The sequence below is a fragment of the Erithacus rubecula genome (genome assembly GCF_903797595.1).
Source record: "Erithacus rubecula genome assembly, chromosome: 27".
Classification (NCBI taxonomy): Eukaryota; Metazoa; Chordata; class Aves; order Passeriformes; family Muscicapidae; genus Erithacus; species Erithacus rubecula.
Window position 1 is genome coordinate 4,485,521 of NC_136679.1, and position 566,400 is coordinate 5,051,920.

At 51.6% G+C, this 566,400-nt stretch overlaps 10 protein-coding genes and 1 long non-coding RNA gene across 17 annotated transcripts in view; 5 read left to right on the forward strand and 6 right to left on the reverse strand.

Annotated features, from left to right (window-relative positions):
* Positions 1-5,836, reverse strand: part of LOC306812943 (vasoactive intestinal polypeptide receptor 1-like) — a 10,629-nt gene extending 4,793 nt beyond the window's left edge. Inside the window, exons 1-3 of the mRNA XM_079327871.1 lie at positions 5,710-5,836; positions 3,565-3,679; positions 840-947 (exon numbers count right to left, since the gene is read on the reverse strand). Of these exons, the coding sequence (XP_079183997.1) occupies positions 840-947; positions 3,565-3,679; positions 5,710-5,829 (343 nt within the window). The 5' untranslated portion in view covers positions 5,830-5,836. The remainder of the gene's footprint in view (positions 1-839; positions 948-3,564; positions 3,680-5,709) is intronic.
* A 2,012-nt stretch (positions 5,837-7,848) lies between these two features.
* On the reverse strand, positions 7,849-10,688 carry LOC306812917 (uncharacterized protein; the record flags this gene model as incomplete). Its single annotated transcript, XM_079327838.1, has 3 exons — positions 7,849-8,728; positions 9,367-10,601; positions 10,675-10,688. 2 exons carry the CDS (start codon positions 10,686-10,688, stop codon positions 9,935-9,937), a joined length of 681 nt encoding a protein of 226 aa, XP_079183964.1. The 3' UTR covers positions 7,849-8,728; positions 9,367-9,934.
* A 1,794-nt stretch (positions 10,689-12,482) lies between these two features.
* PRR29 (proline rich 29) lies at positions 12,483-16,729 on the forward strand (the record flags this gene model as incomplete). Its single annotated transcript, XM_079327839.1, has 6 exons — positions 12,483-12,557; positions 13,319-13,433; positions 15,211-15,326; positions 15,855-15,976; positions 16,470-16,537; positions 16,635-16,729. The coding sequence occupies 6 exons, from the start codon at positions 12,483-12,485 to the stop codon at positions 16,664-16,666; spliced, it is 528 nt and encodes a 175-aa protein (XP_079183965.1). The 3' UTR covers positions 16,667-16,729.
* A 2,835-nt stretch (positions 16,730-19,564) lies between these two features.
* Positions 19,565-24,721, forward strand: LOC306812879 (1-acyl-sn-glycerol-3-phosphate acyltransferase alpha-like). The gene is made up of 6 exons (XM_079327802.1): positions 19,565-19,769; positions 22,130-22,263; positions 22,725-22,900; positions 22,984-23,079; positions 23,743-23,815; positions 23,980-24,721. The coding sequence occupies exons 1-6, from the start codon at positions 19,591-19,593 to the stop codon at positions 24,201-24,203; spliced, it is 882 nt and encodes a 293-aa protein (XP_079183928.1). The 5' UTR covers positions 19,565-19,590; the 3' UTR covers positions 24,204-24,721.
* A 2,296-nt stretch (positions 24,722-27,017) lies between these two features.
* LOC306812919 (alpha-2-macroglobulin-like protein 1) lies at positions 27,018-39,490 on the forward strand. The gene is made up of 35 exons (XM_079327840.1): positions 27,018-27,242; positions 28,038-28,227; positions 28,576-28,738; positions 29,005-29,279; positions 29,506-29,944; positions 30,069-30,153; positions 30,616-30,724; positions 30,806-30,914; positions 31,525-31,634; positions 31,764-31,928; positions 32,048-32,272; positions 32,585-32,642; positions 32,872-33,017; positions 33,214-33,363; positions 33,531-33,629; positions 33,856-34,120; positions 34,173-34,293; positions 34,427-34,652; positions 34,982-35,108; positions 35,316-35,437; positions 35,604-35,655; positions 35,838-35,912; positions 36,064-36,240; positions 36,366-36,447; positions 36,540-36,696; positions 36,798-36,872; positions 37,045-37,201; positions 37,293-37,510; positions 37,601-37,816; positions 37,896-38,014; positions 38,106-38,196; positions 38,330-38,398; positions 38,491-38,593; positions 38,752-38,816; positions 38,883-39,490. The coding sequence occupies exons 1-34, from the start codon at positions 27,178-27,180 to the stop codon at positions 38,802-38,804; spliced, it is 4,893 nt and encodes a 1,630-aa protein (XP_079183966.1). The 5' UTR covers positions 27,018-27,177; the 3' UTR covers positions 38,805-38,816; positions 38,883-39,490.
* An 8-nt stretch (positions 39,491-39,498) lies between these two features.
* On the reverse strand, positions 39,499-47,300 carry FTSJ3 (FtsJ RNA 2'-O-methyltransferase 3). Its single transcript, XM_079327677.1, has 22 exons — positions 47,264-47,300; positions 46,764-46,890; positions 45,976-46,081; positions 45,794-45,840; positions 45,571-45,650; positions 45,365-45,464; positions 44,938-45,132; positions 44,544-44,659; positions 43,939-44,043; positions 43,752-43,852; positions 43,595-43,675; positions 43,339-43,509; positions 42,947-43,082; positions 42,675-42,871; positions 42,466-42,589; positions 42,235-42,328; positions 41,784-41,937; positions 41,619-41,695; positions 41,396-41,492; positions 41,112-41,295; positions 40,540-40,634; positions 39,499-40,332 (listed from the first exon to the last, which is right to left on the reverse strand). Exons 2-22 carry the CDS (start codon positions 46,828-46,830, stop codon positions 40,143-40,145), a joined length of 2,517 nt encoding a protein of 838 aa, XP_079183803.1. The 5' UTR covers positions 46,831-46,890; positions 47,264-47,300; the 3' UTR covers positions 39,499-40,142.
* Positions 47,301-47,569: 269 nt separating this feature from the next.
* Positions 47,570-51,901, forward strand: PSMC5 (proteasome 26S subunit, ATPase 5). 2 transcript variants are annotated; one of them, XM_079327673.1, is made up of 13 exons: positions 47,570-47,696; positions 48,057-48,128; positions 48,632-48,701; positions 48,983-49,080; positions 49,336-49,392; positions 49,470-49,700; positions 49,777-49,903; positions 50,158-50,348; positions 50,424-50,522; positions 50,607-50,717; positions 50,825-50,911; positions 51,165-51,220; positions 51,760-51,901. In XM_079327673.1, exons 1-12 carry the CDS (start codon positions 47,658-47,660, stop codon positions 51,216-51,218), a joined length of 1,236 nt encoding a protein of 411 aa, XP_079183799.1. In that variant the 5' UTR covers positions 47,570-47,657; the 3' UTR covers positions 51,219-51,220; positions 51,760-51,901. The 2 variants fall into 2 exon arrangements, with proteins under 2 accessions (XP_079183799.1, XP_079183800.1); XM_079327674.1 differs by having other exon boundaries at positions 51,765-51,901.
* On the reverse strand, positions 51,374-66,698 carry SMARCD2 (SWI/SNF related BAF chromatin remodeling complex subunit D2). Its single transcript, XM_079327669.1, has 13 exons — positions 66,403-66,698; positions 59,083-59,270; positions 56,949-56,991; positions 56,394-56,516; positions 55,951-56,070; positions 55,495-55,590; positions 54,648-54,749; positions 53,965-54,126; positions 53,681-53,778; positions 53,083-53,218; positions 52,865-52,987; positions 52,444-52,545; positions 51,374-52,356 (listed from the first exon to the last, which is right to left on the reverse strand). Exons 1-13 carry the CDS (start codon positions 66,556-66,558, stop codon positions 52,303-52,305), a joined length of 1,503 nt encoding a protein of 500 aa, XP_079183795.1. The 5' UTR covers positions 66,559-66,698; the 3' UTR covers positions 51,374-52,302.
* Positions 66,699-74,645: 7,947 nt separating this feature from the next.
* Positions 74,646-76,605, reverse strand: LOC306812808. The gene is made up of 3 exons (XR_013776905.1): positions 76,377-76,605; positions 75,742-75,944; positions 74,646-74,743 (listed from the first exon to the last, which is right to left on the reverse strand). It is a non-coding gene; the product is annotated as an uncharacterized lncRNA (long non-coding RNA).
* Positions 76,606-97,366: 20,761 nt separating this feature from the next.
* Positions 97,367-477,194, reverse strand: LOC306812800 (acid-sensing ion channel 2). Of its 4 annotated transcripts, none has more exons than XR_013776902.1 (11): positions 475,888-477,194; positions 130,260-130,410; positions 115,849-115,976; positions 108,905-109,055; positions 106,313-106,369; positions 105,643-105,796; positions 104,756-104,847; positions 103,053-103,132; positions 100,895-100,963; positions 98,307-98,475; positions 97,367-97,731 (listed from the first exon to the last, which is right to left on the reverse strand). XR_013776902.1 is itself a non-coding variant. In XM_079327663.1 (10 exons), exons 1-10 carry the CDS (start codon positions 476,449-476,451, stop codon positions 98,374-98,376), a joined length of 1,548 nt encoding a protein of 515 aa, XP_079183789.1. In that variant the 5' UTR covers positions 476,452-477,194; the 3' UTR covers positions 98,063-98,373. The 4 variants fall into 4 exon arrangements, 2 of the variants coding, with proteins under 2 accessions (XP_079183789.1, XP_079183790.1); XR_013776903.1 differs by lacking the exon at positions 475,888-477,194 and adding an exon at positions 162,121-162,772; XM_079327663.1 differs by lacking the exon at positions 97,367-97,731 and having other exon boundaries at positions 98,063-98,475.
* A 50,202-nt stretch (positions 477,195-527,396) lies between these two features.
* On the forward strand, positions 527,397-553,939 carry LOC306812803 (corticotropin-releasing factor receptor 1). Of its 3 annotated transcripts, none has more exons than XM_079327670.1 (13): positions 527,397-527,486; positions 535,561-535,645; positions 544,181-544,300; positions 546,019-546,155; positions 547,091-547,197; positions 547,470-547,590; positions 548,072-548,225; positions 548,460-548,520; positions 549,847-549,919; positions 550,966-551,051; positions 552,742-552,877; positions 553,057-553,098; positions 553,742-553,939. In XM_079327670.1, the coding sequence occupies exons 1-13, from the start codon at positions 527,448-527,450 to the stop codon at positions 553,880-553,882; spliced, it is 1,302 nt and encodes a 433-aa protein (XP_079183796.1). In that variant the 5' UTR covers positions 527,397-527,447; the 3' UTR covers positions 553,883-553,939. The 3 variants fall into 3 exon arrangements, with proteins under 3 accessions (XP_079183796.1, XP_079183797.1, XP_079183798.1); XM_079327671.1 differs by having other exon boundaries at positions 546,019-546,104; XM_079327672.1 differs by lacking the exons at positions 527,397-527,486; positions 535,561-535,645; positions 544,181-544,300; positions 546,019-546,155 and adding an exon at positions 546,796-547,014.
* The last annotated feature ends 12,461 nt before the right edge of the window (positions 553,940-566,400 follow it).

The window sequence follows — 566,400 nt, forward strand, 5'->3', positions numbered from 1 at the left end:
CACCCCTGATGTCACCCCCAAAATGCCCAGCCTGGAACAGCCAGGGACAGCAGTGTGGCCTGATGGCCTGGCTGTGCCATCCCCCCTGATCCCATTGCTCCTGCTGGGCCCCATCACTGCCCCTTCTCTCCCAGGCCCCATCACTCCCTCCCAGACCCCATTGTTACCCCACCCCTTCTGGATCCCATCCTCCCCTCTGGCCCCATGCCTGGAGCTGCCAGGAAAACGTTGGGCAGGATGTGAAAACCAGCACAGCTCCCTCCAGAGGAAGGGAATTAGGAATGAAGACTATGAAAGTGCTCATTCATCCCATGAGGGCTCCATCGAGACTCTCCTGTTCCTGCCCCATAGAAAACATTGCCCATGTTGGGTGGCCCAAAGCAAACATTTCCCCAATTTCCCAAATTGCTCCTATCTGAGGAAGAGCTCAGCACTGCAGAAATGCTGGAATGCTCCGGTGGGAGCTCTCCATCCCAGCCCTCCAGGAAGGATGGAGACAGCCTGGGGGCACTGGGGGAAACGTGGGGGAGAGGAGGGCACCGAGCAGCGAGGGGACTGTCCTGGTGTCACCAGGAGGGAGGATGAGGTGCCCAAGGGCTCCACCCACAGAGGGATGAAGGATTTGGGTCCTGCTGTGGCAGCTCCCCGATCTCTGCTTTTCCTGTCCCCTGCTCGAGCTGCAACGCACCAAGGACATGGGGCAGGGGGAAGGGCTGGGGGCACGGGGGTCCCTGGGGGGCAGGGGGTCCCTGGGGGGCAGGGGGAAGGGCTGGGGGGCACAGGGGTCCCTGGGGGGTAGGTGGGTCCCACGGGATGAGCAATCCCCTCTGGGTTCAGACCTTCGGATTTCTTGAAGACGTTTAGGATGTCGCGACAGGCGACAGCTCGGGACTGGCCGAGGGGCAGGGCGGGCCAGCAGCTGAGCCCGTCCCAGTCCGTGGGGCAGCCTGGGGAGGAGGAGACAGCGGTGACACCAGGAGGGGACGTGCGGGATGCCCCCGACCCGGGCCCCAGGAACCGGGAGCATCCTGGCTCTGCTCCTGAACATCCTCTGGGACCTGCGAGTTCCTGGGACTGCACCAGACATTCCCTGTGGGATACCCTGGGCTGGCATTTACCCGTGGTTCCTAAAATAACCCAGATTTATGCTGGATTTTTGCACCTGGAGGCTCAGCTCGGGATTGTCCCCAAGGACAGGAGGAAGTCATGCAAAGCTTGCTGTGAGGGATCAGTTTAAACAACTTTTGTTTCCCTATCCAGCAATGAATTCCTGTTTAAATCATTCTGCAATGTTCTTGGGAATGAGCACAGCTGGGCAGGCTCAGGGCCTCGAGAAATTCTGAGGAAGGACATCCCATTCCAGCTCCTGCACCAGCACTGCTCCATCATTAACCTTGCAGATCCACGATTCACCTGAGCCACGTCCATTCCAGCCAGGAAATGTGGAATTGGAGTCTGATGAGTTTCCTCTGATTTCAGCCTGGGGCTGTCAGTCCAGGCAGGGAGGGATTTGCATCCACAATGCCAGAGTGGGGCTGGATTTCTGCTCTGGATGATCAGGGGAGTGAGCACAGAACTGGGATCATCACTGAGAGCACTCACTCCATTTCTTGGGGTCATGGAAGCAGAGAATCCTGGAATGGTTTGGGTTGGGACATAAAAGCCCCTCCAGTGCCACTCCTGCCATGGCAGGGACACCTCCCACTGTCCCAGCTGTTCCATCCCTGTCCAACCTGGCCTGGGGCACTGCCAGGGATCCAGGGACTGCTGCTCTGGGAATTCTATTCCAGCTCCTGCCCACCCTGCCAGGAACAATTCCTGACCAATATCCCACCCAGCCCTGCCCTGGGCAGTGGGAGCCATTCCCTGTGTCCTGTCCCTCCATCCCTGTCCCCAGTCCCTCTCCAGCTCTCCTGCAGCCCCTTCAGGCCCTGGCAGAGGCTCTGAGCTCTCCCTGGATCCTTCTCTTCAGTGAACACCCCCAGCTCTCCCAGCCTGGCTCCAGAGGAGCCTTTGGAGCATCTCCAGGGCCTCCTCTGGAATTTGTAGCCCCCATAGTGCAGAGGATGCCATGAGAATGGTGCAGGGAATGGAAGAGTTCTGTCATGAGGAAAGGCTGGGAGAGCTGGGGGTGCTCACCTGGAGAAGCTGCAGGGAGAGCTCAGAGCCCGTGGCAGGGCCTGGAGGGGCTCCAGGAGAGCTGGAGAGGGACTGGGGACAAGGGATGGAGGGACAGACACAGGGAATGGCTCCCAGTGCCCAGGGCAGGGCTGGGGGGAATATTGGGCAGGAATAAGGAGATCCCAGGGCCCTCCCACCCTGCCATGGGATCTGAGCTGCCCTTGAGTCACCCTCCTCATGCTGGTGCAAACAGGGAAAGGGATGAATGCAGCTCAGGTGGACAGGGGCAGCAGGAGCCCCAGGATTAAATCCAGATTTTAATTATGCATTCCTGCTTCTCAGATATTTTCCTGGAATGAGATTCCTTCCCTGTGGCTGGCACAATTCAGGTTGCAAAATGCACCTTTTCCAATCAATTTGGCTTTTCCCTGCTAAGCTGAAGGATAAATGACATCTCTGCAGAGTTACTTAAGCAATTATGCACCTTCATATGCATTTATTGCTTAATTTTTCCACTGCTATGAGATGAAACCCTTGGAATGACACATTCCTTATTCTCCAGGCGACAATTTTTGCTCAGGATTTGGGCCATTCCACTTTTGGATGAAATTGAGATGCAATTTTTTAAAAAAAGGATGTCCAAAAGCAGCACTTGAAAATTGGTTTTTCAAGCAGTTAATTTGTTTAAAATCCCAGATATGGGAAAATTGAGTTGCTCAAAAAATGTTTGGCAGTAAAACTTACTGAATTAGGAAGGGGAGCAGATGTGAGATGGTGGCACCATAGAGTGACCCTGGTGCTGGTGGCCACAGCCCTGGCATGGGTGAATCAAGGGGGCTCTGCCTGGCCAATCCAGCACTGTCATAATCCATTAATCCTTCTCTGGGGGGGTGAGAAGGCTCTGGAGAAACCTCAGAGCCCCTCCAGAGCCTAAAGGGGCTCCAGGAGAGTTGGAGAGGGGCTGGGGACAGGAATGGAGGGACAGGACACAGGGAATGGCTCCCACTGCCCAGGGCAGGGCTGGGTGGGATATTGGGCAGGAATTGTTCCTGGGAGGGTGGGCAGGGCTGGGGTGGAATTCCCAGAGCAGCTCCTGCCCCTGGATCCCTGGCAGTGTCCAAGGCTGGACAGGGCTGGAGCAGCTGGGACAGTGGGAGGTGTCCCTGCCATGGCAGGGGTGGCACTGGGTGGGTTTAAGGTCCCTTCCAATCCCAACCATTCCAGGATTCTCTAAACCCACCAGGAGTGAGTTCCCACTGTTGTTTGTGTCCCTCAATCCCCTCTATCCCATCTCTCTCCAGGGATTCCCCTTGACCTGTGCCTTGGTGCTGCTCTCCATTCCCCTGAAATCCCTTTCCCACATCCACGCGTGCCCCGCATCCCCTGCAGGGACCCTGAGGAGCTCCCGCTGCTCCCAGGGAGCTGCTCCGGGCTCGGGCTCACCCTGCTGCCCAGGCAGGGCGGGGCTCTGGCTCTCTCTGCGGATCCTCTGCAGACACTCCGCCTCTCGCTGCTGCAGCTGCAGCACCGCCGAGCACTCGGGGTGAGTCCCCCGCACCTTGGGAGAGGGGCAAGGGCAGCCAGGACAGTCATGGGGCTGTGGAACTGGGGTCATCACTTGTGGAAATGGAATCATGGAGATGGAAGGGACTGCCAAGCCCATCCCCCTGCCATGGGCACGGACACCTCCCGCTGTCCCAGTGGGCACAGCAAACCCCACACCCCCAGCTCTGGGATTTGCCAGCAGAGGTGATGGAACACCAGGGAGAATGTCCAGATCCCAAAAATGTGAGAGCTGTGGTGGTTCAGTGTGCAGGGATTGGATTATCTGGGAATCCTTGCTTTGGGAACTGATTCCTCAACTCCCAGATGGAGATCCAGGTGGCTGAGGCTGAACTGAGAGCAGGACCTTTGCCTGTCCATTCCCAAACACCCACTCCCAAACACCCACTCCCAAACACCCACTCCCAAACACCCAAACACCCGTTCCCAAACACCCATTCCCAAGCAAACACCCATTCCCAAACACCCATTCCCAAACAAACACCCATTCCCAAACACCCACTCCCAAACACCCACTCCCAAACACCCATTCCCAAGCAAACACCCATTCCCAAACACCCATTCCCAAACACCCATTCCCAAACAAACATCCATTCCCAAACACCCATTCCCAAACACCCATTCCTAAGCAAAAACACATTCCCAAACACCCATTCCCAAACACCCAAACACCCATTCAACACCCATTCCCAAGTGTCTGTGCCTATTCCCAAGCATCCCTGGCCATTGTCAAGCCTCCATCCATGCCCACTCCCACGTATCTCTGCCCATTTCCAAGCATCCCTGGGTTCAGGGCTGTCTGGGACAGGGGTCTGGGGCCAAGACCCAGGACTGGGTTGCTGATTGTTTCAGCCGAGGGGCCAGGCATGTACAAGCTGGAGAAAAGAGGGATGAGGGTGGACCTGTGACCTTCCCAACAGAGGGAAGTGTGGGACATTGGAGTATCCCTTGGCTGAGCCCTGCCCTGCTCTGTCCTGGCCATGCAGCCACTCTTCAGGGTTCCTTTGCCTCCTCCAGGAGATTTTGTTTCCTTTTCCTGCTGAACACAAGATTTCAATGGAATTTGCAGCCTAGAAAATGCATTTTGGGGATGGCTCTGAGCACAGCACCAGAAAGGCACAGGAATTCTCCTCCTCCATCCTGCCAGTGATGGAAGACATGGATGGGCCAGAGGGGTTTCTCTTACCCCGTTTTAGCTGCAGGGCTGCTGGGTTTGGTTTGTTATTTATGGCAGCAGGGCCAGGATGCTGGAGCAGGAATAGCAAATATGTGGATTCCCTTCCGAGCTCCCTGCAGAGCAGGGAATTCAGCTCTGCCTCAGTTTCCCCCTGGAAGGAACCTGATGCTACCAGGCTCTAAAACCCTCCAAGCTTCCAGTGCTCCCACAGCCCAGCTTCCTTTTCCTTTTCCTCTTCCTCTCCCTTTTCCTTTTCCCCAGAGCAGCCTGACCAGTTCACTCCCTCTGGCAGCACATTCCCCCCATGTCCCCCCATTCCCATGGCTCTGCCATTCCCACAGTTGTCCTTGTCCCCTGTACCCCTCAGCCATCCCAATCCTGGTGCCTGTGGATGCTGCCCAGGGAGTTCAGGGTCCCTCCAAGGGATGCAGGATGCTGGCTGATGTGGGATGGAGGATCCGTTTCCCAGGGATCATCCCTGGGACTCGAACCTGTGGGACCTGGGACCAGGGGGGGGCCCTGAGCGCTGCCCTGTCCCGCGGGGTCCCCTTGTCACTACATTGTCCCCAGGAGCTCTGGGAAAGTCCCAAAAGGGACATTGTAGAGCATCCTCTGGGTCGGGAGCACAACAGATGGGGATGGGATGGGATGGGATGGGATGGGATGGGATGGGATGGGATGGGATGGGATGGGATGGGATGGGATGGGATGGGATGGGATGGGATGGGAGGGGAGGGGCAGCCCGCACCCTGAGCAGGAGGATCCTTCGGTGCTCCCAGCCTTGGCTGCCATGGGGGGACCGCCCCTGCCCCCCACCCTGTCCCCGCGTTGTCCCCAGGGCCACTCACCTGAAGCGTGGGGAGGAGCAGCAGGAGCAGCAACGAGCGGGGCCGGGGCGGCTGCCAAGGTCCCCCAGGGACCCCCAGTGAGTCCCCGAGGGGTTGGGAACAGCCCAGCTCCTCCTTCATGACCCGGGGCTCCTTCCTGTCTCTCCCCTCTGCCCTTCCCAGCCCTGTCCTGCCCCGTGTCCCCCAGGACCCTTCCTTGTCGCGGGTCTCGGTGCCGCAGGGTGTCCCCTGCCCCTGCCCGTGTCCCCCCGCTGTCCCTGTCCCTGTCCCTGCCCCTCTCCCCTGTTGCTGTCCCCTTTCCCCTGTCCCTCTCGCCTGTCGCTGTCCCCTCTCCCCGTGGCTGTCCCCTCTCCCCGTTTCTGTCCTTGTCGCTGTCCCCTCTCTCCGTGGCTGTCCCCTCTCCCCGTGGCTGTCCCCTCTCCCCTGTCCCTGTCCCTGTCGCTGTCCCCTCTCCCCTGCCCCTGTCGCTGTCGCTGTCCCCTCTCCCCGTGGCTGTCCCCTCTCCCCTGTCCCTGTCCCTGTCCCTGTCCCTGTCCCTGTCCCTGTCCCTGTCCCTGTCCCTGTCGCTGTCCCCTCTCCCCGTTTCTGTCCCTGTCGCTGTCCCCTCTCCCCTGTCCCTGTCGCTGTCCCCTCTCCCCTGTCCCTGTCGCTGTAGCTGTCCCCTCTCCCCGTGGCTGTCCCCGCGCCGCTGGCTGTGTCTCTCCAGCCCGGCTGTCCCCGCTAGGGCTCCGCAGCTCCTCCCCCGCTCCCCCTGCCCTCGCACGGAGCGAGCTCTCCCTGCGCTTGGATGGAGCGGCTCGGGAGGGACCCCCAGGCTGGTGCTGCCTCCCAGCACCCCCAGCCGGTCCCAGGGGCTGCAGAGCGGGGACACCGAGCCCTTCCCGGGCTGGAGGAAGGCTGTGGGAAGGGGGGGGCGCAGCGGGATGGGGCGGGGGTGCCGAGGGGGGACAGGGGTGCTCCCCCCAGCCCAGGGTGACCGGCGGTGCTGTCCCTGCCCTGTCCCCTGGCCCCATCCTGCCTCTCCTCCCTGGGACACCCCGAACCCCTCCCCAATATTCCCCCTCTGCAAACCCCAGCTCTGCCCAGTCCTGGGGCTGGGCTCGCGATTTTGGTGTTTTGGTGCCGGATATTGTCACCTCGGTGCCAGAGCAGAGGGGAAGGTTTGGGGGAACCCCAGGGATGGACACAGAGCAGGGAACACCTGGATCTGCGTTCCTGGATCTCCCCCAAGGCTGGGGCTGCCCTTGCATCAAGACCCCCAAGCATCACCTAGACCCTTCTTACAGGGAAAAAAAAAAAGTTTTCTGTAAATATAGAAATATATGAAAAATCGATATAAATATGTATTGTGGGTATGTAAAATAAATGTATTTATACAATTCTCTCCGAGCCCCCTCAGCAAGGGGGCCAAACCTCACAATTTTAATTATTTTAATAATGGAACCCCCAATATTGGGGAGACTTTAGGGGCCGCATCCCCACGTTTGGGGAGATTATGAGGGAATTTCTCTGGTTCCCACCCCCATATTTAGGGAAAAATTTGTGGATCTCTGGGATTTCCACCCAAACTTTAGTGGAGAATTTAGGGGTCCATCGCCAGTGTTGGGGGGGGGGGGGTGGGTGGGTCTCTGTGGGTGCCATCCCAAATTTTGGGGAGCCTTTTGGGGGTTTCTGGAGATCCCATCCTCAATATTAGGAGAGATGTTTAGGGGCCCCATTCCCAGTTTTTGGGGAGTCTCTGGGGGGTCCCATCCCCAATTTCGGAGGGGTCTCATTGAGAAGTTCTCTGTAAATGAGATCACCCTTAAGAACGCAGATGGAAGAACCGGGTCTGCAATAAATCCGAGCTCTCGTCTGCCGCAATGAGGAGTCAAAGGCTGAGCCCGGGGTTATGTTGACACCAAAGCTGCCGAGGCCGGGCTAGGCTCATTAACATCTCAAATGGAACCACCCACATGAGCAATTTAATATTCCAGCAGCCCATAAACACTCGGGATGGAGCCTAAAGCCCGAATTAAACCATCACTGCCGGAAGAACCACGCGCCCCCCTTGGCACTGCCCCATGTGGGCTGCTTTGGGGGATGGTGGGTGCCTCAGGTGTCCCCACAATGCCAGGTGTCCCCACAAGGCCAGGTGTCCCCACAAGGCCAGTTTGGTGCCGTCTCGTGGCAAACGGGCTGCGGGCTCTGTCCCCAGGCCGGGCTGGTGGGGAAGGCAGAGGAAATCGGGGAAGCGTGGCTGCGGGATGGGAAGCCCCCTCCCCTTTCCCAGGAGGATGCAGAGCCCCGGGGGTCCCTCGGTGATTCCCACCCCGCGCATTCCCGAGCTGATCCCGATTTTCCTGCACAGGAGGAGCTGGCCCAGGCGGTGGTGGCCTGAGCTCCTCCCCGGTGCGGGGTCACCTGCCCAGCCCCGCTGGCCCTGGGCCATTGTCCCCTTTGGCAGGGCCAAGAGGCAAAGAAATGAGGACAAACTCTCTGGACTGCAAATCCCGGACCCGAACGCGGCTCTGGGGTCGCACAGCGGGTCCCGTACGGGGCGGCGGTGCCCATTTCAGTGGCAGTGACAGTGACAGTGGTGGCAGGTGGAGGGGACAGGACAGGAGGATTTGCCTCGGGCACACGGCTCTGGTGTGGCAGCACCGAGGGAAAGGCGATTGTGTCCCCGCCGAGGCCCCAGGGAATGTCCCCAGAGGCTGCCCCGGAGCCACGGGCGTTCCCAGAGATCCCGCCTGGAATTCGGGATGATTCAGCCGTTTCCAAAGCAAAGGAAGTCACTGACAGGACTCTTCCTGCAGGTGACAAACGCTCATTTAGGGATCACTGACTGCGCTGCCTCCATCCCACCAGGGATGTAGCCAGGTGGGGTCCCCGCCCCGCCTCAGCCGCCTCTTCCTGGATTTTGGGCTCGGTGCCAGGAAACAAGCCTGGAAGGGAAATGAGGAGGAAGAGGAGTTTTCGATGGCTGGGTGACATCTTGGGGGCGATGAAGATCAAAGCACTGGCAGCGTGAGACCTCCTGGAAAGGAAAAGGGGATTTTTTGTAGTTATGGTTCAAAACGAGGAACTTAAACCCATCCACGGTTCCGGACACAGAGAGTGTCCCCAGGGGTGTGTCCTGAGTGCCTGGGTGTGGTGTGGGCAGCCCAGGGGACAGCAGCTCCCACACTGCCACCCCATAGCTCGGCTTTGTCCCCGTGTGCAGTGGCAAACTGCCCTGGGACTGGTTTTTGGAGCCCCTGCAGACAGGAGCTGGGGGGATGTGTTGCCTCAGCAATGCTTTCTTCATCTCCCCCGAGTCTTGGGCAAGGCTGCTGATCCTGCCGGGGTTTCCTCACTCTGGGGATCTCTCTGGCTCCGCTCAGTCTCCCGGGAAATGGCACAAGGGATGTGCTGTCACCTCCAGGGCAGCTCAGGGCTCGGTTCTCACCTTCCCGGTGCTCCCGGTCTGACCTGCCTGCCTCTCCTGGTTATTCTGCCAAAGTTGGTCGATGCCCTGCACAGAGGGGCTGGATCCACTGATCCCACTCCAGGCCCACATGGCCCAAGGGGGGCAGAGGGTCCCTGCCCCTCCTGGTCCCCAGGGACCGAGCCCATCCCAAGGCCCTGGTCCTGAAAAGCAAAATTCCTGTGCAAAGCCCAACTCCTGGGACTCACCCTGGGCCTGAGCAGGGACAGAGCTGAGATCCTGGCCCAGGGCTGGGTGTAGGGGAGAGTTTTTGAGAGTTTCCAGAAGAAACCCCAGAATTGCTGTAAGAGAGAGGCTCCAGAGCTTCCAAAGGGAGCAAATCCTCTGCTGGCCATCCTCAGGGTGTCCTTGGCACTGGGTAGCTCTTCCAGGGAACAGCCACTGATCCCTCTGATGGGATCCATCCCCTCAGAGCTGGAGAATCCTCTGATCCCTCCTGGGTTTTCTCAGATCCCTCCTGGGTTTTTCCAGTGGATGTTTTATGTGTCCCCACCAAGGTGGGAACACAGACCAGTCCAGGGCTGTCACCTCTACCAGTGTGGGGGAATCAGATGAGGGGAGTCAGCAAAGGTGGCACCTCCAGCTGGGGCATCATTCCTACTGAGGAAAGGTGACCCTGGCAGTGTCCTGGGCACAGCACAGCCACAGCTGCCTTTGTCGCCATCCCACCTGCCTCAACACTGGCACTTCCCTGTCCCCAGGCTCTGCTCTCCTGGCCAGTTCCTGTCCTGCCCCTCTGGCCATGGATCCTCCAGCTCATCCTCCTGCTCCTCCAAGGGGCCAGGAGTGCTCCTGCCCTGGGACTGTCCCCACCCTGCCCTGCCCAGCCCTAATTCCGTGACCCTGAGCTTTGAAGAGGTTTAGGAGTTGGGCTGATGGGATGTTCTGGGGGAACTGAAAAAGGATAGGGGCCAGAGGACAGGGGACAGAGGACAAGAGACAGGCTGTAGCCAGGCACAGCCCAGAGCTGAGCCCAGCCTGATCTCTGCCCTGCTGCACAACACACTTGAGCTTGCTTTGGCTCAAGAAAACTTCCCAAATTCCCATCTCCTTCTTCTCCTCCTTCTTCTCCTCCTTCTTCTCCTCCTTCTTCTCCTTCTTCTCCTTCTTCTCCTCCTCCTTCTCCTCCTCCTTCTCCTTCTCCTTCTCCTTCTCCTTCTCCTTCTCCTTCTCCTTCTCCTTCTCCTTCTCCTTCTCCTTCTCCTTCTCCTTCTCCTTCTCCTTCTCCTTCTCCTTCTCCTTCTCCTTCTCCTTCTCCTTCTCCTTCTCCTTCTCCTTCTCCTTCTCCTTCTCCTTCTCCTCCTTCTTCTCCTTCTCCTTCTCCTTCTCCTTCTCCTTCTCCTTCTCCTTCTCCTTCTCCTTCTCCTTCTCCTTCTCCTTCTCCTTCTCCTTCTCCTTCTCCTTCTCCTTCTCCTTCTCCTCTCTCAGTAATGACCCCCCCAGAGGGGCTCAGGCTGCCATGGGGGCTGAGGACATTCTGAGCAGGTCCCTGTCACCCTTCATGTCCCATCCCGGGCACGAGGCTCCCTGAGACTCCTCACCCTCACCCCGGTGCTTGAATCCCTCCCTAAGGGAAGATAAGATCGGGATCAGCCCAGCCGGGCTCTGCCAAAACAGGCAGGAAGCAGCACAGTAATTAAACGGACAAATAATGGGAATTTAGAATTATAACAAAAGGCAGAAAAGCAATCCAGAGGGGGTCGGGAAAATTAGGAACACAGAGAAAAATCCAATCAAGCAGAAAATAGCCCGGACTGGAGCCAAGGGCTGGGGCAGCCAGGCTCGGAGCCCGGGGGGAAGATTTGGGGGGGTGTCTGATGCCTCTTTGGGGCAGAACGAGAGTTCTGGGAAGGATCTGCTCCCGAGAGGAGCTGGCTGCGAGATGGAACGCTGGAAAAGCGCCCAGCTGTGCAGTGGGGCACGGCAGATCCGGGATGTGACATCCAGGGAAATCTCCCAGAGGAGCGGCTTGGGAAGCGCGGCTGGGGGTGGGGCTGGGGTCTCTGGCGGCACTGAGTGGATTTTGCTGGAATTCAACGTTTCGTGCAGACCCCACATTCCCAGGATTTCCTGGGATGAGCTCCCTGCCAGGGGGAAGCAGGAGCTGGTTGTGCTCTGCTGGGCACAAATCCCCTTGGGAATATCCTGGGCAGGACCCGTGGCAGGAGTCTCTGGGGATCCCATCCCAAATACTGGGGAGATTTGGGGGGCAGGGGGGGTCTGTGCTTCCCACTCCCAATTTTGGGAAGACTTTTAGGGGTCTCTAGGATTTATATTCAAATTTTAGGGAAGACCTTTGGTTCCCATCCCAGTTTTGTGGAGATTTTGAGGAGGGTTCTGTGGTTCCTATCCCAAATTTGGGGGGAGGGGCAGTTTCTGAGGGTCTCATCCCAAATTTTGGGGAGGCTCCAGCAGCAGCCTGGAGCCAGGCTCTGCTGCCAGCACCCCCTGCTCATCCCCAGGTTCCCACGGGGAATGCAGGGGTTGGGGCACAGCCCCCGGGACTGGCACGGTGACAGGGACATCCCGGGGACCCCGGGTGGCACCGAGGCTGTGACATTCTGGGGAAAAGCCCTCAGGTGACACTGAGGCTGTGACATCCTGGGGAGCAGCCCTGGGTGGCACTGGGGCTCAGTGATATCCTGGGAACCATCCCTAGTTTTGGGGAGACTTTTGAGGGTCCCAACCCATATTTTGGGGGGATCTCTGGGGGTCCCATCCCCAACAGTGGGGAGATTTTAGGGGTCCCATCCCCAATTTTGGGGAGACTTTTGGGCCTTTCTAGCAGTCCCATCCTCCAGTATTAGAGGAGATGTTTAAGGATCCCATCCCAAATTTTACAGGGATTTCTGGGGGTCCCATCCCTAATTTTGGGGAGACTTTGGGTGCCCCATCCCCAGTTCTGGGGAGATTTTGAGGGGGTTTCTGTGGTTCCCAAGCCCAATTCTAGTTGAGAATTGGAGCCTGTGGGTGCCACCCAAGTTTTAAGGAGGACTTTGGGGGTCCCCTATTCAGTTTTGAGGAGATTTCATTAATCCTACGTCTCTCCCACTCCCTAATGAGGCTCAGATCCCACGAGCAGCTCCTTTCATCCCCCTCACCACGACACACAGGGTCGGGGACACGGCCCAGCGCCGTGGGGACACACGAGCGCCCCAGCCCAGTCCTCCAGGAGCTTCCCCGGGGATTTCCTGCCGGGAAAACCAGCCCGGGGACATTCCTGGCGCGGCCGGGCCTCCCTGCGGGCAGGGTTTGTTTCCCGGGAGCCCTGGAGACGATCCCGGCTCCTGCTCCCCTCGCACCCATGGAGGGGGCAGCGCCCGGGGACCCCCGCGGGCTCGGGGACCCGCAAACAGGGACCGTCCTTGTCCCACGCAGGGTGAGCCCGGAGCTGCTGCCTCCGGATTCAGGGGATCAGGGATGGGATGGGAGGAGAGGGAGGTTGGGGTCGGGGGTTTGGGTGGGCACCAGGGGTTCTGCAGACCCCGCAGGGCCATCCCTGCACAGGGGCGTGTTCCCCGAGCTGGGGACTCTGCAGGGCTGTAAGTCACCCGGGATGGGAGGGCGGTGTCCCTGGAAAAGCCAGGGGAGAGCTCCATTCCCTTCTGCAGGGCTCCCGTCCTGCTGTCCCCGGGCCACCGGCTCCTCCTGCCACCAGCCCTGTCCCCTCTCTCCTGCCACCTCTCCCGTCCCTTCTCCATCCCGCCACCATCGCTGTCCCCCTCCCGCCTGTCACCAACCGTGTCCCCTCTGTCCTCTCCTCTATTCCCTCTGTCCTCCCTGTCCCCTCTATCCCCTCCTGTCCCCTCCGTCCCTTCCTGTCCCTCCTGTCCCCTCTGTTCCCTCCTGTCCCCTCTATCCCCTCCTGTCCCCTATGTCCCCTCTGTTCCCTTCTGTCCCCTCCTGTCCCCTCCGTCCCTTCCTGTCCCTCCTGTCCCATCTGTCCTTCCTGTTCCCTGTCCCTTTCTGTCCCCTCTACCCCTCCTATCCCGTCCTGTCCTCTCTGTCCCCTATGTCCCCTCTGTCCCCTCTATCCCCTCCTGTCCCCTATGTCCCCTATGTCCCCTGCTGCCCCGCTGCCCGGACGCTGCATTAACCCTTTCATGCCCAATCCCTTTCCGTCCCCCTCGTGCCTCGCAGCTCCTCGCCGCGGGATCGCCGCCCGGAGCCGCCGCCGTGTCCCGGCCGCCGGTGCTGATCGTGCAGCAGCTCCCGGGGCCCGGGGCCGCTCCCGGGACCCCGCCCGTGCGGGGAGGTGCGTGCGGCAGGGCCGCGGAGGCAGCGCTGAGCCCGGCCTGAGCCCGCTCCTTCCCTGCCTTGTCCAGGGTGAGAGGCAGCGGGGCTGAGCCGCGCCCAGGGGTGTCCATCCCGGCCTTGGATGGATGTTCGGCCCCGCGGGAGGCGGTTTTGGGGGGTTTTACCAAGTCTCCAAGGGGCTCCCGAGGAACAGTTTGAACAGTTTTGGGCTGTTTATTTTTATTATTATTATTTTAATGCACCAGTTTTTGTTCTCCAAAACCCCATTTCCTGCAGGCATCCCCGGGGAAAGCCAGGATGCCACAGGCTCCTTGGAATTGTGAGGTGGGACTGGAACCTTGGGCTGTGCCACTGTCCAGAGGGGCTTCACCCAGCCTTGTGTCCCCAGGCAGCAGCAATCTGGGCTGGGCGGCTGGCAGCAGGGCCAGGGGGCCATTGTCACTGGGGACAGCAGGGACAAGGGTCTGTGATCACTGGGGACTGCAGGGACAGGGGTCTGTGATCACTGGGGACAGAAGGGACAGGGGGCTGTGGTCACTGGGGACATGCCATGAGCAATGTCACTTGTGCTGTTGGGAGGAGGAAGGTGGAGCTGTCCTTAAAAATCCAGAGAGGAAAAAGAATGCTGAAAATCAGTGGGAAAAGAGAAGAGGCCCAGCCTGGGCCCCATGGGTGGGATCCATTCAGAGCTTCCACCCTGGTTCAGTTCCTGGGGTGCTCCCTGGCTCTGGCCCAGCAGAGCCCCAGGATGTGCTGGGATGCCCCTGGCTGGAGGGACAACCAGCTCTGGTGTCCTGGGAGCCCAGCCTGGCACCTCTGGAGCCTTTGGGGGCCTGGCACATGGAGTGTGGGGTGGTGCAAAGCTATTTTTACTGCAGATCATAGAACCAATGTATCCAGACTGGTTTGGACTGGAAGGGACATTAAAGCTCAACCAGTGCCACCCCTGCCATGGCAGGGACACCTTCCACTGCCCCAGGCTGCTCCAAACCCTGTCCAGCCTGGCCTGGGACACTGCCAGGGATCAGGGGCAGCCACTGCTGCTCTGGGTGGATGAAGCTAGCAGGTTCATGGGAATTTTCTGTGGGAATTTCACACCTGCAGCAAATGGGGATGTTTTTTGGGGATGCAGAGGCAGATTTGGGGCTTCCTCTATATGGATTGGCCTCAGCAGCCACTCCCAGTGTGGGAATCCAGCCAGAGGAGCAGGAACAGTGTCCTGGGCCCAGCTCCTTGTGTGGAGCCAGGCAGGGGCTGAGGAGGCACTGAGCATCCCCACCCTGCTCCTCACCTGGATGCAGCTCCCAGGAGGGGGGATGGGGATCCTGGGGTCCCCAGGTGCAGCCCCAGCCCCTGAGCCCCTGTGCACAGAGCAGAGCTGACCCTGCTGTACTCTGGGCCACCCCAAGAGCTGGTGCCAGGGCAGCTGCTGCCCAAGCCCCTGAGCACTTCCAGGGCTGCAGAAATTCTCCCCAGAATGGGTGGAAAGTCTCCAGCCCCAGTAATCACCCCTTGTGAGCCAGCACACATGCTGTCACATTTGCAAGGAAGAAAAGGCTCAAATGTGGCAATTTTCAAGTTTTAGCCAAGCAAAATAATTTTTAACCACCACACAGGGCTTCCAAACCGGGCTGGGGGAAGTCTGGCTTTGCTCCCAGTGCTTGGGAACAGGGAGGAGCCTTGGGGCCGCCCCATCCCAGGCATTCATCCCAGGCTGTGCTCCCCTGCCCTCCATCTGCTCCCTCCCTGACGCAGAATCTCCCATTCTCTGGCAGATTTGATGGAGCTGATGCTGATCCAAACCTCCCAAATGCACCAGCTGCTGATGCACGGCCTGGCCATGGCAGCTCTGATGCCCCTGGGTGTGGGGCCAGCCCCAGCCCCTCCCCAGGTGAGGCTCAGGGGGGCTGGGTGGGCAAAGGGCCCAGAGAGGGGGCAGAGGGACCTTCCCAGGGCTGTTGAGGAGAGCAGGATCCCCAGCTCCAGCTTTGGGACCCTCTGGGTGCAGCACCTGGGTGGTCCCAGCCCAGCTCAGAGCAGCCCTTTGGGGTTTTGCTGCTCTCTGCGGTGCTTTGAGTCCCAGCTCTGACAGCTCAAGCCCTTGGGCAGAGCTTTAGCCCAGCTGGGAAGAGCCAAGACCCTCTGGAAGCACAGCTCAGGCAGGAAAACTCTGCAGGGGCTGCCTTAAAAACCCATCTGGAACCAGAATCACTTGAAACATTTCATCTGCTGGTGGGGAGCAATGCTGCTTTTGGGGCAGGTTGGGCTGTGCCAGCTGGCACCTCCTGCACCCAGCCCTGCCCTGGCCACAGAGGTCAGAGGCTCTCCCGGGGGTTCTGCTGCCCCGGGCTGGGCGCGGGACCGAGCCGAGCGACCCCCGGAGCCCGGCCCAGCCCTGCCCCTGCCGCAGGGCTGGGAGGAGGAGGAGGAGGAGGAGGAGGAGGAGGCCGTGGTTTTCCACCATCACTACGTGCCCTGGCCCTGGCCCGCGCCCAGCCCGGTCCCGGTGCGGTTCCTGCGCTCCTCGCCCGGGGACGAGCGGTGAGCGCCGGGGTGGGGCTGCGTGCCAGCCCGGTGTGCCACCCCCCATGTGCAACCCCCCGTGTGCCATCCCCGTGTGCCAGCCCGGTGTGCCAGCTCGGTGTACCACCCCCCATGTGCAACCCCCCGTGTGCCATCCCCGTGTGCCAGCCCGGTGTGCCACCCCCCGTGTGCCACCCCGGTGTACCATCCTCTGTGTGCCCCCCCCGTGTGCCCTCCCGGTGTGCCACCCCCCATGTGCAACCCCCCGTGTGCCATCCCTGTGTGCCATCCCCGTGTGCCAGCCCGGTGTGCCCCCCCCGTGTGCCATCCCGGTGTGCCACCCCCCGTGTGCCACACCCCATGTGCCAGCCCCCGTGTGCCACCCCCGTGTGCCACCCCTCGTGTGCCAGCTCGGTGTGCCATCCCCGTGTGCCACCCCCCGTGCCAGCCCCTCCAGCCGGGCCCGAGGGACAGCTCCGATGCCCCCTGAGCTGTCCCCTCCTCTCCGCAGAGCTGTGCCCCCCCCGCCGCCCCCCAGCGCCACCGGCACAGTGGGACCCGGCGTGCCCCCGGCCGCGGGTAAGGACACCTGGGGGACATTGTCCCCATGGCCCCACGGGGACAGCTGTCCCTCGGGCTTCCCTGCTCAACCCCTGTCACCCCCTTGTCCCCGCAGAGTTCTACAGCGTGGAGGAGCGGGGGCTCTGAGCTCTGCCCCCCGAGGATCCCGCGTGGATGCTCCACCATTCCCACCCTCGGGGTGGTTTCCCCGCTGTGCCCCCCCAGGGCAGGGGTGTCACAGCCCTGTCACCAGCCCCGTGACACCCCGAGCCCGACTGGGGTGGCACGGGCGGTGCTGTGTCCCCTGGTGGGGACAGGGGGATGTCCCCAGCCCAGGTGGTCCCAGCCTCCATTAGTGCCTCCAGCTCTCAACGCAGCATCGCCTGTAATTAATTGTCTTTGTTAAGAGAGCGCCCTGCTGTCGCTAATTAAGCATCTGTAATTACACGGGATAGTAGCTCCGTGCCTGAGTGCAGGGGCTCCCTCGGGCGTGGGGGGGTGTCTGTCAGTGCCTGGGGGGACTGGAGGGCTGGGGGGATTATCAGAGCCCTGGGGGGGCTGAGGGGGGGGGTGTCTGTCAAAGCCTGGGGGGTCTGTCAGTGCCTGGGGCTGCTGGGTGTGGGAGGGGGTGCTGGGGGTGTCAGGGGGTGCTGGGGGGGTCTGTCAGAGCTGGGGGGGTCAGGAGGTGCTGGGGGCGTCAGGGTTGCCGAGGGGGGGGTCAGGAGGTGCTGGGGGGTCTGTCACAGTTTGGGGGGTCAGGGGGATGCTGAGGGTGTCAGGGTTGCCGGGGGGGGGGGGGGTGGGGTCAGGGAGTGCTGGGAGGGGTCTGTCAGAGCTGTGGAGGTCAGGGGGTGCTGGGGAAGGGTCTGTCAGAGCTGTGGGGGTCAGGGGCTGCTGGAGGGGTCAGGGGGTGCTGGGGGGGGGGTCGTCAGGGGTGCTAGGGAAGGGTCTGTCAGAGCTGTGGGGGTCAGGGCTGCTGGAGGGGTCAGGGGGTGCTGGGGGGGGGTCGTCAGGGGTGCTGGGGAAGGGTCTGTCAGAGCTGTGGGGTCAGGGGGTGCTGGGGCTGTTGCTGGCAGCTCCAGAGTGGAATCTGGCTGAGCACAGGCAGAGCCGGATCTCGGTGGGGAATCGTGGAGTCCTGGAGGTTCCCGGGACTCAGCGGCCCCGCTGCTCCCCGGGAAGCAAGAGGGAGTGGGCAGTGAAGGCTTTCGGGTGCTGGGAGCTGTCCCCTGCCCCTGCCATCTCCCCAGCCCCACGGAGGGGTGCCAGCCCCGCTGTGCCCTGGGGTGTTCCAGGCTTTTCCCTGGAGCAGAGCTCCTGCAGGACTCCTCAGGGCCGGTGGTCTGGAGCTCTGAGGATGCAGAGAGGCACCTTAACCCCCCACCTTGGACTGCCCTGCCTCTCTTCTGGCCAGTGGAAGGCAGGATTTGCCTTCCCTGTGCTCTGGAATGGGCAGATCTTTCCCAGCATGGCTCCTGGAGAAGCTCCCAAACGTGCAGCAGGAGGATCAGGCTGGATTCCAGAAGGAAGGTCCAGCTCCTCCAGCTGGGAGGGACTGAAGGAGGCATCCAAAAGCAGAGCTGGGTTTGGTGGGAGACCAGGCTGGTGCCCAAAGGTTCCCACATGGACCCAGAACGGGAAGGAGGAGGTGAGGAGTCACCTGGAGTGGGCTGGACAGGAAGGGTGGGCTCGAGATGTGACCCAATCTTTGCTTTAATATGAGAATAATGAGAGGAATGGGAGGGTGAAGCAATGGGCATTGCAACACCCCTGGTGGACGTAACACCAGGTTACTGGTCAAACTGGGGCACCCTCCAGCATGGCCAGAGCCTGGGGACATCTCTGTCACCTCCAGGGGACAGGGGAAGGTGTGGGTGGAGGAGCAATGCAGCCCTGGGCACAGCAGGGACAGTGGTGCAGAGATGCTGGGCTGGGGGCAGGTCCTGGCAGGGGGGCTGGGATGGTCTCAGTGGATGCGGCAGCTCCCCAGGGATGGCCTGGGGGGGCTGGCAGACCCCCAGAGACCCTGCTGGGATGTTGTGGGGAGGCAGGAGGGGATCTCACTGTTCCCAGCCCCTGACCCAAGGTCAGCAGTGCAGGGATGTCCCTCCTTTCCCCATCCCTGCAGGTGTCCCAGTCTGGGTTGGATGGGCTTGGAGCCACCAGGGAGGTGTCCTTGCCCTTGGCAGGGGGTGGCACTGGGTGGGCTTTGATGTCCTTCCCACCCAAACCATCCTGGAATTCTGTGACTCCTGGTCTGGGCTGCTGGGGGTTGACACTGGCCCGGTGTCCCTGCTGTGACAAGGACTTGGTTCCAGGATTTTCCAGGGGACTGGCCTGGATCCTGTGTGCCCTGCCAGGCACCAGAGCAGGAGGAGATGTTAATTACAGCCTGTGTTAATTGCTCTCATGAAAACACCTCGTGCAACACAGCCCCTGGCTGCCAACTGGGCCAAGGGCTGGCAGCTCCTGCAGCCTGGGCTGGCAGCAGGGGGTGGCAGATCAGCCCCCAGGCACTGTGGGGACCCTGGGACAGTTGCTGAGCCCTGGGAGGGGAAGGGCAGAGGGGCTCCTGCTGCCCAAACTGAGCAGGGCTGGGGAGCACTGGTGCCACATTCCTGCTCTCATTCCAGGTGGGAGATGTCTTCCAATACTCTGATGCTCTGCAGGGTGAGGTTTGGGTGCCTCAGGTGATTGTGACCACCTGGCTGGGGTGATGGCCACAGACCAGGAGCAGCTCCTGCTGTCCCTTTCCCAGGGCCAGGAGAGATTCCCAGGACAGGGACACTTTTGTGAGCAGCAGATCTGCCCTTACCAATCTGGAGTCACTGCAATGGCTTTTAATAGCCCAGGAGGGCCCTGCCAGAGGTGAGTCAGGGTCCCCGTGTGACTCATGGCCACTCTCCACCCTTGGGTGGGTGTCCCCAGCCACTCCATCCCCAGGGATGAGATGCACAGGGAGCCTTGCCCTGGGCCAGCCCCGGCCTCCCACGCAGACGTGCTGATTGCCTGGCACGCTCCTGGAGCGCGGCCACTGGCCCTGGCCGGGCTCAGCTGGGGCTGCACCATGGATGGGCTGCTGCTCCCTGGGCTGCTGCTCCTGCCCCTGGCAGTGCTGCTGCTCTACAGGTGCAGCCCCCCCCTTCCAGTACCTCTGCAAGGTGGCCTTCTTCAACTGCTGGATCGTGGCCTTGGCCACCCTGCTGTCCCCCGTGGCCGCCCTCCGGGGCCGCTCCGTGGAGAACATGAAGTGAGTGTGGGCTGGGCATGGGGAGAGCTGGCTGGGGCTTGTCTTGGGCGGAGGAAATCCTGTGGTTTGTGGCCACAGGTTCTGTTCTGTCCTGGAGGGACCCACAGCTGGGTCACAGCTGGTGGCAGAGCCCTGGGGCCACAGCAAGGGCTTTGGTCACATCCGTGGGACAGTGAAGTGCATCTCGTGGTGTGAGATGTGCTGGCTGTGCCCAGCGAGCATCACGCCATGCTGGAGTTGGGATTTGTGGTCCCTGAGGGATGAAATAACACAAAAGGGATCATTCCTGGTTATAGCAATGTTGGGGTCATCACTTGGGTGGGTGACAGGGAGGTTTTGAGGTACCATCAGGGCAAGGGACAAATACTCCCCTAGTGCTGTGTCCCTGGCTCTGGTTTTGCCCATGGGAGACTCAGGAACAGCACTTTGGCAGAGGGATTGAGGGGGGAGAGGACGTGGTACAGATGATTCTATGGCTGCCCCATCCCTGGAAGTGTCTCAGGCCAGGTTGGATGGGCCTTGGAGTGACCTGGAATAGTGGGAGGTGTTCCTGCCCATGACTGGGGATGATCCTGGGTGGGTTTACAATCCCTTCTAACCCAACTATTCCATGTTTTTATGGTTTGGGGATGTCTTGGTGCCATCAGCTGTCCCCATCACAGCCCTGTCCCCATCACAGCCATGTCCCGACTCGTGCTCCCCAGGGCGGAAGCAGGGAGATAACATCACTGAGATAACATCGCTGTGCAACACCTGAAGAAGGTCTGGGTGCTCTCAGGGTGTTGCAATCCCATTGCTGGATTCCTGGGCAGGATGAGCACACCAGAAGGGATGTAATTATGTCTCAGGGGAAATACTCCAGCTTGAGAAATTTACTGAGGATTTGTGCGGATGGAACCCGGCCCATGGCAGGAGTGTGGTCAGGGGTTTGGTGTTCCCAATCAGCCAGGGGTTTGGTGTTCCCAATCAGCCAGGGGTTTGGTGTTCCCATCAGCCAGGGGTTTGGTGCTCCCAGCCAGGTTTGATGTTATCAATCTGAGGTTCGGTGTTCCCAGCCAGTTTTGGTATTCCCGATCAGAGGTTCGGTTCCCAGCCAGGTTCGGCTCCCAGCGGTGCTGCCGGCTCTCCCAGCCCTTTCCCGGCTGGAATTGGGGCTCAGGCCGCCTGCAGGGCTCTCCCAGGCCGGTGTCGCAGCTGTGCGGGATTCCCCGCGGGAGGCACTGACTCACCGCCTTATCGGCGCTGCCTTATCTTGTCCCACCGACAGCTCCGTGCCCGCGCAGCACGCCCAGCTCCCTCTGCTCCGGATCCCAAAGCCTGCGGCTCGGAGCGCTGCCCTGTCATTAGTCCTGGCTTTGGGGCACCGTTTCTCCTCGGATCCTCAGGGATCTGCGGCTCCCGAGGGATGGGGGCGATGCCACAGACCCTGTGCCTCCTTCTCCCTTCTCAGCCCTGCCTGGTGCTGGGCCCGTCCCTGCCGCTGCCCTGTCCCCTGGGGACAGTGACAGATGTGGGGACCCTGGCACAGACCCTCTGTGCCCCATTCCAACAGCGACGTGTCCCAGGATTTTATCTCCATGGCTGCTGGAATCCCTGGTGCTCCCTCCTCCCTCCATTCCTCTCATTATTCTCATACTGAGCGTCTCCCGTCGCTGCCATCCTGATATTCCCCTTGCCGTGCAGCCCCCTCGGGATGTGACTCCACTTTTCCTCTCAGATCCATCCCCTCCCGACACTGCGGGTCCGTGGAGCGATTTGTGATTCCCCTAAGGATTGTATCCGGGCTGGTTTTCCCCTCCCCTTGCAGTACAAAGCTGCGCAGGGGCAGTACCTGGGGTCACCCACATCCCTGGGGATCTGCCTGTCCCTCTGCCATCCATCCCCTGTGCTCACCCATTCCCAGCTCGGCTCCTCGCGGCTGGGATCCGCCTCTGCCTTTGGGAGTCTGGGATCTGGATTTCCATCCACACACGGATCCAGCTGAGCCCCTGGGTAGGCTCACCTGGGCAGAGACACTTTGTCCTGGTTGGGATGTAAAGATCCCATTCCCCCACTTCTCTTTTGCTTTCCCATCATCCCTGGACATCAAAATCCTGTTTTTTTCACTCCTACCGCCCCACGCTGATCACTCTCCCTCCCCAACAGCTCCCTCTGCTCTGAGCCAGGAGCCGGCTCAGGCGAGAACCAAGTGGCTTCTGAGCCTCACACGCGGAAATGTGTGAGAAATCCGTGTGAAGCATCCGTGAGCTGGAGCTCGGGTCCAGCATCCCAGCCCAGCCCAGCCCGCTCAGGCGGGTGCAGCCCCGCTCCCCGCCCGTGCCCCTTATCTCGCCCCTTATCTCGTCCCTCATCTCCTGCAGGCTCCTGCGCGCCGCGCTCCTGCCCCTCAAGCGCTTCTACGGCATCAGGATGCGGGTGAGGGGCTCGGAGCAGCTGCAGCTGCAGGGACCCTTCGTGATCGTCTGCAACCACCAGGCTTCCCTCGACCTCATGGGTGCGTGCAGGGCAGGCGGGGCGGGGGATCCTCGGCACCTTTGGGGGCTCCAGGGGAACACTAGGGTCGCTTTGGGGAGCCAGCGGGATTAGGGCAGGGATGTGTGATGGGAATGGACCAGGAGAGCTTTTGGGATAGGGCTGTGCTGCAGGGAGACGAGGTGATGCCACAGGGTGGTCCTGGCATTGGGGACAGCTTAAAGTCCTTAAAGTCAAGACTAAAACACCCCCTGGTCATATGTTAGGGTATAAATGATTAATTAATCTGTGCACTGATGTCATTTGGCCACTCCAGAGAGCTCCTCTCTGCAGTTATCACCTCTCAAAGCTGGCTGAGCTGCAAAATTTATCCCTGATAACTTTGTCCAGCCCGGGGGTTTCGATATCAAAGCAGTTTTCCCCGGTGCTTATTCTGCTGCCGGTCGGGGCAGGGAAGGTTGACAGAGCTTGCCTGTGCCCCAGGGATGGTGGAGGTGATTCCTGAGCGCTGCGTGCCCATCGCCAAGCGGGAGCTGCTGTACCTGGGCACGGTGGGCTGGGCGTGCTGGCTCAGCGGCACCATCTTCATCGACCGGCGCCGCCGGGACGCCGCCATCCGCGTAATCTCCCGCACCGCCCGCGCCCTGCGCGCACGGAACGTGAGCACGGGGCTGGGGGGGGACAGCCCGGGTGGGAGGGGGTGTGGGACCCCCGGGCTCACCTCTGTCCCTGTGCCCTGCAGCTCCGTGTCTGGGTTTTCCCGGAAGGCACCAGGAACCCGGGCAAGTCCATGCTGCCCTTCAAGCGTGGTGCTTTCCACCTGGCCGTGCAGGCCCAGGTAAGGCCACCCTTGCTGGACTCCATGGTCGTGGAGGTCTTTTCCAAAATTATTCCTTCCCCTTTGGCTCATCCTGGATGGAGCAGGGTGGGTGTGAACCCTAGGGCACAGGGATGGAGGGGTTTGGTTCCCAGGGTTGAGGGGTTTGTCCCCAGGAGTGGGGGGATTTGATCATCAGGGGTTGGGAGGGATTTGGTCCCCAGGGATGAGGGGGTTTGGGTCCCCAGGGATGGGGGGATTTGGTCCCCGGGGATAGGGAGGTTTAGTCCCCAGGGATGAGGGATTTGGTCCCTAGGGATGAGGGGGTTTGGGTCCCCAGGGATGGGGGGATTTGGTCCCCGAGGATAGGGAGGTTTAGTCCCCAGGGTTAGGGGGGATTTGGTCCCCAGGGATGGAGGGGTTTTGGGTCCCCAGGGTTGGGGGGGTTTGGGTCCCCAGGGATGAGGGTGTTTGGTCCCCAGGGATAGGGAGGTTTAGTCCCCAGGGTTAGGGGGGATTTGGTCCCCAGGGATGGAGGGGTTTTGGGTCCCCAGGGTTGGGGGAGTTTGGTCCCCAGGGATGGACATGGTGCTGAGCAGCAGCAGGGAGGGACAGGCAGGAGCAGGAGTCCCGCCTGGAGAGGGCTCTGTCTGGGGGACCCCCCTGACCCTCTGTGTCCTGCAGGTTCCCATTGTCCCCATTGTGATCTCCCCATACTGGGACTTCTTCAGCTCCAAGGAGAAGAGATTCACCTCTGGTAAGGGATGGCCAGGGATTGCCATGGCAGAGGGCAGGGCTGGCACTGGAGATGAGGCACTGAGGGGCGTCTGTGAGATGCTGAGGGGTGGGAGATGCTGGGGGGAATACCTGGCTCCTGGTGGGATCCTCTAACACATCCCTGGCTTTTCCCTCCTCTCCCAGGGACCTGCACCATCCAAGTCCTCCCCAGGGTAGAAACACGGGGCCTGAGCCCAGAGGATGTCCCTGAACTGACCGAGAGCGTCCGCCAGGCCATGGCCGAGGCCCTGGCCGAGATGTCCACGAGTGACCACGGGGACCAGGACACGGAGCAGCCTCTGCTGGGGCTGGGGAAGGAGAGGGGCAGCCCCCAGGGCCAGGGGAACACAGCCAGGAGCAGCAAATAGGCAGAGGGAGAGAGTCCCTCGGGGACACCAGGGCAGTGTCCCTTGTCCCCTGGGGAGTGTCCTGCAGCCCTGCCACCGCCCCGGCAGGACGGTGCCCTAAAGGGAGCAGAGCAGGGCATGATGGGGACCAGGCAGCACGCCAAAACAGAGCAAGGTGGCCCCCAAAACAGAGACAGATGCCCCATAAAACCCCTCATTGTGACTGTGCATCCCTCTGTCAGACCTGGGGCTGTCCCCGTGCCTCTGGGGCTGTCCCCGTGCCCCTGAGCTGTGCCCCTGGGGCTGTCCCCGTGCCCCTGGGGCTGTCCCTGTATCCCTGAGGTGTCCCTGTGCCCCTGGGTGGCTCCTGCCTGCTCACTGAGCAGGGCAGGGACACTCCAGGCAGGGTTGGATGTTCCCAGCCCCATTTTCCCTGATTGTTGGGTTCCCCCATGGATTCTCCTTCCAGAGGCTGCTACAAGCTGGAAATGCTGTTTGGGTGCAGCCAGCTCTGGGGAGGGGCCCAGAATGTGTGGCCTGGGGGGGGGGGGGGGGGACGCGAGGCCCAGGGGAGGTTGCTGGGGGGGACAGAATCCTTTGTGCTGAGCTGTGAGCCAAGGGGGGACATTAAAGAGTCTGGAGCTGGTGCTGTGTCCTGGCTGTGCTGAGGGGGCTGAGGAGGGGGATTCATCTCCTCAGGGAGACTCCATCCCTGCCCATGGCTTCTCCAGGGATGGTGTGAGGAGCATGTGGCAGGGTGAGGGTTGCACTGCTCTGGCTCTGCCCCTGAGGTAGAGCTCTCCCTCCATCACTAAATGCACAAGAAGAGCATCCACTGAAGCCTCAAATGCCCAGCAATACCTGGGTTATGCCCACCTGGACACAATTTTGCCTGGAGGTGCCTCTGGATCTATCTGATGGATGGTTCCCTGCAGCCAGGCAGGAATTTGGGATCTCCTGGCTCTTTCCGAGCTGTGCCAGCAGCCCAGGGTGGCAGCAGGGCAGGGACAGGGCAGGGTGTGGCTGTCCCCTTGTGGGGAGCAGGGTGGGCAAGGCTTCCCCTCCCATCCTGGGATAAAATGTGCAAACCATGGGCATAGAACTCTGGTTTGGATGCCAGTTTGGCATCATTCCTGCTCTCAGGAGCGGCTGGATTATGGAGGAAATCCTTCACATCTGTTGCAATCATCTGACACCAAACAGCCAAGAAGCTTCCCATGAGGAACAGCCCACGGGATCCAGAGCTGTCACATGGACATGGCCAAGAGCACAGGGAGGTCCCATGGCCCAGAAACCCCCTTTTAATCCTTTCCTGCTTCCCAGGATTCCCAACATGTGGCACAATCTCTCAGCTCTGAACTGGCCTGGGGGTCCCACCACACTCCCACCACCTTGGGGCTGGTTTGACTGCCCAAAGTTTGGGTTTGGGTGTGAAGCACCAATAGAATCATGGAATGGTTTGGGTGGGAAGGACCTTCAAGCCCATCCAGTTCTGCCATGGGCAGGGACACCTTCCACTATCCCAGGTTGCTCCAAGGCCTGTCCAGCCTGGCCTGGGACACTGCCAGGGGCAGCCACAGCTGCTCTGCACAAAACCTTGTCCTGCCTGGAGGGCCAGGGCCCAGCCAGAGCCCTGTCTGGGTTTTCCACTGTCAGTGGTTGGTGAGAGGAAAAAACCTTGGAATGGGGGTTCTGGGAACAGCTTGCTTTTGCTGGTCCCCCAAGACTGCCCTGCCAGCTGCTTTGCCTGCCCATCCATGGCACAGCTGCCCAGGGCTGTGCTGGAGTCCCCATTGCAGGGAGGATTTCACATCTGTGTGGATGTGGCACCTGAGGACAGGGCTCAGTGGTGGCCTTGGCAGCAGTGCTGGGGGGGCCATGAGCTCCTTGTCCCATCCAACCACACTGGGATGTCTGGCAGGGCACTGACTCTCCCCACATCCTGGCAGGACAGGGAGGACTCAGGCTCCTGCTCCTGCCTGTGTCCTTGGGGATGGCAGGTCCAGCCCCCTCCAGGCACCCACAGCCTGTGGGGCTGCTCCAGAGGGAGGTGGGCATGGAGCTGTGTCCAGCAAAACCTGAGCTGGGCAAGCGTGGGGACAGAGCCCTGAGATCCCAGAGGAAAGGTCAGCCCTATCCATGACTTCTTGGGAGGCCCTGGCACAGATTCCCAGAGCAGCTGTGGCTGCCCCCATCCCTGGCAGTGCCCAGGCCAGGCTGGACAGGGTCTGGAGGACCCTGGGACTGTGGGGGTGTCCCTGCCATGGCAGGGGTGGAAGTGCTTTAAGGTCCCTTCCAACCCAAACCAGTCTGTGATTCCATGGTTCCATGGAAGGGAGCTGCAAGGCCCCAGAGCAGGGGCTGTGCTCAGGACACTGTGGGGCTGTCATGGAGATCCTCAACTGTCCCAAATCCCCACCAGGACAGAGGGAAGCAGCTCAGTGTTCAGCTCCTATGTGTGGAATGGGAGCAGATGGAGAGATGCCACATCCCAGCACCATCCTGTTCCTCTATCCAGATTGAATGAAACTGGAGAAAACTGGGCAAAAATCCAGCCTGGGGCACGTGATCAGTCCAAATTTGAAATACCTGTAAATTTTCCCTTTCTGAGAAATTGCCCCCAGCTGCCAGCCCCTCCTCATGCTATGCTCCCTATTTTCCCTTTCCACGTGTTCCTGCTGCCTCCTGAAATCATTTCCCATAAACCTGTGTGGATGTGGCTCCTGCCCAACATTCAAACTCCAGGGATCTTTCTCAATATTGCAAAAGTCCCTGGGATCCTTGACCCCAGGAAGCTGTGGACAGAGGGCAAACATTGCCTGGACTTTATCTGCAGGAGCTCAGGGTTCCTCTGCCAGCCCTACTTTCCTCAGTGGATGGGACACAAGGATCCCCTTTCAGCACCTGCAGCAGATCAGAGGCAGATCCAGAGTGATCCAAGAGCTGCAGGAGGAGGTTGTGGCTGTTCCCAACACCCAACCCAGCTGGAGACACGATGTCTGCAGCCCTCCCCATCCTCTTCACCATCCTGCTCCTCTCAGCCAGGGCCTCTGGAGCACCGTAAGTGCCCTGTGTGTCCCTCTGTGCCTGCTGGGATGGCTATAACCTGGCTCCCTGGAAATTCCTGCTGGGATTCAATCCCTCCTGTGCTTAGTGGGGTGGTTTAACCTCAGTTCCTTGGAAATTCCTGGTGGGATTAATTCCCTCCTGTGCTTATTTTGGTGGTTTAACCTCAGTTCCCTGGAAATTCCTGCTGGGATTCAATCCCTTCTGTTCTTATTGGGGTGGTTTAACCTCGGTTCCCTGGAAATTCCTGCTGGGATTCAATCCCTCCTGTGCTTATTTGGGTGGTTTAACCTCAGTTCCCTGGAAATTCCTGCTGGGATTCAATCCCTCCTGTGCCTATTGGGGTGGTTTAGCCTCAGTTTCTTTGTAATTTCTGATGGGATTCAATTCCTCCTGTGCTTATTTTGGTGGTTTAACCTCAGTTCCCTGGAAATTCCTGCTGGGATTCAATCCCTCCTGTGCTTATTGGGGTGGTTTAGCCTCAGCCACTTGGCAATTCCTGGTGGGACTCAATCCCTCCCGTGCCCTGATTGCTGCCCAGGGTGGGAATGCTCAGGCTGGGGCTCTCTCTGCCCAGCAGCACTGAGGACACGGCCCTGGTGCCTCTGGTGGCTCTGAGGAGTTGCTGTGCCTTGAGCTGCAGAGCTGAGCTGAGGAGCCAGGGGCAGCCCAGAAGCAGGGAGGGGAGGCTGGGAGGGGGTTCCTGTGCTCCCAGGGGATTCTCCAGGTCTCCTGGAGCCGTGCTGGGTGTCCCTCACCCCAGGGCTCTCCTGCCCTTGTCCCTGCCAGGAGTTTCGTGCTGGTGTCCCCGGCTGTGCTGTACCACCCGCACCCTGCCACGCTCTGGGTGCACCTCAGTGACCTCCAGGGGCCTGTCCAGCTCCATGTCCAGCTGCAGGGGAACAGCAGCACCCCACCCACCACCCTGCTGACCACAGAGGTCCTGGAGCCTCATCTGCACCTGAACGTCACCTTCCCTGTGAGTGTCGCCCCAAAGTCACCCCAAAGCAGCTGGGAGCGGCAAGGGGGGGCCCTGGGGGTCTCCAGGTCATTTCCATCAGCTCCACACAGGACTGGGAACAGATGTGGCGTCCCCATCTTGTGGCAGAGTCTCACCCCTTTTGTCACACTGACAGAACTCCTCCAGGCCCAGCTGGTTATCCCGTGGCTGGAAGGATGCTGTTTGCAGACCTGCAGGGTGCTGGGGAGCCCTGCCCAGCCCCTGGCTGGGGAAGGGTTTCCTGGGGGTGGCCAGTGCCCTGGATCACCCAGAGGGAGGCTGGGCACTGTCCTTGTGCTCACCCCGAGCCTGCTGCTCCCCCTGCAGGCTCCAGCCCCGGCCAAAGGGACAGAGGAAATCGTGGCCCTGCACCTGTCGATCCAAGGAGATTCCCTGAGTGTCTCCCAGTCGAGGAATGTGATGCTGAGAACTCTGAGCCCCGGGATCTTCATCCAGACAGACAAGGCCGTCTACAAGCCTGGGCAGGAAGGTGAGGGGGGCAGGAGGGACCACCCTGCCCTGCTGGGGGAGAGGGGTGAGAGGCCCAGCCTTGCTCCTGCACTGCCTGGAAACGGGAGGGATTATCCTGGGATGTCCTGGAATGCCCAGCACTGGCACAGGGCAGTGCCGGGGCTCGCTGGAGACCGTGCTGCTGGAGGGACAGTGAGGGCTCAGGGTGGATTTCCATCCACTTTCCCATGGGGAACTCCCCTCCCTGCCATGAAGCCACTCCTCCAGCTCGGTTTCCTTTCCCAGTGAAGTTCCGAGTCGTCTCTTTGGATAAAGATCTGACCCCCAGCAACCAGAAGGTGAGAGCAGGGCTGGGAGATGGGGAGGTGAGCAAGGGCTCCCTGCAGCCGTGGGAGAGGTGTGGGAGTCACCTTTCCCCTTGGGAATGCTGCCCGGGCCAGCTCTGCCCAGGGAGCTGCCCCCGGGGCAGGTTTGCCCTGTGCTCTCAGGGGTGCAGCCGGATCAGGAAGGAGAAAGCAGAGGGCACGTGTGGCACGGGAATGTGCCCACACCAGCTCCCTGTAGGGATGCAGCCCTGGTGAGTGGGAAGTGGGGAATGTGCTGGTATCCATCAAACACCAGGAATCTCGGCAGGCTCAGGCTCTGGCACCTCTGAGCAATCACTGGGGTCCCTGGAAGTGCAGGATGTTCTCAGATTAAAGGGGTTCTACACCCTTCCTAAGGCACTTCTTAGTGATGCCACCTCTCTGTGCCATGCTGGCAGTGCCCTCGGCTCATCCCTGCTAGAGCCAGGTTCAAAATCCATCCCAAAGCATCCTGAGGGCTGGGAAGTTCACAGCATCCCACAGAAAAGCTTCTCTGTGCCCCATCCACGGCTGTGCCCGCCCTGGTGAGACCCCAAGGAATGGAATTACTCCTCTGACCACCCTCTCTTTGCCTTCCAGCTGCACCTGGTGGTTCTGGAGGTCAGTTTGGGACAGCTGGGGAGTGGGGTGGGCTGGGAGAGGGGCGCAGCACACAGCCAGGGGTGGTTGCCGGGCTCCCCGGGCGCTGATGCCGCTGTCCCTGCAGGATGCCAGGGACAACCTCATCGCACAGTGGCGGGAGGTGACTCCACGGCAGGGGATCGTGGATTTGTCCTTCCCGCTGGCCTCGGAGGCGGTCCTGGGCACCTACACCATCAGAGTGCAGGGGAAGAGCCATTTCTTCAGCGTGAAGGAATACGGTACACCGGGACTGGGATGTGGGATCCCACCATGGGCAGCAGCTCTTGACCCCCTCCAGCCACCCAGGAGATGTTGTCACTGTCCTGGGAGTGACCACCCTCTGTCCTTGTGCCTGTCCACCAGTGCTGCCCAAGTTCGAGGTGATCATCCATCTCCCCAGCGCGCTGCGGGAGAAGAACGAGACGATACCTGTGCAGATTTGTGGGCGGTGAGCTGGGAACGGGGAAAGGGGAACGGGGGCAACTGGGGGGAACTGGGAGCGGAGGACGGGGGGGATGGGGGGATGGAGGGATCTGGGAACAGGGAACGGGGGGAACTGGGGGGAACTGGGAACAGGAGGGATGGGGGGATCTGGAAACAGGGAATGGGGGGGATGGGGGGATCTGGGAACGGGGAATGGGGGGAACTGGGAACAGGGAACGGGGGGAACTTGGGGGAAATGGGAACAGGGAACGGGGGGATGGAGGGATCTGGGAACGGGGGGGATGGGGGGATCTGGGAACAGGGAACGGGGGGATGGGGGGATCTGGGAACGGGGAATGGGAGGGATGGGGGGAACTGGAAACGGGGAACGGGGGGGATGGGGGGATCTGGGAACAGGGAACGGGGAGGATGGGGGGATCTGGCAGGGTGAGCCCCCTGGCACAGCCTCTCCACTGTCCCCACACAGCTACACCTACGGGAAGCCTGTCCAGGGGAGGGTCCAGGCTGACTTGTGCTTGAGCCAGATGCTCTTGCCTTTCGAGAGGATAAGCACCTGCATCCAGGTTACTGGGCAGGTGGGTGTGGCCGGCACGGGGGGTGTCACTGGCATGGCTCCTTCCTGGGAATGCTGCTGACAGGGCTGATCTTCCCTTCAGACGGAGAACGGCTGCTTTTCCACAGAGGTTTCGTTGGCTGACTTTAAGGCCACCTTGAAGTTGGGAGAGGAATTTGAAGTCAAGGCATTGCTGGTGGAGGATGGGACAGGTGGGAATGGGAGTGTCCCCTACGTGCCCCCAAGGGATTGATCTTCTCCAGGAACACCCAAAAGCACTGCTGGGATTTAGGGGTGCACATGCAGGGTTGGAGTTTGGGTGGGGTGTGAGTCAGGTCAGCCTGGTAAGACTGGCAATTCCAAGCAGAGGAAAGGGAAAAACACCTTTCAAAGATCCAGCAGCTCTGCCAGTGCTGGGAGCTGAGTCCTGGCAGTGCAGAGTGGTTGGGTTCACCTAGGCTGGCGGGGTGGCTTTGCCTCCCAGCTCATCCCGTACTCACCACCTCGTCACACCAGGAGTGCCTGGCCTGGCTGGAGAGAAGGGACAGCAGTGCTTGTCCCTGCTGCACAGCAGCCCCTTGTGATGCTGCTTTAGTGAAGTCTTGTCTGAAGTGTCTGGCCCCAGCTGCACCCCAATTTTAGATGTGAAATATTCCGCAGGACTTCTGCTGCTCTTGTAGGAGATGCAAACCATGCTGGAGCTGCAGGAGGAAAGCCCAAATGCCCAGGGACCTTTTCTGCCTGGGGACAGGGTCACTGGCTGGAGCTAAGCTGTGCCTTGTGTCCCTGCAGCTCCCTGAGCTCCTCACTCTCTCTCCTCAGGGCTCGAGATGGAGAGCACCAAGAGCTGCAAGGCTTTACCCAAAACAGTCAGAGTCACCTTTGAGAAGCCCGACCATGTCTACAAGCCCGGCCTCCCCTACACCGGGACGGTAAGGGAGGGTCCCCTCTCCCTGCAGGGCTCACCCTGCTGCTCCCAGCCTGGTCCTGCCCAACCCCTGCCCTGTTTTGCCATGGCTGCAGCCCCAAACTGCAGCATCTCCCCTTCCCTCCTGGCACAGATCTGGGTGCAGCAAGCCGGCAGATCTGGGCTGCCCCAGAAGCAGGTCCTGCTCCAGGTCATGAACGAGAGAGAAGAGAAGATACACAGCTTTGTGACAGACAGCTCAGGGAGAGCCTCCTTCCAGCTGGACGCCTCTGGCTGGAGAGACAGAGTCTCCTTGCGGGTAAGTGCCCCACCCGTGTCCCCCCTCGCAGGTCCTGGAGCTGCTCCTCCAGTGGATGCCTTGGAGTGGCACCAGCCTGGGGGCTGCTGGGTGGATTCCCCCCCTGATTCCCACATCAGGCTGAAGTCGACAGGATAGCTGAGAGCCAGGAGGACTCAGCAGACGCCCTCCCAGAGGCCTTTCTGACAGTCATGCCCTACTCGTCAGAGAGCGGGAGCTTCCTGCACATCCGTGATCCAGAGGGGGAGCTGCCCTGTGGCCATCCCCAGCTCTTCCACCTGGATTCCATCTTTGGCAAGGAGGCTTTAGGCAGTGAGCCCAAGAACCTGGATCTGGTTTTCATGGTGAGCCCTGGCCCAGGGAGGGAGGGCAGCAAGAATTGGGGTGGTTGTGTAGGAAGGGCCAGAGCTCCACAAATGTTCATGCTGATGTCCCCAGGGACAGGACAATGAGCAACCTGTCCTGGACAGACTGAGGGACGTGCCAGAGGAGGTGGCTGCTGCCACTGTTGGGCCTGCACCCCCATGGGAGTTGGGGAGCTGGAGACTGGGCACAGTTAAAAATCATGCCAGAACTCTCATTGTGGATCCATCCTCCATCAGGGGATTTGGGTTCCACACTCAGCATCTGTTTTGTTCTCACCCCCTCCTCTGCAGGTCCTGGCCAAGGGGACCATTACTGGCATCTTCAGGAAAGAGATCACTGCAGAGCCTGGTATGTCCCATGGCAAGGAGGGGCTGTGCAGGGCTCTGCTCCTTGTGCCTGCTCCTCACAGAACCATGGAATGTTTGGGTTAGAAGGGGCCTCCAAGTCCATCCTGGGCAGGGACACCTTGCACTCTCCCAGGGTGATCCAAGCTCTGTCCAACCCAGCCTTGGACACTCCCAGGGCTGGAGCAGCTGCAGTTTGTCTGGGTAACATCTCCCTGCTTTCCATGGCCCAGGACAGAGAGTCTCCCTCTCCCTGGAGCTGCCCATTGGGGTGGAGCTGGCGCCCATGGCCACGCTGCTGGTTTACGTGGTGCTGCCCAACGGCGAGATGGTGGCTGACAGCACCGAGCTCTATGTGGCCAAGTGCTTCCCCAACCAGGTGAGAAGAACTGGGCTGTCCATGGCTGCCTGCCTTGGGATCCATCCTGCTCCAGGTGTATCACAGTGTCACGGTCTCTCAACCCACTCCCTGACCCCCAAACGCTCTGAGAAGAACCCTCCCTACCTGTGGCTCGGCCCAGCCCATCCACAGGAGGTGACTGCCCTCTGCCCTGTCCCCTGATGTCCCTGTGCAGGTGAAGATGGCGTTTTCAGAGGCCAGGGCCCTGCCTGGGGCGGCGCTGAGGCTGCAGCTGGAGGCTGCCCCAGGCTCGCTGTGCGCTGTGCGAGCTGTGGATCACAGTGTGCTGCTCCTGAAGCCCGAGGCTGAGCTCAGCGCTGAGGCTGTGAGTGCTGGCCCTGCCTGGGGTCCCCCTGCAGCCCCAGGAGCAGCCTGGGCTGGGGGTGGGATGACACTGGCTCAAGTGTCCTTCACATGGACCCAGTGCTGTGGTGGCTCCCAGGCAGAGCCCTGTGCTCTGAAAAGGAGGTTTTTGCACATCTTTATTCCCAGATCTACAGAGCACTACCCGAATTCAACTACCCCCACAGCATCCAGGATGAACCATCCGGCCACTGCAGACACAAGATGGAAACCTACAAGTTATTCCAGGTGAAGCTTCTGCCTGCCTGGTCCTCCTGGTTCTTCCCCATCCAGGAGCCACCCATGCTCCTCCCAAGTGCTGGGGAAGCCACACTTGTGGCAAAGGACTCCCCTTTCCTGCCAAGCCCAGGCTCCTTCTCCACTTGCTTTCTGAAGCTCCGGGACTACTCACTGCTGGAATGGGGATATTCCTTCTGCTGGCTGTGGGAGGTGGACAACCTCTGCTTTTTCACAGGGTGCAGCACTGAAGCTCTTCACCAATGCCAAGACCAGGGAAGATTGCACGCCCAAATTCCACTACCCCATTGATGGAATAGGAGGATCTGGAGGTGAGCACAGCCCTTGTGCTGAAAAGAGCAAAGAGCTGGTGGCCAGTCCTGGCTGCTCTGTCCTCAGGGGACTTGGAGCCATCCAGAAAATACCCTTGGCATCAAAGAGGATGGAAGAGAATGGAAAAGGATCTTCTTGTGCTGGCTGCAGGCAAGGTCCAGCTGAGACCTGTTCGGCCTGTTTCAGGAGCAGTGGCAGAACCCAATTACGGGATGACAAGTGATTTCCTATATCTTGAGGATGTGTTCAACCAAAACTTCCCAGACATCGAGGGCAGGGAAGAGCCCTCAGCACCCCGGGTGCATTTCCAAGAGACGTGGCTGTGGGACCTGGTCCCTGTGGGGTGAGAGAACAGTTCCCAAGGGAAAAGAGCTGGGGACCTCAGGACTCCTTCTCCCTGCGGGATGGCACCAGCAGTGTCCCAGTGGTGCCACCAGGCACGGTGGGGTGGCCTCACGATGTTCTCCATGCCGCAGGGAGGGCGGCTCTGCCGAGGTGACGGTGATGGTGCCCGACGCCATCACGGAGTGGGAGGCTGGGATGTTCTGCACGGCCCCACAGGGCCTGGGGCTGTCCCCTGCTGTCACCCTCACGGCCTTCCAGCCCTTCTTCGTGGAGCTGGCGCTGCCCTACGCCGTGGTGCGCCACGAGACCTTCACCCTCAGGGCCACCGTCTTCAACTACCTGCGCCAGTGCCTGAGGGTGAGCGGGGCCGGGCGGGACCCCGGGGTGTGACAGGGGCAGATGGAACAGGGACCCCGGGGTGTGACGGGGGCTGATGGAACAGGGACCCCGCGGTGTGACGGGGGCTGATGGAACAGGGACCCCGGGGTGTGACAGGGGCAGGGATCCCGGGGTGTGGCAGGGGCTGATGGAACAGGGACCCCGGGGTGTGACAGGGGCTGATGGAACAGGGACCCCGGGGTGTGGCAGGGGCTGCTGGGGCTCTGGCCCTGCTTTGGCAGGTGCAGGTGAGGTTCAGGTAGACCCCTGGCTGTGGGGTCTGATGCAGCCATGGCCATGCCCTGCAGGTTCAGGTGACACTGGCAGAGTCGGCAGAGCTGGAGGTGTCACCAGGTGCGGGGGACTCCTACAGGGGCTGTGTCTGTGCAGACCAAGCCAAGACCTTCCAGTGGGGCGTGCGAGCCACCAGCCTGGGTACAGAGCTGCCACCACCCTGCAATGCTGCCTGGGGACCCTCTCAGGGGACGGGGCAGGGTGGGCAGGAACCCCAGGGCACCTGGGCAGTTCTCCCTCACTCCACTCCCCCCCCCTTCTGGGGACCCCCAACCCAGCCCAGGCCTAGGGGGCTGTGCTCAGGTTTGGGGGCTCCCTGGGGACTGAGGGCTGTGTTTGCACCTGCAGGAGAGGTGAACATCACTGTGAGCACCGAGGCCCTCAGCTCCACCGAGCCCTGTGGCAATGAGCTGCCCCTGGTACCAGCCCAGGGCCGTGTGGACACTGTGATAAAGCCACTGCTGGTGCAGGTCAGAGGGTTGTGGAAGAGGAAAATGGGATGGATTTGGGAGCAGGGTGCAAACAGCCCTTGGGGAGCAGTAGGAGAGCACCCAGACATGAAGCCAGGGTGACCCAGGGGACAGGGGGACAGGCAGGTCCCTCCTGCTGACTGACTCTAGTGCTGCTTCCTCACAGCCCGGGGGGATCCTGGTGGAGAAGGCTCACAGCTCCCTGCTCTGCCAGGAAGGTAGGACTGCCCAGGGGTGTCTGGCAGTGCTGTGGGATGTGGGCCAGGGGTCCTTGGCCACTGGTCACAAGGGCCACCAGCCCAGAGGAGCCAAAGGCCAGGTGCCTGGGCAGGAATAGGGTGGGGGAGGCTGGCCAGGAAGAGCTGGGCATTCCCATTGTCATGGCCTTCTGTCCCCACAGGTGCTGAAGAAGTCTCCTTAGAGATTCCTCCAAACATCCTGCAGAGTTCCCAGAGAGCCCACGTCACTGTGATGGGTAAGGGACAGGCTGGGGTGGCCTGGGGACACGGGGGAAGGCTGGGTGCAGAGATCCCCAGGCTCAGCAGGACACGGGACCACCCGGAGCTGACACGGAGGACACGGGTGCTGGTGGCAGGGGCACCTGATGATGTGTCCCCATGGGACAGGTGACATCCTGGGCAATGCCCTGCAGAACCTGGACAGGCTCCTGGCCATGCCCTATGGCTGTGGGGAGCAGAACATGGTTCTCTTTGCCCCCAACATCTACATCCAGCAGTACCTGGAGAAGACGGGGCAGCTGCTGCCGGACATCCGTGCCAAGGCACAGGGGTTCCTGCAGAGAGGTCAGTGTGACCCTGCCCCCCCCCAGGAGGGGCACCACTGTCCCACAGCCCCCTCCCTACTCCACCTGGCTCTCTGGGGTCCCCTGGGCGCAGAAATAGTGCCCTGTCCCCATGTCCTCCTGCAGGGTACCAGCAGGAGCTGCTGTACAAACACAACGATGGCTCCTACAGTGCCTTTGGCAACAGTGACCGCAGGGGCAATACCTGGTGAGGGCTCTGCAGCTGCACCCAGCACCCCTCCTGCCACCCAGGGAGCCCCAGTGCTGACCCTCAGCCCTCTGATGTCTCCCTGGCTCCAGGCTGACGGCGTTTGTGCTCAAGTCCTTCGGGCAGGCCCGAGCCTACGTGGCCATCGAGGAGCGGCACATCACGGACGCGCTGCAGTGGCTGCGGAAGCGCCAGAGGCGGAGCGGCTGCTTCCGCAGCACGGGCAAACTCTTCAACAACGCCCTGCAGGTGGGGCAGGGCCTGGGCTGGGGAGCCACAGTGGGGTCTGGGCAGTGGGGTGTCCTTGGTGTCACAGGCCGGCCAGAGCCGTGTCCTGCTGTCCCTTGCAGGGCGGTGTCTCGGATGAGCTCTCACTCTCGGCGTATGTGACGGCAGCCATGCTGGAGCTGGGGTTATCCACGCTGGTGAGGATGGACCCTTCCTCCCCACAGGGTCTGGTGGTGTGGGGACAGCTGCTGGGACAGGATTGGCCATTCCAGGCCACCCCACAGCCCAAACTGGGCACAGCTGGTCGTGCTGGGCAGCACTGGGGTCTCTGAGACTCAGGGCTGGCTCCTGACTCTGCTGCCATGCCAGGAGCCGGTAGTGAGCTCAGCTCTGAAGTGCCTGGAGGCTTCTCGCACAGACAACCCCTACACACAAGCCCTGCTGGCCTACGTGTTTGGGCTGGCGGGGCTCCGGGAGCAGCAGCAGGCGCAGCTGCAGCGCCTGGCCCAGCACAGCGTCAGCACAGGTACAGCCAGGCAGGGGCACGTGGGCACTGCCACCTCTGCGAGGGACCCAGCCCAGCAGCAGGGCCTGAGCTGCTGCCCCTCCTCCCCCAGAGGGGCAGCTCTACTGGCAGAGGAAGGGGAAGGCTCAGAAGCCCTCGAAGCTGTCCTGGGCCGCGGCTGCGCCGGCCGAGGTGGAGATAACATCCTATGTCCTGCTGGCCTACCTGTCCCCGCCCTCCGTGTCCCCTGCTGACCTGAAGACAGCGTCCCGGATCGTCCGCTGGCTCTGCAGGCAGCAGAACCCCTACGGGGGCTTTGCCTCCACGCAGGTACCGGGCCTGGGCTCCAGGGGCTGCTCCCGGCTGGCCCCTACTGGGAGCCATGCTCAGGGGTGACCCTGGCGCTGTCCCTGTGCACAGGACACCGTGGTGGCCCTGCAAGCCCTGGCCAAATACACCGCCCTGACCCATGGCAACGACAGGGACTTCACGGTGACGGTGACATCGCCCACGGGGACAGCGCAGGACTTTGTGCTGGACAGCAGCAACCAGCTGCTGCTGCAGCGGGCGGCCCTGGCCGAGCTGCCGGGCACCTACAGGCTGCAAACCCGCGGGCGGGGCTGTGCCCTGGCACAGGTGGGCACTGCCCCGGCCCCCTGTCCTGGGCCCTGCTGCTGTCCCCTGACTGGCCTCACCCTGTGCTGTCCCCCCCCAGGTGACCCTGCGCTATAACGTGCCCCCCCCTCCCAGCACCGGGGCGTTTGAGCTGCGGGCAGAGGCGGAGCCGCTGTCGGGCACACAGAGGCCCCAGTTCCTGCTGCGGCTCTGGGCACGGTAGGACTGGGGCTGGCCCGGGTTTGGGGAGGACAGGAGCAGCCAGGGGAAGGGGAATCCCCAAGGCCACCCTGGGGCTCTGCACTTGCAGGTACAGCGGGGAGCGTCCTGCCACCAACATGGTTGTCATCGAGGCCAAGCTGCCATCGGGCTACAGCCCAGACAAGAAATCCGTGGTGGAGGTGAGGAGCCCCCTGCCCCCTCTGGGATACCCCATCCCACAGGTCCCAGCCCCTTGGGGGCTGTGGGACATGGAGGGACACCTGCTTGGGGTGCTGGAGCAGCTGTGGCCCTTCCTGAGCTGTGTTCCTGCAGCTGAAGAAGCAGAACCTGGTGAAGAAGGTGGAGGTGCAGCCTGACCAGGTGACCATTTACCTGGAGCAGGTGAGATGGGGACAGGAGCAACAGCCCTGGGATGTGGAGGGGGGTTTCCCCATGCTGAGTGGCTGCACCTCCCCCCTGGGCTGTCTCCACAGCTGAGCAAGGAGGAGGAGACCCTTTCCTTCCGAGCCCAGCAAGACTTCCTGGTGAGCAACCTGCAGCCAGCCACCGTGTCTCTGTACGACTACTATGAGACAGGTGAGCCTGCAGGGCTGTGTCCCCTGGCCCTGCTGGCACCCCTGGAACCCCAGGGGCTCAGGGGGGTGTGGCTGAGCTCCCAACTCCCACTGATGAGCTTTGGCTCGTTAAGGGAGCAGCTCCTCCCAGGCCCATGGTCACCACCCCTCCCCTTGCAGGTGACCGTGTGGATGTGGCCTACACTGCACCTCCCAGCTCAGGTAGGGGCTGAGCCTGCCAGGTTGTGGGGACTGCCCTCACAGCAGCCCCATATTCCATCTAGAAGAGGAGAAGGAAAATGTTATCTCAGCCTGGAGCCTAGCAGCCCATCCCTGCAGCCCATCCTTGCCCCAGCTCTTGTGGCCAACAAGGACAGGGATGCCTGAGGGTCTCTGCTCCCACCCTGGCCCTGGTTCTGACCCTCCACGGGGGCAGGAGGTGGCCCAGAGACCCTTCCAGCACCACTGGCCCCCAGCAAGGCCCCTCTGGATGGAGCTACAGCTCCCCTCACCCAGGATCTGCAGTCAAGGGGCTCCTGCAGGCCCATGGACACACACAGCTTCTCCAGCCCTGAGCAGCCACAGTGGGACTTTCACAGGGCCACCCCTGGGCCACCTCCTGCCACCCCTGCAGGGGGGCTCTTGGGTGCCAACTCTGGCCTCTCCCCTTCCCACAGCACCTGAAGGGCACCCAGAGCTCCTCCCTCCTCCTGGCAGGCCCCCACCACCCCTCACCCCTGGAACCCACAGTGCCACCCCAGCCCCCTCCCCAGCACTGACACAGTGCCAGTGTCACCACGAGGGACTTGGGGACACTGCAATCCCAGCACAACCCAGCCAGGTACCGCTCGGAGAGAAGCTAGGGCCTGGTGGACCCCAGCCCCTGCCCTGGGTCTAAATAAAGCCATATAGTCAAGCACTTCTTACTCTTGGTTTTTCTCTTCCTTGAGGGTCCCACCCCAGAAGGGGATGGGGACAGAAGGAACAGGGTGGCTGCTGTGGCAGGAGGTGAAGGTCAGGAGAGTCAATCCCTGTCAGACTGGACCAGGAAGGCTCCTGAGGCATGAGCAGGTGTACAGAACACACCCAGCAGTGCCCTCTCTACCTGCCACATGACACAAGAGAACACAGCAGTGCCAGCACGGGTCCCTCACCTCACCCAGGTGCATGGCACAGCCCCAGGCAGTCTCAGACTGGGGTTCAACTCTGCTGTCCCCGAGCAGCTGCTTTGGGCAGAAGCACCACTGTTCTGTCACCTCAGTGACAACTGTGGCCCAGGGATGTCCCCCAGAGCCACACCCTCCCTGGGGACAGCTGGGGCTGACGTGGCTGCTGCAGCCATCTCCTCAGGGGAGTCATCCAGCAGAGGCAGCCCGGTGACACCTGGAGGACAAATGACCCATCTGTGCCCCAGGGGAGAGCACGAGTCACTGGCACAGCAAGGCAGGCACTAGGCAAGGCGTGGCCAGGCCCCAGCCCTGTCCCCAGGGCTCCTGAGGTGGCAGTGGGGCACAGGAGCCAGGCCTGTGCCCTGAGCTGAGTCCCTTGCTGGGGATGGAGCCACTCCCATCTCACTTGTGGCGCTTCTTCTTCTGCTCTTTGCGCTTCTGAGCCCTCACGTCCTTCTTGAGGCGGCTGTCCACCACCTTGAACTGGCCCTTGACGCCGGGGGGGCGCCGCACCCGGGGGCCCACGCCCTTCTTGGCCACCAGGTAGGTGACCTGCCGCTTCTCCTTGGCCAGCCCCGCCTTCTTGTAGATGCTGCAGGAGAAGGACAAAGGACAGAGTGAGTTTGTGTGGGACAAAAACCAAACCCAGTGTTGGGGCAACATCCCAGCTCTCCTCTGGCTCTGCCAGCCCTGGATCAGCCTGGTGGGGACACAGATCTGTCCCAGTGGCTGCAGGGACATGGCCCCACAGCCAGCCCAGCCACAAAGGGAGGAGCTGGACCCCGGCCTGGCAACTCACCGGCGCAGCTGGGCCACCTTCTCCCGCTCCGAGATGTCCACGGTGCTCACCACAGCCTCGGCCTTCTTCTTCATCTGCTCTAGCTTCTTCAGCATCTGGGGGGCAGCCAGGGGAAACATGGGGTCAGAGGAGGGACAGGGGAGTCAGGAGGGATGGGGAAATCAGAAAAGGGACAGGGTGGGGTCAGAAGAAGGACAGGGGGTAGAGGAGGGACAGGAGTCAGAGGTGGGACAGGGGAGTCAGAGGAGGGATGGGGGAATTGTTAGAGGGATGGGGGGGTCAGAGGTGGGACCAGGGTTGGAAGAGAGATGGGGGAATCAGAACAGGGATGGGGGGGTCAGAGGTGGGACAGGGGTCAGAGGTGGGACAGAGATTAGAGGAGGAATGGGGGATCAGAGAGGTTAGTCAGAAGTGGGAGAGGGGTCAGAGAAGGGACAGGGGGTTGAGAGGAGGGACAGGGTGTCAGAAAAGGATAAGGTATCAGAGATGGGACAGGGGCACTGGAGGAGAGAAGGGGTCAGAGGGAGGACTGAGGCCCTGGGAGAGGAGCCAGGGGTGCCCACCCCACTCACCCTGCGCTTCTTGCGGGCCTTGGCCTCTGCCACCTTCTTGATGGGGCGGGCGTTGATCTCCCTCCAGCGCTGCCGATAGGCCTCCACCGTCTGCCTGTCCACGGGCAGCTGCCGCCGCCGGTGCTGCCGCTCCTCCTCCGTGAACCACTCGGGCAGCTCCCCCTCCTCCTCGTTGTACGAGTACCTGGAGTGCCAGCTGAGCTGTGAGCAGGACGTGGGGCCCCAGTGCACCTGTCCCTGATGGGGAACACACCCTGCAGCCCCTGCAGCCCCCAGCCAGGTACCTGTTGAAGGAGTCGTCGATGAGGTCCCGCCGGGCCTTCTTGGAGGTGGCAATGACAGAGCCCAGGGCCAGGCCCTCTGCATCCAGGACTCTTTTCACTGTGGGACAGGGATAAGCTTGGCCTGGCTGAAGCCCAAGAGCCAGGGAGCAGTCCTGGGGACCATGGTCTGTCCCTGTCCCCATCTCCTGTCCCTCCTGAGGGACCCCCATAGCCCCCCACTCACCTGGTTTCTCAATGGGCACCACCTCAAAGCCACAGGGCTCGACACGGCCCCGCTTCTTCCCCACTGGTGCCAGTGGCCTGTGGAGAGGAACGGGCAGGGCTGGGGTTCCTCAGGTCTCCAGGACTGTGGAGCTTGGGAGGACACCCACATCCCCTCAGCCCTCACCTCTCATCTTCACTGCTGCTGTCATCATCACTGCTCTGCTCCTCCTGAGCTTCACTGGCATCGGGAGCCACGGCTGCTGCAGGGGTGAGCTCGGCTGGAGCCTCCTCCTCCTGGGCCACCTTCTTCTTCTTCTGCCCTTTCTTTGTTGTCTTGTCTGGAAATGGGAAACATTGGGTGAGACAGAACCAAGGCAGATGATACCATAGCCACTCCTCTAGAGATCCTGCTCATTAACACTGCCCTAATGACAGCTCGTTAGTGGCACAGGCTAGCAACAGTCTCTGGTCTAGTGGGAGGTGCTCCTGCATGTGGCAAGGTTTGCAACTGGGTGCTCTTTGAGGACCTTTCCAACCCAAACCATCCCATGCTGCTGCTTAGGGCAGCATCCCCATTGTGGCTGGACCAAGTGCCCCAGACTGGGCTGTGGAACTGTCACTCTGCACCCCCTCACCTCTCTGAGCCTCACGCTGCCTCTCAGCCAACATCTGGGACTGCCCCAACTCCAGCTCCTCATCTGCATCATCCTCGATGCCGGCGAAGGCGTCCTGGGATGGGCAACAGTGGGGCCAGCTCCAGGAGGGGATCAGCCCCAGGGAGGGGGCATCACCCCAGAACAGCCCTGGGAAGCTGCTGGGGCTGAGGCTGCTCCATCATTCCTGCCTCACAAGCAGGAATGCCTCACCTTCCCGAACCACAGGCTGGTCCGTCGCTCCTCCAGCACAGACTTCTCCTCCAGGGGCACCAGCAGGGGATTCTGCACTTCCTGCTCCTCCTCCTCAACCTCTTCCTTCTGTTTAAACTTTGGCCTGTGACAGGGAGCAGCAGGATCAGTGCCCCAGCCCTGGCTGGCTCCTGGAGCAGCCCCTGCCCAGGACACCCCTCCCTTCTCACCTCTTCCCGCGCTGCTCCCGCTCCAGCTGCCGCTGCCGGGCCTCGATCTCCAGCAGCTCCTCTGGGTCCAGGTCACTGGCCAGGGACACGTCATCCTCCTCCTCGTGATCCGACACGTAGATGTCATCGTCCCCAGGGCTGATCTCCAGCAGGGCGTCGGCCGAGGCCATGTCCCCCCGGGACAGCTCATCCAGCAGCTGTGGCACAGGTCACAGTCACACAGGTGACACGCCACGCCTGTCCCACCCCCCCGTGGGAGCCCCCCCACGTACAGGGGTCCTGTGGATGCTGCGCAGGGAGAACATGCTGGTGTCCCCATCATCGGCAATGGACACTCCTGGCAGGTCCATCTTCAGCTCCACGCGCTCCCGCTGCTTCCGCTGCTCCTTCAGGATCTTCTTCTTCTTTCTGGAGGAGGCAAAGGGGTGAGGCCACGCTGTCCCCTACCCACACACATACCCCAGAGGCTCAGCCCCTGCCACAGCACTGCCAATCTCCTGTAAGGGGGCACCAGTAACAACCAGGAACAGTTACTTCAGTTGCTTGGAGGAGCAGAGGAGCCCAAGGACCCCAAACCAACAAATCCCCACCCAGCACAGGGACAGGCTGACACTGCCACCCTCTGTTTGCATGGCTGCATTCCCATCTCTCCTCCTTTTCCTACCTCTTCAGCTCTGCCAGTTCCTTGGCTTTCATCTCTGCCAAGGCCAACTCCACCTCCTCTTGCTCTTCTGCCTCCTCTTGCTTCTTTGCCTCCTCAGCAGCTGCAGCTTTCGCTTCCATCTTCTCCTTCTTCTCCTCCTCCCTGCCCTCCTCCTCCTCATCAGAGCTCAGGCTGCCAAAAGGATCCAAAAGCTCAGAGAAGCTGTGCTGGGCACAGCCCATCCCAGCCTGAGGACAGCCCTGCTCTCTGGTCTTACTTGATATCCAACTCCTTTGCCTGCTCCTTCAATTTCTTGGCCAGGAAGCGCCGCAGCTTCGTCCTCCAGTTCAGCAGGGCCCTGGTGGGGTGGCAGCTGTTAGGGAGAGCCAGCAAGCCCAGCTGGGGGGTGTGGCTGTCTCAGGGTCCCCCAGCACCTGAGCTCCTTGCGGCCCAGCACTCGGATGTCCCTGCAGCACTGGCGCAGCTCCTCCGTGGTGGAGCTGTGATTCTCCAGCTCCCCGTCCCCCAGTGTGATCTGGCACAGGAAAAGGGATTTAGACTGAAATTCAAATCCCAGTCTCCCCTCCAGACAAGGGACAGGGAGTCCTTCCAGACACACACCTCATTGGCCTTGGAGAGGAAGTCCACGGGGTTGGCAGCCTTGAGGAAGTCCATGAGGGTGAAGCGGTGGTACAGCGTGGTGTCACCCTCAGCGTAGCCTTCGGCCTGGGGGCAAAAGGGACTGTGGCAGCCAGGGCAGGGGACAGACAGGCAGGGACCACCAGCCCTGAAGGGTGGATAGGGTCACCCAACTCATGTTTGCTGCAGTGACCACCCAAACGTATCTGTGGGTTGTACTTGAGAACTCCTGAGCTAGGACAAATGACCAGTCCAGCCCCAGTGCAGTAACAGCTCCCAGTCTCACCTCAAACACAAAAACTGACAGTGACAGACCTGTGCCACCTCTGTGCTCAGCTGAGACCACTTGACACAGACTTACTGTCCTAAAGCCACCTCAGAGAGACACAAACCCTGTGCCCAACCCCTGTAGCGTTTAACTACCCCAGCCCCAGCCTCACAGGCCCCATTTCAGTGACTTTAAGGCTCCAAACCTCCCCCAAACTGGCTCTTCCAACACTTCCCATTCCAAAATCTTTCATTCTGAACACCTTTAATTACAGAATCTCTTTAGACCCAGTCCCGTTTGTGTCTGGCCTTGCACATACCTTGGGCTTCTTTTTGCTGACCAGCTCACTGACAGACTTAGTGGGAACCTCCACATCCTTGAAGGCATATTTGGGGTCAAAAAACTTGCTGTCGATTTTGTCTGGAGCCTGATAACCTGGGATGGAGAAATCAGAGCCATGAGAGACATTACTCTGAGATGGAGAACTCAAAGCTACTTTTCTGAGGAGTGAAAGCTCAGAGTCATTCCACTGTCCCAGGAGAAATCAGAACCATCAAAACCATTCCTCCTGGGGTGGAGGAATGAGAACCATGAGAGCCATTCCTCCCAGAATGAAGGAATCAAAACCATTTCTGCAGGGATGGAGGGATCAGAGCCACCAGCAGGTTTTCCCAGTCCCATCCCAGCTGCTCCAGGTCCCCCTGGGTGCTTACCCTGGCACACCACAAAGATCTCAGCAGACTCATTGCGAGAGGCCTGGGGCTTGGTGGCCTGGACCTTCTGGAAGAACTGCTGGAAGATCCACAGGAGGGGCTGGTAATCCCGGGAACGGAAAACCTTCGTGATGAACCAGCCACCCTTGCACAGGAACTCACAGGCCAGCTTCAGGGCCATCAGGGTCAGGTTGGCTGCAGCAGGAGAGAAAAGGGAGTGAGGGAATGACCCTTTCTTGGGAGGATGGAAAGGGGCTGGAATGGGTTTCCCAGAGAAGCCTCATCCTCAAGGTGAGGTTGGATGGGGCTTGGAGCACCAAGTGGAAAATGACACTAAATGGGCTTTAAGGTCCCTAGCAACCCAAAGCAGCCCAAAACTCCTCAAGAGCAGTGAGATGTCCCATCCCCCTGTGCCCAGCAGGCCCACCCTGGGAGTAGGCATCGTGCACCCAGCTGGCTCCCACGTTGGGTGCCCCATCGTTCAGCACCACGTCCACCTTCCATGTCTGCAGCTCCTTGCGCAGGGCCTGTGGGACAAGGACACCCATGTGACCCTCACCAAGGGACCCTACTCCATCCCCTGGGACCCCCCTGCCAGCTCAGGGCACCAGCAGGTGGCACCTGGGACAGTACCTGGCGGCACTTCTCGGTGGTGATGTCCTCCTGCAGAGTCACCACGTTGGGAATGGGTTTGATGGGCACCAAGTCCACCCCTGGTTGAAGGAAAACACCAAATCCTCTCAAAAGGGGCTCCCAAGTGCCTTCCCCACTCAGCCCCTCCTCCTCCCAGGATCCCCAGGCCAGCATCCTTGTCATCTGTCACATTCAAGGACTATCCCCAGCTCTTGCCACTCACCAATGATCAGGCTGGACACTGGCATGAATTTGGAAGCCACCTGAAGCCTGGGAAGAACAAAGAGCAGCAAAGCTGCAGCAGGATCCCAGGAGAGCTCTCAGGGTTTGGGATGGAGGGCAGAGACACAACAGGGAACACACAGGACACTGCCAGGCCACTGTGGGTGGCCTGTCCCCACTCACCACCCGCCAGGAGCTGCACACAGGTCCAGCAATGCCCGGGCCTTCTGCAGGAACTGGAATTTCCGATTGAGCTGCAGCAGCTTGAAGGAGGAGCGGGAGCGGAAGCCTGGGGGGGAGCAGGGGGGGTTACTGGGGTGACAGGACCTTCAACCCTTCCTGTCCCCATGAAACCTAATCTTAAAAAACTAGTATTTTAGTTATTTTGCTGGAAATAATTAAAAGTTAGAAAAAAATGTTAACTGAAACTCCAATAATTGATTGTGATTTTATGTTTGCTCAGCTGTGCTTACAATAACAAAATATGAAACTAGTGAGCAGATCCAAAGGAACATAGACAATGCAACCAGAAACCCATTCTGTGGAAAGCCGGACTATCCCCAGAAACCATTTGTATTGTCATTAATAGAAAAGGTCAACAGTTCAGGGTGAGAAAGACTTGCCTTATTTCTTTCAAGACACCTCCCCACAATACCAGACTTAATTTAAAAAGTCAATCACACACGCTTGACTGTTATTCAAGCTAATTACCATAGGAATAGGAGGATGGAAGGGGCTGTCATTGTGGATATGTATTGTTTGAATCCTTTATCAATAATTAGATTTTGTGGCCACCTGTGATTTTGCAGTGTGCATTAGAGGATTACCTCACGCTGCTGCCCAGCGCTGAATAAACACACACTTTGTAACTTTAAATTGTTAGAGACTCTTTTGTCCGTCACAGATAAGCATCAGTGTTAGACCAATACTCATATTTTGGTAAATCACCCAGCGCCAGGCACGGCCCTCACCTGTCTCCTTGGCCAGGTGGTAGAACTTGTCCCGCCGGCTCTTGCCCAGTTTGCTTTTCTTGCCCATGGTGGTGGCGGGGCGGTCCCTCGGGGGGACGGGGATGTGCAGTCAGCCAAGGGCCTGGGGCTGTGGGGACAGCAGGAGTGAGGGGCGGCCTGGGGATCCCGAGGCTCTGCAGGGGAGCCCCGGCCTCCCTCAGTGTCCCCTCCAGTGCCCTGTGTCGCTTCAGCTCTCTCCCCTCGTTACCCCTCTCAGTTCCTCCCTCATGCCCGCCCAGTGCCCACGCCCAGCCCCCCTCACTGCCCCAGCACTGCCCCTCAGGCCCGCCCGCACCCCGAGGCGCATCTCGGCCCCGCTGTTCTCCCCTGAAGCCTTCGACCACCCGGGCTCGACGTCCCCCCGGCCCCGACACCTCCGTGCCCCTCTCTCCAGCCCGAGCGGCCGTCCCGGGACACCAACACGATCCCGATCCAGACCCGAACCCGAACCCGATCCAGACCCTGCTCCTGCTCCTGCTCCCGCTCCCTCCGCGTGCCCGCACCGCCTTCCCGGCGTGCCCCGCGCGAACCCCTCCATTTCCGCTTCCTCCTGCTCTGGCCGCCATTGGAGGCGTGGCGCACTCCCTGCTCTGCAGCCTGAGGCCGGAAGAAGGGCGGGTCCCCTCGGAGGTGCGGCAAACAATAACGGGCCCGCCCGGTGGGGCATCACAACCCTGCCCTTCCCTTCGGGTGCTTTCCAATACGGAGAAATCACCTTTGACCGTTCCAAGATGGCGGCGCAGTCCCGACAGGGGTCCGTGCACACCGGGGCCGTGCGCTTTTGGGAACAGGAAGTGACGCCATCACGCCGAGCGGGCAGCGGAAGGCGGCGGCCGCCATCTCTGTTGTGGCCCGATGCCGGCGGAGAAGATGGCGCTGGACGGGCCCGAGCAGGTGCGGGCGGGCCGGGGCCGGGCCGGGCCGCGCTGGGGATGGACCGAGGGCGCTCCGGGAGGGACTCGGGGCGCTCCGTGCTGCCCGGGCTCTGCTGCGGCCGAGGCTGCTGGGGCCTGGCAGCGCCGTGACTCGGCGGGACGGGATCGGGGCTCGCAGGGAACGGAGCTGCGGCTGCTGTGGCACCGCTGGGAGCACGGGGCACGCGGGACTCGGCTTTGGGTGTGGGGAAGGGAGCGAGGGGAGGGAAAGGGGCCGGGAGCGGGAATGGCAGACTGGGAACAGAGATGGGAGGAGGAGCCAGGACCCGGCCCGGCGGTGCGAGGGGGGAGTCGGGGCCGCTGAGCTCTGTTGTACCAGATGGAGATGGACGAAGGGAAGGGCGGCTCGGGGCTCCGGCAGTATTACCTGTCCAAGATCGAGGAGCTGCAGGTGAGCACAGCGGCAGAGGACACCGCCACAGTGTCACTGTGCTTCCAGCCAGTGTGCTGTGGCCGTGTGCCTACCCCTGTCTCGGGGCTGGGGGCGGGCAGGATCCTCCCGAGGGCTCTGGGGACACGAGGGGGGCTGTGCCCTCAGCTGGGGACACTGCTGCCCCTGGCTGAGGTACTGTCCCCATCCATGTCTCAGCTGCCAGAGGGCAGGGTTGGGTGGATATTGAGGAAATTGTTCCCTGGGTGGGCAGGGGGTCCTGGCACAGGGTGCCCAGAGCAGCAGTGGCTGCCCCTCATCCCTGGCAGTGTCCCAGGCCAGGCTGGACACTGGGGCTGGGAGCAGCCTGGGACAGTGGAAGGAGTCCCTGCCATGGCAGGGGGTGGAGTGAGATGAGCTTTAACATCTTTTCCAATGCAAAGCATTCCAAGATTCCTTACTGCAAGCCCTGACTCTGGGTGTGGGTGATCCCAAGGCCACTCAGCAAAGCCTTTTCCCTTCAGCTCATTGTGAACGAGAAGAGCCAGAACCTGCGGCGGCTGCAGGCACAGAGGAACGAGCTCAATGCCAAGGGTAGGGCCTGCAGCTGCTCTCTCACCTGGGGCTGGGGGCTCTGGGCTGGGCCTGGGGGGGCTGCAGGCACAGAGGAACGAGCTCAATGCCAAGGGTAGGGCCTGCAGCTGCTCTCTCCTGGGGCTGGGGGCTCTGGGCTGGGCCTGGGGGGGCTGCAGGCACAGAGGAACGAGCTCAATGCCAAGGGTAGGGTCTGCAGCTGCTCTCTCACCTGGGGCTGGGGGCTCTGGGGGGCTGCAGCCCCTGGGGCTGGTGCTGAGCTCTCCCTGTCCCTGGGGCAGTGCGGCTGCTGCGGGAGGAGCTGCAGCTGCTGCAGGAGCAGGGATCCTACGTGGGAGAGGTGGTGAGAGCCATGGACAAGAAGAAGGTGCTGGTCAAGGTACGAGGCTGAGCTGCCCTGAGGTGACAGGGCTGGGGGGGGGCTGGGGGACTGCCCTGTGTCCCTAGAGAGCAGGGGACAGCTCAGGGATGTGGGGTGGAAGCTCCTTGCTCACTTCTTGGGAGGGCTGTGCTGAGCCTGGGGTGGCCGTGGGGTGTCCAGTGGGGTTGGAGCTGCTGCCTCCTGCTCCTCCCAGGCCATGTGGGTGTCCCTCAGCAGAGGTGACAACTCCCCCGGGTATTTGCTGCTTTCAAGGTGCACCCAGAAGGGAAGTTTGTGGTGGATGTGGACAAGAACATCGACATCAATGACGTGAGTGCCCCGGGGCTGGGGGGGTCCCCAGGGCTGGCAGGGACACCCATCACCCACACCCTGTGCTGTCCCCACAGGTGACCCCCAACTGCCGCGTGGCGCTGCGCAACGACAGCTACACCCTGCACAAGATCCTGCCCAACAAGGTGGACCCACTGGTGTCCCTCATGATGGTGGAGAAGGTGCCAGACTCCACCTACGAGATGATCGGGGGCCTGGACAAGCAGATCAAGGAGATCAAGGAGGTCATCGAGCTGCCCGTGAAGCACCCGGAGCTCTTTGAGGCGCTGGGCATCGCCCAGCCCAAGGCAAGTGCTGCTCTGGGGGGTCCCTGGGCTGTCCCTGTCCCCAGGCAGGCTCTGAGGTGCCCTGTGGCTGTTCCAGGGGGTGCTGCTCTACGGCCCCCCCGGCACAGGGAAGACGCTGCTGGCCAGGGCTGTGGCCCATCACACCGACTGCACCTTCATCCGCGTGTCTGGCTCCGAGCTGGTGCAGAAGTTCATCGGGGAAGGTAACGGGGCAGGGGCTGCCTGGGGCCCTGGGGGCTGGGGGCCAGGCTGAGCCCTGGGGGCTGGGTGGGCTTGGGCCAGGCTGAGCCCTGTGCCCCTGGGGGGGGCAGGGGCAGCCTCTGGCTCTGGGGGCTGGGTGGGCTCGGGCCAAGCTGAGCCCTGTGCCCCTGGGGGCTGGGTGGGCTCGGGCCAGGCTGAGCCCTGTGCCCCTGGGGGCTGGGTGGGCTCAGGCCAGGCTGAGCCCTGTGCCCCCCAGGGGCCCGTATGGTGCGGGAGCTGTTCGTCATGGCCCGGGAACACGCGCCCTCCATCATCTTCATGGATGAGATCGATTCCATCGGCTCGTCCCGCCTGGAGGGCGGCTCGGGAGGGGACAGCGAGGTGCAGCGCACCATGCTCGAGCTGCTCAACCAGCTCGACGGATTCGAGGCCACCAAGAACATCAAGGTAGAGGAGCCAGCTGTGCCTGGGGTCCTGCCAGCCCCATGGTGCCCAGGGTGGTGACAGCTGTCCCCTGTGCAGGTGATCATGGCCACCAACAGGATCGACATCCTGGACTCAGCCCTGCTGCGCCCCGGCCGCATCGACAGGAAAATCGAGTTTCCCCCTCCCAATGAGGAGGTACCAGAGCCCCCCCCCAGCTGCCCCTGCCCTCTCCCTGGGAGCCATTCCTGGGTTCCAACCCTCCCTGTGCCCCTGCTCCAGGCCCGCCTGGACATCCTCAAGATCCACTCCCGGAAGATGAATCTGACCCGGGGCATCAACCTGCGGAAAATCGCGGAGCTGATGCCGGGGGCCTCGGGGGCCGAGGTGAAGGTGAGCTGGGGGCTCTGGGGGATGGGGCAGGTGAAGGTGAGCTGGGGGCTCTGAGGGATGGGGCTGGCATGGGGGCACTGGCTGATGTTCCTCTCCTGTCCCCCCAGGGTGTGTGCACAGAGGCAGGGATGTATGCACTGAGGGAGAGGAGGGTGCACGTCACACAGGAGGACTTTGAGATGGCCGTAGCCAAGGTGGGTACCAGGGGAAAGGTGGGGGGTAATGGGGGCACAAAGTGTCCTGGGTGGTGTTTGCCAGGAACACAAACAGGCGACTGTCACCATATGAGTGACGGGGGAGGCTGTTGGGACACAGGGCCTGGCTGGACACGGAGGCTGCTGAGCCCTCCCTGTGCAATGCTAAAACTTGGTCTTGGGCTGTTTTTGGGGTAATTAACAGCCAGTTTGGGCGCTGAATATTGGACTCTCCCCTGTCCCCTCCCCCCAGGTGATGCAGAAGGACAGTGAGAAGAACATGTCTATCAAGAAGCTGTGGAAATAACGGTGAGACCAGAACTGTTTCCTCTGTGCTGTCAATAAAGAGCTGCTCTGGCCAGGCCTGTGCACTGAGTTGGAGACTGATGGGGGGATGGGGTGGGGGCTGCAGGACACTGCACACCCCCAGAGCTGCAGGACACAGCACACACCCCACAGAGCTGCTGCTAACTGCTTTTATTAGAAAAGATCCAAAATAGACAAAAACTGGTTACACAAGAGGCAGAGCAGGCACCCCTGAGCCCAACCCTGGGAATCTGTAAACGCCACCCCCACTGCAGGAGCCTGCAGGGGGACAAAGGCACTTCAGTGAGGGTGACAGTGGTGGCACTGTCCCCGTGGTCCCCTCCCTCCTCCCCAGTATCCAGTTCTTGGTGCCCCTGTGCCCCCACTGGCCACGGGCTCCTGGGGCAGAGCCACCCCCTCTGCTGCCAAACCTCGTCAAGATAAGTGGTTAATTATGGAATTATGTAAAACAGTGGGAGTGGGGGAAGGAATAAACTGATTGTCACAAACTGAACCCCAACCCCTCGGTTCCATATCCCCAGAGCAGCCCTGGGAGCCTCCCCGAGCCCCTTGCAGAGCCCAGTGCAGGAAGAGGAACTCAATTAATATATTAATTAACTAGTCAAATACAAACCCACTGTACAAAACGCTGCCTTTTTTTTTTTTTTTTACGTGTTTTTTTTTTTATATAAAACCTGTTCACAAAAATAGTGCAAAACATCGGGGGCCGAGGGGAGCTGGCGTTTGGAATGACGAACTTTGGTTGAAGAGGGGCAGGGCGGGGCCTGCTGGGCTCGGGGTGGGGCTGGCAGCTCCTCCCCCTGGGCACGGGCAGCGCTTCCCGGCTCCCGGAGGGATTTTGGAAGCGAAAGGGGAGCGGGAAACCCGCGGGGGCTGCGCGGGGAGAGGCGCGATGCAAAGCGGAGGAGGCGCTGCGGGGACTTGGGGGCAGCGGGGACCCCGCTGTGCTCGGCCCGGGGAGCCTCGGGGGGCTCCCACCCCTGCAGGCACATCGGGTTTGTGCAAGTGCTGTGGCTTCCAGTCGGTACCGTCCGGCTCGGGCGGCGGGAGCGGCCCCGCCCGCCTTAGGTGAGGCGGATCCCGAGCACTTGTTCCAGTTCCTGCCGGCGCTGCTGGACCTGGGGACATGGCGGCGCTCAGGTGACACCGCCGGTGTCCCAGGGCTCTGGCACTGCCGTCCCACCCCCATCCCCGCCCCAGCTCACCTTGGCAAAGATGTGTCTGCCCACGGCCTCCTGCGCCCAGGGCTGCTGGTAGAACTCAGCGCGCCGCTCCTCCTCGGGGTTCCCGATCACGTCCGTGATGATCTGAGCCCAGGGGTGGCACAGCAGTGAGCTCCCCCAGGCACCCAGACCCCTCTGAGCTCCAGGATGGACCCAGGCCCCTCCCAGCCCCATGGCCTCAGAATCGTGGAATTGTTAAAGTTGGAAAAGAGCTTCAACCCTTACCCCAACACCAGCACCGTGTTCAGCACTGACCCTGACCCACATCCATGGCTGTGAACCCCTGCAGGGATGGGAACTCCACCATGCCCTGGGCAGCTGTGCCAGTGCTGGAAAACCCCTTCCATGAAGAAATTTTTCCCAATATCCAACCTAAACCTCTGTTTCAATTGTTCCCCTTTACCTTGAGGTCCCTCCTCTGGGATTTGATCCATTCCTGGATGAAATCCTGGGGGTTGTTGCTGAAGCTCAGCATGAAATCCCTCTGTGTCTTCAGCTGGTTGATGGACTCGATGGTCTCGTGGATCTGGGGAGGTGTCAGGGGTCAGAGGAGCTGTGTCAGCCCACAGGACACAGCTGTCCCCGCCTGCAGGGCTGTCCCCTGGCACTGTCCCCTCCCACCTTGGCATCCAGGGAGGCGATTTCCTGCTGGTTGGTGGTGGAGGCCAGGAAATTGCTCATCTGGGCTTTGAGGGGATCGTCCACCTCCACGTCGATATCATAGCAGGCTGTCTTCTTCTGGTCATTGGGGTCCACACTGGGGGATGGGGTTGGGGAGATCTGCTGAGCTGCTCTCAGCTGGACCTGGCTGGGGGGTGGGGATGGACCCCTGACAGCAAGGCCAGCGCCCCAAGAATCCTCAAATTTGGTGCTTCTTCCCCTCCCAGGTGACTTGGGCTGGTCCTTCAGGCTGGAGACTTCAAAGCCTCCTGGGCTTTGTGCCCTGGGGACACTGCCTGTCCTATGGATCCCGTAAGTCCTGGGGATACTGCCCAGCCCACTCCACACCCCACTGAGAGCCCTCCCAGTCATGGGGACATTGGACCAGTCCCCACCCCATAGAGTCCCCCAGGGACACTACTGCCCACCCTGCAGAGCCCCTCAGTCCTGGGGACACTGCCCACCCCACTGCCCACCCTGCAGAGCCCCTCAGTCCTGGGGACACTGCTCAGCCCACCCCACAAAGCCCCTCAGGGCCCGTGCCCAGCTGTGCCCCCACCTGATGGTGTGGTTGATGATGATGGGGTCTGGGTGCTGCAGGAGCCCCGCCAGCTTCATGGGGATCTCAGAGAAGCGCATGCGGACACAGTTGAAGATCTGGGGGGCAAAGCAGAGCCCTTGGCACCCCTGGCAGGGTCTCCCCTCACCTGTGCAGCCAGGTGGGGCATCCCCAAGCTGGTGGTACAAGCCAGAGCCCAGGGAAGGGGCACTAGCAGAGCCTGGAGGGCTGTGGGGGCAGGGAGAGGCTGCTCCCAGCGGGATGAGGTGGGAATGTGCAGGCACCTGGCGAAAGTAGCGGTTGCAGTTGATGAATTCCTTCTCGTGGCTGTCCTGCAGTTTGTTGTGTTTGATGTAGAGCCACAGGGCCTGCATGATGCTGGCCCTGGTCTGGGTGTGCACCCCCAGCAGCCGGGCCAGTCGTGGGTCCAGCTTGTACTGGGGGGGCTGTGGGGACAGCAGGGGTCAGCTGGGATGGAAAACCCCTCCCCATGCAAAAAATCCTCTGCCCCACCTCTGTCCTGTACCCTGCCTGCCCACCTGCTCCTGGGACAGCTCAGGGACAGGGACTCCACCACTCTCTGGGCAGCCTGTCCCAGTTTTTAACTCCCCTTCCACAGGGAAATTCCTCCTGCTGCCCAAAGAAGAGGCACTCAGGCATGTCTCCCACAGCCCCTGGGTCACTGCAGCTCCATGCCCACAGCTCCCTGTGCACTTTTTAACCCCTGCATCCCCCAAACCCTCATCCAAGCCCTGTCCCAGTTAACTCCCACGGAGAAATTGCTCCTGTTGCCCAAAGAAGAGGGGATCAGTCTGGCCCTCAGGAGTGTTCCCCACAGCCCCTGTGCCACTGCAGCTCCATGCCCAGAGCTCCCCACGCTCCTTTCAACCCCTGCATCGCCAAACCCTCATCCAAAGCCCTTGAGCCAGCCCATCCCCAGCCCTGGCTGCCCCCAGGCCTTCCTTACCTGGTGGTCCAGCATGAGCAGCAGGGTGCACTTGACATTGACATCCCCGGGACGCTTCACCTGGAAGCCGTCGGTCTCCTGGGTCGTGGGCATCCGGTGCCACTGCCAGGGACAGGGGACACTGCTCAGGCCAGGGCCAGCAGGGCCTGTGTCTGCAGAGTGGGCTGGGCTCTGCCCAGGGGCTGGCACAGCCACACAGCCTGGGGCATGCCCTGGCAGCTCCTGAGCCCAGATCAGAGCTCTCCCAGTCCATCCCATCCTGGGATGTGCTCCAGCACTGGGATGGATGGGGGCAGTTCCAGCCCTGGGTGTTTGGGCTCCCACTGCTTCTGGATCAATCCTGCAGGGAATCTGCACCAGAGCTGCTCCCAAACCCCCCCAGAAGGGGATTCAGCCTCTCCACACAATCTCCCAGGGCAAAAGCACAGATAGCTCTAGGCAGGAACACCCAAAAAAAATCTGATCCCTCTCCCAGGCATGGCTTAAACCCCCCAAGGACCCTGCAGCTCAGGGACAGGCAGGAGGGCAAATCCTTCTTCCCACATCAGCACCATGGGCACCCACCTGTGCCAGGCTGCCCCTGGAGCCATGTCCCTGCCCCCACACCCCACAGCACAGCTCAAGGCCTGGGCTGAGGGGTCAGAGCTCAGCTCTCCAGGGAAAAATACATCCCTGAACTTGAGCTGGGAAAGCAGGAGAGCATGATGCCCATGGAGGGCCTGGCACTGCCCCCAGCCCCAAAACCTGCTCACCCCCTCTCCCAGCAGGACAGGCTCTGGATCAGGAGCTGAGCATCCAGCAGCAAGGCCATGCCCCCATTTCCCACTGGGATCCCTTCCCACCTCACCTCCACCAGGTGATTGTCTGGCCCATACAGCTCCTTGTCCAGCTCGATCACCAGGCTCTTGAAGAAGGAGGAGAACTTCCTCTTCTGCTTGCTGGGCTGCAGACAGGGCAGCAGAGATTCCTGATCCCAAATCCAGCTGAACTCTCAGCACAGCACCAGTGCTCCCAGCACCTCCTGGATGCTCCTCACAGACCAGTGCTCCTCCTCCCACCATCATTTATCCCTCCTGGATCCTTATGGACCAGTGTTCCAACCACCTCCTCACCCATCTTGGATTGTTATGGACCAGTGCTCCTCCTCCCACCACCACCACTCCACCCTCCTGGATGATCCCATGCACCAGCTCGTCCCACCACCACCACTCCACCCTCCTGGATCCCAACAGACCAGCTCCTCCCTCCCTCCTGGATGCTCCTGATGGACCAGAGTTCCTCCTCCATCCCTGCTGATCCTCACATCCTCCAGCAGTTTCCCCTCCACACGGAGCTCCCAGGAGGCCACACGCTCTCCCCCCTCTCCCTCCTCCTTGGCTGGGGTGAAGGTGTTGGAGATGTAAATCCTGAGCTTGCGCTTTTGCTGTGGATGGGAACAGAGAGAGGATGGACAGAGTGAGAGGGCACCACAGCACCCATCTCCACTGCAGGATGAGAGGAAATGGCCTCAGGGGAAGCTTAGATTGGGCATTAGGGAGAGTTTATCCACAGATAAACATCAGAATGGGCTGCCCTGGGCAGAGGTAGAATCCTCCAACCCGGAAACGGAAACGTGTGGATATTCCACCTGGGCACACGGCTTAGGCTGATGGTTGGACTTACTGACCCTAGAGGATTTTTCCAACCTTATGAATGCCATGACTCCATGAATCCATGATTCCCAGCCCCTCCCAGCCCCCCACTCACCGTCAGGGGTTTCTTGATGGCCTCCTGGATCTCCATCCTCTTCCGAGCGATGGTCTGGTCCAGCTTGCGCTCGAAGGCCAGCAGGTCCATGTAGGCCTGGGACTCTGGCACCAGCTCCCGGATCTGGGCCAGCAATGGTCACTCCTGCTGTGCTGGCATGGCCTGCACCCCCAGCCCCAGCAGGCACCAGGTGACAAGTCCAGCACCCAGCTCTTACTTTAAACCCAGCCTGGAGCCCTGCAAAGTGCCAGGTTTGGTCTGTCCAGACCAGTCGGACTTCCCAGCATGGAATGGAGCCCTGGCATCTCCAGAGGGACTCAAGATCCTGAGATTTCCATCCCACCCCATTCCTGCTCCTTGCTTGCTCAGAGTCCAAGCCCACCACAACCCTCTGCTGCCATGCCAGAGAGAGAGACAGGAACATTCCAGGGTGGTTTGGGATTGAACAGAAACTCCCAGAGGGCAGGAGGGAACTCAGGGAGATCCTCCCTTTGTGGGGACCCCCCATCCCCTGCAGCAGCCCAGCTCTGTCCCCTGGCCTGAGGTGACACTCACCCTCTGTGGCAACACCTTATCAGCCATCTTCCTCCTCTTCACCCTGGGGAACAGGGAAAAGTTACAGCCCTCACTGCAGGATGGATATTGGGAAAGGCTCTTGCCCAGAGGGTGCTGGGCACTGGGAATGGTCCTGGTCCCGAGGCTGCCAGAGCTGCAGGAGCCATTGGACATTGCTCCCAGGGTGAGACTGTTGCGGGGGGGCTGTGCAGCGCCAGGGGTGGGACTGGGGGCCCATTCCCACTCAGGACATTCCTGGGGGAAAGGTGTTGCAAGTTGGAGCCTGACACCAGGGAAGGAAATCCAGGAAATCCTGGAGCAAGGCAAGGTGATAACAAGGCAAAGCCAGGGCTGCAGGACAGAAGTCTCAAATTTCCTCTCTGGAAGCAGCCATCCCACTCTTTCAGTGCTCCAAACCAAAGCCAGACCTCCCCTAAACCCAGCTCAAACCAAACCCTGCTGTTGTGGGGTTGTAATCCTGGGAAAATCCAGCTCAGCTGGATTCAACCCTGCCCACTGCAGATTCCCACCACCCCGAGCCCATCCCAGCTCCCAGTGAGCTCCTGCTGAGCCTGGCACAACAGGGAACACTCTGCTGATTTCCTGCATGGGAGATGGGGCCGAGTCCAGCAGCACAGGGAATCCCCATTTCCAGCTGCACCTGGAGCAGCAGCATCACACAGGAGGGGGCTGGGGACACTGCATGGCCCAGGAGAACACTCAAGGAGAGGTCAGGCCCTGCTTTGGAGCAACTCCTGCCTCATTGACTCCTCCTGCCTGCAGGGTCTGGACACCCCAGAGCAGCTGGCAGCTCCTAATCTCCTGATCTACTGGCTGGGAGCAGGGAGTGCCCAGCCAGCTGAGCCTGGCTTATCCCTGAGCCCAGTCCCCAGCCTGGGATGGCTCTGGAGTCCCTGGGGGTGCCAGGCTGCTCCCTGTCCCCAGTCCCCAGTCCTGGATGGCTCTGGTGACCCTGGGGGTGCCAGGCTGCTCCCTGTCCCCAGTCCCCAGTCCTGGATGGCTCTGGAGTCCCTGGGGGTGCCAGGCTGCTCCCTGTCCCTAGTCTGGGATGGCTCTGGTGAACCTGGGGATGCCAGGCTGCTCCCTGTCCCCAGTCTGGGATGGCTCTGGTGACCCAGGGGGTGCCAGGCTGCTCCCTGTCCCCAGTCCCCAGCTCCCTCTTGCTGTGCAGTGCTGGGATGCCCCAGGAGGGATCAGGGAGCCAATGGAGCTGCCAGGGAATGCAATGGGACCTGAGAATCCATGAGCACCAAGAGATCCTGCCTGGAGATTGCAGGAACCACAAAGCCCCCCCAGAGAGGGATCAGCAGGGCTGAGAACCAGCGAGGAGCTGCTGGCAGAGCCCAAAGAGTCCTGCCCTGACTGCAGCTCCAGGGAGCATCCCTAAAATCTGCCAGCCCCATCCCACACTTCCAGCCACATCTGTGCCTGCCAGAGCTACCAGGGATGCCTGGGAGGACAAGGAGCTGCTGCTGGGGACTCCATGAGGCTCTTTGGTTCCTGGTGTGGAGATCAGAGTGAGGGGAAGCTGCAAACTGAGGGATCTCTGCCCCCATCCCAAAACATCCCATTCCTGAGCTCTGGCAGGTGCCAGGCTGGAGGAAAGCCCTGCTGCCCTCCCCCTGCAGCAGGACAGGAGCTGTGGCACTTGAGACACACCTGACTGGGGATCCAGAGAGGCTTTGGGGTCTTAAAGAGAGTCAAACACTGACTGGACACAGCCCTGGCATCCTGTCCTGAGTAGAATTACAGCCGTGGTTTTACAGCTCTGTATCTGCAGTGACACCTCATTGATACCTACATTTATATCAGACACTATTGATAGTTATATAGATATTTCCAAAACACAGCTCTGCTGTCTGTTTCAGAAGATCCTGCTTGCACTGAATTGCTGTGCCTGGTTTGAACAAAGCAGCTCCTGGCTCGGTTCAGATGGAAAACATTTGCGGGAGGTGAAGCCCAGCCTGGGCTCATGGAGCACCTGGGATAGGGGAAGGTGTCCCGGGGTGGGACTGGATGGGCTTGAATGTCCTCCCACCTTCCCTCTGTGATTTTGGGAAGTGCAGCGGGTCCCGACAGGACCCCCCCTCCCCCGGGGGGACAGCAGCCTTACCCTCTCCTGGGGGTGGCCATGGCGGGCTGTGCCTGGGGGGTCAGCAGGCGCTTCCTGAAGGGATCCATCATGGCCTGGGGCAGGCCGGGCCGCAGCGGGGAGCCGGCTCCGTACGGGGGCGCGCCCGGGGGGCCCACCTGCAGCCCGGCCATGGGCAGCCGGCCCCCGGGGGGCATCGCGGGCCGCTGCTGCCAACAGGGACTCGGGTTACACGGGCCGCCTGCAGCCCGGCGACACCGCCCGCCCCCAGTGACATCGCCCACCGGCCACCGCCCTCGGTGACATTGTCCCCAGTGTCACCGCCCACCGGCCACCACCCTCGGTGACATTGCCCCAGTGCCACCACCCACCGGCCACCGCCCTCGGGGCCACCGCCCTCGGTGACACCACCCCCAGTGCCACCACCCTCAGTGCCACAGAACAGGGACTCAGGTTACTCGGGACCACCGCCCTTGGTGACACCGCCCCCAGTGCCACCGCCCTCGGGGCTACCACCCACCGGCCACCGCCCTTGGTGCCACAGAACAGGGACACGGGTTACACAGGGCTCGGCCACCGCGCCACTGCCTCCGTGACACCACCCACTGTGCCACCGCCCTCGGGGCCACAGAACAGGGACACAGGTTACATGGGGCCCGACCACCACCCAGGGGCCACCGCCCTCAGTGCCACCACCCTCGGGACCACCGCCCTCAGTGCCACCGCCCTCGGGGCCACAAAACAGGGACACGGGTTACACAGAGCCCAGCCACCTGCCACCGCCCCCAGTGCCACTGCCCTCGAGGCCACCGCCCTCAGTGACACGACCCTCGGGGCCACAAAAGAGAGACACGGGTTACACAGGGGCCAGCAACCGTGCCACCACCCTCTCGGGGCCACCGCCTCGGTGACACCACCCTCGATGATACCACCCACCGTGCCACCGCCCCCGGGGCCACCACCCTCGGTGACACCGCCTCCGGGGCCACCACCCACCGTGCCACCGCCCCCGGGGCCACCACCCTCGGTGACACCGCCTCCGGGGCCACCTCCTGCGGAGGGCGCACGCTGTGCCAGGGCGGGCAGCAGGGAATGACAGCAGGAGCAGCAGGAGAAGCCATGGAGGGCAGGGCAGCCTGTGGAGCTGCCCTGTGCCACCACCCCGCAGCTGCAGCAGCACGAGGACACTGCCAGCAATGTCCCCAGCCCGGGGACCTCGTGGGCTCCTCGCTGGAAGCAGCACAGGAGGGGGAAGCAGGGCAATCCCACTTCTTCCCACCGGCAGGAAGGAAGTGAGGGATGGAGGAGGCAGGAGCTCCCATCCTTCCCCTTCCCAGGGAATTTGGGAGTCACGACACAAATCCATGACACAGCCCTGGCAGCCCCTCAGCACTGGTTTGGCAGCACCCAGTGGTGCCTCAGGTGCCACCAGGCTGTCCCCCCGGGGACAATCGGTCCCAGCTCCCCAGGACTCATGAGCCACCCCTCCTGCTCCTCCCTGCTCCACCCTGGGGCTGATCCAGCAGCTTCCCGGGATCCTTTGATCCTCAGCTCCCCCTGCCAAGGTGGGAGGCTGGGAGAGCCACCGAGCCAGCAGAACAACATTTCTGCCCTGCCTCAGGCTCCTGACGTGCCAGGACATCCCCAGAGCCCTGCAGGACAGGGAGCCAAGGAAACACCTCATTCCCTGCACACGGGGATCGTCTGGGAGCAAACCCTGGATGCCAGAGGGAGCTGCAGCTGGCCTGCCCTCAACAGCTCAGAGCTGTAGCAGGTTTGATGGAGCTGCAGCCTAAAAAACCCCAAACCCACCCCCATGCAAAGCTGATAAACACAAACCCAAGGGTTTGAGCTGCTCCTGGTGCCCCTGCCAGCAGCAGATCCCAAGAGAAGCGTGTTCCAGGCAGGATTAGGGCCCCAGGATTAGCGCTGCACGTGGAAGCTCAACCCCCCCCCCCCGGCCCAGGCTGAGTCTGTTACACAACAAACAACCACACGAGCTCCAGAGCCTTTGAAGCAGCAGCCCCAGAGCTGGGCTCTGACCCGCCCTTCCCCAGGGCAGGAGGCGCCTTTTTCCTCCTCCCAGCTCCCAGATGTTCCTCTCCTCCTGCTCAGCCCCATTTGCACAACTCCTCGTGACTCTGGCAGCAGCACCGAGGGCGAGCAGGGCCAGCAGCACCTTTCTGTGCCAAAAGCACAAGGCCAGGACCCAGTTTCTTTGGGTTTATCAAGAAATCCGTTGTGGCAGAGCTGGGTGGACCCACACCCTGTGTAACACAGCAAACCACAGTACATGTTCTGCAGCTCAGCAGGGCTGGGGAACCCCTGTGGAACCCAAACCTGTGCTGACACCTGCCAGGGCTTCTGGAGAGCAGAGAAACCCCCAGAAGGAGCTGGGAAGCTTTTAATTTGAAATTCTGGGCCTCCAGAGCAGCTCAGTGCAGACCCCAGGCTGGAAGCAGAGCCTGCATTCCCTGGAGCCAGCAGGAGCAGGAAATGGCTCCCAGGGAAACCTTGGGTGTTTTTCAGTGCCAGGGAGGTTCCACAGCTACAGAGACATTCCCTGACCCGGGAATGCTGTCAGGAGCACACCTGGAGCTGACCCAGCCATGCCCAGCTCCTGTCCTTTGGCCAGGGCAGCCCTGAGGCCTCTCCTCCATCCCTCTGCCTCTCCATGCAGCACATTTCAGATCTACCCCCGAACCGAGAGATTTGGAGGCTTCAGAGAATCTTTGACAGCTCCACATCCTTGGGCAAGGTCTCTTGTGTGTCCAGCTGCTCTTTCCAGGGCTCCATTGAGACAATTCCACTGGCAGGGGGAGGTTCAGCACAAGGATACACAGATTTGTCACTTTAACTTCCCCATTACCTCCCATCAGCCACAGCTCAGATGCCCAGGGAGTGACTTCCAGCCCACCAAGGACACACAGTAGATTGCCTGAGTGAGTAATTAGGGGAGGGCAGAACTCTCCACATGGATTTTTCCTCTCAGTTTACTCTCAGGATTTTCAGATTTGCAACAGAGAAGCCTCTTGTCTCAACCAGTCACGAGTGCCTAGGGCAAACTTGCCCTCAGAGGCTCCCAAACCTTTCTCACACAAGCCCAGCCTAAACCTCCAGCCAAGCCAGGAAGCAGCACCACGGCCCAGGGGTGAAGCCTGTCTTCAGCACCTTTTGGAAAGCCTGGAAATCCCAGGATGCAGAGGGTTTAAACTCTGGGAATGTGATCAGACCAGCTGCAAGCAGGAGCTCATCCCTGCCCAGCACCCCCTGTCCCTGTGGCACTGCGGGCCCGCCCCGTCCCTCCCCTCCAGGGGCAGACAAAGGGCAAAGCCTGCAAGCTCAGCGTGAGGAGCAGCCTGGAGCCCAGCCAGCCTCCCCGAGCCTCTGGAGCAGGACAGCACACAGCCCTGTGTGCTCCTGCCAGGGACAGGGCAGCTCTGGGGTCACCCGGGCACCGCACAGCCCCGCTACAACCCACCCACATCCAGCGGGGGGCTGCAAGGATGCCTGGGGGATGTTTGCTGGCATGGCAGGAGCCTCTGAGCCTGCCAAAGGCCTCTTCTTGAGGAAGGGCAGCCCAGAAATCGGGGGCTGGTAGCAGAAAAGACAAGCAATAAATCCCAGGATGAATCTGCAGGAAGAAGCTGGGCTGGAGAGAGAACTGGAGGCAAAGCAGGAATTCTGCAAACAGCTCCAGAGCCTCTTTGTGTCCCTGCTGGGATCCTGGCTCTTCCCTGCAGCTTCCCAGCCAGGGAGGAAGGCTCCTCCCCACACCTGTCCTGTCCTGCTCCAGGATCCAGCTCTGCACACCGACAGGAATCAGGGAGCCAGAGCCACATCCATCCCTGCCCGGGGCTCTGGAGCAGAGCCTGGCCCAGCACCAAGAGCTCTTCCTGCAAGTTCCTCCCCTGGTGCCCAGGCAGCAGCACTTCCCATGGGGATACAGACACAGCCCCTGTTCAGACAGGATTCCAATTCCACATGGGTTGGGCTCCAGGAAAGCTCTGCTGCCCAGGGCTTGGAGTGGATTGGGATCAGATGAGCCCTCCCATACACCCTAAAAGGGTGATTTTTCCCTTTGTTCCTCCTTATCTGTGAGCAAATCCCTCTTGGGAGGGTGCCAGGGAGAGAGAGCCTGGCACAGACCTTCAGCTGGGAGGTGCTGCTGGGATGGAGATGCTGCTGCTGCAGCTCCCTGCAAGCCCCCAGATTCCCCCACACTTGGAAAACTTCTGTCTTTGAAACAGGAGGAGCTCCAGGAGCCAGATCTCAACTGCAAAGCTGACATGAGGAAGTGGTAAATCAAAGGGAGAATGGCACAGCACAGGCACAGCCCCCAGCAGACCCAGGACACATCCTGGAATGTCTCCAACAGCAGCAGAGCTGCCTGGCTGGACAACCCTGCCTGTCCACAGCCAGAGCCATGGATGTCCCAGGGCACAGAAAGGAGAGGTCACAGGATTCAGATCCCACAGGGACAGGAACTGCAGCAGGAAGAAGGAACAAAGGTGTTGGCTCCTCCTGGGAGCTGCAGGAGGCTCTGGGGAGGAGCAGAGATGGGCCTGGCCCATACCCTGCCTGTGCTGTTCCTGCAGGGCCAAACTTTCCAGGGGGGGCCCTGGGGAAGCAGAGGGAGCAGCAGCCCTGGAGGTGCTGCTGTTTCCCCTTGCCTGTCACGTTTCCCTGGAGCAGCAGAGCATGCCTGGGCTCTGCTCTGCCCTCCTCCCCTTGCTCCAAAGGACAGTGTCCATCTGCTTTGGATCAGTGCTGGAAGCAGCTCCAGGCTCTGGCTCTGATGAAACCTGCCTTGGAAAGCCTCTCCCCTGGGAAGGGTGGGGTTATCCAGCACAAGCAGCTTGCTGGAGCAGCTCCAGCCCTGGCTGTTCTCCCCTGGCCCCCTCCAAGCCAGTCCCAACCATTCAAGGAGCAGAGCACTGCTCTCCCTGCTCCCAAAGGGGTGGATTTCTCCTGCACTACACCCTCTCCAGCATGTCCAGGCTCCCCAATCTCACCTGGCACAACATTCCACACTTCAGCTCCTCTGCCCTGCTGCTTCCATGGATTTTTCCATGAACTACAACTTCCCACTGCCACCTGCCCAGGGACAGGATCACAGAGCCATGAGAGAGTCCTCAGGCTGCAGCAGCCTCCTGGCCCAGGGAATCCAGGCTCTGTCTTCCCAACATGAGCCAATAACATCCTAATTGGATGTTAAAATGGAGACCTAATTCTGCACCAGGGAAGCATCAGCTGGTGGTAACTGCAAGGCCAGAGTGCTAACTCTAAGGTCTCATCCCACACAGATCCATGCTGCTCCAGGCCATGGTGTTAATCCCAAAACTTGGAGGAAAAACTCCTAAACCTGAAACCAGCACCTGAAAAAACAGGAAGGCTCCTTCCTGCTGAACTTCCACTGAATGTGATGCTGGGGCTCAGCCTGGGCATCCTGGCTGCTCCAGGGGCAGGGAGAGGGATCAGGGTGGGGGATCTGCCCACACCTCCCACCATGCCTGATCTTCCTGCTCCTGGAAAAAGGCCTCTCCTTCCTGCTCCAGCCATGGCACCAGCCCCTGGCTGCTCTGGAAACATCAGCTCCCACCAAAGGAGCCCCCTGGATTCCCTGCCTGGGCTGCCAGGAAATCCCCAGCAGGCACACAAGGATGTCCAAAGGATGAGCATATGTTTAATAATCCCGAGATTAGAGCCCCTAAGCCCTCGCTGGCCTGGCCAGGGCCTCTCCTGTCTCCTGGTGCCCAAACAACAGAGGCCTTCCTAAAACTGGGACAGAACCAAGCCCTGGGGTCATGGCAGGGATGGGAGGGGCTGTTTTCCTCGGCCTGGGAATTGCAAAACAAAGGGCAGACCCTCTGGATCCTCTTCTTTCCCAGGCTCAGGGAGAGGCCACTCAACACCAGCTCAGGGGCCTGGATCCTGCTGTGCCAGGGACATCACACGGGGACATCACATCACATGGGGACATCACACCACCCCGGGGACATCACACCACCCCGGGGACACTGCCCCTGCTCCCCACAGCTGCTGCTGTCCCTGCCCTGGGGGAAGCAGCATCTGCCAGCCTGTTTACCCGGCTGCCTGCGGCTCCCAGCTGGATTTTGCACCCTGCACATGGAAGGTCAGGCAGTGCCGCCGCCTCCAGTTACCAGCGGCTCACACTCGGCCAGCTCAGCTTCCAACACCATTTTCTGGCGTTTTGAAGGCTGCAGGAAGAACTTATTTCATTCTACTGTGTGAAGGAGCCAGAATTTCCCTGAGCTTGGTTTGTTTTCTGACTTTTAAATCATGCAAATTCGGCACAGCTCTGGAGGAGGCAGCGGTGGCCCAGAGAATGTGTTGCACAACTGGGCTCCTCCATTTCCAGCTGGCCTGGAAAACTGAGCTTTACACCTGAAAACTCATTCCCAAAATAATCAGCACAAGCTTGGCAGTGAACTGAGAAGCCAGGTGTGCAAGGGGGAGCAGAATGTGTGTCAGGATACACTTCTTACTGCTGGAACAGCACAGAAACATGGAATGGATTGGGTTGAAAGGGATATAAAAGCCCCTCCAGTGCCATCCCTGCCATGGCAGGGACACCTCCCACTGTCCCAGGCTGCTCCAAGCCCTGTCCAGCCTGGCCTTGGGCACTGCCAGGGATCCAACTGCTCTGGGCACCCTGTGCCAGCCCTGCCTACCCTGCCAGGAACAATTCCTGCCCAACATCCCACCCAGCTCTGCCCTGGCCAGTGGGATCCATTCCCTGCGTCCTGTCCCTCCAGACCCTTGCAAACACAGTTCTTACTTCCTGAATTTACTTGCAAAAGATGCCAGGCTGAAAAATAAGTGATTTCACGTGCTTTTTGAGGGCTGCTGGCTGTTTTGATTCACTTTCCCCAACACTCCGAGCGCCGGCTCTCCTCTCCCACCACGAGGCAACCCCTCGTCCTTCGGGAGGGCACACCGAGAACACTCGGGGTTACGCGGAGGCTGCACCTGCAGCACGCGGTGCCCCGCCTTTGCCAAGGACACGATGTGCTCCCGGCGGCTCCGTGCCGTGGAAGGGACGGGACACGGATCGGGGTCACGGCCCAGGACAGCGACCCCAGCCCGGGCCCGGCTCACCCGCCGCGGGAGGGAACGGCCCGGCCGAACTTTCACCGGGCGCTAAGGGTGCAAAGTGGGAGCGGGGGAAGGGGAAGTGTCCCGAGTACACAGCGCAGCAGAACGGCCCCACCGCGGGTCCGGGCCATGCCGGCCCGGCCGCGCTGCCCCGGGCAGGCCCCGCCGGCCCCAGCCCGGGCCCCGCTGCCCCCCGCGCCCTCCCGGCCCCCGGCGCCTCACCTGGTACTGCGCGGCGGCCGGGCCCATGGCGCGGTAGCCCGGGGCGGCGGCGGGCGCGGGGCTGGGGCCGCGCAGCAGGGCGGTGCCGGGGCCCGGGGCCGGCGGGGCAGCGGCGGGGGGCAGCGGGCTGAGCGGGAAGGCGCCGCGCCCGGCCATGGCGGGGGGCAGCGGACCGGACCGCACGGGACAGGACGGGCCGAGCAGGCCCCGGCGGCGGCTCCGAGCGGCGGCGCCGGAACGGGAACGGGAAAAGCTGCGCGCCCGCCGCCCCCGGACAGAGCCCCGCCCCCAGGATAGCGCCCCGCCCCCGACAGAGCCCCGCCTCAAACAGCGTCCCGCCCCCGACAGAGCCCCGCCTCCCAGAGAAACCCCGCCCCAAACAGCGCCCCGCCCCCGATAGAGCCCCGCCCCCGGACAGCGTCCCGCCCCCTCGGTGTCACGCCCACGGCGCCGCGCGCACACCTGGTAGCTCCGCCCCCAGCGCGTGCGTAGCGTGCGTGACGTCACACGTGTGAGGTACATGGACGTGTGTGACGTGTGTGTGTGATGTACACGTGTGTGCACATTTGTGCAGATGTGTGTGTGTGAACATCCGCGTGTGTATGAAAACCTGTGTGTGTGTGTGTGTGAATACCTGTGTGTGTATGAGCACCTGTGTGTGTGTGTGTGTGTGTGTGTGTGTATGTACACCCGTGTGTGTGTGTGTGAACATCTGCGTGTGTGTGAATACTTGTGTGTGTCTATGAACAGCTGTGTGTGTACGAACACCTGTGTATGTGTGTGTGAACATCCGCGCATGTATGGAAACCTGTGTGTGTGTGTGTACACCTGTCTGTGTGTTTGAGCACGTGTGTGTGTGTGCAGGTGTGAACACGTGTGGATGTGTGTGCGTGTGCATTTATACAGGCGTGTGTGTGACCTGTGTGTGTGACACGGGTGTGTGTGTCACAGATGTATCTGGCGCAGATGTGTGTGTGGCACAGATGTGTGTGTGTGTGTGGCACGGGGTGTGTGTGGCTGTCCCGGGGGTCTTTGGTGTTCCGTTGGTCCCGTTAGTCCCGGCTGTCCCGTTAGTCCCGGTGGTCCCGTTAGTCCCGGTGGTCCCGTTAGTCCCGGGGGTCTTTGGTGTCCCGGTGGTCCCGTTAGTCCCGCGGTGTGGCCGCCAGGGGGCGCTGCAGGACGCGCTCCACGGTCAACACGGAGCAAAACCCCCGAAATTCCCCAAATTCCTGTTAAATTCCTCATTTCTGGCAGTGGCCCCCAAATTCCCGTTAAATTCCTCATTTCTGGCAGTAGCCCCCAAATTCCCCAAATTCCCGTTAAATTTCTCAGTCCTGGCGGGGACCCCGAAATCCCCCAAATTCCCGTTAAATTCCTCAGTCCTGGTGGCGACCCCGAAATGCTCCAAATTCCCGTTAAATTCCTCAGTCCTGGTGGTGACCCCGAAATGCCCCAAATTCCCATTAAATTCCTCAGTCCTGGCGGGGACCCCGAAATGCCCCAAATTCCCGTTAAATTCCTCAGTCCCGGCGGCTTCACCACAGCATCCCAGGCAGAGGGCACAGGCCAAGCCCAGCTGCACGGACAGCTGAGCCTCCTCACACGGGGAGTGGCACTGAAAACCTCCCCCTGAGCAGAATCCTGCCTGGTAAAGGTTGGAAAAGGCTCTTTCCTCCCTTACAGGGCTCGAGCCCTCAGTCTCATTCCTGGTGGCTCTGTGGGACAGCAATGGGGACAAGGGCTCATTTGCTGGAGGACACACAGGGCTCTGCTCCTCAGTCACTTGAGATGATTTTCCTGCTTCCTTCAGAGAGGGCTGTGCTGGGCACTGCTTCCCTTTCCCATAGGAAAACCATTTTCCAGCATCCAGAGCTCCTTTTCCCACTTTTATGGAGATGGAAGCAATGCTTCCAAAGCAAAATAAGCTGGAAACCAGGTGGGCAATGACAAGGCTTGAGCTGAGCCTGATTTCTCTCTCTCCAGGCAGGTCCCAGCCATCCTTCTGGGATGCAGAAGGGATGGGATTTCAGGGAAATCAGGCAGGGATTGTGAGGATTAGGGCTTTATTGCTTTTCTAGCTTTGTTGTCATTCCTATTTTCTTACCTGAGCCCATGGAAAGCCCATGGGGACACCCTGGGACATTGGGTCCTCCTCCCATCCCTGCTTGGCTGAATGACCTTCGGGAAGTTGCTTTCTTCCCTCTCTCCTCAGTTTTCCTGCCCCAAATTGCTGCTACCAGCAGGAGATTCCCCTGCCCAGGGCAAAGGTTCCCAAAGAAGCACAGCTCCATTTTCCCAGCAGGAAAACACCTCTGGGAGCTCTCCCAGTCCTCAGCAGGGGTGTCTTTGCAGTTGCTGTGTTTCCTGCAGTACCTCCCTGCTCCACTCCACTTCCAGGGCTCATCAGGCACTTTGGGAAAAGCCTCCTTCCCATTTTCCCTCCCAGGAGCTCCAGGCTCCAGCCTCTCACCTTACTCAGGTGCTGGTTTCAGCCTCCTCCTCCTGGGACACTTTCCAAGATGTGCAGACCCCAACAATAAATGGCTTTGCTGGAATTCCTCTGGAATGAGGAACTTTCCCAGCATCCAGCAAGTGCCAGCTCAGGATGAACCTAGAAGATGCTGATTAAAGGATCATTTCTACTCTATCAGTAGGCAGAAACCCAATTAACCAGACCCTGTTAATCAGCAGAGGTGAGCTCAGTGCTTCCCTGGGAAGGCGCTTGCTCCTGGCTGTCTGCAGGGACCAGGGAATCTTCCCCTCCAGATGGAAAACCAGGAGCATCCTGTGTGTATTTTTCATTTAAATCTCCTTTTTTGAGGTAATTTCAAATCCATGCCTGTGGCCACTCTGTACTTGGGGATGGAAGGGGGATATTCCACAAAAACTCTCCTGGGGCTGGAAAACTGTCCCAGCTGGTGGAGGAGGAAAGCAGCTCCAGAGGCAGGATTGAGGGACGCTGCAGAACCACAACACAGCCTGGGCTCTCCAGGGCAGGCTTGCTTTCTTGGAGCAGCTGGGTGGGCACAAGCCCTGGATGTCTCTCCATGAGCTGAGTCCCTTGCCAGGATCCAGTGGCTCCCAGGATTTTGGATCCCTGGGTTTTTGAGCTTTCTGTGCTTTCTGGCTCTGACCCCCTGGAGAACACTGCTTTTGGCCTGAGGCCTTGGAGAAACTTCCAAATTGGAGTGATGAAGTTGAGTCATGGATGTGTAGATAAATAGAAATGTGTGATTTCACATGATGAAGGGTTTTAAATTTGAGGTTTTTATAATATAGAGATAGGTATGGGAAAAGATGGAGGATTTGGGGTGGTGTCTCCTTTCTGTTCCTTCTTTTTCCTTCTTCTTCATTCTTTCAGGCAGTAGTTTCTGGTTGGATAGTCAGTGCTGCACTGCAGGTCACAGATGTTTGGTTATTGGGTCAAAAGTGTAAATAATATAGATGTTATTTCTCTATTGGACTGTTTAGCTTTAAAAGACCTTGTAACTAGCTAGGTTCACCTCCATTTAACTCACTTTTAGCTGGTAGCTAGAAGTGTAGCTGAACTCTCTGTACTTTAGATAAGATTTAATAAACAAGCAAGTCTGAACATGAGAAAATTAATCTCCTTTGTGTTTTTTAATCCTGGCTCTGAGTGAAGACAGAAGAAACTTCAGACAAGCCACTAATTAAGTGATGCAAACACCACCCCATTACACCAGGAAGGCATTAGAAGCATTAGGCTTTGAGGGATAAAGGGCTGGACATGCTCTGGGTCCTGAGCAGTGGAGAAGTTTGTGTGGGAGGGACATTCCACACTGAGATCTTGACCATCCATCACCCTGGTGCTTCCAGGACAGCTCCATGAATCCATGGGCAAGCCCCTGGTTTTCCCTTCTGGAGGGGTGACATCTCCAGGGACAGTGTCCCCTCCCAGTGGGACAAGTGGCTTTGTGGTGCCCAGTGACATTTCAGGGCTGCACAGCCTGAGCTGAAACCTGGAGAGGGGCTGGGGACAAGGGATGGGTGACAGGACACAGGGAATGGCTCCCACTGCCCAGGGCAGGGCTGGGGGGGATATTGGGCAGGAATTCCTGGCTGCGAAGGTGGGAGGGGCTGGGATGGAATTCCCAGAGCAGCAGTGGCTGCTGCGGATCCCTGGAAGTGTCCAAGGCCGGGTTAGACGGGGCTTGGGACAGTGGGAGGTGTCCTTGCCATGGCGGGGGTGGCACTGGGTGGGGTTCAAGCTCTCCCAGCCCAAACCATTCCATTTTCCAGATTCCAGGTTCAGAACATGTCACTCCCCTCACCTGGGCAGGTGTGCTCCTCATTTGGGAATGATATTCCCTGCTTTTCATCCATCCCCAGTCTGGCTGCTGCACAATCTCCATCCAGCCCTTGCCTATCCCAGTCTATCCCAGCTGCAGCTGGTCCAAGCTGGGACACACAAGGCACACAATAAAACTTTGAGTTACCACCCTACTAACTCAGGTTTTAAATTATTCCTCTGAGCAGGGAAGGTTTTCCTGTCAGGGACAGTCAAAGGGAGGTTGGGAATTAATCTCCTGAATCCCTTTGAGTTTGTCTTCTCCCCACAGGGCTGTCCTTGGGCACCACAAACCTCCAGGGTGGTTCTGAGCCTCCCAGACTCCCTCCGTGTGCTGGGCAGGGATGGGCTGTGTTCCCTGGAGAATGGGGGCAGCCCCTCCTCGTCCCCTCCATCCCCTGGGGCAGGGGACAGAGCAGGGCTTGGAGGGTGGGTGACGTTCGTACCATGGGACAGAACTGGGATGAATTTTCCAGCTGAGCCGAGAGGTTTTGAAGGACAAAGAAGCAGCAGCAGAACCTTCAATCACCTGCTAATGCCCCAAATCCTGGGTGCCCTGTGTCGGGAAGCTGCACCCACTCTGGCAGGGGAGCTGGGTCTCCTGGCGCATCCCTGGCACCAATTCCAGCGCTGTTGCTTCCTCCCACACCCTGACTGTCACTGGGGGTCACCCCAAGTCCCCCCTTCCCTCTGAGCCATGGGGGACCCTTCGTGGGCCAGAAACCCCAGTGTTTAAAGCATTAAACCGAGCTTTATAATATCCTTCAGGAGTTTCAGGATCTTGCGGTCCCGATGGAAAAGCTTTTTCCCTTTTCCCTAAACCACGGAGGAGATGCACTCGGTCTGAGCCCCTCTGTAAATTTGGGCACAAGAGGGCACTGAAACACCGCGAGGAGCAGGAACTACAAAGCCCCTTCTGCCCCTTCCCCGGGCTCGGGGCGGAGCAGCCACACGCCGAGACTGCCCCTGCCCCAGCCCATGGAACCCGCGTCCATCCTGCCCCCTTCCCTGGAATTACATCCCATTAAACAGGGGAGCACAAATACAGCTGGGGTTTCTGGGGCCGGGAGCAGAAAAACGCTTCAGGATTTGTGGGGTTTGAGGTCAAACTTCTGCAGAGGAAAATCCTCTTCACCTGCCAGGGTTGGAGCCAGTGAGAATCAGGGGCTGGGAGTGGTGGGAATCAGGGCTGAATCCATTGGGAATCAGGGGCTGGAGCCTTTGGGAATCAGGGGCTGGAGCCAGTGGGAATCAGGGGCTGGGGTTGGTGGGAATCAGGGGCTGAAGCCATTGGGAATTGGGGGCTGAGCCAGTGGGAATCAGGGGCTGGAGCCATTGGGAATCAAGGGCTGGGGTTGGTGGGAATCAGTGGCTGGAGCCATTGGTAATCGGGGGCTAGACCCAGTGGGAATCAGGCCTCAGCTGTGCTCCATAAACCTGGCAGTTTTTAATTGATAGTAATCTCATCAATGCAAATCATATTAAGCTCCCTGGACCCTTCCCAATAGCAGTGCTGATAATTCCCTATAAATCAAATTTAGCGCCCATAAACATTGGAACATCCCATGGCCATTTTCACCCTCCTAAAATCCCATCAATTGCTGCCTGCCTGGATTAGAGGGAATAAATTTTGGAATTTATCTCCCTGTCATGATCATGAACAAAACCACATAAAAGAGACACTTGGAAGCTGCTTTTGTCTTGATTGTTATGGAGCTGCTGTTCCTCAGCTCCTTCAATCCACTCAGAATTGGGGATAATTGAGGGATTTGAAATCCTTCAATGCTTAAATGATAAAGCTGTTGCTTTTCCAAGCCCTCAAACACCTGGGGGAACAATTTCATGCAGGTGAGGAATAAAAAACAACTTTATATGGATCAGGGTTTGGGAAGAAGGAGAATAAATCCCTCTGTTTTTTTAGGGATGGGGGAAAGAATCTGGTGGGGAGAAGAAAGAGTTTGAGCTGTTCAACACCTGTAAAAGAAGACTGGGAGGTGTTCTTATTCCAGTGGGTGCTTCCCTGAAAGAGCTGAACTGGGATAAGGAGCAAGTGGGGAGAGGTGTCTGGGAGGGAATGGGAGGAGAAATGAGGTGATTCTAGCAGGGAGAGGTTCAATACATATGAAGGAAGAGATGGGATTTCATGTGGAGCCCGGAGGGTTTGGGAGCTGCTTCATTCCCACAGGATTTTTGGGAGTGGTGCTGAGAAGGTCTCGAGGTTGAACCTCCCCAGGATGAGGAGAAAGGTGGGGACCAGGAGACTGCAAATCCCTGATGTGTCTGCCTGGTGTGATTGTCCTCACGGCAGGGACAGGCCTGACCTTCCTCCAGGATGCCCCTGCATCCCAATCCATCCTTCCCTGGACATGCTGCCGGCCTGATGTGATTTGCTCTGCAGGGATGAGCCTGGGGACATCACCTCCCCAAGGGACAGCCACTCCTCGGCGACTTCCCCAGCCATGAAGTCACACAGGAGCTGCAGTGGCCCCCTCTGCTCCCTCTCCCATCTCCTCTGCTTCCTCTCTTCCCGGTTTTCCTCCCTCCTCCTCCTCCTCCTGAGGTTGGAGCATCTCCCCTGCTCTCCTGCCCCTCTCTGCTCCCTCCACCTTCCCCTCCAGGGCTGCTCAGGTGCTGGAGCTCCTGTTTCCATGGCAATGTCTCACCAGCTCCAGACTCCCGTACTTCTATCTATCCCTGGAATGTCCCTGTGCAGAGCACCGCTGTCCCCTCCTCCTCGGGAACCCCCCAGTGAAATGGCCACCAAACCCCCCGAGAGCCTCAGATGAGGTCACCAGGCTGGGGACAAGGGCGCAGGGTGTCCATGGCTGGTGGCTCGTCCCTGCTCAGCCCCAGCTGGGCGCCATGGGGACATCCTGTGGATGGTGACACCGCATCCCTCCTCCCTGTGCTGGGGGACGGGGGGATTGAAAGGGTTCACAACTTGGATTTATCCTTTGTTTCTGTTCCGAGAGCACTGAAATAACTCCGGGGGGATCACGGCTCAGGAGAAATATCCAGGGATGCTTCCCTTGGCACATCCGTGGGTGGGACAATATCCGAGGGCAGGACATGGCCCAAGGGGACGTCAGGATGGGCTCATCTCGGCCATGTGGAAACCCTCCTGCGGTTTGCAGGGAATTTGGGATTTTCCTGAGATGTCTCAATGCTGTGTCAGGAAATTGTGGATAGAAAATGGAGGGATCCTGCGCTGCCACAGAGCACATGGAGGGGCGGAGGGAGCTCAGAACCCAGTAGGAATCAGCATCCAGGATTTGTAACCAGGGAAGAACCTTCCATGCGAACGGAGCTGCAGGAATCCACAGCAGGGCTGAGCCCAGCCCCAGGCAGGGTCTCCAGAGGATCTGACCCCAGCGGCCCCTCCATCAGCCTGGGTCTCCCGGGAAGGTGTCACCACCCATGGAACTGGGTGATCTTTAAGGTCCCTTCCAACCAAACCATTCCATGACTCTGCCATTCCACGTGCTGCCAGCCTGGAGAATGGCTTTCCCCGCAGGCGGATCCAGCTTTTCCCGGAGATAAACCCTGCCGGCAGCGCGGAGGGAGCGGGGATGCTGCTGATGCTGATCCCTGCGCCTGCACTTCCCGGAGCATCGGGGCTCTGATCCCAGATCCTTGTGTTTGATCCCAATTTTAAATTGAATGTCCCGGCTGTCACCTCCCGCCGCGGGAGGCCTGGCTCTGATGTCCCCTCGGCTTTGATTGATTGATTGATTGATTGATTGATTGATTGCTGTTAATGAGCGCCGAGCGAGCGCTAATTGCCCTGCTAATGACTCCTCCGGGTGTCCCGGCTGCCTTGGTTTATCCCAGACTGGCAATCCTGGAAGGTCGGGATGGGGACAGCGCAGTGACAGCATCGCCTCCTCGGCCGGATGTTTTCCAGGGGCTATTTCTGCATCCCCCAACTCCTGCTCCATCCTGTCTGCATGCGGGGTGGGCTCGGAATTCCAGCGAGTCCTGGCACTGGAAGCTCCTCGGAGCAGCACACGGAGGGAATGATCCCGTTTTCTGCTCTGTGATCATTGCAAAGATGGAAAAGAAGATGAGAGAGAATTGGATCTCTGTGGATTTAATGTTTTTCAGGAAGGGGCAATGCTCAACATGTTTTTCAGCCATGGAATTGTTTAGGTTGGAAGGGAATTTAAAGCCCATCCAGTGCCACCCACTGGACACCTCCCACTATCCCAGGCTGCTCCAAGCCCCATCCAATCTGGTCTTGGACACTTCCAGGGGTGGGACAGGTAAATATTCCTCAGAAAATGCCAATCAGCCTTTAACTGGACACGTCCGCATTTTCTGTGTGTTGGTGGCTGAAAGGAAAATTAATCCACAAACACCAGAGGTTTATGTCCAAAAAGGAGACAGAGGAGTCCTTTTTGCTTTATTCAAATAAAGGGAGAGGCCATGGGGCATTCCCCTGGGATCTCTCGATTTTTGAAGGACACACCCTCCCTTTTTATCCTATTTTCCCGGCTGCTTTTCCCTCTCTCTTTCCCCATGGCTGAGGTACTTGAGAGGCACAGACTTCCCTTGCCTGATACCTGACATTCCCCTCTAATGTATAACCCTCCCTTTTAATTTTTAATTCTTGTAGAATTCATAGTTTCCCCCCTGTTGCTTCTTTCATGTTCTGTTACCCAATTTCATTTACAAGAAAACCTACAGTTTGTTTGTAAAGGCAAATATCTTTTTCCATCCATTAATCAGTGTAAACCCTCCCATTGTTTATTTTATCTCTCGGTGCTAACTTTTTCTACCAACAGATCTACAACCTGTTTGTAAAGACAAATGTAACATTCCTCTCAGTGGCTGCTTTGGCTCCTCACCAGGAGCCCTCCCGGACCCAGGGCAGCTGCTCTGCCCAGCCCAGCTCGGAGCCAAAGCCCTTTCCTGGCTGATCCTGGGGCTTTGGTGACTTGGGTTTATCCCAGAGTGAATCCCCTCTCAGAGCTGAGCAGGAGAATGTGATAAGCAAGGAGGAACTTGGCCATGGCAGCTTAAAAAATCACCTGGGATTTTGGGATGCAGTGGGTTGCAAGGACAGCAGGACCTGATCCCCATCCACAGCTGGTGGAGATCCTGCAGACCCTGATGGGCTGCTGGAAATTCTTGGCTGGATAAAGACAGCCCCAAATTTATGCCTTGTCCAAGACTTTGGAGCGAGCTGGAGGTTTCTTCTCCCTCTGGAGGACACTGGGAGGCCCTGGAATTCCTGTGGGATGTTTTAAGGATGCAGAAGTAAATGAGAAATCATGCTGTGACTTCCACTCCTCACAGAATATCTCGGTTTTCTTTTTCCCTCTTTCCTGTAAATATGGATTTTCCCCATTATCTCCATAAAATGGAGATCCCTTCTCAGACCCTGTCAGGGGACAGATGATGGCAGTGACTTCCAGAGTCTGTCCTGCTGTTAGGAATGTCTCCAGTGGATTTTATTTGTCTGCACCCCTCCTGCTTCTTCAGCACAGAATTTCTCCCATGGATTGGGGGAGTGGGAGGGACTCACACTCCAGGTGGTCCTGAGCCTTCCTTCATCCCCTGACACATCCCCAGCTTCCTCCAGTCTTAAAACCTCCATAATTAAAGCCTCTCCTAAAGACAAACAGTGCCCAGGAAGATTTATCATTTCTGCTGCTGTAATTACCTGTCAGGATTAAAAGAATGGCTCTTTCCAGGGAATGCTGGGCTTGTTCTTTAATTAATTAATATGCAGCTTGTCATGCAAAATCAAGGTCATCAGGATGGAGATGGAGATGATGTCCCAGCACTGCTGCTCTGCCACAGCCTGGCAGAGCCCTGGGGGGAGAGATTGGAAGAGAGTAGGGAGGGTGTTTTTGGGAATCCTGTTCCTCATGGGCCCTATTGAGTCAAAAATGTATTTTTAATAAAATTATATCTTTCAAATGGAGAGACTGAGGGTTTAGATAGGATGTTGGGATGTTCCTGGCTGGGGAGGGTGGGGAGGCCCTGGCCCAGGTTATCAGAGCAGCTGTGGCTGCCCCTGGGTCTCCAGGATTGTTCAGGCTTGGACAGAGTTTGGAGCAGCCTGGGGCAGTGGGAGGTGTCCCTGCCCATGGCAGGGGTGGCACTGGAGGGGCTTTCACATCCCTTCCAACCCATTCTGGAATTCTGGGATGATTCACCTGGGAATTGCCAGAGGAATTGCCATGGATTGTTGTGGTGCAGGGACACATTGGGACAAGGTTTCTACTCCCAAAATGTCCCTGAGATCTGCTGGCTTTGGAATTCCTCTCCTGGGACTGTGCAGGAGGAGCTGGGAGACCTGGGCTCATCCAGCCTAGAAAAGGCACCCAGGGGACATCTGAATTTGGGGTGTCCTAAAAGCCACCAGGCCCCATGTCCAAGTCCCTACTAGGCTGGGTCCTCTTGGAGAAACAGCCTGGAGAAAACTGGAATGTCACAGGGGCATGAAGCAATCCCTAAATTCAGATATTCCATGGGCATACAGGAAGAGGAGGAATCTGTCAGCATGGGAAGGACAAGGATTTTCCCCATTCTCCTGGATGTCCCTGCTCATCCTCCCTCTCCAATCTGGTGTATCCCAGAAGTTTTTGCAGTCTGTTCCCTTCTGCTCCTGTCCTCTGGATCCCTTGGGATGCTGCTGTCCCTGGGGAGGATTATTTCCCTTGGATCACAGACTCTATTAGCATGAGGAATTGCTGCTGGAGCTCTGGAGACAAATGTTCCTGCTCTTCCCGAGAGGGATCTGTTGGGCTGGGATTGCACTGCCCATAAATTATGGAGACAGGCTCAATTCCAGCTGCTTTCCCAGCCCATAATTGGAACTCAATTAGAAATGGTAAACATGGACTTTGGGATATAGATGCTCCTTTAAATTCATTGCAGAGGGGAGAGATGGGAGGGGGAGAACAGGGAAAACAGACAGGGACCAGATCCTCCACCTCCAGCTCCAGGGGATGAGAAAGGGGCTGTGGAGCAGTTGTGGGCGAGTTTTGGGGCAGATCCTCAAAATATGTGAATTTTGCTCCATTTATGGAGCAGCTCAGAACCCCAGAGTCACTGAGGTTGGAAAAGCTCTCTAAGGTTACCAAGTCCAAACTGTGACTGATCCCCACCATGTCCCCATCCAGAGCACTCAGTGCCACCTCCAGGGATGGGGATCCAACCCTCCCTGGGCAGTTTCAACCCCCGAGCTCCCTTTCCATGGGGAAATTCCTGCTGGTTCCACCCTGAGCCTGCCCTGCCCAGCCTGAGGCTACTCCCTTTCCTGTCCCTGTTCATGTGCACCCCCTTTTATAGGCGCTCAATTCCCTGCACTTACTCGTGATTGGTTGCTTTTTGGCCCCGCCCATCTCACTGGCCAATGAGCTGTGTGCATTCAGGTTCAAAGGGATTGGCTGCGGTGCCTTGTTTGGGTTTGAATCTGACCTATCACTGTCGTACCTGGGCACTATTGTGGAAAACGAGCTTCACTTTCCTGCTAAATTAAAAAGGTTTAATGAAAGACAATAAGAGACAAATAATAAAGCAAGAGGTTATAATGGCTGGGTGCTGGGCCTTCAGCCAAGAGCACACCCTAACTGTGAAAATACTTCATTAAATACATCAACCTGTTGCATATTCCTAGAGCCTCATGTATTATTCAAAATCATCCCCTCCCCGACCTGGAAATCAACTTTTTGTGGTGCCAAGCCGTTCCCATTCTGTCACACATTCCTTGATCAATAAATTCTTTCCCTGGATATCTTCATCCAGATAGGATAATCCATGAATGTGAAGAATTTCCTGATTATCTTTTCACCATTCTCTGAGTTGGTTACATGAACAAAAGCTTTTTACATCACCATGTTGTACTCCAAGAAATACATATTTATAGCACTATTTCTAAGTTTTGTTAACAGCAGAACTAAAATAAATTATATTAATTTAGCAAAGTTTTCCAACATTATACATACAGCATTCATTTTAATATTTGTGAAAAGCCAATAATATTGGCTGTTATTGTCTAACAAGAGACACTGGGGACACTGGTCAAGTAGATCTATGTGTGCAGCTTTCTGCTCACGAAAAAAAAAAAAAAGTAAAATATTCTTTGTTACCCCTCTGGAAGGGCACAGTGCAGATAGGGAAACAAGGCATGATAATGACATCCATGTTTCTACCTAACTCCACAAGCCCAGCCCTTCCCAGCCAGTGATGCATCCTACACATCACAGGAGATGCAACATTCACAGAGTCACAGAATTACAGAATTCACAGAATTCACAGATTCACAGATTCACAGAATTGGTTGGAAGAGACCTCCAAGATCATTGAATCCAACCCAGCCCAACACCTCAACTAGACCAAGGCACCCACATCCAATCCATTTTTAAACACATCCAGGGATGGTGACTCCACCACCTCCCCTTGCAGACCATCCCAGTACTTTATTATTCTTTCTGTGAAAACTTTCTCTTAGTATCCAACCTATATTGAGCTGTCAAATGGGATAACCAACAATACAATCTTCAAATTGGCATGCAGGTTTATTACTTGGAAATTACAATCTTACAATTTAACTCTATGGACAGGAAACATATCAACTTAATTCCACTCCTGGAGCTGCTTCTCCAGGCTGGCTCTGGTACTGTCCCTTGTTCCCCCATCTGGAGCCACTCCTGATCCCAGGCTGGGCTCAGCATCTCCTTCCCATCCCAGGCTGGAATGCCTGGAGCCTCTGGCCAGCACCAGGCTGGAGCTAGAGGGTTTCTCCAGAAAATCTGGGGTTTGATCTGGAAAAAGAAATAAAATAACTTCCAAAGAACCATGACTTTCTCCTGCATTTGTTATTGGATTATTCTTATTCTTATTCTTATTCTTATTCTTATTCTTATTCTTATTCTTATTCTTATTCTTATTCTTATTCTTATTCTTATTCTTATTCTTATTCTTAGCTGTTTCTGTGCATGTTCTCCTCCTGCTGAAATGCTGAATTCCCATCAAAAGCTTATTTTTTGGCCCTCCCTTGCCTTGATTTCTATTTCCAGACATCCCTGCCTGTGTTTCCCTGGAGACATTCCAAGCTGTGATCAGGGTTGTGCAGAGGTGAAGGGGGCAGGTGGCTCGTGTCACCTCCTCTCCCACTATGCTGGGTGACCCAGGTGACATTTATTTAATCTATTATTGAGTCATGGTTTGCATGGACAAAAGCCTTTGAGCCATCCATGGGGCTGAATTCCTGGGAAATGGATCTGCAAAGGATCTGGGAACCTTCTGCTTTTGCAGGAGCAGTCCAAGGAGAATCCTTTGTGGAAGAGGAGATGGAGGGACCTGGATGTTCTGGGTGGGACCTGAAAGTTCTGGATGTGCAGGATAAAACCTGGAAATGCAGGATGTGGGATCAGGGTCCAGTGTAGGATATGGGATAGGAAACAGAAACAGATCCACAGGAAATTTGGTTTCCTGGTGCTCTCCCAAAAAGCACTTGGGGCTGTTTTGTGTCCCCAAATCTTTAGTAATTCCATGTAGGTGTTAATTACCTTCCAGGGAAAACATAAGAATTAAAAGGGGCTGGAATCCAGCAGGGAGAAGAACAGGAATGCTCGTGGTCCAAGCAGGAGAGGGGATCTCAGAGCAGGACATGGGCAGGACAAGGTATGAGGGTGACTCAGGATGTCCCCAAAGCACAACAGCCCCAGGGGACAGCAGGAGCTGAGGGGGGACAGCTGGGGACATTCTCCCTCTGCTTGTATTCCCCAGGAAACCATGGACCATGGGGACATGAGGACATGGAGGGGGGACATGGTGTTAGGGGGACACAGAGACATGGGGACATGGGGTTGCAGGGAGAGGGGAACACATGGGGACACAGGGACATGGAGACATGGGGACAGGGGTGCACAGAGATACAGGATGTCCTGGTTTGAAGAACAGGTGTCTGCCAATAAAGGCAGAAGCTTCTCTTTGAAATGGAGAATGTAAACACCCTCCTCTAAATTATTATTATAATTTTGAAATTAAGGGGCTCTCAGGCAAAGATATGGGAATTAGGAATAACAGTTCTTTACTAGGAAAATTAAAATAGAAATGCAGTATTACAAAGAACAATCCCAACACTGCCAGAGTCAGAATCCAAGCTGACACCAGTCAGTCAGTCAGGGTGGTGGCACAGTCCCATTCCATGGTGGCTGCATCCTCCTGCAGGGGCAGATGTGGTTCAGCTGGAGCAGTGCTCCTGGAGAAGGTGCAGTTTCCTCTGAAGCTCCAGGGATGATGTGGAAGGGTCTGGCTTTCCTCTGGAATCCAGTGGAAAGAAGGTGCCTTGGTGTCCAAAATCTCAGTTTTTATCTGGGTGGGAAAGGCTTGGCTCCTGCCCTGGCTGGAGCACCTCCCAGTGGGATGATGGAATTTTATCAGTAATGCACTGGGACTCAGTGGCCATGAACAGGAGATATCTCCTGGAGGGAGGATGGGCTGTGGGAAGATAAAGATGATTGCCCAGCTGGTTTAAAGATGGCCCATGAGCAGAGAATATGTGCCAGGAGATCAGGGGCACTGCCCCAGCTGGTTTAACAGATGGGGACAGAATTCACATTGCTGACCACATCCTGCATTGCAACCCAAGACACAGGGACATGGGGACACAGGGATATTAGTCTGAGGTGCCTCTGGCATGAGGATCCCAGGGAATGGTCACAATCCAACTCTGGGAACATCAGGACAATGCTCCTGCTGGGATTGTTAGGGTGTCTGTGCAGGGCCAGGAGTGGCACTGGATGATCCTCGTGGGTCACTTCCACCTCAGGATATCCTATTTTTCCATGTTTTTCCTTCCCTTCTTGGCTCAGGGACCAAACCAGAGCTTCCCCACCAGTCTTCCCAGAGCTGGATGGAGAGGCAGGAATTGGAGGTAGAATTAATTCCCTGCAAACACCAGGCACTGCTCACTGACTCCTCTCTTGGATTAGCATTGTTTATTAATTAGATAATGGCTAAGATTTCCTGGGAATCTTTGTTCAAATCCCAGCAAATTTGCTGGGCAAATATTGATGGCTCTGAGCAGCAGGAGCAGATTGTAACTCAGATTTATTAGGAATAAATCAGGCTGGACAAACTTAATTACATTTCTGATGGAATTGTAAATTAGGGGCTGGCGATGTTCATAGATCCTGATTTTTGTCAAGTGCTCATCTGGATTAAGAGCAAATCCCTGGAAATGTCACTGCAGGGATTCAGGCATGGCCATGGGAAGAGTGGGATCATGGCAGGGATGAAGGGGGGGAACTTTCTTGATGCTGATGTCAGTGCTGGGGTGTTCCAAAGGCCACCCTGGAGCACCCTAGGGAAGGTGTCCCTGCCCATGGCACTGGGTGAGCTCTAAGGTCCCTTCCATCCCATTCTGGGATTCTTGGATTTGTGCCCCCTCTGTGAGGATGTGAAACCCTGGGATGAGGGAACAATCAGGAAATGAACACATTCAGCACAAACGGGGTCAACGGGAGACAGTTGTCCCCCAAAGGGACAATCTGTATGGAAAACAACAGGAAACAGATCCAGAATGGATCCAGTATGAAAGCTGGGCGCACTGGAGGGGGAAGGGATATTTGAACATTTATTTCCCTACATTTATTTTCATCAGTTGAGAAAACCTTTCCCAGGATCTCTCCAATCCTTTGCAAATCCCTTTAAACCGGACAAGCTCCTTCCTGCAGGTGAAAGCAGCGGGAGAAGGGATCCAGCGGTGCTCTCCCTCCGGGATGGGAGCCAGGGTTGATCGGGACACGGCGAGCGGCTGCTCCAGCCGGGAGACGCTCCTGCTCCCTGCGGGAAAGCGCAGCCAGATCGCGGTGCCAGCCTGCTGGAGCGGGGCGGCACCGGGCCACTTCTGTCCCTGGCGATAAGGAGCCACCGGGAACGGCCGGGAGCATCCCCAAAGGGAATTGTCGGGAACATCCCCAGAGGGAATTATCGGGAACATCTCTCAGAGGGAATTCGCGGGAGCATCCCTCAGAGGGAATTGTCGGGAGCATCCCCAGAGGGAATTCCCGGGAGCATCCGCAGAGGGAACTCCTGGGAAGGTCCCGCAGCGGGGGAGGGAAGGACGCGTCGCTGCTGCCGGGGCTGTGATTTAACGGGATTTGCTCGGAGCGCGGTGACCCGAGAGACATTCCTGCCCCCTCCCGTGGGGACACGCTCGTTCTTCCTTTCCCTACCTCGGCCATCCCAGCCTACTCTGGGGGAGGCTCATTCCAGCTCCTTTTGCTCCCTACGGTGCTGATTTACAGGTGGGGGAGCTGGGGGTGCTCATCTGGAGAAGCTGCAGGGAGAGCTCAGAGCCCCTGGCAGGGACTGAAGGGGCTCCAGGAGAGCTGGAGAGGGACTGGGAACAAGGGATGGAGGGACAGGACACAGGGAATGGCTCCCAGTGCCCAGGACAGGGCTGGGTGGAATATTGGGCAGGAATTGTTCCTGGCAGGGTGGGCAGGGCTGGCACAGGGTGCCCAGAGCAGCTCCTGCCCCTGGATCCCTGGCAGTGTCCAGGCCAGGCTGGACAGGGCTCGAACAGCCTGAGGCAGTGGGAGGTGTCCCTGCCATGGCAGGGGTGGCACTGGGTGGGTTTAAGGTCCCTTCCAACCCAATCCATCCTGGAATTCTTTCTCCTTGGTGAGGAAGCTCCCAGGGGAGTCAGGGCAGGGTTTCTCTTGGATCCAGGGATGTTCAAGTGCTTTTGCCAAGTGGAGCAGCAGGAGAGGGAATATCCCATCTCCTGTCACCTCTCCAGAGGAGAACTCACCCTGCCAGCTGGACACAGAGTCCCACCCCGATGCTGGAGAATCCCAGGGTGCTGAGCTATGGTTTGGGGTACCCAGGGATATCCCAAACTCTGCCCAGGGTTTCCTGCCCAGGTTCCCAGTGCTGAATTCACCTCTGAGCCACAGCTCTGCCTCTTCTCAGCTCCTCAGCTCTCCTGCTTTGTCAGGATTTTCAGCCCTTGGTAGTCACTTTTCCTCCAACCAGAATCATCTCCCACAGAAACTCCTGAAAGGTTCTGTGAAGAGCTTTCTGCTCTTTATCAAAGATTCCTGGAAAATCTGTGTTGCCACTCCTAGCTGACTTTTAAATCTTTTACAGACTCCTCTTCCTTTTGTTCTCCTCCATTCCAAGTGAAAAACTGAAATCAGACTTAAAAACTTGAAAATTTTATTGTTTCTTCAGACCTTTCTTTGTCAATCCCCAGAATTTTGCTGGCACCTGCAGAGCAGAGTGATTCTGGCCCTGTGCTATTCCTGGGATTCATCCATCACCCAGTGCCAAGAAAATCCTTTCTCCAGGTTGGGAGGAGCCATTTTTCCCATCAGTATTTAATGTCGGATAAATTTCCCCAAGCTCTGGGCCTGGAATTTCAGCAGCTCTGAACAGAGGATGCAAGGGAAGCCTGAACTAGTGGATAAGGAAAAACATTCCCACAGGTTCAGCTGCATCCTGGGAAGGCTGACTGTTCTCTGTTCCAGCTTTTTACTCCTTTTTTCCTGCCTTTTATCCCTCTGCTCCTTCTGTTTATTCCTCTGCCCCAAAGACACTCTGTGTTTGTGCTGAGCATCCACTGGGAGCAAATCCATAAAACTTTGGGAGGGGAATCCAGGGTGGATCAGGCTCTTTCCCCCCAGAATAAGTGACAGAACAAGAGGAAACCTCCCCAGGGCAGGTTTAGGGTGGATTCCAGGGAGAATTTCTCCATGGAATGGGGAAAGGTTACCCAGGGTAGGGCTGGAATCCTCATTCTGGGTGGGATTTAATATCCATATGGATGTGGCACCTGGGACAGGGATCAGTAGTGGCCTTGGCAGTGCTGGGGTGGTTTGATTTGGCTTTAAAGGAGTTTTCCAACCTAAACAATTCCAGGAAACAGTGGGCAGTGGAATTCCTGGAATAAGTTGCTTTGTAGCAAGTTCTGGAGGCAGAACTTTGGGTCTTGGGGCAGTCTGGACATGGGATTCATGGAATTAAATGGAATTAAAGTGGGAATGAGGCTCTCCCTGTTCTGCAGCACCTTTGAAGGGAGCAGAGGCTTTTTTTCTTCTTTAAAAAGTAAAAGAGAAAATGAAACAGCTCTTTAAAATTAGCCCAGTTCTGTTTGAACTCCTCTGTTTGGGGCCTCTGAACATCACCCCAGGTTCTGCTCTTCCTGCCCCAACTCTGATTTAAAGAAAATCTCTCCTTCCCATTATCTTAATATTCCTTTGGTCCTGGAAAAATGTATCCCAGGCAGCTGCTGGCAGGATTTTACCTCTTGGCATGAACCTGCCTGGAGGAAAAAGTGATCCAAGAGCAAAAACTCTGTGTTTGGTTTGATAATAAACAAATTAAACAACCCAATGTGGATTTTATTCCTGCCATGTCAATAAAAAGAAGGAGAAGAAAGAGGGTGGGGATGTCTTGAAATGAGCTTTCTTGGAGTTCTTAGAGGGAGATTAAAATGTTTTATGCTTTTATTTTATTATAAAGCACTTGCAGGGATGGTTGGAACAACCCCCTGTGGGGAGTTGAAGGTGGTGGTTGTGGGACTGCAGGTTTGGAACACAGAGGAAATGGTATCAAAAAGCAGATTTGCCTGGGAATGGGAATCAGAGAATTCCAGAATTATCTGGGTTGGGAGGGACCTGAAAGCCCATTCAGTGTCACCCCTGCCATGGGCAGAGACATCTCCCACTGTCCCAGCTGCTCCAAGCCCCTTCCAGCCTGGCCTGGGACACTGCCAGGGATCCAGGGGCAACCACAGCTGCTCTGGAAATCCCATGATCCCATCCCATCCCATCCCATCCCATCCCATCCCATCCCATCCCATCCCATCCCATCCCATCCCATCCCATCCCATCCCATCCCATCCCATCCCATCCATCATTCCTTTCCAATATCCCACCCAATCCAAGCCCCTTCCTTTGGACTCTCCTACTTTCATGGCCACTTCCACCACTGCAGCTGTCCCACCCTCCTGTGGGATCATTTCCCTGACACCGATCCCAGAGCAGCTGTGGCTGCCCCAAGCCTGGAAATGTCCAGGGTATGGCTGAGCACAACCCAGGACCACCCATTCCTATGGATCCCAGGATCTCTGCTGGGCTCCTCCCAAACTTTTTGGACAATCCCAGAGGGAAAGGTGTTGTTCCTTTATTGCATCCTCCAGGCTTTCCTGAGAACCACAAGGAAACGATCCCAAATTTTGGGACGATCCTTAAGGCTCTTCCAACCCAAGTTTATGAAAACCTCATCTGACCTGGAAGTTTCCATGGAGGAAAAGCTGGAATTTTGGCTCCTGGGACTGATTGCTTCCCATCCTCTGCTGGCTGCAGCCCAGCCCATCCATGGCCTGAGGGCTGGAGACTCGTCCATTAAATTTGGAGGGAGTTTGGCATTAAACCATTCCCTGGTGTGATACCAGCAGAGCTGAGGGGCAGGGCAGCTCCTGCTGGATTCATCCCAACCTTTTCCAGCAGAGGAGATTATCCCTGAGGGTGCTTCTCCAGCATTTTTAGTGGCATCACATAAAGTGAGGGAAAGTGAGGGAAATGTTCAAGGCAGTAAAAAATAAGTGGGAAAGGGTTTTTAGGGAGCTGTGAGCTGAGGATGAGGCCTCATTTCAGCAGGAGCACAGGAGAAGTGGAATTTAAGCTGCATTTTATGGGAAAAGCAGCAGAGGATAAACTGTGGATCACCTTATTCCAGTAACTCTTCCCTGGAAATTGTGCTGGGGGTCGAGAAGAAATGAGAACTGCAGAGGTTTGTATTTCCAGAAGTTTTTGTGTGGGTGTCCACTGCAGGAAGAGCATCCCCTCCTTTCTTTGGGAATTCTCCAGATTCCCATCAGCTCTGGGAAGTGAGTCCCCAGCAAAGATTCCCTCATTAGCATCCTCAGCTAATTATATTCATTAACAAGAGCTGCTGAGCTGCAGCCCTGCAGGTCCTGAGCTGCTGTGACCTGAGGGGACCCTGCAGAGGGAGGGGACACAGGCAGGGGACAAACCCCACTGGTGCTTCCCACAGAATTCCTGGACAGCCCTGGATAACAACTCCCCCACATGTAAACTTCCCAAACCACCAGAGCTCCCTCAATGATGTCCTAACAGGAATTCTTTAGCCTGGCTGGCCTTGTTCAGAAAGAATTCTGATCTGGAAGAGGCTCCCACAGGGATTGGGATGTAAGAAAGGCTGACAAGAGAAAAGACAGGAAGGATCTTTTGTATGGAGTTCTGATGGGGTTTAATGGAACCACACCAAAGGGGTCCAGGGACAAAAAGCACAGAACATGGAAGGGTTTGGGTTTAAATATGGGGAAAGAGGGGTGGAGCAGGGCACCAGGGACCAGTGGGAACAAGGGAAGATGGTGTGTAGGAGGGGTAAAGCACTGGGGAAACCAATGGGATAACAGGGGTGGAACAATGCAGCAAACTGGGACCAATGGGGGTCAGGAGAGGGGAGAACATTCTAGGGATGACCAAGTTGGGCTATCAGGAGTGTCTGATGGGCCAATGAGGGACACAGAACTGGGGAAAATTAACATACAACACAGAGGATTGTGGGGAGAAGCCTTTTGTCACCTTTTGTCACCTTTTCTCACCTTTTGTCATCTTTGTGCCTCTTCAGCAACTTCAGCATCTCTCCTTCCAGAACATGGATGTGGTTGTTTCTCTGTCAGGCTCCAGGGCTTCTGGCAGGGGGGATAATGGGATGGAGTTCCAGAGAAGCTGTGGGATTGTCAAAAGCTGGGCTCGATGGGGTTTGAGGCAGCCTGGGTGTGTCCCTGCTGTGGCAGGGGGTGGGACTGGATGGGCTGTAAGATCCTTCCCACTCAAAGCATTGCAGGGTCTGAACCTCTGCAATAACAAAGGAGCCCCAGGCTGGTGATTCCCCTTGGGAGCATCCACAGGCACTCCTCCCTCCCCAGGGAGGCACTGCAGCAGCTCCTGGAGCCCAGTCCTGCTTCAGCATCCCAGGGAATCTCCAGGATTTGCCCCCTGGAGCAGCCACAGGAGATGGGGGTGCCCAGTGACCCCCAGCGCCTGCAGCCCCAGGTGAGCTCCAGCTGCTCTTTGGCCATTCCAGGTGGAGGCAGCACAGAAATATTCCCTATTTACATCCCTCTTTCCACGTGGATTCCTCTGGAGCTGCCAATTTCACTCCTGATTTTGGTTTGCTCAGTGAGCAGTAATGGGAAAAATGGATTTTTCTTTAATGAGGTTTTTTTTGTTATTTATTTGTTAAATTCCCAATAAAGCAAACAGCTGGGAGCTCTGCCAGGCTGGAATTGGTTTTCCACCAGATCTCCAGCTTTGCTTGGGCTCCTGGAGGTCATGGAAAAGTGGGAGAGAAGCACCAGGAGCTGCAATTCCATGTCCTGGGTGTCTTCATTTTATGGCTCAAGGGAGGATTTATGGCGAAGGAACATTTTGGCCTCCAGGTGAAGATGGGGGAACAGCTCCCAGATTCACAAACTGACCCAGAGCACTCAAACCAAATCCACCCTGAATCTTCCACTCCAACAGGCAGGTCCTCCAAGGCTCCAATAAACTTTTAAAAGCCTTCAATTAAAACCCCATCAAGCCTGGAGGGTCAATCCTGTTAATGACCCCCAGTGGTGCCTGTGGGGCTTGTTCCCATTGACCTGTGAGGGGACAGGAGGCAATTCCAGGTGTCCCCAGATCAGCCTCTCCAGGGCTATCCCAACCTGAGGGACAAACGGGAGCTGCCTGCTCTTATTTGCATTCAGAAATCTGATTAAAATTAATATTTTACTTAAGTAATGCTGAGTCTGGAGGCAACAAGGGCTGGCAGTAAATTCCCACTGGCATCTATCCCACTGGAATGGTTTTTGAGTGGAAAACTTGGAAAACTGGAGGTTGTGTGTGAAAAAAAACCACTCCTTTTACTTGAGAGAAATCAGCTTTGTGCACAAAGGCACAACCCCAAAATCTGAAGGCAGGGAGGATCCTTTGATTGCTCAAAAAAATTGGATGCAAGGAAAACAAAGGGAAGCAGTTCAAAAACTAGAATGGGAGAGGGAGATGGCAGCTGTCACCAGAAGTCCCCAAATTGGCCCTGATGTCACTCCCTGAGGAAAGGCTTGGAGAAGACAAGGAAGGGGGAAGAAACAGCTCCTTTTATTCCACACCAAACCCATCCTTTGGTCCTGAATGGAGGGAAGACATTGTGTGTGTGTCCAGAGAGATGTGAGGAATGTTTGTGTTGGAAAAATCCTTCATCCTCCAGCAGGAGGGAACAGGGAACGGGTGTTAAACTGGGCTTGGAAATGGGAATTGGTGTTAAACCGGGCCTGGAAAAGGAATGGGTGTTAAACTGGGCCTGGAAAGAGGAATTGTGTTAAACTGGGACTGGAAAAGGGAATTTGTGTTAAACTGCGTCTGGAAAGGGGAATTGGTGTTAAACTGGGTCTGGAAAGGTGAATTTGTGTTAAACTGGGTCTGGAAGGAGAACTGCTGTTAAACTGGGCCTGGAAAGGGGAATTGGTGTTAAACTGGGTCTGGAAAAGGGAACTGTTGTTAAACTGGGTTTGGAAAGGGAATTGGTGTTAAACTAGGCCTGGAAGGGGAAGTGGTGTTAAACTGGGCCTGGAAAGGGGAATTGGTGTTAAACTGGGTCTGGAAATGGGAATTGGTGTTAAACTGGGTCTGGAAAGGGAATTGGTGTTAAACTAGGCCTGGAAGGGGAAGTGGTGTTAAACTGGGACTGGAAATGGGATTTGGTGTTAAACTGGGCCTGGAAAGGGAATTGGTGTTAAACTGGGTCTGGAAAGGTGAGTTGGTGTTAAACTGGGACTCATTTTTGCTGTTGCTCATTGAGGTGGAGTTGGAGCAGGTGCCCTTTGAATGTCCCCTCCAGTCCTGGGATTCCGTGGTTCTGGGATTTTGGGATCTCTGGGGTGGAGTTCTGTGTTCCTGACCTCCCCATCCCACCCTGGGATGTGGCATCCCAGCAATGGGGCTGTGGCCAGGCTGGGCTGGGGGCACAGGGGGGTTTTTGCACATGTTGGGGTGACCTTGGCTGAGTGCCACCAAAACCTTTCAGTCCCCTCTGCAGGACAGGGAGAGAAAATTAAAAGGATTCAGGAGAGGGAGAGATCCCTCCCTGATCCCATCATGAACACAACAGACAGAACTTGGGGATATTATTTGAATTTATTCCCAACAAAATCAGAGCAGGAAAAAAGAGAAGCAGAATAAATCTCAACACCAGCTCCCTGCCAGCCCTCCCTCCTTCCCAGGCTCTCCCTCACCCCCCTGGCAGTGCAGGGAGATGGGAATGGGGCTCAAAGCAGCTCATCCACCTTGTTCCTGCTGCTGCTGCTCAGGGACACTGCTCACACTCCTCTCCCCCCTGCCTGGCTCTCTCTGCCTCTGTCCTCTTGTCTGTCTTCCTATTCTGTGTGTCCCTCTTCCCCCTCCCCATGTCCTGTTTCCACAAGCTCTAACTGGGACTGGGACTGAGACTGGGACTGGAACTGGAACTGGGATCCTGCAGCACCCAACACTGGGACCGCCAGTCCTCTTCCCATTTTTTTCTACAATCCTTCCTGAATTTTTCATCCTGGAGTTTGAGGGGATTTTGCACATTCACAGCTCTCATTCCCTCTGAAATTATGGATGGGGATCTACAACGTTTGTTCCAGCCTAACAATTCCTGCTTTATTACCAGGATCAATCAAATCAAACCCTGATGGCTTCCAAATGCTCTCCCTCCTCGCTCCTGTTGTTATTTCCTTGTTTTTTATTAGGAGAGACAAGTTCTGGCTCCGGGAGATTTCCCTGCCAGTAAACAATGCCATTAAAAACAAATCAGGAGCCTCGTTGTCCGTGGATCTGGCAAATTCCTGCACTCAGCTCCGTGCCTGCTGCTGTGGGGTGGGGACAGGGCTGTGGCTGCCACATCCAGGTGCTGTCCAGCTCCAGCTCCTGCTGCTCTGGGGCTTTTCCTGCATCTGTGTCCTGATCCCAGCCCTGCTGCTCCACCCTGGGTGTGCAGGATCAGGAGGTGGCTCAGGATTTTGGGATGTCATTGTCACCTGGGGGGGGTTGGACCCATCCTTGTCCTGGTTGTAGAGGGGCTGAGCTCCCCACGTGTTGGGGATCCAGGATTTTCTGTTGGGATTCATTCCCTACTTTTCATGGGCATGATCTCACTTTTTGGGGATCCAGGATTTTCTGTTGGGATTCCTTCCTCCTTTCATGGGCATGATCTCACGTTTTGGGGATCCAGGATTTTCTGTTGGTTTCATTCCCTTCTTTTCATGGGGATGATCTCCTCAGGTTTTGGGGATCCAGGATTTTCTGTTGGGTTTCATTCCTTCCTTTTCATGGGGATGATCTCCCCACGTTTTGGGGATCCAGGATTTTATGTTGGGATTCATTCCCTACTTTTCATGGGGATGATCTCCCCACGTTTTGGGGATCCAGAATTTTCTGTTGGATTAATTCCCTCCTTTCATGGGGATGATCTCACGTTTTGGGGATCCTGGCTCTTCCCTTGGGGTTAATTCCCTCCTTTCATAGGTCTGATCTCACATTTTGGGGATCTAGGCCAGATTCCTCTGCTCCAAAGTGCTGCTGATTCCTGTTTAGGGCTCTTAAAACTGCTTCCAGCTGGGAGGGATGAGGAGCCTGGGATGTTCTTCCCACAGCCCCACTCTGTGTTTGGAGTGGCAGGTGCTGAGGGATTGGAACACTGGGAAGGGATCCCTGTCCTCTTCCCAGTCCCTGCTTTTGTGCCTCTCCAGCCTTTGGGATCTGTCTGATCCTTGTTCCCTTCCTGGAGTTTGATCCCTGTCCCTTTTCCCAGTGTCTGATCCCTGTCCCCTTCCCAGTGTCTCATCCCTGTTTCCTTTTCCCAGTTTCTGATCCCTGTCCCTTTTCCCAGTGTCTGATCCCTGTTCCTTTCCCAGTGTCTGATCCCTTTTCCCAGTGTCTGATCCCTGTTCCTTTCCCAGTGTCTGATCCCTGTCCCAGTGTCTCATCCCTGTCCCAGTGTCTGATCCCTTTTCCCAGTGTCTGATCCCTGTTCCTTTCCCAGTGTCTGATCCCTGTCCCAGTGTCTGATCCCTTTTCCCAGTGTCTGATCCCTGTTCCTTTCCCAGTGTCTGATCCCTTTTCCCAGTGTCTGATCCCTGTCCCAGTGTCTGATCCCTGTCCCAGTGTCTGATCCCTTTTCCCAGTGTCTGATCCCTGTTCCTTTCCCAATGTCTGATCCCTTTTCCCAGTGTCTGATCCCTGTTCCAGTGTCTGATCCCTGTTCCTTTCCCAGTGTCTGATCCCTGTTCCTTTCCCAGTGTCTGATCCCTTTTCCCAGTGTCTGATCCCTGTCCCAGTGTCTGATCCCTTTTCCCAGTGTCTGATCCCTTTTCCCAGTGTCTGATCCCTGTCCCAATGTCTGATCCCTTTTCCCAGTGTCTGATCCCTGTTCCTTTCCCAGTGTCTGATCCCTTTTCCCAGTGTCTGATCCCTTTTCCCAGTGTCTGATCCCTGTTCCTTTCCCAGTGTCTGATCCCTGTCCCAGTGTCTGATCCCTTTCCCAGTGTCTGATCCCTTTTCCCAGTGTCTGATCCCTTTCCCAGTATCTGATCCCTGTCCCCTTCCCCTTTGGATTCCTGCACAATTCCCTCCTCCCAGGCCCCATTCCCATCCCCCCATGGGAATTCTCTCCCATAAGGAACTAGGCACAAATTTGGAATATTTAATGCACAGTTCAGCTACAAACTGGGAGCCTCTTTGGAATGTTTTTTCCAGGTCCTGGCAGAGTGTTTTCCAGCCTGACTGTGAGGGGAGGGCTGGGAATTCTGTGCAGGGAACAACACATTTCCCAAGCTCCTGAATTTTTCATGGGTGCCCCACATGACAAAATGCTGCTTGTAAATCCATCCATTATCCCTTATTTTCTCATCCATAATTAAAAAGCCTAATCCTGTTCTCAGCCAACAAACAGGGAATTTACAGAGATGCTTCCCCCTGGATCCTCCCAGCCCTGGAGCAGCTCCTTCCTCCTCAGGCTGCTGCTGGCTGCTTCCAGGGCCCCTCTGGGGATGCTTTTCCATGGCTGCAGCTGGAGAAATCCCTGCTGGAGGTGGCTGAAGGTGTTCCCAAGGCTCTGCCCTTCTCCCAGATCCTGTTCCCACCGTCCCTGGTCCCAATCCTGGCCTGGGGCTGCTCTCAGATTTCAGTTTTTGTGGATTATTCCTGCTCCAAGCACTGCCCTGGCACAGCTCTGTGCAGCCAAGGCACCCCAGGGTGCTGCCACATTCCTGTCACTGCTGTGCCATGGGAATGGGAATTGGGCACTCCTCCTGTCCCCGAGGTTGTTTGGGTGGGAATTCCTGAATGAGCTGGAAGGTGCTAAATTCCAGAGCTCCCATTCCTTATTTAGAGAATCCTGATGGAAAAAGGCTCCAGGTGGCTTGGGAAGCCCCTTGCCAAGGAGGAGGATGGAAAATGGAATTCAGGCTGGTTCAGTGAAAATTTCTGCTGGAATGCACTTCTGGGTTATCCACATTAAAGCAGCTTCCCAGAATCTTGGCCATGGGTTTAACTGGGAAAATCCAACTGTGGCTGGAATCCCAGTGCCCAGGAGGGGCTTAGAGCTGGTCCTGAGGACTCAGGGATTTGGGAGAGGTGGATCCAGTCAGGGTCAGTCCAGAGGGGAGTCAAGAGCAGAGCAATGCCATGAGATGTTCCTGGAGGGCTCCTCTCCAGAGCCCTTCATCCCACAGTTGTTTTCAGATCAGCTGCTGGGGTTTTCCCAGGGGCTGCTTCCCTTCTTCTGGACATTCCTGTGCCAGCCCCAAACCCTGCCAGGGTTATTCCTGCAGATCCTGCTCATGGGAACAGCCCACAGTGATCCTGCTCCCAGAACAATGATTTGTAGTTGGATGGTGAAATTCCCAGCTGGGAATTCAGGGATTACAGCTACTAATTACCCTAAAGAGCAAAATCCCCTCAGGGAGCCTCTGAATGACCAAAGTCCTCCATGGAATGTGGGAAACCAGGAGAAACCTGCCCCTGAGCAGTCCCAGCCCTGAACTTGGGAAAAATCATTGGGATGTTTCCAGGAGGGGCTGAAGGTGGGATCTCCCCCCTGGTCCTGCTCCACTTTGCTCCTCTGCTGTCATGGTTTCCTGCAGGAGATTGTGGAAAAAAGGGATTTGTGCTCTGCAAACTTCCCTGCTTTGCCTGAGGTTTTCCTGCTCTTTGCCAAGTCCCTCCTACCAGCACTGGGAGTCTCTTGGGAAGGACAGAAGGACACAAACCCTGGAGGGGACTCAGGAATTTCAACCAGGCTGAGGAAATGGGAGAATGAAGCACATGGGGGAAAAGCTGCACTTCCATCCCAGCTATGGAGCCAACAGCTCATCCCTGCAGGGAGCCAGCCCTGCCTTCCCTTGGGAACAGCTCCACAACCCCACAGAACAGTGCTGGGGGTGCCTGGAGTGGGGAAAAGGGGGAGCTTCCCCGAGGGAACAGAAATGAGGGAGCAGCCTGGAATGGACAGGAATGAGGGAATGGCCTGGATGGGATGGGAATGGGACAGGAGCAGCCTGGAGGGCTCAGGGATGTGGGAGCATCCTGGATGGAACAGAAATGAAGGAATAGTCTGGAATGCACAGAAATGTGGGAGCATCCTGTCTAGAGCAGCCTGGATGGTGGAGGAATGGGACAAGAGCAGCCTGGATGGGATAGAAATGAGGGAGCATCCTGAAGCATCCTGGACAGCAGAGAAATGGGGAATCGGCCTGGATGGGTCAGGAATGTGGGATCAACCTGGATGGGTCAGGAATGTGGGATCAGCCTGGATGGGTCAGGAATGGGGGATCTGCCTGTCCCCCTGCAGGGCCCTGTTTGGGTGGTGCTGAGCTCACCCACCCTTAGAGCCTGGAGCAGCCCGTGGGGCTGCCTTGGAGAGATCCCAGATTCCAGAGGCTCCAGCTGCTCAGGCACAGCCCTGTCAGGAGCAGCTGCTGGGTCTCAGGAATCCCAGAGGGAGAAATGAAGGAATTATTCCAAGTGGAGGGAACAGCAGCATGCTTTTGCTGCAGGCACAAATCTGGGCAAAGCTGCAGGAGGCACAAAAATTTAAGGAAAAAGGAATTCTTGGAGGGGGTGGAGAAGCTAAGGGAGGGAAAAATGTGAAGTTGGGAGCAGGAATTCCCCAAATTAGTGACCTGGGAGTGGTCCCACCCCACCTTCACCCCAGAGCTCCAAGGAGATGCCAGGGGTGTCACTGAGGATTCCAGCACTGATGGATGCAGCTGGGATCAGCCTGATCCCCCGTTCCAGCCCTGCTCCACAGCTCTCCTGGATGAAACCCTGACCCCCGGCTCTGGGTGTGCCCGGGGCTGCTCCCGAGCTCAGGAGCAGCAGGAACCCTGCGGGGTGTGAAGATGATTCCTTTAAGGAGGCTGGGGGATGTTCCTGCCTGGAATAACAATGGAGAGGCTGGGAAACGCAGGGAAGGGGAGGGAAAAGCTTCTGAGAGCTTAAAGCTGGAGTCAGATGAATGTGGATGTGTTCAGACAGGCAGGGAAGCAGCGACTGCAGCTCCCAGAAATCCCATGAGCTAAAGGATCATCACTGAGCTCTGGGAGTGGAGAAGGCAACAAAACCTTCAGAAACCACCAAGGGGTGGGAGAGGAACCATCCCAAGAATTCCCATTGGGATGGGATTGGGGTTGGGCTCTTCCCACACACACACAAAACAAGGACAATTTTCCTGCTAAAAATTGCCCATTAATTGCCTCTAATTGCTGTCCTTGCTGCAGGCTCAGGGGGAGGAGCAGGGACAATGGACCATGGAATGTCCTTCACAGCTGCTGATTCCTGGGAATGATGAAGTACTGGTCCTTGGAGCATCCTGTGGAATGGAGGAGCTTCCAGAACACTGGGAGTGAAGGAGGGACAGGTGCTTGTCTGACCTTGAGCAAGTGCAGGTGACTCCAAGAGCATTTCCTGGGTGTTCTCCTGGTCCTTGTGGGAACACAGCTGTGGGAGCTGGTCAGAGATGTGCTGGCTGGGCCAGAAATCCTGGAATGTGCTCCAGCCCTCTTCATGCCAAGCTGAGCTCTCCCATTCCCCAAAAATGCAGCTGCACTTCAGAAATTCCTGCTCAGAGCAGGTTCTGCTGCTGCTGTTTCTCCTGAAGCATTCTCATGGGATTTTCCTCCTTGTCCCAGCCCTGTTGCACAGCAGGGATGATCCTGTGCTCCATGTGGGGGATTGGCCCCTGGGATGGCAAATCCAGCTTGCTTTGATGGATTTGTGGTTGATGTTGAATTTCCTGAGCTCCAGCTCAGCCAGGTCAATCCCACTCTGAATTTCCCCACCTTGTCCACAGGGTTTTCATCTCCCACATGGATTTTATTTTCATTTTTTATCAGGATTTTGGGAGCTGATGGTTGGCTTTCATCCCTGGTCCCTGACCCATCCCTGGGCAGATGCATCCAACACCCAACAGGGCTGGGATGGACCTGCCAGTGCCTTCTCCACTCCTTTCTCTTTTCCTTGGAATGTGCTCAAAGCCAGCATGGGGTTAATTACTGCAAAGAATGGAGATTATGGAGCTTCCCTTTCCCTGGAGAATCCTGGGCACTCAGCAGAACTGGGGCTGTGCTGGGGGCTTGAACTTTGGTTGTTTTTTCTCCTGAATCTCCAGATAATCCTCACAGCTTTTCCTGATCTTTATAATCTTTTTTAATTTTTTACCCCTGGGAAAGGAACCCTTAATCCTGAGGAGGTTTGGAATTGTAAATTAAATCTCCTCCCATCCCTCTCCCTTTTTCCAGGCCCCTCAAAACCTCATCTCTCCCTAGGGGTGTTTCTTAAAATTCCCATGTCTCTGCCAGTGCTGGAGAAGTGGCAGAGCCCATCTGGATCTAGGGATGAGCCACTGCTGACACATTCTGGGATGCCCTTGGATGGCAATGGATTTTCTTGTTGTGCTTTGAAGCCAGTTCCAGTGGATCAGTAAAGTTGTAATCCCAGAATCCTGGACCAGTTTGGGTTGGAAGCAGCCTAGAGATCATTGAATTCCCAGCCCTGCCATGGCAGGGACACCCCCCACTGTCCCAGGTTGCTACAGCCTGGCCTGGGGCATTGCCAGGGATCCAGGGGCAGCCACAGTTTTTCTGGGAATTCCATCCCAGTCCCTCCCCACCCTCCCAGGGAGGAATTCCTTCCCAATATCCCATCCATCCCTGTCCTCTGGCAGTGGGAGCCATTCTCTGTGTCCTGTCCCTCCATCCCTTGTCCCAGGTCCCTCTCCATGTTTTTTCCAGGCTCCCTTCAGGCACTGGAAGGCCTCCATGAGCTCACCCCAAAGCTTCTCCTCTCCAGGCTGAATAACCCCAAAATCTCACTGAGAGCTTTCCAACACCTCTGTCAGCAAAGAGATTCCACAGCATCCCAGAGATCCCAGCACATCCTGCAGATCCCCACCCCAGAGAAGACATGGATGCAGCTGAGCCTGGCCATGGCAGCACTCCCACCCCATCCTGAGCTGTGGGAGGACATGGTGGGAGGGGAAAAGGAGGGATAAGGGATGAGGAAGAGCCCTGGAAAGGCTTTTCCTGGCATCTGTCCTCCCACTGGGGATGAGGCAAGGCAGGAATGACACAGCCTGGCCATTTCCACAAGACCAGCTTTAATATCAGTCAGGAGAATGAGGAGAAAGCACAGAATCCATGAATGGGAGAAGAAGGAAATTCCAAAAATTCCCCCCCAAAAAACGAAAAAAGAAATTAATGAAGCCAAGCCCACCTGCTGCTGCTGGGCTCTCCAGGCTGTGCAGGGAAGGAGCAGCTCTGGGAGGATGCATGGGGAGCCCTGGGGCTCCTCTCCAGGGATGCTCACCTTGGGCTGAGCTGGGGTTCAGCCCAGCCTCACCCGCAGCAATCCGACAGCGGCGCCTTTTGGGTCTCTGTTACTCTAAAACTCTCAGCAAATGGAGAATTCTGGGATGCTCCTTCTGGCACTGAAACCCAGGGACTGCAAAGAGGAACAGAGCTGAGAAAGGCAGCTGAGGAATCCCAGGGCCAGGAAAAGCCCTGGCATGCAGTGCTGGGGATATTTGGGATGCTTCCTTTGGGATTTGCTGCTGCTGCTGCTCAGGCTTGGACAATCCCAAACAGTGTCCTGTCCCTCCATGCTGTGTGCCAAGTCCCTCTCCTGGAGCCCCTCTAGGCACTGGAAGGGGTTCTGAGGTTTCTCTTCTCTGAGCTTCCCTTTTCCAGGTGAACATTCACAGCTCTCCCAGCCTGGAGCTGCTTCCCAGCTTGGAGCCAAACCCCCCCAGGAGGAAAGGACAACAGGAGTCAGGTCCAAGGCGCCTCTCACTTTGGGCAGAGTATATTTAGAATTTATATTTTTATATTATTTTTATATTCTTTTAATGCATAGCGAGTTTTTCTTCTTTTTTTTTTTTTATTTTTAATATATTTTTTTAATAATTTTTTCCAGTATTTTTTCCAGTTTTTTTTTTCCAGTATTTTTTCCCAGTACTTTTTTCCCCAGTTTTTTTTTTTTTTTTTTCTTCCATCTTTTTTTTCCCCCCCAGTGCAAACCTGAGCTGGGTCCCTGTTTTCCCTGTGCAGTTTTCCTTTCTCGGGGTGGGCACTGTGGTGGGAGGGGTCAGCAGGCGATTTCCTCCAGTGTCCCCAGCGGGGCCTGCAGGGGCACGGTCACAGTGTGGCTCAGGCTCTCCGAGTGGTTTGGCACTGGATCACAGGTGCTCTGCCAGGGGAAAAGCAGGCAATGCTTTATGCCACAGCTGCTGCAGCTCCTCACCCTCCCACATGGTTAGGGACTGAAAGAGTTCATGCCTCTGTTGGGTTGGTGTGACCAGAAATGTGGATTCTGTCACCATCTGTTAAACCCTGATCTCCTGGCACACACTCCCTGCTCATGGGCCATCTTTAAACCAGCTGGGCAATCATCTTTATCTTTCCACAGCCCATCCTCCCTCCAGGAGATATCTCCTGTTAATGGGCCAGGTGCTAAACCAGGTGAGGCAGTGAGTTATCTCCTGTTAATGGGTCAAGTGTTAAAAACCAGCTGGGCAATCATCTTTATCTTCCCACAGCCCATCCTCCCTCCAGGAGATATCTCCTGTTCATGGCCACTGAGTCCCAGTGCATGGCTGATAAAATTCCATCATCCAACTGGGAGGTGCTCCAGCCAGGGCAGGAGCCAAGCCTTTCCCACCCAGATAAAAACTGAGATTTTGGACACCAAGGAACCTTCTTTCCACTGGATTCCAGATGAAAACCAGACCCTTCCACATCATCCCTGGAGCTTCAGAGGAAACTGCACCTTCTCCAGGAGCACTGCTCCAGCTGAACCACATCTGCCACTGCAGGAGGATGCAGCCACCATGGAATGGGACTGCTGCCACCACCCTGACTGACTGACGGGTGTCAGCTTGGATTCTGACTCTGGCAGGGTTGGGATTGTTCTTTGTAATACTGCATTTCTATTTTAATTTTCCTAGTAAAGAACTGTTATTCCTAATTCCCCTATCTTTGCCTGAGAGCCCCTTAATTTCAAAATTATAATAATAATTTGGAGGAAGGGGATTTACATTCTCCATTTCAAAGAGAAGCTTCTGCCTTTTATTGGCAGACACCTGTCCTTCAAAGCAGGACAATGCCTCAAACACTGATAGGAAGTTTTGCTCATTGTAACAAGAACTGGATAAAGGAGCCACAACCACAGGAAGCTCCTTGGAGAACTTTGGGCTGGAAGTCAAACTGATGGGATTGCATAAAGGGAAACCCATTGTTACAAACAGATATTCTGGTATTGGCTTTTTCCAAATATTGGGGTGGATAGTGTATGGGTGGTGTTGAAATAGTTTTATTTAGGGGTAATATAAGCTGGTAAAGTGTCTTTGTAGTAAGTGAACTGCCTTGGTTGGATAACACCCAGTGAAGACACTGCTACTGATAACACCAGTTACCATCTGCAAAAATTAAAAACCACAGCTCTAATTAAGACTGATAACAAAAACAAATTAAAACCACAGCCAAGAAACACACATGGTCTAAAATGGCAAACTCAAGGAGTGGCCATGTAAAACAGTTCCTAGGAAATGGAAAAAAGTTCATAAAAAAAGTTTAAAAGTGTATGATGGGTCTATGAATATGCAATGGAGTGATGAATTTAAGGGGTGTCTCCAAAGCAGCAGGGCTGAATGCCAAGCACCCAGCCCTTATAACCTTTTACTTTATTGTTTGTCTCTTGTTGTCTTTTACTAAACCTTTTAACATTTACCAGTTTTCCACACCATTCTTCAATCACCTCAAACACACAAGGCTGAGGGAGAGGAATTCATCCACAAGAAATGCAGCAGAAGCTCTTCCCTGGCTGGGTTTGGGGATGACAGAGACTGAAATAGTTCATGCCTCAAACGTTGATATAAAGTTTTACATCATATAAAACCCCCCTTTATATAAATGATATAAAGTTTTGTTTATTATAACAAAAACTGGGTAAAGAAGCTACAGCCAAAAAAGGCTCCCTGAAGGTACCTGAGTTAAAGCACTGAATTAGCAAAAGGGAAAACCCATCCTTTAATCACCTCAGGCCTAGGAAAAAACAAACAAGGCTGAGGGAGAGGGATGCAGCCACAGCCAGCCAAAGCCAGCAGGGACTCCAGCCTGGCTGGGTTTGGGCTGGGGGACACCAGAGCCAGGTTTCCACTGCCAGGATGAGCAAGGAGGAGGTTTTGGGTGTAGCCTCTGCTCAGAGGCACTGAACTCCCATCCTCCCTCCCACAAACTGCCCCCCCTGGCACCTGGGAGCCCCTGCCCAGCCTGAGCTCCATCAGCCATTGCATCCTGGGCTCCTGGAGGGACCTTCAGCATCAGGGCAGCTGCACAGCATCAGTGGAGCACACACAACCCATCCTTTTTCCTCATTCTGCCTCTGTCACTCTCTTTCTGCTCCCCTCACCTATTTTCCATTTCTTTCCCTTGCATTTCTCTCTTTTCTCTCTCAAATTTACTATCCAGCAAACCCCAGACTATTGTCACTGGCATCTGGTCCTGTTTGCACCTTAACTGGGGCAGAGGCACCCCTGACTGTAATTTTAATAACAGGATCCTGACACGTGTGGGAATTTTCCCCAGGGGATTTTCTCTTCTCTCCTTACCACGTTCTCATCATGGCTCCCGTCCTCTTCCTCTTTTCCAAGAAGGTCCAATAATTTTTCCTTGATCAGCTGCAAGAAGAGGGAGCTGGGGTTAAGGTGGGAGTGGTGGCACTGGGATGATCCTTAAGGTCCCTTCCATCCAAACCATTCCAGGATTCTCTTATGAGGAATAAAACCCACAAAAATTCCATTTTTGGCACACTTCTGGGGTTCAGGGAAAGCTCCCAGCTCTGTGAGCTCCATTTCTCTTCCCAGCCTCCCTCATTTTCCTCCTGCTGCAGGATTTGCCTTCCAGGAAAATTCCATAAAACTTGGGAAGCTTTACAGGGAAATTCCATAAAACTTGGGAAACTTTACAGGGAAATTCCATAAAACTTGGGAAGTGTTTTACAAAGAAATCCCATAAAACTTGGGAAGTGTTTTAGAAGGAAATCCAATAAAACTTGGGAAGTGTTTTACAGGGAAATCCCATAAAACTTGGGAAGTGTTTTACTGGAAAGCTTCCACTGCGAGAAAAGAGAAATAAAACCAACAAGAAGAAAGCTGAAATCCCAGAAAATTGGGTCAGTTCCTAAAGAATGTGGATCCTGGCTTGTGCAAAGAAGTGACCACAAGGACAGAGCTCAGCAGAAGATCACAAAAAATCCTCTCTATGGTCACAATTTCCCTCAAATTTGGCCATTCCATAAAAAGAAAAGAAAAAAAAAGAAGAAAAAAAAAAGGTATCTGGTCACTGTCATTCCCAGAATCTCTACATATTCTGGCTGAAAACTCAAATTTTTAAGGTGCTGATCCCCTCTTTGTGAAACTCTCAGCAAAGGGGAAAAGCTGTGTGGATTTTAGGGAAATTTTAAGGTATTTTATTCTTTTTTTTTCCTAGTGGTGGGGTTAAATATCTGGAAATGTGAAGATTCCCCTGCTGGGGCATCCCCAGGGAGCTTCTCTAAGGGGAAAAAATTAATTTTAAGCCCAAATAAGAAGAAAAAAATAAAAGGAACAGCAAAAAAAAAAAAAACCCCATTTGACAAATTTTATCAGCAGATGTCAAAGAAAGGAGGAAAACAGAGAGGAAAATCCCAAATTAGTGTTTTCTTAGGGCCAACTTAGGAAAAATCCCCAAGAAATCCAGGGAAAGGCAAATTTAATGAAATATTTGGGTATCCAGGCCAAGATCTAAATTCAGGCTGAGCTTTTGTTGCTCTCTGAGCTTTAGGCCTGGAATTTTTCCATATTTTTTATTTCTGGTTAGTGACACCAGTGCTGGAGCTGGCCAGGAGGGATTGGGGGTGGGGAGGAACTCTCTGAAAATATAAAATATGAAGTCAGCATCCCCCCCCCAAAAAAAAAGAAAGAAAATGAGGGGATTTGAGGTGAGTTCAGAGTGTGGGATTCCCTTCCCTGGGGTGGGAGATGTCCCCAGCCTGGACTGGGACGCCTCAAATCAACAGCCATGGACAAAAACTCTGGGAATAAACTCCCTGTGTGGGAAAGCTGGATGGGGCAGGCTGGAAACCCAGGATGTTGGGGGGCTCTGGGATCCCCAGGGAACAGAAAATCTTGGGATGAGGGGCAAATCCAGGATGGGGAATTTGGGATGATGAATTTGGGGTGAGGGGGAAATCCAAGATGGGGAATTTGGGATGAGGGGGAAAATCCAGGATGGGGAATTTGGGATGATGAATTTGGGATGAGAAACTTGGGATGAGGGTTCCAGGATGGGAAATTTAGGATGGGGAATTTGGGGTGAGGGCTCCAGGATGGGGAATTTGGGATGGGGAATTTGGGATGGGGAATTTGGGATCAGGGCTCCAGGATGGGGAATTTGGGATGGGGAATTTTGGATGGGGAATTCGGGATCAGGGCTCCAGGATGGAAATATGGGATGGGGAATGTGGATCAGGGCTCCAGGATGGGAGTTTGGGATGGGGAATTTGGATCAGGGCTCCAGGATGGGAATTTGGGATGGGGAATGTGGATCAGGGCTCCAGGATGGGAATTTGGAATGGGGAATGTGGATCAGGGCTCCAGGATGGGGAATTTGGAATGGGGAATGTGGATCAGGGCTCCAGGATGGGGAATGTGGATCAGGGCTCCAGGATGGGGATTTGGGATGGGGAATTTGGGGTCAGGGCTCCAGGAGGGGCAGGCCCAGCCTCACCTCGTACAGGTAATCGAAGAGCTCGAGGATGGTGAGGATGCTGGCCCCGATGAACAGCCCCATCTGGCCACCAATGTCACCTGCAGGGACAGCATGTGAGGGCTCCCAGCACTGCTGGGCCCTCAGAAACGGCAGAAATTCCTCAGAAATTGGGAGAATTGGAGAGCAGCAGTGTCTCCAATGGCCTCTGAAGCACCCAAGGAATTTTGGGGGGACTGGGTCCCCAAAGACTCTTCCTGCTACTGGAGCCTGGAGTGCTCCAGGCTGTACCCCAGGAATCCCAATTCCCACTGCTGGGAAGAATGGATGTCCCTAGAGCCAAGGAAAAACCCCAAAAGTGGGAAGAGAGGTGCCCTGGGTTTTTTGGATTCATCTCCTGGCTTCTGCTTGAGTGTCCTGGGTGGAGGAGGAACCTGAGGAGAGGAGAATCCCAGGAATGTGCTGGGAAGTGACTGGATGTGGTGCTCAGGAAGGCAAATCCCATGGCCTGTGCTGGAGAACAGCCCTGGGCTGACCCCAGAGCAAAGGCACCCATGGACAGCGGGGTGTCCATGGGACAGAGAGAGGGAAGGGGAAAGGTTTGGAGCAAAGTGAGAACTGGAATGATCCCAGGGGTGCTCTGGATTTACACCAGGCTCTGAGCCTGGGAAAGACTCTGGGATGAAGCTCCAGAGCCTTGGGAATGAGGTGCACATGGGGTGAGAGAGGTCCCAGCAATTCCCCTGGAATTCCTGGAAAAGCCCCAGGAGGTGCAGAAGGGCTCCTGAGGGGGCATTTGGCAGGGCCACTCATGGGGGGTGACATGGGGACACCTCCATGTGCCAGGGGTGACCCAGCTCCAGCTGCCCAAGGTGCTGAGCACTGCCAGAGGGATCCAGGGATTTGGGGTGGCTCAGGGAGGCTGCAGGGCTGGCGGAGAGCTCACCCCCACCCCAAACCCAACGGGGCCAACCCCAAATCTACAGCTGGGACCCTAAAGCTGGGGTTGATTTGGGGCTGAGCAGCTCAGGGGCTCCTGAGGCATCCAAAGGGCCCAGACCTGGCTGGAAATGTGAATTTGGAGCAGGAAAGAGGTTATGGGGAGATGATTTTGGGATGTCCCTCACACCCTGCACCACAGAGAGCACCCAGCACCCACCCAACCCCAAATCTCCGGAAATGGGGGGCTGGAAGCTGGCAGGGACGGATTTGGAGCAGGGAAGAGGTGATGGGGAGATGATTTTGGGATGTCCTCCACACACTGCCCAGGGGACACCACAGAGAGCACCCAGCACCCATTCAGCCCCAAAACCTCCCAAAAATGGGAGCAGGCAGGGATGGAGCAGAACCTTCCATGTGTCTCCTCCAGCTCCTCCATGAGGCATCCAAAGGCCAAGAGCTCAGCTGGAAAGGATGGATTTGGAACAGGGAAGAGGTGATGGGAGATGGTTTTGGGATGCCCTCCACACCCTGCACTACAGAGGGCACCCAGCACCCACCCAGCCCCAAAATCTCCAAAAAAAAGGGAGCAGGCAGGGATGGAGGAGCTCCAGAACCTTCCATGAACACACAGAGGGACATGGGGACATTGTGGGATGCCCTGCTGGGGTGAGGACAGTGCTGATGGGGCCTTGCTGGGGGTTTCAAGGCTGTGTACCCCCCCAGCCTCCCTCTGCCCCTCCCAGACCAGTAGAGGCCCCAAACTGGTCCCAGTCCCCCCTTACCAAGTAAGGCTGCAACTTCATAGGCTTTCTTCTGCTCTATGGTCTCATAGTTGAGTGCTTCAAAAAAAATGTCCAGCACGAGAATATTCTCTCTGTTGAAAGGGGAGAAACTTCAGGCCAGGAGCCAGTGGTGGCTCAATGCTTTGGGATAAAGGAAAAAATGGATTTTGGGGCTTTATTCCCCTTTGTCTGGATTGTTCCTCTCTCTGGAGTCCTCAACCCACAGCACCTGGATCTGGAGCAGAGCAGGAGCTCAGGACACCCTCAGGGCTCTGGGGCCTTTGGAGCAGGTGGGAAAGGTTTCCCCAGAATTCCTCAAGATCTTGGATCTCACTTTGCTGGGAATTCTTCTAATGGATGCTGATTCCTGATTGTGAGGGTGGGCAGGGCTGGCACAGGGTGCCCAGAGCAGTCCCTGGATCCCTGGCAGTGTCCCAGGCCAGGCTGGACAGGGCTGGGAGCAGCTGGGACAGTGGGAGGTGTCCCTGCCATGGCAGGGTGGCACTGGAATTGAAGGTCCCTTCCAATCCATTCCATGATTCTGTGATTCTGTTAGGCAGAATCCACAGGACCTGGAACAACTCTCACTCCCACACCCAGGGCTGGGAGAGCTCCAGGCCTGAGAACCTCAGTGAAGAGATTCAAATCTCCAAAGGGATGAGCAAAACGGGGAAATTTTGCACTTTTTTGGTGGGACTGGAAGATTCCCATGAGGACAATCCTTGGGAAGGAACTCAGGTTGTTCTGCTGAGAAAAAAAATCAACCTCATCTCTTGCAGGTTGTCACTCTGCTCTTCCCGGTGCTGGGGGTGGATTGGCCAGGACTGGGCATTTTCCAGATGTTTCCCTCCCAAAACCCAGAGGGCTCCAGCTGCTCCCCCACTCACGAGATGTATTTTTCTGACTTGTTGAACTTCTTCTCCAGGTACTTGGCCGAGGTCTTGCTGGGGATCTTGACCATGGAGAGCTCCTTGTTGTACCTGGTGAGGTTACAGGGGGTCCTGCAGATGCAGTAATTGCTGTCCTTCTCTGCCAGGAGACCTGCAGGGGGGCAGCCATGGAGCCCATGGAGCAGGGTGGGAGCAGGGACTGTCCCTCCCAGAAAGGGGCCAAGGGACACAAAATGTCCAATGTCCTGGACACGTTCTCCCAGCTCATCCAGGGCTCACCACCCTCCTTGCTGGAGGCCACACTCTGCCATCAGCAACACCTGGGAGAACTCATGGTTGAGTCTCCTAAATCCAAACTTGGAATGGGTCCCTCTATCCCTACCCCAGCCCCAGATCAGCTCCCCTGATCCCCAGGGTTTCTGTGCTCATGGACACAGGAATATCATCCCAAAATGCACCCAGCACTCCCCAGCACCCTGGGGCTCATCCCAACCCCTCCCAGGCTCCACATTCCCTGTGCCTGCCAGCCAGGAGGGGCCAGACCCAGCCAGTAGGATCCAGGATGCTGGAGTTCCCTGGGATTGCTGGAGTTCCCTGGGATTGGCTGGAATTCCCTGGGATTTTTGGAATTCCCCAGGATTTCTGGAATCCCCTGCAATGTACTCACTGAGTGCTGGCTCTGCACATTCCTTGTACTGCTCTGGGGTGCAGAAGGGAGCATCCCCTGCAGGGACAGGACACAGCCATGTTAGAAATGAGAAACAAAACTCTGGATATTCAGCAGCATTTGGATTGTTTTAGTTTATACAGACAGAGCAAGCAGTGCTGGGATTCATGGGGGTCACTGCCCACTCCATGCTCCACCAAACTTTGGTTTGCAGCTCCCTTTTATAGCATGGTTTGCTTGTAATAATCAATAATTGTTATTTTTTTGTTGCCAGAATTCTGCCAGGTAAGCAGTGGTGGTCTGGGGGATTGCTGGAGTCTCTGGACAATTTGTCAATCCCACAGATAACCATCTGCTCTTGGTAGATAAGGAATGGCAGAAGTCACTGGTCTTAGGGATAGGTTACAATTGATCACACAAAGGCAGGAAATCTGATTTTGCAGAATCTGTTGGGCTGTTGGGCTGTTTTGCAAGCTAACTTACTTAGAAATATAATATTCCTAACAGGGGGATTTAAAACAAAATTATTTAATCATATAGTTTACTTCTTTAGTGTCATGCTTCATTTCAGACCCAAGTATTCTGGTTTACACAAACCCCAATCCTTTTATGATTAACAGGAATCTTTTATCAATTATCACAGCCATCACAGGGGGACCCAGGGACATCCCCCAGCCAGGTGTCCCCACCTCTCCTGCCACAGGAGCCTCCTCCTGCAGGAGCAGCACTCGAGGTGGCACTGCAGCTAACAAGGGTGGGATTGATGATCCCAGAGGCCTTTTCCAGCCTTACCCAGACCCAGGTCTCTGTTCCCTGGCTTGCCCCTGTTTCACAGGGAATCAGGGAATATCCTGAGCCCACAGGATTGCTCAGTCCCACCCCTGGCCCTGCACCCCACCCATCCCACCCTGTGCATCCCTGCAGTGTGTCCAAACACTCCTGGGCAGCTTGGGCAGTGCCAGTGCTCTGGGGGAAGAACCTTCCCTGATCCCACCCCAAATCCCCCTGTGACACCAGCTCAAGCCATTCCCTGGTTCCTGTGTCCCCCAGGGGCAGAGATCAGAGCTGGCCCCTCCTGGGGCACTGAGCCCACTGAGCTCTGCCCCAGCCCCACATCCCCCCTGCCCTCCCCATCCCCGTGTCCCTCCTTGGGACCTTCCCCATTCTTTGATGTTTTTGTATTTTGTGCTGCCCCAGAGCTCTGGCTGAGGCTGCCCCAGCCCAGGGCAGGGCTGGGCAATCCCTCCCTCCCCTCTGCTGGCCCTGGTTCCCCAGCACAGGGACGGCCCTGCTGCTCCAGCCTGTCCCCAAGGCCATGGCCACCTCCTTCCCCCACAGCCCAGCCCCTGCAGCCACACGGCCCCTGTGTCCCTGCCACTGACCTGGCATGTGCCTGTCCCACAGCCCAGCCCCAGTGTCCCCATTGTCCCCCAGGTGTCCCCAGACCCCTGACCTGGCAGGCGGCCTGTCTCCAGCCCGGCCCTGGTGTCCCCCAGGTGTCCATAGTGTCCCGTGTCCCCAGTGTCCTCTGTCCCCAGTGTCCTCTGTCCCCAATGTCCCATGTCCCCAGTGTCCTGTGTCCCCATCTCCCGTGTCCCCAGTGTCCCATGTCCCAGTGTCCCATGTCCCCATCTCCCGTGTCCCCAGTGTCCCATGTCCCAGTGTCCCATGTCCCCATGTACCGTGTCCCCAGTGTCCTGTGTCCCATGTCCCCAATGTCCCGTGTCCCCATGTCCCGTGTCCCCAGTGTCCCGTGTCCCAGTATCTCGTGTCCCTATGCCCCATGTCCCAGTGTCCCCAGTGTCCCAGGTCCCATGTCCCCAGTGTCCTCTGTCCCCAGTGTCCCATGTCCCCAGTGTCCTGTGTCCCCAGTGTCCTGTGTCCCGTGTCCCCAATGTCCCGTGTCCCCATGTCCCGTGTCCCCAGTGTCCCGTGTCCCAGTATCTCGTGTCCCTATGCCCCATGTCCCAGTGTCCCCAGTGTCCCAGGTCCCATGTCCCCAGTGTCCTCTGTCCCCAGTGTCCCATGTCCCCAGTGTCCTGTGTCCCCAGTGTCCTGTGTCCCGTGTCCCCAATGTCCCGTGTCCCCATGTCCCGTGTCCCCAGTGTCCCATGTCCCAGTGTCCCATGTCCCCATGTCCCATGTCCCAGTGTCCCGTGTCCCAGTGTCCCCAGTGTCCCATGTCCCCAGTGTCCTCTGTCCCCAGTATCCCATGTCCCCAGTGTCCTGTGTCCCCTTGTCCCATGTCCCAGTGTTCCATGTCCCCATGTCCCATGTCCCAGTGTCCCGTGTCCCAGTGTCCCCAGTGTCCCATGTCCCCAGTGTCCTGTGTCCCCAGTGTCCTGTGTCCCGTGTCCCCAGTGTCCCCAATGTCCCGTGTCCCCTGTCCCCAGTGTCCCGTGTCCCCGTGTCCCCATGTCCTGTGTCCCGTGTCCCCTGTCCCCTTGTCCCGTGTCCCAGTATCCCGTGTCCCCATGCCCCATGTCCCAGTGTCCCGTATCCCAGTATCCCGTGTCCTCATGCCCCCTGTCCCAGTATCCCGTGTCCCCATGCCCCCTGTCCCAGTGTCCCGTGTCCGTGTCCCCGGCTCACCCGGCATGTGCACCATCCTGCAGTTGCAGTTCTCCACGATGTACCGTGTCTCGCAGTCGATCCTGCAGGCGGTGACGCTGTACACCGGGAAAAAGGCCAGCCCCAGCTCCGGGGAGCGGCACTCGCCCCAGGGCGGGGGCAGGTACGTCAGCTGGGGACAGACAGGGCGTCAGCAGGGGACAGGGGTGTCAGCTGGGGACAGGGACATCAGCTGGGGACAGACAGGGCTCAGCTGGGTACAGCGACATCAGCCGGGGACAGGGACATCAGCTGGGGACAGGACAAGGACATCAGCTTGGGACAGCGACATCAGCTGGGGACAGGGACATCAGCTGGGGACAGACAGGGCTCAGCTGGGAACAGGGACATCAGCTGGGGACAGCGACATCAGCTGGGGACAGACAGGGCTCATTTGGGGACAGGGACATCAGCTGGGGACAGGGACATCAGCTGGGGACAGACAGGGCTCAGCTGGGGACAGGGACACCAGCCGGGGACAGGGACATCAGCTGGGGACAGACAGGGCTCAGCTGGGGACACACAGGGCGTCAGCCGGGGACAGGGACATCAGCCGGGGGACAGGGACATCAGCTGGGGACAGGGACATCAGCTGGGGACAGACAGGGCTCAGCTGGGGACAGGGATGGGACGGGGACAGGGCAGGACATTTCCCCTGCCACAGGAGCTCCTCTGCTGCGGAGCTGCCACTGCCGTCCCTCCCTTGATTCCTGGGATAACTCACTTGGGACAAACTGTCCCCAAGGAGCTCTCCCGGTGCCAGGGGAGCCACTCCCAGGTGACAATGAATGTCCTGGAGATGACACTCCCAGGTGACAATGAATGTCTTGGGAGTGGGAGCAGCTGTGGAAGGATCAGCTGGAATTTTGCCTGGCAGGCTCCACTTCACAAACTGGAAAAGCTCCACCAAACTTTCCCCAAGCAGGACAATGTGCACATTCCCTGAAGCTTGAGGAGTTTCCTCCCAGCCTGGCACGGGAACCCCGGGTTAAATCCAGGGGGATTCATCCTATGAATCCCTCCCTGGCCAAATCAGGGCTGAAACCTTAGGAAAATCCTTTCCACCCAAAGCCTTGATGCCATGGAACTGCTGAGCTCATTTCAGAGCTGGACTCCTGCTCTCTGTGGCACTGGAATGCTGAGAAAGGCACCCCAAGGAGCCAGGAGCAGAAATTGGGTTTGATCCCTCTCCCTGCACCCCCTCCAGATCCTCCTCCTCCTGAGGGAATCCCTTTGTTTTCTTCCAGATCATCCCGACTGGGGGTTGGTGGGAGGGATGCAGAGCTGGACCAGCCCCAGCATTGTGGAGCTGCTCCCTCCCCCCTCCCTGCTGCTCCAAAATGGGAACAAACCACAGCAAGCAGCAGGAAAAGCAGGGACAAGGCAGCAGAACATTCCTGCCCTCATCCTGCAGAAACTGTGCTCCCTGGCAGTTCCCAAGGGCTCCTCCTCCTGCTCCTGCCTGGAGAAATCCAGCCCCAGCCTCTAATTGAGGGTGACAAACTCCCAGCCTGGCCCTTTTGCAGTCATTAATAATGAATTAATGAATTAAATGCTTTTCCAACCCTCCTGATCCCAGCTTTCTCCAGGATTACTGGGGTCAGTTCCCAGCTGGCAGGTGCTAAAAGGGGAAGGCAAAAATTGATTTCCTTGGAAGCTGGATGGATCCTGCTTGTCCCAAATGCCAGGAAAAGAGGGGATGAGTCTGGAAAACCTGGAGGGAAGAGATCCCAGGGACAGGGCAGGATCAGCTCCTGCCACAGCCTTTCCCTGGCCACACTGCTGCCTTTCCACACTGCTGCTGGCACAGAGCCTCCCCAGAGCTGCCAGCATCTGCCTAAGCTCATCCCTTCAATTAACTAGAAATCCTATCCCTGGTTTTCCTGCCTGGGTCACTTTCTCAAACAGGGAAATGTGGTGGAGATTATCCCAGCAGAGGTCGGGATATCCTGGAATATCCTGAGTTGGATTTGTCTTTACAAACAAGCTGTGGGTCTGCTGGTAGATAAGGTTAGTGCTGAGAGATAAAAGAAACAATGGGATGGATTCCACTGATTGATGAATGGAAAAATATATTTGACTTTACAAACAAACTGTAGGTCTGCTGATAAATGAAATTGGATATTGGAAGGTGGAAGAAGCAATGAGGAAAAACTATGAATTCTGTAAGAATTGAAAATTAAAAGAGAGAGTTATACATTAGAGGGGAATGTCAGGTATCAGGCAAGGGAAGTCTGTGCCTCTCAAGTACCTCAGCCCATGGAGAAAGAGAGAGGGAAATGCAGATGGGAAATTGGGATAAAAGGAGGCTGTGTCCTCCAAAAATCGGAGAGATCCCAGGGGAATGTACCATGGTCTCTCCCTTTATTGGAATAAAGCAAAAAGGACTCCTCAGTCTCCTTTTTGGACATAAACCTCTGGTGTTTGTGGATTCATTTTCCTGACAGGAGGGATCCTGCCCAGGCTCCCAGCAATCCCACCCTGCCCATCCCTGGCAGTGCTGTCCTGCAGCTCCTCCCTGGGCAGTGCCCAAACCCTCTGGGGGAGGGAAGAACCTTCCCTGCCCCATTTTCACTGGATCCAACACTGATTCCTCTCCTGTGGCTGATGGCAGCAAACTCCAGCAATCCCAAGGAAGGATCCAACCCCTCCCTGAACATCCCCAAAAAACCAGAACCAGAACCTTCCATTCCTCAATGAGACCTCCAACAGCAGCAGCCTCATGGAATTTCCATCCCAGGCAGCTCCAACCCTTGTGAAATGCTGAAAAACCCAGAGCAGCCATGGCTGGCTGATCCCAGCTCCCAGTTAATGGTACTGGAATTGCTCCCAGTTAATGGCACTGGAATTGCTCCCAGTTAATGGTGCTGGAATTGCTCCCAGTTAATGGTGCTGGAATTGTCTGTTTGCACCTCTAGCTCTTTCCCATCCTGACTGTTCCTTCCCAGTTGCTCCCTTCCTGAGGAATTGGTTTTAAGGGATGAATTTGACCCTTCCAGCCCCTGGGGGCTCCCCTGGAGCAGAACTCAGGGGTGTTATGGAGCCCACGAGTGCCCAGGGAAAAACTGAATTTGGGATCTCCAGGATCCTTCTTTGCAAATTCAACAGGAACAGCAGCTCTGGAATCTCCTGCTGATCCATAAAAAGTCCAGGGCAGCCCCTCCAGAGCCTCATCCTGGGTTTGCTCCCACTCCTGCTGTCCCTGGATGAGCTGGGCCTGTGGCTCAGGTACAAAACCAACTGAAAATTCCCAATAATGTGGAATTGTAAAGGTTGGAAAAGCCCTCTGAGATCAAGTCCAGCTGTTCCCTCTAGGACACCAGTGCCCCATGTCCCCAAATGCCACATGCACATGATGAAATCCCTCAGGGGTGGGGATTGCCCACTGCCCTGCTCCAAGAACTGCCCAGAGGAAACCAGACCATTCTTCCTCATTCTCACACAAAATTCTGGTTGGATTTGCTGGACTCCATTCCCAGACTCTGGCAGAGGTGCCCACTTTGGGAGGTTGGGGGAATGGACTCTGAAGTTTTCCTGTCCTCACTTTCTACCTTTTTATAAAATCCTCTTTCCCACAGTGTACAGGGGGAGCAGGAAACCCAAACTATTCCCTCATCCTTGGATCCAATGGCTCTTCCCAACCTCCCTTCCTAATCTCTGCCTCATCTCCATCCCTTCCCTCCAAACCCATTTTCCTCTGCATCAATTCCCGATTCCCTCCCAACCCTCTTTTCCAGTCAAAACCCCTCTCATGCCCTACAAATTCCAAGTTTTCTTCCTTCTCCCGCTTCCAACTCCTCCTGTGCCATGAATGCTCCATGGGATTGGTTTTATGGGATCTCTTTGCTGAATTAATTCAGAATTTTAGGATAAATGGGAGGGAATCCACTAGAAAAGTGGGCAGGGACAGGGATAGATGGGATATTGGGAAGGAATACACATTTCCTGGACTCACATTGCCTATGCCCTGGCACCCCACCCCTTGCAAAATGACACCTCAAATATGGGAAATATTCTTTAATTCCTCCTATTTCCCAAGTCCCAGTGCTTCCCTCTGACTGGGAATAAGGGTTTCCAAGCCATCACTGCCAGCCCTGAATCCTGTTTTGCTGTGTCTCTAATCCCACTCTGATCTGCAGTTCTGTTCTCTATCCCATAAAATCTTTGGAGGGGATGAGTCTCCAAAGCCCCATCAAACCACGTTCCAGCTCAGAACCTGGAACTTCACTGAAGCCTCTGACATTTTTATGGCCAACTTGGCAGGAATTGCCCTTTTCCAGGTACTTTCCACCTTCCCTGAATGTCCTGTGCAGCACTGTTGGGAAGTCTGATCCCATTCCTGACAGAAAAGGTTTGGGTGATGCCGGGATGCTGGAAAAGGAGAAGGAAAGAGGAATTTATCTTTCTCGATGGGATCAGCCCTTAAAAATATGGATTTTGGTGATTCTGTGCAAGCCTTGGTGCCATGGTCAGGGAAAAGGGGAATATTGCAGGGATAGTGCAGCTTCCCAAGGTCTGGAGGGGGAGGTTCCAACACCAGGCAAAAATGGAAGGGCATCCCTGAGCTTCAGGGATTGCTCCAGTGGAATCCTGCAAAGGGTTGGGTTGGAAAAGACCTTAAACCCACCCAGTGCCCCCCCTGCCATGGCAGGGACACCTCCCACTGTCCCAGCTGCTCCCAGCCCTGCCCACCCTCCCAGAGAACAATTCCTGCCCAATATCCCACCCAGCCCTGCCCTGGGCACTGGGAGCCATTCCCTGTGTCCTGTCCTGTCCCTCCATCCCTTGGAAATTTTCCCTCTCCATTTTTCCTTCAGGTCCTGGAAGGTCACAGTTTGTCACCCCTGGTGACACTTTTTTTAGCCAGGAAATGTCTCTTAGCCACACATCCAGAGGCAGCTTGGCCTCTTTAACCCATCCACCACAGTTTATGGACAAACCTCCTGCTGGAACTGCTTTCTCAGAATTTTTGTTGCTGACTCAGCATTTCCAACCCTGGTATTGCCAGGACCCTCCCAGGTCACTCCTGCATTAAATCCCAAGGTGGGAAATGCATCCCAAAAGTGTCTCCTTGCAGGAACCATGGGGCTCAGCCACTGCAGGAGGAGGAGCAAAGCTGATTTAATTCCCATTTTTCCAGCCTGAGAGCTCATTGTGAAGGGAGATTTAATGAGACCCCAGCCATGCAGCCAGAGCTGGCTCTAGACAGGGGAATTTTGGGAAGCTCTGGGTGGAAAGCCAGAATGAATCCCCTGGTCCCAAGATGTGAATCCTCACTGGTGCTGAGCAGCTGCAGCCCTGGGAAGGCAGAAAATCAGGGAGCAGAGCCCAGAGAATGCTCTGATTGCCAGAGTGGGATGGGGAGAGGAGGGAGGGATTTGAGCAGGGCCACAGGGAATGATCCCAGAGGCAGAATGAACCCCTACACCCCAAATTCTGTCCCACAGAGCTCCACAGCTCCCACCATCCCAAATCTCCCTCACTCCACACTTTTTATCCCTGGAAAAAGAGCTCTTAACTCCCTGAGGCTGCTCGGAGCTGGGAGATGGGAAACCAGCTTCACTGTGTCTTCATTCCTGTTGTTTTCCAGCTGCAGGATCATTTCTTTTATGGCCCAGAGTGTAAAACTCTGGGTTCAAGACCCCAATAACTGTGTGGGCTCAGTCCCTGGGGGATTTTCCTGGAACAGTTCCACCTTTGGCTTTGATTTATTAAAGGAGCAGCACAGTCAGAGAGATTTAGATGGAAAGACCCAGACTAAATCAGGGATTAGGATAAAAGCTGCACATTGGGAAGGTGGGGGAAGCCCAGAAGGTCCCTGAGGGATAATTAATTAGAGGAAGTTATTAATGGTTGTAATTAGGTTAAAAATTACTTTCAGGGAGGAGGGATTGGGGTGGGAGTTGAATGCTGCAGATCCCTCCAGCTCTCCTGGGAAAAGGATTTGCAGCTTTGGATGATTTTAAACCAGTCAGAAAATCCCAGGAATGAGCCCTTCCCTCTCCCAGTAGCAAAACTCTGGCAAAAACCTCTGAAAAAAGGGACTGGAGCTGAGAGTGCCTGAATCTGTTCTAACACCTCCCATGTGGAAGGGGGGATTTGGGGAGGGGCATTTTCCCCTCTCTCTCATCTGGATCATGTTCTCCTGGTTGGAATTCCCAATTTGCAATGGAAATATTGGATCAGGCAGTGCTGGCAATGGGGTGGGGATGGATTCCAGCAGCTGCAGATAAGCCCTGGAATTGGCACCAATTTAACCCAAAGTCCTTGAGATCCTCTCAGCAGGTTCCAGCTCCCAGCCCTGATCCCAAATCTTGTCCAGAATGGGATTTTTAAGGAAGAAAAGTCTTTTCAATCTCTGCTGCAGCTACCAGGTGGGTCCAGAGTGACTAGTGTTCCCAAAATCTTCGAGCATCAAGCACCCCATGATGCCCTGTCCAGCCCTTCCCATCCCTGTCCATCCATCATCCATCATCCATCCATCATCCATCCATCCATCGATCATCCATCATCCATCCATCCATCCATCATCCATCATCCATCCATCCATTATCCATCCATCCATCCATCCATCCATCCATCCATCCATCCATCCATCCATCCATCCATCCATCCATCCATCCATCATCCATCAATCATCCATCATCCATCCATCCATCCATCCATCACCCATCCATCATCCATCTATCATCCATCATCCATCATCCATCCATCATCCATCCATCATCCATCTATCATCCATCCATCCATCCATCCATCCATCATCCATCCATCCATCCATCATCCATCCATCCATCCATCCATCCATCCATCCATCCATCCATCCATCCATCCATCCATCCATCCATCCTCAATCCATCCATCCATCCATCATCCATCCATCCATCCATCATCCTGTGGATGCTGGATCAGGCTCTGGCACTCACCCTTTGCTCCTGGGTGGCCACAAATGTCTGGAATCCAGGGGCCACCCCAAATCCCAGCTCCTGGACGAAGGGAGGCTCCGACTGGCTGTGGATCTGCACTTTGACTCCAGCCTCGAACGTCGTCTCCTCTGCAAGAGAAGTGGCAGGTTAAGGAGCTCAAGAAGAGCTGGAATGTTCCCCTGGATGATGGGATGCCTGGTAAGTGAGGAGGGAAAGGCAGCAGCAGGATTTGCTGGGAGCAGCCCAGCCTCATCCCCAGTCCATCTCATTGACACCAGGAGCATCCCTGATCCCTGATCCCCCTCCCTGAACAGCAGCTCCAGCTCTCAACTTCCAAGGAAGAGAAACCAGGAGGGGACCTTCCCTTTCCAGCTGCAATTTGGTTCCAGGACACTTTGGTGACATTCCCACATCATCAACCAAACCAACTCCCCCTTCCCCAAGCCCAGCCCTTCCCATTCTCCAGGAGGGCTCCAGGGCTGAGGGTTCAGGGACTCATGGATGTCCCTGTGCTGTCCCATCCCTGACACAGCCCGAGGCCACTTGGGAATGCTGGATATGAAATGACATTAAAAATGTCCTCAATTTCAAGGAATTTTGAGTCTGGCAGCTGCTCCAGGCTGGAAAAGCCTTTTGGGCTAGGACACATGTTGGGGGTTGGGTTTCTTTTCTTTTGTCCCTTCTTAGCTACAGAATTTTCCCCACGAGTTGCTGGGAAATGCTGACTGCCAGTACTTATGGGCACTTGAGAAAACAAGGGTCTGGCTGGGCCCAGGTACAAGGAGGGCAGGGGCAGCTGCTGCCTCTGGCTCTGCAGCTCCAGAGGGGGAGGGGATGCTCAGAGCTGCTTTTGGCTTGGGGAAAGGAATTGGCCATAGCCCAGGCCAGGATGAGCCTCTGCTCTGAGAGCTGACACTGGCCCTGGGCCTCATTAGCACCTGCCTCACTAAAAGAGGGTCCTCAGCAGACACCTGCCTTTCAAACTAAGACAATACAGCAGAGCTTGCAGTGATGGGAAGTTTCCCAAATCCATGTGGAGTAAAACTCCAGCTCAGACCCTCTTTTCCACTAAAATGAGTGGACAAAAGTCACCAAGGGGCTTTGGAAGCAGAATGGATGAGATCCTCTCCTCTCTCCTCTCTCCTCTCCTGCTGCTCTCACATCCCAACAAACCCAGGATTCCATCTGGGACCAAGGATTGACAGAGGAAATTGTTACCAAGGCCCAGTTTGGTCTAAACCTGGAATATTCCTGGATCTGGATCCACGCTGGTGGCCAGCAGAGCCGCCTCCACATCTGAGCAGTTTCTGTTGGAGGATGAATCATTCCTCAACTTCCCACTATTCTGTAGGATTTTCCTACTATTTCATTGTACATTTCAACTTCTAACAGCTCGGGGAGAATCTCAGGAGCAGGGAATCCCAACCATTGCCAACTTTGGAGCTGCTTCTCCAGGTCTGCACAGAGGGCTGGGAGGACACGGGCAGGGGACAAGGAACAATGAGGGGACACTGGATGAGGTTTTGTGGATCTCAGGAATTCAGGAGCTCATGGAATCCTGGAATGGTTTGGGTAGGGAGGGACCTTAAAGCCCATGGCAGGGACACCTCCCAGTGTCCCAGGTGCTCCCAGCTGCCAGGGATCCAGGGACTGCTGCTCTGGGAGCTGTGCCAGCCCTGCCCACCCTCCCAGCCAGGAATTCCTTCCCCAAACCCCACCTGAACACACCCTGCTCACCCAGGAGCTGCCAAGGCAAGCAGAGACCCCACAGAAGGGGGTGGGTTCAGGCTGGGATTTGCAGGATAAATGGGATCATCCCAGTGCTGAGATCCCTCCCTCCAGCAGCTCCAAGGTGTCACCTCCAGCTCAGCTCAGCCTTGGCCAGACACTGCTGCCACCCCTGGGACAAGCCCAGCCCAAAGCACACACAGCTCCTGGAACAAAGCCCTGCCAGCCCTTCCCAAATGCCTCTGGTGATGGAGAACACCCCAATCCCATCTCCACAGCCCCACACCATCCCAGCTCTGCCCAAGCCCCTCCTGAGCCCCCCAGTCCCTCCAGCCCAGTCCCCCTCCCCTCCAGGCTCTGCTGGTCCCTTCCAGAGGAGATCCCATCTGCTTCCCTCAGCAATTCCCTGACACCTCCCATGAAACAACTCCTGTTTAGTTTGATTTGTTGGGCAACAGGAATTTTCCCAAAACATTTTCCATCCTCTGCCCATTTCTGCCCCAGCTCCAATCCCATGGATTTCCCATCCCAGGGGCTGCATCCAGGGGTAAATCCCCATCCATCCATATCAAGATCCACCCTGCAGGTATCCCAATTAATCTTCAAAACAGCAGGATTTGGGAATTTTAGATGGGAAATCCTGGAATGAAGCCAATGGTGACCATGGAAAGGGAGAGAAAGGCCACACCATGGAAAAAACTTTGGGATTAAACCTCACAATTGCAGAATTCCATCAGTGATGATAACCAGGAAAACAAAATAAACAGGATTTTTTTTTAGAAGAGCTGCCAGCCCCAGGAAGATTCCCTGGCTTCTCCTGCAAGAGGATGAAATAAAAAAACATGGAATTGGCTTGGAAAAATTGTCCCTTCTCCTAAAAAACCTATTCCTTCCAAAATTCCTGTTTATTGCTAAGAGAGGGACATTCAAAGCCCAGGATCAGAACTCCTTAACTGTATCTGAAATATTCCACACCCATGCTGGGATTCAGAAGCTTTAGTGGGGATTAAATATTTCCTGGAATTGTGGGAAAAGGGAGGGTCCAGTAGCATCAAAAATCTGGGTTTGGCATCATTCATTTGTGAAGGAATTTTCCCTGGACACAGCAAATGCCAAAGAGCTCAGTGGAAATCCTGGCACTGGAGAGGGCTCTGAATGTCCCAGGGAAAAATCCCAGCCATGATTTTATAAATATTTCCAATTTTATAAATTTTTGAAAGACTGTCGATTTTTTTTTTCTAATCTGACAAAATGTTTTCCAATTTTAGCATCATTTAGAATGGCTTTTTCTGGGAATTTCTCCTGGAGCTTTGGGGCTGAGCCACTGCTCTTCCCTTCCCATTTTTTATAAACACTCATCACTGTGGGGAAAAATAATCCTGGAATCCTTGGATTTACTCAGAGAAACTAAAATCAGTTCCAAACCCTTGATATTTGGCACATCCCAGTTTTAAACTTTATTTTGGGATGTGGGAAAGCCCAACCACTTCCTGCATCTCCAGCTCTACTCTCAGAGCCTGGAAATTCAGATTTTAGCACATTCCAGGTTGGAATAATCCAACATTCCTTGAGAACTGCATTTTCCCACCCATTAAACCCATTCCTGCTCCCAGGGCAGTGTTTCTCAACAAATCCCAGCTGCTCTTTTCCCTGCAGGATTAAAGGAGCTTGAATTAAATCTGGGATTAATTCAGCACCTGCTCCCAGCTGGTTGCAGAGGGAAGATCAGCTTTCTACTCTGTCTTTGCCTTTCCATGACTTTTTTGGGAAGAGCATCCCTGGCAAACTCTGCAGGGAGCTCCAGCAGACCTTGGCTGGGACCAGGCTCATCCCTGAAAATTCAGGAATTCAAATCCCAAGTGCTGTCAAAAGCTGGGAGCTCCCCTCTCACCCTGCCAGGACCTGTCCAAACACACCCAATTCCCTCTGGGAATGAAGAGCTGGAGCTGATCCTGCCTCTGGTTTCCTGGGAAATGAGGATATAGCCAGAGCTGGGAGGTGCTTCTGGTGGAATTGTTATCCCCGAGTTCTGAAATTGTTATTCCTCACTTCTGGAACTGTTACCCCACAGCTCTGGAACTGTTATGACACAGCTCTGGAGCTGTTATCCCCTGGAGTTATTATCCCCTGGAATTGCCATCCCCAGCTCTGGAATTGTTATCCCCAGTTCTGGAGTTGTTATCCCAGCTCTGGAGTTGTTATCCTCTAGAGTTATTATCCTCTAAAATTGCCATCCCCAGCTCTGGAGTTGCTCTCCCAGCTCTGGAGTTGTTATCCCCAGCTCTGGAATTGCCATCCCCAGCTCTGGAATTGCCATCCCTAGCTCTGGAGTTGTTCTCCCAGCTGTGCAGTTGTTCTCTGCAATTATTCCCAGCCAGCAGCTCCAGGGGGGGATATTCCCAGCCACAGCAGGTTCCACATGGCTCCATCTGGGAATTCCTCAGTTAATTCCCATAAATCTTCCCCTGCTGTGGGCAGACGGAACAGAGCTGGGCAAGGTTTGTATTCCCCAGATTTTCACTTGGCCTCAGCCTCCCCTCTGTAAAACAGGAACAACATCCCCAGGAATTCTTTGGGCTGAAGTGTCCTAAGGGCTCTTCCCACCCCCAGGGACCCCAAAACACCAGGAGGGGCCCAGGGGGGAAATGGCCCCAAACCTCCCCTGGGCTCCCTCCAAGCATCCCCTGTGCTCCTCCCAACCTTCCAGGGATCCCCCTAACCTCCCCTGGGCTCCCCCCAAACCTCCCCTGTGCTCCCCTCAACCTTCCCAGGGCTCCCCCAACTCCCCAGGGCTCCCCAACTTTCCCAAAGCTCCCCTAATCTTCCCAGGGCTCCCCAACCTTCCAGGGATTCCCAAACTTCCTGGGGCTCCCCCAACCTCCCCTGTGCTCCCTCAACCTCCCCAGGAATCCCCCTCATTCCTGAGGCTCCCCCAAACCTTCCCTGTGCTCACTATCCTTCTCCCCAGAGCACCCCAACCTTCCCAGGGCTCCCAAACTTCCAGGGGCTCCCCCAAAGCTTCCTAGGGCTCCCCCAACTCCCCAGGGCTCCCCAAACCTTCCAGGGGCTCCCCAACCTTCCCAAGGCTCCCCCCAAATCTTCCCAGGACCTGCCCCAGCTCCTGTGACCCTGGCAAGGGCAGGAATTCCCAGCACTGGGATGGAGCAGCCTGAGCTGCTCTGGGTGTGCTCCCTGCTCCCACCAACCCTGAGATTCCCCAAATCCTCCCCCATCCCTCATTATTCCTGCCAGCACTCAGGATTTGGGTTTGTGTCCTCAGCTGCCCCCAGCCCCTGGCAGCAGGGGATCCCTGGATGCTCCCTGTGCTCCCAGGGACTCTCCTGCCCCTCCACATCCAGCCAGGAATCCTGACCAAGCTCCCAACGCTCACTTTTTTCCCAGACAAAGATTTACAGATTAAAACAAACAAACAAACAAACAAAAAAATCCAATTGCCATGGAAACGTGGCTCCAGGGAAGCAGGAGCTGCAATCCCACCCTGGGCACACGTGGAGTTTGAAGGCACCAGCTCCACCAGCCTGCTCTGACTCCCATGGAACTGGGAGTGAAGCTGGGATCCGAAGGCTGATCCTGGTTTTCCAGGGAAAACCACACCTCCAGATTTGTCCTGGGGGTGTTTTTGCAGTGGGCTGAGCTCCGGGAGCAATCAGGGACAAGGAATTTCCTCCTGGATAAAAGGGAGATGTCTGTCACCTCCCCCGGGAAAGGGGCTGCTCCCATAGGGATGATGCCCTGGGGGCTGAGCCTAGCCCTGCTGCATTCACCGGGAATCAATTTATCCTGGAGAAGAGGAGGCTCGGGGGGTGACCCCACAAGCCCTGGGGAGGGGTGGGGGAATTCAGATTTCTCCTGGGAAAAAGGGACAGGATGAGAGGAAATGGTCTCAGGCTGCAGCAGGGGAGGCTCAGGTTGGATTTAGGGAATATTCTCTGTGGAAAGGGTGGGAAGGTCCTGGAAGGGGCTGCTCAGGGGGGTTTGGAGTCATCCCAGCACAGAATGTCACCTCTGCTGCCATTTCCATTTGCTTCAGGGAGAAGGGAATGGCAGGAGTGGGACAGAGAAGGAAAAACGGCTTTGCCAGCAAAAGGAGACTCAGAGGGAATTTGGGATGAAGAAAGGCTGGGAAAGAAATAAAAGGGTGTCAGCAGCCCCAGGGATGGGGAACAGAGCCAGTGCTTCCCTCTGGCAGCCCTGGAATTCCAGCCTGGCAGTGTCCCAGGCCAGGGACACCTGGTCTGGTCCCAGACAAGTGTCCCCTGGGACAGGGACCAGTCCCAGGCCAGGCTGGACAGGGCTGCAGACCGTGGGGTGGGGGCAGGTGTCCCTCCCAACCCAAAGCATCCCATGGCTCTGGAATCCCTACAGCACCAGCTGGGATACATTTCCAGCTCCCCCCTATCCTGGCCTGGCACCCAGAGCTTCCCTACAGAAATTCCTGATTTATCTCCCACTTTTTGTCTATTTGGGTGCCTGCCCCCCCATCCCTGGGTCATGGAGAGGGAAGGGGAAGGAGCTGAGACTCCAGAGCTCCTCCCCAGCCTGGAGAGGAGGATTTTCCCTGCTCCCTCCCTTCCTGAGGAGCAGGAGGTGTTGTACAACCCCACGGAGCCACTGTGCTATTTTTAGGGAACATATTGCATTTGCATCCCAAATCTGGGGCCAGATGGCTCCATGGATATTATTAAAAAGCTCCTTACATAATCCAGGAGCAGGAGAAAGCACCAGGATTCCAGCCCAGGGCTGGGAAAGGTTTTGCTGGATGAGCAAGGTACAGGAATTCAGTATTCCAGCTCCTTGCTGCTATTTAATCATTGAAAAGAGGGAACAAATGTCTGGAAGCTCTCCTGGGGTCACCCCAGGGAAGGCAGGGATGCTCCTGCCAGGTGATGCTGATTCCATGATCAGGGAACACAAATCCCCTTCCACCTCAGCATCCCTTGGCAATCACCTGTGGCAGTGAAAGGCAGGAGAGCCACAAGACCAGAGCTCCATGGGGATCATTAAAAAGCTCCTTACATAATCCAGGAGCAGGAGAAAGCAGCAGGATCCCAGCCCAGGGCTGGGACAGGTTTTGCTGGATGAGCAGCAGGCAGGGATTCAGTATTCCAGCTCCCTGCTCGTGTCCTATTAGGCTTAATTTGTAATCATTAAAAAGAGAGAACAAATGTCTGGAAGCTCTCCTGGGGGTCATCCCAGGGCAGCCAGGGATGCTCCTGGGATGCTGCTTCCACAATTTCTCTGTGCTGGGGAAGGAATAAAAATCCCCTGCCCACCTCAGCATCCCTTGGCAATCACCTGTGCCAGTGAAGGGTGACCATGGGAGGGACAAGGGACACAAGAGCCAGAGCTCCACAGATAGAATTAAAAAGCTCCTTACATAATCCAGGAGCAGGAGAAAGCAGCAGGATGCCAGCCCAGGGCTGGGAAAGGTTTTGCTGGATGAGCAGGAGGCAGGAATTCCATATTCCAGCTCCTTGCTCCTCCCTATTAAAGTGAAATGAGGGAACAAGTGTGCCATGACCTCCTGGTGGGATCCCAAATCAATCAAAATCAGGGAAAACAGCTCTGAGAGGCACAGAACCAGATCCTGCCCATCGCTCCCCCTCCAGGAGCTTCAGCACTTCCCTTGGAACACCATGAAAAATAAACAGGCTGCTGATTCTGGATGATGGAGGAGCCAGAAGGAAGCAAAATTCCCAGGGGAGAGGAGAGGGACTAGCAGGGCTGCTGCTCCTTTGGGATGGATGATGGATGGATGGATGGATGGATGATGGATGGATGGATGATGGATGGATGATGGATGGACGATGGATGGACGATGGATGGATGGATGATGGATGGATGGATGGATGATGGATGGATGGACTGGGATGTCCAAGGGTCTAGCCACTTTTTGGTGGGGATGAAAGTGAGATCATGGAATCCTTGGGTTTGAAGGGACCTTAAACCACCCAGAGCCACCCCTGCCATGGCAGGGACACCTCCCACTGTCCCAGTTGCTCCCAGCCCTGTCCAGCCTGGCCTGGGGCACTGCCAGGGATCCAGGGGCAGGAGCTGCTCTGGGCACCCTGTGCCAGCCCTGCCCACCCTGCCAGGAACAATTCCTGACCAATATCCCACCCAGTCCTGCCTTGGGGACTGGGAGCCATTCCCTGTGTCTGTCCCTCCATCCCTGTCCCCAGTCCCTCTCCAGCTCTCCTGGAGCCCCTTCAAGCCCTGTAAGGGGCTCTGAGCTCTCCCTGGAGTTTTCATTTTGCAGGAAAGGATTTCCCCTCTCTTTATCCTGAAACATTGCAGCACCTCCCTCTCTTTGTCCCCTCATGTCCCCAGGTGTCCCCCCACCTGCCACCCTCCCTGTGGAGCATTTTATGGATAAAGAAATGGAAATATAAAAAAATTTGCAGTGAACTTTGGTGCCACCCCCAGGGCATTCCCAGCTCCAGGGGGCAGCAGAAGGGACAGGATTTTCCAGCCAACCTGGGAAAAGTCCAGGCAGCTCAGCCTGCTGGAACTGGGCTGGAGAGAGGGAAAACAGACCAAAATATCCATCAGTGCCAGCCTGATGGGAATCTGGGTAGGGAATGGTGGGGCTGGCCCTGGAAGGTTTTCAAGGAATGGGGAGAAAACAGCAGGAGATGAAATCCAGCAACAGGGTATGAATGAGGCAGAGCTGAACCCAGGCAGATTTTCCAAGAGAGACAAACAAGGGAATTCCTCATCCTGTCACCTCAGAGCTGAGCATCAGTCCCAGCTGTCACCACGGTGATGATCCATCCACCCCAGCCCTCCACTTATTTAGATGGAAAATCCCTTTTTAAGCAGTTATGGAGGGCAGGGCAGCTGCAGTCTGGATTTCATCCCATTCCTCTCCCAAATCCACCTCCCCAGCTGCCAACACCCATGGGAGGGACTCCAGGAGCCCTGGCAGTGCAAATGCCACCCCCAGCCCTGGTGACAGGGAAAGGACACCCCAGGAGTGTTTGGGATGGGAAGAGGAGCAGGAAAGGCAGGATTTGGGAGGAGTCCAGCACAGCTTGGGTTGTGTCTGGCGAGGGGAAAGCTCTGGATCTTCTCTATAAATATTCCCAGGCAAACACCAGACGGGAGCAGAACATTTCCACTGGCAGGAAAAACAGTGGGGAAAACAAAGCTCCAGATTGGAACAGGTGATCCTGGGATACTGACCTGAGCTGCTCCACATGGAGTGACACTGGGGTGACACTGCAGCAGGTGCCAGCCCCAGCTGAGGGGACAGGCTGCAAACAAACAGGGGCTTTGACATCTCCCCTTGGGATGTGCACTGAGAGCTGCTCCAGCCTGGAATTACAGGGAGTCTCCATGCAGGACTTGAAGGAAAAGGTTGGAAAAATGATGGAGAGAAGCCCTTTGGGGCTGGAGGAGCAAACTGGGGGATCCTCTGCTCCCCACTGGGACCAGACTGGGACTGGATTGAGAGTTTGGGTTTGGGCAAATGGGATCCTTCCCTGGAAGTGACAATTCCAAGAGAGCTGGAGGTCCCCTGGGATCCAAGGAGATCCCAAAGAAGAGCAGAGATAAAAACTGAGATTTGGAACACCAAGGCACCTTCTTTCCACTGGATTCCAGAGGAAAGCCAGACCTTTCCACATCATCCCTGACCTTCAGAGGAAACTGCACCTTCTCCAGGAGCACTGCTCCAGCTGAACCACATCTGCCCCTGCAGGAGGATGCAGCCACCATTGAATGGGACTGTGCCACCACCCTGACTGACTGACGGGTGTCAGCTTGGATTCTGACTCTGGCAGGGTTGGGATTGTTCTTTGTAATACTGCATTTCTATTTTAATTTTCCTAGTAAAGAACTGTTATTCCTAATTCCCCTATCTTTGCCTGAGAGCCCCTTAATTTCAAAATTATAATAATTGGGAGGGAGGGGGTTTACATTCCCCATTTCAGAGAGAAGCTCCTGCCTTTTATTGGCAGACACCTGTCCTTCAAAGCAGGACAATGCCTCAGGGGTTCAGCACTGTCCCCATCCCAGCTCAGCACTGTCCCCAGCCTGTCCCAGGCAGGACCTGGCTCACCCTGCTGGGCCAGCACAGGAGGCAGGGTGGGGAATGTGCCTGGGGGCCCTGGGCAGATGCCCAGGGACAGCACAGGTCACCCACAGTGGCTCCTGTCACTGTCCCCAGGTGCCAGGGCCACCCCCACAGCCCGTGGAGGGACTGTCCCCAGCTGTCCCCAAGCACAGGCAGGATCAGCTTCCCTCCAACAGGAGGAAAAAGGCTGAATCCCTGGATTTGGTGCCTTTCCCACACTCAGATCCCTCCTCCACCCCCTGCCCCCCTTGCACTGTCCCTCTTTGCCTCCAGCTGGGTCCCCCCACACCCACAGATTCCTCTCCTCCCCTCCAAGCCAACAACTCCTCCAGGGGGCCCAGAGGAGCCCCTGGGAGCAGCTCAGTTCCCTCAGAGCAGATTCTTAATTTATTCAGATTGTTTCATATTCAGAGCTGGTTCTTGATTCCTCCAGAGCAGATCATTTATTCCTTCAGAGCAAATTACTGATTCTTCCAGAGCAGGTTATTTAATATTCCACAGGTGGTTATTTGTCCCTCCAGAGCAGATAATTTTGTTCCTTCAGAGCCAATTACTGATTCCTCCAGAGCAGATTATTTATTTCTTCAGAGCAAATTATTGATTCCTCCAGAGCAGATAATTTAATATACCAGAGCAGATTATTTTTTCCTTCAGAGCAGATTCTTTATTCCTTCAGAGCTGTTTATTTGCTCCTCCAAAGATGATTTTTTATTCCTTCAAAGCAAATTATTTACTACTCCAGATCAGATTATTTAATATTCCAGACCAGATTTTTTTTGTCCCTCCAGAGCAAATTCTTTGCTCCCCCAACACAGATTATTTAATATTCCAGAGCAGATTATTTATTGTTTCAGAGCAAATTATTTACTCCTTCAGAGCAGATTCTTTATTCCTCAGGAGCAGTTTGTTGTCCTTCAGACTCTTTCCAAGCTGTTTATTTATTCCTCCAGAGCAGATTGTTTAATATTCCACCACAGATTCTTTGTTCCTCCAGGGCAAATGATTTGTTCCTCCAGAACAGACTCTTTGTCCCTTCAGAGCAGATTGTTTAATATTCCAGAGCAGATTTTTGTTCCTCCAGAGCAGATTCTTGGCTCCTCCTGAGATAATTATTTAATATTCCAGAGCAGAGTCTTCATCCTTTCAGAGGAAACCTTTTCCTCTTTCAGAGCAGATTCTTTGCTCTCCCAGATCAGATTCTTTCATATTCTAGATCAGATTATTTCATATTCCAGATCAGATTATGTCATATTCCAGATCACATTATTTCATATTCCAGATAATATTATTTAATATTCCAGATAATATTATTTCATATTCCAGACCAGATAATTTCATATTCCAGACCAGATAATTTCACATTCCAGATCAGATAATTTCATATTCCAGATCAGATTATTTCACATTCTAGATCAGATTATTTCATATTCCAGACCAGATCATTTCATATTCCAGACCAGATAATTTCACATTTCAGATCAGATTATTTCACATTCTAGATCAGATTATTTCATATTTCAGATCAGATAACTTCACATTCCAGATCAGATCATTTCATATTCCAGATCAGATTGTTTTTCCCCAAGCAATGCTGCTTTAACACTACCAGGTCCTGCAGCTGCTCAGCACAATTAAAACTCTTCCAGAGCCTCTCCAGCAGGGAAAACCCATTCCCAGAGTGGAGAAAAAACCCTTCCCAGGAGGGAAACCCCTTCCCACACCCTCCTCTGCACCAGGAATCCAGAACTGCCCTTGAGAAGCACCTGGGAGGTCTCAGGCACCAACTGGACAAAATGGGAGGAAAAGATGATCCCTGAGCCAAATCCACTTAAATTTAATTATCCTTTGGAAGAGACTTTCATCTCCAAAGCTTTTCCCTGCCCTGAAATCTCCTGGGCTCTCCTTGGGGTGAATGAAGTGTTCTGAGCTCCTGCAGGAAGGAAGGTTTGGGTGGGAATGACCTGGATGATTCCCAAGGGAAACCAGAGCATCCCAAACCTCACCTGAGGCTCTGAGACCTCCCGCCCAGGGCCTGGGAAAAGCAGCAATAAAATCCAATGTTTGCAAACACCTTCAGAGCTCCTGGGACAGGGAACAGCCCCAAACTTTGTCACCTTGGTGGCACCACCCCAAATTCCAAGGTTGTTCCTATGTTTTCCCACATTTTTCCAAGCATTCCTGCAATTCTGAGGGCTCCTGTTTCAGCTGTGGGCATTTGGCAGCAGCAAAGCTCCAAGGAAAGCTGGAAATGCAGATTTCATTTGAATGCCTCATCTGCTTTTTTAGAGCCTTATCTTGGCTTTTCCAGATTCCCAAAGCAATAGGGTTTGAATTCCTTCAATGAACAATTCCTTGGTTATTTTTTTTTCTTTTTTTTTTCTTTTTTTTTTTCTTTTTAATTTTTCTTTTTAAAATGAAGCTTTTGAAGCATCCACAGCCCTGGAAGGATTTTTCTTGCATTTGATTTGTGCTCACAGCCTTTGGTTGAACAAAATTCTGGGACAATTCCAGAGAGGAGAAATTCCAGGGAAACTTCCAGTGACTAAGGGGGCTCCAGGAGAGCTGGAGAGGGACTGGGGATGGAGGGACAGGACACAGGGAATGGCTCCCACTGCCCAGGGCAGGGCTGGGTGGGATATTGGGCAGGAATTGTTCCTGGCAGGGTGGGCAGGGCTGGCACAGGGTGCCCAGAGCAGCAGTCCCTGGATCCCTGGCAGTGTCCCAGGCCAGGCTGGACAGGGCTGGAGCAGCTGGGACAGTGGGAGGTGTCCCTGCCAGGGCAGGGGTGGCACTGGATAATTTTTAAGGTCCCTTCCAGCCCAAACCATCCTGGGATTCCACAACATGAGACCCCAGTGGGGCTGAACACAAAGCTCCAGGTGTTCAGCAGCTCTGGATGGCCCCAGGCCATTCCTGGGGTTTCCTGTCCCCACAGGTCCCCCAGAGCTGCTCTGTCTCCCCTGGGCATCTGTCCCAGTGGGAGACAAAACCCTGAAGTGGAGGCTGCTCCTCCTGTCCCCACCCCATCATGAGCCTGTTCCACCTTTAAAAGACAAGACCTCAAACCAATTCCCTGAGTGAGGAATGATTATCCCCAATCTCACTGTCCTCCCCTCAGCTGGGCCAGACCAGGAGCTGGAATTTGGGAGCACAGCTCCTCCAAAAGCCTGTGCAGCTTGGAATGACAATGACTGACACCACAGGGTGTGTTTGGAACAGTCAAACCACAGAAAGGAAAGTGAGTTAGGATCCAATGGAGCCAAATCCCCTTTCTGCTCTGAGCAGGAGTTTGAGGGGTGCTGGAGGGGGTGACACCAACCTGGAGTGAGATTTCCTCCTCTCCCCTCCCTGATCCCCAAAATAATCACAGCTCACCCTGGCTGAGTCTCCCTGCAGGGCTCTGCCACACAAACACAGCTCCTGCAGTTTCCCAGTGTTTGTTTGGCTGCTTTGTCTCAAATGTGGGCTCAGGAAAGCTGTACCACCCCTGGGCACTGCCAAGGACCAGGAGTCCCTGATGGCACTGTCCCCATGCTGTCCCCCATCCTCCTGCCCATCCTTCCTGCAGCAGGAGCTGCATCCCAGTCCATGGGACCTGGGGCACATCCAGCTCTCCTGCCCAGCCCCCCCTGCTGCAGGACCCAGCAGCTCCAGCCCCCCCAGAGCCCAGCTGGGTTCATCCCCAGACACATTCCATCACCCCAAAGGCTCCAAAGGCAAGGAACCCAGGCCTTGGTCCACCCAGACAGCACCAGAGCAGCAAACACAACTCTCAGGGCAGCAAATATTCCCAAATTCCAAGGAGAAGCAAAACCCAGAGAGCAGCTGGAACCCACCCTGAACACAGCCTCCCAAAAATGCCTTTCCAGGGAACAGGGATGTGCTGGAGCCTCTGCAGACAGGCCACACTCCTGTCACCCACAGGTGCCACCCTGTCCCAGGACAGGCAGTGCCATTCCTGCCTGGAACCCCAGACCTGGGGCTGGAGGGAAGGGGAGGGGATGGGATAATGGGATGGGATAATGGGATGGGAGGGGATGGGATGGGATAATGGCATGGAATGGGATGGGATAATGGGATGGGATGATGGGATGGGATGGGATAATGGGATGGGATGATGGGATGGGATGATGGAATGGGATAATGGGATAATGGGATAATGGGATAATGGGATGGGATGATGGGATGATGGGATGATGGGATGATGGGATGATGGGATGGAATGGGATGGGATAATGGGATGGGATAATGGGATGGGATAATGGGATGGGATAATGGGATGATGGGATGGAATGGGATGGGATGATAGGATGGGATAATGGATAACAGGATGATGGGATAATGGGATGGGATGGGATGGTGGGATAATGGGATGGGATAATGGGATAATGGATAATGGGATAATGGGATAATGGGATAATGGGATGGGATAATGGGATGGGATAATGGGATAACAGGATGATGGGATAATGGGATGGGATGGGATAATGGGATGGGATGGGATGGGATAATGGGATGGGATAATGGGATGGGATAATGGGATGTTTTTTCCAAGGAAATCACCTGAGGAAGAGGAAGCTCTCACCTGTTTCTCCCCAGATGGGCAGATACTCGTCCTGCTGAATGTCCAGCATGATTTCCAGGCCATTCCCTGTCCCCCCCTTCACTGTGGTGAGGAGAGGCCGCCCCTCCTCTCCTGAGTTAAACATGTAGCATTTCCCATATTTTGTAAACACCTGTGGGGGAAAAAGAGAGGAATTAGGAATGATTTCCAACAGATTCAAAGCCCATTTCCAACCAGCAAAGGGATGAGAAACAGCCACAAGGTGCAGGGAAACATCCACATAAATATCCACATAAATATCCTCAGACATATCCACAGAAATCCATCCAGGTTTAATCACTTGTTTAATCACTGTGCTCTCCTTATGGAAAATAAAAGGGAAGACAGAAAGGAAAAGCTGCTTGGAGGGAAAGCTTGAAAGCTCCTGGAGTCACTCCAGGCAGTCCAAGCTCTGACAGACTCACACTGGCCTTAAGCTCCTGCTAAAAATCCACACAATTCCCTGGGTTTGGGAGTCTCAGCCTATCCCTGCCATGGGAATGCTCTCCTGGCATTAAAAATCCAGTATGCCCTTAATTCCTCCACCTGCCACTGTCTGGAAAATAGGAAGAGTTCAAAACACTCAGGGAAATGAGGGAAAGTTTCCTCCATCATTTTGCTCTCCTTCAGTCTTATTTTGGGAGGATTCCTGATAGAAACTCCTGGCAAATTCCAGGTGGAACTTCCAGGTACCACAAGCACTGCAAAGCAGGGGGATCATGGGGCTCCAAGAGGGAGGGATGTACAGAACATTTAATTTCCAGTGGGAGAACATGGGATTAACAGTGGGATGGACAGGGGATTAACAGTGGGAGAACATGGGATTAACAGTGGGATGGATATGGGATTGCCAGTGGGATGGACATGGGATTGCCAGTGGGATGGACATGGGATTGCCAGTGGGAGAACATGGGATTAACAGTGGGATGGACATGGGATTAACAGTGGGATGGACATGGGATTGCCAGTGGGATGGACAGGGGATTAACAGTGGGATGGACATGTGAAGAACACAGTTTCCAAGAGGGGAACACAGGTTTCCAAAAGGGGTGGACATGTTTCCAAGCAGAGTAAACACAAACTGCCCAGTGGAATAGCAGATTTCCCAGTGGGTAACACAGATTTCCCAGTGGGTAACACAGATTTCCAGCACCAACCAGTAAACCCCAGCAAGGAACACTTGGAGCCAGCACAGAGCAACTCCAGTCCCTCTGGAATTTCTCCCACATTTGCTGAGCTCATTTGACCCCAAGATGAGTCAGAAACCCAAACAGAAGCTGGAGCCAGCAGCGATTTATTCCCTCAAATATTGACATATCCTGACTAATCCCAGTGCCAGGCAAGCAGGTGGGATGGGAGAGAAAGGAAATAATATTTGAATTCAAATAGGAAGTGTTTGTGAGGGGAAAAAAATTACATCCTTTAAAAAGGATTTGATATCCAAATAAAAAAAATCCCATTTTAATACTTGCCCGACCAATTAAACAGCTCAGGCTGAAAAGAGAAGCTGAGCCTCTGGAAGCAGCATCATGGGGGGGTTTTCCCAGATAGGCTCTGGAGGCAGAAGTCAAAAATTCCTGATGAGGAGAGTTTAAAATCCAGCAAGGAGAAAAAGCTGCAGTGGAAAAAATCAGGGGGAGGCTGGAATGGGAACAGCCCAGGGACTGAGGGTTTTGGAGCTGCTGTGCTCAGCACAGTCTGCAGGCAAATAAATCCAGGCAATCTGATGGGGTTTTATATGGCTGTAAAAATTCCCTGTAAAGCTCCCATTAGGATATGTTCATCCAAGGAAAAGATGGAGCCTGACAGGGACAGCTGGGCTGGAATCACAATCCCAGGGAAAGAGACCTCAGGGGACTGGGAAAGGACAACCAGGGAACCTCTCAGCCACAAGGATTCCCTTTGTTCCCAAAGAAGATACAAAAAATTATTCCTAATGGCATTTGAAGTGTGCTGGGTTGCAATGCAGGATGTGCCCAGCAATGTGAATTCTGTCCCCATCTGTTAAACCAGCTGGGGCAGTGCCCCTGATCTCCTGGCACATATTCTCTGCTCATGGGCCATCTTTAAACCAGCTGGGCAATCATCTTTATCTTCCCACAGCCCATCCTCCCTCCAGGAGATATCTCCTGTTCATGGCCACTGAGTCCCAGTGCATTACTGATAAAATTCCATCATCCCACTGGGAGATGCTCCAGCCAGGGCAGGAGCCAAGCCTTTCCTACCCAGATAAAAACTGAGATTTTGGACACCAAGGAACCTTCTTTCCACTGGATTCCAGAGGAAAACCAGACCCTTCCACATCATCCCTGGAGCTTCAGAGGAAACTGCACCTTCTCCAGGAGCACTGCTCCAGCTGAACCACATCTGCCCCTGCAGGAGGATGCAGCCACCATGGAATGGGACTGTGCCACCACCCTGACTGACTGACGGGTGTCAGCTTGGATTCTGACTCTGGCAGGGTTGGGATTGTTCTTTGTAATACTGCATTTCTATTTTAATTTCCTAGTAAAGAACTGTTATTCCTAATTCCCATATCTTTGCCTGAAAGCTCCTTAATTTCAAAATTATAATAATAATTTGAAGGGAGTGTGTTTACATTCTCCATTTCAGAGAGAAGCTTCTGCCTTTTATTGGCAGACACCTGTCCTTCAAAGCAGGACAAAAAATATATCCAAGTTCAAAAATCCACATGCATTCATTCTAACAACCACTAAAGGGAATTGTGGTGTTACAGGATCCACGGAGTCAGGGAATGGTTTGGATTTGGCCCTTTAGGACCATCCTATGCCATGGCAGGGACACCTCCCACTGTCCCAGCCACTCCAGCCTGGCCTGGGACACTGCCAGGGATCCAGGGCAGCTCTGGGAATTCCATCCCAGCCCCTTCCCACCCTTCCAGTGAGGAATTCTCCCCAGTGTCCCATCTGTCTGTGCCTCTGGAATCCATTCCCTGTGCTCTGCCCCTCTCCTGAGGATGTTCCTCCCCTCTTCTCTTTGCTGGGAGCAATTATTTAGCAAAATACAACATTGTTTTCCCAGAGTTTTCTCTTGTTTTCAGGCTCCCTGCCAACAGGAAAGGACTTGGAGCATTATCAGATCATCAGGATAAAAGCTGGAGCTGTTGGGAAGGGCTGGGATTCACTAGAGGCAGCAAACATGAACAGAGCAGGATGATTTAAGCTCAGTTTGTGTAGCTGAAGGGAGAGAAATCCCCCTGGCTCTTGGAAATGCTTTAACTTCCAATAAAAAGGGCCAGAAACAAAACTCCAGACACGTTCCCTGAGAACAGTCCATAAAAATTCCAATTTGTTCCCTCTGATGGAGCACAGGGCCTTTGACAGCTCCTTGGAAAATCTCTGCTTGAGCATAAAGGGAAATAATTCTAAATCTGTGGAAGGGGATTTGATGGAATCGTTCAGGGTGGGAAAAGCCTTTAAGATGATGGAGTCCAATCCATGAACTGCCTTGGAGTGACTTCCTGAGCCCTTCCTGAGCATATGGAAAACCCAAGGAAAATGTTTATTTTGAGAAGTCAAAACTCAGACCAGGGGTATCCCAAAAACATTTCCAGGCACAAACCAGACAGCACCAGCACCAAAAGCTCCAAGGAACCCCTGGATAAACAAATCCTGCTGCCTGTGAATCCATCAGGCCTGGGACTGATATTCCAAGGAGTCTTGGAAAATGAGGCATTTCAATTTCTACCAGGATGCACAGAAAAAACCTTTCTGCTGAGAAATCATTCATTCAATCCAGAGAAAAATGATGAGAAAAAGAACTCTGGAAAAGGAAGACTGGGAGTGACTTTTCCAAATGCAGATGGAGATGCAGGCAGGAAGGAGGTGTCAGGAGGTAAAACCGAAAAAACAGGGAATTGGAACCCTGTGCAGTCATTTCTCCATAACTGGGGGGACAAAGGCTCAGAGAGACAATTCTCAGCAGGCCACATCCAAGGGCTTCATCAGAGTGGGAAAAATGAAAACAAAGTGATTTTCAAGACGGGTCCAGGAGAAGAGGAATGTGGAACTGAAAAACTGGGATGAGTTTGGGCAAGAACATCCAGGAGAGGATGGGGAAAAGATCCTCTTAAGGACGAGAAAATACTTCATTCCTAGAGTTTTGCCAGAGAGATCCATTCCCAGGCCTCCCAGTTCTCCCACTGAGCTGAGTGTGGCAGCCCTGTCCTGATGGCATTTGGATAGAGGAATGACTCATCCCAGCCCCATCCCAGCTCCATCCCAGCCCCATCCCAGCTCCATTCCAGCTCTATTCCAGTCCCATTCCAGCCCCATTCCAGCTCCATTTCAGTCCCATTCCAGCTCCATTCCAGTCCCATTCCAGCTCCATTTCAGTCTCTATCCCAGCTCCATCCCAGCCCCATCCCAGCTCCATCCCAGCTCCATTCCAGCCCCATTCCAGTCCCATTCCAGCTCCATTCCAGCCCCATTCCAGCTCCATCCCAGCCCCATCCCAGCCCCATTCCGGTCTCTATCCCAGCTCCATCCCAGCCCCATCCCAGCTCCATTCCAGCCCCATCCCAGCCCCATCCCAGCCCCATCCCAGCTCCATTCCAGCCCCATTCCAGCTCCATCCCAGCTCCATTCCAGCTCCATCCCAGCTCCATTCCAGTCTCTATCCCAGCCCCATCCCAGCTCTATCCCAGTCCCATCCCAGCCCCATCCCAGCTCCATTCCAGTCTCTATCCCAGCCCCATCCCAGCTCCATCCCAGCCCCATTCCAGCTCCATCCCAGCTCCATCCCAGCCCCATTCCAGCTCCATTCCAGTCTCTATCCCAGCCCCATCCCAGCTCTATCCCAGTCCCTCCCAGCCCCATCCCAGCTCCATTCCAGTCTCTATCCCAGCCCCATCCCAGCTCCATCCCAGCCCCATTCCAGCTCCATTCCAGTCTCTATCCCAGTCTCTATCCCAGCTCCATCCCTGTCTCTATCCCATAAAACATGGTAATTTAGTGATTCCTAGAGGTTGCATACAAATATTAGAAAATGAGTATTTTGTAGCAGATTGGTTAGTGGAAATTAGAATATTCAACATAGAAGAAGAGTTACTGTATTGTAAAGGGGAAATTGCTCTTTTATCCTCTCTCTCTCTCTCAGTCCTGCTCTCAGCTGTGGCTGGCAGCTCTGCAGGGCCCTGTCCACCCACACCCTTTACAATGAACTGCAAACTCCAAGACCAGAATACAGAGAGCTCCTGAGTCTGTCCTGACATCCCATGACAGTAACTCCCACAGAAAATCCCAATGGATGCCCACGGGGGTCTGAGGGATCCCCAGAGGAATCCCTTGCCAGGGGAAAAGGATGGGAATGCTCAGAATGGGCAGAAAGGATTTAATGTCCTTTCCCACTGCCACAGCTGCTGGGAACACACAACATTCCCAACATTCCCAACATTCCAAACATTACTGACACATCCAACATTATTGACACATCCAACATTCCCAACACATCCAACATTATTGACACATCCAACATTATTTATACATCCAACATTCCCAACACATCCAATATTCCCAACACATCCAACATTATTGACACATCCAATATTCCCACACATCTCACACTCTCAACATTCCCAACATTATTGGCACATCCAACACCACCAACCCATCCAACACCGCCAACACATCCAACATTCCCAACCCATCCAACGTTCCCAACACATCCAACATTCCTGACACATCCAACATAATTGACACCTCCAACATTCCCACACATCCGACACTCCCAACATTCCCAACATTCCCAACCCATCCAACATTCCCAACACATCCACCCCTCCCCTCCAATCCAGCTCTCACCATTGGACACGCCCAACTCTTTCCAATCTGTTCGTTTTATGGGATGGCATCAAACCTTCCCAGTATTCCACAATTCCCAGGCTACAACCCCAGTTAAACACTGGCACAGAAGCATTTGGCTCCAAGGTTAGCTCCCTAAGGGACATTCCCACTCTCTCCTGATTTGTGCCATCAGCCCCTCCCTGCAGTGCCCATTGGTGCCAGGATTTGTCAGAATGGGGAAGACTCCTCAGAGCTGCCACAACCCCATAAAAATCCCTCTCCAGCTCCAATTCATCCCCGTTGAGTGGGTGTTTAACAGGAAATACAGCTCCAAAATTCCAGCACCAAATAGATCAATTCCAATGGGGAAGTTCCAAATATTTGGGAATTCTGTTGGTCCATAAACCAAGGGAAGTGCTGCCTTGATTCCATCAGTGCCTGGTTCCCTCCACACAACAAAGGGAGGCAGGACAGGAGCTGGGGCTCACTGGAATTTATGGGTTGTCAGGAACAACACCTGGATACTCCCATCTCCTGTGGGACCACAAATGAACCAGGAATCCCAGTTCCCAAGGCTCTTCTTGGCAGAACATGGAGTTACTGAGGTTGGAAAAGCCCTCCAAGGTCACTGAGTCCAACCTGGACCAGGTGACACCATCAGGGACCACTGCAGAGCACATGTCCTCTGGTTTTCCAGGATTTGGGAAGATTTTGGGGGAAGAGTGAGGTCTTTTTAAAAGAAAGTTTCTCATCTTATAAAAATCAATTTAAAATCCATAAAAATCCATTAAAATAAATTAAAAATCCATTAAAATCAATTTAAAAATGCATTAAAATCCAGGCCCCAGCACAAAGCTTTGCACCTGCAATGTGCAAAGAGAAGACCTGATGTCACTGGCCTGGGACAGCTCAGGCTGGTGTCCTCCCCTGGGGCTGGCCAGGGTCATACAAGGCCACAAGCACCTGGAGGAGGTCCTGGAGAAGCAGCAGATGGAGCAGGAATTGAGCAGGGAGGGTGAGGGGGGTTCCAGCCCTGCTCTGAGGCCACTGAGGCTCATCCCAGCCCTGGAGCCTTGGGACAGGTGCCAGGCACAGCTCCCAGGCTGGGACTCATTTGGATCCTAATTACAATCTGTAATTCTGATCCATCCCCACTGATTCCCTTAATTAACTCCTGTCTGTTCCCTGGCCCCAGCTCTGAGACTGACAACATTCTAAATTCCAACATTCTTATATTCCAACATCCCAAATCTCCTCAGGAGTGCCCCAGAGCAGCCCTTGTGTCCCCTGGGTGCCCATTCCCATGGACAGGCTCCTGCAGAGCCCTGGAACCTGAGGAAAAGGGGGGATAAAACACTGGGAGCTGGAAAGTCCATCCCAAACCCTTCAGCTGGGCAGGGACATCCTACACCATGAGAATGCTCCAGAAAATACAGACTGAGCATCTCCCTTGTGTCTTAAACCCACCCAACAGCATCCCAAACCCAAAGGGATTGGGAAATGCTCTGGGGCTGAGCTGTTCTGGCCACCCAGGCTCCTCAGCCACAGATTCCAGCCCCTCCACAGCTTCTGGGCACTGGGATCCTGGGGGAGGCTCCAGTAGTTTGCTCCAGCTGTGAAATCATTTCTGTGGGCAGAGTTCTGAGGCCATTCCCTGGAATTCCCAGCCCTCCCACAGGTGCAGGAGGAGGCATCAGCCCCATGGGAAGGACAAACAGCTCCAAACATTCCCAGTGGGACAACTCCAGCTGCTGCCTTCCATGGAGGAAAAGCAGCTCCCTTGTCCTCAGGCAGGAGGAGAAGCACCAAAAATCCACAGGGAAGAGGCACTGGAAACATGGACTAAAGCCAGTCCCATCCCCTGGAAACATCCACCAGAAAGAGCCACTGAAAAGATCCACCGGCACTGAAATCACCCACTGGGACATCCCTTCCTGCAGCCTGGCAGCTCCAAGGCTCAGGAAATTTTCCCTGCTCAGTCACATCCCTGAGTGCCACAGTCCTGCCTGCAAGGAAATATTTGGGAATGAGGGAAAGCTCAGCCTGTCCCCAGCCAGCCCAGGGCCAGCCTGGCCACCAGGTCACTCTGAGTGACCACAGTCATGTGGTCAGTGATGGTTCCACGCCCTTTCCAAGGGATTTGTTGGAATAACCAGACCAGAACTCTGGGATCCACCTTCCAGGCCCTTCAGTGCCCTCTGCAGCCCATTGAAAAAGGTATTTAATCATAGAAAAGATATTCCCATCATATAAAACATATTCCCATTATAAAAGTGCCCTTCCAGACACTTTAGTTTGAGATACTCAAGCACAGGGAATTATTTTAGATTTTCCTGCGACAGCTCCAGCACTTGGGAGAGGGAGTTTTAGAGAGGCTGCAAAGAACCAGGGAGTCATGGAAGGGTTTGGGTTGGAGGGACCTTAAAACTCATCCCACTGCACCTTTTCCATGGGCATGGTCATCTCCCCCTGCCACAGGCTGCTCCAAGCCCTGTCCAGCCTGGACATTCCAGGGCTGGAATTCTGAGAGGATCCCTGGAGGCACCAGTGACACAGGGGGAGGGTGGAATTCTGGAATTCCTTCCCTTCATTCCTGGTGGGATTCAGCTCCCTCCCAGCTGTGAGGAACCCTGAGTGGGATGTCCCTGCTCCTGCCCTCAGCATCCCAGAGCTGCCTGGAGTGCTGAGTCCTCAAGGACACCTGCCCAGCTCCTGCCTGTGCCCCACAGGAGCCTGCAGAGGGGCTGCTTCACCCAGGCAGGGCTGGGAATTCTGTGGGAGCAGCTCTGGCTGCTGGGGCTCCTCCCTGGACAGCCCTGGACAGCCCTGGGATGGGGGAAGGACTGACACAGGGTCTGCCCTGGAAGGAGGGCTGGGCAGACAGGACACAGGGAATGGCTGCCACTGCCAGAGGGCAGGATACTGGGATACTGGGGTACTGGGATATTGGGACACTGGGATTGGGATATTGTGATACTGAGATATTGGGATACTGGGATATTGGGATACTGGGATATTGGGATTGGGATATTGGGATACTGGGATTGGGATATTGGGTTATTGGGATATTGGGATACTGGGATATTGGGATACTGGGATTGGGATATTGGGTTATTGGGATATGAGATATTGGAATACTGGGATATTGGATATTGGGATACTGGGATATTGGGTATTTGGATACTGGTATATGAGATATTGGGATACTGGGATATTGGGATACTGGAATATGAGATATTGGGATACTGGGATATTGGGGCATTGGGGTATTGGGATATTGGGTATTTGGATATTGGATATTTGGATACTGGGAAATTGGGATACTGAGATACTGGGATATTGGGACACTGGGATATTGGGATATGAGATATTGGGATACTGGGATATTGGATATTAGGATATTGGGAAGGAATTCCTGGCTGGGAGCATGGGGAGGCCACCAGGGAAATCCAAAGGGAGGATTTTTTATCCCAGGACTCCATCCAAGCCAAAAGCTTGCCAAGAGATCCAAACACCTGGAATTTGAGGTTGGTTATTCTGACACCCCTGGAAACCAAGGGGTGGAGAGAGTCCAGGTGGAGCTGATGCAAGGGCTGGAGCCCCTGTGGAAGCAGGGAATGTTCACCAGGAGAGCTGGGGGTGCTCCAGGGAGAGCTCAGAGCCCCTGGCAGGGCCTGGAGGGGCTCCAGGAGATCTGGAGAGGGACTGGGGACAGGGATGGAGGGACAGACACAGGGAATGGCTCCCAGTGCCCAGGGCAGGGCTGGGTGGGATATTGGGAGGGAATTCCTGGCTGGAGCCTCCAGCCTCAGAGATTTAAGCAAAGCTCCTTCCTTTGGAGCCCTTCTGTCCCCAGTTTCATTTGAGATTCCAGTTTAATTTCTCAGGGCCAGGCAAAGTCTGTGGTGGTGCCACTGTCACCTCCCTGTCCCCTCCCTTCCCTCTGCTGCTCCTTTCACATTGCCATCACTCCAGGACATTCCCAGGAGCTCCTGGGCATTACTGGCTCCTGATCCTGCTCACCCCAGGGAAAACCAGTTTGGGGCTCAGGACCTGCAGGTTTAAGAACTCTTTTCCTAATTCTCAGATAAAACCAGGGAATTTGCACCCGTGGGATCAAAAAGTTGATTTTTTATGGTCAAGAACCAGCTCTGTTCCCTCCCCTTCCCCCTCAGCCTGGGAGTTCTCTGTGGCTTTCCCTGGGTTTGGTGGCCATAAAACTCAACTCTTTTATTCAAAACAAGGACTAGAAGGGAGGCAGACATGGAAAATCCTCACAGAGATGGTTTCCAGTCGTTTTATAAATCTCCTGGAGTGCTGGGGGTTAATCAGCCGGAACAATTAATCTCAATTAATGCTGCCAGGTCCTACAGATGCTGCAAGGACACCAAATTCCCTTTCTCCTGCACCTCAGGATAAACTGGATTAACCCCAACTCAAGAGCTGCATTGACTACAAGCTAAAAATCCCAAATTAACACCAGGGGTTTAAGGCTCTTCCCTAATTCCAAGGAAAACCTGTGGCTGTGAAATTCCCTGGAATGCCCCATGAGCAGCACTTGGCTTTGAGCACATTCTGCAAAATTTTTTTTAACAAACCAACAGAACCTCACAGAACTCCCTGGGGGATATTCAGCTCTTTCCTGAGGAAGCAGCAGGAATCTGGGGCTCCCTTTGGTGCTCCAGCCCCTGTGCCTGGATCCCTTCCAGGGCTGTGGGAATGATGGAGCCACAGCTCCTGCAGCCTCTCCTGGTTTTTGGGAGTCCCTGCTGTGCCCCACGCCCTGCCAGGCACAGGAACAAGGGGTTAACTCCCAACACCATTGCTGCACCTCTGGGGTGTCCTTGGCTCTTTTCTCTGGAAGGGATTTCTGCAGATCCTGGCCATGGAATCACCTCAGCAGCGACACTGAGCACGGAAAAACTACCCAGCTTGCTCTGGCTCCAGGGAATCCTGTGCAAGGCTCTGCCATTTCTGCCATGCAGAGGTGCCCTGGAGGCAGGAAAATCCTGCCTGGAGCCAGCAAAGCCCAGCTCAGAGCTCTGTGAAATATCAAAATGCCCTCAGGACAACACTGAGGCAGGATCTGAACAGCTCTGCTGCTCCATCCCAGCTCCTGGGGCTGCTCCAAGAAGGAGGCTGGGCAGGGGCTGGGATGGTCCCACAGCAGCTGTGGGTCCCTGTCCCAGGCTGGACAGGGCGTGGGGCACCTGGGACAGTGTCCCTGCCAGGGCAGGGCTGGCACTGAATGCATTTCAAACCCAAAACTGATCTCTTCAAACCCAAGTAATTCCACAGTTGTGATTCCCAAAGGGCTCGGAGCTGATTTCCTTGCAGGCCCTGTGAGTAACTCCAGGCTCAAACTCCCAAATTCCCACTCCAAGGTGCAGTCTCAGTGCTGAGCACACAAACCTCTCCCCCTGCTCAGCCAGGGCACACATGGATCCTTCTGGTGCTGCTGGGATCAATGCCTGGGGTGAGCAGTTTTCCCAAATTTCCACCCTGCTTCCACAAAACACCTCCAAAACAGTCCTGAGCCCCAGTTTTGCTCCTTGTTCCTTGTTGGGGGTTGAGTGTTTTTCTGTTACTGTGCCAATTGAAAGAATTTTTCCCATTATCATGCCAATGGAGCTGGCCGGGTTACACCCAGGGTCTCTGATGAGTCCAGACAAAAGGGGGTGGGTGGGGACGGCCCTGGAGGGGCCTCTGAGGCTTCCGGGAGGGCACTCGCGTTTCCGGCGAGCTGGGAGGAGGACGCCCGGGATCGTTCAGCCACGCGGCCGAGCACAGCAGAGCCAGACCCTCTGCGACCACCTGCCCTGCATCTGCCCCGTTCCAGCCTCCTGCCTCTGCGGACACAGCTGATCCCCCGGACACACACGGTGAGCTAGGAGCCACCGCCTTCGGTGAGGGTGAGCCCGTTCCCGCCCAGGACCGGCGTGGCCGCTGCTGCCCCTCCCCCCTCCTTCCTGCCTCCGTTTCCCGCCTGCCCTTCGGCAAATCCGGGCTCTGGACTAAGCACAGAGACAGCGTGCTTGCATCTAAAGGGACTGACACCGAGTTATCCATTTCGTTCTGTTAGCAATATTAACTGTTATTGTTTTCTGCCTGTACACTTAGATATATTAGTAAAAGAGCTGTTATTCCCACCCCCTTGTCTCTGCCTCAGTGTCCTTGATTCAAACAATTATAATACTTGGGGGAGGGGAGTGGAACCAAAGTCTCTATTCCAAAGGGAAACTTCTGCCCTTACTGGCAGACACCTGTCCTTTCAAACCAGGACATTCCTTTATCCCTGTGGGCAGCTCCCCCTGGGGCAGTGGCTAAGAGAAGAATTTCAGTCCCTGGAAAGAACAGAATCCTGGAATATCCTGAGCTGGGAAGAACCCAGAGTCCCACCCTGGCCCTGCACAGACACCCCCAAACCCCACCTGTCCCTCCCTGGCAGCCTGAGGGATGTGAGTATTCCCTGAGAAATTGTTCCAGGGCTTATTCCACCCTCTGGGGAAGGACTTCTCCCTGATCCCCATCCCAAATCCCTGACACAGCTGCAGTTCCCTGCTCCTGACCCTGCTCAGAGATGGGAGCTGGGTGAGTCTCCCTGAATCTCCTCTGAGGAACTGGATCCCACTGACAGAAACCCTTTCTGTGTCCCCCAAGTACCAAACAGAGCCTAAAAGCCCCAGAATTCCTCTTCACTCCTCCAGGACCCTGGGGATGTCCCTTTGTCCCCACCAGAGCAGTGATTCCTGGCATCACCCAGCTCCTTCCATCCCCATCTGCCAGTGGACAAAGGCCCCAATCCCAAATCCCTTCTCAAAGGATGCTAAAAATAGCACAGCCCTCAGCCCTGCCCAGAGCTGTTCCACACCCCAGGGCCTTTGGGATGCTGCTCATTGCCTGCATCCCACCCTGGGCTTGGATCCAGGGAGTGACCACCCCACACTCAGGGAAGGCTTGTAGGGAATGAATCCAGCCCTGGTTTGCAGGTAATGAATTTTTGTAGGGAATGAATCCATCCCTGTCCCCCTGAAGGAGAAGGTTGGGTGGGATGAAAGGACCCAGGAGTGGTGGCTGCTCCAAGGTCCTGCTGCAGGGTGGGGAAGGGAATGGGGTCATGGCTCAGGACTGGGCTGGATGATGCCAAAGGAACAACAGGGAAAAGCTCCAGCATCCCAAAATCCCAGACTGAGCAGGGAATAACAGGAAAATGGGAACTGACAGAGCCGATGGCATTCCCTGGAATGGGAGTGAGGGACACAGCACAGGCACTGAGCTCCCCCAAGGAGCTTCATCCCATTCCAGGATCAACAGCCAGGATCTTCAGGAAAAATCCCACTTTTTCTGCCCATTTTCCCCCCCAAACCTCCCAGTGTGTGCATTCTCCCTGGTCCAGGGGGGCTTTCAGGAGCTGCTCCCTTGTTTTTCCCTGAGCTCCTGCCTGAATGAACTCAGCCTCAGCTGGAACAAACACCAGGAATTTCAAGTGATGGATAAAGTGCATTAACCTCAGAGTGAACCTTCCCTCACAGGGCTGCCAGGGACACACACAACTTGGAATTTCACAGAACAAGGAGAAACCTCATGTTCCAGAGAGCCTTTAATGGGCTCTAAGGAGCTCTTGTGACTCCCACAGCATTTCCCACTCCCAGCAGGAACTAAAACACTGGGATCATAATAAAGCATGGAGTTGGGTGTGGATGGGGAGAGAATCTGAGGTGAAAGCAGAATAACAATAATAATAATAATAATAATTTTAATAATAGTAATAATAATGATGTTGTCACCAGGCCCTGCAGAGCTCCCCCAAGGAATGAGGCTGCTCCAGGGTATCCCTGGGCTCCTCCTTTACCCAGGGCAGTGTGGAGCCATCCCTGTGTTTAATCCCATTTAAAACCAGGGAAACCATTGGGAAGTTCCTGAGCCAGGAGCTGGGAATGCATGAGGGCAGGAGGAGAATTCCCAGCCAGCATTCCCAGCCTCTCACAGAGCTCTCTGCACTCCTGGATGTTCACTGGCTTTCCCAGCAGGAAAAGCAGCTGGCTGAAAACTCAGGGACAATGTTCAATAATGTTTAATCAGCCCAGGCACTGCAGAGTTCTCAGAATGAAGTTCCCATGGATTTTCCTTTGTGCTCTGTGCAGAACCATGGCTCAGGCACAGGTAATTCCAGCCCAGCTGACCCCAGTGAAACCCAGCTCCAGAGGAGTTAATTCCAGACACAGCCTGGACCCTGGGAGCTCATTCCTGCTGTGGCAGCCACCAGGACAAAGGTGGCATTAAATCCACAAAGTCCCCTCTCCTCACCCCAAGGGGATAAATGGGGAACAAATCCCATTTTGGGATAGAGGGGAAGCTGATCTAGCCCCAGGCTCAGGCTGGGCAGTGGGAATATCCCCAGTGCTGCAGTCAGGGATCCCCAGGGGGATGGAAAAGCACCTGGCACTGGGGGAGAAATGACAGATTCTTCCATGAGGAAGTCAAGAAAAATTAATTAGGGAGGGGAGGGGGGAATCAAAACTCCACCAAAACACAGCAGGAGAGGAAGAGCCTCCCCTGGGAGCAGGGGATGAGAGCAGGAGATGCTGAGAATGCCTGGGGTGAGGGAACTTTCCCCTGGGAATTGCTGCCACCCTGGGCAGCTGGAGAGAAAACAATGGGATACACCAGAGAAGCTCTGGCTAGAGGAAAGGAATTCTCCTTATTCCACAAAACCCTGGATCCTACAGGACAGGGAGATCCACAAATCCTCATTGCACAGCTGTCCCCAGCACTGAAAATCAGCGATTTTCCCATGGATTTTCAATGGATTTTCCATTTTTTCTTCTCCTCCCTTCAAGGAGAGACCTTCAGGGTGATCCCTGCTCCCACCACAACACCCAGTGAAGGAAACTCCTGCCTGTCCCACCCTGGAGCTGAGTTAATTGAATCCATGATCCATCTCCTGGCAGATCCAGCCCCTGGCAGAGCCTGGAAATGCACATCAACCATGGGAGAAAGATGGAAAACAGAGAAAAACCATTCCCAGGCTCCTGATTGCAGGGCTGTCCCTGCAGAGCCTCATCTGCAGCTCCACAGCTGCCTGGGGAGCAGCCCAGCAACCCCTGACTTGAAATCCAAGGTTCTGGAGAGGATTCTTCTCCAATTCCACACATTTTTTCCTGATGGTTTGGCCAAAATACAAGGAAAGGGTGACCCAAGAAGAAAGCAGAGGGTGGGCTTTTTTGGGAAACTGGGGAATTTGGATTAAAAATTCCTGCAGGTGGGGAGGGGGCTGGCACATCTTTCCCAGAAAAACCAGAGCTGCCCCATCCCTGGAAGAGTTCAGAGACCCAGGACAGCCCTGGGGAATTTTTCTCAGGCAGGGAAAGGACAAAGATCCAGTGAGGGAGGACTCAGAGAATTCCCACAGTGGGACAGAGCCTGGGCAGAGCTGGCACAGAGCTGGGCTGGAGCAGCTGCTCCAGGCAGGAATTGTGTGACTCAGAGCCCTGGCTGGGTGATTTTAATGAACTGCAGCGAGCTCAGACTGCACCTGGCAGCAGGAAATGATGCTCTGGGCAGCACAGGTGATGCTTGTCTTGTCCCTTCCCTGTCCCTTTCCACAGGCTGGGGCTGGGCCCTTCTCCTTCCTCCCTGGAAAGGCAGGAGAGCAGGGTGACACTGCCAGGAGAGCAGGGTGACACTGCCAGGAGAGCAGAATGGCAATGCCAGGGGAACAGGGTGGCACTGCCAGGACAGCAGGGTGACACTGTCAGGAGGGCAGGAGAGCAGAGTGGCAGTGCCAGGGGAACAGGGTGACAGTGCTAGGACAGCAGGATGGCACTGCCAGGACAGCAGGATGGCAATGCCAGGGGAGCAGGATGGCAGTGCCAGGAGAGCAGGAGTGCAGGGTGACAGTGCCAGGGGAACAGGGTGACAGTGCCAGGGGGGCAGGAGAGCAGGGTGGCAGTGCCAGGGGAGCAGGGTGACAGTGCCAGGGGAACAGGAGTGCAGGGTGGCAGTGCCAGGGGAACAGGGTGGCACTGCCAGGAGAGCAGGACAGGGAAAGCAGACCCAGCAGCAGTGGGGATGGGGGAGGCACCAGCCCCAGCAGGTGGCACTTGAGACAAGGGGGTGTCAGGGGCACTTCATGGCCTCCCAGGGCTGTTCCAGCTGGTTAATTGTGAGATTTTGGGAGGGGGTTTGAGGCAGTGCCTGGCTGGTGTCACTCTGAACAGCAGCAATTCCATTCTGAACCCCCAGCACCAGCACCTGCCCAGGTGAGCCCTCAGCACAGCCCAGACCCTGCAGCACAGCCAGCACTCCAGGAACCCACCAACAAAAACATCCCAGCACATCTGGGGCTCAGCACAAACATCCCAAAAACAGGTCAGAGAAACCCCCAAGGCTGGACAGCAGGGCTGTCCTGGAGGGGCCAGGGCAGCAAGCAGGGATGCCCTGCTCCGAACAGGTAAAGATTCCTCTGCAACCCCACAGGGATTATTCTGCAACCCCACAGGGATTCCCCTGTAACCCCACAGGGATTCCCCCGCAACCCCACAGACACTCTCCTGCAATCCCAGATCTCGGGGCTCTCCTGCAGACCCCACAATTTGGGATCCCTCCTGCAGACCCCCACCCTCAGGGTCTAGATGGGTTTCATGGTCCCTTCCAAGCCTTTCCAGGTTTCCTGACCCATTCCCAGCAGAAGCAGCCCCGTATCCCCCAGCAGCAGGCAGGAGCACCTGGGGATCCTGACCCAGGGACTGCAGGAAGGGAATGGGACAAAGGGAAGAAAGAGCAATCACTGATCCCAAACTGGAGCAGCTTCCCAGGGATGGCATTTCCATCCCTGGGGGCAGCAGCCAGGGAAGGATTCCTGCTGAGAGGCTTCACCTGCAGAGAAATCCTCCCTTGGCTGGGTAGGGATGCACATTCCAGAGTAAAAACCCCTCTGGGATGGAAATGAACCCACCAGACTCAGCCTGTGCTTGACAATCAGATTTTGGGCTAAAATCCCAAAGTTTCCATGCAGCACAGCCCAGACAATGTTCCCCCTCACCCACCCCTGCCTGCAGGGAAACACTTCCCTGCCTAAATCCCTGGTTTTGGGGATGAGCAAAGCTTGGGGGCTGCAGGGACTGCAGGCAGAGCTCGTTACCAGCACAGGGCCAGCCTCATTTAATGCTCATTAGCTCCAGGGAGACAGGCAAGGAGCCTTTTCCTTGCCAAAACCACAGATAATGGAGCAGAGCTCAGATACCAGAGTGGCACCTGCAGAGCCCTGGTGGCCCCAGGGCCCCCCCAGTGGCCACATTCAAGGGCCAGGGTCACTGAGGAGAAATTCCAGCAGCTGGCAAAACTCAGCCTCATTTGTTCCTGGATTTATTCTTCCCACAGGACAAATTTTCCCACTAATTTTTAATTTATTTTGCCTTCCCAAGGATGAATTGGCTCAGAGTGTTCCAGGCATTGCACTTGGATGGGGTTGGGAAAGGAAGATGGATGAAACTCCACAGAGCAGGGAGCAACAGGAGCCCTGGGCAGGAGCCACCATCTCATCTCCAGCTCCATCCTGCTCTGTTTTCTTAAGGAAGGGGCTCATTCTAGAAAGGCTCCTGGTGGGGGAACAGCTCAGCCTGGAACCACATCCCAAACATCCTCAGGACTTGGCTGAGCTGGGGGTTCAAACCTTGAGAATCTGCAGCAGGAATTGTGCCCAGCATGCTGAGGAAAGGGAGGGGAAGGTGGATGAGCTCAGCCTGAGCCCAGGGGGGAGCCAGGGCAGTGATGTCCCTCTGTCCCCATCCCCAGTGCCCCAAGGTCCTGGCAGGACACACATGGATGAGAGGGTCCCCAGGAATGGGAGAGTCTGGGGCCTTCCAGAGGGGAATAAAACCCTGGGATAATCTGATGGCCCCACCTCAAATCCTGGGTCAGTTTTGGGCTCTTCTAAACAAGAAGAACCTGGAGGGGCTGGAGGGCAGGGAATGGAGCTGGGAAGCTCAGCCTGGAGAAAAGGAGGCTTAGGGGGAACCTTGTGGCTGTGCACAACTCCCTGACAGGAGGAGCAGGGAGGGGGGGGTCGGGCTCTAGGAACAGGGACAGGAGGAGAGGGAACAGCCCCAGGCTGGGGTTTGGTTGGGAAAATTCCTTCCCTGTAAGTGCTGTCCAAGGATGAGTCCCATCCCTGCAGGGATTTAAAGCCCTGTGGATGTGGCACCTGGGGACATGGCAGTGCTGGGGATGGGTGGATTCCATAGAGAACTTTTCCAATCTGAACAATTCCACAATTCCAGAGTATTGTCCAGCCCTGCCCAGTCTCAGGCAGGAGAGCAAATCCCATGGGAAGGGTTGGGAAGATCAGGAGCAGCTCCCAGACCTGCTTGAACATTTTCACAACCAAACCTTGGAGAGACAAATCCCTCAAAGCCTCTTCCCAAGCCAAGTTCTGACCTTGAGCTCAGCTTTAATTGTCCAGCTACAAAAACCAGGACAGAGCCACAGCTCTGCAATGGCTCCTGGGGAAAACTGCAGGGAAAAGCTCAGGAATCTTCTCTGCCTGATGCCTTCAAAAATAACTAAACAAAAATGAACTGCAAGCCTTTCCCCACATCTGCTCAGGGGTTTCAAACCCATCCTGGATTTATTCCCACCTGGACAGAATTGGGAAAAATCCAGACTCTGAACCAACAACCAGGACAAGCAAAACCCCTCCTTTCTGCCCAAAAAATATCCACAGAAATTCCCTGAACATCCCATTCTCCCAGGAGCTGTGCCATCCACATTTCCTTAGGTGTGGGCTGGAAAAACACTTTACAGACCTAAGATCGTCAGTGAATTTCCCTCCTGCCTATGAGAGGGAAAATTCCAGGCAAGAAATTTTGAAAAATCCCCGAATGATATTTCAATTAATCCCCAAAGGATATCGATGTATTATAAACCCAAACTCAGCCACAGAGCAGCAAGGAAATGCCCCAGGCAGAGCAGGGGCGTTTCCTGCCCATCAGTCCTGGACCCACCCAAATTCCAGCCCTTTTTTCCACCCAGTTCTATTAAAAATGCAGGTTCTGGGCGCTGAGCTCCTGGTGTTGTCACTCCCCGGCCGTTCCAAGAGCTGCTAATTGCTGACAAGCTCATTACAAGATGAAAGCAGCAGGAGTGGAATGCTGGAATGTTTTCCTGCCTGTCTGCAGAGGGAACAGCTGGCCCCAGACCTCCAGCACTAATCCCATTAAACTGGAGCAAAAAAATACCTCCAGCAATTAAAAAAAACCCCTTCCACTCACAGATTGGATATTCCCTCCTCCAAATCCATCAGGACTTGCTGGATTTTCAGCTCTTTCCCAGTTGTGCTCAGGGGGAGATGGAGATTCAGGAGCTGAGCCCAGCAGGGAGGTGAAGGAAAAACAGGAGGAAAAATGGATGTGGGCAAGGTGACCCCGGTGTGGGACTGGGATTCACTGGTGCCAGCTGCTGCTCTGAGCCCTGTTATCCCAGCAAAGCCATTCCAGAAATCTGCCAGCTGCAGGAAGGATGCTCTTCACCTTGCAAATCTTTTCCAGCCTCACTGAGTCTGAAGATTCATTTACTTTTGCAAATTCTCTCACTCAGTCCCTGCTCTTCATTTTCTTGTCATAGGCAGGGGGGTCCAGCCTGTCCCAAAATACCCCTGCCATGGGCAGGGACAGGAGACAGAGACCATCCAAGGAACCCACCCAAACCCACCAAACCCCACCCAAACCCATCCAAACCCACCCAACCCCATCCAAATCCCTCAAACCCCATCCAAACATCACCCAAACTCACCCAACCCCATCCAAACCCCTCAAACCCCATCCAAACATCACCCAAACCCACCCAAACCCATCCAAACATCACCCAAACTCACCCAATCCCACCCAAACTCACCCAATCCCATCCAAACCCCTCAAACCCTCCCAAACTCTCTCAAACCCCATCCAACCTCACCTAAACCCCCTCAAACCCCATCCAACCTCATCCAAACCCCAACTAACCGCACTCAAACCCCCCAAACCCCATCCAGACCCCATCCAACCCCACCCAAACTGCAGCCAAGCCCAGCCTGGTCCATCCACCCTTGGGAAGGCCCTTGGAGCAGTTTCCCACTCCCCTGTCCCTGCTGCCACCCAGTCCCTGGTGTGGGATCTGGAGCCAGACTCACATACAGGAGGAGCCCAAGTCCAGGCTCCTCCATCCCAATGTCCAATAGCAAATCAGATAACAAAATCCCCATCAGCAAATCCCCAGCTGGTCACCCCAAGCCAGAGCTGTGGCCTTTGCATCCCTTCCCCTGCTCAAGGTACTCCCAAGCTCTGCTGACCCAGCACTGGAATCCACAAAAACCCTTCACCTGCTCCACCATGCCCTGAGCAAACTGGTGCTCCAAGCTCCCGGATCCTCCCTCCAGGGCTGCCTGTGACAGGATTTGCTCCTGTGAGGTTTGAGCTGGGTTTGCTCCACTTTAAGCCAGGTCCTGCAGCCTCCAGCACCTCAAACCTTGCAGAGCAAGCACAGCCCAACACCCTCCCCATGGCCTTCCACACTGCTGCAAGGCTGTAAAAACACCTGAAAGCACCAAATCTGCACCAATTCCTGCAGCAATAACACCCAGAGGAAATTCCAAATCATCCACTCCAGGGGCAGAGCCCCAGCCAGGCTCATCCCAGCTCCTCCCAAAGCAGCAGCAGCTCCCCCCAGCACCCCTCTGCTGGTTTTTAGATTAACATCTAAGGAAATGGGAACGAAAGGCTGGGTATAACCCCAGAGGGCTGACCCACCCCTGCTCCACTGGGGTTCATCCTGAGTAGGGGTCTCCACTGAGGGAACTCCCATTCCCAGCCCACAGAAGGGAGGGTGAGAATCAAGTGTCACCACCCCCGATCAGCTCTGATGGCTCCAGGGGCTCCTGGGGCACACACAGGCACCAAGGACTGCTCTGCATTGTCCCTGCCCTGCTCAGCTGCTGGGACACCACAGCACCCAGCCCCTGGCAGGGCCTGGAGGGGCTCCAGGAGAGCTGGAGAGAAACTGGGGACAGGGATGGAGGGACAGACACAGGGAATGGCTCCCATTGCCCAGGGCAGGGCTGGGTGGGATATTGGTCAGGAATTGTTCCTGGCAGGGTGGGCAGGACCTGGAATAGAATTCCCAGAGCAGCTCCTGCCCCTGGATCCCTGGCAGTGTCCCAGCTCTTTAAACCCACACAGCTCCCCTTCCCCACTAACTCCTCTCCCAGTGCACAATCCCAGAGTCACTGAGGTTGGAAAAGCTCTCCAAGGTTACCGAGTCCAAACTGTGCCTGATCCCCACCGTGTCCCCAGCCCAGAGCACTCAGTGCCACCTCCAGGGATGGGGATCCAACCCTCCCTGGGCAGTTCCAATCTCTGAGCTCCCTTTCCATGGGGAAATTCCTGCTGGTTCCACCCTGAGCCTGCCCTGCCCAGCCTGGGGCTGTTCCCTCTCCTCCTGTCCCTGTTCCCTGGAGCAGAGCCCGACCCCCCCTCACTGCCCCTCCTGTCAGGGAGTTGTGCAGAGCCACAAGGTTTCCCCTGAGCCTCCTTTTCTGCAGGCTGAGCCCCCCCAGCTCCCTCAGCCCCTTCCCAGCTCCATTCCCTGCCCTCCAGCCCCTCCAGATCCTTTTTGTTTAGAAGAGCCCAAAACTGACCCAGGATTTGAGGTGGAGCCATCAGAAGATTGTCCTGGGATTTTATTCCCCACTGGGCTCTGGGATCCCCAAGTGCTGGATGTTTAAAGCCAGCACTAAGGACATGTGAAAATCTTTGATCTCCTTTTAATCTAAATCCCTAATCCTTAAAACCATCAAGGAAAGCTTGGAAATTTCATCTGAAGCAGTGCCCAGGCTGGAGGCAAAACACAAACAGCTAAAAAACAAATCTTCAACCACCTTAAAATTATATTTTTTATCAGACTTCAGCCAATCCTCATGATTTGGGGCTGCTGAACCCCTTGGTGTCTCATCCTCATCCCTTGAGGTGTGCAGGTAATTCCATGCCAAGCTCCAGCCTGTGGAAAGCCCCAAAAGCTGCTTCTGATGTTGAGCATCTCCTTCCCACACTGGATTATCCATCCCAGCACGTGGCAGATCCCAAATCCAGGAGTCATTCCAAAAAAAAACCTCCCCAGCCTTGGAATGTGAGATGGGGCAGGGAAAAGAAACCTGGAACTTCTTCCCATCACCCATCAACTACTAATGGTGGTTTCATTTGGGAGAGTCAAATTCTGGTGAGCAGAAATCCCCTCCTGTGCGCAGTGAAAGCTGAACACTGGCTCCAGGAAACCAAAGCTTGGAAAAGCAGGAATATTGATGTGACTACAGAAACACAGGGGTTTGTGTTGGGTTGGTGTGCCCAGAAATGTGGATTCTGTCCCCATCTGTTAAACCAGCTGGGGCAGTGCCCCTGATCTCCTGGCACATATTCTCTGCTCATGGGCCATCTTTAAACCAGCTGGGCAATCATCTCTATATTCCCACAGCCCATCCTCCCTCCAGGAGATATCTCCTGTTCATGGCCACTGAGTCCCAGGGCATGACTGATAAAATTCCATCATCCCACTGGGAGATGCTCCAGCCAGGGGAGGAGCCAAGCCTTTCCTACCCAGATAAAAACTGAGATTTTGGACACCAAGGCACCTTCTTTCCACTGGATTCCAGAGGAAAGCCAGACCCTTCCACATCATTCCCGGAACTTCAGAGGAAACTGCACCTTCTCCAGGAGCACTGCTCCAGCTGAGCCACATCTACCACTGCAGGAGGATGCAGCCACCATTGAATGGGACTGTGCCACCACCCTGACTGACTGACGGGTGTCAGCTTGGATTCTGACTCTGGCAGGGTTGGGATTGTTCTTTGTAATACTGCATTTCTATTTTAATTTTCCTAGTAAAGAACTGTTATTCCTAATTCCCCTATCTTTGCCTGAGAGCCCCTTAATTTCAAAATTATAATAATAATTTGGAGGGAGGGGGTTTACATTCTCCATTTCAAAGAGAAGCTTCTGCCTTTATTGGCAGACACCTGTCCTTCAAAGCAGGACAGGGCTCCAAACCCCCTGCCCATCCCACAGCCAGAAACCCCCCAAAACTGGGGAACACCAGAAGCTGAGATGGATCCTGTCCAAGCAGCTCTCACAGCACACTGAGGAATTCAGGAATCTCCCTGCTTGACCAGGAGTTTTACTCCCCAAATCCTCCCCTATCCAAGGGCCTTGGAGCCACTGGAATTATTTTAACACAATGAATTTGGTACAAAGAAGGTAAAGATTAATGGGCATGAGCAGGAAAGGGATGGGAAGTGTCCAGTGCTTGGAAAATTCCAAGGCAGAGGAGATTCTAAGAACAAGGACAAAGAGTTTCAGATGGAGACACCCACAGCCCCCCCAGCCCTGGGGCCACCACCTGGGTCCTTTGTGTCCTCAAATCTGCACAGAGGGCACAGGGAGGGGACAGCTGTGTCCCCAAATCCAGCACAGAGGGAGCAGGGAGGGGACAGCTGTGTCCCCAAATCTGCACAGGGAGCAGGAAGGGGACAGCTGTGTCCCCAAATCTGCACATGGAGCAGGGAAGGGACAGGATCATGTTCAATGCAGGGCTAAAGAAAAGGGGACAGTTTATGAGGGGAAAAGCAATGTGACTCCCAGAGGAAAGAGGGGGCTGGGGGATCCCTGGCTGGATCCTCCTGGAATGAGATAGTGAGTGCTGATGAAACACCTGGAGCAGGAGGAACTTCCAGAGGGGCAAGAGGAGGCTGCAGGCACCATCAGGAACACAGGGACTGATGGCTTTGGCATCCCAGTGCTCAGGGAAATGCAGGAAGGGACTGTGGGAACAGTGCCAGCATTTTCAGGGTTTTTCCCAGGGAATGACTCGGGCAGGGCAGTGCCCTCTGCTCCAGCACTCCCTGCAGGAGGAAATTCCAGCACTCAGCTGAGTCTGGAGAGGAGGAGATGCTGATGGAGCAGGGAAGGAGCTGAGAGCTGAACTGGAACTCTGGGAGCAGCTGTTCCAGCACAGGGAGCTGGTCCCAACCTCCCCATCCCTATCCCAGGCACGGGAGGAACCAGAGGGGGAGGATCATCCCCCAACCACAGAACCCACTGCTATTCCAAAATATCTGTTATAAAGTTCTATCCACCTGTGGGAATGTCATGTTGGTGCATTTGGAATCTTTTCCTGCTGCACAGTCCATTCTCCACTATTTTGGAGGCATTTGGGTATTGCTGCAAAATTCAGCAGAACCAGGTGGTCTGAGAGAGATGGAATTGTTCCTGGGAGGGTGGGCAGGGCTGGCACAGGTGTGTCCCTGGCAGTGCCCCAGCCCAGGCTGGGCACCTGGAGCAGCTGGACAGTGGGAGGTGTGCCTGTACTGGTGGCACTGGGTGGGATTTAGGGTCCTTTAAGGTCCTTTCCAACCCAAACCACTCCATGATCCCATTTCTCCACCTACAACACCCCCCAGATCCCTCCAGGCTGTGCCAGGTTTGTCTGGAGCTGCAGAACAGAATTCCATTGTCACCCTGCTGATCCTTCTGTCCCTCCCTTCCACCTGAGTGCTGGGAGCACTGAGCCATGAACTCCAAGAGAAATGGGATTATTCCTGTCAGGAACATGTGCTGGGAGCCCAGCAGGATCTCCATGCCCACAGGAACACTTTGGATCACTCCATAAATTTGTTACAAAACCAGGCCCCAATTCCCCCCCAAGGCTTTGCCCTGGTTCCAGCTGCTGAAGGGTTTTTAAAGGAAAAAATCCCAAACCACACACTCCCAAGGCTTTTACAATAATTTTATCCAACTTTTCCCCCACCCTGGAGCCAGGAATTCCTGCCTGGGAATCACAGTTAATTAGATTATAATGGGCCATTCCTCCTGATTTAATAAAGCAGAGGAAAGTCAGGATGGCAGCAGTGTGCTCCTAGGATTGGGAACAGCTCCAGTTCCTCATTTACATTCCAACTTTATTACTGAAAAAATTTCAAGCTTCAGGGGTTTGGGGAGGAAGTTTGCCTAGAATTTGTTTTATTCTTGGAAGAAGTGATAGAATTGGGAAGGGAGGAGTGGAGCAATCCATGAAAAAATTAAGAATTCCTGCTTCCACTGCTTGAAATTACAGGAGAAAAAGGAAAAAGAGAAAGAATGAGAAGTGCCAGAAGTGCAGGAGAGGGAAGTGAATGAACTGAGCTATCCAGGGGTGTGGAGCAGCAGATTCCCTGGTTTCAGCAGGGTGGGTGGGTGACTCCCAGAGAGAGGGACTGGGAAAGGGGCAAGTGCTAAAAAGGGCCAGGAAGGGGCCAGGGAGCAGGAGTGCAGGGAAAATGGGAATTCCAGCATCCATCAGTCCTGCTGACACCTGGGCTGGACAGATTTTGGGGGACAATTCCCACCTTGGGAGCTCAGGTTTCATTTTTAGAGCCTGGGAATTAGGCAGCATTTTCCCAGCCAGTTTCTGGTGCCACAGGAGTCCCTATGACCAGACAGAAGGGATCCCCCATCCCAAAGGGCATCCCCCCATCCCAAAGGGCATCCCTGCATCCCAAAGGGCATCCCCTCATCCCAAAGGGCATCCCTTATCCCAAAGGCATCCCCCATCCCAAAGGCCATCCCTGCATCCCAAAGGGCATCCCACAATCCCAAATGTTATCTCTGCATCCCAAAGGACATCCCTCATCCCAAAGGGAATCCCTGCATCCCAAATGTTATCCTGCACCCAAAGGGCATCCCCTCATCCCAAAGGGTATCCCCCCATCCCAAATGGCATCCCACCACCCCAAAGGTCATCCCCCACAGCCATCCCAGTGGAAGAGTGAGTGACTCTGGAGCCAGCCTGGGTTCTGGCACCAGCAATGCTCCAGTGGGAACAAGCTCCAGGGATTTCAGGGTAAATGGAACTGCCCAGAGCTGCAGAGGGAAGGGCAAACCTGTCAAAGTGAGGCTGCCAGGGAGCAACCCTGGGGCACCGGGAGCCCAAACCCCCCTGACCCCACCCTGCAGCCCTTCCTCTCCCCCACCAGTGTCCCAGGCACCTCCAGGGCAGGAACTCCCATTCCTTGGGCACTGCTGGGAGGGGTCCCAGGCAGATCACAGAGCAATATGCAAACACTAATTATCCCAGAGTGGGTGGGGACTCTAACTGTGTCTTTAATTACATTATTCTGCTCAGGGTGGGCAGTGATTACTGGGAATCAAACCCACAACTCAAGCAAAGCCATGCACCTTCAGCACCTGGAATCATCTAGATGGATGATGGATGGATGGATGGATGGATGGATGGATGGATGGATGGATGGATGGATGGATGGATGGATGGAAAAAATGGAAAAGGGAAAAACAACAGGCAGGGAAAAACACCACAGGAAAGTCCTGCTAAAAATCCCTCCTCTTCCTGCTCCTCTCATAAAAAATCCCGTTCCTCCTCTCATAAAAAATCCCATCCCTCCTCTGCCAAAAACCACCCATCCCTCAATTCCCAAACACTCCCATCCCTCCTCTCACAAAAATCCCTGCTCAGGGAATGGGGTTTGGTCCCTGCTCCAACCCAGGCCAAACTGGGAGCAGCTCCTGCAGAGTGGCCAAACTGTGCTGAATCCTCTCCCCATGGAAGTGATGCTTTTCCTGTTTTGCCAGAAACCAAAGCTCCCCCATTCACATGAAGTGAGAAGTTGGATTCATGGATCCTTGTGGATGCCTTCCAACCCAGGACAGACAGTGAGTCCAGGAGAATTCTCACCCCACAATCTCCCCCAGACATTGGTAAAACGGCCAGTGGTGCAGAATTCCAACAGCTGCCTGCAGCTGGGCCTGTACATGGATCTGCACCTGGATCCAGGGGCACTGGGACACAAGTGTGGGATGCAAAGGAGCCCAACCCCAACCCTGTTGTTCCCAAATTCCCTGTGATTTGCAATCCTGCCCCCTGCACAGCCACACATCCCCAGCACACTGTCCTGCTCCAGGCAGCAAGGCCAGGCTCCCCTCCTGCTGCTGGCACCTTCCTGGCCAAAGCTGCAGGGAGCCTCCAGAGAGTCACTCAGTTTCCCAAGGAAATGGAGCTGCTGGAGCCCCTTTCTGGGAGAGCTGGGAATGTTCACCTGGAGAGGCTCCAGGGAGAGCTCAGAGCCCCTGGCAGGGCCTGGAGGGGCTCCAGGAGAGCTGGAGAGGGACTGGGGACAGGGATGGAGGGACAGACACAGGGAATGGCTCCCACTGCCCAGGGCAGGGCTGGGCGGGATTTTGGGAATTGTTCTGGGAGGGTGGGCAGGGCTGGCACAGGTGCCCAGAGCAGCTCCTGCCCCTGGATCCCTGGCAGTGCCCAAGAAGTGCCCTGGGACAGTGGGAGGTGTCCCTGCCATGGCAGGGGTGGCTCTGGGTGGAAAGGGGCACCCAGACCCTGCTGCTGCCCAGCTCCAGGGGCTCCTGGGGGATCCCTGCAGCTCCCCAGAGCCAGGCAGCTCTGGCAGGGAAGAGCAGCTCTGGAATCCCTGGGCTTTGTCCTTCTCCCACAGCTCCTGGCCCCTCTCATGCACCAGCTCAGTGCCAAACTCATCCCTGTTCCATTCCCCAGCCCAAGCAAAGTCCAAACCCCCTCAACACCCAACTCTGTAGGACATCAGCAATCTCCACCCCCAGTGCAGGGGCCCAGCTGACCCCAAACCCCAGGAAATCACCCCAAACCCTTCAGCCCACCCCTGTGTGCCTGGCACAGCCCAGCCCTGAGTCCCCCTTGGATTCTGGCACCACGAGCCCATCACCAGCAGGGTACCCTCAGGATGGGAGAGCCACAGTGATGCCAGGCTGAGCCCAAGCAGCTCCAGCAGCTCCCCAAAGCCACACTGGGACAACCTGGGAGCACATCCCAGGCTCTAGGCCCACTCCAGCACCATTAAACACTACCCACACCCCTTCCCAAGGCAACACCACCCCCAAGGCTCTGCTTTGTTTGGAAGAGTTGCCAAAAATAAATACAAATATGAGAGAATAAAGGTGGAAAATGGAATTGGGTAAAACAGTTTGTGGGCGAGTGAGGAAAATCCCCAAATAAACAACCCCACATCCTGAAACTCCTCTGCAATTAATTGTGGTGGGGGTAATTGAGCTTCGTGCAGCTGTTCCAAGCTTTGGGTTTTCCAAGCTGGTGAACTCCTGACTGCCTTCACACCACACCCAAGGCTGAAATATCCCATTCATTTAGTGGGATACAGCTGAGCTTCACCCTGGACACAGAGGATTCTCTGCTGAGGAAACAGCACAATTACAGCCCCCACCTGAAGCACATTTCAGCAATAGTCATCAGACTTTCAGGCAATACTCAGGAATATTTTTAAAAAGCAGCATTGAGGTCACTGTGCAGCTGCTACCCCATAAAGTCCCTGCTCTGAGGAGAAATCAAACGGCTTAACAAAAAATAACTGAGAAAATCAGGCAAGTACTGACTGCAGAGCCTTTGGAACAGCCCAGAAATCCAAGGATTTCATGAAGGATGGGGACCAAACCCTGGCACCTCCCCAGCACAAGCCCTGTGTTCCCACAGCTCCCCAGGCAGAGCCACAGACGACAATTTCATTTGGGGAGTTACTAAATGAGGAGATCACTAACCCTAAACCCCAGCCCATGAACAGACCCCAGCATGCTGGATCCACTCGTGGATTTCTCAGGATGAAAAATCATAGGAAGGAAGAAATCAATGAGCACAGCACAGGGCAATCAAGATAAATATTCCAGAGACAAAGAGCTCAGAGGAATAAATCAACCCTTAATCCAAAGAATGCAGAACAGAACAACATCCACTTATCCTGAGCCTCAGCTCCTCCCAGACTGGGCATTCCAGGGAAAGCAGATCCCTACTTATTGAACTGCCCAGTCTGGCACCTGCATTTGCAATCTGGGAAAAGTTTTGAAGAACAGAAGCTGCTGGATGGTCCCTTCCCTTGGAATAAGGCACGTGGGCATTTGGGAAGGTTGGATTTATCCAGCTCCAAGCATTTATGGATGGCTTTGCCCCATCCCTGGCAGTGCCCCAGGCCAGGCTGGACAGGTCCTGATCACCCTGGGACAGTGGAAGGTGTCCCTGCCCAAACCATTGCAGGATTCTTGGACTACCATCCCAACAGCACAGTTTTAGGTCCAGCTTAAAGTAAGTAAAGCCACACACTGACTGAAGGCAGGAGGCTCCATCTGATCCATTAACAAATCCTCATCCTTCTGGAAAACCCTGAGGGACAACAAACCCCGCCTGGAGCAGGCTAGGAAATAATCCAGACCTGAGCCCTCCTAAATGGAATAACCCCAATGAAACAAATCCCAGCCCTTCAGCCTTGAGCTCCACAGATCAGTGCAAACCCATATTCCCATTTATTAAGAAAGAAAAACAACACTTCCCACACTGTTGAGATACTGAGCTCATTCTCCAATGTCCTTTTCCTTCTCCATGCCACCCACAAAAGCCAAATCCTGCTGTGCCACATGGTCTGGAGGGGCTGGAAGGAGAGGGCATGTCCTGTGGGAGAGAGGCTGGAAGGAGCAGGAATCTCCTGTGGGAGAGGGGATGGAAGGAGCAGTAATCTCTTGGAGGAGCTCCAGGACAGAGCTGGAAGGACTCACAGGAGAGCAGCCCCAGCCCCTTTGCTCTGCTCCACATCTCATTTGGGACCCCTTTGCCCCAAATCATCTCTGCTTTGGGCTTTCAGGGGTTTTACCCAGGAAAGCCTCACCTCCCCCTGCTGTTTCAGCACAGAAGATGCTATTGGAGCACCTGAGCAGGTCTAAAACCTGTACTATTTTCTTTATGCCGCTCTTTATTCCATTTGCATTTATCTTTTCACACATCCTGCCTCATACCTGTGCCCAGCTCAAACCCCACGATGTCCCTGCCTCTCCTTGGGGTTCTCCCTCCCAGCTCAGGAGGAGAAGCAGAAGCTCCAGGTACCCCAGACCCCAGGGGTGCCCCAGGCTCAGCCTCCTGAGGAAACCCCAGCCCTGGGTGTGGCATCTCCACCCCAAACACACACCCAGGAGGGCAGGAACCCTGTCCTGAGCTCTCCAGACACTCCAGACCCCGGGAAGTTTTTCCCAGCACTCTTCACCAGGTGGAGAAGCAGCTCAAGGACAGCACAGAGGTCACCCCCTGTTCCTCCACAGGAGGGACGTGCTGGGACACGGGGAGGTGGCACCGACTCCCTCAGCTGCCACAGACCACAGAGCCCTTGGGATGGGATGGATATTCTGATTTTCTCCTTGTTTCCTCACTGAGCAGTGCCCTCAGTGCTGTGAGCTCCCAGGGATCACAACCTCCAGTTCCCTCCATCCTCCCAGCCCCGGGAACAGCTTCTGGGACCTTTCCAGGATGGCTGGGGAGACTCTGGTGGCTCCAGCAGTGCTGCAGGGCTGGGAATGCCCAGTTCCATCCCAGAGAAACTCCTGCAGCACTCCCAGAGCAGCCACAGCAGTGTTCCAGGATTTATTCTGGCTGAGACAATGGGAATCTCTGCCGGGTTTGCTGCACCTTGGGCTGTGGTAGAAGTCGCAGGCAGCCCCTCCTGGCACCAGCCAAACACCATCAGATCCTACCCTGGCATCGGGGAGGGGGAGCAGCTTTTCCTCAGTGCTGTAATGCCCAAATTTCCCCTTGCCACGGCACCACGCCGTCCTGCTGGAAAGGGCCTGCCTCACTATCCCATTTTATTTATGGTTTTCCCTCCAGCTGTGCCACTCCTGCTCCTGTTTGCAGCAGCAGCTCCTCCATCCCGCAGGGAGTGCCTCCCTCCTCCCCTTCACAGTTTAGCGGCTGACGTGACAAGTCCAAAGGGACAATCCCGTCTGATTTCAGGCTGCATCCCAGGCAGAGCCGGGAATCCAGCAGCTCCCACACAGAGCCCGATCTGTCCCCGCAGACCCCGGCCCCTCTGGGCAGGATGCTCTCTGCAGAGACCACAGGAGCAGAATATTCCAGCAGCAGCAGCATCTCGCGGCTCCCAGGGAAGCACCGGGTCCTTCACACGGCTCTGGCTCCAGATCCACCGAGTCTCCTCTCAACACATCACAGCTCCCAGCAGTCCCGATGGGATTTTTCCCTCTCCCAGTGGTTTGTAAAGCCCTGCCCTGAGTTTTGGGGTTGATCCCAAACGCTGCTGGTTCATCAGGGCTCAAACACCTTTTGGATCGGCTCCGATCAGCAAAGCCCCGCATCCCAAAGCAGCCCGGGGTGCACAACCCGCACGGCCCCAAGGAGCAGCTCCAGGGATCGCCCGGGGAGCCGAAGGAGCCCGGACAGAGCTCGGGGCACCAGACACAGCCAAGCTCGGCGGGATGGGCAGGGCCGGGCCGGACCTGGGGCACCTCGGCTTGGACAGGCGAAAAATTGGGTGCGACTACGCTGGGAGCAACACGGAACGTGGGACGGCAGCGGCGGGGATGGTGCAACATTAATTTAATTATTTGTGATTAAAACCCACGGCAGCAGCCAGCCCCTCACACGCCAGAATCACCCCTAGACCAGAGAGCATCACTTGGGCTGGCGGAAAAAACAGCGGCAGGGAAAGCGCTCGGTGGGCAGCGACCCCGGGAGCTCCCGAGGGGCTCCGGGGCGAGACCCTCCGGACAGACCGGGACACGCCGGACCCCCGAGACCCTCCGGACAGTCCGGGACCCGCCGGACCCACCGAGACCCTCCGGACAGTCCGGGACCCGCCGGACCCACCGAGACCCGCTGCCATCCCGGAGCGCTCCGGGCACCGTGGGAAAAGGCGCAGCAAGCGGCGGCGGGGCCGGGACCGGAGCAGGGAGGGGGACACGAACCGGGACCGGAGCAAGGAGGGGGACACGAACCGGGACCGACACCTGCCAGGAGTCCCTCAAACCCACATCAGCCAGGGGTGCCCTTGGACCGACACGAACGGGGGACAGGGACCGGGACCAAGAGGACCCGGGGATCCCTGGGGGCGAGAGGAGCCGCGGACACGGGAGTAGAACCGGCGGAGCCGGGGGGACTGGAGCGGAGCAGCCGCGGCTCCCGGGCGCACTCACCGCGGAGAAGTTGTGCGGGCCGCAGAGCTCGCCGCGGTACTTGCAGGACAGCAGCATGTCCTCCAGCTGGTGGCCCAGGCGGTCCATGAAGTCGGCGCTGATGCCCTCGTAGTGGCGGGGCGGCAGAAAGAGGCGGAAATCGGCCAGTTTGGCGAACCAGCGCAGCCGCGCCTCGTCGGCGCGCAGCAGCTCGGTGAGCAGCGGCCGCGCCGTGCGGTTGGGCAGCAGCAGCCCCAGCCAGTGCCCCGCGTAGTACAGGTCGCCCTTGGAGAGGCGCGGGAAGCGCAGCGGGTTGTTGTTGCACAGAGTGACGGCGGGGAAGGGCAGCTGGCGGCTCCACTCGGTGCGCACGCGGGTGTGCGAGGGGAAGGCGAGCCAGTGCAGCAAGCGGTCGGAGGACCAGGCCAGCAGCAGCCCCAGCGCCGTGCAGAAGGCGAGCACCCAGAGCGCCCGGCGCGCCGGCGCCGCCCGCGCCGAGCACATGAGGCGCAGCCCGTGCAGCCGAGTGCGCAGCGCCGGCGCCCGGCGCCCCCGCGCCATGGGCGCTCCCCTCCTCCTCCTCCACCACCTCCTCCTCCTCCTCCTGCCGCCGCCGCCGCCGCTCGTGCTGCTCCGGGCCGGGCTCAGGGCGAGCAGCGCCGCGCCATCCCCGGGCCCCCCGCCGGCTGCGGCCCCGAGCGGCGGGGGCAGCGCCCGCGGGCGGCCCGCGGCCCCGAGCTGCGCGGCGGGCGGCAGTTCCGGCAGCGCGGCATGCCGGGCCCGGGGCCACCGGGGCCACCGGCGCCGCCCGCACCGCCCGCCCCTGTGCCTGTGGCTGCCCCTGCCCCTGTCCCTGCCCGGCCGCGCCGCTCACATCCCGCGCTGCCGCGCCCCGCCCGACACCGGCACCGAGCGAGCCCCGCCGCGACCGCGCCGCGCTCCGAGCCCGCGGAGCCCGGGACCCGGCGGCGAGAGCGCTGCGGGACCCCCGCGCTACCCCCGGCCCGCGCCGCGCCCGCCCCGCGCTGCCATCGCCCGGCCGCGGGCAGCGAGCGGCGGCAGGTGGAGGAGGAGGCTGAGGAGGAGGAGGAGGAGGAAGAGCGGCGCGAAGCTTGCCGAGGTGCCAGTCCCGGCCGCTCGGCGCTCGGCAGGCGGAGGGAGCGATGCTCGGCGCCGATCGCGCCGCTGCTTCCCCGGAGTAGCCCCCGCTCCTCCTCCTCCTTCTCCTCCTCCTCCTCCTCCGCCCCCCCGTTATCCCCCGGCTGCCGCCGGCCCCGGCCCCCCCGCTGCCTCCTCCCTCCTTCGGCAGGAGTTTGTTTTTCTGCTTTTCAGCAGCCCCGGGGGAGAACATAATATCAAGTAAAGGCTGGAGAAACGCGGGCGAGTGTCGCTCGGGCTGCGTGCGGGCGCTGCTCTCTGGGGAGGGGGGATGGCTGGGATGGCTCTGGGGGTTCGGGGCTCTCTGATCCCGTGAACGGGTGGGAAAGGCACAAACGCTTCCAGAGAAGCGTCGCCCCCAGCCCTCGCTGCCCCTCTGCCCCTCACCCCGAGCCTGCAGAGCCCTTTGGGGTCAGAGGCTCCTCCTGCCCTGCTTCGGACACCGAAAAAGCCTCTTTCCCTTTCCAGCCTGTGCGCAGGGAATAACTCGGCGGGTGGATTGGCGTCTCCTCGCGACTGCCGAGCTCGATCTCTGCAAGCGGCTGCTGTTACCTTCATTTTGCTTTCAAACAGCACCGAGAAACATTCCTCTAATTGTGTCCAATTAAGCTGTAAGTGCCGGTAACTGCTCCGAATCCCCTCTGATTTATTTTTTTTTCCTTTTTTTCCCTCGGAATTAATTTTCCCTGTGCATTTGGAGCATTTGGAGTATATTTTTACCCAATAGATGGAGTCGTTACAGCCTGGTTCTCTCCAGCCTTTCCCGGACAGTTTTTTTTATTGTGACTATGCTGCGAACGTGCAGCAGCCCCGCTCGGGGGGCAGCGGCCCCAAATCCCGCTGCCTGTCCTGGAGCAGGGGTGGAAATGGATTTGGGAGGCTGAGCCTGTGCCCGGCAGGGCTGGGGGCGGCGGCAGCAGCACAAACATTGCGTGGGCTCAGCTCGGTGCCCTCACATATCTCACGTGGTTTTTCCAGAGCTCGTGTCCGTGCTCTGGAGCCTTTTCCCATTTTTTTAGCACTGGTCGTAAACAGCAAATGCTTCCCAACCCCCCAGCAGCGGCCGTGACCTTTCCTAACCGAGTGGGAAGAGTTCCCGGATCCATCCCAGCGGATCTCCAAGGAGCCTCTGCTGCGTTTTCCCCGCGGATCCCGGCTCGGTTTTCCCCGCGGATCCCGGCTCGGTTTTCCCCGCGGATCCCGGCTCGGTTTTCCTCGCGGATCCCGGCTCGGTTTTCCCCGCGGATCCCGGCTCGGTTTTCCCCGCGGATCCCGGCTCGGTTTTCCCCGTGGATCTCAGCTCGGTTTTCCCTGCCGCCTGTTGAAAGCGGTGGGAGTTTTTCCCCTTGGCTCCCTCTTATGATAACCAACATCTCAAGTGCTTCCCCGCCAGGCGGGCTGGGGCTCCTTTACCCACGATTTATTGCCACAATCTCAAGGAAATAAAAGGTGCCCGACCATAAACATCCTCCCGAATTCCCTCCGTCTCCAGGCGCATCCCTGTGGCACGGCCGGGCCGGGCCGGGTTCTCTGACAGTGCTGGGGGGAAAGTCCAGCCCAACCCTGCACTGTGGCTCCTCTTCTCTTCTCTCTTCTCTCTTCTCTTCTCCTGTTTTTCACTTTTTTTTTTTTTTTTTTTTTTTTTTTTTTTTTTTTTTTTTTTTTTGGGGGGGGGCAGGGTCAGTCTGGCAAAAGGGGCTTGTGAAGAAAAGAGCAGCAGGTTTGCATGGGAAGTGGCTTTTTCCTTAAATCCACTCCAAATGATCCACTCAATTCTCCTTGATTTATTAGAGGAAGCAACTTTTCTTAATTAGCTGGCAACGACTGATGGCAAAGGGCAGTGTATGGCCAAGCCCAGCTGGAGCTGGAATCCAAAAGGTTCCCCATGAAAACATTCCAAAACTAAACCTGATGATGAAATTCCAAGGTATCTCCTGGTGGAACATCTCCCCAGCCTTTTGAAATTCTCTCCACGTTTTCAGTTATTTGGAAAAGCAGCTCATTCCCTGCATCCAAGCCCTGGCTAATTCCTCAGGCAGCCAGAGTGGCTTAAAAGCTGATTTGGCCTAATTAAGTCCAATAAGAAATAATAGAGCTGATCAATAAATATTGCTAATTAACTGACAAGTCACTTGAAAATTATTCCTTGGGCCGGGTGAGTTTCCTCCTTCTGGAGGAGAATGGATTTGGGATTCTGTAGTTTGGAATATCTGACAAATTCAATGAATTATTGTGGGGGAATTCCACCCCAAATTCCCTGCCTAAAACATCCCATGTACCCCTGAGAGGGGACAAGATGAAAACAAGAAGTCATTCCAACCAAAAGCTTTGACTTCTTTTGAAACTTCATTTTCACATCATTGACTCAGGTGAAGACAAAAAGGATCAAAGAAAAGCTTGAAACCCCCTGGAAAGGCATTAGTAAAACTTTGTTCTTCTGGATAGCATTAGTATTAGTATTAGTATTAGTATTAGTATTAGTATTAGTATTAGTATTAGTATTGATGTTATTATTAGTATTTATTGGGGAATGGAGCAAAAGGAGGGAGGATCCAACTCCAGCCTCCTCTCTCCAGACTCTCAGGGGGACTGGAACCCCCTTCCCTGCCACAGCCCCCACCTGTGTCCCCTGGAGCATCCCAGGGGACTGATGGGATTTATTCCATTGCTCCCCTGAGCTATTCCATTGCTGGCTGGGTGGGCAGCAGGTTTATCCCTGGTTTTATCCCCTGGGATTGGCCCCAGACGTGGAGCAGCTCATTGTCTGCTCTGCTGAGCTGTTAGGGAGCAAAAAGGGGGAGAAATTACAACGATGGGCTCAAATGGGGCAGGATGGGGCTTGGAATTTGGGAAACAATTCCTCCCTGGGAGAGTGGGGAGACTCTGGAATAGAATTCCATGGAGGTATGGCTGCCCCTGGATCCCTGCAAGTGTCCCAGGTCAGGCTGGGTGGGCTTGGGGGACAGTGGGGGTTGGAACTGGATGGGCTTTAAGGTCCCTCCCGCCCCCAACCATTCCAGGATTCCCAGATCAACCTTCCCGTGGTGGATTTTGTGCTCTCAGAGCCCGTTGAATGGGAATGGGGATTTTTAGCTCTTAGGAGCTCAAGGCAAGGAGATCAATGGGCAGACACTGAAAAGCCACTTGTCCCCAGAACAGGTCCCCATGGGCAGGGAACGGGATCCCTTTTCCAGCACGGATACATCTCCAGGGGCAGAAGCAGAGCCTGGCACGCCGGGCACAGCTGGGCACAGCTGGATGTGCCCATCCTGCAGAGCCCTGGCTGGGCTGGGCTTTGGGACCCAAGGAGCCCCTGGGACCCCACAGCCCCTGGGACAGGTATGACCCCACAGCCCCTGGGGACAGGTGTGACCCCACAGCCCCTGGGGATGGGTGTGACCCCACAGCCCCTGGGGACAGGTGTGACCCTGTAGCCCTGGGACAGGTGTGACCCCACAGCCCTGGGACAGGTGTGACCCCACAGACTCTGGGGACAGGTGTGACCCCACAGCCCCTGCGACAGGTATGACCCCACAGCCCCTGGGGACAGGTGTGACCCCACAGCCCCTGCGACAGGTATGACCCCACAGCCCCTGGGGATGGGTGTGACCCCACAGCCCTTGGGTACGGGTGTGACCCCACAGCCCCTGGGGATGGGTGTGACCCCACAGCCCCTGGGGACAGGTGTGACCCTGTAGCCCTGGGACAGGTGTGACCCCACAGCCCCTGGGGATGGGTGTGACCCCACAGCCCAGGGACAGATGTGACCCCACAGCCCCTGGGGACAGGTGTGACCCTGTAGCCCTGGGACAGGTGTGACTCCACAGCCCCTGGGGACAGGTGTGACCCCACAGCCCTTGGGGATGGGTGTGACCCCACAGCCCAGGGTGTTGAGGCTAAATGAGCTTTAAATATATTCTGCAACCCCCAAACCTTCCAGAAAAATTCCCTGCTCTGCCCAAGCCCTGCAGAAATTCCTGCTGGAGCCGCGGTGGAACCAGAAAACCACAGAACACTTGGAAATTGGGGTTTCCATGGAAGCCACCACTCGGCCCTAATTCCAACCCTGCTGCCTCAGATGCCAGAGAATGTGAAAACCCCAGCAGAGCCACCCCAGAGGAACCCCCAGAAACATCCAAAGGGGAGTTGTCAGTGTTTTCCTTGTTCTATTTTCCAGGCAAATAAATGAAATAAATCCTCGGGCTTCCAGCTGGGAAATTCTCCCAAGGAACTGGGGAAATTTTAGGGGCTGCAGTGATTTGGGGCTGTTTGTTTTAAATGCAGGGAGGTGAAATATTCCATAAATAATGCCAGGATTTCTGGATCTGCTGCTTCACCCCAGCAGCACCAAAGGAATAAAAACATTTGGATTTCACAACCCTGCTCAAAAACAAATAAACAACCAAAAAAATATATAGGGAAACTTTGGATATCTCCAGGACCTCGTGTGTGTTTAAAGGAAAAACCTGGGAGAGATCAAAAAGTGCCCAAGGGAGCTGAGGTGTTGCTGCTCCTTTGGGAATGACACTGGGATCACAGCGTGGCAAACAGGTGGGAATTTCCAGGGTTCCACAGAAGGATTCATTGGGAAGGTTCCAGAGCTTGGCTGGGCTGCAGGCCCTGCCCCTGGGGGGATCCTGCACATCCCAAAGGATTTCATCCTCCTTCATCCTGCTTTTGGGAGGGGACACGATCCAGGGGCTTAATTTGGGAATCAGTGTGGATTTCAGGTCGTGTTCTGTGTCACACATGACAGGGCTGTGACATGGCCTTTAATTAGTGGGGTCTGCTTTAATTGGCATTTCCTGGCTAAGCCCTTATTCCCTGCCTTCCTTAAAGGAAAAAAAGGCTAATCCATAAATAAATGTGTTTATAGAGATAGATATTTAAATATCTCCTTCAATTCCTTCTGCAGGTAGCGAAGAGGAAGGATTTGGATCTATTTTAAACTTGCTGCTGGCATCCTCCCAATTATCTCCTTTTTTTCCCCTGTTTTCCATTTCACTGCCGAAGAAATGAGGAGGAAATGAAACAAATGAAAACCTCTGGATTTGGGAAGGATGAATTTGAACAGGAATTCTTTGGAGCAAATGAAACAGCAGAGTCCTCGTGGCTTCTTCCTATCAGATTTCTTTGCTGCCATCAGGAATGGGGCATCCTGGACCTCCCAGTTCCCTGGATCCTGGATCCAGGCAGCCCAAGGGGAAAGGGAAAAGAGCAGCTTTAAAAGGAGCAGGAATGGGCAGGGAAGGGACATCCATGGGGCACATCCAGAGCCTGGGATGTGAACCCACCTTCAGGAGGACAAGAAAGATTTGACCACTGACTATTGACCACTGACTATTGACCATTGACCATTGATTATTAACTACTGACCATTGACTATTGACCATTGACTATTGACCATTGATTATTAACTACTGACCATTGACTATTGACCATTGACTATTGACCATTGACTATTGACTATTGACTATTGACCACTGACTATTGACTCTTGAATCTTGACCATTGCCCATTGCCCATTGACTATTGATTATTGACTATTGACCATTGCCCATTGTCCACTGACTATTGACCATTGACTATTGACCATTGACTATTGACTACTGACCATTGACTATTGACCATTGACCATTGACTATTGACCACTGACTATTGACCATTGATTATTGAACCTTGACCATTGACTATTGACTATTGACCATTGACTATTGACCATTGACCATTGACTATTGACTATTGACTACTGAATGTTGAATATTGAATATTGAATCTTGAATATTGTCTGTTTTCTGGCTCTCAGACACACAGATTATTCCATTTCTTTCCCTGAACCTCTGAACTTCAGAGCTTTGGGGCGTCTCTGTTCCTGTTTATTTTCCTTTCCCTTTTCCCTCAGTTCCTGAAGGGCTGGAATTTGCTGGGAGCTGCTGGCTGGGGGCCCTGCTTTGGCTGCTGAGGGGCTGCAGGGAGGGGTGATTCTCTCCTGCTTCCCTTGGCAGTTCAGGCTTTTCCTGCTCCATCTGTGGCACCACTGGAGATGTTCTGCTTTAATTAAAAAGGAATCTCAGGAAGGAAAAACCTCCTGAGCTCCTTTTGCTGTCCAAACTGGCTCATTCAGGGCTTTGGTCCTGGGATGTGCATGGGAGCTGATCCATATGGGATTGGACACCTTTACATGGGATCCATATGGGATTTACATCACCTCCCAAGTTTCCTGGGGGATTTAGGGATCTCCTGCACCTTCATTTAGGATTAGATGGGACCTACACCTTTATTTATGGTTGGGCATGAGCTCTGGATGTGGCAGTGAGTGTGACAGTGGGAAATGTGGGAGGGAATTCCCAGCCTCCCTGTCTGGGGGGATGATTCTGGACCCCATGGGAATAAGCCTGGAGGGGGCTGGAGGCTCCTCTGCACCTCCCCTGATCTCAAACCTCACATTCCCAAGGGGAGCAGCAGCTGGAAAAGAGGGGGCTGAAGCTTCCCTGGGGATGGGGCCCAGCACAGGAGCTGTGGGTCACCCTGGGACATGTGGGAGGGTCCTACTGAATATTCCATGTCCTGCCCTGTGCTTGGAGACTCAATTCCCTGCTAATTCCTGAACCCTTCTCCCTCCTGTTCAATTCACTGGACCTGGCAAATCCAGAGGAAAAGTGCTCCATGTTTGGGTGCTGGAGAGGGTGGAAAATTCTCTCTCTGCTGGGGAGTTTGGCATCTAAACCAAGTTCAGGGAGTAATTCCTTAATTTAAAATTTATTCCTTGCCATTCCAAAGAATTTGAAGTCTCTCCTGGCAGCCAGGTGACAAAAAGGGAAAAAAGCCCTTTCTCCTCAAACCTGGAGATGTTTCAAATCCAAGAGGCTGCCACACCCCTGGTTTTTATGGCAGCAGGAGGGAAGTGGGAAAATGAGTTTTCAAATCCTGCAAGATGAAAGGCAAGGGTCACCTCCACATCAGTCTTTGATCCCACAGCACCATGTTTGGAAGTTCCTTTATTCCCTGAATCTGCTGGAAGGAAAATATGGAACTCCTGGGCCAGTCTGGAGTCTCCCCTTGGAGATTTGGGCTGGAATTTTTGGGATTGGAAGCCGTGGAGCAGTTCCTGGGTCAGCCTCCCCCAAGCTGCCACTGAAACCTCCCCATTCCCAAATCCCTTTCTTGTGGGATTTGTGGCACAGGAATTGCAGGGAAATTTGCTGCTGCAAAAATTCCCATTTAGGAGTTGGAGCAATTGGCCCCGTGTGGGGAATTATGGAATCCTGGAATGGCTGGGGTGGGGAGGGACCTTAAACCCCACCCTGCTCCAGGGCCACTGTCCCAGGGGTGGTAGCAGGAAGGGGCCCTGGGGCTGGGGGCTCTGGGCACAGGGTTTGGGAAGGTCCCAGTTCCCATCCCAGCTGATCCCTGCTCTGGCCAAGCACAGGGGTCACCTTGGAGGAAATCAATTAATGCAATTATTGTAAAAATGCCTGGAGCACCTGGGGGATGGGGCTGGAAGCACAAACAGCTCTGAGCTGACCCTGCTGCTGTGGAGGCTTGGGAGACTCCCAGACTTTGCAGAAATGCAGGAGAATTCCCTGTTCCTTCCCCAGGGAAGCAGCCCCTTTCTGCACACAGCAAAACCTCCCCCTCTCCATTAAAAACAGCTTCAATTCCCGTCAAAAATCCCTTCAAAGCATCAAATCTGACAGCCCCAAAGCTGCTCCAGCTCCTTGCAGATTCTGTGGAAATGCTGCCAGCAATTCCAGCATGGGCTCATTCAGGCAATTCCCAGTGTGGAAATCCCAGGTGGCTGCAAACTCTCCACACACCAGCAGCTGCTGTGGGAGAATTTGGGAATTTTTACCTCCTTCCTGTGGATTTCCAGTGGAAATACCCCCAGGGTGGGTGCTGATATGCCTGTCCCACTGATATCTGTGCTCCTGAGGCACAGGGAGCATCCACAGGGATCCAGGGATGCAGGACAGGCTGGAAGCACAGGCAGGTGAGTGCCACCTGCAGAGCTGCCAAACTGAAAGGATCCAAAGAATTTTCCTTTGGCAGCCTAATGGTGACAGCAGTTGTGTGGGAAGATTAATGGAGAAAAGGTTGGATAAAATAGAAGCTCCATCCCAAAGTTTTTCAGCTGCTTTTTCGCTGTTATATAATTGTAAATGACATTGATTTTTATAAAAAACCCACAAACAACACCAGGAAACTTGGAATGTTTTGGGCTGGATTCTGCTCCTGCTGCCAGCAGAGGAAATTTGGGGTTTTCTTGGATTTCAGGGCAGTTTCAGGCTGTTTTTTCAGGGATTAGAAACAGGATTGGTTTCTCAATAGCCTTGGAATGCCACTGGAGCTGTGCAGGGGGGAGAGCAGGGGCTGAGCTGGCACAGCCAGGGGATTGTCCAGGTTTGTGTCCAGCCCACATCCCCTGTACAGGCTGTTCCTTGATGCTCAGCACCAGCAGGGACCAGCATTGCAGCTGCTGTGGGCTCTGTTCCAGCCTGTGTGATTCCAGGGGCTGTCACCCCTCCAGGTGCCTCTGGCCAAGTTCCCCCTGGAGTTCCCAGGAGCTGTGGGGGCTCCTGGCTCCATCCCATGGACCCAGAGCTGGGGCCAAGGTTAAAACCAGGCAGGAGTTTTTAGTGGGAATGGTGGGATTTGGTCCCAGCCTGGGCTTGGTGACCTTTTCCAGCCCCAGGGATCCTGGGGTCACCTGGAGGAGCAGCAGGACATTCCCAATCTCAGTTCATCTGTCCCAGATCACCCCAGAGCCCTGGACTCAGGGCTCTGCTCCATCCCTGCTGGATCTGGGACACAGGGAAAGGCCACTGGGAAAAGATGGGAAATGACTTTGGAGTGCCTCAGTTTCCCCAGACAGAGAAACAGACCCCAGGCCCAGGCTGGGACCACACTCAGGGCCTGGCTCAGGTCAGTCCTGCCTGGTCCAGCCCCTGGGAGCTCTTCCCTCTCCCATTCCAGCCTTCAGGGCTATTTCATGGGATCATGGAATGGCTGGGGTGGGTAGGGACCCTAAAGCCCATCCCATTCCAGCCCCCCCACTGTCCCAGCTGCTCCAGCCCTGCCCAGCCTGGCCTGAGGCACTGCAGGGGTCAGGGCCATCCATGGGATTACCCTTCCCACTCTCCTTCCCATTATCCCATCAAATCTCCCCCTTTTGACACTTTCCTTCAATGCCTCCCTGTATTCTCCAGCCTTTGGGTCCTCTGATGGCTGACAAGGAATTTTTTTTTATTATTCAAATCCCTGCTTTTTTTCCTCAATGAAATCCCATGGGAAGGCAAAAGGAAGGGAGCTCCTGGAATGGAAAAGCCCTGGAGGAAGGAAACTGCAGCAGGAAAAAGTTCCTCCTTCCAGGAGGGATGTTTGGACTGGCTCTGCCTTGGCACAAGGATCTTGTCAGGATTTGTTTTCCTGGGGAGACATTCCCTGCAGGAATATCCTGAGTGTTCCTGGGAATGTTTGAATCTGTCCTCTCCCCCCTCTTTGCTCCAGGTGTAGAAGGCACAAGGATTCCATTTCCTGGTCTTTTTAATTTCCTCTCTGTATTTCTCCCCAAAATACTGGATTCACTTTTATTCAGAATTCCTCTCTCTCCTCCTTTCCCAGCCCTTGGATGTGGCTGGATGAGCACCTGGAGCTTCCCTGTGCTGTGGGTAATGGGCTGGATGATTCTCCACCATTTTCTCCAAGACTTTTCCCCTTCCAAGGCTGTTTCCTCTCCACAGTTGATATTTTAGAACAATTTCCCCAGAGGTGCAAAAGCTCCCTGGAGAACTGGGAAAGCTTAACTGGAAATGTTCCCATCAAACCCTTCCTGCTCCCTGCTTCTGGCCAGATTCCTCTTGTAGGAATTTCAGGTTTTTAGCAACTTATCCATGTTTTTGGTTGGGTTTTTTTTTGTTGTTGCTTATTTGCGGGGATTTTTTTTGTTTTGTTTTGGGGTTTTTTTTTTTGGTTAGGTTTTTTCATTTGATTTTGTTTTGTTTTGTTTTGTTTTTGTGTTTGTTTTTTTATCTGGTTTTTTAATTTAGTCCCTAATTTTGGGAACAAGATGCTCCAAGGAAGGATTTGTTCCCATGCCCAGCTGTAAAATCTGGGATTGAAGGGAAGATTTGCTCCTGTACCTGGCACCAGCTGTAAAATCTGGGAATGAACCTGTTCCCATCCTCCTTCTTCCCTCTGCCACCATCAATTCCCTGGTGCCAGGAGCTGATGGGAGTCAGGAGGCTCCAGATAAGTGGGAATCAGAGCTGGGAATCTGCCAGCTCATGGATCACCCTCCACAACTCTCATTTATTTTCCCCATGGCTTCTCCCAAATATCCCTGCAGCATCTCCTGCCTCCCATTTCTCCCTTGGAGCTGGGGACATCCTGGGTCTGCCACAGCTCTGGGAGGGATGGGAAGGGACTGGAGTGAGACATTTCCACAGGGACACTAAAATTCCCTCAATCCCTTCTCCCTGGGGGTGTTTTCCATGGCAGTGGAGTTCCTTTCCTCTTTGGTGCCCCATTGTCCACTGAGTCCCCAGGGAGCTGTTCCCAGAGTAATTGCACAGGGCAGATAATCAGAAATTCTGATTTATTTCCCTCTGCTTTCCCAGGTACTTCTGGGGATAAGGGGAGCACCTGATGCTGACCTTGGAAATGGAAGGAAGAATTCCAAATGTTCTCCAAATGATCTTGGAGCCAAGCAGAGGGGAAAGTGGCATGGGAAGCTTTTCCTGGGGCAGCTGGAGTTGTTCTCCTTGAGGGCTGGGAGTCAGTGCTGGGATGTCACCAGTTCCTTGCAGCTACTTGGGGTTACAAATCAGGCAATCCCAGCCTGGTTTGGTTGGGAAGGAGCTCTAAGGATCCAGTGCCAGCCCTGCCATGGCAGGGGCACCTGCCACTGTCCCAGGCTGCCCTGTCCACCCTGGCTGGGACATTCCAAGGATCTGGCAGCATCCCAGCCCCTCCCACCCCCACAGGGAGGAATTCCTTCCCAATATCCAAGCTAAATCCCCTTCTTTCAGTCTAAACCCACCCCCCTCCTTGCTCTTCCCCTCTCTGCCCATGGAAAAGTCCAGTTTTTTAAGCCCTTGAAGTCCTCGAAGGCCTCAATGAGATGCAGCCAGCCCTGCTCAGTTCATCCTCCCTTTGCCTCTCCAGGGATTTCCTGTTGTTGCTCCTTGCCCAGCAAAAGCTGGGTTTGGACACCAGTATTCCAGTGCTGGGATCATCCTCTCTGCCCAGTACAAACTAGTACAGCCAGAGCATGGGGTACACCCAGAAATAGGAAAGGAATGAGCAGGGAGGGTTTGAAAGCAGAAGTGATAAATCAGCTGAGGGTGGTGAAGCCAAAAGGCACCTTTGGCCTGGGCAGGGCTCAGAGGCTGCTCAGGATCACAGAGGTTTTGGGAACAGAATAAATGCTGTTCTTTATTCCCTGACCTTATTCCTGCCCTCTTCCCTAGGGATGGGCTTTAGCAGAGGGAGATTGGAGGGGGCAGAGGCTCAGTCTGGTTCCATCCAGCTCACATTCAGCACATGGAGCAGATGGGGTCCAGCTGGGAGTTTTGGAATCCTGGAATATCCTGAGCTGGAAGGGACCCCCAGGATCATCCATCCCACCCCTGTTCCTGCACAGACACCCCCAGATACCACCCTGGCAGTGCTGTCCAAACTCTCCTGCAGCTCTGGCAGCCTCAGGGCTGGGACCATTCCCTGGGGAGCCTGGGTAGTGCCCAAATCCTCTGGGGGAGGGAAGAACCTTCCCTGATCCCATCCCAAATTCCCCTGGCCCAGCTCCAGCTGTTCCCTGGGTCCTGGAGCTGATTCCCTCCTTGCTGGAGCTCTGTGGGACTCAGCCCAGAGCTCCTCCAGTGAGGAGCAGCTCCTGCATCCCAAACAGGGCTGGACCAGCCCCAGAATAACTCTGGGATGTAAATCCAGGCAGATCCACCCCAGATTCCTCCAGGCTCAGTCTGTGCTCACATGCTGGGTTATTGTGGGTCAGCATTCCTGGCTTGGGGTGGAATCAGAATTCCTGGGTGCTCACAAACACCAGTGGCTGAGGGTCTGAGCAGATTCCCATTTGTGAGGAAAGCAGGAGGGCTGGATTAGGGATTTCTCCATTGCTGCGCTGATACAGGCACTGAATTCAGTCTCAGGCACAGGCTGGGCAGGGTGTTCAGCTTTAGGCAATTTCCAGGGATGAAAAAACTGAGAAGTGTCATTGCTGGAAAACCCCCTGTGGGCAGGGCTGGGAGAATCCCTGGAACGTTGGAGGCTCCTTGGCTGCTCTGGCAGAGGCAAAAGTCCCAGGGAACCCAGCTGGGCTGAGCCAAGCAGGGCACAAATGGGGATTTTTCCATCTGGAGCTGCTCTCCCAGGGAACCAAAGCTCTAAGACAGGAGGGGATGATCCCTCAGGGGCAGGTGCTGAAATAATTCCAAATTATTCCCGATTCTGGCTGCAGCTTTGCCAGAATTTGTAGGGAAACCCAAATGGGATTCAGGAATGAGGAATTAGGTCTGGAATCCCCAAGGGTGGGGAGAGCAGGCAGGGTGGGATAGAACACTTCCCATGCTGGGAATGCAGCTCCTGCCTTCAGCCCACTCCCAGCCTGGAATGGGTTTGTGTCACCTGGGGAAGGGCCCCAGTGCTGCTCTGGGCTTTGGGGACACCTGGGAGGGGTCCCACCGTGTGTTTGTGTGCCACAGGCACAATTCTTGGGATTTGGGACAGAATTTGGTGGGATTTGTAACAGCTGGGAGGGTGGGGAGAGGCTGGGATGGGATTCCCAGAGCAGCAGTGGCTGCCCCTGGATCCCTGGCAGTGCCCAACGCCAGGCTGGAGCAGCCTGGGACAGCTGAAGGTGTCCCCTGGGAGAGCTGAAGGGGTGGAATGGGATCAGCTTTAAGGTCCCTTCCCACCCACAGCATTCCACAATTCCCTGATCCATAGAATGCCTGGCCCTGTTCCTGCAGGGGGTGCAGCCCTGCATGGGCTGGGTCCCCATCACTGATTTCTTGATTCTTGAATTCCTGATTCCCCCTTGCCTTGCCCACACAGAGCACTGGGGGGATCCTGTGGCTTTTCCCAGCTCATCCCCAGGGGAGACCCTGGGGAAGGAGGGGCAGGAATTTGGGGTGAGCCCTTGGGAGGCTCCTGGGAGCTGGAATCCCCCTGACACAGACAATTAGAGCTCTGGGATCTCTCAGGAGTGGCTTTGGTGCTTTGAAGGACCAAAATCCAGGATTCCCTTCTCCTCCAGCCACTGTTGTTTGCCTGTGTTTGGACAGAGCCCCTCAGCACTCGAGGCACGTGTGACCCCAGTCAGAAATAATCATTAACTCTGGACTGTGTAGTTTAAACACCTTCAAAAAGGGCTCCCAGTGTCCCCAAACACCTTCTATCTGAGCCTGCTCCGTTTGCATCCAGGGCTTCAGGGTGAGGAGTGGGGCTGGGTGGGGATTTCCCAACACAGAGGGGCTGCTCTGGCACGGGGAAATAAAGGGGCAAGATCAAATATCGGAATATTTCATCATGTTTGGGTGCATGGAGTGAATGAAGCACCTCCCAGAGGGGCAGCACACTGAGCAATTCACTGCAAGCCATGAGGAGACAGGATAGTAACTCAGGACTTCCTTGAAACCCTAAATTCCTTCACAACTTCAGCTACTTTTCTCTGGGAGTGTGGGAGGGATCCAGCACCTGGGAGGGCCTGAGAGCAGCAAACCCCTGAGGGTCAGTCCTTGGAACAGAATTAAATCCTGCACTAACCAATAAATCAGTTTTATTAATAAACAACAATCACCTGGGCTGGAGCCTGTGCCAAAGCAGGGGTGGAGATCTGGGTGTGGGAAGGTGGCCCTGGGACAGCCCTGGGACAGCCCTGGGACAGCCCTGGCAGGACAGGGCAGCTCAAGCTCTGGGCAGTTCTTTCACCTGATTCTTGACCTGTGGCATCCCCTGGCTGCTGAGAGTTGCTAAAATTCATCCAAGCTGAGCTATTTTAGATAAAACTGAGCCCAGCTCCCAGCAACCCCAACTCCTCATTTTGATAATATTGCTGTGTTTGGTTTCCATTTTGAAATTTCACCTTTTTCCTTCCTGAGCAGTCACTGAGATCATTTAAATGAAATAAAGCTGATAAAATTCCATCCTTCAGATGGAACTTTCTGCTCTGGAAGCAGCTGTGAGCTGCAGAGCTGCCTCTGCTCTCCCTGCAGCAGCTGCTGGGGAGGGGGAGCTGTCAGCTCCAGCCCTTCCCCACGAGCCACTGCAGTCAGATAAATGACATTTCAGTGGAAAAGCTGAATCCAAACATCCTCACTTGGCAGGGGCTGGAATTTCATTGCCAAATCTCACTTGGACTGTGGAAATTCTGTGTTCCAGGAGGGATTTTCCAATGCCAGGCCTGCAAAGTCTGGGGTCTTTGGGGTGGGGGAGCCTTGGGGAGGTTTGGGGGTCCCTCAGGCAGGATTTGGGCTGAGGAGCAGAAATGGGGTGCCGATGTGAGGGTGAGGGCAAGCACAGCTGGATGGGGGAGCAGACACTGCTGGGCTTCCTAGGATCCAGCATCTCATCCCATCCAGGAGAAGGGATGGGATGGGATCAATGGGATGGGATGGGATGGGATGGGATGGGATGGGATGGGATGGGATGGGATGGGATGGGATGGGATGGGATGGGATGGGATGGGATGGGATGGGATGGGATGGGATGGGAGGGGATGGGGGCTCTGGGGTGGGGTGAGTTTAGTTCTATCTGGATTGACCAAAATCTGACATTATTGGGTAAATCCAGCCACACTGGGCTGGGTGTGCTAAGCTAAAATCCAGCAGGGAGTTCAAGGCCATCCCAAATCCTGCTGCAGCAGTGCAGGGCTGGGATTTGCTGACAGTCCCAGGTCAGTGACAGTCACTTGGGAAGTGGCAGTGCCATTTCTGGGGACAGCTCAGTGGGCAGGGACTGGGTGTGGGAGGCCCATCCCAACTCTCCACCTGCAGCCCTGGTCCCACCCCTCAGAGGGGATCCCATGGGGACACAGCAGGAACAGGCACCCCTCAGATGGAGCTCAGGGATCACCCCAGAGAGGAGGAATCACTCCTGACAGCCCAGGTCCCACAGGTCCCACTGGCACTGTCCCTGCCAGGAGCTTCCTGGGCAGTTCTGCCCTTCCCAGGCATTGAGCACCATCCTGACACACAGGGATTGCTCCCAAATACTTTTCCCAAGCTCAAGAACATCTTTTGGCAACCCTGGAACAGCTTCCCAGAAAAGCAGTGGCTGCCCTGGGTCCCTGGCAGTGTCCAAGGCTGGCTGGAGCTTGGAGCAGCCTGGGGCAGTGGGAGGTGTGCCTGCCATGGCAGGGCTGGCACTGGGTGGGCTTTAAGGTCCCTCTAACCCAAACCATTCCACAATTCCATGATTTTCTCATCTCCTATTATCCAGTACACAGAATCAGGGAATATCCTGAGCTGGAAGGGACCCCCAGGATCATCCAGTCCCACCCTATTCCTGCACAGACACCCCCAAATCCCACCCTGGGCATCCCTGGCAGTGCTGTCCAAACTCTCCTGCAGCTCTGGCAGCCTCGGGGCTGGGACCATTCCCTGGGGAGCCTGGGCAGTGCCCAAACCCTCTGGGGGAGGGAAGAACCTTCCCTGATCCCATCCGAAATGCCCCTGGCCCAGCTCCAGCCATTCCCTGGTCCTCTCCCTGCTCACAAGGATGAGGATGTCACCTCCTAACAGGGAATTTCCTCATGGTGTGAAATACTGGACACAACCCCTGTGAGAACTGCAGGAAAAATTCAGGAGGAAAGTGATACTGAAATCAGCCAGAGGGAAACTCTCTGACACAGTTTGGGGTATGATAAAGCAGAAACTCTTTAGGACAGCAACAGGAATTCCTGATATCAACAAGAACTGGCTGGGTCTTCTCCCTCTAACAGCCAAGGCCTGAGAATCAGCCCTGAGGAAAAGCAGAGCCAAGGCAGCAAATCCTCTTTCCCTGAGCTGTGTCTGTGCCCACCCAGGACAGAAATCAGAGTGAAACCCCAACAAAACCCCACCAGAGCTCCCAAGAGGTGAGGAGTGGAAGGGATGGATGGAGACCCAAAGCCAGTTCCTATTCCTTGTACCCAGAGCATTCACTGGTAGCTGCCAGGAGATTCCCTGGGTTTTCTTTAGCTCAGAGCCCTGCCCAGGTTTGTGTTTAGCAGCAGGAGCAGGATCCCAGCAGAGCCCCCAGGACTCCAGCAGGATCCCAACAGGATCCCAGCAGGATCCCAGACTGACTCCAGGCTGTGGCTGTGTGCTCCCCCCAGCTCCAGGCTGTGATGTTCCCTCATTGCCCACAGGGAATTTTCCTGGGGATTTTCCAGGCAGTGCAGGATTCAATGTCTGCACACTGTAATTACTTTTTGTTGTTGCCTTCTCCTTTGTTGTAATTTGCTTGCTAATTATCGTCACCGAATTTTAACTCAGTTGTTCCCATTAATCTTAAATTAATTACCAGGGAATCCAGACTCCTTTAACACCAGGGTTGTTTTGCTTTTAATCACAGGTTTTGTGGCTCGGTGCTGCTGTCCCAGAAACAGCCATGGAAAGTCTCTGGAGAGGGGATTTTGATAAGGGATGGAGGGACAGACACAGGGAATGGCTCCCAGTGCCCAGGGCAGGCCTGGGTGGGATATTGGGCAGGAATTGTTCCTGGCAGGGTGGGCAGGGGTGGCACAGAGTGCCCAGAGCAGCTCCTGCCCCTGGATCCCTGGCAGTGCCCCAGGCCAGGCTGGACAGGGCTGGAACAGTGGGAAGTGTCCCCTGGATGGCACTGTGTGATCCTAAACCTGAAACATCCCATAATTCTGGGATGAGCAGCTCCCCTGAGGTGTCAGTGGGAGGAGGCCTCACCTTTAATGGGTCTGCAGCCCAGGGGGGGAATATTCCCCAAGGCTCCATCAGAACCTTCTCCATTTCTGGATAAGGGATTCCCTGTTTGCCAGAGCTCTGGAGGTCTCAGGCTGGGTGGTGGCTCCTTCAGTGTCTCACCTCTGGGATGTGTCACTGGGATGTGTCACTGGGCTGTGTCACTGGGATGTCACTGGTCTGTGTCACTGGGATGTCACTGGTCTGTGTCACTGGGCTGGGTCACTGGGCTGTGTCACTGGGCTGTGTCACTGGGCTGTGTCACTGGGATGTCACTGGGATGTGACTGGGATGTGTCACTGGGATGTGTCACTGGAATGTCACTGGGATATGTCACTGGGATGTCACTGGGATTTGTCACTGGGATGTGTCACTGGGCTGTGTCACTGGGATGTCACTGGGATGTGTTACTGGGATGTGTCACTGGGATGTCACTGGGATGTCACTGGGATGTCAATGGGCTGTGTCACTGGGATGTGTCACTGGGATGTGTCATTGGGCTGTGTCACTGGGATGTGTCACTGGGATGTGTCACTGGGATCTGTCACTGGGATGTCACTGGGATGTCAACGGGCTGTGTCACTGGGATGTGTCACTGGGATGTGTCACTGGGCTGTGTCACTGGGATGTCAGTGGGATGTGTTACTGAGATGTGTCACTGGGATGTCACTGGGCTGTGTCGCTGGGATGTGTCACTGGAATGTCACTGGGATGTCACTGGTCTGTGTCACTGGTCTGTGTTACTGGTCTGTGTCAATGGGATGTCATTGGGATGTCACTGGGATGTGTCAGTGGGATGTCATTGGGCTGTGTCACTGGGATGTTTCACTGGTCTGTGTCACTGGGATGTCACTGGGATGTCACTGGGCTGTGTCACTGGGATGTCACTGGACTGTGTCACTGGGCTGTGTCACTGGGCAGTGTCACTGGTCTGTGTCACTGGTCTGTGTCACTGGGATGTCACTGCGCTGTGTCACTGGGATGTCACTGGTCTGTGTCACTGGTCTGTGTCACTGGGATGTGTCACTGGGATGTCACTGGGATGTGTCACTGGGCTGTGTCACTGGGATGTGTCACTGGGATGTCACTGGGCTGTGTCACTGGGATGTGTTACTGGGATGTCACTGGGATGTGTCACTGGGTGGTGTCACTGGGCTGTGTCACTGGGATGTCACTGGGCTGTGTCACTGGGATGTGTCACTGGGATGTCACTGGGATGTCACTGAGATGTCACTGGGATGTGTCACTGGCATGTCACTGGGATGTGTCACTGGGATGTCACTGGTCTGTGTCACTGGGATGTGTTACTGGTCTGTGCCACTGGGATGTGTTACTGGGATGTGTTACTGGGATGTCACTGGGATGTGTCACTGGGTGGTGTCACTGGGCTGTGTCACTGGGATGTGTCACTGGGATGTCACTGGGATGTGTCACTGGGTTGTGTTACTGGTCTGTGTCACTGGGATATCACTGGGCTGTGTCACTGGGATGTCACTGGGATGTGTTACTGGGCTGTGTCACTGGGATGTCACTGGGATGTCACTGGGATGTCACTATGATGTGTCACTGGGCTGTGTCACTGGGATGTCACTGGGATGTGTCACTGGGATGTGTCACTGGGCTGTGTCACTGGGATGTGTCACTGAGATGTCACTGGTCTGTGCCACTGGGATGTGTCACTGGGATGTGTCACTGGGATGTCACTGGGATGTCACTGGGCTGTGTCACTGGTCTGTGTCACTGGGATGTGTCACTGGGCTGTGTCACTGGGATGTATCACTGGGATGTCACTGGGATGTCACTGGCATGTGTCACTGGGATGTCACTGGGATGTCACTGGTCTGTGTCACTGGTCTGTGTCACTGGGCTGTGTCACTGGGATGTGACTGGGATGTGTCACTGGTCTGTGTCACTGGTCTGTGTCACTGGGATCTGTCACTGGGATCTGTCACTGGGATGTCAATGGGCTGTGTCACTGGGATGTGTCACTGGTCTGTGTCACTGGGATGTGTCACTGGTCTGTGTCACTGGGATGTCACTGGGCTGTGTCACTGGGATGTCACTGGGATGTGTCACTGAGATGTCACTGGTCTGTGTCACTGGGATGTGTCACTGGGATGTGTCACTGGAATGTCACTGGGATGTCACTGGTCTGTGTCACTGGTCTGTGTCACTGGTCTGTGTCACTGGTCTTTGTCACTGGGATGTCACTGGGCTGTGTCACTGGGATGTGTCACTGGGCTGTGTCACTGGGATGTCACTGGTCTGTGTCACTGGTCTGTGTCACTGGTCTGTGTCACTGGGATGTCACTGGTCTGTGTCACTGGTCTGTCTTACTGGTCTGTGTCACTGGGATGTGTCACTGGGATGTGTCACTGGAATGTCACTGGTCTGTGTCACTGGGATGTGTCACTGGGATATCACTGGGATGTCACTGGGATGTGTCACTGGGATGTGTCACTGGGATGTGTCATTGGGCTGTGTCACTGGGATGTGTTACTGGGATGTCACTGGGCTGTGTCACTGGGCTGTGTCACTGGGCTGTGTCACTGATCTGTGTCACTGGGATGTGTCACTGGAATGTCACTGGGTTGTGTCACTGGGATGTCACTGGGCTGTGTCACTGGGATGTGTCACTGGGATGTCACTGGGATGTCACTGGGGTGTGTCACTGGGAAGTGTCACTGGGATGTCACTGGGATGTCACTGAGATGTCACTGGGATGTCACTGAGATGTCACTGGGATGTGTCACTGGGGTGTGTCACTGGGATGTGTCACTGGGATGTGTCACTGGGATGTCACTGCGGTGTCACCGGGATGTCACTGGGATGTGTCACTGGGCTGTGTCACTGAGATGTCACTGGGATGTGTCACTGGTCTGTGTCACTGGGGTGTGTCACTGGGCTGTGTCACTGGGATGTCACTGGGCTATGTCACTGGTCTGTGTTACTGGTCTGTGTCACTGGGATGTGTCACTGGGGGTGTCCCTGGCTCTCCTCACTTGTCTTCATCAGGTCCCACAACTTTTGCAGTCAAACCCAAGGTGGGTTTCAATGACATTAAACTCCAGGGTGAAGTTGCCTGCCATTGACACCCAGGGACACTTCGGTGACACTGAAACCCCAGCTGGGTTTGGGTCATGGAGATTTCAAGGTCAGAGTTTTGCAGGTGTCAGGTCCCACTCCCCTCACCCACCCCAGGATTCTGAGCCTTCCATGGGGCTGGGTTTGGGCTGATTTTCCTGATCTCCAGGAAGGTTTTGGAGCTGCCCTTCCTGAGGAGTGGCTCAGGTTTTGCCATCCCTGTCCCTGCACTCCCAGCCCTGTTCCTGCCCTCTCCCCATCCCTGCTGTCCCCTGGTGGCTTTAGCAGCCCCTGGAGCTCTGTGCCCACCCCTGCCTCGTGCCATTCTTGTGGGGTGACTTTGACTCAGGCAGAGGCTCTGGCTACAATTGCCAAGGCAGAAATAATAAATTCAATTAGGAGCAGGGCTGACAGCCTGGCTGTCCTCATTCCCTGCAATGGGGCCTTCCTCAGCTCCTGGCTGTGATGGGAATCTTCAATGCTGGGAGCCTGGGCTAAAAATAACCTTCAGAAATAAATCCAGGATGGAGAGGTGGCCCACAGATGTAAATCCAAGATTTAACCTGCTCAGTGCATTCAGATCTCCCAGAAGGAAGGAGCTGGGGGCAGGTTCCTGCTCAATCATTCAGGGATCAGGGTGGCTTTGGTTTGCTCTGTGTCTGCCAGGTCCCTCCAGGGGATTCCATCTCAGGGGTTGATCCCAGACTGGGTTGCAGGAGAAGGGCTGAATGCTCTGTGCAGGGAAATGCCTCTGTGGGCTCTTGATTGCAGTTTGCCTGTGAGATATTCCTTGCAGGAGCTCTCCAGGAGGAAGGGATGAGGTCTGAGCCCAAGAGAAGGGACAAAGGACTCCCCACAATGGGGTGGTGACACCTGGCTGGTGACAGCAGTCCCTGTTTTAGCCCGTGGGTGCAGCAGCTCAGCATGGTCTGAGTTACACATGGGCTCATTTCCCCCCAGCCTTTCCTGAGGCTGAAATCCCAGCTGCAGCACAAAGGGCACAGGAATCACCTTTTCCTCCTCCTGCCCTGGAGGAATCCGAGCTGCCTGAGTCCCTGCAGGGCTGTTCTCACCTCGGGGACACACAGACATCCCAAAATGTGCCCTGTGAGCAGCTGGCAGTTCCCAGGGAGCCAAACCTCTGGCACATTGCCCAGGACCATCTCCAGCCCTCTGGGATGATTCTGTGCTGGAGTTTGCTGTGCCTGACCTTGAGGGCAGTGGGTGCTCCTGCCACCCTCTGGCTGGTGGCTTCTCCCTGTGCCAGCAGTGGCAGTGTCCCTTCAGCCACAGCTCCAGGGAAGCACTGGGAGCTTCTCCCCTGGCATTGCCCTGGCTGTCAGTGCCATGGGATTCTCTCAGTCTGGGCACTCTGAGCTTCACCTCTGAGCTCCTCTGGGGCAGCACAGTCTGCTAAAATCCACTGGTTTGGGGTTCTTTGTTCTAAATCCCTGTCCTGCCACAGCCAGGACTTTCAGGGGCTGGAGGCCAGGCTGGGTCAGCCAGGATGTAATCCCACACCCGAGTGACTGCCCAAGGAGCACCAAGACACCCAGGAATGACCCAGAAGCACCAAGACCCCCCAGGAATGACCCAGGAGCACCAAGACCCATCCAGGAATGACCCAGGAGCACCAAGACCCCCCCCAGGAATGACCCAGGAGAAGGGAAGCTCCCCCAGGCTCACAGGAAGAATTCCTGCTCTCCCTCCAATCTCTCTCTGGTCCATAAAGAAAATGCAATTCCCAAATTCCCAAAGCAGCCCTGGGGGCAGAGCCTGCAGGGAGGGGGTGGCACAGTCCAGGAAGGGAGAGGAGGATGAGGAGGAGGAAAGGAATTGCTCTGGGTGGCCTTTACTGCCAACACTGAGAACTAAAGGACCTGCAAAGATCAGAGCCAGAAACACAAACAAATGAATAATAAATGGAGATTCTGAGGTGCCTCTGATGTGGAGGGGACACAGAGGCCATGGACACAGGAGGAGGGGACAGGGGGCCAGAGCCCTGCAGAAATGGCTTTCCCCTGTAAAAGCAGCATGGGAGGCTGCAGCTGCTGCTCTCCTGCATACACAACCCCAAAGAAAACATCTCCTGCCATAAAAATCAGCCCCAGGGTTCTGAGGACTCCTGGGTGTCCTGGGAGGCAGGAGCCAAAGTTTGCTGCCCCAGGGTGGGGAGAAGCAGGCACAGAAATTCTTGCAAAATTTAACTCCTCACAGCAAATGGATCTGCTTTGTCTGGACACAGATCCATTCTGGAATTCCATTCTCCAGCCCTTCTGAAAAAGGAATTTGAACATCCCAAAGATATTGCACTGCCTTTCCCCAGCAGGCAGGGTCTCCATGGCTCATCCTAGAGCATTTCCAGCCCAGAATTTGGGGTGGAATTGGGCAGAGGAGGAGCCAATTTATTGAGCCTGAGATTCTTAATTGCTCCAGGATCCCAGAATGTGTTGGGTTGGAAGGACCTTAGGGATGATCCAGTGCCATGACAGGGACACCTCCCACTGTCCCAGCCCTGTCCAGCCTGGCCTGGGGCACTGCCAGGGATCCAGAGAATCCACAGCTGCTCTGGGAAATCCATTCCAGGGCCTCCCCACCCTCCCAATATCCCATCCAAGCCTTCCCTGCTTTAGCTCAAGGCCATTCCCCTGTGTTCTTTGTCCCTCACATTTTTTTTTTCTGCCATATTAAAGCCCTGCAAAACCATGAGAATCTTTGGGGAAGTTCCCACTCAGGACAGACAAAGCTTCAGGGGCAGGAGCTGGACACAGCCCTGGAATAAAGGTGGGGAATAAAGTCAGTGGTGGAAAACAATCAGGGAGGGTTTGGCTCCTGGTACCTGGGGTGCAGCCCTGACTCCAGCAGGGAAGGATCAGCCTCAGTTTCCTGCTGGAAGGGCAGGATGACCTGCTGGTGCTGCCTCTCCTCTGATGGCTGAACTCAGAGTTCTCAGCTCAAATTGAGAATAACAGGGAGAAGGAATATTGCCTTGGGAATTTTTGTCTATTGTCCTTCACCCCTCCCCAGGGCTGAAAGGAGAAGGCACAACTTCATGACTGGAGCCCAAATCTTCCCTGGGAATTTCTGGAGGCTGCTGAGGGGCAGCTGGACTCCCCCCATGCTCCAGGGCCCTGACCCCATTCCATCTGGGAAGGGGGGCTGAGGAATCCCATCAGGAGAGGCTGTTCCCCCTGGGAGAAGTTGTTTGTCCCAGCACCAGGCAGGAGTTGCAGCAGCAGCTCCTTCAGGGAGAGCTGGGCTCCTGGAAAAGATAGCATGGCCTCCAAAGGGGCTAGGAATGGGGATTTGCAGGGAGTATTAAAACACCAGAGAAGCTTTGGACCATTTAGATGGGAAAAGTCCTGAAAGTTCAGGTCCAAGTCAAACACGTGGCTCTGAGCACCCCATGGAGGCCTTTGGACCTCACAGACTTTCCCATGGCCAGGGAAATCCTGGAAAACACTGCTGATCCCAGGGGGTCCATCCCAAATGTGGATCGCATGGGAGTCCATCCCAAATGTGGATCCCATGAGGACCCATCCCAAATACTGGATCCCATGAGGATCCATCCCAAATGTGGATCCCAGGGGTTCCATCCCAATGCTGGATCCCAGGGGTTCCATCCCAAATGTGGATCTCATGAGAGTCGATCCCAAGTGTGGATCCCATGGGAGTCCATCCCAAATGCTGGATCCCAGGGGGTCCATCCCAAATGCTGGATCCCAGGGGTTCCATCCCAAATGTGGATCCCATAGTGTTACATCCCAAATGTGGATCCCATGGGAGTCCATCCCAATGCTGGATCCCACTGCTGCTGCCAAGTGGAGGGAAACATGCAATCACACAGAAGTGTCTCCATCCCTTCTCTCTCTCAAGGATTCCTTGCTGGTTACTCCCACCAAGGGTGACCATGGGGAATTCTGGGCTGGCCTCAGCAGGACTCCGAGTTCCCAGGGATCAGGGTCAGGGTGAGTGTCCCCACATGGAGCAGCAGGAGAGGGAAAGGGAGGGGGGCAATAGAGGGGAAAAGGGTCCTTGGAAGGCAGAAACGAGGTTGGTTTATGGAGCAGGAGTGAAGCTGTTGTTTGCAAAGGACAAAGCATCTCCACAGAAATCTGGAGCTCCCAAACTGGGGTTTGGGAGGAGCAGGGAATGGGAAGATCTTGGATGAGGTGAGGAATGTTCAGTTAGGGACAACTCCCACCCTCCAAACATCTGCAAACGATCCAGGTGTGGTGGAGCCAAGCACCAGATCCCAGCAGGGGCCTTCAAGAGCCTTCTGGGCTCCTTCCAGCCCAGCCCTGTCTGGGATTCTGGGATTATCCCTCTGAGAACACTAGGAATCAGCTCCCTCTACCTGGCAGCGGCCAGGCATTACAAAACCACCCTCAGTGGGAATAAATATGAGCAAACCTCCGATTCCTTTCCATTTCTGAGCCTTGAAGAAGTGTTGAGGTCACCTCTGCACAATGCTGAGGGGCAGGAGCTCAGGGCAAGAAAAAAGGAGAAGCAGGAGCTCCTTTGCCACGATGGCTCCAGCAGGCAGGGAGGGATGGAGCTGTCAGGATTCCAGAGATGGAATGACAGAGGTTTTTGGGAATGGCCCTGCTGACTCAGCTGTCCTGCAATTCCTGCAGCAGCAGCAGGACCTGATTCCCTCCCTGCACAGTTCCTGCAGCCCTGGGATGGATTTGGGATTCCCTGGGCCAGGGGCAGGGAGAGCTGGAGAGCTCAGAACCCGGCCCTGCCCTGCTCGTGTGGCCCCATCAGCCTGAAGGGTCCCAGGGGGTCTCAGGGGCTCCCCAGGGGTATCCAGGTGTATCCCAGGGGGGTCCCAGAGCTATCCTGAGGAGAGATTCCTGTCCTTCCCACTCTGACCCCTCCTTTGCAGCTCTGTGTTATGGGATCCACTCCCTGCTCCCACTCCTGCAGCTTTGGGATTCCAGGAATGAATTCTGCCTATCCCCACCCCCAGCTGTGACCATGTGTGTGACTGTTACAGGCCCAGGGAAAAATCTTGAGGATTTTTCCAGTCTAACTTTCTCAGGCTCAGCTAGGGCTTTTTCCCCAAGCTAGAGACCTTTCACTCATGTAAACATAAGAGAAAGAATTATAACAAAAGATGAACACCTACTGGATACGGGTTGGATATGGGATGGATGTGGGATGGATGTGGATGGATGTGGGATGATCTCAGGGAAGGTTCTTTCCCCAGAGGGTTTGGGCTCTGCCCAGGCTCCCCAGGGAATGGTCCCAGCCCCGAGGCTGCCAGAGCTGCAGGAGAGTTTGGACAGCACTGCCAGGGATGGACAGGGGGGGATTTGGCGGTGTCTGTGCAGGGCTGGGGACAGGGATGGATGATCCCTGTGGGTCTGTTCCAGCTCAGGATATTCCAGGATTCTCTGAACCAGGGAATGGTGACTTCCAGATGACACTCATCCTGGGCAGCTCCAGTTTGTGATTCCCCCAGATTCCCACCTGGAGCAGCATTCCCATTCCCATTCCTGTTCCCATTCCCATTCCCATTCCCATTCCCATTCCCATTCCCATTCCCCATCCCCATCCCCATTCCCATCCCCATTCCCATTCCATTCCCATTCCATTCCAATTCCCATTCCCATTCCCATTCCCCATTCCCATCCCCATTCCCATTCCCATTCCCATCACCATTCCCATTCCCATTCCCATTCCCATTCCCATTCCCATCCCCATCCCCATCCCCATTCCCATCCCCATTCCCATTCCATTCCCATTCCATTCCAATTCCCATTCTCATTCTCATTCCCATTCCCATTCCCATCCCCATTCCCATTCCCATTCCCATCCCCATTCCCATTCCAATTCCCATCCCCATCCCCATTCCCATTCCCATCCCCATTCCCATTCCATTCCCATTCCATTCCAATTCCCATTCTCATTCCCATTCCCATTCCATTCCAATTCCCATTCCCTGGTGGGGTTCAGCCAGGCAGGTTGTTTATCTCATCCTCAGGGCAGACCCAGCCCAGGTAGTTCTCTGGAAATAATTGATTTTTTTGCCTCACTGACAATTTCAAACAAGCAAGCAAACAAGAAATTGTTTCAGGTCAACTTGAAATTAAAATCCTTGATTTCTAATTTTTTTTTTCTCAATCCAAAAGTGCATGAAAACCCCACTTGGGGTTAAGGGGAGCATTTTATTTGGTCTAATATGAAATTTCCCATTTTCATGCCAAGTATTCCCTATGATCACAGTGTAGCTACAACTTGAGGAGTTCTCTACCCAAAGAGTGATTTATTTGTTACATTTTTCCCTGATGTTTTGTTTGTGTGTGCAAGGCTGGAATCCATGCAGGGAGAATTTGCTGCTGTTAAATCTCTATTTTTTTTTTTTTAATTTTTTTTTTTTTTTTTTTTTTGAGACTGAAAGAATTGAGACATTGAGGTTTGGTAAAATATTTCACTTGGGTGAAGCTCTGCAAGGAGTTTTTCTCTGCTGTTCCCAAATCCCCTTCACCCCTTGGCCCTGGGGCTGTGCCTGCCCTACCTGTGAGCAGAGCAGGTGAGCCCTGCCCCAGGCAGGGTGCCAGGCCAGGAGTTATTTGTGGATAAAGTCACAGGTAACCTTTTCCTGCTGCAGGAAAGCCCTGAGAGAGCAATACTGAGATTTTGTGCCACTTCAGCGTCACCAAAGGACTCCTGAAGGAGCTGGACTGGGAGATTTCCTCCAACAGTGCTGTAAAAATGAGGATAATTCCCAGATCCTCGTGGTCTCTGCAACTCAGGTTTTGGGGGAGAAAGGATTTTGCAGGCATCATCATCTTCCCACTCATTCCCTACATTTATGGGGTGTGTTTTGTAGACCCTGTGCTGATTTCCCACCCATTTTTGATGCCAAGGTAAGCTGGGATGCTGCTGTTGGATGTGGACACAGCTGAAGGCTTGTAGAAAAACCCAATGTGTTTTTATCCCAGGCTGTTGTCTTTCTCAGCTCCAGCCCGGACCTTACCCAGGCTAAGGATCTTTCTCAGAGACAAAACAAGGGAAGGAAGAAGGAACAACAGACAGACCCCTGGTGTTGTCCATCGAGCCATGTGAGTGTCTCGTGATGTTTTGCACAGAGCATGTTTTCAAATAGGTGTTGCCTTCTTTGGTCAATGAGACTTTTCTACTTTTTTTTTTTGCAATCCTACATAAATGCCATGGCTTTTCAATAAATCATCTCTTCTTGCTGCCTGGAAGAAATTGTGTTGCTGTGTTCTTTCCCTGCTTCTTAGCCTTACAGTGCAAAGCCTTCAAGGTTTGCAAAGATCTCTGGTGGATTTAGTCCAGAGCCCAAAGTGTTCCTAAGGTGTGACATTGCCCCATTCCTGTGTGACAGCAGCCCTGGTGTGAGGGGTGATGTGTTGGGTTGAATGTGGCCAGAAACGTGAATTCTGTCCCCATCTGTTAAACCAGCTGGGGCAGTGCCCCTGATCTCCTGGCACATATTCTCTGCTCATGGGCCATCTTTAAACCAGCTGGGCAATCATCTTTATCTTCCCACAGCCCATCCTCCCTCCAGGAGATATCTCCTGTTCATGGCCACTGAGTTCCAGTGCATGACTGATAAAATTCCATCATCCCACTGGGAGATGCTCCAACCAGGGCAGGAGCCAAGCCTTTCCTACCCAGATAAAAACTGAGATTTTGGACACCAAGGCATCTTCTTTCCACTGGATTCCAGAGGAAAGCCAGACCTTTCCACATCATCCCTGGAGCTTCAGAGGAAACTGCACCTTCTCCAGGAGCACTGCTCCAGCTGAACCACATCTGCCCCTGCAGGAGGATGCAGCCACCATGGAATGGGACTGTGCCACCACCCTGACTGACTGACGGGTGTCAGCTTGGATTCTGACTCTGGCAGGGTTGGGATTGTTCTTTGTAATACTGCATTTCTATTTTAATTTCCTAGTAAAGAACTGTTATTCCTAATTCCCCTATCTTTGCCTGAGAGCCCCTTAATTTCAAAATTATAATATTTTGGAGGGAGGGGGTTTACATTCTCCATTTCAAAGAGAAGCTTCTGCCTTTACTGGCATACACATGTCCTTCAAACCAGGACAGATGGCATTGTCCCATCCCTGTGTGACAGCAGCCCTGGTGTGACCCTGCCGCAGGATCGGAGCGCACGGAGCCGCTGTGGGTGACCCTGACCCGAGCTCTCTTCGTGTCCCAAGGCAGACGAGCCCGGCAGAGCCCAGCAGAGTTTGGGAATCCTCACCCATCGCTCCTGAGCAGCGCAGTCACCCCCACAGAGCCCTCTGCTTCCCGGGCCGCAGCAGCCCCGCTAATTGCGCTGATTAATGAGTCTCTCGCTCAGCCCTAATTGCACGAGGAGAAGCTGAGAGTTCATTCCCACTTCCTGAGCTGCTTCCCAATGAGGCGGGCACGGCGCAGCGCGGGCGGGGCTCATCTGCATGCGCTAATTAATGAGCGCTGCTGCTCTCACCGGCGGCTCTCTTTGGCTCTGTGCAGCGGCCCCCGGGGGACACAACCCCGGCACATCCCCTGGGCTCAGCTGGGATGGGGAAAAGGCTCCGAGCTGCTGGGGACCGCGGGAGCTGCAGCGCGGCTCCGTCCCTGGGATGGATTCCTGCCCGGGGAATGGGATGGATCCCTGCCTGGGATGAGATGGATCCCTGCCCGGGGAATGGGATGGATCTCTGCCGGGGGATGGGATGGATCCCTGCCGGGGATGGGGTGGATCCCTGCCGGGGAATGGGGTGGATTCCTGCCGGGGGATGGGATGGATTCCTGCCGGGGAATGGGATGGATCCCTGCCGGGGAATGGGATGGATCCCTGCCCGGGGAATGGGATGGATCCCTGCCGGGGATGGGATGAATCCCTGCCGGGGATGGGATGGATCCCTGCCCGGGGATGGGATGGATCCCTGCCGGGGGTGGGGTGGATCCCTGACCCATCCCTGGAGCTGCAGCCCGGCTCCAGTCCCTGGGATTGATCCCTGCCTCATTCCTGTGCCTGCCCCTCATCCCTACAGGGACCCAGGCCAGGCTGGACATCGGGGCTTGGAGCAGCCTGGGACATTGGGAGGGGTCCCGGGATGGCACTGCAGGGTCTTTAAGGACCCTCCCACACCAAACCATTCTACAATCCTTTAACAGGTGCAGTTGGGTGCATGATCTCCATTACAGGTGCTCATTAATTAGATTTTTCAGCCCAGTCTAACGAAGTTCAGTCCCTCCTAACTGAGCAGAACCACTGATGAGGAAAAGAAAAAAGCTGCTCAGGAACTTCAGGGTGAGCAAACACCTCAGGGATTCACTTCTACCCAAACAATGGCAAAAGTTCCTTTTTTCCCCTCAGGGGTTGTGTTTCCCTTTGGATATGGATGCTGGGACTCCTCCTGGCACTTTCCCCCAGGGTTGGAAGGGAGGGGTTGTTCTGCAGCTGGAGTCACACTGCTCAGCCCTTGCCAGGATTGTGGCACCAGGGATCCAAAGCCAGCCCTGCAAGGGCCTTTTGTGGCTCCTGCCTCTCCCTCTGTCCCAAAAGGGGATTCCTCCTCCTCCTCCTCCTAAGCAGAGATTACAAAGGATCAAACATCTCCTTTATCCTTTCCAGACAGAGCTTGGCACTGACATCCCAGGGGAGGCGTTTTTGGCTTTGTAAAGCTCGAGACAAAACTCCAACACCTTTGAATTTCAGCTGAAATTCTGTGTTTTGTTTGCTTTGTGGGAAGAACTCTCTGGATCAAATCCATCTCCATTCAGGAAGGACTTTATAGCTCCAAAGATTAACAAATGCACCCGGCAGAGAGCATTTAGACCCCCAAAGGCCAGAGCCATCACTCACAGCTCCCTGGGACAGCCTGGCCCCATCCCAGCTTTTCCAGCACCTTGGGGAAACTGAGTCCTGGATTCCCTGGGGGAGGGATTGATATTCCAGAGGAAAAGCAGCAACTGGGAGACAGCACTGGGACCCCACACTGCTCACACCTCAGCCCTTCATGGAAAGAATTCTGCCCATCTGCAGCATTTCAGGTTTGATTATTCCACCCCAAATCCAGGAAATTACATTTTTTAGCAGTTTTCATGGGAAAGCCCTGGGTTTTCCTGGGTTTAGTGCCAGGTTTTCCCTTTCAAGCCTGAGCAGCCTTTGCTGCAGTTCAAGGGAAGCAGCTCCAGGTGAAAGAATGGAATTCTACGGGAAGGACAGGGAATGTCTGAGGTGCTGCCCCTCACACACACAACAGCCTTGGGAATGGAGTCCAGGAACGAACACAAAATCTGAGGGAACATCCAGATTTCTGTGATAGAGCCTTGGATGGTTCCTGGGAAACTGGGAGAGTGGGAGGTGTCCCTGCCCCTGGCAGACAAACCATTCCATGATTCCAGGGTTTATGCTCAGGACAAATCCCAGCACCCACAGCCCTTCTGGGAATGGGCCCTTACAGTGCCCAGGACAAGGAATTCAGGACAAAGGTTTAGGAAGAAAATCTCTGTGTGTGTGTGGACAATGGTAACACATATTTAGGAAACACATCAGGGAGGAAAACACTTTCATCACCATCATAACTCAGATAACTTTGCTGTCAGCTGTGTCCAGGGTCTGTCCAGTATCCAATGGTTTGTCCAGTACCCACTGCTCTGTCCCCCTGAACCTGGGAAGAATTGGAGCTCTGGGATTTAAACTTGGTTTAGTCTCAGCTTTGCAGGTGCCTGATGGCCCCAGAGCTGCTCAGGATCAGTATCTGGGGTTGCTCAGAGCTACAACCATGGCTGAAATATCCTAGAAAGTTGTTGTGGGCTTGGAACTGGCAAAATTCCCATTTTTCTGCTCCCAGCAGAGCTGCTGGAGGAGAATCCTTTCTGTTTCAGCAGCAGCTGTGAACTCACATGGGTGGCTCCAGCACAATTAGGCTCAGTTTTAATAACCACAGGTATTTTCCAGCACCTGGAGCCCAGTCAGGGATCAGGATCCTGCTGTAAATGCTAATGAGGAAGTGCAGGGAAAAGCCAGGGAAGATAAATCCTGTGATTAATCCTTGCTCCAATCAAGCTGTGACTCCCAGCTCAGGGATCAAACACTGTCTGAAATGGCTCTGGGGGCTTGGGGTTCTTTCCTTCCCATGGGATTTCTGGAGTGCTCAGATCAGAGGTGACAGCCCAGGCTGATCCCTCTAATCCATGGATGGAGCTGCCATTCCTTGAGTTCAGTGGTCCTGGCCCCTGGGGCAGCTCCAGGTGGGATCCTCCAGGATGGGAATCCCTCCAGGCTGGGGATCCCTCCAGGATGAGGATTCCTCCAGAATGGGGATCCCTCCAGGATGGGGATCCCTCCAGGATGGGGATCCCTCCAAGCTGAGGATCTCTCCAGGATGAGGATCCCTCCAGGATGGGGATCCCTCCAGGATGATGATCCTCCAGGATGGAGATCTCTCCAGGATGGGGATCCCTCCAGGCTGGGAAATCCTCCAGGATGGGAAATCCTCCAGGATGGGGAATCCTCCAGGATGGGGATCCCTCCAGGATGGGAAATCCTCCAGGATGAGGATCCCTCCAGGATGGGGATCTCTCCAGGATGGGAATCCCTCCAGGATGGGGATCCCTCCAGGATGGGGATCCCTCCAGGCTGGATCCCCAGGGACAGCCTGGGGCTCTCCTCTCCAGCTCCTCCTGAGCTGTTCCCTGCAGGAGGAGCCTTGCTCAGGGTTGGGAATCCAAGCTGCAAAATGCCAGGGTAAATCCAAGGCTGAACCAGGATCTCTGGGTGGATCAGTGAGCACAGCCTGAGCCAGGCAGGCCAGGCTGGGGCACCCTGGGACAGTGTCCTGGGTAGCACTGGGTGGCCTTTGAGGTCCCTTCCACCCAAACCAGTCTGGGGTTCTGGGAAGAGCCTGGGATCCAGGTGCAGCTGTCCCTGGGACAGCCTGACTCAGCAAAGGACATTTACCCTGAAATCCAGTTCTGGGAGCAGTTAAACTCTGGCCCAGGCCCAGCCTGAAGATCTGTCAGGATGAAATGCTGGCATTCCCATTTATCTTCCAGAAAACTCTCTCCTAAAAGAGAATTGGTTCCTTGGCAAAGTCATCCTTTCCTCCACAAGTGGGAAATGGGAAGCTTTGGCAGCTTGGAGACTCCTTCCTAAAAAGCTTCATTTCCAGCCATCCCAAAACTCAGCACAGTTTCGACAAAGCAGTAATTCCTGACAGAAAACATTGAGCTGAGAAATTCCCAGCTCTTCAGTGAATAAAGGACCTGCTGAATGTGGAGTGGGTCACTGGCAGCTCCCTGCTGGAGAGGCTGGTGTGTCCTGCATCAGGGAAATGGGAAGCAAGAAACAGCAAAATCCCAACAATTGCAGAGGGGATTCTGCAGCTCCTGGCCTTCAGACAATGTCCCTGTTTGTCCCTGCTCACCCACTCCCAGTTGCAGCTCTCTCCTCCACACCTCCTCCTCCTCCTGCCTTGGCTCCATCTGTCCCTGGGCAAACCCCCTCTGTCCTTCCCAGCCCTGGCTGCCCAACATCCCAACCAGGATTCCTCTAGCAAGTGCCCCTGCCTCTAGCTCTGCTCCTTCTCTGCTGCAATTGGTGTCACTGCCACGGGGCTTGATGGGGGACATCCCTTCCCTGACCTTCTGATTTCCTCCTCACAGCTTTGGAAAACATCAGGAAGGGATTGGGGTGCAGGCAGAACTGGGTTTGTTTATTCATTTTTTCCATGAGAGGGTTGATTTGGGGCTTAGTCCATGCCCAGCCTCAGGAAAGCTGCAAGGTTCAGGATTTAAGGGTTAGATGGGATATTGGGGAGAAATTCCTGCCTTTGAGGGTGGGGAGGGGCTGGGATGGAATTCCCAGAGCAGCAGTCCCTGGATCCCTGGCAGTGTCCCAGGCCAGGCTGGACAGGGCTGGAGCAGCTGGGACAGTGGGAGGTGTCCCTGCCATGGCAGAGGTGGCACTGGATTTTTAAAGCCTCTTCCAACCCAAACTATTCCACAATTCCCTGATTTTATGGTTTCTGTTGCTGCTGATGTTCTTTTTGGAGGAAAAGGTTCATCCAAAGGCACTGCAGGGTCCTGAGGGCCCTGGGAGTGTCCTGGCCCCCAAAGCCCGAGGAAAACTCAGCCCTGAATTCCCTTCCACCTACTCAGAGCTCTCACACCTGGCAAAAATCTCCAGGAATAAAAGGCAGCCTGAAATGGTTGTGATTTTCAGGAGGGATTAGTGATGTTCCCTGCCTGACCTCATTCCTCCTGGGGCTCCAGGTGTGTTCTGAGCCTGGTAATTCCCCAAGCTTCTTCCTGCTGCTCTGGGCAGCCAGGGGAGAGGAAAAGGAATCAAATTCCTTCTAGAGAAAACTGATTTCTTCAAATTCCTTCACTCTTTACCTTGACTGCAGCTTCAGCTTGCAAAATAAAAAATGGGCATGGAAACACCTTTAATGCATTATTTGAATGCAGCCCTTCTCTTCTACTAAAACCCTGGAGATCAAATCCTGAGGGAGACAGGAAGGATCTGGGGATGGAACTCAGGGGTCTCTGCTGGGTTTAAACAGCCAGGCCTGAAAAAGCTTCATTAAAAAAAAAAAAAAAAAAAAAAAAAAAAAAAAAAAAAGCAGCAGCAAAACCAAAAAATGAAGATATCTCTTTAGCCCCCTGAATTTGCAGCCATTGTGGGAAAAGGAGCTTTTTGAGATTGGTGTTGTTGTTGGCAAGCCTGGCATCCAGAGTGGGACTCCAAATCCATGCCCAAGGGTTGAACTGTGGCATTCCCAGCACAATCCCTGGCCCCAGAGTGCATTCCTCCACGTGCGAGACCTGAGGATATCATTTAGCAAACACAACTGAGTTGGAATCAAAAAGTTGTGCATTTGGTAAACCAGCATTTCCTGATGGAGAGAGAATTGTCTGAACCACCCTGGCAAGGGCAGCAGTATCTGACACCACATTCCTGCCCTTGGAATTGGCTCCTCAGCACCTCAAGCAATGGAGTTGCTGCAGTTCCCTGGGAGAAATGAATTTTGGGAAGCACAGCTCAGTGGCTGCAATCCTCCCCAGGCTTGGTGTCACCCCTTTCCCAGACTGCTGCAGTATTCCTGGAGCTCCCTGCACGAGCTCCCCTCCACTCTGAGCACACTTTGCACAACCCCCCCAAATCCCTGCTGGAATTGGGTCCTCCCTGCACTCCGGGCTCCTTTCTCTGCTGGGTTTGTTTCAGTGACTCAAACACTCCCTGTGCTCTTGGAGCCTCCCTGATCCTGCAAACAGCATTTCCAGGGGACATCCTGCAGGTTAATTCCAAGGATTTTGCTGCCCTGGCTGGATGTCATTGGAAGTTAAAGAGCAGAGAGTGCTTTGGTTTGGTTCAGTTTGTTTTGTTTGATATGGTTTGGTTTGGTTTGGTTTGGTTCAGTTTGGTTCAGTTTGGTTTGGTTTGGTTCAGTTTGGTTTGGTTCAGTTTGGCTCGGTTTGGTTTGGTTCAGTTTGGTTTGGTTCAGTTTGGTTCGGTTTGTTTGGTTTGGTTCAGTTCAGTTTGGTTTGGTTCAGTTTGGTTCGGTTTGGTTTGGTTCAGTTTGGTTTGGTTCAGTTTGGTTCAGTTTGGTTCAGTTTGGTTTCACACACAGGTGAAGTTCCCTTCCCCCATCCCTGCATCCCTGCTCCTGCAACCATCATTAAAATCTCCTGTCTTCCCAAAATCAACATCTGGAGCTGTCACTGTGCCTGCTGTCATTTGGAAATAATGGAAAATAGAATTCCATGCAAAGACATCCCCACTGAAAGCACAGTCAGTAATTACTACAGCTCCAGGTTTTTTAGGGCTGCAAATCTGTCCCAGCTCAGAGCTGTTACCACTGGAACCCTGAGCAGTGCTGGGAAGGCCCTGAGGGATCCCAGTCTGTTGTGCACATTCCAAGATATTTTTGTAGGAGCAGATTGTGGGTTTGTTTATTTGGAGCTCTTTCTCCCTGCATATGTTTGACTATTTTGGGTTGAGGAGAAATTACAGCCTGGAGACTTTGGCTGCTGCATCCTGGTTACCTGAACTGAGTGTGAGTTCCAGAGCCTTGGAATTGTTCAGGATGGAAAAGAGCTCCAGGATCATGGAGTTCAACATTCCCCAGCAGTGCCAAAGCCACACTGACCCCTGTCCCCAAGTGCCACATCCACAGGGCTTTAAATCCCTGCAGGGATGGGGACTCCAGCCCTGCCCTTTCCAGGAGCAAATCCTCCCCCTGGCCAGCCTGGGGCTGTTCCCTCTCCTCCTGTCCCTGTTCCTGCAGCAGAACATCACAATTTTAGAGGAACAAGGAGCTGGGAGGGACCTTCAGCATCCCCAGCTCAGATTTCTTCATTCAAGCATAGGAGCAACAGAGATTTGCCCTGGGAAGTCTCTCAGCCACAAACACCTCTGGGTGTTTTACAGAAAACCTAAAACCTTTTGGGGAAAAACCAAATCCATATAAAATTCCACTGAGAAAAGAGAGAAGTTCAAAGGATCCTGGAATGGTTTGGGTGCAAGGGTCCTTAAAACTCATCCAGTGCCACCCTTGCCATGGCAGGGACACCTCCCACTGTCCCAGCTGCTCCCAGCCCTGTCCAGTCTGGCCTGGGACACTGCCAGGGATCCAGGGGCAGGAGCTGCTCTGGGAATTCTATTCCAGCTCCTCTCCACCCTGCCAGGAACAATTCCTGCCCAATATCCCACCCAGCCCTGCCCTGGGCAGTGGGAGCCATTCCAAGATGTTCCTTGTCTCCAGAATTCTGCCAGAAAAGTCCTGATTGAATCCTAATGAAATCAGTGGCTATGGCTGCATCCAACCCCAGATTCCCTCTGTTCACAGCATCCCTTGGAATGAGGAATGTTGGAAAAGCCTTTGCTCCTACAGGCTCCTTTGGAAGTGGGGAAGGGATTTCCAGCAAACAGATCCTGCCCAGCACAGGACAAGGATCATTCCCAGCCCATCCCAAAGCCCTGTCTGGGAGGGCTCCATAGATGTGCCTAATTAGCACTGCAAAAATGAGATTTCTTTTGATGAGGATTCATCTCTTCCCTCTGTCCCCCTCCTTTCACAAGGTCGGGAAGACTCTTTCATGCCAGGGCTGCTGCAGCCCAGGGAAGCTGTGGCTGCCTGGGAAATGCCAGAACAGCTCCCTTGGAAAAGGCTTCAGAGACATTCCTGGGGCTCAGAGCAGCGTTCCAGGAGTTCTTCTTGAAGGTTTCAGATGGAGCTGTCTCCAGTGCACAGAAAGGAATTATTAAATCCACTTTTCTTTTCTTAATCTGCATTTGGAACTAATCCTGATTGCCCATCCTGCAGTGTCACCCCCCCCTTCTTTTCCTGTGCTCCAGGGGAGGGATCAAACCCTCCCCAGGAGCTTTCCAGCTTCTAAAACTGGGAGGATTGTGCTGCAGAAATTTCCCTTTCTCATGTTTTAATATCACATCCAGGAGGGTTTAAAGAGTCTGTTCAAGGGTTTGGTTGGATTTTTTTTGGATGAAGAATTTTTCTTTCCCCAGGAAACTTATTTTGAAAGGGAAGTGTCCACAAAGAGGTTCCTGCTTTTCTCCATTTCAGTTCGTTTTTAGGACTGATTTTTCCACCACAAATGGAAATTCACAGAGAGCATCTTCCCTCTGGTCTGTCCTAAACCTATCTGGAAAAATGATCAAGGAGTCATGGAATGGTTTGGGTGGGAAGGGACCTTAAACCTCCCAGTGCCTCCCCTGCCATGGCAGGGACACCTCTCACTGTCCCAGCTGCTCCAAGCCCTGTTTAGCCTGGTCTGGGGCACTGCCAGGGATCCAGGGGCAGCCACAGCTGCTCTTGGAATTCTATTCCAGCTCCTTCCCACCCTGCCAGGAGCAATTCCTGCCCAATATCCCACCCAGCCCTGCCCTGGGCAGTGGCAGCCATTCTCAGTGTCCTGTCCCTCCATCCCTTTTCCCCAGTCCCTCTCCAGCTCTCCTTCAGTCCCTGGCAGGGGCTCTGAGCTCTCCCTGGAGCTTCTCCTCTCCCTGGAACACCCCCAGCTCTCCCAGCCTGGCTCCAGAGGGGCTCCAGCCCTGGGATTGTCCCTGTGGCTCCTCTGGACTTTCTCCAGCAGCTCCATGTCCCTCTGACTGCTGGCACCTCAAGGACTTGCAGTTGTGTCCCTTAAGACAGTGATCCCATTCCTGACTTCTTCTCCCAACAAAACCAACTGAAATAAGGAATCAAAGCCCTGCCTGGCTGCTGGGGGTGCCCAGGGAATGGGATCTGTCCCCAGGGCCCTCTGGGACAGATTCCTGCTTCAGGAGCACCTGGGGCTGAGGCAGGAATGTGGGAACAACTCCTCACATGCCAGCCTGGAAGGGAAGGGATTTGCTGCTCAGGAAGGATTAATTTTATGAGTCATCCAAAGCTCAATTGAGATGCAGGGAGAAGGATTTTGGAGAGAACATTGCAGGGAAGGAGATTAGAAATGAGGGAAGCTATCCCAAACTCCCTCAAAGGTAGGGAGCACATCCTTAATTCTTATTTAATGGCCCCATTCCTTGTGTCCATGGCTCAGTTAGAGATTAACTGGAGGCCTTGTCCATCTGCACATGGAAAGGAGGCTGGAAAAGCTCCACAGGGAAGGCACAGGGACAGAAATAAACAATGGCTGCTTTCCTTGCACCTGCAGCAGTTGGAGAAAACAAATCCTGTCCTACTTTTGGGGAAACTCGGCAGGTGCCCAACCCCTCCCCTGGCAAACAATCCTTCCAGGCTTCTGGGAGCAGGGAAAACTCCTGCAGTGGAAATGCTGCTTTCTCCAGAGCCTGGAAAGGCTCAGCCATCCAGAAACCCCCACGAGTCACAGGGGCTGGGACCCCAATAAATGAGCCCCAGTGCCCTTGGAAGTGTGAAATCCCCTGACACAGAGCTCTGGGATGATCTCCAGGGATTAAAAATGGATTAAAGATGGATTAAAGTTTGGCCAGGGCAGCTCCTGGGCAGGACTTTCCATCCCCTTGGCCTGGGCTTGGCTCTCCTGGGCTCTGCCAGGCCATAAAGGGAACCTGAGGCACCAAGGGAGGGATTTATCCATGGGAAATGAGTTCCTCACTGTGAATCTTTGGCTTTCCATGGATTTAGTCCTTCCTGAGGCTGTTCCAAACATGTCCTGATTGAATTGGCCTTGGTGAACAGCTCCAGCCTCAGCCCAGCTGCTGAATTCCCAAAGGGTGCCTGGACACATCCCAACCCCACCCTGAGTGGATTTGTACAAAATTCCCATTTAGACAAACCGAGACTGACAAACATCCAAACTCTGCCACTTTCTCCCACCCTCGTTCAGCCAAATCATTGACTCCATGTAATCACCACAGATGGGCAGGAATCCCTGAATCCCAACAATCCTTGAGCCAGAAGTTCAATTTGAAAATCCTCAGCAAGAATTAAATGACCATAAAATGTGTGTTCCCCTCCCCAGGGCTGGCTCTCCTTCACTGGGACAGATTCACTAAAAGCTCCCTAAATTTGGCACAACTTGTTTAATACACAATTTTAATAAATGTTTCCTAGAACCATTTCCTCTCCCCATTGTGGGGCAGAGCCTGGATGAGGCAGAAATGCTGGAGGTGCTGACAGATCCCACTCCTCAGGTGAGCCCTGAGCAGCTCAGATCAGTCTGAAACACCAATGGCAAAATATGCATGGAAAGCACAGTGATATTACCCAAATCCACTCCATCCAATGAATCCCTGACTGATGCCATTGGATGAATTCAAGTTGTGCTTGTGTCTTTGAGTGCTGGGTCTGTGCCATGTGTTCATGTGAGACTCTGCTTTGTCTTGGGAAATATTGGTGTTGTATCCTGATTTTTACAGCCCCTGGAGTTCATCATTCCCTCACCATCCTGGGCTCAGGGACCCCCTGGCAGGAATTCCCAGGGGCCTCCTGCTCATTCCCACTGACCTCCAATCCCTCTTTAACTTCAGGATGTGGAAAAAATATTAACTCACAATCTCCTCCTATTTTATTTATTTGGGAACACAAAATCACCACTGGCCACTCACAGGAATTGTTTAATTCCAGGCAAATGCAGCTCCTCATTATGCCTGAAATGACTTTTGCTTTTTTCTTTCCCATCCAGAAGAGGCAGTGAACCAAAAAATTGGTTCTTCCTGCCCTCTCCTTTTCCCCCTTTCCCAAGGCAGAGTGTCCTGCTGTGATTCCAGCGGAGGAAGCACATCCCAGGGCTCTTCCTCCTGCTTTTCCTCATGCCCTGAGCTCACCCCAGCCAGTCCCAGCAGTCCCTGCTGAGGGATTCAGCCTCTCTCAGGGTCTCCTCTGCCTGGGGCTGCAGGAGGAGCTCAGGGAGGGGCAGGGGATGCTCCTTCCTTGGGTACTGCCCAGACCCTGCAGGATGAGCCCTTCCAGGGGCTTGGCTCATCTCCAGAGGCAAAACTCCACCAGCTGGAGGCTGGGATAGAGGCTGGAAGAGGGAATGGGCAGAGGGGAGGGAATGAGGAATGGGACAGAGACCTGGGAATGAGGAATGGGACAGAGCTCTGGGAATCAGGAATGGGACAGAGCTCTGGGAATCAGGAATGGGACAGAGCTCTATGGGATCAGGGATGGGACAGAGCTCTATGGAATGAGGAATGGGACAGAGATCTAGAAATCAGGAATGGGACAGAGCTCTGGGAATGAGGAATGGGGCAGAGCTCTGGGAATGAGGAATGGGGCAGAGATCTGGGAATCAGGAATGGAACAGAGCTCTATGGGATCAGGAATGGGACAGAGCTCTTGGAATCAGGAATGGGACAGAGCTCTGGGATTCAGGAATGGGACAGAGCTCTATGGGATCAGGGATGGGACAGAGCTCTGGGAATGAGGAATGGGACAGAGCTCTGGGAATCAGGAATGGGACAGAGCTCTATGGGATCAGGAATGGGACAGAGCTCTGGGAATGAGGAATGGGACAGAGCTCTGGGAATCAGGAATGGGACAGAGCTCTGGGAATCAGGAATGGGACAGAGCTCTATGGGATCAGGAATGGGACAGAGACCTGGGAATCAGGAATGGGACAGAGCTCTATGGGATCAGGGATAGGACAGAGCTCTATGGGATCAGGGATGGGACAGAGCTCTGGGAATCAGGAATGGGACAGAGCTCGATGGGATCAGAGATGGGACAGAGCTCTATGGGATCAGGGATGGGACAGAGCTCTGGGAATCAGGAATGGGACAGAGCTCTATGGGATCAGGAATGGGACAGAGCTCTGGGAATGAGGAATGGGACAGAGCTCTTGGAATCAGGAACGGGACAGAGCTCTGGGAATCAGAGATGGGACAGAGCTCTATGGGATCAGGGATGGGACAGAGCTCTGGGAATCAGAGATGGGACAGAGCTCTATGGGATCAGGAATGGGACAGAGACCTGGGAATCAGGAATGGGACAGAGCTCTATGGGATCAGGGATGGGACAGAGCTCTTGGAATCAGGAATGGGACAGAGCTCTATGGGATCAGGGATGGGACAGAGCTCTTGGAATCAGGAATGGGACAGAGCTCTATGGGATCAGGGATGGGACAGAGCTCTGAGAATCAGGAATGGGACAGAGCTCTATGGGATCAGGGATGGGACAGAGCTCTATGGGATCAGGAATGGGACAGAGCTCTATGGGATCAGGGCTCCCTCTCTCCCCTGGATCAGATGTGATGGGAATCCCACTGGGATTTTTGCCATGATCCAACTCCCAGCAGTTCCAAGTCAGTCCCCTCTGACCTGCCCCTCCTTCCCAAACCTTTTTCTTCCTGGAGCCAGCTCTCAGATTCCACATCCTCCAAAACCAATCCCAGATCCTCAGAAATGAAAAGCCAAATCGTTTTTTTCCAATCTTTGGGATAACTGGTGTCATTCTCCCTGGGGAGAAATCAAAGTAAGGAGCCCCTGGCTTCCCAATAAAACTTTTTTCTTTTGCAGAACTTACGGAAATGAAGTTTTCCATCCAGGCCAATCTCATTTGGATTAAAGCTGGGGAAGTTTTTGTGTTTCCCAGGCTTTGTCCCCTTAGCCCCATGAAAAGCTGTGTCAGTGGTCACTGGATTTAAAGCAACCCCATCTCCCTGTTCCCACCTGATCTCTCTCCCATCTGATGTCTCCAGGAATGGGAGGATCCAGCTGTGGGATTCACCCACAGAGACCTCAAACAGTCCCTGAAAGGAAATGTAAAATATGGAATCATGGAATGGTTTGGGCTGAAGGGACCTTAAGGCCCATCCAGTGCCACTTTCCACTGTCCCAGGGTGCTCCCAGCCCTGTCCAGCCTGACCTGAGTCACCTCAGGGTGGGATTTTGGGAAACAAACCCCAGTGGATCAGGAGATCTTTGTGAATTCCTTCCAAACCACGCCAAAACCAGTTTAAGGGAATTTTGCTGCCCCTTCCACCTCCAGCTTTTCTCACAATTCCATTTGATTGCCACTGTGAAAGTGAAGAGAATTCCCTCAAAACTCTGTGTTGAACTCAAAGTTAGGGAATATTTTATGAATATCCCACTGAGGCCCAAAGATGGGGCCTTTTAGGGGGTATTGAAAAGCCAGAGTCACCCCTGGGTCCCCAGAACAGCCTCCCAAAGAGTGGAATTTTGGGAATTTCTCCCTTTATTGAGGTAACCAATGTCTGAATATGCAGATGAAGATTACTGCAAAAGCTGAGGATCTGAAAGGAGCAATTCAGGAAGGATTTATGGATCCTCTCCAAAGCTATCAGCAAATGATTTACTAAACAAAACTGGGGCTGAGCTCCTCATGGATGTAACTCCAAGCACAGAATGGGCCTTGTGCTCCATATTTCATCTCTGAGACATAAAATGCATTTGCTGCAATAAAGAGAAGATATAAATGTTAAATAAATTCCCTTTCCCCCCTTTTCCCCACATGAGTGTTGTGTTTGAGGATTCTGCAGGGTGGTGATGGATGTAGCCAGGCTGGCAGCTCTGCTCACACCTGCTCAGAGCTGGGCAAATTTGCTTTCCAGGAGGCTGGGCCTGAGCAAATTTACCTTGGAGTCCATTAAAACTGAGTGGGAATTTGTGTTTGAAGCCTTCTGCAATTTCAGAGCTTTTGGGGAGAAGGAGAGTGGAATCTGCTGGGGCAGAGCTCCTGACCCACTGGGGCTGGGAGGGGGGAAGGTGAAAGGGTTTTATTCTGGTGCTGGGTTTGGAGAGCTGGAGCTGCACTTTGGGTCTGAAGGAAGCAAGGTTTGTCTGGGAAAAATAATAAAAAATCCTACAAAAATGATGGAAACATGCCTGCCTCCTCTGTCCACATCCCCCACACTGAACCCAGGGGTCCCTGAGGCTGGCAAACCCCTCCAGGATCATCAGCCTAATCCCCACCTTGTCCCCACCCAGAGCACTCAGTGCCACCTTTGGATGGGGATCCAAAACTCCCTGAGCTCCCTTTCCATGGGGAAATTCCAGGAATTCAGTGTGTCAGGCTTTGGAGCCTCCCCTCTGTGACCATTCAGGGCCAAGAACCATCAAGGAAAGTTTAATTTTAACCAAAAGTGTCTCAGTGGGTGAGAGACAGAAGAGAAACAAGAGAAAAAAAACCAAAGGTCAGAGTTCCCTGCAAAAATCCTTCAGTGACACCCAGGGGCTGAAGGGAGCAGGGAAAGATCCCTGTGCAAAGAGGGATCTCCTGGAACAAATCATGGATCCCACCTTTCCCTGGTCTCCTGGAATAAATCATGGATCCCACCTCTCCCTGCTGATGGAGCTGCAGGTGCCACCAGGCACTGGGGTCATGTTGTGCCCACAGCCCCAGTGGGGATCTGGGGGGGATTTGGGGGCTCCCTTGGCTGGAAGAAGTCCCAGATCCCCCCTGTTCCCTGCCCTAAAGACCCTCATCATCCTTCCCACAGCAGGAGGAAAGGGTGACACCCATGGCTGTGTAGCTTTGGGGTTTGGAGCTGGGGAAATGACAAACATCCCCCAGGTCACAGATGAGCCCAGAGCTGGTGACCTGGGATGGAATTCTGGGGCTTTGGGCAGCACACACAGAGCCAGGGGTGCCTCACTTCCCCCAGGGGCTGCTCTGGCCCTGGACCCTCCCCTGGGTCTCTGGATCCTCTCTGGATCCTGTCCCAGGGTCTCTGATCCTGTCCCAGGGTCTCTGGACCTCTCTGGATCCTGTCCCAGGGTCTCTGGATCCTGTCCCAGAGTCTCTGGACCTCTCTGGATCCTGTCCCAGGTCTCTGGATCTCTCTGGATCCTGTCCCAGGGTCTCTGGATAATGTCCCAGGGTCTCTGGATCCTGTCCCAGGTCTCTGGATCTCTCTGGATCTGGAAAGGACAGGCTTGGATGAAGGGTCAGGATACTGGGATAGAGCTTCTTGCCTTGGCAGCAGGAACCCCTGGAATGCTGGGGGCCAGGAAATGGGGAGGGGGTGGGGTTGGGGCCCAGGGGGTGCAGGGGCTGACCTTGGCTCCAGAGGAGGAGGAGGGTGGATGTCACACCTGAGTGGCAGTGCCAAAGTGGCTCTGGGGCACCCAGAGTGGGCAGGAATTCATATCCCAGTGAGAATGAGATGGGCTTCGGGTCCTGCAGCTGCAAAATCAGATTATCATTTCCACAGATCAGCTCAAAACCCTGGGGAAATGTTTCTCCCTGTTCTCTCCGAGCCTCCACGCACAAAGAAATCCCTGGATGAAGCTGGAAATAAATTTCTCTGCACTTCAGATAATCAGGTTTGCAGTGCAGGACTTTGCAGGGGGTGGGTTTTTGGACCTGGATTTGGGGATTTTCTGGACCTGCTGAGGCTGGGAAGGTTTGCAGTGAAGCCCCTGCTGAGGCACAGCAGATTTGAGGAGCATTTTCCAGGAGAGGAGCAGGCAGCTGCCCCGGGCTGTGCCCCAGGGTGCAGAGGGATGGAAAGCAGGAGGCAGAGGCTGGAACAGGGATTTTCTTCCCTCCCTGAGCCCCAGCAGGATGAGGCACAGCCCCTTCAGCTTCAGCAGAGATGAAAGGAGTGCCATTTGCACCCACCCTAGGTCTGTTTGGGGCTCCTTTTATGCCTTTGCATCCCTGCAGGGAACATCTCCCTTCCCAGCCTTCCAACCCTGACTTTCAAAGCTCATTCCAGCTCCTCAAGGCTTTGAAAATCTGGCCCAAAGCCTCCAGTCTGGGGCTTCTGGAGGCAAGGGAGGAAAGGATGGAAAAAACCAGGGGCTGGACAGAAGCAGCTCGTGTTTGTGCTGTGCTGAGCAGAGGCAGGGCTGGCAAGGAGCAGCAGGTGGGTGAAGGAGGGCAGGAGGGCAGGAAGGTTCTGGATCTGCTGGGGCTGGCAAGGTGCCCCAGCCCAGCTCTGCCATGCAGGAAGGGTCTGACCCAGATGGAACCTGCTCCCTGCAGCCTGGCAATGAAACCCTTGCTGCCACAAGGGAGTTTCCAGCAGAAAAATCTCTCCTGGCACCAGGAGTTGTGGCATTTGTGGCAGGGCTGCCAGGGGCAGGAATCCCTGGGCAGCAGCTGAATCCTCCCTGTCCCAGCTCCAGGGATTTTCCATCCCACTGCAGCCCAGCTCCCCCTGCAAAGGGAGCCCAGGGAAGGGGAACAAATCCTGCTCAGTGCTCACCCAGCAGCCAGAGCTGCTCCACCTGGAGCAGAAATAATCCTCAGAGCCTGGTTTTATATCCTGAGATTCTCAAGGGCTTCTCCTCCTCCTGCCCTGCTGCTGCCAAGGTTTCCTGGAGTGGGAATGAAGCAGGAGAAGCTTCAGTGCAACATCAAATAGTCAGTCCTGGGCTGGAAACCCAGCTGGGACCCCAGGGCAGCTCTTTCCTCAGGATCTGCCCAAAAAAAGCTCTGGGGATGTTCATCTGGAGAGAAGAAGGATCCAGAGAGTCTCAGAGCTCCTTGCAGGGCCCCAGGAGAGCTGGAGAGGGACTGGGGACAGGGATGGAGGGACAGACACAGGCAATGGCTCCCAGTGCCCAGGGTAGGGCTGCGTGGGATATTGGGCAGGAATTGTCCCTGGGAGGGTGGGGAGGAGCTGGAATAGAATTCCCAGAGCAGCTCCTGCCCCTGGATCCCTGGCAGTGCCCCAGGCTGGACAGGGCTGGAGCAGCTGGGACAGTGGGAGGTGTCCCTGCCATGGCACTGGTGAGCTTTAAGGTTCTTTCTTTTCCATAAATCCCCAATTCCATGATTTAAAACCCCTGCAGGGGATTTAAACCCAACCCCCAGGCAATACCCAGCGAGCTGGAGATGTCTGAGCCCTGCAGAAAAGTCCAATGAGGAGGAACATCAGGAATCTCTGCATGCAATTAAAGTGTTTTAGGTTTCTCCCAAACATAGATTTGCCCAAGGCTGACAGAATTCCCTTCATGTCAGACAGAGGGATAGCAAGGAACCCCAAGGGACAGGAGCCTCCAGCCCAGGGCTGCAGCCAAGGCTCCCCTGGGCTCACCCCAGGAAATCTCCAGGCTAATTCTGCTTTTCCCAGGCCTGATGGTTGCCTTTCTGTGTTACAGTGAAACTGAAAATGTGGTTTTGCCTTTTTTTTTTTTTTTTTTTTTCTCCTATGGAAAAAGAGAATTTCTGCACTTCTGTTTAATCTCCCACATTTTCTGCAGCACAGTCCATCCTGGGAGCCTCTCCAGTAGAAGATCTGTGGCCAGCAGAGCCCTGGGAGCACCAATCCAGGGCTCATCCCATTCCCTCTCCTCTCTTGGCTGGGATTTACTCAGGCACATTTTCCTTGTGATTCCTTTAATTTTGCTTTCAGCCAAAGCAGATGAGATCCCCTCCCCAGAGGCTGTGGCAGGGCTGCAAATGGGAAATGCAGCCTGGAGCTCCCAGTGGCTGCTGCAGCTCCCAGCAAAGGGAAGGAGCTGAGCTTGGGGATAACCCCTGCCCTGACCACAGTCTCCTCTTGTTTTGCTGGTTTTTGTTTATTTTGTGGTTTCCAGTTCCAGAGGTGAGCTGGGGCCTGTCTGTCTGTTGTTTGTGCCAGGGGGGTGTTTGGGGTGATTTTTTACACTTTTCCTCTCTGGTGTTTTCTCCAGTGAGGTGCCTCTTTTCCATAAAAAGAGCTGTTCCCAGCACTCTGGATTTATTTATTCTGAATCCTTTGAGTCAATACTCCAATACAGCTGGAGCACGAGGTCATCCTTAATATTTTTCACCTTTTCTTGCAGAGGGAGAATGAAACAGCAATCAAATATTTATTTTAGATCCCAGCAGTCTCAGCTTTACCAGGGGCTTTCAGAGCCTTTCCAAATAAACTCCCAGATATTTTGTTGGATTTTTTTTTTTTATCCCACTTGGAAACACACAGGCATCTGCAGCCTTTTCACTGGGGCACTTCCCAAGCTGTTCATGCCTGTTTTCTCTCTGCATTTGCTCTCCTGGAAGGCAATGAGGGCATTTAAACCCCCCTTCCCCTGCTGCTCCCATCCCACTGTCCCCCAAACCACACAGGGCTGACAGCTGTGAGAACTGGGGGGCTTCAGGGACTTTAATCACCATCCCAGCCTGGAATTTGTGGATAATTGATGGAATCTCAGTGTGAAGATAAAGCAGTGACCAGGCAGAGGGAGCCTCTCTCCTCCCCCAGCCTGGCTCTGAAGGATTTAATGATGCTCATAAAAGCATCATTTTCCCCAAATCCTGCTCCTCCCTTGCCCAGCGTGGTCCTGATCCTGAGCCACCCCCGGGCACGGCTCCTGCCAGGATTTGGAGTGAAGCAGTGGAATTCAGCCTCTCCAATAAACGCAGAAGTGCAGCTGGAGCTGCCAGGGGTGGGTCCCTGCTGGACCCCGCTGATCCCTGGGCATCTCCGGGTGTGTCCCGTGGAAACTGGGAATGTCTGAGCCGAGGGCACCCTCCAGGGAATCATCCTCAGGAATCACATCCCTCCGTTCTTGTTCTGAGCTCCCTTCACCTTTTTGGCAGGAAAACCAAGCAGGAGGGGCTGAGACCTTTTTCCAGAGCTCCTTTTGCTATGAATTCCTGCAGAACCAAATGCAAGATCATCCCCTGCCCGTGCAGCTCCTACTGAATTTCCTGCTGAAATCCAGAGGATGTTTCCCCACCTCCCTCTTGATTCAAATCCTGGCACTGAGCAGGAAAGCCTTTGACAACTTCAGGCTGGAGGAGATGGAGCAGCAGCAGGAAGAATAGGATCCCAGTGCTGGAGAGCTGGAACATGCTGGGAACAGCCCAATTTCCCTCAGACTTTCTTTATTGCCTTTACTGCTCGTTTAGGCAATAATAATAAGGAAATATATCAGTTCCAGCTGAGAATTCCCAAGTGGCAGAGGGGGTTTGCTGGGAAGCTGGATCACACCAGCCCTGGAGGGTTCAGTGTCTGATTTCCCTAAGCTGAGAGGGGCTCATGGGGCACCCAGGAGCTGGGATTGGGGGACTTTCAATGAACAAGGAGACAAATCCAGCCCTGCCAATCCTTCTTGTCCTCTGCTGAACATTGCCCTTGAATTCCCTGCCATGCACTCAGCCAGGGAAGAGCTGATGATCCAAGATGTAAACATTTTATTCCCTGGCTCCAAAGCTGAGCACAGCTTTAACCCTTGCCCAGAAAACCTCAGCAGCTGTCAGGGAAGCTTTTAGGGAGTGCAGGGGCAGGATCCCAGCCCTGCTGGAGTCACTGGGATTTTGTCATTCCAGGGGTATCTGGGGATAAGGGATGAGGGAGGCAGCAAGGCCAGAGAGATAAGGGTTATCAGATGGAGACCCTGCTCTTACACCCTGTCCAGCTGGGAGAATTAATTTCTCAGCCATTCTGCCCTCCAAAAGTGGGCAAGGGCAGGAGCAGGAGGCTCTGATGGGTTGGGCAGGGTTTGGAGGGCAGGTCCTGCCTGAGCAGGGCTGCTGGGGGTGCTGATGGGAGTCAGCAGGGTGGGCTGGGATTCAGCTCACCCCCAATTCCAGCAGCTGAGACCACCTGACACAGCTGCACTGGGGACTCTGAGGTGCCTCTGACCCTTGAAGGGGACAGAACCAACCCTGAGGTTCAAAGAGCTTGTGGCCACTTGAATTTGATGTGGATGAAGGGGCTGTGGCAGTGACCATCCAAGCAACTCCTTGGAAAAGTAGTATTTGGGCTTGGCCAGAAGCCACCACCATGGAATGTCACCCTGGATAGAGGATGATGCTGTTGCTTCCCCCTTTCCCAGGATTTTGAGGCCTTCCAGCCCTCAGCAGCTCCTGTGTGCACACATTTGGAATCTTCCCCCTGTGCTGTTCTATTCTCAGAGGCAGCTGAGAGCACAAAGGATGAAAAATGAGCAGCCACAGCACTTAATTCACTCCCAATCATCATTAATAGAAGGAAGGAGAGAAAAATGCCCTCCAACAAATGAAGGCAGTGTTTGTTAATCTTTCTGGGCACGCCAGGACAGCAGCTGTTGATTATTCTCACTAAGTGCAGGAGTATTTTCGACCTGAAGGGTTTCCTGCTCATTGTGTGCCTGTCTCAGGCACTGAGTCCTCTCCATGTCCTCTCCAGATTCCTTGAAGGAATTCAGCCCAAGCCAGGACTAATTTGGTTTTGTTTACTTGGCCAGTTAGGGACAAATTAGTGAAGCATTGGGTGGGAAGCAGCTTCTCCTGTGCTGTTGCCACAGCAGCAATTACAGATCTGTCCAAAGGAGCTCAGGGAATTAATTGAAATCTTCCTTCAATATTCAACAAAAGCAAAGGATCTGTCAGATGGGCTGAGGAGCTCCCTGGTGTGTGGGACACCTGCCCTGGGGGCACAGTGGGGTGAGCTCAGCCCTCACTCCCAGCTGGCTGGGGGAGCACAGGAGCTGGGGCAGGTCTGGGGAAGGGGTGGCTGTGCTGGGGCTGAGGAGCAGCTGGGGACAAACCCAGGGTGTGTCCTGTGCAGAATAAATTCCCACACACAAGTTTTTCTCTGCAAAGTGTCCACCCAGCTGACCACAGTTGTTGTTGATGTTTGTGTTGACTATTTGTTGTTAATGTTTTATGTCTTTGTAAACTGCCAATGCTCCTGGCTGTTTGTCCCTCCCCCTGTCCCACTCTCTCCACTGCCCCTCCAGAATGGTGTGTGCTCATGGGAAACCACTCAGTGATAAAAACCCTAAAAACAACGAGCCAGTGTGACATCTGAGACTGAAACATGGCATTGCCAGGAGGGAAACAGTGGAGAAGATGGAATCACCAACCAGAGCATTTTTTGCCTTGTTGCCATGACTGAACAGTGTTTGGTCAGCATGACACCACTAGAGCAAGAGGCAGTCAGTGATTTTTGGGGATTGTCCTGAGAATAAAGCTCCTTGCTCCGTTGTTGGCAAAGTTCAATTCCTTCTCTTTTGGTTGTCTAGTGGGAACAGGGGGGGTGTGTGTGACCATTCAGGTTCCCCACCCAAAGCTGATGTTTAATAAAGACCTTGAAAAAGGAGCTGCTCTCCTCAGGTATGTCACATCCCAGCCCTGTCCTGCCCTGTCCATGAGGGACAGTGGATCAAGAGGGAGAACCTGGGGAGCTTTGCAGCCCCCAGACTGGCTGTGCCACTGTCCCCTCTGTCAGAGAGACCCCACTGCAGAGACAGGAGGGACCTGCAGAGAGCCCAGAGGAGGCTCCAGGATCATCCCAGGGATGGAGCAGGGGAAAGGCTGGGATTGCTCACCTGGAGAGGAGAAGCTCTGGGGTGAGCTCAGTGTGGCCTGAAGGGCCTGAAGGGGCTGCAGAAAACATGGAGAGAGACAATTGGCAAGGGATGGAAGGACAGACACAGGGAATGGCTCCCAGTGCCCAGGGCAGGGCTGGGTGGGATTTTGGGCAGGAATTGTTCCTGGCAGGGTGGGCAGGAGCTGGAATAGATTTCCCAGAGCAGCTCCTGCCCCTGGATCCCTGGCAGTGTCCCAGGCCAGGCTGGACAGGGCTGGAGCAGCTGGGACAGTGGGAGGTGTCCCTTTCATGGCAGGGGTGGCACTGGGTGGGTTTTAGGTCCCTTCCAACCCAAACCATTGCAGGATTCCATGAAATCAGTGCAGCCTTCCCCCTGTGGGTGCCTTTGGGCTCAGCTGTTGTTAGGGAGGCCCAGCTCCCCTTCTGCTGCTGCTCTGAGCTCACCCACAAAATGCTCCCTTAAATTGGAAACTGAGCTGAGATTTCACACCAGGGATGGGAAGGGAAGGGAAGGGAAGGGAAGGGAAGGGAAGGGAAGGGAAGGGAAGGGAAGGGAAGGGAAGGGAACCAGTCTTATGGGATCATTTTAATTAGGAAAAAATCCAAGACATTATGGAAACTTGAAAAGTTAACTTGGAAAAGAAAGGCAGAGGTGGAAGGACTGAGGTACCAGGCCAGGGACCAGGGCAGGGGCTGGGTTGGGATGTCCTGAGGGAAGGAACCACTTGGAACTCAAAAGATTCCTTAAAAGCTACTCCAAATTCCAGAATTGTGCAGGGCAGGTTTCTCCTGTGCCCATCAAACTTCTGCTGCTGATTTCATTGCTGGTGCCAGGTTTGAGGAGCAGGACATGGAAGCCTCTCCAGTCCCGGGGGGATTTTACAGCCAGTGCTGAAAAGTCTTCCAGAGAATCCCCCAAAATGCTGAGTGAGGCAGTGAGAGGATCAAACTGGCTCCTTTTAGACAGGAAAAGTGCTTTGCCCCACCTGGAACAATTGTAGAACTCTTTGTAGGGATTAGCACCAGAAAATTTCACCCTGCAGGAGGCTTTGGAACAGATGAAAAAGCTCCACTGTCAGCCCTAAATGGTTTTTTTTTGCCTCCCTCAGCAAAGTCCCCTCAGAACAGCTTCACTCAGGGCAGGCTGGACATTTGTTCCCAGAGAAACTTCCCCCAGCTGCCTGGGGCTGATTGGGATTCTCTGCTCTGGCTCAGCAAGGAGGGAAGAGCTTTTCTGAGGATCCAGCACAGAAAAGGGGCTCTTTGGAGGATTTTCAGGTAAATGCTGTTTATTTGGAGCTGTTTGGTAACAGGCAGGGTGACTTCTGGGACTGAGCTTCAGCCCAAAGTCCTTGAACTTGGAGCCACCAGAGCTCCAAAAATGACATTGATAAAACCATGGAGTCATGGAATCACTCAGGCTGGAAAAGACCTTTAAGATCATGGAGTCAACATCCTCCAGTGTCAGGGCCACCAGTGACAATGTCCCCAAGTTCCACATCCACAGCCTGTTCCTGTCCCTGTTCCCAGAGCCTGACCCCCCCTCCCTGCCCCTCCTGTCAGGGAGTTGTGCAGAGCCACAAGGTTCCTCCTGTGCCTCCTTTTCTCCAGGCTGAGCCCCCCCAGCTCCTTCAGCTCTGCTCCAATCCTTTCTTTCCCTTGCAGGATTTCTTTGCTCTGCAAAGCCTTCTCAATATTTCAGTCCTTTTCCAAAGTCCCTGCTCAGAGTTCTCCCCCTGCAGCTGAGCAGCCCAACTTTGGGAAGGGAAGAAGAGCAGAGATTCTGAATCTCCACCAGCACAAAGCACTGAATTAAACCCAAACCCTGCATTAGGCAAAGCAGGAGCCAGGAAGTGCCATCAGGCCCAGTGACTTCATCCACAGCCCTTTGTCCCTGCTCCTGAAAATACTCATTAATTACATCATCAAGGCTATTTTTGCCCTGTGCTCTCTGACTCACAGCTCAGGATGGAGCTGCCCTGGGCAGGATGAGGCTGCTGCCTACAGGATTCTCTTGCATTAGGGGGAAAAAAAAGAAAGACACAACAAGAAAAGAAACAATAAAGCCATGTTTGAATGGAGGAGATATTTTTGAGCAGTGGCGGACAATTCTCTCCTGCTTCCCACATTGTAAATGTCCTTTCTGTGCCGAATGGATCAGGAAATAATGGCCTGAGTGGTTCACTTTTATCTGGCAGGTTTTGTTTTCAGAGATGGGGAGAAAGGAATTCATTGTTAACCTAAAGAGAGAAAGAGAGATTGCAGAGTCGGGATCAGAAGCTGTGGCAGAGCAGAATGACCTCCCTCAGTTCCTATGTCCTCTCCATTTGTCTGTTCCGTGCCTGGGCAGGGAGTTAAACACTGAGGGCATGTGGGGAGTGCCCCTGGTGGCCTCAGCTGTGGCTGTCACCTGCACAGGCACTTTGCAAAGCACGGAGCTGAATCCTTGTTTCCAGCACCCCCCTCTCCCTGAGGGACAAACCTGCTGGGGAGTGTTCATGATCCTTTTCTTCTGCTGGAAGATGGAGTGTAAATAAAATTTCCACCTACTCCACAAAGCCTTTATTGATGTTGATGAATTTCTTGGGGAGTTTAAGACTCCCTAAACCAAATATTCATTTTCCTTTCTGTTGTTCATTTTCATTTAGATACTGAGGGAAGAACTTGGATGGAAACTTGGGGCTTAAGGCAGCTCCAAGTGCAGAACCTGCTCCCTGAATCTTCCCCCTCCCAGGAAAGCACCCCCCACCCCCAGCCTCTCCACATCCTTGGGGTCTCCGCTGCCTCCACCTGAGTCCCTCCCAGACAATGGTGATCCCACTCTCAGTTCATCTCTACTCTATATCCTTGCTTTCCTATAGAAACTCCCATTTTTCACAGTTGCCTTTGGCCCTTCAGCTCACACAGGGAGCCTCTGGATCCATCTCAGGTGCCTTCTGAACACCCTGAGCAACCAGGAAATGAGATGTTCCTGCTGCTGCATTTTATTCCTTTGGCAGGAATCGATCCCCTGTTTCCTTTCCCTCCCTCTTCTCAGCAGAGCTTGAAGTTAATTCACTGCTCTGTCATCCATCAGATTCCCTGCCTGTGTCCTGATGCTCAGCAGGATCAGAGCCCTCCTGTGCCCAGCACAGGCTCCCCATGCTCTCCTCTCCAGCTCCTGGGAAACAGCTCATCCTGTGCCTTGGAGCTTCCAAACCAGCCCACTCGTGTCTTAGGGGAGACTGCCCTGCCCTAGGAGCCCTTGGGGACAGCCAGGGGTTTCCCTGGGGTCAGACAGCACCAGCCTGGAGCCTCCATGGCCTCAGGGTTCTTCCCATGCAGGCTCTGGATGCTGACACAGTTCCCACCCTGGCCCTTGTGCTCTGGGAAGGGACAGGGACAGGGAAAGGGACAGGAGGACAGGGAGAGCACAGGGACAGGGGGACAGGGGCAGGGGAAGGGACAGGGACAGGACAGGACAGGACAGGAGGACAGGGACAGGGACAGGGGGGCAGGGAAAAGGGCAGGGGCAGGGACAGGACAGGGGCAGAGACAGGGACAGGACAGGGACAGGGGAAGGGACAGGGACAGGGGAAGGGACAGGGGGACAGGGACAGGGGCAGGGACAGGGGAACAGGGGAAGGGGAAGGGACAGGGACAGGACAGGGACAGGGGAAGGGGAAGGGACAGGGGCAGGGACAGGGACAGGGACAGGGACAGGGGAGGGACAGGGACAGGACAGGGACGGGGGACAGGGACAGGGACAGGGACAGGGACAGGGACAGGGACACGGACACACTTTGGCTCTGCCCAGGAAAACCCAGCAGCCCCAGGGATTACTGAGAACCCATCCAGGCAGGACCCTGAGGGCAAAGGTTTCAGATCCTTTCTGTGTGCATTTATCTTCCCTTCAAGAGTTGTGCTCCAGCAGAAATTGAAAAGCAACATCCCCAAACTCATCACATCCCTGAGGTGCTGGAGGTGGACAAAAAAGCAAATTTGTAAGAAATTAGTATTTTTTTTCCTTTTGCTTGTTGATTTTCATCCAAATTGGACTGAAACCAGCAGCATCGTTTTAAATTTATCCCTGAGTAGAAACTCCCCCGGCTTTGCAGCTGCTCCCAAGAAACCACTTCAGCTTCCCTGGGGTGGGGGTGGGAACGGCTGTGAGTGCCACTGAAAGGCTGCTGGGGAACCAGGGAATATCCTGAGCTGAAGGGACCCCCAGGATCATCCAGTCCCACCCTATTCCTGCACAGACACCCCCAAATCCCACCCTGGGCACCCCTGGCAGTGCTGTCCAAACTCTCCTGCAGCTCTGGCAGCCTCGGGGCTGGGACCATTCCCTGGGGAGCCCAAACCCTCTGGGGGAAGAACCTTTCCCTGAGATCCATCCCAGATTCCCCTGGCCCAGCTCCAGCTGTGCCCTTGTCCTGTCTATGGTCACAAGGATGAGGATGTCACCTTGTTACAGGGAATTTCCTCATGGTGTGAAATGCTGGACACAACCCCTGTGAGAGCTGCAGGAAAAAAAAAAGGAGAGAAGTGATAGTGAAATCAGCCAGAGAGAAACTCTCTGACACAATTTTGGGTATTGAAAAGGATTCCCTTGGGTGCTGTCCCTGGTCAGCAGAGCAGAGATCAGTGCCTGAAGGCTCTGGGAACACAGAAAAGGAGGTGGATTCAGTGGATGCTCCAGATCCTGCTTGGTTCTGGGTGCTGCAGATCCTGAGGGCATCCAGGAGGAGAAAAGGAATGGGGGCAGGGAGTCACCAGTGATCAGCCCTGGGAAGGATGCACGAATCCCCAGACAGCACCTCCTGCTCTTGGAGCACCCAGCAGTGTGGCAGAGCCATCCCCTGTGCCAGGCTGGGACAGAGAAGGGATTGCTATCCCTGGTGTGTTCCCAATTAAAGATTTCAGGACAGATTCATTAACTGTCCTGGTTTAAGTGGCACTTGCAGTTGCAGAGATTTTGCAGCACCTGGGAAGGAAACCCAGGCACTCTCTGCCTTCTCAGATTCCCCCTGAGGCTCCCCCTCCCTGAATAACCTGAATAACCCCCTGACACTCTCTGGTCATTGCCAAGCTCCATTTGAACCTGGCAGGACATTTCCTGGCAGGACATTTCCTTCAGGTCACCTGGACCTTGTGGGCCAGAACCAGCCCCTCCTGGGGAGCCCTTGGATGGCTTCTCCTCCTCCCAAAAACCCCTGTGCTGCTGCAGCTCTGGGGATCCAGCCCCAAAATGTGTGAGGGATAAATGGATCTTCCTCAGTGCTTTAGTACTGCCCTGGGTGTGGAAGGAGAGTGATGCTGCAGGAGGGTGAGTGATGAGCTGCAGAGATGATGAGCCAGGGAAAGGGGTCAGGAGTGATCCCTGCCTGTGAGGGGGGGTGTCCCCAAAACCTCTTCAGGTCACACACACAATAGTCTGTGTTTAACTCCCCTGTTCCTGAGGCTCCTGAGCCTCTCCTGATCTCTCTGCCAGGCTGGGAAAAGCAGAGTTGGGGCTGAGCCCAGGGAGGAGCTGAGCTCTGTCCCAGGGACCTGGGACAAAACTGGTGTGAACTCAGCAAATCCAACACAATTCCTGCTCCTGTGGTGTCGGAGGGATCCAGCCAGGGATCCTTCCAAAGCCTGCACTGGGCTTTGGCTTCAGCTTCTTCATTTCTTTCTCTTAATCTAAATAAATTCTTTTTTTTTTGACTAGAGAGCCCCTCAGAGAATCTTATTTTAAAATCTTACCTACCGGGACTGTGACATTTTTATTGAAACAAATGTTGAGCCAAGCAGGGCTTCAGATCTGCCTCTTATTGGGGTCACAAGCTGGAATTGTTTGTTGCTGACAAAAACAACAAAAGGGAAATTCCCTGAACAATTCCTGGTGGCCACAGCCTTCATTTCCAGCCCGTGCCTGATTGATTGCACCACACATCCCAGTCAGGCAGTGCCAAGGGGGAATCCCTAGCACTGAAATGATTAGAGAAAGGCTAAATGTGAGTTAAAGGAGTTCTGAGCACTTCCCTGTTTCCCCCTGTCCCAAATTCCTGCCCCAAGCCCAGGTGCTGAGGGACACCTTTGGTCCTTGGGGTGGTGTGTGACACTCCCAGCACTGGCAGCATTCCCTGAGTTTTTCCACGTGGAGCTGGAATTGTGCAGCTCACTCAGCAGTAACATGAAATTGGGCTGAGGCATTGCTGTGAAATTTAATGTCCAATGCAGATCCTGGATAAAGGGATGGTGCTGAAGGAGGGAGGCAAACAAGGGAGCCCAGGGCTGATTTAGTGGCCTGAACACAAAGACATCAGCCCCAGCAGCAGAAATGAGCTCAGAGCACTCAGGCCATCCCATGTCAATTGTTTCTGTGTTCTCCACATAAACCCAGTGCAAACATTTGTTTGGAAAGGGTGTAAATGCCTCTCTGGGCTGAGAGAGGATTGAAGCATCATGTCAGGATTGACAGGTGTGGGGGCTCCTTCCCTCAGCCAGGCTCCCAAAGCTGGGGGGTCCTGGGGGCTCTGGCAGCTGAGCTGGGGCAATCAGGCCCAGTTTCCCTCACAGAGCCCTTGCAGGGGCTGGCAGTGGGTGTTCAATCCCTGGCTGGGCTGATGCACACCTGCAGGGGGATCCTGCTGGAGTATCCCACCCACCTGGAGCTCAGCCCCAGGAATGCCTCTCATGGAACCCCAGGGTGGGTTGGGCTGGAAGGACCCTGAATCCCACCCAGAGCCATGGACAGGGACACCTCCCACGACCCCAGAGTCCCTGTCCAGCCTGGCCTTTCCAAACTGAACAATTCCTCATCCAGAAGATCAGAACCCTCAGCCTGGGGGCTCTCAGGCAGAGTTTGTCCCTTTAATTTGTACCTTTATTGTGGTTTGGTTCCCCCTTTAAATAACAATCCTTGGGCTCCTGGATTTGGGAAAGTCTCATCCAGAAAGGTGTGGGGCTCATGGGGGGTCTCCCAGGAAGGAAGTCTAAAAGGCAATTACTGAATTTAGGAGAGACTGAAACCTCCTCTCCTCTCCTCTCCTCTCCTCTCCTCTCCTCTCCTCTCCTCTCCTCTCCTCTCCTCTCCTCTCCTCTCCTCTCCTCTCCTCTCCTCTCCTCTCCTCTCCTCATCCTCTCCTCTCCTCTCCTCTCCTCTCCTCTCCTCTCCTCTCCTCTCCTCCCTCTCCTCTCCTCTCCTCTCCTCTCCTCTCCTCTCCTCTCCTCTCTCCTCTCCTCTCTCCTCTCCTCTCCTCTCCTCTCCCTCCTCTCCTCTCCTCTCCTCTCCTCTCCTCCCTCTCCTCTCCTCTCCTCTCCTCTCCTCTCCTCTCCTCTCCTCTCCTCTCCTCTCCTCTCCTCTCCTCCTCCTCTCCTCCTCCTCTCCTCCTCCTCTCCTCTCCTCTCCTCTCCTCTCCTCTCCTCTCCTCGCCAACCCTCCCACCCTGGCTGAACATTCCTCAGACTCTTGCTGGGAGCACTGAGAGGAATTGGAACTATTGCTACAGCCTGTAATGGAACTGGATTTTGGGGAAAAAAAAAATCCTTTTTTTTTTCCAAAATGGGAAGCTCTAAAGAGGGAAGAGTCACCCTTGGAAGTGGAAATAACCTGTGCTCAAAATGGGGCACTTAAATTCCAGATTTTGTTGGATTTAACTCAGGGTTTGTGCTGTTGTTTCAATGGAACACAGTGAGGTGTAATAGGAATTTCAATAACATAGAATGGGATCCATGTTTTAAGGGCATTTTCATATTTATAGATTATATTTGCTTTTTCAAATCCTCCTGCTTCAGTGTTGGAGAGCGAAGCATTTCCAGGCAAGGGTTCTGACATTTCCAAAATGAAATTTCTGCTTGGGGAAGGATTTCTGAATTTCTCTGCTCATTCTGATGTGGAAGGAAAATGAATTCCAAAAGGTTCCCAAAGGACAGGAGTTGTGTTCTGCCTTTCTTTTTGTGCCTCTGCCCTTTTCCACAGGCTCTGGGGGAGGTCTGGACAGGGTTTGGAGAAGAAATTGGGGGGATAAACTGGAGCTGGTGGGAGATGTTTGCATGGAATTCCATGGATCAGGGGTCACCTCCTGTCAGCCTGGGGGAGTTGGTGGTTGGGAGAACTGAGGAAGGGAAATCCTGCACCCCAAAAGCAGCAGGAGTGCCATGGCTTTGGGGATGGGAAGTCACAGGAGCTGCCCCCTCATCCCTTTGTGCCCAGGGATTGGAGTTATGTCCCCACAGCCCATCCCATGCCTGAACCCCATCCCAGAGGATCCCAGCTCCCTCAGGCCTCTCCCAAAGAAGCCCCCCAATCCTTTCCCTGCTCTCATCCAGAGCCAGAGCTGTCACCAGTCCCTGGGACACATTAATTCCTCTTCTGAATCTATTTATGTGGAAAAAACTAACAGGAATGAGCTGGATGTGGGATGCAGTGGTGGAGGTGGCTGGGCTGTAACTCAGGCTGCTCTGAGATGCTTTACAATTCCTCTGGAATAGATGGGATAGCTGAATTCCAGGTTATTTCCATGGTTGGGATGTCACGTCTGTTTGCAGGAATTGCTCTATAGGTTCCACAAAACCCAGCTGAGGATTTCAGAAGGGAACACTTTTTTGTAAATCACTCTTTTATCCTGCTTTACCCCAGGCAAATCTTTGATTCCCCTTTTTTCACAAGCACCAAACTGAATTAGTGAATCTGGGAGAAAACACAGAAAATAAAAAATGGGGCAGGGAATGGATGTGCTGTTTGCTGGGAATGGGAATAATGGGAATGGCCCCAGGCATTGAGGAGCTAATGGAGATCCCAGTCCTGCTGGAAGGGAGAGCTCATTTGTGTTTATCCATTTGCTTGTTTTGTGGGATTTTGAGCATTTCATATTCCTGGATTTCCCTTTGTATCCCAAAGCTTGGCAAGCAAATGAGAAACATGAAGGGAGAATAACTCAGTCAGGGGTTTGGGATTTCAGCTGTTCAGACTCCCAGAAAAGGTGCAGGAGGGGAAAACAATCCTTTTCTTTTCATGCCTGAGGGCAGGAGCTGCTTGAGGGTAATTCCTGTGATTTTCCTTGATAGAAAAAGGGACATTTCCTCATTTCTGAGCCCAAAAATCTTGCTGCTGATTCTGGCTGTCTGCAAGTCGCCTCAGTGTGCACCTGGATCCTCCTGAAGCTGCCAGACCTTTTCCTTCCCCTGCTCTGAGTTATTCCCACTAGCAAAGGCAGCAAAAGGAAGGTGTTACCCAGTTCTTCATCACAGCTGTTCCAGGAATGCCTCGGGATTCAGCCTCTGTTGTGTTCAGAGCTGGAGCAAAAGGTGCTGCACAGAGAGCTCCTGCTCCTGGGAACTGCCTTTTCCAGCCCCTGTGGCCCATCCTTACAAATGAGCTTCTGGATTAAACCAGCAGCACTTGGATTCATTCCTAACAAGGGAGATTTTGGTTGGACATTGGGGAAAACTCTTTTGTGATGGGGCCAGTGAAATACTGGAATACATTGCCTGGGAATGGAGTAGCAACAGCATCCCTGGAGCTGGGAATACATTGGGATGAGCATCCCCTGCATGGGCCTTTCCCTTGCAAAGCCAAGAGCACTGAGACCCCTCCCAGGCTGGATTTGTGTTATTTTAATGCCTGTTGTGATAAACCAGTGGGGAAGACCTTCATTGGGATGGGATATGCAGGGATGTGCTTTATCAGGATGGGATATGCAGGGATGTGCTTTATCAGGACCTGATACCCAGAAATGTCCTTAATCCTTGACCCTGCCCCTGACTTCCAACTCACCAGAGCCACATCCAGCATTTCCCCATGGAGCAGAACAAACTTCACATTTTTTGCTCTGTGCTTACAATTTATCCAACAGATCCTTGTCTGTTCCTATTCCTGCTTCCTTAAATTCAATCTCCAGAGAAAAATCTCAGTCCCAGTCCCTGTCCCCTCCCTGGGTGTCTGTGGGCAAAGACAAACCCAGCAAGCAGCACAATTCCCATCTTCATATTTTTGCTGAAAGAACCCCTCCTGCCCCCTTCCCTTTGTGTTCTGTATGGGGGGCTCCATAATCTGCTCCATGGCCTTGGGAGGGGATTCAGGCCCCAGCACTGCACTAATGATGATAATAATAATAATATTAATAATAATTCATATTCCATGGAGGAGCAGAGCTGGCCACACTCCCAGCAGACAGTTTGGGACAAATCCATGTGTCCCAGATATCCATGGGAGCTGTGCGTGCCAGACAGCGTGTTCTTCCAGCCTCTCCTGGAAGAACTGGGCCACTGGAAAGCACACCCTGCCTCAGCTGCTGCCCTCCCCAGAGCACAGATTGAAATTTGGGAGTCAAAATCCATATTTCAGCCCTGAGATGCAAAATGTGGAGAAGTGATGTGGCCATGGGTGGCTGAGCTCTCCAAACCCCAGCCTTGCTCCCCAACCCTCTCCCTGCTCCCCAACCCCAACTCTGACCCCCAACCCCAACTCTGTTCTCCCACCCCAGCCCTGCTCCCCAACTCTGCTCCCCAACCCCAGCCCTGCTCTCCAGTCCCAGCTCTGCTCCCCAACCCCAGCCCTGCTCTCCAGTCCCAGCTCTGCTCTCCAACCCCAGCCCTGCTCTCCAGTCCCAGCCCTGCTCTCCAGTCCCAGCTCTGCTCTCCAGTCCCAGCTCTGCTCTCCAACCCCAGCTCTGCTCTCCAACCCCAGCCCTGCTCTCCAACCCCAGCCCTGCTCTCCAGTCCCAGCTCTGCTCTCCAACCCCAGCCCTGCTCTCCAACCCCAGCCCTGCTCTCCAGTCCCAGCTCTGCTCTCCAACCCCAGCTCTGCTCTCCAACCCCAGCCCTGCTCTCCAACCCCAGCCCTGCTCTCCAGTCCCAGCTCTGCTCTCCAACCCCAGCCCTGCTCTCCAACCCCAGCCCTGCTCTCCAGTCCCAGCTCTGCTCTCCAACCCCAGCCCTGCTCTCCAACCCCAGCTCTGCTCTCCAGTCCCAGCTCTGCTCTCCAACCCCAGCTCTGCTCTCCAACCCCAGCTCTGCTCTCCAGTCCCAGCCCTGCTCTCCAACCCCAGCTCTGCTCTCCAGTCCCAGCTCTGCTCTCCAACCCCAGCCCTGCTCTTCAACCCCAGCTCTCCTGCCTGCTTTGTCATCCCCAGAGTTTAATCCCTGCCCCCTCTCCCTGTGCAGGAAGCAAAGCACTGCATACTGAGAGCTGATCCCAAAAACCAGAGGGTGCAATGGGACAAAGCTGGTCCAAGAAGGAAAAGCAATTCCCTCAGGATGGACCTAAACCCAGCTTTGTACTGGTTACAGCAGCCTCTGATCTTGGGTGTGAATCCCTCTCCATCCCAGCTCTGTTCCAGGACTGGCTTGGGATTGGAGGATGGGGGAGAAACTCTTTATCCAGAATAAAAAGTCCCTTTCAAGGTCACCTTGTCCAAGATAACTGTCTGCTTTAGGGTGAGGGGATTTGTGCCTGAGAGGTGGAGATGGTGTGGGGGGACTGAGAGACAGCAGTGGCTCAGGGACACAAACTCCCAGGAAAATCAGCTGGAGATGGGATGTGACCACACTTCTAATGATTGTTTTAGTTTTTAATTAAAATAATTAAACAATGATAAACAATAAGAGATCATCCCGTTCTCCACAGCGAGGAGCAGCTCAGGAAATGCCCAGAGGATGCACCCAAGCTCTGTATTTCCTGGGTCCCTGAGGGCACAGCCCTGGCACTGTCCCAGGCTGGGGTGTGGAGCTCCCTGGGACAGTGGCAGGTGTCCCTGCCCATGGCAGGTGGCACTGGTGGCCTTTGAGGTCCCTCTGAGGGGATTCCTGACTGGCAGTGAGCATAGGCTCAGGTTTGGCTCCTGCACTGGAATCCCAACCACGTCCAAACAATTCCCAGCCATTGGAAAAAGCAGGTGACTCGTGATTATCTTTTAATTTCCCCTTTCTTGTCACTGCTGATCCAGCTCAGCATGGACTTGGTGTTTCTGGGCTGAGCCTTTGCTGTCACTTCCTTGGAATAGCCACTCCTGAAGTGCCTTCATTGCTTTGACATTTCTCAGCTGCTTTCTGCATCTCCCAAGATCTTCATCAGCTCTCCTAGAGTTGTGTGATCACAGAAAGTATTCACAGCTTTAATTCCTTTATTCACATCCTCCTTGTGATCAAGGAGCTGAAAACCCTCTTTGTTTTGAGCAGAGCTGCTGGTGAAATGTTCCCTCCCACCCTTCTCTCACTGTGCAGTTTTGTCTTTTTGTTCAGAGTTATTTGGGTTTTGACTTCAGGGTTTTTTTAGAGAGACTGAAGAACACAGGAGGAGCTGGTACCTTCCTGGGAAAACATGGGAAAATCCAAAGCTTATTTTCTATTTCCAAAGTTTCAGGTTCACTTGGGGTTCTTTGGTCTGTCCTGGCTTTGAACTCCACTCACTACACAGACAAGTTTAATTTTAGAGTCTTCTGCTATACATTGGTTCCAAATCCCTGTTCCTTCTCCAGAAGGAAGATTCCAACTAGATCACAGAGAGCCCATTTGCATGTGGAGATATTTGGAACCAGACCTTTGGATTGGGATGCTGTACAAAGGGCCTGAGGGTCTCAAATTGAGCAGATTTCCATGGAATCACAGAATCTCAGGATGTTTTGGGTGAGAAGGGACCCCAAAACCCACCCAGCACCACCCCCTGCCGTGGGAAGGGACATTTTCCACTGGACCAGGATGCTCCAAACCCCATCCTGTCTCTCTGGAGAGGAGCAGTGCTGGTCCCAGTCCATCAGAGATGGCTGTGTTGAGACAATTGTGCCAATTTCTGGATGTCACCACGGTGCCTCCCTGCTCCAGCCCCCTCCCCCCTCCAAACCCAGGCTGCTGGATTCCCAAGGGAGCTGCTGCTGTCCCCAAGCCTGGGGACAGCCTGTGGCCCCCTGTGAGCAGGGCACAGGTGTCTGGGGCCCTGGCACTGCTGTTTCCCTGCAGACTCAGCCAAAGGCACCGTGTGGTGCCTATAAATTCCCATAGTTTCTATGGCTACGAGCTGTGAACAGCAGAGAGGAGGCTCTGACTGCCCCAGCAGCAAAGCTCTGGGATGGTCCCTGGCATCTCCCTGGCTCCAAAAGCCACGGGTGTGCTGGAGCAGGTGTCACCAAGGCTCCCTGGCAGCTCAGGACAGGACAGGAGCCCTGCACAGGAGGGAGGGAGTGGAAATGCAGAGCCTGCTTGGACTGCAGGGAGGGACTGGGGCTGCTCTGGGGACAAGCTCAGATCCCCCAGCCTGGCCATGAACAGCTGGAAAAGGCTGCTCTACCAGGGGAAGGGGAAATAAACAGCAAAGCTGGGATCCCCTGCCAGGACAGGCTGAGCAGCCCCCACTGCTCTGAGACTTTGGGAATCAAAGGGCCCTTCCCAGTCCCTTTCCCAAAAACAGGCCCTGCCCAAGGCTGACAATGTGCACACGTGGAAACTGCCAGACAAAGGGGGCAGCCAGGCTCAGGCATCAATTGACATTATCAATCCAAAGGCTGGAATTGCTGCTTCTCCCTGCCTGGAAAGTCCTGGCTCTGAAATATGTGGATATTTTCTCCTCTTGCTGCATTTCCATTAACAAGGAAGTACAATGGGCTGTGCAAACATTGCTGCTTTTCTGAGCTCTCAGTCCCCAGGGATGGATCCTAAGTCCCAAATTCCAAATCCCCAATCCCAAATCCCTGGGCCATTCCCAGCACAGTCTGCCTCTGATGGGAGCCAGGCTCAGGCCAAGGAAGGGACACTGGGGCTGTGATGACCTTTCCCTATCTTTCCTACAAGTATTCTGGGCATGGAAAAGCAGGATTTGGCAAACAAGAGCTGCATATGAAACACCCTGGATCCCATTTCTATTCCAAGACTCCCTGGCACTGAAGTCTCCCTGCCTGGATGATGAATGGTCTGGGGTGAGGCTGAGCTCAGGCTGGGCTCAGCCAGTCCCCTCCTCTTAGCACAACTTAAATTCCAGCTTAAAACCAAGCAGCAGAACTGATTTTAGCAGTCTGAACATGAACCTCTCAGAGAGCTGATCCCAAAGTCAGCAGAACAAGGCTCAGCTTTTTGCTGAGCTAGCAACCAAGTCCAGTTTTATTTCCAGGGCTTTTTCAGGGAGAGCTTGAAAAATGAGGCCCTGTTGGCCTCACCAGTGCCCTGGGGAGGCTCTGCTGGCATTGATGAGAGCAGCAGAGCTTTATATCCCTGCTCTGCCCAAGCTGCCACTTGGCTCCCTCCAGCACCATTGCCCAGGGCAGTAATTCCAGCCCAGGGGCAGCTGCAGCTCAGGTTCAGCAGCTGAGCTTTGGAGAGCTCCAGAGGCAGGAGCTCATGGCTGGGCTGCTGGAAATGCAGGGAATTCATAGAAAGGGGTTGAGTTTTTCAGGTAACCAGTCTGATGGGAAATGCCAGAGGTTCCTTTGGAGGGATTTGCACCAGGAATTGGCAGCACTGATGCTGATGTCACTGTTAGACCAAGGCTCCACTCCAAGGCTAAGCCAGAGCATCCAGGTAAGCCAGGACTGTTCCCACCCCTGCACCAGGCTTGGGACAGGGTGATCTTTAAGGTCCCTTCTGACCCAAATCAGGCTGGGATTCTCTGGGATTACTTTTATATTCCCATTGTTGTATTTTATTTTAGTTCTGGGTTGGTTTTCTGCCCATTCCCTGAGCTGAGTCAGGGAATACCCACAGAATCAGAACTTGGAATGGGACCACCTTGTGCAGATCTTTTTCAGCCAAGCTCAGGGATTTTCCCATTTTTCTTTCTCTCAATAATTTTCAATTCCCAACCTGCATTTTCCCCATTATGTGTTTAATTCTCTTGGTCTGTCGAAACAGTCTGGTGTGTGGGGGGGGAAACAGGAAAAAAAAAAAAACCAAAAACAACCCAGGATGTGCAGTAAAACCTTTGCCAATGCTGGTTCCCTCCATTGTCTCATCCTCCACCTGCTGCTGCCATGCTCCATTCAAGAGCCACTCCCTTAAACTTTCTGGGGTGAGGAATAAAAGAGAAAATTCCAGTTCTTCTCCAAATACAAACCCTGAGCACAATAAAGCCCCAGCTGCATTTCCCTGCATTGATTGGAGGTGTTTACTGTGAGCACTGAACAAATGTCTCTGCACACATCAATACTGGGATCAGGCTCAGAAATGCTGTCTGTATTCCAAAATGTGGGAAACAGAGACTGTGGGGAATGCTCAGCCCTTCATTCATCCATCCCCGTATCTGGTTTGGTCTCTGCCTTCTTTGGGAAGAGGTTCCAAGGCTCTGCTGTGTTTAGAGCTCTGAGTTTGCTGCCAGGGATTCAGACAGAGCCTGTTGGAGCAGCCCTGGCAGGGCAGTTCAGGGGATTTGGGGATTTGGGGATTTGGGAATTTGGGGATTTGGGAGGGTCCAGGACACTCACTTGGAATATCCGTGGAGGACATGTCCCCATGGAGCCCACGGGGCTGGGCTCCTCCTGACTCCTGCCTCTGGCCCCTTGGTCCCAGCATCCCAAGGTGAGAGCTCACATTTATCTCCAGCCAACAAAGGAAATGTAGGCTCTAAAATTTAAGTGGCTGATTTTGTGGTCAGGACACCAAAGAGGCATTTCAGGAGTTGCTCAAACCCCAGCAGCTCTTCCCTTCAGAGCAGTTTCTCTTCAAGATCCCATTGCTCTGCCCCCATTCCATCCTGATTTTCTCCTTGTCCTCCAGCACCAGACCTGAAGAGACACTGCTGCAGGTGAGGTGGGGCTTGGGCAGAGAATTTAAACACAAGGAACAAACTCTGTCACTCTCAGGGCTGGCCTGGGACACTTGGCCACTGGCAGAGCCCCAGACTTCCCCAGATGGTTCAAACAGACACAGAATCCTGCAATGGGTTGGGCTGGAAGGGACATAAACCCACCCAGTGCCACCCCTGCCATGGCAGGGACACCTCCCACTGTCCCAGCTGTTCCAGCCCTGTCCAGCCTGGCCTGGGGCACTGCCAGGGATCCAGGGGCAGGAGCTGCTCTGGGCACCCTGTGCCAGCCCTGCCCACCCTCCCAGGAACAATTCCCAATTCCCAATATCCCACCCAGCCCTGCCCTGGGCACTGGGAGCCATTCCCATGTCCTGTCCCTCCATCCCTGTCCCCAGTCCCTCTCCAGCTCTCCTGGAGCCCCTTCAGGCCCCAGCAGGGGCTCTGAGCTCTCCCTGCAGCTTCTCCACCCCCAGCTCCCCCAGCCTGGCTCCAGATGGGCTCCAGCCCTGCAGCAGCTCTGTGGCTCCTCTGGACTCTCTCCAGCAGCTCCACATCCTTTTTGCCACAGCTCTTCCTCAGAACCTGAGAAAAGCAGGCAGCACCATCCCCTCTTCAGAAATAACCCCCAGTCTGGTGTTGTAGGACCTGGATAAATCCTGCTCTCCCAAATGCCCCTCACTAAAATCACCACTGCCTTTTTCCCAGATGTGCTCTGAAGTGTCTGAAGCAGCTCCATGAAATTCCTGGACCCAGTGCAGGAGCCCTGCCTGAGCCTGGGCTTCAGCTGCAGCCAGGCGTCAGTGAAGGATGTGATGGAGCAGAAAGGAAAAGCTGCCTGCTCCCTTCAGGAGCTGCCAGCCAGAAAGGAAGGAGCACATGATCCATTTTGGGCACAAACTCATCTCCCAGGCCAAGGAAGAAAACAGATATGGTAACTCATAAAAAAGCAAGTAGGGATGGAGGAGGACTCGGGTTTATTTCTTGCCTTGCCTCAAGAAAGAAGTGCCAGCTTTCATCTTCTGTCCCTCCTGCTCTTCCTGGTGCTTCTCTGTCCTGCTGTTCTGAGCTGGGAGCAGCCTCAGGAGTCCCAGCTGTGCTGAGTGCCAGGGTGACACGGGGCAGCCAGGGCTGCCTTCCCCACCCAGACCCTGCTCTGCCTCCTCCTGAGGCTCAGCTCAGCAATGAGAGCCAGAAAACACATACAAGATCCAGTTCCAACCTTGGAGAGGGAGGATGTGCCAGAGCAGAAAAGCCTGGAGAGCTCCAGATCCCAGGGGATGAGATCAGGCCAGGCCTGCCCTCCTCTCATCAGTTCAGGGGTCACTGGAGCATCCCAGGACAGGGATTTGTCACTTATTCCTCTTACCCAGAGAGGCACAATGACAGCATTCCAATAAAGGCTACATTACACTCCTTATCCACTGTATATTCCTTAGAAAAAGAAAGGATTCAGTGACCAACAAACAACACTGCAAGCTCAGCTCTGGTATCCAGGGATGCTCAAAGCTGGCAGAAGAACTTTTAGGAATTGAGGAGGAGCTTTCCTGAGCCAATTGCTGCAGTCAGAGCTCACCTCTGCAGGTGGCACTGGGAGTTGAGCTCTATTTTTATGAAAGTTTCAAGACTCCAAGGCATGTGATGAGATTCAGCTTCCAGCTCAGTAACTTCAGCACTGCTGATAAAATTTAAAAATAACACCTCCCCTCCAGCTCCCAAACTCCCCAAATCAGTTACAAAGGAGAATCTGACAAATTTTCCATTTAAAAGGCAGATGCTTCCAAAGGCAAGCTCCAGATCTTGGAGAAAGTGGCTCTGAAGTTTTGGGGGATGCTCTCAGAGAGGGGATTTGAGGCTCTTTCGCTCAGCAGCAGAGGAGAAAAATGTTTCCAGGAATCAGGGCTGGTGGAGGGTGACAGTCCTGGGAAGGAGTTGTGTGATGGAGGCAGAGCTAAATGAGGAGTTCTGGAAGTTTGGACTTGACAAAACTGCTTTTATCCAAGCAAAATGACAATACTATTAATAACATTATAATTAATATCTGCTTACTAATGACAAAGAAATGTTCCAATGCAATCCCAACCAATCCCCTGATCGATGGGTTATTGATGTCTCCTGTTATTGATGCCTCTTGGTCTTACTGATGATTTTTTTATTATGTGAAAAACATTTGAGGAATGTTTATTTTTCAGAGTCACCCAGAGCCTCTTTTAGGTGTTTTTTTTTTTGCATTAAGCTGAAAGCAAATTCCAGCTCCCACTTCCATCACTGAATCCTCTGAATCCTGGCTTTCTGAGCTGCACAAACCTTTCAGGGATTTTCAAGCTCTGACTTTGCCTCCAGACCTCCAGGCATGGCCCTGGCAGGTTCTGAGTGGGACTGGGGCAGCTCAAGGTCCTGCAGGAGGAAACTCCACTGGTCTGCTAAAAACCCCAGTGTCCCAGCTGGGAAGAAAAGCCCAGCAGCCTGTGGGATGTGATGGAGCTGGGCAGGCTGAGCAGACCCTGAGCTCTTGGCACCAAACCTTGCCAGAGTGAGGGCAGCATGGAGAAGCTGGGAAATGCCAGCTGGGAGAGCAGCAGCTGGGACTTGGGAGGGCAGGGAGGGGCACAGCTGGGCCTGGGTATGGCTGGGCCTCCTTTCTCCATCCTTACCCCAAGGGAATGGCCTGGCACAGCTGCTCCAGCAGCTCCAGCCCCTGTGCTGCAAAACTGCACTCCTGCAGCTGCTGGGGGTGAGCAGGGGCTGAGCTCTGCCCCTTCCATCCCTGCTGTGCCACAGAGCCCTCCAGCAATGCAATCACACCTTCCCAAAATCCAGCTGCATTCACAGCCTTGGGACCCTTTCTGGATGAAGACTCATGCCTGGAGTTCCCATTTTGTCTCCTGGCCATGTCTTTTTATCACCTGTCCATGTTCTTTCCCCACCTGGCCATGTCCTTTTACTATCCAGTCATGTTCTTTTTCTGCCTGGCCACATCCTTTTCCCCCTGGCCATGTCCTTTTAGTGCCTATCCATGTCCTTTTAGCACCTGTCCATGTCCTTTTCCCACCTGTCCACATCCTTTACCTGCCAGATCCATGGCTGTGATTGTCACTGGAGACAAAAGGATGTGGCACCTGCTCCCAACAATTCCCCCACCTTGTTTGTGGTCACTGAACTCATCCCTGCTTCCCCTCTGGGAAAGGAGAAGAACAAGAAGCTGATTCTGCTCAGGGTATCCATGCAAACAAAGCATCAGCTGGAGCACATTCCCCAGGCAGGGAGGAGCAGGAATTCCCGGCCAGGGAAGGCTCTCAGTCAGTACCAGAGTGGGAGAGGAGGGAGCTGAGACTGAAATTGTCAGTGGGGAGTGGCTGGTGCCACTCTGGTCCCCTTGCAGTGCAGCCCTTCCCCATTTCCACTCACACTTCCAGCTCAGAATCAGCAGAGTCCCTGTCCCTGACTCAGGAGCTGCCCTCACTCAGCTGCACAGCATCTCCCTGTGGGAATGTCACCTGGGCTGGGGGATCCTCTGCAGAGGCTCAGGACTCACTGCCTGGGCCCAGAGGAACCTCAGGAGTTTGACCCTTCCTGTCCTCTCCCAGCTCCAGGGGCTGTCCCCTCTGCTCCCACTCCTGCTTTCCTAGAGGTGGAAAGGATCAATATTCCCATAACAGGGAAGCTCCACCTGCAGTTCAGTGTCTGAACCCCTGCTCCTCTTTCCAGAGGGAACTGAAATGCCACCAGAACTCTGAGGTCTTCCCATTGCAGCAGTTTCTCCTTGCCATGGCATCAGCCCTCCCACCCCAGGTGTGTTCCCTTCTCCCACCATCCCACACTGGCCTGCCTGGCACTGAGGCCCTTTCCTGGCAGTCAGGGGCTGGGATGGCCCTGGGACTTGGGATATCCCTGGAAAATGGGATGTGTCTGGAGCTGGGATGTCTCTGGAGCTGGGATGTCTCAGGAGCTGGGGTGTCTGTGGAGCTGGGATGTCTCAGGAGTTGGGATATCTCAGGAGTTGGGATATCTCAGGAGCTGGGATATCTCAGGAGCTGGGATGTCTCAGGAGCTGGGATGTCATCTCTGGAGCTGGGATGTCTCAGGAGCAAGGATGGCAGCAGGCTGGGAGCAGAGAGCTCCTGCCAGCTGTGATCATGGAGCAGTGACAAATGAGGGCTGAAGCTTTGCTGGGAGTGAGGTGAGCTCCTGGCACTGCTGCCCAGCGCTGGCACTGCCAGCAGAGCAGGGGAGCACCTGGAGGTGTCACACGAGGAGCAGCATCTCAGCCAGGCTGCAAGAGACAAACACCAGCCCAGGAGAGTGAACAGGGTTCTGCTGCAGGTTAATTAACCCGGGAGGTCGTCAGCACCTGCCTGGGCTCTCTGCAACAGCTCATTACAAGCTTTCTGACAAATTGATTCCTTTTTGTGCTCTCTGTCTTCCCACAATGTGAGAAAGGCTCCTACTGAGGTGGGAGCTGTGCTGGGAGCTGTGTCCAGTCCTGGCACTGCCCAGAGAGTCCTGGCAGGGCAGGGAGGGGACAGGGGGACAGGGGAGGTGCTGAGAGCAGCGCTGGGGACAAAGGGCTCTGTTAAACTCAGTAAATGAATTCTTCATTAGCAGCTCTAATTGTTGAGGAGCAGAGGGAGGATCCCAGGCAGACAAATGCACTTCCATGGTCCCCAGTCCTTCCCAGGGTCTTCCTGCAGCATTTCCCCACTCCACCTCAGCCGGGAGGAGTGGGAGGAGCGGGGAACTGGGACCAGCCTGGGCTGGGCTCATCCTCTCCTCCCCCCAGGACTCGATTGTCTCTGCCTTTGCTTCCTTTCTTTGCTGAAGCTCTGTTGCTCCCCTGGTATCCCTCAGGAGGAGCCTGCCTGTGGCATTCCCATTCCCGTTCTCATTCCCATTCCCATTTCCATTCCCGTTCCCGTTCCCATTCCCATTTCCATTCCATTTCCATTTCCATTTCCATTTCCATTCCCATTCCATTCCCGTTCCTGTTCCCATTCCCATTCTCATTCTCATTCCCATTCTCATTCCCATTCCCATTCCCATTTCCATTCCCATTCCCTTTCCCATTCCCGTTCCCGTTCCCATTCCGGTTCCCATTCCCGTTCCCGTTCCCATTTCCATTTCCATTCCATTCCCATTCCCATTCCCATTCCCATTCCCATTCCCATTCCCATTCCCAGCCCAGCCCAGCTCAGATGGTTTCCCAGGCACGAGGCCAGTTCGCTGTTTAACGTCTCATTTGTCGAGGCTTTTTTCCCTCTAATGTCTGTAATTAAAGCCCGCAGCTGCCTGGGCTCCAGGAGCAGCAGGAGGAGCAGCATCCAAGCCCCCCCCGCATCGCCTCCCTCCCCTGCCCTGCCTGGCGCTGTTGATGCTCTCAGGTGCCACACTCCAGCTGGGTGGTGGGATCTGTGAGGGAAACACCAGACCTGGTGCTGGGCTCAGCCGTTCCCGGGAATTGCAGGGACGAGGGCTGAAGGCAGGGAAATGTGAAGGAGGGAAATGTTTCGTTTCTGCTCTGATGAGCTCATTGGTGCCAGGATGTGTCATTGCTCCAGAGCACAAACCCCATCCTTGCCAGAGCTCGGCAGCAGCACAGCAAAGGAGGGTGATGGAGGAGAGGAGCTGCAAGGCACTGGCAGTGATTTCATGGAAGTGCTTCCTGTGCTTTGGAGCCCTTCAGCTGCTACCCAGCCAGATGAAATCACTCACTCTGCTCTCCTTAATGAGCTCGGTGCTAATCAGTGCAGTGAGGGGAGGGTTCAGGAATCCAGCAGGATCACTGTGGCAGGAGGAGCAGCCACAGCTCCGGCTCAGGAAACACTGGGAAAATTCACTTCTTCCCAGGAGAGCAGTGGGGCCATGGACATGAGAATTCCACTCTTATTTCATGATGGAGCTGTTCCCTTGTACTCTATGTGCAGGGAGGAACCAGGCATTCATCTTCCAGCTGGAGAAATGCCAGGCAGGGATGGGATCCATGGCCCTATGGCCCAGATAATGTGGGAACGGAGATGGACACAGGGACCAGGAGCTGTGATGCTGCTGAGCATGGCCAGGGCCAGGAAGATGATCTGAGGGTGGGAAACCTCTGCCATGGAGCCAGTCTGGGAATGCTGGGGGTATTTACCTGGAGAGAAGGATCCAGGGAAGACCTCAGAACCCCTTCCAGGGCCTAAAGGGGCTCCAGGAGGGCTGGAGAGGGACTGGGAACAGGGATGGAGGGACAGACACAGGGAATGGCTCCCAGTGCCCAGGGCAGGGCTGGGTGGGATATTGGGCAGGAATTCCTGGCTGTGAGGGTGGGCAGGGCTGGCACAGGGTGCCCAGAGCAGTCCCTGGATCCCTGGCAGTGTCCCAGGCCAGGCTGGACAGGGCTGGAGCAGCTGGGACAGTGAGAGGTGTCCCTGCCATGGCAGGGGTGGCACTGGGTGGACCCTGAGGCCCCTTCCCACTCAAACCATTCCATAATTTCTCCTGTAATCCTCTGGGTGATGAGCCAAGGAATGCTGAGCAGGATCCATGTTTTCCAGGTGTTCCCACACCAGCAGTTCATGCTGGATTCCTGCCTCTCAGAGGAATTTCAGAACATGGGGAGTTTCTGGCCTCCACATCTCAGTGAGCACAAACTCTGCCCTGGGCTGCACTCTCAGAGCTCTGCATGAGCTTGAGAATCTTTTGTTTTAATGTCCTATAAATGTGGATGGGGAGGCAGGGAACAGCATCCCCATCCCCCAGAGTGAGTGGAGGGGACAGGGGTGGAGGGGGGTGATAGAGCAGCGTGGCTGGAGATGAGCTTTAGCAGGGGTTCGTGGCTCTGTTGAATGCCTGAACATTGCTGCAGCTCTAATCCTCTGTCCTGCCTGCATTCAGGTTTGTCCAGAACGGAATCATAAGTTTTACAGGTCTTTGTGTCACTGATTGGTCCCAGGGGAAATGCCTAGGGAGGGGAGCTCCTCTCCCAGGAAAAATCTTTCCTGACCATTGGGGAGGGAGGGGTGTGTGTGCAGGAGCCCCCATCCTCAGCAAGGACCTCAAAAGCATCAATACTTTTGGTGATAAATCAGCCAAACCAAACCATCTCCACTTCCAGATGCACCATTTCTCTATTTTGCACATATTTTTAAGAACAACACATTTCCAGTTCTGGTAAAGACTGAATTCTCACCTCCCCCCCACAACCCCCAACCAGCTTGGAATCAGACTTCAAACTCTTAAGCATTTTGGATATTTCTTGCCTGCAACCAGCTCCAACCCTTTTGATCCTGACTCCTTTGGTCTGGAAGTGCCACCACCCAGAGAAATTCTGCCTCCTGTGTCACTTGTCCCCCTGCTGATTCTCCTTCCATCCCTTTATTGCACATGTGGCTGTGGATGCACCAGGAACTGTATCCCAAGGCAGACCATGGGTTTGTGTCCTCCTGAAGCAGCTCCTGAGCAGTGAGGGGATGGGAAAATCAGCAGCTGGAGGGAAGTTTGGTGCTTTTCCTTCCTGCAGAGATGTCACTGCAATTCTGCCTGTTGTGATGTAAATCTGTGCTGGCACCTGGGGGGCTGGCTCAGGTCCTACAACTTTATTTACAGAAATGATCTGATTTCAACCTCAAGGTTTCCTCTGGGGCAGGAAAAAAAGAACTGGGTGTTGCTGTGAAGGAGCAAAGGAGCTGAGCAGCCCCAGAGAGTTCCTAGGATGGCATTCTGGGGTTGGAAAATGGGGTCAATTGATAAACAAGGCTTGGTAAAGCTGTGCCTTTGCCCTTTGGCTGATGTGGGTCTCAGATCTCCTTTCCTGGGAATGGGAAGGAAAGGTTTCTACTTTTTAGCAAAAACCCTCCAGAAATAAATTTTCAGAATCAGTAAGCTGGAGAGGTTTTATACTAGCCTTCAAAAATCCGAGTGTTGGAATTTTCTGCTTCAAATCACTTAAGGTGTTTCTTGATTAAAATTCTGTTTCCTTTTCAGCACAAAAATTCTGGATTTCTAAATCCTCTCTAAATCTGCCTGTAAAGGCAGCTCCACTGTGCTCCCTCTTAGAGTTTTTGGTGCAAAGAATCCCAGAATCCCAGACAGGTTTGGGTTGGGAGGGAATTTAAAGGTCATCCAGAGCCACCCCTGCCATGGCCAGGGACACCTTCCACTGTCCCAGCTGCTCCAGCCCTGTCCAGCTGCTCTGGGCACCCTGTGCCAGCCAGGAATTCCTCCCCAGTACCCATCCTAAATTTCCCCTCCCTCAGTCTGAACCATTACCCTGACCTGTCCCTCGAGTTCCCGATGACAATTCCAGTTCCAGTTCCCCAGTAACCCCTCCAGACACTGGAACTTTGCCATGAGGACCCCACACAACTTTTCCTTCTCCAGGCTGAGCAGCCCCAACCTTCTCAGGATGAGTTCTGCCCTTTAAGCAGCATTGTTCCAAATTTAATTGAATGTTAATGAGCAAATGAGCTCATTAACAGCCAAGCTCTGAGTGCTGAGCCCTGCATGTGACAGCTGACATTTCCAAATATTCCTTTGGATCTTCAAAAGCCCCATCTAACCTTGGGATGGAAATTTCAGAGTGGGTTTGTTCATCTGGGACCTGACCAGGTAAAAATCCCAACCCTGGAGCCCATGGACAGGTAACAGGTGACTGGACAAGGGAATCACCTGAGGTGCTGCCAGTGGAATTCAGGCTGGATTTGGGGAAAATTTCTTCACTGCCCCTCCAGGGCAGTGGGGGATTCCCCAACCCCTGGAAGTGTCCAAAACTCAACAGATACTCCATGATGTGGTTTAGTGGGAATGGTAGGATTCAGTCCAAAGTTTGCCTTCATGAACTTGGATTTTTTGCAGCCTTAATGATTCCATGATTCTTCTCAGCCCTAACACACAGGATCTCTATCCACTGAAACCTGCTCTCCTCCACTCTTATTTCCCCAAGGTTCTCCTTTCTCCCCACTCCACTCATCCTTCCCAGACTTCTCCTTCCAGCCCAGCTGCAGATCTCCTACAGGCAGCTGCACCTTCCTGAGCAGCAGAGGAGGAATAGCAGCAGGGATTTGGACTCCACAGGGCACAGAACCTCCCTCAAAGGAGCAAGGAGCATCCCAGACCATCAGTTCTCTCTCAGTCAAGGGTTCTCTGAGCTGCAAAGAGCCGCTTGTGCAGGAACAACTTCACAAGATCAAAATCCAGGTAAAGAATGGGAAGGAGAAAATAAAACCTCAGCCAGACACAGAATTTAACTCAGTCCTGTCTTCATGCCCATTCTCCTCACACATACCCATAGATCTTAATTTACTGCCACTAAAAGCCTCTTAGGAAAAGGAAAAGTCCTTCCAGGCTCTTTGTCTATTTGTGAGAAGGCCATGAGCATCTACACTAGCAAAAAAAAAAAAAAAAAAAAAAAAAAAAAAAAAAAAAAAAAAAAAAAAGAGAAATGTTTTAACATTATTTTAATTAAAATGTGATCATGCAATTGTTTAAGGAGATAAAAATAATGCTCATTCATTTTAATTAGGCTTCATTTTTGCATGCCTGAAGCATCTCCTCCTGTGCTGGGCTCTGGAACATTCCTGACTCCTCCTGCCTCTCCCATCCTCTCACTGCATCCAGCCCCTTATCCCAGCTTGGCAGGAATAGAAATGTGGGGAATGGGCAAAGCAGCCTAAAAAGAGAGGAGAATACCTGTGCCATGGTGAGTCAGAGCTCACAGGGTTTGCCACTCTCCACCTGCAGGGAAGGGATGCAGGGAATGCAGCAGATTCCCAGAGCAGCTGAGGCTGCCCCTGGATCCCTGGATTGTCACAGGCCAGGCTGGACAGACATAGGAGCAGCTGGGACAGTGGAGGTGGCCCTGCCAGGGCAGGGGTGGCACAAAATCAGTGCTAAGGTCCCTTCCAACCCAACCTGGCTGGGAGTCTGTGAAAAGAAGAGACTGGGAGCTCCATGCATGAGCAGGAAGGATATGTGTGTTGTTGTGAAGGAGCACGTTGGAAGTTGGAAAAATTATTTTAATTCATCAACAAGACTGAGAAAGCTGAGAGAGCTGAGAGAGCTGAGAGAGCTGAGAGAGGAGAGGGAGAGGAGGAAGATGAGGATGCTGAGGGAGCAGAGGGAGATGAGGGAGCTGAGGGAGCTGAGGGAGCTGAGGGAGCTGAAGGAGCTGAAGGAGCTGAGGGAGCTGAAGGAGCTGAGGGAGCTGAGGGAGATGAGGGAGCTGAGGGAGATGAAGAAGCTGAGGGAGATAAAGGAGATGAAGGAGCTGAGGGAGCTGAAGGAGCTGAAGGAGCTGAGGGAGCTGGAGAGCTGTCAGCTCTGCTGTCTGCTGCCATCACAATCTGTTCCTTCTTCACAGCAAACAGAGCAGGGAACAGGAAAGGTTTGCCAAGCTGGACATTGCAGCCAGACAGTGTGAGGAGAAAATCTGGGAATGTCTCCCTAGTGCCTGTGCTGACTGGAGCACTGGGAAGGAGCAAGGAAGGAACAGGACTGTGGACATATGTGCTGGGAAGGGGTTTTTAGGCAAATACTGTTCAAGGAGGGAACATAAGATGCTCATGTGTCCTCAGCCAGATTTGTGTCAGCCCCAGCATATGGATCAGCCTGTGGGCTCTGGGATCAGCCCAGGGATTTGGCTAAGAGCATCACAGAGAGGCCACAGGATGGGTGGCTTTATCACAGGGCTTGTGCCTGGAGGATATTCCTTGCTCTGGGATCCAGGCTGATGCACTGCAAATGATAAAAGAGCAATTTCCAAAAAGCTCAACCTGCTCAGGTGCAATGTGGGGAGCCCAGGCTGGTCTCCAGTCTAGACCTGTTCTGAACTGTTGTGTTTAAGTGATTTCAGGTGCTGGGGATGGTGTCAGGGCAGGATCTCAAGTCCAAACACTCCCACTATGCCAAGGTCCCCCACAATGGAATGCACCAAAGGCATGAAAGCTTTTGCAGACCTGGCATCTCCTCCCAAATCCCTGTTCCTGAGCTGAGCCCCTCCAGGCTGGACTGGAGGGCTGGACTCCAGGCATCCCCCCAGCTGCAAGGCACAGCTCCAGCAGCAGCCTGGGGTGTTCTGGCCAAGGCAGGACCATCTCCCCTAACAAATCACCCCAATGTTAACTTTAATTGGACACGGAGGAAATAACCCCCATCCTTGTGCTGGTGGCTGATTTTGTAGCTCCAGTTCCCAGAGGATGCATCAGAGGCATTGCAGGAGACAATGAAGCAATAATTCCTCCTCCAGGTGCTGTCCTCCCCTGACATTCTCATTTCCTTCTGCTCCCCACACCAAGACAAAATCCTGATGGGCTTTGCTGATATCAGAAGAGCGGCAGAACTGCAAATTCCCCCTCCCACACTGATTTAATTTCTCAAATTGTTCTCCCCATTGCAAATATTTTCTGCTTTGTAACAGCTGAGGTTTGAAAACAATGCTGTGTGCACAGATACAGAGCCCTTCTCTTGTTTGCTTTGATTCCTCTGGAGAAAATAGAACTGATTCATTTATTCATTGCATATAAATTCACCAACTGTTTGACTCTTCTTTTTTTAATCATTGTGGCACAAACAACCCACAGTTTAATTTTTACAAGTTTCCTCATTACTCAGACCTGCTAACCAGGACATGTGAGCACCAAGGTGCTCTTCAGTTGTTTACTGATCGTTCATTTTCCTTATAATTCCTCATCCATCTCTTGTGGCATCATTTCTGCTTCTCAATGTGATGTCTCAAACATTTCTTTGATGAGAGATGGTCAGAAAATTAGTGGTGAATAGTTACAATTCAATTGAATTGTCCTTATTTCCTTATTATTCACAGTAACTTTGTCCTGTAGCCAGAGTCTTTATAGAGCTTCTCTTTCCATGAGGAGCAGCTGCTCCCTTGGGATAGAGATTTATTCCAAATTATTCCCTGCTCAGGGTGGTGGGGCAACCCTTGGTAGGGATGTCCCTCCCCATCCCACACCTTCAGGGAATTCCAAAATGGTTTGGGTGGGAAGGGACCTGAAATTCCATCCAGTGCCACCCCTGCCATGGCAGGGACACCTTCCACTGTCCCAGGTGGCTCCCAGCCCTGTCCAGCCTGGCCTGGGACACTGCCAGGGATCCAGGGACTGCTGCTCTGGGCACCCTGTGCCACCCTGCCCACCCTCCCAGGGATGGATTTATCCCAAATGTCCATTCCCATATTTTCCTTTCCTCCCAAAGCAGGGAGCAGCACTGCTGTATCTCATTCCCTGTTGAGATCCAAGGAGATCCCAACCCCCAGCCCTGCCCACAGACACAGAAATCCCTTTTTTCCTCCTCCCCATGGGAACAGCCCCTGGCCCACCACAGCAGGAATGGCTGTGAAACAGGAATTGCTTCTGCCAAGTGCTGAGAGGTTTTACAGGTCCATTTTCACTCTGAGGTGAGAACAGGACCCTTCCAACCTCTGATCAAAAAGCTGCCAGGGAAGGAGCTGTTCCCTGCCTGAGGAGAGGCCCCAGACAGGATCCTCCCAGCAGGACTCACAGATGCCTCGATTGGGGTCCCTGCCCTGCCCTGCCCAGCACATCTGTAACTAACACCTGCAGCACTGCTCACACACTGTCCCTACCTTTGGAGGGTAAATCCACAGCAACCTTCCCACAAGTTAGTCCAAATCCCCAAAATTTCACTGAAAAAAACCTTCTTTTTTTTTTTTTTTTTTTTTTTATTTTTCAATTTTTTAATTTTTTTTTTTTTTATTTTAAGCAGTCTCAGTCATCAAAGCACCTCTTAATGCTTTTGTTTGAAAGAAAAGGGTTGATGAAAAGCTGCCAAAGAGCCCCAAAAGCTCCAAAGCTTAGAAAGTCTCCTTCAGGATGGTCTGGCAGGGAATGTTTCCCTCAGGATGCTCCTTCCCAGAGGACGTTCCCTGAGCTGTGACAGGCACTGACTCACCCCAGGGATGGGGAATCATTCACCTGGACCGAGATGGGTCCACAGGAGCAGCTGGGGGCTCTCATGGAACATCACCAGGGTGAGGAGGGAAAATCCCGCCAGATTTAAATGCTATAAAGCCAAGGGGCTGGAACTGAGGCCAGCCCTGTGCTGGGAAATCCCTGTGGACCCCAAGAGCAGCTGTGACTGTGACCACTGGCACTGAGGGCCCTCCTGGGTGACTTCCTGGGCAAGAAAGGAGATGAAGTTTGTTGAAGCTTTTCTTGGGTTGCAATGCAGGATGTGCCCAGCAATGTGAATTATGTCCCCTTCAGTTAAACCAGGTGGGGCAGTTCCCCTGATCTCCTGGCACATATCCTCTGCTCATGGGCCATCTTTAAACCAGCTGGGCAATCATCTTTATCTTCCCACAGCCCATCCTCCCTCCAGGAGATATCTCCTGTTCATGGCCACTGAGTCCCAGTGCATTACTGATAAAATTCCATCATCCCACTGGGAGATGCTCCAGCCAGGGCAGGAGCCAAGCCTTTCCTACCCAGATAAAAACTGAGATTTTGGACACCAAGGCACCTTCTTTCCACTGGATTCCAGAGGAGAAGCTGGACCTTTCTACATCATCCCTGGACCTTCAGAGGAAACTGCACCTTCTCCAGGAGCACTGCTTCAGCTGAACCACATCTGCCACTGCAGGAGGATGCAGCCACCATGGAATGGGACTGTGCCACCACCCTGACTGACTGATGGGTGTCAGCTTGGATTCTGACTCTGGCAGGGTTGGGATTGTTCTTTGTAATACTGCATTTCTATTTTAATTTTCCTAGTAAAGAACTGTTATTCCTAATTCCCCTATCTTTGCCTGAGAGCCCCTTAATTTCAAAATTATAATAATTTGGAGGGAGGGGGTTTACATTCTCCATTTCAAAGAGAAGCTCCTGCCTTTTATTGGCAGACACCAGCCCTTCAAACCAGGACAAAGGTGCACCCCTAGGAGCTTCCAAAGCCAGGCTGGAGGTGGCTCTGGGCAGCCTGGCATACTGGGAGGTGTCCCTGCCCAAGGCACTGGATGGGCTTTGAGCTCCCTCCCAACACAAACCAGTCTGGGATTTTATGATTCCACAACAATTTTATGATTTCTGGAGGCAAAAGGGCGATAAAATCATCTCTTCTCTTCTTCCATGAACTTTGTGCATCCGAAATGAGAGGGCAGCTTTTCAACTCCTGCAGGCTGCACAGGCAGCAGGGAGGGGCTGGAGGAGCTTTACCTATCACACTTACAGGATCTAGGGACATCTGGGATGCAGTTTGTTTGGCTAAGACAAAGGCAGGGATTCCCATCCTCTCCTGGCACGGACCCATCCCGATTGTGTTCTACCCGTGCTGGGTAGAGCCAGGGATCAGCACGAGGGGACACCACGAGTCCATTCCTGAACCAGGAGAACCCCCCTGGAGTTCTGCACCTCAGAGCAGCACCTGAAACCCCAAACCCTCCCTGCAGTGCAGTCACTGATTTCCCCTTTTCCTCTGAAAGCACCCAAGGAGAAGCAGAGCCAGGTGCTGTTGTCTGAGGAGGTGCCAGCTCCTCCACATCCCCCGGGTGACCCCGAGGTGTCCCCATCACTCCCATTCCCCCCATTCCCGCAGGTCCCGGGCTCTCCTGGTGGGTTTATCACTCGGTGGAGCAGAGATCTGCACTCTGGAACTGGTGAGCAGGGACAGACATGCCCGGGAGCCTCCCTGCTGTGCTGGGATCATCACGGGACCATCCCCATCATTACTGGGCCATTCACCTTCCCAAAGAGTGCACAGGCACTGCTGGGGCGTTTGAGGAATAAGGACTCGCTGATGGCTGTTACAGAGATCATTCCACAGGGTGCTGAAGTTCCCATTTCTCGGGGATAATGGCTCACCTCCCCTGGCAGCGGGGAGCCTTGCCAGTCTGCCAGGAGAGATGAGCACAAGGCACAGGGAAAAGGCCATTAGGAGCTTTGTGCTGGGCTTTGCAGTTGTTGGAGTGAGACGAGTCTGTTCTGGCTGTTATCACTGGGGCTGGCGGGGAGCAGGGCTGGATTGCACGGAATGAGCTGCTCATGGTCAAGGGATGGAGTCACTGAGAGGGAATTCAGAGGAGCTGCAGCCAGGTCTGGGAGCTCATTCTGCAGCTTGGGCTGGGGGTCCATGGAGGAGCCGCATTGATGTACATTGCACACATGAGACCATGGAAAATCCGAGTGGGAGCAGAACCCAGGGATCATCCAGTCCCACCCCTGTTCCTGCACAGACACCCCAGCAATCCCACCCTGTCCAAACTCTCCTGGAGCTCTAGCAGCCTCGGGGCTGGGATCATTCCCTGGTCAGTGCTTGAGCACTGGGAAACACGAGGAGGAACTCGATTGTTTGGGAAAAGGATAAACTGAGGCACAGAGTGACCCTGAGCAGGATCCCGGCTCATGGGGGCCACAGTTGATCCCTCCTGGGAAATGCCTCGGTGTTACCAGCCCTGGGGTTTAACCCATGCACAGCCCAGGGTTTAACCCATGCACAGCCCCAGTGTTTAACCCATGCACAGCCAGGTGTCCCAGGGTTTAACCCATGCACAGCCAGGTGTCCCAGGGTTTAACCCATGCACAGCCCCAGGGTTTAACCCATACACAGTCCAGGGTTTAACCCATGCACAGCTCAGGGTTTAACCCATGCACAGCTCAGGGCTTAACCCATGCACAGTCCCAGGGTTTAACCCATGCACAGCCCAGGGTTTAACCCATGCACAGCTCAGGGTTTAACCCATGCACAGCCCCAGGGTTTAACCCATGCACAGCTCAGGGTTTAACCCATGCACAGCCCCAGGGTTTAACCCATACACAGTCCAGGGTTTAACCCATGCACAGCCCAGGGTTTAACCCATGCACAGCTCAGGGTTTAACCCATGCACAGTCCCAGGGTTTAACCCATGCACAGCTCAGGGTTTAACCCATGCACAACCCCAGGGTTTAACCCATGCACAGCCAGGTGTCCCAGGGTTTAACCCATGCACAGCCCAGGGTTTAACCCATGTACAGCCCTGGGGTTCCAGGGTTTAACCCATGCACAGCCCTGGGTTTAACCCATGCACAGCCCTGGGTTTAACCCATGCACAGCCCAGGGCTTAACCCATGCACAGCCCTGGGGTTTAACCCATGCACAGCCCAGGGTTTAACCCATGCACAGCCCAGGGTTTAACCCATGCACAGCTCAGGGTTAACCCATGTACAGCCCTGGGGTTCCAGGGTTTAACCCATGCACAGCCCTGGGTTTAACCCATGCACAGCCCAGGGTTTAACCCATGCACAGCCCTGGGTTTAACCCATGCACAGCCCAGGGCTTAACCCATGCACAGCCCTGGGGTTTAACCCATGCACAGCCCAGGGTTTAACCCATGCACAGCCCAGGGTTTAACCCATGTACAGCCCTGGGGTTCCAGGGTTTAACCCATGCACAGCCCTGGGTTTAACCCATGCACAGCCCAGGGTTTAACCCATGCACAGCCCTGGGTTTAACCTATGCACAGCCCAGGGCTTAACCCATGCACAGCCCTGGGGTTTAACCCATGCACAGCCCAGGGTTTAACCCATGCACAGCTCAGGGTTTAACCCATGTACAGTCCCAGGGTTTAACCCATGCACAGCTCAGGGTTTAACCCATGCACAGCCTGGTGTCCCAGGGTTTAACCCATGCACAGCCTGGTCCCTGGGGCACAGTTGAACCCCAGAGCCCTGATGACCATGAGTCCAGCAGGTGCTGCCCACAGCTCTTCCAGCAGGGAGGCAGCCCTGCCGTTCCCATCAGCCCTGCCCCTGGAGCATATATTGCAATGTTTTCCCAGCCTGTCAGATTAGTCACTGCTCGTTCATTATCCACCAGAGGAGCTGCTCTCCAGCACAGCTCGGGCCAGCGAGCTGAGGGGACTGACCCTGCCACTGCCAGGGCTAATGAAGCCTTGAAACTCCTGTCTGCTCACAAGTTCAGTCAGAAAATAATTCACCCTCAGATTTTGACTAATTATGGGAGTTCAGAGTGGCTGGGCTGGCTCTGATCTAAGGCTGCAAGGAAAAGCCTCCCTCCAGCTGCAGGCAGTCAGGGAGACTCAGGAGAAGGGATTCAACCCCTCTGGACATCAGATGAGGAAGGGGAACAGTTCTGGGGGTTGATGTTGTGTTCCCCTGACTGGGGGGTCTTCAAGGGGTTCTCTCAAGGCTCAGGGTTCAACTAAAAATAAATTAATCCTGTAAAACCTCAGGGAGTGGATTCCAGCTCCAACTTTCCCCATTCATGTTCACCCAGGAATGGGGCAGAGCATGACTTGGAAGCTCCCATTTCTCTGCCTGTGCATGCTCAAGACTGCAGGGAGGAATGGAAATCAGAGGAAGATTCTGTACAATTTGTGAATCTGAAGCATGAGCTGGTGACCCCAGGGATGTGAGCAATACTTTCTGTGTGGAATACTGGTGTGTGGGCAGAGCCAATAAAGCAGGGAATGCCCTCGGGTTTAGTGCCTGCCCAACACTTGCATGGTGGCTAAAAAACAGGACATAAAAACCAGGCAATTTATAAAGAAACATGGATCTTTAATGGAGAAATTTCTTAAATAGAGAAAATCATGGCTCAAATCATAATCCCTGCTTTCCCTTGCTCAGCATCTTCCCAGAGTGGATGTTGTCCAAGTAGAGGCTGGACAGGGCTGGGAGCACCCAGGGGCAGTGGGAGGTGTCTCTGCCCAGGGCAGGGGTGGCACTGGAGGGGCTTCCATGCCCTTTATAACCCAGGCCAGTCTGGAATTCTCTGATTCTGCAGCCTGTTGATTCTGTATCCCAGGCACCAAGGAGAGACAGCATCATCCCCACTGAGGGGAACAACATCACCTCCATGGAGGAGATGAGATCAATCCACACTGGGAATGCTGGAGAGATGAACAGGGAGAACTGGGAGAGAAACTGTGAGCAAACCCACAGTCCCTTGTCCTCAGCCATCTTTAACCTGCAGCACTGGGGAGCACTCAGGGACAGGGAGAGTCATTCACCAGGAGATGGGAAGTGGCAGGAAGGATTCAGAGAGTGCTTTGCTTCAGAGTCACTTCCCTCTACTGAGAGAAAACAGCTGGAATATTTGCCTTTCCTTGGCTCCTTTTGGCACATCCCTGTTGAATTATTGCAAGGAAGGGGGTTCAGTGTTGGAAATGGGGGGTACAGGGACATGTGGGGCAGCAGTGCAGAGGCAAACATCTGTATCAGAGCCCCCCAGGCTGCATTCCCACCCTGGCACAGCCTGCCCATCTCTCCTGAGCCTGCCCAGAGCTCACCTTCCATAGCAAACCATTTGAGCAGGAGACAGGCAGAGCTTTGCAGTGGATTTGGGGGGATGGGGCTGACAGAATTAAAACCCCAAACACCTTCTGACAAAGTGTGCTGGGCTTCCTGCAGAGCAGTGGGGATTTCCTTCCCCTGGAAAATTGACTTGGCATCACAATCACTCATTTTGGACCCCTTGTATTCCTTTTGTCCATTTTGGAAAAAAGACTGGATTTCAGGAAAAACTCCAAGGAAATGTTGTGAAGGGAGAGTGGGGAGGTATTTGAGGCCTGTTTACCACAGACACAACAAAACATTCCAGGCTTTGGTAGCACTTTGGTCCATTCCAACCCCCTCCTGGCTCTGGGACTGATTCCCAGAACGATCTGAGTGCACCCAGGGGCTGCTCCCAGCTGAGCAATTCCTGAGGCACTTGTGGCACCATCCCAGCAATTTCCCTGCCCTAGATTAAGCTCAGCTCAGCCATGGCTCTGGGCTTGCCCACTGATTCAGCCTCAGACAAATCCCTTCCCCTCACAGCCTCCAGATGCACAACACACCAGGAGATTGTACTGGATAAAGACTTTGGGGCTGGACTCCTTTATTCCTGCAGGTTCTTTATTCCTGCAGGTTCCCGGGAAGGTCAGAGCCCTCCTGCTACTTCCAGAGCCTAAGCACAGTTTTGTGAGGATGAGGAGTCTGGAAAAACCCTGGGATGGAAACCAGGAGTGAGGGAACCCAGTGGGGGTTGAACAACTGGGAATTTGCAGGAACAGGGCTCAAAGGCTCAGCAGGAATCCCAGAATTCCAGAACAGTTTGGGTTGGGTGGGTCCTCAAAGCCCCTCCAGTGCCACCCCTGCCATGGCAGGGACACCTCCCACTGTCCCAGCTGCTCCAGCCCTGTCCAGCCTGGCCTGGGACACTGCCAGGGATCCAGGGGCAGGAGCTGCTCTGGGCACCCTGTGCCAGCCCTGCCCACCCTGCCAGGAACAATTCCTGTCCAATATCCCACCCAGCCCTGCCCTGGGCACTGGGAGCCATTCCCTGTGTCTGTCCCTCCATCCCTGTCCCCAGTCCCTCTCCAGCTCTCCTGGGGCCCCTTCAGTCCCTGCAAGGTCACAATAAAGTGACCCCACAGATGTGATCAGGAGAGAAGGAAGGAGAAGTGAGGTTAACTGCAGGGAGTATTTTGGGATGGCTGTGGAATACAGGCAGTCACAGGCAGAGGCTGCATTTTCTGGGGACAATGGGCAGGAAAGCATTTGGCAATAAAGCTTTCCTGGTTCCTCCCTCCATATCCCAAGGATTGCTCCTTCCCCAGCTCCTTCATCATCCTCCCTCTGGAACTGCCCCTTGTGCCACATCCACAGTGTCTGCACAGAGCCAGCCTGAGTTCTCAAATTCCAGCAGCTCCTCAGGGAGCTCCCAGCAGTGCCAAATACCAGCACACACCAATGCAGGGGGATGCTCCCTGGCCACTGAGCAAGAGCTCAAAAATTCTTTAATGGGATCTGGCAGAATAAACCCCAACCACGTGTCAATAATTAACTCTTTCCAGCCACACATGGTCTTGGTTGTCTCTTTATTCCTGCATGAGGTGACACCCAGGACACCACCCATTGAAAGGCTTAAGTGAAAGTCAGGCTTAATCCAGTCAGGTTTAACCCAGTCAGGCTTAACTCAGAGCATTCCCAAACTGTGCTGGATTAATTTTCTGAGGCTGGCTCCTGCAGCACAAGCCTGTCTGGAATGCAAAGCAGCCTGGGCTCGTGTGGAGCACAGAGGAGTCTGGGCAGGAAGGGAAGATCCATGGAATCCCCTCTGAAATTGGATGGAAAATTCTCACAGACTGCAGGATGAGTGTCAATGAGTGAGCAGGCAGCCAACTCCCCTTGGTGGTCAAACCTTCCCGGGAGAGGGAATGGATGGAGCAGGGGGGGAATCCAGGGACAGAGCTGGAGCTTGGCTCTCCTTCCCGAGCTTCCTGATCCCAGATGCTTCCCGTGTTTCCATGGAAATAACTCAAACCCGAGCCTGGCTGTCCCCTCCCCCTGCTCGCACTTGGGGTCCCCCAGCCTGGCCTCTCCTGACTTTGGATGGATTTTCCTTTGGTTTTTCCCAAGCAAACCCCACAACTCCTGCCTCGCTCCCCCTGGGAGCTCTGCACTGCCCTGCAGTTTATGGAGACATTGCTCAGCCCTGCTTAGGGATGTGCTTGAGGCTCCATCATTCTTATTTATTGTTGGGTCTTGGAAGCCCTTCCCAGGCAGAGGCAGTGCTTTATGTGCCTAGGATTGGGGTGAGCTCTGCCTCTCCCCTGCAATCCGTGCCCAAGTCCTGCAGAATGGGAGATATCAGATCTGCAAATTGCATTTTAATGTGACAGCGACTTTAGATCATGTTTAATTCTCAGCGTTTTTCATTTCCAAGTTGTTCCCTCCTCTCCAGACCCACACTCAGCTCAGGGAACTCTTGCTTAGCTTGCAGGAAGGAAAATTGTGGTTCTGTTCAGAAGTACAAGCCCCAAACTCCCAACAACCCTAAAACATTGGATGCACTCCCTACATCCCTTCACATCTGATGCCAAATAATTATGAGGCAGGTAGGATCTGCTATCCCTGATCATGAAAGAAATTTTAGCCAGTGTTGCTGTGGCTTCAGTGCCTGCAAGGAGGAAAAGATCCCAAAATCAGTGGATGAACCATCCCACACAACTCCATGTGTGTGTCCTGTCCCCATGTCCACATCCTGGGGAACATGAAACAGGGATTGTCACTGGATCCTCTGCCTTGGGAGGGTGAGGCCAGACAGGGACTGATCTTTCCTCAAACAGTGCAGATAACCTGGATTTAATTGTTAAAGCTCAACAAGAGAGCAGAAGTCAGAATAACTCCAGAGAATGATGGAATGGTTTGGATTGGAACAATCATCCAGCTGCACCCTCTCCCAGCAGCTGAAGGGGCTGTGTGGGAAATGGGACATTTGTGTGGGAAACAGGACATTTCCCACCCGGACTGGATAGTGAACTGGGGCCTCTCTGAGCTCCAGTGTTGGTCTAAGATGGATCTTAGGCCTGATCTAATTTGACTTCTCTTATTTTTGGAGTGGAATCTCTGGGAAGTCCAGATAAACATCCTCTGGCACCTGGTGAATTTTTTCACTGTCTCATTTCCTGACTGGGGAAAGTTATCTCCTCCCTTGGGTCCTGGGAAGGTGTTTGTGGTCACCTAGTTAACAAATATTCAATATGAACTTAAAATATTCCATATGAGTTCATAAAGATTAAATTTGACTTTACAGATGTTCAGTGTGACTTCCCAGCTATTCAGTGTGATTTCACCAAGCCCCTCCTCTCTCCTTACACTGCAGTGGGAGCCCAGCTCACCCTGGGTGTCCCCCTGTCCTCAGCTGGGATGTTCCCAAGGCTGCAGCCTCCCTGAGTGGAGTGGATGGGTTTAGGGAAGGTTGGATTCTGCAGCCTCAGAGATCCCTGAGTTTCTCCTTGGCACAGAGCAGGTGCTGAGTGTGAGTCCAGCCAGGATGGACAGACCACAGAGCTGCCAAAGGGCCCTGCACTCACACCTGATGAATTTCTCTTCTTGAGCCTGCACCAGATTTTATCCAGTGCAGTTTCCCACCTCTCCAGCCCTCCATTCCTGCATGGGCAAAGAGCAGAGGAGCCAGGGGCCAGCCCTGGGCAGGGGCTGAGAGGATGCACCTGCCCTGCCTCTGCTGCCACAGCTCCTTTGAAGGGTGACACCTCCTCCTGCTCCAACCCTCACAAAGAATTCCTCTGGGAGCTTTGGGGGTTCTGCTGGTCTCTGTAAACCTGGGATCCCATGTGCTCAGAGCTTTGGAAATGCCATGAGGCGACAAAGTCCTTTGTGCAAAGGAGAGCCAGGTGGGTGACACCAGGATTGAGCAGTGGGTGTGTCTTGGGTTGCAATGCAGGATGTGCCCAGCAATGTGAATTCTGTCCCCATCTGTTAAACCAGCTGGGGCAGTGCCCCTGATCTCCTGGCACATATTCTCTGCTCATGGGCCATCTTTAAACCAGCTGGGCAATCATCTTTATCTTCCCACAGCCCATCCTCCCTCCAGGAGATATCTCCTGTTCATGGCCACTGAGTCCCAGTGCATGACTGATAAAATTCCATCATCCCACTGGGAGATGCTCCAGCCAGGGCAGGAACCAAGCCTTTCCTACCCAGATAAAAACTGAGATTTTGGACACCAAGGCACCTTCTTTCCACTGGATTCCAGAGGAAAACCAGACCCTTCTACATCATCCCTGACCTTCAGAGGAAACTGCACCTTCTCCAGGAGCACTGCTTCAGCTGAACCACATCTGCCCCTGCAGGAGGATGCAGCCACCATTGAATGGGACTGTGCCACCACCCTGACTGACTGACGGGTGTCAGCTTGGATTCTGACTCTGGCAGGGTTGGGATTGTTCTGTGTAATACTGCATTTCTATTTTAATTTTCCTAGTAAAAAACTGTTTTTCCTAATTCCCCTCTCTTTGCCTGAGAGCTCCTTAATTTCAAAATTGTAATAATTTGGAGGGAAGGGGTTTACATTCTCCATTTCAAGGAGAGTCTTCTGCCTTTCTTCACAGACACCTGTCCTTCAAACCAGGACAGGGTGACACCAGGACTGAGCAGCTTTGGCAGCTCCCAGTGACCCAGAGCCACCCAGGGCTGGGGACAGTCCTGTGCTCTCTGGTAGCTTCAGTGACACAGCTGTGACACAGCAGTGGGATCACGACTCCCTTTGTAACCCTGTAGTAGCACCAGTCCCTTGGAGCTACCCCAGAGTAAGGTGGGGATAATTGAGGAGAATCTGGGCTGCCTCTACCTCCCTGCTATGGGATTTTGTTAATTAGGGTTTGTGGGGTGAGATGGGACATAGAGACTTCACAGCTGTGGTGGGAATGCAGCTGTGGATTTGAATCAAAGTGAGACTCCCATGAAGATAATGGAATGCCAGAATGGTTTGACTGGGAAGGACTTTAAAAATCATCCAGTGCCACACCTTTCCCAGGTTGCTCCCAGACCTGTCCAGCCTGGCCTTGGGCACTGCCAGGGATCCAGGGGCAGCCACAGCTGCTCTGGGCATCCTGTGCCAGGGCCTCACCCTCCCAGCTAGGAATTCCTTCCCAGTATCCATCTAAACCTCCTCCCTGCCAGTTTGCAGCCATTCCCCCTCGTCCTGACTCCTGGGAATTGTCTCTCCCAGCCCTTTGTCTCTCCCTTTTCCTGTGTGACCCCAGGAACTCTAGTGCTGGCACTCCTGATTTACACCTTGGTGAAGGGAAAAGGAATTTGGCTCAAGACTCAGTAAATATTCCTGTTTCTGGGAGGACCAGGGACCAGGTAGCTCCTGAATGGAAAACCTGGTTTGGAAATGAACCTGGAAGCCTCCAGACCTGTGGGGAACAGGATTTGGAAATGATCTCTTCCTTAATTTTTGGCTCCAGAGCTTCCAGTCCAACACTCCCTGGAGGATTCAGCCTGTCCATCAGTGGGTTCAGTATTCCCCATTCCAGGTGCTATTCAGAGCTAATTAAATTGTGCTGGTTTCTGAATGAGAGAGAGCTGCCTGTTCCATGGGCTTCCCTCATATATTGATATTGGAAATAATCAGACATTTCCCCTACTCTTATGTCCCTCACAATATTTCCTTTGCTCAGAGGAGATTCCTGGCCCACGAGCTCCTGACAACAGGGTCAGAAGTTCACATTTCCAACCCCTTCAGGCACAGACCCTGCTCCAAGGGTCAGAATTCCTCTGAAACAGCTTCAGCAGTGGCTTAAAAACACCCAGATCCCACTGTTCCAGTCGGAGGAACTTTGGTTGTGTGGGGCAGAGTTTTGGGCACATTCCCCACCTTTTCCCCATTTTGGACTCACTCCCCATGTTTTCCCTGGTCCAAAGATGCTCCTCTGCCCCAGCCAGAGGTGAGGCTGTTCCCTGAATCAGGGAGATGCTTCCCCACATGTGTGGTCTCTGCAGAGCTCCCAGTGCTGGCACATCCAGGGATCCTGGGAATGATGATTGTCCCATTTGGGAAGGAGAGAATGAAAGGACTGATGCCACCCCTCCCATCAATCTCCCAGATGGATTTTAACCAGGGCCACCTGCAGAATTCCCTGTTGGACACCCCAGGGAAGCTCAGCCCAGGGGATGGGAGTGAATTAAAGCTGCTCCCAAGGGCTGGGCCCAGCCTAGGCACTCCCAGTTTGGAGTCAGGGCTCACCTGGGCTGCAGTGCCAAGGGAAACAGGGCATTTATTGGCATTCCCATCATGGAAAAACCCCTCTGAGCAGGGATTCAATCCACTGGGGATATTTTAACAAATGTAATTAAAAGGGGCTCTTGTAGCAGGAGACAATCTCAGCAAGGCTTAATTAAAATGTTGCTGGCCCTGCTTAACTTGTTCAGCCTCTCCTAAGAGCTGATGAAATGCAAAGCTTTGCTTCTGTTTTCATCTGGGAGAGAGTTCATTAATGGACTTTTCTGCACTGGATTAAGCCAAGTGCTCAGAAAGAGAATAAATTGATTTTCAGTAATTGAGGACCAATATTTTTTGGCTGAAATCCAATGTTGGATGAAAAAACAAAAAGGAGAAATGGGAGGTTCATGTGTAAAAGAAATGTTGTGGCTTTGCTTCCATGAAGAAAATTAGAGTGTTTTGGGGACAAGCAGCCACTTCCCTCAATTCTTATCTAAAAATCAAAGCACAGAATGTTTGGCCAGTCCTTCCACAGGAGTTTTGGGTGGAGAAATACCTTAAGCAAGGATTTTCTCTGGATTTTATTCTCCATTTTCAGTGCTGAGGATTCAATCCTCCCTCCCTGCAGGAGTGGCTGCTTCTGGAGCAGAACACTTCAATCTTAGCCTAAAAATACAACTCTCAATACAAGCAGGTGATTTTTATTGCTGTGCCAGTGGTTTCTGGGAAGCTGCAAAACTCCTCAGGCCTTGGGTGAGACTCAGCTTTAAAAAGTGGATCTGGACTGGAATTAGAAAGCAAATCCTGCCTGGAACAGCAGGAGACTGCCTGTATTCCAGAGCTGCTCCTGGGCTGGATTCTTTGGCAACCTGGTGTTCCCAAAGCTGTTCCTGGGCTGGGTTCTAGGAGGATTTTCTTCTTCCCACACTGGATAAACCAACTCTTCTTCTTGAGTGTTTTTTTCCACTAAACCATAACAGAATAATAACACCTCACCACCCAAAAAAAAAAAAAAAAAAAAAAAAAAACACCCAAAAAAACACACACAAACCCAAACAAACAAAAAAACAAACAAACAAAAACAAACAAACAAAAAAAAAAAAAAAACCCCCAAAAAACCAAAAACAACAACAAAAAAACAACAACCAAAAAAACAACCAAACATTGCCCAATTACTGCAATCCCTGCTCCTCTTGTAGAGCTCAGATCTGTCCTTCCCTGCAGCTCCTGGAGGGCCTGGGACTGCTGATTCTGGGATGGAGCAGGGAATGGAGGATCCCAGAGCACCTGGAGCTGCTGATTCTGGGATGGAGCAGGGAATGGGGGATCCCAGAGCACCTGGAGCTGCTGATTCTGGGATGGAGCAGGGATGGGGATCCCAGAGCACCTGGAATTGGGGCAGGTCAGGCAGCAGATCCAAATTGCTGCTTTGTTCCCATTCCTTGGCCCAGCAAATCCCCCCTGAGTGTCAGCCAGGGGAACTCAGCAGAGATCTGGGAGATCATTGAGTGGTTTGGGTTGGAAATCCCTTTGGGACCAGGGAGTCCAGGTGTTAAGCTGGGTTTAAGTGCCCTGTTGATCTCACACAGCAGGAGGGGAGCTCTGACAGGGCTGTCCCAGCACAGCCCACACCAGGTGATGCTCTGGCTCCCACTGGAAATCCTGAGGGTGAAGGGACCCCCAGGATCATCCAGTCCAATTCCTGCCCTGCCCAGACACCCCAACAATCCCACCCTGTGCATCCCTGGCAGTGCTGTCCAAACTCTCCTGCAGCTCTGGCAGCCTCGGGGCTGGGACCATTCCCTGGGGAGCCTGGGCAGTGCCCAAACCCTCTGGGGGAGGGAAGAACCTTTCCCAATATCCAACTCGACCCTGTCCTGTCCCATCTGCAGCCATTCCCTGGGTCCTGTCTCTGGTCAAGCTTTGAATTTTTAACCACTAAATGTACCAAAATTGGGCAGAACATCCAGAGGGGAAGGAGGAGAAGCCACAGCCCTGCCCAGTGTGCTCAGCACCATCCCCCAAGCACATCCCCCAAAGCCACACTCAGCTCCAGCCCTGCCCCACATCCAGCCACATCAGCAGCTGTGGGGGGACAGCACGCACAGCTCTGCTGAGCCCATCCTGGCACCAGCACTGGATCTGCCCTTAGCACATCCACCTCCCAGCACATTCCAGCACATTCCCAGCACATTCCCAACACATCCCCAGCACACTCCAGCACATCCCCAGCACGCTCCCAGCACACTCCAGCACATTCCCAGCACACTCCCAGCACACTCCCAGCACACTCCCAGCACATTCCCAGCTCATTCCCAGCACACTCCCAGCACACTCCCAGCCCATTCCCAGAACACTCCCAGCACACTCCCAGCTCATTCCCATCACATTCCCAGCACATTCCCAGCACACTCCCAGCACACTCCCAGCACATTCCCAGCTCGTTCCCAGCACACTCCCAGCCCATTCCCAGAACACTCCCAGCACACTCCCAGCTCATTCCCATCACATTCCCAGCACATTCCCAGCACACTCCCAGCACACTCCCAGCACACTCCCAGCACACTCCCAGCACATTCCCAGCACACTCCCAGCACATCCCCAGCACACTCCCAGCACACTCCCAGCACACTCCCAGCACACTCCCAGCACATCCCCAGCACACTCCCAGCACACTCCCAGCACACTCCCAGCACATCCCCAGCACACTCCCAGCACATTCCAGCACATCCCCAGCACACTCCCAGCACACTCCAGCATATCCCCAGCACACTCCCAGCACACTCCCAGCACACTCCCAGCACACTCCCAGCACATTCCCAGCACACTCCCAGCACATCCCCAGCACACTCCCAGCACACTCCCAGCACACTCCCAGCACACTCCCAGCACATCCCCAGCACACTCCCAGCACACTCCCAGCACACTCCCAGCACACTCCCAGCACACTCCCAGCACATTCCCAGCACACTCTCAGCACATTCCCAGCACATTCCCAGCATATTCCCAGCACATTCCCAGCATATTTCCAGCACATTCCCAGCACACTCCCAGCCCATTCCCAGCACACTCCCAGCACACTCCCAGCTCATTCCCATCACACTCCCAGCACATTCCCAGCTCATTCCCAGCACACTCCCAGCACACTCCCAGCACATTCCCAGCACATTCCCAGCTCCTGGTACACAGCTCCAGCTGGGAGTTTGCTCCACATTATTCTCTCTAGAAGGCTCTGATCTGTAACTGATAGCACAGATTTTGGCACTGATTCCAGTTTATGACAAATAAACCCAGCAAAGCAGATTGCAACTAGCTCTGCATATTAAACCTCTTCTCTTGGAAAGAAATGTTCGTGGGGAAAAAAGAGAATAAAAATGACTTAATTTGTTGCTCCAAACCAGTGTTGCTGAACAAATATTTCCATTAAAGTGGAGCTCTTGACCTGGGCACTGGGAGCTCCCTGTGTTCATGGCTCTGTGTTCATCTGCTGTTATTTTCCTCTCTCACTGTGTGGGCTCACTGGATTCCCAAATCCATGGAAATATGGATGTGGCTGCTCTGGAGGGACAGAGACAGAAAGCTGGAGACTGCTGCATTTGCAAGGGCAGGAATGAGACTGGGGAAGATGTGAGTTTTTAGTTTCATTCTCTCATGTTGGAGATTTCCTGTAAATCCAATCAAACCTGGACTTGCCTTGGGGACTGTGTGGCAGCTCAAACCATTCCTGAGCATCCCCCCAAGCATTTTTTTTTTTTACTTTCTCAATGCATTTTGCATCCAGCCTTCCCTGCACTAAAAGAATTTCAGTGTCATTTTGAAGGGGATTGCAAAAGGTTGTCAATTTGGTTTTCTTTCCAGCTCCAATAAATCTCATCCTGGGATTCAATCATGGTGCTCCCAGGGCACAGGTCACATCCTGCAAAATCCCCCAGCCAGCCAAAACATCCACAGCTCCAGGGTTCTTGTGGAAGGGAAGGAAAGTCCTGGGAGGTGCTGGGCAGAGCCCAGGAGCCCTCGAGGTATTTCCAGGTCATTTTCCTCATTGTGCTGGAAATTATAACATGGATAAATAATTCATGCCCTGGGTCTGATGTTCAGCTCACTCCTGGCTGAGCTTTACTAATGACCCCCCTGGCTCCCATCTGCATCAGCTTCGCTTTCTCACTGAATTACCTGGGAAACTGAGGCAGGGCTGAGGAGCTCCCGGGGCTTTGGAGAGGCTTTTAGCAAATAATACCCTGTTAATGGTGCTTATTTATTTCTTGGACTCATGGAATCAGGGAATGTCCTCAGTTGGAAGGGACCCCCAGGATCAGCCAGCCCAATTCCTGCCCTGCACAGACACCCCCAAATCCCACCCTGTCCATCCCTGGCAGTGCTGTCCAAACTCTCCTTCTGGGGCTGGGACCATTCCCTGGGGAGCCTGGGCAGTGCCCAAACCCTCTGGGGGAGGGAAGAACCTTCCCTGATCCCATCCCAGCCCCCTGTCCCAGCTCCAGCCATTCCCTGGTCCTGTCCCTGTCCCAGGGAGCAGAGATTGGAGCTGCAGCCCCTGGTGGGCTCTGCCCTCAGCCCCCTCTGCTCCAGCTGAACTGGCCCAGTGCCTTCAGCTGCTCCTCGTGTGGCTCCTCCAGACCCCTTCCCATTTTTGTGTCCCTTGTGTCCTTTGGATGTTTCCATCACCTCTGGATCTCACCCTGTGGCACCACAATATCAGAGTGCAGCAGGTTGGGCAGCACTTCACATCTCAGGTGTCCTGCAGAGCCCTCCTGTCCCTTCTTTCTCCATGTGCACCAAACCCAGGCCCCCTGAACACAAACCCCCCTGGCAGTCACTGATGTCTTCTGGCTTAAAGAGCAGAATTAAAATTTTTGGGGGTGAGGGAGTGCAGGATCCCTTTAGCTCTTCCTGCTGCCCCTGGTCCTGTGGGATATTCCCAGCCCAATCCAGGCTGGAGGGCTGTGTTACATTTTCTGATAAATCAGATGTGACACTCCTGATTTTCCCTGGCATTCTGTTTGTGCACATCTCCACTCCAAAGCCAGGGGAAATTCCGAAGGCAGATCATTTATGTGCCCCAAAATACCAGTGGAATTTCAAATGGACTGGAAGTAGCTGCAGATTTGTGCTGACTGCAGGAAAACATGACAGAAGCCCAGGAAAAGAAAAGAAAAAATAAATGTTGGGGGCTGGAAGATAAGGATGGAACTGGGACAGACTTGCAGTCCCATGAGGTGACAAACCCCTGCAGCCCCTGGAGGTCGCAAACCCCTGCAATCCCAGGAGGTGACAAACCCCTGCAGCCCTGGAGGTGACAAACCCCTGCAGCCCCTGGAAGCGACAATTCCTGCAGCTCTGGAGGTGACAAACCCCTGCAGGCAGTGATGCCAGGGAGCTAAACCCCAACAAAGCCCCTGTGAGGCCAATGATGCCCCTCCAGTGGTGGCTGGGGGTGAACAAGGATGATGGAAAAGGCCAGATGGATGGAACTCCCCTGGTTTGCACAGATGGGCAGTGCCTGGGATGGAAGTCAGGGTGGGAATCCAGGGTGCCAAGGCTGTGCTGAGCTGCAAACCTGACCCTGTGAGTGTCCCAGGGAGCTGGCAGGGCCAGAGGATGACAAACAGGGAAAATTGGTCACCTTGGCTCCACAGCCTCTCCCTGCCAAGCACAGCCCAGCTCCTGGAAGCCAAGGGAAAGCAAGAGGAGGCAAAGTTCCCCTGATGGATTCTCCTCCCTTTCTCTAAACGCTGCCTGTGCCATTTTTCAGCCCTCAGAAGGATCGTGGTGACAGAGTCTCCCTTAAATCTCTGGCATTGATTCCCAGCTTGAATGGGAAACTTGTAAATGTTGGCAGGGGCAGATGAGAACAGGGAATGAACTCCCTTAGAATTCTCCCAGAGCTGGGCTCTGCTTTTGGGCGAGTGGGAGTCATCCAAGCCTTGCAGTGGGACTGTGTATTTCACTCCCTGCAGGGAGCTGAGCTGCTGAAAGCTTTCAGAGGCAGAGCCCAGGCCCCTTTGTTGGCATCCAGCACTCACAGGGAGGAGGCAGGAGCTGCTTCAGGCTCTGCCCGTGGCTCACACCCCTGCAGAGCTGGCAGGGATGTGTTGTTCCCCTCGGAGCATTTTCTGAGGTCCAGGTCCTTCCCTCAGCCATCTGGTGATGGAGCTGTCCCAGCAGCACGGGGCTCTCAGGGGCTGGGCTTTGTCCCCGGCTGGCCCTGCCCAGGAGGCTCCTGGCAGCTGCTGCTGTGGGACAGGGAGATGTGCTGAGAACCAGCTCCTCTGCCCCGAGCAGCTCAGCCCCACATCCCCAGCACAGCCTTCCCCAGGTGCCTTCCAGCCCCAGAGCTGTGTCTGTCACCCTGGCTGTGCCTTTGCTCCAGCTTCCCACACCTCTGAGCAGCCTCCAGGCCTTTCCCTCCCTTTCCCTCAGTTCTGTCATCCTTCCCTCCTGCTCCTGCTCCCCAGCTCAGTGCTGCCAGCCCTCTCCAAGCTCCCATTTGGTGCTGGTGGCAGGAGTAGCCTCTGGAATCACAGCAGACCAGAGCCCATTTCCCCTCGGGAAGCCCATTCTGGCTGGAAGGAGCCACAGAACCACAGGAGCAGGGGCAGGAGGGGGAGACTCAGCTGGCACCACTGCCCCCCTGCCCCTGCCTGTTTCAGGGTAACCAGGGACAGCTGGGACATGGTGGGATAGGATGGGACAAGTGGTGGCAAGTGCCCCTGCCCATGGTGAGGGATGCGAATGAGAGGGTCCTTAAGTTCCCTTCCCCCACCTAACCCAGTCTGCAATAATTCCATGAAAATTCAGCCTCAGAAGTGGGAATGGCATCTCAGATACTGCTGTTCTGTGAGGGGGGGGGGTCTCTGGGATCCCCTCCAGCAAATCTGCCCAGGTTCAGAGCCCCCAAAATCCCAAAGCAGAACCAGGAGCTCCCAGGCAAAAGTGGGAGAGAATCAGCAGAGAGAGATTGGAATCAGTCCAGGGTGGGAATTAGGATTCCACTCATGTTTTATAAAAACTTCCTGATGAATGCTGGAGCTGCAGTGCCAGGACTGAGCAGGGAATGTGGCAGCTGGGCTTTTTCCAGCACAGGGATGGGGCAGGGGGCACTCGGGACCCCCCAGAACAGGGAGGGGCTGGGGCCATCAGTGACCTGCTGATAAGGGATGACATTGAATTGCCATCACCCAGCCCAGGGAGGGGTCACAGCAGAGCCACATTCCCGACCCCTCCAGCCCTGCCCTTTCCATTCTCCTGCCCCATTGCTCCTAAAACTCCTGGTGCAGCTTTCCCACTGACAAAAATCTCCGTTTTCCAGGCAATGTCATTTTGTTGAAGCCAAAAATACCCCAGGGAAAGGATCAATTTGATTAATCTCCTGCTGGAGGAAGAAAAACGTTGAGAAATTGCTGAAAGCCCATTTTGTCATTTCCAGCAAAATGTTTTGGTTTTTTTTTTTATTTGGAATAACTTGGAGCTCAGGGATGTCACTGAGTTTACACCACAACTGGGTTTTAAAGGTCAAATGAAAATAAACAGCTTGAAGACCCAGTGTTTTGACTTGTTCAAGCTTTTCTTCCTCAGTGACAAAAAAAAAAAAAAAAAAAAAAAAAAAAAAAAAAAAAAAAAAAAAAAAAAAAAGAAAGAGAGAGAGAGATTTTGGAGTCTTTCTTTGAATTCCAAACAGGAAAATTATTTAAAGATTTTTCAGGATGAAAAACCATTCCCAGGCAGCCCAAATTCCACCTGAATTTTGGGTTTGGGAAAAGCAAAGCACCAATAAGAGAGTAGGACCTGACCACCTGCCTGACCAGCAGGACCAAATCCATCATTTCCAACTCTGTGTCTCTGCAGGAAGAGGTTTCTCAGGAATTTCAGTGCTGCTGAAGAAGGAAAAGAGGCAAAGTTCAATGGTGAGGCCCCACCTCAAATCCTGGGTCAGTTTTGGGCTCTTCTAAACAAGAAGGACCTGGAGGGGCTGGAGGGCAGGGAATGGAGCTGGGAAGGGGCTGAGGGAGCTGGGGGGGCTCAGCCTGGAGCAAAGGAGGCTCAGGGGGAACCTTGTGCCTCTGCACAACTCCCTGACAGGAGGGGCAGTGAGGAGAGGGAACAGCCCCAGGCTGGGCAGGGCAGGCTCAGGGTGGAACCAGCAGGAATTTCCCCATGGAAAGGGAGCTCGGGGATTGGAACTGCCCAGGGAGGGTTGGATCCCCATCCCTGCAGGGATTTAAAGCCCTGTGGATGTGGCACTTGGGGACATGGACAGGGGTGGCCTCAGTAGTGCTGGGGAGCAGTGGAAGCACAGAGTGGAGCCCCAGATCCATGGAATGGCTTTGGGGGGAAGGGACCTTCAGCACCATCTCCTTCCCACCCCCTGCCACAGGAACCTTCACCTCCTGGCAATTTCCATCCCTGCTTTGTGCTCTGCTCCTTCTGGCTCCCATTTTCAGGGGATTTAAACCTCCCACCTGTTGGCTTGGGTTTCCCACAGGTGTCAGGGACATTCAGGATCTCCAGCTCAGGCTTTCCCACAAGCCCTGGAGGAGCTGAGCAGGGGAGGCTCAGGGGACATGGGTGACACCGATGTTGTCCTGGACTCCTTTGTCCTCAAGCTTTTCTCCCCAAAGGACATTGCCTGGGAGACAGAACCTTTCCCGATGAATTCCTTCCTTCCTTCCTTCCTTCCTTCCTTCCTTCCTTCCTTCCTTCCTTCCTTCCTTCCTTCCTTCCTTCCTTCCTTCCTTCCTTCCTTCCTTCCTTCCTTCCTTCCTTCCTTCCTTCCTTCCTTCCTTCCTTCCTTCCTTCCTTCCTTCCTTCCTTCCTTCCTTCCTTCCTTCCTCCCTTCCTCCCTTCCTCCCTTCCTCCCTTCCTCCCTTCCTCCCTTCCTCCCTTCCTCCCTTCCTCCCTTCCTCCCTTCCTCCCTTCCTCCCTTCCTCCCTTCCTCCCTTCCTCCCTTCCTCCCTTCCTCCCTTCCTCCCTTCCTCCCTTCCTCCCTTCCTCCCTTCCTCCCTTCCTCCCTTCCTTCCTCCCTCCCTCCCCCTGGAGCAGAGCTGTCCCCAGCTCCTCTGTCCCTGTCCAAACCCCTCCACCAGTGGCTCAGGATAAGCTGCAGTTTCCACACCCGTGCTGGGCAAGGTTCTCACCCACCTCTCACCTGGGTCTCAGTTTCCCAGCTTGTGGAATTTCTGGGAGGAATATCGGGGTGAAGCCTTGCTAGCGGGACAGGAGCCAGCCCCGAAGAGGAGCTGCCCTCCCTGACCCCAGTGTCACCTCTGTGACAGGAGAGCATCTCTGTCCCCTCGATGGGAACCATCCAGGGACACCATGGAAATCAGGGCCACAGTTTCCCAAACAAATCCAGCACTTTTGTCTTTAAATAAGCACCAAAGATTCCCAGCTTTTTTTGCTGCCTGCACAACAAAGGAGAGAGATCTTCTCTCAGATGTTCTGTGATTGCTGCTGTTTAGATAGAGAATCCCATTCCTCCTGTGCCTGGAGAGAAATCCAATGGAGAGAGGGTTGGGATGGATAGAGGCTTGGGGCTGGAGCAGCTCAGGGCAGACAGGGTGTGCTCACAGCCCCCGAGTTCCAGAGAGCTTCAGCAAAAACAGCTTTGCCTGGGAGCTGGGGTGTTGTATTCCAGCTGCTTGTTATTTATGGGATCCAGAGAGTCTCTGAGCCAGCTGTGCCTGGTGTGGTACAAAGCTCAGAGGAAGGATGGAACGTGGGAAACCTTCACTGCAACAGCTGGACAGAAGCTGACAGAGGCAGTGATGGCTCTGCTGTGCAATGATTCCTGACAAGTAATTCCACAGGGGAAGAATTTTGGGAAAGGAGGGGTTGGCAGGGCTCTGATTTTGCCTGCACAGAATTCCTTGTGTCAGTTAGGAGCAGCTTTGGGAGGCAGCACAAAAATCCCTTTCTGGAAACCTCCTGGGGGCAATTGGGGGTTGGCGACATTCTCCACAGGGACCTTAGGCTGGTTAATGGGAGCCTACAAGGGGAGAGGGATGTTTGCAAGGGATGGAGGGACAGGACACAGGGAATGGTTCCCACTGCCCAGGGCAGGGCTGGGTGGGATATTGGGCAGGAATTGTTCCTGGGAGGGTGGGCAGGGCTGGCACAGGGTGCCAAGAGCAGCTGTGGCTGCCCCTGGATCACTGGCAGTGTCCCAGGACAGGGTGGACAGGGCTGGAGCAATCTGGGACAGTGGGAGGTGTCCCTGCCATGGCAGGGGTGGCTCTAAGATCTCCTCCCTCCCATCCCAGTCTGGGATTCCACAATCCAGGTCTGTAACTGGAGGAAGCTGCACACCTTTGTCTCCAAGGCTCTTGGTCTGTAATCATCCCTTTGCTTTCTCTTGCTTCCAGAAGAATTCCCTCATCCGCTGCAGAAAGGGATGGGGGGATGATTTCCACTGTCCCAGGAAAATTCTCCCTTTAACTTTTAACTGCAGCCCAAGAATTGCTGAATGCTCACATTCCTGCAGCTGTTTGTGAGGCACTGCAAGGCTGGAGAGGGAACAGGAGCCTGTCCTGAGAGGAGGGGAGTGGGTGCTGTTTGTGGGAGTCACTCCCTCCAGTATCCCCCACAGTATCCCCTGGTATCCCCCTTTTATCTGCTCATTTTGTTTGTTAATTTGCTGTCACTGTTCCCTGAAGCTCTGTTCCATCTCAGCTCCTTCTATCACCTCTGAACTTCCCTCTGCTTAAACAAATCCTAATTCCACTTTAAAAGCTTCCAAAGCCAAAGCTTAGGGATTTTACAGCACATGAAAAATGGATCTCAGGGCTTGCTGGAGGAATTGTTACAAAAGGCAGTGAAAAAAGCCAGTCCTGGAAGGTGTCCTTAGTGTATATCCACCTCTCCTGCTCCCTGAGGACCTGACACCCTAAACCAGCTTCTCTGGGCCTTCACAGCTCTGGGCTCCAATTCCTGCATTTGGAAACAGAGCTCCAGGAACAGCCACGTTCTGGCTCTCATTTCTCTCTCCCAAACACTAACCTCACCAGATCCTGCAGGGAGCTCAGGGAAATGTTGCACTGTGGAATATTCACCCATTGCTTTGATTTTTCTTCCTCATTATTGCTGTTCTCTTTGCTGCCCATATTTACATTAAATAAGGCCTTTATTGCTCCTGGCCTCAGCAGCTCAACATGTTCAGGAGCTGCAAAGTTTATAAAAGCTGCAGGTAAGGAATAAACCACTGGGACACGTGTTTATTCATTAAAAATGTGGGAATATTTTCATCTGTTAAATTCAGTGCAAGGGTCCTGAGCAGAATCTTGCTCACAGAGGTCACAGGCTGTGGAATCAGGGAATGTTTTGGGTGAAAATGGAACTTGAAGAGCTTCCAGTTCCCATCCCCTGCAATGATCAGGGACACCTTATGCTACCCCAGGGTGCTCCAAACCCCATCCAACCCGCCCTTCCAGGGATGGGGCAGCCACAGCTGCTCTGGGCCAGGGCCTCACTCCCCTTACAGGAAAATATTTTCCTCTAAATCCAATCCAAATCCTTCCTCTCTCAGTTTAAAACAAGCAGCCCTTGTCCTGTCCTTGCATGTCCTTGTAAAAAGCTGGAATTTCTCCTGGCTGCCTTGCAGCTGGCAGAGATGGCTCCTGTCATTCCAGATGCCCCTTCCTGTGTCCCCACCTCAGCACCTCAGTGCCCACTGCCGAACCAGCAGCTCCCACGTGGGATGTTGTGCTGGGCTGATGTGCCCAGCAATGTGAATTCTGTCCCATCTGTTAAACCAGCTGGGGCAGTGCCCCATATCTCCTGGCACATATTCTCTGCACATGGGCCATCTTTAAACCAGCTGGGCAATCATCTTTATCTTCCCACAGCCCATCCTCCCTCCAGAAGATATCTCCTGTTCATGGCCACTGAGTCCCAGTGCATTACTGATAAAATTCCATCATCCCACTGGGAGATGCTCCAGCCAGGGCAGGAGCCAAGCCTTTCCCACCCAGATAAAAACTGAGATTTGGACACCAAGGCACCTTCTTTTCGCTGGATTCCAGAGGAAAGCCAGAGTTTTCCACATCATCCCTGGAGCTTCAGAGGAAACTGCACCTTCTCCAGGAGCACTGCTCCAGCTGAACCACATCTGCCACTGCAGGAGGATGCAGCCACCATTGAATGGGACTGTGTCACCACCCTGACTGACTGACGGGTGTCAGCTTGGATTCTGACTCTGGCAGGGTTGGGATTGTTCTTTGTAATCCTGCATTTCTATTTTAATTTTCCTAGTAAAGAACTGTTTTTCCTAATTCTCATATCTTTGCCTGAGAGCCCCTTAATTTCAAAATTATAATAATTTGGAGGGAGGGGGTTTACATTCTCCATTTCAAAGAGAAGCTTCTGCCTTTATTGGCAGACACCTGTCCTTCAAACCAGGACAGATGTGCTGGCCACATTCCTGGTTTCAGCCCCATGGACCTGCTCCTGCTCCTGCATTTTCCCTCCCTCTCCCTGCTCACCACCCTTCTCCTGCCTTGTCCCTCTCCTCGGGCTGGGCTTTCCTTGCAGCTCCCTCGGGTTGCTCCGTTCCTATGGGATCGCTGCCCCTCTCCGAGCTTCGGGCTGGGAATGCCTCAGCTCGGAAATCCCCGAGGCTGCTGATCTGCCTGTGGGACATCCTGAACGTGCACTGAGAAGGGTGTGTGACCCCTCAATGGGGCGGGGGCTGAGGGACCCTCTGCACAGCCCCAGGTGATTAATGACTGTGATCAATGGCTCCATGTGATCAATGGCTCTCTCCTCCTTCCCTCCTCTGGCAGGGAGGAGCAGGTTGGAAATCCAGGTCCTGATCAATGGAGATTATGGGCATCAAACGCTCATCTAAACCTGCTCTGGAGTGTGTTCCCTCTCTCGCCAGCCTTCAACACCGGCTTTAAACTGCCCTGCTCTCATTCTTGATCTCAGCACCGTCACTGGCTCCCGGGTGTGTGTTTGTGCTTAGGCTCAGCCTAACCCAGCCTTGATTTGGGACGCTGCTCCTTCCTTCTCTGGGAGTCACTGCCGACACGTTGTGGTCTAAAAGACGCGGCTTTGGCTCCGATCTCCCCCGGCCAGACACGCTCCTCTGTTCTCCATCATCCCTTTTGTGGGAGGGGAATCACCCTCTGGAATTGTCATCCCACTTGAGGCCTTTTAGCTGCTCTAATTTTGAGTCGAATCAGAGGTAGACACTGGATACAGCACTTATTAGCGCTAATTGCCTCCCAGGGTGAGATCAAACACGCAGATCGCCGAAATGTCCTGCTCTGTTTTCTTAATGGCCATTTAATTCCGTGGACAGACGTGCAGGGAACTTTTCCAGAGAAAGGTAATACATGTAAATTGAAAATGTAATGGGGTACTGGGACACATTACAGGCAGCGGGTCTGCCAGATGTGATTAAACTCAGTTCCTGTAAGAAGGGATAATGGTACCTGTGAAGAGCAGCAAAATAAAACCCTGATTCTGCAGTTAACACCCAGCTGACCCCTCACAATGGTCCTGTCCACATCCAAATTAACTCGGTGTGTGCGCTTTGGGAAAATCCGAGGTTTATTGCTCCAGACACTGTGACAGAGTCGGTGTTCATGGTTCCTGGTGATCCAGCCTGACTGAAAATCTAATTTTTGCTTGGTTATATTTTATTCCTGATGTCTGATACCCAACAAGTGGAATCAGTCACACTGGCTCTCCTCACCCAGGAACATCTGGGCAGGGGCTGGGTTGGATTCTGCTGGTCCTGGACCATCCCGAGCTGGAAAATTGAAGGGATGGAAGGAATAGCCAGGGATCCAGGCCGAGCAGAGGCGGAACGCTCAGTCGAGGCTGCTCTGAGAGGGCAGGGAGAGATAAGCTTTCCAAAGGAGGGATTCAAATCCCAACACCAGCACAGGATTCCCAACCAGAGCTGCAGTGACCCCCTGGAGACATCCACAGCACCAGAGGGACCAGAGGAAGAACTGACCAACTCATCCTTCCACCCCGCACTGTTCCCGTTTATTCCCAATTATCCTGTCCCGTGTTATCCCATTTTCTGCCACGGACACGTGAATTCCCTGCTGCTCGATCCAGCCCTGCTTCCGCACCGAGCATTTCGCATCTCGCTGCTTTTAAACCTCCCACTAAACACGAATAACAAACCTGCCTGAATCTCCTGCTTTGTTTCCTTAGCGCAGCCAGCCTGGGGTAATCGAACAATTAGGGACTCGCTAATGACCCTGCGGTCAGCTCCCGTTAATGAGAGAGCACAAACCCTCCCTTTCTGGGCTGGGCTGAACCTCCTCGGGTTTGGCTTCATCCTCCACCTTCCAGGCTGGATTCAAAACCGGGGGCACAGAACCTCAGCCTGAGGCTCTGAACATTTAATTTCTGGCGCTTTGCATCTTTGGGTCAGACAAAGCTCAGGGACAGAGGCCTTGGGAAAGGCTCGGAGTGAAGGGAAGCAGAAGAGCAAATACCTGTGTTGGGAGAAAGACAAAAAGCAGCAGAAAGCCCAGTCCACATCTCAGCCAGCTCCCTGCATTTTTCCCAGTGCAGGTTCCCACTAGTTCCTTAAGGAATGTGGGAATATTAAACCTCACTTCCTCAGCCCTGGGAAAGTCTCAGGGAGCATTAAACAAACCAGAAGTTGAAATCTTGCAGTTCCAGACCAAAGCTCTGGTAAAGCTGGGAGCAAAAGACAAAAGAAACCTTAAAATATCATTAAACCCAAAAGCCTCTTAAATCTGAGGCTCCTTGGCTGGGTTGCACTGGGTGGGAACAGAGCTCCTGGAACTCTTCCCTCTCTCCCTGACACTTTATGGCACATCTTTAGTCCTGGGCTCACAGTCTGCTCACACCAGGCAGGCTCTGACCCCAAAGTGTGACAGCAGGGCTGGCAGGGGACCAGAAGGTGCCAGAGTCTCATTCCCAGAGAATCCTGGAAGGATCCCTAAAAGGGACCTGAAGATCATCAGCATCCATCCTCCAAGGCAAGTGTGAGATAAAGCAGGTCCTGGGGGTGCCTCCTGTCCTCCACTACTTCTACTTTAATTCTCCCATTTCCCAGCTCCTTTATCTATACATTGGGAATAGGGACACTTCTCACTCTGGGAGGGACAAGTGGAGAAAGCTAGGTGGGAATTTACAGCTTTTTTAGAGCTGGAGTCCCTAAAAGCTTTTCAAGAGGCAGAGATTTGTGTTTGGTGTCTGACAAGCAGAGGAAAGGCTCTGCCTGCTCCAGGTGTGCCTCCACCATGCTCTCACTCAGGTTAGGAGAAGGGAAAATGGTGTTTCCAAAAATCTACTCCTTCCCCTCCCCCCCCCAAAAAAATTGCCAGAAGAGTTTAGACACTGCAAGCTTAATGTTCCCGATGGGTCTGGACAAGATTATCCATCAAAACGAATTTTTGTTTGCATGCAACTGGGAGTTTTTCAGGAGAAAAGAGAAGTTCACAAAATGTGAGTTGTACTGGAGCAAAAGGCTTTTTTTCTGAGGCAGAAAAGCCATTTCTTGGCTGGAAAGTGGAGGGCTAGGTCCAAAAACTGATGAATTTTTGATGAGGAATCGATATTTCAGTGAATAAACCATAACAGAGAAAAAAAATCCCTCAAAAAACCCAAACAACAACAAAACCTTCAAATGTCCGTCAGAGTAAAGGTGATCAGAACAAGGGGGAAAAAAATCCAAACAAAACTTGCAGACCAATCACATCCAAAGGATATTCCCAACTTTCCACCATGTTCTCTTGGCAGGGATGGAGATTCCAAAAGAAATGGCATCAGGCTGCCCTGGCTGGGTTGGAATATGGACCCTCAGTTCCAGTTTCCCAAAGGCTAATGGGATTTATCACTGGCACTGCAGCACCATGTCCCTGTCACTGAGCACAGCTTGGGGCCATTGCACCCTAAACACCCACTGGGGATGTTTGGGAAGTGCTGGAGATTGAAATTCTCAAATGCCAATGGATTCAAGGGAGGGAGATCCTGGCTGGACTGCTGGGCCTGAGAATTCCCTTGGAGATGATTCCCAACATCCCTCTGGGTGTCCTCCAGGCTTTGGGACAGGACTGATCATGGAATCCTGGGGCTGGGTGGGAAGGGACCTTAAAGGCCATGCAGTGCCATGGGCAGGGACACCTTCCCTGTCCCAGGCTGCTCCCAGCCCCTGCCCTGGGACACTTGCAGGGATGATGTGCCTCCCACCTGGCCAGCACATACTCTTGTCCTTTTTGGGAGCTGATCCTGTTTCTTCGCAACAAGTTTCCAGAAGGAAATACAAAAGCAGAAAGGGGAGGTTTCAATTCTTCTCATCCAGGCTTTGGAGTTGGGAGCAGCACATTGAATTCCTAGGAGATGCACACACGGGATTCCTAAAAATCACACCTGATTCTCCATGGATGGATCATGTTCTGAACCCAGGGACCACCAAGAACTCTGGACAACTCACTCATGTGGATACACTCAGTGCCTGAGGTGAATCCCATCCCCTGTGAACTCAGGGATGGAAAGGATCAGCCCTGTTATGGAATCTCAGTTGGCAGCTCAGTAAGAGCAGCCTCAGCCCTCCCTGTTCCCTCTCACCGAGATTTTCTAATTGCCTTGGGGAGGACGAGCTCTTTCAGAGAGGAACATGAGGCATAAATCAGCCCCAAAATCCGGATTGATCTGTGCCAGACAAAAGGAGAAGAATCAGTTCAGTCATGGCTCTGAAGAGCAGAGAGTGTTAAATATGGACTGAGAGAGACCTAGAGTGTTAAATATGAGCCCAGTCAGGCTGTTCTGAGCCATTAATTGTATCCCAGTGCTGTTAATTTCATCCCAGCAGCTCCGGAGCTGGGGAGCAGCCAGGGCTGAGCTGGGCTTGGGGACAAAGGAGCTGCAGTTTGATGGGACCTGTCCCGATGGCTCCTCACTGATCCTGGTGCCCAGAGCCTCAGGGGAGGATTTCAACCTCCAGGACAGTTTTAACTCTCAAACTCCAAACTCCAGGACAGTTTTAATTCCAAAAAGCTGTTTGGGAGGCGACAGCACTGAAAGGAGCAGCCTCAGGTGAGGCAGCTGTGAAAGGGCAGCAGGAAAGCAAAGGTGACAAAGGGACAAGAACAGGGATATCACGGCACAGATGCCACTAAGGACAGCAGGAATTGTTTGGATGGAGCTTTTCCAGCTCCACAGTTGTCCCGTTCAGGAAAGGACTCAGCACAGGTGCTGGCCATGGTCAGTCTGCTCCTGGGGTGCCAGGGAGGGCAGGGGGCACTGGGAGCTCCTGGGCACAGAGTGCACACAGGGACGAGCCTCCAGCCCCTCTGGGGCTGCCTGAGGCCACAAAACTCCCTCTGGGGATGTGCCATCACCGGGAAAGCCAAACCTGCAGCCAAGGGGGTGGAGGAAGCTTTGATCCCATTTCCACTCCAATAAAAAGTTGTTGGGATGTGATGAGCCATGGAAATTGCTCCAGTACAACCATTCCTGTATTGTCTGCCAACCAAAAGCCCTTTAAAGGGAGATGAACAAAGTCAGGAGCTCTCAGTGTGAGCCAGATCGGGGCTCCAGTCCCTTCCCAGCCCCTCTGCTCTCCCCCATGAGCTCTTTGTGAGGAGGCAAACAAACACAAACCCCAAACTACACCCACAGCTGCAGCTTGGAGTGAGACCATTCCCGGGCTGGCAGAGATCTCAGGGTAAGGGCAGAGCACCATCACTTACCAATAGCCCCAAACTGAATCTTTTCCTCCTGCAGTCTGCCCATGTTAAGCTTTTTTACAGCCTCTGCTTGATCCGTGTTCAGCTCTGCCCTCGCTGAGGTTTTTCATTCCTTGGGATTACTGATTAAATTCTTTCTGTGAGTAAAATTCCAGCTGGAGCTGAGCTGTTGTGGCTCACAGGGTTTTGTGCCTGGGCTCTGTAAAAGCAGCCCCAGAACAAATGGCTCCGAGGCCAAAATTCTGAGAGTGGGGAGGAGGAACCTGGGCAGAGCAACCCCAAAGATGGGAGTGTTTCCTCCTCAAGGCTTTTCCAATAACTCCATGAATGGAGCATAGGATTAGGACATGAAAGGCCTAAAAGTAATTTGCTTCTCTGAACTGGGGAGAATAGAAGGAGACTCAGTTACTGCAGCAGAAAGAAAACACCCATACATTATCTCTGCTCTGAGTCACCAGGCAGGAGCTCCTCAGAGCTCAAATCCAGCTGCAGCTCTGGAAGGTGACATTCCAAGGCCACTGCTCTTAAACCAGGTCCTACACAGCCCCTGGGACTCTGATCCAAAACCTTCTCCCAGATTTCCTGCACCTGCATCAGAACTGGGGTCCCAGCATGGGAAGGATGTGGAGCTGCTGGAGAGAGTCCAGAGGAGCCACAGGGACAATCCCAGGGCTGGAGGCCCTCTGGAGCCAGGCTGGGGGAACTGGGGGTGCTCACCTGGAGAGGCTCCAGGGAGAGCTCAGAGCCCCTGCCAGGGACTGAAGGGGCTCCAGGAGAGCTGGAGAGGGACTGGGGACAAGGATGGAGGGACAGGACACAGGGAATGGCTCCCAGTGCCCAGGGCAGGGCTGGGGGGATATTGGGCAGGAATTGTTCCTGGCAGAGTGGGCAGGGCTGGCACAGGGTGCCCAGAGCAGCTCCTGTCCCTGGATCCCTGGCAGTGCCCAAGGTCAGGGTGACAGGTCTCATCTCTGACCTTGGTGTGCCCCTGTGGGTCAGGATCAACTTGGGGGATTTCACCAGATCAGTTCCTGCCTCCCTTGTGCCAGAGAAAACAGGGAGAAATCAGTTTCCCTGGAATCTATGGAGACAACAGCACTGTTGGCTGATACATCCTTAATTAAAAAATTATTCTTTGGTACTGGTCAAACTGGAATAAAATAACAGAATCCCCGAATGGTTTTAAGTTGGAGTGGACCAAAAATCCCACCCAGTGCCACCCCTGCCAGGGGCATGGACACCTTCCACTATCCCAGGATGCTCCAAAGTCTGAACAACCCTGAACAATTCCTGGGGTGGGGCAGCCACAGCTTCTCTGGGCACCTGTGCCAGGGCCCCCCCACCCTCACAGCCAGGAATTCCTTCCCAGTTTCTAATCTTCCTCACATCTCATCTATGAACAGACAGAAATAAACAAAGCCTGCAAAACCTGGATTCCTGACTCCTAAAACAGCAGGGAACACACATTTCATGGGAATAGGGGTGATTTTTCAGCTCTCTAGATTTTGTTTTACTGTGACTTTCTCTGCTGCTTTCTCTGAGCCCTTTCCATGGGAGCTGGGGAGTGCTGAGGCTGAACTCTGCTCACCTGGGCACACCTGGGCTCAGCCTGGGCTTAGTTTGGGCTCACCTAGTCTCACCTGGGCTCAGTTTGGGCTCAGCCTGGACTCAGCCTGGGCTCATCTGGGCTCAGTTTGGGCTCGCCTGGGCTGTTCCCAGAGCTCTCAGCCCTGCAGGTCCCTTCCTGCATTGCCAGCAGCCCTGGTGGATCCCAGAGCACGGGGGATTTTCCTTTGCCGTGCTGGGAAACCCTCCCTGGAGCATCCTGAGCCAGCTCTGAGCCCTGGGAGGGGCAGAAGCTGCAGGAGGGGCCAAGGCACCACCTGAGGGAGGCTGCAGTGCCAGGGGCTGGGGCTGTGAGAGCCTCCCCAGCTCCTGTCTGCAATCCCTGCTGAGCAAAGCCTGATTTGTGTGGCCAGGACACAGCAGATCATTATTTCCCAGGGCTGTTCAGGAGCTCCTGAGCTGGAGCAAAGACCAAGCAAGGCTGCTACAGCCTTTATTTTATCTTTATTTTATCTTTATTTTAAAGTGTCACAGTAAAATGAGGCTTTGAAATTTCACTGCTGCCAAGAATTGGTTCCTTTCTTTAATTCCCCCCAAAGATTATATGGATAACTTTTTTTTTTTTTTTTTTAAGGGTACAAAGTTGTCTGGTTACATTTTCTACTCAGTGCAGGGAAAAATATGTTTTTAAATGGAAAATTATTCATTTTTAACGGAATCTGGCTGTAAAGGTCAGTTAAGCTCCTTCAGAAATAATCAAACCCATATTATTGTCAACTCCTCTAAAGAGCCACAGTGCTGCAATAATTTCTGAGTGATTCTCTCTCACCTTCCCCTGCTGCAGAGCCTTTCTTTCAGTTGCCAAATCCGATGAGTTCTGTGAGTTATGGAGGTTTTTGCTGGGTGTTTTAGGAGATAAATGCACAGCCTTGTGAACACTGCAATGTTTCAGCTGAATCATTTCAGAGCAGGCAGCACACCCAGAACTGTGTGAGGCCTGTCAAGCCCAGCTCCAGGGATGGCAGAATTCAGAAATCACCCATTGCCCAGGGGCTGCTTTTCCAGGAGCTCATCACACAGAGCCTGCAAAACAGTCCCAACCCAGCTTAACACCTGGACTCCACAGTCCCAAAGGGATTTCCAACCCAAACCACTCAATGATCTCCCAGAACTCTGCTGAGTTCCCCTGTCTGACACTCAGAGGGGATTTGCTGGGCCAAAGAATGGGAGCAAAGCAGCAATTTGGATCTGCTGCCTGACCTGCCCCAATTCCAGCTGCTCTGTGATCCCCATCCCAGAATCAGCAGTTCCAGGTGCTCTGGGATCCTCCATTCCCTGTTCAGTCCCAGAATCAGCAGCTCCAGGTGCTCTGGGATCCCCATCCCTGCTCCATCCCAGAATCAGCAGCTCCAGGTGCTCTGGGATCCCCCATTCCCTGCTCCATCCCAGAATCAGCAGCTCCAGGTGCTCTGGGATCCCCCATTCCCTGCTCCATCCCAGAATCTGCAGCTCCAGGTGCTCTGGGATCCTCCATTCCTGCTCCATCCCAGAATCAGCAGCTCCAGGTGCTCTGGGATCCCCCATTCCCTGCTCCATCCCAGAATCTGCAGCTCCAGGTGCTCTGGGATCCTCCATTCCTGCTCCATCCCAGAATCAGCAGTTCCAGGTGCTCTGGGATCCCCCATTCCCTGCTCCATCCCAGAATCAGCAGCTCCAGGTGCTCTGGGATCCTCCATTCCCTGCTCCATCTCAGAATCTGCAGCTCCAGGTGCTCTGGGATCCTCCATTCCTGCTCCATCCCAGAATCAGCAGCTCCAGGTGCTCTGGGATCCTCCATCCCTGCTCCATCCCAGAATCTGCAGCTCCAGGTGCTCTGGGATCCTCCATTCCCTGCTCCATCCCAGAATCAGCAGCTCCAGGTGCTCTGGGATCCCCATCCCTGCCCCATCCTGGGGGCAGAGTGTGGTCCCTCCTGGCCCAGCCCAGCTGCAGGAAACAGGAGCTGGGTGCTGGGCAGTGACCAGGACAGGGACCCCATTCCCTGGGGAAAACCCTCTGCAGGCCCTGCTGGAGCTGCAGGAAGGACAGAGCTGGGCTGGGATTGCAGTAATTGGGCAATAACAGGAACAGCAAATCCAACCCAAATGTGTTTTTTTGCAGGAGTCACTGCTGCCTTTGGGAGGGGTCTCATTATTCCCACTGGCAGCAGGATTTCCCCACACCCTGCACTGTGAAGGGATCACTTCTCTCCAGAGCAGGAACAGCACCCGTGAGCAGGAGTGAATCCTGGCACCGAGACATCTGGAATTCTGTGGTCAGAGCTGCAGAAATAACTCCTGGTTCAGGTCACTGAAAACCACCCCAATGGAGAAATAAAGGTTCTTTTTTATTTCTTCCTTTCTCTTTTTCCTTCCTGGCAGGATAAACTCTCCAACATTTCTTTCAGGTCAAGTGAAATGTTCTGTACTGTCTGCAAGGAATTATTTCATTTAACTTTCAAATTGCAGCTTCCTGCTTTGCTTTTTGTTTCCTCGTGTGTGAATGGGAGGATCTTGGACACCCACTCAACATTTTGTTTAGAAAAGGCTGAAATGGGAAGTTTCAAGTTTCCTTTTCACAGCAATAATCAAGTGAATTGAACATGAATGTGGAAATGCAATAAATAATTTCAGTTCTGTAATTGTTACGAAACAAAACACTCCACTAATGCTTTTTTCTTTGTTCTTTGCCTTCGTTTTTGGCTGAGCTCTGTTAAATTCCGTCATTATTTCTATTCCTACATGGAGGGTTTCACCTCAGAATGCACTGAGCAGCAGCAGAAGTGATAAAACCTGCTCCTAAATCATTCCTTCAGCCCCAAATCTGCCTCTGCCAAGAGGAATTTTCAGCATTTCCAGGCTGATCTCACTGCAGGAATTCCCTGGTTTTCCCTGGAATGCTGACCAGCCCTGCCTGCTTTGAGCTCTTTGTTCCTGTGCTGGGTCACAGGGCTGCCAGGACAGGGGGGGTTGGGACAGGGACAGGGCAGGATTTTGGGGTGTCTGTGCAGGGCCAGCAGCTGCAGTTGATGACCCCTGTGGGCTCCCCCCAGCTCAGGAGATTCTGGGACTCCCTGGAATCCTTTGGAGGGTGAATTTTGACATCAGTGACAAGCAAGTGTGGCTTTAATGGCAGAGCAGTCCTTGATGGGGACATTTCTCCAGCTCTCTAAAGGGTGACCCCACTCAAAGCAGATTTATGACCAAATCCATCCCTTTCATTTGGTCTCCAGCCCCCATCTCCAATTCCCAGCAGGCAGGCAGGGAGCTGGAGCCTGGCAAAGCTTTGCCTTGCAGGATGGAACCACATCCCCCTGCCAAGCCACTGAGCTGTGTCTCCAAGAAGGGCCCTGGTTCATTGGGTGACCTTAAACAAAACATTTCCCTTCTCATCTGTTTGTGAGCCCAGCTGGAAACCTCCCCCAGCCCCTCAAACAGCCCTGTGCCAAAAGCTGAACCTTCCTGGGGGAAATAAAGCACAAATGAAAACTGCAAACCATCATCAAGCCCTGATAAATGTTTCAGACACAGGCTGGGGCCAGGATAAAAGGCTGGAATTAAACCATGGAGAAAGCTGGACCATCACTTACTTGGTTATTAATTAACTTGGTTTTTTTTTTTGGTTTTTTTTTTTTGGCTGTTACTTATCCCTGCTTAACTTTTCAGGAATCTCAGCTCCAGCACACAGGCTTTGGAAATTTTTATATCCTGACCATATGTGTTAGATGAAGTTGATTGAGTTGATGGGTGGGTTGATTGAGTTGATTGATGGATTGCTGAGCTGCCAGGGAGCTGCTCTGTGCTCCCCATCCTGAGGCTCTCACTGGGATATCTCTGCAGCCCTAATGTGTCACCAGAGCCCCAGTCCCTCCTCCCAGAGAGAGGTGTCCCTGTCCTGAGTGTCCCCATGGCAGGGCTGGCACTGGCTGGGCTTTAAGGGCTTCCAATCCATCCCATTCTGTGATTCCACAGCCTGGAATCTCCAGCCTGGATGTAAGCACAAGATGTCAGCTGTTCCCAAAGTGCTCCTGGTTGGAAGAGCCCTCAGGAACTCCAGCCCTGTGTGATCCTGCTTCACCTTTGCCATTTCCTTCCACGGCAGAACCAGAGCCAAGGAATGGCAATGCAGGATGGATTCCACAGGAGGCTGGGGAAGGAGCCTGAGAAAGGCCAGGAGCTGGAAATGTGCCCAGAAATGGACACCTGGCCCTGCCTCAGCTCCTGGGCTGCAGACCTGGGCACTGTCCCTGGCTGTGGGTCTGACCCTGGAGTTACACAGCTCAGGGCAACTCTGGGAGGAAAAACAAGATGTAGGAGAGAAAATAAGCTGCTCTGCTCTGAGCTGAAGTTAAATACCAGGAATATTCTGAGCAGCCAAGTTAAAGGGTGTCAAGCTGGGAAAGTGCTCTTAAGGTAATGAAAGAACAAGAACAAAATCAAAACTAAAATGAGACATTTGCCCAGAACCCTCCCTGATGAGGAGCTGCTGGAGCTGGGCTTTGTCTTCCAGGGACAAGCCCAGACTGGGATTTTGGGTTTAGAGAGTGATGAAGAGAAGGGTTCATCAGGAAGGGCAGCTCCCAAGGAGGTTGATTATCTGCTGGAGAGGTGATGGAAGAGAAATCAGGGAACAAAAGGTGAGGCAGCTGCTAAAAAAACAGGGACAAATGAGGAAAAAGCAAACATTAACAAGATCCAGGTTACTGTTCTAATGTGCCAGGCAGGAGGGAAGGCAGCAACACCAGAGCTGCTTTTAATTTAGCATAAGATTCGAAATTGTGCTAAAAAATGCATCAGAGTCCTTTGATTTTTCACAGCAGATCCTGAAGCTTTGTGGGAAAATAAGGAAGAAAAGCAAACTGGAGGGAAACAGCCAATGGCCAGGAAATGTGGGGCCTTATTCCAACCAAAATTCCTTTACAAGGAAGAGCCTTGCTCAGAGTGCCCCCGGGGTCCTTTCCTCATTATTAATCTGGGAATCCAAGGATTTGAGCTGTGATTTGAAGGGCGTTGGGAATGTGCCCAAAGCCTCAGGGTGAGAGCCCAGGGAAACATCACCCGACCATCCCAGGGCAGGTCAGCCCTGATGCTGCCCCAGCTGGTCCTGCTCAAAGTTCAGACTGAATTTAATTCTTTTAAATTGAAAACTGGATTTTTAGTGACCTCTGTCACCTTCTCTTCCTATGGAAAAAACTTCCTACTGACGTCCCATAACGACACACACAGATAAATGTGAAGTTTCTCTGAATATTAACAACAATCAGCCTGTGCTGGTTTGAGCAGAGTATTTGGGAATTTTTATGAAACATTTTGGGGAATTTAAGGAAATGTCACTTTCTCCAGGCAGTCCATCATTTCCTGCTCCATTCTGTGGTGCACATTCCCAAAATAATCCACGCTGGCACACAGGCAGTGGGAAGGGTATTGTCTTCCCTGGCAAGCTGAGAAAGGCAGGGGCGAGGCTGTGAAAGGGTGCAGGGATAAAATGGGCTTCAGGCAACCTGGAGTGGTGACATCCTTCCCTGCAAAGCAGCAGCACGGGAGCAGCCAGGGCAGGAATGGGGCTCTCCTCACCCCAGGGAATGGGGAGTCTCTTGCCCCCTCCAGCAGTGCGGATTTGACTCAACACACATCACATGGAAATAGTGATTCCAGCAGGAGCTCCCTGTGCTATCCAGGCTCTAAACTGACTCAATCCATTTTCCTCCCAGGAGATGAACGTGTGATCACATCTCTCCCTACAACCAGCATCGTCTCCCTGCATCCCTGCCACCTCCGCCTTCCTTGGGAGATGAACCAACTGATACATCCCTAATTAAACTCTGAGCAACCATCCCCAGCTCGATTCAGCTTTCAAATCTGATGCTTCTATTCCTGAATGATGGCAAGTGTGCCTGAAAGCTCCTTGGCTTTTCCCAACTCCCCTTGATCTAATAAAGGATAATGCTGCTGCCTCAAAGCCTGGAGAAAATCCAGCCCTTCCTAAAGGGAATTCTGGCTGTCCCTGTGGGCTCAGGGGGATTGTTCCTGTGAAAATCCACCTGGCAATGGGATTTGCCTGGGTGGTCACTAAAGGGGGACCAGCATTTCCTGCTCTGAGGAGTTCACAGCTTTGTGTTCCCAAGGATTTCACTGGAGCCCTCAGACCTCAAGGAGTTGCTCAGATCAAAGCCAAGTGCAGCTTAGACAAAGCTGATCAGCTCTGAGCTGCTGTCACTCCCCAGTGCCCAAAGACATCTGGACTCAGCTGAATTTGGCTCAATCAATCCCAAAGCTGGGATCAACCCCAGAGAGCTGTGAGAGCTGCTTGGGGATCTGAGCTTGCCCAGCATCAGGAAGTCCAGCATCTGCTCCAGGCTGGAGCTGCCAGGAGGATCCAGGGCACAGAAATCAGAGAGCTGATTCAGAGGGCTCTGGGATTCAGCTCATCAGCCAGATGGACACAGAGGTAAAAATGGGGAACTGGACACAGAAACAGCAACAGGGGAGGAGGGAAAGTCAGCAAAGCCCTAAAGAAACCTCTCAGGAAGAGAAGAGAGGACTTCAAACTGCCCCATTGTCCTTGGAGCTTCCAGCTGTGGAAGAAGTTGTGGCTTTTTGTGCTGGAGGCAAACCCCAGTGCTGGTGACGTGAGAGGTGTGGAAGAGCAGACCCAGGCTGGCAAAACCTGCGTTAGCAGCCTGGTGCCCCTCCTGTGTCCCTCAGGGTGCTCTGGAAGCTCTCAGAGATCTGATCCCCTTTGGATCCAGAATCCTTCTGGTAAACAGGAGCAGCTCCAATGGCCAGGAGCCCCCAAAGCCCCCAAAGCCTAGAGCCTGTGTTTGTGATGTTGATGTGAAATCTGCTCACCCTGAGCTTGGCCAGCACTCACTGCACCCACCCTGCCACAATCACCACCACTGATCCACAACTGCATAAAGCAGCAATGGAATAATGCAATTTGTAAATTAATTAACTTCTGCTCAGGGCTGCCCCTCTCCAGGATGAGCAGAAGGAATTTCCCAGGGCAATGGCAGGAGGGACAGTCTGTGCCCAGCTCTGCAGGATGGGATCCCAGAGCTGCTTCTCCAGAGCTCCTAGGTGGAGCAGCCCAGTCCTGCCTGTCCCCTGCCAGCCTGGCTCCGAGCAATTCCTCTGCCAGGGCAGTAATTTTCCCTACAATCACACCCAGCAAAGTTTCTCCTCTTCATGTGTGTTGTCTCACTTCAGTCAGTGAATCTCCAGCCCTCTGCACTCCTGGATCACCCCTGGAACACGAGGGGTTCCTGTGGAACACAACCAGCCTGTTGTTCCCACACACTCCATGCTGGGCCAGCAGCTTCCTCCCAACTCCACTGGCCACCTCCAACTGCTCGCTGAGCATTTTCTGAAATGAATCTCCCACCCCCGGAGAAAGATCCTCCAGAACTCAATCCCTTCCTTTGTGCCTCCCTGCCCACCATGGATCCCAATCCCTGTCTGTCTCTGCTGATTCCTTCCTGCAGGAGGGAATCCTACAGCCAACCTCCCATTAAAGCACAGGGATTAAAAGATTTCTGGGCACTTCTGGTGCTCAGATCCCTTGTGAAGGATTCCTAGTGGCTCCAAGGAGCCCTGGATCCCTGCTGCCTTCAGTGACAGCCTGCAGGCAGCACTGGGAGATCCCAGTCCCAGGGACAGGGATTCCTCAGGAGCCCATCCAAGCAGAGCCAAGGGGATTTGCTGTGCAGGGATAATCATTCCTGTGGTCCTGCTGTGCCCCTAAACAGTGTGGTGTGGGGAGGCTCTGACCCAGCTGCTGGATCCAGCACTGCTCCCCCCAGTGCCCCCAGACCTTGCTCAGATAAACACCAACATCACTTTACTGCAACTCTGTTTCAAGGCTTTTATTAAAGCTCAGCTTTGGAACCTGAGGGGTCACACACACCACCCCTGCTCCCACTGCACAGTGCAGGAGCAGGAATTGAGCTTTGCCAAATGACAGAGCTGGGGCTTCCATCCTCACGAGATTCCCTAAGGAAATTTTTGCTGACTTTTGGTGTAGTGGTGTCATGCTGACCAAACACTGTTCAGTCATGGCAACAAGGCAAAAAATGCTCTGGTTGGTGATTCCATCTTCTCCACTGTTCCCCTCCTGGCAGTGCCATGTTTCAGTCTCAGATGTCACACTGGCTCGTTGTTTTTAGGGGTTTTTATCACTGAGTGGTTTCCCATGAGCACACACCATTCTGGAGGGGCAGTGGAGAGAGTGGGACAGGGGGAGGGACAAACAGCCAGGAGCATTGGCAGTTTACAAAGACATAAAACATTAACAACAAATAGTCAACACAAACATCAATAACAACTGTGGTCAGCTGGGTGGACACTGATAATTGATAGGAGATTCGTGTTAATCATAGAAGTTTTGGAATACTTAGATAAGACATGGACCTAGATAAAGAGAAATACATTATTAAAATAATTCGGTTTCAAATCCCCCTGTCATGAATAGTATGCTTTCTAAGTAAGTTGAATCTAGTACAGTTTGCAAAACAAGGCTTTCCAAAGGCCTGGGATATTTTGCAAAATCAGATTTCCTGCCTTTGTATAATCAATTGCAACCTATCTGCTAAGACCAGACTTCCTGACTTCTGCTGTTCTTTATCTACCAAGAGCAGATGGTTATCCATGAGACTTGACAAATTATCTGGAGATTTCACCTCACCCAGAGGTCCCACGGATGTTTTTTGACCACCTGGCAAAATTATGACAACAAAAAAATAACAATTCTTGATTACTGCGAGAAAACCAGACTATAAAAGAAGCTGCAAACCAAAGTTTGGTGGAGTGTGGAGCGGGCTGTGACCCCCCATGTATCTCCAGTGCTGTGTTGCTCTGTCTATACAAAATAAAGCAATCTAAACTTTGCTGAATATCCAGACTTTTGTTTCTCATTATAACAACACCCAGTAGAGAAAAACTTGCGTTTGGGAATTTATTCCCCACAACCTTCAAGCAGGGAGCTGCAGAGGGCTCTCCCCTCCCTGTGCCCTTGCCTTGAGCGTTCCAGCCTCTGCTGATTGCATTAATTCCCTTTGGAAATGCAGTAATGGCCCCTGACATCTCCCGGGGCTCACTTGGGGAAGCAATTTGCAGTTTCAGCCCTAAGGAGGAGCGAATTGCTGTCCCCAGCCAGCTCAGCCTGATGGTGCCATGGCACCTTTGTGACTGGGGAGGACAGAGCAGCCACTGAGGGCTCAGAGGTGGTGGAAGTGCAGCTGGAGAGAGCAAACCTCAGTGTCAGCCTCCCCTGAGGGATGGCAGCATCAGCCCTGCACAAGCTCTCTAGCTTCTCTCCCTCTTCTCAATTTACAGCCACTTTGGCTGGATGGATTTGGTTCCAGGCACAGAGGTTGTGGCAGAGCTGTGGAGAAGAGGCTGCCCCAGTGAATTCCTGCTGCCATGAACTGGGATCTCACAATGCCAGGACCTGCACTGCTCCAAGGACCTGCAAATCCTAAATCTCACAATCCCTCACTAATGAGCACCAAGCCTCAGTCCTGATGCTGCTTTCCAGACAGGCTCCTCTGCCTCCTTTCCTAAGAGGCAGAAATCAGCAATGCAGGAATCAGCAATGCCTATGGCCAGGCAGGATCAGTCTGGCCCAGCATCTGAAGCCAAGTGTCCTGAATGTCATGATCAGGAATAGCTCCTGGTTCCTAATGGTTTTACTAATGATGTTCCAACACTTGCATGGCAGAGCCTGAGAGGGAGAGGCCCATTCCAGCTGCCTGCAGCAGCTCTTGCATTGGAGCATGAGATTTGATTGTCTTTAGCTCAGCTCCCAATTCTGATAATGAGAAAAACCAGGGGCTATATTTAACTGCTGCTTCTGGGGAGCCTTGTCACTGCTTTGTTCTCCCTTCTCGTGTTCAGCAGTGCTCAAACAAAATATTCCCTGAGTTGGGGGTTCTGCTTTTGCAGAGAGCCTGTGTTCCTGTGCTCAGCACTCCATGGGGCCCCACTCCCACAGAGCCTCCTTTCTCTGCCTGCCTTGCCCTGGCTGGAGCCAGGTGTGCCTCTCTTTGGAGGGCTCACCTGGATCCTTGCCTGGCCCCACAGGTGAGCAGCAGCTAGAGCTGCTCAGTGTCCCCTGAGCTGCAGCACCTGGGTCACACCCAGCAGAATTCCAGCAGCACTCTGGAGCACAGACCCTGGGGGAATGCTGCCTTTGGGGTGAGAGGCTGTCTGGATAATAATAAAGAGCCCTGTCTGCTTCAGACATCGTGAGGAAAGTTCAAAATCAACCCAAACTTAGGTTCAAGCAAACATTTCATGAGAAATTTTGTGTGTTGGGGTGTTTGAGGGAGTGAAAACTGGTCTCTGTGAGGCTGCTGAGATCACCCTGGTGTCCCCACAGAGCTGCTCCCTTGGACTGTGAGGCCTCAGGACATCCTGAGCCCATCTGGTCCCTTTTTATGAACACAATTATTTTATGCTAATTCCAGGTGTTTCCTGCTGCCTCACCTCTGTCAGAAATGAAGGTTTGGGCAGATCCTGTGGGAGCAGATCCCACCCTTCTGGTGCCACCCAGTTGTCAGAGGTGCAGCTGAAGTGTCCCTCAGCCCCCATGTGCCTGGGAGGGCTCCCTGGCAGCAGCTGTGGCTGCTGGTGGCACAGTCAGCAAGAGGCAATAGTGCCATTTTTAAATCATTTGTTGTGTTCAGCAGAGCCAAGGGTTTGTGAACCAGAGTTGGTGGGGAAGGGGATTTCTTGGAACAAAGATTCCACCAGAGCCCTGTGACACTTCCTATGCCACAAACTTGCATTTTTTATTGTCTTTTTTTAAACTTTTGAGACTGTGTGTGTGTTCAAATCAAAAGTTGAAGCTGATGCTGCCTGAAGGGATTGGAGGCCCAGGGATTTAAGCTGTTTCTCACAATACATCAAGATTCTTCTCCTCCTTTGGAGCAGTAACAAGGGAATGACTGCCAGGGCCTTTGGCAGGACTGCCCTGCTCTTAGCAGCTGCTGGGATTCCATCAGTGTCTTTATTTTATGGGACATGAACTCATTTGGAACAGAGCACAAGGAAGAAGGAAAAAAGCAGCAGCATAATTCCAACTTCTGCATCCTAAGGGAATTTGAGCATTATTTCTTCTTAAAGGGATGGCCCCAGCACTTTGGGAATTGCTGATGAAGCCCCATTTCCCACTTGCATTTGAAGCTTCTCTGCTGGTGTGACCCCATTGTCTTCAGAGCATTCCACACTCACAGGAAACTGGGCCATCAGTGAATGGAGGAAAATCTCCCAACCCAAGAGAAATGATAACATTTTTCTCTGTTATTTGACCCTGGGATCATGTCCCTCATGGACAACACAGCTTTGCTCTCCAGAGCCCTGGATGAGAACATTTCCCATTCCTGCAATGCTTTCCTGGATGGCACAAGGCAGCTCTGGAAGATGGTCTGGAGAAAATCAAGGCAGGGCCTGGACAAGAGAAGCTTTGTGATTTAATTGTGGCATGGAGAGGGACCTGGGGGAAGGGATGGAGTGACAGGACCCAGGGAAAAGGCTTCCCACTGCCAGGGAGTGGGTTTGGAATACTGGGGAGAGTAGGACAGAGAGAACAATCTGCAAACAGCCAGGGAGCTGCTGCAGAGGGGAAGAGCATGCTCCATGACTAGGACAAGGACTCACATCTGGCAAGAACTGGAGAAGTGTTAAAAACCCAAAATGAGATCCCCAGGGAGCTCTGGAGGGTCCAGGGTGGTGCTGAGGCTCCATCAGAGCCATAAACAGAGTCTGGACAAATGCACAGTGAGTGAGCCAGGAAGGAAAGCCTGGAAAGGAACTGCAAACCCTCTCTGGGTTCCTGCAAACCCCTGAACATTCCCAGTTTCCCAAACCTTGGCTGTCCCTCTCTAGATGCTCTCCATCCACCCCAGTCCCCATGCCCATGCTGTCCCTTCCCTGGCAGGGATTTTCTAACCTTCCAGGCCCAGGGTGGCATCTCTGCATTAAAACCTGACACAGCCAGTGCCCAAATTAGTCCTGCTAATGAGCTGGTGGCTTTAAACACCCCAGGCAAAATGCAAAACGTATGCAAATGAGGGTGCAGCAACAGATTGAGCCCATGAACCTTCTGGAAAACTTCTGAGGCTGGAACAGGGCATGTGGGAAGAGCTTTAGAACAGGAGTGGAGTGAATTAAAGGTGCTTTGAAGGGAATCTGTGGAGCTGGGAAAAGGCACAAAGGAGCCACCAGGTGGGTTCTGCAGCTGAGGATGAAGGGGATTTTGATCTCAGTGCATCCTGCAGAGCTCCAGACCCTTCACTGGAGTGTTTATTTGAGGGCCCTGTTTAGATTCCACATCCAGAGGCAGCAGGGAGGGAGGTGCTTCCAGCCTGTACTCAGGCTGCTCCTCTGTCCTTGGGTGCTCCAGGGATTTATTGCTTCTGGCTTTTCCCAGGCTTTGCCTCGGGAGCTGGAGCTGAAGGAGCCTTAATTTGGGTGGGAGGTGCCCAGCCCTGTGTGACTCCTCCTTGGCTCAGAGCCTGGATTCTCCAGACTCTGCTATAATTCCAGTACAATGAAAGATGATAACTAAAGCACCTGTTCCCTTAACACCATCTGATGAATCTGAAATTCATTTTTAAATTAGAGATAGTCCTTAATCTCTGCTGCTGTGGCTGGGTCACTGTTCCACAGCCTCATTTTCCAGGCTATTGGGTTTTTTTGTGGCAAGCCTGGCCTGTAAGGAGAGGATTTTTCTGCACCCCTGGGGGCTGCCCACAGATGTATTTACGGAGTCAATCTTCTCACCCAGCTGGAAACTGCTGGAGTCACTCTGGAGAGGTTTAAGAGGAAAGGCAGATGTGGAAGGGCTGTGGCTCTTTAGGTCTGAATTCATAAAGTCATGGAATATCCTAAACTGGAAGGGATCCACCAGGATCATCCAGCCCCACCCTGTTCCTGCACAGACACCCCCAAATCCCACCCTGTCCATCCCTGGCAGTGCTGTCCAAACTCTCCTGCAGCTCTGGCAGCCTCAGGGCTGGGACCATTCCCTGGGGAGCCTGGGCAGTGCCCAAACCCTCTGGGGGAAGAACCTTCCCTGATCCCATCCCAAATCCCCCTGGCACAGCTCCAGCCATTCCCTCATTCAAAAGAGGGCTGAATTCAGACCAAATAGGTCAATACACTCATCCCTTCAAAAATTCTGGATTCCATCACCTTCCTCACTGCTCTGGAGGGGGAGGAATAATTTGGTACCCAAAGCTGATTTCTCCATTTCCATATTTCCATTCCCTTAGCAGGAGCAGAGGGAGCCTAACAGAAAATAAATTATAGAGCAGAAATTCAGGTTAGAGATAAACCCTTGTCCATTGATCCAGGTAATGACTGGGAAATGGCAGTTTAGAGACACAGGAAGGGTTTTGTGCAGAAAACCCCAGGGAGGGAGGCAGGGAGGAAGGAAGGGAAGGAAGGGAAGGAAGGGAAGGGAGGGAAGGGAAGGGAGGGAAGGGAGGGAAGGGAGGGAGGGAAGGAAGGGAGGAAGGGAGGAAGGAGCAGAGCTGTGCCCTGGCTGCTCTCAGTGACAGTCACAGGAACCTCTCTGAGCCAGGGGAGTTCTCAAGCTGTAAGGAAACTTCAGGCAAGTCCTGATCAAAGGGATTTGGGCTGAGCTGCTCAGTCCCTGAGCAGAGAAGAGCTCAGCAGTGAGGGAGGCACAGACTCAGCCCCAGCATCCCCAGACTGGGACCTGCCCAGGATTTCCCTGCTGAGAGCTGAGATCAGCTCCTGCCTCCTCTCAGAGGATCACAGAATTCCTGCAATGGTTTGGGTTGAAAGGGACCTTAAAGCCCATCCAGTGCCATCCCCTTGGGCAGGGACACCTCCCACTGTCCCTGTCCATCCTGGCCTGGGACACTGCCAGGGATCCAGGGGCAGGAGCTGCTCTGGGCACCCTGTGCCAGCCCTGCCCACCCTCACAGGAACAATTCCTGCCCAATATCCCACCCAGCCCTGCCCTGGGCACTGGGAGCCATTCCCTGTATCTGTCCCTCCATCCCTTGCCAATTGTCTCTCTCCATGTTTTCTGCAGCCCCTTCAGGCCCTGCAAGGCCACGCTGAGCTCACCCCAGAGCTTCTCCTCTCCAGGTGAGCAATCCCAGCCTTTCCCCTGCTCCATCCCTGGGATGATCCTGGAGCCTCCTCTGGGCTCTCTGCAGGTCCCTCCTGTGCTGAGCAGCTCTGCAGGTGGGGGCTCACCTGAGCAGATCCCCTGGGCTCTCCTGTTTGTCATCCCAGGGTTAATTCACTCAAAGGTAGGGAAATAATTTAAAAAGGCAGTTTCTGCCAGTTGACTGAGTTTGTCACCATGAAAAGGTGGCTTCATCATCTCAGGGCTCTGGCTTTGTGGCTGGATCCACCAGGATCACTGGAATTCCACAGCCCGGTGTCATCACCCACAGTGTTTTGTCTGTCCCAAAAGAGCCTCGGGCACTGCAGGACTTACTCAGGGAAAGCCCCAGCACAGGGTTCTTTTAACGCTCGTTCTCTTTCTAACCCTCAGTTAATTAATTGTCAGCTAACTCCCAGTGGGCACTCCCTGCACATTCCGAGCAGATACAAACAGGGGCACTCTGCCCTACCGGGCTGGGATGTGGGGATTTGGGGAAGGGCTGTGCTCCAGCCAGCACTCACAGCTCTGTCACCTGTGACTGATCTGCAGTTCACTGCTGCTGGAATAACCCAAACCACACCTCTGCACCCGAATGCTCAACCCAAAGGTTTGTTTGGCTGCCTGGGGTGCAGATCACACACAGAAGGGCTGGGGGACAGGAACAGCTGGGACTGGGCAGGGACAGCCCTGGATCCGCCCCTGGCTCCCCCTCCAGCCCCAAATCCTGAGCCTGCCGTGCTCTGCCTGTGTGTGCCTCTCACGGCGAGACTCTTCCCTGGGTGTTGTTTCCTCTCCTCCCCGTGGAAGAAGGGAAGGCTGCTGTTGGCTCAGGTGGGTGGGGATAATTACAGAGCTGCTGCTCCTGGCAGATTTGGAACACACCTGAGCTCATACACCTGTGGTGACATAGCTCACCCACCTGAGTGCAGGTACCTGAGCTCACCCACCTGAGCTCACCCACCTGAGCTCACCCACCTGAGCTCACCCACCTGAGCTCACACCTGATCTCACCCACCTGATCTAACACACCTAAGTGCAGGTACCTCATCTCACACCTGAGCTCACCCACCTGGTGACTTTTCTCCCTCCCAAGCCCTGGAGCCCAGTAAACAGTCCCAGAGTTCAAAAAGCTTTTAAGAAGGCAGGCTCAGCAAACATGAAATGCTTTTATTCCCTGGGCAGATAAACCCTGCATCAGTCCTCTCTAGGAGATAAATGACAATTTACCAGGTCGTGCTAGCCCTCAGCCTCACCTGAGCCAGCTTAGGTGGGGAGAAATCCCACAGGGTGCTGCCAAACCCAAACACTTCCCAAGCCATTCCCAGGGCTCTGGGGCTGAGGAACCAGCCCTCCCCAAGCCAGGCTCACAGCTCTGCTGGGACAGGGCAGAGGTCTTGGTTGGTGTCTCACCTTCCTCACAGAGCCTGAGTGCTGGTCAGAGCTCCTCCCACACAATTCTCTGCTCCAAGTTAGGACTTCAGATAGATTGTTGAACTTTCAGGGATTTTTGGGGATCTAAACTTTCTTAAGACCAACTCTAAGTGCTGATTTTGCAGGACTGCAGAAGCACAAAGGAGCTGCCCCCAGCCCTACTGCCCAGTGCTCCCAGGTGATCCCAGCCCTCACATGCACAGGGAAGGGACCAGCAGGAATTTTAGCATCCACTGGACTGGACCCCTTGTCCCTCACAAATGGAATTATCCCTGTATTCCTGGTGAATTTACCTGCAGTGAGACACAGGAGTTAAACAATTTCCTTCCATGCCCAGCAGCATCCCAGGTGCAGGAGTGAGGATAGAACAGATTTGTGAGGAGCAGACTTGGCAGGAGCTGGGAAATGCCTTGGCTGAGCTCTCCAGAACCCCTGTTTGACCACTGGAAGGGCTGGAACAATGTCAGCGTTGCTTTGTCTGAACAAAAATGTCCAAATTGTTCCAGGAATTCATCTCAGGGGTCACAGAAATGGGGCCAAAACTTCTCAGGAGAGACATAGAGCTGTGTAGGTAATTAAATCTGAGCAAATCACTTGGGAACACAAACTCCTGCTCAGTCTGTCCAAATCCCACTGGAATTTCTGTCCTGGAGCAGCACAGCTGGAGCAGGATCCCCCTGGGCAGGCACCATCAATCTCTGGCCAGAGTTTGAGGAAAACTGAGACCCCAAAAAGCAAAAAAGCCACTGAACTGTGGTGTGACAGAACATTGCTCAGGCACCCCTTCCCCAGCCCCCAGGAACTGTGTCCATCAGGTGTGGGAGCAGAGAGGGGCTCCCAGGAAATTCCAGGTGTGCTGGAAATCCCTGCACCCCACAGGACACCCATCCACCTGTCCCCTGGAGTGGCAAACAAGGAATTAGACATAATTCTGTTTGCTTGTGCCAACTGCAGAAGGGAGTGGAGTTAATTTTATTCCAGGGTTTTTTTGCCTGTTAGCAGAGTGATTTTGCTGGATTAAAATCCTGGAGATTCTCCCAGCAGACTCAGGATTTGTGGCAGGACACCTCTGCCACAGCCATGATGAGGATGCTCCACTCCAGGCTCCTGTAACTCCCTTTTTCCCTGGGAAATCATCCCCAAAGTGCCCCAAGTCTAATGGAACTGCAAGCAGGATGTTCTGCTTTATTCACTGAGTAATTCCAGCCTCTTTCTGTGATCATTACCCCAACTGCTGCTTCCTTTAAATCAAGTGGAATTGCTTTGTTCTCTCATTGCAAAATGAAACCAGTGAAATCCACTTTGTGAAGCTTAGAAAAAAAAGAATATGTAAAGCTAAATGTAAAGATAAAAAAGAATTGGGGGGCAAAAAGGTATTTTTTCCCCCTACTGATTTAATTTTTGAGGATAATGTAAGCAAATAAAGTAAGAAAAAGATCATCTGGGATAAAAAAGGTATTTGTAAGTACTCTAACAAATATTACAAGTATTTGTTTCTAGTTTCTAGGTTTCTAGTAAATATTCTCCCTTTGTTCCAGCCCCACTCTCTGGGCTGGGGTTTCCAGCTCAGCTCATTCTGCCAGTGCAGGGACATTCCCACCCCTGTGCAGGAGCTGCTCCAGCTGCAAAGTCACCTGCCACTCGTTCTTCCTCACATGGAAACGAAATTGGAAATCAAGAGTGAGGAGGAAACTCTTCTGCTGGAAGGTTCTTGTCACCTCCAGAGGGAGAGGGAGGGTCTGGGCCACTGACACTGCTCTGGCTGGGCTGGGAGGCTGTTTTACAATGCAGCATTGGTTCTGCAGGTCCTTTCATCACTGAGGAATTGGAAATGGGATTTGTTGCCTGGAAATGAAAGAAAGATCCTTCCCAAGGCCTCTGTTCCTTTCTACTCCAGTTCATTGCAAAGCAGCAGAATTGCCCTCCCTGTTGTCCATGAGCAGAGTCCTCCCTGGCCTGTGGTCACCAGGAGAGGTCACAGCCAGAGCTGCCACTAGAACCCAGTTTTCCATTTCCTCACCCTCTGCAGCACTCTGGGCACACCCTGCCTGTTTGCTGCCATGGGAATCCTCTGGCATTTGGGTATGCACAGAAGCCTCTGGTGAAACACCTCCTCTTTCTCTGCCCACCCCTTTGCAGGAGCCCAAAGCTGCATCTCCAAATGCTCCATGCACCTGGCAACACCTGCTGCCCTGGGGTCCCTCCCCAGCAGGATTCCCAGAGCTCAGCACACTCTGGGCACACCCTGCTTGCTCCAGGCCTGCAATCCTCTGGATTTGGGGTGCACAGAACACACCTGGCAGTGCTGGGCATTTGCAGAGCAGAGGGAAGGGCAGGGTCTCAGCTGAGGAGCAGCTGCCCACACCCAGTGTCCCCGAGGTGAGTGGGCACAGAGGTGACTCACTGCTGGATGGGTGGATGGGAAGTGCCAAGCTCTGCTCTAATACTGGACAAAATCCCAAAGTGCTCCACAGGTGCTTTGTTGCTTTGGAATTGCAGATCCTGCAGGGCCGAAGGCCACAAAGCTGCCCAAAGCTGCTCATTTATGGACCTTCAGACCCAGACTGGGACCAGACCTGAGACTGAGTGGAACAAGTTCTCCTCGGGGATGCTGAGTCAGCAAAGGGCTCTCACTGACACCCCTGATCCTACAGGATGCACAGGATGATCCAATAATCCACTGGGATGGATGATGTTGTTACTGGGACACTGCAGTGGAAATATTTATACTTTATTTATCAAGGAACCCACCACAACCATCCACATGGTCACTGTGTCCTGTGCCTGAGCACAGCCCTGACCTCACCAGCTCCACCAGAGCAGTGCAGGTTTAAAAGGTTTTTCACCACCAGTTAAACAGAAGAGTTTATTCACCCTTTTTGGAGCAACATTCAGGAACACAAAGAGTGGGAGTCACTCCTGCAATGCAGGATTGTGCCAGTTCTCCTCTCTGCAGGTCACTGCACAGGGAGCTGCAGGAGGGAGCCCAGCCCTGCTCAACCCCAGGTGTCTGTGTGGGATGGGGAGCCCTGCTATCCCTGCAAACCAATGCCATCCCAGCCATCCCATCCCAGCCCTGCCATCCCTGCAAACCAATGCCAGCCATCCCATCCCATCCCATCCCATCCCATCCCATCCCATCCCATCCCATCCCATCCCATCCCATCCCATCCCATCCCATCCCATCCCATCCCATCCCATCCCATCCCATCCCATCCCATCCCGCCATCCTCTCCTCATGCAGAGGAGCTGCACTGATCCCTGGCACATCTCAGCAGCTGGGGCTCAGGGGTCTCAGCCCAGAGCTGCTCCTGGGCTGTCCCAGCTGGGCTCCACTGCTCCAGCAGCATGTCCCAACAGCAGCACTTGTCCCCAAGCAGCACTTGGATCCTTCAGTGCCATGTGGCTCAGCTCTGGGCACGAGTCAAAGCTTTGAAGGTCACCAGGTTCCTCTGCAGCAGCTTGGCCCTTTAATCTGTCAGTTCTGCTTTACATCCCCCTTGAATTCCTGGCATCACATCCCAAAATAACTCCCTCCACCTCTGTTTTAGCCTCCAGCCCATCAGGCTGTTCCTGCCCTGTCACCTCCTGTTCCTCTGAGTCCCATCACGGGCTGGCTGTGACAGGACAGGCTCAGCTCCCTCAGCCAGGCAATGGATGTGGTTGGGAGGGGAAAGGGAGCAGACAGGAGTCAGGAGTGGGATTAAACCAGCACCTTTGAGCAGCAGCACCATGATCACCCTCCCCAGAGGTGTTTCCTTCCAGCCCCAGGAACTGTTTGCAATAGTTCAGCTCCAAATCCTGTTGGATACTTGCACCTCCAAAAGCTTTTCCTGCTCTCACCCTGGTCACCAGGAGTCCAAGGAACAGATTCCCTCCATTGGTCTGTGGGGAGCAGGATCCCTCTCAGCCCTCCACAGTCACCAGGGAATTCATGGATGGATTCATGTTTTAAGGATTCTTTGTGCCCAGGTGGGTGTCACAGCAAGCTGGACATGTCCCAGTGTCACAGGAAAAGGCCTCTGACACTGAAGGATTTTTAGGGCACTGCCTCAAACCCCTGCCATGGAAAGCCAGTGGGGAATAAAGAAGTGGTGAAACTCCTCCTGCAGGAGAGTAGGTTTATATGGGATATTGGGAAACAAATCCTCTGTGAGGGTGAGGAGAACCTGGCACAGGTGACCAGAGCAGCTGTGGCTGCTCCTGGATCTCTGGCAGTGTCCAGGGCCAGGTTGGACAGGGATGGAGCACCTGGGACAGACAGTGGGAGGTGTCCCTGCCATGGCAGGGGTGGCACTGGATGGGTTTAAATTCCTTTCTACCCCAAACCATCCTGGGATCCTCTGATATCCCTGCTTTACTCCAGGCTGAAAGGGGCTGATCAAGAGACCTCAGTTGTGTTGCTAAATAAGAGCATGGATAGATCCCAAAGCTACAGAACATTCCCTCCCTCCAGAGACAACTGTCAGCCTTCACTACAGGCTGTTATTAATAATTAGTAGCTATGGCAATATCTTACAGGGGTAAAATCCAGTGCTCAGAAATCCTGTGAGGGGCTTCAAAGTGGCAATGCTGTTCCTGTGCAGTCACACTGACACTGATGGGAGAGGAATGTTTGTTATTCTCTGTGCAGACAGACACAGGGGTGGATTCATGTGCTGCCCAGGGGCAGAGTCTCAGCTGATGCAAGGAGACAGCTCCCAAGGAGCCAGGTGATCATCTGCCCTTGCAGGGCCAGGGGAGGATGGCTCATGCCCTTGGTTTGGAAATGCCAGATGGAAAGGAGAAGGGAGAGGAAAAACCTGCACAGTTTCTGACAGGGACAGAGGGCTTTGTGCTCCTGAGGGATGGCAAGGAGCACTTTCTCCTCAGCTGCTCAATTCTACCTGCTGAAATCTCTTTTGCAGCAGAAGGTGAAGCTGGCTGGGCTGGCAGAGGAGTGGGACAGGAGGGAGCCCTGGAGCCCCAGGGAATGTGCTGTCCCTAGAGGGCACATCGTGCCCTGGGACACAGGGCAGAACTCGGGCTGGAGCTCCCTGGTGACACTCAGGATGGCACTTCCCACTGCAGCTCTGTGCCTGAGGCAGTGACACACTGGGAAGTTGCACATGCAGCACAGGGGCCCAAAGGAGATTGCAGGGGCTCGGGCTCAGGCTCAGTGCCTGCCCTGGTGTGGCACTGCCAGCCTGGCTCAGTCCCACAGCCCTGGTACAGCACAGGGATCACCCTGACAGAGCCCCACACAGATTGCAGTGTGCCAGAGAGGTTCTCCATGCTGTGCTCCTGACTCAGCCTCCTGGAGCTCCAGACACAGCCTCCTGCAGCTGTGCAGTGACATTTCCCTTCTGTGGGATCAGAGGAGCTGTCTGTGCCTCCTGTCACCTGCTCTGAGCAGCCACAGCAGGAGGAGAACAGCAATCTGTGACTTCAGGTTAATGGCTTTGCTGTTCTACCTTATCAGGTGTCTGCTGCAGCTGCTCCTGGGATGGGTGATGGATTTCCAGCCTCAGCAGTGAAGGAGAGGCAGGGAAGGCAGGAAAGCACTCACAGCCCCACGTGTACTCCCTGTCCCTGATGACACTTTGTCATTCTGTTTTTACTGAACCCTGGATTAAATGTTTCATTTCCAAACACTCCCCCTGGGCCAAAGCCACCCCTGCAGTCGATCAGACACACTTTGGGCCATTTTTGAAAGGACAAAATTGCTGTGTTTGACTGCAAACTCCCCCAGCTCCAGCCCAGCCTCTCTGGGGACAGTTTGTGCTCAAGGTGGCCAAGCTCTGCTGTCCCAACCCCAAGGTGGACCCAGCACCAGGATCCAGGTGAGCTCAGAACAGGGATAATCTGTGCCCAAATCACCCTGGGCTCAGTTCCAAGCCAGTCTCCCCCAGTGTGCACAGGCCAAACACTCACAGCTCCTGCACTGCTGGGGCTGGGGGTTCTGCCCAGGCTGCCACAGCCAGCCCAGATAAACATTCCAAATACAACAGAACTCCTGGCTGCCCCAAGGCAGAAGACAGCTACAGAGTGCTCTGAGTGCAAGCCAGCCAGGCCTGGGTCTGGGCTTAGGTTATCAGCTCTTTTGTGATTTCTGCTTGCAGCACTCTCTTAGCCAGCAAGAGAAACAGAGTTCTGGGAGGAGCGCTGCACAGAAATTCCGCAGGCACCTTTATTTCTACAAAGGTGTCCGACAGCAAAATCCGAATACATAAAATATCAAAGCGGTTTTATAGGGTTGAGGTGGATTGAAAAGTGACCAGCAGAATTATAAGTTGAAAGCTATCCAATTACTTTAAGGTATTATGTGAGAAGTGACCAATTACCTAGAAGAGATAAAGACCTATAAAAGCTCTAAAATATAATAGAGGGGTCTGCAGGGGGGTGAACATTTCTCTAGCATGAGTCATCCTAAGGAAGGATTTCTTACCTTAGGGGAGAAAGTTCCAAGGGGGCCCTAAAGGGGTGTCTGAACCGTCCACAGGGCAGGAGCTGCCCCAGTGTAACCCCAGTGCAGCTCCTGGTGCCACTGGAGCTGCCCCAGCCCATGATGACAGTGGGGCACTCCCAGCTCCTCACTGAGCATCCCTGGAGTGCCTCAGTGCCTCTCACAAGCATCATTCCCTGCCCAATGGCTCCTCTGGACATGAATGACACTGAGCACTAATTAAGAGAATGGGAAGGGACTGTGGCTGTGAGAGGAATGGGGGCCTGGGAGGGGGAGCTGACAGGGCCAGAGCCCCTGTCTCCAGGCTGGCACAGGAAGGGGGAGGGGTGGGAGGGCAGCAAGAAGGGGGAGGGGTGGGATGGCAGCAGGGAAGTGCTCAGAGGAATGGGCTGGCCTGGGATGGGGCAGGAGCCATGAACTCCTCATGAGCTCCTCCACTGCAGGTCTTGCAGCAATCACTGCTATTAGCTGGGGATTGCTTCTAATTCGGGACTCTTAGGAAAAGGCTTTAAAAAGCATCTGACTGAAACAATTACCTGAAGTAAAAGGCTTTTAAATAATGGAGCAGCGTTTAGAGAGGAGGGTTTGATGTTCAGTGTGCCCCACCCAGCAGCCAGCTGCAGGTGCATATTCTGCTGGGGCAGGACCTTGCCCAGCAGAGAGGCAAATTTAGCACCAGTTTGAGGAAATAAATCTCCTTTCAGCCAAACTCCTGCATTTCCTCACCACCTTCTCCCTCTCTTTACACTCCAGCCACAGTGTTCCCTGAGTGCTGGAGAACCCTGAGCACCTCTCAGGGGAGGCTGTGGGGAGGATTTGGGGCAGATCCAGAGGGACATTGGACTGTTTGAGCATTCACATTCTGTGCTGTTACCCTGGTGAGATGGATTTCATCCCAGGCCTTGGGAAAACTGCAGCTTCTCAGGGAAACCAGGAATTTCTGCATTCTGTGAGAAAAGCACAAAGCTTCAGGGTCACATCCAAACCTTCCCTTGGAGGCTGGGAGAGCTGGGGGTGCTCACCTGGAGAAGCTCCAGGGAGAGCTCAGAGCCCCTTGCAAGGTCTAAAGGAGCTCCAGGACAGCTGGAGAGGGACTGGGGACAGGGATGGAGGGACAGACACAGGGAATGGCTCCCAGTGCCCAGGGCAGGGCTGGGTGGGATATTGGGCAGGAATCCTTCCCTGGCAGGGTGGGCAGGGCTGGCACAGGGTGCCCAGAGCAGCTCCTGCCCCTGGATCCCTGGCAGTGTCCCAGCCCAGGATGGACAGGGCTGGAGCAGCTGGGACAGTGGGAGGTGTCCCTGCCATGGCAGGGGTGGCACTGGAATTGAAGGTCCCTTTCAACCCAAACCATTCCATGATCCTGTGCTGGATCATGTCCAGCTCACTGCCCAACAGGACTGCAGAACTGTCCTCACTGAGGACACCTGTCCCTGTCCCTGCCTCAGAAATGCAACTTTGATTTAAGTGCACATTTACACTTCAAACCCCGGCTCAGCACGGCACAAAGGCTGCAATTACCAGCCCGGGAACTCACTGCTCATTTGCCTTGTGGCTCTGACAGCTCGGCCCCCATGAAACGAGTGTCAACCAGGCACGAAACACGCAAATGTTTGTTTTTCTCTTCTCACTCTGGAGAGGGGGAGAGGGGCCAGGCTGAAGCAATGAGTAGGAAAATCAACTGTTAAAGGAGGAGGCAAAGCAGTTGATTTTCACTTTTCAGCAGTTGTTGATTTTCAGAGTGAAATGTGGGAATGGTTCCAGTTTTCCAGGCACATGGGAGCCAAAGCCCCCAGAGAGCAGAAGGATCTCAAACACAGAGGGTGAATTCCACTGAAGGAGCTGAGGGCTTCGTGTTCCCCCAAAACCCTCCCAGATCAATAGCCAAAGGCTGGAAGGACTCTCCCCTCCTTCTCCCATCTTTCTGATGGGAACGACATGCTTGGCACCTGCAGAACAGCTTCAGAAGGAAATCACAGCAGTGGCTCTTGGAGTGCTCTGTTCAAAGGGGATCCTCCAGGTCTGCTTAGGAGAGGGAATTTCTGGTTAAGGCTGGGTTAAGTATTTCCTTTTAAACATCCTCCATCCAGCAGAGAAGTCATTTTAGGTAAAAGCCCATAGGCCTTCCTTCTGTCTTTCCATCTCCTGTCCTTCCATCCCCTGTCCTTCCTTCCCCAGGACCTTGACATTTCCCTCCAAGCACCCTCAAGAGGATTTTTATTAAATTCAATTTTTTTCTTGGTGATAAAAACTCCTCAAACATCTCCCTCCAGACCTCCTCTGAGAAAACAAATTAATTTAGAGCTCAGGATTTTCAGTAAAATCATTCCAAAATATCCATAAGGGGAATCCTTGGGGTTTCCCAACCTGATTTTCTTCCTTGGGAAAGAAGTGCACAGATTTAAATAATTTGCTTTGCTGCTGAGAGCACATTAACTTTATCCTAAAAATTTCAGGCTGAATCAGTTCCAGTGATTCCAGGACCAGCCAGGATGGAAAACCAGCCCAGCAACACAGAACAAGCACAAATTAATAAATATTTCAGCTCTGTAGTTGGAAATAATTTGGATGATGCCTCCATATCCTACAAGGATAATGAAATCCTTCACATTGCAGTGCCCCAAAGCAATGTTTGATTGCACAGATGGAATTCAATAGAATTAAAGAGCTTGTTAAACATCAGCTCCACAAGTTAAACAGTTTAAACCTGAAGCTCCACATCATCTGCATGGAGGAGGATTAAGAGCAGCTATCCAGGAACATTCCAGAACTTGTCACAGCTGTGGAGAAACCCTTACCAGGATGTCTGAGTCATGTAAAGCCAGCTTTAAGGCTGCAACTTTGGTCTCCTGAGAGAATGCCCTGATCAGATGTTTGGCCCTCCTGGACTGATGCTGGCTCAGCCTTTCTGCCTCTGTGACGTTTTGTCACTTTTGGTGTCTCCCCTCTCCTACCCTCCATCACCCAAAAAGGTTTGGGAATGGCTGGACTCTGCCTCAGACAGAAAAGGCATCACTGACCAAAACCTGCCCATGTAGGGGCCAGGTGCTGTTCAAATCCTGCATTTCTGGGTGTCTTTACTTTCCACATCTCAGAGAAATTTCCTGTTTCGGGCTCAGTGAGTTCTTGTCACCATTGAAAGAAAAAGGAATTAGTTTGGGTTCAAAGGGCCCTCAAAGCCCACCCAGTGCCACCCCTTCCATGGGCAGGGACACCTTTGTCTTGGGTTGCAGTACAGGATGTGACCAGCAATGTGGATTCTGTCCCCATCTGTTAAACCAGCTGGGGCAGTGCCCCTGATCTCCTGGCACATATTCTCTGCTCATGGGCCATCTTTAAACCAGCTGGGCAATCATCTTTATCTTCCCACAGCCCATCCTCCCTCCAGGAGATATCTCCTGTTCATGGCCACTGAGTCCCAGTGCATGGCTGATAAAATTCCATCATCCCACTGGGAGATGCTCCAGCCAGGGCAGGAGCCAAGCCTTTCCTACCCAGAGAAAAACTGAGATTTTGGACACCAAGGCACCTTCTTTCCATTGGATTCCAGAGGAAAGCCAGACCCTTCCACATCATCCCTGGAGCTTCAGAGGAAACTGCACCTTCTCCAGGAGCACTGCTCCAGCTGAACCACATCTGCCCCTGCAGGAGGATGCAGCCACCATTGAATGGGACTGCTGCCACCACCCTGACTGACTGACGGGTGTCAGCTTGGATTCTGACTCTGGCAGGGTTGGGATTGTTCTTTGTAATACTGCATTTCTATTTTAATTTTCCTAGTAAAGAACTGTTATTCCTAATTCCCCTATCTTTGCTTGAGAGCCCCTTAATTTCAAAATTATAATAATTGGGAGGGAGGGGGTTTACATTCTTCATTTCAAAGAGAAGCTTCTGCCTTTATTGGCAGACACCTGTCCTTCAAACCAGGACAATGTTGCACTGTCCCAGGTGGCTCCAAGCCCTGTCCAGCCTGGCCTGGGACACTGCCAGGGATTGGGATCCCACAATCTCTCTAGGCCCCTGTGCCAGGGCCTCTCCTCACAGAGTTTACCCCCCTCCAACCTCTCTGTGCAAAGGTCAGAGTGGGATGTCCAAAGACTTTTGTCCTGAAGTTTGAGTTAAACCTGGAATTAACAGAGCAAGGCTTTGCACAAAGCAGGATTATCCATGGTGGAGGCAGGGAAATGCCAACACTGATTTTGTTGGGAGCTGCTGCCACATTCCTGGAGGGAATGGCTGGGGGTGGCCCTGACAGGGCAGTCAGGATTGAGGACAAGGAGGAGCTTGTCCCCTGCTGCTGAGCACTGTCCCCACCTGCAGCCTGTGCTGACACTGGGACCTTGCTGCCTCAATTGCAGCCAATCAAGCAGTGATCAGAGTGATTTGGTGAATGCACAAAGAAATTGAGGAATGAATTGTAAAACCAAGATAGAAAATTGGCAGCACTCCCGCTAGATCCCCCATTCCAGCTCCAGCTGCTGGATTTTTAACACACTTATGGAATTTTAAGGTCCTGGCAGGAACTTGTGCTGTACTCAGGTTCTGGATGCCACTCAAAATTAAGATTGGGGTTTTCTAATTTCATGGAAGAAAAGTGTGTCCAGATTAAAAGGAGAATACAAATCCTTCTTTAAATCAGAAAGGAAATGTGAAGAATTCACAGATTAATTGGGAAAATTGAAGTCTCTCCCAAATATCCAAATATTACCATAAAAGAAATAGTTAAAACCAATGATTTTTGAAGAGCTTCAGTTAACATTCTGGAAAGTTTTGTCTGTTCATGTAACATCCACATCTGAGCAAAAAGCTCTTTGGAATGGAGAAGCTGCCCTTGTTTGGAGAACTCTGTCGATTTTTTAATACCTTTTTCCTTCCCTTTCTCACCAAAGACACAAATGACCTTTTCCTGTGAAAGGCACTAATTGTGGTGCACTTTTATTTCCAGTTTTCACTGAGATGCTGCAGGGCAGCCCAGGTGCCTCTCCCTTGCTTGCTCTGGGGAGGTTGATCAGCCCCAGATTTGGGGTTGTGGAATTTAATTGTTCCAGGACTTTGCTCCCATTAAGGGTTAATGGGAACATCACACTCTGAGCTGAGCAGGACAAGGTTCATCTTCTGACACATCAAACCCAGCACAGGGAACAACTCCTTTCTCTTCCACTGACCTGCTGAAAGTTCAGCACTGCAAAAATAAAAATACTGGGCAGAGGCAGGAGTAGGAGCTGGGCAAAGCCTGGTCAGGGCAGAACTGGGTGGAACAAAAGGTGATTTTAGCAAGCAGCATCTTCTGTGCCCTGGGATGGCTTCAAAAGCCACATCTGAGCCCTCTCAGGTCCAGGGTCCTCCTCTGGAGAGCAGCACTTTTGTTTGTTTTTCATTTGGTTTATTCCCCAGAGTCAAACTCCAACTGTAATCCAAGAGGAGGAAATGTGAACCTTTAATTCAGGGATGATTCCATCTCCTTTGGAGCAAACTCCCCATTGAATTCCCTGTGCTGGAAGCTTCTCTGCTTCTTGTATTCCTTTCATTATTAAGGACTGTAGATCCCTGAAATAGTTTGGAAAACTGACCTCAGTTTCAAGTTCATCTTTCTCTACTGCCCCAAACCAGCTACTCACAAATATTTGTGGAATTGAGTACTCTGGAAGCGGGTATGGATTATTTTGGAGCACAAGTGGGATGAGGAGTGGCTGAGGGAGCTGAGAGGGGCCTCAGCTGGAGAAAAGGAGGCTCAGGTGGGACTTTATGAATTCTTTAAGTATTTTTGACACACTTTAAAAACAGGGTTTTTTTAAAGAAGCCATCATAACAAAACTGAGCTTTCCACAGACTCTGTTTTCTGAGAGAATGTTTCCCAAACACTCTGTGGGTTTAGTGGTTAAAATTCCCAATAGGCAGAGCCTTGTACAGGCAATAAAAATGTTATGTTTGTTCACACCAGACTGGCCCTGTCAAGGGTGTGTTTGTCTGATCTTAAAATTCTCCTGATCCTTTGGGGTTTATGGAGAGGGTTGGGAGCAGCTCTCCAGGACAGGGTGAGACCAATTAATTCTGCACTGAGGCAGGGCCCTAGGGTCCCCCTCAGCTCCAGGGAGCCCTTTGACTGAAAGTCTCTTGGAACTGGAGCCTCCTGGGCTGGGATTTGGAGCTGCAGGGTGAAGGTCTCTTTGCCCTTTTCCCTGTGAGAGCCCCAGCTCAGCTCAGCAGGGGCCTCTGTGCACTTTGTACAGGGCATGAACTGCTCGAGGGAAATGTGGGACTTGGTCAGATTGTCAGCACCACTTTCCACCCAGTTCCTGGGACATTTTCTCCAGAGGCCACAGGCAGGACTCTAAACACAGCTCACAACAGTCTGAAATTCAGGCTCTGACTGCCTGGAAGGGGAAGGGCTCCATCCTTTCTTTGGCAGGATCCTGCTCAGATGTAGCAGCACTTCATTGTCTCCACCTCCAAGCAAGAAGGAGGTGTCTTGCAAACACCAAAAATTAATTAATGAATCTCTCCAAACCTTTCCTTTCTCAGGAAGATTGGAATACCATCAGAAATATGGTAATGTGCCATTTGCTAATTCTCCTCCTGTTCCATCTGGGCACAGTAAGATCTTCCCTCTGATCTGTTTTCCATGTACTTGTCAGAGCTGTTAGATCCTGAACAAGACCTGAAGTTTCTTCATCCTTATCCCCAAATCCTCACGTAAAATAAATCAAGATAAACTCGGGCTTTTTTCCCAATTAAGCCAAGGCTGGTGCAGGCTGCTCAGGCTCTATCACAGTGAGAGATCTGGAGTGAATTTTTCCTGTTATTTTTCTTTCACGATCTTCTCTTGATCATAATTGGATTCTAAAATTAGCCTGAGAAAGGGACTAATTCAAATTTATGACTAAAGATTGGTCTTTGTAACCACAGGGTGCATTTCTGCTGCTGATAGAAATATCAGAGCATGATCTGACAAGGAAGGAGTGAAGGGGTGAAAGGCACTGCACTGTGACCCCTCAGCTCCTTGCTCTGTTCACAGGCAGAGACACAAATTCCAGCATGGGGCAAATCCAGATGTGCCAGTCTGGGAAGCCAGCATGGCACCAAGCCCTTGGGAAAACAATCCCTTGGTTTTGGAGAGCTGCTCGGCCTTCTGCTCCCACTCCTGCCTGTGTCCCATTCCCTCTTCTGCTCCTGCTCCTGCCTCTGTTCCTGCTCCCATTCCTGCCCCATTCCCACTCCTTCTCCTGTTCCTGCTCTCACTCCTGCCCCATTCCCACTTCTTCTTCTGCTCCTGCTCCTGTTCCTGCTCTCATTCCTGTCCGTGTTCCCATTCCCATTTCTGCTCCTGTTCCTGTTCCTATTCCTGTTCCTGCTGCTGCCCTTGTTCCTGCCCCTGTTCCCATTCACGTTTCTGATCCTGCTCCTGTTCCTGCCCCTGTTCCCATTCCCACTTCTGCTCTTGCTCCCGTTCCTGCTCCTGCCCCTGTTTCTGTTCCTGTTCTTGCTCCTGCTTCAGTTCCTGCTCCCATTTCTGCTCCCGTTCCTGCTCCTGCTCCTGCTCCCGCTCCTGCCCCTTTTCCTGTCTCTGTCTCTCTGTCTCTGTCCTGCAGGCCCAGCTTACTCTGGTAAATTCAGATGTGTTCATCCATAGTCCTGTTCCTGCTTCCCTTTTCTAACGAGAGGGAGCAGTGGATTGAGTGCTCTTCTGAATCACTGTGGAGCTCCCTGGCAGCAGAGACAGTGGAGAGATCCTGGAATCAGAATCCTGGGATGGATGGGTGGGAAGGGACCTTAAAGCCCACCCAGAGCCACCCCTGCCATGGCAGGGACACTTCCCACTCTCCCAGCTGCCCCCAGCCCCATCCAACCAGGCCTTTAACATTTCCAGGGATCCAGGAGCAGCCACAGCTGCTCTGAGCACCTTGTGCCAGCCCTGCCCACCCTCCCAGGGAACAATTCCTGCCCAATATCCCACCCAGCCCTGCCCTGGGCACTGGGAGCCATTCCCTATGCTCTGTCTCTTCAGGGACTGGAATGGTGATGTGGATCCAAGTCACTGCATTCTCACTTGACTTTGGGAAGTCGTGGTGCTTTCCTGCTTCCCATCTCTACAATAAAACAGGGACAATGTCACTGATCTCCTGTCAGAGCTCCTGTCACCCACAAACCCAGAGTTCCTGTCACCTACCAACCCATGTCTGTCACCTCTGAGCACCCTGAAAGTGTCCCTGCCCAATGCAGGGAGTGGATTTGGATGGGCTTTATGATCTCTCCAAACCCAAACCACTCTGTGGTTCCATGAACTCAAGATTTCAGTGCTGTCTCTATGTTAATCCTTCAGCATTTATTTACTTCCCTCTCTCTGTCCCATTCACAGTCCATTTCCAGCTGGCTGTCAGCAGAGCTGCACAAAGCAGCTTTAATATGGGAGGGGATTGATGCTGATGGGAGCCCTGCTCCCATTTGTTAAGTTTTTATCTTCCATGGAAATATAATTGATGTGCTCACAACTGGAGAGAGTTGTTTTTCCAAGGGTTTAGTGGAGCTGAAATGATGCTTTGGCCTTGTTTGTCTCAGGGTGGATTTCAGCCAGGGTGGAGCAGCAGGGCCTGGCAGTGAGAATATGGATTCCAAATAGTTTAATGACCATCAAACAGTTTAATGACCATTGAACTGGTGGTATCATGGCCCAGAACTGCTACTGCCCTTGGAGTTTTCCAGTGTGGTATTCAGGAGGCCTCTCAAGGAATTGGGAGGGGAAATTACAGAATTTCTGCATAGCTGGAAGAGGTTAAATAAAAGGAAATCAAAGCTCTGCTTGCAGGTCCCAGTGTGTGACCCACCCTTGTCCCACCAAGAGCCAGGGGCTGCTGGGACTGAGCAGGTTTGGGGACAGCCCCAGCTCTGTGGGATTTCTGCCCTGACAAAAACCTCAATTAGAGCCCAAAGAGGTTTTCCCCATCAATTTCCAGAGTCAGAATCAGCTGGGAGGAAGAGCCAGTTTTTTTTCTCACACCACATTTTGAAGGAAGCAAAATTTTGCCTCCCTTTCCCCTCCCAGTCAAAGGATTTCAATTCCTTCTTAATGAAGAAAGGGGTCCCTTGCCTGTCCATTAAACTCCTGATCCCTGTGTGATCCTCTGAATTTCTAAAGAGCAGGGAAGGAGGAGCATAAATAAATAAATAATGCCAAATCAAGGAGGAACTTTTTGTTTTGACAGGAATCAAACCAGAATTTCTCATTTTAGACACAGCCAATCATCAGGAGCAAGGAAAAATCTCTCTAAAGACACTTTTGTGAGAGCCAAGCCTTGCCCAGCTCCTCCCCACTGTTCTAGGGAAGGCCCATTCCTGGGAGGGAAGGGAGGCTGGGATGAGCTGGTTTGGGTTTGGCTTCCTCCCCTTGCTGTTGATTCTTTTGTCCCCATCAGATTTCCTGGAGCTGATCCTCCTCTGCAGCTCCAGTCTCCTGGAATGGTGCAGGGATTTCTGGGCTCGCAGATTTCCTCTGGGAAATGGAATATCCAGGACAGGCCAGAGCCAATTCCTGGTTGGGTTCAGGCCATGACAGCCCAGTAAGGACAAGTCCCCAGTCCCTGGTGGGTGACAGCAGCCAGACCCCTCTACTTCAGACAGGAGCCAGGGGTGACAGGGCTGTTCCCTTTGCAGAAGTGGCGTCTTACCATGGAGGAGGTTGGAAAACACAGACACAGAATTTGGGGGGTGGAGGTTGTACAAAGAACCACAGAACCATGGAATTCTTCAGGCTGGAAAAGGCATTTAAGGTCACTGAGTCCAACCATGAAATAGAAGCACCATGTTCACCACTAACCCCCATCCCCAAGTGTCACATCCACACGTTCTGTGAGCATCTCCAGGATGGAGACTCCACCTCTGCCCTGGCCAGCCTGGGCCAATGAAGAAATTTCCCCAATTTCCACCCTGAGCCTGCCCTGCCCAGCCTGGGGCTGTTCCCTCTCCTCCTGTCCCTGTCCCTGTTCCCAGAGCCCGACCCCACCTCACTGCCCCTCCTGTCAGGGAGTTGTGCAGAGCCACAAGGTTCTCCCTGAGCCTCCTTTGCTCCAGGCTGAGCACCCCCAGCTCCCTCAGCCCCTCCTGGGGCTCCAGCCCCTTCCCAGCTCCATTCCCTGCCCTCCAGCCCCTCCAGGTCTTTGTGGTCATGAGGAGCCCAAAAGTGACCCCAGGACTGAGATGCCTCAGTAGAACCTAGGGGGGATCAATTCCTTAATTTCCCATGGAGAAGGCTGGAAAACACTAATAGAGTCTGGGGGATTTGCACCTGAAAATGAAAATGAGCCTCCCCAGATCTGTTCAGTTGGAGCAGGGATTCTGGATTGCTTCAGTTTCAATAATGCAGGAAATTCTCTCTTTTGTTTTTCAAGCAGTTCTATTTTTTCCCAACTTCTCTTTCAGTGTGCCTGGAAATATTTGTTTGGAAGTGTTTAAAGAAAACCTTCACAAACAGAGTCTGCTTCCCACATACATTTTTTATAGTTTTCTTTTCCTCTCCTTTACTTTCAAAACCCCAATCCTCAGCACAAACATGTCTCCCATAAAAGAAAAAAAAAAAAGAAAAAAAGGGTAAAATGGAACATTTCTAGTGACAAGGCAAGGTGGTGCCACAAGGAAGGACCTTGGATGTGAAATTTCCATTTTTTTGCCTGGCTGGAGACTCTGGCCAATTATCTGTCCTCAGCTACAGGACTTGGGGATCTTTCTCGTGTGTCTCCACCTCTCTCCTTGGGGAGGAGGCAGCTGCTCATCCCAGCAGTGCTGGCCCAAGGCTCCTTTTCCCTCGAGGTGTCCTCTGGTTTGAAAGGAGCTGGAGCAGTTTGAGCAGAGCCACCCAGGCCTGCCTGGTCACAGCCACCCCTCCCTGGAGAGGGACACCAGAGACACCACAGACCCAGCCTGGGGAGCCACAACTTCCTTAAGGGTGGAAAAGACCCCCAGGATCATCAAAGCCAACTTTTGACTGAGTTTCCCCCATTCCCAATAAGCAACAGCACAAAGTGCCACCTCTGCTTGTTTTTGGAGCACTTGGGGGTTCCACCCCTACCCTGGGCAGCTGTGCCAGTCCCTGACAGCCCCTTCCAGGAAGGATTTTCCCAATATCCAACTTGATCCCTGGGCACAGGAGGAAGGGGAGATTAAAGGAGCAAGGTTTGCTCAGATCAAGCCCTCTGAAGGAGTGGAGGTGATTCTAAAAATGTCCCCTGGTCACCCTGAGTGTGACAGAGCAACGTGCCAGGGCTGGCAGGACATTGCCACTGCATCATCCCCCTGGGCTTGCAGGAGGTTTCTGTGCTGGCCATCACTGACAGAGGCCAGAGGGAGGCACTGGGGACTCCTATTCTTTCCTCTACTCACAGATATTTATATTTGCCTATTAAAAAAATCCTCCTTGGCTGATAGAATTCCAAAAGGGGAAAATCTTCCATTAATGAGCCACCAATAGAGATTTTACAAAGCACCTGACAGGGCTGAAGCTATCAATTCTCTGAATTAACTGGAGTGGAGTAGTGGATGCAAATGGGAACTCAGCCAGGAACAAATTAAAGGAATTCAGCCTCAGATTCATCAATGTCCTCATTAATATCTTGGCCTCTCTGTGGTCCAGGAGTGATGAGGGAGAGAGCAGAACTGACAGGAAGAACAAGGTTGTTGAACACTCGGCGTTTTATTGGCATGGAAATGGAGAGAGGTGCCACAGCCCCAGTGTTCCCCCCTTCTTCTGCAGCCTGTGCTCACTGCTGGGAGCAGCTCCTGCCCTGCCAGACCTTGGAACTGAGAGAGAGTCCTGGGGCTGTTCTTCTCAGAGCCTTGGGGGAAATGGGAATGTTTGTGCCAGACTGACAGGATCTTGGGCTGAGGTTTTATGGGATCCACAATGGGAACAGGAGACAGAGGTGAAATAGTGACAGAGACAGAATTATGGAATCCCAGGATGTTTTAGCTTGGAAGGGACCCTAAGACCCCTCCAGTGCCATCCCTGCCATGGCAGGGACACCTCCCACTGTCCCAGCTGCTCCCAGCCCTGTCCATCCTGGCCTGGGACACTGCCAGGGATCCAGGGGCAGCCACAGCAGCTCTTGGAATTCTATTCCTGCTCCTGCCCATCCTCCCAGGAACAATTCCTGCCCAATATCCCACCCAGCCCTGCCCTGGGCACTGGGAGCCATTCCCTGTGTCTGTCCCTCCATCCCTGTCCCCAGCCCCTCTCCAGCTCTCCTGGAGCCCCTTCAGGCCCTGCCAGGGGCTCTGAGCTCATGTTCCAGATGTTCCCCAAGTTCCAGAACAGACTGGAAAGACAAAAGAGACCCCTTTGCTATCCAAGCTGGAAGCTTTGCTGTTTACAGCCCAGGCAGATCCATCATCCCAGAGCAGAAATGTTTGACTTCATTTGTGAAATGCAGCTTTGGCCTGCTGGACTGAAATGTTTCAGTTCAATTTTTTATGCTGATAAATGAGCCTCTCTCACTATTGCTTGCATTTAATTTAATGCAGGCTTATGGGTGCACAGCCAGGTTTAAACAACAGATGAACTCAGCTGGGACAGTGGAAGGTGTCCCTACCCATGGGCTGGCACTGGAGGAGCCTAAAGGTCCCTCCCAACCCAGACCAGTCTGGGATTCTCTGATTCTCTGATCACTGTTAAAATGTGAGATATGTTTGATGTGTTTATTGATCTCCTTAGAGAAAAAGTGTCAAATCACTCAAAATCAAGTTCAAGGAGTGTCCTCAGAGTTGCTTCACGTGGGATCCTTCACTCATCAGTGTGGTGGTCCAGAACTGGCAATGTTCCCTCCTGAGCTCATTACCTGCAGTGTCTGGAACCGACAGGCAGCTTAAAGCCTGATGTGCTTCCCACATTTCAATCCTGATCCCACGAGAAGAACAAAGTCCTGCCTGTTTCCTTCAGCTTTCAAACAAATCCAGACGATCAGTGGTGGCTGAATCCCCCACTGTGCCACCTCCCCTTGCATTCAGTGCCACTCTCCTTGGGACTGTCACAAACCCTCGCGGGTCCCGGGGGAGAGGCAAATTCCTTTTTTTTCACTCACACAAACCCTCCCAGCCGTCACCAGACAATTTTCAGGCGATTCTAAGACAATTCACCATCTGCAGGACTCAAACACCTCTGGGTCCCCTCCTGTCCCTTACACTGACCCCCCAGCCCCGAGCCCAGCTGAGCCCCCGTGGCTCCTGGGCTTTACCCTTCGGGATTGTGCCAGGAATGCAGAGCCTGGCATGGACAGACAGCACCAGTGTGAGATAAATCCCAAAGCTCCGTGCTCTCTGTGCCTCCCCAAGGCCACCCTGTCCCTCCCTGTCCCATGTCCCTGTGCTCAGTGGAAGGGGCTCAGCTGTCCCAGGAGGGTCTGAATGCCTGGGGCACCCCCAGGGATCACATCCAGCCCTAGAAGAGCAGGATCTGTGTTGGTCCTTGCCTGTGGATCCAGTCCTTCCCAGGAGCTGCAGGCTCTGGGGCAGCTCAGAGTCTCCCATCAAACCCCCTGCACAGAGATCCCACTCCTCCCATTCCCAGACACTTCCCAGGCTTGCACAGCACTCTCTGCTCAGATATGATTTCTTCTCCCAGTTCCTGTCGATCCTCAGGGACTGTTCCAGGCCCCAGAGCTGTGGCTCCCACCCTGCAGATAAGGGATGCTCATGTTGGGGATGGTGGGTGATGGGGCTGTCCTGCTCTGGGATCCACCTTTACCTGCCTGCTCCCCATCTGGCAGTGTCTGCTGTGTGCTCTGCTCTGGTGGCAGTGGCAGACTCTGGAGTTCCCTGCTCAGCCCCATCCTGGCCATCCGAGCTCCCAGCAGGAGCAGCAAATGCACCTCATCGATTGCAGCTCCCTGCCCAGCTGGGCACTGCAGATTGCAGGAGGAGAGAGCTGCAAAAGCTCTTTCTGGGCTCTAAAGGGCAATTACCACTCCTGAGGAGCACAAACACACTCGGAGAGTTCAGAGGAAAACGAGATAAGTACCTGGAGACAGGGACTAAATGATGTCTGGGAGCTGTTGTGGTTTGGTTTAAGAACCAAACATAAACACACAGAGTCCAGCCTGCCCAGCAATCAGGACACCTCTGGAAAATCCCGAGGGCTTGGGGGATTTTTGAAAACACATTTCAGGCTCCAGTCTGATTCCTGGCTTTCTGGAGGGTTTGTATTTCCCGTTGTCTTCACTGGCATTTGGAAATGTGGGGAAGGGAAGAGTCCCCCTGAATCCTGGAATTAAAAGATATGGAGTGGAAAACCAACAAAGCAAGCACCCTTTCCATGTTAAAAGACTGATAACAATAATAAAAATTCTAACTTGTCACTGTGAAGGAGTGATCAAAAGTTTTTCCATTAATTTTAAGCTCAGGGAAGCCTCATAAAAGCAGGGCGTGAATGAAAATAAATCTGATCCATGTGTCCATTGATTCCTTCCCTCCAGGAATCAAGGACACTTCAACAGTTTTAGTTGGGCTTTGCAGGTCTGGGGGCTCTTGTGAGCTGTTTACCTGTCCTGAGTCCCAGCAGCCTCAAGGTGAGTCTTGCAGTGAGGAAATGTGACAACAAAATGCACAAAAATAACAAAAATTGTTCCCATTTCCCATGAATTTTATGGAGAAAAAGGAGAGAGAAGACAGGGAATTAGGGATCAAAAGCCAAATTTAAGTGGATGTGTTAATAATTGTCAGGACATAGTCTTGAGCTGGATGTCAGTCATCCAAGCCTGGAAATGTGGTCCTGTAGCATTTTATTTAATATTTAAATCAACTTACTTGGAATTAATTAAGCTAAGTTCACATAGAGACAGACACTCAGTGTCTCTGCTGGAGATGGATTTTTCATTGCCTTCTTTTCCTTTTCTTTTGTGAGACAACGACATCAATGCCTCAATGCTACAGGAGTGTTAAGGGCCTTGCAAATCCTTTATTTAAGCTGTGCCTGCCCTCCAGGGTGTGTGTCTAATCCTGGCTCCGTGACCTCCCTGGGCAGGTTCCAAGGGAAGCAGCGCCAGCTCTATCCCCCAAATTCTTGTTTCATAATAACTCCTGCAAAGGATCAAAGGGAAAAAACCCCAGGCAGACAGAAAAGCCACCAAACAGAGGAGGATTGGCCCCGTGCACTCCTGGCCTGCTCTGAAGCACGTAACAAATTCTCTTTATTGGGTTTTTCGCCCCAAGCACCTTTGGTGATTGATGTCACAGCAGCCCGGGGAGCAGAGCTCTCCTCCCCGCAGCAACCACCGGGGCTGTGCTGGGCTGAGACCTGTCTCTGGAGACAGAGAGCACTGACTTTACCTGCCTGCAGCTCTGCTCAGGCACAGCAGGGTGGGCATTGCCTGGGGAGACTCCCAAAGGTTCTGTGTTCTGTGCCTGTGGAGGGCTCTGACCCTGCAGGGGAGGGACTCTCCCCCAGTGGGTTCATACCCTGCTCATTCCCCAAACCACTGGCCCATGGAACCCACCATGTTATTCTGTAGGAGAACTGGAAAACAAAGCCCAGCCCGGCTGTGCCCAGTTTAACCAGTTCACCAGGGGTCCAGGTGTGACTTTGGTCACCAACCATCAGGGACCACAAAGAGACCCCAGGACTGCAGAGCACCTGCGCAGGGGGAAAATATGGAAATGATTTCAGGGAAATTATTAGCATATGGATGTTTGTTCCAGGAAAATCAATGGATATGTATGTAAAATATAATATGAACCAGGAGCTTTCTCTGCACTCAGCAGTCAGGATATTTTGGAGAAGATATTCCCTTGTGCATCCACCTGAATAAAGGATTTCTGCCTCTTAATGTGGAATTGGTGTGAAAAGTTTTGTTTTTATGGATTTTTGATAACACCACTCATCAGTCTGGGATCACAGAATATCCTGAGCTGGAAAGGATTCACAGGGATCAGCCCAACCCCTGTTTCTGCACAGACACCCCCAATCCCATCCTGGGCATCCCTGGCAGTGCTGTCCAAACTCTCCTGCAGCTCTGGCAGCCTCGGGGCTGGGACCATTCCCTGGGGAGCCTGGGCAGTGCCCAAACCCTCTGGGGGAAGAACCTTCCCTGATCCCATCCCAAATCCCCTGGCCCAGCTCCAGCTGCTCCCTGTGTGACAGACTCCAGCTTCCCAAGGCAATTTCCTGAATTTCCCATGAACAGAGGAGGCTCTCAGGAGGATGAGGAGGGTGTGAGGGAACGCAGGGCTCTGTCAGTGCCACTGACAGCCCTGTGCTGGGAGGGAAGAGCACAGCACCTCCCTGCATCCCGCGGGAGCCCAGCCCAGCCGGGGCTGTGCAGGGAGCAGGGAGGGAAGGTGATGCTGCTCGTGGGGCAGATACAGCCCTGCGGGCAGGGAGGGACCGCCAGGAGCCGGGATGAGCCGCAGGCTGGAGCAGCTCAGGCACCTGATGGCCCTGAGCCCCAGGGCGCGACAAATTCCTGACTGCACAAACCTCATGTGCCAGGGCGGCTCTGGGTGTGCTGGGGATGTGGCACTGGCTGTGACATGGGGCTTGTGTGGATGTGACACAGGATTTGTGTGGATGTGACACAGGATTTGTGTGGATGTGGCACTGGAAATGTTGGGGATGTGGCACTGGCTGTGACACTGGATATGCCGTGGATGTGGCACTGAAGTGCCGTGGGTGTGACTCTGGCTGTGACACGGGGTTTGCGTGGATGTGACACAGGATTTGTGTGGATGTGGCACTGGCTGTGACACTGGATGTGCTGGGAATGTGACACTGGCTGTGACACGGGATTTGTGTGGCTGTGACACAGGATTTGTGTGGATGTGACACAGGATTTGTGTGGATGTGGCACTGGCTGTGACACTGGATGTGCTGGGAATGTGACACTGGCTGTGACACGGGATTTGTGTGGCTGTGACACAGGATTTGTGTGGATGTGACACAGGATTTGTGTGGATGTGGCACTGGCTGTGACACTGGATGTGCTGTGGGTGTGACACGGGATATGTGTGGCTGTGACACAGGATTTGCATGGATGTGGCACTGAAGTGCCGTGGGTGTGACTCTGGCTGTGACATGGGATTTGTGTGGCTGGGACACAGGATTTGCATGGATGTGGCACTGGCTGTACCATGGCAGTGACACTGGCTGGGACACAGGGCATGCTGTGAATGTGGCACAAGCTCTCCCTGCCTTGGACACCAGCGCTGGGAATGTGTTCAGTGGGAAGAAATTGAATTCTGTCACTTCAGGTTTCTCTCTACTCTTCAAGTATTTCACAATCAAACACCTCATTTTAAAATCCCACTCCTTTTCCTTTCTTCATTTGCTTCCCTTTGAACTGGCCCTGCCCCCACCTCGTGTGTTTCCACCTTCTCCGTTTTTGAGGGGAAAAGGAGCGAGTGAGATGAGCTGAGGCTGATTGATGCTCCCACACCTTTCCACGGAGAATCAGGGGGAGAATATTCTCTTCCTCTTTGTCTCACATGACTTATTGTTTCTTTTCTTTTTTTCTGGATCTGTCCCCAGTGAGATTAACTCCTTGTCCTGTCCCTCCATCCCTTGTCCAAGTCCCTCTCCAGCTCTCCTGGAGCCCCTTTAGGCTCTGAAGGGGCTCAGCGCTCTCCCTGGATTTTCTCCCCTCCAGGTGAGCACCCCCATCTCCCCCAACCTGGCTTTGTTGGAGAATTTACAGGGCAAATGTTTGATTTTCCAAGAGAGTTGAAAGTGAGATAAAACCTCCTGTTCCCACTGAGACAACCCCTAGAGATGGGAATTCCTGCAATGCCTCCAGTGTGACACCTTTGGTGAACATGGCACCAGTCCCTGTCCTGACCTTCACTGGCCAGCACCACATCTTATTTCTGCCATCCTTGGCTGTTATTCCAACACTTCAGAGGCTGGGGATTGGTGGGGGAGGGAGTTTAGACTGAATTTTCCTTCCATTTTGGAGTGAATTCCCTTTCCAATCCCCTCCTACCATCTAGTGGGAGATTTGGGTACAACACATCAGCATGAGTTGGTTGCTGAGAAGATACCAGGTGTTGCTGCCTCACCTGAGAGCAACATTTCTGTGCCTGTCATTAAACACAGGTGAGGAAAGGCATGAGAAAAATACCACTCAAGTTGCAGAAACAGAAAATTATGTTTGGCTGAGGGGCTGGGATGGGAACTGAGGGGAAAAAAATGTCCAGGGTTTATTGTGGATTTGCAGGGAGAAAAGCAAGAAACTTGTGAAAAATAAAAGGAAATAAAGATTGGAAGTAAAATACAAGAGTGAAAAAAGTTTTAAAAGTGAGTGGGTGCATTTGGGGGCCTGCAAGGGTGCTGGAGAGGGAATTTGGACAAAGACCTGGAGGGACACGATGAGGAGGAATGACCTTAAGCAGAAGGAGGGCAGGGCTGGACTGGATTTTGGGCAGGAATTGTTCCTGGGAGGGTGGGCAGGGCTGGCACAGGGTGCCCAGAGCAGCAGTCCCTGGATCCCTGGCAGTGTCCCAGGCCAGGCTGGACAGGACTGGAGCAGCCTGGGATAGTAGAAGGTGTCCCTGGCCATGGCAGGCAGGGCACTGGAATTTAAGGTCCCTTCCAACCCAAACCATTCTATGATTCTGTGACTGATCTCATCTGGGAATCCTGTGGAAAACTCTAATCCCAAAGCAGTTTTAGCCGTAAATGGAGCCTGACTGGAACTGCAGTGCTCAGACTGTAAATGCCCCATGGGGGAGGATCCAGATCTCCAGAAAATTTCAGCAGGACAGCAAATCATTAAATCCCAGAACCTGGAATGCTTTGGGCTGGAAGGGACATTAAAACCATCCAGCTCTAGCCACCACCATAGGCAGGGAACCTTCCACTCTCTCAGGCAGATGGAGGAGAACAAAATAGTCTGGACTGGGGACAAAGTTGGAAACTGAGGCAGAAGCAACTCCCCCCCCCCCCCCCCGAGTGTCAGCTCCCACAGAGACCCATCCGAGGCCAGAACATGGAACATCCAGCTGCTGCTTTTACCTCCCAGTCCCATTTTCCCTCTGATTCCCTGCTCTTTGAATGGCTAGCAAACCCATCAGATCTGGATTTTCCATGGCTCCACCCCAAATCCTGGCTCTGGACAGGACAAACAGGGAGCTAAGAGCCTTTCCAAATCCTTTTGTGAGCTTGTGCTGTGCGTGGTGCTGTCCATTGACAAAGCAGAAGATCCCATGGGAATCTGCCGACAAGTTTACATGACAAAACACAGATCTTGTCAAAACGGGCATTCCTTTAAGGACACTCCAAACTGAAGCTTCTGAATCAACATTTTGAAATTTCAATCTGTCAAAAGCTGACATTGCTTTGAAAGTAGGTTTATGTTTGCTTAAAACAGACAGGGATTTTCAAGTTGCTGTTTCCAAATCAACACTTCCCTGAGTGCCACTGCAATGTTGGTATTTTGGGGGCTGATCCAGCTCACAGCTAGAAATGAAAGCTGAAATAATGGAATTCTCAGTCAGAGGCCCTGGGCAGCCTCTTCCAGTGCCTGACAACTCTTTCTGTGGAGAAACTTTCCCTAAATCCAACCCAAACCTCTTGTGGCACAGCTCGAGGCTGTTTCCTGTCACCCTGTCCCTTGTTCACTGGGAGCAGAGCCCAACCCCACCTGTGACTTTACTCCTATTTTATCCTGTTTCCTTTCTGTGATTCAAAAATCAGTTTTGAACAGAATTTCCAACCTTCACACACACACACACACTTCTAAGTGTTGCTTTTAATTTCCTGACTTGAATCTTAATTAAGTGAGTAATTGCTTATTTGGGTAGCAGCTCAGGAGCACCAATCTCCAGATCCATCAGAGTTATTGTTCACTGATCCAGGATGTGACAGAGTTAATGGAAGTCTTTCCACAGCAGATACAGTGACAAATTCAAAGGTCTGCTTAGCATCTCTGTTTCTCTGTGCAGCACTAAAAATGCAGCTCAGTTTTGGTGTGAGTAAACCCAGGATGAGTCAGCCCTGACTCACCTCAGCTGTACCTCACTGCTGCCCTTTACACCTTGGGCAGGAGGTGGGGTTTTGCTTTGGGTTTTTGTTTGTTTTGTTTCTTCACCAGAATAAATTCAATGTATTGAAAGCAAAGCTGTTCATGCTCCTTGGATCCTGAGGGGGTTTCTCAGCTACAGCAGGAGTGGATGAATCAGCACCCAGCAGGCTGCACTCCTGCTCAGGCCATTTCCCTCCTGTGTTTCTGGCATTGTCCTTGGCCCCAGTTAGTGATGGGCAGGGGCCAGCAGGGCAGGAGTGTGGGGCATTGGGCAGACAAGTGACACAAACCCAGGCACTGAGCCAGGGATAACTGGGGTTTGTGCACTGTTCACGTGAAAAATGTTCACATATTTTAAAATTCTATGGCAAACAGACACTCAGACATTAAATCACATCAGCATTTCATGTCAGCAGCTGAGAGGGAGAATGTTTACCCAGCTGGTGTAAAATAGGTGACAGAGCAGTGAAGGGAGCTTGGCACAGGCACAGCTGACAGTGCAGAAGGTTTGGGATCAGAAGGGTCTGGCATGCTCCTGGCACAGGGTGCCCTGGTGTGACAGCTGCACTGGCAGGGACAGAAGCAGCTGGAGCAGCCCAGCTCACCTGAGAATCAGGAGTGCCCAGTGCCAGGTGAGGGAGGGATGGCTCAGGCTGGAGCCAGGAGTGCCCAGGTGAGGGAGGGATGGCTCAGAATGGAATCAGGAGTGCCCGGGTGGGGGAGGGATGGCTCAGAATGGAATCAGGAGTGCCCAGGTGAGGGAGGGTGGCTCAGGCTGGAGCCAGGAGTGCCCGGGTGGGTGAGGGATGGCTCAGAATGGAGCCAGGGCTCCCGCAGCCCCGTGGGAATGCTGCAGCGCTGCCATTGGCTGTTCGGGTGGGTGGGGCTCAGCCATCAGCCAATCAGATGTAAGAGCGGTTCATTCAAGCCCCTGGACAGGGGTATATCACTGTCTCTGTGGTTTATTGATGTTTCTCAGCCGCTGCTCCAGGAGCCCCCTGTGTCTTGTCCCTTGTCTGTCTCCAGAGCAGCTCCTGCCCCTGGATCCCTGGCAGCGCCCCAGGCCAGGCTGGACAGGGCTGGGAGCAGCTGGGACAGTGGAAGGTGTCCCTGCTATGGCAGGGGTGGCACTGGAGGGGCTTTAAGGTCTTTCCAAACCATTCCATGATTGTCATCTCCAAGAAACAGCTCCCAATGAGCAGAAAGGGTTCATCTCTTTCTCCTGTTCCCTCTGGACAATGCTGAGTTTGGACTTTAAGCCCACAGAATCGATATTTTCCATTTCTCCCAAAACACCAAGTTTATAACAGAACAGCCTCTCTTCATTGTGTGAAAAGATCAGATTTACAGTGTGCAATATTCTTGGAAAACTGCCAGGCCTGGTTTCCACTGCTGTTGGATCCTCTGGTTCTGTGATCAGCCACAGAACTGGAGTTGGAGGTTTCTCGCCCAGCGTGCTGGGCTGGGAGAGCTCAGCCTCTGCTCTGGCACAGGGAACAAGCACAGAGCTCTTCCCACACCTGCAGCACCAACAAGGGCTCCACCCCCTGCTCCAGCTCTGATTCCTGCAGCTGCAGGAATTCTGTCAGCCTCAGCCTCCCTCCTGCAGGCATTTGCACCTGGAATTGCCAAATTGGCTGCACAGGTGGCACAGAGGAGAGAGCACAGGGAAAAGTGGGGAGAAAAGGATAAATATCCTTAAAATGCAGGCCTAGCAGTGCCTCTCCTGCTGCTGCTGAACAGCACAGGGGTTGTGGCAGTTGGGCACTGCTATCCAGCTCCTGGTCCATGGAATCACAGCATCATTTAAGTTGGAAAAGACCTCCAGGATCATCAAGTCCAACCTCTGACCAAATTCCACTATTCCCACCAAAGCACATCACAAGACTCCACATCTGCTTGATTTGTGAACACTTCCAGGGAATAAAACTTCCAGTTCCAGCCAGTTCCCTGCAGCCTCCTGTAATTAGTACTGGATGTTGATCAGCTCTGCAATTCTGCATAGCAGGAGAGAGAGGTTTCTGCTCCCATTAATCCTGGAGCTCACAAACTCAGTTGGAAGGGTCTTCTTTCAGTCCAGGGAATAATTTAGCCCAGGTTGGAAGGAAAGAATCAAGCCCTGAACTGCTCCTCAGTTTTCCCAGGAACTGAGTGTAGAGTTCTTTAATGGATCATTGCTACTGCGTGTTCAGCAGCTGAGAAGAACAAAGGTATGTGTGTTTTCCATTCCTCTCCATCCATCCATCCATCCATCCATCCATCCATCCATCCATCCATCCATCCATCCATCCATCCATCCATCCATCCATCCATCCATCATCCTCTGAAGGGACATCTCCAAGCTGGGAACATCCCAGGGAACACTTTTTGGAGAGCTCTGCAAGGAGCAGCCCATTCCTTGGATTTCTGTGCAATTTTGATAAGGAACTGCAGGACTGAGATCTCACTGATTTGAAGAAATTACCCTCCTGATGCATCCAAGCATAAACCTGGCCTTTCATCCAGCTGTATTCCATTTTCCCAGCTACTTCCTAGGTTTGGGGATTATTCTGGGGACCTTCTGATCAAGTGCCCTCTGCAGAGATTTGCCTGGGAACTCCCATGGCAGGAGTTGCTGAGGGAACAGCTGGAGCTGTGCCAGGGGAATCTGGGATGGGATCCGGGAAGATTCTTCCCCCAGAGGGTTTGGGCTCTGCCCAGGCTGCCCAGGGAATGGTCCCAGCCCCGAGGCTGCCAGAGCTGCAGGAGAGTTTGGACAGCACTGCCAGGGATGGACAGGGTGGGATTTGGGGGTGTCTGTGCTGGAACAGGGGTGGATGATCCCTGTGAGTCCTTTCCAGCTCAGAATATTCCAGAATGACACGATGGTCTCTGTGTGACCCCTCTCCCAGGCAGCCCAGCCCTGTCACTCGGTGTGTTGGTGCTGTGGCTCCCGCTCCCTCCGGCTGCCGCTGGGGACGGCTGGGGTGTGTCTCAGCGGGACTCGGTCCCTGCCAGCTCCGCTTAGATCAGCTCCACCAACCTTGCCTGGGGTTCACAGCCTCCTGCCAGCCAGACAGGAGCTGTTCCAGTGGGGAATTCTCTGATCCCTGCTGCTCTGCAGTGTCAGGGGAAAGGGAATGAGGGATCAGGACCTGAGGGGAATCTGCTGTCAGCAGAAGAGGCTCAGCTTTGCATTAGAGGCTGTGGAACCCACGGCTGGAGTGGAGCCTCCAAGGGAATGCTGGTGGGTGGAAATCCTGCAGTAGAAGCTGCAGGGTCAGGACAGGGAATGCCAAGGAGTGGGAATCCCCAGGAAGGGGGTGCAGGGGCAGGACAGGAATGCCAAGGGATGGGAATCCCCAGGAAGGGGGTACAGGGGCAGGACAGGAATGCCAAGGGGTGGAAATCCCAGGAAGGGGGTGCAGGGGTAGGACAGGAATGCCAAGGGATGGGAATCCCCAGGAAGGGGGTACAGGGGCAGGACAGGAATGCCAAGGGATGGGAATCCCCAGGAAGGGGGTACAGGGGCAGGACAGGAATGCCAAGGGGTGGAAATCCCAGGAAGGGGGTGCAGGGGTAGGACAGGGAATGCCAAGGGATGGGAATCCCCAGGAAGGGGGTACAGGGGCAGGACAGGAATGCCAAGGGGTGGAAATCCCAGGAAGGGGGTGCAGGGGTAGGACAGGGAATGCCAAGGGATGGGAATCCCCAGGAAGGGGGTGCAGGGGTAGGACAGGGAATGCCAAGGGATGGGAATCCCCAGGAAGGGGGTGCAGGGGCAGGACAGGGAATGCCTCACACAAACACTCCCTCAGCTCAGTTACTGCAGGGAGCAGAGGGTGCCCAGTTACCCAGGCACTGACTCCCAGTTTGCCCCAGCACTCGCAGCTCCTTTGCCTTTAAGCTCCAAAGCGCTCTCCTAAACCCCAACTGTTTCATTTCTAGCACTGTCGCTGCCAGGCAGGTTCCTCTGATCTGCTTTCCTTCTGTCCCTGCAGCAGCTGCACAGATCCCGTCCTGCGGCTCCTCTCGAACCCTAGAGGGTGCAATTCGCTCAGACAGCCTCAGCACAGCTCCGAAATCGGAATACCGAGGATTCCTGGCACGACAGGGAGGTGGGAGAGGAGCTGATGGAGAGAACACCTCAGCCAACGCACTCCAGGTTCAAGAGCTCAGCTCTTCGCCGTGAGCCCCCCTGCCCGCCCCTGTGGCAGCGTGGGATGTGCAGTCACAGAGCAAGGGGCTGCTGGTGCCATCTGCTGCTGGGGATGTGCCCCCATCCCGGGATGGGCAGCTCAGCCCCCGCCTTCCCCCTGACTCACCGTGGGATGCAATTCCCCATCCTAGCCAAGCTGAGTTTAGGGAATCACCCAACCCTCAGGATACCAAAGATGTTCCTCATGAGGAGTTTCTGTTGTGCCAGTGGGAACATTTCAAAAAACAGTCAAGCCCATCAGAGCAAATGCTCAAGCACAACAAAGAGTCCTGAGAGGGGGAGCTTTGGAAGCAGCCAAAACTCCCTGTCCAAGGGACTTTCCATCCTCCCCAGCTTCCCCTCATGTTTATTGTGCTTCTTTTGTGACTACAGATCACAGAGAGATGGCAATGAAGCAAACTCTTCTCCTTCCCAGTGGAGACAGGGCTGGAAAGCCAATCCCTGCTCCAGCTCCTGCCATTTGGACTCCTCAGGGATTTGTCCTCAGCAGGTCAGGAGGGAACTGCTGATAAAACCATCCCCTGCCTGAGAAGCAGTCAACCATTCAGTCTCAATTTTAAGATCTTTTAAAAGACTAAATATCAATTAATATCCTTAATTGCTGCCATAAATCTGAATTGGGAGCAAACCAGATGAGATTAAAGGATCTCTGGAGATCCCTCCCAGACCTGGGTTTAAATTGATGGCAGCAGCCACCTGATGGTCTGAATTAAATCCAAGGATGTGAACCTGCTCTGGGCCCACCAGAGAAAGAACCTGATGCAGGTTTGGGAAGTGTCATCATTTTTAGCTCTTTCTGGAATAAGGAAAACCCATAGTAGCACAGCCAGGCCAGGCCCACAGTCCATGGATTTCACCCCAACCAAAGCCTCATTTGCCTTTGCCAAAGAGAAGGCTCCACCTCGAATCCTGGGGTCAGGGACTGAAGGACCTGGAGGGGCTGGAGGGCAGGGAATGGAGCTGGGAAGGGGCTGGAGCCCCAGGGGGGCTGAGGGAGCTGGGGGGGCTCAGCCTGGGGCAAAGGAGGCTCAGGGGGAACCTTGTGGCTCTGCACAACTCCCTGACAGGAGGGGCAGGGAGGGGGGTCCGGCTCTGGGAACAGGGACAGGGACAGGAGGAGAGGGAACAGCCTCAGGCTGGGCAGGGCAGGCTCAGGGTAGACTCTGCTATGTGGGGCATGGATCACAGGCAGAGAGGACATAAACAGGATGTTCATTGCTCAGATCCCTGTTATATGGGAGATTCAAAAGTCCCTGGTCCAGACCCCTGGCTGGCCTTAGCCCCAGCCAGCTCCCTGCCCAGTGATCCTGCCCCAGGGTGGAACACCACTGGGTGAGGTCTGTGTTTGTGTTTGAGTCCCACCTATCATTGTCCACCATGGAACCAGGCAGGTCTCTTGTTTATAGGTGAATGAATTGCCCAGTGCAAACCAGCTTGTTCTGCCACAGGATCCCAGGAACATTTCCTGCTGGAAAGGCTGGTCAGGCACTGGCAAGGGGCTGCCCGGGGCAGGGGTGGAGTCCCCACTCCTGGAGGTGTTCAAAAAACGTGTGGATGTGGCACTTCATTATATGCTTTAGGGAGAATGAAGGGATTTGGTCGAAGGTTGAACTTGATGACCTCAGAGGTCTTTTCCAACCTCGGTGACTCTGTGATTCCATGGAAGGCAGAGCATGAGCTGAATGCAGAGTCCTCCTCCAGCAGCTCCTGCCCCAGCACTGCCACAGACCCCCAAGCCCCTTGGGAGCTTGGCCAGGCTCTCACACACCAAACCTCCCCATAACAGACCTCTGCAAACAATTGACTAATAATAAATAAATAAATAGTTAATTACAAGAGCCATTTAAAATCACTTTTCCTCAGATGAGACATGACAACTTCTATTGATGGAAATACATCACTTTAAATGCTTATTAAAAACCCATTTCAAGCTACTTGTAAAATGGAGTGCATTAAATAAGGTTTATGCTCTCCTATAAACATCTTGCCTTTTTTAGTCATCCAGACACTAAAATTCCTGCTGGATCCAAGTCACTAAAATCAATAGGAAAATAAAGCCCAGCTCTGCAGTATTATTAACATAATTGCTCCACTATGCAAACAATAGACTGTCTTAACTTCTGTAAAAATAGATGGAAACAAGGCCCAGGAACAGTTTTCAGAGGATCTTGGTGTCTCCAGAGCAAAGTGAGTTCCCTGCTTCCGACAGCCCCGAGCTGCTGCTGTGTCTGCAAAAGGCACCAGGGCTAAGAAATTTGCTGTGCTAATGAGGAGAAAACTCATCAGGATCATCCCAGGGACCACAGCTCAGAGCATTGAAAGGTCTCACTGGTGTCCAAAGTGAGTCCTACTGCAGTTGCAGAGTCTCCAGGGCAGCAGGGGCAGGAAAAGGAAATTTTCATTTGAAGAACACAAAAACACTGGAGAAACTCTTGATGCCCCATCCCTGGCAGTGCACAAGGCCAGGTTGGATGGGGCTTGGAGCCACCTGGGAGAGTGGAAGGTGTCCCTGTCCAGGACAGGAGGTGGCACAGGATGATCTTTAAGGTCCCTTCCCAACCAAACCATTCTGGGATTCTACAATTCCACAAAAAATCTCTTTGGGTTCATTATGTCCTGATATACACCAGGAATTGCATCTAAGGAGAGTCAGAAAGGATTTATGGAAGGAAGTGCTGGAAGCTGAACTTTCCTCACAGAGCGGGGTGCTCCCATGAACTGCAGGACCCAGGGGCTGAGCTGGATATTTCTGGCTATGTGGCCCTTCTGTGCTGTAAGCAGCAGCTCAGGGCACTAATCCCTGCCCAGGTGCTGCTTCTCTGCCACAGCTTCTCCTGCTGTTGGGAATCTCTATCCTGAGGTGTTGGAAGACTGCCCTGTGACCTGAGGTGGGGTTAAAGTATAACCCAGTAATTGCCTCAACTGCTGTCACTGCCAGGTGTTCCCAGGCATTTCCAGGTGTTCCCACTCACTGCCAGACATTCCCATCCTCCTCTCAGTGCAGATGTACCCATCCTGCTGTCATTTCCTGCTGGGCCAGGCTGGGAGCTCTAAACTGGCTTTGTCCACACAGGAAAACTCGTGTCAGGTGGATGAATCCCTTTGAGTTCTCCAGCTGTCCTCATCCTGCAGGAATGAACTCCCTTCTCCTCCTCATCATTCTCTTCCCTGGATGGATTTTCTCAGGAGCAGCTGTTTTGACCCAAATCCCTTCTCTCTGACCCCTCCTTGGGCTGGGCTCTGCTGCTGTGGGAGTCACCCCAACTCTTCCCCTCAGACAACATCTAGGGCTCCTCTGGGAAGGGTTTTCCATGGCTTCTTCTGGTGTTCATTGATCCCATTTTTTCCCAGGAATTCTCTCCCTTCCTGGATGTTATTTGGTGCTGCCTACTCTGAGCAGGTCCCTGCAGACACTGACTGTTCCTGGAGTTCAGCTTTCCCCCTCTAACCCATTTCCCATTTTCTGCAGACACAGTAAAATGGGAGGGTTACATTTGTCCAGGTGCCTGTTCTGGAACCTTCCATTCTCCCTGGAAATTGGGATGGTTTGAGTTCAGTTGTTATCAAAGCAATAATGCCAAGCTCTCCCCTTAGATTCTTCCTCCGTGAATTTGCTTCCCATGAGAACTCACCTCCTGATTCTGAGCTCATGGGAGGTTTTCCCACTGTTCTTCCTCCCCTCCCAGCCATGCTCACCCTCACCTCAGTGTCCCCCAGCTCCATCTCCATGGGATGGAATTCCCCATCCTAGCCAAGCTGAGCTTAAGGAATGACCCAACTCTCAGGCTCCCAAAGATGTTCCTCATGAGGAGTTTCTGTTGTGCCAGTGGGAACATTCCAAAGAACCAGTCAAGCCCATCAGAGCAAATAGTCAAGCACAACAAAGAGTCCCAGTTCTGTGGGAGAGAATCAGCTTCCTCCTGTGTTCCCATTTCTGGGAACTTATTCTTCCATCAGATTTCTCCTCTTTTCCTTCTGCTTATGCAGCTCAAAGTCCCATTCCTCCTCTCCTCAGCATCCTGTGCAGTCTGTCAGGGGTAGGGGAGGGCAGGAGGGAATCAGGAGGAATGAGGATAGCTCCAGAGCTTGAGGGCAGGAACGTTCCTGGAGGGTTTCTCTCCCAGGCTGGAGGTGCTGGCATTGCCATGGTCAGGCTGCAGCTCCACACCCTGGCTCGGGCTCATGGAAACCTCACTGCACATTCATTCTTCCAGCTAACCCAAAGATTTCAAATAAATATTGCTTCCACTCTGTTCAGGACTTCCCTTCTGTGCTTCCAGTAAATGTTTCTGAGGAGGAAAAGGTAAGTAAGTCTGGGCAGCCACAAGAGCAGCAGGATCTATCTGATGGGGGCAGGGGCAGAGCTGAGCCGGGTGGGGCTGGGGAGGGACCAGGAATGTCCTGTGAAGGCTGCAGAGACCCTCCCCCAGCTGGGGAAGCTGCAGGAGCATCCCCAGGGCTGCTTTCCAGGCATCCCCACCTGCCGGAGGAATCCCTGCCCTGCACAGCCTTGCCTTTTCCCTCCTGAGCCCCCTCCCTGCCTGACAGGGGGTTCCCCTGTCCCACAGCCACCCTGCTGAGCACAAACTGCCTCTGGATTTCTGTGAGGTTAAATATTGTCACGGGGTCATGAATCCTGGAATGGCTTGTGTTGGAAGGGGCCATAAAGCCCCTCCAGTCCCACTGTCCCAGGGTACTCCATCCCCACCCAGCCTGGACACTGCCAGGGATGGGGAGCCCCCAGCCCAAACTGCTCTCCAATCCACCCCTGCAATCTGCAACCTCATCTTGGAATTCACCTACTGAGGGATTTGCTCCTCATGAGGTTGTTTCATCCCAGGCATGGATTTATTCCCATTCCCAACTCTCACATCAGGAGTAGATAATGACCCAGGCCCAGCTCTCTTCTGGAGCTTAAAACCAGCTCAAAGCCAGAATTGGAACATGCACTTCTTGTTCTCTTTTTTGAATAAAAATTCAGATTTAATGGGTAAGGAAGACTTTGAAGGGTTTGCATAGAAGGCAAGAACACTTGGTCAGCAGTGGGTGCTAAAGAAAGCAAAGATTAGTGCCAACTTTTTAACTGGGAATTGAAATTTGTTCAGGCTATCAGGAGAGCATTTTCAGTACTTTGGGTCAAACATTTCCTATCAGATTTCTCTTACTTTCAGAAGAAACAAAAAGACCTGAGTCCACTGGGTTATTTGATTTATATTCCTTGGGAGATGCTGACCTTTAGAATAAATTAATTTCCAGTAAAAAAACAACAATCCAAGTTTAGATGTTCCATAGAAAGAACTTCCCCAAACAGGCAAATATCAGCTGATTCCATGATAAAGTCCAGTGTTTTCACTTCAGTAGGAGAACAAAATACTAAAACTGAATTCTTGAGTTCCCCAACTGAAAACTAATTATGAAAACAAGCAAAGTCAGGCACTGGTGTATTCCCAGGCTCTGGAAAACCTTGGGACACAGCTTTGTGCCATTAAACACCTTCAGCTGGTGAATTATGAGATCTTATAAAGCAAATAAAATTATTTCCATGCTATGGGATGGAGTTGTAAAGCTGTTTCAATTTATTTCTAAAGGAGAAGGATAAATCTAAAGAGGGGAATACCCACACTGAAGGATGTTTTTGTATGGATGTGAGGAATTTCCAGACAAATTAAATGAAATTTATGTGCTTTGCAGTGCAGCCATGCAATGAGTGGTCCTGGAGCAGGGGGAGGGAGGGAAGGTGTCCTACCTGGAATATTTGTCTGCAGCATTTAGAGGCCCTGCAGGGAGTGGAGTGGTAAGGGACAAATCTGACAGGAAATTCTGCTGTTCCACAGGGGAAGGGGGGAATTCCACACTGAAGGGTGAGAGGAGCCCTGGGCAGGCCCTGGGCAGGGACATCCTCACACAGAATTCACACCTCTGATGTAAAAATTCTGATGTCACCTCTGCAGCTCAGCAAGGAAGAATTTAACCCTGAATTTTTCTAGAAGAGACACTTTTTGCTCAGTTCTCTTTCCCAGATCTCTCTCGTACCCAGAGGGCTGCAGCAGTTACAAATTCCTTTATTTGCAATTGTTTGGAAGTTCTTGGGTTGGATGTTTGAGTCCCTAAGTATCAAATCCCGAATCTTGGGAGGAGATTTCCCAAGAAATGCCCAGTACCAAGACGTCTGATGGGTACAGCTGAGCATATTTGGTCAGAGAAACCTTAGCTTCAAATCTTAAATCAAACAGAGGAATGAATCCATGCAGTGGAAAAGGAATTAAGGACTCTGCTGTGGACACTGCTGAAGGCTCGTGGGGAGCCTAATCAGGTTTCTTCCCAGATTGTTGACTTTTCTTAGCTCCAGCCAGGATCTTTCCGAGGCTGGAAATCTTTCTCAGAGACAAAACAAGGAAAGGTAGAAAGGAAACACAGACAGACCCCTGGTGTTGACAGAGAGCTGTGTGAGTGTCTCTGATATTTTGCATGAAGCATGTTTTCAAAGAGGTGTTGCCTTCTTTGACCAATGAATCTTTTCTACTTTGTTTTCCATGATCTCCCTTATATACATGCCATGGCTTTTCAATAAATTGCTTTTTCTTGCTGCCTGAAAGGACTGGTGCTGTGTTCTTTGCCATTTCCTGGCCCCACAGCCTCACTCTGGCAGCTCACACAGCTCTTACAGCAAGTCAGGACTTGGGGCACAGCAAGTGTTGCAAACTGTGTGTCCTGAAAGCCTTTGTATAAAATAAATCCAGCTGGGATCAATAAGGACAAAATCCAAGCTCAGGCAGCCTCCTGGGCTGAGTCGCAAACCAACATTCTCATTTTTGTGTTAGGCTGGGGCTGAACTCAAGCTCAGCTGCCCCTGCACAGATACGCTGCAGAGGAACAGACCCCCCACCCCAAAAGGCCCATGGCATTGGCAGCTGCTGGGAATGGCACAGTGGACACCACCAGCCCCTGCCCACTGTTCCCACAGGGCAGGTGATTTGTTGACCCCCATTTGACCCCAGTTCCTCAGGGAAATGCCTGCTCCCTGTCTCTGGAGCAAGCCAGGCTCTGCAGTCACAGCAGGTCCATGCCCAGTGAGCACTGCAGCCCCTGGATCCCAGGAATTGTGCTGCAGCTCCACCTCCAGCTGTGCCAGCACATTTCCCTGCCAGGGAGATCCAGGAGCACCAGAGAGCACCAGGCCATGGCAAACATCAGGCACTGCCCCAGGGCTGCCTCTGCCTGGGGCACAGGGAACTGCAGGGGCTGCAGGAGAGCCTGGGACACCCAGAGAGGGACAGCTGGGGCAGCCAGGGAACTGCAGCATGGAAAAGACATTTAAATCAGTCCCAGGAGGGTTTGGGTTGGAAGGGACCTCAAAGCCCACCCAGTGCCATCCTTGCCATGGCAGGGACACCTCCCACTGTCCCAGCTGCTCCAGCCCCATTGTCCAGCCTGGCCTGGGACACTGCCAGGGATCAGCCAGCCCAGCACCAGCACCAGCACCACAGCCACCACTAAACCACACCCTGGGGGGAAATCTCTGGGTTTGGAGATTTCCAGGGCTGGGGACTCTGCCCCAGGAACCCCAGGTGACAGGTCCTGGGTGCAGGTCCCCCACTGCAGCCCTGTCTCCACAGCCACCTGTGCGATCCAAAGGCTCCTCTGTCCAAATTCTCTGTCTGTACCTTGTGCAGGTGCAGAGGATGGAGCTGTGTGAACAGTGAGAATTTAATTCATTAACTGGATCAAAAGTAGAGATAGGAAAAATCCGGTGTATTTTTTCTGCGCAGTGTGAAAATAATTATTTCTGTGTTTTGGGATTTTTTTTGTTTGTTTTTGAAAACTGCAAACAAAAAGAAATCCTTTTCAGTCTCAAAAAAACCTGAATTCCCTTGAAAATGTGTTTTTGTTTATTTTTTTAAGCTTATCATTGCCTAATTAAGATGTAATAAATTTTAGAGGAAAAAGCTCTTTTGAACAGAAATAATGAGAAACTGCAGTTCATGAATATCTCAGTTGTCAGGTTAGTGAATGGCTTAGTCTCATTTTTATCTGACATTCTGGAGTCAATCTCTTGGTCACTGTCTCCTGTCCCCAAGGGTCACTGCAAGGACCTCTAAAATCTGGTGTTTGTGTTCTGCACTAATAGTTTTATCTTGCATCATTTCACCTGTATTAAAACAGGTACTTAAAACTTTACCTCTCTGGTTTGGGGCAGGGTCTGGGCCCAGAGAGGGTCATGGGGTCAGTGGTCAGTGGGTCAGTGGGGTCAGTGGGGTGAGTGGGTCAGTGGTCAGTGGACTCAGTGGGGTCAGCAGTCAGTGGGGTCAGTGGGCTCAATGGTCAGTGGGGTCAGTGGGGTCAGTGGTCAGTGGGGTCAGTGGTCAGGGGGCTGCAGGTGCAGGTCCTTGGGAAGGTGTCCATGCAATCCTTGACCCCACAAATCCAGACCTGGCTCCTTTGAGCTGCCAGAGCAGCACCTGCACAGAGGAGTTTCTGAACTCCCCTGACCCCACACATCAGAGCTTTTGTTCACAGCAGCTGCAGGACTGCCTTCCTTCCCCAATAAAATGGAATTCCTTCTTTCCCTTCACACCTTTTCCTGCACTAGTCAGATTCCAAGAGCATGTGGCTACAACCACAGCCAATCCCAGGGACACTTCACACTGATGACCCTGAGGAATTTTTTGCAAAGGGCCTGGAATCAGCACTGCAGGGTTTCTAGAGGTGCTTTTGCCCTTTTTAGGGTATTTTCCCCCTTCATCTGTCTCAGTAGCAGCCCAGAGCTGGGAGAGGTGCAGAACACTGCCCTGGCATTGCTGTTTCTCTGTTCCAGCAATTGGAGGAGTGAAAAATGGAGCAAAGGGAAAGGGGTAAATCCAATTATTGTCTCCCTTGAGCATCCAGACCATGCCCTTTGCCCAGCTGCTCTGTCTCCAGGCTTTTCATCGTGCTGGGAACCCTGTGAGTCCCTCCAGCCTCAAACTACTCCAGCTAATGAGATCAAACAGGGATTTACAAATCAGCTCTGCCTTTTCATTCCTTCCCCTGGGCTGTGCCCCAGGATTTTGGAGGTAATGCCAAGCTCTGGTTTAGGGGAAGCTCTGGAAGCAGCATCCTGCCCTCCCAAATCCCTGGGATTGATCCAGCAATAAAGATGTTTAGTGCATGTCATTTTGCATTGCAGCTGGGTAGGTCTTCTTTGGGAGAGGCTGGGGAGGGAAGGGAAGGGAAGGGAAGGGAAGGGAAGGGAAGGGAAGGGAAGGGAAGGGAAGGGAAGGGAAGGGAAGGGAAGGGAAGGGAAGGGAAGGGAAGGGAAGGGAAGGGAAGGGAAGGGAAGGGAAGGGAAGGGAAGGGAAGGGAAGGGAAGGGAAGGGAAGGGAAGGGAAGGGAAGGGAAGGGAAGGGAAGGGAAGGGAAGGGAAGGGAAGGGAAGGGAAGGGAAGGGAAGGGAAGGGAAGGGAAGGGAAGGGAAGGATGAGCCCTACTCATGGCCTGATCATCTCTGCTGACACTGGGATCCTTTTTTTAGCCCTGTCAGCATGATAAAAGCAGCAGAGCTCCAGAGCCCCCACCCTGTGCCTTGGGCACCTGCACACCAGCGTGTCAGCAGATTTCTAATCCTGGAGCATTTCCTGCTGGGAATGGGGCAGGAGCAGCAGCCTCTCTGGGTTCATTAACTGAGCCTTGGGCAGGCTCCAAACTGCTGTCTAAGGACTGAGAGCTGCTGTTGGGATTTTTCTGATCACAGGAAGCTGCTGGTTGGGAAATGTTCTGCCATGTAAATGGAACTGACCCTCAGAGGGTTATGCACTCCCAAACCTCCTGTGATGTGCTCCCAATTGTCCCTAATGTGACTGACTGCAACAGGGCTGAGTGCAGCTCCCTGCTGCCCCAGAAGGTGCCCAGGCAGAGCTGGGAGGTTGCAGCTCTCACACACCTTGTCCTCATTTACCTTCACCTGCCACAAACTCAGTCTTTGCCAGCTAAAGCTGAATGAGCTTTTGTGAATCTTGGCAGAAATCTCCTTCTGTTGTACAAGGAAATCTCCAGCTTTATTGTGCTCCAGAGGATCACCCAATAGGCTGAGTTTTTCCCTTTTTAATATCTCCTTTTCCTGTTGGTTTGTCCTGCCTGTCCAGCCTGGTCTGTATCACATTCAAGCTCCTCTTAAATTTATTTTTTCAAAAGGAAGTGGCTTTAACCTCCAGCATTTTTATTATTATCATTAGCCTCAGTAAAATTGCCAGGAGATGTTTTCTAGGGAGACTCAAGCAGCCCCAACATGAAGAGCCCTATGTTCCTTTGAGGATCCTGTGGCTGGAAGGGAGCAGTCTTGACCCTGCATTGACTCCAACCTCCTTGGTTTGGAACTGTGCTCCTGGGAGGGTCCCAGGATCCAGCTGGAGCCAGCCCAGCAGCCTGGTGGGATGCAGAGCCATCAGGAGGAGGGAGCAGATGCTTCTCTGGGGTCTTGCCACCTTCCCTTCCCACATGTTTCACATTCCAGGAGATGCCAAGAAACCCACGCAGGGTTTTATTTGGATTTGCTTCATTTTATCCTGCTCTGATTTAGGAGGAGTTCCCTTGTGCAAGTGCACAGGAGCTCTTAATGCTCCTCACTCCTGAGTCTCAGGGAAACAGCTGAGCAGGATCTCTGGGATCACTGCAGCTTTAATTGCACAAATATCCTGCTCTCCTCCTCTCCCAGTGGAGACCATCCCTGTGCAGGGGTGCCCTTGCTCATCCTGTTCACTGAGACTCTGAGCTGGTCACAATTCTCATAGAAAATAATCTAGAAAATAACAAAAAACCAGCAGATGTTTTGCCTTCAGTTGCCAGGAAAAGTGGCTGTGGCTTTTCTTAGCAGAATTTCCAGTGTTAAAAAACTTTTGGGAAATGTTTGGTTTTCACACAGAAAAACAAAAGTAGGTGTGGGTTTTTTTTGCTATTTTGGGTGAGGTTTTTGGGGGGCAGGGGGTGTTTGTTTGTTTGTTTGTTTTGTGGAATGCAGACACTTTTCCTCTAAGGCATCTGCTCAACCCAACCCAGCTCTGTCCAAAAGTCAGAGCAGGGAAGTGTTTCCAAGCATCCTTCCTCACCTCCTGCAGGGATGGGTTTCATCTCTCTCTGAAGCAGCTCCTTCTCCTCTTCCCAGCATTTCTATTTGTGCTGTCAGTGCCCACAGCCCAGGCACTCCTTACACTTCTCTCCACATCACTGCTCTGTTTCTTCACCCTCTTCCCACCTGCCTTCCCTCTCTGATCCACAAAATCCATCACTTTTTGTGTTCTCAGCTTTGTGATTGTTCATTTCTCTGCTCTTCTCTTATCAGCAACAGCTGCTCCAGCAGGACCAGCACCCTTTTCACCCATCCCAGTGGTGTGCACCCACCCTGGAGGTTTGGGAGGGGGTTTCGACCCAGATCTCGCTGGGGTCAGGGCCCCCAGCCCCCAGAGGGGCCATTCCCACAGGAGCACATCCCCTGATGGATTTCAGGGCCGAGTCCAAACAGTGGCCCCTCAAATCTCAGAGGGTGGGCAGGGCTGGCACAGGGTGCCCAGAGCAGCAGTCCCTGGATCCCTGGCAGTGTCCCAGGCCAGGCTGGACAGGGCTGGAGCAGCTGGGACAGTGGAAGGTGTCCCTGCCCATGGCAGGGGTGGCACTGGAGGGGATTTAAGGTCCCTTCTAACCCAACCCATTCCATGCTCCAAGATCTCTAAAATCAGTCTCAGGGCTGAGTCTTGCACAGCCACACATGGGGCTGAGATTCCCAGCTTGTTTTATGAGATGTAGGAACCATCAAATTCTTGTAATTATTTTTCTTCTCAATTTTCCTTTTCTTCCTGAAACATCTGAGATTTTGCATTTTTCTCTGTCCTTCTTCTCATGACATTTCCAGGCCACTTTCCATCTTCCCTGGCCTTAATCTGGCCCTACCCCTCTGTCTCATTCCATGACCTTTTAGGAAGAATTCAGGTCTTCCAGGAGGATGTTTAGTCCAGCCCCAGCCCCTCTCTCTGAGGACCAGCAGTCAGCCCAGACCCCACACCCATGCACCAGGCACTCCCCCTGGTTATCCTGGGAAAACCATCTCTGCCTGGACAAACAGTGATGATATTCCCTCAGAAAATGACTCTGTTGCTCCAAATTTCCCCCTCTGTAACTTAGCAACAGGTGTCCTCAGACAAGGCACTGTTCTGGAATGTTTTCTGTGGTGAAAGGCCCGAGCTGGAGCAGTTGGGTGTTCCCTGGCTCACAGATGCCCAGGCAGACCCAGGGATGTCTCCCTGCCAGGCAGAACTGTGGCTCCTTCCTCCCACATTCCAGAGAGGCCAATTACTTCCAAGTCATTTTGCCTTTTCCCATCTGCCACTGTTGCCTAATGGATGGTCTGGGTTTGGTGAGGCAGAAAAGCATCCAGAGAATCCAAAGGCTTCATTCAATAGGGGATATTTCCCATGTAACCTTTGGAGGGAAGGTGGATTTCTCCTGGATCTGGGACTGGGAAAATCCTGGGATTGCAGCTGCTGAGGGGGACTTAGGGTCTGAAGATTATTCTGCTGGGAAATTCCCACTGATCTCTGCCTTCCTAAACCCCAGCATTTCAGTCTTTCTGAGAATGGTCCCAGCCCAGGAGAGTTTGGACAGCACTGCCAAGGATGCCCAGGTGGGATTTGGGGGTGTCTGTGCAGGAACAGGGTGGGGCTGGATGAGTCTTGTAGGTCCATTCCAAGTCTGGATATTCCATGATCCTATGACCCAAGGAAGAATACAATGCCAAAGGGAAAGCACCACATTCTTATTAGCTTAAATCTAAATACAATAAAATTAAATCAAATAAATCATCAGAATTGTGAGACTGGTCCTGGGCCCAGTTGGTGATTCCAGGCAGCAGCTCAGCAGCTACCACTGCCCAGCAAAGGTGCAGGGATTGCAATCAGCTGTGTGTAATTAACCACAATCTCTGTCTCATTAGCTCCAAGCACAACTCCTGCTCTGGAGCCTTCCCAGAAGGTTTTGTTTCATTTGGGAAGGGGTGGAGTGGGACAGATGAGTGGTGCTGGGAGGATCCCTGGCAATGCCAGGACCCCACAGACCCTGTGGCATCAGCACCAGGGGCAGGTTGGGCACTTCCCCAGACCAGGTTTGTGTGCAATCAGTGGAAATATCTCAGCCATGCTGAGAGGTTCCAGCCCTTGTTTCTTAAGTAGTTGGGGGGGTGGATTTGAGATATTTTATTCCTGCTGTTCTGGTGTGGCTGTTCTAACTCCTCCATCCCTGCAAAGGCCAAGACAAGAGGATTTGTATCAGACAGTGCCCTGTAAGGGTGTTTCTCTTGATAACCAGCTGGTGTCAGTTCAGTGACAGTACCCACAGTTTTCCTATCGACTTTACAGCTCCTTCAGAGAAATCACTTTGTGTTTGCAATTCACTTGTTTCTTCTCTTTTTTTTCCCCTCTACAGCAAATATGAAAACGACAGCGTTTAGAAATCATGCAAGCAAGTAAAAAAAATCAATATCTACCAATGGTAGTGAAAAGAAATAAAAAGCCACCAAGACACCCAAAACCAGGGAGGTTCAATTCTCCTTTAAAGCATTTGGTTAGATGAGCACCCTCAGCACAAACCCAGAGCCAGCCACAGCCCCTGACCAGGGCATTGCCTGCTCCAGGAAAGAGCCCCAGGCAAATCCTGCCAGTGACTGGAGTGGATTTGTGTCAGCAACACTGGAAATCCTTGGAGAAGCACCAGCAAAAGAGTTGTTCAATTCCTGCATTTCTGGTGTTTTTTGTCCACATCTCAAATAACCTTCCTCTATTTTGGGCTCAGGGAGTGTCTTTCATCACTAAAACAAATGAGTTTAGGTTAGAAGGGAACTTAAAGCTCACACAGTGCCACCCCTGCCGTGGCAGGGACACCTCTCACTGTCCCAGGCTGCTCCAGCCCTGTCCAGCCTGGCCTGGGACACTGCCAGGGATCCAGGGGCAGCCACAGCTGATCTGGGAAATCTATTCCAGGGCCTGCCCACCCTCTCAGGGATCAATTCCTCCTCAAATTCCCATTTAAACCCATGATTCTGAGATTCAGCAATCTGAATGTTTGCCAAGTTTGGTAATACCTTTATGTAAATATCTTTATCTAAAGCACAGCTTGGATGTAGTCAAACATTCCCGCTGATTTAAACACTTCTCTGAATGGAAAACCTGTTACATATAGGTAAAACCTTATAAAAGAAAGGCCTTGTAAAATCAGGCCTTGTTACTTGGGCTAAGCTAACAGCCAGCCTGGTAAGTTCCCATGAGAAAAGAACTGTAACAGTGAGAATCAGTTTGTACAACAATCTGTTCTTGTGAGAAGACAGTTTGCACCTGTGGGGAGGAAAACTCTACCTGTGTGAAACATTCACTTCACAGGAGACAAGAATGTAAACATCTCCAGAAAGAGAAAGGTTTGATGGACATGTGCACCAGTCACTACCAACCACTGAACCGAGGTTTAATGAATTGCTGACCAATTAAACATGCTGCCTTCTCATAATCATATAAATATGAGCTATGTGAACGAAGATTCAGCTATTCTGCACAAAGAACAGGTCTTTTTATGTCTCTATTGTGACAAAAATCTTTCACTAAAATGGGGATGCTTTGGGGGAAAGTTGACTTTTTGACAATGCAAGGTTTCCCTAAATACCTCTGGAGACAGGATCTGGACCTTGTCTCTATTCAGAATTGCAGTATGGGTTTTTTTAAATACCCTGGCTGCCAGAAAGGAGAATAATAACTTTAAATAAAGCCTTCCTTCCTTCCTTCCTTCCTTCCTTCCTTCCTTCCTTCCTTCCTTCCTTCCTTCCTTCCTTCCTTCCTTCCTTCCTTCCTTCCTTCCTCCTTCCTTCCTTCCTTCCTTCCTTCCTTCCTTCCTTCCTTCCTTCTTCCTTCCTTCCTTCCTTCCTTCCTTCCTTCCTTCCTTCCTTCCTTCCTTCCTTCCTTCCTTCTCCTTCCTTCCTTCCTTCCTTCCTTCCTCCTTCCTTCCTTCCTTCCTTCCTTCCTTCCTTCCTTCCTTCCTTCCTTCCTTCCTTCCTTCCTTCCTTCCTTCCTTCCTTCCTTCCTTCCTTCCTTCCTTCCTTCCTTCCTTCCTTCCTTCCTTCCTTCCTTCCTTCCTTCCTTCCTTCCTTCCCTCCTTCCTTCCTTCCTTCCTTCCTTCCTTCCTTCCTTCCTTCCTTCCTTCCTTCCTTCCTTCCTTCCTTCCTTCCTTCCTTCCTTCCTTCCTTCCTTCCTTCCTTCCTTCCTTCCTTCCTTCCTTCCTCCCTCCCTCCCTCCCCTCCTTCCTCCCCTCCTTCCTCCCCTCCTTCCCCTCCATTTGTCTTGGGTTGCAATGCAGGATGTGCCCAGCAATGTGAATTCTGTCCCCATCTGTTAAACCAGCTGGGGCAGTGCCCCTGATCTCCTGGCACATATTCTCTGCTCATGGGCCATCTTTAAACCAGCTGGGCAATCATCTCTATATTCCCACAGCCCATCCTCCCTCCAGGAGATATCTCCTGTTCATGGCCACTGAGTTCCAGGGCATGACTGATAAAATTCCATCATCCCACTGGGAGATGCTCCAGCCAGGGCAGGAGCCAAGCCTTTCCTACCCAGAGAAAAACTGAGATTTTGGACACCAAGGCACCTTCTTTCCACTGGATTCCAGAGGAAAGCCAGACCCTTCCACATCATCCCTGGAGCTTCAGAGGAAACTGCACCTTCTCCAGGAGCACTGCTCCAGCTGAGCCACATCTGCCCCTGCAGGAGGATGCAGCCATCATTGAATGGGACTGTGCCACCACCCTGACTGACTGACGGGTGTCAGCTTGGATTCTGACTCTGGCAGGGTTGGGATTGTTCTTTGTAATACTGCATTTCTATTTTAATTTTCCTAGTAAAGAACTGTTATTCCTAATTCCCCTATCTTTGCTTGAGAGCCCCTTAAATTCAAAATTATAATAATTTGGAAGGAGGGGGTTTACATTTTCCATTTCCAAGAGAATCTTCTGCCTTTATTGGCAGACACCTGTCCTTCAAACCAGGACAACTTTAAATGTTTCATTTTTATGTTTGTCATTTTGAGGGAAACACAAGCCTTAAGCAAATAAAAATAAATATTCTAGCATTTTGTCTTTTAAAACACTCCTGGATTGCCAAGAGTGGCAGGGAGATGTTTTCTCAGGCCTGAACCTGCTCAATCCCCAACAGTGCAGGAAGAAACCAGTCCCCAGGCAATGCCAATGCTGCAATTTGTAGTTTTAGAGCTGCCCTATAAAGAACAAGGTCCCCAGCTGAGCACATTGCATGTGGCTGTGTCTATCTTTAAAGATCTGAGTAGGAAATTCCCTTGGGACCACTGGAATTACTCATGTGCTGCAAACAGGCACATTACACCTGTTGGAGGTGTCTCACTGAGCTGCCTGAGGATCAGGATAAGACTAATGAGCATTCATCCCAAACATTGGGCAAACATAGGCTGTGAAATCCTCATCAAAAATAAAATGCCAGAAGGCATCCCAAGATGATTCTTGAAAAACAAATTGTGGAGCTTCTTATCAAAGGCAAGCAAACAGCCCATCATGCAGTCAGAGCCAGAAAGAGCCTCAGCTCCACGGGAATCAAACCACAGCAGCAGCAAAGCAATAATGGCAGGCAATCAGCTCCAAGGGAGCAGCACTTGGTGATTCCAGCAGGGATAGAGAGCATCTGGCTGGGAAACAAATCTCACCCAGCTCAACTGAAAAGCTGAAAAGTGAGTCCAGGAGTGACACTGATGGAGTTGGGCTCGTGGTGGGGAGCAAGGCAGGGCTCCAGCAGCACCTAATCCCAGACTTGGACCTGGAATATCTGGACCAGAGGGCTGCACTTCTCTGGATTAGCCAAAGCCCACACCAAAGGAGCTCACTGTAAATATTGACTTAGGGAACTTGGAATACACAACTGGACTTCCTGCACGCTCCCAAGGGCACTCCCAGGCCCCAAACTGCTCCTGTCTCCTGCATCCCAAACAAATCAGCCTCAGGCAGAAGTGTCTTACACAGTCAAGAGCTTGTGAGCCAAACCCTCCTGACCTCTGTCACAGCAACTCCCATTGTTTTCCTGCCCTGATTTACACAAAGAGCCCAATTCTCATTTTCCCCGTGCAGGATTTGTACAAGTTCAAGGCAAGGAGCTCAGCAGCTTTCTCCCCCCTGTAACAGCACAGCACAAAATATTTCACTGTGTTTAGCAAAGTGCTGCCAAGTGGCAGCATAATGAGGGTGTTCATCCTCTGCTGGGAGTGTACTGTGGAAGGCTCCTTAGCAAACCACCTGAGACCTCAAATAAAATCCCACATCTTATGGCACAAAGGGTTTCTGGAGCTTTCTGTGAAGTACTGAACACCCAGTGTCCAGTGAGAAAATGCTGAGGAGCCAGAAACAATCCCAGCTGCTTTAATGAACCAACTTAATTAGCAAATTAAAGGAACAGCATTTGTCCAGAGCCTGGCACTTGGAACCAGGGGATTATGGCTCAGAGGAAGTGCTGGATCCAGCTGGGCTGGGGACACTCTCCAGTGCTGGTCTACTCACAGAAGTGCTACTACTCCTCCCAGTGCTGGGATAAGAGCAGGAAGACAGAGGGAACCCACCTGCCAGAGCTCCCTGCCCACTCTGGCTTATGGAAGTCAGGTATATAGGGGCTATATCTTTAAACCAGGGGCCCAGTTTATCCTCCTCCACCTCCTGCCTTCTCCTGAGCTCTGCTGTTGCATTAATCCCTAACTCACAGCCAAAATCAGCCTTTGCTGCTGGACAGGATGAGTTTCCTCTCCTTCATCTTCCCTGCCTCCACCTTCCCCCAAGTCTTCCCAGGACCCCAAACCCTGCAGCAATGTCATCTCCCTTCTTGAAATTCCTTTAATTTTGACAAGGATTTGTAATGAATATTTAAAGAAATGTTCTGCTGTTATGAATGTGTGACTCTTAAAGGCCCCAGTTTCCCCATCTTTCCCTAAATCCACAAAGAAACCCAACTCCCAGGTGGCAGAGCCTGAAGGATTTGCCTGAACCTCAGCAAAGAGCTCCCTGCTTGGAGTCCAACCCTGCACCAGGGAAATGTGAAACTGCTCTGCTGCACCTGCAGAAGCAGCACAACCTGCCCTGGGTACAGAAATAAACCCAGCAGCACCACTGCTGAATTATTTGTGGTTCCCAGGTGAGTTCCCTCCACTGAGAAGGCCAAAGATCATTCACCCAGAAAGGGAATTACAACCTCAATATCCTTCTGCTGAAGGAGAAGCTTCAATTATTTATGGGGGCTTGAAATATTTAGCTTGGCACTTGTGCCCTTAAGGAAACTCCAGTTACCACTTCCCCATCTCGAGGAGCCAATCATTATTCATGGGATCAATAGTACACGAAGCAGGAATGCTGCTTCCCAGACAGCCCAGGGACCAGGGCATGGAGGAGCTGTGTCCTTCTGGAGGGAGCAACCTGATTTTTGAGGTAATTTACCCATCCCACGAGTCCTTTTACTTGGAGGGTTTGGTATGGAAGGGTAAATCCCAGAAACAGTGGTGGCTGAGCAAACCCAGGTGGGGGGCTGGGGAGTGAAGGAAACCAGAGATTTCTGGTGGATTGCTGAGTTTTCCCTGGCAGGGAATGGCAGAAATGCAGCCTGTGACTGGATTTCAGATGCAGGAACTAAACCTGGGAGCTTGGAACCTGGAACCAGAAATGTTTATGGGTTCCTTAAGGATCCTTGTTTTAGCAAGGCCTAAAGCAGGCTGATGGAGAGGGGAAGAAAAATTATTTGTTTGTAGCAAAATCATTTCATGATAGGGAATTGTGTGAAAATCCAGTTCCCATTGGCATCCTGGGCACATCTGTTCCTTTTCAACATCCAGAGTGGGAAGGGTCCTCTCAAATGACAAAGGTACAACACAGTGGGAACCTATTTTAACCTATTTTTATTATCCTTTACATTCTTGTGAAGGTGATTTTGCCACTCCACTCCAGGGGAAGGTGTCTCTGCCCATGGATCTGGTCCTTAAGGTCCCTTGCAAACCATGCCATTCTGGAATTCTGTGATGATAATAAATTGTTCTCTCATTAGACACAAATCTCCAATAATTGCCACTTAATCAACAAATGCAGCAGTCTGGGAAGTGGTGAATATTGATGAGGTTTAGGTTCCAATACAAGAGCAACACTGAACACGTGACTGAATCATTTTAAAGAACCAAGAAATGTCCTCTATAAGCAGCTAAAGGCAAAAAAATTGTTCCCAGTACTTGTTGAGGTGATCAGAGGCTGCTGTTACTGAGTTGGATTTCACAAACTGAGGCAGAATTCTCAAACCAGGCAGAGGCAATCAGGGTCCCAAAGCATGGCAGATTTGGTTCTCTGGGCAAATCCTGGAGATCATCCTGGACAGTGGCATAGGGAATGATTCCCACTGATCTTTGCTTGGGGCTGCCTTATCCCATTATCCCATTATCCCATTATCCCATTATCCCACAGGTAGCAGGAAACAGAAGAGAATTTGACATTCAGACTTCCCAGTGCAAATGAACAGGAGAGAAATGAACACTTGTTTCTGTCAACATTTTCAGACATTTTCTATACAATAAATGCACAGTGAAGAACTTTGCCTTTGCCCTCTCCTACTTCTTCCCACATTTATAAAGGATTTTGTCTTAAAGAGGCTCTAGGAAGATGAACATCAGTGACAGAACCTGCTAAGGGGAGGTAAGGTGGAAGATGAGGTTGTGCAGAGCAGCTGTGGCTGCCCCCAGAACCCTGGCAGTGTCCCAGGCCAGGCTGGAAGGGGCTTGGAGCAGCTGGGACAGGGGAAGATGTCCCTACCCAAAGCAGGGGTAGCACTGGATGGGCTTTAATGTCCCTTTCAACAAAAGCCATTCTGGAATTTCAGGATTCTTTAATCCTTCTCCTGGTGCAGCCACACCTTGTGCTGGGCAGTGATAAATGTCCTTGTGTCACCCCCCTCTCCCCAAATCTCAGTGCAATCCCAATTTTCCACAACTGCAGAACCATCTCAGCATTGCTGTGTTCATTCCACCAGGAACCAGGAGAGTCTGAGCAAACCAACACAAAGCAGCTGTGAACTGACAAGCAAAATCCCCCTCCTGTGGGAAGGACAGTGGTGTTTTAATGCTTCAAAATGCAAAAAGTCCTGAAAGCTTGGAATGAGAAACCCTGATTGTGCTGTGTTTGTTGGCTCTGGTGGGTCCTGCTCTTCCCTTGCCAAACCTAGCAGCAGAAGCACTTGGATTTGTTTAAACCATCACAAGACTTTCTGGTGTCTAAACTACAGCATGGACCCTCATGGCCACAGAATAGGTAGGAAATCACATTTGGCAGGGGAATTTTATCCAAAACATGTTTTTTTAAAAAAAAAAATAAAATTATTAGGAGGCACAAAATCCAACCCAGCAACTCCCCTGAAGTATGAGACCATTTGGGTCCAAATTGCTGCTCAATCCACACAGAGCAATTTCCTGGATTGTTCCCTGGCAGGAAAATTCAATCTGCTTTAGTTTTTCAGCCTGGGCTGGGTCAGGATTTCCCCAAATCAAATTCTCATTTTGTAGGAATCCACTTGGATGGATGGATGGATGATGGATGGATGGATGGATGGATGGATGGATGGATGGATGGATGGATGGATGGATGGATGGATGGATGGATGGATGGATGGATGGATGGATGGATGGATGGATGGATGGATGGATGGATGGATGATGGATGGATGGATGGATGGATGGATGGATGGATGGATGGATGGATGGATGATGGATGGATGGATGGATGGATGGATGGATGGATGGATGGATGGATGGATAATGGATGGATGGATGGATGGATGATGGATGGATGGATGGATGGATGGATGGATAATGGATGGATGGATGGATGATGGATGGTGGATGGATGGATGGATGGATGATGGATGGATGGATGGATGGATGGATGATGGATGATGGATGGATGATGGATGGATGGATGATGGATGGATGGATGGATGGATGGATGGATGGATGGATGGATGGATGGATGGATGATGGATGGATGATGGATGGTGGATGGATGGATGGATGGATGGATGGATGGATGGATGGATGGATCCATGGATGATGGATGGATGGATGGATGGATGGATGGATGGATGATGGATGGATGATGGATGGATGGATGATGGATGGATGGATGGATAATGGATGGATGGATGGATGATGGATGGTGGATGGATGGATGGATGGATGGATGGATGGATGGATGGATGGATGGATGGATGGATCCATGGATGATGGATGGATGATGGATGGATAATGGATGATGGATGGATCCATGGATGGATGATGGGCAGAGGAGCTGCCTTCAGCTGAGCCTACACCCCAGAATTGCCCTTGGCTCAAGTGGCTGGGGCTCAGCTAAGACTGAAGGCTTTGGGAGGGGCAAACAGGGCCGTTCCAGCAATTTCCACTCCAGCTCCTTCCTTTTGCTCAGAGATGAACTAGGAATTATTTCCTTCAGATCCCAGCATTTAAAGCATCTCCCTCAAAGTTTGGTTCATTCATTTAAATGTCATTCTCCAAGTTGAACCTCTGTTGGTGAAAGGAAAATGTGAGAAAGGGAATGTGACAGCCAGCAGGCAGCAGATTTAGAGAAAATCTATAAAAACAGCAGTGGCAACAGAATCCCAGAGACCCACAATCTTTAAGGCTGGAAAAGCCATCTCAGACCATCGAGTCCCAGCTGTGCCAAATCCCCACCCAAAATCTGTCCCCAGCCCAGAGCACTCAGTGCCACCTCCAGGAGTTCTTGGACATCTCCAGGGATGGACACTCCAAACCTCCCTGGGCAGCCCCTGCCAAGGCCTGACCATCCTTTCCAGAAAGAAATTTCTCCTGATGTGCAAGACTGGACATTTTATAGAGCTGGTTACAATTTTTTTCCTCTAAAGACAATGACTGCCTGTTGCTTTCCAGCTCTGTATTGCTGCAAGGGGATAATGCCATCAATATTCCCTGCTGTCACTGGAAATGTGACACAGATTAATATTAAACTGGATTAGAAATGTTGTTTTTCCATGTTGGGTCTGTAATTACCTGGCTGATAGCAATGACAGTGCTAGAGCAGAGTTGTGAGCTACTCAGGGAAAATGAAAATTAAAACCCAATTCCACACTCACTGAGAACACATTCAGGAAATTCAGCTGAGTTCACACACAGGATTTGGGTTCTGTCCCCCCCAAAAGCACAAATGGTTCTTGTCCTGAGCTGCCAACCTGCAGCACCAGGGAGAGGAGCCTGAGGACCCTCCCCAGAACCTTCCAGTGCTGCAGAGCAGCTCCTGCTGCCCCCACCATGGACTGGCCTCCACAGCAGGAATGGGGATGAACAAATTTTCCCCAGTTTCCACCCTGAGCCTGCCCTGCCCAGCCTGGGGCTGTTCCCTCTCCTCCTGTCCCTGTCCCTGTTCCCAGAGCCCGACCCCCCCTCACTGCCCCTCCTGTCAGGGAGTTGTGCAGAGCCACAAGGTTCCCCCTGAGCCTCTTTTTCTCCAGGCTGAGCCCCCCCAGCTGCCTCAGCTGGTCCTCATTAGACTCAGAGCTTTTCTTTAGAGCAATAATATCAGCATCTACATGTACAGCACATCCCCACAGCATTTCCCTGCAGTGGAGCCCAGCACCAGCAGCTGCTGCAGAATTCCTCACAACAGCCTCACCTCAGCTGTTTAACTCCTCACATGTCACTTGTAGCTTTCTCTGCTCAGCCATCAAATTATCCAATCACAGAAGGAAAAGAAAGGAGAATTACAGTTGTCAGCACTGAGCAGAAATAGTGGGGAAGGTTGCAGTTAAAATAAAGCTTCCAAAACTTGCTAGTCTTCAGCTGTCCTTGCAGAAACCCCAGGAGAAGTCCCCCCTCCTGTGGGGGTGGCAGCCAGGTCAGCAGGGTTTGATGTGTCTCACCTTGGCCTGGCTGCTGGATCCCTGGGATCTGTCTGATGGGTGAATCCTCTCAGGGGTCCCCTCCTTGCCTCCAGGGACACATTCCCAGCTCAGGGTGGGCAATCTGCCCCCCTGCCCTTTCCTTGGGGCACATCCCCCACACCTGGGAAGGGAAATGGTACTTGAGCACAAAATGGTTTGGGTTGGAAGGGACCTTAAAGCCCAACTCCTCTTTTTCAATTCACTTTTATGTCAGGTCACTGTTTAACTGTTTCCCAAGCTGCAGTGCCACAGGCTCAGGGACAGAATTCCCTCTCCAGTGCCCAACCACACAAAGAGTGACACAAGGCTGTGAGCCCTGAGAGCATCACAATCCTCTGGAGAGTCAGAAAGAGTTTCCTTAAAGGCTGAGACTTGGAAGCATCATCTGCTTCCAGCAAACAACAGAATCTGTAGTTTCTACTAGTGCCCTTACCCCAGGATTTAGGGAGGTGTAAGATCTACCAGGGAGTGAAGAGAGCTCCTCAGAGGTTTCAGGGGTCAGCCAGGCTCTGGGAGTTTGGTTTGCTGGACAGGTCACCAGTGGGAGAAGGTTTCAGGTTCTGAAATCCAGGTACCTGTCTGACCCAGCCATGAGTGCTGCACTTCTCCTTTTTCCAGGAAGGAGATTCATAATCGTTTGGATATTCAAACAAATCTTAATTATGACTTAATGGCTCACACTGTAATTAGCCTCCAGGGAAAAGCTCTTTCAATTAACCATGTAAACATTCTATTTGTTACACCATTACATGTTCTGCTAAAATTCCTGATGAAGAGCTGGGGGTGGAGCAGCAGCAGAACTCAGGGCCCAGAGGGAGAGGAGGGCTGTGACTGGGAATGATCCCTTCTTCCCTCTGCATGTGACACTGGCAGGGTGCCCAGGCTCCTGCTGGGCTGGCAAGGCAGTGACCTGTTCAGGAGGTGGCTCTGAGCCCTGCAACTCCTGCCCAACCCAGGAGGGATGACCCTGCTCCTGTCTCTGCATCCCAGCCAGGCTCCAGCACAAAATACATCTGCACATGGCATGGGAGAGCATTTCCTCAGGCACAGGATAATTTTCCTGCATTATGGTTCCGCTGTATTAATTTTATGATATGGCCTTTTATATTTCATGGCCTCAAGTTGCACCAGCAAAGGCCTAATTTTCATGGAAGGGTTGCAAAGCCCCTGGGACAGTGGATGTGGCAGAGCCACTGGATGTGGCACCTGGGGCCAGGGGTCAGAGGTGCCCAGGGTGGTGGTGCTGGTTCATGGTTGGATTTGGTGACCTTAAAGGCCTTTTCCACGTCAATAATTCCCATGCCCTCATCAGCTGGTGGAGCATGATAATTAGGATGGGTCTGTTCCCCTGGTGGCAGGAGAATGTGCAGGGAATTATCCATCCTAGAGATAATTAAACAAGACCAGCAAAGTGAGGAGGAGTAAACTGCTGGTGAAAATGAACCAAAAATCATAGGAACACAGGCTTAGGTGGGGGGAGTGCTTAAATCCCACCCAGTGCCATCCCTGCCATGGGCAGGGACACCTCCCACTGTCCCAGCGGCGCCAGCCCTGTCCAACCTGGCCTGGGACACTGCCAGGGATCCAGGGACTGCTGCTCTGGGCACCCTGTGCCAGCCCTGCCCACCCTCCCAGCCAGGAATTCCTGCCCACCCTCCCAGCCAGGAATTCCTGCCCAATACCCAACATCTAATAGGAGAGAACTCAGGACTGAGTTCCTGTGCCAAGGGGGAGGTTCATACCCCCAAAACTCCTGTGAACATCCTTCCCTGGGAGATCAGAGGCAGAATTTGACCTTTAAACAATGGGAACAATAGGGAGGTTTTATTGTGGGGTGTCACTCAATCCTAGATGGGCTAGGCTGGAAGGGAGCACAGTGTCTCCTCTGGCCCCAGCTCCTGCTCCAGTGGGGCCATCCCAGAGCACAGAGCCCAGGACTGTGTCCAGTACTGCTGGAATATCCCCAGGGAGGGAGGCTCCATGCCCTGCCTGGGCAATCCGTGCTCTTTGTTCATTCCAAGTTGTGCCTCCTGACAAAGGAGAGTCCAGGAGCTGGGAAAAGGGAGCAGAATTCCAGCAGAAATTGCTTGCACCAGGGGAAGGTCTGTGTGATCTGCTCAGGACTGCCAGGACTGCAGAGGGAAAGGCCAATTCTGGGGGACTGGGCAGGAGCCAGAATGTTCCCCTGGCTGGGAGCCCCTCCCCCAGCCTGGGCTGGGCTCACCCAAGTGAGCAGTGCCAGGTGGGACCCAGAGCCAGAGGAGAGACAGAGCTTCAGTCTCAGAGCTCCACAGCCCTTTCCATCCTCCCCCTGTGGGGTTTGGGGGGAATTCTGCCTGCCAGAAAGCAGCTTGAAAGGTCTTTGACAAGCAGCTCTGGTTTATAAATAGAAAATTTGGATTGGCTTTTTTCCTCCTCCTACCATTTCCATAAAATACAGAATTTACATTTTTGCACTTTATTTTCTGCCCATCTTTCATTTCCTCTAGCTAAAGGAAGAGTATAAAAAAAAAGAGTAGGAAGCAAAAAGAAGCATCTAAAAAAAAAAAGAGTAGGAAGCAAAAGACTGGGATTAAAACATGGCAAATGTTCATGAGCTTATCAGTGAAGAAGTTTTCAGGTTCTGTTTTTTCCCCTCATCCTTTAACCTTCTCCTCTGTTGTTTTCTCATCAGTGAATTACTATTTATAATTCAAAGATTTTTAACTAGAAAAGAATATTCTCATCTCCACTATTTGCTCATCTTCTGACCTTCAGAATTAATTTCCAGTGATAGAAATCAGAATCAAGCATTTGTTTCTTTTGCTCCATTGAACCAAAGAAAACAACTGCAATCTGCTTTTTTTTTTTTTTTTTTCACTTGAAAACAATAATTAAGATGACAACTTCACATTCAGAACTGCACATCCCCCATCCTCCCAATATGCCAAGACCAATTTAGGATGAAGAATAAACTCTCAGTGCCATGAGTTTAAGTGATTTAATTTCCCACTCCACACAACATTGCAGGAGAGGATATTTGCAATACGAACTCAGTGACTGACTTAGACTTGAGTTGAAAAATTCAGTGCTCATGGAAGCTTTGTAGCTTTAAATAGTCTGAACTCCTGAGGACTATTCCCAAATAATATAATGGGATATTCACTTCAAACATCAGATAACAAGGGCAAACACCAGGTACCAAAGTTGATGCTGTCAAAAGAACAGCTTGACATGACAGAGGTAAAAAGGAAGAAACAGGGCCACAGCTGCAAAGTTTAAAGATCAGAGCTGGTTGTGATTTCATTTAGAAATCAGCATCACCACATCTGGCATTTCAAAAGCTTCCCTGAATATTTCCCCCCATGTCTGTGCTCCCAAAGCTCATCCCCCATCACTGCAGCCCCTGCCAGGCCCCCAAATGTCCCTAAATCAGCCCCAGGGGCTGCTGTGATGCTTCCCCAGCCCCTCTCACAGGGAGCACTCACTCCTGACACTGCTGCCCCTGTCAGGCCCCAAAATCCAGAGCAGCCATCCCAACCCTCCCCTTCAAAGGGAGCAAATGGCCCTGCTGGAGACAAGCACCAATTCAGGGAATTCCATCTGTTCCACTCCTTTGTGCAGGCTCACCTGGCAGTGGGTTCAGAGCCTGAGCAGTTCCCAGAGCTGTTTTATCCCAGTTACACAAAAAGGAAAATGTCCTTTGTGTCCCACTCCCACCTGCTCCTATTGACCTTCTCAAATCTGTCTCCCTGCAGAGAGGAAGGGAAATGAGTTCCCTGGAATTGTGATCCATTGATGTGAGTGCAGAGGAGCATCTGGCTCTGTCCCTAATGGGCCCCTGAAAAGCAGAATTACCAAAGGAGTTGGTTTCCTACTCATGTTCTGCTTTTGAACACAGACACGAAAAATAGAGATTTTCTTGTCCCTTTATGGGGTAATTATGAACTTAAACAATTTTACAAATTGTTACACCTCCTCTACTGAGGAATCACAAAATATTCTGACCTGAGAGGGAACCCAGGGCTCATCCAGTCCCACCCCCAGCCCTGCACAGACACCCCAGCAATCCCGCCCTGGGCACCCCTGTCCAAACTCTCCTGCAGCTCTGGCAGCCTCAGGGCTGGGACCATTCCCTGGGGAGTCTGGGCAGTGCCCAAACCCTCTGGGGGAAGAACCTTCCCTGAGATCCAACCTAAATCTCCCTGGCACAGCTCCAGCCATTCCCTGACGTCCTTATCTGAATTCCTGACCTGTTCTGCTCAGGCAATGCCTTAATTTCTCCAAAAGCCAAGTAAATTTTTTGGCACTTAATAATAAATATTTTCTGCTAATTTTGACATTTCCATAGCACAAAGAAATCAGTAAACCCAGTACAAGGGTGTCCATCTAGGAGGAAGCTGCTGATCCAGGTCCTACATGGACAGCTTGTTATGCAAAAGGAGGAGCCAGATGAGTAACACAGAGCATGGATCCTGAGCTGCCTCAGTGGGAGAATGGGACAGGCACTTTCCTGGGAGAGGTTTCCATATGGTTTTCTCACTGCTAGAAACAACTGAGCCTGTGTCTGAGCAGCCTCACTGTGCCAGAAATGCTGCCTGCCTGTGCACCCTTCACACCTCCCATCCCTGGATCACCCAGGGACCTGTTCCACACCTCAGCTCTGGCAGCATCTGCTGTCCCAAAGACAATATTTATCCTGTTTTCCCTAGGCAGACTCAGCTGATGCAGGGAAATGGCATGAAGGAAACAATACAGAAATAAGGGTGGCTGATGATTATCCACTCTCAGAATTCTTCCCTTCTCTGTAGAGGTGCAGGAATAAATGTCTGCCTTTTGTGAGGTTTCATTCATGACTGTTCTATTTAATTCAGTGCTCCTGTGATCATCTTAATTTCTATCCAGAGAACAGACCCCTGGCAGGGTTCAGGCCTTTAATAACTGCATTGTCATGCTGATATCTCCATCTCTTACTCCTGATTTCCATTGTTTGCATCTCTTCAAAGACACAAAGCAGCAGAGTCCCAAAGGAGGAGATTTTTCCCACGGAGTTTCTGATATCAGTGCAGACATTTAGCAGTGAGAAAGAATAGAGCTATGGTTATAAATTGCTGCTTGGGATGGGAGAGGATATGGAAGATGTCAGGAGATGGTTCCTTGCCCTCAGGGCAGGGCTGATCCCATTTCTCTGCATCCACAGAGATCCTGAGTCAGGGAAGGGAAGTGCCCAGGGAGCAGCTCAGCTCAGGGGAGCTGCAGGGTGATTCCTACTCCTTTCCATGGCAATCCCAACTTCCCAAGGCTGTGAGCAGATCCCAGTGGGAGCTGTGCATGGACTGTGTGCTGTCTGTGGGACAGAGGCAGCACTAACAGGGACAGGGGGTGTGGGAGCTGTCACCACAGGCTGGCAGACACTCCCACACTTTCAGAACCCCTCAGAGACCCTGGGCTGTTCTGCATTCCCCACCAGGGCTCTCTTGGAATAGCTCAGTCTCTGGGCAGACTTTCCTGGATGTTTCTTCCAGCCAGTGGGGGAGAAAGGTCCCCACAACAAGGAAAGAGTCTGAATAGATTTGTATTTTGAGATCTGTGACAATGTTCAGCATCCTAGGCTGCAGCTGCAGTAGGACAGGGTCAGATGGGATATTGGGCAGGAATTCCTGGCTGGAGGGTGGGCAGGGCTGGCACAGGGTGCCCAGAGCAGCAGTCCCTGGATCCCTGGCAGTGTCCCAGGCCAGGCTGGGCAGGGCTGGAGCAGCTGGGACAGTGGGAGGTGTCCCTGTCATGGCAGGGATGGCACTAGGTGGGTTTAAGGTCCCTCCCAACCCCAACCATTCCTTGATCCCATAATCCTGTCTCTCTTCATTGCCATTAGAAGAGACATCAGTCTCAGACATCCCATAGTAAGATGTCCAGAACCAGGTGAAACACCAGGAGCTGACACAGAAGGCCCTGGCATGGTGATCCATGGGCAGCTCCCTGTCTGTGAGCCTTGAGGCAATCCCAGTCCTCAAAAAATAAAAAACCCAGCAGAATTATTCCTATTTGTATAGTAATGCCAGAAAGAACTAATTCCATGTTAATAGCAAACAGAAGGTGATTATTCAAAGCTTTTCATCTCCTGAAGCAGTTCCCTCAGTGTGAGGAGCACTCCAGGCCCAGGGAGTGACTTGGGCCAAAATCCAATGTTGGGACCAAACAGAGTCACAGAGGGGGACTGGAGCCCAGCCCCTCTCATCACAACCCTTTTGACTTCTTCCCCTCCCACTCTGATCCTCTTTGGCTTTCAAATTCCTGCATAAACCAAAGGAAACTCTGGCACTTTAATTGAGGCCAGCATTTACCCAAGGAATCCCCTCTCAGTCTGCACAGCTTTGCAGTTATTCAGCATAAGGAGCACACAGAGTGCTGGAATTAAGAGGCTGTAAAACTAATCCACAAAGAACAGAAAAGAACAGAGAGACATGCTGGGAATCCATCAGCCTGAAATTCATCTGGATACCTTCAGCTGCAGGACTGAGAAGATGGAATTCAACAGAGCAATACTTAAAATTCAGTTTCCATCCAAAGAGCAAAGCACTTAACAAATTAATTGAGCTTAGCATCCATGTTGAGAGCTCAGCACTGGCAACATCATCACAGGAGAGAGGCTGCTTTATGGAGGGCTGAAGGAAGCACAGCAAGCCCTCAGCAGACAAATCCCTGCCCCAGGGAGCCCTGAGGTGACAAACAGCAGCTCTGCAGTCCCTGCACATCCTCACTCTGGCCTCGAGCTTTCACCCAGACACTGACCCAGCACTGGCCAAGCTTTCCCCAAGAAGCCACACATCTTCCTTAGGCAGGGCTGGGACAACCTCTCCTTATTTTTCCTGGCTGCTCATCAAAACAGAACACCCTGGGCACCACAAACCTTTTAAAGGTTGTTTTTTTTTTTTTTTTTTGGTCTGTTTGTTTGTACCTCAAGCTGCAGAAAGCTCAGCAGTTCTCCTCCCTCACAGACCCTCCTCTCTGCTGTTTTTTCCCCTCCCCTACCAGATCCTGGTGGGAATGTGTGGCTGGATAGAAACCTCTCCTTCCCCCCAGGCTGTTTAAAGCACTGCAGCACCAGCTCGATGCAACAATTATGTTCTGTTCCAGTGAACAGGATTTATCCTTCCTTTAAGGATAGCCTGACTTTGCTCAGTGAAAAACTGTTTGCAGTCACCCACAGCTCCCTTACAACCTGTAATCCACCACTTGCACCCTCTCTCCAGTCCCACAGGAGCTGGGCTTCTCATAATTTTCTTTCTGGATACAGAAAGTGCAAAATGCCCTTCCTTTCAAAATAAAACCATCACATAAAGGATAAGAGTGAGAGGTGAAAAACCTTGGAGTCTGTGACCACTTAGTGGCACTTGGGTCAGATTTGCCCCTTCAGAGATAAATATTGCACTCTATGAATCCATTCTGATCTGTGAAATATATATGGTATGTTCTGCAAAGCATTCAGTATACAGAGGTAATTTCACTCTAAACTGTACATTAAGGAACCATTAATATTCCAAAGGAGAAGGTTGGAAGTTGATAAATGCCAGCACTGAGGTCACTGGTCGCCCTTTTCTCTCCATCTATTTAATGATGTATTTGCTCCAGGTCTCCTTCACACAACTGACAGAAACAGCTCAGAAGAGCTGGGATGGGAACAAGCACAGACACAATTTCAGAACAGGAGAGTTTGGAGACTGAAAACTGAAACTCCAGTGAGTGCAAATTGAGTGTCATCATGTGGCACAGAGTGTCTCAAAGGTGGGAACTCCCACAGGGGTCACCAATCCACTGGTGTGAACTGAACATGTCAGCAATTGTCCCATTCTGGCTCAGGGGAGCACAGGGATCCCAATTCTGAGTCATGGAATCATGGAACAGTTTGGGTTTGGAACTACCTCAAAGCCCACCCAGTACCTCCCACTGTCCCAGGCTGCTCCAAGCCCTGTCCAGCCTGGGCTGGGAAGGGATTCTGTGGAGCTGGGAAGGGATTCTCTGGAGCAACCAGAACAAGAAAGGGGAGAAACAGCAGTTATTATGGAAAATCCTCAGCAATGGGCTCCACCTCCCAGCAGGAGGGCAGGAGCTGCTCTGGGGTTGCTGCTGTGCCTTCGGGTCCTGGTACCAAGTGCTGCTTTAGGGCAGGTAAAAGAGCCAACACAGCACCAGCAGCAAAGGGGGGGTTCACAGGGGAGTTCCTGGCACAGGTGCCCAGAGCAGCAGTCCCTGGATCCCTGGCAGTGTCCCAGGCCAGGCTGGACAGGGCTGGAGCAGCTGGGACAGTGGGAGGTGTCCCTGCCCATGGCAGGGGTGGCACTGGGTGGGATTTAAGGCCCCTCCCAACCCACAATTCCTTGATTCACATCAGACCAAACATTCAAGCCCAAAGTGTTTTTCTTTTCTTTTCCCTCAAATTCCTAAAGCCAGGTGAGTCACAATCCATTTTCTCTGTTTCCCCTTCCATGCAGGATCTGGAGCTGTTTCTCTTTCACATCACTGCAAAAAAAAAACCCCAAGTGCACAGGAGAGATAACTAGCTGAGCATTCAGAACGTGAGGAGATGTTTATCAGAAACATCACAAAGTTGGCTGTGGTTTGATGGGAGGGAGCAGCTCATCCCTAAGACACAACTCGAGGCAGATGCAGGAGATTCAGAACAAGTTATTCAGCCAATGTGGAATCTGCCCTGATAAGAAACATGGAGTGACTGGAGCAGGATTTCTCTGTGTAAATTGAAATCAGGGCTGTGTAAAGCTGAATTAAACCTTTGTCATGAAGCTGCAGAGCTGTCACTTGCATTCTTCCAGGATAAATTGGCAGCATCCACTGAGAACAGTTTTGGAACAGTGCTTTGACTGCAGTAGCTGCTTTTAGAGTAACAGCAAAAGGAGATGATCTGTTCTTTAAAATCCTAAAATGATACTAACTTACAGCACAAGAGAATGAACATGCTCTGCTTAGGGAACTGCTCCACAAAACTGAATTTCTACTACAAAGCTGCTTTATTTTCATAATTGCCCCTCTGGAGGACTTTTGTTAATTGTTCCTCTTTCTTCCCCTGCCTTGAATTCCAATGTTCCCTCTCCAGCCCAGGGGAATGAAGTCAAAGGATTTTCATCTTGAGTTTGGAAAGCTGGTCAGCTTTCATTAAGGCCTCAGTCACTTTTAATCAACTTTCCCCAAAACCAATTGAAAATCATTACCTGAGCTTCTCCTGGGCTTTGGGGTCAGAAGAAAGGTGATTAGCTGAAGACAGACCAGAGGACACTGCTCCTGTCAAAGCCTGGGCACTCCCCAAGGCCTGAGCTAAGGAAATAACACTGAGTTTCACAGTCCGGGTCTGTGCTAGTTAACAACCCACACAAAAACTCTTGCAAGGTTTGTATGTGATTTCCAGTGTCCTTCAAGCTGCTTCTTCCTCTGGCTTTGTCCTGGTTCTTACTCAGAATCACAGATTCACAAGATGGCTAAGTTTGGAAAAGGTCCCTAAGGTCAGAGTCCAACCATCACCATCACCCCTGACCCATCTCCCCAAGCACCATACCCATAGGTTTTCTGAGCACTTCCAGGGATGGAGATTCCACCACTGACCTGGGCATTTCCATGCTTTGCAACCCTTTTAGTGAAGAAATCTCCCCAGTTTCCACCCTGAGCCTGCCCTGCCCAGCCTGGGGCTGTTCCCTCTCCTCCTGTCCCTGTCCCTGTCCCTGTTCCCAGAGCCCGACCCCCCTCACTGCCCCTTCTGTCAGGGAGTTGTGCAGAGCCACAAGGTTCCCCCTGAGCCTCCTTTGCTCCAGGCTGAGCACCCCCAGCTCCCTCAGACCCTCCTGCCCCTTTCCCATTTCTCCAGCCCATGGTACAGTCACTCAGACCTGCTCAGACACATCAGTTTTAAATCTCCCTGTATCATTTCCCTGAGTCAGGGCTGAGATGCTGGAAATTAAAAGTGAGGCTGTGCTGCCAATTCCACAGGGAAGGCAGCAGGGGAGAGAGCAGAGAGAGGAGCTCCACAAGCAGCAGAACAAACCCAGATTCTCAGAGCAGCAGGAAATTGGAGCATTGCAGCACTGGGAAGCTCTGGGAGCTCAAACCAGCCCCAAATCTGAGCAGATCCACCCACCAGATGAGTCCTGACCTGGCTGAACTGACTGCTGGACCCTTACTGGGTACCCCAGAACCGGCCCCAGGGAAGGATGAGCACCCCAGTGCACAGGAGTGAGCCCTGATCCCAGCCAGGTGCTCCTGAAATGGCTCCTGCTACCCAGGGACTGCAGGGACAGGGGGACAAGGCCCTGCAGGGACACCAGGAATGAGGCCACTGCCAAGGCCTGAGCACACTTTCCAGGAAATTCCTCCTCAGAAGAAATGAAGCAGATCCAGGGCATGTTTGACATTGTCTGTGGGGAATGGAATGACAAAGCTCCTCTGAAATACTCTTCACAAATGGGGATATGTGGGCAAGGTCAAATTTAGACTGGGCTTAAGTTTCCCAGGGTGCTTCCCCTCATCACTGCACAGCCCTGGATCCCAGGGGAAATTTGTTCACTCAATTCCTCTGCAGCACAAACACCTGAGAGAATCTCCATCCCCTCTTGTGTTTCTGCCTCTTCTCCATGAAATCCTGCAGGGAAGGAAAATCACTAAGAAGCTCTTGGCTAGTGCAGCCCCAGGGAAATGGGATAGCTGGAATGTTCCTTGCTGCCAGAAGTGCCACCAGGAGGGGACAGGCCCAGGTGCCCCACGTGTCCCTTGGAGCCAGACACCCTCACACAGAAAATACACACAGCCCCCCTTCCAGCAATTGAACTGCAGATCAAAACAACCACAAGTGTGGATGTGCTTTGCTTGTTATCAGCTCTGTCTCTGGTTGCCTGAAGGTCTTTCCAACAACGATGTCTTTAATTACTTTAATGAGAGAGAAAATTATCTGAGGAGTGTCAGCTCAATGGGGCAAGGTCCTGATGGAAATGCTAAGTCTGGGATCATTAGTTCAGTAGTTAATAGAACATTATCTGAAATTATTGAAGCTCAATGTAAACAGCTCCTGGAGCCCAACTGGTGTCAGGAGTGAAGCTGGGGAAACAAATTAGGAGAGGCTTTGAACTGAGCTTGTGTTGGTTCTGCTCCCACCTTCTGCAGAGGTGGCTCTGTTGGTCCAGAGCAAAAAAAATGTTTGTAGAGAGAAAAAAAGAAAATTGAATCCACCACAGGCTTGTTTTCACAAAAACCCTCCTGACAATTCCTTACAATGAACTTCTTGAAGTGACTGAGTTTATCTAAACCAAATTAAGATAAAGCAAATCAAAGCCACTTCAGCCCTTCAGGGAAGCCTGATGTTAATCTGCTCCTTTAGCAGTCCTGAGCCTCCTCTCCAGCTCAAGGAAGTGGAGATGGAGCTATTTAGGTTCATTTGCAATGAAAAGGAATTAAATTGCATTTATGACCTCATCTCTGCTGCAGGTGAGTGCTGCCCACAGCCACCCAGCTCAGCTGACAGGCAATTAATTTGAGGCAGAGGTAATGTGATTCTGATTCTGAGCCAGAAGTATTTGCTACAAGGATATAATCTGGTTAAATTAATCCCATTTAATTTTTCACTTGCCTTGGTGGGGCCTGCACTGTAAGAACAGCCTTTTCTCATGTTCTCTTTGTGAGATCAGAATTGCTGCTTTCTTCAGCATGGAATTAGAAAGGGAACTGCATAAAAACTGGTGAAACCAAGGATTTTACTTCCAAAAGAAAACCCTTTCCTGTGATTATGTCCTGTGAGTTTTCCTGTGATTATGTCCTGTGCATAAGCCAAGCACTGCATGAATCAAGGATGAATAAAGCCATCCTTGGAGATTCCAGCTCATCACATGTGCGGAGTCCTATTGCAGGCTTCAGTTTTTCTCTGTCTTAGGAATAATTCTTGGGGTTTGTACAAGTGCTTTGAATAACTTTGCTAGTTTGTGGCAGATTGCTAAATCTTTTAAATAACCCTGGAGTCCCCATTCATTGCAAAAGCCCCATAGGGAGCAGCCCCAAATCCACCAGAAATGCCTGAGGAGTTGGCTGAGTACACAGGGCAGTGAGGAGAGCAAAGGCTGTGCTGCAGGCAGGTGAATGAACTCAGCACCTCAGGGGCCAGGGCTGCCCTGGTCCTGCTTTGTCCCAAAACAGCGAAGTTTAGTCTTGGAAGACTGAGGTGAGAAACATTGGTTGCCCCCAGATCCCTGGAAGTGCCCAAGACCAGCTTGAATGGGGCTTGGAGCAGCCTGAGGGGGTGGGAAGTGTCCCAGCCCATGACCTGGGCAAGGGATTGACAGAGTGTCACAGAAACATGGAATGGTTTGGGTGGGAAGGGACCTTAAACCCACCCAGTGCCACCCCTGCCATGGCAGGGACACCTCCCACTGTCCCAGCTGCTCCAGCCCTGTCCTTGGGCATTGCCAGGGATCCAGGGGCAGCCCCCCTGTGTCCTGTCACTATTCTCAGGGATGCTTTAGGATCCCGCATGATGGGATCCATAGGGTTCTTGGTGTACAAATCCTCTCCTGATCCAGGTGAAAGGAACACACAGAACATGGCACCACCTCAATGTCTCTCCCACACCTGGCACTGCCTGGGGGAGGAGAAAGAGTGGAAATAGGGAACATGCAACTCTGCAGATTTTCAGATACAGAGCAATAGAACTTACTGAGGGAGCTCAGAGCCTTCCCTGCCCGTGCCTTTTAGACCCTTTTTGCCTAGGGAAAGACAAACATCCTATTAACCACAAACAGCACAAACTGCAATCCTGTGATCTGAGCCATGACCCTGATTAAACAGCCAGGAAATCCTGGGAAACCTCCAGAAGCAGCATTAAATTCTTTGCTTTGGGGTGAAGGAGAAGGAAACAAGGAGCAGATCTGTGCAGTTTCAGAAAGGATGAGGCATTTCCAGCACTCAGGCAGAGCATGTGCAGTGACAGGAGTGAGGAGTGTCATTACCAGGGCACCCAATTTCTCTGCTCCAGGCAGGAGCTGATCAACAGATGGTTTGCAAAGAGCTCCAGTTGCTCGTGGCTCACAAGAAATAATTAGCCAGGGAGATGAAGCTGTGACAGGAGTCTCACAGTCCCAGCAGCCCCAGACACAGCCAGTGACGTTTCCTGATGCTGCAAACCTGAGTGCAAAAGAAAACTGCTCTGGAATGTGGAGTGGCACTAGGCAGGGGACCCAGCTGCTTATTCCTGCCTGGGTGATCCAGAAAAAAACATCAAATGAGGAATGTGTTGGACAGATCCACTTAAAAGTAATCTGCTTTACCTGTGGCAAGACAGGAGTGCATGAGAACTCCAGGGAGAGCTCTGCTAGGAATCTCCAAAAATCCTGGGGTTTATTGGTGGGAGCAAGACTAGGGAGAAGGAAGGAATTTGGATTCCTGGCTGCGAGGGTGGGCAGGCCCTGGCACAGGGTGCCCAGAGCTGCTGTGGCTGCCCCTGGACCCCAGCAGTGCCCAAAGCCAGGCTGCATGGGGCTAGGAGCAGCCTGGGAATTCCAGCAGCACTCTCTGCAGACTGACACAGGCATTCCAGAGATGCTGTACACTGGATATTTCACTGCCTCTGTCCTTTCAGGTCAGGGATAAACAAAAATCTCTCTAGAAAGCCCAGGGAAGGATTTATGGCCCAGGAGCGCTGAGCAGCCTCAGTTTGTCCTGACTTCTGGTTAAGATCCTGGGCTTCCCAGATATCTGCAGACTTCTCCTCTCAAGCCACCCTTCAAACCTACCAGAAGCCAGGTTTCCATTTGGCAGGAAATGCCAGTTCTGTAAGCCCTGCTTTGATCTCAAACCCAGCATTTATCTTTTTTTCCCTGTGGAGACATCACACCACTTGCTTTGGGTGATGCTGGCACTCCTCTGCTCGTGCTGCAGCTCCATTTTCAGCTCAGTGCAATGATTCCATCCCAACCATTTCCTTGGGATCAGACAAAAGACTGGATTACTCAACCATGTCTCTATTGATGAGCTCCTGAAGAGCTTTTGATTCAACAAAGTGAAGCTTCTAGAGAAAAACCCCACTATTGGCAGTTTTCCTCTGGCTTCTCCATCCTCACCTGGATAAATCCAGGATAAATTCAGCCTTAGCAACCCAGGAAAATGCCTAAAAATTCGCACTAAGAAACACAAAAAACCCCCAAAAATTGCACAAAAAATTGCCAGAAAAACTCCTAACATCTACACTAAAACCCAATCATGGTTCCAAAACCCAGTGAGTGTCCAGGCATTTCTAAGAAAAAAAGCTGGAAAAAATGGGTGGGCAAACTTCCAGAGGAAATGCAGCTTAAAATGGCCCAAACCCCCCTAAAATGGCCCAAAAACTCCTGGAATCTCTACAAAAACATCTAAAATCTATGAAAATCCCAAGGATTCCTGGGAAAAGCATGAGGAAAAAATCCAGGGAAAATTCAGCCTAACAAATTTACACTAAGAGACGCAAAAATCCCCTAAATATCAATATGAAAATGGCCAGAAATAGTCCTAAAATCCACACTGAAACACCCCAAACCAGTCAAAATTCCAGGCATTACTGGGAAAATCATTGGGGAAAAACCAGGATAAATTCAGCCTTAGCAATCCAGGATAAATTCAGCCTATCGAATTCCCACTAAGAAATACAAAAATCCCCCAGCAATTGGGTTTGGGTCTGCATTTGAACTCACTGGAGGGGAAGGAGCTGCTCCAATTTCCCCTCTCTGCAGCCCCAGGATCTTGGATCACCCATGGCCACGGTTCCCCTGCCATGCATGAGCTCCATTTCACAGAGCTCTGATTGGAATTGGGAGCCTTTGCCTGCCTGGGCTCCTGTGGGGCCCTTGAGGGCAAGCAGAGCATCTCTGGCAGAAGTTATTCTGTGGCTTTTTGCCTCAGGCATTGTCTGGCTCCAGCAATAACTGCAGCTTGTGCTGTTTCATTGCTGAAGAACTTTTGCTGCACCGTATTCAGGACATGAACTGTGGGGATTTCTCATCTCAGGAGTTTAATTGCACTTTGATTGAAGCAAATGTTGTATCAAGTGGAGAGAGGGAGGTCAGGGTTGGACTGATCTCCTCATGCCCAGAGTACAAGCATGGCTCCTGTACTTGCCATTGGCTCCTAATGAGGAATTTCAGCTTCAAAGTAATCTCCAAAATGCAGCTGAACAGCTCCAGAGAGGAGATCTGACTTTGTTGCTCTGTATTTTGCACCATGCCCCTTTTTTCTCTCCCTTTTGAGCTATTTGATACTGTGTTCCCTGTGCTCTGAAAATTCTGCATCAGAGCTGCAGTTGGATGATGAATGTGATTAAACAAGCCAGAGGAGCTGCTTTCTCTCTGCTTGGTCTTGTACTTGGCTCAGCTCTGTTATAAAGGATTATAAAGAGCTCCCCACATCAGGGGAAACAGCTTGGTGCCATTATTTATTTATTTGTTGTCCCACAGTCCCAACTCTGCCATGCTCCCCACAGCAGCAAATCTACCCTCCCATCCCCCAAACAAAGGGGCAGTGGGGATAAAATTCCCTAAGAAATGTTGAAAAAAAAAATAAATTTAAAAAGGAAGAAACTTCAGAGATTCCTTGGAGCTGGAAAATTTCAATGCAAACCTCTGGTGTGGTGGGCCAGGAAAAGCTGGACATTGGAAAACCAGGCCTCAGTCCATAACTTGGTATGTCCAAAGCAAAAGTGTTAGAAGGTGCAGTAGTTCTGAAGGATTCCTGAGCTCCAAACTCAGTGCAAACTCATGCTGAGCTCTACATCCACTGCCAGAGCTCCCTACAGCTTATAAATCAGGGAGGAAAAGTTTTTAATGGACCAGAATTTCCCTCCACAAATACCCAGATTTCTTCCTGTTCCCACTCCATTGCAGCAGGATTTCACCAGCTCCTCTCAAGAGTAAAACACTCATTCCAAGATGTTTTGGGAGGAATTCAGCTCTTCCAAGGGATGTTTTGTCACATACCCAGCCCCTCTCCTGGCAGGCTGATTTCCTGTGCAGAAAAACACAGTGAAAAGGCACCTCAGCCCAGCCTTTGGGATGTCCTGCAGGAGAATGCAGAGGCTCCTTCCAGCCCTAAAGCCCTGCACATCTCCATGGCACTGAGTGTGGAATTAGAAAATGGAATCTCAAGCTGGTTTGGGTTGAAAGGGATCTCAAAGCCCTCCCAGTGCCACCCCTGTCCTGGCAGGGACAGCTCCCACTGTCCCAGCTGCTCCAGCCCTGTCCAGCCTGGCCTGGGACACTGCCAGGGATCCAGGGACTGCTGCTCTGGGCACCCTGTGCCAGCCCTGCCCACCCTGCCAGGAACAATTCCTGCCCAATATCACATCCAGCCCTGCCCTGGGCACTGGGATCCATTCCCTGTGTCTGTCCCTCCATCCCTGTCCCCAGTCCCTCTCCAGCTCCCCTCTGCAAGGGGCTCTGAGCTCTCCCTGGAGCTTTTCTCCAGTGAGCACCCCCAGCTCTCCCAGCCTGGCTCCAGAGGAGCTCCAGCCCTGGGATTATCCCTGTGGCCTCCTCTGGACCTGTTCTAACAGCTCCATGTCCTGCCTGCGCTCAGGGTCCCAGAGCTGGGGCCAGCTCTGCTGCTGGGGTCTCATGAGGGCACAGGAGGACCATCCCCTCCCTCATTCTGCTGCCTCTCCCTTTGGGTGCAGCCCAGGCTGTTTGGCCTCCTGGGCTGGCAGTTCAAAATGTTTGCTCACGTCCCTTTCCCTTCCCCCTTTACTGTGTCTGTGTGGGCACAGGGACATCCTGCCTGGCCCAAGAGGACAAACAGAGGAGCCAAATCCTGCCTGAACAGTCAAACAGCTTGTGACAATGCCAGAGCTCCAGCCCCCCCAAATCCGGCCTGAATTCTCCAGATTTTCTCCATCAACCTGCTCCTCCTGCTCCCCAGCAGGATCCTGCAGGATTCACCCAGGGTACCACAGTGCCACCTCCATCCATACTGCCTCCAAACAGGAACCAGCTGCCACCAAAGCTGCAGACACATAAAAGACTCTGGGCTGTCACCACAGAAGCTGCTCTGGGTTCAGCTGAGGTGGGGTAGGAACTTCCCAGCTCTGCCATCAGCTGGCACCACTGATCAGATCCTTGCTGTCTAACCTGGTTCTGTCAGAACAGCTTTAAAAAATTCAGCAAACAAAACCCTACTATTAGCAATGTTTTAAGCTAATCCAGATCATTTTGATAGAACTGGGCTAGGGAGCAATGGCAGCTGTGACAGCAGGAGCAGGGCTGGCCCCTGGCCAGGTGCAGCAGGACAGGAGCTGAGACCTTTCCTTGAGGAGTTGGGCTGGCCTGCCAGGACTGGGCTGGGCCAGCACTGGTGCCCAGGTGGCTGCAAAGCTGTTCCACAAGCAGGGCCACACCAAGAGTGGGCCTGAGCTGAGTGCAGAACAGGACAGAGTGGTGAAACCACTCCAGGTCACTCCTTGCTCTGCTCCCCAAGCTGTGCCAAGTGGGCTCAGCAGCCCAGAATCCCAGGATGGGGGTGAGGGGTGTGCCAGGCACTGAGCTGTGCCACAGACATTGCTCCAGCACTGCCTTTGTGTGACATTATCAGGGTGACAGCAGCATTCTGCTGATGATTCACCCTGGGCTCATGGGGCTGGATAATTCAGTGTTTCAGTGATACCATATGAGTTCAGGCTGCCTCAGCCTCAGCTCCCAGCCCTGCTCAGGATCCTGCATCTGGGAGATCACAGAACTGTGGAATCAGGGAACTGTTAAGACTAGAAAAGACCTTTAAGATCATCAAGCCCAACCATCAAGCAGAGGTGATGTTCCTTGAGCAGCCCAGCTGTTCCCAGCACCCTGGTAAGAGTTCAGCTGCACTGAGAGGAATCCTTGACCCAATTAAATAGATCCCAAGTCTAGGTAGGAGTAAATGAGTGAGGATATAATTCCCTGTGTGCAGGTGGGGCCCTGGAACACAGAGACTGTAAGGAGCAGATTTCTGGCTGTGTGTTAATTAGAAGTGGGGACAAATTTTTTCTGTAGGTGCCAATTTCTCCTCAGCTGTGGACACTTCCAGTCAGAGGAAAGTCAAAGCAGTGCATGACCATCCACAAATCCCCCAGGCACTTCTGACTAACAACACCCTCCATTCCAACCAGCTGCTGGACACCTCTGATCCACCAGCTGTGGTCACAGCAGTGACCTTGCTGTGGCATTGCTGGACTTGGATAAACTCATTTTAGCTGTGCCTTGGGCATGGCTGTGCTCCTGCCTCACAGACAAGTATTCCTGTGCTCATGCAGCAGCTCCTCCAGCCCCTTCACCAGCCCCAGCTTAGTCCAGCATTGCTCCCACTGGGAGTCAGAGCTTTTGAGTGGATTAGCAAGAGATCTCTGCAGCTGCCTGAGGATATCAGAGGTGTCTCCAGAGCTCTGTACCTTAAAAACTCACTCAGCACTTCAGACAGAGCAGGCTGGGGGGATCTCTCCAGGCTTCCTCCCGTATTTCCATGCAAACAGGTTTGTTTATCCTTTGTAAACACAGACAAATCCAGCAAAAATTGGCCTTTTTGACTCGAGGAAGTAATTTGGTGTTGAAGCAATTGTCAGACACGGTGGCACCATCTGCCACACTCACATGATTGTAATTTGCCAGACACTGCATCACCTCCCTGTTTCCAATTATCCTTTTCCTCTGAACAAAGCTGTCTTTAACAAAATGCTGGTACATCCAAGGGAAAGGAGGAATAATAATCACTGTTTACCATTATCCAGCAATACATTATTCATGCTTCCCTCTCTTAGCAAAATTTTCCCTTCCCTAATATCAAGTGGTACATATTGGAGGGGAATGGCAGAGCCTCTGGGATTCCAGATGACTTTGCACTGCTGTCATTAGCATAGGCTCAAAGATTCATCAGGATATTCATTAAGGAGCAATTTCACTGCAAGGACTTCTTGGGGAGCAGGTGCAGTTTCACCTGGAGTGGGAGCACAGCACCAGGAGAGCTCCTGTGGCAGTGGCAGTGACTGGCCCCCACCATGGACCCTGAGAACCCAAGCAGGGCCAGAGCATGCTGAGGGCTTGGCACATCCCAGGCTTGGCTGCAGTGATCCCCCTCAGGATCACAGAACCTCAGATCAGGTCCAGAGCCCAGGTCACAATATCAGCATTTCTCAAGGAGTGCACTCCCTCCAGGGACAGCTCCAGCTGCTGGGATGGGATTGTCCAAATGCTGGGATGGGAGTGTCCAACTACAGAGATGGGACTGTCCAACTGCTGGGATGGGATTGTCCAGCTGCTGGGATGGGATTGTCCAACTGCTGGGATGGGAGTGTCCAACTACAGAGATGGGACTGTCCAACTGCTGGGATGGGATTGTCCAACTGCTGGGATGGGAGTGTCCAACTACAGAGATGGGATTGTCCAACTGCTGGGATGGGATTGTCCAACTACAGAGATGGGAGTGTCCAAATGCTGGGATGGGACTGTCCAACTGCTGGGATGGGATTGTCCAGCTGCTGGGACGGGACTGTCCAAATGCTGGGATGGGATTGTCCAACTACAGAGATGGAAGTGTCCAACTGCTCGGATGGGAGTGTCCAGCTGCTGGGATGGGATTGTCCAGCTGCTGGGATGGGGTTGTCCAACTGCTGGGATGGGAGTGTCCAACTGCTGGGATAGGAGTGTCCAAATGCTGGGATAGGACTCTCCAAAGGCTGGGATGGGATTGTCCAAATGCCAGGTCACAGCCTCGAGCCCCCAAACAGCCTCTGGAACAGCTCTGCACCAACAGCAGCAAAGGAGCCACAGGCAGGTGTCAAAAACCAAACCAAATCAGTCAGGGAGCTTGGCAGAAGATTCCTCCAGCCAAGTGCTGCCTCTGTCAGGCTGTTTTAGCCATGAAAAAGAGATATAACAGAACTTCTGTGGGATTGCTCACACAGAGACACAATGCTGGGGTTATAAAATGTTCTGGATGGAAATGAAAAACCCACTGAATTGAGATGAAAGGCAGAAAATTTGTAAGGTGAAAGAAGACCAAGATAATAATAAAATATGTTAATAAAAAACTGGAAAGATGATGGCTCTTGCCCAGAGAGGTTGTGGACTCCATATCCCTGGCAGTGCCCAGGCCAGGCTGGACAGGGCTGGAGCAGCCTGGGACAGTGGGAGGTGTCCCTGCCATGGCAGGGGTGGCTCTGGTGGGATTTAAGGTTCCTTCCCAACCACTGCATGATGGTCAGTAGGGACCAAGGGAAGTGGTGCATTCCAGATGTCTCCAGATAAGGACAAACAGCTTTCCCAGCTGAGGCATTTCAGTGCCATTCCCTGAGGAGCCAGAGGGATTTCTGCTGTTTCCAGTTTGCAGGAATTGTGTGGGAAGGACAGTGGAGGACACAGTGCTCTGCCATGGCCCTCACACCTTCACCTGCCACGCTCCAGTGACTCCTCTATTAAATCTTAAAGGGCTTCTGCATAAAACAGAAGGGCAAGGACTTAAAGTTTAACAACTCTGACCTTTCACAACCAAACAAATTCCCCAGCCAAAGGAAAACTTCCAGTACCTACTTGGGCCTAGGAACTCCCCAGGCTTCCTTAGTCCTTGGAGTAGGTCCCAGGGCAGGTTTTCCTCCGTGTTTATTCTTGCAAATAGCAAAGGCACATGTTTGCAATCACCACAATCCACCATCTTTAGCCAACTTCCAGAAAAGATGCTTTAATAAACATGTTCAGCCAGGATGACCCAGCCCCAGGGACAAGGCTGGTGCGTCCAGCTGCTCCAACATTTGTATCACAAATAAACCAATAGAAACACAAGGAAGTGCAGATTGGTCCTGCCCCTTTACCAAGTCTTGCTCAGCTGCTCTGGGTGAGTAAAGAGGATGAATTGCCTTTGATTCAGAGCAAACCTGGCACATTCTAAAGGCTCTTCCTTAGCTGGAAGTGCTGGGGGTCAAGCAGAATTCCAGATAGTGGAAATAAGCCTTGCACCCTCCTGGGTCAATTCTGTCTCTGTTTTGTCACCAGAAAAATTCTGATCTTGCAATGAAACCAAGAAAACTTTTGCTTCTGTAAATTGAAATGCAAAACCATAACTTCTGCTGAAAGGATTCCATTGGAATTGCTGCCAAAAAATAACACTGTGAGAGAGAGAGAGAGGGCTCCATTTAACATTCAGCTGTTCCTAATCTCCATCCTTCTACACTGCTCTGGAAAGCTCAGTCTTCGTTGTTTCAAATTCCACCTTGTAAACACACAATTTATTGAAGCTTTATTAAATGCAATCTACTCTTCATGCTCAGATTTGCAAATCTTTTACAAGTTGCAAATGATCTTTTATTGATTTTTCCCTTTGTTGTTATTTACTTTATAAATTTTGTTTACCTGGGAGCTAAAGGCTTGCTAGAGAGAAGGCTCATTTACTGCAAGCTGGATGAAAATAAGTCCAGCAGTAGCTGCTTAATTGTTTTGAATTATCATAGTTAATTGGGATTGTGCCTTTGATTTGCTGAAAGGCAGTGATTTAACTGCACTGCACCTAATTAGCAGCAGTTTTGATTACTGGGAGCTTCGAGTGGCACCAACCCTTAGCAAATAGAGCTTTGAGCAAATATTTTGCCAAATATCATGGGAGGAAACAGAGGTAGCATTGGTGTTGGGGCAGACAGAAGGACAAACAAGGGTTGGAGAAGGACAGGAAAATCCTCCCAAGAGGAGCACCTGAGTCTGAAAGCAGAGGGAGGAGGATTCATGAGCTCCAGGTGTGGAGGTCAAGTTGAATCCTTTAGATCACAGAACCATCACTGTTGGAAGAGAACTTCAAGTTCTCCTGGTCCCACCATCAGTGCTGCTGCACCACAATCCCAATAAACCACTGCAATCCCGATAAACCACTGCAATCCCAATAAACCACTGCAATCCTGATATACCACTGCATTCCCGATAAACCACTGCATTCCCAATAAACCACTGCATTCCCGATAAACCACTGCATTCCCCAAACTGCTGTGGAAAAGTTCCAGGCAGTGGTTTTCTCTGCAGCACGAGCTGGTATCATTCACCAGCCAGCAGAGCTGTGTTCAAACCACAGCTCAGATGATTCTGAGGGAAGGAAGCCACTGACAAAAAGGCCAAATGTGCCACAGGGAATGTCCTCAGGGTCACATTATTTGGAAGAGAAGTTGCCTGGCTTCGATCACTGGAGAATCTCTTCTGTGAAGGAAAACATCATTACTGCAGTATTGAATTGCACAGAGAGATTTATGATCTCATTTAAAGGTGCAGGGATTTATTTGTTAATTGTAATATACAGCAAGTTCATTCCACTCCAGCCTCCAAAGAAGCCGTGTCTCGTAGACAGCGAATAAAATACTGATTTCATTCACTTGCAGGGCAGAAGTTCATCAGGGAGGTGCCAAGAACTGAGAACAAAAACACCACTCCTCTTCTGCCAGAAAATGTCTTTTAGTGGGAATAGATACATGGGGGAAAAGGCTCTTCCTTTGGAAGGTTCACATAGTTCCTGGGAGCACCACACAAGGCGTTCTAAGATTTTATTTCTCATTATGTTGCTCTGATTTATTAGCCACTAAATTAGACTCAACTCCCTGAGTTTGTTCTGTTCTGCTCAAGGCAGCAGCTGTTGGATGATCTTTATTCTATCTAAATCAGTGGATTTGCTTTAGTGAAGTTGGAGAGAAAAAAACAGGGTTCACCAAAAAAAACAAATTGGAAAACAATTAATATTCTCTAAAGTACTTTTCCAGATCTTCAAGTCAATCAAAATTGTGTTGGCAAATCCTCCTTCAGCCCAGGAGCTCCCAGAGCCCTGCAGTGCCCCTGCCTGGGTGCAGCAGTTCCAGGCAGACAGAGAAAACTCACAGAACTGCCCCAGGGCAGTTCACCCAACAGCTGTTGGGCGATCCTTATCCCGACCCAGAGTTTTGCATCCCATTTTCTCTGCCCTGTCCAGTTGGGAAGGGCAGGGACAAAACAGCTTCGGGAGCACCTGGAATCCATCCAGGGCCAACCCACCAAGGCCTGAGCACTCCAAGGGAATTTTTGAGTCTGAATAGGACCAAAAGGTGTGAGGAAACAGGCTCATATTTCCCTACTTGCTATTTCTCCATGGCTTTTCCAGGGCAATAACACAGTGAGAGGTCTTTCCAGGGACTTTGCTTGGCTACTTTGTTGTGGTAACACCCTGGTATTTCTCAGCTCTTAAACTCTTTTAATTACACTTATATTTGTTTTTGTATTTATTTATGTATGTACATTTCAGTTCTTCCTTGAAATGCAGACTTAGCTTTGAAACTTAAATCCTTTCATTTACCTGCTTTTATTCCTTTGGATGTTGCCTGTTAACAGCCTGTATTCCTGTGACCAGGAACATTCATTTGAAAATGGCACTGGCCTCTTCCTCCAGTGTGAATGGAAAGATTTAGGAGCTGGTTCATTCAGGAGATCCTTTCCTTCAGCATCTGATGCTTGGCAATGATTCATTATTAAGGGAATGTGTCCATGTCAGGGGTTTCTGCTGTTGATTTGTGCAATTTACTGATTTTGCCTGCAAATCCCAATTTAATGTTTCTTCTGCTGCAGGGGATGGGCTCCACATGACACTCTGGTGAAAATCAAGGAAGTGTTTGAAAGAATTAAAAAAAAAAGAGGGGAAAATAAAAAAGGCTGAAAATAATCAGAGGCTGAAAAAAAAAAAAAAAGAACCAAAAACCTCTCCCAAAGGCACAAATCCTGGTTGGCAGAATGAATTCAGCTCCACAGGGAAAGAATTTTCTCTCCCCCATATTTTTCTAGCCTTCTTTGCAGTTTTTCAGTCTTCTGAAACACAGGACTGAGTGGTGACAAGTGAGTCCCTGACTTGATTTCAGGCCACCATTTCTGACTGGTTTTCCACTGGGAAAACCTGGAGAAACATCAGCAAGAGGAACTTCCATCTGACAGGCTTGGATGGTTTTCAGCCTTCACAGGGACACAGACTCTGCCGGGCTCGGGGCCCTTTCCTTCCCCATTCCCTTTTTTCCTGGCTCCAGTCTTCCCACAGAGCTGGCCCCACTCCCAGCACCATGAACCAGATCAGCTCATGGCACAACAACAAGAGATCACAGAATTACAGAATCCCAGAATGGTTTGGGTTAGGGAAGGGACTTCAAGGATCCACCCCTGCCATGGGCAGGGACACCTTCCACTATCCCAGACTGCTCCAAGCTCTGTCCAGCCTGGCCTGGAACATTCCAGGGATGGGGTAGCCACAACCTCCCTGTGTCCTCCCAGCTCGATGGAAGAAGTGAGGCCAGGAGTTTTCCTTCCCTTTCTCTGCAGGAAGGGACAGAGATTTGTTTCTCCCTCCCTTCCTTACTGACATGGACTTCTGGCCTGAGCTGGAACAGTCCCCAAAGTGCAAAGTCCAATTTCTCCCACTCTCACCACTCAATAGTACTCAGGTTCTTCAGCTTAGAAGGTGATGTCTCTAAAAAGGAAAACCTCATCCTGCATCTCCTCCAAGAATTTCACCTCAAGTTTCCTAAGAAAATATGGCAACAAAACCTGCCTTGCTTTCTTTGGGAGGCAGAACTGCTGTCCTTTCCAGTATTTTTGCTTCCAAAATGCTCTAAAGCTTCCAAATATTTTTATTCTGTTTTCAGTAAAATGCCATTTTTAAATTAGCACAAATTCCCTGTAAGAAGAAAAGGCTCTCCCTGCTGAATATGGAGTGTGGATCCACCATCTGGACAACAGACTGTATCCACAGAAAACAGAAGCAGAACAATCTGATGTCATGGCTCTTCAAAGTATCAGAATTTTTCTTCACAATTTTACAACCTGGGGAGATATCAGACAGGACAGAGAAAGGTTTGATGTGGAAATTCAGGGATTGTGCAGCCTAGCACAGGGTTTTCAACAGGCCAGGAGGACCCTGGAATACACACAGGGAGAGCTTTGCTTTAAAGGCAGAGTTGGGTTTTGCAAAGATTTGCAAGAGGGTACTCAGGGTTCTGATGGAGCAGTCACAGCTGCTCTGGGCACCCTGTGCCAGGGTCTCTGCTCTCACAGGAAGAATTTCTTCACAATATCACATCAAACCCTGCCCCTGGTAGGTGGAACCCATTGTCCTTTGTCCTGTCACTACCACTTTAGCAGCCTCCCTCAGGTACTGGAAGGCCACTATGAGCTCTCCCAAAGCCTCCCTTCTCCATGCCATGTTGTAATAGATATATTAATTATAACTATATTAAATAGCTGTAATAGCTCTAATAGTTGTTATCTGCCTCAGGGGTGGATCAATGCTGTGAGATGGAGCACGAAGGTGTTGTGCTATTCCAGATTCTGTAGCCCAGACAGAATGGAAAAGCAGGATCTGCTTTGTTCTGACCTGTGGCAGCACCTGCCCGGGCTCTGGGGTCAAACCTGCCCCAGCTCTGTCACAGCTCAGCACTGGATGTTTGTAAAGCAGGGGAAAGGCAAGAGGCAGAGTAATAAATTCAAAGGGAGAAGGTGACAGGAGCTACTGGACTGAAAATCATCCCTGGCAGTGTCTCAGGCCAGGCTGGACAGTGGGAGGTGTCCCTGCCATGGCAGGGATGGCACTGGGTGGGTTTAATATCTCTCCAACCCAAACCATTCCATGATTCCATAATTCCATAATTCCATGCTTCCAGCTGTCCCAGGTTTTCTAGCTGAGTATCTCTGCCATGAAGTCCTGAATCCTAAACCACATCAGATGGAAAGGCAGATATTAAAATCGTCACCATTTTAATTGAAATATAGATTAAGTGGAAGTGCCTGAGAAGGTACTGCTAGTCCAACCAACTTTAGTCTAATCAACTCACCTCAAAATCCCAGATGGGCAGCTCTGATTCACAAGTGAACAGAGTCAATCATAAAGTTGTTTCATTAAAAAAGAACAGATAAGAAAAGTATCTACAGAGAAAAGATTTTGAATTCTGCCTTTAGATCAAGAATGTCTTAAATAAAGCCTTGGGGAAACAAATCAGTGGATTTGCTTTAGTGAAGTTGGAGAAAAAAAACAAATTGGAAAACAATTAATATTCTCTAAAGTACTTTTCCAGATCTTCAAGTCAATCAAAATTGTGTTGGCAAATCCTCCTTCAGCCCAGGAGCTCCCAGAGTCCTGCAGTGCCCCTGCCTGGGTGCAGCAGTTCCAGGCAGACAGAGAAAACTCACAGAACTGCCCCAGGGCCCTGGGGAACAGCAGATGGACCACACAATGTTGTCTGTAAAATTTGTTACAACCTTTAAAATATTAACCTGCTCCAGAGATTTTGTTTACTTGCTCCATACCCATGAGTCCTTCACCAGAATTTGTGAGGAGTTTGCTAAATGGGTTAAGAACCAATTCCACATTACCCTGCACGTGCCATATGTGACACTGGCTGTCCCTTTTGCTTCATAAACAGAATCCCAGAATGGTTTGGGTTGGGAAGGTCCTTAAACCCATTCACAAAGCCTTAAAACCTGCCATGGGCAGGGACACCTCCCACTGTCCCAGCTGCTCCCAGCCCTGTCCAGCCTGGCCTGGGGCACTGCCAGGGATCCAGGGGCAGCCACAGCTGGGTGAACCATTTCTCCCAAACACACGATCTAACCCTGCTCTCTGTCCCTCTGAAGCCATTCCCCCTTGTACTGCCACTCCAGACCCTTGTCCAACATCCCTCTCCATATTTCTTGCAGCCCCTTCAGGTCCTGGAAGGTCACCATTAAGTCACCCCAAATCTCCAGGCTGAATCCAATGTCCCACAGCCTGTGCTGAGGTCACCTCACGTGTCCAGCTGTGCAGGAATGGCCAGGAAGGTCAGGATGGAGCTGTCTGGGGATGGGGCAGCAGCACAGGACTGAGCTCACAGGCACCTGAAGGTTGTGTGCAAGGGGCAGGAGCTGCTCCTCCAGCACAGGTGATTCATAGGTGGTTAAGGAGGAGGGAACCTCTGACAGTGCCAGCTGGGAAGGCTTAGAGAAGCTCCACAGCTGCTGTCTCTATGGCTGAGTCCAGAGCAGAATTCCCTGTGGAAAGGGTGTTGGATGGAGAAAATCCTCACAGAGCCAAAGCTTGCGTGGGAGAGGGAAAGGCATTACCTGCCTGAGGAGGCTTTTCCCAGGACTGAGGTGGAGTATGGAAAACTGGCTGAGTGTATAAAATTGTCTGAGTCCATAAAACTGTCTGAGAACCTCAGATGGCCCCTGGTGCACACACATCCCATGTCTGTTGTATTTCTGCAGAAGAATTGGCAAATTACAAAGCTCCTCATGATTAACAGTTGCCAGAGCTGATGGGAGCTCTGCAGCCGTGGCAGGTGCTTTATTTCTGCCTCAAAGGGCCCACAGCTTAATCTGGGTCTAAAATAGAATGGTAGGGTTCAGGGAAGGACAAAGGTGGAGCAGCCTTGCATCATTTATGTGTGTGACTGCTCAAAAAAGGTAAGAGAGTGGTGAAGTATAAGAGGCATTTGACATTAAAGGTTGGGATGAGGTTGTGGCTTCCCCCTGGCAGTGTCCCAGGCCAGGCTGGATGGGGCTTGGAGCAACCTGGGTTAGTGGAAGTGTCCCTGCCCATGGCAGGGGGATGGAATGAGATGATCTTTAAGGTCCCTTCTAACTCAACCCATGGGATTCCATGATTCATTGTAAACACTTCTCATTTTGTTGAAGGACATCACAATTCCTGCCATATTTAGCATATTTTATTCCTATCTTTGTTTCCCTTGGTGCAAAGCAGGAGGTTTGTTGAAGTGCTAAAGGTGACCCACAGAACCAGTCCCTGGGAGCACTGCAGGGGCACTGGGGCTGTGCCATTCCTGACAAATGAGCTGCACCTGCAGCTGAACCCTCCTGTGCCAGACAGGCAGGGAAAGGAGAGCACATATTGCTCATTGTTTGTTTAGATTTTGTGTCTGACTCAGGCCAGCCCACGGAACAGTGCTGAGCTGTCCAAAGCCAAAACACTGCTCCAATGGGAGCCCCTCTGCTTGGAAACCACACCTGACACAGGAGCTGCACCCAGAGCATCAGAGACTGTCTAAAATACAGATCAGAGTTCGTTCTTAGCGTGGGGAATGATTTCTCCCCTCCCACAGTGCCATCAAAGCAGCCATTCCCTGCATCCACCCTGTCAGGGCACTCAGATCTCTTTTGGCAGCAGAACTTTGCTCCTGGAGAGACAGAGGCATTTTTCCTTCTTTACCTTTCTGGTTTACAAGAAAGCCTCAGAGCAAGGACATTTTATTTTATTTATTTTTTCCAAGGACTGATCACTATCAGACTTCAGGTCAGAGCTAATGTGTAGATATTTTGCAGACTTTGTAGGTGGAAAATGTCAGTAACCATCACAGCAGCTGTCCCCAGCCCCAGGAGCTGCCCTGCAAAGGAGAGAGGTGCTTCAGGGAGAGGTTTTTGGGTGCAGAATTGGAACTTAAATCTTTCCCTGGGCACAAGGGAACTGGGGCAGGGATCTCTTAAGCAGAATTCCATTGTCACCAGGACAGCCCTGTGCTAGGATTATCAATGGATGTGAAAGTCTGAACACCTGGATTGAGTGTAAAAGGACTTTGAGAGCTTCCAGACAAGGTTTTCTGCCGCTCTGAGACCCAGAGGACACAGGATGCTCCCCTGGGATGGTTCTGGGCAGTGGGATGGGCTCTGCATTGCTCATTTGAAAGCTGTTCTCCCCATCTGTTTGCTGCTTTATCTACCACCTTCCCCAAACTCCCAGCCCATCCTTTGAGCTCTTCACATGTTCCAGTTGGTACCAGCAGCAGGCAAAGGTTAAACTTGTCCTGAAAATCCACCAAAGGCAAGTTAATGCATAAAGAAACAACAAACCCTTCTTTTCTATCCTGTGGTTTTCTTAGAAATCAAAGATTTACTGAGGCCAGGGTCAATCAGAGAAAAAGAAAAAGAAATATCCATGAGAATGAGTGCATTAGGAGCATCTCCTTTTTCTGTCCCAAAATACACCAAAGGCTATTTGAGAACATCCATGAGTCACTCAGCTTTAGAAGGTGGGTGGGACCAGAGGACACAAAACCTCGGGAAGGGGCTCTGAGCACCCTGGGCTGGAGGGAAGGTGGAACTAGAAGAGCTTTAAAGTCTCTTCCAACCCAAACCATTCTGCAATTCATGAAAAAGCCACATCCCCCATATTGCTGGAGTGAATATTTACTGACAAACATAATTCACTTTCTTAAAAGCATCCAAACAGGCACCATTTGGGTGGAATCAACAGGTCTCATTTTCCAGAGGCTTCACATGAGATTTTTTTTTTTGTTTTCCAAGATAAATCACCAAAACACAAATTCACATTTCTTCCCTCTTCTCCCCACACACATAATTTTATTATACTTGTATATTTTGTAGATTTTGCACTGCAAGAATGGCAAACAAGAGCTCTGTGATCTCTGTGGAGAGCAAGGAATGACTCAACTCTTGTATTTCCAAAAAAAAGGGCTTTGATCTGAGCACAGATCAGTTCCTTGTCTCTCTGGACCTTGGTGAGGATTGACAACAGAGCTCTGGGTAATTACCCCAAGCTTGGCCTGGATTTTTAATTACAGAGTCCAAGGGAGGGTGTTCAAGTGCTCTTGGCCCCCTTGATCTCCCCCTGGACGGCTCAGGGTCTTTCTCACCGTTTGTTTTTTCCCCCTGTGTTCACCCCAGCCCCTCTGCCCTCACTGCCCTGCACTGGGGGCACCCAGTGGTTATTTCTCCTGAGGCTCTGGACTAGGCAAGACACTTCTGCTGCTCCCAGAACTGGTGCCCATGAGCTGCTGGAAGAGGGGAAATGTCCTCTCCAACCCCTTTGTAGGGCACCACAGTTGTCATGTTACAGAAAACTACAAAAATGAGCCTAAAATAAGGAGCTGATGATGGAACTGCCCCAGCAGATCCACATCCCTCCCCAGGTCTGCCAGCAGCAACTCTCATGAGCCAAGGAGTTTAATTTTTTTTCAAAATTCTAAAGGAAGCAATAAAATCACCTCTCATTCAGGAGTTTCACTGATTTTAAAACAAACCTTTAATCATAAAATCCCACAGTAGTTTGGGTGGGGAGGAACCATAAAGCCCATCCAGTGCCACCCCTGCCCTGGCTATCCCAGGCTGCTCCAGCCCTGTCCAGCCTGGCCTGGGACACTGCCAGGGATCCAGGGACTGCTGCTCTGGGCACCCTGTGCCAGCCCTGCCCACCCTCACAATGAGGAATTCCTACCCAATATCCCACCCAGCCCTGCCCTGGCCAGTGTGAACCATTCTCTGTGTCCTGGCACTCTGGCAGTTCCTCTCCATGTCTCCTGCAGCTCCCTCAGGCCCTGGAAGGTCACAGTGAGGTCACCCCCGGTCTCTATTCCAGGTGAGCAATCCCAGCAGAGCTGTTGCATCTCTGGGATGATCCTGAAGCCTCCTCTGGGCTCTCTGCAGTCCCTCCTGTGCTGTGCCCAGGGCTGGGGCAGCTCTGCAGAACAGATCCCTCCTCTTGCCTCTGCTCTGCCCCTCCCTCCTTCTTCTCCACCTTTGTTTGGCACCTCACTCACACATCTTCCAAACACCAATGATTTATTCCTGGGTTAAGTGCTCTGGATGTATTTTGTATTTCAGCTCAGAGGAGAAAGCAGCCAAACCATTTTTTCCTTCCTTGTGGACAGACTGGTTCACCACAGCATCCTCACTTTCTCAGCAGCTTCATTTTACCTGCTTTTCACAGCAATAAATGAGCCTGTACACATTTCCTGTGCATTATTGCTGAGATCAGAGAATCACTGAATTTTCAAGTGTCAAAGCTTTAATCAGCAAAACTGAACACAGAAAGGCATCACATTATCCAATGATGCTCGACCCTTTCCTTTTTCCTTTTGATTTTGCTTTGACTTCTTATTTTTCAATTTTCAGAAAAACAAAACTTTCAGCAAAACAACCCCAACACTTCAGTCTAAGTGTAAATTAATTGGCAGGACTCCTTTCAACACTCCTCAGCTCTTCGTGTCTCTCTTAGCTGGTAATAAATGCTCCACATCCTTTGGACTTCCAGGCTGCCTTTCATCTGAGAATCTCAAAGTGTTTAGCCAAGGGTTAATTAATCATTTCCAGCCCAGCTGTCAGTGAGACAGGAAAATCTGAGGAGTTGAAGTGTCGGTATATCCAGTACAGGTGAGTTCCCCGGGCTCCTCAGGCCATTGTTGGGCTCACAGGAGCTTTGCTGCTCTTTGGTTCAGGGTGGGATGTTGGACCTTGTCCAGGGAGGTGGAGGGAGGGCACCTGTCTCACTCAGGTCTTGGCAGCTCTTTTAGATCTGATTTAAAATTCTGCAGTAAACCAGGAACTGAGCAATTCCCTCTGAACAGGAACACAAAAGAGGTGGTTCTCTCAAGCCCAATAAAAACCTCCCAGCTATCTAAAGAAATGTGAAAACTGATCCCAGCAGATTTCCCTGACCTCTGCAGAGCTTCCAGACCAGAGCTTCACACGCTCTCCTGTTTCATTCTGGGGGCTTTGCACTACCCCAGGTTATTTCACCTCCTGTAGAGCTGGGTGTAGGAGCTCCTAATACCAAAGGAAGAGAGGGCAAGGTGCTTCCCTGAAAAGCTGCTCTGTGTGAATCCCAGGAAGGAGGGATCCACCAGCCAGGGCTGTCTGCAGTGTCAGACACCATTCTGTGAGAGCTCAGCTCCTCCCCTGAACTGCACTGACTGCAAAGCATTGACCCCAAATTATCACCCCAAATCCCCCTTAGCCATGGAAAATTAAAGATATTTACTATTCAATATCTCAATACAAACACTGTTGTTTCAAGTGTTGGGCAGAACAGGCACTGAAACAACCAGGGAGCAGCTGCTCCCTGTGCATTAAAAGGGCACACCCCAGAGATGTCTCCCTGCCCATATCCTGCTCACAGCTCTTTGGAGATTTGTGTAACCCTGCAGGCACCATCCCAGCTCTGGGAGAAGGTCACATCCTTCTGTGCTTCCCAGGAATGATCTTAAACCTAGGGGGGAAAACTTGGTTTCATATCCAGCCCTTTTCTTGTGGAAATGTTTTTCCAGAAGGAAAGTGGCCCTTGACTAGGAAGGAATTCTTTACTCAGAGGGTGGGCAGGGCTTGCACAGGGTGCCCAGAGCAGCAGTCCCTGGATCCCTGGAAGTGTCCCAGACCAGGCTGGACAGGGCTGGGAGCAGCTGGGACAGTGGGAGGTGTCTCTGCCATGGCAGGGGTGGCTCTGGGTGGGCTTTGAGGTCCCTTCCACCCAGGCCATTCTGGGATCAAAGCACATGGGCCCCTTGTCCAGCCAGGAGGTAAAGTCCACACCTCCCATCACAGGGATGGATCTTCCCTATTTCCTTTCCTGTAGACACAGGACAGCCCCTTGTCTGCAGCTGGGTACAGTTCACATTCTGTGCATGGTGTTTCCTGGTCTGAAACATCCCTCTGGCCCATTCAGCTGTCCTGGACCTGCTCCCCCTGGCTTCTTGTGCAGCTCCTCTCTGGCAGAGCAAGGACACTGAAACTCCTTGATGGAGAGTGAGCCCTGCTGAGCCACAGTGATCCCAAAGTTCAGCACTGCAGGAGCTGCCAGCAATAAATGAGCTTTGTCCCAGCTGGAGCAGGACAGGGCTGTTTCTCCAGCAGGACTTCCAGGCAGCTTCCCAGTCCTGTAACATCATTCCTGGCTCAGTGAGTTAGCTGCATGTGCTGAGCCACACTCCAGCCTGGTCTGGCTGGCAGCCTCCCTCAGCCCCTGCAGAGCTCAGAGTGCTCCCTCCTTCCCCCTGAGCTGCCTCTCCTGGGATGAGCTCACAGAGCCCCGATGGGCTCAGCAGCTCCAGCTCTGCTCAGGGAGCCAGCCTGTCATCTCTGAGCTCCTGCCCTGCTGACGATGCCCCGGGCTAGAAGATGCTCCTGTCACTCGGGATTAGTGTCAGCCCTGCCCACAGATGCCAGAGATATCCACAGGAAACCACTCTGGGAGCCCTGCTGGGGCACGGGGAGCTTGTGCAGTGGCTGGATGCAAAGATCACTCTTGGCAAGAACGAGGCACCAACAAGCATCACACGTGTGGGTCAGTCCCAAGAGCTCCCTGTCCCCAGCACAGGGACTGCAGCCCCTGTGCCACTGCAGGGTGCAGACCTTTCCCTGAGGGGCTGGTGAAAGCCCTTGGTGAACATTAATGCCTCCAGCCTGCAGGGGCTGCAGGCAGGAACTCAGCCCATCCCCGTGGGTCAGGAATTGTCGCTGTGTTCATGGACTGACCAGTGCTCCTGCAGTGACCTTCACACCTGGGCACATCTGGGCATCACAGTGTCTGTTCCACTCCTCACTTTTGGGAGCTCTTGCACTATGTGGCTTCTGATTTTCCCAAGATCCACAGGACCTGTCTGATCTTTGGCGCCTCCAATTCCTCCCCAAATTCCTTTGAATTTGATCCATGGATTTAAGCATGGACAGAAACCTGTGCAGCAGCCTCATTTCCTTAGAAAACTGGGCTGGATAAGAGCCTTCCCAAATTCAGAATTCCTATTGCAGCAGAAATTAACATCTGACAATTCATTTCCATGATATAATACTTCATTAAACAGGGATTCTGTGAGAGACTTGCTTTCTAAAAATATTCCCTGATTTCAGAAAAGGAATTCTGGTCCAGTGTGTCTTAGTTTTATTATTTCCCCATTATTTCATGAACACTCTACTCCCTCTAGCAGAGATAATGTGTTATCATATAAGAGTTAATGTAGTCTGGCTTTTAGGGGTTTTTCCACATCATTAAATTCCTCTGCTCTTCAGCACTGATTGAAATGTTTCATCTCTTTCTAGATGAAAATGTCTGCAGCTTGCTGTAATCAAACACTTTCCAGTATAAATAGGATATTTGGACATGGCAAAGATTGGATTTTCAATCAGTATGAAGGAACTGCTGCACTTCTCTAAAGCATTAGACTTTTAAAAGAGTTTTGTTGGATATTCATTGATAGCAGCATCAGTTGAGGCCCATTATTGACAAACAATGAAATACAAAATAATAGAGAATTGCAGAATGATTAAAAAAAAGCCCTCCGGGGTCATTGAGTCCAGCCTGTCACAAATCTCCACCTTGTCCCCAGCCCAGAGAACTGAGTGCCATGTCCAGGTCTTCCTTGGACATCTCCATGGGAAAGGATTCCCCACTCCCTGGGCAGTTCCAATGCCTGGCCCCCCTTTCCATGAAGAAATTCCTCCTGATGTCCAATACAAACAGGAAAAATGCACAACATAAATGCTAAAAAGTTAAACAATGTCAGAATGAGTTTATGGGAACAAAACATTTCCTATAGATCTGGAGAGGGACTTTTCACAAGGGAATGTCATGTCAGGAGTGAATGGCCTTAAGCTGAAGGAGGGCAGGGCTGGGTGGGATATTGGGCAGGAATTGTTCCTGGGAGGGTGGGCAGGGCTGGCACAGGGTGCCCAGAGCAGCTCCTGCCCCTGGATCCCTGGCAGTGTCCCAGACCAGGCTGGACAGGGCTGGAGCAGCTGGGACAGTGGGAGGTGTCCCTGCCATGGCAGGGGTGGCACTGGGTGGGTTTAGGTCCTTTCCAACCCAAACCATTCCAGGATTCCACAAAACACAGCCCTTCAGATCCTGGCTGAGAAAAAGCACCTTTATCTTTCCTTGTTTCAACAAATATACCAACTTAACTCAAATAGAAGAGAAAAATCACTGGCAATTTTTGAGAAGAAAATCACTGAATCAAGAATGGAACTTTCCAGTACTCCAAAAATAAATAAAACTTAAAACTAGATTAAATGAAAAATTTCAATATTTTCTGGGGCTTGCTCTTTCACAGACTTGCACATTGTTCTCCCATTTCAGCAACTCCTTTAGGACTTGAAAAGATGAAACACAAAAGTTTTGAAATAAAAATGTAAGTTAAAAACTGAAACATCTGGAATAAAGTTTTTACTGTCCAGCATCTCAATTTCCAAGCACAATCACTCCTCCCCTCCAAACACATTTCTGCTAAAAAGCAGAAGCAGTCCCATAAAAGAGTGAGTTTGCACTGATGAGAAGAGATTGCTGTTTATCCCTGGGAGCCAAATCAGCACCTTTGCCTGCAGTACTGCAGGGCCCTGGGACAGCTCTTGCTGCCCAACCCTCTGTGCAGTTGGTGCTGCAGCTCTGCTCAGCACAGAGCTCCCAGACCCACCAGGCTGGGCTGAGGCTCCCCTGAATTCCTGAGGAGGCTGAGGGGCTCCTGTGGAGCTGGGATGGGTTTCTCCCAGTGCCTCTCCTGTGAGTGGCTCATTGTTCATGAGGAGTATGGACCAGCCAGGAGCACTGTTTGCATCCCAAATCAGGTGCAAATTCTCCATCATTGCTCTGCCAGTGGTGAAGCTGCTGTGTCTGGAATTGGAGCAAGAGGGGGATGGATTTTAGGAGGCTCTTCATGGAGTGAGTTGGAGCTGAACTGTGGCAGGGGCATGTTCAAGGCAGCCCAGAGTGCTGAACCAAAATCTGCTTCTTGTGGAATGTGTGGTTGTGCAGTGAAACCCCCATGGGCAGGGAGGGATCAGAGAAGTTGCTCCCTGAGCCCAGAACAAGGTGAGCAGTTGTGAATCTTCTCTGCTGAATTTGTGGGAATATTTAAATATCCCTGGCAGTGTCCCAGGCCAGGTTGTGTGGGGTTTGGAGCAGCCTGGGATAGGGGAAGGTGTCCCTGCCCATGGCAGGGGAGGCACTGGCTCATCCTTAAGATCCCTTCCATCCCAATCCATTCCATGACTCCATGAATTCATCAATACCCAGACTGACACCATTTAACACATCAGCCTAGAGGCAAAGTGCAGAGAGACCATGGCCAAAAACACATATAGGTGAGAGACAAATTAATTTAGAGCTAGAAAATATAAAACAAGAAGTGTCTGCCCAGTCAAAAGCTCAGACTCTGACAATTTGGTTTAGTCCCAGCACTGGGGTATAATAACAGTGTTTGTGCAGACACCTTTATCTACACAAAATGGACATTTCAGGCTTGTCTGATTTAAGTATCACATTCTTGATGAGTTCTGCAATGATTTGTCTTCTCTTCCTGAAATTATTGCTTGTGGGAGACTCTTCAAAAACCAGGTGCCCCAAATTCCACAAATGGGACATTTTCTCCTCGCTGGCCTGAAGTCCCAAATTGCACTGAGTGCACTACAAACCCCAAAAGGGATTTCCAGAAATGGCTCATGGGGAACACAGTTTCAGTGCAGAAGGAGCCAATCTCAGCAGGAGAGAAATAACGATTCCAGCTCTGATAGGTAACAGCTGGCAGGAAAACACTGTCCAAGGTCTGTCAAAACAAGTCAGACTTCAGGGCAAGAAGGACTGAACAGGACATCTGCTTTTCTGCATAATCCAAGCCACTGGTTGTGTTTGAGTTACTCTGTGTCTCAACTGGAAAATATCTTTCTAGGGGAAACAAAAAAAAAATATTTTTGTACTTAAGTATTGCTGGAGCTTGAGAATCCAACAGTGCCTACTGTGAATTGTTCCAGAGCTGGGTTAAGCTCTGTTAAACATTTATATTTTACTTGCAATCTGAATTTGTCTGGTTTAAGTTCCTCATGCTTGGCCTCCTCACTCTGCTGGCAAATGAAACATTTGGAATCTCCAAGTCTTCCAGCCTTGGCTCCTCTTCTTCCTCAGTTTGAATGGCTGAGTTCAATTCCCAAAGCTTTTAACAGCTCGTTTTTCAAGAGGTGTTTTGGTTTTGGGCTTTGTTTGGGGAGAGAAGGTGCTCCCAATCCCTCAGTGCTCACAGTCTAGATTTTCCTTTTCATACTGGTCTGCTCCAGTGTAAATATTTAATGTTAGTAATTTAGAAGAGCTGAATTTCATATTCAACTGTATTTCATACAGAAAAAAAAATTTAAAAAATTAAACTCAAGCACTGACTTCAAAAAGGAATAATCAGGCCTGGCCAGGAAAAAAATCCACATTTTAACAATTTCAACCTCCCCTTGGCATCTTTTTTTCTGTGTTGTGCAGGAAGTTAATTAGACTCCTAGACTAATGAACTATTTGGTTAGACTGAACTCATATTTGTTTCAAGTAACTCACTTCATTAAATTGAAAATCAGCACACCAAAACATTTTCGGTCATTTTAAACTCTTTGAAATCCACATATAAAATCTACCAGAGAAGCCTTTTATGTCAAGGACAAGATTTTTTCTTTTCATAGAAGCTTTTGACTCCTATCTTCAAATTATCTGATGAAGTCAGAAATTTTAATTTAAGTAAATAAAATTAATATAAATTCCCCAAAAGAACTCTGAAAATTAAACAAACAAAAAAGGAAAAAAATAAGTGGAGAGAAATCATGGAGGGAGATGAGACATTCCCTTTGAAACAAAATAAAGTTTTAGTCTATAAAATATTCCTGTGCTGCCAATCAGCTGCTCTGTGAATCAGCTGTGATTAAGGGTCTGTGTTCAGTGGTCTGCAGGAAGTTCCTGTGAAACTGCTGCTGCAGCCCTGACCCTCCAAAGGAGCCATGGGAAATGCATCTTCCTGAAGGTCTCCATTCTCCTCCTGATGCCAGCCAAGTCTAATTGCCTGATTATTGATTATCCCTCTGGAGAGCAGCCACCAGGCACGGGCTGCATTTGCCATCTGCCTGTCTCGCTGACAACCCGCCCATTTCCCCACAAGCTGTCTCTGCCACAGAAAACACAGATGGTTCCTCCTGGCACGTCCTGGAAGGGCTGCAAACACAGATGGCTCTGGAGGGGAACAATGGGGTGACAGCTCTGCCTGTCCTCTCCTCTGGGGAGAGCTGCTCGGATCAGCCGGGCTCTGTCCTCCCCTTGTGGCTCTGGCATGTTCATGGACTTCTCCAAACTTACAATCATGGAATTACAGAATAGTTGGGATTGGGAAGGGACCTTAAACCCACCCAGTGCCACCCTTGCCATGGCAGAGACACCTTCCACTATCCCAGGCTGCTCCCAGCCCTGTCCAGCCTGGCCTGGGACACTGCCAGGGATCCAGAGACTGCTGGTCTGGGCACCTGGTGCCAGCCCTGCCCACCCTCACAGGGGAGGATTTCAGGCTTGGTCACCAAGAATTTGGAATTAAGGTTTCAGCTGGGATTCTCATAGATCACATTCAAATATCCAGAGACCACTTTGGAGCCTGGAGGGGTCTCAGAAGGACCAGGCAGGATCCAGGCTTAGCACCTATTGCAGACCCATGAAGAGCAATTGCTTTAGTCATCCTGATTACACCCAGACCAGCACTGATTTCCCTGGGATCATGGGCACAGAATCATGGAATTTCCTGAGTTGGAAATGGGCTCAAAAGGATCATCGAGTCCAGCTCCTGGCCCTGCACAGGACACCCCAACACCCCACTCTGGGCCTGAGAGTGTTCTCCAAACACTTTCTGGAATCTGGGCTTTGGCAGGGGAGCCCAGCTAGGAAAAAAAAAAAAAAATTCAATAGCAACTGAAACCCTAGATGTCCAAAACAGCTCTGGAAAATATCCTTGAGGACTGACCCAGGTAGAGAAATTCCACCCCCAGAGCTTTTGCTGGTGTTCCCCAGGTGATGTGCCTGGCACATGGAGACAGGTCTTCAAAGGAATTAAAGAGGTGTAATGGGTTGATGATGAGCAACTAGTAATTAGCAACGTAATTAGAGCAGGCAGAGTGAGAAAATAATGCACTGGCTCTGCTCCATCTGACCCCAAACCTTGAGGATCTTACAGCACAGTTAAGGTACAATGGGAGGGGAAAGCAGAGTGATCCATGTGCCAAGCAGGAGATGGGAACATTCCCAACACCACCAGAGCAGAGCTGGGGCTGTGTGTGCTGCTCTGGGCCATCTCCAGCCTCCTCAGATGCTATTCTGGGAGAGGTGAGGGAGATTTAAACTTCACTAAAAACATTTCTGCTCCTATTAGTGAAGAGCTACCTTGTGCCCCCATTCTCACTCTAGGCCACTGCAAAACTCACTGAGGAGTGACACTGTTTTTCCACTCTGTGCTCTGTGCTCCCTGCAGCTCTCCCCTTTTCCAAGAAAGACTTTTGAAGGATTAGTTCCGCCACATTGTTCAGAGCATGGTGTTTTTGGAATGGGTGTGAGAGGGGGATTTAACTTGCCTTGGGCCTCAGCACTCCACAGGAGATTCCAGAACCCCCAATCCTGTATGATGTGCAGGAGTAGGGAAGACATGCCAACATGAGGATTTGAGGTTTGTCCAAAGGTCATATAAACCCTGGTAAATGTGACAGCTCTGAAATGGAGCTGATTGGAGGGTACAGGGTGAAAGCAGAACAAGTGGTCATTTGGTCAGCTGGGCTTGTTGTGCTCACAGCAGAGTGTGAGCCAAAGGCCTGTGCCTAGGAAAAAATCTCTATAACCACAGCAGCACTTTGGGAAGAAAGATTTCATAAAAGTGAGAATGGTGGTTATGATGAAGTTATTTCTAAAGTGGGCACCAAACCCTGATAGTGCTGTTTGCACAGTACTGCTAAAGAGTCCCAGCTGAACATCAGGTTATTCCCTTCTCAGATAAAACTTCCACCCTAAGTGCATTACTCACTCAGCTGATCAAAGGCATGCCACTAAATTTAAGTTTGTTTTTCTCTTGTCTGAAAATTTAAGGAAATACACTGTTGGATGCAGTTTAGATTTGTCTGGTTCTTTACAAGAAGCAAGAGGAATGTGGAGTTCATGACCATAATTTATTGCCATTGACACCCCAGGAGAGCTTGGAGCCCTTCTCTGAACACAGACAGTTTGGATCCCATGTTGGACACAGCTGGATCTCTCCACTGGCCAATGGAGATCAGGATTTCAGCATTAATAATTCATTTCCCAGAGGCCCCAGGCCTTGGGATCCCAAATCAGTTATCAAATCTCACACAAAGATTTTGCACAGACACACTACAAATAAATCACCAGAGCTTTCAGTGCTTCAGTCTCCAGACACTGCTCTCCTTTCAAAAGCCCTTCCCACTCCTCAGTTATCCAGCATGCCCAGCTGGTATTTTCCTCTGGTACTTGTGTTTGTAGAGGAAAATGAAGTTGTCAGACTTCAAATGTTCTTTCACCGTCTGAGCGGATTTGCCAGAGCAGCTGTGCTGTTTGGAGGCCTCTCCTAAACCTTTACCATAATTTGCTCTTGGAATGACAATTCCCTGACCCCATAGTGGTTCTTGTCCTGTGGGACTGCCCAGGTGTGTGGGCAGGATTTGGGAAGCACAGCTCCCTGACAGGTTTGCCCCAGGAATCCCCACACCAGGACTGGTGCCTTGTCCTCCCTGCACACACTGAATACTCTCTAATAATGCAGCCATCCCTGCCAGCTCCAAGCCCTTGGAACAGCCAGGGGCCAGACTGACACAGTCTGAGCTTGAACTGCTCCTGAGGCACCTTCTGCAGCTGCTGGCCTTCAAAACTGCCTTTACTGCTCTTGCCATGGAATGACACACTCTGAATTTGCCCTAAACCCAGCCTGTTGAGCCATTTAGCCTTCAGAAGGAGTGTGGAGTAATTGCTGCCCTCTTAAATCACCACTGAGCACTTCAAAAATGCAGGAGATCAGCTCAGACTTTGAGAAAACAGGGTGAAAAGTGTCCATGGGACAATCTGCCTGTTAAATAGCCATGGTTCCTCAGGCAAGAGAACAAAAGGACCCTGAATCCTGGGAGAGACAGAGGGAGAGGGTGACCCCAGAGCTGCTCAGAGTTTCTCCAGCTGCAAACAGCTGGGGTGGGAGGGAGTCTGTTTTCCTGCAGAGCTGTGTACCCAGGGCACAGCTCCAGGGCAGGCTGCAGTGGGATACCCAGGCTCCTTTCCCTTTGTTTACTGGAAATTTGTGCCAGTTATGGTCCTTCCTGGGGTTTTCCAGGTGTTCATGTTCTGTCTGGAAGCAGCACACCCACAGAACTCCTCCTCAGAGCTTGCTCCTGCTTTCTCCAGCCAGCCTGCTCCCAGTCCTGAAAGGTTTTATCTTAAAGCTGTCCCACATTCTGCAACACCAAATGTCCAGCAGGACTGCCCAGCTCACTGGGAACAGAGAAACCAGCACACTTAAGTATTCAAACACCTGTGATCTGAACACATCTCAGGTGCCCTACACCAGACTGATAAATTAAAGGTATTAGAAAGTAGGTCTGGCCAAAGTTCATTCCAATTCTCATTAGCTCTGTGGAGAGCTGTGGGGAGACACAAGGTGGGCTCCAAACACGACACCTCGTTCCCAGACAGTGCCTCCAGCTGCAGCTCCTGCACAGAACTGGCAGCTGCTCAGAGCCTTGGGCTCTCCCTGAGGATCCCAGCCTTGAACAGACCAAGCCTTGCAGTGACTGGGAACTGTCTCCTCTGCAGCTGGAGGGAAATCACATTCTCCAGGATGTGGAAGTATTCCAGGTCAGGCAACCATTACTAAAGAACAGTGTACCCCAGCCTGGGCCTTGGGAGGCATTTGTTGAGTTGTGGTGATCCCAGAAGGAAAAGTTCCAAGGAGTTATGGGATTGCCCATGTTAATGCCTCATACATATTTTTAACCCTCATTTTCCTGTCATCATCACCACTCCCAGTCCCCAGAATGTTCTCCCTTCCTTGTATCCCCATTGCCCTCAGCTGATGCAGTGTCCCACCCAGCCCCCCCCCATTGCACCCCACCTTCCCTTACCCCACCTCTGCACCACTTTCCCCTGTACCCATTGGACCCTAACCTCAACTCCACCCCTCTCCTACCCCACATTTACACCCTGGACCTCCCTGCATCTTGGTCTTCAACCACTGACTCCTACACAGACCTTGTCTTCTTTAGTGTGTTTGGATTTTTGGGCCTTGTCCCACATTTACTTTCATTATTATTAAAGTATTTTATGTTGCTGAGTTGTGGTTGTCTCAACACTCTTCTTTTGTTTCTGCCACAGTTGCCGTAATATAGGGGACCCTAAAAAGGATTGTTGGGGACCAGTCTTACCCCCCATACAGGAGAGGTTATTTGGTGGCCAGAAAGTGCTACTGAGCTACAGCAGATGTCAATTAGCTGAAAAATCCTCTTGTAAGGATGGAGAGAATACCTCCCAGGAGCTAGGCAAGGCTGAGGGTCCCTTTCAGCCCCCAGCAGTTTTATAGTAGCTGAAAAAGCCTTTTTAGCCTTTGAGAAGCTTTTTACAACTCTAAGACCAGACTCAGCCTGAAGCTGCCCTTTCATGCAGCAAGAAGAGGCTTCACAAAGGGTTAATAAAATTCCCAGGAGAAGAAACACCAGCACACAGGGATGGTCAGCTTAGAGAGCTCTGGGAGACCTCAGAGCCCCTTTCAGTGCCTAGATGGGCTCCAAGAGAGATGAAGAGGGTCTTCTTTGGACAAGGGATGGAGGGACAGAAGAAGGGGGAGAAAGGACAGACTGGAGATTGCCACTGACTCCTGCAGCTGGCATGGGAAGGACTAAAGCTGGTGGCAGGAGTTTTGAATTCCCAGGGAAGGAAAAGGAGTCCTTCCCAAGAGCTGCAAGCAGTGCTGGCCACTCCTGGGAACTCTCCTCCAGATATTTGCCAGCACTGAGGTCAGACAGAAGCCAAACAGAGCCTTGGCCCTTTCCATTCAGTCCTGGGTGCAGCTCCTGGGAGTTCCTCCACAGCCTGGAAAAAACTGTGCAAAAGCCACATTTTGGGGCACACAGGTTTCCTCTGACATCAGTGTGCTGCTTTGGGCTAGATTTGTAGAGGGTAAAATGCAAACTCTTCTGCCTTGTGCTGCTCCTGCAGCTGCAGAGGAAACCAGAGGCCGGACTCTCCATGGCTTGGAGCACACTGGGCTCAAGAGGGATAATCCCTTTCCTGAGGATTGGCTGTGAGGCTGTGAGATCAGGAGAGCCTTGGGAAGCAGGGAATGACTGGGAAACAGGATGGAATGGCTGGGAAACAGGATGGAATGGCAGAGATCCTCTGGCACAGCTGCCCTGCCAGACTCAGCGTGTGGCACTTGCCAGCTTCAATATAAAATGTCCCCAGGTGCCATGAGCTGAGCTGGCAGCAGTGACATGTTGGCAGAAGAGCCCCATCCCTGCTGAGAGTTCTGCTGGCATCAGCAGGTTGGGGTTTTAATTGTTTGATTGTTCCTTAGCTAATGGAGTTACAGCAGTCATATTCAGACTCACAGTGAGGTATCCAATCCTCTTCTCCCTACACACACAGCTCTGCCATAATGGAATATCCTGAGCTGGAAGGGACCCCCAGGATCATCCAGTCCCACCCCTGTTCCTGCACAGGCACCCCCAAATCCCACCCTGTCCATCCCTGGCAGTGCTGTCCAAACTCTCCTGCAGCTCTGGCAGCCTCAGGGCTGGGACCATTCCCTGGGGAGCCTGGGCAGAGCCCAAACCCTCTGGGGGAAGAACCTTCCCTGAGCTCAAGCCTAACCAGAAAAATATGAGAAATTTCCCCAGAAATGGTACAATAGAGGCCTGTTATGAAGAAGAGCTGAAGACCAAATCTGGGTCAGACCCAAGTGCTGTTCCCCACCCTTAACACTCACCCAAGGTTGAAGGAAAGAACTTCAACGAAGGAATTTGTAGTAGGAAAAAAGAAAAAAAAAAAAGGAAAGAAAGTTAAGGATGTTTTCAGTTCTTTTGAAGCCCCAAGAACTGCTTCTTTGAGTACATTTTGTATCACCTCAGCCATTCCTATTTAAACAAAGAGAGGCAGAAAAACTCTTGTAACCAGCTCCATCAGCTGGTTCATGTTCCATGGCATGCTGGAAATAAAGGCTCAACAATTTTACTTTTTACTTTTGAAGTTTCTGTTCTGTCTGCTTTGCTAACAAAAATAGAAAATAAAGAATAGCACAAGAGCAAGAGCCCAGGTGTTGTGTTTTACTTTACTGAGAAGGGAAGAGGGGAGGCAGCTTGGGAATGCAATTAAATCCAGCAGCAAAAGCTGAAAATCACCATGTGTGAAAAGAATGGGAAACAGCAAGTGTGGGCCTATATTTATGGAAAATTTCCTTCTCCTTTTGTAGCATTTGCATAAAGCCCAAGGCACAGGGGGAATAGATGTGTCTATGGCAATGTGGAGCCCCCAGTGCCAGAAGTCTCCTGTGAATGTGATGCAAAGGAAGCTTTAGGAAGAAGAGTGCCCAAAGCCTCAGGATGCAGAGCAGTGTAATCTTTGTCAGGCTCACTAACACATCTGCACAAGTTGGGGGAGCGTGGGCTGCAGTCACTGTGTGTGTGCCTGGCTCCCTCCTCCCCTCACCCTGCACAGCCCCTCTGGGGACACCAGGAATGCCCAGAGCAAACAGCACGAGCTCTGAGGCAGCAGCAGATATTTGCTGTAATTTTGGATAATTTCTTTTGCTGGTTGAGGGCACAGCCCCAGGATCATTGGAGCATTCTTAGCAATGGTTATTATGAGAATTTTCTGATGTGCAGCTTTGTGTTAAAAGCTTTTCTGAGGCAGCTGCACAATAGAAAAGATTCTCTTGTCTGGCTCAGGCAATGTCTCGGATTGGCTGGTAAAAAACAGTTGTTTAGGATACATTTTGTAAACAGGAATTTCTGAAAGAAAGAGGAAAACAGATTACAAGGATGTAGTGATAGGACAAGAGTGAATGGCCTTAGCCTGAAGCAGGGCAGGGTCAGATGGGATTTTGGGGAGCAATTCCTCCCTGGGAGGGTGGGCAGGGCTGGCACAGGGTGCCCAGAGCAGTTGGATCCCTGGAAGTGTCCCAGGCCAGGCTGGACAGGGCTGGAGGGGCTGGGACAGTGGGAGGTGTCCCTGCCATGGCAGGGGTGGCACTGGGTGGGCTTTGAGGTCCCTTCCCAGCCAAACCCCTCCTGGACTCCCTGTTCTCTGCAAGGAGGATTCTACAAGAGCCTTGGAGCAGGAACAGCTCCCTGTGCAGCTGCACAAAGCCAGAGGATCCCCTCCCTGCCTCCCCCTGCACCACTCAGACTCCTCTCACTGCTCCTCCCTGTGCCCAGTGATTCTTTCCATGGTGAAAAATGTCTGAATCTATTTTCTGAATTTCCTGAATTTGTGCTCCAAATGCAGCTGCATTTCCTAACCAGGCATAGAAGAACTTGTAGCCCAAGGGCTCCCACAGGCTCAGCAGACTCGGTTCTCACCCTTTTTCCCTGCAGAAATCCCAGCCCCCAGACCCTGTCCTCCAGAGGAGTTAAATCTGATCTTATCACACCAAAGGGAGGCAGGACAGCTCCCCTGGAGCTCAGAGCAGGGTACAAATACACAGGACTGTATTTTCAGTTGGAAATTATAATTTTATTTGGCTTCAGGAAGGACACAAACTCACACTTGACCATTCCTTTCATCTGTGGGAGAGAGAAGTGTTTGATCAGCTCTGGGCTGTCATTAAACCCTCCTGGAATCTGGGAGCATGAGTGACAATTCCAGGAAATGTGGAGCTGCTTTGCTGGGGGAAGGGAGTGGGAGTTCACATTACTGCATCCACTGTGCCAATCTTTTCCCTGAATTTGAGCACACCAGACTCCTCCAGCCTTGCCTAGCCCTGACATCTGGATCCATTAGGAATTTGCAATTCTAATTTGAATCAGCCACACTAATTGTGCTTTTTTTATATTTGGCTGAACTATTGATTTTATAAGAGACGTGGTGCTCTTCCACCTGTGTGCAAGGCTCCTGCTGGGAGCTGTTAATGGAAAAAAACACCTCAATTAGCAAGAATTCCCTCTGAAATCCTTGAAAATCCAATATTGCTGATTAGTTTGTTAAAAAAATCTTATTAAGAAATGCTTGGTGACTTCCTTAATAACATCAAGGAGCAGATCCTCATGCTGGGCTCCCAAGAAGAGTAATCTGTCCCTGCCTCCAGTAAGGCTCCAAATTTGCACCATGAAGGAATTAGTTCCCCAGCCCCTCCCTAGTGACCCACAGAGGAGAACTCCACTCCTGTTTTAGCTGCATGCAGTAAATGGAGCTGTGGGAAGAAATTAATGATATTAATCCAGATTCTGGGAGAGGGGTGTAAAGGAACAGGGAAAAAGGGCCCTTTCATCCCTTTAGCTCCATCAGGAAAATTAATTTTGTCTCTTCTGCTTCAGCCTTGGATTCATATTGGCTGAGCTGAGGATCTCTGTGGGAGTTACTGTCATGGGATGGTCAGGACAGACTCAGGAGGTTTCTGTATTCTGGTCTTGGAGTTTGCAGTTCATTGTAAAGGGTGTGGCTGCCAGCCACAGCTGAGAGCAGGACTGAGAGAGAGAGTGGGGGTTAGGAATCCTCAGAGATAAGAGAAGGGAACCATGTAAGAAGTAAGAGGAGGGGTAAGAAAGTGGTGAGAGAAGTAAGAAGAGCAGTAAGAGAGGCAAGAGAGTGATTTTCCCATTTACAACACAATATATCTTCTTCTATGTTGAATATTCGAATTTCCACTAACCAATCTATTACAAGATACAAATTTCTAATATTTGCATGCAACCTATAGGAATTGCTGTATTACCATGTTTTATGGGTTTCTTATCTCTAAATCTTTCCTGCCATACTTGGAACAGCATGTCTGTTGGCTCTTTGGTATTTGTGGCATTTGGCATTACCTAAACAAAGGAAAGAGGCTTGAAATGTTCACATGGCTCTTCTCAGCCCCACAGTCAAACTATCATTTCTGGGTTATGGTTTCAAAATCTTTCACTAAGAACTCATATTTATCAGGTTTTCCTGTTTCATCATTCCCAATATATCTTCTCCTGATAAATGGGGACAATGTTCCTTCTGCAGTTCCCAACACCGTAAGAAGAGGTGGAAACCCAAACCCACCCAGGCAGCTGTGTTGGGGACAGGAGTCAGGGCTCAGACTGCTCTCTCCCCCAGGGATAATCTGGTTCCCTGTGCTGAGCATGTGCCTGTGACACCAGGAACACAGACACCAATTCAGCATGGGATTGCAGCAATAAATGCAGCTGCACACAGTGGCCTCTGCTTTGCCTGCAGATCATCACTGACGTTCCTGTCAGCCAGACTGGGCCCTGATTTAGGAAAAGGGCTTTGTCTCCCTCTGGATTTCCAGTGTTAGTGAAACCATCTCAGTGACAGAGGGGTCCCCAGTGGGACCTGCCTACTGGTGCCAGGACAGCAGAGAATCAGCTCAGGGGAGCTCTGCTTGCACCAGGTCAGGTTCAGGTGGATAACAGGAAAAAACTCTTCACTGCAGGAGTGGTCAGGCTTTGGAAGGCCCAGGGCAGCGGTGGGGTCACCCTGCCTGGAAGTGTTCAGAAAATGAGTAAAAGTGGCACTTGTAATGTGCTTTAGTGGGATTCAGTCAAAAGTTGGATCTTGGAGGTCTTTGCCAACTTTTGAGATTTTGTGACTCTGTGATTCTTTGTCCAGAAGCATTTCTGAGTGAGGGAGAGTTCAAGAAAGGAAGCACAGGCAGCACTTCTTTTCTTCTTGTCTCAGTCAAGCAAGGAACAGCTTCCAAACATTCCTGCCATGCTGAGGACACTCAGATCCAAGGAGATCCAAAGCTGTGATCCACCAGAAAGGCTGTGCATCCAAGTTCATTCCTCAGCCACAGAGTTGGGCTGCAACAATCCCACCAAGAACAGGATTTGGTACAAACAATAACATCCCCCCTGAGGTTTGTGAGGACTCAGTGAGCAGCTCTGATATTTACAAAATATATATTTACAAACACATCCTCTGTTCCAGTTTGGATTGTTTTGTTCATTTTGTTCTAAACAAAACAGGGGATGGGGAAAATTAAAATGGGAAGTCATCAGCTGGTGGGAAACAGTGAGACTGAACACAAAGGAGCCTTCCCTGCCTTGGGGGACCCAGGAGCTCTGGAAATCAATGTGGGGAACTCTTTCTTTAAGGTCAAACCTACCCTTGGCTGAGGAGATATTGCTATCCTCCACTTCCTGGGGAAGGAGGACGCTGTCTCAGTGAGCTGGCCCTTGGCCTTTCTGATGTTCCAGCCCTGGGGAAGCAGCAGCTCTGGCAGGAGTGTCCATGTGGTGCACTGACAGCTCTGCAGAGCCCTTCTCCCTCCCCAGCCTTCCTTCTCCTTGCTTTCCCAATCCTCTGGACCAGCCCTCATTCAGCACATGCTAATTCTGACATTTCCACCATGTCTGCTGTCATCACCAGCTCCAATTCAACCTGGCTGCAGAAATGTCTCCTGCATCCCAACCAGGCTGGAGCTGGATTGCTCAGAGAGGCACTGGAGGGCTGCAGCACATCCAGTCACTCCCTGGCTCCATGTGTGGGAGTTGCTGAATCACTTCATCCTTCTTCCCCTCCCAACCCAACTTTTCATTGGCAGCCACAGTCACTTGAAAAGAGTTTGCTGGCAAAACAAGCCCCTGCTGAGTTCAAGCAGGGCTTTTGCTCCTTGGGTTTCTGTATCAGCCTGTGGATGTGGAGGGGATGCTGCAGGAGTCACTCAGGAATCAGTGGGGCTCAGAATCCTGATTTTCCTTACATCCTCAGGGCCCAGTTGGTCCCTCCCATGCCTCACTCCTGGCAGAGCTCAGCTCTGGATTCCTCCTGGGAAGTGGGAGGGTTCCTGTGCTGCTGCAGCCTTTGTTAAAAGCTGCAATATTCTGTACCTCCTTCCTATCTATCTGTAAGAAGGAGCTAGGCATTGCATGAGATAAACAAAGGTTCAAAAGAGGCTCCTTGCCTTTCTCAAATTTTGTAGTTTATTTCATGGTGGTCCCAGGGCAAAAGAGGAGGATCTCAGATAATGGTCTTTTCTAGGAAAGGGTCAGGGAGGGGGATTTGGCTCTTTGCCAATAGGACAGGGACAGGAGGGAAGGGTTAAAGCATTCCTTACACCTCTGGTATTGGATTACAACACTGCCCTGCCTCTCCAGAGCCTCACCTGAGAATCCCTGGGTCCAGGTGCCTCGAGGACACAACAGTGTGGGAATTGGGCAGCCCAGGAGGTTGACACAGGTGAGGACAAACCATGGGAGTGCTGCCAGAGCTCACAACCACCCAAGACTTCAGCCAAACCAAACCTTCAGTGTCGTGCCTTTTCCTTTTACCACACTGGGAAAAACCCAAAGGGGAAAAAAGGGAAATAATACAGAAACTCACTGACTTCACCCAGTGACCTGTGAGCAGAACAAGCTCTCCCCAAGAGACTGTAGAGTCCATGTCCAGTTGAACCTTTGCAAACACCACCTTCCATCAGGCACCCACTTCCATCTCCTGCTGGACTAAATCCATTCATAGTTCTGACTCCTACTTCACAACTGAGCTGCCTAATTCAGAACACTGAAGAGAAGAACCCTTAACAGTGAGCTGAAGTTGTGGGGTTCAGTGTCTGCCTCCCAAGATCAGCTCCCCTTGCAATAGGGGTGGAAATCTCCACAGGGTAATCTGGCAGCAGGATCATATCCCTCCAAATCCATCCATCAAAACCCAGACTGGGACTTTTCAAACACTTGGTGAGGTTCTTGGGACCTCATCTTAGAGTCTGAGTCCCTAAGGTTGGAAAACACCTTTAATATCCAGTTCAGCCATCACCCAGCGCCACCACCACATTCACCACTGAACCATGTCCCCAAGTGCCACCTCCACAGGGTTTTTTGACACTTCCAAGCAGGGTGACCCTCCCCTACCCTGGCAGCCTGTGCCCATGCTTTACAACCGTTTTCATGAAAAAAAATTCCCATGAAGAAATTTTATCCTCTCCATGAGCTGGAATTCTATCCATGAGGCTGTCCATAACCTGTGGCACAGTGCAGGGAAGTGAGAGGCCAAGGAGAAAGTGGAATATCCTGAATCCAGACTATCCAAACACAAATCATCACCTGTGTCCCACTGACCCCTGTGTGCAGGTCATGGCTCCCACACACCCGTGGGATATCAGCCAACAACATCCATTTAAAAGACAGGGAAGGGGCCTAGCTGCTGTAAATTTGAGATTTAGGCATTGTCATTCAAATCAGCCTCAGTCAGCTGCTGCCTTTCCTTCCATCCACTCCCTACTCAACAAATGGACTCCCAGCACTCCCAGCTCCTCAGGATCTGCAGCAGAATGTGGGAGTGCCTGGAGTGGCAGCTGGAATCAGGCTTAGGCACAGAGGAGGAGGAGGAGGGAGTAAATGGGAAAATGTGATTCTCCAAGCATTCTGTGCTGCTGGAATACCTGGCTCCCCACCAACTCTGCCAGGCAGCAGGGAGGAACTGAAAAGAGAATTAAACTGTCTCCTGTCACACTCCTGACTCATGGCTTTGCACAAGCCAGAGCCACTGTGACTCTGGTTTAGAATTTTATGATGTTTAATCCCAATATTTGACTCTTTCCCTCTCACTGATGGGGATGAGAACCCCCTTGGTGCTGCATTTGCTTAGAAAGCTTCTTATTGCTTGTGATGTGATATTTGCATGTAGAGATGTCCACGTTTCCAGGAGACTCCTGTGAACCTCCAGCTACTCCAGGGAGATCCCCAGGAAGTTACTGAGGACAGCAAAGATTTTCTCAAGTTGTCTGTGAAGTCACACTGCTGGATGGACACATGGGCACTTCCCCATGGCAAAGGAATTCCTTTAATTAATTCCTGTTTAAACTGGAGCACAGGTTTTCAGAGCCAGAACCAGCTGATCCCTCGTGGCCTTACAGCCTGCTCCTGTGGGAACTCTTGAAATCAAGGTGGAATTGCTTTCTCAAGGCTCTGTGGCCTAGAAGAGGAGAGTGGGGGCTGGCACTTGCTGCCCTATGTTACTGCTGAATGGTCACTTCCAGCTTGTAAATGTGTAATTCTCTGAAAGTGCCTCCTTCCACATTCAGGAGTTCCTGAAGAAAAGGTGGCTTTGCCCCAGTGCTCTGCACCTTTCCTTGCTCAGGGGTTGCATTCCCCTCACGTTTGAGGAGTGCTCAGGGAAATTCCTGACTCAGGGGATGGGTCTATTCTAGGGAGGAGTGGCAGTGCTTGTAATTGTCCTGCAGGATCCTGGAAAATGTCCTGTTTCCATTTGCCTTTGCTACCATTGAATTTTAATGCAGGAGTGTCCATTGATATTCATTATTCATCTGTCCTTGAATTTTTAACCAATGTGTGCTGGAGATTATTCTGTATTTAGAGAGAGCTGGGAGTGCACAATGATTCAGCTGGTTGGTGCACTCTGCCACACTGCAAGACCAATTTCAGCAAAAAGAGGTGGCTGATCACCATAACCAAGAAAATTATTAAATTTCACAAGAAAAGGATGCCAGGAGTCATCTGCTGCCCGAGGCTGAAATCCATCTCCCTGGGATGTGTCTCCAGAGCTTGTGACCTCCACCACCCCTAGGGTGAGGACTCTGCTCCACAATCCTGGTGTTGGCCCTTTCACAGCCCAGGTACAACATTCATCACAGAGAATTAAAAAAATATTTTAAATCTCAAATACAAGTTGTTTCTTCATTATTTTCCTTGGAAGCAATCTGAGTGCTAACTGCTCCTTTCTTTGAAAGCATTTGGAATTCAGCTTTATTTTCTCATTCCTTTTTCACTCTATAAATACTTTGCAGATCAGATTCACATTTCATCTCTGTTGGTGTCTTTAGCACTCCTCACTTTTCAAATAAGAATTGTGTTGTTTGGAGTGTTGGGAGGTTTTTTTTTCAGCCACAGCTCCTGGAATCAGGAAACTGCATGAGAATCTCAGTTTGCACTTGGAAGTATATTTGTGGCTTTGTATTGCAAGGGAAGTAGGAAAATATCACCCAAATGTGCTGAGAAGGGCTGACAACTGGAGAGAAAATAAAAGAACTTTTCCCAAGAAAATCTGTACAACTTTCCATCTCCCTCCAATTTTTCCTCCTTTATTTTTAATTTTTGGGGAAGAAGAAAATAGAAAATATATCTGTCCTTCTGAAAGTCTGCACCTCCTCCTTTTCCTGGCTCAAATGTCCTGGGGCAGCAGGAGAAGCAGAGTCCAGAGCTCTGATTCTATCCCTGAACATCAGAACCCCTGGCCAGACCCAAACCCTGGCTGGGACCTGACTCTGAGCATCTCAACCACATTCCCAGCATATTCCAGGAGCAGCTGGAGTTCTGGGGGTGGTTTCTGGAGCAGCTGGAGTGCTGGGGGTGGTTTCTGGAGCTGCCCAGCAGGTCCCAGGTGTAGCTGGTTTTAGGGTTGGGTGTTTTCCAACCCTGGGGTCTGCAGCCCTGAGTCCAGGTACTTCTGAACCCCAGATGCAGAGCCCCCAGCTACTCACTAGCAAAGAACAAAGGCTTGAGATCGTGCTGCAAAGTTCCAAGGATAACTTTATTGTCCTCGAAGGGGGGTGCTAGCAATGGTCTAATTATATCAGATAACAAAACACTTTATATAGGTTTCCAGAGGATTGAGTTTCTAACCAATAAAAACTACAACTTACAAACTAACCAATCATCTTGAAACTCTAAGTGAGAAAAGAACCAATTAACTTGTGACTTTAAGAGCCAATAGAAATCCTAAGAGATAACGGGGTTTTCCATAAGGGAGGGCGGGTTTCATTTGAAGGAATTTCTTTGTTTCATGGGATGGCATCCCAGGGGTATGCTTTAGGGAGTGTGACATCTTCTACACCCAGGGTCATGCCTGGTCTCTCTCCATGTGGCACAAAGCACTGTCTCCCCTCACCCAGCTCTCCTTTCCAGCTCCTTCAGATAATTCCAGCAGACAATGGTTCCCCCTCCTGCTCTCCTGGGCTTCCAGTCCCTTTGTGCTGCAGCAGCACTTCCAGGGGTGTGCTGTGAGCAGGGCTCACCTTCCTGCATGCTCCTGTCTTCTTAACTTAGGGTTTCTCTCAAGGAACATCAGGCAGGCTTTTCTTGCCATGTGGTGACCCTTTCTCAAGGCCCAAACACTCACACCTAGATCCAAAGCAATAAATGATCTAAGTAATCCTAAAAATCACTGAAAATTAAGTATGTTAAAGATTTACAGAGTTGGTCTTTTGAGGTAACAAATATTGAGAAATATTTGGGTTTTAACAAAAATCTGAATTTCTGTAACCTTGGCAATGGGAAGATGGATTGAGTTAACTTTTCATTATTATTTTTCCTAGGGCAGAAACAGAAACAAAGTTCTGAGTAAGGAGAGCCTTTTCCAGGAAATGTTACAAATATTTCATCTGTGTGGAGAATGGAAAAGCCATTCCCAGAGGAATGGGACTCTCTGACAAGTGTTTGTGTCCTTTCTGCCTGGAATGAAACCAGTATCAAAAATGGGATTGGAAAGGATATTGAATACATCACATGTATTTATTAGCATACATTCTGTATATTTTAGATCAGCTTCTCATTCTGAATGATTTTTCATTTTTTATTGTTTTGAACAATAGCCCAAGGCACTTGGTTTGTACAGGACTTTAACCCATAGGGGCCTGAGTATCTCACAAGATAAATATGTTCCAGTGGAATGTCATTTTGTGTTTGCCATCACAGAGGATTTGCTAACATTGCCTACACCCTCTGTTCCGTTTCTTGATGCAAAAATCCTGTGCAGATCTTGCTGGAAGAAGAGAAAAAATTGAGGTAGACACACAGCATGAGAAATCCTGACTGAAGCACAGGCTCAGACACATTCCTAGACAGCCAAAGCTGGGAACTGTAATGAGCAGCATTAGGAATATCAATATCATTAGCAGAAAGGCACACAAGAGATAGAGAACTCCAGTTAATAGGGAGCAAATTTATTCCAGAGCCTGTTAGATGAGGTTAACAACAACCAGTGCTATTCTTAGGAGCACTTGGAAGGCAGACACAACCTGATATTTGTGGACTGTAGCTTTTATTGCCCCTTGAAACGTCACTCTGAAATGGCTCCTTCTCTTCACCTACCAATAACTTTGCTTCAGAAATTAATTTGGAAATCACAATATTTCCCATTTTCCTGAATTCCAGATCTGCATGTTAAATTCCTGGGGAATGTCTTCCCGGGCCTTAGGGAACATCTCTGTGTTCCACAGCAGAATGGGCCTGCAGGACATGGGAGAGCAATGGGAGAGGATGAAGTTCCCAACACATCACAGCTCCTTCAGCACAAAGGGCTTTCCTTACACCAGCAAAACTGATTTTCTTGATGCCTGAATTATGTTAGAAGAGACAATTAAGCCTCAAGATCCTTTTTCAGAGCTGAGCTCTTCAAAGCCAGCCGGGAAATAGAAAGATGGATATCTTGGCTTGCTGCTGGTCTTTGAAGAGCTCTGCCACCCCCACAGCTGATGGAGCATCTGAAGCTGGTTTAGAGGAGAAATCTTTGCTAAACCTGGAAAAAATCTCTCCCTGCTGCCTGCTGTATGAACCTGTGTGCAAAGCTGTCTGCACGTTGGGTGCCAATCTGTGGGAGTCTTGGGTATGCCAAGGGCAGCCAGCCACAGCCCTGAGCAGGATGGAGAGAGAGTGGGGGTAAGAAAGAAGGGAGAGAGTGGGGTAAGAGAGGGGTGGTGACAGTAAGAGGTAAGAGAAAGAGCAAGAGCAAGAGGAGAGAGAGAAAAGCAAGAGAGAAAAACAATACAATAAATCTTCTATGTTGAATATTCTAATTTCCACTAACCAATCTAAGACGAGATACAAATCCTATAGCATTTACACACAGCCTATCAGAATCATTACATTACCATAGTGTGTTATACTTCAAAAACTACTCTTTGGACCCTAGCAGGGTCTCCTCTGAATTTGGACCTGCTCTCCAGCAGAACACATTTTTCTCTCAAGAGGGGATTACTTTCAGCTGGCCATCCTATTGTATTCTAGTTATTTAGTAACTGAGGTAACTCAAAGATGGCTTTCATTTCAATTTCACTTATGGTTTCTATATTCTCAGAATCTAAGCAATCATATTTGTAAAGTTTTCCTGGTTCATCCTTCCCAACATCTTTGCTAAACCTGGAAAAAATCTCTCCCTGCTGCCTGCTGTATGAACTTGTGTACAAAGCTCTCTGCTCCTGATTGTGTTGTTCTTGGAACAGCCCAAATAACCATCAACTCAGCCTTACACATTCTTTATTGAGCTTGGCTAAATAAGCCAGAGATAAATCTACTGGTAATGCAATTAAGTCATAATTATAAAGAAATACATATGCAATTACTTCCCAATCTTCATTAAAGTTGAATGAATGCTTACGGGTTTAACTACCTTTTAACTACAGAGAGCAGGAAATTTAATTAGGCAGTTGTGAAATTTTACATTTTAACTTTTCCTAGAGGAAGGGTGACAATAACTGCCTGGGAAACAAGGCCTGGAGTTCTTGGAGAGAAAAATACAGCCACGTGTTTTTTACAAAGCAATTAAGAGTGCAAGCAAAGTGTGTTAATAAAAATTCAATTATACATGTATTATATGTGCAATTCCCAACTGATTGCATTGCAGCAGGATTTTTATCTGGGATAGATCCTGCATTTCCACCAGAAAAATCAACTGGAGATGGTTTCTAATAAAGCTTTGGTAAAAGAGTGCAACAAAAGAGATTAAGGCCTTTTATTAAAGGCTACCAAATGAGAGTTTTGAGTGTGATGTGAGAAAGGCCCTGAAAACCAGCAGTGTTGGCACATGGAATTCAGGGTTGGCACATGGAATTCAGGGTTTCCAGGAGTTACATTCACCCCTCAGACACACACAATTGGCCTCACCCAAATGCCACAAAGGTGACTTTGACCAGAGACATGGAAGGATCCTGCTGCCAAGCATGTGAGAATGGGGAGAAATTCCAGTAACACCCCAAATAATACCCTAATAATAAATAACCCAGCTCAGGTTTCCTCTTGATGCAGAGCTCTGAGCTGTAGGTTTGGGGTGGTTATCCCTGCACACAGCTGGCTCATGGTCATGATGGTACTGACTGCTCCCAGGAAGAGTTGTACAGAGATTAAGTTAAATTAAATTAAATTAAATTAAATTACATATAAGGACAGCAGAAGCTGAAGGGGCTGGAGCAGGGAAGGTTCTCAACCTCTTGCTGTTCTTTAGGTAGTCAATCTGCTGAGCACCAACCAGTTCTGGTGACACTGAAAATAAGCCCAGACATCCATGTGGATATGAGCCTTAATTTAAGAAATACAGAAAAACAAAAAAAACCCCAATAAAAACAGGGAAAGAGGTCTGGGTTATCACAGGGATGAGGACAGTCAGCAGCTTTTTGAGTCCTTCCCTTATGGAGCCTCTCAGGCCATGACCTGGGGGGATTCCCTGGTCACAGCTGCAGGAAAAGGGCAAGTGCTGGATTTGGGAGGCAGGCACTGTGGCAGTTTTTGGGAGAAAACCTTCCAGGGAGAGAGCAGGAAACCAGACACTGTCCAGCTCAGAGTCTGCCTCACTCCTGGCACATTGCAGCCACAAAATCATGACCAGAGCAAGATCCCACCCCAGAGAGAGCTGACAAACCAGGAGGAAAGTTCAGCACCACAAGGGCAGCCTGAACACTCTGAAAGGTGCACTTTATCAGCTGTTCTTTCCATGGATGGGAATTATTATCATGCAGGGCAAAGCTTTCCAAAGGTTCCTGGTGAGGCCAGAGCTTTGGTATCATGGGACTGAGGGTGGGGACCAAACAACACAGTTGGGGTATGAGTATTTGAATGTGCTGGAGTGAAAACATCTGGTGTGTTCCAGGGGATTGTAGTGCCAGACACAGTGAGATTGATTTGGGAGCACAAGAATGGAAATTCCTGTGAAATCCTGGGGTCTGTCTGTGCCCATCTGGATGATCTCAAGGGTCAGGTAGAAATGCACCTTTTTTTTTTTTTTTTTTTTTCTTGGTTCTTTCTCTATTTTTTCTCTGTTTGCACTCAAACACCTCCACCCTGGGAACAAAAGGGAACTAAAAAGCTCTTGCCAAACACGTTTCTGAATGCCCTGGTGATGCTTTGGGTGAAGTGCCTTCCTACTCCATCTGCCAGCACAAAGGAGAAATAGGAAAAGTCAATCCAACACCTTGACCCTGGCACTGTTTCCTGCACACCTTGGCTTTGTTCTCCTCTGCAGCTCAGGATTTCAGCCATTCAGACCTTCCTCATTCCCCCTGCCCCCAGCCAGGGTCACTGAGAGCCTGCACAGGGAAGTTGGTATTTTGTGAGGACAAAGAGCTGAACTGCTTGGAGAGCTGGGAGATTGCAAAAGTTGGTTCAGGAGCTGCTTCTCTTCATTTTCCATGGCAATACTCAAATGTGTGGATGTGTTTAATAAAGAGCCTCTTTCATCAACTTCTTGTGTTGCTGGAAGCTGCAAGTGAAGGCAAACAGAAAGAATAAACTCCTGACTCTGACTTTTCCCACTCTGATCCACCAGGAAAGAGTTTTTGCCTTGCAGGGGTTTTCTGAGGCCAAGTTCCAGTTCAGAGTTCAGAGCAAAGCAGTTTCTGGGCACAGGTAGACTCAAGTTACCCCCAAGGATAAACCCATCAGCCTTGCTGTAAGCTGAGTTTAAGATATCATCAAAAGCCATCTCCTACTTCCCAAATGCAAACAGATTCTCCAGCAGGGGTTAAATCATAAACTCTTTTTAAATCTTAAAAGGGTCTGATTTCCACCTGAACTTCTGGGTCTGTTGCACTACAAAAAAAGTCACTGAATCAGACAAAGAAATTTTATTTTGTCATTATCTGGGGACAGAAGTTCACAGATTTTTGTTCATAGTCATTCAAAAATGGTTACTGCAAGTGTTACATTCACTCCAGAGTCCTGTGAGAGACAGGTATTTGATGGCTTGATTATAATTAGAATCACAGAGTTTTGGTGAGGTTTTTAGTCTCTTCATTATAAGAATATAATTGTGTTTTGGTAATTGCCACAGAGTTGCAGATCTCTTTCTTAGCTCTGGCCTCAATGCTTTGGTTTGCAATAGAAGCTTTGGGCTCAAAGAGCTTTTGTAAATGGTGTGAGCTTTGTGCAGCATTTTTAATGCTCTCAGTGACTACATCCCAAGGAATCCTGATGTCAAAGTTCTCAAGCATGAAAGAAAATGGTAGTACTGACTGTCTGTGCTGGGTCTGACAGGAGTGGAGACCAAATTTTGTATTTTCCTGGAGCCAAAGGGTTCTGGGAACTTTCCCTAGTAAGCAGAATTGGCCCAGGACAGTGGAGGGGATCCATCCCATGGCCTTTGGGCAAGGAACAAACTCTTGAGTAAACTCTTCAAACAAACAATGAGCAAACTCTTCTGAGCACTGACACCAAACAAAACCATCAGAGACTCAGTGGGAGGAGCACAAAGACCTACCCAGAACCCAAATCAGCTCTTTTCCATCCTTAAGGGCTTTGTGAGATGTCTGAAGTGGGCACTGAGGGATTCTAACCAACTAAACACCATTTACTTGTACTTCAGCAGAAAATAGGTCAAGAGACTCCTAGAAACAAATCCAACCCAAACTGGAAAAAAGAGAAAATTCTCCACACGGAAAAGGAGACTCAACCTGGTGTGTCCTGACACTGCCATGCAGAAACCCTTCAATTTAAAGCAGCATTTAACACACAACTGTGCCAAAGGCAATCTCAAAATGTTCTGTCATATCTCATTTATGCTCCAATGGCACAGCAAAAAGGAAGAATTCACTGTCAGCACAGCAGTCCTTTTCTTTCAAAGGCTAAACAAAAATCACCAAGGAATTTGAGGCACTGATGAAGAAGGAGAGATGTGAAATATCCTGATTTTCTAGCCTTATGGAAAATGTCTTATTGAGACAGCAGAGAAGGACTAACAGAGGCCAACACTTTTTGCTGCACATATGGGGGACTCGGGTGCCATGGGGATTTGCCAGCTCCCCACTTGGCTGTCAGGAGCAGGTTGGGGGTGCTGGCTCATCAGTGCTCACAGTGATGTGCACCTCCCCTGGCAGCCTGGCACCCCCTCTGGCACTGCTAGAGAGGCAGTGACACACAGGGACAGACTCTGCACCTCCACTGCCAGCTCAGAAAATTAAATCTGTGATCCAGAGGGGGAGTGGGCACTCAGGGAGTCCAGCAACACCTTGAGAAGGAATCCCCACCCAGAGAAGGAAGGGGCCCTTCCCCAAGGCCAGCTGGAACTTTCCTCCCAAGCAGCACAGTGGGAATGTCCAGGGCTGGGCTGGATGGGGCTGGAGCAGCCTGGGCTGGTGAAGGTGCCCCTGCCCATGGCAGGATGGCACTGGATGATCCTTATTGTCCCTTCTAAGCCAATCCATTCCAGGATTCACTCAGGATGATATCTTAATTTTCCTCTTACCAACACAGCAAGCAGTGCTGTCCTTTTCTCCAGAAACTTCAGCAGAAAGTCCTGCTTAGCTTCTGTCCATTCCATTTCCATCCAGCCTCCAGCCAGCTTCCAGTTAAAAAATGGAATAGGAAACAAGGAAAATGATCAGCTGCTCCAAACTCAGCTGGGTTTGAGGAGCTGGGCTGTTGCCACCAGTGTTGATGGAACAATTGTGTTTGGCTGCTAGAAAATCTTTCGCATTGAAAATTTTTCCAATGCTGTTGTGTTCCATCCCTCAGGAGCAAATCTGTGCCCCCAGATTTCTCCCCCATCCCCATCCCCACTCCCATCCCCATGCTATTGTTTGGTGCATTGGGAAATCCTGGGCTAGTGCACTAGAGCTGCCAGGAGCTCTTGGTTGAAGGTGCAGTGTGCTCCATGGCCTGTTTGTGGCTGCAGGGGAAAAGTCCTTTGGGAGGCTCTGGCAGCAAGGACTTGGAAAAGCCACAGACATTTTTAGGATGAGAAAGGAGAAATATTTCAAGACAAGGCTTGAAGAAACTATCTGGATTTATACTCAGCTATGTTTTTCCATGAAAACTGAACCATATCCTTTTGTCACTGTACTGATTAATTAACCTGCCTTTTAATGTCAAACCTGAGACCCTTCCAAGCCAGTTTTGCTGATAATTTGGACCTTTCATTCCTTTGCAACAGTTAAAACTGATAATGAGGACTCTGAGCAATATCCCAAAGCAATCTCTCCAGCTTTCCAAGAGGAGGTTTTAAGGCTGCAAAGGATGGTTTGACTCATTCCACACAACCTTTCAAATTTTCTGACACTGAACCTTGTAGAATTTTGCGTTGGGAAAATGTATCATGGCTCTGATGTAAATTTTTTAAGTGGTGATTAGAGACTGGAAATTTGGTCCCCTGAATTTTCTCCTCTGCCTCTGAACAGGAATGGACCAGGTGAGTTTGGTCTCCCCTAGGATAAGTTGTACATGAGTACTTCCAGCATCTTCAGTTCCTTCCTTCTAATGGTGCCAAAATCTGATTTGCATGGCTAAAAAGGACACCCAGAAATCCCACTAGGCTGCAATCAAAACATCCTGATTGCACTCAAATTTGTTCTGCATTAATTATAACACAGTGCAGACCTACTTCCTGCTCCCTGCTTTGGTCTTTTAAAAAGAATAATCACCAGAACACCCAGCAATAACAGCACAAAACCATCCAGAGGTTCAGGAGTGCCTCAGAGTCTGCCTGGGGGCAGAATGACCAGGGCTGGCTTAATACATGCATTAAATACCTGACACATCAATCTGAAAATCCCATGAGACTAAAGGGGAAAAAACCTTTTTCAATAAGATTACATGACCAGAATGTCAGGATTGGAGCATTAACAGCATTAACATGGACTGGAAATCCCAGCCCAGAGCTGGCTGGGCATGGCCCTTCAACAATGAGCCTGGTGCATTATTCCAGCAGTGTTCTGAGGAAAACACCACAATTTGGGGTTGTTCTGCCCTAGGGGCCTGCCTGGCTGCCTGTGTTCCCTGGGTCCCACTGGGGCACACGTGGCACCTTGTGATGGGGTTTGCTTGGCATGGAGGGATTCAAAAGTTGGACTCCATGACATCAGAGATCTTTTCCACTCCCCGTGATTCTGTGATTGTACATAGAATTCCACATGGAATCATGGAATCCTGGAGGTTGGAAAAGCTCTCCAAGGTCACTGAGTCCCAGCTGTGCCCAATCCCCACCGTGTCCCCAGCCCAGAGCACTCAGTGCCACCTCCAGGGATGGGGATCCAACCCTCCCTGGGCAGTTCCAATCCCCGAGCTCCCTTTCCATGGGGAAATTCCCGCTGGTTCCACCCTGAGCCTGCCCTGCCCAGCCTGGGGCTGTTCCCTCTCCTCCTGTCCCTGTCCCTGTTCCCAGAGCCGGACCCCCCCTCCCTGCCCCTCCTGTCAGGGAGTTGTGCAGAGCCACAAGGTTCCCCCTGAGCCTCCTTTTCTGCAGGCTGAGCCCCCCCAGCTCCCTCAGCCCCTCCTGGGGCTCCAGCCCCTTCCCAGCTCCATTCCCTTCCCTGGACAAGGTGTTCCAGCCCTTAACCCTGCTGTGGGATAGCTGGGATTTGGGAAGATGCTTAGTCCAGTCTGCTCTCCCCAGAACTAACAAAGCCCTCACAGCTCAGCCCATTTATCATTCCAGAGGGGAATTTTCTCATCGGTTTTCAAATCAGAACCTCCTCAAATCCCAGAGCTAATCAGCCACTGATTTACTGCAGGGTTTTTCTCTATAATTTCCAAGGCTGCATCCAGAGGCTGGGCTGGAATGGCAGCTCATTTGTGTTCTGGAGTTCTCTGAATGGATCTGATTACAGAGTCAAGGGATTAAAGGTGCTGTCAAATGGAAAGGACAACTTCAGTAGAGCCAAGTTTAGTGCTTGGAGAGACCAGAGTAGGGGAAAGGAATGCAAATAATTCACCAGTAATGCAATTTTTGATTGTATTTATGCCAGATCTCAACAGGTATTTTGTAAACAGACTTTATTTTTTTTCTGCTGCTCTTAGAATATTTAACTGGTCTCATGTTTTAAAAATGTTGAATTGTCCATGTCACACTGAGATCTGTTTCTTTAATGCTCAGAAAAAGTGTCCCACTCCTGTGCCAGGGGACCTGAGTGAGCTGAGCCAGGATCTGAGAGATTAAAGGGGCTTAACTTGTCATGAAAGGTGGGGAACTTTGAGAGGTGTCTTCATCAAGGTGATTAAAGCCGGAGGTACAGCCTGATGCTCTCTCCACTTGTCAGGTGTGAGTGACAGGGAAAAAACCCATTTCCTAAGGTGGACATTTTCAGATTGGTACTACAGGAAATGTAAAATCCTGAGAACACACCAGTGACAGGATTTCTTGACAAGGAGAAAAGCAAACAAGCACTTGTGAGGTGATCAGGAATTCCCTTGTCAGAATGTCCCAGGGTGAAAATAGAACTTCTTGCACATGGAGACAGGAGAAATATTAAAAAAGAAAACAAGGTGGGGGTGGTGTTGAATGCTTAGGGAGGTCATTGTTTTCTAATTCCCAAAGAGGTTTCCTCTCCATGTGCACAGGGTGGGTGCTGCCTTTCCTCCCCTCTCCCCAGGGCAGGGGGGGCCCATCCCAGGGCAGTGAAAGCTGCGCCCGGGGACACGGGCTGGGACAGACCTGCAGCTCCTGGCCTCAGCCACGGGCTCCACCTTGCAGGGTGTCTCCGGCCCCCTGTGCCTCTGCAATCCTGTGCTTGAGCTCTCCAGGGAGCAGCAGGGCTCGGCAGCGCTGAAAGAGCTTCACCCTGCCCTGCCCCCCGCCCTGCCTTCCCTGCCCTGCCCCGCCCTGCCCCGCCCAGCCCAGCCCCACCCTGCCCTGCTCCGCCCTGCCCTGCCCCACCCCTGCCCTGCCCTGCCCTGCAGCTCCTCAGCTGGACAGCCCTGGGACAGCCCTGGGGACACTCCTGGGGACAGATATGGGGACAGCCCTGGGACATTCCTGGAGACAGATATGGGGACAGCCCTGGGACTTTCTTGGGGACAGATATGGGGACAGCCCTGGGACAGCCCTAGGGACAGATCTGGGACAGCCCTGGGGACACTCCTGGGGACAGCTCTGGGGACACTCCTGGGAACACTCCTGGGGACATCCCTGGCCCTTGCTGAGCCCAGCTCTGGCTGTGCTGACTGCAGTCACACTCAGCACTCTCCGGGATTTGCTGCTGTTCTTGAAGCATCCAAAAAACCCCCCGGGGCGCTGGGGCACTGCTGCTGCTGGGGATGGGAGAGGCAAATTCCCCCTGGTTCCCTGGGGCACAAGCCTCCCCTCAGTCACACACTGTGTCCCCTCAGTCACAGACTGTGTCCCCTCAGTGACACACAGTGTCCCCTCAGCAGGGCAAGGGACAGGAGGAGGAGGGAAGCTGGTGTGAGCATTTGAGGGTGCCCAGGCTTGATGACTGGGCTGGCAGAATTTCTGCTGCCACTGGACTTCAATTAATGATGGTGGATGAATTGATGTAACACTGCAGCAGTGCTTTCTCTATTTTAGTTGATTATTTCAGTGCCCCTCACATGTTCTGTGGTCAGAAAAAAAAAACCCCAAACCCACCATTTAAAAGAACAACACCTCCTGAAATTAAGAAGTGTTGATAGAATTGATCCCATCAGCTCTGCAGGATCCCAGGCAGACAGGAGATCCCAAAGGAAAACATCAGCAACATTTCCAGCTGTGCAAAGCTCCATAACTGAAGTATCCCCTTGCCTTGTCAGGAACACATCCATGTTCACGTGGGTAAACTGAGGCACCAATAAATTGATATCAATTATTATTAAGTGAAAACCTGGGCCCTGTGGCTGAGATTCCTGGTGCCATGCTGTTCTATGAGAGTTTTCTTGTCTAGCTGGGCATTCTTAGAAGATTTCTGAGATATTGAGAGCAGCCATCACCAATGAACATAAAAGATTTAAAGCAGTGAGGATTAGTAGCTGCTCTGTGCCCTGGGAGCTGCAGACAAGACTCCAGCAAAGGTGGGAGCATTTCAACAACGGCCACTGGAGTGTTCAACCAGCCCCTGCCAGAGGGGAATGAGCCACTCCTGAGTCCCTCCCAGCCCTGCCCTGCTCAGCTCCTCCTGGATTCCCCACGAAGGGCAAGGAGAGCAGACAGATCCCTTTGGGAGACAATCATACCTGTCCTGTCTCCTGGAACTGCTGCAAAGTCTTGAACATCTGAAAAAAATTTCTGCCAAGCGCTCAAAGAGAATGAAAATGTCAAAAGGCATTTGAAAGAATAAAGGGACTCAATAGTTCCTTTTTTTGTTTTTTCTTTTTTTCTGTCTAACATTCTGTTCCAATGAATTTTGGATTTGAGGAATAAGTTTAGACCAGGACAAAACTCCAAGGCAGTGGTGTGTACAAGGAGTGACTCCCATAGGGACTGGGGTGGAGACAGTGTGGGAATGCACAGAGAAACTGCAGAGGGAAAGGGGGCTTGGAGGAGGGAGAAGGACATCCTTTGAGCAAGGATGTAGAGAGATAGGACAAGGGGGAATGGCCTGAAGCTGCCAGAGGGCAGGGTGAGGTGGGGATACTGGGATGGAATTCCTGGCTGGGAGGGTGGGCAGGGCTGGCACAGGGTGCCCAGAGCAGGAGTCCCTGGATCCCTGGCAGTGTCCAGGGCTGGATGGGATTTGGAGCAGCCTGGGACAGTGGGAGGTGTTCCTGCCATGGCAGGGGTGGCTCTGGGTGGGTTTAAGGTCCCTTCCCACCCAAACCATTCCAGGATTCCCTGGCCTTGCTGGGGTCACCAGAGGTGTTGGTGTGGTGGGTCAGGGCTGGTCTCACTTCCCTTCATCATCTGATGCATCTCCTAGCCTTGGAAGAAGCAATGGGAACTGACTTGGGAGCAATGGGAAAGGCCAAGAACCCAGAGAGGGGGAGGAACAGCAAAGACCAGGCCCATGAAAGAATCAGAAGGTGAATTCCACTGAAATCTTTTATGATGTGTCCCTGCCTCCTGGTTTTGCTCTTTGTCACTCAGGTCAATTTTCAAGTGGGTTTTAATTCCCAGACCATGTAAGGTAGATCAGAGCCCTGCAAGGGTTTTAATTCCAGAGCAACTCCTGTGAGCACTGCAGGGAATAAAACAGCAGTTTTTATATTTCTATGTCGTGTCCAACACCAGCAAAGTCCTTTGTTGGCTCCCAAATCCTCATCCATTACTGAAGCAGGGACTTGTGGAGTTGTTTCATGACTCAAAGAGCAAAGGAGACAAAGACTGATCTCTGTTCTGACCCTGCAGAGGCCTCAGTCCCATCCTGGGCAGGGCAGGGCAGGGCAGGAGTGGTGCTGCTGGAAATCTGAGCCCTGCCCATGTTTAGGTTGTTCCAAGTAATCCCACAAAGTGAACAAATGGGAAAACAGGGGAATGTGGAGTAGGAAAACATGGAAGTTTATTGTCACAGAATGGTTTGGGTTGGGAAGGACCTTAAACTGCACCCATGGCAGGGACACCTCCCACTGTCCCAGCTGCTCCCAGCCCTGTCCAGCCTGGCCTGGGACACTGCCAGGGATCCAGGGGCAGCCACAGCTGCTCTGGGCACCCTGTGCCAGCCCTGCCCACCCTCCCAGGGACAATTCCTGCCCAATATCCCACCCAGCCCTGCCCTGGGCACTGGGAGCCATTCCCTGTGTCTGTCCCTCTGTCCCTTGTCCCCAGTTCTTCTCCAGCTCTCCCTCCTGCAACTGGGTCACTCTGCAGTCTTCTCTTCTCCAGGCTTCCTAATTTAAGGAAAGATAACAAGGATGACCAGAAACAATAATATTTTCAAGAGTAATTGATCTGTGCTGCAACTTGGGATGAAAACAACCTTCAAGAAGTCGATATTTCTCATTTTTTGTGGAACTGGTGTGAACTATGTAAATATTTTTGTTTCACTTGAAACTTTGTTTAAATTGGAAACATTTCATGGCAGCATTTACAGCTCACAGTGTTGCATAATGTCATAAATGCTGACAATGGCTTTGCAGCATCCAGCACCAAAAGCAGCATCCTGATTTTAACAAAATGCAAGTTGCTTTAGAGAAGGTAAAAGTAAAACCTTTTAGATTGTCACAGGGAACCAGCAGCAAGAGGAGAATGAAAGGGTAAAGTTCACACTGCAGTAAAAATATTAACATCCCACAAGCTGTGAATTTATTGATAATTTTAATGGAAATAAATTGGATAGGTTTAAAAAGGAAAATCAAAATAAAAGACCACAGTTTCCCATTAGAAATACAAGATTCCTAGTGGGCTGAAATTATCCCAAAATTTCTGGTGTCTGTCTGAAGCAGAGCAGAAAGCAGCAGGGAGCTGCTGTGTTCTTGAGGGATGTAGGGAGACACTGAAATCTTAATTCCCATCTCTATCCATGATTTTCCATAGCTGATGTATTTCAAAACTGACAGCCCCCACACTCCTGCCAGGCCTTGCTGTCCTCCAGGGCAGTCATTATTGAAGATTTTTAAGCCAAGTTTGAAATGTGGCACCTAAAAGTGCCCCCAAAGCTGTGACCTCAACAGCAGCAGCAGAAAGCAGTGAGGGAGCTCTGGTGCCCACCCATCCATCAGGCTGTTGGAGCTAAATCAGCCCTTCAGTGTTTTGGTTATTGCTGGAATGAACTTAAGCAGTGTTCACTTCTCCAGAGGAGGAATAAATCAGGATAAACAGGATTGGCTTTATGGAGGGAAAATCTTGCCCCAGGCAAGCTTTTGGCTGCTTATTCTGGTGCCATCCTTCCCTGGGCTGCTTTGAAGGAGTGGGGATGTTCCCCAAGGAGGGAGAGCAAGGGGCAGCAGCAGCAGCAGCAGCAGCCTGGAGCAGGGGATGCTCAGGGTCTGGCTGCAGCCAGGGGGTGTCAGGATCTGCTCCAGGAACAGGGACAGGAGAGGGAACAGCCCCAGGCTGGCTCAGGGTGGAACCAGCAGGAATTTCCCCATGGAAAGGGAGCTCAGGGGTTGGAACTGCCCAGGGAGGGTTGGATCCCCATCCCTGGAGGTGGCACTGAGTGCTCTGGGCTGGGGACAAGGTGGGGATCAGGCACAGCTGGGACTCAGTGGTCTGGAAGAGCTTTTCTAATCTCAATGATTCTGGGAATCTCTGTGAAAATTCTCATTCCTTTTAAGCATAAACCTGTTATTCCCAAACCTGACCCTCACCTTTGTTGCTACTCTGCCTTGTCTTACTGATTTCCTGAAGCTCAGTTGAAAAACAGGTGGGGAATTTTCCTTCATGTGGAGCAATTACTTTTCTTTATTTTTGTCTACTGAGGATAAAACCTGATCTGCTGAAGGCAATGTGGGTTAATGCAAAAAAAAGAGAAAAACTAATTAAGCACAGAAAGGTGCCCATCCCCTTCTGCTGAAGGACAGAGAGCAGAGCAACCAGGAGTATATCCACTGGCACTGCAGATTAAATTGGGGTGCTGGCTCCTGTCTTAGAGAAACAGAATCATTTCAAAAAATACATTTGTATTTCAGCTTGAGCATCCCTGTCTCATCTGGGAATGAAATAACTCCAGTATAGCAGCATCCCTCTGTTTCTTAGTAACCATGGAGCCAGACTGATGCACTGAATTTCTGTTCAGGCCACATCTTCCAAAAAGAGCACAGTTCTGCCAGGAGCTCCAACTCATGCTGCTTTTAATTTCCACCAGGGGCTTTGTCTGTTCATGCAGCAAGAACAGCTGTGCAGGGATCTCTCTGCTCCTGGAGCACTGCTCACTGAACAGGTGAGACTTTTCCCAGGCAGGATGCACCAGGAGGGAACAGTGCCCAATGGAAACTCTTCCTTACTTAGAAAGCCACATCCAGATATCCTGAAGGATCAGGGCTGCAGAAACACGAGAGTGTTGAAATTCAGGGAGGGATGTCACAAGTGCCTTCCTTAAATATCACCAGATGAAGGTGGATGCACCAGGAGAGGGGGCAGGACTGGAAGAGCAGAGCAGGAGCAGGGCTGGGTCAGAGGCACCACTCTGCACTGTCCTTCACCCATGGAGACTGTGGGGAGGACACACATGGACCAGGGGCAAGGAGCAGAGCCCAGTTCCACTGGGAAGATTAACTCCAGGAATCTGCCATGGCTGGAGACAATGAACTGGGAAACACCTGCAGGCTTGCACTTATGTTTTCATTTTGCATGGACACAGTCAGAAACTTTTGACAAGTTTCATTAAGCACAGGGAAAGACCAATGCATCGTGGAATGAGGAGCAGCCTGGCTCTGTGGGGCAGGGGACACTCTGCTCTGAGCCCTTCTCTGCAGCAGGGACAAAGCACAACCCCTGGAATGCTGAGTGCCCTCTGGACATGGTGTCCAGCCCCACATGGCCCAGAGGCTGGACTTGATGATCTCAGAGGCAATTTCCAACCTCAGCAATTCCATGACTCTGTGCTGCAATGTCAGTGATACAAACACAGGAATATTTGACCAAAAATTGTTTCTAGGAAGGGATTTGATAAATAGAAATGATCCAGGGAAGGTTTTCATTTCAATTAACAGAGCTTTCTCTGTAGACACACAGGATCCAGCCTTTTAGTTAATTTATCTCTCTTCAGCTCACATTTGCCTTTGTAACCATCTCCACACACTCTTCTGTTTGCTTGCTGCAAAGGAATTTCAATTTTACCATCCTTGGATAAATATGAGACTGTACTGAATGTAGTCTGAGTTCATGTTTGAAGAAATAAAACTGGAACTCCATATTTTTATAAAGGTTTTTCATATCTCAGAATCTTCCAAGTATCTGGATTTTTATCTGATTGTTCTCATTTATATGAATACTAACAGACAATTCAGAGATAACCCTAAACTGCAGCTCAAAATCTGAATTACATGGGAGAATGAGACTTCTTGGGCATTTTCTTACTGCTCTGGGATCAATAATTGAAAATTATTGAATTAGTGAGTAACATGAGAGAAATAATTCAGAACTGAGCAGTTCAAGTTGCTCAGAGCAGCTGTGGCTGCCCCTGGATCCCTGGAGTGTCCAGGCCAGGTTGGGCAGGGCTGGGAGCAGCCTGGGGCAGTGGGAGGTGGCACTGGATGAGCTGCAGGTGCTTCCAACCCAAACCATGCCAGGATTCCATTTCAGATTCCAGAAGGCCAGACCTGTGCAATTCCCCAGGCACTGAGAGCAGAGCCAGGGAGCTCCAGCTCTCACCTTCCCTGTCCAGAGCAAACAAACTCTCCAATAATTAACTGTGATCAGCAGTGCTGGGAAACATCACCCAAGAGAGGGCAGGAGGAAAATCAGGAGCCTGAAAAAAACAGTCCAGAAAATAATGAGCTTCTCCTGTGGAGGAGGATGCAAAAGGAATCTGGGCACTAAATTCTTCCTTCTTAGAACTGGAATCAGAAATTACTTTTCCCTCAAAAAGAGGGAAAAGCCCTCAGAGATTATGGTGTCCACCTGTTCCCCAGCCCTGCCAAGGCCATTTCTGGCCCATGTCCTGGTTAGTGCCAATAATCTGAACCACCTTGTCTCCTTTTAAATGGAAATTCTCCATTAATTTGGAATAACAGATTGGAAATAAGTGGAAAATCAGCCTCCATTCCTTTCCAGCTGTCTCTTGAATGGACTTTGGTGGCACCTCCTTCACCAAAGTCCAAACCTGTGGAACTAGCCCATGCTGAGTTCCCTCCTTATGGTGCCAGGTGATGCTCAGCTGGAGCTACAACACCTCCCCCTTTCCCAGCAGCCAATAATTATTCCCTTATTCAAGTCATTAAATGTTCAAACCTTTTTTGCCAGGGGTCAGAGCTGCCTCAGATTCCTCCCAGATGGGGATGGTTGCCAAGGCAGCAGCCAGCATCACCTCTGCATGCCCAGCCCTGCCCACAGCAAGCAGGTCCTTTCCCTCTGGGTGAGCTCTGTGCTCAGTTACAGGTGCCCCCTGAGTCATCTCCTTGCTGCTAAGCTGCTGTGACAGGACAGCAGAGTCACAGCTTTGGTTTTACTGTTGGTGGAGCCTGGGGAATTTCAGTCAACACCTTCAGGAGGGCTCAGCTCAGGGATAATTTTCCCTAAACCATCAAGATGAGCTGTGACAAATGATGATGTGTGACCACAGACTCAGCATTTGCTCATGACTGGGTGAAACACTTGGGCTCAATCCCACCCAGAGCCATCCATAAAATTTGTGTTGACATGCAGCTAGCCACACTGACTCCTTGCCTAGCCAAAGGGGAGGTTTGTCATCCTTCTTTCCAGTACCTGAGACTGAATTATGTGTGCTGGGAAGGAAAAGGCTTGGCTTGGCTGTTGACATCCCTTCTCTGGACACCTAAAATGTGATTAAATATAATCTCTGTGCTCAGACACTCTGGGCTGATACTCTTTGTCCAAATGTGAATGTCTTCAGTGTTGACATCTCCATCTGAATGATATATACAGACTCTCCTGACAGTTAATGGAGAAAAACAGAGGCCACAGTTGCCTGCACTGCAAGGTGGATGTGGGGGCCAGACACAGCAGGTGGGAAATGTCCTGAGCTGTGCATGAGATCAGACAGGAGCCAAAGCAGCTGCCCTTGTGTTCTTCCTTCATATGGGGGGAAATCCAGTCAGTTGGAGGCAGGAGTGGAGGAACAGGGCTGAATTCCCAGGAAATCCAGTTAGCAGTGGTACAAACCAAGGTGTGGAGGCTGTTGCTCAACAGACACATTTCCCTCTGTTCCAGCAGCTCCCACAGATGTTCCAGGAGCCTTCCTGCAACTGGTGAGCAACCATTGAAGAGGAGACACAGAAACAGCAAAGGCCTCTTCCAACTCATTTCCATCCCTTCTTGGCTTGTTTTCCATCTGCAGGAGGTTCCAGCTGAGAAAACTGAATAATCCCATAATCCCAGAATGGTTTGGGTTGGAAGGGAATTTACTGATCATGTAGTTCCAACTTCCTGCCATGGTTGGAATGACCAAAGTCCTTTGGATGTGGTTGTATCCATTATTTCAGTGATGTTCCCACCAGTTTGTGTTTTCTTGGACAGCAAAAGATCAAATTAGTTTGCACAGAGTTGTTTTGTTTTGTTTTGTTGAAATAAAGCTTTTAAAAGTGAAGTGGGAGGAAATCAGAGGGGCTACTGCCAGCAAAGGCTGCTGGAGATGGCAATGGAAATGTCAGGGAGGTTTGTGCAGTGGTGCCTGGCCAGGGGTGGAGTGGATAATTCCAGGATAATTCTATACTCAAAGTATCAGCAGATCCCAGAGTCTACTTGAGACAGATGGAAACTATTCCCCCCTCAAGCTCCTTCACTAAACTCCCCTGGGCACTGACAAGAGCCCAATAAAATGCATTTTTCAGGAGTTTATTGTGCCTTAGCACAACTGTTGTTGCACTGTATCCAGAGCTCTTTATGCACTCCACATCACAATGGACTTCTCTTAATCAGCCCTGGGTGATGTTTCTCTGTGCTGGTATCACACCCCCAGGTAGGCCATTTAAACATCACCCTGGGAACCCCTCAGGCTTTTCCACATCCTGGGGAGCACGAGGAGGTGAATTTGGCACCTCTGTCCCCTAAAGATAAATTGCTGGACACAGCACAGATGCAGCCAGAGGAGAGGGAATCTTGAGTTTTTCCTTTGCAGATCTGCCCTTCATGACCAGGACCATTTTTCAGCCATGCCAAACTTCCCTGGCTGTCCAGCTCAATTCCATTTCTCCATTGTTCCCAGGAACTATCAGTGATTTCCAGGTATGCCTTGGGGATGAGTCCTCTGCAGAATCACTCAGTGGGACATGAAACAGAACCTTCCAAATCTCCCAACCTTCAGTTTTCACAGTTTTACCTCCTGTTGTGATGGTTCTTGCTTTGACATTTTCTGTGGGGGCACAGCTCATATCAACAGAGTGGATCTGGACTGGACTTACAGTGTTTTGTTTGTGACACGTTTTTACAGGGAACACTTGAAGAAACTCAAGGACTGTCTGCAAGGGGCACACATTTGGAAAAGGGGTTCTGCTCATTTCCCTGACTGCAGCAGCCATCACACATGGATCCACACCCAGGACTTTACCCAGGAGATGCTCCATGAGCTCAGGAATTCTTTATCAGGGTGGGCAGGGCTGGCACAGGTGCCCAGAGCAGCAATCCCTGGATCCCTGGCAGCGTCCCAGGCCAGGGCTGGGAGCAGCTGGGACAGTGGGAGCTGTTTTTGCTGGGAGGACATGAAGTGCTCTTCCAGGACCAACCCTACAGGGCACAGATCAACCAACAAAGGAGTCTGTGGACATCTGCTGGAAGAGGTTTTTGGTTGCTCTCAGATGGTTGGAATCCTGGGAGCAGAGAACTGGGACAGACTCCCAGCCTAACTGTTCCTGAGCTGGATCAGCCATTCCCACATGACACTCCCATGGCTGCATCTCCCAGGAGGTTCCAGAGGAACAGAGAGCTGATCTCCATTCCCAGATGGAGCAAAGGAGACACCAGATCCAGAGCAGGCACATTTGGTGCCTGCTGGTTGTGTCCCTGCAGTACAGCTGCTGCTGAACTATCCCAAACAATGACTCAGCTGAAGGAAGCACAGGAAAAAGGAGCTTTCTGTGCAGGTCTGGTACATGACCCAGCCCTGCCTTGGCTTAGCCTGGAGCATGATGCCATTTCTCCATCCCTGCAGTGCTCTGTACCTGACATTGGCAAAGCTGGGTCCCAGACTGTCCTGGGGCACTGCTGGCAGTCATGGGGAGCTGCTCAGGTCACTCTCATTCAATTCTTTTTCCCTACAGTGGGGTGGGAATTGTTCCTTGAACTGCTGTAGGAATTCCTGTAAGAATTCCTTTGGGACTGTTCCAAACCCTGGTTTTTAGACCAGGTCTGAATCTCCCAGAGGTGTCCCTGAGTCCTTTGCCCAGGGTTGCTCCTGACATTGTGACTCAGCAGTTGAGGGGCTGGGAGGGCCCAGGGCAGTGCAGGAAAGCCTCAGGTCAGAGCAGGATTCCCTCCTGCAGCTCGACCTTCCCTCTGCTCAGGCAGGTGATGGGCAGTGATGGGCGGGTCAGTGGTGGAGTCCCCAGCCTTGGAGTGATTTAAAATCCATGTGGATATGGCACTTGGGGACATGGTCAGTGGTGGCCTTGGCAAGCCTGGGGGAACAGTTGGACTTGATGACCTCAGAGGGTTTTTCCAACCTATTAAAATCACTGATTATACAGTTCTAAGGAGGAATTTAACACTCAGATTCCTTTTGCATTCTTCTCCACAGGAGAAGCTCATTATTTTCCTGGATCAGCCTCTTCAGGCTCCTCGTTTTCCTGCCTGCCCTCTCCTGGGTGATGTCCTCCAGCACTGCTCCTCACAGTCTGGGTGTGCAGTTAATTACTGAGTGTTTGTTTGTTTGTTTGCTCTGGAGAGGACAGGGAAGGTGAGAGCTGGAGTTCCCTGGCTCTGCATCCAGTGGCTGCTCTGCAGTTCCCACGCTGAGGGCAGCCCAAGGCTAAAGTACCAATTAAATTCCACTTGAACCCTCTAATAATGCCAAGAAAAAAAGGGAAGTGGCTTCACCCTTTCAACACTCCCTCTGCTGAGGGGTTTCACCCTGTCCTTCACACCAACCTCTCCTTGAGCTCCCACACTCCCCTCCCAGCTGCTGCATGAGCCCAGCTCCTCCTCTGCCTGGAGCAGATCCCCCGGGTCAGGAGTGGAGGTGCTGGGAGAACCCCTGGCCATGGCTCATCCTGACCCCAGCCATGGCATGAGCCCCCCTGCCCCTGGACAAGCCTTTCTGCCACCCCTGGAGCAGCTTTCCCTCTCCAGAAAAAAAGGAAAGTCACCCTGGGGCTCAGCATGGGGAGGGAAGAAAGAGCTGAGTGGGAGCAGAGGGACTGAGAGCTGGCACTGCCTCAGGTCAACAGAACAGAGTGTTGGGACATCCAGCACGGAGTGCTCTGACAGACAAGGATTCAAACCCTGGGGACAGGCAGAGAACAGCCAAATCTAAACCCCAGAGCTCGTGCAGAGACACACAACCCCCCTGCAGCCAGATATCCATGTCTGTGTTTGTGCTGAGTGGTTTTGGTGCATGGAATTGCTCCCATCCTTCCAAGATCCTCTCCAGAAAGCCCCAACCATCAGACCCCAGCTTGGCCCTCACTCCAGCACAGGCTGAACCTGCCAGATTCATGCACAACTCAGATCAAATAAAACAAACTTTTTCTCCTACTGAAAAGATAATTGCTTCTCTTCACAGAACATTCTGGAAATTTAATGTATGTGGACACCAACACTACCCTCACTTAGGTGTTATTTATATACAAACACTTCACCAGCTGCCCCATTATTAAAACCTCAAGCTGTTTTCCTGGAAAGAAAATGAAGATTTATGTATTTCTTTTTCCCACAGACATTTCAATTTCCATGGACTGGCCCACAGAGTGCCCTGAACTCTGCATGGTGCACGTGGAAGGACATCAACTCACCCATGGGAGAAGCTGCAGCAACTCAGTCTACCCTGAGCTGCATAAACTGCTGAAATGAGAGAGAGCTTTGACCTTCCCAAGGAGCTCTGGCAAGTCAGGCCCTGGCACTGGGATCACTTGGAAAAACACAGCCCACATTTTGTCCAAGTGCTGCCTTGCCCCCAGAGAGAGCAGTAATCATATTTCTCATCTGAATTTCCCCTAAACAGGAGTTATTACCCAGAGCTTTGATTTGTGAGGCAATTAAGTAGGTTGGGATTTTCTCCTCATACTTTCCCATTTCCAAGCTCAGCTGCTGATGCTGGCAAATGCAGTTTATTTGTTCTTGCAGATAATGTCATTTTTAAGTGCTAAAAAAGTAATTTCAGAGCACATGGATCCAATGACCCATAAGCTCTGATTGCATTTTCACAGATGCATTTCTCTAAGGCCAGAAGGAAATACTGTCATCCCCATCCTGCCTGACCTCCAGTGGGACACAGGACATGGAAATTCCCTCTGTAATTTCTGTGCTGCACTTCATAATCCCTGCTTCACTTAAAGCCATGGAGAAACATCCATTGTTCCCTGCATTTTTGCTGTAGGGATATACATGGCACTGAGCAAAGTAATTTACCCACTCTGGGATGGAAGGGGTTTGATTGACCTGTATAAGGATATTTATCTCAGATGCATTACCCCCAGTCTTTGACATATCTGGTGCTTTTCTGTGACAGATGAATATTCAGTGTAATAATATTTTTCCACCAGCAAATTTATTACTCTTGAAATCATGAAGATGGAGCTGGTCAGGAAATAGTTGCATTTGTTTTGCAGGCACAATGGCTTGTTCTCCCACTTGTAACTGAAAAAAAAAAATCCCTGCTCATGAAATCAAGTTCAACATTTTTCATTTCTCCTGCTGGAACTTTCCAATCAATAGAAAAAGAGAAATTTTATGTAACAAGGATTTTTCTTTCAGTGTGACATTTTGATTTGTAGCTGCCAACATTTCAATGTGTTTATTCTCACCTTTAGGAAAGGGAATAGGAGGGAGTTTGCAGGAGCAGCAGGAAATGTTCCCCACTGTGCAGGAGCAGTGAGCCAACAGATCATGGAATCCTGGAATATCCTGAGCAGGAAGGGAACCCCAAGGATCATCCTGTTCCTGCTCCTGCACAGACACCCCCAAATCCCACCCTGCCCATCCCTGGCAGGGCTGCCCAAACTCTCCTGCAGCTCTGGCAGCCTCGGGGCTCGGACCATTCCCTGGGGAGCCTGGGCAGTGCCCAAACCCTCTGGGAGGGGGAAGAACCTTCCCTGATCCCATCCCAAATGCCCCTGGCCCAGCTCCAGCAGCAGAGGTCAGAGCTGCCCCTCAGGAGGAAGGAAAGGCCCTTCTCAGCAGGGTTGGGGTTTCTGGCAGAAGCAGCTGTCAGGTACCAAGGTGCAGTGATTCAGAACTCTGCAGATGCAAGGTGTTAAAGCACTTTCAGTTCAGCAGGATTATTTTCTTTTCCTTCACAATATTTTAATTACGCTGTGGCTATAATTAGTGGAGTTAAAATAGGATTTATAATGCATTTAGAAGATCTTTTCCTGCCTTCCCACATTTGCCCAGAATTCTCATGTGCTTTGGGGAAAAAAAAAAAAGGCAAAATTCAGGAGAATTCGGTACGTGTGTGCACTTAATGAAAGCAGTGCAGTCCCAGGAGCAGCACTGCAGGGCCAGGATCCACAGATCCAATGCCAAGCAAGATGTAGGAAAAAGAGATTGGAGGAGCTGGGTAAAACATTGCCATGCACAGCATTTTAATGGCCTTCCAGGGATCCCAATCCATCTCAGCCAGAAGAGCTCTTGAATCTATAAGAGAGGTGAACAAGGGAGCTTCTTAAATTAACAGCAGCTTAAAGACTAAAAGTCAATGAGGTTATAAATGAGATGCCCAGGCAGAAAAGAGCAGACAGAGCAATGCAGGCAGCACCCTCTGAGCATTCTGGGGATAAAATTGCTCAGGAGTGTTTGTCCCAGGCACATTTCCCCCTCTACCCACTGTGAGCTCCCAAACATCTGATCTCTGATGATATTTCAGCTCACAGCTGCCTTCAGGCAGTGCAGACAGACACAGGAGCACACCAAGGCTTGAGTTCCCCTTGCTTTTAGCATGGACACTTCCTGCAGCCTGAAATATTGTCCCACTGTGGGAATTACTGCCCCAGCTTGTCCAGCTCTGCTCCTGTAAGGGTCCCTGTCTTGAAGGCTGGAGGAGAGCAGGAGTGTTCCAGCATCAGACATGGTCAATATCCCAGATCAGAGAATCCCAGATTAGGCTGGGCAGGAAAAGGACCTCAGAGCCCCTCCAGTGGGCAGGGACACCTTCCACTATCCCAGGCTTCTCCCAGCCATGTCCAGCCTGGCCTGGGACACTGCCAGGGATCCAGGAACTGCTGCTCTGGGCACCCTGTGCCAGGGCCTCACCACCCTCATTTAATTTTTTTCCTTGTATCCAGTCTAAATCAACCCTCTTTTAGTTGAAAACCATCACTCTTTCTCCTATTGCAACATGCCCTGATAACCTGTTTGTGCCCAGCTCTCCAGGAGCCCCTTCAGGCCCTGCAAGGGGCTCTGGGGTCTCTCCTGGAGTCCCCTCTCCAGCTGAGCACCCCCAGCTCTCCCAGCCTGGCTCCAGAGGGGCTCCAGCCCTGCAGCAGATCCAGGGCTCCTCTGGACCTGCTCCAACCTCCCTGTGTGTCCTGATGCCACAGGGACACCTGAGCACTGCTGGAAGCCAGGGGGAACTGAGGCACAGAGGTGGAACTTGGGAAGTGATGGGGCTGATCACTGCCTGAACCATGGAGAGTTCAGGGAATAAATGGTAACTAGGACTGAAAGGTCTCATCATTTTGGACTCCAGCCCCAGACTGTATCAAGTGAAATGAAAAGTTCTTTGGACTCCTCAGCTTAATTTCTAAATGTCCCTTTTGTGACTGGGGCTCCTGGATGAGCTCCTGAGGATGTAATTTCAATGTCTGCTCCAGACTCAAACAGGGACAATGCCCTTTGACACCTGGGCTGGCAAAAAGAGCCCCAAATCTCAGCAACAAGGTACAGACAAACCCTGGCTCTGGGTTCACACCCCAAAACCTTTCAGACAAGCTGACTGTGCCTCTGAATGATCTGGGGAACTTTTCAGCAGGTTTTAGTTTTGATTGTTTTGGAGCAAATGGTGATTTTATCTGCAGACCAGCCCTAACAATGAAATCTCACTTTTAGATTTGCTGGTCTGAACCATGTTGCTGGCACTGACAATTGCTTGAGAGGTAAATTCTGAAAACACATCTAAAACAAGCTTCTAATTATGTACAGTTCCTGCTTTAGTGTTGATTAGAATCCCCAGTCCTGCAGAGCAGGGTGTAATTATTATTTTCTCACATGTTGACAAGGCAATAAAATATTAGAACAGTTGAATACGACACTTGCTTATCAGAAAGAAAAAATTGTGCAAGTCTTTAGGGCTGAAAATGTGAGTCCATGAGCACTGAAGGCACTGGGATTCCAAAGGATGGGTCTCATTTCAGACACTGCTTCCAGGAGGCAGCTGAGACAGCACAAGTGCAGGGAGGGCCATCTGTGGTGAGAGCTGAACCCCATCATTTGGGTGAGTCTCATTCCTCCTGTACAGAAGGAGAAATTAAACTGATATTTGGGAGGCTGAAATGGGCCTGGGAGAACCAGATTTTCAGATCATCAGAAAGTTTGCAGAGAATAATGGAAGTTTAAAAAGGAGCAAACCTGGTCTTCATTTAAAATTTTTAGTTTCTTGCCAATTTTTTTTTATGTTTTGAAAAAGTTGCATGTGGCTTTGAAGATTTTTATTTGCCTGCATAAAATTATACAATTAGGGAAGTCAGGCTCATTCCATGAACATTTTTGCCTCATTAAAACTCATGGGTTTCCCTTGAGAAGCTTCACCCTACTCACAAATTGATGTTGATTTGAAGGACTTCTTAGAATCAGGTCTCCATCAGTAAATCACCTTTGGCCACCAGCTTTGGTCACCAGAGCATTCAGAATCTGCATCCAGAACTTCAGCTGCACTAGCAGCTCTGACTGGTGTTTCTGACAAGGTTTCCTGGCTTCAGGATGGAATAATCTTCAGCCTGTGCTGGATGTTTTCACTGAAAACCAGGTCAGAAATGCCCAGCTCTGGCACAGCCCAACCAGATCATTTCATCAGGAGTGCATTATTACTTTTCAGAGCCATGTTTGGCTCAAAAACACAGAGAGTCTGAACTAAAAAGAAAGCTTTTATTATCCAGCTCTGAAAGAATCAAAGGATTTTTCTCCCCCAGCCAAGTAAAATCACAAAATCCACAGATCTTTGCATTATTCAATGTTTTCCATTGTCAGGCTGCAATCACTTATCTCTGCTATTTTAACAAGCATTAAAAGAGCCCTCATCCACTCAAGTGGAAACCTGGAACACTAAGCTGTGCAAGAATATAATTTATTGACCTACAATATCCAGCAAGGTTACCAGCTTGAATTTCATCCATTTATTCTTCTCCTTGCTACTTCAAAGAGAAAATTAAGACAAATTATTATTTGTAAAAACAGTAAACTGGGTCATTGCAAATGTCAGGGAGGAAGCATTACAGCAAAATCCCCACCATTAAACTGCCAGGAGGAATTATTTAGGATAACTTTAGACTTAAGTGGAGTGGAGTGTACTTTTAAACTGCACCTCTGGGAATTCATTTGTACACTTTCAGTCCTTTTACTCAATGTCATGTATAGAACTGGGGTGAATTTTTTTGGTTAATTGTACAGGTGGAGACATTCAACTGCTCTGGCTGAGCCAAACAAAACCCATCCAGGTCTGAGTGGGCACCTTTGTAATTATCAGAGAGAAGGAGCAGCACTGGAGGATGAGAGATGCCTCTCTTGGGAAGTGGGTGGAGGGTAGGGAAGATGAATTTCCCTCTAGGACATCTCACTTCTCAGGAACTACAAAGCAAGAATGACTCCTATAGATGTACATCAAGATTAGAGGAACCCTGGAGCCAGGAAAAGAAAGTTGTGGGGGCCAAGGCAAGGCAGGGGGATGGCAGGAAGGCACAGTCTGCTTCCAACTACACTGAGCTGGGCCTTGGGAAACCCTGGAAAGGAGGAGCTGTGGGGATTGGGGCAGTGCAGGATGACCTCACTTCTTGGAAGTGTTTTTGGGTTGGGATGTAGGTGATGCTCTCCCTCAGCAGAGTGTGAGCAGGGAAGAGACAAGACCTGAACACAATCAGCTTGGAAGCTCCTGTAGGCAGGAGCAGGGATCTGGAAACCCAGAGCAGCCAAGAGCTCCAGCAGGGATAAACAGAGCTCAGGAGGGACAGGGGATGCAGGGCACCTGAATGCAACACACACACTCACAAGATCCCAGCAAGAAAGGAATTTGATGGCAGCTACTCTTTTCCTATTAGAAATTATTTCACAGAATCCCAGGATGGCTTGGGCTGGAAGGGACCTTAAACATCCTCCAGTTCCACCCCCTGACATTGGCTCACCTGGATCCTTTCCATGCTCACAGTGAGTCTTGGGCCCCAGTGAGCACCACTGGAGCTGGGCCAGGGGAGGTGTAGGTTGGATCTCAGGGAAAGGTTCTTCCCTCAGAGGGTTTGGGCTCCCCAGGGAATGGTCCCAGCCCTGAGGCTGCCAGAGCTGCAGGAGAGTTTGGACAGCACTGCCAGGGATGGACAGGGTGGGATTTGGGGGAGCCTGTGCAGGAACAGGGATGGGATTGGATGATCCTGGGGGTCCCTTCCAGCTCAGGATATTCCAGGATTCCATGACACAGCACAGCACCTTCTTAGCAGCCACTGAAAGAGGTTTCAAACCCAAAGGAGAACTTTTGCCAACACAAATAGAGACTACCCTTTGATTCCAATCATCCCCCAGCCTTGCTGCCCCCTCTGTACTTCCCACCCAATAAACCCTCTGGCAGAACTGGTTTTCCCTTTAATCTACCTCTTATTGAGGAATCTTTTCTGACAACCCAATCTGCAACTTTGTAATTTTTGTTTAATTTTTCCTTTTACTCATGAAAACAGAGCCTTCACCTTCAGGTGCCTGCGTTGTCTTGACAGAGTTCCAGTCACAAACAGCTCCCATGCAGTCGGGCTCTGATGGATTGGAGTCCATAAATCTCGCTGTTATTGGAGCCACAGTTCTCCACGCTCAGTGCAACAAGCACTCGCCAGCCATAAATCCTTGTCTCCTTTTCCAAAAGAGCCCATTTGGAATGCTCCAGCAGGATCTGGCTGGTTCTTCAGCTATTTGGGTGCTTCTTAAAAAAGGCATTAGAGGCATTCTCGGGGAGTAAACGAGTCTTGCGGTGAGGCTTTGACAAGAATCCCAGAATTGACACAAACTCCATTGCTGGAGGTGCAAGGGAAGCAGTTGAAGAATTTTATTCTTTGTAATATTTTCCCTGTCCTGTGAACATCCACTGATCAGAACTGGAGACCACACACTTTGAGGTTTATTGCAGACTTCAATGACCCTCACTTCATTTCAAAAGAAAACACAGAAATGATGAACCAACAAACAAACATTTTTGACCATGTAGAGAGTGATATTTAGAAGTAGAGATGAAACAATGATACTACCTTCAGATCATGGTAGATACTCCCCAAGGGATTTTGAAACCCTAAAGCTTTCTGTGGAAAAGCCCTTTAAGGCAGAATTATTGTATAATTCTCTACCAAAAGAATCCCTTAAGCAGATGGGACAAGTTATTTTTTCCAGCAGTAGCATCTAAAAGACTTAATTCGGGTTATGAATTGGGAATTGCATGGGTCGGTTCTGAATTCTGGCTTCTTGCACTGAGTGAAAGAACTGCTTTAAACCCACGTAGAGTCTGAATGATGCTTGATTCCAGCTCTGTGTGCCCGAGGAGACCAAACACATCCCAAAATGTTGCCGAGGCCAGAGCCCTGGGGAAGCTGTGGGAATAAACCCTCAAGGCAGAAGGAACAAGCAGCACTGACATGGAGCCTTATGCTTAGGCACCTCCTTAAATCAGACTTTCAGCAAAGCCAAGATGTCTTCAGAAACAATCTTCTCATTTGAAAGGTAATTCAAATTGGAATCAAAACAGGGAAAGAAAAGATGCTGAGTGTCATCGGCTTCAGAAGGGTGGAAAGAAGAAATCCAGCCCTGAGTCAAGCCAAGCTCTTGGATGAAAATAATCCTGGAAATTTTGTTGCACTGTCAACACGTTGCTTTTTTAAATAATAGCTGAGAGCCTCTGACAATTCCTGGTGTGTTTGGGTCTTGGTTGAGTGCTGCCCACACCCATATTGCACTCACAACCTCAGTTCTTCCCGAAGACACCAAGAGCAAAGTTCTGCTGTGCTCCAGCAGGGCAGAGCAGGACAAGGGCAGGAGTGCAGGGAAGGACAACAGGGGAGCCAGCTCAGCAAGGCCACAAGGACACAGCTGCAGGGAAAAAAACACTCACCTGAGATGTTCCCAGTGTAATTTATTCAGGAACGGTAATCCCTCTAAACTCCTTGCAGACAAACAGACCCACACCCCCAAAAAGCCATCACAGTCTTTTCCTCTACTCAGCGGGCAAAGGCATCTAGATGATTGAATAGTTTGAGTCATTAGCTGCATGTTGATGGCAGAGGGTGATGCCTAATCCTGAGGCTTGGCAGGAAACTGCAGATCCCATCAGAGCTTGTTCCACTTGCAAGATCAGAGTGTGAAACCTCCTTACTACAGCATCAAAAAAGGGGCTTCATTCTCTCCAATGAAACTTTTTTTTGAAATAACATCCTCACTACCTGTATTCCTTGTTTTTTAGTGAGGGATGAGCTGCATATGTGCAATCTCCTGATGCAAGTCACAGCAAACATGACAAAGAGGGATCAGCAGAGCTCCTTCTCCTTCCCAAACCATGGGCCCATGGGGCAAAGAGATGGTCAGGCCATGGAGCAAGCAACAGGAGTCTTCACAGGACACCAGGCTGATGAATAATTCTTGCTTCTCCTACTGGTTTTCTGCTACTTCAACTTTCCTGTCGTTCCTGGGTCTGTTTCGAGCTTCCCCTGGCAACCAAGTCAGTGGAAAAGCTCTGCTGGAGCAAAAAGCTGCATAGCTCACCAATTCACAAAGGAACTCAGAGAGCCACTGATCATCTCAGGGCAGAGCCACCAGGAGAGCTAGCAAGGAAGGACTGGCCTGGGGTATCTCCTGCAACTCCTTACTTCAATCAGCCTGACTTTCCCTGCAGGAAAAGGAAGCCCCTTGCCCAAATCAGATCAGATTGATCAAAAGAAGCCCTCCCTCACTAATAAACACAGATCCCCAAGCAGGTGGTGTCTGAGGAAGCAAACTCTTCTGGCAGCACATGTGGAGCTGCTGCAAACTCAGCCACGGTGAGGAGGAAGCAGGTTTTCTCTCCAGATGGCAAGTTTTACTTCTTCCAATTACAGATCAGTCCCCAAACACCTGAACACCCTCCACAAACACACAAAAACACCACTTGACAGCTGGCAAGTGGCAGTAGAGTTTATTTAGCTATTTAGTGGTTTTAAAAAATGAATGTTTCATCTCTCTTTGCTGCCTGCTCCCCTTCTCTAAGCAGGCCTTTGGTTGTACAAGTGTTGTACAGCTCTCCTTGGCTTCAGCAAAAGGCATCTCTGTAATAAAAACTTTCAAAAAGGACAAAATAATCTTTAAAATTAATCCTGGGATTAATTAGAGGGATATAGGAGTATGGAGTTTGAACTTGCCTCACTCCTAATTAGAGGCTGCTCCCTTCCCAGCCCTGTGCTTTGACACTGGGAGGATGGGCAGGTTTTCAGCAGCACAAGTCAATAGATCCCCATTGACTTCCCAAAGTCAATCTATTCCTCTTCTTCTCAGCCTGGCATCCTCAGAAATCAGTGCTGAGACTCCCAATGAATTCTGTGGCACCCTGGGTCAGGCAAATGAGAATGATCCATACTTACTAATTCTTTCAGTGTTTGGCAGCTCACTAGGAGATTTCCCCCCTTGCCTCCCCCACTTTCCCACTCAAAGAGGCAGAATCTACAATTTCTAAGCACTGAGATGTTTAAAGGAACAGTTTTCCTTTTAATTCATCCTTCTGTTTTAGAGGGAGAGTCAAAATAAAGCTTTATTTATTTCTGAAATCACTGCTTTACTCAATTTGCAGGAAAAGTTGTAGAATCACAGACTCATGGGATGGTTTGGGTTGAAAGGGACCTTAAAGATCCTCTTATTCCAATGCCCTGCCAAGGGCAGGGACACCTTTCATGAGACCAGGTTGTCCTGTTCAAGGTCTGCTGGAAAATAGAGGTGTCATCTCAGGCTCAGAGAGAAGGCCAGGGAAGAAGGAAATTACTTCTCTGTTCCACAGGATGCTTCAGGTGTCACAGGAGACTTTTTCTCCTCCTTTTTACAAATTGGCAACTAAACTTTGGAATTTGGAAAATTTGTTTTGGATCCAGTTCTCTGGATGCACATTTACTCCCTGTGACAGGTCAGAACCCAGGGAATGGCTGGAGCTGTGTCCTGGGGTTTGGTTGGATCTCAGGGAAGGTTCTTCCCCCAGAGGGTTTGGGCACTGCCCAGGGAAAGGTCTCAGCCCCGAGGCTGCCAGAGCTCCAGGAGAGTTTGGAAAGAGATGCCAGGGAGGGATTGTTGGGGTGTCTGGGCAGGAACAAGGTGGGACTGGATGATCCTGGGGGTCCCTTCCAGCTCAGGATATTCCCTGATTCAACGATTGACTCAGCCCAAAAACTTCCCAGGCCATGGAGCCTCAGGCTGAGGTGTCAGACTGTATGAAATGTAAGTTTGGTGTGAATTAGTGGCCATGAGTTTAAACTGAGGGATTTGAGAGTTTTTATCAGGGTGATGATGATTCCATTACAGCTCCAGAGTTCCCTGTTGTGTGTTCCAGAGGTGGAGACAGGCAAAATTCATCAGTTCCCAGCCTGCTGACAGCTCTGACACAAAAAGCCAATACCCGCAGTGTATCCAATGAGATAAGAATCAGAGATTTTTGTGATAACCCAGTGCACACCCCCCTGTGCAGGGCTGGGGCCAGGCAGGTCTTGGTACTGACTCCAAACTCAGCCACAGTTTTTGTTGACTGAACAAATGCCAGAAAATCATTTCACAAATGTCAATAGGCTTGGAAGAGAAAATGAAAAATTCATCTTGGGAAGGAGACAAATGAGCTTAACTCATTTCTTCTGCCAGAGTTAACAAGTGCAGAAAGGATTTTATTCACCATTGCCAGTGTCAAATCTGTGCAATTTGCTGTACTGCAAATGCACTTGCCTTGGAAAACCCTTTACAGTCCTGGGGCCTGGCTGGGAATTCAGGGAAACACTTGGTCAGCAAGGGTCCAGTGCAGAACTCCAAATCCCTTTTTTACATGAATTTATACAGAAAACAGAGTGGGCAAATGGCAACAGCCAAGATGGAATATTTACAACTCTCCTTTTAACCCAAAATGTTTCTTTTCAGACTTGAAAGGAATTTTTGTGAAGCATTTGGAAAATGAAATATAATTTCAGGCCCAGATCAAGGTGCTCTTGGTGTCAAGGTGCATGAATTAAATCCTCCCATCTCTCTCTTAATTTTGAGTTGGAAGTGGAGACTCCACAGGGATTTAAGCAGAAAGTCTCCATGTGGACGAAAAGAAATTTAATTTTGTCATGAATGTCAATTTTCACCTGCTCTCATGTGCCCTGAATAAGAAAAAAATTAATCTCTCCAGCAAAAACTGCTTTTATATCCAGCAAGGTTCTCGTGTGCAGAACATTCCTGTCCTGTAATCAGTCGTGGAGAGCAATGGTTTTACCACTTCTGGGTGGTTTCACTTTATGTCTCTAATCCTGGACTCCCAGGCCAAAGGTACCTGGACTACAATGAGTTTTTCAAAATATGGCTCTGATGCTTCACTAAGGCAGAAAATTGAATTATTAGGGTCAAGTGCAGTGCAGCTCATTATCATCCCTGGCCTGCTATGGGGTGCTAAAGAGTGAGAGCAGAACTGGATGGGCCTCGTGACCAATTCCAAGCGATGATGGTGCTGCTGATTCAGTGAGCTGACATTTTCCACTTAAGCCTAGAAGGATTATCTGGCTTACTAAGAGCAGCACTATTTGCTGTGGCCCACAAACAGCAGAAGCCTGACATCATCTGATTTGAGAAGAAATAAGGGTTTTGCCCACTGTCCCCAGTCCCCACTGTTTGTCTACAGCCAAGTCATTCTCTATCCCTGAGCTTCAGCTGAAGCATTGCTGAGAAGTTGGGAATTATCTCACCCTGATGAATGCTGTGAGTCCAATCTGTGCCCCTGATCCTGGCACAAATCTGTTCTTCACAGCACTTAACACACGGTGGGAAGTACAGTGGGAGGTTAAATTGTGTCTTCTCAGTTTTCAGAAAGTCCCTCTTGTTTTAGGGTCAGACCAAAGCAGAGCAGAAGTTTCCCCAGGCTGCTGCACATGTTTGCAGACCTATAGTAATGAACCCAGCAGCTGTAGGATATATACCAATCCTGACCCACACCCAGGTCAGAGGATGAGCAGGGGAGGCTGGAATTGGTTCTCCATAGACACTGAGCTAATTTCTGCCCAAAAACCAGGCCATGGGCACCATGCAAGGCACAGCATCACCTGGAACATGGAGGGAAAAGGCAGCTACTGGAATGCAGCTGGAAAAGCTTTGAAGAAGGGAAAGGGAAAGGGGAAAGGAAAAGAGAGGAGAGGAGAGGAGAGGAGAGGAGAGGAGAGGAGAGGAGAGGAGAGGAGAGGAGAGGAGAGGAGAGGAGAGGAGAGGAGAGGAGAGGAGAGGAGAGGAGAGGAGAGGAGAGGAGAGGAGAGGAGAGGAGAGGAGAGGAGAGGAGAGGAGAGGAGAGGAGAGGAGAGGAGAGGAGAGGAGAGGAGAGGAGAGGGAGAGGAGAGGAGAGGAGAGGGAGAGGAGAGGAGAGGAGAGGAGAGGAGAGGAGAGGAGAGGAGAGGAGAGGAGGAGGAGAGGAGAGGAGAGGAGAGGAGAGGAGAGGAGAGGAGAGGAGAGGAGAGGAGAGGAGAGGAAGAAAAGAAAGAAAAGAAAAGGAAAGAAAAAAAAGAAAAGAAAGAAAGAAAAGAAAAGAAAAGAAAAGAAAAGAAAAGAAAAAAAAAGAAAAGAAAAGAAAAGAAAAGAAAAGAAAAGAAAAGAAAAGAAAAGAAAAGAAAAGAAAAGAAAAGAAAAGAAAAGAAAAGAAAAGAAAAGAAAAGAAAAGAAAAGAGAACTTCCCCTTCCAGCTCAGCTGTGGGGCTGGGGCATTGTATCTCCCTCAGCACTGAAATTGTTGGCACTGTTTGGACAGGATAAAAACCACCTTTCCCCTACAGGATTTCAGGACCCTTTCCTGAGGTTTCTATGGAAACACAGCTGCTTGTAAAAATATCTGCTTTTTCCTCCAGTGGAAGAGACTCAGTGATCTCCTCCTGACTAGTTCTCCCTTTGAACAGGCTTTGTGCTCACTGTCCCAGCACATCCACATCTCCTTCCCTCCGGCTTGGCAGAGGTTTTGTTACAGGTTAAAGCAGCAGCTCAAGTGAAAAAGCTGGGACACAATCCAGACCATGAAGAGGCCCCAGCTCTCAGGAGACAAAATCCAGGAGCTATTTCCAGAGTCCTCCAGTGGTTGTTGAGGCCACAGCCTGGAGATCCTTCATCCTGGCCAGTCCTGCATCTGTGGGGCAGTTCAGGTTTCTCCACCACAGAGTCACTGGGCAAAGCCTGGAGGACTTTGGGGTCTGACCCAGGTGCATCTTTGCACCTCTTTGTTATGAAAACCTGCCAAAAAAATACCTGTATCCAGTTTGAGATGCAGTCTGGACAGGCAGCACTCCTGCCTCTCCCAGCCCCTGACCCCACTGAATTCAGCTGTGGGAAGGGAACCCCTTTGTTCCCAGTCTCACTCTCCCTGCTCTCTTTGCCATAACAACCATCTCCAGACACTCTTGCGTCCTGGAAGCACAAATCCCAGTGCTTTATATCAATCCAAGCAGTTCCACAGACAAAACCTCTTGTTGGCATCCCCACAATCCCACCTGACTGAGCAGTGGGGGATGTGACACATCACAACCACCCTGCTTGGACATTTTCTCTCTTGCTGAGCTCCTGCTGAGGGGCTGGGAAGTGGCATTGGGAAGTGCAGGGCAGGGATTCTTGCTTTGCTGCCATCCAAGGCACATCCAGAATCCAGTGATTACCAGCTGGCATTAAAGCACCAGTTGTTATTTCTCCACTCCTGTTCTCATTTCCCATCTAGAAATGTTTTTTTTTCTACACCCTCAGACTTTGCCTGAGACAGTTTAGCCAGGGCTGCAGCATCTGGCACAGTTTAGGTACTGGATTTGCAGCTGTTCCATTGTATTTTGTCAAACACTTGCCCTGTCTGGCTCTCCACATGTTGGGGACAGAGGGGAAGAGAACCCCAAGACAACAAGACCTCCAAGGATGAACACAGAGTTTTTTCTCATTTAAAGGTTCAGAAACCTGGAATCAAACACTGCAAGAAAGATCTTGCTTAGAGAATGGATCTGAGCACTGCAGAGCTCAGGGAGAGACCAGACATGGGCAGAGCCCAAGCAGGGGCTGGAGGAGCAGCAGAGGATTTGGCAGCTCCAAGGGATTTGTGGAAGAGCAGCATATGAGCCCTGCCCCTCTGTCCTGGCAACAGCTGGACACACTCAGGCTTTGCTGGTCCATACTTGTATCTGTGTCTCTGCCTGCCCAGCAAGGGGCTCAGCTCTCTGACCCTCCACGAGTCCAACCAAGCCAGCCAGTTACCCACAAAATAATGAGATTTGCCTTTAAATAAGGAGATTTCAATGACCACTAGCCCCTTTCATTTTCTGGCTGGACTTTCAGCCTTTCTAGTCTCCCTTGCAGCATTTCTTCTGTAGCTCAGGGCACAGAGCTTTGTAATGACATCAGTGGGCAGGTTCACATTTCAGCTGAGGAGCTGAGGCTTTTAGGAAACATGAAGTTTTGCAAGATGCACAATGAAATCAGCGGAGCAGGCAGCCGTGTAATCCAGAGTGCACATTCCCAGCCCCTTTCCTGGCACAGGCAGCTGGGGAGTTGATAACTCCCTGCCAGAGCTGAAGTTTGTCCAGATTATTTAGCAAATACACCCAAGTACTTCAGGAGAGAATCCACAAACAAGTCACTAATCCAAAAGGAGCTGAATTCAAAAGGATGAGTGCAATGCTCAGGGCATAGAGATATGAGGAATTGTGGGAGTAGGATTAAACACAATTTGTGCTTTCAAGCATGCAAGAGAAAATGCATTTGGGCTGTGAGAAGACCAACACCACTAAAGAGTTTTTCCACTTAAATAGGCCAGGAATATCACCCAATGTTTTATCTGACTCTTTCAGCATAGGGCAGCCTTCCTGCCAATGACAAGAACATTGCACATTCCAAAAGGGGGACAAAAAAGCCATTTGCATAATAGGACAAGACAATGCTGTAAATAACTTCTGATAAAGTGAATCCCAGGGAGCCCAGGAGTGGGGCTGGAGTGCAGTACCTGTTGTACAGCCCATTTGATATTGCTTTAATATGTCATTAATATGCACCTCCCCAGGCAACCCTGTGTTTGATCATGAAAGATTAAAGTGAAAGTGATTTCTACCAATCCCACAGTTTTTCCACATGCTCTCTCACATTTTGCTGGAGAAGACAGAGGGCACTGCCTCTTTCCTCTCCAAACATCCTAAAGATGTGGTTTATATCCCAGAACAAACATCCCACAACAGGGCATTCCTGTGGTCCTCAAGGGAGTGATTTGGATCAGGGAGCCCCAGAATCATTGAATTAGAAAAGATCTTCAGGATCATCAAGTCCCAGCTCTGCCCAATCCCCACCGTGTCCCCAGCCCAGAGCACTCAGTGCCACCTCCAGGGATGGGGATCCAACCCTCCCTGGGCAGTTCCAATCCCTGAGCTCCCTTTCCATGGGGAAATTCCTGCTGGTTCCACCCTGAGCCTGCCCTGCCCAGCCTGGGGCTGTTCCCTCTCCTCCTGTCCCTGTCCCTGTTCCCAGAGCCCGACCCCCCCTCACTGCCCCTCCTGTCAGGGAGTTGTGCAGAGCCACAAGGTTCCCCCTGAGCCTCCTTTTCTGCAGGCTGAGCCCCCTCAGCTCCCTCAGCCCCTCCTGGGATTGTCTCTCTCCACCCTTCACCTCTGGGATAGCAGGTGTGTGCTGCTCCTGCCACCTTTCCTGAATCCTCCCACTCCAGAGCCCCCCAGGCAGCATTTGGGGTGGAAAATACCCCTGCAGCTGTTGACATCCACTGAGCCTCCCCTCCTAGTTTGAGCCATGGTGAGGTGACTCCAGTCCTCTTGGCAGGAATAAAGACACTAAACTCAAATTTGGCCATTAACCTGTTAAAAACTGGTTCATGGACTACATAAAACAATACCTGAGGAGAGGGACCCCAAAGCCTGTGGTGTGAGCAGCTCTGGGGTGAACCTGTGAGTCTGCCAGGAGTTTGTCTCCCCACAGCTGGATTCCTGCCCCAGCAGGGCAGAGCCAAGACAGGGAAGGGGACAGGGAAGGGGACAGGGAAGGGCAGTGGTCCAGCACTGCTGCTGCCTTGGTCTCCTGCTGCTGTCAAGTGCAAAAGGAAACTCAAATGAAGAGGAGTAAAATGAGTGGAATTCTTGAGATAACAGGTTTTTTTTTCCCATTAGAAAAATGTCAACTCATCCAAGGGTTCTTTTTAATATCATAAGGACATGGAAGATTTCCATTACATTGAAACAAACAATTCTCTATATTTTTGTCTATAAATAAGAAACAGACCCTTTCTTGCTTTTGAATCAGAGTAACTTTTCATCTAGCCCAAGTGAACTGTGACATGCAGCATGTGGTGATGGCACCTGCAGCCCCATCCAGCTGACTCCCAAGTCCTCAGGCCATCAGTCCCTGTGGCAAGATGCTCAGGGCAGGATCAGTCTTTCCTGCTGCATTGCTGGGCAGACACAAACGCCCCAGACAAGCAGGTTTTTGCACACGATTCCTCTTTCTGCAGCGAGCTCTGAGCAGGAAGAGCTTCTGCTCCAGCAGTGAGAGCCTCCCCTGCCTCCTTCAGCTGCAGCCCGAGGGGGAGCCCTTATCTCCAGCGAGCTCCATCCCTGAGGGGCCCCGACAGAAAATCAATAGCAGCGCAGAGATTTGCTGGCTCTGAAGAGCCGAGGACATGGAGCCCATTACACATGATTAGATGTGCTGATTATCTGCTGATTTGCCTCGGCAGCTGCCTCTGGCTCCTCTGCCCCTTCTCTGTCCTTCCCTGCCTCCACTGTCACTTTTCTCAGGCGTTTCCCCGTTTCCACAAATCCCTGAGCTCTGTAACCTGTGCACAGGGTTTCTTTGGATTTTGGAGAGAGCCAGGAAACATGGAGTGGTGGCTTCAGCCTGCCAGAGGGCAGGGTTAGATGGGATATTGGGAATGTGGGCAGGGCTGGCACAGGGTGCCCAGAGTCCCTGGATCCCTGGCAGTGTCCCAGGCCAGGCTGGATGGGGCTTGGGGCACCCTGGGACAGTGAGAGGTGTCCCTGCCCATGGCAGGGGAGGCACTGGGTGAGTTTTAATGTCCCTTCCAACCCAAGCCCTTCTGAGATTCCATATTTAATAAATTTCTTCTCTTGGCATTCTGGGACAGTGGGAAGAGCATGGCATCAAGTGATCAGGCAGACAAACCCATTTGCCTTCCAGCCAGGCTCTCCTCTTGGCTGCACCACAGATCCACAGGGCAGACTCAGCCTGAACTCTCCTGGTCTCCATTCTCCTCCTCCACCACATAATTGGTACCAGTTAATTAATTGCCATATTTTTCTTGCCTTCTCTGCTTAAACTGCAGAATGTTTTGCAAGAGGTTGCTGTGGTTCCTATTTAGTACAGCCATGTTCCCTTCCAAACAGGGATTCCAAACACTTTAATGCAAATTTCTGGAATCTATAATTAGATCTGTAGCCATGCTTGCTGGTGGCTCATAAAGCCCATCCTGTGTTTTCATTACTTTTGTGGCAGGGCTGAGAATTGATAAAATAATAAAAGCAGTGAGTGTGGGAGATAGCAAAGCTTTCACCGCCAGCCAGGGGGGGTGGTAGAAGAGGAAAACAGTGAATTCTGCAGTTATTTTTTCTGCAGTCCATCTCCTGTTAACTATGAGCAGGTACCATCTGAGTACAGCACTCCAACGCCTTTGTCTTTGCAATGTTTACAGCTGTAAAGCAGCCAGGGATGACAAGCAATTTCCCTGAAGAGTTTGAGCACTTTCAAGCACAGTCACATCCACAGAAGCCTCAGTGCTTGGCAGAATAAGAAAATTACACTGCAAGGTTCCTGACAAACCCCAAACATAACCAGGACCCTCTTCTGGATAAGGCAAGAGTCTCATTGCAGGGGGAATAGAAAATTCCTGGTTTCAGCTGGGCTGGAAATCCTGGTTCTGAGTTTTACGCTAAAGGAAATTATTTTTTTTGTTTGTTTTCACTCTTGAAAGGCTCCATGGCCCACAGCATTTAAGGGATTAGAGAGCAGAGGTCCCTGCCCTGGTATCCATCCTTTAGCACTACATTAAAGAGAAGCAGACACTGCCCAGCAGTTCAGGTGGAGGTGGAAAGGAGGCTCCCAAGGAATAGCTACAGGCACCTACAGTGTGTGTGTTAAATAGACATAGCTGTCACTGGAAAAAACAACATTCACCTCAAGGAACAGTTTAGACACAAGCAGCTCTAGCTGGATTTGTGGATATAAGGCAGAGCAGAGAAATCAGAGCCTAGAGGTGAAGTCCTGATCCCCAAGGGTCCTGCTACCCCCTCCTTGCCAGCCTTGAGCCCCCCAGAATCCATCAGCTGCCTCCAAGGAATGAAACTTGCCCCTGGTCCCTGGGAACATGGGGGTGCTTCACTGGGAAGGTACTGCAAGAAAAGTAGGGAGGACTAAGCAGCCTCATTAGCATAAATAAAGCCTATAAAAAACCTTTTGCCTAGTGAACAGCTTTTCTTTTCAATTAGGGAGAAAATATCTACCTGCTTAGATAAGGTGTGTGCCACTGGGATGCTCATTAACCTGGTGCATTTGCTTTGTCAAACTTGGCTGATAAATAAAGTATTTCCTTTTGCTCCCCTTGGGAATGAGAAGGTCTTTCTGTCTCTGCAGTGGATAATCTCAAGGCAGCAGGCTTGGCTGGCAGGATGCATCTGTGAGGAGAAATTGTGTTTCTGTGGAGAAACCAAAGCTGGGACCTGCCCTGGGCCACGCTTCTGGAAGCTGAACCTAGATTAGAGTGGAGAGTCTGGGAGCAGAATCTTCCCCAGCTTGTGTTTTCAGGGGCTTTGGGGTCTCTGTCCTGCCTCTGGATACTCTGTGGTGACATCCTGAGGTGCAGGAACACATGGAAGGGGCAGGGTCAAGGTCCTGATCAGACAAACCAGGCAGGCCCTTGCTACCACCAAGGGGCTGCTGTCAGAGTCCTGCTGAGGAAACTGAGGATGGGGAAAACACCCCCTATCCCTCACCCTCTGTCTCAAAAAGGACAGAACTCTCTCCCTCTTCCCTGGCTCAGGCAGGCCCAATGGTTATTTAGGCTAAATTCCCTGTATAACCCCCTCTCCCAGCACAGAGCTGACAAAAACCCAGCTGCACCCAGAGCCAAACAAACACCTCCACCTGCACCCAGAACCAAACAAACACCTCCACCTGAATCCAGAGCCAAACACCTCCAACCTCACCCAGAACCAAACAAATACCTCCATTTGCACCCAGAACCAAACAGCCCCACCTGCACCCAGAGCCAAACACTCCCACCTGCCAGACACGCTCATGCTGCACCAACCTGTGATCGCTGATGAACAGCCCCAGAAATCCCTGAGCCCTCAGGGAACACCCACCAGCTTAGAAACCCCTGGGTTAAGAACTGCCCTGCTGCCCTAGGGCCCCAGTGAGGCACAGGTGGCTGTGGGTGGGGGAGAGGTTCTGCCTGCAGCTCAGCACTGATGGCTGCAGCACCTTGCTGCCCGCTGACAGGGCTGGCTCCTGGTGGGATGATGGACTGAGGTGAGCCGGGCAGGAGAGAGGGCCTGCTTCAGGAACAGCCTCTCCTGGGTCTGGTGACCCCAGCCCTAAAGAGGGGTGTCTGTGGAGAGTGGGTACTTCCCTGGGATTCAGTCCATTGAAGGCTGCAAAAGGCTGCAGCTCTGCTGTGGGCTGGGGCTCCCATGGCTGAGGAAGGGACTCTGGGGATGGGGCAAGGGGCAGCTTCTCTGCACCCTGGAGAGTGTGCTGGGCTTGATGGCTTTTCAAAGCCTGTGTTCTCTGTGTTCTTCAGTACCTGGCAGAGCGTTCACACTGAGATGACTGAGCAAATTCATCAAAGGCCACAAGCCCTGAGCTCGCAGGTACCAGGTTTATCAGTTCCTTGAACAGTCCTTCCTCTTTCAAGCTTTCCAAAGGCAAAACCCGGGGAGTTCAGCACTGTCTCTGCCTGTTCCTGCTGCAGTGAGGAAGAGGGATCAGACCTGGAGAGATTTCCTGTGTGTGCTCCAGACTGGCACTGCTGCCTGCACTCTGCTTTCCAGCTCAAGGACTAAAGCTGAGAAAGGCACTTTGAGCCCAAACTTAGCTGGATGGATTCCATGCCAAACTTGTGACTTACACACAAGATTAATTCTTACCTCCCAAATTTTTTCATGTTAAGGAGGAAGTGAAACATTCTGTCAGTGTCCAATAAATTATTTCAGAAGCAAATTTTCCACTGGAGTGAAACAGAAATAAAATCTAGCAGTTCAAGATTTCAGCAGAAAACATTTAACTCATTCAGAGCTGGACTGCTCCACACCTGTCAGAGTCACTTGCTTACACTGAACACCTCCAGGTCACAAATGTCACCTGGGTGACAACACAGGTACCTTTTAGGCACAGCAGCTCTTTTTCAGCTGTACAGGTGGAAATATCTCTGTCATTTGCCAAAGGAGAACATTCAGTCAGATGCTGGAGTCTGGTACAGCTCCAAATGCTGCAGAAATTCTCATTCCTAGGGAGGTGTGAGTTATCCTATTACTAGGAAGATGTGTTATCCTTCTCCCAGGGAGATATGAGTCATCTGCTCCCAGGGATGTGTGTTATCCCACAGATGTGCCCCATGTCATATACATGGAGTGAAGAGGGGCTGTTCCAGAGGAAGATTCCATGGTCTGTGTGTTGCTTTCTTGGACTCAAATTGTCTGTCAAACTTTGCTAGATGGTTTTCCACTCAAAACTAAATCCTCTTTCCTACAACTTAAACCTGTTATTCCTCCCCTTATCCCCCATACACCAGGAGAATTCATTCTGATTTTCTCTTCTCTGTTCTCCCTCCCGCACTTGAAGGCTGCATTAATTTTTACAACCTCATTGGAAAACAGAGCATTGCCATTATTTCAAACAAAAGGATAGGAGCAGAGGAGATGAGGGTGAGATTTCTTGGACTTCAGCAAGGCCTTTGCCACAGCATTCCCTGGAAAAGCTGCAGCCCATGTCTTGGACAGGAGCACTCTTTGCTGGGTTAAGAACTGGCTGGATGACCAGGCCCAGAGAGTGCTGGTGGATGGTGCTGCATCCAGCTGGGATCAGGCACCAGGGGTGTCCCTCAGGGGGCTGTGCTGGGGACTGTTCAATGTTTCCATTGATGACATGGACGAGGGTATTGAGTCTTTCACTAGTAAATTTGCAGATGACACCAAGCTGGGAGTGTGTGTGGATCTCTTGGAAGGGAGGAGGGCTCTGCAGAGAGACCTGGGCCAGTTGGATGGATGGGCATAGTCCAGTGGGGGGAAGTTTAACAAGTCCAAGTGCTGAGTCCTGCATTTTGGCCACAATAGCCCCTGCAGTGTTACAGGCTGGGGAGGGTGTGGCTGGACAGTGCCCAGGCACAAAGGGACCTGGGGGTGCTGGTCAGAAGCCACTGCACATGAGCCAGTAGGTGCCCTGGTGGCCAAGAGGCCAGTGGCCTGGGTCAGGAATGGTGTGGCCAGCAGCAGCAGGGAGGTCATTCTTGCCCCTGTGCTCAGCACAGGTGAGGCCACACCTTGAGTGCTGTGTCCAGTTCTGCCCCCTCAGTTTAGGAAGGACATTGAGACACTTTAGCACATCCAGAGGAGGCAATGAGGCTGGTGAGGGGCTTGGAACACAAACCCTGTGAGGAACAGCTGAGGGAGCTGGGGCTGTTCAGCCTGGAGGAGACTCAGGGGTGACCTGATCACCCTGCACAGCTCCCTAAAAGCTGGTTGTGGTCAGGTGGGGGTTGGTCTCTTTCTCCAGCAACACTGACAGAACCAGAGGACACAATCTTAAGCTGCCCCAAGGGAAATATAGGTTGGATGTTAGGAAAAAGTTTTCATGGAAAGAATAATAAAGTACTGGAATGGTCTGCCCGGGGAGGTGGTGGAGTCACCATCCCTGGATGTGTTTAAACAAGACTGGATGTGGCACTGGGTGCCATGATCTAGTAGAGGTGTCAGGGCATGGGTTGGACTTGATGCTCTGGGAGGTCTCTTCCAACCTTGTGATTCTTTGATTCTGTGAATTCTTGCTTAGTTTTATATACCCAGAAGTTCAGAATCTAAACTCATCCTGTGATGCTCTCTGTAGTATCTGGCATAGATTTGCCCAGCTGGGAATGTCCTGACAGGGCTTCCCTGTGCCACCCCTCAATTCCATCCCTTCAGTGATGCCATCTTGAACTTTTCCACCACAGATGTTTTTAATGAAGTACAGGATTAGGAGAATGCAAATGCTTTCCAAACCCCCCTGAATTTCTGTAGCCCCCATGCACCCAAGGAGGGTGGAGAATGGGCCATTTGCGAGGTTGCAGCAGCTAGTGTCACATTTGCTGTTCAGTGTCTGAGACACATCCTCAGCTGAAATATTGATTCAGCAGCAAGTCTCAGGAAAAAGGCTATTTTCAAGTTTACTATAATGCTGATATTCATGTGCAAAGCAACTGCCTCACTTCATCAGAGCAAACAGCTTTATCGGGCTCCTTTCTTTTGATTACCTTTTAACACCAAGCCTGTGATTTGTTTGAAATTTGGCAGTAGAATAAGACTGTAACAAGGAGAAGGTATAGCTCTGTCAGTCTGGAGAACAGGAGATGGAATAAATTTTTTCCAGTGTAAAAAAACCTAAATTACTTTGTTGCTAATACGTGCTGTATATTCAAGCTGTTAATTGGAAAAAAATAAGAATATAAACATTTCAGGAGTTTTTAGTTTTTGTGTCAATCTGGGACTTTGAGAACAAACAAGCTCTGATTACTTTTCATTTGAATTGATGTTCCATTTCAAAACCTCCTTCAATTGGACTTATTAGCTGAAAATTGCTCAAGAAACACCAGAATTGTAAGATTTATCCAGTTCATTTCTCAGGGATTTTTAAAATTATATTTTCAATTCATTAGTGGCATGAGGATCATTTCCTCATTTCCTTTAGTCACCAACCAATCATCCAATTGCTCCTTTGCTCAGCTCTGTGCATGTGTGGGATGAAAGGAAAATTCAGCCCCTTGGAAAGGAGGAATAGATGAACAGGGTTGTGTTCCCTGAACCTGCAGAGAACTGCCAGGTATGGGCTTAAAAAAATCCTTACAATCCTCTCTGAAAACCCCAGCTTTTTACCAGATGCTCTTTGTACAAAAAAAAAGGTAAAACCAAATGAAAATTAAAATAAAACAAAAACAGCAAAAAAAGGGGAGGTGGAGAGGGACAAAAATGGGGATGTGGAGAGGGAATTCTCTACGATGGAATATTTTGGTTTAAGATGATTTATTCTGAGTAAGGGTTTGCATAAAATAGAAAAGGAGATCATTAGAAAAAAAAAAAAAAAAAAAAAGGAAAAAACTTATTAGACATCAGCATGAACCAAAATGGCAAACAGAATATTCCTCCTTCTAAACTTACTTTCTAAAGTAACAACAGCCTGCACTTCAGCCCTAAATCCCACTAAACCAGACAAAAGGTAATTGAGGTGGAAAACCCTGAGCCAGGCGTGCTGGTGGAGCCCAGGCCTGTGCCAGGGACAGCTGTGCAGGGCAGCAGCCTGAGTGCAGCCCAGCTGGGGGATCTGGCTGCTGGCCAGGGGCAGCTGCGGGTCCCAGCCCCGCTGGCCTCGCCCATGGGACGGTCACTCCTGAGCTTGCTGTGCCTGCATGGGGAGATGGGCAGCTGTGGGACATTCCCACTCCATCTGCTCCCTCCTGGCAGCTTTGCTGCTTCAAGCCCCAACACAATGTGGTTTAGCAGGGCAGCCTCCAAATCCACTTAACCCGTTAACCTCCTTCCCTGGATAGTCTGCCAAGGAACCGGGATCGAGGCAATGCATTCCAATGGCTGAGTGACAGCCCAGCATCCCACCAAGCACAGCTGGGTGTGGTGCCCCTGAACTGTGAGCAGCACTTGGTAACAGGAGTTTCTGGCTCTTTTTGGCTCAATTCCCAGCCCTGGTCCCACTAATCTGAGGATGGGATTAGCCATGGCAGAACATCTTTTCTGTCATGAGTTTGATATAGTTCTAAAATAACCAGGATTTAAAGCAGATTCATTTTCTGTGCAGATGCATTTCAATCTTTCTCTTCTAAACCCAAGCACAGAACATCATCCCATGGATGACATCTCCATTTCTCTGGGAATATTCAATTTCTGCAGCACCTTTTAGCAAGTGTAGTCCTTGGTCTGGATCTATGGGAAGGTTGGCGTGGCTGGTTGCATCCATGGGAAGTAACTCCAGAAGGAACACAGAAGTCCCCACCTTCTGGGATGGCTGTGATGGGCTTCAGGGGCTACATCAACTCCTCCAGTCCTGCACTGACATGGGCTGGGAAATGTCTGTTCTCTGCAGGAGAATTATTAAATATTGGGAAGGAATCCTTCCCTGTGAGGATGGGGAGGCCCTGGCACTGGGTGCCCAGCTGTGGCTGCCTCTGGATCTCTGGAATTGTTCAAGGTCAGGTTGGACACTGGGGCTTGGAGCAGCCTGGGATAGCAGAAGATGTCCCTGCCCATGGTAGGGGTGGCCCTGGGTAGTGTTTTACATACCTTCCAACTCAGGCTATTCCATGATCATAGAGCAACTGAACCATACTCCTGATTTCCACAGCTTCCTAAAATATTACTGGATAATAAAAAATATCCTCATTTTTGCCCCCCATTTTGGTGTCTGTCCTCCTCAGGTTCTGCATCTGGCAGTTGGAGGGACATTCCCAAATACTCAGGAAGGACATACTCCTGGATCTGAAGAGGAACTGTGCTGCCAAGAGAGTTTTTAGTAAAGTCCTTGCAGTTGTCATCAGTGTTCCTTCACTGTCAGTATCACACATGAAACACCTGGATAAATACTCTGTGTTTCCAGTCCATTCTGTACGAAGTAGGGGAACCCAAATCTCTTCCTGTCAGCACATTCCACCAGTGTCAGAGCAGGACTGGGAGCAGATGCCACCCTGACCCTCTCCAGAGGGGGCTCAGCCACATCCACCTGTCCATCAGTTCCCTAATGCTGCTTAGCCCAGACAGGAATATGGTGCTACAGAGTGAGGGAACAGTCTGAGCTGTCCTGAACAAAAACTGGCTGCAACCATCACCTAAATCTTGCAGCCATCAGCTAGACATCGCCAGCTAGATGTCCCCACAAGGGAGATGTTTCATGGGAGGGAAGTTTCTCCTCCTCACACTGCACCTGAGCTCACCTCACACTGCACCTTCACATCAACCCGACATACAATAACAAGAGGTTCCACCACAAGCACAGGACTGAGGAACCAAGGGATGCATTCAAGAGCATTTCAGTGTCCACACTTTGGTGCCCACCTGGGCTAGAAACAAGTTATGCAGAGGAGCCATTTTTGGGAAGAGTTTTTGATTGATCATGTGAGTCTGTCATGCAGCAGTTGGATCATCTGGGAGCTGGTGGAGGAGGCCTGGCTCTTGACATTGTATGTTTTAGTTATTTCTTAACCTAGAGATGACAGCTGTTTCAGGGAACAGGGAAAGATGGCATCCAAAGGTTGTCTGAAATCCAAACTTGGGTCTAATGATCCCTCCTCAAAGCACAGACTGTGAACTGGTTCTTCAAAAGAGCCTGGGGGATTCAGTGCAGTGGGTGCTCTGCTCCTCCTGCAGTCACTCCTGAACCACTGTCCTCTTCTCACAGCAGTGCCTGAGCAGGTGGCACCTTCTGGGCAATGCCTATGCTGTAGAGACCCACAGTGACATCCCTCCCTGGGATGGCTGGTCCGAGCTTGGGTTGGTGTCAAATATCGGGTTCAAGGCTTCTCCTCCTCCCTGCATGGCCACACCACACACCTGTGGTGTTTGGGGCTTCATGTTACTCCCATCCAGAGGCAGCTGTGGAGAAAGGAAACACATGACACTGACAGAATCCTTGCTCCTCCCAAGCCAACATCCCCATCTTCCTGATTTGGGGGCGGGGTGAGGGGGGAAGAATCCACGTTAAAGGGTCATGATCTCCTCTCCCTTTGGCATAAAGAACTCCATCACTTCTACCTCACCTCCCCCTTTCCCTCCACAGCAAACCACATTCAAAAAGTTCAGGTTGATCCTGTTGGTGCTTTGACACCATCCCACGGTTCTGGGCTAACAAGTGAGGGGCAGATTGTGCCACATCCCTGTAATGTCACTAGGGAAGTGGCACACAAAGCAGGACCTGACTCCTCCTGGGCCACACATTACCACACACACCCCTCAGCTCCTCTGTGGGCAGCAGGACACCGTGGATGGGAGGGCTGAGCCTCCTGAAGGAAAAGCAGAGCTTGGCTGCCTCTAACATTTGCTGAGAGAGAATTTGGGTGTTCCTGCCAGGAGCAAAAGGACCTGTTAAAAACCATCAAGTGTGGCTGTAAGTGGGCATTTCCAAGCATGGTCACTCTGCTCATGAATGGAACCCAGGAGAGGGGACTCCTCACCAACACACACAGAAAGAAGGGGACTCTCCTACTGAAAACCCTAAAGGGATGAAACTTATTCCCAGTCAATTCTTTGCCCCAGACAAACACAACAAGGTAGCAACACTCTAACAGTGTGTACTACAGCAAGGACAGTCCAAACTGGGCTCCTTTAATGAGCAGGCCCTGCCAGCTCAGAGTCTCTCTATCCCTTCTGAACAGCCACAGTGGTGCAGTTCCTTCCAAAGGCTGGGAAAGCCCTTGCAGGGTTCCCAGGGCTGCACTCTTGTCACTGTGGTGTCAGGGAGCAGGAAAACAGGAAGAACTCTCTCAGATCATCAGGGTTTGAGGGCAGTTGAAACAGGGCTGAAAAGGTGTTGAGGTTTTCCTAGAGCTCCAGAGGAAGGAAACTGCCTTCCTGCTCTTCCTGGCAGGCTTCTGACATTGTCCAGCTGGTTCTTCTGTGGCAGAAATCCCAAGGAGGGTGAAAGATTCCCAAACAGGCCCAGAGCCCCCAGGCATCCTTCTCTGCTGGGGATTGGCAATCCAGATGTTGATAAGGCTGTGGACAGTGGGCTGGAGAAAGAGGGAATGCTGCCAGAATATCAGGAGCTGTCATTGTTGAGTGTGGTCTTGGGAACATCCTGGCCCACCCATCAGCTCACCTGGCAGGATGGCATTGGTGGCAAGTCAAATGGATCCTGGGTTTATGAGCTGGATGTGGGAGAATTGATCCCAGAATGTGGATTGGACATGGAATAAAATATAAGTGTGGTGTGTTTACAGCTTCCCTTCCCTTTAGTAACCACGGCAGGAATCCGTTTGCCCTCCCTAGCCAAACTATCTTTGGACAGGCCTGTCAGGAACTCACCTTGACCCAAAATCTGCTTATGACCAGTGCCAAGGGTGGGATTTTTACACCTTCTCAAACTCATTCTGCACTCAGCAGTCTCGAGTTGGTCCCCAGAACTGACACAGGAGAGCTCTGGCCACTCCAGCTTCACCATCCACAGCCACGATGAAGCTTCCCAGACTGGGATACTGCAGGGACCTGCCCCAGCTTTAAATGCAAAGAAACCCCTGGGACACAGCTCCTCTGGGCACCTCGTGTCGCTCAGGGAGGGTGGAGGTGGCAGCTAAAATGCTTCAATCCCATGGGATCCAAAGGCCAAGTGCTTCCTGCCTGACATTCCACTCCCACAGGAGCATCTCTGGTGTACAATTTCTGCTCTCAGATCTGTGGGCTCTGAGCCAACTTTTCTTGGTGATGCTCTGACGTCGCTGCTGCTGCTCTGCCAATGCTGCTCCAACCCAGCAAAGTAGAGATGTTCCCATAAAACTTCTTAATTGCCCCACTCCCTAGACTCAGATTCTTCCTGCATGACAACTGTGAAGGAAATGTTTCTAATTTTAGCTTGGAGGTGTTGGCAAGAAATGCAGAGGATGGATCTGCATTCCAAGCAGGCAGGTAATAGCACAACCCTCATCCCAGGCCTTCATTCCATTCTGCCTGTTGCAAGGACTGCAAACCTTGGTGCTCAGTCCCATGCCCTGCTCCCCTGTCAGCCACTCCCAACTACAGGTGAGATGCAGGAACAGGGAGGGGTTTTTATAAGGAAGTGCTTGTGGGACTGAGAAAGCTTTATATGTGCTGTGTTCAATAATGTCTGTGTTTAAAGGTTGCAGTGCTTATTCTACCATTACCTCCTTTCTTCCCATCTGAATTTTATTTTCAAACAGGGGAAAATCTTTTCCAAGGTCAAGGACAGGTTATGTTTTCAGATTTTTGCAGTGCATAGCTTCAGGCTGGGTTAAAATTCCTGTAATGATCAGAGCCTGTCTTGCCTGAGATTCATTTCTTGTGCTGTTTTTATCTCATCCCTTCCTGAACCCTGGAAGGTGCAGCCATCATGGCACACCAAAGGCATAAGGCACTTTTCCTGTCTTTTTTTCCCTTTAACCTATACCAGTGGTTTGTTGGCTCTTTTTGTCTTACTCGCTCTGTTTTCTCAAGACATCTGGTTGACAGAAAATGAGCTGCTCAACTCTGCAGTCAGGATACTGGGGGAAATGCAGCAATTCTTATTCCAGAGGAAACTGGAATACTCTCTGAGCATTAGAAACACCATTCATTTTTTCCAGTCTAACAAATTCCTCTACACTGGCTCACTTCATGCCACCTGTGTCATCTTTCAAGTTATGACCCCAAAATGGGGTAAAAGCACCTTTTCACACCTTTTGTGGGATGAAAACCTAAATACTTGAATTTGTTTGGGAATCAAAGACCCATGGGATTGAACTGTGGAAAAATGCCTGTAAATGTGGCACAAACACATTGAGATTTTCTCTGTGGTGCTGCAGCTCCAGCTCAAGCTTCATTTCCCATCACAAACCCCTTTGATTAGGGAGCCACAGTCTGGGGAAATGCCTTTGAGAAGGAGAAGGATGTTGTGCACTAATAAATAATGGGAAGTGATTATTCTGCCTGGACCAGCAGGGAGGGAGAGCTACAAATCCAATGAACAGGTACAATTGGCATTCCTGGAGCTAAGCACATGGAAGAGCCATGTAGTGGTTTTGGTTTGCTGATTTGAAATTTCCCTGCCGTGAGATAGGATTAGGAGTAAGGTAAAACAGGCCTTTAAGTGGTACAAAGAATAACTTTATTACTAGAACCTGTAAGAAATAATAAAACTCAAAATAAAACTTTTAGAACACTCCTTGTCCCCCCATACTTATTTTTTTTCACACTGACAATGTACAGAAAACAATCAGTCAGTTTTACCATCTTTTCAAAAAAAGAGTCTTTCACCAATTCACTCGTGAAAGGAGACTTCTCTCTTCAGTCTATTGACATTTCTCCACAAGAAAGAGTTTTCTTGTGGTCTTGATGTCACAGTCACAGTCACAGTCGTGACCTTGATGGCAGCTGCCCAGGAGAATGGAATTCTGATCACTATGTAAAAATCCCTTTCTTGACTAACAGTTTTCCTACAACTATTATTGAGGACCATATCAACTTATGGGGCACACTTCAAGGATTGTAACAGTTCAAACAAAAGTTCTTCGTCTTCTTCTTATTATTATTCTCTGGGAACAGCAGGGATCTTCATCTTCTCTCTAGTCAAGCTTATGGAATCACAGCCATTTCAACATCTGCTTACTCTAGCACCAATGCCTCTGCTCATATTTACAGTTAAAACATTCAATCCATTAATTTCTTTATGCTTTATAGGAAAACAAGAGTCTTTTCTCCATAGCTTAAAAAAATGAGAAAATTCAGTCCATGACTCTCCTTCTTCCCTATCTGAGACCTGACTCTTCCCTGGCTTTGACCTGAATTTGTCTGACTTCAGTGTTTTTGTGCTGTTTCTCTTTGTATCATCATCTTGGTCCTTTTCTTTCAATCAGGACAGAGAGCAAAGTGTCTGCAAGTTTTATTTTGAGCAGTGAAAGAATTGATACCTTGCCCCCCAGCGGATGGCTCTGCGATCTCTTCCAGGCCGCATCCAGGAGTTATTTTATGATACAATGTCTTTTCCAGCAGCTGTGATGAGCTGGACTAGGATCTTATCAATGGCCCAGCCAGGATCTGTGTTGTGTTGCTTGGCTGTGTTTCATTCGGGTGGAAGCTCGGCTCAGCCTCCCCTCCCCGGTCTCAGAGCCATGGTGGGCAGGCCAGGCCTGGCCTGACCCTCGCCGGCTGGAGGGGAGCGGCGGGGCAGCCCCAGCCCGAGCTGCTCTGCGGTGTCAGCAGCGACAGCAGCTCTGCCACACTGCAGGGGAGGGGAAGCAGCCGCCATCTCATCAGCCGAGGGCTTCCCCTGCCCTGCCCAGCCCGTCCCCGGCCCAGCCAGGCCCGCAGCCGCGCCGGGCTTGGCCCAGCAGGGCCGGTACCTTCTGAGAGGCTGGAAATGACAGAGAACTTTCCCGGAGCTTTTTGTCTTTACGTGTGTGTTTTGCAAAGATGCATAAACTTTCTCATTCATCTAACAATGTGCCACTATTAAAACTCAGACACTGATTGGTCATCGGCAGGTTCAAAGGAAGCTGCCCAGGTCTCGGCAGGTAAAAATTTCAGGAAATCTTTACAAACTGGCTTGTCTCTGGAATAAGAGAGTTTGTCTCCACTCTCATGCTTTTAACAGGGCCAGATGACCCTGCATTTGCAAGGACAGAATGTAGCACAGATAAACTGTTCTGGTATTAGGTAAGCCTTGAAGAGAAATCACTGGATTATGGGGTGCCATGGATATTCACTGCATGGATAACTGCAAGGCCTTGCTTGAGATCTGTGTTTCATTCTACTAATTTCAACCACCTACATGGTTGCAGGTGGTTCATAGGATGAAGGGCTCTCCTAACTTTCCCAATTAAGATCATCTTTCCCTCCCACAACCTTTGGCTTCAGCCAGTTTGTCCCTGTTGCTGTAAAGCTAGAAGTGGCGAAAGAACACAGCAACACAAGTCCTTCCAGGCAGCAAGAAGAGATGATTTATTGAAAAGCCATGGCATGTATAACAGGATAGATGGCAAAAAACAAGGTAGAAAAGATACATTGGTCAAAGAAGGCAACAACTCTTTGAAAACATGCTTTTTGCAAAATATCACGAGACACGCAGCTTGGTGGTCAACACCAGGTTTCTATCTGTGTTGTTCTTTCTTCCTTCCCTTGTTTTGTCTCTGAGAAAGATCCCCCAGTCTGGGAAAGGTCCGGGCTGAAACTGAGAAAGACAACAGCCTGGGAAAAAAACAGACTGGGTTTTTCCACAAGCCTTCAGCAGTGTCCACACGTCCCAACAGCTCCCAGCTGTGTATGAAGGAGCTTCTGGATCAGTAATGATCCATTCATGGACAAACACACCCCGCCAGGGAAAGGTCATTGTGGTCACTGCTCTTGAGTTGTCATTGCTGAAGCTTTTCAGCTGCTGCCAGATCTGTGTGCTGCCAGAGGGGACAGCCTGAGGAAGGTCGAGGGAAATCCATTCCTCATCTGTGTGACTGGAATTTCTGGATGTAGGAGTACATTAATAGTCTTGTGCCCCTATATGAGATACTTTGCCTTGATCTGCCTCTGCATTTTCTCTCTCAGTGATTGCCCTCCACTTGTCCCCAGGCCAGTGATAACCCCTGCCCATACACGCTCTCTTTTCCTGTTTTGTTCTCATCCTATGGCAGAAACAACACAAACACAAACACATGCAGCAAACACAAAAGAGGATGATGCTATTTCTGAATGCAGCAGCAGCCACCAAGGCTGGGCTGGGAATGTGCTTGTGTACCGCAGTTGTGTAGCTCCTGTTACCTCTGGTGTTGAAGATTATCACACTCCTGTAGTACAGGAGGGAATTTATTCCTGGCTCCATGCTACCACGTCAGTGTGTACTTCAGATCCTTGCACTCTGCATCTTCCAGTCAATGCAGAGAGTGAATAAAAAGCACAGGAGAGCCAAGGTACCAGATTCCTCTAAATTATGCATCTATGTTGTGCTCCAAAACAAAAGCAGAAAGTTGCCTTGTTAATCTCAGCTTCCCTGGAGTCCAGTGCAATGTCTTTAACTGTAATTCTTTTTCTACCATCAGGAAAAAATCCAAACCCTTTTAATAGAATCATAGACTTGTTGAGGTTGGACCACACCAAGTGGAACCACCAGCCCAGCACCAGCAGTACCTGTGGCGGGACTGTGTCCCTAGGTGCCACATCCACATTTTTTTGAACACTTTGAGGGATGGTGACTCCACCACTGCCCTGAACAACCTTTACCAGTGCTTGATAACTATTTCCATTAAGAATTTTTTCCTGATATCCAATCTAAACTCACCCTGGTGAAACTCTAGGCCATTTCTTCTCATCCTGTCACTTGTTACCTGGGAGAAGAGCCCAGCCTCACCTCACTACAACAGATATTTTTAATAGAGTCTTTGTAGTTTCCCAGAGGGAAGGACAGGGCTGTATTTGTGCTGCAAAGAGCTGCACTATAACCTGTTAACCACAGAGCTGTATTCAAATTGTGTCAAGACAATGATGATGGCCAGTTAAACGCCAGGATCAGCAGCAGAGATTGCAGGAGGATCCAGAATGAGCCAAACATGCTAATAAATTCCACTGAGACAGTGCTGACAATGAGATAGCCCTGGGGCTGGTGGGACCAGGGGTGGTTTTAAATAAGACAGTGCTTTGTGGCAGCACAGATCACTCTCATGAGCTGATTTATCTAAATTCAAAGCTAAACATCTTCAACACAGCTAAGTGTTGTGCCTCAGACTGGGGGTCGTTTGAAGCATATACCCCATTTCCAGAGAGTTATGCTTTTAAATGGCTTTAAAGAGTTAAAGGTCGCAGAAGAAATTCTCCAGGTTTCATAAAATACAAAAATGGTCTGCATTGGAAGGAACCTTAAATATCACCCAATTCCCAATTTTGAGAACACTGCACTTCAACAGGACTGAGACACCCACACAAAGCTGCTTCATGAATTATCTCTGTGGGACATGGTCCCATAAGACGGAAATAAAGCATAAAACTCAGACCTTTATGGAAACAGAAAAGCCCCCTTGTTTAAAAGTAAATTGGGAAAGAATTATGTGGTGAAGGGGAAGAATGACAGTAGCAAGAAGGGAATACTTTTCTTAATCATCCCATATTAGATCAATGAATTGGAAAAACATGGCAAGTCTGTCAGAGAATAAACTGCCCAAACCAAGTATCAGCTGGAGAGCCACAGACTGTTTAGCAGCTGGTACAGAAAAATGCATTGCATCCCATAAAACTTGCCTCCCAGAGAATTACAGCCTCTTATTTGTCATGCCAGGGTGGGTGTGTGGGGGGACAGGATTGCAAATAAATGTAATAAATGTTGCAAAGCCTCTCTGTTGTGAGTAGGGAGTGAGTTTATCTCCTCAGCCCAGAACATAAAACCCTGCAGCTGCACGTGGAAACAAGAGTGATTTACAGCCCATCCCTTTGCCTGAAAGCCTCCTGGAATGGATGAGGTATTTCTTCTTCAGTAGAAGTCTGACCTTTGCTTTGTACAGGTAAGGGAAGAATAAAAGTGAAAGACCCATAAAGAGAGATGAAAAACTTTGCTTTCCTCGGAGATGTCTTCCCAGGGCCATGCTGACAGACCTGCAGAGCTTCCCTGTGACAAGTACAGCTGGTGTGTGAGCTGCACACACCGACTGGGCCCAACAATCATCAACTGAGCAGCCTGAGCTCCTTAGAGAATGACAGGAACCACGTGCCCAGGTACGACAGTGATAGGTCAGATTCAAACCCAAACAGGGCACAACAGCCAATCCCTTTGAACGTGAATGCACACAGCTCATTGGCCAGTGAGATGGGTGGAGCTAATATATCAACCAATCACGAGTAATCACGGGGAATTGAGCCCCTATAAAAGGGGGGGGGGGTGCACATCAATAAACCTCAGCTGTTGCTGCGTGAACTGCTGTGTGTTTTGTCTCATGTCTGACTCTGAAACTGCAACACTTCTTATTATGGTGCCATGGAGCCCTTGACAAATGTATCTCAGAAAATCAATTCCTCCTGGCTCCAAAGCCATGGGGCTGGTGGGAAAATCCTCCAGCAGTCAGGAGAGGAACCTTCTGGGTGCTTGGACCAAGCTCTGACACCTCCCTATCCCCTCATATCTTGTGTTTCCTCTTCTGCCACAAGTTATCACATGCTGGAAGACAAGGTGGTCTCCTTGATTGCACACTCCCATAGCAGCCCATAACCAGGGGCTTTTGCAGGGGTTGAACCATTAGGGTGGGATTCAGGGAACAGTTTTCCCTAGCACAGATCAGTTGTAGAGGCAAAAGAAATCTCTTTCCTACTTCCCCCTTGGATAAAAAAAATAAGAGAAATCATGCCTTAGGAAGAAGGGCTGTTTATGGTCCACTGATAAAGAAATCACATTCATAGTGCTCCTGTTTCAATAACAGCAATAAAGTTTCCGAGATTCCCCTTCTGATTGGGGAAGGTCCAGTTTAGGGTGAGGAGCTCCAAAATGGAGCATTTCCTTGAAGCACTCTCAAGACTTGCTGGCCCAAATTGTAGGGCCTTTTCACTGCCTCCCTTGAAGGACTTATTTAGAAGATCTGCTGAGCTGTCTGAGCCCAAACTCATCAGCATCTGCCTCAGAAATTCCTCAAAGTTCCTCAGACTTCTCTTCCTCCTGCCTGTAGCTGCTATGGCACAGAGAGGTCCCTGCTGCCTCCCAACACTCACATTCCTTGTTTGTTGTTAACTTTGCCTTAGGCTTCCCCTGGGCCGTTTCTTGCCCAGTAAACAGAGACATCAGCAGATCCCTGCAGATCCCAGAGCCAGAGCTTTAGCTCCAGCCTTCCCCTGGCACAGATGTCTCTCAGCACTGCAGCCCCAACTCAGCCCAAAGCTCTTTGAGAGACTTTCCATAAGCTTGAATGGGGCTGGATGGGCCTTCTGGAGGCTTTTCCAGGGACACAAAACAGCTTCTGCCTCACTGAGTTTCTCTCTGCTCCACTTCCTGTGGCTCCTCTTAAATGCATCATCCAGAGACAAAAAAAAATCAAAACAAATTCTCCTCTCCCAGGCTGTCACTTAAAGGGGTTTATACCAACAAGGCAGGCATCAAAGAATCACAAGGTTGGAAGAGACTTCCGAGATCATCGAGTTCAACCCTGCCCTGACACCTCAACTAGACCATGGCACCCAGTGCCACATCCAGTCTTATTTAAACACATCCAGGGATGGTGACTCCACCACCTCCCCGGGCAGACCATTCCAGTACTTTATTATTCTTTCCATGAAAACTTTTTCCTAACTTATATTTCCAACCTATATTTCCCTTGGGGCAGCTTAAGATTGTGTCCTCTGGTTCTGTCAGTGTTGCTGGAGAAAGAGACCAATCCCCACCTGACCACAGCCAGCTTTTAGGGAGCTGTGCAGGGTGATCAGGTCACCCCTGAGTCTCCTCCAGGCTGAACAGCCCCAGCTCCCTCAGCTGTTCCTCACAGGGTTTGTGTTCCAAGCCCCTCACCAGCCTCGTTGCCTCCTCTGGATGTGCTAAAGTGTCTCAATGTCCTTCCTAAACTGAAGGGGCAGAACTGGACACAGACTCAAGGTGTGGCCTCACCTGTGCTGAGCACAGGGGCAAGAATGACCTCCCTGCTGCTGCTGGCCACACCATTCCTGACCCAGGCCACTGGCCTCTTGGCCACCAGGGCACCTACTGGCTCATGTGCAGTGGCTGCTGACCAGCACCCCCAGGTCTCTTTGTGCCTGGGCACTGTCCAGCCACACCCTCCCCAGCCTGTAACACTGCAGGGGCTATTGTGGCCAAAATGCAGGACTCAGCACTTGGACTTGTTAAACTTCCCCCCACTGGACTGTGCCCATCCATCCAACTGGCCCAGGTCTCTCTGCAGAGCCCTCCTCCCTTCCAAGAGATCCACACATGCTCCCAGCTTGGTGTCATCTGCAAATTTACTAGTGAAAGACTCAATACCCTCGTCCATGTCATCAATGGAAACATTGAACAGTCCCCAGCACAGTCCCCTGAAGGACACCCCTGGTGCCTGATCCCAGCTGGATGCAGCACCATCCACCAGCACTCTCTGGGCCTGGTCATCCAGCCAGTTCTTAACCCAGCAAAGAGTGCTCCTGTCCAAGACATGGGCTGCAGCTTTTCCAGGGAATGCTGTGTCAGGCAGTGTCAAAGGCCTTGCTGTAGTCCAGGTACATATAATCCACAGCCTTTCCTACATCCACCAGGTGGGTCACCTGGTCATAAAAAGGAGATCAGGTCGGTCAAACATGACCTACCTCTCCTAAACCCATTCTGGTATCCTGGCCATCCTGTAAGTGCTGCATGATAACAATCAGTATAAACTCTTCCATAACTTTACCTGGTACTGAGGTCAGGGTAACTGGCCTATAATTGCCAGAATCCTCTCTCCTGCCCTTCTTGTGAATGGGTGTCACATTGGCCAGGTCCCAGTGATCTGGAACCTTACCAGTGAGCCAGGACTGTTGGTAAATGATGGAGAGTGTCTTTGCAAGCTCATCTGCCAGCTCCCTCATCAGCCTGGGGTGGATCCCATCTGTGTCCATATATTTATGAACATCCAAACAGCTCAGCAGTTCTGACAGCCTCTTCCTGGATAACAGGGGGACCATTCTGCTCCCTGACACCATCTACCATCCCAGGAGGACAGCTGTCTGAGGACAAGCCATCTTCCCACTAAAGACTGAGGCAAAGAAGGTGTTAAGGACTTCTGCCTTTTCCTTATCTGCAGTTACTAAGTTCTCTCCCTCATCCAATAGAGAACTGGTCTTACTCTTCCTTTTACCAGTAATATATTTGTAAAAACATTTTTTATTATCTTTTACAGAAGTTGCCAAATTAAGTTTGAACTGAGCTTTGGCCTCCCTAATTTTTTTTCCTACATACCCTAGTAAGCCCTTTAAACACTTTCCGAGAAACCTGATCGTCCTTCCAAAGATGATATATCCTCTTTTTATTCCTAAGCTCTTTCCTCATTGCCCATCCAGGCTGGACATTTCCCTCATCAATTTATCTTTTGACACACAGGAACAGTCTGTTTCTGTGCCCTCAAGACCTCTGTTTTGAAGCATGCCCACCTTTCCTGGACTCCTTTGCTTTTAAGGGCTGCTTCCCAAGGAATTCTCTGAATAAGTCTCCTAAATAGGCCAAAATCTGACCTCCAGAAATCCAATGTAAAAGTCTTATTGATGTTCCTCCTGATATCACCAAATATCGAGAACTCTATAATTTCATGATCACTGTGCCCCAAGCAACCCCCAACCACCACATCTCCCACCAGCCCATCTTTATTTGCAAACAACAGATCTATCATAGTCCCTCCCCTGGTGGGTTTACTCACCAGCTGTGAGATAAAGTTGTCCTCCACACTGTAAAAACTTCCTGGACTGCCTTTTTTCTGCTGTATTAAGTTCCCAGCAGATGTCTGGTAGGTTAAAATCACCTACAAGAGCAAGGGCTGATGATCCTGAAACATTCTCCAGCTGCTCGTAGAATAAGTTGTCAAACTCTTCTTCCTGGCTGGGTGGATGATAACAGACTCCCAGTAAGATGTCAGCCCTGTTGGCCTTGCCTTTAATTCTTACCCATAAACATTCAATCTCATTGTCACTAGTTTCAGTACTCGTGGCATCAAAAGCCTCCCTAATATAAAGGGCTACTCCTCCACCTCTTCTCCCATTCCTGTCTCTTCTGAAGAACTTGTAACCATCCAGTGAAGCGCTCCAGCTGTGTGACTCATCCCACCACATTTCTGTGATGGTGACTCCATCACAGCTGTGCTGTTGCCTCCAGATCTTCTTGTTTGTTACCTGTGTTCTGTGCATTGGTGTACATGCACCTCAGCTGGGCTACTGATTTCACCCCTAACTCAGGCTTACCACCCTTGTGCCTGCTTCCAGATAGCCCAGCTGCATCCCCTTCCTCCTTTAAACCTAGTTTAAAGCCCTCTCAGCGAGTTCTGCCAGTACATGAGCTAAAATCCTTCTGCCCTTAACAGAGAGGTGGAGCCCATCCAGTTCCAGCAGGGCAGATGCCATAGAAGTTGCCCCATGATCAAGGAAGTCAAAATTCTGCCAATGACACCAACCCTTGAGCCACTTGTTGATGATGTGAACTCTCCTATTCCTGCTCTGGGGTGATTACTACACCAGAGTAGTCATGAGTACCCCAGAGTAGTCACTAATACCCCAGAGCAGTCACCAAAACCCCAGAGTCTGAATCAATGATTGTGTTTTTCTGGCATATTTTCCCTCTGTGTGTCCATGGGATGTGCATCAGGGGGCTCAGGTGGCTCCCTGCTGATGGAGGATCTTTTGGGATTCCTGTTCTCCTGGAGAACCCTCCCCTACTCCCTGTCTACACAATAAGACACGAGCAGCTTCCACAGCCCTGCTGCTCTCCCTCTGCTGCCTGGGGAATGCCAATAGTGTGGAAAGCCCAGGAGACAAGGATACAGAGGATACAGAGGAATGAGCCCATGGGGGGTGTTTTCTCAAGGTACTGAACATTCTCCTCTGCAAACATTCAGACCTTTTGCTCTGGTGGCTCTCTCTGTGCCACCAGCCTGGCAAAGCCCACTGGCCCTGGCTTGGAGGAAGCTCATTCCCAAGGCTGGACAGGGGCTGTCTGGGGAAATGATCATACAGTCATGGCTTTGTTCAGGTTGGAAAAGCTCTCTGAGATCATTGAGAACAAGCATCCCCCAGCACTGCCAAGGCCACCACTAACCATGTTCTCAAATGCCACATCCACAAGGCTTTTAAACCCCTGCAGGGATAGGGACTCCACTGCTGCTCTTTCTAATCCCTGACCACCCAGAAAACTCTTGAGAGGAAAATGTGGTCTCATCTCATTTCTAATATTTCACAGCAAATGCCAGCTTGATTTAATGAATTACACTTCAGATCAAAAGTCCAAATGAATCACACAGGTTTTCTTGTTTAGTTATAAAAATGCTGAAGTATTTTACTCAAGGCTGGTAAAACAGACAGTTCCAACTTGTATCTTTAATCCATTTTATCTTAACAGCTTGTTGCACTGAAATATTGATGGCATTTTAAAATAATAAAGCCACCTATTATATACTAAATATCCCCTTAATATATGTGCTAGGAAACCACTTAACCTCACATTTAATAAAAATTCTTTGTAATCTTTGAAGTCCAGTGTAACACAACCCTATCATGTTGTAACACAGTTCCATATTTTATGGTAATAAAGGATTAAAATGCAAACAAACCCATGCCAGTGTTAGCCTCATGTTGCTCTGATTTTTATTCTGATGGAATTTACATGCACCACAGAGCAAGAAAACGTGAATTGGTCTCAAAAAGCTGCTTTGCCTGGGTGCTGCTCTAGCAGGACAGGAACTCACCTCAAGAAGCAGCATTTCCCAGGGAGCAACAAACCACTCAGCTGAAAGATGTCAGCTCAGGAGTTCAAACCATTCCAGGCCTGTCTGTCCAGGGAGAGCAGGGCCTGATTGCTGCTGGCTCACGTGACACTGAGGGGGCACTGGGGGGGACACTGGCAGCACTCCCATTCTCCAGGGTCAGGGATCCCATCCCAGGCACAGCTCAGACCCTCCTGGCTGTGCTCACCTGGGCACACCAAGGAGCTGAGCTCTGCCTTTGTATCCTTCAGTCTCAGCTCAGTGGAGACAAGAGGGATGGGGGTTAAACTGCCTGGTAAGAACTGTTCTCTGAACAAGAACACTGGCTCATCCAGCAGGGGATAGCATAGCCCAGAGCCAATAAATAATGCATGGATCCCTCACACAGAGCTCGCTCCAGCCTCACATTCCTCAGAGAGTCAGCAAATGCTACTTTTCTCTTCTCTTTTGTGCGTCTGTGGAGTGGTGGGTGGCTCAGGGAGAAGGGAAAGCTCCTCTGAGGTGCTGTGCTGATCTGCTTTTACATCTACCTCCTCCTTCTCCTTCCCTTCTCTGCCTTCCCAAAAAGCCTCCTGCCTGAGCTTTGTCAGAGCATCAGCACTGCCAAGCTGCCCAGGAGGCCTGGAGTTGCAGCTGGATTTGGGAAGCCGATGGGCTTAATGTGTTCAGCTAAACAGAGGCTTTAGAGCCCAGTCAAACAGGGAAAACTGCAGTTCAGCCTGGGACCACTCCTCCTGGGAAAACAAGGCACGAGAATTTGGCTGCTGGACAGGGGCAGGAAAAAAGCATGAATTTCTCTCCAGCCTGATGCTTCCCTGAAAGCAGGTTTGGAACTTGCTGGCATTGCTAAGAGGAGGGATCCAAAACTCACAGCTGCTGAACAGGTGCTTGAAATCGTAATTCATTGGTGTCCCTTTCCCAATTGCCCAAACACTAATGAGCTGCTCAGAACCTGGAACTGCTAATTATATGTCTGAGACCTAAAAGGAGTAGCCAGGATGTCTTCATGCTACTAAAATAGCCCTTACTGAATTCTGTCAGACTGTCCAAAAAACCCCTGGGATTACTCATTAAGGCACCAGACTCTGAGTGGATTTACTGGTTTGAAAGCAAAACCAGTGAGAGACTCCAAATCAGACATACAATTTAATAGGAAAAAAGAAAAAAAAATAAAATACATGCAATAGTACAAAAGAAAAACTACTGACAGAGTCAGAATATAAACCTGACACCCTTCTAGTTAGGGTGGTGGTAGCAGTCCAGATGAAGTGGTCTTGTTGAAGTAGTGATCGTGTAGAACAGTCTGGTAGCTCTTGCCCTCTGGAAACCAGTGGGTAAGGGCTGCTTTGGTGTTCCAAATCTCAGTTTTTATCTAGGTAGGAAATGTTTGGCTCCTCCCTCTGGGTGGAGCATCTCACAATGGGATGATATAATTTTATCAGTTATAAAATGTGGGACTCAATGGCCCATTAGCAGAAAATATCTTCCTGGTGGAAGGACGGGTCATGGGAAAGATAAAGGACTTTGCCCCCACCTGTTTTTTAACAGATTATCCTCTGCCCATTAGCAGAGGATATCTCCCACAGAGATAAGAATCACTGCCCTGCCTGATTTCAGCAGATGGTGATTCAATACATATTTTTGGGCATATCTTTACATTGTAACCTAGGACAGTGAATAATTAGCTGCTAAGAAGGTACCCAGGACCCTGATGCTTCTCCAAGTCCATTTTTTCAAGCAGTTTGAGAATTTGGATCTCCACTCCCATGTTCCCCCTTGTGCTGTCCATGTCTCTGCTGGAGTGCCTCCCTTCAGGTAGGATTTGTGGTCTGTGGCTTGTCCCACCTGGCTGCAGCTTTTCTTCTGGATCTGAGTCCCATGGAGCAGCCAGTGGAGAACAACTCTATTAAAAGCCACACTGGTGTCACACTGGCATGTATTTCTTCTAAGAGTATCCTAAGATGACTTCAGATCTGACCTACATTAAAGCCAGGATGATTTTGTCCAAGCAGCAGCTGCATTTGGAGGCAAAGATATGGAAGGAAAAGCTGCTGAAATCCAGTTTCCTGGTCAGAGTTTTTGCCCAGCAAGACTCAGAGCTGCTCAGCTCTGTAGCCTGCTCTTTGTCAGTTCCTTGGTTTCCCTGACACGTTTTTCCCCAGCACAGGCTGCAGCCTTGACTCTCCCAGCAAAGGACAGGGGAAGCAGTCCCTGTTCAACACTGCATGTTTTACACAGCCAGCAAAGATGAGAAGTAATTAACTCCCACATGTTTAGCTACAGTAATTATGAATTTGCATTGCTCTGTCTGCCAGCAAAGTGGACTGGGCTCCCAACACCCTCTCAAGTGTTTCTGAAGTCACCACATCCCCTTTTTAGGTGCATCTTTGGAACAACCACATTCAGCCTTAGCTCTGTCTGTATTCCTTCTGCCTCTCAATGCCTTCCTGAGGATCTGAGCCTCCTGGGATGTTTCTCAAAGGCCCCTCATCACCATACATTCCATATATCCTGGTTTGCTTCCATTCCCCATCCAGATGATGGGAATACCAGCCAGGACAACAAACCTTGCGGTGGGAGCAGCAGACAGCGAGGTACTCCAGAGTGGTAGTGACTGAGCTTATATTTGGATTTTAAGGGAATTTCAGCAGGGCCTTGATTGTCTCTGGGACTTTCCATTTCTTTGGCAGGCAAATCTTTCATCCATGTGCCTGGCAAGACTCTCTTGCAAGACTCCCATTCACAGAGTCCCCTCCGTCTCACACCGCAGGCGACACATGTCACAAAATACATTCCTGATTTGTTCCTGAGCTTGATTCCTCACCTCAGCCTGTGTTGGAGGCTGCTGGGATGTGGGCTGGCTCTGCACACCACACACACTCCCTGGCAAATGCTCCAGTGAACAAACATTCATTAAAAACCAGCAAATGTGAATTATAGCTGACTGCATAAAGGTGCTGGTGAATTGACAACATATGCCTACAGTCACAGCAAATGATCTGGAACACAGCAGCAGGATATGGAAAGCTCTCACTTCCCAGTCTGACAGATCTCAGGGTGAGGCTGAGCTGTGGGTTGGAGCACATCCTGCACACTCATAGCTGTGTTCACAGCATGAACCTGGTACTGCTGACCAGAGGAGATTTCAGTGTCTGAGGCAGCTCCAGCAAAGTCACCTCCACCTTCTCCCACAGCTTTATTGCCCCTCATCTCAAACAACCAGCATGGATTTACTCCTCAGGCCCTCTGCACTGGCTAAGCAGAGCATCCTCCCTTCTGCAGCAGGAGGAGCACAGCTCTAGCAGCCTGATCCATCCTTTACCTCAGGATAATCCATCTGGAGATGGGTCACAGAACCTTGCAAAGCACCCAGGGGTGCCAGCAGTACCAGCTCTGCTAGCACAAACGAGTCTTAGCAGGGTGGTCATTGCCCTGCTTCCAGTGGAGATTTTGAGGTCACAATTTAAGATTCAGGGTGGACTCAGAGCGAACTCCCAGTACTGCCACTAAAACCAAGAGAAAGGAGGTTGAACTGCACATTCAGCACAAAGCTGGGCTGCCAATCCCATCATTAGCTAAATACCCCCTAAGTACACGCAAAGTGGATCTCAATTAATCCACATCTGCACCTTGGCTTTTCCTAAGAGCATTCTCATGTCACTGATGCCAGGGCTCCAGCCCCTCCCTGCCTTCAGGGATCCCAGATCTTCCAGGGCAGCTGATTTCCAGTTGGAGCCTGGACCACAACCCTGCCAGGCACGTTTGCTGCAGCTCCAGCTTTGCTGGGGATGTTTCCACACAGCTCTAATTAACAGCAGCAACAAGCACTTTTGAGCCATGGAGGGAGCCCTGGCAGGCAGAGTGAATGTTCTGCTAACTGCTCCCACAGCTTTGTCTCTCCAGGAGACCGGAGGGCAAACTTCCAAACCTCTTCCTTCTGCTGCTGCACATTCCAGCCCTGTGGGGGAGCCCGGCTTTGGAGTGAACACACAATGCATTTGCTCTCCCTTATTTATGGGATAACAGAGCAGGTGCTCTGTTTCATGAGACAATAATCAGAGTTTCCCAGGTAGGTAAAATCGAGCCCAAGTAACTAATTTCTGCAGAGGGAATTTATTAAAATATCTTAAAAATATTTTTAATATATTCCCCCTTTCTCTCTGTGTTGTATTGTGAGTACTGGTCAGAATCAATCAAACTGAAGCTGTCCCTCCCTTTTCTCCCTTGCTCAGAGACCCCATAAATCAGAGAGAAAATTACATTAATTTTAAGCAGCAGAGAGGAGAGACCACATTTCTGCTTCATTTTTGTGTGATGTCTAATACAACAGCATCCCAGGGACTCCCAGATGGGATATGAATATAGATAAACAAAAATCCAGCTAGGTCTAATGCCTTGACTTCAGTCGCATGGGCCATTAACAGTATCCCAGGGTGTTCTTACCCTCTCTTGCAGCAGAGAAATTGAGTAACACTCGTGGGTGCTCTCAGCATTAACATTAACCTGTAATTTTGGGGAGTTCACCTTGTCTGCAGTTGGGGTGTCTTGCACTCATGTTTTGGGGAGATTCTCATTGCAGGCAGCATGAGCACGCTCAAGGGAAGCTACTGCAGCCTCCAGGTGGGATCTTCATCCAGCCCTGGACAGGGTTAAACACCCACAGGATTTACACCCCAATGGGCTCAGTGTTCCTGTCTCCATGCAGACATAGACAGGGGCTGAGTTAATTGAATTCCCGGGACTGACAAGCTGAGTATTAAAGTCTTCTCAGGATGAAGAAACACGCAATTGATACTGCAGGACTCCAGGAACTGAGGGGAAAGAGCTTTCCAGGACATGGCTGTGTTTTTCCAGGCTTCCCAGGCACTCAACTACTCTGCTTGACCCAGCTGAAAGGTGCCTGACTCCCATGACCCAGGTGTGCACCCAACCCATTCCTTCAGCCCAGGAAAAGGTTGCTGTCCATGGACTTGGAGAGGTCCTTGAACACAGCCTGCTGCTCCCAGCAGCCACCTCACATAATCCCATCACTGAGGGATGATCCTGGTTAAAACCCTGCTGTGTTTTTTATTCCCATTACTTCAGAATTTTGTCCCTTCGAGAAATAATAACAATAAAAAAAGCTTTATAAATTCCAGCATCAAGTTATCCATGAACAATTTGTACCATTTGCTTCAAAGCCAGCACCATTTCCCCTCCAGCTGTCATCCCCTTGATGGATTTCTCCAGAGTTATCCCAGTCCTTCACACAGCTTTTCCCAGGCTCACTTAAACAAGCTCCATTCTCATAATCTCCTCTCTAGAACAGGTGTTTCTTTTCCTTAATCCTCCTCCCAGTCTTGCTCTGAATCCAGGTTGGATTCAGCTGCTTTGGGATGAAGCCACTGCCTTTTCCAGTGGCATTAACATCTCCTGAGCTCTGGGAGAGCTTTGGAAAGAGCCTTGGCAAGGTACCAAGAATTAAAGCAGCCACTTAGTTACATCCCTCTCCCCCAGTCAGGACCTCTGCCATATCATCCTGATGATTCACACAACTGCACACAAATCACTGGCAGCACTGCCTGTATCCCCCAGGATCCATGTGCAAAACAAACAGGAGGGGAGGGAGCACAGAGCAGGTCTTTGCTCACTGATAGTTGATATCTGTGCTCCAAATTATTCTTTTTAATGTTCCATGATCCCAGAATCACAGAATGGTTTGAGCTGGAAAGGGCTTTAAAGCTCTTCTCATTTCTACCCTGTACCATGAGCAGGGACACCTTCCACTACCCCAGGGTGCTCCAAGCCCCATCCAGCCTGGCCTGGGACACTGCCAGGGATCCAGGAGAGCCCACAGCCTCTTTGGGGAAACTCTTCCAGCAGCTCCCAGCCTTCCAGGATGCTCCAACCATTCCTTCCATTGCAGATCCCACAGCCCCTGCAGGGGAAGGACAAAGCTTTGGCAGAATGGAGGAGGAGAAAAGGCTGAAGGGCAGCCAATGGTTTCAGGAACCCCAGCTGGCAGGAGCAGCTCCCAGCCCTCAGCTCTAAAGTTCTGCCATGGGTGTAACCCCACACAAACAGAAGCCTCCCCTCTGGAGCTGAGCCTGAGCTGCTCCTCGGGGGTCATGCTGGGGAATCTGGTTTCTGAAGAGGAAACCTTTTACACTCTGAAGTCTTAAATACTATTGTTCCCTGTTGAGTGTAGGTTAAAAGAGGAAAACAGTGATACTTTTCTCACTGGTTCTTTTGCAGCTCTTCCAAAGGCATATAAAAACAATAATGAGTCAGTCAAGCACTTTAAGCAGTCAGGAAATGATAAATGAGACCCACTAAAACCCTTCTGTCTTTGCCAAGGGCACTCTGGATTATACTTGAACCTGTTTTAACCTTAGCACTCAACCTTCTTTTCCACAAAGTTACCCGTGTATGCAACAGCCATGATGGAGCTCAAAATAACAAGTCAGAGGAATGCTTCCCTGAGAAGAAAAGGAATATTTGCTTTACAGCTGGGGCTAGGGTTTAAGTGCAGTTTCTAAACCTCAGAATTTTAAAGGAATGGGGATACAATTCCATGTTACTAGCAAGGGAGGGAGGAAAGGCATGAAACTCAGCATGAAAGTATTTTTTATGTCAGTCAGGCATGAAAAATATGGAGAAAGAATAGAGTTAAGCATTATTTGCAGCAATTGTAGACTCTCAGAATCATTGAGATTGGAAAAGACCTCCAGGATCATCAATTCCATCAGATCCCCACCGTGTCCCCAGCCCAGAGCACTCAGTGCCACCTCCAGGGATGGGGATCCAACCCTCCCTGGGCAGTTCCAACCCCCGAGCTCCCTTTCCATGGGGAAATTCCTGCTGGTTCCACCCTGAGCCTGCCCTGCCCAGCCTGGGGCTGTTCCCTCTCCTCCTGTCCCTGTCCCTGTTCCCAGAGCCCGACCCCCCCTCACTGCCCCTCCTGTCAGGGAGTTGTGCAGAGCCACAAGGTTCCCCCTGAGCCTCCTTTTCTGCAGGCTGAGCCCCCTCAGCTCCCTCAGCCCCTCCTGGTGCCTGCAAGGAATGGGCTGGACGTGCCAGTGTGGCCCCTTGAGAATACGCTCTGTTGCTACCCTCTGCTCCCAACCATTCCTCTTCCCTTTTTCCCCTCTTCAAGTACACACTTGGAGGACAGAAAACCCCAATTTCTGGACACTCCACTCAGGAGCTGAGTGCTGTGGGGATGCCTAGCTGGATCTCAGAACCAGGAAATTGTTAAGGTTAGAAAACACCTCTGAGATCACCAACCCACAGCACCACCACCATGCTCACTGTTAACTCTTTCCTCAAGTGCCCATCCACAATTTTTTGAACACTTCCAGGGGTGGGTGTGAATGCCCTGTCCTGCCTCAGATCTTATGTTTAACAACCTTTTCTGTGAAGAAATTTTCCCCAATTTTCCCCAATTTTCCCCAATATTCAGTCTAAACCTCTCCTGGAGATACTTGATGCTGTTTTCTCTCTTCCCTGTGATATTTTAGGAATGTGAGATTCCCTGTGAATAGCAAGGATCATATGCCTAAAACTGGGATTTGCTGCACCTCTGTTGCAATAAGAGATACAAACTCATCATCATCACCTTTAACAATCCACCTTTAACAATCCTCCACCTTGACTGACAAACACCACGGATGAGACCAGGGAAGAACCCTGGTGCACACCAAAAAGCTGGAATATCACACACCTGGATGTGCCTGGACTGAAAGAGGAGGGGAATTATTCCAAGTGAGAAGCACTGCAGGGAGGTGGAGCTGCTTGGGCACAGCTCAGAGGAGGGGTGAACCAGAGGATTTCTCAGCACTAAAGCCACAATGCTGGTGTTTGGTTTTGTTGGGCTTAATGAAAGTGTGTCTTTTGTGAAAGATAAGTGGGATTACAAGAACAACTTGACTCAGACACTTATTTCTCCTCCTGACAGAAAAAAAAAAAAGCATGGAAAGACCAGAATACACAAAGGAGTCACAATAACCGTGTTAACAACTGACAGCTCTTCCCAGGTTTCATTATTACTTTGCAAATGGAGACTGTACTAACCTGCCTGATTTACAAGAAAATAAATGCACACCACATTTCCCTGGCCCTGGTAACTGAAGTCTCTTTCCTTGATCTCCAGAAATAGTTTGTCACATGAATTTACCTGTGCTTTAACACCTGGTGTTAGATGGGTTTGAAACATGGGAGGAAAATATGCTGCAGTTAATTGTTCCAACAAACAGCCACAGGCACCCCCAATGGAGGAGTGATTTAGGCTCAGGAATACCCATCAACATTTAACAGCATTTCGAAGTGGGAGGGAGGTGGACACTTTACCTCAGGATGCTGTTCAGCCTGCAGGCACTTGCAGAAGCTGTCTGGGGTTTTCAGAGCTGCAGCAGCTGCGGGTGTTCAGGTACTCTGTATACCTGATTTGCAAATGCAGTAAGAAACCTTTCAAAATGCCTTTTGAGTTAAGACATTTGTTGAAAAATCCGTTTGGTTTCAATTCCTTTCACCCAAGAATGATGGATTTTCTCATGTCTGCACAAAATCACAGCCCATGTCATTCTCTGCAGCAGGTTAAAGCAATTCCCCTCCCTTAGTTAAAGTTTAATCAATTTTAATAATAAATGCTTAACAGCAAACATAAACCAGAAAACAGCCCTTGCCCCGAGGAGATGACAGTTTTCTTGGCAATCCAAAGAGTGAAAGCTTTGGATTGACAGGGGTTGAGGAGGCTCTGAGCTGGACAGGATTTCCCAGCTGGCCCCTGAGGAGCTGGGTGCAGGGCTGAGGTCACTCCTGCATTCCGAGTCCTGCAGTGCACCTGCAGCACCATCAGCTGCTGCCAGTGCTGGGAGTTGCTCAGGATTTGAAACAGAAGAACAAATGAAGTTTGTGTTCCTGAGGATTGTGTCTTCTACCTCTCCCAGGTTCCTTAGGAGCCCCAGAGCACCATCAGAACAAAGCAGGAGGAGCTGACCTGCTCAGCCAGGAGCTGCCTGCACACACACCCCTCCCTGCCGTGGCTCCTGAGTCCCACAGGGAGCACAGCATCCAGTCCTGCTTGTGCTGTGCTGCCACAGAAGTGTGAGCTGTCTCATTATTGCCAGGCTGCTCCTGGGGAAACTGGGGCACAGGTCTTTGTTGGCCAGCTGGTCCCTGTCAGACACAATGTGAAACACAAGCACTGACCCTGTTTTTCCTCCCTGGGCTCCAGTTTGGGTCTCTCCCAGCTGCCAGCTTTTGTGAAACTTGTAGAAATCACATGGTTTTGAGACTTCTCTTGTTCTTTCAAACGAGGGAAAATTGCTGAAACCATCTCTTATCAGGAAAAAAGCCTAAAACCATCTCCAGAAATCCAGAGTTGGGCTGTCAGAAGCATCTTGCTCTGGCTGCCCTTTGAAAGAGAGGATTTGTTTGAAAACAGGAAATTAAATCCTCCTATTCAGGGAAAGCCAGGCATGAATATGTAACTCAGGGTTCCCCCTCACTAACCCCAGATGATGCCAGGGTTTGCCTCAAAACCCCTATAAAATAGAACCTGGGTGCAACAGAACCTGCTGACCTACAAGGGCAAGATGTAGAGGCAACACATGGTGACAAGTTCCCCAGCTCTGCATCACTGCATCCATTACTTAATTCTGAACCAGATCATCCATTTCATAAGGCATCCCAGGGTTTCAATTCTTTATTTTCTACTGAGATTTTAATTAATTTCGTGGAAAATAAAAATGCTTTAAGACAAAAAGCTTTCCTTTTTCACATGGGAAATCTCATCCCAGGCAACACTTGCACATTTTTCTGGTATCATGGGCAAACACCGTAGAAAAATCCTTTCCCTCTTGATCTGCTTTTCCCTGAAGAGATGCAGATGTACAGAGACATCATCACAAGACTGACCTCTGAGGACCTTTTTGTTCTACCAAGAGATAATGAGGAGAGAATGATCTTTGCAGGGATAGATGCAGTTGTGGAGGCTAACGAGGGATCTCACCCTCATTAATGTCTTTAGGAGACAAACTCCACTCGGGTTCCATAGAACTGGGACTGTTTGTCAGAACTTGTCTCCTCCCAGAGCTCATCCTGAACTGCCATGTACACCCCAAGCCCTCCTCTCTCCATGCTGGAATCCTGGAGTGACAGGGCCTGGGATTGGTGTGGATCAGCTGCAAACCCCTGCCATACCTGGCAGAAACAAATCCATTTGTTATTCATGTGGATGTAACACGTATTTCAGGAGATGCTTCATCATAATTTAGCATTAATTAATGGCTATTCAGAGTGATCCTGCAGGATCTGCAGAAGGGATGGTGGCTGCAGCATTCTGAGGCCAGGGTAGAGGATGAAAAATGCAGCTCAATCAACACAGACCAATCTTAACATCCAGCACAGCAGCTCCTTCTCCCCAGCATCTCCATGCTCCCCATGGATACTGTTCCCATCTTTTACATGAAGATTGATTTAGATGGGAACATTGCTTGAGAAATGACAACAGCAAGTTTCCCCAAACCTTATGGGAAAACTTGTGGGGGTTGTTGTCAGGGGGAGGTCGTCAGGACAGACTCAGGAGCTCTCTATGCTCTGGTCTTGAAGTTTGTAGTTTATTATTAGGGCGTGGGTATATGAGGGAGAGAATGTAAGAGAGAATAAGAGAGTAGAGAGAATAGAGCATAGAGAGGATAAGAGAGAATAAAGAGTGATTTCCCATTTACAAACAATAACTCTTCTTCTATGTTGAATATTCTAATTTCCATTAACCAATCTACTACAAAATACTGATTTCCTAATATTTCCATGCAACCTATAGGAATCTTCCATTACCACATTTTATTGCTTTCTTATCTCTAAACCTTATCTCTAAACCTTTCCTGCCATACTTGGAACAGCATGTCTGTTGGCTCTTTGGTATTTGTGGCATTTGGCATTACCTAAACAAAGGAAAGAGGGTTTAAATGTTCACATGGTTGCTCTCATCTCAGCCCCACAGTTGAAAACTCTTATCATTTCCATTTCACCCATGGTTTCAAAATTCCTCACCAAGCACTCATATTTATAAGGTTTTTCTATTTCCTCATCCCCAACAAAAACTTGCCTCTTTTTTCATTTAAAAAAAAAAATAATCCCCAAACAGTAAATGTTTTGAAGGAAGAAATTAATATATCAGGGTTGTGTGACTGCTATTCCACTCCAGCAGCTCCTGAATGAAAGAGGACACAACATGTTATGTTCTGTGAGATCCTGATCCCCACCCCTAACCCTAATCCCAGCAATATATCCAGAGAAAAATACCAGTATGAGGAACAGAAATTGCACTTCTGAGCAGTATTCTGTTTCACCTGTTCATAGATACACCAAGAAATCTGCTGGTGAATATCAGCTCCCATCCAAGGTCTCCTTCAGCTAAACCTTCCCATTCCATATGGCTGAGAGTCCCTCCCATCTCAAAAACATATTTCCATCTCTCATTCAAGGTCAAAATGATGCCCCTCTGACATCCTGGTTCAGCTTTCACAGGTTCCTCCATCACTGGGGAACTGCTGAGGAGTTCATAGCTCTGCTGACACCACATATGGCAGAGCTGTGAGCTGCTCTTCCCAAGCCTTGCAGGAGGCACTGGAAGGGATAGAGAGACTTTCCTGGGTGTCTCAGGATTCACCATCCATTTCAGACCAGGGAGTAGTGGAGTGTTGTGTTGGAAGTTTAGATAATCAAGGGTTAAGTTTCTATTAATTCCTCCCACTGCTCATTGACTCTCCTCTGCAATTAATTTAGTCCTGCCTATGGCAACTGCAGTGATGTTTGCTGGGCTGTCATTGAGCACCCCCCTGTGAATCCTGTCCTGTCCTATCCTCCTGCTGTTCCAGAGCTCCAGCTCATCATTTTTTACTGAGCTGGGAGAAATCTCCTGTCACGGAACCCTTAAATTACCCCTCTCACAGTAACACAGCTGAATCACCAGAGAGCTTTTGCTGGGGTTTATTTATTCTCTTCTCCTGGCCTAAGATTAATATCCCTCAAACCTTCAGGTGAACCAACAGTTTAAATCACTGTTATGGGATTCAGCCCCTTTCATAAAGTGAAATCCTTGCAGGACTCCTCCACTGCACCAGCGTGGGATTTCAGAGAGCCTGGAAAACAGAGATGGAATGAGAAACCAAAAAATGTCTAAATGGGTTGCTTTGATTTTCTTCTTCCAGTAATGACAAAATCTTTAAAAAGCAAAATAAATTTTAATAGTTTCTAATTATATTTGCATTTTATTTTCATTTTAATTTCATAAATTATTTTAATTTTATACCCATCTTTATATTACATTCATATATCAGTCTTCATCACCATTGAAAGAGCATCATGAAAACTCAATTTTATAGAGCAGCTAAAACTTGGTCCCACTAAAATTTCTATAAGTTTGGACCTCCATTGGTTCAGTTTTGGGGTTTTGGTTTGGGATTTTTTTTCATATAGGCAAGGAGGACAGGCTCAGCACTATTTTCCCTCTGGAAAAACTCTAATTCCCAAGAAACTCATAGTGGAAGTGAGATCTGGAAAGTTTTGGACTGACTGAAAGGGAAACCTGCAGACCTGGCAGGAGACAAAAGCCTGGAATCCCCTTCTCCTACAAAGTCAGACCAATGTGGGGGAGTACCAGAGGAGGAGATGAAATTTGACTCAGTCTTTTTCACTTCTGATTTTCTTTTCAAATTTGAGTCTCTGAGGAAATCAGGAAGCAGAACTGGCTCCTCTGACAGGAGAAGACAATTGAGCAGCTCCTCTTGCACGTGAACATCCCTGATGGCCCCATTCCCTTGGATGGGCTCCTTTGGGAAATCCAAGTGCAGATTAAAACTCCTTTCATCCATCTCACCCTGAGCAAATATATGTGCATTTTCCATTACCCTTCATTCCTTCACTTCATGCTTCTTGCCTTAACACACAGGCTAAATCCTTCCTTCCATGGCACAACAGCAACAAATTATCAAAACAATTCAGTCCTTCTTCAAGTAATGGCATGTGCTTGTTTGTAAATATTCATGGCTGTGTTGAAATTGGTTCTTGATGTCCCTGAGCGCACTGGTGTCAGTCGTGCTGAAACAACTCTCAGTCTCTTTTACCTCCAAGGGGTGATTTTGTTTTCCTGGTGCAGGTCTCATACATTAATCCATGGCAGATGGAGTCAGACATGGCCACCTCATCTACTTCATTTCCCCTCTCAGCTTATTGAGCTCCTGCTGCCTGAGAAGTTTCCTCACGGATTTCCACGGGCCAGGACATCCCAACAAGCTTCTAGAGAACCGTTCAGTTGCACTCATTCCTCAAAAAAGTCAATCTGTTTAAGGCTTTTCATCATGACCTCTCAGCAGATGCAGGTGCCAAAACAGACACTTTCACAACCTTCACATTTGGCCACAGATCACCATTTCCTTCCTCAGGAAGATCTGAGTCCTCCCTACTCCCAGCTGTCATCACTTTGTAAGCAAGAAAGTTTTCCATGTGTCTTTTTTCCCAAAAAGCTCTTCCTAAGGAACTCTGCAGGGTCTCATCAGTAGGCAAAAAGCTTTTTGTATTTTTGAGTCCCATATAGAGCTGGTGTAGCAATCACCTGACACCCTGCTCACACCTGCCTTGTCACGATAGTTTATCACCTTCATTGCCTCACCCTGACCACAGCAATGCACTCAGGACTCTGCTGTGGGGCACTCCAGGCATAAAGCATCTGTGACATGCCTTTGGGAAGCAGAGGCACTGCAGACCCTGCCAGAGGAGATGGAGAGGCCGTGCATGACCTCCCCATCCTCCCATCCTCGGCAGCTGCTAGGCACATTTTTTGCCAGCAGAAGCTGAGTGATGGATTTGAGGTTTTTTTCAGGGAATTGCCACTGTCTGCTTCTAAAGCAAACAGGGATAGTCAGGAAATGGGAAAAGACAGGGGTTTGCTCAGAGAAACTGTGGTGGAGTCATTATGGAATCAGAGCTGTGAATGCCTCAATGCTCAGTGCAGACAGAACTGTCAGCAACTCTGCATTTTAGGGCAATTTTTGTCCTTAGGTCAATAATGCAAACTTGAACTTGTGCAGAGTTCACAGGGAGGAAGGTGATTGTCTTCCCAAACTGGCTTTCATTCCTCAGGAAGGCTGAGGGTGGACTGAGCACGAGAGCAGGTCAGAGATGGGTAGAGCTCATCAGGGTTAGAGCTGTGGTTTCCATCTCTGTTGGTGACATGAACAATGGGATTGAGGGCACCCTCACCAAGCTTGATGACACCAAGCTGTGTGACACGCTGCAGGGAAGGGATGGGATCCAGAGGGACCTGGACAGGCTGGACAAGTGGGAATGTGTGACCCCCACAAAGTCCATCAAGGCCAAATGCAAGGTCCTGCAAGGTTGTTCGGTCTGGAGAAGAGAAGCTACAGGGAGACTGACCTTCCTGTGCCTAAAAGGCTCCAAGAGAGATGGAGAGAGACTTTGAAAGAGGGAGTGTGGGGACAGGACAAAGGGGGATGGCTTTAAACTGAATGAGAATAGGTTTGGGTTAGATATTAGGCAAGCATGCTTCCCTGTGAGGGTGGGGAGCCCTAGCACAAGATGCCTGAAGAAGCTGTGGCTGCCCCGATCTCTGAAAGTATCCCAGGCCAGGCTGGACAGGGCTTGGAGCAGCCTGAGACAGTGGAAGGTGTCCCTGTCCATGGCAGGGAATGGCACTGGATGATTTAAAGGTCCCTTCTAACCCAAACCATTCAGGGTTCTATGTTTCTATGAAAAAATTTAATGCTCCAAAATTAGCAAAAATATTAAAGACCCAGCAGGTCTGTACTTGCTTTCTGTTATAGAATTCAGCTTGGAAGGGACCTCAAGAGGCCCTCACTGAAGTCAGACCTGTTTTCCTTTTTAATCAAGTGGGAATTTCTCCTGTTTCACTTCATGACAACTGGTTTAGATTTTTACCCATTTCTGTCCATGGGGACCATAGACCTTGTAGTCAGAACCCCTTAGGGAGGGTTTAAATTAAACCCACAGCAGTCACACCATGATTTTTTAGAGACCATCACTACACTTGGTCACATAAGCTCAAGAGGGGACATCTGGGAGCTTGTTTATAATCTGCCAAAAAGCCTCCAAGGGACACTTGCATGGGGGGATATGGACAAGCTATGTTGTTCCCCTTTACCTCTCCAGCTGGAAATCAGGCTAGGCTTCTTGTCTTTCCTAGCCTTTATTTCTAGTTTGGACATGACTAGACTAAGTCTGGTTCCTGTAGAGAGAGCACAAGTGCATGTGAAAGCTTCCTATGGTTTTACCCTCCACCCACTGCAGAAAACTGTACCCAGAAGAACTCGTCCAAGGCCATTGTCAGGGAGAGCCTGTGACATGAACTGTGTTAGTCACAGAGCCACAGGTGAAGGAGGCACCAGGACATGGTGGCTGGAAGGCATTTAGCAGATTTGTTCTCTGTTGTTGACAGCCGTGGCTCTCCACACCTTTGGGCACTTCAGTTCTCAATGTCTGTCTGGGAGAAATGAGTTGAAGCACAAGGAACTGCACCCAGAGGTATTTCCAACACTAAGAAAAGCCTCACACAAATCCCAGGACAATTCTGATAAATCCTGGCAGCCCTCAAACATCTCCTCTATCCTCGGAATTCCAATGACACCCTCCTTGTCCAACAGTTCTTCCCATCCCAAGGGTGGATTTGCATTTTGCTCCAGCTGCTGTTTGGAGTGCAAATCCCTGGGTAGGTGGGCTGGGAAGGACAGAGGAGCTCTCATTTGGCCTCCTGATGAATAACAAATGGAATTGCTCAGAAGTGAGGAGTGGTTCTTGCTCTCCTCCAAACCAAACTGCCCCAGCAAGGGAAGGCTGAGCCCACATCTGACTCTGACACACAAATTCTTGGTCCTTCCTCTCCCAGGGCCCTTCCCATGTCCCATCTCCATCAATCATTCCCCTCTGCTCTCCAGCTGGCTCTGACACTTTAGCTGTGCCTGCTCCTGACATTTCCCACTTGTTTAAATTATTCCCCATCCCAAAACCTGAACGAGGGAGGGCAGCATGCCTGGCCAAGAAACAGCTCAAAACACATCCAAACACAGCCCTTTTCAAAGATCAGTAAGGAGGCCTGTCACTGCTCTGGTCAGGCCTGCAATCAGATCAGCATCCCAAATGTCCCAAGTTAACAACCTACAGCCCATTTCTGTAGTTTCTCTCCTTTGGAGTTGTTTCACCCAGTGTTCATACTTCCAGTATGTGGTGGTTTGATATTGGCCAAATGCCAGGTATTCATGAATGTCATTCACTTTCCCTCTTCTGCTACAGTTGGGCAGAGGAGAGGAAGAAAAAGAAATTAAGAATTAGCAAAGAGTTAATGAGTTGAGGTTAAGGGTGGGAGAAAAACACTCTAAGGTCAAAACAGGTTTAAATTTAAAGGTATAAAGTAAATTTGTTATCAACAGAGTCAGAGGAGGATAATGGGAAATAAAATAAGCCTGTAAAGCATCTTTTTTCCCCTCCAGCCTCTCCCTCCTTCCCACCCACAGCACAGCAAGACAGGGCTGGGGGTTTTGGTCAGTTCATCACTTGAGATCTTTTTCTGTTCATTTAGAGAGAGAAGTCTTTGTTATGTTGTGGGGTCCCTCCCACAGGCAAACAGTTTTCCAAAACTGCTGTGGCGTGGATCACCCGTCCATGGGGTGCAGGCCTCTAAGGAGAGGCTGCTCTAGTCTGGGAGCAGGAGCCGATTTAATCCAGGAAAGTACTGGGTAGAATGGGGGTCTGCATTTCCCAAGAGCAGGGTTTGCCAGACACCTGAGCCAGGAGCAATCCACCTCCTTTTAGACACCCAACGAGGCACCACCAGCAGCAAAATGATAACCTGAACTCCCTCTGTGCCTGTTCCCACACCCAGACCCTCAAAAGCACCTGCAGAATGGAGATATTCCAGTGCAGACTGGGAAGGCTGTACAGAGACTTCATTTCCTACTGGAAGAACTGCCTTTTTGTATAGAAATTACCACTGAATTGCACATCTCATTATTGCACTCTCATAATGGCAGATCTCATTATGGCATCTTCAGTTCTGGAGCAAACTTTGGAAAAAGTATTAACTGTCCAGAAAAACTGTTAAATAGAAAAGTAATGTTTTTCTGAATCAAGTACACACCTATCCTGACTTTTTTTCTTGAAGAAAGTGGAAATTGTATAACAGATGAGAATTGACTAGTTAGTCTAAAAAGCCAAAGCTATTCACTAAACATTGTCCTCATAGATACACTGGAAAAAATGGTGGAAAAAAATGTTCATAGAGAAAGCCAGAGAGATTGACAGAAACTCATGTCTTAAAATAGCAATATTCACATGAGGTACACTTCATTTTGTGGACCCTGTAGGTCAGAAGAATGTGTATTAAAAATAAATTAGTTCTATCCTTCAATTGTCATGGCCACTGGCAATAAATAGACACCTGATGAGGCAGAGCGTGCACCAGGGAAAAGTTTGTGTTAGCTCCAGTGATTGGATGTGTGAGGAAGCACAGCTCAGCACTGCATTTGGCAAACAAGCAGACTGAGGACCGTGGTACCACCCCAGACACTCAGAAGAGACACCTGAAACATCCCCCAGGGACACAGCCCAGCTGTGCTGGGCAGGGCTGTGCTGCTGGGAGCATTTCTCAGCAGGGGGAGATTGAAGGATCCCATTCTCCTGCTGCTCACATTCCCACTATCCACTCCCAGCCATCCCATCCCTCACTCTGTGTTTGCCCCATGGGCTGAAAGGGTTTTCAGAGGTTTTCTCCCTATTGCTCCCCACATTTGCTGGGCCACACATAAAATCCACCTGCAAATGTCCCCTGCCACCACCCAGCTCACCCCAGGCTGGAGCAGTGAAGGACCACGAGCCCCACCAGCAGCCCTGGGACAGAGGCTTTGCTGTACACAGACACAGGCACTCCCAGAACATCACAGTGCTGTGCTGAGCTGTGCAGGGCTGTGCTGGGCTGGGCTGGGCTGGGCTGGGCTGGGCTGGGCTGGGCTGGGCTGGGCTGTGCTAAGGACAGAGGAGCCCAAAGCTTGGCCAGGCTCAGCAGCAGTGTCATGCACGATCCTGATGTCACATGGAGCAGCAGGAGCACAGCTCCTCCATGAAAATGCAAGATCATCTCCAGGACCTCCTGTGGGGAGCAATGCAGAAAACAAGGAGGGGATTTCCTTGGCTGCTGCTCAGGCTTTTCTCCTCCAAATATTCCAAGGGAATGGCTTTGCTAAAGCACGTTCTGCCAGTTTTCTCTTCTTCACTTGCTTTGCCTACAGCAGAGCTCTGCATTATCTTCTCTGCTGTTCTGTGTGTGGCAATGCCAGTGCAGGATCAACACATCCTGCTAAGGCCTGGCTGTTCACTTTGGGGTATTTCTGAAGAAAAGCTGTGGAGACTCACTCCAGTGAGCAGACCTTAATATGGGAAATGTTATCTGAGAAGTATTAGGGGGAGAAGGAACAGGAAGTGTAGGGAAAACACAGCTCAAATCCTGTCATTAAAGCAGTGACAGAGGATTTAAACAGGGCAGAGGAGGAGGAAGGAGGGTAAAGTCAAGTGTTTTCAAAGTGCTGCCATCCCAGCTCCTGCTCTCCACACAGCAGCAGCACTGTGGGCTTTATTCAGAGACACCCTACCCACAAAACCCCCACGCACCAGAAGGCAGAGCTGACCAGAGGCAGCTCAGCACTGACTCCTCCAGCAGCACCTTATTGCAAGCTCCTGTTTGGTGCAGCCCTCTGCTGCAAAGCTCCTGCCTTCTCTGCTCCCAGCTGCCAGAATCTGGGCAGTGTCTATAAAAACCTCGTAGTTCTTCACTCTGCTGACGTATTGCAGAAGTGCCCTGGGATTTACACCCTGTTTCCCTTCAGGAAACAAATCAGACTTCAGTGATGACTCTTCTCCAGTGGGTGCTTCAGCAGCATGGATGTGCTGTCACTGAGCCCATGTTCAAGTGCAACAGGTTGATGGTGATTAAATGCAAAATTCATCCAGGACATGAAGTTCTGATTCAGCCTGGGGGCTCACAGACCTTTATAGCATTGTCCCTGTGGAAATACCTACTCATCCTTCAAACAGACACTTTTTCCTGCCTTTTGTCTCTGAGAGGTAAAATCTGGAAGGAGAACAGAGTTGTTGTGTCCCTGTTGAGTGCTGTTTCTGTGATTTCCATAACCTGGAGGATTACCTGGAGTGAGTGAGACTGAAGTCCTGCCTCTGCAAGAGACAATGTTGTCTTCTGGCTCAGGTAGGAGCTACTTTGCAGAATGGGCTGAAGTATTGCACTCAATCTCTCACCTTGGCAAGGACAAGTGCTGTCAGTCCATAATGTCCTGTCTCTTTCTAGCTTGCCCTGACCTTTTTTAGCAGAGCATGTATTTGGCAGACAGGAAATGTTCGTCTTTCTGGAAACTACTGTATCCCCCATGGAAAAAGAAAATGAAAAAATCATTGTTTTAGAAGCAATTATCTCAAAAACTCAATAGCCAGGGGTGACACCCTGGGGGTGTCCCAGGGGAGTTGCCAAGAGCTCCTGTCTTCCCTGAGAACAGGACCTGCTTTTTAAAGTCCTTTCTTAAGCCTTGCAGATGCTTTAAAAGTGCTGGTTGCTCCCTGGCTTTGAGGTTTTTGTTTTTGGCTGGTTCTTATTTCATTCTTGGCAAGCCCACAGGCAGAATACCTCCCACTCCCCACACCTTGCTACAGTCAAGGCAGATCTGTCCATCCTCCTAGGATCTGACCTCACTCCCCAACTCTTCTGTCTCCTGGACTTTTGCATCTGTTTCTCCTTTTTGATCCCATTCCCCACACTTGCTCACATATGGCTTTTCTTTAGCAAGCTCCTCTCCTTGGAACTTGGTTGACATCTTCCTACAACTTGGATGGCCCAGCCCCTGCTCAGACCTGCCCAGAGAGCAGAAACAAGGGAATGGTTTGCCTGGATATCCAGATTGAAATAGGCACAGCATCAGAGTTACGCACAGACAATAAGTGAGACATAAATTTCTACGTTCCTGCTCAGAGGCATAACGAGAGCACAGTCCAGGGGACAGCAATGACTTTGGAGTCAGTTGGACTCATTTGCTCAGAGATCCAAAGCAGCACAGACAGAAAATATTCCCTTCTCCCAAAATCAGACAAAGATTCTGCTGATGAACCAGGCGATCACAAACCCTGCCCAGGACCTGCTCACAGCAGGGCACTCTGTAATTAGCAGAGCAAGCAGGAGCACTCCCAAGAAACAACCACCTGAAACCTGTAACATTCCTGACCCCAGAGCCAAGGCACTGCCCAGCATGGCCTGAGAGCACAGTGGGACTTAGCCCAGACCCCAGCACCCCCCAGCTGGGCCAGAATGGGGCTCAGCCCCCGCTGCAGCCCCCTGCCCAGTCCCCTCACCTGCCCCAGCAGCACAGAGGGCCATCGCTTCATCCAGAAAACCTCTTAATAATTTTTATTTTACACTGACACATTTACCACCACAGCACCCAGGCCAGCCTGCATTGCCATCAGGGATCCAGCCAGAAGCTGGAAACTCAGCAGCAGCTGCTTCCCTCAGGATGCTCGAGTAGCCGGCTCACTCCATCTTCCCCTGTCTCAGAGCAGACTGGGATCAGAGCTCAGCCTCTCAGCTGCTTTTCCTCTCCTTCTCTTCCCTCTCCTTTCATCTAACACTGCACAGGAAGGACACAGCACCAGGCATGTACCCAGCTGCTACCCAGACTCCGCAGCAAACGAGGATTTATGAGACATGAGCACCAGGAACAGGAGGAAAAATTTCCCCTTCCACAGTTCCAGCAAAGCTGCAAACACCTGGAGAGATACAACTGGAGACTGCTCAACCAGCCCCAAGAACCTGCCCTCCTTGCTGGCTCTGCCTGTCCCTCTCTGCTTCCTTCAGCTGGCTGACATCCACTGGCCATGGCAAGAGACCCTCAGGCCCCTGTGATGCTCAGCAGCACCCGACTGCCCCCAGGCAGAGACTGGGAGCCGTGGGCCTTATGCACGATGGAGGCTGGAGCTGCTACAAGCCCCTTGCAGGTCTGGCCCCACAAAACCCCCGTTGGGACTCCAACAAACAAACTTCAGCTCAACAGGCTTCTTCCTGCTCCTTCTCTGCCATGCCAGAGCCTGGCAGCCACAGCCTCATCACACCAGACCCACACAGCTTGGCCAGTGACCTCCAGAGCTGTCCTGGTCCTGCAACACCACGGTCCACACACCCAGAGAAGAGAAAAGCAGAGTGTCTGCTCATACTCACAGTTTTGAAGTCCTTGTGGTTACACTCCTGGCCTCTGAACTTGCAGTACAGCATCATATCCTTTAGGTCGTGGCCAACCCGTGCCAGGAACTCCTGCATGCTGAAAACTTTGGGTTTATACTGCTTAAAGTTGGCCTTTTCCTGGAGGATGGCTAAGACAGCAGGGTCAGCCAGCTGAGGGTTGGGGATCTGCAGGTTGACATCCAGCAGGGCCAGGAGCTCCCCAGCGTGGTACAGGTCGTTGGTGGTCAGCCGGGAGAAGCGGAACTCATTGAGGTTACAGATGGTGACAGCAGGAAACACCAGGCTGTTGGCCACCACCTCGTCCACTTTGGTCACGTGCTGGTAGGAGAAGTAAAAAGCCACCCTGTCCGAGCTCTCCACCAGGAGCAGACCCAGCGAGCCCACGAAGGCCAAGGTCCAGAGCAGGCGCCGCAGGGTCACCGGCCCATAGACAAAGACGTGGCGGATCCCGTGCAGCGTGGTGGTGTTGGCAAAAATCTGGATGCTGGAAGGCTGCAGGCTGCCCATGCTGCCTTCGCTGGTGCTGTCCTTCAGATCCATAGTTCATTTAAATCCTGGTCCTGCTTTTGGGGTCAGTCTGGAGCCAGAACTGGGATCTGGATCTCTCCCCTCTCCTCCCCAAAGTAATTCAGCCCTTTTAGAGGCAGGCAAGGGAAGCAGAGTGAGACCAGCTGCTGCGAGTTTATCCCACGAGCTCGGCAGTAGCTTCGTCAGGGTAAATATTTATATAAAATCCATTCAAACTCTCGCTCTTGATTTCCTCGGTGCGATAAGGAGGGCTGGTTTTATTTAGGGAGACACCAAGGTGATGTGGAAGAGATGTGGGTGGGCAGCGAAAGCTGAGCCAATGGCAATAAAGTCCTCCCCCTGCACACACACACAGGCACGCGCCGAGGGGAGCTGAGATTAAGCGAGCGAGCCTAAAACAAGTAGAGGCAGCTCGCAGGCTGTTAACTAGTGCGGAAAGCCGAGGATGCTGCTTCCCGGATGCCTTCAGCCCGACCGGGAGATGCTCCCCGAGCTCCGGGGATGCGACTGCAGGATTTAGACATCTCTCCTCCTCCCCACCTCTCCATTTTGGGCAGAAAACACCACCCTGTGCTGTCGGTGTGATTTGCAAGGGAAAGGTGGGCAGCTAATTCAGCGGGAGAGAGAGGAGAGCAAAAGGGGGACGGATAAGGAAAGGCTAAAAAAATAAAAGGAAAAGCTGAAAAACGAAAGAAAAGGAGGGGGTTGCTGCTCAGCTCCACGCAGGCACACACGCAGATTACAAAGCGGTGGCAGGAACCCGCTTCTCCTTCCCGTGGCAGCTCCGAGCAAAACGCAGCCAGGGCTGGGGCCGGGGGCGGCAGCGGAGCGGCTGTCGCGCCTCTCATCTCTTCTCGGTCTGTCTCAGAGCTTCCCTTCCTCGCAGGGTTTGAGGGAGAAGCGCTGGAGCTGCGGTCACGCACGAATCCGGAGCCCGGGCAGGGCAGGGACAGGCAGCCGCCACCCGGGACCCGCTCCAGCCTGGGCTCGGGCTGTGCCCGGCGGCTGCTGAGCCCCCGGCTCGGCCCCGAGCCTCGGGACACTCCGGACCAGCAGCATCTCCAGATGCTCCTGCTTGCCGCTGGAAGGCAGCTGTGACGGATGCTTGGGGAAGGCGCTCCCAGATGTGCATTCGGCCGGGAGACTGGGGAGGAGGAGGGGGTGGAGGGGAGGAAAACCGGGTTTTCTGCCCAGGAGATGCAGCAGATGCTGTGGCGATGCCTCGGTACAGGAGAGGATCCGTGCTGCGCCCGCAGGAGTGGGAGTGAGGGGGATCCAGAGCAGGGCTGGGAGGTGCTGGGTCTCAGCAGGCTCGGAGTGATTCCCTTTCCTTTCGGCTCCATGAAAAAGGGGTTTGCTTGCTTTTTTTCAGATCCAGAATTAAACCCAGGATTTCTGCCTCTGTACAGCACCCAGCCCTGCACCAGGTGAGGGTCCCAGAGCATGGAAGCTCTTTCCCAGCGTGTGACTTTCCCTTTCCTAGCTGGAGTGAGATGGAAGCAGAGGGTTGAATCACAGGCAGAGCCTGTCACAATCTCAGCCACCTTTGAGGAACATATGGGATAAAATGACTCGGTTTCTGGATTTATAACCCTTAGTGCTGTTACCACGACAACAGACCATTTGCACCATTTAGCCCCTTCACCTTTCAGGTGCTTGACTTCACTGATGGACCCCCAAGACTCTTGTCTCCAGGCCATGTGCCATCCTGTCCTCCCCCTGATTTTTACTCAGAGATAAGATAATTTCAGCTTTGTTGTTTCCATTTGGCCTTGGCAGCCAAAGGCAAGCCCAGCTGTGGCACCCCCGAGCATGGATGTTCCTATGGGAATATCTCTCAGTCTGAGCCACCCACACCCGCCCTGCTACAACATTACTTTCTCCATTTTACACCAGGAAATCTGAAGGACTTGGGAGCCCAGAGCTGGATTTCCCAGAAGGACTTTTCAGTGCAAGGGGTTGCTGCCCTGAAGCTGAACCCTCCTTCCAGTACTGCAGAAGGCCCCAGTACTGTGTTGTCATGGATGACTGGGGCGCAGAGGGAGAGCAGGAGCTGCCTCAGAGTCTGATTCCATCTTGTACAAATCCACATCAGCCCTGAAATGCAAAATATGGTCCCTCCTGCTGCACCTGTGCCTGTGAGTGAAGCCAGGCTCTCAGTACAGTCCATTGGTGGCTAAACAGAGCTGTGTTCCTTCTGCATTACACAGAAATTCAGATTAGAAGAGATGCACAAACCTTGTGCCCTCTCTTTCCATGGAAGTGGAAAAGGCAGAGCTGAGCACATTGAATTATTAAACTGGGTGTGCCCAGAATTAAAGCAATTGAGGACAGAGTGGCCACAGCATCCTTGCTCCTGGTTCCAGACCTCACTGCCTGTCTCCCCTTGTGCTCACCACTGCTGCATGGTCAGAGACAAGAACCTTCCCTTCTAAAAAATCCCTGGCCAGAATGGGCTCCCTTTCCTACCCATTCCCAGCCCCCCTGCAAATCCCCCTCCCTTCCCACACCGGCCAGTGTGTTAATGTTTCCATTTGTTCCCCATGTGCTGCCTTTGCAATCCCATTTTCTGTAATTCACACCACAAACCATCTGCTAGGTTTTATTGTTGAACTGTGCAGGGAGCTGCAGCCTGGAGGGAGCAGCCCTGTGCCCAGCAGAGCTGCCTGGCACTGGCTCTGGCACAGCTCTGCTCCGCTGCCCCTGGGGATGGGCACAAAGCAGGGGGAAAAATCACAGAATCCCAGAATGGTTTGGGTTGGAAGGCATCATCTCATGCCATGGCAGGGACACCTTCACTGCCCCAGTTGCTCCCAGCGCTGCCCAGCCTGGACTGGGACACTGCCAGGGATCCAGGGACTGCTGCTCTGGGCACTGTCACACTGTGCTGAGGGCTGGTGGCTCAGGCTGTGCCCAAGAGCTGCCATCAGCCACCGTGTCCTGGGAGCCAAGGAAAGCAGTGGCTGGAGATGGGCTGTGGGGTAACACCAGCAAGGGTGAGGGACAGGGGATGCAAAGGCTGGTGGAGGGGCTGATGGCCCCTCTGGCCACCCCTGGAACAACCCCTCTAAGGGGACATGCAGGGGGAGGACAAGGCAGCCTAGCTGGTCCCAAAAACTCCCGAAGTGGCAGAGCCCAGCTAAGGACACCTGCATGAGGGGACACCCTAGGAATGAAGAGCATCTCTGGCAGGTGCAGGAGCTGCAGTGGGAGCTCACAGCCCAGTCTCAGGCCCTGGATACTCCTTGCAGAACGTGCTGCTTCAAATCTGTTTCAGCAGATGAGCCAGGCAGGGCCAGAAGACCTGAGGAGAATCCCTTTTCCCCTGCTTTGCAGAGATGGAGGGGAGTGGAGTGGGCCAGCTGCCTGGCAAGAGGGCAGGCCAGCTGTGCAGAGCCCTCTCTCCTTTGCACAGCCTGTGCCTGCCCTCTGGTGTCTCCAGCACTTGCTGCAGTGCTCGGGATCCCATCCCCATCACCGGGAAGCAGCTCAGTTCGAGGAGGAAAAGGGATGGAGGTTCTGACCCATGTGAGCCCCTGTGCTTCCACAGCCCCCTGAGCCCTCCCAGAAGCACAGCCGAGGTGAAGGGCAAGGCAGGATGACCTCAGACACAGCAGTGCAATGTTTCACAGAGAAAATGAGCTGCTTTTGTCCCCTGTGTCTCAGTGCATGGTCCCCACTGCCCTGGGCCACAGCTCTCTCCTTAACCCTGGACATTGCTGTGTTTTCTGCCAGTTCATTTTTTTAATGTTCCTCTCTGGGCTTTAAGAGGAAAAATGTTTAAAAAACCAAGAAATAATTTTAAAAGCCAGTGATGGTTGCAGTCCAGGGTAGAAGGGAAGAAGTTTGTCTGACAACCATAGGCTCATTTAGATTGGAAAAGTCCTTGTAGCCATTGAGTCCAACTGAGTTGACCCAGCACTGCCAAAGGCCACCACTGCCCCAGGTGCCACATTCATGTGGCCTTGAAACCCCTCCAGGGATGGGGACTCCACCACTACCTTGGGCAGCTTTGGCAGGGCTGGGCGGCCCTTTCCACAAAGAAATGCTCCCTAATATCCAATCCAAGCTTTCCAAGGCACAGCTTGAGGGCATTCCCTCTCCTCCTGTCCCTGTTCCCTGGGAGAAATCCCCCCTCACTGCCCCTCCTGTCAGGGAGTTGTGCAGAGCCACAAGGTTCCCCCTGAGCCTCCTTTTCTGCAGGCTGAGCACCCCCAGCTCCCTCAGCTGATCCAGACTCTTCCCTGGCCCAGCTGCAGATCATTCTGTGGTTTCACTGAGCACCAGGATGCTGCTTTTGCCATAAGCTTTGAAGGCAGAAAGGGCAACATTTGGAAGGAATGTCAGGGAGCATTGGGCCAACAACACTGACTCCTGGAAAAAGAACTTTGGTTAAGTTAATCATGATCTGTAACTCTCCCTCCATTTTTTCAAGCTTTCCCTAATATTTTTGGACTCTCTTGTCACTTGAATTTTTACTTCCAGTGTTTTCAAAGAGGGGGCATGGAGCTCACCTGAGCAAAGAGGGCTCAGCTACTTAGAGTCCAACTTTCTAAACAGGAACATAATGTGGAATATTGATGCTTCCTCTGAAATTAAATCTGATCACTTCCAAAGTACTTTCAGCTCAGTTATACAGCTTTTCAATATATAGAGAAAATTGAAATTTTTATTAGATTTGATGGCATTTAATATTGTGCTTGGATTTATTATGTGGTATAAAATGAAAGCAATGAAGGCAATTGAAAAGAAAAAGAAGTCTCCTTGAAAGAAAACCAAAAATATTCAAATGGCTGCATGAAATGCCTTCTAAAGGAAGGTCATAGAATGCCATACTGGTTTGGGTTGGAAGGTACCTTAAAATCATCCAGTCCCAGTCCCTGCCATGGCAGGGACACCTCCCACTGTCCCAGCTGTTCCAAACACTGCCCAGCCTGGCCTGGGACACTGCCAGGGATCCAGGGGCAGCCACAGCTGCTCTGGGCAACAAAGCTGTCAGAAAGCAAGATAATTAAATGCTCATTTCCATGTCCATTTCCCTTCAAAGAAAGGTGATAATGAAAACATCATGCTGGCAGAGAGCTGAACCATCGTTTTCCAGTGGAATTGCCATTTTGAGGGGAAGATTTCTCCCCCAGCACCAGAGAGGATGCTCCAGGTGCCTTCCTCCTCCCCCTCATCCTGCAGAAATATTAATGCACATTAATACCCCCCTGGAGGTGCTGGGCCCAGCAAGGGCATATTGGATTTTTCGAGGTGTTTCTCAGCACTGTGCTCCCTCTGCCAGTGCAGCTTCTCTGCAACAGCAGATTTGGCAGCCCTGACTCTGGGGCTGTGTCCACCAGGGCTCCCAGCTGCTCCATCCTGCTGTGCCTGTCCTGCACTGCCCACCTGAGCAAGCCACATCTTACACAGAATGAGAGCAAGTGCTGCTTCTGTCCTGCGTCCTGAGTTTTAAGATTTGGGGATGAAAAAATGTACTAAAAATTTTTATTTTCTCTGGTACCTCTCCATTTAAATAGCCCTTGAAATCCTACTTGTTCTCCATTAAGTTTTACACGGTTTTATTTTCAGTTATATGTGTTAGTTCTGCCTGATACTCTTGTTCCTCAGAAAGTCTGTAAAAACACCTTGGATTACTCATGAATAATTCAAGCTTAGGACCCATTCCAGGCCCTTGTTTCTGGATAATACCAGACATTTGTTCTTGTTGGCACATGAAGCAAGAAAGGAAAACTCACAAAAATTTTTTTTTTCATTCTTTTGCCCAAAAAACATCTCTATTAGCTGTCTTTTCTTTTTAAATTCTCCTTCAATGCATGTGCAGCTCTTAACTGAATTTCTCCAAAGGAGGCAATTTTCATGGGATTACAATTCTCAGAATAATTAGAGAGAGAATCCCACAAATTAAGAAGTCATCCTTCCATTGCCATGGCAACCCTGATTGTCCTTCCTCAAGTGGCTGAACTGGGAAAACAAGCAAAAATCCATCTCAAAGCTGATGGCAATCCTGGAGCCAAAGGAGCAGAGCTGGGAGATGGCACAGGACAGAGGTTCTTGGGGTCCCCAGGCAGGATCTATCTGTACCAAAGATCTAAAACTGTTGTATAGGGTCCAAAGGAGGGACACAGGGATGGGGAAGGGTCTGGAGGGGCCACACGAGGAGCAGCTGAAGGCACTGGGCCTGTTCAGCTGGAGCAGAGGGGGCTGAGGGCAGAGCCCACCAGGGGCTGCAGCTCCAATCTCTGCTCCCTGGGACAGGGACAGGACCAGGGAATGGCTGGAGCTGGGACAGGGGGCTGGGATGGGATCAGGGAAGGTTCTTCCCTCCCCCAGAGGGTTTGGGCACTGCCCAGGCTCCCCAGGGAATGGTCCCAGCCCCGAGGCTGCCAGAGCTGCAGGAGAGTTTGGACAGCACTGCCAGGGATGGACAGGGGGGAATTTGGGGGTGTCTGTGCAGGGCCAGTGGGTAAAAGGCTTTACATTTGTATTGAGAGCAAATCTCAGCTTCCACCATCCCAAATTGGTCCAAGCCCAATCTAAACCAGCTTTGGACACTTGCAGGGCTCCAGGGACAGCTGCAGGGATACCTCTGTGCCAGCCCTGCCCACCTCCCAGCTATCCATCCCTGCCTCTGGCAGTGGGAGCCATTCCCTGTGCTGGGACAGGCTGGTGCACTGCAGATGTATCCTGTTAGCATTTATGGAAATCAGAGTCATGGATAAGGGGTGAAGTTTGCTGGAGGGCACACAAGATGCTTTTGGCTGGAACATGTAATTTAATTTGTGCTCCCCAGTCTGTTGGATGGGCTTGATACTTTCCCCCCTTGTGAATGTTGGGTGAGTTAGGTCTTGGCTGTTCAATGTGTTGAGAAGCAGCAGGGACAGAATCTCTACTGGATTATAGATTTACTCCCAGCAGGATTCTACCCACTTCAGAGGAGCTGTTCCTGCACTGGGAGAGCCAACCTCATCTTAAATCCTTGCCCTTTCTGAGGGAGAAAAACACATGAAATTTCTGCGTTCCTTTTGGATGTGATTTAAGTCAGTGCAGTAAAAACTGCCCAGAGCTGCTCTTGGCAGAGCTGAGCAGATCAGACATTTTGCTCCATGGAGCAGCCCCAACTTAACAGGTTCCCTCAGTTTGTGTGAGATGTGACAGAAGAGGGTCCCACTCTCAGCCCTTTGCTCTCACACATTCTCTGAGAGGGTATCTGAGGTGATGATGAGTGAGAAAAAAGGCCCAGAAAAGCTAAAGAATAATTTTGCCTCCTTTCAGAGGGAAAAAAAATACAAATTGGGCTCAAAAGATCTTTTATCCAAGTTCATTTCTGTCTAGAAATACTTCCCTGTGAGGGTGGGTAGGCCCTGGCACAACAGCTGTGGCTGTCCCATCCCTGTGAGTGTTCAAGCAAGGTTGGATGGGGCTTGGAGCACCCTGGGGCAGTGGAAGGTGTCACTGCCCATAGCAGGGGTGGCACTCGGTGAGATTTAGGTCTTTTCCAACCCAAACCAGTCTGGGACTCTCTGACAGTACAAAATGCACCACCAGTCCTCTACCCTGGTGTCTTTGCAGGTCTCCTCTCTATAGAAGGGCAGAAAGTTCATTCCAGAAGATGAGGAGGGTTCTGTTTTCCCATCATGCAGGAAAAAGCCTCTGCTGAGTCCTCTCTGCAGGTGAGAGCTTTGCTGGCCTGGTTGGGGGAGGATGTGACCAGGCTGGGAGGGCAGGGAGTGACTCAGTGCTCTCACTTGGCACACAGCATTGAAGATCAATTATCTGAGCAGTGGAAATGCATCTTCAGGTCAGTCAGAGATTCTTGTGGTGAAGCTGGTCAGTGATATCTGGGCAGGAAAAGGCTGCCTGGAAAATGAAATTGAAAAAACATAAACCTTGTATATAAACAACAAAAAATTCAAACAAAACAAAAACTTTGATTTTTTTTTTTTCTTTTTAGTATTTTAAAACAGAGAAGCAGTTATATCAGCCTAAATATAATAAGAATAATGTCCCCATCCCACCATGTGCTGGGCATGTGGGAGAGAATTAATTTCCTTCACAGTATCTTATCTGGTGCTGTGGTGGGCTTTGTGCTGGAGATAATCCAGGGATGTTTTGCTTTAGCTGGGCAGGGCTGACAGAGTTAGGGCTTTTTCTGCTCCTCAGCCCACCAGAGGGGAGGCAGCCAGAATCCCAGTTGATCCCAGGGATATCCCAGACCATATGAAGTCACACTTAGCTGGGGGAAGAATGAAGAGAGAGAAATTCTGAGTGATGGGTTTTGTCTTCCAAAGTCTGTGCCAGCAGTGAGGCCCCTGTGTTCTGGGATGGCTGAGCACCTGCTGGGATGGAGAGCAGTGAATGGACTCCTTGCTTGGCCTTGCTTGCACACAGTTTCTGCTGTATGGATTAAAATGTTTACCTCAACCCAAGTTTTCTCACTTGTACCCTTCTGATTCTTTTTGCCCACCCCACTGGGATGTTTGAGGTTGAGCTGCAAGCCAGGATTCCCACCATGCTCCCTGCAGTCCTTCCAGACATGCCCCAGCAAGGGGGATGTTTCTGGTTTGGAATTTTAAGCTGGATGTGGGATTTTGGGGTATGAATCTCCAACCCTTGGAAATCCATGACTGAATTTACAGCTGAACGAGATCTGGGCAGCTGCTGATCTGAGTTACAGTAGATTTGCCATTTAGGAAGAGCATTTCCAAAGTCTCTTTCCTCCCCAGCTCTGTTGTGGTGATTTACAACATTGCAAACTAGCAGGTTCAGAAAAATCCAAGTGCTTTACTAGGATGGCTGAGAGTGTTTGCACCCTCCCTGAGAGACAGAAGGGGCCAATTTCCTGTTTTATTTTGCAAAGGTAGCAGGGATGGCTCCGTGGGCAGCCTGATTTAGAGTTTTAATAACAGCCAGCAAGAAGCAGAGCCCTGTCTTTCCCTTCCCAGTAATTCATGTTTAAATACAGCACAAATCAAGTTCTAATGAAAGAACAAAGCAAGCACTGCCTGTTTCCCTGCTGTAGTTCTGTGTCAGGTCATGTTTCTGGCCAGGCAGAATATGATGGGGGTTTGCTGATAGCTGAAATAGAGCTGGGACTCAGATCCCAGGTGCTGCTCAGGGTGGTGAGGGAGCAGCACTCCAGGGCAGCTGGGGAGCTTCAGAAGCAAATTCTCAACCAGCAGAAATTGGCCATCACTCCCCTGCACTTGGAGTCCAGGTGTGACAGCAGTTATTGCCAGAGCTGCAGCTCTTGCTACTAAGAATGGAAGAGCATTTCAAGGATCTTGACTCTTAGAAAGTGTCCAGGAAAGGTCTCACTGAATCAGGGGTGAGAGGATGATTATGAAGGAATTGTCCCTGTGAGGGTGGGCAGAGGTGGCACAGGGTGCCCAGAGCAGTTGGATCCCTGGCAGTGTCCCAGGCCAGGCTGGACAGGGCTGGAGCAGCTGGGACAGTGGGAGGTGTCCCTGCCATGGCAGGGGTGGCACTGGGGGGTCTTCAATGCCCCTTTAAACCCAAACAAGTCTGGGTTCTATGAGCAGAGCAAAGCCCAGCAAGTGGGAAAGGATCCCCAGTGCAGTCACTGGAGCTGAGCTAGAGAGAGCAGCAGAGATGGTGGAGCTGAAAGATCTTCTGAAAGAATCTTCCTGAATGCAACTACCAAAATCATCTTACTGAAACCATCTCCCAAAGGCATTTTCCTAAAAGCCTCTCCCAAAACCATCTTCTGAAAGCACCCAAAAGCATCTTTCTGAAAGCATCTACTGAAAACATCCTCCTGAAACCATCTCCTGAAACCATCTCCTGAAACCATCTACTGAAAGCATCTTTCTGAAAGCATCTTCCTGAAAGCATTTCCTGTGGTGGCATCACTCCAACCCTTCAGCATCATGCCCTTGCAATTATCATTTCTGCTGTGGGTCACCCCCATATGCTGGAATCTGGCCAGGAAGGAGCTGTAAATACAAGAAAAACAAATTTGCAAGTGGTAAAAGCCCTTAAAGAGAAAATTGTGATTTGCTTGGGCGAACCTTGCCAAAAGCTGTTTGGTTTCCTCCTCTGAGGGAAGTTGCTGAGAGGTACAGGATAGATGCAGTGCTGACTCTTGTAAATCCAAAGCAGGCACAGCAGTGCAGCCCAGCCTTTGCCAGGGCTCAGTCCCTGCCATTTACTCATCATTCACAGCACTCAGTGCCTGGGACATGGGACAGCTCCACACCCTGGTGGAGTCACCTGGAGTCACTTTCAGCATGCCATCGGGTTTTTTGGCTGGCTTTCCACGGGGAGCTGCTCTGTGGTGGTGGAACTCAGATATTTAGGAAAGTGAAGCTTTTCTATGTTCCATTCCCTGCCCTAGTATTACCCCAGTCCAGTTCAAGCAGTGGGTTCTGCTGTCAGGATGAGCCGACTCATGGCACATTTCTCTTTACACTCTTTCATCAAATCATGAAATAGTTTGGGTTGGAAGAGACCTTACAGCTCATCCAGTTCCATTCCCTGCCATGGGCACGGACACCTTGCACTGGGCCAGGTTATTCCAAGCCCAGTTGAATCCAGCCTTGAGTGTTTCCAGGCTCTGAAAACATCCTCTGGTTTCATCCTCTCCCCAGTTTCCAACTAGTTTAAGAGGAATGGACATGAAACCACTTGAAAGCAAAGTCAGAGAATGTGCAAACCTCTTTGATGATGATTCACATCCCCTCTGTGAAAGCACTGTCCTCCTGCAGAGACCAGGTGTAAAAACCCTGAAGAGGATTTCACTGGGATTCCCAAGGTGCAATCTGCAGCTTTGGGCAGTCCCATCTTTATCACTGTTCATTCCAGGATTGCTTTTCACTGCACAAATATCGAGTTCAGAAACCAGTGCAGGTGAGCACAAGGACCTTGTCCCTGCAGGCAGCAGGGGATGCTCGAGCTGCTCATCCCCTGTTCACCCTGTGCTCTCCACACTTGCTCTTGTTATGCTGAGACCAAATATAAATTCATGTAATTGCAGAATAACTCTGTGTGAGAGTGAGTTTACTCCAGAATATAAATGCCTTGCTCAGGGGAAAGTTAATTTGGTGTCAGAGGGTAAACCACAAGGAGACTTTGCTGCAGTTCAAGAGCACCCACACTGAGTTAATCCAAGGCCATTTATTTTGCAGAAAGATGTATTTGGGGCTGGTCTGGTAGCAAAGCCAATGCCAACAGAATGATAAAAATCTTTAGTCAACACAACCACCTTTTAGCAAATGGGGGTTTATTCATATTTTAAAGGTTTGAAAAGGGTTAAAAAGAGACAATGCATCCTTTTCATCAGCCCCAAGGAATTTTGAGGATCTGATGAGTTCAGCTCAAAAGAAAATGGGTAGAAAAACTGGAGAAGTGAAGATTCTTTGTCTTGACACTTTCAAAATGAAGTATGTTCATTTCTCATTGCAGAGATTTCAGCTCAGAAATTGCCACGGTACAATACTGGGAAAAGCAGACAAACCCAGGATTTTAAGGCCTTTGAAATGAAACAAAATTGTTGTTGTTGTTGAATACAACTTCCTGTTTCACCTACAATTACTGCTGTTTTTAAGGTGGGTGATAGTTTTACTCATATTCATTTGGTTCACCTTTTAATACAAAATTATGCCTGTCAAACAAAAGCAAAGCAAACCAGTAATTCCTGAGCTCAGATTGTAAATAAAGGAGTATTTTAGTGTTTTCATATGGCCGTTTTGCAGTGCATATTTAGCAGGAGGAAATTTACTTAGTTTCCTTTGCAGGTAAAGAGTTGCATTCAGTTAATTCAGACACTGCAAGAGATTTGAAATCTCTTTTATCCACTCCCCTCTCATGCCAGTTCCTCACAGGTTCTGAGAATAGATGACTTCTAATTTCATCTGGCAAAAACCAATATATTTTTACTGACGCTGTGGAAAGACAATGTATTTTTCATGAAATCAGCTCTGCCTGGAATAATGTCATTTTATTTCCACTGCTTCAAACTTCTGCTTGACTGTGAGCGAGTGGTGGGGATGGAGAGTGCTGAGGTGGCTGAGACCCACACTACCAGTGCCTGGAGCTCTCTGCTCAGTGTTCACTCCCACAGACAGACATGGCAGGACATTGGACCTCATGAACTTAAACTGAATGGGTCTGTGTCTCTTTGCTCAGGCTGTGACTGTAAACAGGATGCCCTGCTTGGGGCACGTGCCTTGGCTTCACATTGTGCCTTAACAGGCAAATCTCCACAAAGTCTGGAATTGTCTTCATACATGGCTTCATATTTGGGAAAATCAGCCTCTGTTCAAAACCAGTGTTGGAGGAGTATCTCAAGGCAAACCAAAGTAAGGCTACCTCACCTGGAGGTAAGAGTCACATTGCTCCCTCTTTCTCTAATTTGGGAGAAATGCCAGCACCCTGGAAAGAAAAGCAGTTGTTTAAATCATAGCATGACCCAGTCAAACTCTGAGACATGGAAACGCCAAGGGACCTCTCTGTTCCACTTTCTCTCCATGACCCAGCAGTGGGGCTCTGGGAGCAGAGTCAGTGCTGGCTGAGGAGCAGAGACCTCCTGCACACCAGGCCAGTGCTGCATCCCTTTGGAGCCTGTGGAAAATGAGCCAGACTGAGAAGCATGGAGAGCTGTGAAGGGTAAACAGGCAGGGACGATCAGAGGAGAAGGCTGTCCATGTGAAGGCTCTGTTTAGGTCTCCAGTTCCCTTGGAAATGTCCACAGCCTTGGCTCACTTGGGGTGACTTTACACACAAACCTCCCAGGAGGGGAGGATTTTCCCTTTCCCTTGCTCTTGCTTATGGCTATCCATGGTTTAGAGTGGATATGAGGAAGAAATTCTTCCCTGTGAGAGTGGTGAGACACTGGAACAGATTCCTCAGAGAAATTGTGCCTGTCCCATCCCTGGAAGAGTCCAAGGCCAGGTTGGATGTGAAACAACCTGGGATAGTGGAAGGTGTCCTCCCTTGCCCGTGGTAGGATTGGCACTGGATGGGCTTTATGATCTCTTCCCACTGAAATCAGTCCAGGGTTCTGTAATTTATCCTCTTGCCTAGACAGGGACTGAGTCAACTTCAAAATCCAAAATAAGGTCTCCCCCTTTAAGAGCAGCCAGAGCAGTTGCTTTGCAAATTCACTTTTGGAGACAATGAACCCATTGCCTGCCTGTGGACATTGTTCCCCCTTTGAGAACTGCTGCAGTGGTTAAGAAAAACAAACACCTCAGAGCAGTGCCTAATTTATTAAGCACCAATAATTCCACCAGCTCCACCAAAGGATTGCAGCTGTGGGATAAAATCCAAGAAGAAAACATGAAGTTCCAGTGCACTGCACTAGGTGGTAGTGCCTGCAAAGGAAAAGCCTGGATGGCTCTATCCAGGGTCCTTGGCACTGGGAAACAGGGCTGGGGGAGATGTGGAAGAGAGGCACGTTCTCCCACTGGGACAGGATTTACCCCTTTCTGGTCCTGTGCCACTCCAGACAAATCTATCAGCAAAATTCAGAAACCTACTCAGCATGTAAGGAGAAGGCAAAAGGAGCCTTGTAAGAAAATAATCCTCACCCAAAGTAATGAACAACTAAAAAATATCATCCCTGAGTGAAAGTGTGCACCTTGCAAGAATCAAACCCTCAGGGCTCCAAGGAACATCCAGGCAGACTGAACTGCATTGAATAAATGAGGAAGATACAGTGCGGGGTAAAAGGGAATATTTCTATTTATTTATTAATATATTAAATACGAATAGATAAAAAAAAAACCAAACTCTCTCTAAATATATATAATTGATATATTTTTATTATTTATTATTCCAGATTACCTCCCTGGCAATTAAATGAGCAACTCCTCTGTCTCAAGGAGTTGTAGGTGATGACAAAGCTGCAGATGGAAATATTCATTTGGCTTGACTTGGTGGCACTCTCAGGGCAGTTCTGGTTTTCTCCAAAGCCAGTTACAGGAAGCCTGGGCTCATCCATCCATCCTGTGCTGCAGCCATGGGGTGTCAGTGCTGCCACAGCCCAGCTGACCCCTCTGAATGCTGTCACCAGCCATGACTCGAAAATGCACAGAGCAGCTGACCCCAGCAGCAAAGCTGGAGGGTTTGGAGTTGGGAGTTAATGAAAGGAGAAATTCTCCTGTAACCTCCAAGCTTGTTGGCCCTGGAGTCCCAAAGATTGCTGCCCTTGGCCTAAACCTGTCTGAGAGCTGTGGGAAGAGGAAGAAGCACAAGTTTTTTCAAAAATAACCAACTCCCAACGAATATCCCTTCTTATGTCAACACTGATAATTCACCTGGAGAACAACATTTCACCATGTGAAATGTCATGTGTTTGTCATGTGTTTCCCTACAAAGGATGTCACCCCACCCCCACCACCCCACAGTGTTACCATCATTTTTCCTCATGAAGACCAAAAGCCAGTTAGAAGTTTCTCCTTCTTAACTCTGTGTCATCAGCTGTAGAACCTGGAACCTCTGGTGAGGGTGGTTTTTTATTTGCCAGCTGCTCTTTTAACTCAGTTTCCTTTTCCCAGCTGTGCTGCCCCACAGGGATGGGGCAGAGAGGGGAGTGGGGTTCGCACCCCCATCAATGAATTTGGGTGCATGTCCTCAGCCAGGCTGGGCAGGGCTTGGAGCAGCCTGGCATAGAGGAAGGTCTGATGCCCTTCAGTGTCTTTGCCAACCCAAACCATTCTGGGTTTAACCAGCTGGTTTCCCTTCTCTTTACACAAAGGACCAACAGCTGATTGCTGGGATGCAGCAGTTTGGAGGAAATGGAGGAAAGGGCTCATTATTGCTTTTGGGCAGAGCAGCAAAAGAATCTCCCAGGAATGCCCTTACAGGCAATCATGGGCAATTCCCACTGTCACATCAGAGCAGAAGGGCCTGATGTTGTGCAAGTCCCAAATCCCTGCTCTGGCTTTTCACCATGAACTGAAAATGCATTTATGGAATTTTGAAATTCCTGCCATTTGCCTCTGAAATATTATGTAGGGATTTTTTTAATAATGTCAAAAGGCTTGGGTAAATAAAAAAAAGTGAAAGCGTTCTTCAACATCTGAGTATATTAAAAATCCCTTCAATACATCCTACAAAATGTAACAAAAATACCAGCATGGATATAACAGCATAAGATTAAATGGAACAAGGAGACCAAGGATTTTCATTCTGTGGGAGGGAGTCTACACCATTTATAAAACATTTTCCCTGTGCTGTGGTAGCCAAGCCTGTGTGTTACTATAAACTATTTCTAACAGATTTACACTTGCAACTGGGGGCAACTCTGGGTAATTTTGCATCTACTGAGGACATGAAATAGGATTTGGTATTTGCAAAAAAATCAACTTGGCAAAATATGGGTAGCAAAGTCATATCTTTTATTACTCCAGCTAGCATAGCTGGAATAAAAAGTAGCATTTGGGAACAGCAACACAACTGTCACTTGAGAAAACTTTGCTCTCTTGTTCAGTTTTATATGATTGAGACTGTAAGTTCATTAAGTTCACATCTTTCGTTCCTCTGCAGGATTGTGTTTTTCATATTAAACTCCTACTCAAGGCTACTTCATGGTGACTCCTTGTCTGCTGCAAATTAAACAAGAGAATTGCTCAAAAAAGGAATTCTTTTCATGCCAAAAAAAGTTGTGTTTAAATCAACCTGCTCAAGCTTCTTCCCTTCTTGAGTGTTTCTAGACTAATCCCCAGCATTTGCAGACTGGAGCTATGGAAAAATCCAGAACTGTGCTCACAGGAAATGCTTTGGTGCTCCATCCTGGGAACAGGCTGGGAAGAAGCCCATCTGTCTTGGCTTTTCCCACCACAGTCAAAGAAAGTGTGGTGTTAAAAACCTCCCTTCTGATGGAAATTTTCATGATCCAGGTGGAAATCATTCATGTGCTGCTTGAAGAAACCAAGGCCCAGGAGTTACAGAGTCTGGGATTAATCCTGCTTGGTCTGATTTCCATGGGGTTCTCAACAGCCCCTCAGTTCCACCAGTCTCAGGCAGCTTGGACTTGGCACTGGTGGGGCTGCATCTCAAATCCTCTATCCAGTTTTGGGCTCCTCACAACAAGAAAGACCTTGAGGGGATGGAGCATGTCCAGGGAAGAGAATGCAGCTGGGGAAGGGGCACAGGCTGCAGAAAAGGAGGCTTGGGGGGCACCTTCTGACACAGCTCCCTGAAAAGAGTGGACAGCCAGGGGGATCAGGCTCTGCTCCCAGGAAACAACAAAATAAGAGGAAACAGCCTCAAGCTGTGCCAGGGGTGTATTATGGAAAATTTCTTCATGGAAGGAGTTGTCAAGCCCTGGAAAAGGAGTGGAGTCCCATCCCTAGAGGTGCTCAAAAAGCAAGCGGACAGGGCATGTTGGGATGTAGTTTATTCAATCAAAGATTGGAACTGAATGATTCCATTCACTCTATACTTGTGTCCCACTGCTGGGTCTGTCTGGAGCCATGCTGGGAGGAGAGACAGGCCATATCCCAGGTGGGGGCTGTGCTGGGGAGATCTTGAGTCTTTAATATGTGGGGAGTCCACTCCAGCTCCTTCCCCCAGCGATCAAACCTCACTCCCTGCCCTGATGGATGGCGTGGCTTGGCATTCATTTTTCCCCCTTGACTTCAATTCCTACAGGGAAGATCCTTTCCAGCCTCACAGCCAGATTGTTTGTAGGGCTGTAAAGAGCCAATAACAATTTTAGCCCTGAAGAGGTAAAGGCAAGGGGGGCAGAGTGTGTGGTGTCAAAAGCTTTTCCATTTCCCAGCTCTATCTGTTGGTGCATTATCCCTCTGAATGCACTTCACCTGTGCCACATTTATGATCTCTCCATGCCCAGCTGTGGCACCAGCACGAGCTCTGCTCCAGGACAGCTCCCCAGGGATGTGATCCCCACAGGGACTGACACAAAGCTAATCTCAGAGAGCACATGGAGCTCTGCACCTTCCTCATGCTCCCAAACCTGGTGAGCAGGATAAAGTCAGCTTGTTGTCAACAGGAACCAGGACTAGCCATTAAATAACCCCCTGGCCATGAAATCACCTGTGGGATTAGGGGTTTGTTGAGCCACAGGAAATGAATCCCAGCAGTGAGTGAGCAGAGGGTCCAGGAAACTGGGAGGGATGATGAGGGAGTTTGAATTGTCACCAGGACACAGCTCTTCTCACCATCAGATCTGCTGCTGCTTTTCTTCTCTGCAGCACCAAAGGCCTCAAGCAATTTTTCTCTGAATTTCTGTTTTGGGTTTGTTTTTTTTCCCCTACTTCAGGTGCAGGTGAATAATCAAAAGCTCAGAATTTTTCACAAATGAAGAACATGCCTAGAAATGCAGAAATTCAAGTACTGCCTAGTGCTGTTTTCTTACTACTTTTCAATGTTTTTAAATTCTGTTTTATACAAATCCCCAGATTGGGATAAACTGTGAAACAAAATGGTAATTATTATTTTGCTCATATCAAAGCAAATAGTAGATATTCTCAGATTTTTATTTTTTTTCTTAAGTTTTATTATGAATATTATCTTTACCACAAGTAGCTGTAAATCCACAGAGGTGGTATTTGGGAAAAAGACTTTCATTAACAAATTCCCAGCTTGATGTTACTCCAGATTTGGAAGCAATGTCACGTCATGTCCCCAACTGCCCATTCTACCCTGCTGAAAGAAAACACAGAGCACTGTCCGCCCCATTTCCAGCATTAATCCAGCAGCTTTTCCAATCTGTTGTGCTTCAGCCTGAGTTCCCCTGGCAGTACATTTTACACTGCTTGATCACGCCAAGGCTCAGTCCTCCATGAGAAGTGTTGGCCAGCCCAAGACACGAATCCCTTATTTTTTTTCTGCACACAGCAGTCTCCAGCATTCCCCACCCCCTCCCTCTCCAGTAGCAAGGCTGCAGTTTGAACAGCAAAGGGCACAAGGATTTATTACAGGCAGAACTAAAACTGAGTAGCAAAGGGAAGATTAACAGCAGCCGCTTGCTGAGTCCTGCTGTTGGGGACCTTGTAATTCACTGGCTTCTTCAACTTTGTGCTTTCATGGGATGCACTGGAGCAGCTCCACAGAAAGCAGCCCTGGAATGGTGAAGAGATGCTGCAAACAAGGAGTGGAGGTGGGAAGGTGGCAGTGCTTCCTCCATGTGCCCTTTAGGGCATTGCTTGCCAGCCACAGCACAGGGATGTCCCACAGGTTCATTTTCTGGTGGTCCCTGGTAGATCCATTGTGGGGGTGAACTGGCCCTTAAGACACATTTGGGCACCACTCTGTGGGGGTTTTGTTGGGTGGACAGTCATCAGGACAGGCTTAGGAGCTTTTTATATTCTGGTCTTGAAGTTTGTAGTTTATTATTAGGGCGTGGGTAAATGAAGGAGAGAGTGGAGAGAAGAGAGAGTAAAGAGGATAAGAAGAAATATAAGATGGCGTAAGAGAGGAATTTCCTGTTTACAATACAATAAGTATTTTTCTATTATGAATATTCTAATTTCCATTAACCAATATTTTACAATATACTCATTTGCTAATATTTTCATGCAACTTATAGGAATCATTCTATTAGTATGTTTTATGGCTTTTTTTATCTATAAACCTTATCTTTGAACCTTTTCTGCCAAATTTGGAACAGGATATCTGTTGTTTTTTTGCTATTTGTGGCATTTGGTATTATCTAAACAAAGGAAGAGGCCCTAAACCTTCACATGGCTGCTTTCAGCCTCACAATCAAAAATTGCTATTATTTCTACCTCACTTATTGTTTCAGAACTTTTCACTAAGCACTCGTATCTGTAAGGTTTTTCTATCTCCTCCCCAACAATCTTCAAGGCTCTCCTTGAAGATCAGGCAGGCTGCAGAGCAAATTCCACTTCCTTCCTGCAGATCCCTTGGGAACACAGCTTTGGCATAGATTCTGGTGAGGGCCAAGGAGCCCAAGGAGGTGCTTTGGCCATCAGACCACTCCAGAATGGGTTTGCAGCACTGGGAAAGGGAATTAGGATGGGATGGATCAATGGGACTGCCCCAGCTGGGGAAGGCTTCCAGCCAAGTTGGAAATATACTTGCCAGATGCAAACTCCTAGGATTTTTGTAGAGGGAAGCCAAGTTAAATTGGCTTGAGCAACCATGCTGCTCCCAATCCTGGCTTTATCCATATCCTTATCTCTTATTCAGCAGTTAAACACTTTTGCCAGTGGCATGTCCTTGTTGCAGCATTTGCTTGGCTGCCTGTGCCTCTTCAGCCTTTCTGAGAAAAACAACCTAAAGCAAAGCAGCATCTACAGGCAATTTGCTGCTCTGATTCAGCAGTTTGTTTTGGTTTAACTGCAATTGTGTTCTTGGGTCTTTAATTAACCTGGCAATTTTGTCTCTCTGCCAGGCCAATGGCAGCACTGAGACTTTGCAGAACCAAGAGTTTTCCTGGGGGAAAGCCCTGGCAGGTAGGAAAGGGGGGAATCTGGGCTGTGCCAGCCACACAGAGCTGCCAGCAGAGGAATTTCTGCCATGTCCTCTTCCCATCACAGCTCCTGCCTCCCGTGGCTGTCCTGGGAGTTCCACGTGTCCTGTGCTGGACCTCCACAGCCATGGAGAAGTTACACCTCCCTCCCACCTTTCTCCAGAGCAGCAGAAGGATCAATGTGATGGGGGAGGTAGAGGAGCAAAGGCCTCAAAACAATACCTTGGGCTCATTCCCACTCAGGCTGGTTTCACAGAGCTGTACTCAGCAAGTTCCCAACAAAACCACAAATGTGGTTTTCATCCTTTTCTGGATGCAGGAAGGGATAGGAGAGAAAGCACTATGGATGCAGGAGAAAGCAGGGACATCTTCCTGAGAGGGACATTCAGATGTGAGCCCCCAGCAGCAGCCAAAGCCCTGCTCACCCAAACTGCTGCATTTGCTGCTGCTCCTGTCACACATCCCAGCACACCCTGGGATGTCCCAGCACAGGGGTCAAGTTGAAATCACTCACTAAAGCCTTGTGACAAGTGTTGACTAACACTGAAATACTTCAGCCCCAAGCGGGCTGCAGGGCCCCTTCAGACACAGTTGTTCAGTTCTCCACCTGAATTCAATAAAAGCAGATGGAAAAAAATCTTCAATTTCCACTTCAATCTTCTTCTTGTCAAAAATCAGACCATTCAGGGGCACATTCTGTTTCTTTAAATCCTTATTTGCAGCTGAGAAGCTGAACCTGTGGGGCACTTTTAGCCATTGGTGCAAGTTAGAAGAAAAACTCATGGAAAGCAGAGGAAAACTGCCTTTTGTGTACCTGGCAAGTTCAGAAATGTCACATACCACAAAAATGGGCAAGTTTCACATCACCCTGCCTGTTTCACAGCAGTTTTAATATTTTTGCCTCATTTTTTTTTACAAGTACAAAGATTTTCAATTGTACCTAGCCCAGATTTTGATCTGGCCAAGGGAGTGAAAAATTGCATGTTCTTTCTTTTTATTTCTCTTTACTTTTTGGTTGTTGGGGGTTTTTTGCCTGTGACTTTTGGTCTTTAATACCTTTATTTCCATTATTCATGCATGCATATTTCTCAAGGAATTTCCTAAGGTGCAACACTTCATGGAATGCGTGGTGAGGCCATCCTTTTGTGCATCTCCAAAAGATGCAGTCAGCAAGAGATGGACTTTAAATCAAATCAAAGAAATAAATAACTAAATGCCACTAGCCTGCACAAAGTCCATGGGGATTTATCCCAGGCAGCAGGAGTTCTCCATGCTGGAGAACAGGGATGTCAGGGTTTGCAAAAGCCTTGGCCAAGCACCAGGATGTGAGAATCTGGCAATGCCCAAACTCAGATGAACATTTTCTCCACATTAGAAAACATCATATTTCCAATTCCTTGTCTCTCCAGCTATTAAAAAAAGAGAAGCTTCATATTCATCACACTGTGAGTTATTAATTTCTCCAATTTTCTTCTGGCTTGTAGTTTAGTAAATTAAAGCCTTTTAAAAATATATCTCTACCTGTTTCTGCTTCTAGATAACATTTATTGGTTTAAAGAGTGTATTCAAGAGCAGAAATAATCAGTTGGCCAGAAGGGATTGAATTTTCAACTGAAGCTGAAGCAAAAGTGCATCAGGAACTTTTTTGCCTGGTTGTATGAGCATGACCTGCTGTGCTTGATTCCCCATTGCTCAAAAAAGGCAGTGGGAGGAAAAAGCTATTTCCTACCTCTGAGACAAATCATGACCATTAATACACTGACATTTATGGGCAGGCAGATAAGAGAACAATTCACAATGTAGAAATGTCTTTTAATTATATTTAATATTCAAATTAGGATTTAACATGGCTTTTTCTAGCTGTACTTAGAATAATTGCTGTGAAAATAATGCATCTTTCTTTCCAGAGATCTAATAAAAAATTATGAGAGAAGAATAAATAACCTTTGGAAAAGCCCAATTCTAAATCCTTGCCGTAACAAAACTAAACAAAGAAAGAAACAAAATCCAAAAAGCAAAAGTCAAAAAACCACAACCTGTTTACTTCAGGCTGATTAAAGCATTTTTCTCAATCTGATATGAGATGTTTTCTCCTCATTTTCAGGCTCACCTTTTGTTTTAATTTAGGCAGAGAAAGGATAAATTGATTTCTGAGTCAACATTCTGTTCCAAAAATAACAAAATACATCTGCTCCAACTGCTTCAATGCAAACCCAGGGACAAGCTGCAGATCCTGTGCATTCTCACCTCCTTTTCCTCCCTCCTGATCAGCAAGATTCACTTCACCTGCAGGGCCACAGCTACAATCACAGGTGAGAATTTCTCATTCCTGGGGCCCTGTTTGCCAAGGACACCTTCCCACCAGCCAGACCCTGTTCCTGCACTCAGGAAATGCATCTCTCACTTCCCCATGCCTCTGTTCCACATTTCTCTCTCCTCTCCTGAACACAATTAGTAGCACTCAGCCTTCCACGTGGTTTCTTTTATCTCCTCTCTGTAAGCCAATGAACTTACTGTGCTCACAGATTGTGTGGAGAGGAAGGCTCAGCCTCCTCTACCTCCTGCATTTTCACAAAATAAATGTTTGAGTCAAACAGTGGCTTTCAAGAAGACAGAATAATGTCAACAAACTGTTTTCTGTTGGGGAAAAAGTGGATATCTTTAAAAGATGCTGGGGGAAAAAAATATCTTTCCTCCCCACCCCCAGCAAAATCCCCATTTGCCAAGTGAAAAGGACATTTTCTCTGGAACAGTCTTCTTTTGTCAGAAAACAGTGAAGAAAAGATGAAGAAGTGCCAAGAGAATTGTCTGAGCTGAGGTCCAAAATCATTTGTTCAAGCCAAAGTAAAGTTTCATTAAACTCTGGATCAACAAGGAAGTTTGAAGACATCATTCAAAGCAAAAATCCAACAAAAATAAAGATTATGATAGTGGTGTCAAGAGATGTCACTCAAGTGATGTCACTGGTTTTGACCTATTCCTGCCCCAGCACCTGAATCCTTGTGCTGCCCTTTTATCCATCCGCATTATTTTCCTGCTCTGGAGCTCTTGCTGGTCCTGTTTCCACTCCTGCCTTTTCCTTGCTTTGAAAACCAAAAAATGATCTGTCTGCTCTGGGTTCCCAAGAAAACCCACTGGAATGAGGCCATTCCTCCCTGCAGGAATCTGTGTGCCCTAATCCTGACATTTCCAGCTCCACCCTGTCCTTCAATAAGAGTGATACCCTGGTCCCATTGTCTCAGCTGGACCTGACACCTGACATTTTGATGACTAAATTTCATTGAGTTTAATTCTGTTTCACTGCAAGGGAGTACTTATTAATGCATGAATAATTCCATACAAAATACTTTAAAATTAGTCACTTCACAAATCCCAGGCACTCCACGATTAGGGATAGCAGGCTTCACTGTTCATTAAATATTAATCTGCCCAGCTCATGCATATCCATTCTGATACAGCTTCTCATTATATCAATTCACTCTGCTTTTTCCAGAGTCCCTGCCTGGAATTGCTATTCCCAAAGAACAGCCCTGAAAGACATCAGGTCTGCCAAGAAACTGCTTATGATCTTTCATTTTCATACAAAATGTATTTTAATGTCTCTTCCTAACCCAACCCTTTCGATTTTCCTGACTATAGCATGGCTTGTTTTACAGAAAATAAATCATGTTGTGCCCTTAGTAATAATGACAATAAAGAAAAATAATAATCCTGGGAGGAGAGGAGAAAGAGCTGCAGCAGCAGTTTTGTCAGCTAACATGAGTATATGGGAAATCACTGGGAATAAAAGACATGCAGGTGGGAGTCAGCTGCTTGACAAAAGCTTTTCTAAAGCATCTCCAGAATGGAGGCAGCAGCTGTGTGCAGGTGTGCCTCCTGCCTTTCTCTGGTTTTATGACAGTGATTGGAAAGCTCCAGGTAGAAAGGAGCCCTTGAGACCCTTGGGTTCCTTGACAATACTGCAGCACCAGCTCATGTCTCCCAGCAGGGCAGTGCAGAAACGCTGGGGGGCTTGGTCCATTTGCAGCTTGAAAGCAAAAAAGGAGTAAAAGAGGTATAATTTAGTTTTAACTTCAAACATCAAAGGTCTCAGAAAACTTCTTGGACACTTAAAACTGTGTTTGCTTTCCTCAGGCTTCCCAAACAATCCCATAAGATGGTTCATAAGATCCATCCTAATTTTAGAGTTATAGAATCCCACAATGGTTTTTGGGTGGGAAGGGACCCTAAAGTCCAAGTGCTCTCCAACCTGGCCTGGGGCACTTCCAGGGATGGAACAGCCACAGCTTCTCTGGGCACCCTGTGCCAGGGCCTCACAGGGAGGAATTTCTTCCCAATGTCCCATCTAACTCCCTCCCACAACTGTGCAAGGCAAGAAAGTGTCAGGAATTGTGTTTCTGGCTTTCCTGAGCCCCCTGAGTGTTTGCAGAGCAAAGCAAAGGGTTTCCATGGGACCCAAGGGCAATTTCTGCTGAGATGTCCTGGGTGGGATCCTAGCAGCTGTCACAGGGCTTGGAAGGTTGGAAGGAAAGCAAGAGCCATCCCAGCTTCCAGGGCTGTCTGAGAGAGGCTTTGCACTGTAACAACCAACAAACTGCAGTGCATTGTGCTGGACATTGTGATGTCCTGGCTCCACTTCCCAGCTCAGCCCCAGTCCCAGCCCAAATGAGAGGTTTGGAGAGAGAAACCAGGAAAAACGGTGCTGCCAGCAGAAGATGCCTATTGCTCACAAATAAAACCAGGCAGATGGCCTGCTGAATTTTAATCCTTAATTAAAAGTGCTTTACTCTCTAAGCTAATTATAGACTAATTCCTGCTGTGGGAGGGGCTCCTTTGGCATGGAGAGGGTGGTAATGAACATCTCAGCTCGCCTCCACATCAGCAGACTCGGCCCTTCCTCTGCTGCCTGAGGGATGAAAGGGGGTAAAGATACCCCTGGCTGTTAGCTCCAAATAGACCTTGTGAAGGGAAATGAAGAAAAGGAGCAGAAGGTCTCAGACAGCCCTGATGTGTCTGATGGATAACCCATGGATAACCCAGGGAGCTGCCACGGGAAGCTGGATCCCAAACTGGGTTGTGGCTAATAGTGAGAGCTCTGCCAAAGCAGATGCATTTCTCCAAGTTACAAAAACCTGGTTTGGGGTTTGATATGACTGAAAGAGGTTTCTGTTAATAGTGTGATTCCTTCCTTCAGGATTTGCACTTTAAACTCAATCCAGCCCCTCTGTGTTGGATAGGCCTGAAGTGCCACCTCCCTGCACGTTCCTGTGCTGTTTCCATGAGAACTTCTGTGTCCACTGCATGGTGGAGGAAAGCTCAAAACACAGATGGTAAATTGTAGGGAGAAGGACCATTTGTGTGAGACTTAGAATTGTAACAGCTTGAGCAGCATCACGTCCTTGCAGCCACTGGGATCCATTGCTGCCTCAGCAGCTCTCACCCCACACCCTCTTCTGCTTCAAGGGGCCCATGTCCTGACTAGGATAACATGAAGTGGCCTCTAGTCACACCCAGGGAAGTTTTGATTGAGACTTGGAAAAAGTATCTTCACTGAAAGCTTGTCAAAGCCTGGAACAGGAGCCAGGGCAATGGTGGAGTCACTGCCTCACCCTCCCTGGAGGGATTTAAAAGCCATATGGATGTGGCACCTGGGGACATGGATTGGCAGTGCTGGGGCAGCGGTTGGACTAGATGATAGAGGGTTTTTTCCAATCTAAAAAATTCTCTCAATCTCTCATTCATCATCCCTCACTTTGATGTCTTTGCTAAGTGGCAAAAGACAGCAGGATTTTGTCCTCCTTCCTCATCTGTCTCCTGTGACCCTTCCTAAAAGGAAAGGTAGTGAGGTTCTCCTGTCCCACTGCCATCCTTTGCTGAACACTAATTCTCTCAAACAGTCTCTGTGATTTCCTAGCTTCTCACATTTATTGTCCCATCTCCAGCCCCACCTTGCAATTAGAGGAGAAAAATCTAATACTCAACCCCTTGTGTGGCTTGGGCTGGCCTGGTCTTATCAGGCCAGAAGTCAATCTTATCAGCAGACATTGGCAGGGCTGTGTCTTTCCAAGGGGCCCAGGGAATGGAAATGTTGCTGATCTCTATCTGCCTGGCATTTCTCTCTCTTTCACCATCAAAATCAATGTGTGAGATATTTTTCAGCCTCTCTCTGAGTTAAGGGAGGTGGGGATGGGGGGAAGAGATGGAAAAATACTCAGCAGATGAGAAACTTTTCACACAATTTTTCCTGCCTGCAGTTTCTATATATAGGTTTAATTAGAACATTAAAGGCACCTCAGGATTATGCTGTGAGATTTGTTTCCTTAGCCCCATAACTAATGCCCTGCAGTTTCTCTGCCATGACTTCATTAAATCTCCCAGCAAAAATCTACCTATGGAAATTGCAGAATTGCCATCCTGGGTGGGAGCACCACGTGGGCTTGGGGAAGTCAGAAGTTTAAATGCTCTCTAATTACCTCCAGCTGAGGTTACAAAGTGGTTTGGCATCTGTGAATTGAGTTCTTGGGAGAGAGCCCCTGGAAATAGGCTTCTTTGCCTGATACTGGAAAGTTTTGTCTCTTACTTCCCACAACCCTTGGTGGTGAATGGAGATCAACTCTTTCTCACCTACCTGGAAAAGGACTGAGCAAATTCTAATTGGGATGTTGTATTAACCAACTTCCTTCTGGCTGCCAGAAGAGCTTGGTTTGTTCCTTTGAATCACAGAATGGCCTGGTTTGGAAAGACCTTAAATATCATCCAGTGCCTCCCCTGCCATGGCCAGGGACACCTTCCACTATCCCAGGCTGCTCCAGCCCTGTCCAGCCTGGCCTGGGACACTGCCAGGGATCCAGGGACTGCTGCTCTGGGCACCCTGTGCCAGCCCTGCCCACCCTCCCAGGGAAGGATTCCTGCCCAATATCCCATCTAAACCTGTCTTCTGGTAGTGGAAAGCCCTTTCCCTCTGTTTGTCTCTCCATGGCCTGTAAATAGTCTCTCTCCACCTGCTTTGCAGGCTCTCTTCAGGCCACAACACAGTCACCTCTGGTCTCTTATCCAGCTGAACAATCCCAGCTTTCCCAGCCTTTCCTCCCAGCAGAGCTGCTTCATCCCTCTGATGATCCTGGACTCTCTCAGCAGCTCCAGATCCTGAGTTGGGACCCCCAGGCTAGAGGTAGGAAAGCAGGAGGAGTCTCAGCAGAGCAGGGAAGCAGTGGAGATGCAGCAGCCAAAAGGGGTCCCACAGTTACACCACACATTCAACCCACATTGCATTTCCCCACATATTCCATGGGATTCCAGATCACAAGAAATGAGCCATTTATTTCTCTCAGTTTCCCTTCTGTACCTGCCATCTCATACTTTTTACTCACTTGAGCAGAGGTGAAATGGCATTTCATGGTCTTGCAATGAACACAAAAGAATAATTTCCATTTTGACAATGCAGAGATCTCTGAGTCAATCAAAACCTTGTAAAATACTCTGACATTTCCAAAGTTACTATTTTTTTTTCAATCCCTTAGAGTTTCCCCTTATTGTGCTTGTAGAAATAGGACATATTGAGCTTGACTGTGAAGGAAAGAGAAATGCTAAAGTAAATCCTCAGTTAGAGGCTTGGATCTCACAGGAATGTCCAAGAGCACCTTACAGACAGGGAGGAAAGGCCCCACTAAGAGGAGATCTCCTGGTCCTGGCACACCCACCTTGACACACCTTCAGTCCCCACAACACAGCAGCCAACACTGCAATAGTTGGGGATAGTAAAAACTTAAATTTCAGGCTTTGTCTTATCCCCACACCACAGCTTTCTTTTGTAACAGACATTGGATCAAGTTCTACACACAAGCTGTTACCCAGGACATCCAAAACACCTCTGATATTCATTCATCCTATTCATTAATTTATCCAGGTCCTGCCCAAGGAGAAACTCCTGACAAGGAATCTGTCCCATGTTGTGCTGTCAAGCCTCAGCACCCAGCTCACCCAGCTCATCCCTTCTCCCTGCCCTCTCCTTGTGTCACACTCCACCCCATCATTCTGCTGGAGATTTCTCCTGAAATGAAGAGAAGCATCCAAGATCTGAATCATCTCCAAAACTCTTTGCAGTAACTGTCAACCAGACTTAGAGGCATCTAGTAGTTTTTCTGTGCCCAAAAAAGAAACAAAAGAATCAGTCTGTGAGTAAAGCCTGAACTGAAACTCAGGCATCTGAAATAAGTTTATAAATATATTCAACCCATTTCAGATGGTTAATTAACATAGAGGAAATACACTCTGCTCATTTGAGAAACCAAACCTATGGAGCAGATGTGAACTATCTTCACAGACCACTGCAGTGGCTCACAGAAACTCCTCTCCACCCAAGCAGCTTTGAGACAGCCACTGCTATTTTGTGTGTTGTAGTAGCACAGCTGTTAATCTTTATTCATTTATTTATTCTCTTTACAAAGCAAAACAATTAATTTTTAACCAGCCCATTATTAGCTTTCAGCACCTAATTCTCAGATCGAAAACTTGCTTCCAGAGTTATATGAGGGAGAAATTATGAAACACACAATAATGAGAAAATCAGATAGCCTGTGAGTTAGGCTGGAAACAAATGATCCCTCTCCTGAACTGAAAAATTAGTACAGAAAATACAGTGGAAGTATGAAAATACAAATTAAACAAAAAGTTAAAATGCAGCTGAAAGCTTTCCCTGTTGAGAAGAGGGTTTGCAGAGCACACTCCTCTGTCTGCCACAGTGACAGCTTCAAGAATCAACAGGAGAAAAGAGAAAATAGCATGTCAAGGTATTTCAGGAGACTGGTGAAGCTTACAGGGAAATTCCTTTGCAGGCAAAGAACAAGTATTTATTGCTCTTGCATTATTTCTCCTGCCCACTCCAAGACACAAAGGGCTCTTGCTCATAGCTCAATAAAGAGCTCACATTAACCCTCTGATCTTTCATCCAAGTTTACATCACTTCTGGAAGCCACCATGAGCATAGAAATAATTAGTTGTTCTAGTTGTTGTTAATTTGGGGGAAGTTAATGGAAAATGCAAGCTTTGGAACAAGGTAGCCATGACTGGGCTTTGTCATAGAGCTTGCTGAGATTCCCAGGTATTGAATGCCAAAGATCCAAGTGCCTGGTCCATCTTTAATTGAATGTCTGCCCTGAGATGCTGTTCCAAACCAAGACATGGAGGGAAGTTGGGCCAATCTGGTCTCACCTGAAGTTGCTGTTCTGAAAACCCAGAAATTTCTTTTCCCATTCAATGGAATAAAGCAAAATGTAGTGGCCAAATTGGATTTGATGTGCATTTGAGTTCACAGGAAGAGTGGACCCAAGTGAAACTGGAGCCCCACAGGAGCTGGAAGGAAATCTCTATTTTGGATCACATCACCCTTGGAAGGAGTAAGTTGAGTTGGTCTCATGCTGGAAGACCATGGATCCCTCTATTCATAACCCTCCCACCACTGCCCAGCTGCTCCCATGGGATTCACAACCAGACCAACAGCAGATCCATCAATTTACTGGAATAAAATCAGCAAGTGCTCTCAGGAGCAGGACCTGCATCCCAGTGTTCTGCTGCATTTGCTCATGTCACAAATTCAGGCAGCTGGAAGCTGGGAGGGCTGATCATCCTCATCTTGGCTGCCTGAGACAGCAGGGGGACTTTGTCCCCTCGTTCCTCCAGTGGACTCGTGGTGAGTTCCTCTGGAATCCTGCTTGAAAGGTGTAACCATGGCAGGTTCAGCATCCACAGATGGCATCAGTGTGTCAGCTCATGTGGTGGGGTGGATTGATGGGACCCTAGAGATCAGCCTGTTCCAGCCCCTGCTGTGCTGGTGTCTGAGCCTCAGCTGCAGGAAAGCAGTGAACAGAACTGGAGTCAGACAGCTCACCAGCCACAGGGCTCCTCCTGGCTGCTTAATTGAGGTGTCTCTCTCTGTGTTGGATACAACAGGAAGCTCCTCAACCTTTGGCTGTATCTTTAGAAGGGTGCAGTATTCCCACTGGTCCTGTAATCTGTTTTCCAGCCCTAAGGATCTCATGGACAGCTTGTAGCACCTCAGCAACAGCCACGTGTGTTTGTTTAGGCAACTGAACTCAATGTGTCAATTTTAGTCAGCCTCTAATGAAGCAATGAGGTACCAAGGAAGAATTCCTGACCCAAAACTATCAGTGCTGAAATACTTCTGGTAGAGAACTCTGCCAGTAAGCTCTCTATCAGCACCTAGCCAAGGCCAGGCTGGACAGGGTTTGGAGCAGCCTGGTCGAGTGGAAGATGTGCCTGCCCATGGCAGGGTGCAGCACTGGATGATCTTTAAGGCCCCTTACAACCCAAGCCATTGTGTGAGTTTATGATTCAGTCCCAAAAAGTGGTGTGGGGAATCACCCTGCTGCCCTGGCTCCAGACCTGTGCCCTCACTGGGCAGTGATCCTCTGGCCCCAGGTGATGCCGTGTGAGGGAGGTGATGGAACAGTTCCCTTTTGGGTTTGTGCTCTGTGACTCCTGAGCTGCTGAACTCTGTGGTTGTCATGCGAGGAACACCAATGGCAGGTGGGTGGCTGTCTGGAAGCAGAGTGGAAGCTGTTTGTGGAATATGTAATGAGGATTATGTATGTGTGCAGCTCACCCAGAGATTGGCTGGGTTTGGCACCTCATGAAGATGCAACCTCCTCCTTGTCTCATTTTGATTTTCTTAAACCCCTTCCCCCACCACACTGGGAAATCAGGATTCATTCTTCCCCTCTTTACCCTCTCCTTCAACTTGAGGTGAGTGATTAAAATCACAATATTTTAGAAATCCTAATGAGCTCTGCGTGTCTTTTTTAAGTTGCTTCTTGATTTTCTAAGATGGGATAAGTAAAGATGTCAAACTAAGTTTCAACTGCAAATTATAACCCACCCACCCACCTCACTTCAATCCATATTGGATTTTCAGCACCATCCCCAGCTGGGTTTGGATGGGACCATGGAAAGCCTTGGAAAGAAGCCACATGGATTTGGTTTAATGGCTCCCTCCAAGCAGCTGCAGAAACAGCAATGGCATGGAGGCCTTGGAGGCTCAGGGCTCCCAGGGTTTCTAAGGAGCATCTTGCTTCCCATTACTATGGCTGCAGGGAGCTGAAAGGATGGAAAAGGCATTTTTCATCAAAGCTAGAAATCAGTCTGAACTTGCAGAGGTAGATTGGGACACCTGAGTCATTCTGTTCCTAAACTTCACAATGCAGGTTTTCCTGGGGCAAAATTCAGTTTTATTTTGGAGCTGGTTTATTGCTGGGTCTCTTTGTGTGTTTGTTGGGAAAGGACAAGGTACCAGCCCTGCTCTTCTCCTCAGAGACTGGGAAATGCTCAGTGCTCACTCCATGGACCTGAATCCATGCTCAGTGAAAGGAGCCCCAGCTCCCACACCACTCCACAGATCCTTCATCCCTCCTTCTGTGCACTGGGATTGTGTGTAAGGGCTTGCAGCAGGAGAGCTGGCTCAGATGGAGCAGAGGGAAGGGTGAGGAGGGGAGGACAGAGGGATGAGATGTCAGAAAGAGGAGGAGGAGAGAGATCGCACTGCAAGACCTGTGTCTGTACTGTCTCCTGGAAGGTTCTGTTTTGATGACCATGAAGGGCCCATCAATAGAAAGAGAGGAGAATGTTTTTTTCTACAAGTAAATCAGCTGAATATCCACTCCAGCACAGGAGCTCAGCTCCCAGTGCACAGCTCTGCTGGCCCTCAGCAATGCACTCCCAGCACACTGAGAGGTGCAGGAGCCGCAGGATGTGGCTGAGCTGACACCCTCAACCCTTGAATGGGACTCCAGGCAGCAGCTCTGAGCAGCCTGCAGAGACTCACACTCCTGTTTCAAAGACCTTTCATCGCTAAAAGTGTTTCGGGGATGAGGCAATGTAAGGACTGAGGCTGGGGCTCAGCCCAGCAGGAGTCTGAGCTGTTTATTCACAGACACCAGCTGGGTTTGTACCCTTCTCCCCAACACGCTGTTTCCATGTATGGCAATTGTCACTCAGCGCCCTATGGCACAGCGCCACGTCAGCAGCACGCGCTCTCCGTGTCCTTCTATGGGCTGGTGACGCTCTGGCCACCTCTGTCACTCCCAGCCGCTCCTCTCTGCAGGGCTCTGCCTTGACACCTCCTCCCCACGAGGTCAGCTGGAGACCTCCCTGTGCTGCCATGTGCTTCTGTGTGCTCTGCTGTGCTGCTGCAGGTGCACACCACAGCCTGCAGCTCAGCTCCATCCCATCGCTTCCCACAGGGCAAGCCTCGCTATCCAGGGCACAGGAGTGTCTTTGGCAACCTTAGTTATGAGGAAGGCTCAGTACTTCCAACACTCATTTCCTTGCTGAGAGGGACAGAGAGCAGCTGGTGGATATCTGAAATGTGCAGTGTGCCCCAGAAGAAATGAGGGAATAGTGGGACAGTTAGCCCGTTACTTCTATGTCCTTCCTTTTCATGTAGCTTTTCCCAGAGGCTTCAGTTTCTCACACTGCATGAGAAACTGTTTGGGGTTTTAGTGTGCTCTGTGTAACTGTATCATTTCCAGAACAAGAGTCAGAAGTTGCCTTTGCTTTTTCTTTCAAAGTATTTTAAGAAATAGTTTCCTCTCACAAAAGCACTGGTCATATTTTTCCCTGAGAACACGAACTGGGTTATTTCCAGACTCATCCTTTCATGAGGTTTCATTCTGCTATAAATCTCTGAGAAACAGATGCTGGCAGTCTAGAAAATATCTCCAATAATATTTATATTTTGTATTAGTGAAAGAGCAGAAAAGTATGCTTGTAGGGCACCAGAGAAACAAGCCACTTTTAGTCCATTAGTAACTAAGGAGGTTGTTAGGCAACTTCAGATGGGAACAAAACTATATTTATATAATTTCAAACCAATAATTTTGCATCATTTGTATTCTCAAGTCTTCAAAAGGATGGTCAGAGTGCTGTCCAGCACTCTGAGATTAAATACTAATGAGTGGGAAATCCTTCCTTTGGGGAACTGCAGAAGCTAATGGAGCTTTGTGCAGAGAAGAAAAGCAGGATGTCACAGACCATATTCACTAACAGGTGCCTGTCATGGGCAACATCATGGGAAGGTTGATCTTGGGATTTAGCAAATTGAAGGCTGGGAATGTTGTGCCTTTCATTGACTGAGGTGATCTCTGGTCAAAAGGGTTTTCAGATTTGATTTACAGTTGATAGATTTTGAATTCTGAAACACCTTTTGCTTATCACCAGTTAAAAGATCAGCACTCAGCCAAAAATGGCTTTGTCAGCCCTGTTGGACTGAGAAAAGGTATCACTGTCCTGGCAAAGCCAGGTTTGCCAGTGCTGAGGAAGCAGATGAACAAAGAGCTGCCAGAAGGGACCATCTTTGGGAGGGATGTTTCTGGTGGAGAGCTGCAGAACCACAACCAGATCATGGAATCATGGAATCCCAGAATGTGTTAGGAGGGGCCTAAAAGACCATCTTGTTCCAACCCCCTGCTATGGACACTTTCCACATCCACAGAAGAAGTCACTCTGTTGATTCATCAACACTGTTGAAGCAGATGGAAGATCACATGCAATCAAGTCATGTGCAAAGCTCAGTAATTTAGGAAATATCAAAGAAGAGAAGACAAGCCCGTGATTACAAGTCCCTCATACAACAGGCTTGTTCTAAATCCATCTCTTTATGCCTCTTCCTTGCCTTCATCTCTTCTAAACCAGTAAAGGGCAAGCCAGACTTACCTGTGTGAGGTATTTGACAGCTCAGAAAATGAACCTGCATGAGCACCAAACACCAGCCGTGCCAAAAGGGCTGAAAACAACAGATCCAGAAATGCCCAGATAATGAATATGTGCTGCCCTGGCCCTGCCCACATGGCCAACTCAGGTACTGCCAGCATTTGTGGTTTTGAAAAGAAGGTGAAAATTCAGAGGAGCTGAAAGCAGAGACGAAGTGAGATTGGAGAGCTACAGAAAACACCACACCATAGGAGCTCAGTCTGGTTTGCTGCTCAAAAAGGGAAGAAAATTAAAAATATAAAGAAGAAAACACAAGGGGTGATTTGATGAAAGTGAGTAAATAAGTGTCTCCCTGCAGAGAAAATACAAGCTACTAGAGTGCTCTTGAATGAAGAGCTGACCACAGAAGCAGTGGTGAAGATCTGAACCAGGGCAGCTTTGCACTGGAAGTGAGGCACAAGGTTTTTCTGCACTGAATGTGACTAATCCATGCAACACAGACTTCTGCTGCTTCCAGAGCAAAGCTGGGTGCTTTTCCAGCAAACAGCCTGTGTCCAGCAGCAATGATCAGGCTCAAGAGCTCAGTGATGTGAAAACTGAGTAGACTCTGCAGTCCTATCTACAGGTTCCAGTGGGACTGCATCCTCCAGGTGAGCAGCAGTCACATATCACTCCACGAACCTGCATGTAGCAGTCCAGGGCACTCAATGTCGATGTTGCACCTACTCCAAAAACTTGAAACATAGCCCAGCTCCTGCCTTTAACTCCCTCCTCCCAGGAGCATGGGGTGATTCCCAAATTTTCACTCCAATAACACAGACTGCAGGTTGACTCCTGGTGCTGGTGCCATGCTGGGGGGACCCTGCCAGCCTGAGTGACTCAGTCTGAGTGGGAGAGGCACTGAGCGAGTGGCACTGCGGGATGACTCACAGGGGTGTCTGCAGGGCTGAGGCAGCAGAGGAATTCGCCTTCCCCAGCACTGTGTGATGTAACTCAGGCAAAGCTTTACCTTTCCCATTGTTGATGAAAAGTAAAAGCAGCCGGGTCTGAAGTAGCTGGATGTTGAAGCTGTCTCTGGACAGAGCTTTCTGAAATGCTGATTTTGCTCATTCCAGCTACTGCAGCTGTGGGTTTGGCTGCTCCCCAGGGTGTTTCCCATCACATTTCTGAAGCAGTATCTCTGATGAGGGAGAAATTTATGCAGTCTTTGCATGGCAGGCTGCCAGACAGCAGCAGCTTCCTGCTGTTCTGAGGAAAACCTCATTCTCCTCCAGCACCCCTTTCCTGGCACCGCCTGCTGCACACCCAGGACCTCCCAGCAGCTTCTCCTCATCCTGAGGACGCTTATCATGGTTAAAAAAAGCTGCATTCTGCTCCTGATGAAAGCTGGTTCATCAGATACATGCTGGAAACAGCATAAAATTCCACAAAGGAGTTGATATCCCCCTTCTGGAGTTCTGTGTGTTAAAATGAAGTTGTGCTGACTAATTAAAAACCCTTCATCCATCTCATAAACATCCTGGAATCGCTTTTCTCACTGGCTGAATTATTTAAAAGTCATTCTTTCAGGATCCAAAATTATTGTTTTGGTGTTGTATTACTGCAAGTTCAGTGTGGTGAAAACCCTTTGGCCTCTGAAGAACCTTCATTGAATAATAAACACAGAAATGCTGTTGCTCTGCATTCAGAGCACTTCCCTCAGTGAAACCTGCATCTGGTCCTAGAAAACAGTGAGGCAGAGCCTTTAGGGACACCTTTCCTGCATTTTTACTGGTAGAAGTGCATCAAATAAAATGAGAGAAGAGAGAAACTCAAAGCTTCAGTTGGATCCTATAATGGTTTGGGTTTGAAGGGCCCTTAAAGTTCATCCAGTTCCAGCCCCCTGCCAAGGGCAAGGACACTTTCCACTAGTGCAGTGCTCAGAACCCCATCCAGCCTGGCCAGCTTGAGTAACAGACCCAGAAATTCTACAGGACAACTAAGAGCCTCATAAGGGTGATGAACAAGGTGAGGACAAGGCAAGAGATGTTTAATCAGGCATTGCCACCATGCAAGATAACTGTGACATGACAACCCAGCAGACTACCAGAGACAGATATGGGGATTTGTATGGTGTGTCTGCAGAGCTGAACATGGAAAGCCTCTGCTAAACTGCTCCATCAGGTTCTCAGACTGCTCTGCTCTGCTTCTCCAGCTGCACTTCAACAATGTAGAAGGTGGCAGTTGGACACAGTAGGACACTGACAGCAGTCAGGGCTGGCTGAAGCCCCCAGGAAGATGAGTTTGAAGTCCAGCCACAGCTGCTGCTGTGCGATGGTGTTGTTGGCACCATGCAACCTACTCGGGGGATCTCCCCCCGAGGTCTTTTCATCTGCAACAGATCCACCCATGGGGAAAGAGACTTCTGTAGTTTTGGCTTCAGCTGCATCTGTTCTTATATGTACTTGCTAGCCCAGTCTTTCCAAATCTGTTTCAAATTCCTCTCCTTTTCTTTTTTGTGATTATTTCGGTAGGGACTGGCCCACCAGCACACAGAGCAATTCAGGCAAAGCTCCACACACAGAGCAAGAAACGGTCATAAAGTGAGAATCATGAAACCTCCTGGGTGGAAAGAACTCCCCAAGGAGTATTCAATCCACCCCCAGCCCTGCACAGGCACCCCCAAATCCCCTCCTGTCCATCCCTGGCAGTGCTGTCCAAACTCTCCTGCAGCTCTGGCAGCCTCGGGGCTGGGACCGTTCCCTGGGGAGCCTGGGCAGTGCCCAAACCCTCTGGGGGAGGGAAGAACCTTCCCTGATCCCATCCCAAATGTCCCTGGCCCAGCTCCAGCCATTCCCTGATACTGTCCCTGTCCCAGGGAGCAGAGATTGGAGCTGCAGCCCCTGGTGGGCTCTGCCCTCAGCCCCCTCTGCTCCAGCTGAACAGGCCCAGTGCCTTCAGCTGCTCCTCGTGTGGCCCCTCCAGACCCTTCCCCATCCCTGTGTCCCTCCTTTGAATCCTCTCCAACAGTTTTAGATCTTTCTTACATTTTCGTGCCCAAAGCTGCCCCTAGCACTCAAGGTGTGGCTCCCACAGCCCAGAGGAGAGCAGGACAATCCCCTTCCTTGCCTGGCCTCCCTGATGCCTCCCAGGACATGGATATCCCTCCTGGCTCCTGTGGGGGAACTGAGGACTTCTGGACAGCAAACCAATATGATTATGCAGAAGCTGATTTATTGTTTACTTTTAACTTTATTTATGCATTTTAAAACTACTGTCCATGTGATTAGGCATTTTTTGATTGGTGTTTTTATCTTGTTCATACACTCTGCACAAGCCTCGCAGGTATGATGATTGGTTCCAGTCCAGAACTTCACTGCCTACATTTATCTTGAGTCTTCTAATCTTGGTATTGTTTTTTTTCAGCTTCTTCTCTCCCAATTTTGAACAATTTATGTTTAAGTAGCTTTGAAGAGTTCCAGAAAGTTTTACAGACTGCAGAAAAACACCTAAAAATGGCTCATTTAGTGCACCTGTTACAAACATCAGTCTAAACTAAGAAATATGTAGAAAAACAGCTAAATATGCAGAAAAAACAGCTAAATATAGTTTGGCTGATGCACTTGATACAGATTATGGGTAGTCTGTTCAGACACATTGCTACAATCCAGGGCACTGCTGGCTCAATGACCTTGCCATTGACCAGGAGCCCCAGGTCCCTTTCCTGATCTGCTCTCCAGCCTGTCTTTCCCCAGTCTGCACAGGGCAACCCTGGATGTACCACACATCAGAGAACAACCACTTCCCACCCTCTCAGCTTTTTGAGCCATGAATGACATACCCAGAGTTCACATTTCCTGTATTAGGCAAGTCGATGCCAATGGCAAGGAATGATGCTTCCAAATGACTTCAATAACATGGAGAAGTGATTGAACAAGGCATTTCACATGAGCATTATCACTTTACCTGTCTCACATTCACTCTGGAATTGCTAAGCATTGTCCATCAAATGCAATTTAATTTCAATTACAATTTCTCTTATAAAGCTTATGCCTTCTTTCTCCACCCCCCCCCCCCCTTGGAGCACCCTCATGCAGTGCTGCTCACACACACAGTACAGGGCATGTGCAGAAAAAAGAAAACCCAATATATTTCTGTATTTCTGGGACACTAACCTAGGAGTTGTGCTGGATCATTCCCTTCACACACTCGTGGCATATTGAGTAAGTAGGAGCATTTTTAAATGAACACTGCTCATAATATTAGGACTTAATAGATTCCCATGGGAAGGAGTCATAGTTGTGATTTCAGTGTGATACTTTGGAGGAATCAGAAGGCAGAACATTCCTTTATTTCACTGGCACTCAGCTTGGAAATCTGCAGAAAATTGTGCTGATTCCACTGAGGCTGTAGAATCATTGCAAAGTGTCTGTCTAGAACATATAAAATGGGTGTTGATCCGTTCTGCAAAAGGCATCTGCGAGGCTCTGGATGTCCAAAGTCAGCTGGGAGAATCAAGGAAAGAAAGAAGTGTTGGCATGTGCCCAGATCCATGGCAGATGACCAGGTAGCTGAGAGCAGAGGGAGGGTAGAGAATGGGCTAGGACAGGTAAAGGAGAGAACTGAGAGGGGCAACAGTTTGGTTATCTCTGTCACCCAGCTGACCCTCACATCCTTTCAGAGCTGACAAGGGAGGCCATTGGACAGAAGCATGTGGGAGCTGCCTGCACACCCAGGTTTGGCCATCAGGATCTGCTTGGCTGAAAACTCTGCAGGCAGCAGCCCAGACAAGAGCAATGGCACTTGTGAGTCTCCTCCTGGGAGTGCCTCCTGTCTCAGCAGGGAGTGCTTTTGTCAAGTCAATTAAGGGCAGAAATACACCTCATGCAGAAAAAGTCCCTCAGGCAGCTCCCTGTGGAGAAGAGCAATTGTCACAGCTGTCCCAGCTGCAGGGCTCTGCTCTGTTCTGGACTTGGCACTCCACCTGTTCCTCCGGCACTGCTCAGATTCTCATCTGATCCTTTGGATTTCATCTTTGCCTCCAGCAATTCCCTCTACCAGGAGGGAAATCACCAGCAGCTGTCTGAGGCAAATAAGTCTCTGCTACTGATAGGTAAGCTTTTATAAAAGAGGGGCCTTGTAAAATCATGGTTCAGGCTTGTTACTTCAGCTAAGTAGAAAAGTGGGAGAGAGACTCAGCTGAATTAGGGGCAGAAAAACATGCAACATAATAATTGTGTGTTCACACTGTGGAGTATGGTGGTTGGTTGAATTATGTTTGTTATGATTTAGAAGTATGTAACTGACAACTGGCTAAAGTCTCTGTGGGGCCAGGAAATGGCAAAGAACACAGCAACTTCACTCCTTCCAAGCAGCAAGAAAAAGCAATTTATTGAAAAGCCATGGCATGTATATAAGGGAGATCATGAAAAACAAAGTAGAAAAGATTCATTGGTCAAAGAAGGCGACACCTCTTAGAAAACATGCTTTGTGTAAAATATCACAAGACACTCACACAGCTCTCTGTCAACACCAGGGGTCTGTCTGTGTTTCCTTTCTACCTTTCCTTGTTTTGTCTCTGAGAAAGATTTCCAGTCTGGGAAAGATCCTGGCTGGAGCTAAGAAAAGTCAACAATCTGGGAAGAAACCCGATTAGATTCCCCACGAGCCTTCAGCAGTGTCCACAGGCTAATGGACTTAAAAGACTGAGTTTTTGGAATACATCAGCTGTCCTTTGCACCTGCCCCAGGACTCTGTGTCACTACAGACCCTCCCCACACAGGTCTCCACTCAGTTTGCAAGGGAAAAGTCCCTCCATTCCAACCCACCTGGGGGACAGCCCTGCGATGGAAGCTCAGCCCCACCACCATCAGGGCAGTGGTGTGGGCTGGTATGCAGTGAGACATCCAACAGCTGCTGTGTGCAGTCCTTGGAAAAGTCAGCTGTAGATTTTAATGGAGCATTAGGCACCTGTCCCATCCTCACCTGCTCTGCAATGCAGGGGTGTAGGAGGAGACACAGCTGTGTTCAGCTCTTTGAGGAGGTGGCTCAGACTCTGCATTGCAGATACTCTGTTTGGAGCAGAACTGCCTTCAGCCACTGAAGTAAAGTTATTGACCCTGAACTTGAGGAAGAACTTTGCCATGGGATGGGCACAGGCTGGAACAAGTCACCTGGGGAGGGTGTGGAGTCTCCCTCACTGGGAACATTCCAGAACCCTCTGTGCTAGTCCTGTGCCACATGCTCTGAATTTGCTTTAGCTGCACCAGATGACCCACTGTGGTCTCCTCCAACGTGACTCATTCTATGATTCTGTGATTCCTTGGGCCATCTGGTGCATTGTCCATGTCTTCATTTCATCCAAATCCAGCCAGTCCAGGTGGATTAAGGATGCTTTCTCCTTGGTCTGTTGGTCCCAATGACCTGCTGGTTGCATCTTCCCTGTGAACACCCTGTGGTCCTGCAGACACTAACAGTCAGAAAACCTCTGCAAATCACCATGAAACAGAAGCTGCTGTTTCCCAGGTCCCAAGGGAGAACCTATTTTCTCCTGCTGATACCAACTCCATAATCCCCCAGGGAAAAGCTGCTATTGAAACAGCAGAAGTGGTGGCATAAGTTCCTAAACACTGAGATATGCACAGAGAGTGACTAAGACATCAAATTACTTCTTTAGGACCACTTTTTTGCTGGTAGGATCTGACTGAGATTTATTGGCCTCCAGGTAATACTGAAGAGTTCAGTGATTGCTGTAGCTCCTAGTATCCCCCAGACCAGGGTTTGATCCCTGGCTGTTTTTCTTATCTCCAATGCTCATGAAGCTTCAAAGCTGGAAACCCAAGTCCCACCCACCCCCAATTTCAGAGCCAGTGATAATCAAAGGTATTTGTTGACACAGCCAGGCTATCTCCTGCCATGGATCAGTGCCAGTGCCTCTGCTTGGCTTTTTGCCCCGTCTGAGGTGTCCTGGTGTCACAGCTGAGCCCAGGAATCTCCCTGCAGCTTTCACTCCTTCACGCTCTCTCTGTCCACTGCTTTTAAGTGGGGACTTAGCACATTGCAGCAGGGATGTTGTCAAAATATATTAACAGAGTATCTCTGGATAATTCCCTTCCATCAAGTCAACTAGATTTCATTCCTCAGGAAGCTTTTAGGAAATTCTTATATGTGTTATCCAGAAAATAACTCTGACTTTCACAGTTTTCTCACAGCCCAGCCAGGCCTTCAATTTCTGCTTTTGGTCCCTCCCTTGAGCTGATTTTTTCCCCCTGTATCTGATATCTTTCTTCCTTCTTCTGTCCTCAACCTACTGAAGGTTTGATTTATCTGATCTAACAGAGATCTTGTTGGGGGGGGGGGGGGGGGGCGGGGAGGTGTTTAAGGTGACTAGTCCTGGTGAGGAGACCTCCATAGTGAAAAATTACAACCTTTCCCCACCAAGCAATATAAAAGTTTAAACAAAATGAACTGAAAGGAAAAGGTTAAATATGTAATTTCACTATAGGAAATATATCATTGCCTTTAGAAACCTCTACCATGCTTAGTACTAGGATGCCTTCAGGCCTTTTCCACTGTGAACCCATTCCATTTCCTGCTGAATGGTGTTTTCCAGCCCTCAAACCATTTTGTGTTAAATATTCCCAGTTCCAGGTTGGTTAAATGACAGCAGATAACCATAGATCAGTCTGTCTCATCCCTACAGCCTGCTGATTACATGGAAGATGGATGGGCTGGGTGATATCCACAGAGCAGCTATTAGGCTGTCTGGGGCTGCTTCAGGTCCTTTGGCTGGGATAACAAGGTTAGTCACACAAACTCCTTTCCCCATGATTACTTTGGTGGCTTTGGCTCCCCCCTCACCTTCATCACAGCAGTACAAGCACAGCAGGGACTGCCCTGGGCACAGCATGGGGGAGATCCAGGCTCTGGGCTCATCCTGCTATTGGGAAACTGGATGATTTCAGCTTCCAGACATGGATTAGGGGTGTAAAATGGTCGAGCCATTGCTCAGAATCCCACAGTCAGACCCTAGTCTGCATCAGCAGGGTTTTCCTTCCCAATTCATGACGGGAACTGCAGCCCTAGAAAACTCATGGCAGAGTAAAACTGAGGCACAATCTCCACAGCTTGTGGAGATTCCCATGAAACAAAAGTAATTTGAAGGGACCAGAGCAGCACCCGGATCTGATGGCACCGTAGGGAGGAAAGGCTGATCACAATCAAGATGCACAGGACCCTTTTGCCCATCCCTGAAGCCAGGTACTCCTGGTCCCTAGCTAACAGGGTGTCATGGTTTAACCTCTGAGCAAGGGGATTGAACTAGATGGCCTTTGAAGGTCCCTTCCAACCCAAAACCATTCTGTGATTGTGTGATTAGATTGCAGAGCCTTGCAAATACCTCTGGAATTTGTCCTCTCCCCCATGTGAGGAGGGATGGAGGTGTTTCAGAGAAGCAGCTCCCTGACCCACCCCTTTCACTGGGGAGCAGGGTGTTCTCTGGAGTGCTGCCCCTGGAGCACACGTGGGATTCAGCTGGGGAAGCAGTTCAGTGCCTGGGAAGGGCTAGGATGCAGAGCTGGCTCAGCATGTTGGCAGCATGACATAAATCATTTCTTTCCTGCCCGTGCTGCTCTGTGTGCTGGGAGTGCAGGACACACACCCCCTGCACTTTACAAGCACATAATAAATGTCTGGTCCGTGCCTGGAGGCACTGACAGATTGGAGACTCGTTCTGTCCTGACCTCCTTGCACATGGAGGAGCTGAGGATTCAGCCCTGGTGGAAGCCATTCTGACATAGTTTGTCCAAGGACAAGGACACAGCCCCCCTCTTGCAAGAAATTTTACTTTGCTAAGGCATATTTTAGATCCTTTGCCCAGCATCTAAGGACACCAGAATCTTAAACCATTGCTCAGAGGCTGGACTGGGCTCCCATTTAAACCCCAGCAGCCCAGAGTGGCTTTTATGCTCATCCTTGCATCCTCCTGGTCCAGAGGAGCAAAATGAACTTGTGGAGGACACCCTGACCTCACCTTGTCCGTGGGGGAAAGAGACCTCTTAGCAAAGCCACAATTCACTCAATCCTGAACCTGTCCGAGGTGGTGAGCAGGTGATGCTATCAGAGCTGACACTATCTGAGCTGGGATTAGCTGTCAGAAGGACAAACTGGCACTAGTAACCCCAGGAATGGAGGAGAAGCACAAAAAACCTTCATGGAGGCCCCAGTGAATGTCCGAGCAGGCGCTGCACTCCCAGCCTGAGCTGCCTCCCCACTCACTCTCCTGCCTGAGACACACAGCCATTTCTAGGCTAAAGGCCTTTCATCAGTTCCCAAGCCTCTGGAATGCTCCAGGCACTCTGTAAGAACTGAGAGTCTCCCCGTGACTTCCAGGAGGGAAATACTTGGGAGGTTTTGAGGGCGGCAGAAGTGACAGCTTCCCACGAAGTAGCCATAGCTCCTGTGATCTGCCCTTGGAAGTGCCAAGGAAAATATCTCCTGCACTAGAACTTCTCAAAGGGCATTTCTGTGCCTCACTCATCCTGTTTTGGCACCTTCAGATTCAGGGGAGCCTCTCACCTGATGCTCAGTGCATCGCCCCCACTGACTAGAAGGCCCCAGTCACTAAAAAGCTTAAACTTCCATGTGATTTATTAAAAAAAAAAAAAATTCTTTGGGGTTTTTACCCTCTTAAGTTGGGTGTCTTTGGGTCACCTTGGGCATTTATTTCCTGACTTTCCTGTGTGAATGGGCAGTGATCATTCCTGCAGGATCAGGAGCTGGAATGTGAACACAGACCAGTATTTTGGGACTCAGGGTAAACCCGAGCAGACAAACACCTCCGTGCAAAGAATGCAAATAGAGTCACTTCCTTCCCATGTGGGGGGAATTCACAGGCACAGTGACACCTCTCACAGCAGCAGCAGCAGCAGCAGCAGCAAAGTTTTCAAAGGCAAGCAGCTCACTCAACCTTAGATGGACAAATTCTGCTCAGTGCCTCTGCTGAGCACACCCTCCAGCCAGAAGCAGCCCTGGGCAGACCAAAGCACTGATCTGCCAATCTGGAGCCAAACCTTGTCAAATTAATTAATTTAGATGCTTATTCTCGAGTTAATGGGAATGTGGAGGCTTTAGCTGTGTTGAGTCATCCTGTGTAGCAACAAAATCCAAGTAGGAAAAGACCCGTGAGGCCGTGTCCCTGCTCTGGAATGGATGTAGCTGTGTTGGAAAGCTCCTGGGCTGGCCTGACAGACTGAGCCTGGCAGAGCTGAGGGTGGCTTTCACCTGCTAACAGGTAAAAGCACTGCCAATGCACCTTCCTCTGGCACAGGAATAGAGGTGGCTCCAGCTGTTCCCATTCCCTTTCTGCAGGAAGACATAACCCTGCCCTTTCCTGTGTGGCTGGTTTCTGACCTGTGTCTCTGGATGATTGGCAAAACACAAGCAGCAAGATTGATTGTGGGATTAAATTAGATGCCAAGGCTGAGGCTGTATGTCCCAGCCCTGCTCCAGGGTCCCAAAACCCTGGAGCCTGTCAGCTGTGCAGCAGGCAGGAAAAATCAGGGGAGAAGGATGGGAGGGAAGAATGAGCTGCAGCAGACATCTGTCAGTGCAGCTGTGAGGGCTCTGCTCTCAAATGGAATTGCAGTGCTGGGAACTCCTGGGATGCTGCTCCATCTCCCACTTCAGCACAGCAAACACCAGGTGCCTGGGATATGCTGAGGACTGTCCTTGCCCAATGCACATCCCAATCATGGCAGGGGCTGGTGACCTCACACAGTCTGGAGCTGGTCCTGAATAACTGGGAAATCAGGCCTTCCTGCAGCCTGCACCAGCATGCATGGAGTCTGACCAGGCTGCATTTTCCCTAGTGAAAAATCATTCCTACCACAGAATCCCCTGGGTGGTCAGAGGGTCAAAACAGAAGCCTGGATGTGGGAGATTTCTCTGGCTTCCATCCCAGAGAGCCTGGGACCTGCACAGGGGAATTGAAGGAGTCAGGCAGCAAGGAGAAGAGATTGGCAGGAGGGTAAGTGCTGCTGCTCAGGGGAGATAGGAAAGGAAGAAAAGCAGGATTTTTCTCATCCTCTCCTCTCCTCCTCTCCCTCTCCTCTCCTCTCTCCTCCCTTCCTCTCCTCTCCTCTCCTCTCCTCTCCTCTCCTCTCCTCTCCTCTCCTCTCCATCTCCTCTCCTCCTCCTCTCCTCTCCTCTCCTCTCCTCTCCTCTCCTCTCCTCTCCTCTCCTCTTCCCTCCTCCTCTCTCCTCTCCTCTCCTCTCCTCTCCCTCTCCTCTCCTCTCTCTCCTCTCCTCTCCTCTCCTCTCCTCCTCCTCTCTCCTCTCCTTCCACATCCCAAAACGGACCTGCCCTGCTCTGAGGGCAGCTGTGCCCTGTTCTTGGCTTCTCCACACAGTCACTCATGCAGTGCCACAGCACTGCTCCCTGTGCCTGCACACACTTCCCATTCACACGTGGTGCCACCATAATACATCCAAGCACATATGAGCAAAGGGGAAATAAATCCCTGTGCAAACTGTATCCCTTCTGGCAGAACAGTTTTGTGATTCCGTCTTTCCCTGTAATAAACTGCAGCCCTTTGATTGACCCTTACTCAGTGGTTAATTATTCCTAAAGAAGGAAAAATCCTGACTGAGCAATGATGGAATAAAATATGCATGAGGAATACAGTTAGCAAACTGCCAAAACCTTAAACTCTCTGGAATGAAGCATCAATATATATATATATATATTAATAATCTCTGGGATTCTCATAAACTGAGGGACTTTATAGAACAAAAGAGCAAACCCAAAGACATCCTATATAAATGACTATCCTTTGTCCCCAGCTGAAGCACTGAGGACTTACAGGATCATAGGTAACATGTGCCTGGAGAAAAACATTTGGAAGAGGATTTCTACCTATGTGACCAAATTATTTTATGACCACAGTTATTAAACAAGTTACTCACACCAATTCCCACATCACCTGCACACTGGTGGCAGCCAGAGAAATAGAAATGGTGGAAAGTTTTTTGCCTCATCAAATGTCAGGAGATTATCTGTGAGATTATTGTACAGAAAAGGTGCGACCCAAACACATAAAGGAGATGGGCTGAGAGGTCACAAACTGAACAAGACTTTGCCAGACTCTTTTTGGCTGCATGTGCAGATCCATTAGTACCAGCACTACCCACAGCAGTGAATGTTTTCAAGGGCCATCTCAGGAAGATGAAGCAGCATCTCTCCTCAGCCAGTGGCTGAGTCCAGTCTGAGGCTGCATCACCCTGGAAGCAGATGGAACCCAGGCCTTGCAGGAGCTCTGCAGAGAGCCCTACCTCTGGACCCCCATCCCCAGCAGGCTGCCAGTGTCCCTCACACTGCAGGGCTGCTGCTGCTGCCAGCCCCCATCCCCTCCAACACACCCACCAGCTGCCTTCCCTCCATTCCCAGTACAAGCTCCAGCTGGCTGCTGCCTTGGCACCAACACACCCTCTAATTAAGGCACAAGAGAAGGAAGGGGAAACCTTCAAAGAAATCCCACCAGCAGCTCCCACAGAAAAGCTTCAGACCAACCTGAGCAGCTGCCTGCTCCAAGTCCTCTTCATCCCATTCCCTGCATGGTCCTGCTTGGCCTCCCAAGCCCTGAGGACACCAGGTCACCTCATCTCTGCCCTTTGAGCCAGCACAGAGATGTGTTTTATAGAATTCTACATTACATTTGGAATTTTATTTCATTTTTATTTTCCTGCTTTTTGTTGTCTGTGTTGAGGCCCTGTGCGTCATCTCTTCTCAGTTTTATTTGATTGTCTTTTGGAGATGAGGAGATTAATATTTCATCAAACGTACAGGGAATAAATAACCAGGTTTGAAAGACATCCAGAACCTTTCCTGCCTTGATGGGCATTTGCAGACCTGAGGAGCAGGGAGGTATTTTTACCCCAAGCTATTTCTGAGGATGTCACAATCCCTGCCACGACCTCTGCAGGACATTTCTACCACCCATGACATGTCCATGATGCTGTGGGGTTATGCCCAAAGGTTGCCCAGTGAGTGTTGCACTCATTGGATATGCTCATTCCACTGTGGGACAGAGGGAGGGCTCAGTCTAGGAAAAGGAAGGTTCAGGGGGGACCCTCTGGCTCTCCACAGCTCTGACAGGAGGGGACAGCCAGGGGAGTCAGGCTCTTCTCCTAAGGAACAAGGGACAGGACAAGGGGAAATGGCCTCAGACTCTGACAGGGGAAGTTCAGGCTGGACATCAGGAGGAATCTCCTCATGGGAGGAGCTATTAACATTGCAAGGGGTTACCCAGGGAGATTTGAGGTCCCTATCCCTGAAGGTGTCCAAGGAAAACCAGGACATGGCACTCAGTGCTCTGGGCTTGGTAACAAGGTGGGGATGGGGCACAGGTTGGACTCACTGGTCTGGGAGTATGATTCCATGATCCCTGCAAGATCCTCTGTTTATCCATGGACATCCATGGAACTCTGTCCATCTGTGCAACAACAGCACGGCCAATGCAGCAGAATCATGAATCCCTGTGCTGCCAAACAGCCACAAAGAGGCTCAGAGCTGACAGGGCTGGACATGTCTGTGTCACAGAGCCTGTGAAGACAGAGCCACTTGCAGCTGGTGCATTGATGGGATCGGTTTCCAGACTAAAACCATGGAGTTTTTCCCAACCACAAACCACTGTGATCTGTTTGATGGGAAATGCCAACTGCTGATTGAGAAATTTCAGTTGACTTAGCTTTGAATGAGAAAAATAATAATTATGACTTTTATTATGATCAGTTTAGCATTCTGCCTTGAGGTTTAATTAGCTGTAAAACAAAAGCTTTTGTGTTTCTGTTCTATTCAAAATTGACACATTCTCCCAAAAGCAATTTGAAAAACATGGCAAACACTTTTGAGAAACTTGGGAAGCAAATGAGAAATTCAGTTAGATCCCGGATCTTTTTGGGTTTCCTTGAGTTTGCTTGGTTTAGTTTGCAGATGCCATGTTTTTGTTAATGTAGGGTTTCCTATCAATGCACATGATGTGGGAAGAAGAAATGGCAGGAGGGAGTCATCCTCCTGAAGAAGGATAAATGAAGGAATCAGTCTCTTGCTGCATGGAGCAGTGGGTCAGAGTAAACCCAGCTCCATGTGTTTGGGTTTTCCTTCTCCCAGCAGGATGCTGGTTTGTCTTCCTGCATGGACAACTTCTGCATCTCCAGCAGAGTGTGATGGGATGAACAGGGGTCTGAAGTATCCAGAGGCCACCCAAGCATTTCTCAAGGCCTTCAAGACCAAGAAAATCTGCCAGCTCAGCTCTAAGGTAATACTCACTAAATGAGGTGGGTAACAATCTTAGGTTTCCTTCCCTACAATGTTTTCAGCTAGGCTGTGGTTTCAGCTTTCCTGCTCTTGGTCTCAGAGCAGCTGTGACACTTGCAGGGGTGAAGCATGTGACACAGAGTGGTCAAATACCCAAATTTGAGGCATGATTATATTATGTGGTGACCAGGAATGAGGGAAATCTGGTCCCAGCAGCCACTTTCGTCAGGCAAAGTTTGAGAGTGTGTCCCTCTCACTGCAGATCTAGGAGGAGGAAAAGGACACAGGACAGAAAACCTGAAAACTCATTTTAAAAGCAGAGCAAAAAACAAGTCTCCTGGGAGAAACTTAATGTGTTAGGTTGGATTTTTTTTCTCAGCCTGCAGTTGCTAACACAGCCCCACGTGCTGACAGCCTGTCCTCCCCCGAGCATTGCCAGCTCCACTCGACCTCCTGGCAAAGAAACAGCCTCATCACACAGCTGGGGAAATCGAGGCACGCTGCTGATCTCAGCTGGGATTTCAGCTGAGAAGCCAAACTCTACCCTTCCACAACCTGACCTAAATCCTCAGGACACTGAGGATTATTTTTCCTACAGATGTCCCAGCTGGAAGTAAAGCCCTGCTACCAATGCCCCACGTGGGAAGCAGGGACACATTTCCCTGCATCCTTTCAGGGCACAGATCAGTCCCAGTCTCATCTCTATAGTGCAGGAGGGACACATGGAGTTTTCCCAAACCAGGGGAGAGCTGGCTGCAGGGACAGGGTGGGAGCAGGGCACTGGTGTAAATCCCACAAACAGCCCCATAGTGCAGCTGTCATGGAGCTGCTCAGACACAGGACCATCAAACCATGTGCAGTTACATAAAATAATAAAAATTTACCAAAGACAGGTAAATCAGACTAAACCTCTCCTCTCCCTCCTTCCTGGAGATCTGATATTTCTCTTCATTGTCTCCATCCCTAATACCCATCTCCCACATTTGTCTCTGCACTGCACCAAGGAGTTTGAGATTAACTATGATGAATGGACTGATTTCTGTGTCTCAGGGACTGTTTTATTTTTCCTTTGCCACATCTGACATGTTGCATTTTAGTATAAATCCCCTCAATTAGGTGCTTCAAACAGCTCTAGAGCCTTTTCCCTGATATATGGGGAAGGAATTATCTTCATGTCCCTGGCAACCAATTCCTTAACTAAAAATAGTATTCACTTCTGCCTTCCCTGCATCACCTCCCATTTTGGGCACCTGAGCAGAGCATGGCCATCCCACCTGTCCCACTTGGTGGCCATGGGCAGGTTGAGATGGTGAAAGACAATAATGGGTCTTGGTGTGGGAATGAGGTCTCTGGTGCTTCCCATTGGAAGGTCCTTTCTGTCCCCAAGGTGCACAAAGCCCTGAGGAGCCCCCAAAACCAGAGTGTGTTTTGTGACCAGGAGCTGTGCCCTAGACCTGAGATGGTAGAAGGCGTCCCATGACACGGGGTTGGAACTACATGATCTTCCACTCAAACTTACATGATCCTGTGATGTACTCAGCTGAATCCAGGCTGCACAAAGTTATCTGGAGATTCTCAAGCCATTTTTAGAAAATTTTGCATTTTCCATGGGTTTATTGAAGTGGAAGGTAACACAAGGCTGCCTCTGGAGTCTGTCTCATCCCATCCTTGTCAGGGAAGGAATGTTAAGAGACCTCAGAAACAAAAAGTTTCCTGAATTTACCAGAGCTTCATATATTTTCAGATTTCTTTGCCAAAGCAGTGACACAATTGATTAAACCCAGCTAATACCAGAAGATTTATGTCTGTGTTGTTTATTCCCCTTGATTACTGGGCCAGAAGCATTTACCCTTTGGGAGATGGGATGGGTCACTGGGCACCCCCACATGCTGGGGCCAGTCCTTGTGCCTTGGTCCCACAGCTCAGGGAGGACCTTGATCCCCTTCTACCCTCTCAGGTGCTCTGGAGACAAAGAGCAGCTCCGTGAAGATGGATGGAGGCTGTGGCAGGGACATTGCCCTCCTATTGATCCACTGACAACCTGCTGTGGTCTGCAGCCATTCCCAAAGGCAGAGGCTGCAGCTGGGAGCATGATCCAGCAGCCCATGAGAGGCTGGTGGTGGGTGAACCATCATCTGCTAAGGGCAATATCACACCCCTGGATGGCAATATTTGGCATCCCACGGCAATATTTTTCAGCATTCCCCTCCCAGCAGTACAACTCACTGATCCTTATTTCCTCAAGGAAAGAAGGAAGCACAGTGTGTTGCCTGGCTCTCCACTCCAACTCACCTCAGGCTGATGGAGCTCGGCTCACTCCCAGGATAGGTGCAGCACACACAGCTGGGGCACCCCCCTAAACCTCAGAGGATACAGAAGGCATGCTCTGAAACTGCCCTGGCATGGGGGAGCAGGTTTAACCCAGCCAGAAATTCATACAGCTCAGGAATGGACCCAATCCTGCTCGTGGCAAGCCCAAGAGACAGGGGTGTGTGGGATCCCTCTCTAGGAGACCAGGGGATGGCAGGAGCTGAGACACGGGTATGACAGGAGGCCCTTTAAAACCTGAGGGCTATGCTGGGGGAGAAGGGAAATGTCATTATCCAGCACCTCAGGAGCATCATCCAGGCTCTCCACCCTCCCCAGGACACTTGTCCTCCCCCTTCTCTGTCAGTTCAAGCCGCCCCTGCTCCTGCCCCATCACCTCCCACCAGCATCCTAGGGGACCAAGCCGGGTGCCAGCAGCACCTCCACCTCTCCCGGGACTGCCCTTGTGATCAAGCAACCCCCATAGCCCCGGTGTGAGAGAGCTGCATCCCCATCCCCGTGCTTCCCTGGGAGCATCTTCCTCACAAGGCAGGGCTGAAACCCCTTCCACCCCATCCCTGTGGAAGAGAAAAGGGGCTCTGCCCTCTCTTCGTGCTCACTATCCATTTTGTAAAGGGGCTGCAAAGGTTGGCGGGGGAAACCTCGCCTTGTCCCAGTTCCTCTGCCAGAGCCCTGGAGTGAAATCCCCAAATGCACAGCACCCACTCACCCCCTCATCCCCGGCAAACTGCAGCTCCAAACCCTCTGAGGACACAAAGGAAGCCCCCGGGCTCCGCAGGAGAGAGCCCACAGTGTCTGCACGATGGGAGTAAGAAGGATGGAGAGGAGCAATCCCCCTCCAAGGAGAGCCGGGAGGGCGGTCCCTCGGCCGGTGGGAAGTTTCTGCTGCTTAAGATGCTGAGGGAGGGAAGGAAAAAGGGGAAAAAAAAATACAAATAGAGTTGGAAGGCACCAGGGAGGTGGAGGGAGGAAAAGGGGAGGAGGGAGGGGAGGAGGAGGGAGAGAAGGGGGAGTGGGAGGCTGGTAAGGAGGGATGCAGCCCATCGCCGGGCGCGCTGGAAGGGGGGCAGCGGGAGCAGCGGCTGCACGGAGGTTATAAAAGGCAGGAGCGGGACGCAGGAGGAGCCGCAGCCCCGGCAGCTGCTCGGCTGGACGCGCAGAGGATCGGCTCCCCGACGGCAGGGCAGCGCGGACACTGCCAGCCATGCCCCGCGGAGCTGCGCGCCGGGGCCGCTGAGGATGCCCAGCACACATCCTGCCCTCCTCCTCCTCCTCAAGGTAAGGTGCTTTAAGTCCTCTTCTCCCACAAGGGCCCTTCTGCCCCCTCCCCGTCACTCCTGCGCCCTCCGCGTTCTCTGCAGTGACTTTTCAATTTCTTTGAATGGAAAAGTAAAAAGAGAAGCTGCAACACAAAGGGCCTTCGGGAGAATTCCTCCAGTCGAGGCACTGGGGCTTGGCAAGAGCTCGTGATGCTAAAAAACCGTCGGGGAGGGGGGCTGAAGTCAGAGGATCATTTAAAGGGGGGAATTGCAGCCAGGTCCTCCTGAGCACAGCCCACGGCTCCCAGCAGCTCCCAGCCTTGCACCTCCCAGTGAAACCAGCTGCCACCAGTTTCCCAGGCTGCGGGAGGGGGTGGCCACTCTGGGGGCATGATGGATGTGAACAATGCAAATGAAGAACCCAATTGTACCCCCCATAATTAATTTTCTAAGGAAGCCTCTCCTTTCCCTTCCTGCACCTGCAAAGCACAAGACTTTTTCTCTCTCATTTGCTCACTGTGGAACTGTAGCCACTGCTAATTTTGCAGCCCTGCACAATATGCAAATGCTGTGTCAGAAGCAATATTCCTCCACCTTGAGTGCTCATCAAAGAGGGAAACATTCACAGCCCAATGCTTGTTTAAATTCCAAACCCTGGACAAATGAGATGAAGGGGTTTCTGAATGAAATCTTGAATTTTATTTGAACAAGCCTATAGTGCCAGTTAAACAAAATGATCAGGCTTTTGATAAAACCTCTGTGCCAAGGAGGGGTAAAAGAGCAAATCTGCCTGCCTGGCTGCAGAATGGTGTCTCAGTGGCCCAGCTGGGACTGCACAGTTAAAACAGCAGGTAAAGTGGAGGGAGAGCCCTCCCCACTGGCACCACTATGGCTCATACCCTGCAGGCTGTGCACCCCACTGTTCACCCCACACACATCAGCTGCACCTGTGAGCCAGGAAGGTTCTCACCTAAGTGATAAGAAGGGCTGATGTTCACCAGGAGACCCCCTTGTCAAGTTGGTATTGCTTCCAAAATCTCTTCTGAGCAGCTGCTCTCTCCTATCACTGCAAACCACTAAGCCTTATTGACAGGATTTATGGGAACTCTTTTGCTGTCACATTCCCTGGTTCAGGTTTTGTTTGGCTCTGATATAAGAAATAAAGGTGACACAGGGCAGAATCTCATCCCTCAGCCCAGGTCCTTCTTGACCGGTCTGCAGGGACAACACAGACCTAGTGCATGCTGTAAGGGCATGTTCTGGTCAGGACATCCGTGTGAGCACCATGATAACTTCAGTGAGCAAAAAGTGGTCCAGAAGAAGCCTGAAGTTGCTTGAGACACAGATCCCATCCTCTGTGCTCCTGGATCCCCTGAGCTCCTTAGGCTCAGGGGATTCCCTCACCATCCCCAGGTGTTCCCCAAGGATATTCTCCTTGTGAAGCTGGGGCAACAAGTCCTCAAAAATCTTCCAGATTTTGAGACATAACCACCCCTGTGCTGGAGCTGGGACTGGGTAGGGGGAGAGGGGTGCATCACAAAAACCAGTCCAGGAAAGAGAAGCCTCTCCCAGGTGGCTCCAAAAAGAAACAGCCCATCTACAACCCTCCCCCCTCTTTGCAGTCAAGCTGCCTATTTTTCCTTATAAATACATGCATTCAAAACTCAGATGCTTTTCCAGAACAGTCCCAACCCTCTCCCTGGGACAGCATGGGCTAAAGGACCATTGAACTCCAGCTGTGAGTGCATCCCTGCAGCCAGGTGTACCTGCAGCAGCACCCAGCCTGTGAGTGCAGAGACCTGCAGCAGCCCAGCTCCCACACAGAGGTCAGCAGGGACAGACCTGCCTTGGCTTGGCACAGTTTAGATGTTCCCCATGCAGCTCCACTTCAGCACCAGTTTGCCCATGTTGCTTTACCAGATAGACATCCCTCAGGAGGTCAGACAGACAGACTAGGAGACAGGCAGCCAAACTTGCTGCCAAGTGCTCCCTGACACCCTGCAAGTCATTTAAACAAACTAAAAAAGTGATTAAAATAAACCAGTCCACCTGCAGCTCTGTCAGGAACCGATGTCATTTCTGCAAAATGCAAAAGCATTTTATGAAAAATCAGAGATTGATGCTGAGGATGGGATAATTTCCCCTCTCCTCTCACTTGACTACCTCCAGCACCAATAAGCCCAAAATACAGTCCTGCCCCTTCCATGCTCCAATCCTTGCATAAGATGCAGAGCTGCAGTTGCAGGACATGCTGACCCTGGGGATCTCTTCCAGTCCTCACTTTCCTTAAAAGCTGGAGTTGATTCAGTGTGTATGAAATCATCCCTGTGGTTTCACATCTCCAGCAAAGAAGTGAATGGAAAAGGCACAGCCTGTTCCCAGAATAGCTGTTCTGTCACCATAGGATGAATATATAGGAATACAATGACAATATCCTGCACCACCAGCTCAACCCTGCCCTGAAATCCAGCTCTTCTCACCCAAAATCCTGCACAGGGTTAGCCTAGAAGTTTGTTGTGAGTGACAAGCTCAAGCTGCAATTGGGTCTGCAGTGTTTAGAGAGGCTACATCTGTGGCTTTGTCTGTGAGAACAATTTTTGAACCCAAAATACAAATCAACCCCCAAATCATGGGGATCCCTCACCAAGCAGAGCCCAGGAGCCACTGTCCAACACCTCAGAGCTGTCACTCAGGAGAGGGTGGCTCTTTCTGAAGATGGAATAACATACCCAGGGCCCATCTGTTGTTTTTCTTATTTTCCCTAACTGTATTCTGAGCTGATAGAAGAGACTCTCCTACTCTGCTTTATCCACAGTCACCCTCCCTGGAGCAGTCATCTCCATTCCAATGGCCAAGGGAAAAGTGGGTTGGCATTTTGCAGATCACAGTCCCTCTTTCACCCTGAAATCTTCACTATTCACCCTGGATAGGCAGTGACAGATGCCTTGGTGTGGCCGAGCTTTCCTGAGCTGTGAATGTGAATAAACCAGTGAAAAAAACTATGGGGAATTTAATTGTGGATGTTCATCCCAGGGCACAGCCCTAAAAAGGTGATGGGTGAAGGAGGGGGTTTGGAGCAGTCATGATGTGGTTTTGGGACAAAACTGGAGGAAAAATGTCCAATCCAAAATTGAAAATACCTGTTAAATGCACAGGAGTCACATGTACAATTTGCAGGAGAGTTTAATAAAATTGCCTTGGAAAAACAGCCATCCCCCAGGCTTGTGTCCATCACTCCAATGTTCCTCAGCAGCCTCTGCCCCTGCAAATCCAGATCACATAGGAGCTGCATGGATTGTGTCCCCTTCCCCAGCTTGTTTGTGCCTTTTGCTTCCAACACCCAAATGCCATTAGTCATTTTTTCACCTATCCCCAGAAATCCATGTCTCTCTTGACAGATAAATGAAGTCAGAATTATTTATGGCAAGCAAGGGATACCAGAGCTTAATCCAGGAAAACCTTTAATTGATCATAAATCAGTTTTTACAGGGCATTCATTTAGCCCTGATTGATATTCTTTTGTTAGGATCTGCATCCAGCACGCTTGGAGAGTGACTCCAAACAGAATAAATACCTTCACCAAAGCTCCTGTTTACACACCACAGGGACTGGCCCTCTAATACAGATAAATTAATAAACTCACAGATTTTAATGCCAGATGGAGATGTGCTCACTGCCTGCTCTCCCCCTGAGTAACATCAGCCATGGAAAATCCCCCTACGGGTCTTGCTTTGAGCCTTGTTCCATTGCCTGAGCTTTGCCTTGATGCCTCCATGCTGGCAGGGCTTGGGATGGGACTTTGGAAAAGCAATGAAGGAGAAACAGGGGCTTGGTAGGGCAGCACAGGGGCTTGGAGGAGCCATGAGATCCTGGGTGGCAAAGCAGGTTACTGCCAGGTCTAGGGCAGAGGTGTACAGAGGGTCCTTCATGGACCAGATGCTGCCTGGAGGTTTCATTTATGGCTTCAGCTGAGGGTGAAACTTTGCCAAGCAAAAGCCCTTCAGGTGGAGCAGGTAAGAAGCTCCCCAGCTGCAGAAAATAGTTCCTGGAAGTCAGAGGAGACAAAGGCAAAGAGATCCCCTGTGGTGAAGGCAGGAGAACAGGGGGTTGGAGGCACCTCCAAGTACATTTGAGGAGCAGCCCTGTCAGTCACTGCTGCAGGCGACCTCCAGCTCCAGCTGCCATCCTGGAGGGACTCCTGCACCACTGATGCTGCTCTGCCTGATGCTGCTCTGCCATCTGAAGTTGGCATCCAGCTCTTTTAACATTCATTGTATTTAGTACCCAAAGTCTGACACCTTTTTCAGCAGGCTCAGAGCCAAGAACAGGCTCCATCCCAGCCTAATACCCCAGGGAACCTCAGCAAAGATCCAGGGCAGCAGCTGCTCAGCCCTTCCCTGCCCATGTATTCCAGGAGGTCTTTCCTTTTCCACACAAAGTGTTGTAGTGGGCAGCAAGCCCAGCCAAGCCAGGGGGCAGAAGTGATGGGTCAGAGAGGTCCCTACAGCAAGGACAGCTCTGGAGTGGTTGGTGTTGTCCCCCTCCCAGGAAGGTCAAGCACTGTCCACTGCTCCCACTGCCCTCCCCACTCTGTGCAAGGCCCTGTCTCCCAGCCTTATCCCAGGCTTCAATCCCACTAATCGCTCCACTCTCCAATCCCAGCCCCTCAGCTCTGCACCTCCTAGATTGCTAATTAGGCTACAAGCCATCTATCTCGTGCTCAGAGCTGCCAGCCCTTGCTGCCATGCAGATCCCCTCTTTTTGAGGCAGCATTATAGAGGGGGGTGGGAGGGGGATGGACACGTGTGTGTCCCTGGGTAACACAGTGTAGGGGGTGATGTTGCAGTTGGATGTGAATGTATTAATTAGTATCCGTGGATTGCTTCGGAGAGCAAAGCACCACAAGGGGACATTAATTCCTAATTACTATTAATTGAATTTTTCTACCAGGTCAGTGGCAGGTCACAGAGACTGACGCCATGTGTGTGAGTGTGCTGCTCACCCCCACAGCAGCTGCCAGACTCCCAGTGCTGATGAGCTGACACTGTCCTAGTCCACTGTGCTGCATCTCCTGGCCCAGGGGACCTGCCACCCTGTCCCCTCACAGACACAAGGACAGATCCAAAATAACCAAGTGTTATTTTTAGAGCCCTGGTGGGACCAGGACATGGTTGGTGTGTCCAGATCGGAGAGATCTGCCCCATGTGGAGCCCCACAGTCTGAGTGACCTGAGACAGGTGGTCCTCAGTGCCTCAGTTTCCCCTCTGGGACAGCCCTAGCATAGTGGGTGGTGGAACACCAACCACAGCAGATGTTTTCTTGGTGTGGGATGCAGGAGACAGGGGAGCAGTGTCAGGTTTTCATGTCTGAGCTGCCCAGTGAGGACTGGGGGACTGGTTCTGCTACAGAAAATGTGGGGATGAAAGGAAGGAGCTGGTGCTTCATGAGGTCCAAGGGCAAACCAGAGCCATCCCGGTGTATAAAGCAGAGATGTTAGAGAGCCTGGAGGGAGCTGGATGGCTGCTGAGGTCACAGCAGGGGAGACAATGGTGGCTGGTGATGAAGGAGATGCTGCTGCCGGTGAGGGCCCCCGTGCAGCTCCTGGCACAACCATGGTCCCTCCCTGTGGGGCTGACTGCAGCACTGTGCAAAGCTTCCAGAGGAGCAGATTGCCTTCCTTCCCGGACAGCTGGGGGCTCAGCTGAGGCTCTCCAGGATTTTGGCAGGCTGAGGGAGGTCAGAGAGGCATGTCTGCCTGCAGAGCAGGATCTGCCATGGCAGTGTGAAGGAGGACAGGGGCGGGGGAACACGGCCCCTCTCTGGCCCGAGCCTGACCCCCTGCCCTGTGGGGCTGCTGAGGTGAGCTGGGCTCCAGCCCAGCCAGGCTGAGCCTGCTGGGCACCAGGTGCCATCTTACAGAGCAGCATGCTCTGCCACCAGAAGCCCTTCAAGGATGGAGCTCTGACCTGTTCTCGCTGTAAGTGTGGAGGAGTTGCACTAACCCACAAAGAGCAGAACAAAAAAAAGAGATAAGACAGTGACTAGCACGTGCCAGGTAAGAATTTTTTTCACTGCAGCAAATCCCCCTGCAGCTGCCAGCATCCCTGCTTTTTCCCCTCAAAATGCTGACAGGAGTGGGACAAAACCTCTGCCTCTGTTAAGAGCTTTGGCCATGCTGCAGTGAAACAAGCTCATTGCCAAAGCCTGCAAAGAGCCAGTGGCTGCTCCATCCCCATCCATCCATCCATCCATCCATCCATCCATCCATCCATCCATCCATCCATCCATCATCCATCCATCCCCTCTGGCTGTGGCTTCTCCTGTGCTGCTCAGCGCCAAGACCTCTCCCTGTGTCTGGAAGGAGAATGGGCACTGCCAGGCTGGAGCAGGCTGGGATTAGGAGACACACATCCAATTAACCCATAAAAGCCTATTCAGGTAGACAAACTTTCCCAGCCATTTTTGGGCAGAGCCCTTCTGTCTCAGCTGCCAATGCCAAGAGCCACCAGGTGCAGTGGGCACCAGCTGTGGGCATCAACACAGAGGGGAGCAGCCGCCCTGTGCCTTGATTCCCCCCTGTCTGGAGTTTGGGTGGTCTCAGCTTTCTGAAAGGAGACTCAGGAGGTGCTGGGCTCTGCAGGACCAGCATCCAGGAGCTCCAGCAGCTCCTGGCCAGGGCAGGGTTGGGCTGCCAGATCCCCTGTGCCATCTGGAGCAGTCACAACAAGGGAGCTATTCTCAGCTCCATTTATATGTCTGCCTGACATCTCTCTTGCTGTCAAAACCAGCTTCCCAAGGCAGTAAACAGTTGTTTGGAAAAGAGCAAGTGGGTGCTGAGCTTGTCTCTGTATCTGAATAAATCCTGCTAATGCCTTGCTAAGGCATGAGGATGTCTGGGTGTGCCAGCCAGAGCAGACAATGTTTCTATGGCTCAAGGACAAGAGGAGGAATGTCTTCTCCCTGTTCAGAGCAGTTTGGGAGGTAAATGGCACTCAGGAAGGGGGGCTCAGGCACTAGGAATCAGCCTGGCTGATGGGGAAGGCCGAGGCTGTTGTCCCCAAGGAGCTGGGAGCTTGCCTCAAGCAGGGAGGTGCAGCCCTTCTGCTTCAGCCTCAGGGCTATTTCCCAGGGGATCTGTATATGAATTGTTTTGGGGCGCAGCTCTGTCATTTAATCAGTAACTTCTCTCCAGCGGATTCGGTCAGTCGATGGAGGTGAAAGAAGTGGAGTTGAGACTCATCCACTTTAGTGCTGGTGGAGCAGAGAGGGTGAGACTGTGTCACCCTTCTCTGAGCTGAGGAGGGAGTGGACAGCTGCTAGTATAGAAATCTGTGTTCTGCAAAATATCAGCTCCTGTCCTTCCCTCACCTGCACCCTGGTGAGTTCTGAGACCAACAGCACCATCCCTCTGCCATCCTTGAAATCCCTTCATCCTGACAATTGGTTTTCTCACTTTTAGTTACCTCAAACTCCTGCAAAGGCACAATAATTCAATAATATTTTTTCCAAAATAGCTCCTTGTGCAGAGTTTTAGCAGAGCTGGGCAGATCGTGGTGGGTTCTTTCCGACTCAATGGGAATGTACCAACATTTACCATTGTTTGCTGACAATTCTCTGGAAAAAAAGACTTTAGCCAGAGCTTGTTGTCTGTGGATTGGATCTCCTTAAGGACATCTTTCCACTGACAAATTACAAGGCTGTGATTTCAGTAAGGGATTGAAAATCCAAGCGTGGTGTCAGGCTCATCATGTTTCCCCTGTCTGCTCTCAGGATTGAAAGATGCTAAACCCAAAAGTGTTGATTAAAATGCTAAATAGCAGAGGTTCCACAATTCAGCAGGGGCTGCAGGAGGGTTTGCTGAGGAGGTTGAGGCAGGAGAGGATCACTGTTGGGAAACAGAGAGCAGTCCCCAGCCTTGGGAAAGCACAGTTTCCCTAAACACCATCCTGAAAATGGTCCCTGTGCACTGTGCAGCTTTGGGGGTGGTACTCACCCAGACATGGACAAGCTCAGATCTGACCCAATGAGGCACGTGGGGATGGGAAGCAGCACAGTGCACGTTGCACCCCAGCCTTGATGCTCTCTCCGTGCAGGCACTGCTTCTCTGGGACAGCCCGGCTGCAGCCTCCACCCAGGAGCAGCACTGCGAGAGCCTGCCGCCCGTCACCAACCACACCGGTGAGTGTCCCCGCCCCTGCAGCCACCCCCGGTGCTGGGGAGGGCCTCAGGGGTGTCTCCGGGCTCATCTGCTGCTGCCTGGATCCTTTCTGGGGAGGTGGGATATGCAGACACTGCATCACAGCTCTCTGCTGGTGCTGCTGCAGCCTCCTTGCAGGGAGTCAGTGGAGGCAGGTGGAAAGTGCAAATCTCAGGAGATGAAAATGGAGAAAATAAATGTCTGTTGGGCAAAGGGAGAGATGGACAGAGACATCAGGGCTGGCTGCCTGTTCTATGCCATGCCCAGAGACAGCAGGACTTTGGCTCTGATGTCCACCCCCCTTTACCATCCCCCTGCCCAGGCATGATGACTGCAGGTTTTGGCTTTTTGTGGAGACCACATCACCAGTGCAGTGTGGCCACCATGGCTCTGGGCTCAGCCAGCTTCCAGCCCCCAGCTCTCCTACACAGGTGCCACTGAGCACTTTGGGAGGCCACCAGTCATGAAGAGCTTCTGGGGACACAGCTATAGCCCTGGCTCAGCCCTGACAGGTGGGAGCAGCACGGTCATGGACAGCCCACTCCTACTCAACATTGTCCATGGGTTTGATCCAATCATGTCAGAGCTTGTGCCAAAAGTGGCTTTTACCCTATATTCAGGATGTGACTTGGATGTCACCTCAGCAGTGACAGGTCTGGTTCAGTTGACAGGTTTTGGGGGAGAAGTGTGAGAAGGAGTGGAGCTTACAGGGATGAGGAGAAAAGTACTCCCCAGTTCTGGGATGCTGCAGTGTTGATTTTCCATGACTGAATGAGAATCAGAGTGGGCACCAAGGAACTCTGTGTCAGGGTGATGGATGGCCACAGGACTGAGCACTGAAGGATGGCCATGGGGACCCAGAGCTGAGGAATGGCTGCTCACCACCCATTAACAGCAACATTAAGAACTCCTTTTATATAAATCCCATCTTGGCACCAGCTGGTAGTGTCTGGCCAAACTCAGACTACCTTCTCCTGCAAGAAGCTTCCCAAGATCACGAGGTAGAGGCAGAAAGCAGGGGACAGCAGAGCTGCCTGTGGAGTGGCAATGCCTGGATGTCTGTTCAGACAAGAAACTTGGTCACTACTGTGGTTTGCTCCCTGAAGGTTTCATCTCTCTGCTCAGTGAGTGCCTGTCCTTGGCCATGTTAAGCTGTGATAAATCTTGACCCAGGGAGCAGGCAGGTCCCAGAAAACCCTCATGCCCAGCTTGTGGCCTTTTCCACCCACTGCTGGAACCTCCCAAGCCCCAGGGAGAGATCAGAAAGGGGGGAGAATTTCTGCTGTCGTTTGCTGATGGATTGCCCTGGAATTATCACCACTGAGGACTGCTTTCTGCAAGGATTAGGCTTTGCTCACTGGGGATTTGTCAGCATGATTCCAAGCAGGATTTAGTGCACCTCAGTCTCCATCTCCCTGGCAGAGGGGAGAATGTGAGGTTCAGATTTGCAAATTGTCCATTGTCTCCACATATCCAACCTGCAATTCCTGAGCAACTCATTAATTTGGACAGGGCTGGCACACGTGAGAGCCACTTCCAGCTGGAGAAGGGGACTTAGAACAAGAGTTGGAGGTGAAACTAATTGTGTTACATCTGCTTGGGAAGTGGAGTTAAGCACCAGCCCTGGTCCTTGGGGTCCATTTAGACCCTGCCTGATGGAGACTGTGATTCCTATGGAGGGATATTTACTAAACTGGAAACTTCGATTTGAGCTATTTAACATAAAGAGTTGTTAGGATGATGCTAATGAGAATTGCAGCAGGGCTCTGAGACTTAATTTGTTAATGTCTTCACAACCCTTGGGAAATGACACATGCTGATAACACGATTCCAGCGTCCCCCAGCACGCAGCTCAGCAGGGGATCTGCTGGATGCAGGGCCAGGCACTGCCTCGTGCCTGTGTGCAGCATCCCTCCTCCAAAACACAGCCCAGCGTGGGCTCTCCTCCTCTCCTGGGTCACCAGTCCCTTCATCTCTCAGCTTTAAGGAGGATGTGTGCCTGGACAGTGATGTCACCAGGGTGCCAGCAGTCTCCAGGCATGTGCACTGAGCTGGAAAAGTCTGTGCCACAGCAGTGAGGCAGAGGCTGGAGGCACACTGAGGTGATGCTGTCCAGGTTCAGGGGGTGCAGGTGGTGCAAACTTTTATCCCAGGTCATGGAGCACCTGGGTCTCACAGAGCTCTCCTGTCCTGCCCTCTTATAACCATGGTTTTACCCATTTTCCTTCAAGTTCCCAGTGCAGGGTGATGTCCCTGGGAATTCAGGCTCATTGGGATGCTCCAACTTGATAGTTTAGGTAACCATTAAATTCTTGTCAGTGAGCCCCTGATTTTAGCTGGGGCTGGGGCATGGGCACAGCTGGATGCTCCATCAGAAAGCTGTCTCCCACAGTAGCAGTGAAGAGGGAATAGCAGGCTGGGTTTGAGGTCAGCATGGCATATTCAGGAAGTCAGGTCAGCTGCACCCCCAAACATCTGCCAACCACGAGAGTCTCAGATTAAGCTTGAAAAGGAACACAGTGAGGATCAGCATTCCTTGTCTGAGGTGGATAGGTGCTGTCTCAAGGGCTCCCAGCCCATGGACTGACTCAGGTTTCTCTGGCTGATGATTTAAACTCTCCAGGGTCTGTGTGCAGCTGCTTCTCCCTCTGTCACAAAGCCCATGGGGGAGGGACAAGGTCATTTCATCCCCCAGGGCAAAGCATTCCCTGCAGTTGCAGGACTGCTTCCCTGGAGAGGGAAGAGCAAATCTGAGAAGATGGGAAAGCCTCTTCTAATTAATAATGAGGCTTTTCCAAAGCAGCTCAGCAGAAAGCACTTGAGCAGAGCAAGCCCGGGGCACTCTCAAGGGGTTGTTTTGCCATGTGTAGCTCTCAAGCCTGGATCAGCCCAAGGAGTTGCCACCCAATTGCTCACATCCTCTTCTGGTCCTGGCTGCATGATCTTTTTATTTTGACCTTTAAGCTTTTTATCACAAGGAATTCTTATTCTCAATCCTCTGTGTGTGCTCAGGAGAGAGAGAGGGGAGCACAGAAAATTCCTTTTCAGAAAAGAAATGTTTCATGGCAATGCCAGTTCACCTAAAACAAAGAAAAATGACACCAAAGCTAAGCAGAAAAAAAAAATGTCTGTGAGTTTTTAACTGAAGGTTTTTTCAAGGGGGAAAGGAAGTGTAGCTTTGCATTAAATAAGTCAAATCTAATTGTTCCAGATACAGCAAAATCCTGTGGCTAAGAAGCAGTAATGAGAAGATATTGTTCACAGGCACTATCAGTTAAGTTTGGTAACACCTTTCACAGCAGGTGGCAATTTGACCAAGAGCCTTTCCACCTACTCCAGCTCAGCTCCCAAAGCTCTGATGCTGCTCCAGCATTCCATGTGCCACTGCTCCTTCATTCACCCACTGACTCACATGGGTCAAGCTGGAATTTAAATTCATAAAGGTCAAATTAACACCAGCAACTCTTTTCTCTTCAGTCTCATTGGCATCTCTCCCACTGAGGCAGAAATACTAATAAAGAAGCTAAGCAAGGGTTAAAGGTGCAGCAATGAGTCTAGGCAGGGACTTGAGGGAGGAACATGGTACTGAGCAGTTCTGGAAAACAAAACTCTCATCTATATGGAAAATTCTAGTGGTTTAAACATATACTGATGTTGATATAACCATCCTCCTCCATTGTCTGAGAAACGGGGATGTCAATAGCAACTCACTGATATTCAGATTTTATTGTAGTGGAGGAGGGAAGGTGATGAGGTTTTCCAATACCAAACCGTGTCCTGGCACGTCCCAGTGTGAGCAGCAGCTACAGCAGTTAAACTTTGGACAGGATGCAGTGAAGTCACTGCCAGAGACTGTTCAGTTGTAGCCAAACTGAAAAGAAGGCTCTGCTGGGAAAACTCTGCCAGGGAGGGATTTTGATGCTTCACTCACCCACCACAAAATCCCAGCCAACCCCAGGGAATAAACAACTTCCTGCCACTCTTGGTTATGAACACAACTCCAAACACTCCGTGGTTCATGTCAGGAGAACAAGACAAGCCCCAAAGACAACCCACTACATTATATATATATATTATATACATATATATGCTGTAAAGCTGTACATGGATCATCTTAAGTGACAACATTGAGCAGATGCATCAGATTCCAACACCACAAGCTGGGTTTGGTGCCTTTTATTTATTCTTCTCCAAAGCAGCAGCAAAGACCCGAGGGGCTAGTCAGTGACAGTGAATAGCAACAAGCCAAAAATTCATTACAAAGACCCATAGGTATCATAATGCTTAACTAGCCTGGATAATTATTTTACATCAAGGATCATGGAATTTAAATGCTTGGGAGGATTGCTGGGGATGTTTTAAGGACTAGAGTCTTACAAAGGTAAAGAGAAGCCTCCAGTGCTACTGAAATCAGTGCTGGAGGTGGGGTGTAAGCAAGGATCTACTTTGAGGCAGCCACAGCTGCTCCCAGCCATATTGGGAACCAACCCTTGCTCAGAGGGAAGGCAAACAGCTCCACCACCCCAATTCTACCCCATGTTAATATAAATTGTTCCCCAGTGCCATTTCCCTCAATGCCTCAAAGTGCTACTAAACAATTTAAGTCTGCGTGAGTCAGCAGCTTGACCCAGCCACCCCTCCCTGGCACCTCACCTGGAAGTTAAAGCATCCCCCAAAGGCCCTTGTTTTGGGGCAATAAGGTGTGAAATGGATCTTTCTTATTCACCACTCTGCTGGAGTTGCCTGGGAGAGACAAGGAGATTTTTGTGCAATTTTGCACTTGATGCATTAGACATCACAGTGAGTTGTATTTTGATTAGATGTGGAGATGAAGCCCTGATTGCCAAATGCAAATGTTGCAGCAGAGACCCAGGGGAGATTCTCAGGAGGCAGCAGCAGCAATGGGGTCACAGAGGACATCAGGGCAGAGATAACTATGGTTGAAGAAGAGCTCAGGACAGGTAGTGATACAGGTTAACAACTTTAAGCTGTTAGGCTCTTGAGACACCTTAGATAAATAACACCATCACTCCCAGCCATGGGAATGAGCCTTTAGTTCAAATTTCCATCATCTCTCCTGGCCCCTCTGCATTGCAGAAGAGGAGAGAGGCTTCACCCTTCCACACTTCAGAGTTATGTCTGTGCACAGCACCAAACTGGGACACTGTGCTGCTGCCCAGTTCTGCCCAGTATAAAGCAGGATGTGTTTACCAGCACACTTATATCAACATAACCTTGCTTTACTCCTCTTCCAAGCATCCCAGCAATGGCTTGAAGGCATGATAACACTTCAGACCTCCTGGCAGCAGCTCAGGAGCACTGTGGCCACACGTCTGGTACTGCCAGACCAGGATAAACATGCTCCATCCTCTTCAAATTTGCCCAAAATCTTTTGGCAGATGAGCTGGGAGTGGAGAGCTTTACCCTTCCAGGTGTCATCTGGCTCTGTGGCTTTAGCTCAGAGTCATCTTGGTGGCCCCTGCAAGTGGTGGGAGCAGGCTGGAGAAGGATGTTTTCTAGAAACAGGTGAGACATTGCTACAGTTATCCTGAGACAATGATTGTGTTATAGTTGTCTCAGCATAAGTCCCTGGACAGACACTTTTCTCTTCAGAAGAAAATAGATGTTTTATATTGCTTCAGAGCAGCACAACCCAAAGGTAATAGGATGAGAAGGGATTGGAGTGACTTCCCCTGTGCCACATTCCCTGTCTCAAAGTACGGCCTGCTCCTTCCTCCTCCAAACAGCATATTTCTGTGTGGGAAGAAGCCAAAATAGGAGGATTGAATGCAGGTAGGAAATTCACCGACCTTTCTTGCTGTAAATTTGCGAAGACCAAACCTGTGCAGCCACGCAGGAGCTGAGAAGCCGCAGCACTAGTGTGCAGAGCCTGTAGAATAATCCCCTGCAAACATGGATGGGCCATGTTTGGATGGGCCAAGCAGGCAGGGGAGCATTTAGTGCACTGAAACATGTCATTTCTATGCTAAACAGTGTTCTAAATGCTGGGAGCCAGGAGACACTCAGGGAGAGCTGGAGCAGAGCTCTCCTGAGTACAGGGGATGCTGCAACCCTCAAGGCACCCTCTGCCTTCACTGTTGTACTTATCACCTCCCTATCAGGAGGGGTTTTTTCTCCTATCTGTATGCTGGAGAGGGCAGAAAGAGCAGCATCTGCTTTCTGCAGCTTTTCTTCATCAAGCCTTTCTCAGTGTAAGCCTGGGAAAAATATTACAGCCACCCACTAGATGAGAACGTGGTGGGACAGAGCTCCAAACGCTGCTAGTGGCAGCGTGGGGGTGAAGCACAGGGAGAGGTCCAGGAGCATCCAAGAGCCTTGCTGAACATCTCGTCATCTGACTGCAGCCCCAGACCCCAATGTAACCCCACAGCACCACCCCAACCCATGGGAGGAGGAGGACTGAGCTCCTGCTGGTGCTGGTACACCTTCCCTGTGGTGGGACTGGTGGGACCCATTGGGTTTGGTGTCTGCTGGGATCCTGTTGGGCTCTAACAGGAGTGCCAGGCAGCATCCCACCAAGTGCCTCAGAGAAAGGTGGAGATGTTAAATCCAGCCTTGAGCAGACATACCACAGAATTATGCACATCTGGCTGCATCATTTCCACGAGTCTCTCTTGGGTTTGCTTATTAATGGCATTGCTGTGGGTTTGTTTTACTGGTGAAGAGCATCCTCAAAGTTGCTCTCTGGCCCTGCTGACTTTTAATTACTCACTCTTATTGTTTGTCCTCCCTGAGCAATCCTCTCTGTCCCCTAAAACAGACCCTGGAATGCAGGAGGGAAACTGAGGCAAGGAATATGCAAAAAAAATTTGAATTTGTGCCCAGCCCTACAGTCCCCGGGAGGGGTTGTGACAGCTGCAGGAGCTGCCATGGTCATTAGGAGTGTGCAAACCCATTTTCCCGTGCAACCCCATTTTCCTGTGCTGCATTGTTCCAAGTGAGGCTTTTCCCTTCCAGCCATCCACACAGCTTCTCACCTCGGTGGCCAACAGGGAAAGCACTTGCAATTTAACTTTGTCATCTGCTTAAGTAATTACTGGTTGTTTTTTCTTTACATGGATGACTGTTATCATAAATTTTTCACCTGTGACCCTCTATTTCTCTGTCAAATTTGGGTCAAAACAACAAAGGAGCTCAGTAAATTCGAATGGATGCAGAAAGGCACAGGCACACACATGATAAAAGGCACCTTGTTCCCTATAAAATACAGGCTTAAAACAGTTAACTTAAAGGGAAGGTTGCCACAGCAACCCTACACATTAGCAAAGCTAAAAGCAAAGGTCATTGTTAAAATTAATTTCTCCCTACAAGCTATAGGAGGCAGAAGGCAACACTCACCATGCTCTGATGCTTCCCTAGCTCACATGCTTGGAAACTGTTTTCCCTTGCTGAGATATTTGAAGACACTGAAAGACCTGAAAATTTTTGCCTGAGAACATCACAAAATAACAAGGAGCCAATTTTTCAATATTCGATGAAAACACTTATTCCTCCATAAAAACTTTCAGCAGCAGCAGCAGCAGCAGCAGTATTTTCATTTTTGCTTTTGGTCACTCTTTAGCCAGCTCCATCCACAGGAATTTTTGGGAAAGGCATTCATATAACAACCACAAATCCAGAGGGAGAGGAAATGCTGTGTTCTCACACCCAAGGAGCTGTGAATTGGGGTGTTTTGTCTTAGGAGATGGCAATTTATATCTCTGTGCCAGCAGCACAAACACCTCTGTTACCCAGGAGTGGTCTGGACTGAACTCTGCCCCTTCTAGCCTCTCCTGCCCACCCATTTTCTGCTTGTCTTGGATTGTAATATATGGATATTGCAGCCATTGTGCTTCCAACCTCGCTGTGAGATGGAGCAGGGATATACTTAGCTACAGTACATGTCGTTCTAAATATACACAAATTACACACAAAAAATCCTGCAATCTGGCCTACCTAATGCCTATGTTAGCACACTTGTGTAGCTGGGAAAAGCAGGCAAATCCTTTAAATCTGAAATAGCAGCAGCTTTGGAGTTTTCTACCCAGGAAAGACTGGAGAAGACCAACCCGGGAATGGCTGGGAAGGAGATTTTGTAGCCAGGAAGTGTGAGATGTTTGGAGAGGCTTAGAACCAGACTGGACCCACCATTGAGGAAGAGCAAGTCTGGCCTAGTGCCTGTTGTGGGGCTACATGCCAAAGCCATGGCTGAGGGAAGGAGCAGGGAACCAGAGCTAGGGAACCCCAAATGGACTTGGAAGCCAGGTTTGTGCAGAACTGGGCTTAGCCCAGTGGTTTAGACAGGACCAGAGCAATAGTCACGACCAGGATGATTCAAGCAGCCCTTGAAAGTCTTGCACAGCCCCCATTTTGTGTCTGCCATAAGGGTTTTCTGGGGGCTGAGCATGTGGTCGCCCAGCAGCCCCAGCTCTCCAGGCAAATCTTGACCTCTCAAGAGGCTGGAAGTGGCCAGGGGGCGCAGAGGCTGTGCCAAGGCCATGCACTCTGTCCTGCAGGTCCCCAGTGCAACGCCTCAGTGGATCTGATCGGCACCTGCTGGCCCCGCAGCGCGGGGGGACAGCTGGTGGCACGGCCCTGCCCCGAGCTCTTCTACGGCGTGCGCTACAACACCACCAGTAAGAGTGCTGGGACATGCTGGGACATGCTGGGGATGTGCTGGGACATGCTGGGACATGCTGGGGACATGCTGGGACATGCTGGGACAAGCTGGGACATGCTGGGGATGTGCTGGGATGTGTTGGGACATGCTGGGGACATGCTGGGACATGCTGGGACAAGCTGGGACATGCTGGGGATGTGCTGGGATGTGTTGGGACATGCAGGGACATGCTGGAGACGTTCTGGGACATGCTGAGACATGCTGGGGATGTGCTGGGACATGCTGGGGATGTGCTGGGACATGCTGGGGACGTACTGGGACATGTTGGGACATGCTGGGACATGCTGGGGACGTGCTGGGACATGCTGGGGATGTGCTGGGACATGCTGGGGACGTGCTGGGACGTGTTGGGACATGCTGGGGATGTGCTGGGACATGCTGGGGACGTGCTGGGACATGCTGGGACATGCTGGGGATGTGCTGGGACATGCTGGGGACGTGCTGGGGACGTGCTGGGGATGTGCTGGGACATGCTGGGACATGCTGGGACATGCTGGGATATGCTGGGGATGTGCTGGGGATGTGCTGAGACAATCTGGGGACGTGCTGGGGATGTGCTGGGACATGCTGGGGACATGCTGGGACATGCTGGGAGAGGGGTCTGACTGACAACACACCCCGGGGAACAGAGCTCAGCAACCATAAACAGAACAGTGCCCCAGATTTCAGGGAGGGGCATTTCAGAGAAGCAGCTTAATGAGCAGCTCCTCCTGGGAGAAGAGGGCTGATGTCTCCCCGTCTTGGAGACAAGGCAGAGGAGTGATCCTGCCCTGCCCTTGGAGGTGGGACAGGGGTCTGAAGCCCCCAGCTGAGCAAAGACCAGGAGACTTTGAACCTTGTCCCCTTCTGGCACAGGTGGCTACACTGTCACTGCCAGTGACACGCTGGGAATGGAGGATGAAGTGATAGCATATGAAAAGTGCTCAAAGTCATTCCTAGGATAAAGTTGAGTTTCTGACCACCCAAGTGCTGTTTTTGATGAAAGAAACACCTTGCTTCTCACAAAAAACATAATTTTTTCTGTCCTGCACATTCTTGCAGCTGTGGGGGATGGCACGGACACACAGCTCCTGCTCTGTGGTGCCTCCTGTGCCACTGTAGGAGCCTCTGCATTAATTGCAATTGGAGCCTGTCTCTGAGCCCTTCCCACCCATCACCCTGATGAGGCTCACAGTCTCCTGTTAAAGGAAACCCAGGCTTACCCCAGTGCTGACACCAACCACAGACTCTCTGGGGCACCTGGACCATTCCTTCCCAATTAGCCACAACACCTACTGTCCTTGCTGAGGGGCAAAAAAGCTCCTAATTGAGGGAGAGAAGTGAAACTTTGTGCTGCCATCTCAGCAGAGATCCTGGGCTGGCATGTGACCACCCAAGCAAACAGTGAGTGAACAGGAAGAAGAGTCTAACTGGTCCTGCTTCCACTGCATCCCTGTGTGTGGTGAGGAACTGTTGGAGTTCCCCAGTGCCAAGGGCAGAGCTGGGGCAGACCCAGAGCTCTTGAGTGGGTCTGAAATATTGCAAGGATTATGGTTCTGCAGTGGTGACCAAGGCAGCAGCTGAGCTGCCTTCAGAAGTGGCCTGAGTCAGTGCCCTGCACTGGTGACAGTCAGGTCACATGCCTGTCCCTATCCCATGCTCTGCTAAGACTTGGGTGGACATCCTCTCTTTCAGATAATGGGTACAGGGAGTGCCTCGCCAACGGCAGCTGGGCAGCACGTGTCAACTACTCCCAGTGCCAGGAGATCCTCAGTGAAGAGGTGGGAACCTGGGAGCCCCTGGGCTCTTGGCAGGAGGGTGAGAGATACACAGTGGAGATTTGAAGGGCAACAGCATCCAGGCCAGGAATGGCCCATGGGAGCTGAGGGCTGAGCATGCAGCAGCATCCCAGTGAAAAAGTTGCATGTGGCAATTATCATCCCTTCTTGATTTACAGTTTTATTCCCATCAGAAATAAAGCCATGCCTGTTTCCATCCCCATGAAAAATCCAACAGGATTGACAGTGTGAGGTCCCCAGGGTCTCTGGGTATAGATCAGACCTGTCACTCTCCTGCAGCTCCCTCCTGACACAGCACTCAGTGAAAACCCCGTCCTTCCCTGCTGACAATGAAATAAAGGAGATATTTAGGAAGCTGAAAGAGATAAAAAAAATGGGGATTACGAATTACAAGCCCCTGAGTAGGTCAAGCCACCTCTTGAAGCACAGGAGAAGAGATATGAGTTTTTCATTTGCTGTTGATACCAACTCTGGTGTTTAAGATGCTGATATCTCTTGCCAGGAATGGTTTTCTCACTCACTTAGTTGCTAATTCACTGATTGGATGAGTGCCTAAGAGCACGAGTGATCAATTAATTCAATTATCACTCACACTTTCCCTCTGCCCAAATTCATCCCAGCCTCTCAGCTGCCCCCAGGGCAATGGGGGATGAACTGAGATATAAGATTCCAGTGAGCTCAGCTGAGTTCCAGCAGGGTTTCCCCAGAGGATGGGTTAGGATGCCCATGCATTGAGCTGTCCAGTGAGCTGCTCTGGTGGGATGTGAAACCAGCCTGGTTAGCTGTTAACCCACATTAGCCTCATCGTCATCCATTTCCACTGTCCTATCCCAGGGTGGGCCCCAATTGCTTCCTGAAAAAGGACCCAGAATTTGAGGTGCAGCTGCCAAAGGTGATGTGGTAGGGGAGGTGGGTTTGTGCTGGTACCAGGGCTGCTGCTGACCCTCTGCCTATCTCTCCCCTCCCAGAAGAAGAGCAAGCTGCACTACCACATTGCTGTCATCATCAACTACCTGGGCCACTGTGTTTCTCTGGGGGCCCTCCTCGTGGCCTTTGTCCTCTTCATGCGCCTGCGGTGAGTGACAATCCTGCTGTGTGTTCCTGTGAGATCATCTCAGGCAGGGCCCACTCAGCTCCTGTTCTCTGCCATGTCCTCCCCCACAGCCACTTCCCTCCAAGCTGGAGGGGTCCTGCCTGTCTCAAGGTTGCTTTTCTTCTGCTTCCACTCCTGGTCTCCTTCCTGCCCAGGGCATGGTCCCAGCAGGTCCCAACAGAGACACTCAGCTCCACAAACAGTGCTGTACCCAGTCCCCCTGCTCTGATGGTGCTTATTCCACCCCTCTCCAGGAGCATCCGGTGCCTGAGAAACATCATCCACTGGAACCTGATCACAGCCTTCATCCTACGCAACGCCACGTGGTTTGTGGTGCAGCTCACCATGAACCCAGAGGTGCATGAGAGCAACGTGGTAGGTGCAGCTCTGCCAGGCTCAGCCCAATCCTGAGCAGCTGTGGGGTCTAAGGACCCTGGAGATCACAGAACCACAAAGTGGTTTGGGTCTGAAGGGACTTTAAGGATCCTCTGGTTCCAACCCCCCTGCCATGGAGAGGGACACCTTCACTATCTCAGGTTGCTCCAAGCCTCATCCAAGCTGGCCTTGGACACTTTCAGGGATGGAGCAGACATAACTTCTCTGGGCAACCTGTGCCAGGGCTTTACCACCTTCCCAGGGAAGAATTTCTTCTCTAAAACTACCCTCTCAGTTTGAAGTCACTGAGGTGTACCTACAAAAGCAACTTCAGGGGGTGAATAGTGCTGGCTGGTGGCTGGCAGGCACCCTATGTGTATGAGAAACATGGGTCTGACTGCTCTGCTGGGGTCTGTGCTGCTTTGTGCATTGTTTGCACCACTGTGGCACAGAGTTTGACAAGCTCCACATCTCCTGGCAGGTTTGGTGCCGCTTGGTCACCGCTGCCTACAATTACTTCCACGTCACCAACTTTTTCTGGATGTTCGGCGAGGGCTGCTACCTGCACACGGCCATCGTGCTCACCTACTCCACGGACAAGCTCCGCAAGTGGATGTTCATCCTCATCGGCTGGTGTGAGTGCCAGGCCTCCTCTCACCCAGGGTTTAGTGATGGGTTACGCCCCCTCCATCCCCTGCTCCAGCTCTTCTTGCACACAAAGAGCTGCACTAAGGGTGCCAGGAGCAGGGGGATGGGATTTGCATGGATACATCAGCTCCCTGGGTGGTTTGTATGTGAGAAAATCCCTGTTATGGTTTGATTTTGTGGTGATCTTGCACTCTGAAACTCACCTGTGTGTTCCCCTGCAGGTATCCCCTTTCCCATCATCGTTGCCTGGGCCATTGGGAAACTCTACTACGATAATGAGAAGTGAGCCTGATTGCTCTTATCCTCCACTCTCCTTTCTATCCCAAATCCTCAGGGATCAGTTGTGTCAGGAATTCTGTCAGGGAGGAAAAAAAGATAATATTCTCCCATTATTTTATCCCACTTTTCAGCTCTCTGCAGCACAAGCCCTGCCCTTTCTTGTTTCACCTCAAAAGGCAAATGTGATTTTTAATGGGGAAAAAGAGATTTAACCAGATCTCCTACAACAGGTTTGCTAAATGGAGCTGGGATTTAAGCAGCAGACATCTAAATTCCCCCACCTGGGCCATTTTCACAAACACCAGCTAATGAAAGTCTTAACAGGTACCTGAGAGTTCATCCCAGAGTGGAAAGTTGAAAGGAGCCCATTGAAATGAATGGCAGCTTGTTCTGTTTTCCAGTGCAGTTTTCCCTGCTGACTTCAGGAGCCCCATGCTCCTCACACAGGCACTGATTGAACAACTTTGACAAGGTGCTCCCAGCACGGGGATACACCTGACTGAGCGGGGTTTGCTGGGGACAGAGCTGACCTGTGTGTGAGATTATGGAAAAGCATGGAATATCCTGAGCTGGAAGGAACCCACAAGGATCATTGAGTCTGACTCCTGGCCCTGCATAGACACCCCAACAATCCCACCCTGTGCATCCCTGAGAGCATTGCCCAGAAGCTCTGGAGCTGAGGCTGTAACATTTCCTTGGGGAGCCTGTTCAGCCCCCAGGCACCCTCTGGGGGAAGAACCTTTTCCTGATCTCCATCCCAAATTCCTCTGTGACAAAACCTCAGGCCATTTCCTTGGGTCCCATCCCTGTTACAGGGAGCAGAGATGGGGATGCCCAAGGGGAGGAGCTGCAGCCCCTGGTAAAATCTAAACTCAGTCTCCTCTGCACCAGCTGAACATTCCAAGTGCCCTCAGCTGCTTCTCATGTGGCCCCTCCACACTGCTCCCATCTTCGTTCCCTCCTTTGGATGCTCTCTAATGACTTCAGATCTTTCATACATTGTTGTACCCAAAACTGCTCCTAGGGTGAGAGGTGAGGCTGCCCTCATGCAGAAGAGAGTGGGGACAGTCACTTCCTTTGTGAGGAGGGTGTCCTTGCCTGTCCTGCAATAACCAGCTCCCACATCCATATATAGCCCATAAACACTCCCACACACACACTGCCTTTTACTGAGTTCCCAGGGAAGCTATTCCACAATGGCTGCAGCAGTTTAAGTTCTAGTGCTTTCACCTCACAGGCAGTGACTTACAGATTGTGCAAGGACAGGACTCTATTCAGGTCACTGTCATGTCAGGCTTGTCCCCAACACTGCTTGTCCTTGCCCTGCAGGTGCTGGTTTGGGAAGCGAGCTGGGATTTATACTGACTACATTTACCAAGGCCCCATGATCCTGGTGCTTCTGGTAAGAGCAAAGTGACCTTGTGTGCTAAATAGAGAGTCCCTCTCGTGCAGGTGGGACACAGCTACTTCTGTACAGGGTATTGCCCTGTCCTTTAGCTTCACTCTGCTGGGGCTGGTTCTGCTTCCCCACAGCAGCACTGCCCCTCACCCAAACTGCCCTTTGAGCAATTTTGGGCTTGGGGTGGGTTGAAGAAGGAGCCTGGAAACCACATTCTGACAAGGATGTCCCGTCAGCAGACTCCAACATGCACCACTACTAGGTCCCTCCATCCCTGCCCTGGCATTGCTTGGGTGTGGGTGGATGCTTTGCAGAGCATTTGCAGAACCCTGGGATCCTTGACTCCATTCTCTGATCAGGATTCCACTTCCCTGTTCCTGGAAGTAGCAATGCTTGATTCAAGGGTCACATGGATGAGGCTTTGTCTTTTGGGGAGGGACAAAGAAAGGCAGAGGTGGCAGGTCACAAGCTGGGGGTCCAGCCTGTATTTGCAGGGGCAAAGCTGTGCATGAAGTCCCAAAACTGCTCCTTCCCACCTTGCCCAATGCAAAGAAAACTCAAGGGAGTAAAAAGCACCAGCATGATGAAATAATTGATCCTGCTTCCCATTTCCCTGCCTATCAGGCAGCCAGGCCACTACTAATTCCTGTCAATTTTGTTCAGCTCCAAAGACACTTTCCCATTCCCTTATTCTGCAGCCAGGCAGATCCTGGCAGTGATGGCAGCCACTCTCCACCTTAGATTCTTCCTCTCCCTCTATTTTTCACCTTCAGCCCTTTCTCTAGCACTTGTCCTTCCTTGGCAATCTCCCAGCACGCCCTGCTGCCCTGATCCCTTGACCAAACTCCTGAATCTTATTGTTCAAGTGTTTTTTAAAAAGGCAGACGTCCTCTCATGGTGCATGGAGGGCAGTAGATAAGGTTCAAGAGGAAACACTCCCATTTCCCATGGCTCCCCCATCTCCCCTACCTGCTCCCTCTGCCATTGCAGACAAAGTGGGAGGAAATACTGGGGAAGCAAACACTAACAAGAGACCCTGTTCCTCCCAGATTAACTTCATCTTTCTATTCAACATTGTCCGAATCCTCATGACCAAGCTCCGAGCTTCAACCACATCTGAGACAATCCAGTACAGGTAAGAGCACGAGCAACCCTGCAGGAATCCAGCTGGGTTCTCTCATGGTTAGTGGGGATGGGAACAGCCCCATTAGCCTGGGAGCATGGAGAGATACCTGAGAGCACCTCAAATGCTCTTTGGAGGTACATGGTCATTAAATCTGGCCAGGGAGAGCCTTGTGATGTAGAGTGTGGATGACCATGTCTGCCTTTGGAGTGAACCTTTGGGATCTGAGTCTCTTTGCAAAAGCCTGTTCTGGTGGGATCTGATGAGCTCTCCTGGCTGGGAGCTGCAAATCCTGGCATGGAGGTGAGAATTAAATCACTGCTTGACAGAAAAGCAAAAGCTGAGGAAGGAGTGATGAATCAATGCCACCCCAACACATCCTTGTAAAGAAGAAGACAGTACTGTGGCAGCACAAAGCAGGAAGATTTAACCCTTCCTTGCCTCTTGGGGAATATTTTGCAGACAATATAAGAGGTGCATGGTCAGAGCAGCTCCCCAAAGTACCTGGAATAGAAAACAATTTGGGCTTCCTCATTGCCTCTGTCTGGATCATTCTGTGGGAATTGGTGGATCTCACTTTGTGCTGGGTCAAGAGAAGCTGTTTTGAGATGGAGGGTGGCTTTTTCAGCTGAGAATGGAAAAATTCTGGTTCTATTACTGGGAAATGCCAGCTTTCCTCATCACAGAGTATTGAACTGGGATGAGGGGTTCAGCTTGGGGTAAATAAAGACAAAGGTTCTGGGGAAAGGCTGGTTTGCCCCAGTCAGCAATTTTGAGAGACTCTTTGGTATTGACTCCATTTTGGGAGGGTTTATCATCTTCGGCCAGGAGAACATTTTCATTTCCTAGAAATATTCTGTGGGACAGGAAAACTATAAACTGTGCACTTCTGCTTAAACCAGGCAAGGAACAGCCCTGGAGGGGTTCTGCTCACCTTAGATGGTAAAGGCTGATGTGTCCCCTGCTGCCATGGCTGCCCTGGACAAGCTACACCAGTCAATGTGCTGTACTGTAGTTTTCCAGCTCCAATTCTTGGTTCCTTCCAGCTTTTCCACATCATCAGCCCACTTGTGTCAGGGACTGTTCTCTAAGACAGAGATGCAAAACAGGCCTCAGACCCCCTCCCTGCCCAGCTCAGACCCTCCAGGGATAACCATCTACTGCTGGAATCTGTCCATTAGGGGGATCTTTAAGCAAAAATTGATGACTTGGCATTGTTCTTGTCCCCTGATTCAAAGGAATGAGGTGCCAAGCCCCAATCCTTCCCACACTCTCTGTATCAGCACTATAACTTCTCAAAAACTGCACTTGTAATCTCATCAAGATATCAAATTAATTACCTGAGATATGGTTTTCACAAACTCATATTGAAGGGTGTGAATTATTATACCCTCCTTAATTCCTTTTTAATTAAGCTGTAGATCAGCCAAGCAATCATTCCATGCCAGCTCAAGGTCAGGCCTCTGCTCTCCACTGCTCTTTTCTGGGTGGAGAAGCAGAACAGGTCCCCATAGCTCAAACCGTCCCAGTCCCTTGGGAGCTGCACTGGAAAACAGCCCAATTTGGTTCCATCCTTCCCCAGTCTCTGGTTTTCAAGTCCTAGCAGACCAGTCCAAGCCATGCTGGTGCTGGGAGTGGGATGGGCAGAGTCCTTGTGCCCAAGGCGGTGCTCTAGCAGCTCAGGTCCCTGTTTTCTCCCTAGGAAAGCAGTCAAGGCCACACTGGTGCTGCTGCCCTTGCTAGGGATCACCTACATGCTATTCTTTGTCAACCCGGGGGAGGATGAGATCTCCAGGATAGTCTTCATCTACTTCAATTCCTTTCTGGAGTCCTTCCAGGTAATGGTCACACTGGCTTCCACCCCAGCCCTTTCACCAAGGGATGTGGAGGAGCCCATCCTGGCTGATGCCTCATCCTGCTTCTCCTGAAACCAGACATCCCCAAACCCCAGAGCTATTTCAAAGCTCCTGGCTTGGGGCTACCTGTTGGCTTGTGACTGCTACTTGTCTCCTTCCAGGGCTTCTTTGTCTCTGTCTTCTACTGCTTCCTGAACAGCGAGGTAAGCACAAGGGGCTGGGGCTTTTTGTGGGGGTCTACACCCTTCTTTGCAAGCAGACAAGTTCAGCAGGAGGCTCTGCTGCACAGGGCTTGGGGAGTGCTGGTCCCTAATTCCCCATCTGAAGGTCTTTGGTGATTGGAGTTGGTGCTTCGCCTCCAAGTACATCTGCAGCCACAGATTCTGCCCAGGCAGGAATGGCTGCTGTCTGTCTCCTCCTCTGGAGGAGGAAAATCTACCCCCAAGAAGAGATGCTCGCAGAGTGCACTTGTATGATTTGGTGCAACAGAGACAAGGGTCCTTCCTCCCCATCCCAGGGAAATCCTTCCCCAGAGTGAGCCCCATACATGTGGGTTGCACATGGATGACTACACTTCCCAGGCTCTGATTCAAAACACAAAAAGTAGAAAGCAAAGAAGCTGAGAGTAGAAGTGAATCCTGGGGCCAGGTATTTGGGCAGCTCTTTCCTCTGCCTCCTCCAAATGCTCCCACACTTTTGCTGGCTCAGGAAAGTTTACCCCGCATGAGCCTGTTTTGTTACCAGATCACATATCATGATCCCTTTTTGGCTGGAGGGCAGAGGAGGCTGGCTGGGGCCTTGAGCAGCCTCTGGGTGGTGATGCTGTCCCTTGCTGCTGTCGCCCAGGTGCGCTCGGCCGTGCGGAAGCGCTGGCACCGGTGGCAGGACAAGCATTCCCTCCGTGCCCGCGTGGCCAGGGCCATGTCCATCCCCACCTCCCCGACCCGCCTCAGCTTCCACAGCATCAAGCAGTCCACAGCTGTCTGAGCAAGGAGCCAAGGCCTCACCGGGAGCCAGCGTCCCCACTGGGGAACCCCTGGCACAGGGCCAGGTCCTGCTGTGGCCCCCAGCCCCGCAAGGAGAGCACGAATTCACTCGGTCATGGGACACCTGCACAGCTCCAGCCCCGGTGCTGGGCAGGCCTGGAGGACAGCACAGCTGAGGCGCTGCTTTGTCATCTCCCTGGCAGCTGTGTCACCTGCTGGCATAGCAGAAAGAGCCAGAAGAACCAGGAGAGGTTGCAGCAGCCTTCTGCCAGTTCCATCCTGGGCATGATGTCTCATGTCACTGCCTCTATTAGGTTGGTTGACTTTGAGGTGACAGGATACCAGGACATTTCTGGGACAACTTATGGGGCTAATTCCATAGGAAGCTGGGTCAGCCTTCCAGTGAGCACATGCTGGAATGTTGCTGGTGGGGGGAATGCTCTAGAGGAGCCAAAGTCCTATGTGTTGGAAGGGGATGGATGGAGAGCCCTGTAGACAATGTAGACATTGCTTCATGTCGCTGTGTTTTTGTAGCACTGGGGCTGAGTCATTCCCCTGTCTCTTGCTGGGTCTCCAGATGTCTTCTAATTGCTGCTTGGTCTGACCAGGTTATTTCTCATCTTGACACCAAAGGTGGGGTAAAGCAACATGAGGGGAGAGGGGAGGGAACTCCCCTCCCATGGAGGTGGGTCCTAGGGGCTCTAAACAGTCACATAGAGTGGGGTCAATCTGGAGGGAAGCACAGGAATTAGTTAAATTGTCTGGTCCAGCCCAGATGGATCCAAAGGTCTCTGCAGAGCCCTGGACTTCAGGCTGACTCCATGTCCCTGCTCAGAGGTGGAAAGGTGAGGGAGCCCTGCAGTAGAGCAGTGGCTGAGGTCCCCAAAGGCAGCTACTGCAGGGACATTGCCCTGCTTTTACCTGGGCAGGTGGGCCCAGTGCCAAAGCTGCTCCTTGCTCTTGTGCAGGGGATGGGGCCAAACCATCCCCATGTTGGGGTTAAGTGCCTTGGAGGAGCAGCAACCTCCTTTCCTCCCTTCCCTCCCTTCCCTCCCTTCCCTCCCTTCCCTCCCTTCCTATCCCCCTCCCCACTCTGGGGACTCCAGGTTGTCCCCAGTTCCCCCTCTCCATTGCCCTCTTCCATGTGGTCACTGAAAGCAGCTGAGCAGAGATGTCCATGTAAGTGGAGGGATTTGCCTTGACCTCTTTGGAGCCATCTTTTCCTTGGCCCATACAAGGTCTGGGTATGCCCAGGCAGGTTTATGGGCTGTCTGCCCTCTGCATCCCAGGGATTTTGCCACTGGGGCCGTGCAGGGTCTGGTGTAAGCCCCTTCACACTTCTGTGCCTATAGTTTTCCCACTATAAAGAACAGTCATAAATGTTTCCTGTCCTGGGGAGATTTAAGCATCAATGAAATTGCAGTATTCTATGATTTCCTTGGGATATACCACAGGAAAGGAATAAAATCTTGCATTTTTTTATTTAAAGGGAAGCATAGGGAAAAAGCCTCTGGGTTCTTTCTTCAAACATTTGTGAAATTCAGTAGTTTGGAGTAAATTCCTCCCACTTCCCTCTCATTTTGATGTTCTACCTGCATGTCCACAGTACAGCCAAACTGGAATATCCCATTGCCTCCAATAACCTGGGAACAGCAACAGTTCCCAGTATGGCACAGTGACCACAACAAGGACCATACCCTGCCTATGGGGTATGTTTCAGGCTTTGTTCAAGTTCAGCCACTGCCAGGAGTCCCAAAAACTGCCCCTTCTTCAAAATACAGGTGTGAAAACAATCCCTGGAGTTGTGCAATGGGAAAAGTGGCAGCTTCCAACTCTACGGATACTTTCTGCTGGTACCCTACAAGGAGTAGATTTGTGTCTCTGTATCTTGGTGTTTTTGTTGGGTATTTTGGCAGGAGCTAATAAAGATCTGCTGGCAATGAAGAAGGGGAAATGCCCCAGAGAGCTTTTTTTATCATCCCTGCAAGTAATGTTGCCAAAAAATGATGTGCTACATGTTCAATATGGATTTTTCTAAAGTGGCGTCTTTTGGTGGACAGAAGCTGGAAATTGAAAAATTGAAAAGAGAAAGAAACCCAAACAAAAGCATCTGTGTTCATATCACTGTTTTTCCCTTTTCCTCTTGGTGGTCTGCTCCAACTGATGTGACTTTGCTTTCCATAGCTGGAGTGTGTATTCTTAGTCTTGTTTGATTAAAAATACTTCAATTCCTCTTACAAGGACTTTTGGGGCATGTTTATCTTTTGGAAAAGACAATCCTGGCATGGCCTCTCCCCAGTTTCCATAGGAGCATCCTCCCAGTGTAGTGGGCTCAGCATCCCACTGGTCCAGAGGATTTTTGTCTCTTTTTACCCCAAAACCACATGCCCAGTCATGGAGGTGGCTCTCCACAAAGGTATGCATCTCATCCAAGAGAATCCCACACGAGTTTTCCAAACAAGTACCATCAGGATTGGAGAAAGTACTCTGGGTTTCCCCCTTGTCAGGTGAGCTAATACAGAATAAAAATGTGATGTGTTTCACAGCCAGAGGGAGGGCCAATTAACTGGACTATCATTCCATGCATCAATGTTTACAAGTGAAATTCAGACACAAGTAGATTTCTGGTCAAGCTCTTCTAATGCAGAATTAATTTGTTCATCACACAGAGCGTTGGAGAGCACTGTAATTTAGTAAACATCATACACATAAATAATAATTACAGGTTCCTGCTAATTACATGATCGTATTTAAAGTTATCAAGAAACTCTGAGATTAATGACTTGCCAATCCAGTGTTCTTGATAAGGCTGAAGCCTCTTGGGATAACCCTTTATGTTATCCTGGCACCTTTTAGGGCTGGGAACAGCAAAATGGGAACCCAGGGATGGAATCTCATGGTGCTATGGGATATCCCAGTGAGATGATGCACAGGAGCTTCTCTAGCATACTGAAATGGATTTTTATTTAGTTTGTTATCCTGGTTTGAAGGATACTTATCTATCAACAAAGGCAGAAGCTTCTCTTTGAAATGGAGGATGTAAACCCCCTCCTTCAAATTTTTATAATTTTCAAATTAAGGGGCTCTCAGGCAAAGACATGGGAATTAGGAATAACAGTCCTTTACTAGGAAAATTAAAATAGAAATGCAGTATTACAAAGAACAATGCCAAACCCTGCCAGAGTCAGAATCCAAGCTGACACTCGTCAGTCAGTCAGGGTGGTGGCAGCAGTCCCATTCCATGGTGGCTGCATCCTCCTGCAGGGGCAGATGTGGTTCAGCTGGAGCAGTGCTCCTGGAGAAGGTGCAGTTTCCTCTGAAGCTCCAGGGATGATGTGGAAAGGTCTGGCTTTCCTCTGGAATCCAGTGGAAAGAAGGTGCCTTGGTGTTCAAAATCTGAGTTTTTCTCTGGGTAGGAAAGACTTGGCTCCTGCCCTGGCTGGAGCATCTCCCAGTGGGATGATGTAATTTTATCAGTCATACAGTGGGACTCAATGGCCCAGCAGCAGATGATGTCTTCCTGGAGGGAGGATGGGATGTGGAAAAGCTAAAGTTGATTGCCCCATCTTGTGTTAAAGATGGCCCATTAGCAGATAGTATGTGCCACAGAGATAAGGAATCACTACTCCACCCAATTTTAACAGATGGTGATAGAATACACATTTCTGGCCACATCAACCCAACATACTTGTTTATTTGGTTGACACATTAAACCCACCATGGAGATTGCCACCAGCCCTTGAGTCACTTCCCACCCTATGCCCCACCACCTGGGATACATCTCCAGCAAACCAAGAGTCAGCAATGGAGAAAACCTGCCCTCCAGAGCCTGAATGAAGGCAGAGGGAAGGTCATGATCCTGATTCCTTGTGGAGGATCTGTGCCTTCATTCCACTTTCCAACCAGGCTGCCCTCTGCAAATATCCCCACTGCCAGAGCCAGGACCCACCTCTTCCATGGCACGTCAATCGGAGGGTTTAAGGCTGGTATTTAAAGCAAAGTGGGGCTGTTGTTCCTCTTTCTCAGACAAAACGTATCTGTCTGCTGGTCCACAGCTTTGGGCCATTCCTGGATGTTGAACCCTGCTGTCCTTCCCAGGCAGGTAAAGAGTCTGGAAAGGGTGGGAGGTCAAGAGGGAGAGGAAATCTCATGGCAGTTTTACAGCTCAGTTGTAGCTTTCAGCACTGTCCACCCCAAGATGCCTCTCATCTGTGATGTCCTGTCCTTTGAGCACTGCTAAACTGCCAAATAAATATTTCATCCTTTAATTCCAATGTCCCCTACTTCACTGCTCTCTCCAGCCAAGCCTTGTGCTGACATTTGTCACCACAGTCACAGTTAAATGGCTGTCAGACACACCTGGTGGTGGGAGACAGGTAGCTCTGCTACCGTCATGAAAATTTCAAGGGGACATATTTTTCCAATTTGGAGGAAAACTAAAATCAAATGATTTCTTGGCTCAGCCATGGAGAAAAAGACCCTTGAGGAGCCCCCGGGCTGTATGGAAGGCAGCAGAGGTGGGTGATCACACAGCCTGCTGGAATTGGCACCTGCACAGAGCAGAGATGGGTTAATCCCACAACCAGGAATTCATGTTCTCACACCCATAACTGAGTCCATCCTCCCAGCTGGCACCTTCATCCAGAGGGATGTGCACCAAGGACTGTCCAGGCTTTCCAGGTTTGTTTGGAAATAGTCACAGTCCCCAACCACCTGCTCCCAGCAGAGCCTCTGCAAGCACCACATCTGAAGTCCATGGCTCTGACCTCTCCCTTTTCAGGCAAAATTTTACATGGGAAAGTTGCCTTTAGGCTGCTGAAATCTTTTGCTGAACCTCCTGCTAGCGTGGAAACTGAGGAACGTGAACATATTTGCCATGAATTTTGGGAAATGCTGGACTGTGCTGGCAGAGCATCCTCCAGCCCCAGATCATCTTCCATCCAGATCTGAGACCTATTTCAGGAGACATCAGTGAGAAGGGGGCTTGGGACCCTCCTCAGCAGCCCAGAGCCTCCTTCCGCCCCAAGGAAATGTCCCAAGCACCCCACCCTGATGCAGCCAAGCCCACCAAACATTATTGTTCTGAGCAGCTTCCACTTCCAAACAGCTGGCTGATGTATCCAGGTGCCCTGCCAGACCCTAATTTTGGGTGCAGCAGGGAAGGGTCACAACTTCCCTCACTCAGCACTGTGTCCATGGGGCCAGTACCCCGTGGGCCCAGTGCAGATGCTTGAGATCCAGATATCCATGTCCTCTCTTGATCCTTGGCTGCTTCATTTTCTGCCTCCCCATTTTCCATAGAGGCAAATCACCAAGGACCTGTCCTCGCCTGCCCTTCTCAGCACATGATGTTGGTGACATGGTTGTCAAAGCCCAGACAGCAAAAAGTCTTCAGGGTTTGTGTGCTGAGTGTGGCTGACCTCCAAACATGAGGTGTCAGAGCCCCTGGCTCAGTCCCAAAGGATCTTCTTTGACTGCCAGGGACTATTAACATCTCTCTCCTTCCAGAAGGATGTCAGCTTTATTTGGGATGAAACCAGCCTTTGGAAGAGTAGACAATCCAGTGATGTTGCAACCAGTAGGGGCTCCTGACCTGTGCTTACATCTCTGGGGGTGCCAGCTGAGGCCTTGGAGGGTGGATGAGTCTCTTCCTGCAGTGGGATGGCTGTAGAGTCCTAAAGAGCTGATGGCTCTGAAGAATCCTTTGGGGACGTGAAATACAGCACAAACAGGGGAGCCCTGGGTTAAGCACTTCCAGCAACCCCAATAGCAGAGGAACAATTATTGGGTCAGCAGGAGCCAGAGACCTGGAGAAACACAAACAGGGGAAAGTGCAGCCTGAGAATGAAACGTGCAAGCACAGAAGCAGGATCTTAATACAAGTCAGGAAAAAGGATTGTGACTGTTCTGGCTAGTTCAAAAGGAAAATAGGATGAGACAGTCAGGAAAAGCCTTGGATTATAGGCAAGAATAATTCCAGCATCCTGAATGGAGTTTGAGTAACTCTCCATCACTAATCCAAACCAGAGTAATAGAAATGTTCATATTTCTGATTAAAATTATTTGGGTGACTAAAGGAAGCTATATTTTAATGCATTAACATGCTTAAGGTGTGTTTAGAGGCTGCACATTGAATAATAATAAATAAGCACATAAAGCAGACTCTTTTCCCCTCTGGGGAATGTCCTGTCCCATTTGCATGCAGGGAGTGCTTTCCATGCAGGGAGTGCTGTGTCCAGCTCTGGAGACCCCAAAAAAAGAAAGGGCATGGAACCTTCTGCAGTGATTCCAGAGGAGGCCATGAAGATGCCCCTCTACTCTGGAGACACGCAAGGAGAACTGGGCTTGTTCAGCTGGAGAAGGCTCCAGGGAGACCTTAGAGCCCCTTCAGCTGCCCAAAGGGCCTCCAAAAGAGCTGGAGAGGGACTTTGGACAAGGGCCTGTAGTATCAGGAAAAGGGTGGATGGTTTCCCACTATGAGAACTGAGGTTTGACACATAAATCACAAACCAGATGAAAGTGCATCTCACCCACTTCTGGAGCAGTCCCACTGCTTCCACCCAGTATCAGGTGCTTCCAACACAACTGAGTCTACCTGGATGCTGGTCCCCAGCTCCTTTTCAAAACTTTCATTACCTTCCTCATTTCTCTGGTTAGGAAAGTTCTAACTCCTTTTCTTCTTGTTGTTAGCCCTTAACACACAAACCCAACCTTAAAATGGATAAACCCCACATTTTAATTCAGACCAGCTTACAAAGGCTTCATTCATCTCATTTGAAGCCCAGGGTAAAAACTGTGTCTTAAACTATTAATTCTGCTTGGTTTGGTTTATTTTTTTCCACAGAAGATACATTTCCTGCCACTAAATTTCCCACCTGTGTGTAATTCCCATGTTTATCCATTTACTTTTCCAAAAGCAGTGCTCCCACACATAATGTGATAGCAAGGAACAAAGCCTAGCCCAGTTCCTGGAAGTCCACTTCTCCTATAGAAGTTGCAGCTCAGGCATGGCATGCCTAAATTGTGTGGGGAGCTTTGAAAGCCCTGGCATAGCCCAAATAATCACAAATCCCAACCTGGCAAAACAAGGCATGAGTCAAGCACTGCTGGAGAGGAACAAGTGTGGAGCCAGTGCCATGGCAAACAAGGGAAATCTATGCAAAATGGGAAGCAATTAAAAGAGAATTAACCAGGCTGCAGGAGGAAAAAATTGCTTCTTTCAAACCATCTTGATTAGAGACTGCAACGGCCCAGAGCTCCCATGGCTTATCACCAGCATAAATAGATGAAGAGGCTGTTAATCAGGATTGTCAGAAGCTCTCCCAAAGCCAAACATTCCCCCTGGAGCGAGGGCTGGCAGAGAACTTTGGTATTCCAAGCTTCCTCTGCTCACCCATGAATGCATGGTCAGAAGAGGCCAGTGGCTTGTTGGTCTTTCCAGAAAAGGGCTGGGGATTTGGTGGCTGGGAAGGTGACATCCCTGGTGGAGCAGGAGGGAAATGGGCCCTCCACAGCCTGTCCCAATCCCATAGAGCCCTTCCCCTTCCCTGAAAGGCTCACGGTGCTGGTGCTGTGGGGAGGAGTTTGTCAGACTCCACAGCCAAGCTGTGACATGGGCTGATATCTTCCAAGGTGGGATGGGGCCAGGGTATGGCTGGGAGTGGACAGATGTGTGATTCCTTCCCTTGTCCACCCTCATCCCCCTGGCAGTGACATGGACAGTCACAAGGAGAATAAAAGGCTTAGAAAAGGACCTGTGTGCAGCCAAGGTCAGATTTTGTCCCCTGACCTCCTAAAAGCATAAACCTCAGTTCTGCATCCTGAAGCTCTGGGAAGCAGCTGGGACACCCCTTGTCAGCTCCCTGAAAGAGCTCTGGAGTTTGAAAAAGAATGAAGGGTGGGAAATTGCTTTCTATCGCAGCTGAATTAAGCAAGGAGCAGGTGGGGGTGTACAGCTAGGGCTGCACATAGAAACCAGGCCTGACCAGTGCTTGGGGAGGGTATTACCAGCTGTTCCCTTTCACCGAGCTCAGATGAACCTCAAAATGGGCACCATGTGGTGCTCAACAGCTGAGCTGCAGCTGCCTTGGTGCCAATTACATACTCCTGCTAATGCCACCGTGCTAATTGCTTTAATGGGACACTAATCACACACCTAAACGATATAAACAGGAGCTAATTGCTCTACAGTGACACCAGGCTCCAGGCAGAGCTGTCCATCCCTGTGAAGAGCAGTTGTTCCTGCGAGCATCCTGCTGCTCCCAGGAGCTCAGGTGGGCAGCCCAAGGGCTCTCACAGTGCCCCGGGCAGGGGTGGTGGACACAGAGGCACTCAGCCATATCTGCTTCTAACCCTCAGCGAGAATAGCCCTTCCAGACTAATCTGATGCTTTCTGAGGCAAATTAAGCCTCTTGTATGGTGGGGTGTGTTCAGCTGGCAGAAGCGTCTGCCTCTATACCCATATCACCCGTGGTGAAGTGTCCATCAGGGGGGTCCTGCCCTTCCCCTGGGCCACCCTGGGTATGACCAGAGGCTGTGGGTTCACCCTAGGGACACCCAGTATGCCTGGCAAGAGGGTAGGAAATGGGTTATTCCTGCCTGGAAGGAGCAGGCAGGTGCTGGGGAAGGCACTGGCCCTGCTATGTGTCTGCTCAGGTGCTGCATGGACTGTTTTTGCACCGTGTTCTTATTTCTCATAGCCTGCCCCATGCTCCCTGTGCTTCACAGCTACTTGCTAACACCCATCCCTCAGTCTCCCCCAGCTCCCTGCCTCTGGCACATGGAAACTGAGCTGGAATTTCTCACAGCCCCAACCACAGCTCCTCTTCCCCAAGGGTATCACAGCCCGGTGCTAAGCAGGAAGGACACACAGGTGCCTTCCCCACAGGCTCTGTGCCTTCAGCCTCTTGCTGGAGGGTAATTAATGCATCTTGACTTGCTCGTGTGACAAAGTACAACAGCAGTGAGTGCAGCAGAGCAGCAGCAGGGTGCAGCTGGGGGTCCTGGCTTCAAAATCCACCCTTAGGCAGCTCAGTCGTCCTTGCAGGGTTTGGGATGAGTATAAACCCAGTGCCTGACCATCTGCCTACCCATGGCACTGCACTAACCTAAACCCAGTGCCTAGCCATGGCACTGCACTAACACATCACCCAGGGACTGCCTAGTCCTAGAAATACCCTTAACTCTGACCCTGAGGCTGTCCAAGAGAAGGAGGGGTAATTTTGATTTAGAGGTAACATTTTTCAGAAAATTGGAGAGCCTGTTTAGCAGGGAGGCTAAAACTTCTGCAGTCAAAGGTACACTGAGGGAGGGACTGGACAAGACTCTTCCCAGGGCATGTGGCACAATAAAGGTTGGGATGTATCATAACAGACCATGAGCAAGAGGTGTGTTATCATCTGTGCCACTGGAAATGAAACCCACATTGTTCTTTCCAACCTTCCCCGGCGGAGCCTGAGCCGGCAGCTCTGCCCGGCTGGGCTGTCCCCGCACTCCGAGAGCGATTGCTCGGCGTGACGGGAATCCCAATGGCACAGGAGGCAGCTGCAGCAGCGTTTGTCACCTCAGCAGCCCCTCTCAGGCAGCACAGGGCTGGAACTGCGGAAAGGGCACTGGAGCGTCCTCGGGGCACGGGCGGGGCAGTGCCAGCGGCTCCTGAAAACCAGACACAACACCACTTCCCAGGAGATGGTGCAGTGTCACACTGATCTGGCAAATTTGGCGACAGGAGCCACAGTCTGGAGCTGCCCAGCTGCACAAGTCAAAAATATATCTGGGATTCAAATGGTGGGGGAGAAAGTCAGAATTCTGGAATACCAGAATGGTACTGGATTGGAAGGGACTACCCAGTTCCATAGCCCTGCCAGCAAAGGGACGTCTTGTGCTGGGGTTTAGGACTTCTTCCTTTTGTTTTCTGAGGGAATTTTCTCCCATTTTTGTTGCTAAGAAACAATACAGATAGGTACTTAAGAGAGATGGAAGAAGTAACGAGGGAGAAGGGGGGAGTGCAGCTGGCTCACTGGGGAAGTTGAGGGCTGATTTTGGGGGGCAGTTACTGCGAGCTGGGCTGGGGAAAAGGGAATAGGCATAGCTCTTGGGCATCCTGTGCTCCTCGGCATTCGGAGGTGTGAGAAACAGGCTCACTCTTTAAATTTTTAGAGGTTAAATAAGGGATAAAAGAGACAGTATCCAGCACTTCAATGCCTGGCAAACTGCCAGGAGCACACCGTTAGCTTAAAATAATTTTCGTATATACTTTTCATTACATAGGTTGCATATGAGAAAAACGAGGTTCACTTTCCTGATAAATTTTGAAAGGTTTAATAAAAGACAATAAGAGACAAACAATAAAGTAAGAGGTTATACAGCAGGGTGCTGGGCCTTCAGCCAAGAGCACACCCTAACTGAGAAAACACTTTGTTAAATGCATCAATATGTTGCATATTCATGGACCCTCATGCATTAGTCAAAATCATTCCCCCACAAGTTGTAAATCAACTTCTTTCTTTTTGTTTTTCTCCTTGTGGCTCCATCCTGTGGTACTCCCTGATAACAGAAGATCAATAAATTCCTTCCCTGGGGTTCTGATGTCCGTCACCAATAACCCAAGAATGAGAAAAATTTCCTGACTATCCTTTTCACCATTCTCTGACTTAGTTACATGAACAAAGGTTTTTTACATCACTATGTTTTAGTCCAAGGAAAAGATATATTCATCACACTACTATTTCTAAGTTTTGTTAATAGCAGAACTAAAAGAAACTCTATTCATTTAGAAAAGTTTTCCAACATTGTACAAATAGCATTCATTTTAATATTTGTGAAAAGCTAATAATATAGTATGTACTTATAACACATATATATTCATAAGTTTTGTACATATTCAAACATTCCTTTGAGCTCTCTCACACGATCAGGGAATTCTTTTAGCTTTGCTCAACCCTTGATCTGTTGTGCAATAGGGTAGGTTTAGTTTTTGGTAGTCATGTACGTCATTTCCTCACAACAAAAATTCCATTTCCTCACAACAGCAGACAGGGAATTATTGAAAGCTGTAAGAGTTTTTTCACATTCTTTTTTCAGATGTTATCTGTGTGGTTCCTTCAATGTCATCTAATCATACAGAAAGTTTTAAGCTATTTCCACAAACTTACCTAAGTTTTTATTGTCAGTTAGTTACAAACCAAACCAACAACAACAGCATCCTGCAAAAGCTAACATAGTCTCTATTTCAATATTTTGAAAGAAATCCTAAACTGCAATATGTATTTATCACACTAATGCCTAGGTAAGGCACACATGGCCAGGGCACTGGCCACAGTAGCTGATAAATTATACTATACCAAAAACACTTAAAAGTACAAACTGTACTACCTCAGAAATGTTCTGCTTAATAATAATTTGCAAAAGTCAACACATAACAGTGAGAGACACTAATTCCACAGTTACTTGTAACAGACTGGAGAGAGGCTGTGGTGGCTGTGGGGAGAATTTGTCACCACTGCAGGTTCTATCTCCTGCTGCTTTTCTTCTATTGTGAATGAAGCTCTGCTCATAAGAGCAGCCATTGCTTCTCAGCAAACAGGGGACCCTTGGAAACTATCAAGAAAATTAATCCACAAACACCAGATGTTTATGTTCAAAAAGGAGACAGAGGAGTTCTGTAACTTTACTTGAATAAATGCCATGGGGCATTTCCCATGGGGTCTCTCAAAATGCTAGAGGATGCAGCCTCCTTTTTATCTTCATTTCCCAGTCATATTTCCCTCTCTCTTTCCTGTTGCTGTTTGATAAGGAACAGTGAATAATGTAGCAACACAGACACGACTTCTTTAAAGCAGCAAGAAGTGATTTATTGAAAAATCATTGCATTTATATAAGATAGATGGTGTAAAATAAAGTAGAAAAGACTTATTGGTCTAAGAAGGCAATATTTATTTGAAAACATGTTTTCTGTAAAACATTATGAGACACTTACACAGCTCTGTGGTCAACACTAGGTGTTTAATCTGTGTAATTAATTTTCCTTTCTCTTGTTTGTCTCTGAGAAACGTTCCTAGCTGGGGAAAGATCTGAGCTGGAGCTGAGAAAGCCAACAGCCTGGGAAAAATCCGAGTTGGATTTTTCCACAAGCCTTTAGCAGTGTTCACACTTTCCCCATTGGCTGAGCTACTTGAGAGGTACAGGATTCCCAAATTTCCTGATACAGACCCCCTTCTAACGTGTATCCAACTTTTTCTTTGTATCTCTGTTCTTTATCTCTAACTGGTGCTCACCCAAGGCCTAAATTCCTGGAGTTAGTGTTAATTAGTGGAATTCCTGTGGAATTTATGGTTCCACCCATTGCTTCTTTCACCTATCAGTATCTGGATTTATCTACCAGCAGACCCACATTCTGTTTGTAAAGACACCTCTCTCTCATTCCTTTCAAAAGTCAACTTCCACCCAAATCAGTCTTCTGGAAGGAATCCACATCATACAATTTTGAAATATCACAGAAAAATATTTCAAACTTGAAGG

Excerpts from the sequence above, each read along its gene's own strand:
- LOC306812879 (XM_079327802.1), top strand. The coding sequence starts at position 19,591 with ATGGGCTGCTGCTCCCTGGGCTGCTGCTCCTGCCCCTGGCAGTGCTGC. Across the intron at positions 22,264-22,724 it reads GGCTTCCCTCGACCTCATGG|GGATGGTGGAGGTGATTCCT; the intron begins GTGCGTGCAGGG and ends CCTGTGCCCCAG. Across the intron at positions 22,901-22,983 it reads GCGCCCTGCGCGCACGGAAC|CTCCGTGTCTGGGTTTTCCC; the intron begins GTGAGCACGGGG and ends TGTGCCCTGCAG.
- LOC306812919 (XM_079327840.1), top strand. The coding sequence starts at position 27,178 with ATGTCTGCAGCCCTCCCCATCCTCTTCACCATCCTGCTCCTCTCAGCC. Across the intron at positions 33,018-33,213 it reads CCAAGTGCTTCCCCAACCAG|GTGAAGATGGCGTTTTCAGA; the intron begins GTGAGAAGAACT and ends GTCCCTGTGCAG. Across the intron at positions 35,656-35,837 it reads CTCCCTGCTCTGCCAGGAAG|GTGCTGAAGAAGTCTCCTTA; the intron begins GTAGGACTGCCC and ends CTGTCCCCACAG.
- FTSJ3 (XM_079327677.1), bottom strand. The coding sequence starts at position 46,830 with ATGGGCAAGAAAAGCAAACTGGGCAAGAGCCGGCGGGACAAGTTCTAC. Across the intron at positions 45,133-45,364 it reads GCACGATGCCTACTCCCAGG|CCAACCTGACCCTGATGGCC; the intron begins GTGGGCCTGCTG and ends CTCCTGCTGCAG. Across the intron at positions 43,510-43,594 it reads GCAAAGGAGTTGGATATCAA|CCTGAGCTCTGATGAGGAGG; the intron begins GTAAGACCAGAG and ends TCCTTTTGGCAG.
- PSMC5 (XM_079327673.1), top strand. The coding sequence starts at position 47,658 with ATGCCGGCGGAGAAGATGGCGCTGGACGGGCCCGAGCAG. Across the intron at positions 48,129-48,631 it reads CCAAGATCGAGGAGCTGCAG|CTCATTGTGAACGAGAAGAG; the intron begins GTGAGCACAGCG and ends TTTTCCCTTCAG. Across the intron at positions 49,393-49,469 it reads AGAACATCGACATCAATGAC|GTGACCCCCAACTGCCGCGT; the intron begins GTGAGTGCCCCG and ends CTGTCCCCACAG.
- SMARCD2 (XM_079327669.1), bottom strand. The coding sequence starts at position 66,558 with ATGGCCGGGCGCGGCGCCTTCCCGCTCAGCCCGCTGCCCCCCGCCGCT. Across the intron at positions 56,517-56,948 it reads ATAAGGTGTTGCCACAGAGG|ATCCGGGAGCTGGTGCCAGA; the intron begins GTGAGTGTCACC and ends TTGCTGGCCCAG. Across the intron at positions 53,219-53,680 it reads ATCATCAACCACACCATCAG|TGTGGACCCCAATGACCAGA; the intron begins GTGGGGGCACAG and ends CCCATCCCCCAG.
- LOC306812800 (XM_079327663.1), bottom strand. The coding sequence starts at position 476,451 with ATGGATCTGAAGGACAGCACCAGCGAAGGCAGCATGGGCAGCCTGCAG. Across the intron at positions 115,977-130,259 it reads GCCCATCTGGGGAGAAACAG|AGGAGACGACGTTCGAGGCT; the intron begins GTGAGAGCTTCC and ends CTTCTCTTGCAG. Across the intron at positions 100,964-103,052 it reads TCTTCGATTACCTGTACGAG|CTGATCAAGGAAAAATTATT; the intron begins GTGAGGCTGGGC and ends CTCTTCTTGCAG.
- LOC306812803 (XM_079327670.1), top strand. The coding sequence starts at position 527,448 with ATGCCCAGCACACATCCTGCCCTCCTCCTCCTCCTCAAG. Across the intron at positions 527,487-535,560 it reads CCCTCCTCCTCCTCCTCAAG|GCACTGCTTCTCTGGGACAG; the intron begins GTAAGGTGCTTT and ends CTCTCCGTGCAG. Across the intron at positions 549,920-550,965 it reads CCATGATCCTGGTGCTTCTG|ATTAACTTCATCTTTCTATT; the intron begins GTAAGAGCAAAG and ends TGTTCCTCCCAG.